The sequence below is a fragment of the Typha latifolia genome, chromosome 2 (genome assembly GCF_019914945.1).
Source record: "Typha latifolia isolate L0001 chromosome 2, TyphaL0001v2, whole genome shotgun sequence".
In the NCBI taxonomy this organism is placed as follows: Eukaryota; Viridiplantae; Streptophyta; class Magnoliopsida; order Poales; family Typhaceae; genus Typha; species Typha latifolia.
Window position 1 is genome coordinate 15,309,270 of NC_133087.1, and position 503,229 is coordinate 15,812,498.

The following is a 503,229-nucleotide window of genomic DNA, read 5'->3' on the forward strand; positions in this document are numbered from 1 at the left end:
TCGGAACCTATCATAAAGTTTGCAAGATATAATCATCACCTAGAAGTTGCTGAAGGGGTCAAAATGAAAGACATTTACGGGTCTTAACCAAACTGTTTGCATGGTCTCGCGGTGCATTTGTATGGTTTGGAGAGGCTTACTAGTCTTAGTTTAGCTGCTTAAATGATTGGTTTGATTCCCCCACTCAGCAGAGGGACTCCGTCCATATGTGAATGAGTCAAATTACTTATCCATCGGTCTACTAGAGAACTATCTCTCCAGGGATTTGTTATAATACTGAACAATCTCTGTGAAAGTTCACCTAGCATTTACTAAAATTAGTCAAAGACAGCTGAGAATGCTTTCCTGCAAAAAGTTTACCAAAACTTTTGGTAAGTCAACTATTGGTCAATTATTTCCTGAAGATCAACTGAAACAAAGAGTATAGATGTTAAAATTCCAGATATCCCTAATAAATGAACTCACTTTGTTTCTGGATTAGCCTCATGATGGCACAAAGATCAGCATGTTAACCGACCTTCTCCGTAACTCTCCTTCAGATTCTTCAACACTTGCCGGATATAATCCTCACCTTGGTTGGAATATTTTAAACAAATAAGCCTTTGGACAACCTGGTATACCAATTGAATTGAATGATATTCTTTGCAGTTGACATCCATCCTCTTCACTTCCTGGTCAAAACAAAGACAGGAGATGCAGTATATTACTGTGCTTTGGACCTATGGCACATAAAAAGCAAGATCTTTGTTACCCTCGGTCATTTCAAATGTTACAGAAACATTCTCACTAAAGGCAAAGATAGTTGCAGACGCATTCTGCTGCATTTCGATTAGAAACAAGTTACTCAGATGTCGCTTCGTGTTCACACCCTTTTCCCCTCAAAAGTTGTTGACAAATTGAACAAAAAACTGTTCCGATAAAAGGAATTGGCTTAATACCTCTTCTGTGATCCTTGAAGTAATGCTTCTTGCTGTCTCCACCACTGAGCTTGGTAGACCTGCAACTCCAGCTAATAGAAGGCCATAGTGTGGAATCCGCCGTGGACCATCCTTAAGACGGAACTGATATAGAATAGCTAGAACAAATGTCATCATGAAAATAATGTGGCAATGATTCCTGATGCATTTAGTTAAAAGAACCACCTTAAAATCCAAGCGATTGTTCCTCAAGTCAACTTCAAAGTGGAGTATCTTCACATTTGGATAGATGGTCGCAAGTTCAGATAGGCCTTCCATATGAGTAGCAAAAACAGTATAACTGGTGAAAGGAAAAGGAGAGAAGGAAGTTTTAAAGGATAAGTTCATGTGAATAAAGCCAACAACTACATGCACAAATGGCAGGAAATTGATAATACTGAACATGGAATGTTATGAAAGCAGGACATATACAGAACTAATGAACTGTGCTTATCTTTTGTCAAACTGGGTAGATAAATCATAACTTTCTGTCAAACTGGCTAAACAATACTATATAGCAGCAAAATGAAGAATCAATCTTCTACAGTATTCTAAGAAATGCTTTATAAATCATAACCTCCTTTCTTTTAGATCAGGATCCAATAATATTTCTAGAGATACTTAATAATTAACAATAAGTATAGGTATTACGCTTTGAAAGACAGCAGATGCTCGCAACAGCTCCATGCAATTGCAAACCCATCAGAGGAAGAAGTAGCCCTTCCAAGTTCGTCCATTACAACAAGGCTCCTAATTTGAAAGAACATCAGATGAAAAAAAGTGGAAAGAACTAGTAAACACTAAGCGAATCGAGACTGTAGATCTGATACTTGGGAGAAACGTTTTGCATTAGGAAAGCTGTTTCTTTCATCTCCGTCATAAACTGCAAAATGTTTTAATGCTGGTAAGTAGATATTTCATGCCTATTCTGCAGTTTCACTCAGAATACTCAGAAAGTGTGTTAAACAACTAGTAAAACAAACCAAAGGATTTATGTGGGAGAAAACAATGATAGCAACAATAGAAATTATTAGCAGCAGCTTCTTCGAGAATAGAGCATTTTGCCTAATATGGTCTTTAGAAAGTAACTCATTTTCACATTTGTTTGAAGTGTATTCATTTAGTAAATCAATTGTTACTTCCGTTAACAGAATGATTTTAATATCTACTCCAGAAATATCAACTTTGGAAAGTAACTCACCCATTGAAAGTTCATATTTACATTTTTCAGCATTTGCTATTTATTCTCTGGAAGAATGAAAACATCATAATGTTCCTCAAATCTAGTACCTTTTAGTAAAATGTTTACGCGCACAGATTTATTCTTGTCATGCCTAATCTAGTTTACAATCAACAAATAACCAAATAAATAAAAACATAATGTACTACCAGACTAGAAGTTTTACAGCTCTGCAAGTACGTCAAATACGATAAGCATGAAAAAGAATCCAATGAAGAGATTCTTATGCATAACAATTTATAAAATGTCATAAATAAGTAATACTTGGCTTGTCTATTGAAAATAAATCAGACATTTTACATCTTGAAAGAATTCATTGGACTCATAGTTCCATATTTGATTAAGATTTAAGAAGATTAGTTATTCATTCATTTTTAAACTTTCAGATATAGCAAGGCCATTTACTAGAGAACCAATATGATTTTTAACTTCCATACAGTGCTAGAGTTGTTTTCAACATTGTCTCCAGTCCCTATCCGAGTGAATATTCGATCGACAACTCTGAGAGATGCAAAACGAGCAGGAACATAACAACCAATTTGAGCAAGAATGACTATCAGACAAATTTGCTGAAGATAAGTGCTTTTCCCACTCCTGAAAAATAGACACAATTAGATTGAGAACTAGAAATGCACTAGTTGGAAGTAACGGATACTGAAACAGTTTAGAAGCAACATGAAGGCACTCTCACATGTTTGGGCCCATGACAATCACCATATTAGATGCTTCAGAAAGAAAGAGATTGTTAGGCTGCATTAAAAGTAGGATTATCCCCTAGGATGTAAACAAACACGGTACCAGTATAACAAGATTTTAAGTGAAGGTAAAGTAACTATATAAATCAGCGAATAGAACCACATACAACAAAATCAGTGTGCAAGCTTTCTAAAATAGGGTGCCTTCCAGCATCAATTGCCATTGGACCATTCTCTGATCAGTTGAACTTAGTTAGACAGTTCACTTAACCACATCAAAGTGTCTAGGAAAAGAAGGAAAAGAAGTTACCAGTGAACTCTGGTCTCGTATAACGGTCAACAGGCTTAGAAGATATAGTATGTGCAAACGAATTCACAATCATGTCTAGAAGACATAGGACCTCTGCAAGAAGTGTTAGTATTGAGATATCTTCCCTTATCACATCAATTAACCCTGCAAAAATAATGGTTAGATGAAGATAAAGTTTTTTGGCAAGAAAATTTAACTCTCAATTATTTGAGCATGAGCTTAGTGAGCCATTCCTAATTACAGAAATATGGAAAGTGATACAAAAAGGAGGTGCTCATGAAAAAAAAAAAGAATTAATAGTTCAAACAAATCAGGTTAAAAAATGATTCAGGATATACTACGGTAGTACAGTACTTCCTAAGCATGCAATGGAAAATAGTAAGTGGAAGTTACAACATTTAGCATTTCATAAGATATACAAGAAAATGATTCAGGATGTGACAAAACATGCCCATGCTGGACCTCAACAAGATAATATGACATGACAATATAACATTTTAATGTACGCAAGAAGAAAGATTTGCAGCTGCACCATTTCAAGTGTCCACATCTAAATAGTCCTCCAATTTACAAGGATAACTTGAAATTGCATGCTTGAAATTGCATGCTGACATGGATCAAACTATTAGTAAAAAATTATTTGATCTACTAAAGATATCCAACAAGTTTGAGACCATAACAATAATTCACAATTGTTCTTGAAGAATATTTTATCTCACAAGTAGAATCAGCGAATTACAGATTATATAAGAAAAGAAAAAGAAATTGAAATTAAGGTGTTGCTAGTAGTGCACAACCTTCCAAGCAAAACTCTGTGCGAAGAAAGCATTCAGCAGCAGCAGACTTGTTTCTAACATTCAGCTGCAATAATATGAAAATATGAATAAATATATATATATATATGTAAGAACTATAGGTACAAGATTGCATAACTGCATAAACAAATGAAGGTTCCTACAACTGGATGGCACCTTTCTACCATATTTGATAAAGTAAGAATCATAAGTGTGCATAACTCTAGATAACCATAGTAACAGTCTAATATATAATTGCTCCGAAGATATTGAAATTCATCATTATTTTTGCACTATATTCAACTAAATCTTGAATGTTTCCTAAATCTAAATATAGGCTAAATAGACAAGATCTGATTCTGGATTGTCAAAAAAATGAGCTTAAATGAGATGAATCAGAAATTTTTGATGAAAGTTCAAAAGGCTGAAGGAGACTTAATATTAAACTATTAATTTCACATTTTGTCTTAATAGTCCATTTTACAAAATGGTTAAAAAAATAAAATAAAAGAATGCCAGAAGAGTGAAACATTAAATTTTAGTGCCAATATATATAAAAAAGGAGAATTATGTTAGATAAATAACAATGAAACAAAATGTATGAATCAGAAATTATTGGAATAAGTGACCAAAAATTAGGATGTGAAATGACTGCATCTGAAAGTGAATTTGCTTTTGTTTCAGAGAGATTGACTACATAAGTTATCTACTTAGACCTGTAGTAAATAGGAGTGCTTGATTATGAAATCAAGCACAGAATTAGAGAAATGTAGCTAAAATGGAGAAATAAGAAGTGCCTCCAGCCATCTAGCATGTCGCGTTATTGTCACATATCCCTTGAGCTGAAAGGAAAAATTTATAGTAGGTCTAGAAGACCAACGATGAGTTATGAATCAAGTTACTAGGATATAAGAATCAACAACCGCTAGAGTTGAGCATCACAAGAGGATTATGTCAAGATGGGTAAAGTTACTAGAAAACATAGAATAAAACCATGGGTTTCATGCAATCTCATGCTAAAACATAGAATAGTTAAGGGTAAAAGAACAACAAAGAAAAAGCTATATGAGATTAGATCAACAGATTTGAAGATGTCCAGCAAAACAACAAAGATTATATAGTGCATTAACACAAAGGAGTGATTTCATTCAAGTAAAACGACTCCTTGAGGCAGGGAGGGGTGGGTGGGTATTCAACAATAGTAGAAATATAATGATTTTTACAATAGAGAACCAACTTCACAATAAGAAACTTGAAAACAAAACCCATCAGTGGTCCTATATGCTAAATCTAGTCAATTAATGAGTTTTTGACCAAAGTGTTGCTATAGTAAAAAAAATATTTCCAATATATAATACTGTTCAAACTATTTTCCAAACTAGTACAAGAGTAAAATCGCTCTTTTAGACAGCGATTCTTAGTAAATTAATTAGTTTTTCAATACGCTAAAATATTAAAAAAAAGTTTAGATTATCGTAACTTTGCACTGGGTTATCCGTTTTAGTCATAAACATGCTTTCAAATTTGTATATAAATTATATATAAATTGTTTTCTCTGAAAGCATTTTATATAGAAACAATGGTGAAAAAAAGTTCATTGTCTAAGATAATAATTTTTTAACAGTGTTTCAGTGTTTTTAATAGTTAATTAATTCATTAAAAATCGTTGTTTAAGACAGCGATTTCACTGTTGTACTAATTTAAGAAATAGTTTAACTAATGATGTAGTTTGGAAAATAATTTACACTGTAGCAGCAGTTTGGTCAAAAACTCGTCAATTAATAGTGGATGGTAACCATTGGAAGTTCAACATATGGACTTCTATGTACTCCTCTATTGCCAACCGATCTAGTATATTCATTATGAAGCCCTTCCTACCAGACTTGCATGGGGCAAGAAGTTAGATAGTCATGGAGAAATTAATCATGTTACAGGCTTACACAACGTATCATAGGGGTGGAGAGGCCCGGTCGGGTTTCATTCTGACTGAGCGAAAGAAAACAATTTTTAGAAGGTTGATGTTAGGTTAGTAATTGGCCCTACAAGTATGTACGTAGCCTTCTAGAGTCAAGATGCTTCCTAGACATCTTTACCCAAACACACCATTTAGATGTAAATAATGGGGAAAGATAAAAGATGATTAAGAGTATTAAGACATCTTACAAACTTGAAAATGAAATCTTAGGGAAAAGTCATAGACTACAAATGGCATTTGACGCATGCCAATAGGAGGAAAGACAAGAGATATATGGATCCACCCCGAGGGAAAGAAAAGGTAGTGCCATCCATGAAAACCTTTTCCCACCTCCTGCATTAGCAAGGTTATATTGATTGCACCAGTAAATATTTAACAGTCTTGAATCTGAAAGGAGATTATGATTCATGAATAATTAAAGCAAGGTTCCTAGTTTTGGCCGATCCCGATCCCGACTGGTTTCGGCTGCGGTTTCGGCCGATCCCGACCGAAACGGGTGGGAACGGGTCGGATCCGACCCGGGGGACATCAGCATCAATAATTGATGTCCCCACCCCCCCACCGGCCTCTCTCCCTTTCTCTCTCTCTCTTTCTCTCTTTTCCTCTCTTTCTCTCTTTTCTTTCTTTCTCTCTTTCTCACGGATCTCTTACTCTCTTTCTCACCGGTGACTGAATAGTGAGTAAATCTCCATCTCTCCGGTGATCTCGACCTCCGGCGACGTTCTCCGACGACCTCGATCTCCTGCGACCTTCGGTAAGTTTTTTTTTCAGTTTTTTTTTTCCATTGTGCAGCAGCTGCAGGCTGCAGCAGCTCACAGCAGCAATGCTGCAGCAGAGACTTTCTCTCTGCTGCTGCTGCAGCAGAGATTATATTATATTTTAATTTTTATTTATGTTTTTTAATTGCAGAGCTAAAATATCAATGGCTCCAAAAGAGAAGTCATATGATACCGACATTGGGTGGCAACATTGCAGCACTATTGGGCAAGATAAAAGGCGTATTAAATACAACTGGTGTGGAAAAGAAATGAGTGGTGGTGTCAGCCGTTTGAAAGAACATTTAGCTGGAAGACAAGGAAATGTAGCAGCTTACACTCAAGTGTCTTTGGAAGTTAGAAAGCAGATGTTGGCTCATTTAATTGGCAAAAAGAATGATAAACAATCTGCACAACAAAGAGAGTCAATGATTCGTGAAGAATTGATACATAATCCTGTACACATTGATGATGATAGCAGTGAGCAAAGTGAGGAGGATGAGGATGACAGATAGATGAGGAGGGTAATGAAAGAGAGCAGAAATATGCATAGAGAAGAGGAAGAGATGAGAAGAAGTACTAGTGGTAATTTTCAGAGATCTAGATCAGTTAATATACGAGGAGAGAGAGAATATGAGGGCAGCAGTTCTACCCATAGGACTCCTGGTGTTACAGTAGAGTCTGAAAATATTGGACCGATAGATACATATCTTCAAAAAAAAAGGGTCGTACACAGACTTCAATCAAGACAGCTCTCAAAGGAATTAAAAATGCAAAGAAACACATTGGTAAAGCTATCTCTAAATTTTTCTTCTACAACCATATTCCTTTCAATGTAGCTGATAGCCCTTACTATCACACTATGGTGGATGCTATACAATCAGTAGGGCCTGGTGTTCCCCCTCCTAGTTCAAATGATATTGCTATTAAATATCTTGACTTAGAGGTAGATAAATTTCATACTTATATTGAGACATTTAAACGGTATTGGGATGAATTCGGTTGTACATTGATGTGTGACGGGTGGAGTACACAAAACAGAAGAAATATAATTAATTTCTTAGTGTACTCTGGCATGGGAACAATATTTTTGAAGTCTGTGAATGCTACTGCTCATTTCAAAAATGCAGATTATATTTGTCAGTTGATATATGAGGTGGTACAAGAAATAGGTGAAAAAATAGTAGTCCAAGTGGTTACTGATAATGGGGCAAATTATAAAGCTGTTGGAAATTTACTGATGATTAAAAGACCTTATTTATATTGGACGCCATGTGCTGCACATTGTATTGATCTGATGTTAGAGGATATTGCAAAAGAGTCTGAAATTGACATGGTCATATGTGAAGGTCAGAGGTTAACAAATTTTATATATAACCATGGTTGGGTTCTTAATTTACTCAGGCAGATGACTGGTGGTAGGGAGATCATCAGACCCGGCGTCACTAGATTTGCCACTCACTTTTTAGCCTTGGAGAGCATCATGCGCTACAAGGATGATATTATGCGGATGTTTACCTCACAGGAGTGATCTATGAAAATTAAGAATATAAAACATAAAGATAAATCTTTAGGTGAAACTTTAAAAAATATGACTCTTGGAAATATATTTTGGGATAATATTACAATTGCCACCGCAGTATTTGAGCCTCTTATCAAAGTATTAAGACTTGTAGACAGTGATGACAAGTCTGAGATGGGTTTCTTATATGAGGCAATGGACATAGCTAAAGAATCAATAAAAAAAATATGGGCCAAAGTTATAGGAAGTGGTGGAAGATGATTGATTCAAACAACTACATAGAGATATACATGCTGCCGGTAAGCATGCTTTTAAGTTTTAAGTTTTAAGTTTTAATTTACTTTTATTTATGAATATTTAAAAATTTGAATGCTTACAAATTTTAAATTTCTATAGGGTATTTTCTTAATCCAAGATTTCAATTTTCTAAAAATGTCAATAATGATAGTGAAGTCTTGTTGGGGGTTAGAAAGGTAATCAGCAAGCTTGAGCCCGATATTCATAAACAAATCCTATGCGATAAAGAAGTGAGTTATGATTCAATTAAATAATTTTATTATTATTTGTTTCAAGTTTTAACTTTCAATATAATCAATAAGCTAATAATATATTTCTGATTTTAGATGGAGAGATATAGATTGAGAGTTGGGCAATTCAGTACTGCTAAAGTTCTTTTTGCTGCAGCTATATCTCATAACACTCCAGCTGAATGGTGGTCTATTTATGGATGGGAAGAGGCACCAAATTTGACGCCAATAGCAAAGAAGATTTTAAGTCAAACTGTGTCTTCATCACAGTGTGAAAGAAATTGGACTACTTTTTCCTTAATCCACACAAAAACACGCAACCAATTGACAATGGAAAGATTGGAGAAGTTAGTTTTTTGTCATTATAATATGAGATTGAGGAAGAGAAATTTAAGAAAAAAGGCAGAAAATAAACAACTGATTGATTTAAATCATATTTTTGATGAAGAAGACCCCTTGACTCCATGGATCAGAGAAATAGAGGACAGGTTATTAGATGGCAGAGATAACCCATGGTTAGATGAAATAATGGGAGAGACCACGACGAGGGCAGAGGCTGGTACGAGTCATTCAGCAGCGAGAGATAGTATACCTACTAGTACTAGTCATAGTCCTGATGATACATATGGTGGTGAGATCGTTCCATCTACATTTGTTGAGGAAAGTCAAGGAGGCATAAGAAGTGAAGACAGAGAAACTGAGGATATATATACATATCAGCGACGTCGTCATGAGTTGCATTTTAGTTCCTATGATTATGGTACATCGAGTATTTATTGTTTGGAGCCATCACAAGATCCATATGCTAGTTATTATCCTCAGTATTCTCAGGCACAAGATCCAAATGCTGGTTATTATCCTTCTCAAACGTAAGTCACACAACAAGATCCATACAATATGACTAGTATGATGGAATCACTTTTTGGAGCATCAGGTCCCAGACATCAATATTTACAAACTTATGGTAATTATGATGATGAAGACTATAGAAATTTACGAGAACCAGCTCGGTATTCAACAAAGTTTTAAATTTTGAGTAAGTTAATACATTTTTTTTAAGTTTTTAGACTTCATATGTGAGTAATTTTCATTTTCTTATTTTTTGTCATTTTTTCTAAATTTTTCTGCATTTTTAAATAATATTTAGAATTTTATATAATTAAAAAATAGTCCGATCCGATACGAACGGCCGATACGTATTATTTTTCTGGACGGCCGATACCGATCCCGATACTGGGAACCTTGAATTAAAGTTCATCGAAAAACAATTCGTTACACATGTTATCAAGAAGATTCTCAAGGAGTCCCATGTTAAGAATGGTAGGATCAATTCTTAAATGACCCTCTTAAGGTTAATGATCATGGATGCTATAAAGGCATAGACAAGGTTCCTTCTTATCTGATTTGTTTGGAAACTATCTAACACAACGCAAATATCTATATCACTCATCTCCCTATTAAACATTTTTACTTAAAAATACTTCCTTCAATAATGTTAGCTGCACCAGTGAGTTCATGCACATGTATCACAATCATGGATGGCTGTGCCGGCGGCGTATCGGCATGTAGCACGAGGGATGCCGCACGGCACCCTTCCTAATAGTTCCGCCGTTGGCCATCGACCTCGTTGTCGAGCTACCCATTGCCAATCGCCATCACCGTTGTCAATCGCTATCACAATCACCGATCACCGTCGCCGTCACCCGACATGAGCTCGAGCAATGGCGACGATGGCGGCGAAGGCGAGCGGCGATTGGCGACGGCAACAGCAACGGCAACGGCGAAGGCGAAGGTGAGTATCCTTTTTTTCTCTCCTCTTACAGCACAGCCGGCAAGTGCTGCAGCATGTGCCGTGCCTGTGGCACAGCCATCGTTGATCACAACATGAAGTAAAGGCAAAAAACGTTCAGCTAATAGTATAAAATTACAATTTGCACCAACACATATTAAAAGTATTAGAACTAAAATGCAGTCATGGATATCTCAAGTGGATAAAGTAATAATCAATAATCATAATAACACTAAATAAAGATAAGGAAAAAATCAGAAGTATACTTACGGAAGCAAGTTCAAAACTTGAGCAGTGTACATTCTTCCCATGTTTCATGACCTAAATGCCGCAGCATTCCACAACTATTGACATGACTCCCACAGATAATCAAGAATACATCATATAAAGAAGAAAATGTGTAAACCTGAATAAATCTATCAGGCAGCTTTCCACTTATATCCTTCTGCGGAATACTGAAATAAAATCCTTGCCTATTGTTGTAAGGAATCTTCAAATTTGGCATCTTAAATTCCTCTCTGTACTTGTTTGCAAGGTTATGTATAGCTGTAATCACAAAATGATGAGCATTGTGGATTATGCATTGACCACAATTACAAATAGTTAAGCACCTTCGCTTGTATCACAGAAAGACCGCCGTGCAATATCAAGAAGACCATCTATTCCAGCTTTAATAGCAAAACATTGTTGCGTGCAAGCAACAAAAGGTGCCCTTGAATGTACCACGTCTTCATCGACTACATCCCCGATTCTGGGAGAAAACAAATATGAAACTTAAGAGATGTACTAAACAATGACAATGTCAAATTGCCAATACAAAAAAAAAGAAGTACCAACATTTTTATAAACACTAATGTCAAATAGTAGGCAATTGATTCGGAAGCCATGTGAAGGAATGCTAAACACCAATATAACAATTTTCGACTTCTTCAGTAAGACATCTTAAGTGACATAAGAGAATAAAACCTTATTTTGGTCATTACATTAAGCTAAAAATAACAAGAGATTCTTATGAAGAATCCTACTCGAATCCTTCAACATTGAGACCTAATAGTAACCAAAAAGATCCAAAGCATCAAAAAGATCATCATAAGCCCACACATAACAGCTAACAGCAGTTGTCATGAACAAGCAATTCCAATATGCATACACAAAATAGGTATAAAAGATATCGCCATTTAACAAAAAAGAACCGATAAATGCACATGCTTATTCTAGAACAACATAGAGTTAATATAGAGTTACTAGAATGAGAAATCAAAGAAGTGGCCATTATTCAATTCCATTCAAGAAATGATAGGATTTATATATATTACTATGTAGCATATGCATTAGTTGATAATCTTCTTATGCATATTCTTCTGGTTTCTCAAATCAAATTTTCCATTAAGAACTGTGGTTTTGTACCCATATAATCAATTTCTAGCTATACATGTAACTCGTCAGAAAACTTAAGATGTTAAATACTGTCAAAGATAAAATTATAGACCTCCCGTAGCATGTGATTGAAGATTTTTGAGCAGTAATAATTGTACCTGGCTTTCCTTGACGTCTTATGGAAAATTTTGGGTGTATCTACATCTAAGTGCTTTTATCGCTTTCCATTTGACTACTTTAATTATCCATGGAGTTACTATAACACACTAAAAAAAAAAAATCGCCCACGCACGCGTCGAGCACGTGCATGCATTCCAGCCTGCCCCCACCATCCTCTCTTCCTTCTTCTTCTTCTCCTTCCGTGCACGCCACCACTACCACCCTCCCCTATTTCCCCTCCACCCCCCACCATCTCTCTCTCCCTCTCCTTCTCTCGTTGGAGCCGACGAAGCCAAGCCGTAGAAGCCTCAGGGAGGGGGGGGACCTCCATTGCCGCCGACCATGGAGTGCACCTCGCCGCCCGGTCGCAGGGCGAGCTGCTCACACTCCCCTGTAGGCGAGGAGGACGGGCAGCGGCTCCACCATGGGCTCGGGCTACGCCCCGCCACCGTCGAGCTCGAGCCCTCCTCCTCTCTTTTACTTTTTCCTTTTCTTACTGCCTTCCGGCCGCCATACCTCTACCTGGCCTCGTGGCTACGCAGCCGGCACCATCGGCCTCAGTGGTGGCCGTGTCTCCCTCCTCTAGCTCCTCCCCATGGAAAGAGATGATGGAAGAGGGTCGGGGGGTTAAGCAAAACCTCCCACCCAGATCGCAGCCCACAAGCCAAGTCCCTGGTGGGCTGCAGACCGCAGTCCACCAACCAAGTCCTTGGTGGGCTATTATGTATCCTAGTATGTGCAGTTGTTGATAGTATACTCATCATGATGTTATAAGAATATTAATGTTAACACATGCATTAGTATCCTGGTATGAGACACTCTTGCATAAACATCTGTAGCAAATGTAGAATGTAATGACTATGATGACTATGACATGACTATACATCAACAGACACGGCACCACTTCCACCTATCAATAGTTAGTCGTGTTCTGGCTAGGTAGTGCCCTCTACTCGCTCAGCCTGGGGTTAAGGGTAGAGTGTATCGTACATGACTTATACTATTAGCGGCCTACACCTGAGGTCATTAGCCTAAGTGGCATTCAGGTAATTATACTGCATGGTTAGAACTAGATTATGATGATAGTAAGAACATAATTGTGAGGCGATGATATACCTCTAGCGGTACCCGACGAGGCAGGGGTCATGGCGTCCATTAATGAGCTGAGGGCTCTTGACTATTCCGCTGAGGGCGGTGATAATTTAGAGGTAGTGAGATATAGGCCTACGACAGGGGTCCTTAGTCTGATGACCACAGACAACCGGTCACATGCAGCGTCGCCATGTATGTTTTGGGTGACATTACCGCTAGATGTGTATATATCCCTCCTCGATGTATGAGATGATGGATGGTTATGTGATGGATAACTTTTGGAGAATATCTAAATTATGTGGTAAATGGTTCGGTGGGCTATAATAAATCATGATTAATGCCTTGACGAGCATGTGATGACTAACTCTCCTTGACTTGCGTGAATATGAGGAAAATTACTCCTTTTACTCCTAAGCATAACATGTAAATGTTATGATTAAGATTTGTATGAATAAGAGATTGTAGCCAACTTTATACTTGTGTAGACTTATCCTAATATGATTAGAAGTTAGCATGTTCAAGGACAGTACCATGTAGTCTATATCGTTTGCATTGATTTATTAACTCATTATAAGTCATTTAAATAAGCTTATTCTATGGTTAGCAACTATAGACATGCATTGGAATATGCATCTGTGATTTTTTTGTTATATATTGTATGAATTCTACTTGCTGGGCTGTGTGCTCACTACCTCTTAGTGGCATCATTTCAGAGTTAGGGGAAGCAGGTGCGAGTAGCGAGGAGTAGCTGTCTTTACTTCATTTAGAGTTATTTCCATTAGTTGTATTAAGCCCCTGTGAGAGTATTATGATTGCAGTTGTATTTTGGACGTGTATCTTTGAAGGCTTGTTGTGGCTTGTGGAACTTGTATCCGGACTCATATTTTGCTTGTGATCATTTCTGGTATGAACCTATATTTCTATGTGCCTTGTGGAAACATATTTTTGACAGGTCACGTGATGCACCGCGTGGGGGGGGGGGATTTACCCACGCGGTATACACGTGTATTTAAAAGTTTAGGTGTTTCAGTTACCTTTGCAAAAAGTCATGCATATGAAATAGTATAGAACTACGGATGTTCACTTATATACAAGCATAAATCCAGAAGCACTACTATATGCTCACAGTGCTCTCTATGGTTGCATTCCAATAGTCAGCATATAACCTATCAAACTATTTATGACATTGATGATTGAGCAACAATTTTGATTGAAGTCCTTCATAGAAAGCATATAAGCTATACTTGGAAGAACAGAATAGAAGGAAAGCTCAAGTACAAGGCTATAGAACAAAACCTCTTTTTCATGCTTGAGTATTTTTTATTTTCACAAACAGTCCTGTAAATGTTGCACAGGAGAATGCTTTTTCCATCCTTAAGAACCTGAAACACCACATTCTGTCCATTAGTCCAACATAATCATTAAGTAACGCTCTGAAATCATAAAAACAGAATGTTTGGCATGTTTCTCAGCTGCCTGTCCATCATTAGCAATATCTTGAAATCATTTCCCAACTGATGTTAGAGAAATATAATTCGTCCTTTCAATACTCTATATTTCAGAAGCATAAAGAAGCAATGTCTTGAGATAGTCATATTGTACCTTGGAGAGAAAGGGTATTGCATCCAAAGCAGTTTTTAGAACAATAATGTCTGAAATCAGCATTTGACTCTTTCTACCATTTATAGGCCTCAAAACATCTTCTGTGACCTTTTTGGGTTTGAAGCAGAAGTGACAAAGAACCTTATCTGGGAAAAACATTTTATTAAGTCCTAATTCACAACCAACAAACATAGCATAAAAACAGGCAAAGAATTAAATACTCATCCCACCAGTTTCTTTTGGAAATTTACGAAGACCCTGTGTCAAACCAAAGAATAATTCCTCATTTCTCATTAACTCATCCTGAAATTAATTGCACAAATTTCAAAAAAAAAAGTAACTCAAAACTCAAAAGTACATGATCTTCAATCAAGGACTCTTCCTGAACCTCATTCATGGGGATTATGTCAATTTCCAGTAATATCGATGACAAGATACATTTAGTATTCAACACTAATAGAAGCATAGCTCAGTTTACCATGTAATAGTGATTTCCATGTAAATTACTGATTCATCATCTAATAACAGTCTAGTAAGCTTGAAATTAAATTTAGAAAATTTCATACAAGAAAATTGTAATCAATTACAATGTGTTTTAAAATTATAATCAAATAGTTTTTGTGGACTTCACCAACAGACATGCCACTACAGATAATTGGTATCGCAATCTCCATCTGTTATGTTACACTTTGTTCAAACAACACAAAAAAACTGCACTACCAGTTCATTGATCCATCAAAATACATAAATGCATTTGCCATCATCAATTTACAAGAAAAAAATCTACGAATATGTGGTCCACAATGTGCAAAAAGGGGATAGATATCAACCTTGTATTCTTGCATTTGTGCTTATCTACGAACAAACTCATGTTTTATTTCAATTTTCAAGTATTTAACATTACACAATTTCAGGCAATACTAGTGTACTACTCCATCACCGTCAAGCAAGTACCGAATCAGCAAGCCAACAACCAAATTAATAATGGTGCATACATAATTAATACGAAGCAGAAAGCCAGAAAGTATAACAATGACTGGGAATATGGTTTCAAGAATGCTAAATCACAGGTAACACTAACACCAATGACTACATATACTTGGCAACAACCAAATACTACTGAGAGTATAACATAAATCTGAACATGGCAACAACCAAATACTCACTAAACAATCAAGACGAGCATTAATAGTTTCCATATCCTTTAATGGTTGTAGCAAGTTGGCTCGAAGTAGTCTAGACCTGAAATAAGTGTACACATTAATAAATGACTAACTGAGCATATGTTTTAGTAGCTAAAGGATACAAGATTATGAATTAAAAGGACTCAACAGAAGCACAAGAGTAATGACAAAGCAGTGAATGGTTAAAAAACCAGTTTTACTGAATGTCTTTGTTATATTGTGGACAAGATGTAACAAACCAAAATTTCGAAAATAAATAAATAAGAAATTAGAGTTAATAATTTATATCATGACGGATTTAGTTTTTTTTTGCGGTACTGTAGCACTGTTACAGTACCGAGATGAGTTGGTCGTCATTTCCTACTTCCTCATCTAAATTTAATTTTTTGTTACATCCTTACCTCATTGGAACTAGCATTGTCAAAGTCGGTCATTGGGGAGTCGCCGAAGTAAGTGAATAACACCAAAAAAATCGTATGTCAAGAGATTTACTTGATTATTGAGTTGAGTTGTTCCGCATGGACCTTAGGTGAATGAATTTACTCACATAATTATAGTCTCATATTTCATACTATGATTCTTTTATATTATCATTCGTGTATTTCTTTTCATGCTATGTTATATTTTGTGGCATACTCTACTTCGTGTAACACTTTAGTTCATGTGGACCTTCGTGCATGACTACGAGTTGGTAGGATTTTGAGAACATGTTAGATATTCTTTGTGCATCTCCCTGTGGTGACTTAAGTCTACCTTGAAGTCCATGAGACGGATCCATTCTGGATCAGCGTTTAGGTGATACTAACACGGTTAGAGAACAGTCCAGGAGATAGACTTATTTCTGATAAGTACATGATCTGTTTAGGTAAGTGACTATGGCGCGATTAGAGAATAGTCTCAGGCTAGATCAAAAATCTCCCTAAGGTGACTCTAATATTTCTCTATAGTTAGTAGAAAAGACAGGTTGCGTTTATCACATTGTAACACCTCCCGGTGACCTTAACCGGATCAACTATGAGAAAAAAAAACTCGAGCATCATCTCGATGTGACTTCTAGTTAATGTGGATCTACGAGCACAGTCCCAAACTGAGACAGTAAACATTACTGAGATTGAGAATGTTTGAATAATGAAATAAAGCATAATATTAGCTTGTTAAGTGCATCTTTGTGGCTTATACTTATTTTTCATATTATGAACTTGCTGGCTATTGTAATTAATTATTGAGCTTTGGTTAATATCTCATATTAGATAAAAAATAATTCTTTAGCTTTTGGGTGGATTCACTCACTAAGCTAAAATTGTTAGATTATTAAAATCTTTTTATGTTTTAGATGCTGGTCAATGGTGGCGACGGAGATCAGAGAGCGGCAAGCGGCGACGGCAATAGGCGAAGGTGAGTATCTCTTTTTTTTCTCTCTCCTCTTACAGCACGGCCGGCAAGTGCCGTGACGTGCCGGCCGGTGGTCGACACAGTCCGTGGTTGTGGCACGACCATCGTTGGTCGTTGGTTTTAATGAATATATTCAATCAAATTATGTGTTGAATAATATTTATATTTGATTAATGCTTTATCTTTAATAATATTCATTCACAAAAATAATCTAAAGATAAAACACTACAATGTAGGTTTTAATATATATATATATATATATATATATATTTAAATCAAAAATTAAAGATTGACATGACGAAAATTCCAAAACATTTCTAAATATCTTAAATTTTTTATTAAAATTATGTTAAATGCGTGCCAAAGATATGCTGCTCCTATGGTGGCACGGCACGACTATCGCTGCTTAGAACCCTAAGCAAATAGATAAGTTTGAATTATAGAAGAAGATTCGAACCACACATTACCTATAAAAAACATGAGCAAAGATATATGGAAAACAGGACATCATATACACAGATTTTTAAGAATATGAAGATATCTTTGAGAAAACAAGAACTTTGTTAAAATTGCAAACTGCCACTATCAAGAGATGTACCCTCCTATTGTCTTTGTTGTCTTCAACATCTGGAATAGACTTCTCTTCTTGCTGCTAGAACCCCAGAGTTCAGAATGTAAAGGGTCAATAATTTCCAAATTCTGAATGCTGTTAAATAACAATCGAAGAGTAGTAAGAAACCCTTAAATATTCACAGAACTTGAACCTGAATGACTTCTGATATGGTGTTCTAATGCAATTGTATGTCATCAATCAAAAAAACAACTAGTAGCATGATAGATTTACATTATTATGCATAATTAGCACATATCATCTACTCAGAAGGACATACCTGGTGGCATCAACATTCATGTGGTCAAATGAGCCATTGAAAGTAACCTGAGAATGTAAGACATTTCATGAAACTGTAAAAGTAAGTGTGTGTGTGTGTGTGTATTTTGACTTTCGAAGAGCTGCTGAGGTAAGAAACAAACATATGCCAAGTTGCTAATAAGGAGTCGAGTCCCAATGCACCAACACATCTTAGAACTTATCCTCATTAAATGAATATGAGGCAAGAAGGCAAGCATTATCGTCACACCAAGTAAAGCATACACTAAGTTGCTAAGTGCCAAGTACAAACAGCTTTGTCAAAGAAAAAAAAAGTCATATTACTAGATGATGGTAGAAAAGGTGGAGTGCATCAAATTAAAAGTTCCCAATTGCAACAAAAATGTCCAAAATTTCAAGCACATTCACTGGATTCATTCATAAAAGTAGCTGCCATCTGTTGGAAAAAAAAATCAAGTTAAAGTTGGAAATGCTCTTTATATAGAAAATTACAAAATTTTCAAAAAGATCATCTTGGGGGCACTCTAGCGCTTAATAAAGAGTTACTGCCTAACACTTTTTATAAGTGAACAAAAGGAATCACATGCTGTTCGTGTTGTGATTGATTGTCATCCTTTCTGGTGTAAACAATATATATATATATATATATATATATATATATATATATATATATAATGATCACGATTATGTGTTCAAAGAAGTATCTCAGATTAACAAAATAGATACCTCGTCTTGAAGGTTAGTATCGATTTTGCATCTCACCAGCCAATGTGTATTATTTGCAACTTAGGCAGCTGAAACAAGAGCTGTCCAGTATATGTAATAGTAAGCAAACTTTTCTTTTTTTACTTTAAATTCCAATTGCTCCTTAGACAGTTTTGCATATACTGTTATGTAATTGCATGGCATGTATTTATCATTATAGTAAGAACTCAACTAGTTATCATTTTTCTGATAAACAGACATTCAAGTTCAAACTGATCTATTTGTATACCTTTTACTTCTTTAGATAGAGCATTCTACAGGGATAACAGGTCAGCTTATCAAATAGCAGAAGTTACCTATGCGACAAGGAATAGTTAATTTGATTTACATCAGTCAAACAATTAAGCATTCCAAGTAGCATTAACCCCATACATGGGGGGCGTCTAATTTTGAATAACTGCAATAATGGTCATCACCATACAATTTATCATCAGGATTGAGGTGAACAAAAAAATTGACTCCTCAAGAGTCGAGAGTAGTTTTTGAATCAATTTCTAGGTTATGCCCATTGATAAAAAATATGTTTGGCGGGAATTATATAACCTTAATTAATTTAATGTAATTTCCCATCTTCTTCTTCTCTTCCTCGTTGGTAAGCCCTCTCCCACTCCTCAAATTTAATTTAAGTTTAATAAGGTATATTACAAATACATAACTTTGGTGCTTGCGACTTCATCGGCAAATTAGGTCTACCAGCGGCTTCGGGTCGCTATCACTCATGCTTAGGAGCTCCATGTCATTGGCCTCATGCATGGTTGCCTTCTGGGAGAGCCTTTGTGACTCTAATCACCACCGGCTAAGGGTTAAGGCCGTTGGTTGTCGGCATTGGCTTCTCCTCCACCTCGTGTGGTCGGCATGGTCACGAAGAGGGCATTGGCAAGGTAGGCGGATTGTCAGCGACCGTGATCATCGGCGATCTTCTTTCTCCTTCCCTCCCTCTCGTTTTCTTTCTCTCCCTTGTCATTCTCATTGAGGAAGAGAATGGTTGGACTCGGGTTCAACCCAAGCCAACATTTTCTCCTATTGGGTTCGGGTCTGGGTTTCAGACCCAAAGACCTGACCCGATCCTTAGTATTAGGTCACGAGCTGCAGGTTAGCTCACAGCCCAGTCGTTTATAAATATTGGGTTAGGCCTTAGCCCAGCACGATTATTATAAAGATAAAAATGTGGGTTGTGGGTCAACCGCAACCTAGCCCAACCAATTGGGCTTAATTTAGCCTATTTGAGCAATTTATTTAGCTTTAAAATTTAAAAATTATGATATTATTTAATTATTATTTTTTATTATTAAATTTGGTGATTTTTAGCACGTAGATTAAATGTTAGAGATTTCAGTTGTTTTACCTAAACTTAGGTGAGTGGGTTCACTCACATATTTATTCATATTATATTTCGTGTTTTTTGTCAAACTTAAATTTCATTATTATATTTCTGTGTGCAAAATATATGATTTAGTGTATTGCTATACTTTGTGTACATAGCAATTGTTAATAAACAAGAATATTAGTGAAAAATATAACTAATATTTGGTATGACTTAGAGAACAGTTTCGGTATAAATCGCTTATAACTTTCTATGGTAATTTAAATATGCTTGTAAGTCTAAGAAAAAGTTCTATTTTAGATCACTAAGGTAACTTTCTTAGGTGACTCTGGTAGGGTTAGGAAACGGTCATAAACTTCTTGAGGTGACCATAATCTCTCTCAATAATTAGTGAAAAAGACAGAGTGCGTTTATCACATAGTAACACCTCATGGTGACTTTAACCGGATCAGATATGAGAAAAAGACCCGAATGACATCTTGAGGTGACTTCTAGTTGATGCGAATCCACATAATATAGACTAAATTGAGACAAATGACATTATTATTATTGAGAAAAATTTTAATATGTTGGAACTGAACATATTATGAGATGACTCTGTTATTATCATTGGTGTTATTATTGTTACTTCAAGAACATGCATTGTGAAATTGTCATTTTATATCGCTGGATGTAAATTTTATTTGAAGTTATAAAGTCTGAATTTATTTGACTTTTGAATTTATTAGAGTTATTATGTTATATATTATTTATTTATTTAGATATATGGTGAGTCCCTCTCTATCAAATCAAGCAATATATTTTTCACCAAATCTTCTCCCTTCTTCCTCTCTTCTCTCCAAATTCAATCTAGAATTAGGCTTTGTATTGTTTCATGGTATCGGAGCATCCCGATCTCTAGGGACTCGGCTCAAACAGTCTCCTTTCCATTTCACCGTCTCTATCAGATTCTCTAGACATATTGGCTCGATCCGAGCTCTTCGATGAGTAGCTCCCTCATGGCCTCCTCCCTTTGAGCAGTTCCAATAGTAGCTATCCACAAATTCCTGGTGAAGAAACCAGCTCTTCTCATTGCAGCCTCCCCAAACGTCACTTCTTCCACAACTCCAACAGCGTCGTCTTCTCTTGCAGCTGGCTCCACCGTGGGTTGGTGAAGCTACTTTTCCTGCTTCACTTACCTTTCCTGCTTCACTTCTGCTGCAGCCCATTGTTTCTAGAATTGAAGATAAGGAAGCCTTGAAGGCTTGCTCACCGACTGTTCAACGAAAAGCCGCAGTGACTCCACCAGCCAGCAAATCATGTTTCATTTTTTCTACAGTCCACTAGTTTTGGCATAGAAGTCAAGGAAGCTTTAAAGGCTTGCTCTCCAAGTGTTTGACAAAAAGCCACACAGCAGCAAGCAATATTTTCAGAGATGCCCACTAGGTGTTTGACAAGAGTTCACTATGTCAAGCTCTCATTCTTTAGCAGTTTTATTTTCAATAGTGCTCATCAAATGTTCGACAAACGAGCCCTCAAGTTTTCAGTATATCTGTCCATTTAGCAGCGTGTCAAGATTAGTAGCATTGTTCATCAGATATTTGACGAAAGGTCCAAGTCAGAAAATTTTGAAACGCCCTCAAAGTGGCAAATAGATTTTGTCTCTTTTAATGGCATCTTTTGTTCCGATCAATCACGAAAGTCTCAGCTTCATTAGTGCCTCTATTTCTGCCTCTGGTTTCTCTAATATAATTAAATTCTGATTTTTTTATTCTGGCGCCTCATATCATATGACTGGTAACTCTTTCATTTTCACTAGTTTCACTCCTGCCCTCACTGTCCTTCCTCATATTCATACTGTCAATGAGACTCAGTATTTCATCTCTCACATTGGTTCGATTACCCCACCACTTATCTTACTAGTCGTCTTACTTTATCGGATGTTTGGCTTGTTCCCGATCTTATAGTGAGCCTTATTTATGTTACTCAGTTTTTTGACTCTTATTACACTGTCTCATTCTTTTCTACTTGTTATGTAATGCAAGACACGCCAACAAGCCAAAGGATTGAGGCCAGTAATCGGATTAATAGGCTCTACTACCTGGACCAGCTTCACCTTCCTCCACCTAGCCCCAGTGTTTGTCCCGTCATTCAATCTCCTTCAGACCAATGGCATCGACGTTTAGGTCATGTATCGAGTTAGCGTCTCAAAGACCTTATCCAAGTTTGGATTCTTAGGCAATAGTTATTTTTCCTGTTTATCTCTTTGTACTAGTTATAGGTTAGCAAATCACTAGGCCCTCTCTTTTCCTCCTAGTGAGAAAATCTCTGATTCCCCTTTTAATTTTATGCACTCTAACATTTGGGGTCCAGCTCCCTTTCTTCTGGTTTTGATTTTCTCTATTATGTATTCTTTACTGATGATATCTCTCGTTTCACCTGGATTTACCTCATGCGCCAACACTCTGAGGTATGTCAGATATATCGTGATTTCTCTTCTATGGTTCGTACTCAGTACGGTCGATCTACTAAGATCATCCTATCTGACGGTGCCCAGAGTATCTTCTGAGTTTCGTTCTATTCATGCTTATGCTGGTACCATAGCTCAGCAGTCGTGTCCTTATACCTCTGCTTAGAATAATGTTGCTGAACAGAAGCATTGTCATCTTCTTGAGAGCATTCGTATTCTTCTCTTTGAATTGTTTGTTCCTCGTTCTTATTGAGTTAATGCCCTTCTTACTGCTCTCTATTTAATCAATCAAACTACATGTTCATTCTTTGATGGAGTGATCCCTTACGAGTGTCTCTATGGTAATTCACCATCTTATGGTCATCTTTGGGTCTTTGAGTGCAACTGCTTTATTTTTCTAGGATATAATCATGAGCATAAAGGCTATCGTTGTTATGACACTTATGTTCGTCATTTTAGGATATCATGTCATATCACTTTTCTAGAAGAGATACTCTTCTTCACTTCACCTCCAATACTTTGGCTCCGTCGGACTTATCCTTTCTGGATCTCCTTACATCTACCTTATCTTCCATCCCCTCAGATGTCCCTACCTCAGCCCTACCATCCAGACCACTCTCTCGCTGAGGTTCCAACCCTGCCATACTTCTGCACTCACAGGCCACGTACCTGCACTGGTAGTATCCTTTCGATCGTTCCATCCTCTATTGTGACAGCTCCTACACCCACTCATTGTGATCCAGAGCGTGAGCATCGCCCTCCCGACTAATATGGTTTTCTGATGTCTTCCGCTATATACTTTTCCTCGTTTCAAACCTTTCTTACAGCTATCCACTCCACCCATCAGCCTAGATCATATCATGAGGTTGTTCAGGTTCCAGAGTGGCAGCAGGCTATGACAGATGAGCTTCAGGCCCTTCAGCAGATACATACTTGGTATGTTGTCCCTCGTGCCTCAGCTGCTAATGGATCTTCAAAGTCAAGTGTCGGCCTGATGGATCTATTGCTAGGTACAAAGCTCGTTTGGTTGCTTGGGGTTTACTTAGAAATTCCGGATAAATTACAAGGAGACATTTGCTCATGTTGCCCGAATGACCTCTGTCCGTAATATTCTTGTTGTTTCTTTCGGTCACCAGTTGCCTTTTCATCAGACGGACGTAAATGAATCCTCCACCTCGATTTCTCCTTCCCCCAGGTCACATCTGTCGACTATGATGAGCTATCTATGAGCTCAAGCAGGCTTCTCGTGCCTGCTTTGATCGATTTTGTAGTGTTCTCACAACCTACGAATTTTAGGAGAGTCCCTCTGAGTCATTTATGTTTATGCATTCTTCTGCTCATGGTCGAGTCCTTCTATATGTCGATGATATAATTATCACCAAAGATGACTCGGTCAAGATCCGCTCTCTTCAGTAGCATCTTCAGAGTCATTTGAGACGAAGGACCTCAACCTCTTCAGTGCTTTCTAGGTATTGAAATCATGGACATTCTTAGTCGTGTTACTATTACTAACACTCGTCCTGTTGCTACCCTAGTTGAGCTTCATGTGAAGCTTCAACCCGATGACAATCAGCTTCTTCCAGATCCGACTAGATATTGTCAGCTAGTCGAGGCACTCGTCCACTTGACCATTACCCGACTTGATATTCTCATACAGTTGGTCTTGTCACTCAGTTCATGCACGCTCCTCGAACTACTTATTATGCTGCTCTTATACATATTCTTCAATATCTTCGTGGCACTATCACCCACTCTCCTTTCATGTCATCGACTTCTATCTTAGCTCTGCGAGCTTATTTCGATGCAGACTATGAGTCTAATCGGAAGTCCACTACAGATTTCTGCATTTTTTTGGTCTCTCTTTAGTATTAAGTCAGTGTATCGTGCTATGTGTGTGGTGACTAAGGAGATTGTTTTGCTCCGCCGCCTCCTTAGTGATATGGGTGTTCCATTACCCCTCCTAACTCATTTTTATGTCGACAATGATAGTTCTAAAAAGCTCGCTGAAAATTCTATTTTTCATGAGAGAACGAAGCACATTAAAGTCGATATGTACTACACTCGCTAGAAGTACCGAGCTAGCATCATTTTCTCCATCGCCTCAGCATCGAAGAGTAGATTGCCGACTTCTTCACGAAGTCTCTTCCTCTTCCGCATTTTGAGCATCCACAATTAGCAAATTCTCGATTTATGATCCACTTTGAGTTTGAGGGAGGGGGGTATTAGAGTTATTATGTTATATTTTATTTATTTATTTAGATATATGGTGACTTTGTATAAATAGGGCCAAGTCCCTCTCTATCAAATCAAGCAATACATTTTTCACCAAATTTTCTCCTTTCTTCCTCTCTTCTCTCCAAATCAAATTAAAGATTAGGCTTAATGTATTGTTTCAGAGTGGATTCCACTCACTGAGCTATAGTTGGCTCATGTAATTTCTCATTCTAATATTTCAGGTAATGGTCAACGTGGCGACTGAGTGAGATGCACCGGGACCCCACCTCTACTTAGGATCTATCCTTTTTACCTTTCAATTCTTTTGGTCTTTATGTTTTAGATTATCTGTTATATCAATTTGCTTAGAGACACATTAGTGATGACATTGGTCTTTTCTTTATTATTGGATTATATTTATTAGCATTAGTTGTTCATAATTAAATTCTTGTCATTTTAGGGTTTAAAAAAATATTAGTTAAAGCTTCGTGTATCTCAAGTGTATTAAGGTATATTACCGGTCATGATTCCGATTTTCAGTCATGACAATGTCTTTATGAAGCAAGTGAACTTTTAGGTAAACATCGGTACTTCAAAAACCTAGTTGACTTTGTTGATTCATTTGAGCCACTGAAACAGGTTGCATAAAAGGTAACTACTAACTTAATATAAATTCAGACCGATCTAAATGGCTAAACAAGATCATGTTGTAGACCTATATGTTAAAATTTTACAATTGAAAGTCCTCTTATTATTTTAATTATTAAACAACATTTCAATATTTTATAAAATATTTAGCACTGCAAAAGTACACTCAGCAGGTCTGTTTTCCTACTAATTCTAAAAAAAGACTTGTCTGAATTTGTCTTTGATACCTAAATTGTTGGGAACTTTATCAAGGAGTCAAAAATGCATCAGTTTGCGAACACTAAAATAAAAAGAAATTCCAATGAACATATGAAAAAAAAACGAACTGAAACAAAAGGCATCAAAGACAATTTCATAGCTACGTTAGTAGCTCACTAAATCATACCGACAAAGAGTGGTTTGTAACGATTACACCCTTCTCTGCCTCAATCCTGTAAATATAAAAAGTTCTTACAGTGAATATTTAACTGCAGAAGGCAGGAAGCTATTGATGTAACAAAGTTGCCAAAAAGAAAAGTCTTTTTAAAAAATTGGGGAAATTTAAACGACAAATGCAGGGTAGCTCCTGGAAGCTAACACACGTACACATTTGAAGTACACAAATATTACTCATGGATGAATTAGATCATGCTCAACATGAGAGTCGAAAGAGGGTTCAGTTAGCAAGGTTCAAAACTTCAAATCATATAGTTCAAGTGATATTCTATGACTTGACTCATGAATGTACTACTGCAGAGAACTTTTAAATCAAGTTTAATAAAAGAGATGAAAGTCATGCTGCTGTAGAGCCCTATAAAAAGAAGGATAATTGAGCATGGCATTGATCTTATGATGCTGTGCCAAATATATGCTACATTCCTGCCCATGTTCCACTTCTCTTTTTCTCCTTTACTCACTGCATCCAAAAGAGCAAAACTAAGAAAAATATCTTGGAATTTGAAGAAAAAAAAAACTAAAGGGGGAGGAGGAGGAGCAGGGATAGAGGAGAGAGAGAGAGAGAGAGATTTCAAATATACTTCTAAACCATTGTTCTACCTCTTATCAGAATATCAAATCAAGGGGAGTAGGATAAAGAGAGGTGGTAGACATGCACTACATGTAACTTCAGCAGCACAAAGCAAGAGAGATATATGCAATTATGCATGGCTGTCTGTCACTCAATACCATGAGGGAAGAGCACCACATATCAATATATAGACAATAAAACACTTGGCAGACATATTAAAGGTTTAAAACCTAAAAGTGATACTATCATACTAGAAATACTATTTAAACTTTGCCAAAATTCATCACTCCCCTTATTGAAAATAGATCACAATTTGGTTGACTCCAATGTGATCAGTATTCTCATACTAAAACATATGTCTCTTACGGCAGATAGCAGGAGTCAAACCCATATCTTCTCCTTGGTAGGGCTTTCAAAGAGAAGTTCTATTTGCAGCAAATTCTCCAACCTAGAAAACTAAATGATTTCTTCCAATAAATTTTAGTTATTAACTTATTACCTCATAATAATTCTCAGATATTTGTTGCGTGAACTTTTCCACTCTGTTAGTATTTCAATCTTGCCCTTGCTTGCTTTTTCTAAAGTATTAAGTATTAACTGGTTCGAGCACGCCAAATGCTTGTACAGATTTCTCATGAATTAATAAATTAATAATGGCAATATTTCCGTTCTCTGAAGGAAGAAAAAGTTGGGACTCACTCAAGAAGTTCTTTCCCATAAGAAAGGGGAAATAAGCCACCACCACAACAACACTAGTAAATCAACTACTAGACATAACACAAAATAAGATACATCACAAAGATGGATTCTGTGAGCATTTTGTCTATTTCTGATTCTACATATAACCTAGTCATAAGATGGATTCTGTGTAATGAAGTGTTATAAGACTGTGACCTAATTTCTCAACTAATTATATATATATTCAATAAAATTGTCTTGCTACAAAATTATGATAACGAAAAAGTTGTTAGTGTGCAAATTTAAAGTGCTTTAGAAGAACTATTCCCAAATGCGCTATTTATGTCATAGCTCACAGACCCTTGTACTCTAAGAGGACATAAGAATCACTTGGGTTGTTAAAATATAAAATAAAAGATGAAGTAGCTCCTACTACTTCCCACAAGTAATGACAGACTACAGGACCATGTTATATGCTCCAATTCACAAGTTTAAAGTTAGTATACCATCTGATGGTGGCAGCAGCAGCAGCTAAACAGAGATAATATTGTTTGTAACAAGTATCTAAACCAAGTGCAGATGGCTCCGTAGCTGACAAATTCTTAACCAGCAGAGCACCCTTCAGGTAAAACAGGAAAATACCTAAAAAGTCATCTTCCCAAGACATGTAAAAGAATAAAATACTATGTTAAGCAGAAAACATGTACTTTATATGACCTTGGTATCATCAAAGAAGCCACGAGGCATTATAATCTGCAAGATGAAGCATGCTAAGCATAAGTAATTTTTTCCAGAAATAAATCTAAATAAAAATCCACAAGGCAAACAGCACCTTCTTGTTTGATGAATATCTTTTATCAACCAGCTCGGAAACTCCTACCATACCATCTGGTGCCAATTTAACTGGGGGAACAATTATTACCATAGGATCATAAAAATGCAGGAGAGTCTTTGTATTGTGATATGAACAGCTTGTCTCAATATATTGGGAAAGATGCAAAGAGGCTGATCTCAAGTCAAAGGCAGCCACACCAACCTGCATAAAGTTTTGATTGGCATTTCTTCCAGCATCTAAAAAGATCAGTAGAAAATTTAGGCAGCTTGTTCATCTTCTTTGCATGTGGAAAGCAACCAATTATTTATCAATATAGTTCATGAGCTTAAACTACTTGAATTGAAGCGAATAATGCAAGAATATCAAGTTAGACATAAAAAAAATAAAGAGGAATTTTGTCATTCTGCTACAAAGAAACCCCTAAATCTTAATAAAATCCCCATAATTAGCACCATAAATCATTTTATATCATTTATTGCAGTTAATTTATTACTCTCCGCACTACGAATTCAGATCTGCCATCAAATATTGTAAGAAAAATTAGCACGAAAGAAGATGGATGACTGAAGAGAAGTTTACATCCTTTGGTTGGAAACTCAACACAGCCTACAGAAAAGAATAACAATAAGAAAAACTACTGAGCTCAGAAACAAAATAAATCAAGAAGATGACAACAGCTCATTGAGAACACTACAAGGAATGAAGAGAGACATTTAATACATGGGAAGCAGGGAATATTGCTACAAGCTGATCAAAGGACACTCAATGCATGGGAAGCATCATGGCAATACCTCATCCGAATACGTTCTTGCATAGAGATATTCGATATGAAGCCACCAAGACGGGGCATGAAAGATCACCAATCTGAACAGTAGTTCCACTTTACGGACTCAATAAAGATATCTTGAGAATACACCGTCTAAACCATAGATCGACCGGAGAGAGATAAACATCGCACATTCTTGAATTCAGATTCGAGATGGAGAACAAGAACAAAAAATACTACGAATCAAACCAGAGAAGAGAAAAATCCTCGAGACCTCAAGAAAGATATCTAGGGAATCGAAATACACCTTCTAAACCCTAGAATGAATGAAGAGAGACATAACACCGCGCATGTTTGGATTCAGATACTCGACGAGGAGAACAGAGCAAGAAAAATAATGAACCCAGCCAGGGAAGAGAAAAATCCTCATCAAAGAAGAGACACGGAAATATCAACAATCTAAACGATCGTTCCACACGGCGGACCTCAAGAAAGATATCTCGAGAAACGATATCGCCGTAGAAACCCTAGAACGAAAGGATAGAGATATAACACCTCACATTGTTGGATTCAGATATTCGATGAGAACATAGCAAGAAATATCACGATCAAAATGAGAAGAGAAAAAAAAAATCCACGAGACTTGATCATCTACGACGAGGCACGGAAAGATCGACAATCTAAACGATCGTTCCACTTAACGGACCTCAAGAAAGATATCTAAAGAAATTATATCGCCGTAGAAACCCTATATCGCATCAAAACCGACGTATGATCCAAATTCTTGCGAAGTAAATGAACGAAAGCGAGAGAAAGATCGACATAAACCAGATTCGAAGGAGAATAGATGAGAGATCATTACTTCTTTTGCTCTGTTCTCGATCAACCCGATCACGAAGCCTGATCGATCTACCCCACCGCCTTCGTCCTCCATCACACCGCAGCGAAAGCTCACTCCGAGCTTGAGAAATTGAAGGCATCGGGCAACGAGGACGGTATTTATAGACACAGGTTGTGCGGACCTTTTTCTCTCTCCGACGCATGCGACGACTGCTACGTCAGCTAACGGTCCAGCACGTGCCGATTTATGTTTCTTCTCGCTTAAACAAACCCTGCTTTTTCTTTTTCATTTTTTTTCTTTTTGAGAAAATAGACAAGTTGAGTTCCAACTTGGGAACATGGCCAAACACTCGTTGTTGGTCAGGGAAGATCCAACTATGGTGCAGAAAGACTCAAAGTAAAACGAATGGAAGATGCCTCTAGAACTTTGCTTTTAGTTTTTTTTTTTTTTTTTCTTAGAGGACGATATGGAGGCTGACTGGATCGAGGAATAAGGGATAGGTGTAAAATAGGATGCTGTGATCATTGGAAAAGCATGAGCTGGTGGCAAGGCATATGCCATCGGTTCAAATCCGATAAAAGTGGTTTTTCCACTAAAAAGGTCAGTAAGGTCTGTTGTATCTTTGCATTGAGAAAGCTATATCAACTGAGACTCTGAGAGACCCAAAAGATTTTGTATGCCAAGGTCTTTCATGCCGAATAAACTGTGACGATGAGACTGAAGACCATATATCTGCGGATTTAGATGTACCTTTTTATGCTATAATAGGTTGGAAATCTTTTTGGTAATATTTTATTTTCTTTTAGGCTAATGTTCATCAAGTTTTTTCTTTCAAGCGAATGTTCATCAATTTGTTCGAAACCAAACAACAATTATACGATAGGGAACTCTTCATATTATGAATACTCTTCTCCGTTCAAGAATCTACGTACGCATATATGTCATACCTGTAGCCAACCCAAGTTATATGCCTTAGGCCTTTATTCCTTTATACTTGTGGATTCTTGATAACAAAGAGCTTTTGGTATCGTAGGCTTGTTCAATGTAGTTGAAGACGCATGACCAAGTCTGATGCACAAATAGACGGAATTGCAACGGATTCTAATGTGCCATGGGCTCGTCTTCTCAAATAATTATTTTGGGAAGGTGACTAGTTTGATAAATAAGTTTTAGAGTAGATCTACTTAATTTTGTCAAAACACTATACAAATAAACTCATCAATTTTAATTTTCTCTGTTAGGATTTTGGTTTCATTCTTCCTCTTTTTTAAAAATTTTTAATATTATTTATCAGTGCCGGTTTTGCTCAGCAGAGTGGCTTAGAAAGACACTTTTTTTTTCTAGTAAGAGGTTTTTTTCCTCTACCAATCATCCTCTCCAAGGTTTTTTTGCCGAAAACAATCTTACCGTCACTCTTCCACAGAATCTATACTTAGCTGCTGCTACTCACCCCATCTTCCTCCTCCAAGCTCATCTTTTATCCCCCCATTGTGTAACGCCTCAATTTAAAAAAAAAAAAATGTGACGCACTCATCCTCTCTTTTCTTCTTCTTCCTCTTCCCTTGCCGTGCACGCCACCTTCCCCACCTCCATTAACCCCATCTCCCCCTCCCCCACCACACCACTTCTCCACCTCACTATCTCTCTTCCTCTTCTCTCTCCGGTTGCCGATGCCGAAGCCGACGAAGCCCCGGACCGAGAGTCGTCGAGCTTGCCGACCAAGCCCCCCGGTAAGCCCTCCTACCCCCCGCCATTAATTTCGGTAGCTTAACCTTCCCCTCCCTCGCTGCCGTCGAGCCCTCCTCCCCTTTTTCCTTTATCTTCCCTTTTACCTCCTCCCTTTCCCCCTCTGTCTCCCTCGAAGGAGATGGGGAGGAGATAGGTGTTGGTGTGCTGCATGCCACAGCCCACCAACTTGGTTCGGGTGGGTTGTAGGCCGCAACCCACCAACTTAGGCTTGGGTGGGCTGTAGGCCGCAACCCACTAATCCAACTTTGGTGGGCTGTGGTTGGACCCCCAGCCCACCTTAGTCCACCAGAGCCCCCTTGCCAGGCTTGAGCCTAACCTAATACCTCCAGCCTAGCCCATTTGGGGCCATTTGGACTCTATAACCCCGTTTATCTATTTTTACTTCACTAATTAATTAGCATAACTCCCGTAATGATAATTTATTATCATGTGAATTTTAGGATAACATAGGACACCATTGAATCATGTATATGCCTAAACATAAATTTTCTAATAAGATAATTAATTCTATTAGTTCACTGATATTACGTATAGCTTGCGTGAATTAATAGGATTAACACCGCATAAGGAGGGTTTTGACGAGATTTAGTATGATGTGGAGACCCTAGGCGAGTAGAGTTTATACAATTCTAGAAATAATGTAGTTACAGTTATTATTTGCATGATATTATAGGAATATTAATATTAGTACATGCATTTAGTGTACTATGATGTATCTTGACATGTGCAATTATTGATAGATTACTCATCATAATATTATGATAATGCTAGCATATGCATTAGTAATGATGCTCTACATGTATCATGTATGATATACCCTTGTATAAATATCTATTGTGAATATAGAATATAACGATTATGATGACTATGACATGTCTTATACACTCACAGACACTGCACCACTTTCACCTATTATTAGTAGTCAGATTTTAACTAGGCAGTGCCCCTATTCACTCAGCCCAGGGTTAAGGTAGAGTGTATTTTATATGACTATACTATTAGCGGCCTACACCTGTGTGGCGTTCAGGTAATTATACTGTAGTCATGACTAGATTATAATGATAAAAGAATATGATTGTGAAGTGGAGATATATCTCTAGCGGTACCCGACGATGCAAAGCTCCCGCTGAGGGCAGTGATGATTTAGAGAGAGTGAGATATGGGCTTACGACCGGGGTTCTTAATCTGATGGCCACATACTACTGATCACATGTAGTGTTGTCATACACGTGTATGTGACATTACCGCTAGATGTGTATATATTCCCCCTCGATGTATGGGATGATGGATGATTATGTGATGGATGATTATTTCTTGAGAGTATTTACCCAGTGTGGTGAATAGCTCGGTGAGCTATGATAAAGTCCCTGCGAGGGCGTTATGATTGATGATGTATTTTGGACTTTAGTGTATTTAAAAGGATTGTTGTGGCATGTGGAACTTGTATCCGGACTCTTATGGTTGAGTTTATTTATGATAAATTTGTGATGTTGTGTGCCATGTGAAATCTTTTTACTGAGAGATAATCGCGTTGAGGAATTTACCCACGCGATTTACATGTGTATTTGAAGATTTGGATGTTTTACATTGAATCTATGCTCCGAAGTCGCTCTCTCATCAAATTTGCATATTACTTTACTCTATAAGATGTCTTACTGTCATATTCAAGCCAAGCCACTACTTTCCCATGAGATTTATAAGGATTGTGCTTATTGATGAATTTTGTTTGTGCGTATTGATGTATTTTGTTTGTGATACTTACTATTGTAATTAAGTGGAGGCTTGTGTCAAATCTATCTTCCCTCTTAATTTGCACATAAGATTCTCCAACTAATAAATAAAATATGGGCTTATGCCTTATGGGGTTTCTCTTAAAAAAACAAATTAAAAAAATGGTAATAAGGAAAGACTTTTGAGCGGCGAATCAGAGAAATGGGTCGCTTTACGTGCATCTCACGCACCACATCATTCGCGACCTCGGGCCAAACCAACGAACCTTCCGAACGCGAAAGCCCGAGGCGGTGCACCCGTGCTCAACGGAGTGACCAACTAGTATATGCGTTCAGGTAGGTCGCGGGTCACCAGATTCCCCAGGCGGTTACGGATTCTCCCATATCCTAGATTTATGCTCCAGATCTAAAACTCTTCATCCATCTCTCGGAGGTCCTGAATCTCCGATCGTCTCCAAAAGTTTCGAAGAATGGCGGAGGGCACAGCGGCATCGCGCTACGTGAAGCTGGGGAAGGATCAAGATGCCCCAGCGGAGGAGATCCGGCCCGGAGAACTCAATCAACCCGTCCGCGTTCCTCAGGTATGCTTAGTTCTTGATTCAATGCCATTTCCCAACGATTTCAGATTGGAGTAAGGGCTTCGTTTGCGTTGTCGTCTTCTTTAATCGTGATTAAATTTTATTTGGTCAGTTGGAGGTGCGGAGATGCAACGAGTGCGGGCAGCCGCTTCCGGAGAGCTACGAGCCGCCAGCCAATGAGCCGTGGACCACTGGAATCTTTGGCTGCGCAGAGGATACTGAGAGCTGTAAGATTAATTTCCTTTTCGTGCTTAAAATTTTGATTTGGTGTTAACATAAGGATGAATAGTTCAATTGAGTTGGGTAAGCTTGAATTCTCATGCTTATTTGTCGATACAAGTTCAATATGGGAAAAGGTTTTGTAGTGATTATATGATTGAATCACTATAGTACATTTTCGTCAATTATTTTGAGGGTAGCATGGTCAACAAATGCATAAAAAGGGGGTAACGCGCCAAATATGTGACCATTTTCCATCAAAATGAGTAACGTTACCCTAACAGAAAGTCCCTTTTGTCACACTTCGATAGTTTACAGGGTGTTTGCATCGGGTTTTTTTCTTCAAGGGGTCAGTGTGATATTACGCTATTGTTCAAGGGGTGTCCCTGTAATTTAACTTTTTTTTAAGGAAACACAAACATATATATGAAATGCAACAGAATGCCATTTTATATTACACTGAAGAATATATCTATTGTATGTGTCTATGCATACACATATAGATAGGCGTATATGTATATATATCATGTACCTTTGGCTTATACTTGTTATTAAGATCATATGACAGGAAAACTTCAGAGCTGAAATGGAAAAACTGCCATTCTAACAATAGAATAGTGAAAACTGCCATTCTAATAGAAATAATCCTTGTGTTTGTTTAGCTAATTACTATATGCCGTACTTATGAGAAGCTAATAAGGAATAGGTGAATAGCTCCGCGATGATTAATGATATTTACTTGTTGTTTCGTAATTACAGCATATTATATTGCTTAGCATATTTACTTTTACTGTTCCCAGAATATGTAGTTGTTCTAAGCACTATTTCCTGTTCCGCACTTTTATCTATTGTTAACAGTGTTTCCTACTGTGGAACTTTTATCTAAAGCTGTCAGTGCTTGCAACTTATCTGAAATTTGTGTTTCTTGTTAATGATAGGTTGGACTGGACTGTTTTGTCCTTGTGTGTTGTTTGGGCGTAATGTTGAGAGAATCAGAGAAGATATACCGTGGACAAGACCTTGCACATGTCATGCTATCTTTGTGGAAGGTGGTATTGCACTTGCAGTTGCTACAGCAGTTTTCCATGGCATTGATCCAAGAACATCATTTCTCATTGGAGAAGGGTTGTTGTTTAGTTGGTGGATGTGTGGTATCTATACTGGTATTTTCCGTCAATCTCTGCAGAAGAAATATCATCTAAAGGTGAAATTCTTATGCCATCCTTTACTGGATTGCATGTTCTGTATATCTTTTATCTCTGAATGTGACACCGGGAGAAAAATGTAGCCAAAATTTGTGTTTGCATTTGCTCTAGAATTAATCGCCTACATGCTTGTGTATTTCCTTAGGTTGGTGTTGCACATTTATCTTTTTTGCTTGGTCATCACTGAATAGATACATGGATTTCGATTAAATAGGAGCTGCAGTAGCAATTTTTTTTAATGACAAAAAGGCCCACAATAGCATAGTTAAGCACCAGGTATGTGGGCATCTACCTGTTATACTTTTTGTTAGGTTTCTTATATAATTGCCACTGAAGTTTTCAAAATATCATAATTGCCATTACATTCTTTAAAACATCATAATTGCCACTGAAAATCTTTTGACTCTTTTAAAATTGCCATTATGGTTAGTTTTTCATAGAATATTCCTAACAAGTTATTGTTAAAATTAACAAACATATATAAATGATTAAAATACCCTTCTTTCTTGAAGTTTAGAGTGTAAAATATTATTAACAATTTTTGTCTTGCATAAAATAAGATATTTTTTCTTCTACTATGATATTAAATAAAATTTTGGATAGCATTGAACCATTTTAAACAATTTATATAAGGGTAAGGTAGTCTTCTTTGAATCTAAATTTTGTTTTAATTATGATCTCATTTTTGAAAGAGCACAATGATTTTGATGCAATGATGATATTTTGAAGAATGGTAGTAGTGATGATGATATTTAAAAAGAATCAGTGGCAATTATGTAAAAAGCCATTTTTCTATCACTTTCTATCAACATGGTGTTGTTTTGGTTATATTGACCACCATCCGATAAATTTATTAGGCTTCCAAGATGTTTGTCCCTACCAACCCTTGTTGCCTTTGTGTTTTACTTCCAAATGAAATTTGCATCTTTCCTCAAACAGTTACATGAGCTATATAGAGTAGCCTTAGTCTTTTGCTTTTATAGTGGTATACTTGCTGTGGGTTTTTGAAAACCAAAATATTGCTGTGGGTTTTGGAGAAGCAAAATATTGAATTCAACATCAGGATAATACATTTTTTATATGTATGTCTGTATATTCATATGCACAATTTTGAGCTTCAATTAGTGTTTGAAGAAATATTAAGTCAAAATCTTGTTCATGTAAATTAATGGCACCTGGCTTACCTTTCATCCTGAAATATATGAAGCCCAAATGCTTTATATGGAGAAGAATATGTCTTGTATACATAAATGATCTATTACTAACTACTACAAAAGGGTTAAGTGCTGTTACCAATAGGAGGTTTTTTTTTTTACCTAGAACAAACAGTTCCTTTAGAAAAGATCTAAAGTGTTCTCTGGTTATCCTGATGATGTGGCTGCTGCTACTATACTGGGTGAATTAAATTAGCATAACCTATGCAGTAATTTCATTGGTGTTTATTCGTGATTATTCAGTGCAAATTGCATGTATCTCAAATCTGTAGTTCTTTCTGTTATGCTAATGATGTGATAGGAATGAGGTTTCATGTATGGAGGACAAAGACAGGCTAGATGCATTCCCACAGAGTTCTAAGTTTGAACTTCATTAATGTCATTTTTCGTGCAAGTGATGTTTTGTAAGTATCAACAGAAATTAGCCAGCTGATCTGCAATTTCTTCATTGGCTCAACAGAAGATGCTAATGGCTGATCCCATGAACGTGTTCCTCATCAGTAGATTCCATATTTACTCGTAAAGCTAGTGTTTTTTTTTTACTCGTAAAGCTAGTGTTATCGGCATTATGTTGATACACCACATTAATTAGATCTTACTGGTTTCCTTCTTTTATTTGTTCCTCTCGTTTTTATATGCTAAATTCGCTAGCATCTCTGTGCAATCCTTTTTATTATTATCTATTATCATTGCTGCAGAACTCGCCGTGTGATCCTTGTGTGGTTCATTGCTGCATGCACTGGTGTGCTATCTGTCAAGAACACCGAGAAATGAAGGGACGCCTCTCGGATAATCTTGTCTCGCAAATGACTGTCGTCAACCCGCCTCCGGTGCAGGAGATGAACATGAACGACGTTCATGGTTCATCTGTCTCGGAGACTGGGGCTGAGAAGAGTCAACATGCCAACTTGGAGATGCAAGCTTTGTAGCATATACAGGATCAGTGATGGATAAAATGGGAGTGAGGCAAATCATTATATATTTGTATCAGATAATCAAACACGTCCTCTTCATTTCCAAACTTTCTTCTTGAAGAACTTTACCTATTACCTAGTTAATACAGATCATCTCGTTATTTTTATATTGCTCAACTCTTGATGTTAGATAGTTATGAAATTTTTTTCAAGCATGTTCCGTTGCTTTACTCGGTATCAAGTTCCTGTGGAGTCCCTACCTCAATACTTCCTTTCTTTAGGAACTGTGTATTAAAGAAATGACTTTTTTAAGAAATAATGGGCTTGGCCTAGTTATGAATTATAAGAGAGAATGTACAGCAGTTAAAAGATTTCAGGGGAGAAGGAAGAAAAGTTTATTATTTGCTTTGGTCGGTTTCTAACCAACTCGGTTGGACAGTCTAAATCGGATTAGCCTCCTATATAATACGTGGAGTGCTACCTGGTCGGGTATGTTTTGTATTTACTCCTACCCATCTAGTCTCTTTCTCTTCTTAACTCTAATTGGCCCCTTTGCGCACAGCCACCACCTAGCTAAACGCAGCCTATCACTGTTGAGAACACTCCTATGCTCGACCATCAACCTCCCTACCATTCTCACTCTTGTCCACCTATCCATCAGCATCGTCTCCGCAACGCTAATCTCATGCCACTTGCACCAGCCCTAACTAACACCAGTTCGAGCGCATGTGCGCAAGCCAAACTGAGAGAGCCTCCCTATCTCGACTTGCCTAGCCCAAGCTCGGTAGTCCCCTCACCTAGGGTTGTCTCAGTGTGTGATGCTCCTACTACTTTCTATCATTTGATGGAAGATTTGGTACGAGCACAGCAATATAATCTTTAACCTCAAGCTCTTACTTCAGAGATCTTGTCCTTTTGTTTGTTCTCGTGATAGAAATTTTTTGGGGAAAACATGACTACATTCTATTAAATCCTCATAATTTTTTTGATCCTATATAATGTTTATTTCTACTGATTATATTCGAATAGCCATACTGATTTATTGGATGATGGAAGCAAACATGGAACCAAAAAAGACTATCTGAATTCTACATACAAATTAATTCGACACATTCTATTAAAACAAAATCCACGAATAGATTTCCTCGTAGCATTGCAAGTCTGATCCTCGCACGTCTAACGCACTCCAATAACACCCAAGTCACGTCAATCCGACATAAAGAAATCAACGGCTATAAACGTTGATGCGAAAAACGAAAAAAACGAAAAAAAAGAAAAAAGAAAATAAAAAAAAAGAACCCCCCCAAAAAGTATTAAGACGAGAAAGAGAGAGGAAGAGGTGGCAGCGTAACGGGAGATCTCATTGTGCTCCGCGATCCCAATCCAATCTCTTCGACGACGAGGGGGGGACTACAACGGCGACGATCCCACTTCGACGGCGAGATCGACTCCCGAGAGATCTTTCTCTTCCCCTTCCCGGAGATCCAGATCCGGTCTTAAATCCCGAGGTCAGCGCTCTTCCTCTCATTTCTCTTCTTGATGACACATGACTACCCCGATCAGAGCGTTAACCCTAACCCTTGCACCGGATTTCGTCCTAATTCGACCGTTTCCTCTTCTGTCGATTTCGATCTCTCAGCGTTCTTGTGGTAGCTCGGGTTTCGTGAGATCCGGCAGTTTGAGGACGGCGGAAGCATTGGAGAAGAGATGTTGACCAAATTTGAGACGAAGAGCAATCGGGTTAAGGGGCTCAGCTTCCATAGCAAGCGGCCATGGATCCTCGCTAGTCTCCACAGCGGGGTGATCCAGCTATGGGATTACCGGATGGGCACGCTCATTGACCGGTTTGATGAGCACGATGGCCCAGTTCGCGGCGTCCACTTCCATAAATCACAACCCCTCTTCGTCTCTGGAGGTGAGATACGTTTTAACATTCCTATTCTTGTAATCATAATTTAAACATCTATGTATTGTAGATACGACGAGCTTATACTTGGTTGTAATGTGTAGATCTAGTGAGTTATGTGGATTTTGTAGAGATCACATAGTAAATGGTTTTATGCTCATCCTTTCTACTGCTGTTGTTGAAATCTGATTTGGTCATGATTTGATGATTTGCTACAAACTTACTATTTGATATGGTTTTTCTTTGACGAAATTGATGTTTGGAGATCTTTTCAAGCATGAATGGTTGTTGAAAAATAAAGTAGATGTGTGTCATTTCTAGTATGTACTACTTGTAGAAATAATTATGGTATCATATGAATTTGCAGGAGATGACTACAAGATCAAGGTCTGGAATTATAAGACCCACAGATGCCTGTTTACCCTTCTTGGACACCTTGATTATATTCGTACTGTGCAATTTCATGATGAGTACCCATGGATCGTCAGTGCCAGTGATGATCAAACAATTAGGATCTGGAACTGGCAGTCTCGTAACTGCATTGCAGTGTTGACTGGGCACAACCACTATGTCATGTGTGCATCCTTTCATCCTAAGGAGGACCTGGTCGTATCGGCTTCTCTGGATCAGACGGTCCGCGTCTGGGATATTGGAGCGCTGAGGAAGAAGACAGTTTCTCCAGCTGATGATATTTTGCGTCTAACCCAGATGAACACTGATTTGTTTGGGGGAGTTGATGCTGTCGTCAAGTATGTCTTGGAAGGTCATGATCGTGGAGTCAACTGGGCATCTTTTCATCCTAGCTTGCCTCTTATTGTGTCTGGAGCTGATGATCGGCAAGTGAAGCTGTGGCGAATGAATGGTAAGCTCAAGAACCCCTTCCTACACTTCCTTGTGACTTCAAAAGTATCACATTAACTTGAGGCTCATAAAAGTGCCTTAAGGAATAATAAAGAAGCTAAAAGCACACAGATCTTGTCTATCATTATTTCTTTTGAATTAGGAGAAAATATAAATATTCTTGTGTATTTCGCAAAAATTGGTCAGCAGTATTAGCACCTTCCGAACATACTTAGAAGTTAGAACTTAGAAATATAAACAGCAGGTAGATTAGGGTTTTTCTACTCTGGCCAATGGAGAAATTGTAGAATTTTTTGTCGCTGTTGGGAAATTGATAAGCAGTATGTTATGCTTTTTCTTTGATAATTCATGAATTATTACTATTCTTCTTGTCCAGATACAAAGGCTTGGGAAGTAGACACATTGAGGGGGCACATGAATAATGTATCTTGTGTAATGTTCCATGCAAAGCAGGATATTATTGTTTCCAACTCAGAGGACAAAAGTATTCGCATATGGGATGCTACCAAACGCACTGGTCTGCAGACATTTCGCCGTGATCATGATCGTTTTTGGATTCTTGCTACACATCCAGAAATGAACCTTCTTGCAGCTGGTCATGATAGTGGCATGATTGTCTTCAAATTGGAGAGGGAACGCCCTGCTTTTTCTGTGAGTGGTGATAATCTATACTATGTAAAAGACCGGTTTTTGCGGTTCTATGAATTTTCATCTCAAAAGGATAACCAAGTGGTTCCAGTAAGAAGGCCTGGATCTATTAGCTTGAATCAGGGACCCAGAGCATTGTCTTATAGCCCCACAGAGAATGCTATCTTAATCTGTTCTGATGTCGATGGGGGATCATATGAGCTATACATCGTGCCCAAGGAAGCTGTTGGAAGAGCTGATTATATGCAGGACGCAAAGAAAGGAGCTGGGAGTTCAGCTATTTTTGTAGCTCGCAACAGGTTTGCCGTTCTTGACAAAAGCAACAATCAGGCATTGGTGAAGAACCTTAAGAATGAAATTGTGAAGAAAAGTGTCCTTCCCATTGCTACTGATGCAATATTTTATGCTGGGACAGGCAACTTGTTGTGCAGGGCAGAGGATAGGGTAGTCATCTTTGATCTTCAGCAGAGAATTATTCTCGGTGAACTTCAGACTCCATCTGTTAAGTATGTTGTTTGGTCGAGCGACATGGAGTCTGTTGCATTGCTTAGCAAACACACTATTGTTATTGCTAATAAGAAACTTGTGCATCGTTGCACATTGCATGAGACAATCCGTGTGAAAAGTGGTGCTTGGGATGACAATGGTGTCTTTGTTTACACAACTTTGAACCATATTAAATATTGCCTTCCTAATGGGGACAGTGGAATCATAAGAACTCTTGATGTCCCTATTTATGTAACCAAGGTATCTAGGAACAATATATATTGCTTGGATCGTGAGGGGAAGAACAAGGTCATCTCTGTTGATGCTTCAGAGTACATCTTCAAGCTTGCCCTTCTGAGGAAACAATACGACAATGTGATGAGTATGATCAGGAACTCACAGCTATGTGGGCAGGCTGTGATCTCATATCTGCAACAGAAAGGATATCCTGAAGTAGCACTGCATTTTGTCAAAGATGAGAGGACTCGGTTTAATTTGGCTCTTGAGAGTGGTAACATCCAGATTGCTGTTGCTTCTGCAAAAGAGATAGATGAGAAAGACCACTGGTACAGGTTGGGCATTGAGGCTCTCCGGCAGGGAAACACTAGTATTGTGGAATATGCATACCAGAAGACAAAGAACTTCGAGCGACTTTCTTTTCTGTATCTTGTGACTGGGAACATGGATAAGCTGTCCAAAATGCTCAGGATAGCTGAAATTAAGAATGACGTGATGGGTCAGTTCCACAATGCCATGTATTTAGGTGACATTCAGGAACGAGTCAAGATCTTGGAAAAAGCTGGCCAGTTACCTCTTGCATATGTCACTGCTGCCAGTCATGGACTAACTGAAGTGGCCGATAGGCTTGCTGCTGAATTGGGAGATAATACCCCCTCTCTACCTGAGGGAAAAGTCCATTCTCTTCTGATGCCCCCTGCACCTCTCATGTGTAGTGGGGACTGGCCTTTATTAAGGGTCATGCGTGGTATTTTTGAAGGTGGATTGGATAACCTTGGAAAGGCAGGAAATGAAGAAGAAGAGGCTATTGACGGTGACTGGGGCGATGAGGAACTGGATATGGTTGACGCAGAGGGCATAATGCAGAATGGTGATTTAGTAGCAGAAGTTGAGGGTGAAGAAAATGAAGATAATGATGAGGAAGGTGGATGGGATCTTGAAGATTTGGAGTTACCACCTGACGTTGATACACCAAAGGCTGCAGGTAATGCTCGATCTGCTGTGTTTGTTGCACCAACACCAGGCATGCCTGTCAGCCAAATCTGGATCCAGAAGTCCTCCCTTGCCGGGGAGCATGTGGCAGCTGGAAACTTTGACACTGCCATGCGCCTACTTAGCCGGCAGTTGGGTATTAAGAACTTCGCACCACTAAAACCATTCTTCATGGATCTTCACATGGGCAGCCACACATATCTGCAAGCTTTTCCTACGGGCCCAGTGATATCTATAGCTGCCGAGAAGGGGTGGAGCGAGTCTGCCAGCCCTAATGTGAGGGGCCCACCAGCACTTGTGTTCAAGTTGTCACAGATGGATGAGAAGCTCAAGGCAGCATACCGAGCCACTACCGAAGGAAAATTTCCAGAGGCTTTGCGACAATTTCTTAATCTCCTGTACACTATTCCACTAATTGTAGTGGACTCGAGAAGGGAAGTTGATGAAGTGAAGGAGTTGATTGAGATAGTAAGAGAATATGTGCTTGGATTGAAGATTGAAGTCAAAAGAAAGGAAACTAAAGATAATATCATTCGGCAGCAAGAGTTGGCAGCATATTTCACCAACTGTAAGCTTCAGAGGATTCATATGAGACTCGTGCTCACAAGCGCTATGACTATCTGCTTCAAGGGAGGGAACTACTCTACAGCTTCTAATTTTGCAAGGATGCTTCTGGAGAACAGCCCAAATGAGGCCCAAGGAAAGAAGGCCAGGCAGGTGCTACAGGCTTGCAGCGATAAACAAGATGCTAACCAGTTGAATTACGATTACAGAAATCCATTTGTTGTTTGTGGAGCAACCTTTGTTCCGATCTACCGTGGTCAGAAAGATGTATCCTGCCCTTATTGTGGGTCTCATTTTGTACCAGCCATTGAAGGACAAATTTGTGCTGTTTGTGAGCTTGCAGTGGTGGGAGCAGATGCATCAGGTTTGCTTTGTTCTCCTACACAATCCAGATAATTGGCAAAAGGTACTCCCTTTATTACATGTCATCTTTTAATTTAGCTTTAATTAGCCTAAGACTACAAGACTGTCATGTTATGTCTTTCTCGGGACCAACCTGATTGTGTGAAGGTAAAGCAATAAGAGTAGGAATATTTCATTTGAGCATTTTGCTCAGCTTCTTTTGCCAGATGGAGGACTTGTTAAAGTGTAGGATTTCCATAAGTTCATGCAGATCCTGTTATAAGAGACAGTGTAATAGGCTCATTTGTTTCAGAATTGTGGTGAGGCTTTCAATTGGTTTTGTATTTATTTAAAGATGTGCAAAGTTATTTCTGGATACCTCTGTTAGTCAGAAAAGATTGTCATTCTAAGACGGCATGCTTCTGAGTCTAATGTATTGTTGTTTTTGTGGTCATTTGGCAGTTAATTTTGTTCAAGACATTGCTGTGGTAATTTGTTCTGAAAAAAATATTCCCATTTCATTGTTTTGTTTATCAAACTGCCGGACAGTTTCTCGTTATTTTCTGATTGAATTACAATCTATACGTGCTTTGCAACATATATACACACATGTATTATATAGACCCTTATATTCTGCATCAATGCTACTTTATGTAGGTTTATTACTCAGTATTTTATCTACTAAAGTTTTTCTTGCTTCTACTGAGCAGAACTTATGTGCTTCTCAACAGAGTCTGTAAGACAATAATTTGCTTGTTTTTCTCTGTTTTTGGAAGTTTGGGGGCGTTGTCTTTCAAATTTATTACAATTTTGGATACAGAGGATGCAATCACAAGCTGAGAGGATTTGAGGTAAATATGTTACAAATGCACTGTCGTGCTTAAAAATTAGAACGTCGGCTGCCACGGATCAGGATGGAATTTGATAGAGGTTGCACAATTATGCTCTCACGTTGGACAATTTGACCTGCTCACGAATGAAGCATCATTAGGATAAGATGGTCTAATAAATGTATTAGACTTGAATAGAAGGATTATGAGTGTTTTTTTTAAGCAGGGAATACGGTACGATAACAATTAGTAGATAGAAAGAAAGTGGATTTGATCATTTAGGTTTTTTTTTTCTTAAACTTTTTTTTTTGGAGAGAAGTGGTTTTAAGACAAGTGGAAACGTAGCGGCATCGAAAGACCTGAGATGATCAGTGTGCTAGATATTTGAAATGCATTAGATTTGGATGGTATTATGCTATTTTAACTCACTACTTCGTGAGTGGTTTGACGAATGGTTGGTGCAGGAGGTGCAGAATTTCCTTCTTTCGTGAGAGATGGTCTCACTATAATTTGTATTTTTGGCTAAAACGACCTCTGGCAATCCTGGCACTAGGATTCTCGGAACCACCCACTACTATCTACTAAATTGGATTGGCTTCTAACTTCTAAGCCAAGAAAAATATAAAAATTAAAAAAAAATCTTATGAGGAACGAGAGACATAAGAATTCATTTCTGAAGGAAACAAACAAACAAACAAACAAACATTAAGAGGGATTGAAAACGGAAATGTTATTGAAACAAGAGACATAAGATGGAGAAGACGAATCCAAGCCCTATTACGAATACCACATTCATACTGTTTCCTATTACGAATGAACATATAGCAAAGAAGCTACTGCATACAATACTTGGCATTGGGAAAGTATGGGAATTGCTCCTCCAAATTTTATTTATTGAAATTAACCACACCCCTAAATTTAATAAAAAAACGATCAACCTTTGCCAGGTCATTATATATGTAAATTTACAGGACATTTTGGCGATCCTATTTATCAAGTTGGATTTCATGATTATAGATTGTACGTTTTTTTAACATAATTACTACTTAAAAATTTCAAATTATTAATTTGACATTATAGATTTTTTTTAATTATAATAATTTCTATCGAAATCATTAAACTCTTTAAATAAAAACTCACAGTTAAATTAACTAATCACATTTAAAACAAAGTTTAGATATGAAAAGATTATTATGCCCTTATATAAATTACTTTTAACGGTTGGAAAATTATCTAATTTTTGCAACAAAAAATACATGTAATAAAATTTTTTGCACTCTAAACTTTAGAGCCAATTTTGTTTTAGTTCAAGTAGCCTCCCTGAATTGGTTCAACGATGGAATATCTTTTTATTTTTTTTATATCTAATCAAGTTTACTCTTAAAATAATTAAGACTAAGAAACAAGACCAACTAGTTAAATTTGGGGCTTAGCCTCAAACCAAATAAGCCTAAGAAACAAGGGTATTTTAGTATTATATTTTTTAACATTAATAAATATCAATGACGAATATTCTATAAATATTTTGGTCAAAAATTAATAATAATAATAATAATTTTGAAAGAATCAAAAGATTCTAGTAGTACTTATGACATTATAAATAAACTTTTTGCTGACAATTATATAATATAGACTAGATTGTAATGTTATACTGTTATTAGAGAAATATAAATAGCAAATGTTTTATATTTAGCGTATTATATATTTACCCCTGCCCATCCTATAAGCCAAATTTTGAGCTGAATCTTGCTTGTTGGCTGTTGCCGAGTGAATTATTCTTAGAGAAGTAAATATGTATATTAAACTAATAAGTCCAGGATATGTGAATCATGTTCTCAGTACAAAGGAGAGAAGTGCTGTCAAAGAAAGATAAATAACTTTTTAAAGTTCACTTGCGGAATAAAGTCAATTATAAAAAATGTATTTTAATTTTTAATACTAAAATAAGAGAGCTAATACCAATATACATTATTTTATTATTTAGTTGAATATTATTAGGGAGTAATAATTATATTTGATGTGACATAAAGTTAATATGAAAGTAACGAAGAGTAATAAATTTGTATTAAAAATTGGTGACATTTTAAATCAAATGATAAAAATACTCTTGATTGAATGCAAAATAGTACTAGTAATTAGTGATGTCTAATCTAAGAGCAAAATAGTAATTTAGGTTATTATTAAATTAATTTTTAAAAATTATATAAAATAAGAGAGGAAAAGATGATGAATTAGTATATCAGAAGAAGCTAAGTTTTCGTTTAGTTACTGTACCAGAATAATTTAGTTTATTTTAGAAAAAGACTATTCCTATTTTACAAACAGACTGGGGCCTCACTTAGATTGGAATTTTCTTAAAAAACAGCTCACAACTTACATCCGATGAAAAGGGTGATATTACACTACTAAAAAATTCGCTTATTTTTCCAAAACTTTTGTACACTGATTCAGAAAATGACAGCAATTCAATGAAAATTTTACAATATTCACTTTATGTTTCGCATGGTTTACAATAATCAGATCATACTACATGTCTATGATAAGATGATGCAACACTCTTGAAAGAAGTACAAATTTCAGATAAAACCTGGTAATGAATCTGAATAGAATATCTAAATTTCTTTTGTCTCTACAGATAAAGCTCTACTGTAGGTAAGAAGGGTTGTTCACAAGTCAGTAACAAATTTGCATTTCCACCATTAGGAGCCTAACTGATCATGGAAGGAGCAAAGAGAATGCACATACAGAGAAAGCTCCTATTTCATGCTGTAGTATCGCACCGCTCGCCATCCATGCCAGCTGCAACAAACATAGAAAGAAACATCTGCTAGACTGAGAGTGAAATGAAGTGTGCAGGATTAGAGATAAACTATTAAGTTATTTCAAGTGATCAGCTTTGGGATAAGTTGCAACAGTGAAACTGAGTAAAATGAAGCAAGGTTACTGCAGCTGTCACTGTGAAAGAGTCCTTGCTGAACCTCTAAAAGCATTCAAGAAAAAGTGATTTCCCAATTTACAAAGGAAATACCAATAGTTCATGCATTTTTACCTGAATAGGAGCTTCCCAATGCAGGATTAGAGAATCAGGAATATTTTCATAATGTTCTGAGATGATCAGATACTGCTAATGGTATGTATTTGCAGCTTCCAGCATGGCCAGGTCATGAGAAGTATGCAGAAGGCATACGCTACTCTGGCCTGAGAACAGCACGAAATCTAATAGAGTTTGTGAGAAAAGATTAAGAAAAGTGGGTGTATGGAGTGGAGAACTTGTTTCAGCAATCCGCAGGTGGTGCTACTCAAGTAAGGCTATGGAATCACTAAAGCATACTACCAAAGCAGAGATTGGCAAACATCTTCCAGGAAGTTCTCAAAAATGAAAATAGAGAGTTAAAGACCAATATGGCTGTTGACAAAAGGAGCAATGTATCACCAAATAGTTAATGGATATCATATACAGCTTGTAATATTTACAGAATCCTTTCAAAATACAACGGTCTTGTTTGATTCAAAAGGTAGCACTCGAAGCTCACAATATGATTTTATTGCTTGAGCTAAACATTGCTTCTCAAGGTTCTCCGATTTTAGCACAAAGCTTCGTAAGTTATCTCTATGAGAGACTCTCTCAACCTGTATCACATAAATAAGCATCCAAACTGGTAATTATGAGCATGATATAGATGATTTATTTGTGTGAATCTGCAGTAAGGTAAGGAAAATATGACCATATTCCTAATTCACTATGTAACGATATTGGGTCTTAAGCATAAGGAGATTAATATCAAGTCCTTTATTCACGCTAGCTTTTACTGCCAATAAGATGCCAAAGCAATAAAATTGACGAGCAATTACCATCTGTTCAATAATTGGACCTGCATCAAGTCCTTCAGTTACAAAATGACTTGTTGCACCAATCAACTTAACCCCAGCATTATAAGCCTGGTTTCATATCAGAGGCCATAAACATTTGCTGAAAAAAACAAAGGGAGTTCCAACTTCTTGATAGATTTATTGAATCAAATACCTGTTTAGAGGGATTTCCTCCCTTGAATGATGGAAGGAGGCCATGATGAATGTTAATAATATCTTTACCATAGCTCTCCAAAAATCTTCCTGACATGATCTGCAGGTAAGAAATAATTAGATACAAGACACAGTAAGATGACAGTGGCAACGTGATCATGCATCTATGGTATACAAGCTGTGAACTACGTTACCTGCATATATCTTGCAAGTACAAGAAAATCGGTATCATCAACTAACCCCAGAATTTCTTGTTCTCGCTTATTTCCTGAAGTTGTCGGCAAGAAATGATATGGAATCCCATGCCTTTCAAGCAAACGTATAATATGGGTATCTGGACCTCTATTATGATTGCTGCGATAACATACTATAAGCTTTAAAAAAAAATTCATTTGCAAAAGAAACTCATCTTAAACAGGAAAACAGAAGAACTAAAACATACATCACCTTATTACACAGTTAATGTCCACAGAAAGCCTACCCTCCTGCCACCTATGTAACAAGTCCACCAAGCAATGATCCTACAAAGGGAAATCTTAAGAATAAATATCGTGCATATAACATATTGACTCACTTCATGTTCAAAAATGCTTCATTCTAGTGCAAACATCTGAAGAGATTCGTGGGATCATGCAATTTTAAGTACTAGAAACAAAGTTTGGAGAATTCTAGTATAGCATATAGGTGATCCGACCTGCTTTGACGCAAGAACTGCAATCTTATGTTTGGGGTCTAGAGCAGGTACCCGCAAAACAGATGCTTCTGCATTGAAGAACTTCGATAATTTTCGGAATTCAGCCTCCATTGCATCCCGTGGCCAACACACAGGATCAAATGTAAATTCACTGCCAAGAACTATTCAAACTCAGGATCACTTTAATAGTACAGAATATAGAAATCAAATCAATCTTCTATTTAATGAATTGACATTCATTTACAGACCAAGAACTTGCATTTACTGTATGCTAATTACTAGGCAATCGTCCGTGGTAGAGTGACGATTTCACTTCATAGAATTATGACTTCTTGATGTCTATAGTTGTCCAAATGTCAACACTGAATGTGAGAGGGTGTGTTAAAGGCACGACATTTGGGTCAATTGTTTACTTAACAATTAACTAATAGATCACATAGTAGAAGGCAAGGAAGCCCACCTCCTGGAGTAAAAGACCTGATTGCTCTCAGGAACGAAGACATCAACGCTGTGTATGTTTCCACCTCGCGAGGCAATGCACTCCGATAGCTTAGCAACGATCCCCACAGCGTCCTAATCGTATATTAATAAATGCTACCGATAACTACAAGAAAGGAAGAGGAGGAGCAAGAAGATATCGAGTAGCTTACGGGGCAGTGGAAGACGTGGATGCCATGGATGGAGGTGGCGGCGGAGGAGGAGAGCGCCCGCGCCCTCGTCGCGATTCGCCGGAGGTCCCTAGTTGATGGGATTCTTCCGAGAACCATACCTTTTTTTTAAAATTCTGGCAATTACTTCGAGTCCCGTACCTTAAACGAGACGACATAGTTCGGTAGTCGGGATTTTCCACCCACATACATTTTATCTCTTTATCCCCGGTAGTTGTCAAAAAAGCATAAAGAAAAAGGAAAAAAAGTACGATATCGAGTAGCTTCAGCAGTGATTCCAGTAGACATTTTGGATGTAGTTTAAATCCATCCAGTATTGAATAAAATTGCCACATGACTGTGACTAAGCCATCAGAATGGATATCATATTAATGACAGTTTTAGGTATCATAATCAATCCAAAATATATTACAACTTTATCCAACAGCAAAATTGTAGGTTTACGATGACTCCAAAAGAAGCTAATGAAACCATACAAGCAAGGAAATGATTAATGCAAAACAGCCACCAGATGACCAGCATCACGCAAATAAATTAATCAGATCCACAAAAACAACGAATTGTGGATGTAGCATTCTTCTCTCAACATGCATTTCAGCCAAAATACATTATCTTTTGAGTACAAACCGAAGTTATGAATCGTCAATCAAGATAAACTTTTACATCGATACCATTATCTATCAGCGACTGAACCACTGCTCGTATCTTCCCCTCAAACTTGTCCCGTTCCCTCGGTGTGTATGTACAAGTGTATACATCGGCTTCTTTAGCTCTATCAGCTAAGATTCGCCCAACAGCCAAGCATGCAGGTATGTCTGATCTAGACTTGAGGACTGCTTTGATGTCCTTGGAATTGGTCCCAGCAACCGCAACTTGTTTGCATGTCACCCGGTGTGTAACTGATGCTGAAACAAACCGTTTAGATATAAACACATCAAGTGAGAAGGCCTCCATGAATGCTATAGTGCGCTGCTTGAAAGAAATATGCTTGTGTGGGTTTTTGGATTTCTTCTCCTTCTTGTACGTGTATGGTCTACTGTTTTCATCGTCCACGAAATCTTCCACCCCAAAGAAACTTCTGGGGGAACTTAGGATCTGCAGCAAGAAGAATAAAATTCTTATAAGCTTTCATAAGCTTCTTATAAGAGACAAACTAGTAGTAACATCAATTGCTTAAAATGTAAAGAGAGAAACAAGAATTCATTGCTAGAAGGAAGTTGAACAGTTCAGAAGTTGGAGCAATAGCATTGCAACTTCAATTGAACTTCCCACATTAAATAAGTGAAACCGTACATACCAAATGGAAACTTGGTCATATACTATGCAATCCTGATGTCTATCTAAAGATCAAATCTAAGGTGTACATGGTTGCAATAAAATTCTCCTCTAAAAAATAGGGAAAAAGCAAGCAATCATGAGTACTCTTTTCTAAAAAGGAAAGCCACAAAACTGTAATGCTTTTGAGTAACACATTGGTGAAGAAATATAGTGAGAGGTATAACAATGATAATTATGGTACAAATATTATGGAAGTATGGTTAGCAACAAACTGTTCAGTAAGTAGAAACTCAGTAAGCTTGTCACCTGCCCATCATGGAAGCTGCTTCTACAAACATATGGAAGTGCAAAATTTCTGTATTCCAGCGCAAGAGCTCCTCTCTTCCATGTTTGGGTGAGAGCATGTTTTAACATTTTCAAATAACAAACATAAAACAGCAGAAGTTATAGCACTGTGCAGGCTTAGTTTCCTCAATATTATCAAAGCCTGAGACAGATTAAAAAAGAGAATTAGAATATATAAAATGGCCAAGTAGAACACACTGAATACAATATTACAGCATTTCTGATGTAAGCATCAACCCCAGGGAGACATTAAAACAGGCAAATTAAACATCTACCATATAGTTAGAAATCATAAAAATTAAGGTTACCCGACTTAGCTAGCTAGCTGAATGGCACATCAGATAACAGAGGAAAGCCTTGAGAAAACAATTTGGGGTTTGGTGATGCCACTACCTAACACATCAAAATATAACATATGGCATCATCCAATTATCCAAATCTTAGACAAGTGGAATGGGCAAGCCACCAAAACATATATGACTCACCATGTTCAAGAATAAAAGAAAACTAAATCAGATAGCAATTAGATATGATGTTTTCCCCTCAAACCTGAAAATAAATTGGGTAATAGATCAAGCTATTCAGGACAAAAACTCTTCATAGAATTTAACTAAGAGTTGCAGAAGAGATAGAGCTAGCTCCCTGAAATAAAAATTCAATTAACAAGGCAAACTAGCATGTCTAACATGAATAATCAGTAATTGACATTTTCTTTTTCAATTTTGTTTTGTACTAAAAGAGAAAATATTAGAAACATTAGCCATAAGATGACTCCTAGACCTCAATTACATGTCTCAATCATCATCATGGTTGTTGAACAATAAAAAAAATAAAAACATTCAAAATTCCAAATTACATCTGCATGCAGGATAGTATAAAATGGAGGAAGAATAAAATTTACCAACTTTGATCCAACCTCAAGATCATTAATATAACCTATGTTTTTCATTACTCTAGGATCATATAGATAGTCTAGGGTTTCAATATAACGCTTAGGCTCTACCAAATTAAAAATTAAATGCAAAAAGAGTAAAAGGGATCTAGGGCTCAAATTCATTTTGAAAAATGAGGTGACTTTGCAAAAGATAGCAGGATATAAGCAACGACATTATTGCAGGAGAATTGAAATAAGCTCTGGATATAAATGGTCGATATATTAACAAAAAAAAAGAAAAAAGAACAGAGAAGAGGAAGAACGATAATAAAAAATTCCCCCTCTCTGTTTTAGATTACCCTATTTCAAATAAAAAGAAAGAGCGAAATGGTCCTACCTTATCTAAGCCGGCGATGCCTTCACCGGGATTGGAAGCGGGACGCCGGAATGCAGCGGTGAGCGTAAGAAAGAGATGGGTTTGAGATAAAAATGGCTAGGCTTTGGAATTAGGGGGATGCAAGTGAGGTCTACTATATTTTTGAGTTTGATGCAACAAATCAAACAATTAATTTTGAGTTAGATGCTGCATCTATTAATACATTACCTAAAAAAGATCCTAACCAAACAACCCCTAAGTGCTTTCGATCAATTCAATTTGTTCAACTCGATTGAATAAATCCAGAGTCCGATTGGGTTGCTTGTTATATACTCGAAATGAATCAAGGAACGAAAAGAAACAGAGACATGCATGACACATCAAAGCAAAAAAGAAAAAGGAAAAAAGAGTTCCAAAATACTGACTGTTACCTTGAGGCTTTAAAGTGATACTGGATCCTGTGCGGGAGTGGAAAAGTAGCGGCCAGCGCTGGAGAGGCCGAAGGTGGTGGGAGGCGGACTAGAGGCAGTGGCCGAGAAGCCCTACGGCTAGGGCATTCAAACGCCGTCGGATGTTTTTTCCTTTTCTTACGGCCAAAAAGACCAGATGGCTAGTTTCTACTTTCTAGGACAATAAAATCCTCAAATTATTCTATAATTGCAATTGGTGAGGCTTTTGTCGTTTGGGGACAGTGAAGGGCATAATTGTAGTTTTATGCAAAATCATGACCCTTTGCGCCTCCGTGCTCACACTCCTAATTTATCCGTTAAGAGTGGAAGCGCTAATGACTCGTGCGAGCGAGCGAGCGACGAAAAGTGCCTCACTTCCATCTCTCTCTTTCATCGTTGCTACTCCTTTCGATCTCGCCGGAGAACCGACGCCGACGTCTGCCTCGGAAATCCCGCCGCCCCGGGGTCTTAGAGCGAGTGGGGTTTTCGCGAGCCAAGTGGCGCACCTCCGATGCGATTTGAGGATCTCGGGAAGTGAGCCTGCGGATCGCCGTGGGATTTGGGGGTCCGGGCGATCAACGGCGGAGATTTCATCCACGGATGGAGGGGTGTAGAAGCCTAGGCATCCTATCCCTGGTACGCGTTTTCTTTCTCTCTAGGCATACCACTTGATACCTCCACTAAGTTTTCCTTTCGATTTCTTGGTATCTGCAAGAAGACAAATTAGGATTCTTTATGTGCTCAAATTTCTTGATGTCTGGTCCTGGTAACTCTTTTTTTTAATCCAGTGTTTCTTGGCGAGAATTTCTTCAGCTAGGTTAGTTTGGAGCTTCTAGAAAGTCAGTGAATGTTATTATTAAGTTTTATCATTCAAATTAGGGTATTTGATGTGCTCAATCTTGCATGCTGCATTGCTCGTTGTGTTTGGGTTTCTTGGGCTTTTCTTGAATTCACTGTTTCTTGTTAGTTATTTTTGTTTTCTATCTACATGATTAATGAGAGTCAGTTCAATTAGGTAGATTTTGAGTGTGACAATACTGCAATATTTGAAATCTATGACGCTAAATGCGTAAACGAGGCTTCAAATGTTGAGTTCTTTACAGCAGAATGGAGATGTCCCACTTCTGTATTATTTGGTAGTGCATGCATCTTGTGGTGATTTCTGCTAGTTTGCATTTTTAGAGGACCTCTAGTAAATTTCAATCTTTTTTCAAGTGAATTTGTTAACATTTGTGGTTCCTGTAAAATTTTCTGCATCAGTAATGTTGAGATTATTTATGGTAAGCAATCTCATCACAAATCATGAAAGATAAGGAAACATAGGTTGAAATGAGTTTGCAAGATTTTGGAAATAATCTGCTAGACTAGGGTTACTAATCTGGAAGAGTATTTGTATGGTTATATACTCTCTTTTTACAATTATACCTTTTCGAACCAAGTGATCTTGGGTTTGACAAATGGGGGTGAGTCTATGTAGTATGTACATTTTGCCCTCCCAGACCCAGCAATTATGGGAGCCACTAGAATGCCCTTGTCCTTTTTGTTGTAATTTCCATTTACATGTGGTTCATTGATGCTTGATGCATCATGTATGCAAACTGTGGATGGAATGAGGAACCAAGCCTTTTGTTATCTTTGGATACATATATTAGTCTTTTCAGGCTTCTATAATGCTTTTGCTATTTGATGGCTTGGATTGAAGGTTTACTGACTTATGGACTTGTTATGGTTCACTTTACAAATGTATGCCAAACTCGACAATTTTGCAGGGTTACATCCATGGATTATGATGATAATGACATTCAAAACAAAAGTTTCCAACTATCTAGGGAAGACAACAGATTTCCGCAAAGTGTGCTACCATTTGCTCTACCAAAATTTGATATTGATGAACACCTCCAGCATCTGAGATCTGACAATCTAGTTGAAACAGAGGTTTTATTTGGTATACAGGGTCCGGAAAGCAGTTGGATTGAGGACTTCTCACCTGGAAGCAGTGCCATAGAATTCCGATTGGGTGCTGCTGAATCTTGTTCTTTATCTAGGCACAACAATGTCTGGTCTGAGGCCACGTCATCTGAGTCTGTGGAAATGTTGTTGAAGTCCATCAGAGAAGATGAGATGGCAGGTAACAAGGACACCATCGTGGACGGAAATGCATCTGGTTACTTGAATGTGACAGATCGTTGTATGGATCCTTTGCTCAGACCAAATGATTCCAGTGACACACTACTCTGGGCTGTCACGGATCCTACTATACCTCTTGATAAATGTCAGAATAATCTTTCTGGATCAAATGAAGTTGAAGTTAGGAGCCAGCCTGTGATAGAGGACAATTTCCAAATTTCCAGCATTGAGAAAGGTGAGGCAGAATTAGATGTAACCTCTTTAGATGATCAGTCAAACGCTGAAAGCAAGTCTGGTACCAAGAAATGCATAACATGTGAGACCTTCGCTCCATCTTCTGATGAAACAACAAAAAGAGGTCTAGCTGTTCAGGTTGTTGAGGTGGTTCAGGGTGAGAATCCTTTGGATAATACTTTAGCCGAGGTTGATGATCATGCATGTGTTGCAACTGCAAACATGCCAGTAAGTTCTGATGCTATTATATGCAGGGGTACAAAATATGATCCTTCAACTTTATCAAGTGATAAACTTGATTTAGGCTCTGAGAAGTTTCAACCAGTTTCAGAGAAAATACTGGAGGTTCAGGAGATCCAATTGAGTGAGCAACCAGGTGGATTTCAACTGGACAGTTATCAAGAAGCACCAACTGTTGATACCTGCCAAGATGATAAGGTGAATGATCATCACTCTAGGGTCTACAAAGCTGAAGATGACCTGTGCAACTTGAAGGATTCTTCCTGTTTGGAGCCATCTTTGAATTCTTTGGTGTTGTTAAATGATGCGTGCAACAACTCTTTGTCTTCTAATAATACTGATGGATTGCTGGAAGCTACTGCTGATCCAGTCCATACTTCAAACAAAGTCAATGAGAATTGTATTACAGCAAGAACTATTTCCGATCCAGCTGAAACTTTAAGCAAAGACAACAAGATTGGTGATAATACTGGGACATTCACTAACGAGGTATCTTCTTTAGTTGTGGAAGGAAATACAAATACTGTAAATGATGCAAAGGAAGGAAACAAAGAAAATGGTAGCGAGCTTTTCAATGCAAATGATCGTTCTGAAGATGTTGGTCATTGTCAAACTGAAAATAATTCAAAGAATGATCTGTACCTTAGGAACCCTCTGTCAATTAGTTACAACAAGTTGCCTGATTCTGGAGAAGAAAGGGAAAATGATTGTTTTACAGAAGAGACTGGAGAAAAGCAAGACACCCAGTGCCAGCTATCTCCCAAGAAAACTATTGGTATTGCTGACAGTTCAAAAATGACGGTTGATGGACATTCTCTGATTCGCATGAAACATGAAATAGAGAATGGGAAAAAAGATGGCAATGCTGTCACATCTGATCCAAAACCAGCTAATATGGAAAAGAATGCTGAAAATAAGGATGCTAAAATTAATCCTGAAAAATCTGATCTTCCAATTGGTGCTTCAGAAGATGTTGCTCTTGAAAATTGTCCACCTGCATTGCTGGATGAAACAGAAGTGAATATATCATCAACATGTGGTTTAGATAGATTGGCGAACAAGCCTAGTGCTGAGTTAGTTCCTCGTGAGATTTCTTCTGGGATGGAGGAAAACACTGCACTATCTGTTAATGGATGTAATGAGATATCACTGGATGAGAGTTGTACTATTGTGGCGGATATGGAGTGCACTTCCTATGCAGCAGAAAGTACCTGTGCAGTAAAGTCTACCAGAGATACATCAAAAATGAATCAGGATAAACCAGGTGAATACATTCTCTTCGTTCATCCTTTTCATCCTTTTTATTACTTGTTTTTTCCACATTTGCAAGTGTTGTGAGTGTCATGGATTGAGGTATGTCCTTTTTGAACAGTTTCTTATCATGCTGCATTCGATGCTAAGAGGCCTTCTATTAGTAGTGTTACTACACTTCACCAGCCGCATCCTGAAGATACCCCTAGTGTGCCATTGTTTACAGAGCAGCAAGAAGCTACACCATCATCTCCAACTTTATCAAGTTGCAATGAATCCTTTGCTAAGAATGTGGATATCACAACAATATCTTCTCCAAGTGGTATAAAGAAGAATTTGGATGTCCAAATATCTGGTCAGGTGCCCACCACTGTTGTTGACATGCCCTCATCAAAGAAATTGGTTCAGGATGAAGCAGGTAATATGAAATTTAGTTTGGTTAATTCATTGATCTTAGAGAGTCTCCTGAAGGGGCATTATCTAGTTTGGAGGCGCTTGTGGTTTTTTCAGACTTCGGAGAGGTTCATTTGGTTTTTTATATGCAGAATTAAATGACCATTATTACCTGTAGGTCAATTTATTCTTCTAATAATATGGAAGTGATAGGTTTAATAAGATCTTGCAATTTTATCTCAGAGTATTTTTTTTCTGGATTCTGAAGTATCTGCTTTCTGATATCAAAATTTATTCTTCATCATAAATTTATAACACCCTTTTTGATGCAGTAGAACACTTGCAACTTATTGTATTCAATTTCTTATTTTCTGGGAACTGAACAGTTTATCATCTAAAGAAAAACGTGCTAAGAATTGAAGGGAAAACTTGTTTTCCACAATGCCGTATACAAAAGGTTTTGTTAATTACTGGGATTTATGTTTCCATGGAGGAAACTTAAAACTCTCTTTTGCATAACTCTTCTGTTAGAGACAAAGGTAGCTCTGCATTCCAAGCATGATTTCATTAATAGGCTGATGCCTGTTAAGCTGTACATTTTAGGGAGAATATATTTAACGCCCATCTACACAAGGATCATAGATCAGCATTCTACATTTAAGGAGAATATATTTGACACTCGTCTATTTCCTAATATAGAACACAACACACTTGATGAATCTGACCAGCAACAATTTGTCAAGTAAGAAATGATGCTGTTGTCGAGTCAAGGCTTTTATTAAGGACATCAGCAATTTGGAAATCAATTGAGACATAGGGAAGTGAAATAGTACATCGATCATAAATGTTGGGAATAGAATGACAATTGGCCTCAAATGCACGCTCATGGTAAACAGGATTTGATGTAATTTGAATAGCACTCGTGTTATGCATGGAGGAGTAGGATCCAACTGTCTAAAGCAAAGCTCAACAAGAAGACCCATAAGCCAAACTCGGCACATGCAACAGACATAACCTAGTAGTCAACTTCAGTGGAAGACTAGGAGACCACATCATGTTTCTTGGCCATCCAAGAATTTATAGCATTGCCTTGAAACATACACCAGCAAGTGCTAAAGGGGTGAGTATTTGGACAACTTGCCTAATCAGCATCACAATAAGCAGTTAAGTTCAAGGAAGGACCTAATGGAAAGAAGAGATTGCTAGTGGAGGTTCCTTGAAGATACCGAATGAAATTGAGACACAATTTTCATTTGAAGGTGGTGAAAAGCACCCAAAAATTGACTCACCTGCTGAATGGCAAAAGCAATTTCCAGATGAGTTAGTCAATTTAATTAAACTCTCAACTAACTTGCGGTAGAGAGTTGGATGGGAAAGAAGCACTCTTTCATCCTTTCGCAACTTAAAATTCACTTTCACTTTCATAGGCGTATCAATAGACTTAGCATCAATAAGATGTGCTAAAATAATAAGATGAGCAGTATTCACGAAAATCCCTTTTGGAGTTGTATAAACTTCCAAACCCAAGAAATAGTGAAGGGATTAATCATGATCGAATTAATCCCCGTAAGAATGATATTATTCATATAAACTAATAAATACACAACACTTGTCGAAGTCCGATGAATAAATAGATAGGGCTAAAGGGCTTGCAAGGTACTACGAAATTTCACAAACCAAGCACGAGGTGCTTACTTCTGTCTATAAAGATCATGTTTCAAGAAATAGATGTAGTCAGGAGAAGGTCTAAAAAAACCAAGATGGTATACACATATAGATCTCCTTTCTAAGATTGTTGTGAAGAAAGGTATTCTTCACATCTATCTTATGAAGAGGCTAAGATCAAGAGGCAGAAATAACCAAAAGAGTGTGACTCGTTGCCATTTTGGCAATATGAATTTTTAATCCAAAAAAGATAATAGGAGCAAATGTTTCCTCTTCCATACTTTTGTTTATTGCCAAGAGCAACAAGACGAGCCTTATAATGGTCTAAGGCCCCATTGGAGCGTAGTTTTGATGAGTACACCTACTTGCTACCAATAGGCTTCACACTTAGAGGGCAAGGCACAATATCCCAAGTCTAATTCTCCTCAAGAACACACAACTCATCATGCATAGCCTGCTATCAGCACTCATGCTCTATTGCTTGATTATAACATATAGGAATTATAGTGGGCTAACACAGTAAAAAGGGAAACATGAGGCAATTCAGAAGAGATGGAAGGAAAACCATACATTGAGATTCAAAGAAAACAACATGATGAGAGACACAAAGACATTGTGAAGATGGATCAAAGCAAAGAAAGCCATTTTGAGTTATTGAATAATCAAGGAACATCACAGAATATGATTGTAGTCATCAATAAACGTCATAGAATACTTGTATGTCCATGGGACACTACCGGAGCAATACCCCACATATCACTATGAAAAATGTCAAAACAAGTTTTTCACAGATGATTTGAAGTAGGGAATAGAAGAACTTTACTTTTACCTAATTTATAAGTAGTGCAATCAAAAGATACATTAGGAAGAGAATTATGAATTTTATTGCAAAGAGGGGCCATATTTGAACAAATTAGGTAAAACATGAGAATTTGGGTTGCCAAAATGCTTATGCCACAATCGATTAAGACCCAGTACAAGTAATAGAAAAGAAACATGGCAAGTGGAATGGTACTACATAGTGGAAACAGATTATCCACTCTAGGCCCCTTCCCGATCATTGTCTCGGACACTCAATCCTGCACAAGGCAACCAGCAAAAGAAAAGGGAACATCACAATTATTTTTAACTAATTGGCCCATTGATAGAAGATTAGTGGAGGCAGGAGTGAGGTTTCTAACATCAGTAATGGGTAAAGCACTCCTATTGGCAGTATGAATATTAATATGGCCCTTATAATATGTAGACGAAGAAGTCATACAGTTGGAAGCATCAAAATCAAAGTACCAAGGTTTATGGTTACCTAAGATAGGGGAGGATCATTGCTCATAAGATTAGAAAGAACAACTTCATATTCAGGCTGCAATTTCATCAAGAATTGATCATGCTTGCTAATCTCATGGATCACTTGAATAATAGCAAGCGATTCAGTTGATACCTTGCCGGTGACAATGTCTGAGTATTCAGTACAAAGATTCAGAAAATCAAAATAGTAATCTTGAATGGACAGATTTTCATGTGAGAATCCTACGAGTTCAAATTCCACTTGAAAACAACTAGCAAAGTTGTTATGATTATAAACCATCTTCAAATGGTCCCACATGCCCTTAGCCATCTTGTAAGGACACAGACTAAGAACAATATGGGGCTCCACAAAACTCAGAATCCAGGTGACAACTCTTTCATCTTTGATCTCCTATGAGGTCTTGCTAGCCTTGGTACTTTTACACTTGGTGGAATCGATGTTTTAAAAGCCAACCGCAGGTGGCGAACGGTTATCCTCACCACCTAGCACCAAGACGGAGGGTAGGCGACAAGGCGGGTGAGTTTATATATAATATTAAAATAAATTTATATGATGTATTTTTATTTTTTTAATACTAATATACTATATATAAAATTTGTAATGAATCAGTAAGATAATAACTAATTAGTATTTATTGATAGAAAAAATTAAAAACAGTAAAAAGTAAAAATAGTAATTGGTTAGTCACTAAATAGTAATTCACATTTTAATTCCTTTAGTTAATTCACATTTCAAATTCCTCTAATTAGCAGCTTTTTTAAAATTAGCAGCCAATTCCTCCGAGGTTCCAATTATAATGCAAGTCAGTGGAAAAAATCAGTAATCTTAATTAATAGACTAATTAGAATTTAGTAATTAATTTCTCCTAAATGAGAGCGGGAGAGACTGAGAAGTGGGGAAAAATTTAAAAAGTAAACAATCAATAGTTTGAGACTGAAAAGAAAAAACTTAGAAGTTCAACAATGTTTGCCGTCGGTGGGAAGAAGTGGGAGAAACTGAGAGAGAGTGAAAGAGAGTGGGAGAGAGAGAGAGAAGAAAGATCAAAGAGATACCGTTGCTTTTCGCCGCCAATTATCATCAATCGTTCGTCGCCGTCCACAATAACTCGCTGTCGTCGCTCTCTGGTCGTTGCTTGTTGTCGCCGACCGTAGAAGGGAGAGCCGGAGAAGACGGTCAAAAAAGGGGTTTAGGACTTTAGGGTTTTGATGATTGATCGAGAGAGATCAGCGAGAGAGAGAGAGTGTTTTTTTGTTTATATATAATGGTTATTGGTTAGTTAGTCGGATTCAATCCATTAACCTGAATTCGCCAGACCACCTTTTAGCACCAGGCGGCCCACAAGACTGCCTTCTAGTGCCCAAGCGACTTGCCAATGCGGCAGGCCACCTTCTACCACCGCCACCCCTGATTGCGGGGCTGCCGATGTGCTGCCCCCACATGGCTGCCGCCATGAGCACTATTCAAAATACTGGGTGGAACCATCAAGGTGATCCCAAAGCTCCTTCCCTTTGACAAGCATTTTGAACTGAAACTCCCAAGTAGAGTTATTCTTCCCAGTAAATCTAACACAAAAGGAATTGTCCTTGCCAAACATGGTAAGGGATGCAAGGCATAATAAGAAAACACAAATCTGAGAATAATGGAATGAGAACACAAATTTAAAAGCACTGATTTGAGAGCAAGACAACCACAACAGTAACCCCATGAACGAAGAAGCACCCCAAAGACAAAAAAAATATCCAGTATAGAAGGAAAAAAAAGAAACCCTCCAAGATTAAGGATTTTGCAAGAACAATCAAAGAGATCAAGAAAGCTCTGATACCATGTTAGCAAACAAGGTAGCTTTGCATTCCAAGCTTGATTTCGTTGATTGGCTAGCTATAAGAGGTGCCTTAGAGCTATAAGATAAGCATAAAACTATACAAGAAAAGTAGATTAACATATCTAGTTGTCTACATTTTAGGAGAATATATTTGACACCCGTCTGTAAGGAAAGTAGATCAGCATATCTACTCTTAAGGAGATTATGTTTGGCACCTGTCTATTTCCTAATATAGAACACATCACACTCGATGACATCTTCTTGATTCACATTTATTTCTTCTATTGAGTTGGATTAAGTGGGGGGAGGAAATGCTTTGATTGTATGGTACCCTTCCAATTTTGGTGTTGGGATAACTTCTTTTGATTTCTTTTCATAAATGGGAGTGAAAATAGACTTGAAAAGCATAGTAAAAAAAGACAATATATCTGGTGGTCCTATTTAGCTTCATGGAATGTCAAATATCTCAGCATTTTCTGTTGGTTTTCTTTTCAGGGTAAGTGGTTAGCCATGAAAAGCAATGTCTTTCTTTGGATGATATCAACAACAAAAATAAGTAAATCTTTGGAATATCTGGAAAATCAAGTGCTATTTTTGTCTTTTTTCACTGCTTCCTTTCATGCCAGTTTTGTCTTCCCTTCCTCTTGGGATAACTTCTAGAAGTCAACTCCTTGTTGGTGCCTTGTGTGGTCTCCATTGGCCATGTGCATATCATATTAACCAATTTCTATGCAATCTATATTCCATGGGTGATACATCTAACTAGTAATGCAATCTATCTTTGATTATTAGTCTTTCTAGTTTCAGTCGTTGTTATAGTTGTATGGACAAATTTGCTGTATTATCATTTAATATGAATGCACAACATTCAAGACACTTGTAAATTTTATTGCCTCTCGACTAGATCTTAATTTTGCACTAGAGTGCTCGTGCCTTAGGTAATTACATTTGATAGGAGCAAATTTTGGGATGATTGGATGATTGGACTAGTTTCTTTTATTGCAGGTGTTGCTTTAATTCAAAATTCAAACACCTCTCTACAATCTACTTTAACCAAGAGCAGCGCAGCGACTCAGTTAGTGGAACCTGAAAGTGGAAATCTGTCCTTGGTGCCAAATTGTGGTTCGCCTACAATAATCAGTTGCAGCAAAAGTTGTCAGGATGAAATCGACAAGAGAAACAGAGGATTGTCAGATCATACAGGTTCCTCTTTGGATGATCTTACAAGTTCTAGAACTGATACTGATAAAGACAAGTCCACTGTTCAAGATTCTAAGCAGAGTGCTACATCTGAAGATGATAGAAGCTTCACGTTTGAGGTTGGATCACAAGCGGATTTGTCTGAAAGAAATGTTAGAAATTTTTGGAAATCTTCTTCCCAAGGAAAATCTTCTGAGATTGCTATGGTACCTGGAGTCTCCCCCTTCCTCTCTCCCTCTGTGTGTGTGTGTATCCTTTCTCCAATCCCTTACCCTATTAAGTAGGAATCAATTTTATAGTTCTTTTATTGTAATTATTACTTTATATACCATTAAATGTTAAATAATTGTTTTAGTTTAATCTGTAGGTTTCAAAAGAGAATCCTGAAGGGCATTGCTTGGATCAGGAAGAGACGATTTCTAGTGGGAACCCTCATAATGTTGAGAGTAAGCAAATATCTGGCTGTGCAACTGAGAAGGTTGGTTCCTTCAAAGAAGCTACTGAAGAAACAATTTCAAAAAGGCAGATGACAGAAAGCGAGAGTCCAAGCACTACATCAATTAGTGCTTATGTTAGTGAAAATAACAATATGCAGTTGAAGGAGATGCAGAAAGATCCATCTACTGATAGCAGTGATATGAAAGCATCTTGTTCTCCAGCTGTTCAGACATCTAGTTTGCCTGATCTGAATTCTTCAGTTTCTACTGGCTCATTATTCCGCCAACCTTTCACAGATATTCAGCAAGTGCAATTGCGTGCACAAATATTTGTTTATGGGTCTCTTATGTGAGTTTTACCATGTCTTCTGAGATTTCCTACATTAATGTGGATCAGCCATTAATACATGTTCCAACTTATTGCTGCAGTCAAGTGGTTCCACCAGAGGAGGCTTGTATGACCGCGGCCTTTGGAGAATCTGGTAAGTGCAATTTAGTCAATGCAAGTATACATGCATGGACCTTATCTTATAGTATGAATGGTTTATATTCATAAACTAACAGATGGTGGAAGAGCTATATGGGAGGGAATCTGGCATGCTGCTTCTGAAAAATTTCAGAATAAAAAGTCACCTCTCAGTGTTGCTGGAACACCTATATATTCTCATTCAGGTAAACATTATTTGATTGAGAATTATTGAATCAGTTTGTGATTCAATCTTTGACTGGCTTTATATAAACCTCCTGCAGTTCTTCGAACCACAGAACATGCAAGTGACAGGCCTGCTAAAAGCAATTCTTTAGACTCGCCTGTTATCCTAGAAGGTAGCAAAGTTATGCAATCAACCGTATTAAGTTCCACAGTGTCTGTGTCTTCACCATCATGGACTTTACCTCGTTGCGATGGTTTAGCATTAAACATGCCAAGAGGCAGTCACCTGGATTTTAATCAGGCCATATCTCCACTGCATTCCTTTCAATCATCTTATGTGAGGCAGTACACTGGCAATGCTGCACCTTTGTTCTTTGAGAACCCACACCCTGTTTCCTGGGTTGTTTCATCACAGAGCTCAAAACTTGAATCTGCAGCACAATACTCTACAATAAGTGTTGCTGAAACAGCTCAAGTACTATCTCATAAAGACTCATCCATCTCGCAAGCTTCAAGTATGCAGCTTGCATCACCTAGTACTTTGCTTCTTAACCAGTGTTCCACAAGTGTTTCTGCTGCATCAGTTGTACAAAGTGAGACAGAGAAGAAAGCTGCAGTTACTTCTAATCCCAAGAGTACCTCTGAGAAGTCAAGGAGGAGGAAAAAGGGTTCAGGTCCTGAGAAGGAGGGTTCTGTTAGTGACGTCTCTCGACTTCAACCTGCTTCTGCTAACCCATGTACTATGCATACTCCAACTTCTTCAGGTTTTATATTATCTGCCAATTCTCTAAATAAGGTGTTGCCTGATACTGGTGTTTCCCAAATCATGAAGAAGGTCATTTTTTCAGAAGAGGCAAGCTGTAGGATTGATCAATCAAAGTTGCAAGCAGAAGAAGCTGCTGCCCATGCTGCTGCTGCCATCAGGCATAGCCAAGCAATATGGAGTCAGTTGAACATCCAGAAGAAATCTGGTTTAATTTCAGACGATGAGGAGAAGCTTGCATCTGCTGCAGTAGCAGCTGCAGCAGCTGCCTCTGTTGCAAAGGCTGCTGCGGAAGCTGCTAAGGTTGCATCAGAAGCTGCTTTGCTGGCAAAGACAATGATCGCTAAAGCTATTGCTTGTGCTAAAACTGAAATTGGCCAACTTGATGTAGGGAAGAATTTAGCAAGGTTAAATCCTGTTTCGATCCTGACAGGCAATGATAAGGACCATGGCTCTAGCTTGATCATTTCTGCAGCCCGAGCCACTTCTAGAAGAAGGGTAGAAGCAGCTTCTGCTGCCACCAAACGTGCAGAAAATCTAGATGCCATTCTTAAAGCTGCAGAACTTGCTGCAGAAGCTGTGTCACAAGCAGGACAAATCATTACAATGGGAGATCCTTTACCTTTTACTATAAAAGATATGGTGGAAGCTGGTCCTGATTTTTACCAGAGAGCTTATCTTTCAAGGGCTGAGAAACCTGCAAAAAACAATGGCCTGCAGCAACAGGAGACAATGGCTGTTGATGTGAGTAGTGATAAATCTATCAAACACTTTGACAAGCCCTTATCAAATCATGACGAGGTAGAGAAATTTGTTGGATACGGGACATCTTCCACTATTCAACAGTCCTTGCAGTTGGAGGAAAATAGAACAGGTATCTTTAGTTGCTAAATTTTGATATGTTTTACTAATTCTAATTGGTCTTGTCATTATTGGCCAATTTCCTGGTCAGATCAATTAGGAAATGCAGTAGGAGTTTCAGCAGCCATTGGTACACTTGGAGAAGATCCTTCAGCAGATAATCTAAAAGGAAATAGTATCCAAAAGGGTTCTCTTGTTGAGGTTAGTGGGGTAACCTTGACTTTAAATTTGCTCTCTTTTTTTATTGCAATGTGAAGTGAGATGCATTTTGAAAGTCCTACCTGGCACGTTATTCTTTTTTCTATTATGTTTTGTTTCTTCACCTTGTTTCATGATGGAGGATATCAGTATTATTCTCTTTTGTTGGTTTGTCTTTCTTTGATTTGTTCTAAGAAATATATTTTAAATAAGATTTCTTTCCTATTCACAGTCCTTGTAATGACAGTTGAATGTCCTGGTGGTTATTGCCTTATACTTTCATTTCAAGTGTATCAGGTTTTAGGTGATAGGCACAGTCATAGAGGAGTTTGGTTTGCAGCAACTTGTCTTGATGTGAAAGATGGTAAAGCATGTGTCTGCTACAGAGATCTTTCTGATGAAGGTAAACATCTTTGTAACTAGCTGTGATGAGTTGACCTCTGTGAACTGTTAAATATCTTTTTCGCTTTGCATTGGGCTTCTTATTTAGTTTCCCTTTTATGCTTGTGCATTTCAGTGATTACAATAGAATCAACTGCAACCTTTTTTAAATAGAAAAACTGAGAACCTTTTATGCAGGATCTGATCAGCTTAAGGAGTGGATACCACTTGAACTTGAAAGCAACAAAGCCCCCAGAATACGGCTTGCTCATCCTATTGCCATTGCTAAATTCGAAGGAACTAGAAAGCGGAGAAGAGAGGTTGTAGAAAAATACACTTGGGCTGTTGGAGATCGTGTAGATGCATGGATAAAGGATGGGTAGGCATTCTTACTTTTATATTGCTTCAAGAAATGACTCATAAATTAACTTTCTGCTAATAAATCAATTGTAAAATTATCCAGAACTTGTGATTTTGGTTGAAATAATAGCTTCGCAGTTTTCATTGTTCTGCTTCTTGTATTTGGATGTTTGTTTTGTCACTGAAGCTGAATTTCTTTACTTGTGCACGATGTTGCAAATGTCTATATTCCTACTTCCTAGATATGTGGGCCACTTTTGGAAGCTTAAATTGAGATAGCAATTACAGTGAGCAAAATGTAGGTTGGACACAGAAATATTGTTTGAAAATCTTGAATATTTGGTACTAGCGGTGTTGCGACAAGTACAAAGCCTCCAGCAGGTCCAGGTGGTGCTTATATATTGTCCAAATATCCATGTCAGATTTTGCTGGCCTGATTTAATTGTTCTATTGTCCAATTAGTGCATCAGCCTATTTGAGCTCTAAGCCCCAACTAGACTTGCATCTCAATCATGCTCAAAGTGTCAAATAGGCGCTGGAGGAAGCTTGCAATGAGCATTGTTTTTTGGTAGTGTTTGATAGGTACAGAAGGGCATCTAGGAAAGTCAGGTGAAACACTGAAACCTTTTAAACGGACACACACACATACAGAAATCCTAGTAGTAATAGATCCATAGATAATGTTTTAGTTGGTGAATGACAGACGACGAGACAGAAGTTGACTGGCATGCTTTATTGGATTTTGCTTGAATAACACGTTTGAGGTATTTGTGGATCATTTGGACAAGGTTTGAAAAGTTGCTGATATTTTTATTCTAAGTCACTGCTTTTATAGTTTGAGTTGGGATTGAACAGGAAAGGATACTAAGCTCCAACTCTGGCATTTGAATCCTTGTAGAAAATCCTTATGGTGTGGACCCGTTTTTAGTTTGCCTGAATATCATATGGGCCCAGACTTTGATTTCACATAGTATCAATATTTTGGTTAGGCTCAATCTTAAGCTTGGCATTTAAACCTTTACTCTAAATGGCCTAAACTGAACTATCTTGGTTGGCCTTGTCTGATTGTCATCATATTATGTCTAGAATGCAGATAGTAGCATTTGTTAATATCATGTAAAGAGCCAACCCACAATTTCTGAAAATAAATCTTTGTTGCGTCTTAATCTTCTCTTTGATGACTCTTCCACACTAATGTGAGAAACATGATATAATGATGTTATTATGGGAACATGTACAATTCAGTTTTTGTGCTTCTTTCCTCTAGTTAGCTTATATGTTTATAGTTTGAGACATCTAACTTAATTTGTGTGGCTTGATTTGATCTATAGTTGGTGGGAGGGCACTATTACTGAAAAGAGTCAAGAGGATGAAACAAAGTATACTGTTCATTTTCCAGGTATGACCACAGGGTTGTAACTTAAATATCTTATTTTGCTGAAAGTTTGTGATATCAATAGTGTAGTGGACACACGTTATGACTATATCGAGTTTGTACTTTATAAAAGTGGTGATAATTCATGACTACTGAGTTGCAACGTAACTATGTTATTTTGCTGAAAGTTCTTTATATCAATAGTGTAGTGGAGATATGTTACGAGGTTATGACTATATTGAGTTTGTACATTTTAAAGTGGTGATAATTCGTGCCTATAGATTTGGTGAATATTTAAGGCAATTTCAGGAAATTTCTACTTGATAATTACTGGTGGAACTTTTGTCGTTGCGTATTAAGTTGGTTTATGTATTTGTGAGCACCTATCTGTTATTTATTCCTAATTAAAAAAAATTATGTACATATTCATATTTATTTCTGAGACGAATGTTTTAATCTGAGTGCTGTTTTGAAGTCAACTTCTGTGGTCACCTAGGTAACCTCTTTGTTTTATTTGTCTGGTTGAGATTGGCAGTATGACATTGAATTTCATTTTGCATTAAATTTGGCTAATTGATGGTTTCTGATGAGGTGAGTTCCTTAACTATAATGTGGTTTTCATGTTTATTTAACCCTCATGGAATATTTCTGTAGCACACCAGGATCTGGTTCTGATTATTTGTGTACCTGTGACAATTAAGGTTCCAATATGCTGATCAGGACTACCTAAGATTTGTCTTGAGTGTCATGCACCAGTAACTTATCCAGCCAAGAAACAGTTAGTGTTTTAATGGCTCTGAAGTGGTTGACTAGTTTTATCTGCTTTTAAATATGTACCTTTCATGTCCAGAATAAATTTGGTTGAGCTTTATGATAAATAGTTCATTTTAATCATCCCTCCACAATATAAAGAGCTTAGGAGAATCTGTGGTTTGTACAATATTCAACTAATTACTGTGTTTATCGTGACCTCAGGAACATACTTGATTATGAAAATCTTAATAATTTCTTAATACAGAATTTATGTTAAGATATCTGTTAGAATTACGGAGAAAGCCATTGAGGACCATTTTTCAATCATTTAGTGGAATATCAGGGTTAAGCAATGACTTGGTTCACAGTAATTCAAAATGTTCCTACAAGTGACTGCAGTACAGGGGTGTCTAGGGACTGCATATATCATATGCAGAAGATGGTGCATATTATTCGGTACATATGTGTTTCATTTGTTAAAATACTTAGAAGTCACAAATATATCAAGGAATGCAGGAAACTGAAATAAACGAGAACCTCCTAAGGAATTATAATAGAGAGAAATTCTTGTAAATACATTGACATATAATTTAGTAAGATATTAGATGTTATAAAATGATATTACCACTCATTAGTAACTTTGTGTAGTCCCATTTGTTTGTTGTCAGAGACATGCCCATGTATGGCCCCGGGCAACTCAAGCAGTCAAAATTAGTACTTAATGTTACACGTCATGCTACAATGTTCATGATCATTCCTATTTGTTGTGTAAGCATTTTAAGAAATTATTTTGTCCTATTGTAGTTTTCATATTCATGTTCATCTAGTAATATTTAGATCCTACTGTACGAAATGAATTTCTTAATTGTATTAAGTTTTCATTTCATTTCACATATTTTTACCAGCACTCTTTGGAAAAGGAAATTTCCATCTCTTCATCACAATCTAGTCATTTTGTCATATTCTGACTGTCGATTTATGGATCTTCTATGCAGCCCGAGGTGATTCGTTGATTGTCAAAGCTTGGAATATTCGGCCTTCTCTTGTTTGGAAAGATGGCCGCTGGATAGAATGGGCTAGTGCAAGAGAAAGAATCAGTCAATCTTATGAAGTTTGTTCTGTTGTCTATACTTCATCGTTCTATTTTTGCTATTTTACTAGTGCTTTGGGGCATACATCTGTTTTTTCAAGCCAGTCTGTTATTTTTGTGTTTTCATGATCTTTAGGGTGATTCTCCCATTAAGAAACGTCAGAGACTTGATCCAAGGATTGATGGCAGAGGAACAGGGGCTCAATCCAACAATACGCATTGTGATAATTCAAGGAAAACTGAGGAGATGAGAGAACTTAATCTATCTGCAAATGATAGAGTTTTTAAGATTGGTAAAACAGCAAGAGATGTGAACAAAACTAATGCACTTAATGTAAAACAGAGGGGCCTGCAGAATGTAGGATCAGGAGTGGTGTTTGGTGTACCTAAACCTGGAAAGAAAAGGAAGTTTATGGAAGTAAGTAAACATTATGTTGCTGATAATACTGGTAAGATGAGTGAAAGAAACGATTCTATCAAATTTGCTAAATATTTGATGCCGCAAACATCTCGGGTAGTGAGAAACACTTCAAAAGTGGACCCAAAAGGGAAGCAGGCTGATCAGCCTAAGACTAGGAGCCCTAAATCTGTTAAATCTCAAAATATTCAGATCAGGAGTACTGATAAGAAGGACAGTTCATCCTCCAGACCTGTATCAGTTTTAAATGGCGGACAAAGTGGTCATAGTGGTCATGGTTCTATAACAAATACTGGACGTTCTTTTAGCAATGAAGATACCGATGTAGAGAAGAATAAATTTTTGGATGATCATTCTTCTCTGAACAGTTCCAAAGATACTTCGTTAGATGTGTACGGCATGCAACCTGGGGACGGTTTTCCTACATCAAAGAATCCTGTGGAATCAGAGATAGGGGCAAAAGGGAAGCTTCCTCCTGCTATGAGCAGATCAACCAGAAATGAAGCAAAGGCTTCTGAAAACTCTGGAAAAGCAATTTCTGATGCTGTTGAGCCTCGGAGATCCAATCGCAGAATTCAGCCAACCTCAAAGGTAAGGTTCACCATGTCTCTTATACTTTGCAATGTATTTTCTGAACTCTCTTAGTCCTTGTTGACAGAGGCATCTCTTCAGACTATTTTTTATAGTGGTCTCTACCTCTAGTAATCATTGTGGTTATGCTTTAGGAGGTTAATTTTGATTTGTTATGCTTCTCTAATAGAAATTTTACCTTAGAAATTTCTGCAGCTTCCCCTTCAACATGGATATTAAAATAACATATACAGTAATCAAAGTTTTTTGTCAGAATCCTACTATGGAGTAAATAAAATGTCTTGTTAGAATCATGTCCTCATATCAGTATCTGTATTTTAGCATGGTACAGAAGAGGCCTTTCATCTTTTTTGTTGTGGACCTAGAGAAAGCTATTCATGGACACTATTCGATTCTATTTCTTCTCCTGTATGTGGAAGTATTAACTCTTGACCATTTTGTAACCTACAGTTATTAGAAGGTCTACAAAGCTCTCTGATGGTATCCAAAATTCCCAGTGTTCCACATGATAAGAGTGCCAGAGGCCTGCATAAAGGTGCATCATCCTTGGGAGGTAAATTTTCAACTGTTTATCCTTTTTTCATCTGTAGTTAGGAATTGTTGATGTAAAATTCAAATCTTGGAACAGGGAGCAGCCATGTCTAAAGACAGCTATGTCACATCACTACTTGGTACCTTGCAAACTTGTGTACCAAAGTAAAAACAGAATCTTCTGATATTGTACAGAAAGTGCCATGTTAGGATGGAATAGAAGCTCTAATATTGTTGGATGTAGAATGCTATAGTTAATCTAAATTAATATTTTGATTTTTCTTTTTGGGGCGCCAAACACTGTCGTCCTGTTCTGAAGTAGATTTGGTGATTGATACAAGGAGCCTACTTTTCACTACCTAACTCAAACATCTACAACCAGTGTAAAGAAGAAAGAATCTGACTTGTATCAAAAGTCCTCATTTTTTGTTCACATATATAAAGAACATTTGGAATTGTTACAGATCATCATTTCCTGGTATGTGATGTTCACTTTGTTTTCTTTTTCCGGTGTTCTACTTCTTTATCTGCCTGACTAACCATATGTTCCTCTGGCTCAAATGACGCTCTGGAGACACCGATATTATGCTGAAGGCATGATTATGTTGTGTTTTTTTGTTAAGGGCTTCTCTTGCTGCTTCATTCATCGGTTGCTTTTTGTCTTTGCTCATGATTTGGTCATTGATAATATCCTTGTTTCCTGTTTTTTTTTTCTTTGTTAAGTAGGTTGCTGAATAATGTGGTAAGCGTACTATTTGTTATGTTGCTGCTAATTAAGTATAAACGAGCCGAACCTAGCCGAGCTCAAGCAAGTTGAGCCTAACTCAGCTCTGCACGGTAGGCATTTTGTTCTCAGCTCGAGCTTGAATCGAGCTGGGTTATGCTGGTTTGCCTCAAGCTTGAGTTTGATTCGGTAGCTTGACAATGAGCATTGGAAAATTAGTCTCCAGGTGATAATTCCCTTTGTAGGGAAAATTTTAGCATATGAAGAATGCACAAGGGAAGCTTCAATGGCATCTGATGAGTCTTTCCATAATTTCTCCCAGTACTCTTCAAGTGAATCACAGAAGTCCAATTCAATAGAAGATCTGGTCTTTGCAACAGCACTTGTTGGTTATTTGACCAAGGAGATTATAATATAAAAAAACAAACATAAGCAGCGGCTGAAAGTTATTCTGTTGATGAAATGCATTTACCTTCTAGGGGGAGTTAAAGATGGCAAAAGTTCTGCTACAATGGAATCTGAAATTTCATCATTCCAGTGTAAAAATTCAAGAGACAAACAAATGAAATTGAAACAGGGTATACATCCGCACCCAAGTAAGAAAGTTTTTGGTGAATCAAGCTTTTCTCCTTTGCCGCATAACATTTGCCGCATAAGACTAATGGCCCTCGGCCTTCGTTGTTCCAGATTTATTTCCACTTGTCATCAGTTCTACACAAAAAGATACCTCAAAGAACCACTCCAGTGGTGACTTGGCCGGCGGAGTCTTAGCCGGAGACTCGGGGTGGCCATCGGAGAGACGATTTGGACGAGAAACCAAAAATTCTCAGTTTTAGAGTACCATCATCATTATTATTATTATATATTTTTAAAAAAAATTAGTATTTTGAGCTTCGTGCTTGAACGAGCTCGATTATTTTTTTTTCCAGCCTAAAAACGGGGCCGAGCTTTAAGCCGGTGACAGGCCTGCCTAGTTGGTGGTGCCGGGATCACCGAACAGATTTACTAAATTGTGAGAACCGTCGGATGCTTATTTATAGTTATTGTCGGCGGTGTGGGTTGATGCGCGGTCTTATCCATGCATTAAAACGGTGTATCCTTGATTGGCCGACGACACTGTTCTAGAAGCCCTTCCCAACCGTTGCCAACCGAAGTCTGCGAGAGGACGGTGACGTCGCCGATTAATTTTCCTGCAGTCGATCTGCCGCTGATATAAAAAATTAAAAAAAAACAAAGAAAGAGAAAAATCCACAAAGTTGTGGAGTTGACATGTGGAGCTGAGCCGCGGTACGTGTTCCCTTCTCCTAACTCAAAAGGCGCACCTCTCTCTCTCTCTCTCTCTCTCTCGTTCTCTCTCTTCACTCTCTCTCTCTCGGATCCAGCACCTAAGTCTCGAGACATGGCATCATACCACTACCGTAACGTCAACACCTGCTTAGTATTATCTCTTTCTGACTAGCAACCTATTATATATTTCCTTATATCGCCGGATCAATTTCCTACACCACACAACTGGATCCGACTCTTTCCTCCCCCCTTCTCCTCTCAATTATACTGGGTGACCCCGGCCCCCCTCTCTTTCATATCGTCACTGCTCCCTTCCCTTTCCGTCCTCCATTGCCGACAAAAGGATAGGAAATGTGATACCTCGACACATGCCGCTGCATGCCCTTGGTCTTGCCACAAGTAGTTAGGTACTACTAATTAACCAATCATCCTTTTCCTGTGTTAGCCAAACGGTACTGCTGCTCCTGTAGTTGGTTGTACGTTAGTAACCAGGAGAAAAAGAAGAAGACAGACAAAGAGATAGAGATCGAGATAGAGATAGAGATAGAGATGAGTCAGTGTGTACCGAGCTGGGACGACATAGACGACGCACCACACCCACCACCTCCCGACCTCCCTTCAATCCACCAACCCCAAGCCTCCTCCGCCGCCGCAGCCGCCGCGCCCATGCCGGACTACGATGAGGTGGCTGAGCTGACGTGGGAGAACGGGCACCTCTCGTTGCACGGCATGGGGGCTTCACCGCGCGTGGGCAAACCCATCCCCAAGTACCCCCCGGCGTGGGCCCACGGCAAGGGCAGCGCCGCCCCCGGGGGCACCCTGGAGGCCGTCGTGCACCAGGCCACGCGGTCCCAGCTCCACGCCGCCGTCGCGCAGGTGTGGGTGATGGGCGGAGCCCACCCACCCCACGTGGACGCCCTCGTTCCGTCCGGGGTTGCCGAAACGGCGGCGTCTGGGAGGAAGAGGGGAAGGGAGGAGAAGCGGGCGTGCACGAGCCAGGGGAGTGCGGTGCCCGGGATGGGGGAGAGCACGCTGGTCACGTTCGACACGTGCGGCGAAGAAGTGGGCTTCACCACCACCACCAACAACTCGGTCTCCTTGTCTCCCGGGTACGACGAGGACGGCGACGGCTCGCCTGAGACGGAGAACACGAGCTTCGGTGTTGGCCACGACCCCATCCGCCACGGCCGGCGACCCCAGGCACACTACTCTCTCTCTCTCCCCCGTAGTCTTTGTTCTTCTTTATAATAAATATATTTAATTAACTCTTGTTATTTAATGGGATGGTACGTACAGAGAGATGGCGCGTGCGAGGAGGAGGAAGAAGAGGAGGAGGAGGAGGAGAAGGCGGGGAGGTCTTCCATCTCCACCAAGAGAAGCAGAGCTGCCGCTATCCACAACCAATCGGAACGAGTAAGGAAATTTTTTAATTAATGACACCAATCGAACCAATGTTCTTATTTTTTTTTTTTTTTTTTTTTTTTTTTTTTTGAACCTTCAAAGTTATTCTCCTCTTCTTCATTCACTTGTGCCGTATCTGGGCAACACGTGAGCTGCTGCACCCCACTGAGGAAGTGAAATCGCCCGCCGCCATTTATCCGGTTATCCTACCTATCTAGCTATCTAGTAGCCGAAGCCAGCGGAGTGGTTAGTCCCTATCACGCAGACTGGATCGTGAACCCGAGTTGGAAACACATATGGCCCCACGTAACATGCATGCAGCTGATCGTCTGCGCCATCGGGTGCAGGAACTTGCTGCACTCTGATACTTGGGAGTCGGCCATCGGTTAATTTTATTTATTATTTTCTTTTTCCCTATTTTTCCAATATCCAGACTGCAAGTCTGCAAGCAATTAGGCAATCTCTTCCTAAAATGAGTACGGGATTATGGACCATCTCTTTTGGCAGTAGAGAATTATGACGAATTAGCTGTTGATCTTTTTAACCAACTGAGGTAGGATTGACTTTTCTACTTCTTCTCCATGTGGTTATGGCTTTGCCAAGTATATGCAAAACCTACCATTCTTTGTCCAAGTTGGTTTATTAATAGGAAAATGACTACATATAGATCATTAGGTTGGCAGGTTATAGTGGTCTTATACATTATCTTGTATAATTTGGTCAGGGATAGATATAAGTAATCCTCTATCTGTTAAGAGGTCAAATACCAAACATTACCTTATTGGCTACCAATAACTAATTATTGCCATGCATACAGAAAAGAAGGGATAGGATCAACCAGAGGATAAAGACCTTACAGAAGCTGGTCCCAAACTCAAGCAAGGTAAACCAACCTAAGTGATGGAATGCAATATTTAGCAAGCATGCATCATGTTATATATTCTAATCCATCTCATTTTAATTCATCCATTCCTCATGTAAAAAGACTGACAAGGCATCAATGCTGGATGAGGTGATTGAGTACCTGAAGCAGCTACAAGCTCAAGTGCAGATGATGAACCGGATGAGCAGTATGATGATGCCCATGGCCATGCCACAGCTGCAGATGTCCATGATGGCCAACATGGCCCACATGGCCCAGATGGCCCAAATGGGCATGGGCATGGGCTTATTGGACCCAAATTCACTAGGTCGGGCCGGGCCTACTGGCGTGCCGCCACACCTTCTCCACCCCTCTGCCTTCCTCCCTCTCGCCGCCACCTCTTGGGATGGCTCTGCAGAGAGGATGCAGCAGCAAGCTGGGAGAGCCGTCGTGCCAGATCCCTTCTCAGCGTTCGTCGCTTGTCAAGCCGCTCAGGTATTCATTATGTTTTATATTTATATAATGTGTGTTGTGCATCATAGAGTGAGACAATAAGATAGGAAGTTAATAATAATGTCCCACTTAAATCTATATTAGTGCAATTTGAATTCGTGAATACTTATACAACATTTGCCTTTTTAACTATCCGAACACTATCCATATAGAGGCAATAAAATTTGTCAATATGTATATGTGCTAGAGGAGAGAGTTTGAGTGACAGTAAAGAATCAAACAACCTCTTCAAAAAAATTAGGGTAAGACTGCACAAGTCGATTAGATCTGGGACCTCGCATTAATGTACACTGAGACACTTGTATTTTTAATGTAAATGTTATTGATAGTCTGTCTTCTTGACAAAACTTTGATCACTTGCAGCAGCCAGTAGGCATGGATGCATACAGCAGGATGGCAGCTTTATATCAGCAGCTATATCAGCAGACACAAGCAGGAAACCTAAAGCAGTAGCTACTGTCATATATCATCATTGCTATTTGATGGTGTTTACGAGCTTAACGATCTCCATTTTTTTTCCCTTCTCTTTGCATAATTAATCATTTGTCCTGTAAATGTATACATATTAGCACCAAGATTTGCATAATCCTTGGATTTTTATATATTTTTCTGGCTTATGATTCTTGATAGCTGATGCTAATCAAAACCAAGAGGAATATTGCTGCTACCTATTTAAATTCGATAAAGTGTAGTACGAGCTGGATCAAAATTAAACTCATGTGTAAATTAAGCAGGTCCTTGTTTTTTAATCTTTGCTATGTCCTCCGGGCATAAATGTAGCTAACCAAAGAGTTTTTGGCAAATATGTTTTGAGATTTTTATGGGTCTATTCGCAAATAGGCAAAAGATAAGCTTTTCCTTAACTAAAGGCAAAGAAGATGTGATGTGAATAAAAAATAAAAAATAAATGAAAATAAAACACTGCCATTTGGCATGTTATGGCATGCAAGAAGTGGTGGGAGGAATATGTTTTGAGTCATACTCATGTTCAGTCTCAAAAAGCTTTTCTCAGCCTTCAACAACCACAACTATGCATGAGAGTGTCATAGCCCACGTTTCCATCTAAATCTCCACAATTATAGATGTCATACTCCCTAATGGCTTTTCATCATCACATATATCTTCACATATGATGCAGGGTGTTCAATTGCCAATTTGATCACAAAGCCACAAGAGGAGGAAAAAATATCTTACTCTCAGTAGTCTTTACTGGTTAGAATGTGTGCATAAAAGATATTTTTCTTTCCTATATAGATCGTGCGCTCATAGGTTAATTATAAAATAGAAAAAAAGATTAATCTTCTCCTATATAAATATTAGATAACTAGATCAATCCTTCTTTTTTTTTTTTTTTTTGTGGTGACCTCAAATAATATACATATATTAACTGATGAAAAAGTCATCAAATATTAACTCTAACATCTAAGAGGGGAAGACAGGCCTGTAACTCTCCTGTTATATATGTTAACTGCTGAGCTATAAAATTCTGGATATTGGGTTTGGATTGGGCTTTCCCATCTTCAAAACCCCAACTTTAGAGGTTTGGGTCATTGTAGTCTCAGCATAGCTAGACATCAATATCAACTACACTGACACGTAATTAAATGACGAAGCTCTGCATATATACATTGTATCAATTGCATTCAACGCCAAGTAGCTAAAATAAACAAATAATAAATAATACGATCACAATCTGATTAAGACTTTGCACGTTTAACTTGATCAAGAAGAGTAAGTACTTCATATTAATTCCCAGGCCGTCATGCCAAGTAACTGCGGCTAAGGGAGAAGGAATCCCTAAACCTGCCCAAGATTACGGCTCCTGCTGCAGCCCACGTCATCGTCGATCGAATCCCAGCCATCCAATCGCCATCCGACGTAGACTAATGTGGGGCCCTTGTGGGGGATTCGGACGGCCGGGAACCACCATCAACGGCTCGGTTGGCGGGAAGCCTCGATCGCGCGCTGAGATTGGGGAAGTCCACCCGACGGCTGCCTCAAGATTCGCGCCTCGCGGGCCCCGCCCTAACTGGAATAACGGTCTTCGTCCACTACTAAGCTAATTAGAATATGCTATTATACGTTTAGGGTCGAGAGGAATGTTATGTAACTTAAAGTAAGCATATGCAATAATTAATTTCCCTAGGTATATATATATATATATATATATATATGGTTGATTTTTATAATATAAAGTCAAACTTAAGCATTAGCTTCAACGAATGAGTAATGATATATGCATGAATTTGCTCATGGTCATACATCCTATTTTCATACGTTACTACTAAAGCGAGCTATGTGTAGCCTCTTAGCCATGTGCATGCAAATAAGAGTTACAACTTTATAGATAACGTCCATCTTAATTTCGTCACTCCATCTCTATAAATAGAGCATCAGAATTCTCTTTTGTAACTCACCCAGTACTGCTCTTCTCTAGTCGATCTGCTATCTCCTTTACCAAGTGAAAATTAGATAGCAGCAATGGCCCCTTCTCCTCATCAGGCGCCCTTCTCTTCTTCCATCCTCTCCTTCATAGCTTTACTATCACTTATCTCAAGCCTTACCCCCTGCACTTGTTTCAATCCAAAGCTCTTGAACAACTCCTTAGCTGCTTCCTCCTCCGGCTGGTCCCCGGCCGGAGCCACGTGGTACGGGAGCCCTAACGGCGCCGGAAGCGATGGTACGTAATATATGTTTTAAATTTCTCTCTCTCCTTTTTTTTTTTGCTACATATATATATATATATCAACTACGTGTAGTTATATAACTCACGAGCAAGCTAGATAGCTAAATTATCACTTTTAATATATGTAGGTGGTGCATGTGGATATCAAGGTGCAGTGGACCTGCCTCCTTTCTCATCCATGATTGCAGCTGGAAACCCTTCTCTCTTCAAATCTGGCAAGGGATGTGGTGCTTGTTATCAGGTGACGAAGTCATCATCTAGCTTAAGTTTTTTTCAGAGCAGCTGTAAGTTAATAATACGATGAGCTTAATTTGCTTAAAGATATATATGTATATGATCGTCAGGTGAAGTGCACTGGAAATTCTGCATGTTCCGGTAACCCGGTGACCGTCGTCATAACCGATGAGTGCCCCGGCGGCGCGTGTCTTGCTCAGCCAGTTCACTTCGACCTAAGTGGGACGGCGTTCGGGGGAATGGCGAATCCCGGTCAAGCCGACCAGCTTCGCAACGCCGGAATACTCCAAATACAGTACACTCGGTGAGCAATATTGATTCAACTTAATTAGCTAGCTATCACAAAAAGAACAGTCTCAGCGATACTGTATGTTTTGGAATCGTAACTAGCTAGTTGGGAAGCTAGCCAGAGCACGAACTAGTAGTTTCCTCGATTTGGAAGTAAGCTAGATAGGCAGTTAATTAACATTACACAACACTCACTTTTATAGTACTGCATGCAGGCAGCGTGCCGCGTGCGTGTATGCAAACTATGTCACTTTTTGGTGACATGCATGCACTTGAGGTTATACTTACGTGACACATATATATAAGACAATTTAAGCTCTATTTGGCATTTTAGTTTCTATTTCTTTTCAATTAATTTATAAAATATTATACAATTTCAGTCGTGGAGGTAAGTACTAAGTACTGAATCATTTGTCAAGATAATGTCTTTTTTATTAGTTTTGACTTTGACCCATGAGTTTTAGTCTTATTTCTTTAAAAGAAACATCAAAACCTAATTAATGACTATATTTGGCATCCATTGTAGTGTGCAGTGCAGCTACCCCGGTGTACACCTAACCTTCCGTGTGGACGCTGGATCAAACCCTAATTACTTCGCCGTCCTCGTCGAGTACGAGGGAGGAGACGGCGACCTCGCCGCCGTCGACCTTATGCAAGGGGGCTCCAGCGCGTGGATCCCGATGCAACATTCGTGGGGCGCCATCTGGATGCTGAACTCCGGCTCGGCGCTGCAAGCTCCGTTCTCGCTCCGGCTGACCTCCGGCTTGACCGGAAAAATCCTTGAGGCGAGCAATGTGATACCGGCGGGGTGGCAGCCCGGCGGCACGTACCAGTCTGCCGTGAATTATTAAGTCCTACGTTGACATATTAATTAATATTGTGTGTTACTATACGTATGCATATCAAGCGTGTGATTAATTATGTGAATGACCCTTGATATATATACATATATATACCAAGTGTGGTGTAATATTATGTTTGAATTAAGGAATAAGATGTCCAAAGAGGAGGAGGCAGTGTGTATTCTTCTCCCATGCGCAGTCCATTAATTTGGTAATAAGATATGAAGTTTTATTTAATTTGTGAAACATTTGTTTTTATTTTTAGCTAGTAAACATGTCCCCGAGATCATTATAGGTGATTATGTTCAGATATATAATTATCTTAAAGGATATCTGCTACATATTTTAATAAACCCCTCATTTTTTTCGTAAAATATTAATTTCCTAAACTATGAAAAACATTTGAAGTGTTCGTTTGTTGAAAAATAATATTTGAGTGTCACACGGTTAATGTTAAGCACTTTAGGAAACATTTTACTCTTAATTTAGAAACAATAAAGAGGAAAAAAAAATTAAGATAAAATAATTATTTGATTTTTTTTATGTTAATACTATCGGTAGAGTAAATATATATAAATGAGGGAGACGTATATAAACATAAATAATAGTTCAAATTTTAGTGTAATTATTCCTTATCTAATTTGCCAAGAGAACAAAGGGTAAAGTTTTGTTCCTCTCCGATGACCAACCATATGAGAGTATCAAAATTATATTCTGCAACTCTCCATAAGTTAATATAAGAAAAGTAAAAATTTATCATCTATTTAAAATCTAGTCAACGTATTCCTTATAAACATTTTACTTTTTTCTTATAAGATAAAAAGAGCTTTTGTTACTTTGTTTCCTAAATTACGAAGGAATAGATTAGATTGGGCTATTTGTACAAAAAAAAATTCTATAATTTTAATAATAGTAAAATTAAGCTCTTAAAACTAAGTGCATTTAATATATATATTTTTTAAATTAGATGCGTGCCAATTTACAATGAAGTGTATATAATTTATATAAAAATACCCCCAAAAAAAAGCCTACTTTTTATTTTTAAAATTGAAGAATATTTTTAGTGCAAATATCGTACAGAAAGAGAGAAAAGGCCGAGGCCTAGTTTGTGAAGAATTCTTTTTTATGTTGGCCCAAATCAACAGGCCTGATAATGATATGCACGAAGCCTCCCTATTGTGGAGCTTAAGTCAATTTGATTACATTAGGTGCCATTTATTCCATTTGTAGGTGCTTAAATTATTTTTAAAATACTTATAATTAGTTTAAAGAGATTAGACTGAGGGAGGCCTTACATCAAAAATAGTTTGCAACAGTGTTGACGTGACATCATCATATAACTTATGAGATGGAGAGAGAACTTAGAATGTTTATATAGCATTTTGTAATAGTACTACACTAGTCTCCTACCGTAAAATCTATTCACTGCATTGATCACTATAATCAATTGTTAAATTATCTTTAAATTACATAAATACTGTAGAGAAGAACCATAAATAAATTAAATAATATTAGCTGTTACTTTGTCAAATTATATGGATAGAAATTTCAATAAACATATGAATTACACACGATCAATAAATTATATGGATAGAAGTTAGAAATTTAAAATAATTTAAATAATACCAGCCTTTCATTTAAATTTTTCCAAGTTTTATTACTCGATTTATTCTCTTCGTAATCTCTCGTCCCAACCGCCGCACGTGCTTAGTTACCTTGAGAAGTATTAGAAGGCAGAAGATCATCTGCATCTCAGAGCGCAGGAATATGCTCCGGATGTGTTACTCGGCAGCTCCCCCGGCTGAGTAGACGTACTAAATTCCTGCGTGCATAAAGTGCAGTCGATCCCCTTCCCTTAGGAATGAGCTCAAAAGACTGAAACGGAGGGCGATTTCAATTCCGAGATCTCTCTTCTTAGTCCTGGCCCTTCCATCTCTCTTCTTCCAGATCTCGCTCTCCTCTCGGCGACGCGCCGGATTGACGCAAGGTTTGTTCTTCCCCCAACCTAATTATCCATATGTTCTCCTCCTTCTATCTAGATCTACGGTTTGATATCCTCCATTTCCCATGCGTTAGATCCAGATCTCTAGGGTTTTCGCTTCTCGATCCGCCATGGAGAAGTCGTGCACCCTCGTGATCCACTTCGACAAGGGCAGCCCTGCCATGGCGAACGAGATCAAGGAAGCCCTCGAGGGCAACGACGTGGAATCCAAGATCGACGCCCTCAAGAAGGCCATCATGCTCCTCCTCAACGGCGAAACCCTACCTCAGATCTTCATCACCATCGTCCGCTACGTTCTCCCGTCGGAGGACCACACGATCCAGAAGCTCCTCCTCCTCTACCTCGAGATCATTGACAAGACCGATTCCCGGGGCCGCGTCCTGCCGGAGATGATCCTGATCTGCCAGAATCTTCGCAACAGTCTACAGCACCCGAACGAGTACATCCGCGGCGTCACCCTCCGCTTCCTTTGCCGCCTCTCCGAGCCGGAGATTATCGAGCCGCTCGTGCCGTCGGTCCTCGCGAATCTCGAGCACCGCCACCCCTTCATCCGCCGTCATGCCCTCTTAGCCGTCTCCGCCATTTATCGCCTTCCACAGGGCGAGCAGCTCCTCCCAGACGCGCCCGATCTGGTGGAAAAGGCGCTCGCTTCGGAGCAAGATCCCTCCGCCCGCCGCAATGCCTTCTTGATGCTTTGTAACTGTGCCCAGGAACGTGCCGTTGCTCACCTCCTCACCAATGCCGACCGAGTCCCCGATTGGGGCGATCTACTCCAAATGGCTGCCCTGGATCTTATCCGCAAGGTCTGCAGATCTAACCGTGCTGATAAGGGGAAGTACATTAAAATTATAATATCACTTCTTGGATCCCCCAATACTGCTGTTGTCTATGAATGCGCCAGCACACTCGTTTCGCTCTCTTCCGCCCCCACTGCCATTCGTGCCGCCGCCAACACCTACTGCCAGCTCCTCGCGTCGCAGAGTGACAACAATGTTAAGCTTATTGTCCTCGACCGCCTCAATGAGCTCCGATCCTCCCACCGCGAGGTCATGGTCGAGGTCGTGATGGATGTTCTCCGCGCTCTCTCGAGCCCCAATCTTGATATCCGACGAAAGGTGCTCGACATTGTGCTCGAGCTCATTACACCTAGGAATATCGACGAGGTTGTGCTCGTCCTCAAGAAGGAGGTTGTCAAGACGCAGAGCGGTGAGCTTGAGAAGAACGGCGAGTACCGCCAGATGCTTGTTCAGGCGATCCACTCGTGCGCCATTAAGTTCCCTGAGGTTGCTGCGTCTGTTGTTCATCTTTTGATGGATTTCCTCGGAGACAGCAATGTAGCGTCTGCCATCGACGTGGTCCTCTTTGTGAGGGAGATCATCGAGACAAACCCAAAGCTTAGGGTCTCCATGATCCAGCGGTTGATAGATACATTTTACCAGATCCGGGCTTCCCGGGTTTGTTCCTGTGCCCTTTGGATCCTTGGGGAGTACTCACTCTCTCTGTCTGAAGTGGAGAGTGCCATTGCTACCATTAAACAGTGCCTTGGAGATCTCCCCTTCTACACTACCTCAGAGGACGGGGATTCGGCAGATGCCTCAAAGCCATCTGCGCCAGTGAACTCCTCTGTCACTGTTTCTTCAAGGAGGCCGGTGATTCTGGCGGATGGTACATACGCTACTCAGAGTGCTGCTTCTGAGACTGCTATTGCCGCTCCTACAGTTGTGCCAGGATCCTTGGCTGTGACTGCAAATTTGAGGTCTTTAATTCTGTCTGGTGATTTCTTCTTGGGTGCCGTCGTGGCTTGCACTTTGACTAAACTTGTACTGAGGCTAGAGGAGGTTCAGCCCTCAAAATATGAAGCAAACAAAGCATGCACTGAGGCCTTGTTAATCATGGTCTCCATTCTGCAGTTGGGGCAGTCTTCATATCTTCCCCACCCTATTGATAATGATTCTTACGACAGGATTTCCCTCTGCATAAAGTTGCTCTGCAATACTGGTGATGAGGTTAGAAAGATATGGCTGCAGTCGTGCCGGCAGAGTTTTGCAAAGATGCTTGCAGAGAAGCTATTCAGGGAGACGGAGGAGATCAAAGCGAAGGCCCAGATTTCTCATGCACAGCCAGATGATCTTATTGACTTCTACCATTTGAAGAGTAGGAAGGTAAGGAAAAATCATTGCTTAAGAATCTAGGGAACTCAAGGAATATACATGTATTGTTTCATTTACTACTGTTGCACATGCATCATATCCATGAGGTATTAGCTTAAAGAAATTAATGATCACACAACATTTTAGATCCATATTCAGTAAGAAGTTGAGGAACGTCCTCTACTGTAGATTCTTGCATATGCTCTAATATTATGGAAAGAGTGTTCTTTTCTTTAGGTTTTAAAAGGTTGTAGTGCATAGAAGAACTGTGATAGCTACATGCACGCATAGCCAGAATAGACATGTAATTGTTTGTAGGCATGTGTACAAGAAACCCTCGAGTATGAGTGTCAAGAGCAACTTAGCAAATCATTTCTCACAGTTTAGTGTAGCAAAAGTTTCAGACACTGTTTGCCTGTCATTCCCTTTTCCATTCACCATGTGAGACATATGGGTCTTTCTGTCAATCTACATTTTATGACATCTTTACTTTGTGCGAGGAAGCAATTACAAATATGGATCAGTAGATAATGAAGAAAAGTCACGAAGATAGCTTTTTGTTTGAAGGCAACAGATAACTAAAAGGGTTGAAAGGGAAAATTAGGTACAACCTTGGAAAACCTATACAATAATATAATATCATAATCTAATATTATCTCTGAGATATTTAGAAAGGAACTAGCTTCTTCAAGAAAAATTCTTGGTATTTTGGTCAACAGCAGACAATCACGAGTTCTATAGGACCTAGTTGAATTTCTAATTTGTCCCTCCATTCCCTTGGATAATGTGTTTGGCAGATAGCCTGTTGGATGCTGGCAAGATAATAGTTTTAAGGTTTTTACATTGAAAGAATAGTTTGATTGTTGTGCACACAGCACACACACAACAATAATAAACCATTGGTGAGAATTTTGCAGTCATTGTTCCTCATTGTTATGCTTTGTTTCATTAAACAAGTGCTAAGGTTCTCTCGTCTTTGGAGATCTTAAATTCTCTTCTTTAAAGAATAAAATAAGTATATACTTCATAAGTTGCTTTTTACTCTTCCCACAATCCCGTTCTCTTTATATTATTTCTTAAAACATTGTTTTTTTTAAATCAAATTCTTGTAAAATGTCCCTTGTCCTTTCTTGTTTTCAGGGTATGAGCCAGCTTGAGTTGGAGGATGAAGTCCAAGATGATTTAAAACGTGCAACTGGAGAGTTCACAAAGGATACAGATGATGCAAATAAATTGAATCGCATTCTTCAACTTACAGGATTTAGCGATCCTGTTTATGCTGAAGCATATGTTACAGTTCATCACTATGACATTGTCCTCGATGTTACCGTCATTAATCGGACAAAGGAAACACTTCAGAACTTGTGCTTGGAATTGGCAACTATGGGAGACCTGAAACTTGTTGACCGACCGCAGAACTACACATTAGCACCAGAGTCAAGTAAGCAGATTAGGGCCAATATTAAGGTCTCTTCAACAGAGACTGGAGTAATTTTTGGCAACATTGTATATGAGACTTCAAATGTGCTTGAGAGAACTGTTGTTGTCCTTAACGACATTCACATCGACATTATGGACTACATTTCTCCTGCTACATGTGCTGATGTTACATTTAGAAACATGTGGGCAGAATTCGAGTGGGAAAATAAGGTATGGCCTCCTAAGACATTAAGTAGAAAATATTCAATAAAGCGCTTACAATAACTGGATAATATATATGAGGCATTATAAATGTCATTAGACAAGAAATTGTTATCTGGGTTGGTATTGATTTGAAAAAATCATCAGTTCTTTCTACTGTAAGTGCTGAAATTGTTTGACATCATTATTCTCTTGTCCCTTTTTTTATGTATGCTTTCATTTGGAATACTGGAAATTTGTTGACCACCTGTAAGTCTGTAACTCTTAGAGGTGCAAAACTTATGGGAGTTACTTGAATATGGTGACCTAGGAAAGTTGTGGTTAAGAGGCTGCTTGAACTGTAGGCCTCTTCCTTGTGCAGTTATATGTTCTTTACCTTGATATTCCATCTGATGGTTGCCATTTGATACCTTTCATCAGTGCACTCTTGATATTTCTGTTTTTAATTTAAAATGAAGCAATATTTTTGTAACTTCCATCACTCAATAACACTGGATGCAACTTTATTGTAACTAAATTTCCATCTAGATTTGCACAGCATGAAGAATTAGAATATCTCTACATTGTAGAATCCAAATTCCTGTTGGATTCTGAGATTCTCACTGCTGTTGCGAGTTCAGACATCCTAATCACCATGTGATCTCATGTAAGAATGGCACATGTGCCTATTATGCAGATGAGTAAGGATATATATAACTCCCAAAAGAAGGGCATATGGTTTCATCATATCTTTTACCGACAATAGAACATGCATATTGTTATAAGAGAAACGGAAGGATCATGCCTTTGGTGGAAATTATGATGGATACTTTTATGATGAGTATGTTCCAATCCAAGATGCATGATTCTTCGTATGACAAATGCACATAAATTCTGAAGTATCTCCAGTATTCTCTTTGATCCTATATATAAATTGATCCTTTTGTTTCCATGCTCTCCATTTCATCCTGTGACTGGAAAGCTTTAACTTCTTGTTCACACACGTGCTATTACTTCATTGCAAAGCTGATGTGAGAGAACAGTTTTTCTGTTATTAGTAGACAATATCATATGAATCATTTTGTAGCTCGTTTCTATACTATGTGAGGGAGATGGTTAGTTTTTTTGGAGAGACTGAACACTATTTCCTGAGGCAATTCCCACTGTTGTTAATTTTGTACTTTCTTCTATTGCTACTTCTCTTTTGCTCGATAGTTCTCTGTTTGTTCATGAAGTATGTTTCTTCTGTTTGATCATGCACCTTGTAAATAGTTCATACATGAAAGATCTTTTTCATGCATTTCAGGTGGCTGTGAACACTGTGATTCAGGATGAGAAAGAATTTTTAGACCACATCATCAAATCTACAAATATGAAGTGTCTCACTCCACCGTAAGTTTTCAAGTCAATGTTGTACTATCATATCTCATGTGCATATGCCTGTTCACATTGAACAACTCTTTGGGGTTCTCTTGTCACGATTTTCTGCTTTGCTAATTTATGTTCCTTGCTCTCCAATATTATCGATTTTAGGTCCGCACTCGATGGGGAATGTGGGTTTCTTGCAGCTAATCTTTATGCAAAGAGTGTATTTGGGGAAGATGCTTTGGTGAATGTTAGTATTGAGAAGCAGGCAGATGGGAAGCTCAGCGGATACATCAGGATTAGGAGCAAGACACAAGGAATCGCACTCAGCTTAGGAGACAAGATCACTCTCAAACAGAAAGGAGGAAGTTAAAGCTGAAATCTTTCTGCCAATAAATATTACCTTTCTATACAACATTTTGAACTTATGTTTGTATCTTCTTTTTTCAATTTCTTTTTGAAGTTATTTTGTTTTGGCCAATTTTTATCACATTGTTATGGGACTAGTAGTACTAATTGTACCAAGAGCGACACTGTTTGTTTCTCATTCTATTTGGTATACAATGCGTTCAGGAACTCGTTTATTCTAAAAGGGGGTTTCCTCAAAAACTAATTTGATTAATGTTTTCTCTACAGCTTCTGGGTTTTAGATTGCCGTCTATTCTAGAAGGGGGACATGCAATGGCCGTTTGTTCTAAGTATGCTAACCCCGCTACAGAATCGTCAGGATATTGTAACATTTGCCTTATTTTTCATCATGGTTGGCCAATATAGTATTTCAGGATTTAACAAGACTAAGAAACCATGTTTGTGTATTTCATCATATTCTTACATTCGTAGGTTTGTTGCTATCTTATCGTGGGAAAGAACAACTCCAGTGAGATGTCAGCTGAAGCTTTAAACCCTTATAACATAATCTGGCATTTAGAATGCAATGCAATGAAGTATGCCACCATTAGTATATTCTGACATATCATCAGCAAATAAAATAATAGATAAATTAGACATGTCAATTTCCTCTATCAACCAAAAGTGAGAGAAAAGTGAAGTTTTTGAATGGAGCACTGCAAATATCTTGTCTTTTTCCTAAAAAATTTCTCACCCCCTGAGTTGTATTCTCAATTATCACACTATTAAATTATTTTTACATTCAATATTAGCTCCTCACCGAACACTTCTCGTCCACCATTGACCCCAAGCAGAAGCAGGCAATTCGCTATTCTCCCCAAAACAGGAAGCCTGTAATCTGCCCATTCATCAACGCCCGACGTGTCCTATATCCGAAAACTAAGCTCTTTAATACGACTATTACATTTCCACGAGATCCCATCTCGTTCCTGTCTCTTGCTTGCTGCTATTCTCTTCCTTTCCTCTCGCCATGGAAAGCCACGGTACCAGCAAACACGAAGAGGAGCACGGAAGAGGAGAAGCCAAAGTGGAAGGGTCCATCCATGGCTTCGAATCCCTCCAACGCCTCCTCGAGGCCAATCTCAAACCCGAACTCTTCCAGGTTCCGACCCAAATCGTCCTTCCACTAAGTGCTATTAGGGCTTCTTGTATGATCCTATAGGGATGGTACCTGATTTGATCCCAAAATCGCATCTTTTGATACCCGAATCTAAGTTTCTGTCACTCTTAGAGGGCACTATGTTGTAATTGGATTTGATCTTGATATAATTTTGAAAAAGAGACTCTCGATCACTCCAATCAATCAAAGTAATATTGTATTAATGAATTAATGCCACTACTTGGTCTAAAAAAAATCCAATCAATCAAAATAACAACAAGAACCGGACCCTAAAATGTAGAGATTACTGTATTTTTCTTTGTATCACAAATAGTTTTTTTATAGCATCTTGTTCCATCGACAGGAAGTGACCCGGTTGTTGTTGGGGTTGAATTGTGGGCGTCCTCTAGAGCGCATCGCCATGCCAGAAGCTGCTGCTTTGCTCTCAGAAGAACACAATTTTGATCTGCAGGTGTAGTGCCCTTCTGTCATTGCATATATGTTGAGGAGAGAGCAAAAGAGGTTGAACTCAAGAAGGAAATAAATTTAAAGCGGAATATTATGCCTATCTATGTTTGCCTAGTTTAATTCCTGAAATTTAGTTATGAAATTCATTGTGAATTTGAAATCAATGTAATATATATTGTATTATGATTTAAAGTAAGCAGTTCTCAACTTCATCGATTATGTAAGTTGTTTTCAAATTTTTACAGAGTTTCTGTTTCCGTGCTGACAATGAGTTACTGCGACAACCTCGAATTGTCCGTGTTGGCCTCATTCAGAATTCTATAGCCCTTCCGACTTCTGCCCATTTTGCTGACCAAAAGATCGCTATCATGGAGAAAGTGAAATCCATGATCCATGCAGCTGGTGCTTCTGGAGTCAATATATTATGTTTGCAAGTAAGTACTGCATAAAGATTATTTGTATTTCATCTCCTTGGTGAATGCTGAATGTGTAAAGTCATCATATTACAGCATGAAGATTCTGGATTAGTAATTCTAAATGCATCATAGAATTTTTCAATCCTATATTGTTCCTGCTTCCGTGAATGAAACAGTTCTTTTAGATGATTTTCTACTTCTATTCTTGGCTCATCAAAGCAACACTTCTTTTAATATCAGAAATACTCTTATGATTAGTTTATGATTATACGTTATTATAGAATTGTTGGTAAAACTGTACTACATTCCATGAAATTTAGTTTGTACAATAGAACGGAGAGTTGTATGCTGTGTTCCGGAAGGATGAATCTCTCCCGAAAAGGAATCTGTTTCCGTTATTCTCTAAGTTAGTTTGCTCTTCCTTTTTGTTTTGTTTCATCCTAATATTTGCTGAACTACAAGCTCCCTACTTGACAAAGCAATCATGTATCCCAAGTTCTTATCTTCGAATGCAGGAGGCTTGGATGATGCCTTTCGCCTTCTGTACACGTGAGAAGAGATGGTGCGAGTTTGCAGAACCAGTTGATGGAGAGTCTACTCAACATCTTCAGGATCTTGCACAAAAATATAACATGGTTATCGTCAGTCCAATTCTTGAAAGAGATATCAATCATGGAGATATCATTTGGAATACTGCTGTTGTAATCGGAAACCATGGCAACATAATCGGCATTCATAGAAAGGTAAATATCTGTTGTTTCCTGATTTCTTCAGATATATTCTTTCTTTGTAATAGGAAGGTAAAAAGATAACATTTTTCATTTGTCAATGAAAAATGTTGATAATTTTCATATTTTCAAATTTGGTAAATCTGAATCAGAACCACATTCCAAGAGTTGGTGATTTCAATGAGAGCACATACTATATGGAAGGAAACACAGGACATCCAGTTTTTGAGACAGCTTATGCGAAGATTGGTGTGAACATCTGTTACGGAAGACACCATCCTCTAAATTGGTTGGCGTTTGGTCTCAATGGAGCTGAGATTGTCTTCAACCCTTCTGCTACTGTTGGAGAACTTAGTGAGCCAATGTGGCCTATTGAGGTTGGTCTCTTTTGACTTTATTCTTTACTCTTTGGCTATTTCATTCTTTACTAACTAGTATTACATTTCAGGCGAGAAATGCTGCCATTGCAAATAGCTACTTCGTCGGTTCGATAAATCGAGTTGGTACTGAGATCTTTCCAAATCCATTCACTTCAGGTGATGGGAAGCCCCAGCATTCAGAATTCGGACATTTCTATGGCTCCAGTCATTTTTCAGCTCCAGATGCTTCTTGTACTCCATCTCTCTCGCGCTCTAGGGATGGTTTGTTGGTCGCGGACATGGATCTCAACCTTTGTCGGCAGATAAAAGATAAATGGGGGTTCCGTATGACCGCTCGTTATGAATTATACGAAGCGATACTCTCAAAGTACTTAAAACCAGATTTTACACCCCAAGTCATTGTTGATCCCTCATTGCAGAAGAGAACCTAGTGATAGAATGCATGCGGGATACAAAGTACATAAAAATGGAAATCCTCATGATAAAAGTCGACAGTGCTGTAAAGGATGGAAGGTTATTGTCTGTTAGAAATGTCTATTAGCTTCCATATCGCTTCGCTGTATCTGCTGTGAAATTGTTTTAGCATTCATTGGTTCCTTCCGAATGTATTGAGATTATCCTTATCGTATGCAAGTTTCTGTGGGTGGAAGAGTATCAAGTTGCTTTTTGAGAGGAAAAGTTCAAAGAAAAAAAAGATGCTTTTGCTTCTTTGTTAAATAGGATAAATAGTTCTACCATAAGGGTGGAACTATTTTATTTCACCTTATTCTTGGTCTTCTTAAGTTATGCAAGCGAGCTGATGCGCGTTACAGAAACCATAATGTCAAGTCAAGTGATTCTTATTAATAACGATTTCTTTTTATAAGGTAATTTTCAGTTCAACTGGGTCAATGGTTTATATGAAAAAAATTTATCTCAAACTTCGGTAAAATTTAAGCTAATTTTAAATTGTTATATAAATAGCTAACTACATTTGAAAATTGCAACCCATCGTGACGTTACAACCACTCTTAAAAACTTAACTAAAATATATTTCATAAAAAGACAACTAATTCAATAACAAGAGAACTGAAGGGCAGAAAGAAGAGCCCCTAGAAGGCCAGGAGAATAAAATGGCCTTGTAAAAATTAAAAACCAATTTCAATATCAAACTTCTGATTCAAATTAACTTCGCCTCTGCATGGAAGTAGCCCAGCCCAGCCCAGCCCTGTTCCTTCACAATCTGTTTGTTTTTCAGTAGTCTAACTACTGATCTATACATAGTAGTTGCTTTTGGATTAGTTAAATGAGAGTCATCACTTTGCAACAATGTGCCCTTCCTTCCATCTCACCAAGGATTTCAGGAAGTTCATCACCTGAAAACAAATTGCAGAGCACATTCAAATCGTTGAAATTATGAATGATTATAATGCTGCCTCTTTCTACCACCGAAAACTTTACGCCGAGATTATTCTCACCTCAGATGGGTCTCTCAAAGAGAAGAAAGCATCCGTTTCTTTAGGTATAGATGATACTAGAATTCCATACCCACGGTTCCCCTCTCTGAGAACCTGATCGAATCATTGGAAAAAAAAATAAAAAATAAAAAAAACACCTGTAAGAGATCCTATTCCAAGAAAAGATAAAATAGAGAGGGCAACTAACTCTATTCACCTTGAATGCATCTTCATCAGTACGATCATCTCCAACATAAATTGGAAGCACATCATGGCAGTTGCTCAGTCCGAGGGATTCAAGTAAAAACTCAACAGCTTTGCCTTTGTTCCAGTCAATCACAGGACGGACTTCAAAAACCTGCACCATTTTGAACGACCAAGATTACAGCTCTACCAATTAGAGAAGGAATGAACAATTAATTACATCATAGAAAAGGCCGATGGCTTTCTGTTGTACCTTCCGCCCGTGGGTTAGTCGTAAACGAGGGTAGGCCTTCAGGACATCATCCACAGTATGTGCAACCAGTGCCCAATTCTGTAAGCAATGATAGAAAAAGCAAAAAGGGGTCATCATTACTCGGCCACCGTAAGCTCCTTAAAGAGATAAGTCATCCATCCCACGATACAACTACTGAGTTTTAATCTTCTTACCTTGTCGTCTACGTTACGATAATGTACAGAGACACAAAACTTATTGTTTTCTACATTGACACCTTCAATTCCTTTTGTATTCTTCACGAGGGAATTAAAAACCTGTCATGCAATCAATAGGTAATGAGCTCCGAAAAGTCCAATAAACAGCTATCAGTTGTAAAGCATTAATGAGGCGAACTAACCTCCTCGATCATGGGTAAAAACTCGCTTGCAGGCTGGAAGAGATTCACTTCCTTACCCTGAAAAAAGGAGCAGAAATCTTAAATATTTATTTTGACAAAGATTAATGGAGCATGCCAGAAAGCTAACCCCCTCTTCACCTGCTTGTTAGGAGATCTAATGCAAGATTTTCTGACTGGGCCCATAATGTCCATTCCATGACTACCAGCATAGAACAGTTCAGTTAGCTTTACGAATTGAAAAACCTGGCAAGGGTGAAAGGAGAGAATGGTCAGACGACAAGGGCATTTTAGTGGCAAACGAGCACATAACTAGTACAGGTATGCGGACTAGAATAACTAGTCATACAAGGTATGCTGAATTAATCTATACCTTGTCGCGAGATCTTCCACTAATAATTGCAGTAGGAAAGTACTTCGCAACATTCTGGACAGCGGCGCGCATCTGGTGAACAGGTTTATTAGTTACAATGTGGAGAAGCATGACCGAGAGAATTAGAGTGGCAGTTTTGCAGAATATTTTAGCGGCAAGTTTGTAATGATCCAGAACAGAAAGTAGAATACCGCATTCGACATGAAAGCATCGTCGGGGTTATCCACAATAGGCGAAAGCGTTCCGTCGTAGTCCAAAAACAAAGCTATCTTCTTGCCTTTAGCATAGGCAGTGATTTGCTCAAATGAAGTTAAAGCTGATGGATACTTCATCTACAAAGAGCGGAGGAGGGGGGGGGGGTTGCATTCTAGTAAGCACCTTTCTACTAAACTGGTTACACATAGTAGGTAGTAGTACATCACAAATTGCAGATTTACCATCCAGGTACGATAAACATGACCAACTTCATCAGAGGCTGCATCATGGATGGAATGCTTGTTTGGATTCTTATGAGGAGGTGAAGATGATTTCATCACATCCAGCCAACCACTAGCGCGGACATCATCGAGCTTACTAGGAACATGTTTTCTTCTAGGTCTATTTAAATAAAGACTAGAAGAATATTCCGCAGATGGCGTTGAATAAGGCATCAAATTTGAAGGTAAGCCTAATCTTGAGTTGCTTACAGGCGCAGGATCAGTAATAACAGGTGAACCATGGTTTGTCTTCAAGTCCATCCGATACCAATAAATGTAGGAGTTCTTCTCTAAATGAAATGTAACAACCAGACAGGAGAAAGTTGAAGAATCCTTGTCTGTAATATATTTAACCAACACTTTTGTCAATGAAGAACCACCTCTTTAATGTCTTCTTATCACTGCACTTGTGCATGCAATCCATCAGTCAGAGAGTTCCCGAAAACTAATAAAAAAACCAAGGTTAAAATAAGAAACAACCACATCACCAGATGAATTATATCGTCAGCGCCAATCTATATATATTACCTTCTCGTTGCCAGAACCAAAAAGCATTACGGCTGGCAGGAACTCATTCCAGGATTGTTCACTGCATGAAGCAATAAGGAACAAACAATTTCATTTACCGACTATTATTATTTACCAAGGTAATCAAGTAAAGTGATATGATCATACTAATATAATTAAATTCCATGTGCAGTGAGCTCAAGAAGATATTTTAACTTTTTTTGATAAGCCGGACACCAATCGTTATTCTGTTCTGACAGAAAAAGGCATAAACAGATAATTTAACGAACTATTACTGTGTAGATTTTTTTTCATAATTGGAACAATTAATCAGCCAGCAATCATATAACAGTTCCTACTTTTAACAGTCGCAAACTTCTTCAGCAGAGCCAAACAAAGGACTAAGCACGAATCCTTTGCCAACATGATAAGATATGCATCAAAAGCTTGGGCATTGGTGCGGCAGGAATACTCATCCTTTTAAAGCTTGTGAATAGTACACCACCGTAGCTTCTTTTCTCTATTTATTAGTATGCCATACAATAATATTTCACAAATTTTCTCAAAAAAATAGAAGAAAAAAACGATAATATTTCGGAAAAGGTGCATCTCTAGCGAACTCACAACAAAACAGACACCGGTCTACAGTTTATTCATTTCTTTATTTTTGTGAGGAATGAAAAAAAAAAAAGGAGCTCAACTAAATACAATGCACGACGATTAAAAGATATATGGAGGGCATGCCAATGTAGGAGATTATACAGCTTATAAATGCAATGAAAAATGAATTGCTCGTTACGACTGTAGACATTGTTAATAGCGAAAAGATCACATTGACAAAATTAGGATCGAAAGCTACAAAGAAATCAACCCGGTTGAAGTAATCTATTAAAGACTCTTATCTTTGATATGTGGGCACGTAACAAACTGAACATTATTAATGTATGCTTCGAGGCACATCTTTCCACCAAGAAAAGATGTAGTAAAAGTTAAAGCTCGACAAGGAACCACAAAAAAAGCATCTATACTAGAGTACCCAAAAGGCACATAGACGTTGGAAAATCTGTGGGGCAACGTATGGCCCGCATCACATTTAATAACAAAATCTTCAACTTTAGGGGCTAAAGCAAACAGACATGTCCTTTTTGATTGCAAACGCACGTTAAACATGCCAAGACGAAGACTTAACAAAGAATGTATATAATTAAATCGTCAAATATGAAATAAGAAGTAACGTCGTTTTCCTAATAATATACTATGATGACGGTCACATCACCGAACACAGATGCATATGAACTCAAAGCAATCCGTTGGGCATCTAAAAGATCGCAGGGAGATTTCGAATCCGAGAGATGTCGCCACTCAAACATTATGAAATCAAGAACCTTTCCAAGAACACACGAGGTAATTCAAGATGACTTTAAGAAAAAAGAAGAAGAACTCATCGTTCGAATACAGCAGATGAATGACTTTAAGAAAAAAAAGAAAAAAAGAAACCTGATCGAAGAGAGGAGGAGGAGGCGGTTGTTCTCACGAACGTATCGAGATCGAACACCGCAATGCCCGACTCGAGGAGCCGTAAGAAACCCTAGAAGAAGTTGGAGGAGGGGAAGAAGCGGTCGCGTTCTCGTAACAAACCCTAGCGAAACGCGGGGGAGAAGGAGCAAAGAAAGGGAAATTTAAGAGCGCTTAAAAGAAGGGAGAAGAAGAGACGAGAAGAGGGCGGGGGCGCGTACTTATAGAGTTGGCTCGGGTTCAAAGAGACGTGAGCATTAAAAGGAATTAATTAATTGATAGTGGGCGGATTCCGTCCAAGTCGGACTCCAGGAACTTCCTCGGCAAGTATTTGCGCGTAGAAAAACTCCTGCAGATCAAGAATAACTAGGATACGTGATCATGGGGGTCCCACCGTGCCTAATTACTAATCCAAGGACTTAAACTATGATCCACGACGTGGCTAAGCGTGGACCAAGGGAATCGATTAACTCGAGATGATAATGATAGTAAGGAGCCGGTGGTTAAAATTAGCACCGGTGCGGTTAATGTTTCTATAATGAAATGATCCAGTTAACGTTCTCCTCACCGACACGTGTAGCTTCATCAGCACCTACGTGGAGCTGGCGAGGAGGCTTTCGTGGTCAAGTTTCACCGGGCTGGCCCGCAATCGCCGGTGGGAAGTGACCGGGATTTTTGTTTGGTTCTATGATATCTAATTAAAGCTGTCAATTGACTGGTCTTGGTCGGAAAAAAGATGAGGGAAAATATCCGTGGAGGTCAAAGTTACGGGGCTTTGCTTTGGCCGGATGCGGTTGGTTTATTTCATAGAATCACACTTTATGGGGCAAATAATTAAGCTTTGAAAGGACTAATATATCTATGTTATGTGTTATAAATATATAAAGATTAAAAAAAAAATACCAAAGATGGGTAATAGTATTAGTCGCATTACAAATATAGCCTAATGTTTAGGCACTAGAAAGTTTTAGTTAATATTATTTCACGACTAGATAGCTCACCAACTCCGCTAAATTTGGACAAAGAATCTGAAAAGGTTGGTGCATAGGGTTTATTTTGTCTTTTAAAAAAAAAATAACATTCAAAATGATTTGAGTGACATAATACCAGCTTTGTTTACCTATAAGTAAAGCGGTAATAACGAATAAAGAATATAAAAAATGGTACTTCCACGAGGAAAGTAATAGTACTTTTTACTTAAATTTTCACGTTTTCCACTGCACGGTAATAACTAGAATTGTTAAAGCTATCGTACTTTTACTTTTGGCCTTTTTGTTGACAGTATGCGCCTGCGGATCCACATCGGATCCGCGAAGCCACGTTTGTCGTGTTCCGGAGGAAGGACAAAAGGTGGGTGCCCACTACCTCCACCGCCAGCTCCTCGCCACGTGTAAAGGTCGACCACGTCGACCGCGCGCGGACAAACAGCTGGGAGAGACAGCTTTCGTACGGCGGCGCCTCCGTGGCGGCCCGTGGGCCCCCACAATTGGAGCTGTTTCCTGCACACGTCCTGGCTGCCAAGGTCGACGTGCACGTGGTGCGGAGCTCCCGTCTTATTATATGCAACGAAGAAGCGAGAAGCTATTATTTTCTTTTATTTGTGCCATTCTAACTATATTGCTCCTCAAATATTGTACGGTTGTATCTAAACAAATAAGTTTTAAGTTTATCTTATAAAACTATAATAAGTCATTTTAATTCACGTGGAAGTCATGTGTATACGAAATCTTTTTTTTTTTTTCTTTTTCTTAAACCGCTAAATTAGATACAATATTTAGTGAGCATTTCTAAAACGAAAAAAAATTATAAATAAAAAGAAACTGGGAGAAGAGGCAGGTTAATTGATGAGGTGTTAAAAGAAGAAATAGTTAGGTGAGACGTCTCTGGAAAGAAATTTAATATGTTGTACGTGAGTCGGTGTGACACGACGCATCGGAGAAAGTCCTACGCGTGCGCGATCGGTTCCACGATTGGATGCATCCTCGTTGGGAGACAGCTTGACAAAGTTTTGGTCGCATTAAGTTTAATGCATCCAAGCCCATTTATTCTGGTCGATCTGGCCAACGGCATAGGTTAGCCCAGGATTCAGAGGGGGCCCATTCCCCCCCCGCCCCACACACAAACATACATACATACATGACATGATACATGGGGAAGTTAGTCTAAATTTATCTCTCGATTCCGGTTGGCGAGATGCTGTCTGTTTGCTATTTGGGCCGGCCCAGCTCGATATGGTTCTATTATATATGTCAGAAAGTTTTGCCTTATAAGTATATCATGTTAAGAATTAAACATAACGAAAGCTTAATTAATATCTCCTGTCCAACAAAACGAAACGAATGACGTGGGGATGGTGTGAGAAGAGGATTGGTTAGGGAAGTGGAGGAGAAGATTTTATTTATTTATTTATTTATTTATTTATGGGGAAGGGTGGATGGAAGTGGAATATTAGATGTGCATTATTTATGCATAGTGGTAGCCAAATCACTCCACACTAGACATACACAAACACGCACCCACTCCATCTTCTACCCTTCTTCTTCTTCTTCTTCTTCTTCTTCTTCTAATCACAGAAACAATAATGATCACTAAGGAACAAAACATGACCTTCCTCATCTCCCCCTACCTTCCCTTCCAATATCCCACCTCAGATTGTGGTGACAATGGAATTCCCACCATAGATGGTACCCAATATATGTAGATGTCCCTTTTTGTATATGGGTGTTAGGTGAGGTCAATTGTGTGAGAAAGTGGTCGATCTATTAAGATTTGAATTTCTCGGGACACCACTGGAGTTCTGCAGGTCCCTGAGGAAGATTATGAGTTCAATTCCCCCTCTAGGACATTAAGGTTGGTATTTAGTGAAATTGTGTCCAACTCTTATCAATTTGGGCATTGGAAAAAAAAAGAAGGAAGTATTAACCTTAGTGGAATCCTACTACTGTCCTTTGCTTCCACTTATTTCTTTTCAGAAATCTATAAAACCTCGAGCTCCAGGTATTGGGTTGTGAATTGTGATCATAAAAGGAAGCACCTTTGGCAATTTGGACGCAAGCTTAGGACTCACCAATGGCTTCCATCGTCTCAAATCTAGACCTTACCATCCTCCAAACCGCGCAGAGAAGTATTAGATCTGCTCATCACCTATTGCACTGCATTGCTGGCCAAAGGCTAAGTAGAAGCTCTCATGAGCTAAGCTCAATTGCCCACGAAGCCATTGCCGAATTCAAGACCTTTCTCTGCTTACTTGATAGCTCCTCTCCTACCCACTGTAAAAGGATAAGGAAAGGCCCATTGCCGAATTCTCCTCATCTCGATCCAACTTCATTAATCGAACGTTGTGTTTCTCCCATCAATCCTATAAACACCCCCATCACCACCAGTGCTAATATATTACCTTCTATTGGAGTAAATAGTAGTAATAACATCAACGAGCACTTCTTGAACTCATGCTGCTACTCTTCTTCCTCCTCCATGCTGCCATCCAAGAGGAAGCATGGCAGTGAAGGCGGCACCGCGAAGTGCACGGCCTCGACCGGAGGATGCCACTGCTCGAAAAGAAGGTGTGTTGATGATCAATTCTGTAGGAAATCTTGGATTGTTCTTAGTAAATTGACACTGGAATTAGCGTCTACTCTACTCTCTTTTGATAGAACGATAAGGATTAGGAGGACAATTCGAGTGCCTGCAGCTTTGAGTAGTAGATTAGCAGACATACCATTCGATGACTTCTCGTGGAGAAAGTACGGCCAAAAGCCGATCAAAGGTTCGCCACACCCGCGGTATGCTACTATTTGTCAACTTTAATATATATATATATATATATATACTTGGCTTTCACTCACTGTTCTTAAGCATCGTACTCTTATTTATTAATTTATATCTATACAAGAGCACCATACTTGATATTTCTTACATAAACAACAAGTCTTAGTGTGTCATTAATTCTCGCTCAATATGGTGTGGTTCGGTATCGTCCTCAGAGTGAAGCATCTTCACATCTACTTCGATCATCGTCGTCGTCGTCGTCATCGTCCGGTGACTGAGCTTTCCTCCTTGGGCTGCATCCAGATCATCGAATTCTTCCAACAAGAAACATATCATGACTTCCTTTCACGATTTCTTCTTTCAAATGCATTTTCCCAGTTCCTAATTTCTAACTCTAATAAATAAATTACTTAGGAGCTATTACAAGTGCAGCAGCATGGGAGGATGTCCTGCGAGGAAGCACGTCGAGCGATGTATACACGATAATAGTATGCTGATCATAACATACGAAGGCGATCACAACCATCCAAGGATTACAATGGCTGCACCTAGCATCATGATACCTCGTTAGACTCTGATCAGATGGAGAAGAAGGCCAGTCTTAATAACCTTTGTTTACCTCCAGCTTAATTTAAAGAGATCATATAAATTAACTTTAATAGTTCTTCATGATGTAGAAATTGATCATCAGATGTCAAATGGATGCATGGCATGGCATGGCACATCAAATGCACTTTATATTGGACCTTATGGGCCAAACGGGCCAAAACTTGAATTTATAAGATTTCATGATGCCATTATATTTCGAGATATATATATATATATATATATATATATATATGGGTGAGAACCAAATGCATGCATGTGTGGGGGCATGCATTACGTTAGCTACAGTTAGAAGTTAATTAGAAAGAGCCACATCTGCCTCTTGGCCATACTCCTATGATAACGACTGTGAGATCTCCGACATGTCTTGTTGTTAAAGTTAAATGTCATTAAGAGGATGTTTTGGATGTTGGAATATCACATCCTCACAAATAGAACTTCATGATCTTGCAAAAGAAGGAGGTATAAATAAAATATATATGAGAGGGATCGAGAGAAGTTGATAGATAGAGAGAGTAATTGTTCATTAAATGTATGACTCTAATATTATAAAAATTTCTGGACCTTAATTAATATATTGTGGGTTAGGAAGTCACTAGATATAGTTGAGAGTGTTTTGATGTTTCTTTTATGAATGAAATGAATTCATTTAAATATCAAAAACACATCAATCATAAAAAAAAAAATGTCGATCTTAATGAATTAAAAAGCATCTTTGATCTAATCATTCAGCTAACATGTTCCTATCATTTCGGCGTCCTACCCAGAGATTCGACAAAGAGTGTCACGTCATGATTATGTTAATGACGATTATTATTATAAGATCAAAGAAACTACTAAACTGTCTCACTAAGATATTAATATTATTTGGAGTTGGCTACTAGCTAGGAACTAATAACAAGTCATGAACAGTATTATTTTCTCTTGCTAAAGAAAGCTGAGACTAATCAAAAAAAGTATTAAGGAAGATAATTAACTAGCAAATGAGATTATTATCGAACAAGAGCTTTTTATAAATAAAGTGGTAGGACATGATAGTGGCAACTAATAAAGTTTCAACCTTTTTGAATGGCTTTTTATGAGATGGGCCTTCTTTTTTTCTTACTTTGATTGCTCCACGTATTTGTAGTATTGTTAAGTGACTCGTTGTTATCGTTTGTAATTACTATTAGTTGCCGGAAAAATACAACAAGTGATTGCCTAACAAGACAAAGACAGTTGTTTAATAATTATTTCACCTGCCAACCAAAGCAATCATTTGAAAATTGAAAGTGTTATGGGCCGTTTGTACGAGCCTGTCTCCCAAAATTTAATTGTCAAAAATAAATTACATCTCAAATTTAATTTTGCCTGGCTCAATTGAATGGTTAAATGCATAAGTTCGACATTTACTTATCAAATAGAATATTAAATTAAATTATTCAGCATTTTTGTTCCGGTAGGCGCTAAATATAATAATATTTTTATCTTATACTTAGTCTGTGCCTTAGTTAGTTTATTGATATGGATGTTGAGATGATAAAACTAGACCTAATAACATAGTTATTAAGTTCTATATATAACTTATTGGAAGAGAGCTATAGTTTAGTTGAAAACTCCTGCTTGTATTATTATTATTATTATTATTATTATTTCTATCATTAATTTGCGAACTTCATATGGATGAGCAATCATGCCATCCGCGCGCCTACGATTGGTCACAAGGTGCGGGTCCCAGTAGTCATTTTCGGAGTACATATCTACGGGTGCTTTAGTGGTGCGCTACATTGTGGGCCCACACTTTGGCAGAAGGAAATCGAGAGGATCCGCTGCTGGGTCACGGCCTCCTCCGGGTGGGACCCGCGTAACTGGCTCTACTCTGGGCGGGCCCACGGAGGGTTCAATTCGGGTGTCAAACGCGGGTGGATTTGTGGGGTTACGGCGGTCGGATCAGCTCTCGGTCGGAGGATTTGGGTACTGTTCCGCCCCAAGAGTGACGTCTCCAAGGATCGATCGTTAAGCTGTACCCGCGAGAGTATTTGGTAGTTGAAATAGATGCGTAATGGCCACTAATGGGACACAACGGGGTTCCCATGATGGTACGCAAGAATAATGAATAGTTTATAATGCTCACGACTCCGAGTTTTTGGCCAAACCTCAATTATTATTATTTTTTTTTTACGAAAATGACTTACACCCAAACTTAGTCCTAAATAAAACGCTAAAAAAATATATTAAAAGTGTCAAACGTTTTACTCTATCAGCACTTTTTATTATGAAAAATATTAAATGACAAAGATAAAATAAACTTTCCCATATTTTTATTTAAAAATAAAATACTTTACCTAGAGAAATAATTTAGTCAAAAACTCTACGGCTCTCTCGGTTAAACTAGTCAACGATTGAATAAAGACGTACTATAAATTCATCGTTTTAGTTAAGACTACAGTAAGGAGCATAAATAAGGCTAGTTTGGTCAATCACTCTCAAAATCTCTACCAAACTTGCCAAATTCCACTATGGGCATTAAGGAGCATAGAAAAGTTGCTCCTTTTTCTCCTGCAGAGCTCCCCTTTCTCTCTCGTGCATTGCCCTCCTATTCCTAATACTCTACAGTCCATACTACACTTCGGTCTAATCTTCCCCTTATATATACCCCTGTAATCCTCGCCTTTGTTATCCCACTCTTCCCTTCTCTCTGCCACCGCTCTCTTTGCTCCAACCAGGCTAATGGCGATTTGTGAGGACGAGAAAGGAGAGCTCCAGGACTCCCGCATTGAAGGGATAGCGAAATCCATTCGCGTTGTGCCCAACTTCCCCAAGCCAGGTCCTTCTCTTACTCTATTCGCTTATGCCCATTTGTCAATTTCTTATTTTGATCAAGTTTTGTTGTCATAATAGCATTTTTTTCTGTTGTTTTTATTTGGCGGTGCGTGCTACTACCGATGTGGATCTTCTTCGTTATCTTCTCGAATTGTTTCTTGTGTTCTCGGTCACTTTTCTCCCGTAAAGATTGCTTTTTGAACTCATTGTTTGACGTTTTGACTGCTCATTTGGTTCACCGACGGATCGGATTGTAGGTATCATGTTTCAAGACATCACCACCCTGCTTCTTGATCCGAAAGCGTTCAAGAATGCGGTGGATTTGTTTGTGGAGCGGTACATTGGAAAGGATATCGCGGTCGTTGCTGGTAAAAGTTTCTTGAATTATTTCTCCTTTTTCTACCCATAATGGGCAATGGTGGTGTCATAGATTGGGAACAGCAGCATTTTTACCTTCTCATGATTTCAAATTGGAGAACTCTGCTTTGCCTTGTGGAGTCTAGAGAACCCTTTCGCAGTGGTCTCTTTATCATGGACCATATTCGGGTCGTGGCTTCTATTTGGGTTATGCACTAATATTGCTCCCTGGCTCCGCACTCTTAAAATAGATTTTTTGAAAGCTTCATTACTGTATGAGGTTTTTTTATTCTATTTTTTTTTTCTCTTACATGTCGTCTTCTCATCTGTTTGGATTTGATAGGCACAATTTTGTTTCAAATGTTGAACCACACTTTTATCCCTTGGGTGCATTTGTAACAGCTAATGTTGGAACGAAGTGACGTTAGCTGCTATGGGACGATACATTATTCGTGATCTTTGACTCTTTGGATCTTTGTGCATTAGTTATAAGTAATGCTTGCTTACTACACAGTACTACCGATACTATGTCTAATTAAACTATCAAGATTGGCTTGCCTTGACAATGATAATACTTATTTTACTCTTCAAGTGATAATCCATATGCTCTTCTTGTTCCCTCATAATATTCGTGAATGTATTGCAAATATACTACATTTAGATATAGAGATGGGCTTGTCACTAATTTTGTGGAATGGACATCTTCCCTTTTCTGTTTATTATTCCTTCATGAGCTTAGGGTCCATCAATGATTTCTGAAAGATCTCAGGACTACATTTTTCTTGTTATCTGGTAATTTTCATGTTGTAGAGAAAGTATTACTAACTGTTATTTGAACGGCGGACTTGGCAATTTCCCTTTTTCATAGTATAACTTGTTATTATACATCTTATGGAGGTAGACGATTGAGAGTACAATTTTAATTGCTTATCTCGTAACATTTTTTGTTGTTTGATGCACTTTTATGTTGATGTCTTCTCATGTTAATTTATAAATGTTGCATGATATTTTTTTCCCTTATAATAGGAATTGAGGCTAGAGGGTTTATGTTTGGTCCTCCAATTGCTTTAGCAATTGGCGCAAAGTTCATCCCGTTAAGAAAGCCAGGAAAGCTGCCAGGTATCACAGTCACACTCATGAATTTTTTCTATCTAATGCTAATGGAAAAACATCAATGCTTATGAGTTCGAAGTGTCCATTAAGTAATTCTACAAAATCAAATGCGTTAGTAACTATTACCATAGACCATCATGACTTGACTTATTCCCTTTTTTGTTTGACGCAAAGATTGTCATGCCTGTGGCACAGCTCTTGCCGGCCATTGGTCAGCATGACATGGCATGTGCTACAAGAATAGAGCTCTGTCGCCATCCCCATCCAAGAGAAAGAGAGAAAAAGAGAAGGATAAAAGGAGGGAGCTTCCATCACAGCTCCCATCACCGACGATCATCTCACCATCACCACCCTCCTCTCTCTCTCTCTCTCTCTCTCTCTCTCTCTCGTGCGCGCCCTAACCCAAGGTTGAAGATGGGTTGAACTCTCTTAATGGATCGAGAATAAAAGGATCCATTTGCTATCTAACTTAAAGTAGCAGATAAAGTTATGGCATAAATATAAGAGAGAAAGAGAGAAGAGGGCGGCGACGATGACAGATGAGGAGAGAGGGGGGCGACGGCTTCGCAGCGATGAGGAGAGAGGAGAGGTGCCAACCTCTCATGCCACGTGCCGGTATTGTGCCGGCATGGCAAGTGTCGACCGACATGAGGCGTGTCAGTCGGCATAACAATCCTTGGATTCCTTCACAATAATAGCAGGAAAGGACTAGTTAATATTTTGCCTTTTTACTTTGATAACTAACCATATATTACTTTCCAATTGGTCACTATTTTCCATGTCATATTGAAGTCATGGTGGCAAGATAGTCGTAAGATTGTTCTAACTTCTAACAAGTCATGAAATTTAAGTTCATAATTAGGGAGGAGCTGATGATTATACTTGTTTGTCGTGGTTCTTTGGCATAAATATGTCAAACTTCCCTTAACCTGTCTATCTGGAGATCTAGCACCTGCTAAACAGCTACTCGTGCCTTTTCAACTCATAAGAAACACCTTGTAGCTTCTAAGGAACATCTTATCTCCAACGGGTAACACTTTATTAGAAAAGATAAGAAATGTTTACTCGTGCAATATCTGGTGATGATTTGTTCCAGAACATTAGTTTGCAAGTTATAAGGGCAAAGAAATTTAATCTGACAAAAATCCTATGGTCTGTATCCTCTGTTACATGGACCCAGTGTATTATTTCTCTTTGATGTTTGGGCAAGCCCAGAAATTCCCTTGCTCTGCAATATCTTACGGGTCCTTCTAGCTTCTAGTGATAAACCCTTACACTTTTAAATCACATGTTGCTACTCCTCTAGTTCACTGAGGTTAGCCATGATGCTTTCTTTTCATAAAGAAGCTCTTGTATAATCCAAGTTCTGATGAGCAAGTTTTTGTATTCTTCCTAGGTGCCCTTAGGATATTCTTAATTTCATATCCCAATGTGCATGGTATGAGTTCTGGTTGAGAATAATTTAAGAGCCGTCTATTGAGGTTTTATGAGTGTTCTTGATTTCATTATTCCTTTCACAATGTACCTATAAAGATAGCATTGGAAAAGCCTTTTCCGAAAATTGAGGCTTTTCTCCAAATTATACACTTCTCAACTTAGTTTAAAACTAGCCATCAGTTGGTACCATTTATGTTTCTTTTATATATGAAATGAGTGTTGGTCATACTTCTAACAAGGTTTACTTTGTTGGAAGATAAGCTAGTAGAATTTCTTGGTGACTGGTTTTAGGTTAATGTTTTCTTGAAAATCTTAAAGGTTGGAATAGGACAGTCCAGTTTATGCTTGCATTCAAGTTACAATGCTCATGCTAAACTGTTGATGAATAGTATTTCTAATTGTGAGTTTTAATTTTCTGTATTTATGTCTTATTGTACAGCCTTTTGTTTGTCATTTGTTTTCACTTTCCACCAATCCTTGTCACAAATGTTCCAAGATAAGGGTTTTTTTTTTGTACTTCAGTTAATGGCTCCAATCAACTGGTTCAACTGATTATGATAAACTTGTAGGTGAAGTCATTTCAGAAGAGTATGTGCTAGAATATGGAACTGATTGTCTTGAAATGCATGTTGGAGCTGTTCAACCTGGTGAGCGTGCCTTAGTAATTGATGACCTGATTGCAACCGGAGGAACTCTTCGTGCGGCTATAAATCTACTCGGTATATTCTTTGGATACATGATCTTACTGCTGAAAGTTATGACTTTGCAATGACATTATTTTCATATGAGACCTCTAGCGGCTATAAACTTGGTATATTCTTTGGATACATGATCTTAGTGCTAAAAGTTATGACTTTGCAATGACAATGTTCATATGAGACCTCTAATTTACTAGCCAAATTACACAGCCTGATAGTAAACTTTCTTTGTGATGAATTAGTTGGGTATCTCATTAGCCAGTCAATTAGTTGACACAGGAAGTAGAAGATAATATATAAGTGGCTAAAATGTTCTCCTTCCTGAAATGGCTTGTCAAAGATAGGATCTGTTGTTTAACTAGGCAACCTTTATTTTTACCCTCTTCTGTCTAGAATAGCTAAAATACATGACATGCTTTATTGGAATTTCTTTGCATATTGGCAAATAGTCAGCATCCACTGTCGTTAATATAATGTGGGAAACAGTGATAAGATTATCACTTGATGACACATGGACTGGTGTTTTAGACCCATCGTATGATGTTTTCTCGGATCATTGATTCCTCTTTCTGTAAACATAGACCCTCGTAATAAATTGTGTCAACTCCTTCTGTGTAATTCTTTGATCTCTAGTCTAAATTTGGGATTTTGCTACTTGATAAGCTTTCACTTTGGCTGCTAAGGCAGGTCACCCCTATCACAAACTAGACTACTTGAATTTAGGGCAATCCTGTTCCTTACCTAGTTTGCCTGAGCTGAACTCCAACCATATTTTGGAAAGGTTTAAGTTGCCGCTTTTTGATGGTCGATATTGCTGGACTAAATATTGTTATAAGAAACATAAAATGAAGATTACCTGGCTAACTAGACTTATTCAAAGTTAAACTAACGATTCATGTTGCATTAAAGGAAAATGAAGCGTGTTGTTCACTCTGTTCATTTTCTGCATGTGTGCTAGTTGACATGTTAAGGTGATCGAGATTTGTAATAGTTTACCCTTATTATGACCTGAATCAAGAGGCTTGAGTTTGTCGTTCATGTAAAGTCTAGTATCATCTTACAACTTTAACCAGAGGAATTTAAGAGTTTGCCACTACAATGGATGTGTAATTAATTTCACCAGATCATTTGAGGAAAAGAAAGAAAAAATGCTGGCCTGATTTGACATGATTTGGGATGTTGTCAAATTATTTTGGCGCAATGACAAATCATCCTATTCAATTTTCTGTTGGAGATTCTTTGTGCTTCTGATTTTCTTTGGAGACTATAACTCTAGGATCGCTTCTGGTGTCAATTTCATTAACCTCTGCCTTCCTATTATGAGCAGTTTCATTTTTATTAGGTCAATTAATTCTTGCTTTGTGGAACAATCAGTGACCATTATGTTCTGATGTCAGAGTGTGTTGGAGCTGAAGTCGTTGAATGTGCTTGTGTAATTGAACTTCCGGAACTTGAGGTACATTCACGACTCTTTTCTTATATCATGTGCTTGTGATAATGGAAACCCGAAACCATAATTTTGAAATCCAGAACTCTCTATCAAGTTGGAGTCTCCCTCTTTATTTCTCATCCATGTCTCAGACTCTCTCCAAAGTCGAGGCTGCTTTTTTGTTGAGATTTTCTGTAAAATATTTCTTAGTCTTTGTCCAATAACCTGCCCTGATTGATGTTCATCAAGATATCCATCTCTGTCTCTGTTGACTAGCATTTGGTAATTTGCCCTTTTTCCAAATGTATGTGTGTTGAAGGTCTGTACTATTACTGCAGAACACTCAGACTGAAGACCAAACTTATTACCAGGATCTAAATTTACAACTGGATGCTTACTCACCTGTATAAGTTTGAAAGAAAACATCTAGCTTCTTGAAATATTGATCGATTACTGAAGCCATCATTTTCCTATTTGTCATCATATATCCCAGGGTCGCCAACGGTTGAACGGCAAGCCATTGTACATACTCATTGAGTCCCGCTGACGTTGTCCGTTTTCTAGCTTCTGGCTGTCTGTACACTGGAGGTTCTCATTCAAAATTTGCAGTGAAAGTGATGGTGTCCTTTCTTTTCCAAATAGTAGTAAAATTTCAATTGTTTTGCTACTCTTGGGCTGTCAATTCTCATTATTTATCTCACTCATGCAATGTTCTGGATTTCTGCTGCCAATATTTATTGATCTAGCTAGTGTCTCAGTGTTCTGTTCTTGATTTCTCAATGCCTATATAAGAGAAGGTTCATTGCTTTCTTCATGTTTAATATCAACAGCACTGCAGGAAATAATATTTTCCTCGTAAATCTCAAGTAATTATACTCTAACTGTTTTCAAGTAATTTTTAAAGGAAAATATATTCAGATGTGTGGATCTCATGCTATAAGAAATTGACTCTTATGGTTGAGTTGCATCAGAGACTGTGTATGTGTGGCAATTTTCCTTTCAATATTCATTCTGGCTTCATTTTCGGCATAAAAGATATTGCTAAGTATTTTTAAAAGATTTAGCAGAAAGGAAGATCCTGACTTACAGTGAATCAGTAGTCACTCTTTGCTCTAGTTTTTTTTTTTAATAATAATAAAGGAGAAGAAAATTCATATCCTAGATAAGAAATCATCAAATGTAATGAGATAAATCTTCATGCAAAGAATAATCAATTATCTCATCCTTCCCTTCATTGAATTTCAACATTTTTAACCATGCTGTTCTCTCTTTTCTACATGCTATTTAAGATAAGATCATAAGTCCATAAGCTAAACAAACAAATTAGCTTTTCCCCATATATAAATTAGATTACTCGATCAATCTCTAAAAGCAAAAAAAAAGAAAAAAAAAAGAAAGAAAAAAGAAAACCATAACATATTCAAATTATACACTATAGCACTCTAATGAAAAATCCACTAAACCTATGTTAGAAATTGGTATGACCATCAAGCTATGACCTATCTGTAACATTATTTATAATGTGATTTGCCACTAAAAAGCAAAAGTCTATCATTATTTTTTAGGCGCACACAATGACAGAATTGACCATAACAAGGTTAGTAACTATGCGACTTTATTTAAGCCAGATCTACTCAACATCATGGTTATTTTAACTCAACGATACACTGGTACTAGTGTGTGATTTCTTTAGTCTTTCTATAATGGTTCCCATGCTCTGTCTTCCATCACCTTCCAAATTGAGACTTGTGCTGTCTTTGTTCTTGCCTGCGAATAATGGACCAATGCACGAGTATAGTTACAAAAATTAAGGCAAGTTGACACACAAACAAATAAAACTAAAGCTGCATAATTAACTAGTGAATAGTGATGGATGCTAGCAAGTGGGAAGTGTATATATATATATATACAGAAGAGAAGAAAAAAAAAAAAACCCATATGCGATCTGCCGAATATGTTCACGGGTTGCTTTAATTTGCCAGCTATAATGAGTTATCAAAGCCACCTCATTCACAGGCAAAATTTTTGTCTTCACATCTTTGTAACAACTAATGCATGTTCCTCTAAACTTTTATCCATCCTTGGGCTATAAATACTTCACACTTGAATCTACAATAGAACCATCACAAACACTTTAAGCACACTTGGAGTTTGAGCACTCCGCTGCTACACAAAGTGTTTTGTGTGTGAATAGTAGCAGGAGCACACAGCACATCACATCATGGCTTCCAGGTCTTCTTCAGTACTAGTTGTCATCTTCCTTGCTTTCAACCTGCTCTTCTCGCTGGCCAGTGCCTGCGGCACGACCTGCACGCCGACCCCGAAGCCGACGCCGACGCCGACGCCGGCGACGCCTACCCCTAGCTCCGGCGGCAAGTGCCCGAGAGACGCCTTGAAGCTCGGCGTGTGCGCCAACGTGCTCGGCCTGATCAAGGCCAAGGTCGGCGTGCCGCCCAAGCTGCCCTGCTGCTCGCTTCTGGAGGGTCTCGTCGATCTCGAGGCCGCCGTCTGCCTCTGCACGGCGATCAAGGGCAACGTTCTCGGCATCAAGCTCAACCTCCCCATTGATCTCAGCCTCATCCTTAACTACTGCGGCAAGGGCACTCCCTCGGGCTTCAAGTGTGCCTAAGACTACACTAGTTATTTATTTATTTATTTATTTATTTTCTCCTGCATGCATTGTTCTTTTGTGTTGGTTCTGATCATGGCTTTGCTTCCTTTGCGCTAGCTTCTTGTATTGAGTTCAGTTCATTTGATTTGATGTACGTTGTTCGTTCGAATTCCTGCGTGCTTATCGATTAGTAAAAGTTCTTTCAATTCTTTTCTTCTACTAATGATTAAGGTTAATTTGCTGCCATATGAGAAGCTTTATAAGCATCATTTATTTTTCCTAACATGCTCAATGGGTATACTTTTGGCACGTGGAAAACGAAATTGGACGTTATTAGTTAGCTATATATCATTGAGGAGTTAAAAGCTAGTTAAGATAAGGGTAGAACTTGGGAGCCTGCCAAGTATCACGACAGCAGCAGCAGCAGCAGCAGCGCTAAATTCCTCCTTTGTCGAGGCAGTGGATTTGATATCGATATGCAACATGTGCTCACGTGGTCAAATCGTATAAAACTTCTAGATGCGTAAGTGAGTTGTTCTTAATCAACCGACAATAATTGCAAGATTACTCCGTAATTGGAAACGGATCCCCATGGACGGACATGTAGTACTTTCTAAAAGAGGAAGGGAAAGAATTTTTAATGATCCAGTTGCCCAGTTCAATAATACGCTGTAATCAGTCCCGATCTGAGATAGCATGCCTAATATATATATATATATATATATATATATAGATAATTAATTGATCCAAAAATTTAAACTATTAGATAATAGATCAATAATAATGTATATCATATCTTAACACATCTCTTCAAGATGTGCGGCCATGACGTCAACAAAAACTAATTATGAATTAGATAACTAATTAAATTAAAATTTTAAGCAGATAGATAACAGATAACAAAATAATATTATTTTCACTAACAATTATATTCATTCTCGTTGAGATTTTATTTTATGATAGTAAAAGTTTGATTTCTCTCAAATCAAATACATAATCATATTTATTGGTAATCATAAGATTAAAACATCAGAAAAAAAATTGTAAATAATCACGAGAATTAAATAATAATTTTAATATCTATTAGAATGTATAAGAGTTACTTGATCATTTTTTTTTGTCTTCATTGTTTTGGTTGATGCCATAGTTCTCACCTATGGGATAGATATGTTTTTTCAGTTTTCTATTTATATTAATATTTATTTTTACTAGAAAGGAATGATATTTTATCCTTCCATATTTTTTATTTATCAAATCAATTACTAAAATGATCAATTAGAATTGTTATCCCACTAAATAAGAACCTCATCCAAATTATCAAAATACTTCTTTATATTTGTTAGATAAATTAATTAGATAGACAAATAATTTAAATATTTTGATAATTTGGACGAGCAAAAAATTATAACAGTTTCAATCTACTCAAATACAGATTTAGTACAAGAAATTATACAGTATGTAATGATTAATGATTTTAAGTATAAAATAAGAGGTAAAATATATTTAACATATATATATATATATATATATATATATATATGGGACCCACGTATTAGTGGAGAGACTCACGGGTCGGCACAAGGAAAAAGGCTCTACGAAGGGAAAAATTACCTGGTACGCATGTCTGGTCGATTTGGAACAAAAAGTCATTTTAGTTTTTTAATTGGCACAAATAAGTTTTACTATTATCAAATTATAAATTTAAAACTTTTTTTTTACTAATTTAAACTAATTTATCATTCCTCTAAGTCAATCTAATTATCTAATATCAATGCGCACGTGGTTAAAAATTAGAGCATATCTTTTATATAAATTATATACATAATGCGTAGTACTTTTTTAAATCTCAATGCGCACAACATTAAAAATTAGAATATACATTTTGTTTAGTTTTTAAAAAATTAGAGCGTAACTTTTATATAAACGATGCGTATAAATTACATAGATAATATGTAGTCTTTTTTTGAAATCTCAATACGCATATTATTGAAAATTAGAGCGTACATTTTACATAGACAACATCATATATATATATATATATATATATATATATATATATATTTTTAGAACACAACAATCATTTAAAATTTTTAGAACATAACAATCATTTTAAAATTTGTTAGAGCTAAATCAGCAAAAAAAACTCAAAATTGCAATTTGATAATATAAAGGCTTATTTCTGTAAATTAGAAAATTAAAAGACATTTGGTGCAAATCATCTCATGCATATCATCAAACAATATTTCATATCTAAGTAAAAAAAAAAGGAAAATTAATGGAGGTATTGTACGGAACAATAAGTATTCTTAATATTCTAGCTATTGGGTATAATGAATAAGAAATTACTTGACTAAGGGAGGAACTGAGGAACGAAACTATTCAGTAGAATTTTTAAGCATGTAAATCCCTGTCAATGTAAATGTAGATAGATTAAATCAACAGAAAATTTAAGACTTCAAAAAAGAAGGAAAAAAAAAGAATGAAAAAGAAATTGAAGCATAATAATAAGACATCAAGCAAGCTAATCAGATCTCACAAGCAAATAAGACCCGTCTGGATTCAAAAAAGCATACGCATCTGGACTCATCTACCCTAAACCACAATCCCACTGCTTTTAACGTACCTTTTGACGAACACCCAGGCCCTAATTGATACAAAACCAACTTCAAATCATCACCATTAGCCAAAAGCAAGCAGAAGAAAACTAACAAACCACCAAGTTCCAACTACATACTAAGTAGGAATCTAGTACTAGTTAAGAGGGCAGAGGTAACCAGCAGGCGGCTCCTTCCCGCAAGTGATGAGGACCTGCAAGGCCAAAGGTATGTAAATGTCCAAGCTGAGCACCCTTAGCTTTATAGCAGTACATAAACAAGCTGCAGCTTCCAACTCCAGCAACCCCTGGAGCACAGGGCAGCACATATTCTCCACTGGCTTACCCAAGCCAACATGCACCAGCCCACCCAGTACATCTACACACACGCCAAGCTTCAGAACATCTAATGAACACTTGGTCGGCGGCGGCGGCGGAGGCGGCGGCGGCGATGGGTTGGTAATTACCGGAGGATGGGAGCAACGGCGGCAGGCAAATACTGGCGGTGCCGCGGAAGTGAGGATCATGAGCAAGAGTAATGCTACCGTAGTTTTAGAAGCCATGAAGGTAATGTTTGTGATCTTTGGGGTGGGGGAGGAAAAGGATAATGTTAGGACGATATATAGAGAGTTCTAAGAGCGACCCGTGATCATTCTCTCTCATCAAATCATTTTTCCAGTAGAAAAAAAACCAGAGAAGAAAGGAATTTGAATTGTGTTGGGAATTTGATGAACGTGCATCCTGTGTGACTGCGTGAGTGATGCCGCGCGGATCCTCCCAGCCCCGTACTTGGCAGCCCGTGATGGCTGCCAAAACAGTATGTTTCGTTTTGTGTTATTGAGAGATGTAACAGATGTTGTATCTAGAAATGCGACATCACTGCATACCAAAAAGACATTCACTTAAATTAAATGTGTTTCAAAATACATCTAAAAATGATTTGATTTTCTATAACATATAACTAATCAAACAATACTTTTCAGATCTTTACGTATATAAATATATCTATCCATATGTGCACCTCCAATTACTCATAAGTATTCAACCATAAAAAAGCACTTTAACTACAAGAAGTTCTCGCGGCTCAATGACTGCCAAGTACCCCAACTGCAGGAGATTCCTGCGGTCGGGGCTTTGCAATCTCTGCTATCTATGTATATTTTCAGTTCCACAGTTGCTAGCGGTGGTCTATCACTGATTTCCATGCATGGTTCTCACTATATACCTACGAGGTGAAGTGTCTTGCTCGTACTGAAGTACTCGAATAACTCTAGAGAGCATCAAACTAATAAGAACATCAATTATTTTAAAAACTTAACAAGTCAGAGAGCAATAATTTTTATATTTTATATTCTAACACTTTTATTATTTTTTTACTAGAGATATTTTAACAATCCTAAAAAATAAACTGACTTAAATACATAAAAAAATTCTATTTTAATTAATAGACTATACAGAATTCGAATTTAGAGACTCTACTATAATATAATGTTAACTCATTGTTAGAGAACCGTAATTTTTATACCTCTAACAGTGCCCATCGTAAGTCTTAGTTCAGTCCTGGAAGGCAACACGTGAGCCCTATTCCAAATCATAGCTAGATTTTGGTCAGTGCTTGCAGCAGTAGGACAGACAAACCTATTCCATCTTCCCTGAAACAAATCCTCATAAGTCTCTGACCTAGCAGTACACTTGGTTCTGTTGGACAACTAAGGTCTCAGAAATCTATGGGAGGAAGCAGTTTTGGAACTTGAAGGTTTAGAAAGTGAGGAGGATATGTAGACACAACTTGGCCAATTTTTGCCGCTTTGGCCTTCGCCCAATTCAGCGTCATGACGAGGCCAGCAACGAAACACTTCAAACCCTAGTTGTTGGCGTGTGATAATATAATGCAACCAATTTAGTTGTTGTTACACGTTTCCTGAACTCTTTCACTTAGAGCATCTCCGACCGATGAGGCTCCAAATATGGAGCAAGAGCCCCCTGAATTGGTATTATCATTGGTTTCATATTTATTAAAATAATAATATACTATTTATATTTATATTTATTTTAAATCACTTAATAAGTCCTTTTAGTATTATTATTTTTAATAAAAAATATATAATTAAAAAACTCTCATCGAAATCTTTAAAATAAGACTAATATTCAGTTGTTTTAAAAATAATTTTAAATTGCTAATTTTTTAATTAAATACATTAAAATTATATTACACAAAATAAACATCGAAATAAGTATTACACATTATTACTAAAAATATCAAAATTACATTACACAAATAAATAGAAATTAATATTTAATAATAAAAATAATAAATATTTAATAGTCTGATGTAATAAGTTTTAATGTAATTTTTATTTAATGTATTTTATTTTTGATGTATTTCATGCCTGATGTATTTCAGAACATAATTTTGAGTCATTATATTTTGGACACATTGATTTTAAATAATAATAAAATATTTATTTTATAAATAATAAAAAATTAAAATTAAAATTAACTCAAAAATAATTTAATATTATATTCATTTTAAAGGTCTCGATGAGACGTTTCCAATGATATTATTTTTATTAAAAACTGAATAATAAAACTAATTATATACTTAGTTTAACTAACTAGATTATTTAATAAATGATACATATAGAATTAGAATTGTTGAATTAAATACTTATTGAATAAAGTTAGAATTTTTATATATCACTTCAATCATTTTTTCCCTTCTTTTCTCTCTCTTCACTATTCTCTTCTCATTCATCCATTATAAATAATATTTTAATCATTTTTAAAAATTCTCTATTTTTCATATTACAAGTGTAATAATTAAACTATTATATTAATTTACAACCAAACAATATAACAAGGTTTAAGCTCTCTCATACAAGTTTTAAAAATGAATATAGCTAAACTAGTATGAAAGTTAATCCACAAGTGAACGCCACAAAAAACAATTATTTAGAAACAAAAATTCTCTCCGTCTTTGAGAAGTATAAGCACAAAAAGTTTGAAGTAGTATTGCCACGAAAGATATACTCAGAAACTAAACTAGAAGATGTTCTTATAAAAATGAATGAAAAACGGTAAGTAATCCAACATTACATACTGTCAATGTGGTTTTGACAAGGTCAGGACACGATGATGGCCAACCCGAGATTCCTGAACACGACCAAGATGGCGAAGGATCTGAATTGCAGAATTACACAAGTTAAAAAGAAGCTTGATCGAAATAATGGTGAATACGGTGGTAATCATCCATAAGATAATCCTTGACAAAATGATAGTAACTTAGCACATCCAATGAGGCTTAGCCATAGAGCACCTATTACAAAATAGTAAAACAAGCAGAACTTCAATTGTTGTCAGTCAGGCCGACGATGGACATTAGATCTCAAAATATTTTGCACATGCAGTCACACGATAACAAAAATGAAAAACATTGTGCTTAAGCGTATCTGGATATATTTGGCTTGCATATACAGTAAGAGTTGTATATCTACTTACAGTCAGAATTGCTTTGCCAGTGTTGTCAAGTTTTAGTCCTGGCCCTTTTATATCTGTTTCAAGGAAAAAATGCTTGCCTTTCACTGCTTCAGCCATGGCAATGTCTCTCAGTTCCTGCATTACAATTAAGCACTTGATATGCTTGAGAAAAATGCCATGATATGATTGTTTAACTGTCTTGATAAGTTTAAAGAAAATATCATGATTTGATTGTTTAATTGTCTTGATATGTTTGAAGAAAATATCATGGTATGATTGTTTAACTGTGTCTAGTATGTGCCCAATACATGCATGCATGCATGAGTATGCCGTATACAAAACTTATATCTTACCAGAGCCTTTTCCCAAGTGTCTTCCGCCAACTACATGAACAAAATAAATTCAAAAATGAGATGGATAAGTTTAGAAGTACATCATGATTGACAAAAGAATGGACTAACTTGAACCTTCTTTTTAGGGCATGAAATAAGATGAGCATTTGCATCTGCATATGTAGCCACCTCATTGATAGCAATGTTAACCTTCTCAAATGTGAGTCTTCCCCTCATATAACTGTAGTAATCAAGAAGCTATGAAATTATTTGCGAAATAATATGTTTACCTCCTGTATCCTATAATTGGAAAGATAGTTTTAAGGAGCCTAACTCACAAAATTAGTCTAGCCACAATCATGAGAAGAAACTATTCTCACATATATTAACAAATAATCATTTTCAATTGCTTCAAAAGGTATTTATTGCAATTACATGTTCTTCATGTTTCAGGTATCGGATTTCATAAGAAAAGGAATGACTCTGTTGAGATGTGCTTCAAATTAAATATAAGAAAGCAAAAGGCTATTGGTTCTGTCAAATTTCAAGACTTCCATTAACATATGTTTCTCCAAAAAATTCCTAATGTGCTGTTTGAAAGATACTATTAAGTTCAATTTTTATTTCCTCTACTTGTAACTCTGTAAGATTCAAAACTTCATACATCAGAAGACTGTATCCATACAAGCAACATGTCACATGTATTACCAGTAAGCAATTAATGTTGGAAAGGTGAAAACAAACAGCATTGCTAACTAAGAAGCGGAAAAGAAGATCCATATTAGAAGATAGAGAAAATAGTTGATGTATAAGATAAGAAAGCCAACAGAATAATAATATAAAGTGGCATGAAAAGGATAATAAACTTACGATGACAATGAATCCAGCTCCTCAGCGGAGATGTACCAACGGGGTGCAGAACCTCTGCCCTTCTTCTCAAGAAACACAAATGAATGGATCCATCAGTTGGAGAGCCAGCAACAGAGTTTTGTTAATTATCAATTATCAAGCTGTCAGGAAAATTTCCTTAGTAATATACAGCATGTCTGGCATTTCTTTGTGAAAAGAGACATTAAAATACATTTACAATTGAACAAATAAAAAGAAGAAAATAATATATTCCCACAATTTTGGTAAACTTTTAAGTGATGGCATACCATTCAAGCAACCTATGTTAAGAGGAAGGCAATTATCCTTTCGCTGTTTGTTCGCCAAGAATACAATACCAAATATATTATTAATTGTGAGGACAAAGTAGCTTCCAGTTAATACTTATTAGGCATGAAAAGTAGAAAAACCTTATGAGGCTTTCATTTTGTACTTGACAATTCTTTCATGTTGCTTACTGATTTCCTACCGATTTAAGTATTCAACTAGATAACATTTAAATAATTAATAGTTATCTAAAATTTTCCCAATCTCTTCTGCCTGCTTTTTTTCCCAAGGACTAATTCTGCTCTCTTCTTTGATTATTTGATTTAATGGGCAATCAGCGTTAAATAACTTTTATAGACAAGCTGTCGTTAAAATATCTAAATTTGTAAGTATTGCAGGAACTTAGCATATCTTCTGATAAGACAATTATAAAATAATAAAATATGGAGGCAGAACAGACAAGGCATTCTCGCGGCAGCTAACCTAACCAATTGCATATCAAGATCCTTCCAATAGGATATGTTCCACAACTTCATGCTTCTAAACCACACAATCAATGCAAAAAATCTAAAACAAATGAAAGAATCTAAGTCAACGTGGCGATACCTTGGGCATCGCTACTGGATCCTCCTTCTGCTTCGAAGCCTCATAAGCTACATCGCATTCCACCACCTCTGGAACCAAACTGCAATCCAAGCAATCAAATCACTTCCCATCTTCCCAATCAAAAATCTTTAGCAATTTTTAACAAGAATTACCTCGAAGTGTTGTGATCCGAGTGGCTTAAGCTTTCCAACATCCCCGATGGCATGTGAATCAGCATGTGCTGCAGCTTCCTCTGCTGCCGCCTCGACTGCTCCATGAGCCTCTGCATCAGTATCCAACGAATCAAACAAATTGAAAACAAAAGAGAAATTAGAGAATCCAATGAATCTAACACCAAATCTAACTTTGGCTTTCGGGATGGCGCTTCTCTCCTCTTGCAACCGATCCCTGATCGCTTGGATCTGAGTTTCCATAGTCTTCAGGGTCGAATCGACGGCCGAGAGATCGGGAATGCTGGTGGTCGGATACACTAGGAAAAGGTAGGAGAGGATTTTAGAGCGATCGAGAGACAGATAAAGAGAGGGGGACTATGGGTTTCGGAGATTACTGTTGCGGGCGATGACGAGTTCTTGGAGCTCAACGATGCGGGTGTTGAAGGAGGAGATGAGGGCGTCGAGAGAAGATCCCGCTTGCTTCAGATCCATGGCGATCGATAATTCTCTCCGCTTCTCGAATTCTTTTTCTTCGTTTTAAAAGTGACGAGGTTTTGGGCGGGCAAAATATTTCGACACAATCTCGAACCCGTACCGGATCCGAAACGACCTTGGCCGGGCTATGGTTCATTGTCTAGAGTCCGAAACCCGAAAACCGAAACCCGAAACCCGAAACCCGAAACTTGTCTGCCAGTTAGTAGATGTCAAAATAATCAAACTCGCCCAAGCTCCAGCTCGGCTTTTAGTTGAAAGGAATCTTTTCCAATTCGAAATTAATCTCAAGCCGAGCTTGAGCATAGGATAAGTTAGCCCCCATCAAGCTCGGCTCCATAAAGATCGACTTACATCTATTAATATTTACTTAATTACAAATAATACATAGAATTTAAGGCTTATGTTTGAAACTAATTACAATCTAAGATACAATAGAGTCGGCTCAATTATTGTAAATAAGATTAATTTTTAATCTTATATTCTTTACTTTGTATTATTTCTTTCTTTTATACACTCAAACGCTTTTGAAGTCCTCTCTATTAAGGCAAGCACTGGACGCAATCTGAATTGTTGACGTAAACTAATAATTAAATCATAAATCTAATGTAATTTATATTTCTGATAATAATAATAATAATAATAATAATAATAGTTGAATAATATGGTCCAGCCCACAATTATCATTCTTATCAACTAATTTATTTTTTTTTCATTGCATAGCTAAAAGAGTCCACAAAACTTATCTAGCTCAAGGCTCAAGCTTCATTAGGAGCATCTAACCATAGTGTAATCTATTGTTCATTAAGTTTGAGCTGGTCACAACTTGGTATTAAGATTAAGAATAAGAGAAATTTATGGAAAACGCCCTATCTTTTACTTTAATTATTTTTAAAGCATTGTTAATTAAATTTAACCTAATGCTAGTAGCTATCGATTACATAAAGAGTATTTTATTTGTGTTTTTGGGATAAGAAAATTAAAAAAGTCTTTCCTAATATACTTATTTACACAAATAATTCATCCTCAAATTTTAATATAAAAAATAATGTCTTTCAATATGTCAGTAGTAGAAAAATACTACTAAATTTATTCGCATTTTTATATGAACATTTTATTAAAGCATAATTCACTGTTTTATCCGATCAGTATTTGAGAATAAAAAATTTATTCCTTGATCTATATTTATATATTAATTAGATTATTACAGTAAATAAGTATGTGAGGAGACCGATAAATAATCAAATTAAAATATAATGATAATAATGTACTTTTAATGCCTATAAATATCTGAACATTATTTTACTTATGTAAATTAAAATTAAAGTACTGAAAATATTTTTTTAAAAACAAAATTTAACGGCATTAAGATTAATTTACATTTACACTATTTTTACAAAATGTATAAGTTTGCGGTGGTTTTTTAAAAAAACATTCTCGAAAAAAGATAAAGTGAAAAGATAAGGATGTTTTTGTAATTGAATACTTTTATGGATACGTCAAATCAGTTGAGAGAACGATTAGTCCGGTTGCAGAGAATCCTACGGCCTACCCCCAAGCCAAAAGTAAAGGTGAGTCACCGCCACGTCTCTTTCTCTTCCCACCCCGCTTACGGCTTATCTCTCCAATAATTTATAAATGATCTCAAAGTCGACGCCAACCTTCGTGTGGTTTTCCCCCTTAAGCTAAGGTTTCCTTTCCTCTTCTCCCACGCTTTCGTACTCTTGAATTCAGGCATACTTGGGGCTTCGATTCGTTTCATCTTGATTTAGTTTCGGGGTTTGATCCGATCTCTCTTCCTTTGTTGTTTCTTAGTTGTGCAGAGGAGGGATTTCTAACTGCTGGTGGTGTTCGATTGCAGAATTGATGGCGAAGAGTAGTTTCAAGCAGCAGCATGACTTTGGTATGCGATCGCTTCATCTATTTAGCGTGTCGGTGTCGCTTTTGTGCTATGAGTCTTGTATTTGTGCGGTTTGATGTGATTTTTATTGTTTTGATGGGTGATTTGGGGGTTTTTAAAAATAATAATAATAATAATAATAATGTGCAGAGAAGAGGAAGAACGAGGCGGCAAGGATAAGGCAGAAGTACTCAGATAGGGTCCCGGTATTGTTTGATCCTCTAGTTCTCTTTGTTTCCTGATCTTTTCTTATTCTTTGTCATGATGCTTGTAACTTTTTATTTGATTGTGTGAGCAATTGTTACTGGTAAAATTGGAAAGTTAGCCTTCGGATTCAGTTTAAGGAGTCAAGTTGTAGTTGAAGTTTTTTGACCTGAAACTCCTAGCATGCTTCAACTTGTTGACCTTCGATATTTCTTAAAATATATATGAATTTTTCCTGTGGTAATTGTACTATCTTATTCTGCTATTTCACTGGATTTACTTATCAATGCATTAGTTGAAGATTGAAACTTCTACAGCCTTTGGTTATAGTTCTCGAATCGAGTAAATTTTTTGTGATGATTATTATGTTTCTGATTCCATCTGTTCATATGTTCTTGCAACTTTTAAAGAGGGTCATATGTTGATGAAAGTTTACTAGCTGCTGGCGTTTTGGCATAGTAACTCTCGTCTCCCTCTGTTTCCATAACAACCAACAAGCAAGCAATTATAGCCATGGTAGATTGTGGGTTATGGATTGTAATATATTCTGGGATATTGCTACTCACTGCACAAGAAGAGCATGCATCATAAATATTGAGAGGTAACCTGGTTGTTGGATTTGGAACTTAGTGGTATACAAGTAATCTATTTTTATCCATTCTCAAGTTGGTTTTATAACATGTTATCTTACCTTTGTCTCATAAATTTGGCCGTTGTCTTTATATGTGATCTTTTTCACAATTGTTAGATTTGAGACGAAGGGTAGAAGCCTAGAAAATGTCAGAATTAGATTAGGGGTAAGGATTGTATGTCATTAGCCATAACCAAAGAAGCATCTGTACTTGACTTGTTGTAAAGTATTATCCAATCAACCATTGTTACATGTGACTGTTGACCTCATAGGCTTCTACATCTTGCTGAAGCTACTCTTACATTCTAGGATTTTTCATTCTGTAATCTTGCAAGATACGCTCTGCTGCTGAAACACATTTCATTGTTTTCACTTTTAAGGTGATTGTGGAGAAGGCAGACAAGAGTGATGTGCCGAACATTGACAAGAAAAAGTGAGTATAGTATAGTTTGTTACTTTTATACTTTTATTGCATTATTTTCTTAACCTGCAAGCTACGAAGTACTGTGCAATCAATCCAACTTAATGTTCTAGCTAAAGAATAGGAATATCATTTATTTGCTCAACCAGCTCCTCGAAAGAATTCAGTTTTGATTAGGTTAAGGGAGATATTCATTGCCGTAAACTCCTACTGTGATGCAGGTATCTCGTTCCAGCAGATTTGACACTCGGGCAATTTGTCTATGTTATTCGCAAGAGAATCAATCTAACTGCAGACAAAGCCATCTTTATGTTTGTGGACAATGTGCTTCCACCTACTGGTACAAAGAACATAAAATTCACCTTATCTGCTTACTTCTTGTTTGAATAATCAAACACGTTAAATTATATCTGATTATTTGTTCTCAGGAACTTTGATGGGCAAAATATACGAGGACAAGAAAGATGAAGATGGTTTCCTTTATTTAATCTACAGTGGGGAGAACACATTCGGGCATGACATGATGCATTAAATTGTTCGCACTCTATTTTTTTTTGTTGAATTATAACCTCTGGTATAAAATATCCTGCTATGTGGGACTTCAATCAGCGTGAAATTGTACAGCCATATCTCTGTATAGGTTTGGCAGGATAATTAATATGCACGAATTCTTAAATAAATTATCCTCCTTGGATTCCCTTTTTTTTTTTTTTTGGGTGTGTTTTGCTTGGGTTTTTGTTGTTTTCACTTGTTACTTGCATCACTACAAGGTCCAGGTATGTGCTATATTATCCTTTTTGTGAATGCGAATCTACAGAAGCATGTATAAAATTGATTCACATTTAAATTTGTTCGAATTTTGTCTACGGAATGCAATTTGACTTGATATGGATCATGGACTTCTAGTTAAGATGTTTAAGGTGGATAGATTTGGGATCTATGTGATCATAGTCCGGGAATGCTTACATTGGATAGAGCCCATAACCCGTTCATGGGCCTAAATTTGAAGATTTGATCCACACTTCTACCCCAAAATAGTTTGTAAAATTGAACTAGTTTTTTAACAAGATTTATTTTTTTTATCATTCATGATATAACAAAAGGCCAACTCTTCTTAGAGATACAGCTATGTAAGTTGAACTGTTGAGTCAAATTACTAAATTACTAAATAATTTTTTTTATAATAATTATTTAGAGTTGAAATCAATCCCGATGGAGAAGAGTACTACCAATTCCAGATTTTCTTTTACAAGATTAAATGGACTTGGTGTCTCTTTTTTTATTTATTTATCTAACTTTTCTAACATCCATCCGAAGTGTTGGTGGATTAAGAAGGGTCACAAAAAAATTATGAGTCAGCAAAATTTCTCTATTTCGCTTGCTAACTTACTAAGCAACTTAATTAATAACCATCATCACAAAGGGCATGCTAGTCATAGACATTACAGTGAAATATTTACTAAATATTAATTACAATATTCTTAACAAGTAGAACCCAAACAACTAGGCTGCTATCAATTTCACTTGTACCGGTAGTAACAACTACTTATTGTAGGTTTAAATAAAGTTGAAACAATTAAGTTAAAAATCATATAAGCAAATAAATATGAATCATAAAAAACTTATTCCAATATATACCGATAGCGCCGTGGAGACAACGGAGTCGAGTGAAGCCAGCCGACCGACGCGCCGATGCACGTGCTCCCTTGCGGCCGCTTTACCCGGCATCGGTCCGAGTCAAACCCTCGAGTCCGAATCCCGAGTCCCTCCCCCGCACCTCATTTGCCGCTAGATTGGCTGGCCACTTATGCTCCTTGGATTGGGGACCACCAGTACCACCAACTGTCCTTCTCCCACGTGGCAAGGAGAATTTTTTTAATCAAAGAACCCTCCCTCTCCTCCACGAGGGGTTGCACACGCGTCTCACCCAAAATGGGCCCCAGTGTTGTACTTTGGGGGAGGATAGGTCGTAGATATATATATATATATATATATATAATTTATTGAGTTGTAACATGCAACCAACTACCATGGATTAGTATGATTAATCTTGGATCAAAGGCAGCATTGTCTTTTTATAATATAAAGTGAAGTCAAAGAGGAAACATTGGGTTTTTTTTTATATAAAATTTGCAGCTAAATTAACAGCAATCCCAACTTCCCAAATCACTGCCTCACTTTAAGACATAGATGTCTCTGATCAAAACTCTTTGGCTTAATTTAACTCCTATATCATTTGGCTCTTATATATTCACAACCTAATAACCTCTATGTTAACTTTCTTCCTTGAACCTGAAAGGTAGTTTGATATCTTTCTCTCCATCCCTCTCTCTCTGTATCCCCTTACACTATCAGCATTTCACCTCAATATATCTCATGTATGTTTTAGTTTGATGTCATCATCCACAAAACTTATAACTCAATCAAGCCTCACCATGTCTTCTCTTCTCCTCCTCCTCCTCCTCTTTCTCTCTCTCTCTCTTTCTATCAGCTCATGCAAAGCTCGCCATCTAAGTGTCCATTTCAAGGACTTGGAAAACTCATCACTGCCTCACTCAAGCAAGGTTGGCCTATACCTATATATATATATATGTATAACATGCAATACTAAGGTTAGCCTAACTCTTCTAATTAATCTTCTTTTTTTTTCCTTCTACCTTACTTAGGATGAAGCAAAGGTTGATGAAATCCGAGACAGTGCAACCACTGAAGGATTGAATAGCTCAGACGATGTCGGCGTGAAGGAAGAATCGATATCAGGTTCTTCTCGAACAAGATCAGTTATTAGGGTTTTACAGCCCGTTCGCCGTCGAGGATGCAGGGAGCATCCAGGGATTAATGTGGATTATGTTGGGCCCAGAACTCATCCTCCATCTCATTACTAAAGCTATCTAGTGCTCCCCACCTCTATGAGTTTTGGACTTTCAATCCTAGATAACCTCTCTTTATAGGTTAGAAACAAGCAATAGAAGAATTAGAGCATATAATGTTTTTTTTTTTTGTGAACAATATATCACCTACATTAGTGATCATCAGATGATATAATGTGTAGCTATGGCTTGATTCTCCTATTATTGTACCATAGAGAGTGTTTGATCAGTGAAAAGAATATTGCTCGTGTTGTGTTCCTACTATAGAATTAATAGTCATGGGTAATTTGCAGGAGCTGATGTTTTAATGCCTTCTCCCCATGGTGGTTTGACGGAAGGAAATCAATTAGAGGTAAATTACTCAAATCTCTTATAATTAATTTCTAGATGGTTGTAGGGAAGAGTGTCCTTTTAACTGAGAAGTACTTGATCCATATATGGTGGTGAGAAACATAGAGGAATGTCTACGTGCATGATCCTATTCATATGCATGCACATACATCACACTTATATAATTTAACACACACTGATCTAAGAACACAATATCAATCTTAATTTGACGGGCAATTTTCTTTTAAGGGATTAAGTGCCTAAGAGGGTGTACATGCTGAGATCTTTTCATGTTATCATGTAGGTGAGTTCAGGGACACGAGTGCGGTCGTCAGTAGGAATTGAGTCTAACGAAGAAAATCTAGGGTTGAAGGAGGCTAGGGCGATGGCGAACCTAGTGACGATGGACTATGCGAGGGCGCAGCGCGGACCATCTGTTCATAATAGGTAGAGATGTAGTGAATCTAATTCTATATATGCAAACCATTGAGAGAAGTCCAGAGTTTTTGAAGTTAAATTTTGAGTATAATTAGGAGATATTGGCCTGCCTTTTTATATTTTTAGCTAAGAGGATTGTGTTCAATATCAAACTGAATTGATGAAAGCTATTTTGATGTAATGGAGTAGATTGATAGAATTACAGAAATTTTGGCTGTAATGGTTTATATTCTTCCTACATAGGATAACATTCTTGTGAAGTATCAAAATATGTGCACTTTCTTTACACAAGTAGCACTGGCTTTAGCTTTGGCATGGTTTGAGATTTGGTTGGCAATTGGTGGTTCTAAGATTTAGCTTCATGAATGTCTGTCTTTTGATCCAAGTACACTTCCTAAATCCCAGGTTGGCTATCTACAACTACAAGCTAGTTGGTGATGTTATTATCCTATCAACTGAAATCAGAAAGTAAGACAAAAGGAAGAGGGAGAAAGAGCTGATCACTTGGGAGTAGCCTTTGACGATACTAATATAATGTTGCCTATCGATGCATCAATAGTAATATATAGCTTTGTATGTTACTATGACTTCGTCGTTTCAGAACCCAAGAAAGAGTAATCTTTAGTCTTCCAAGAATGTCTCTTCACTGTCACACTAAACTGCCAAGTTTAGCTTAGGGTCCTGCTAATATAACTCATCCAATCGACAGTAGAAGAACGATTTGATACTAATTGCTGCTCCAAAAGGACAGACATCCCCAACAGCAAAACCTACTGGGTTGTCTCCCTTGGGATCAAGCGATTGAGATTACCAAACTGCCATGTGGCAATAGTTTTCAAATTTGCACACAGAGATGGAGTTTTTGACTAATTGTCTGCCAAACTTAAATACAGTGAGTTACAAAACCACGAAGACACAGACTAAATATTTGAAAGTAGTGTCATCCCGTTCAGTGGTTTTACAATTACAGATGTGGCAAAATATGTCTAGTTCTATATTTAAATTTTGAAGTGTACATTGCTAAATAAAAGTCTGAGAGGGGCTAGTTTAATATAAAACTCCATGAAGAAGCTTCAGATCAATCAGGAGCAAGAAGACAGACAGATAGATATGCAATGTGGCATGATCTTGATTACAAGAAGAAAGTCTAGGGAAACATATGAAATTAGAGACATCCTAAATAATATACTTAGTATAATTAGGTATAACTCCTTTATTCTCAAATAATAATAATAATAACAATAATAATAATAATAATAAGCGGTTGAGATCTGATTCTCAATTTCGTAGTTATACTTCCATAGTGATGATGGTTCGTGACTTAATTATCGAACATGTTCATCTTTCTCATAAGCCTCTGGAAATGTGTGGTTATATTTTTATGTTGTGTGCACCATATACACCATCTCGGATCTAATAGCGAGATAAATAAATTAATACTATACAACATTTTGTGTCTTGTAACCTAATAACCATCTCCATATCCATAAAAGATTTCACAATTGTTGCCCGTAAATCCATATCAATAATACCAGAGGCAGACTGAAGAAGCTCTAAGACACATTCCTTTGTTATTTACATACAAATGTATCGATGCTACACAAAGAAAGAAGTAACTATCGTGAAGTGTTAAACTATAAACAAAATTCAAAATTTTCTTTATATCAAAGAATTATACAAGAAAAGAAAAGTATGCCCAACTTCTCAACAACTTCCTTAATATCCCTGCTTCTCCTGATATATTTGAATACTATACCAATTTACTCTTCACAAAACTAGCAATCTCCAACCTCCAGCAAATATTATACACATGGCCGAATCAAGCCATTGCTCGATGGTCTTTCACCATAGTAACCTTCGCACTTGGTATGCTGCAACAATCAACACTAATCATGACCGAAGTAGCCCATCACCTTCCCAGCCAAGCCGAAGCATTTGATCCACTACCTTCAAGCTTAACTGTCATGAATCAACAATTGGATCAGAGAAAACAAAAGAAAGGACAAATGGCAAACAAAAAATTGATCTAAGGGATAGCCCATTTGCATCCTTCGGTGTATGGCTGAGTCATTGCATGGAGATTGTCTTAACTAATTAGGAAAATCATGTCGTTCAAAGAGAGCTGAACTTGCTTTTTATTAGCGAGATGAATGAAGTAACCTATTCTGATTATGGAATTTGAAGTAGCACAAAATTTTGGCTTTCCCTCCTTTGAAGTCAAAATAGCTTTGGTAACAAGATATTCAAAACATTCCTGTAATTTATTTCAGAACATTATGCACAACTTGTATTCTAATTTGTAATACTTACAGCAGGATCTGTGAAGACTATTAGCTGTTTATCTGCTGTAGAAACAAGAAGATTAGTGTTATCTTTGTTTAATGCTATGGCAGTGATGTCTTGACCTTCTATCAGCGCCAAGGAATGAAACACCTGTCAGCATTTTCATTTTTAAATCTTGGTGCTCTAAACAGGAACGTAAACAAAAAAGAAACTGAACCAGAACTTGTGATTTAATTTCTTTTTACCTTAAGGGTGTGCAAATTAATAAAGCAGATTGAAGGCACAGGAATAATTTCAGTGGGTTTGTCCAAATGTGGTCTGTCCTCTTGAGTACCATCATTATTAAATTGAGATACATAATTCGTTGTACCATCATCATCTTTCTTCTTGTCATCACTAGAACAGGTTCCAATTAAAGCATATCCACCATCAGTTGAAATCTCAATGCAACTGATTGTGCCAGAGAAAGGAGATAGAACTGCAGTAGCAATAGGGATCCCATTAACAGTGAAGGTGGAGAGACTTTTCCTTGAATTGTTCCAGATGAACACGACTCCTTGAGACGAGAGACGTACTGCATCTGCCTCAACATCTAGCTTCCGCATCAACCTGCCTCTCCTAAGTGAATGCAGAAGAACACCAGAAATATTTGAACTGGAGGCAATAATACCCAAATCAGGACTAACAGCGCAACAGATGACTTCCCCAAGATGTCCTCTCAGTACATGCATAGGTCCTTCAATCCGACGCCTCCGACTAGCTTCTGAAGTAGTCTTGGAGATATGACCACCAGCTAGAGGACTACTTGGTGCCGATGGTGCTGCTGAGGAAGGATCTGAATTATTTTTTTTATGTGAAGGGGACAAATGATGCATCCTCCAGAGTATAACTGTAGCATCCCGAGACCCTGTAACAAGATAGTTGCTGTCTGAAGAAAGAGCGAGGCATGTCACAGGAGCACAATGTCCTGCTGCTGTTTCAATGGTTTTTGCTCCATCTGAGGAGATCAACTTCACAGAATTATCAGCATGGCCACCTATCACAAGATAAATCATTAACTTGACTTTCAATGCAACAACCAACAGTAGAGGCTCAATATTCACATAAAGTTTGTAATATTACAAAGAACTGTCCTTGTCAGACTGATACATCATAGAAGTCAACAGAATGTGTTGTAATATTTAGGAGGGGAAATTTTTTTGCACTTATGCATGCTGAATTGTTGAAACCTCTTATTACCATTTCAGGATTATACAAGGACAGTCAAGTAAATTGACTAAGAGAGAACATTCAGCACAATATAAGAATCTAAAAATAATTCGTGCTACATTAGTGGTCTAGAGTCTATACACCATATAGCCGCAATAAGCATATTCAATAATACAATATAACAATCTAAAAATAATTTGTGCTACATTGGTGGTCTAGAGTCTAGGCACCATATAGCCGCAATAACCATAATCAATAATACAATATAGCAATCTATAAATAATATGTGCTACATTTGGTGGTCTAGAATCTCTAGACCATATGACATGCAATAAGCATATCCAATGAAACTTATTTTGTGCATATTATGCTATTACAGTATACCAAATAGACTTCAGGTGAAAGATGAGAAACCAAATAAAAAAAAATATACTATGGTGAAAGATGAGTAAACAGTAATCTCCTTAAGGAAGTCAGCACATTGTAGATATCAAAGCTTCTTACTAAGTAGCATTAACAACTAATGAGTAGCATCATGATGTGGCTAGTCAGATAAGAATATTAAGTAATTTCTAGATGTATTATTGCACACTATAAGATCAGCTATGCAAGTTGAATATTAAATGGTGAAAGATGACCTGAGGGTATACATACCAGTGAGAATTTCCCCATCACATGTGATGGCAACAACTGCTGAACTCCTTATTCCACAAGCAGCAAATGCTATTGCCTGAGGAAAATGGCAGACTTCCGAACCAGATCCACCAGACCCTCTGAAAATTCGTGCGAGTGTGCCACCCCCGGAACTTGCAGCAGCTTTCCCATGTTGAAAGTGGAAAGGTGTTCCTTGGCCATCTGGAGTGTTTGGCTGCCATTTGTGCAGGGCCACACTTGCTGCAGGAAGGTTTACATCCACAACAACAATAGAATCATTCGATGCAAACATAGCAGCAGCAGGCACATTGCAGCGCTCTGGATTTGGAATCACATAAGGTTTAACTTCATTTGGATTCCTGAATATTGTCTGTGTAAATTGATATGAAGATCATAGTTAAGATAACTATTCATGCATCATGGTTTATGCTTTAAAATAGCTGGTTGTTACCATTAACCAGCAGAAAAGTGAAGCATTTGCCTTTGTAAAAGACCATATTATATAAGATAAATCAATAGAGTGAAATTACGAGCAACTACATAACAGAAATGCATGATTCATAGTTTCATACAAATTATAAAGGACATTATGAAGTTTAATGAGAGAAGAACTCATGAATTGGAACTGTGAAACATTACCTAAGGCAAGTATAGTGATACAGTAAAACAACAATACTTGTTTTACTTAATGACTAATATTATTTTATTCTTCAAGGTGGTATGGTGAAGGCATCATTGTAATATGGAGAAGCATAAAAAAAATAGAGTATGACTGAAGAACTATCATGCTTTCACAAAGTTGGCACGATGCATTAAAGTTTGAAAGTCTCCTATCATAACAAATTATCAATGACTGAACTAACACAAATCTAATCACTGTAAAAGAAAAACATCCAGAATCCAATCTCTTAGCCTTACAATAATCTTATATTATCTGATTGCACAAGAGCAAGATAATGGAAGCCTCGTCTTAACACTTTTTTCTACCTTTAAGAATGCTTAACTGCAATTCTATCACCACCTTGTTTTACAATGTAGAAACATACAAAAAGCTATTCTTATGTTTCTCTCCCTCTTTACTTAGTAAGTTCAATAGACATCACTAGTTCACTACACTACATCACTTTTACTGTTCCTCTATCTTTATCTTTCAATCAGACTAAATAGCAAAACCATTCCACTGTTATTGCATTTGGACCTAAACTTCGTATTCATCTCATATCTGTTTGTACACTATTGTGGTCGAGTGCCTCACTGAAATGACTCAAAACCTACCTGAAACTGATAGGCAATTAGAGAAGGGTCTTTTGAAGAAACCATGAGTTTATTATTTTAAAAAAATGGTCAAAAGACTCAAAACACCTCAGTAGAGAGTAGAGACCTATATTGTAACATTCACAAAAAAAAGGCCCACACATGCCTGGCATGTGCGGCCACTGTTCACTTCGTTCTCCCCTATTTAAGGGAGAAGATCCTCTCATCACGGGGAGGATTCTTCTCTTCCCCTCTCTCTTTCCTTCTTCCTCCTTCCTCGCCGGGGGTTGCCATCGTCAGTTTCGGTCACCAGAGAGTTGTCACAGTGAGAGAATAACACCAAAAGCATCGCATATGAGTCCCCTTCCACCTTCTTCAATTAATTTAGTTCCTCGGTGATCGTGGGGGTTTATGCCATGGTTTCTCTTCGCCGACTTTCCTCGCCTTCATCCGATCGTCACCTTCGGCGTTGGCTTGGACGAATTTCACACCTTGTGGGAGTCTCTTGTCATCAATTATTGAAGCTTTGAAAGCTTAAGGGCCAATCTCGCTCACCACCATGGTCGTCGGACATGGGTGGTGTGCCCCTTGACGTCGACTCTCCTAATCAACTTCATGTGGTTTGCCGGAGTGGCAGGTGAGGTTCTGGTGTCACCATTTCGGGCTAGATCCCAACCCATGAATGGTCTAACCCAAACAGGTTTGGAGTTTGGGTGAACTAGGCTTGGGTCAAGGTAGACACAACCCTTAGTTTGGTTGGGTTTGGGCCTTGGTCCAACCCAATTTTGCATTTAGATGGGTTGCAGGATAGCAGCCAACATCTAAGTCTTTGGGCTCGATTTGGCCCATTTATAATTAAATTAGAATTTTATATCAGAAATCACAATATTGATTAAATTAGTTATTATATCCTGTATGTAGAATATATGACTCAGTGCATTGCTATACTTTATTCAAATAGCAATAGAAATGATCATAAATATTAGTGGAAAAATATAATTGATACATGGTAGGATTTTAAAAACAGATATAGACTAGATATTCTTCGTACATCTCCCTATGGTGACTCAAGTCTACCTTGAAGTCCAAAGAACATACTTACACTTAATCAAAACATATTCAAAGGATATCCTTGTAAAACCATCACATTGGATCTGAGAAAATTCCATGCTGTTGGACCCACAAACCAATATAACAACACAAAACAGCTTATGACAATCATTTGTTATACTGTATGAGAATAAATACCAGGTCAGTGTTTCCAACTTGTTCATAGAGAAAGTTCTCAAACAACAAAATGGGTAACACATGAAAAAGAAATGTGAATCAAGATATATCAACAAATAAGATAACTGCTTCCATAGATCATTACGAAAACAATATCATTACCTCAATTAATAGATTCTTAGAATCCTTACTAACACAAGAATACTAAGGTGTGTATTGTTGTCACAAGCACTTGCATTGTTCCATCATAGTTTGTACGGTTGTGAGATATCACATAGCTACAAACATGTGTATATATGTAATATTTATATACATATTTAGGATACTGTAAACAGTAAACTACCGCATTATTAGAGAATAATCACGCAATCAACCAATTGTAAACCAATATAATGGCGGCAAAAAGATTTACCATATATTGTGATAATAAATACTAGGTCAAGATCACCAAGTTCTTCATAGATGAAGTTCTCACAACAAAATGGCCAAAAAATATGGAAAATAAAATTTCATGATATATTAAGACATAAACTAAACATTTCCTCAGATCATAATAAAAAACAATGCCATTACCTCCAAAATAAAGCAATCTTTAAGCCCTTGTTTGGTTTAAGGCTAAGCTCTAAACTAAATTAATTGGTCTCACTTCTTAATCTTGATTTAGGTACCTTGAACTAGGCTAAGGTAATTTAGTGTTTGGTTCTGAACCAGGCTAAGAGTATATATATTATTTATGATGTGATATGAAAAAGAAAAAAAAGTGTTGTGTTTGGAAGGAAATGAATGATATGTAAATTTGATGGATGAAAATACCCTTTTGCCATTATGGTGGTCATTGTTATAATATACAAATATTATAGTGTATCATAATTTATAAATATTTGTTATATTATAAAAATATAATATTCACATCTTATTAAGTGCATATTTGCTTGCTTATATAGTGCCTATAACATTTACGGACTTAAGTGTAATTTGCTAACTTATATATTGTCTATAATAGTTATTTGTACACCTAAGTCTATATTTGCTGGCTTATATAATGTCTATAGTAGTTATTTGCGAGCCTAAGTGCATATTTGTCGACTTATATAGTGTCTATAATAGTTATTTGCAAGCCTAAGTGCATATTTAATGACTTATATAATGTCTAAAATAGTCATTTGCGGATATAAGAACATATTTGCCAGCTTATATAGTGTCTATAATAGTCATTTTAGGCTTAAATGTATATTTGTTGGCTTATATCGTGTCTATAATAATCATTTACAAGCTTAAGTGCATATTTACTGACTTATACAGAGTCTATAATAGTCATTTGCGAGCTTAAGTGCATATTTGCTAGCTTATATGGTGTTTATAATAGTCAAGGATAAAATTAGAATTAATTTAAAATGATATTAAAAATTATATATTAGTATTTATTTGGGGAGTAGTCGAGTTGGTACTAAACTAGATTAGGAAAAAAAAATATAATTTGATATTTGGTTACTGAAGGTTAGGGATCCCTGAACTAGTTCAGGGACCTCCCCTGAACTCAAAACAAATAGGGGCTAAATTCCCTAAATCACAATACACACCATCAATAAGTTGGCATCAGAACAAAAAGCATTTGCTCATAATGTACAAGTATGTCCTATATAAGAAGCTTCATTTGAATTAATTAGTTGCTTGGTACAGACAATCCAGATAAAATTGTGTAGGTATACCACCCAAGTGCCTAGACTAATCTTTTGATAACAGTGGTTTAGATGCAAACTATGATCATATAAATATACCGACAACAAATAAAAACAGGACAGATAAAAATTAAGAATCATACACTAATAAAAGATTGCAAGCACTAATTTTACATGCCTACTAAAAGAGAAAGTGATTACCTGTAGGTGCAATATATCTGTCAGTGGTCTTTTCTTTAAGTGCGGGACAGTCAGCAACTGAGACGGGGTTTGCCCAAAGTATGCAATCTGATCTTGTGTAGCTCGTTGTTGTACCTTCAAAAATTTCAGAATGGCATATGTAAGAAACTAAATTTTTTGAGTGTAGATAATTAGAATCATACAAGCTCCAACTTGCTTACTGGATCTGCAATTTTGTCGATGTCAACTGCCCCCTCATATGTGATGTAGAAAAAAACATTGTTTGCGATCACGGCTTCTTTACCTCGCTGCTTGTATCTGAAACAGCATTTTGTCCATGCAAATATAACTAATAATGCAACCTTAGCAAATTAAAGAAAAAACTCAATGGGCTTAATTATTTTTATAACAGAAGTGCGGCAAATTTTCAGCTTCCTTTTTGGTGCCTGGCCTTCATCTGGATAAATAAATCATAGTAAAAGGATCATAAGAGTATTTTTTTAATCCTTTTATTACTTCAATTTTATAATTGGATTTTCTAAAATCCTACAAATGGTGATCCAACACATTACGTGCTCAGATCTTGACAACAAAATTCAAAGCTCAAAGCAATATCATGGGGGGTTGAATTAGCAAGAGTTCAAAAGAGAATGTACATGAAATAAAATTTGAATATTCTTAAACCACTCAAAACATTAGGATAAGGAAATATAAAGCTCAATCACAACAAACTGGAAGAACGACCACACACATACCCAAATATAAGATCAATCCATTCATGCAGATGAGCAGATACATATTCACTCTCAAGAGCCATGCGATGCTTATGGATGAAATCAACAGGGTTCTCAGCCCAAGGTGGCAAGCTGACAGAGTCTGCAGCAGGTGATCAACAGGATGCTTAGTCCCTAATAGATTGTTCGCATGAGTACGGAAAGACATCTAAAATATGAACTGAATGCTCTTACCTAACTTTTCTCCTAGTTGAGTCATACCAAAATCAATTGAGTTCATGTTGGTTAGTACTTCAGGGAGGTAAAACATCTCTGGGACCTAGAATACATGCAAACAGAAATTCAGATTAAAGGTAAGGGAAACTCAAATTTGCAATTTAAATAAATCAGCATCAAAAGAAACAGAACGAATATCATCTATACTTATGTTGGCCCCAAGAAAAATGAACTGAAAGTAGTGCTTTAGCAAACTCTTACCAGCTCTTTCACATCACTCATGTCTTCAAGAACACCATCCCATGTACTGCTAATATTAGAAAACATACGGTCAGCATGGTCAAATTTTCCACCTTGCAGCTGAATAGAGAGAGTAGTAAATGGCTCCACTCTGACAAGGTAATACAAGACCTGAGACAAACAAATTATTAGTCAAAAAAATGCAAAGAATGAGAGCCTTCTTATCAATACAAATATTCATTCCAGGGTATTTACTACTACAGAAAATTTAAACTACAAGTCTTTTGATGAGATGCATAAAATGAATTTAGGCAAGTCAGCTCATCACTTTTTATCATAATTGCACATGGGAACTCCAGCACCAATCCCTTTCTCCACTGGCTCCTTTCTTTTTGCTCGCTCCCTCTCTCTCCCCTTTTATGGTACCCGGTCAAGTGGTGGGACGAATTGTAAGTGTATTTTATACCTATAATTGTAATGCAATAATTTTAGTTACATGGAGAGGATTTTTACTTTTTTACCCTATTATTTTTCATCTGTCCATACGGCTACCAAACTAGTTTGGTGGCTTGCGGGCAGCTCAAGAGCTAGACGAGCCAAGCTCGAGCTAGATCCAGCTCAGCTAGGTTAGGGCTCAAAACACTAGAGTAACATGTGTGTGTGTATATTAGATCGATTGGATCTTAGATCCACTGAATACTAATAAGTAATAACATATATAAACTACTCTAAAAACCCTAAACTGAGAATTATCAGTTTCTCACCCAAATCCCTTCTTCCAAAATCCAAAGAGGTCTCTCCGACGGCCAGACTTCCACAATTCCATGCCTCCATCATTGACCGCTCCAAGCCTCCACCGGGGCTAAGCCTCCACCACTCTGACGACCACTTCTTCAGTACTGTCATTTTTGCAATCTAGCCCAAGAGATAAGCCTTCTTCAATAATTCTACCATATCTTTAGCTTGTAAATATTGGTCCAGCTTCTGCTCTTTTTTTTTATACCCACTTGCATTTATTCCAAGCCCAAGCGAGACTAGTTCAATTTCGCCAGCAACATGGTAAGCAAGAGGCAATTCCACACTTTTCTTAGCTTATTCCTGTTGAACAATGTCAAGAAATCTTGACTGGAGAGACTTGTAAAGTTGTAATCTTCAGTTGTTTGTTGTAAAATTGGCTTCAGGTTTTGGTCTTCTTCTCTTATCTCTACTAGATCTGCTTATGTGGACTGAAGCTTGAGTTGTCTTGTTGATTTTTTGTTTTTCCTATGCCTATGAAACAGTGTCAAGCTACTGAGCTGAGCTCAAGCTTTATTAAGCTTGAGGCAAGCCAATCTCAAGCCAACCAACTCATCTCAAGCTCAAGCAGAAAAAAAATGCTTATTGAGCCGAGTCAAGCTATGCTCAACTCACTCGAGCTCGGCTCATTTACACCCCCCTATTTGTTGTATAGAGGATGCACGAGAGGAAGCATGTTAAATGTGTGATAAGCAAACCATGGAGAGCTAGAGGTGTATTCCTGAATTTTGAATTTGATCAGGTTTCGCAATATTTGGTCAAAGGCAAGTAAGATTTGGACCATGACAATTTATTTGATCCACACAATTGGGGCTGGTGTTTTATTTGATCTAGCTAGAGGCGATCATCAAGTGGGCCATGCCAAGTTCAGGCTTGGCTTTTCAAACCATCCGGATTAGGCCCTTTGTTCGCCAACCTGCCCATGAACCACTTGAGTCAAATGGAATAATCTGACCAGTTACCGCCTACTAGACTGAGCAATATCGAGATTGGGAATAGCATAACGAGTCGAGCCTATCAAAATTATTTTAGCAATATTACTATAGCAACGAAACATTTAGATTACATTTGATAGGGAAATACTGATATAGTAGTTTACAGAACATCCAACTTTCGATGTGGGACTAAATAAGCATACAAAACAGATGAGTTGGGCTTTCAGGTCAGGTGGCAAAGTCCTGCCAAGTATCACCCATTACCATATCAAGTTAGGGCTAGGTCAGGTCCAAACCGGACTCTAGCCGAGCTTAACCCAGGTAAGTCGGGATCAGGTGGGCTGAGCCAGTTGATCACCTCTAGATCTAGATCAGCTGATGTTTACTTATTTGATCAGTGCTGTCGACAACATTCCGTTATGTCAGTCCTTAAACCTGGGGTCAGATTTGATCCTGACTTGATACAACCTCATTTTCTATCCTCCTCAATGTTGCGTCCCCTCTCTCTTCCAACTGCACATACCCTTTATCCACCCTATCTCCTATCCCACCAGATTCTGTCTTTCTTCCTTCTCCCTTCCCTTGTGATTGCTGCCATCAACATGTGGCTATGCTGCCCAACAAGTAGTGTATGTCAAGGTCATGGCAAGGATATGTATTTTGATCCTTGAGACCTTGGTTGTGAGCCTATGGCTGTTTGAATTATTTGAAACTGATGAAATGATCCTAGGACATTTGAAGTGGTGGAATATGAAAATTGATTTGCAGTAAATCAATTATTGTTCTGTGCCTTCTGACCTGAACTATATTAGATTTCTATCAAAAGAAGGCAATATGAGATCCTTTCTCCAAAACAATCTTAGGATATATTAGTCCTCTTTGGATCCTAGCCTAGAAATGAAATGCTCCAAAGGTGAAAAGATAAAAATAGGAAAAATAACAAAGCAGGATAAACTAAAACAAGCAAAGGTAACAAATAACCACATGAATAGATTATGCTCTAGCACTGGAGGTACAAAGACCAAATAATCATTTGGTAAGTAAAAGAGAAAAATTACCGTTCCAGCACTAGAGTAATGTGAACCATAGTGAAACTTGGGAATGATTGGATCATCAAAACTAGAATACCGCTCTTGGAACTTCATTAATCTATCAGGATTTATTGCACCAATTGGCTGCAAGAGATATGTAGACATGGTCATCTATATAAACAGATTGGTGGTTGAAAGAGAGTATAACAAAGGAGAAGATGATTCACCTTTGAAAGATCTCTGAATGTAGCAGGATCTCCAAGGTTCAAATTTTTGGAAGAATAGTCTGCTATAATCCATGGAAAAACAGGATACTACAAAGAAGAGATAAAATTATAAACTACATGTTGCCAAATCATTAGAAAAAATAACTTTCAAGCAGACTCACCTGGGTAATGTCATTGTAGCTACGCCCAGCGAGAGTGTTAAGTTCCATTAAATATTCAAAATTGGTAATCTGCAGATATAATGTATTCAATCCTAAATCTAGAATCCCAGATGAACAAATATATAAGAAAACCATAACAAACATAGTTCTTTACCTCCCATCTAGCCCAACGCTCCATTAGCTGAGTTCTTTTAAGAATTTGCTCCGGTCTCTAGAACAAAATAAGTCTCAAATAACCGTAAACTATTGCAGATGATTAATAGTCTAATATATCTACAGTTCATTCAAGGAGTTAACCTGTGTAGCTAGATATATATCATTTAAATAAGGAGGCCGAGCTTGAACAATTGCCCTGTAAGCATTTTTGCGCCCCTCTGTATTCTGGAGCAAAGTACCAAGAAGAAGCTGAATAATACTTGTTTCGGATATATTAACATTGCACTAAATTAAGAAATGGAAGAAAAATATTTGTCAAGATTTTACCCCAAAATCAAAGAAGAAGTTTGACCGGTCAACCATAAACAATTCCAGAGCGCTCCTCCTCAGCAGATACCTATAACAAAAGTAAGTACGAGAACGGATCATTTCAAGTTTTAAACATAGATAAATAAACACTATTGGGACTAAATAGCATTTTCATTTCCTCCCTTTTACTCTTCAGCGACATTAAATTCGATAACAAATGCTACAGAACCAATATAGAAAAACATAATGTTCTATTGTAAATACTAAAATCCTAAAATCCTAAAAAGATGATCTGACTTCTGAGTACACCTTACATTCTTAAGCAAGAAGCAAAAACACAAACAACGAGCATATCTCATGAACAAAGGAAAAAAAGAAGCATCAATATTTCGTTCATACATAATGTCCTTTTTGCAAAAAAACAATTAGTCAACCATAGTTGGGTACATGCAACATAATATGGGAAGACAACAAGTTATTGAATATTGAACAGCAGGCCTACACTTTCCAGGAAAATTTGTAAGGCATTCTGCACTGAAGTTACCATCAATCTTCACTAAATGAATAAAAAATGAAAACTTGATGGGCAACTTATATTCCACTTGTGATTGTAGTGCAGTAATTTTCAAAATAGAATTTATAATCATGTAAAAGGTATAATTACTGTAATTTTTTTCTTCAAACAAAGTGAAAATATGTTCAGCATCCATTTGAAAATTTTCACCACAGGGAACTTCTGATCACTTTTCATGTGATTCTAGCAAAAGTGAAAATTTTACTGCATGTTCATCCTTAAAACAAAGTGACTAAGTTCAGTATCAAGGGGCATGGATCAAGTATTGAATAATGTATTTCAGCAATCATAGTCTAAATTAAGATTACAATTTCCAAGCATATGTAAATCCCCAAAAAACTTGGGAAGGTAAATCTTCACATTTTGTTTTTGTTGTTCATAGTGGTTGTTAACTAACTAGTTAACCCAAAAACTTAAGTTGTTAGATAATGCCTATATATATCACATATGGATAGATGAAATGTAATAAAATGTGTGGCTCATTTATATTGCACAAAAATAGATAATTGAAAATAAGGATAGAATGGCGCTAGACAAAGTTTTCAGTTTGAATATATGACCTCTACAAAAATCAGCTTGGGTACTATGTTAGATAACCAATTGACCTAAAAACTTTAAGTTATTAGGTAATAAACCAATGCATAAATTTAAGAATGCAAAGAAGATTATACCTCTGTCCTTTAACCAGATTCATGACAGTGAGCACACTTGTTTTAAGGATATCTTAGAACAATTCGGTTTAACTTGTCCAGAAGAAGTAGGTATTACAATTTTTGTCTCAAAAGTACATCAAAATCTCGTGGCAGATGCTTTGTATTTAAAGTTGATAGACCTAGGGCACCCACATATTGTAGGGCATTTCCTATTTCCTAATCAATAACTTCAGCGAATGTAAAACCAAAAGGAATAGTTGAACAATTCAGGAAGAAGAAGGGGTGTTAGTTCACTTGTTTTCTTTCTTTTCTCAAAAAAAAGTTACAAGATTTACATTATAAATACTATCTTGACAAGATGGATAACAAAATGAGATATACCTCCGACTAAATATTTGATGAAGGGAAGAGATCAACCAGCTTCGATCTTTGTCTGGCTCATTGCATTGACTAATAGTATTCATGCAATTATCCTCTACCAAAGTGGCGCTTGCATGCTCATCAATTATGAAATTTATCCTCTTTGATGTTATCTGAAAAATAAGAGCCATACTAAGCATGAAAAGCTTTGTGATAAGATTTACAACATGAAGCAAGAGTGAGCAAACTACAAAGAAGGCACAGTCCAGGGAGCAACCATTCAAATCAACAAAGTTTTCTTGCAATGGATTGGGCCCAAGTGAGAAAAAAAAAATTCCGAAAAAAGAACACAAATAAAGGAACATATATGTGAACAACTGAATAACTTGGAAATTCTAGCAATGCATCAGATATCAATGTTCCAGTTTGCAGAACATTGTCGAATAATCAGGACCTAAATGGTATATCAATTCTTAGGAACTCAAATTTAAAACCCAAACATAACACAGAAGTATGATCCAATATTAATTAATCAAAGACAGATATACCCCTCAAATAATACTATACACATTCATGTCAGATACATAAAGTCATGCTCTACCATTGTATCTGCATTCAGTCGCAATAAAAAGTTATAAGATTGTTGCCGTAGGAATCTCTGATGAAGCTAAATTGTCAGTTCAGAAAATCTCTAATAAAGAGAAACGAGTTTTCAATTTTCCTATGATTGTTAAAACGTGCTTTGACTAATTTACTAAAAACCTCAGATCAGTTCATATAAGATCATGCAGTCCTGGTCATCATTCAGATCTGCCTCAACAATGTGGCTGAGGAAGAGCACAACAAAGTTTGAGAAGGCTCATGGAAGATTTAACATATTTGGAGCATTTAGAGAATGGAATTCAAGTGCTAGAAATATGAAAGTATAACAATAGCAATCAATTGGACCTTTACATACTAATTAACCGGAATGGAAATGTGTAAATCAGATACCACTTACTTGGAAAGTTCCTCGAACAACTTTCAATGGCCGCACCATCAAAGAAGGAAGTTCAATAATAATTCTTTCATCAGACTCACTAGGCACATAGCCAGGAGCGACCACTGGCGTGGATTCAACCAAGTTATGATGAACTGAAGCTCCAGAATTTCTAGGATCTAGTGGTTCCTTCAAAGATTGATCAGCATCTGATGAATGTCTCTGCTGATTGTCCATACTGTTGCGAGTTTGCTCATTTTCCATCTGTTCATCATCCTCAGTTCTTTCATCCATAGACATTGCCTCTGCCATTATGATGGGAGTACTTGAAGGTAGATCGGTAACAAATGAAGAGCCTGTATGATCTACACGGCATGCATCTGATTCTGCCCCAGAATTAAGGAGCATTCTCTCCTCATAGTCAGCAGCAGAACCCAAATGGTCAGATCCCTTGTAATTCCTTTTCATAAATCTTCTTATCCTTGAAGAACTCTCCATAAAATCTAGCTTCCAGAAGATCTGGAAAAGCAGGTACCAGACAACCCCCATATAAGATTTATTAAATAAAGATATTCTTCCAATTCTTTATAATATGGAAACAAGTAAAAATAAGAAGATGAAAGGATCAAAGGACTACTAAAATTTGGATGGTTAAACGTACATGATCAGAACATAGAGAGTCACCAAAAGGTCCATAAAGCCTACTCATCTCCAATAGACAACGAAGAAGCTTGCGCCATGCTCGTATTCCTGTTGATCCATGGTGTCTATCTAAGACATCAACTTGTGCACGTCTATCCATCTGCATGTCTAAAAAGTGAGTACAACATCTGGTAATCTTAGAGCATCATATGGAAATATTTCAAGCCAGTCATACCTCTGCTCGTTGCATATTTCTTGCTAAAGCAAAACTTGCAACAAGAACTGCAAAATATTTGTAGGAAAGGGCAGAAAAATCTCTGCCGGAAACTGATTTTGAATCAACTGATTGAAGGCATTCTGTCCAGGCTACACCCATGGCTTCAGATGTATTCCATCTTTTTGCACGCTCAATATCACTTTCACTCCTCCTCTGTGCTGATGTTGCCATTGCTACAGCACTAAGACCTCTCCCCGAGCCAATCTTGGCATTTCGTTCAAGATCACGTGCCGCAGCTAAAGCCGCAGCCTTTGCAGATGCTCTGTCCTTCGGCATGGGTGTGAATTTGTTAGGTGTGTCAAGAGGTTTCTGGAAGCTTGAAAATGTATGTAGCCTAGCTGTTTTACGTTCAAGCAATGATGTATCACGCCTATTCAGTGTAGTACGTGCAGGTGTTACAGTTTCCCCACCAGCAGAACCAGCAGCAATCATAGCTAATGCCATAGCAGCAGGAGGTGATGCAAAAGCAGCAGCCCAACCAGGGGATATCATTGAAATAGAAGCCTGCATTGAAGTAAGCATGCAGTGAGTAAGACGAAAAGCTCTACACATGTAGCTCATTCTAAATTCAGTATATTCATATCTTCATAAGTATTGGACCCTTCGAATTTCTCAAAATTTCTACCAGCAATAGGATGCCAACTGTGATATACAGACCATGCCATCATTGTCATGTCTTCTTGAACTGGGTAATTTGGTGAAATAATTATGTCAGATTACATAGAACAAACGAATACCTAAATGCACCACCTATAACCTACAACTCTGTGAAGTCATGTAGCAAGTTCATTAGAAGCAGCAAAGAGAAAAATCAATGCAGGATTGTGACTAGAAACTGGGAAGAGAAACCACAAAATGCATGAGTTAAAGACTGTCAAGCCCTACAAGCTGACTTGACAAAGAAAAATACAATCAAGATTCAATAATTTCAAATATTCAGTATTTTGTAAACAGACCAAGAGAAGCTTCAGAGAATAGTCATAATAGAACCGCTTGCTCCCGCAAAAAGTAAATCACCTATATCAACTTACATTGTTAATGGATCAAAACATCATTCAAAGAAACACTATTGAGATTAATACATATTTGCATATGAACATAAAGACCTAGTTATATTATATTGATCACGCAGAAGAGTTGACCAAATATTTGTAATATTACCACCTCAAGGGGAAGTGTGTCTGCTGCCAAAGCACGATCATCGGCAATGAGTGGGTTTTGGCCATCTGAGGAAGTAAGTTCATGAATACCAGCCAAAAGTGGCCTCCACCGTCTTAGAATTGCCACAAATGGCGGTAAAATTGCCTCAAGATACTGTTTTCGTATAGGTTTTCTTTCCCTGTTAATTGCATGCCATACCTGCATCACAACAGCAAAAGAAAAAAACAGCATAATATTTTTTGTAAATTCTCAAGCATTACTAACTTTTTTGTTAATCTAGATATGAAATTTTTAGAACAAAACAACTAAGATAGTAAATCATAACTTTAGGAAGTAGAAACATGGCTGCATTACCATAAATAGAAACAACAAAAACTGGATTTAGCTCTCTTCTAGACTGTAAAATATGCTTCCAAATCTATTTTCTTTCTTTGTTAGACCATTGGATTTTCCTGACACAGCATCGGGGCCAACCAAAAGATGGAGGAGCATTTCAAAACAAAGCATGTAAAAACTACGGCAAAAACGCCCACTTAATAGTAATTAGAAACCCCTCACAACTTGAACGATGGGTAAGTTGGGGACCAAGTAGGAACAGTACTTTATATTTAATACTTGTACTAGAATTGTTAACAAGTTCAAAACCACCTAATAACCTAGTGCCTAGTGCCTGACTCTTACCACCTAGGTGCACACTTAACCGCCAACTCCCCTCAAGGACCTACCTAATTGGTGAGCGCCCTACCTAAGGCGGCTACCTTGACTGTTTTTTGAAACATTAATATTCATATGACAGAGATATGCTCTTACATTTTGCTATGAAATATACCTTATTCTTGAATCTTGACAAGTAAATTAAGGATGTTAATCATGATCATGAAAGCAAATCATAGGGAAACTGAAATTCAATGAGCGAATGTAAATGTAATATATATATATATATATATATATATATATATATATATATATATATATCGTGCATATTTTGTCAACATCATGTTGTATCTTATATCCAAAATCTGCTACATGATGTATCTTTATTAGGATAAACTTTATTCCATGTTATATTGTATCATATCCATTTGAAGCTTGCCATATGATGTGTCTTTATTATGCTGTATCCATTTCCTCCCATGCCCATACGTCATCAACGTGGACAAAGATATTTTTTTGGTATATACTGCACAAAAATTAGGTAGATTGAAGCACAAGGATACACGGTGAACAAAAATGAGAATCATATTGTTATAGACTGCATTTGTACTTGACAATGAGAATGGAACCTAAATAGAACTACAACTTCTCGCTTTCTGAAATTACTTCAGATATTTTTCACAATCAACCTATTTATTTAGAAATAAGAAGAATCATTGGTCTTTAAGACAAGTTCCAATATGTTGTGACTCAAGATGTTAAAAAAAATGTGCTGTCGTATAGAAGCTCTTTTTCAAGTCAAGGACAACAAATCTTCTTAGATTGAGATATGATACTAAAAGATGAGTTTAACTAACCTCAGAATAAAGAATGGACGACGCAACCAACACTCTCTGTCTTTTCGATTCAGTGATTGGCATATTTAGAATAGGCGCAAGAACACTGCACATCAACATGTTATTAGTACAAAATGAGTAAAATAACAAAAGAGAATGTTAGCGTAGCAGAGGAATGAGTGCATCTACTTTAAAAATAATCAGACAACTAACAAATATCAAGTATATAGACAGCTATACGAGTACCTCTAACAAGATCTAGTAATTAGAGTTCATTGGGTAACAACAATGAACAAGTTTTTTTGTTCAATGATAAAAGAAAGCGTTACTACTTTATCCTCCAAAATATCACTTGTTGGTCATGAATTGTTCCATTTCTTTTTTTATATACTCTTAGAACAAAAGAACATTTAAAAGAGTGAATAACTTGCCACTTATCCTAGGATTACTCAGAGTAAAGCTTGTGTTGTTTCATTTTCTTGTCTTAAGATGGACTATGATGCTCTAACATCAATTCTTGTACAAAAATCCAAATTTCACTACTTCCAGTATTACACTGAAGAACTTGCAAAAGCATCATCAACATTTTATACTCATACACAACTTCAGTTAATGGTCATACATATAAACAAATAGTATACACCACAAATATGTTTGCTAAGAAGGGACTGATTTTGAATTATAATACAATTGAAAATAGAGTTCCATAGATATAAGGAGAATGAGCCGGACACAACTGAAAACCAACACAAGTAGACTTTACAAGCAAACTTTTCAGATGGAGAGCCAAAAACAAAGAGTAAATTAATAAGATGTCTTACTATTATCAAATAAAAAAAATTCCAAAGTTAAATATATTGGAGAAAAGAGGTCTAAGAAATGATACCTCCAAAGAAGTGCTGAACGGGGTTTTCTTGTTGACATGCGATTGTTACTTTCTAATGGCATCACATTCAAAGTCTGATAGCCCATTCCTTCTGATATGCCATCTTTTATGCTAGCACTTCGCATAAAAATATCGTCTTCCCCATTGTCATCCTCCCTCATTGAAGCAAGCACCATCCGAAGCATGCACAAAAATGGCTGATCACTATCTAATAACTGGTAAAGTGCAGTCATAAATCCTGTTCCAGTAACAGATCCACCTCCGATACCAAGACCAGCACCAAGCCCAGAATCATCTAATAGAAGTGCCTGAAGCATGGCAACTGATTTCTTCACTAAAGGAAGTTCGATCCAGTTTCCGTTTGAGTCCATCTCAAGAACAGACTTCCAAGAATCCCAACCACTTCCCCCGCCACCAAAGACAGTGGATTTTAATGGTATTCCAACACCATACCACAATCTGCTTCTGAACTTCCAACCTTCAGCAAGATCCACAATACAGCTTCCATAAGATACAAAAGCATGCCGAACAGATTCATAAGGCTCTGCTGCAGCTGCTGCAGTAAGTCGCTCCATTACTGCTGCAGAAATTTGTCCATTTGCATCAGCCATGGAAGCAAGAACCTGATTTGACGCAGAATATGCATACTTTAAGTAAAAAGCATTCAGGTGGATAAAAAAATATAAACAAAATTTGAAGGTTGTCATGTCAGATATAAGTAAATCCAGTAACCATATGTTTATATATAGACATCCTAGTTCAACCATTATAAGAAATGGATCACATAAATATATAGGCTAATGAAAGAAGCATGAAACTTTCTCCTCTAGCTGTACAATTAGTGAAAAATTGTCTACTTACAATAGGCAGTGTTAAGATAATAGATAACCCAAGAAAACACTTAATCTTTCTTCGTGGCTTTGTGCATGCAACAATAAGCTGAGTATTAAGGAGAGAATCTACAATCTCGGGTAAGCTAGAACCCAGGCAATGACATGGAGTGAACCGTTAAATCTATTATTTCACTAGATCCCACAAAATTAGACAACAAATTAGTGCACTTTGTATAAAAATAAAGTTCTATATGGCCTCAAATGAAGTAAAGATAAGTACTCAATTCAAACATTAACTGCTGCAAATTATCAATCTGAACCATTATATATTTGACAATTACAATTTTGTAGAATAGCTCTTAGTCAACTTAGTGAATATGTATCGGAATGCATAAATTTTGATTGGGAAGCTATCAAATTTAATGTCATTCTAGGAGGCATGAAGCCAAGGAGTATAGCCCGATGATAATTAATTTCTAGCAAAACTTTGCCAGCATGTATCACATACTCTCATACTACATACAGATACGCATACATTATTCTAAAAAAAGATTAGAATAACTACTGCAATTAAGGGCAAAATGTAAGGCAATAAATAGCCCCTATCCAACAAAATATCTAGAGGGTCATGCCAGACAGGTGGTACTGTATTCTTCATTTTCCCTTCATTGGCATGTAAGGTTTGCTCAATATCATGTAATTTGATTGCACATTTACTAATTACTATCTATTAAAATATCGATACTATTTACTTGTCAAATGAGATGTGACATGTCAAATTATTATCCATTCTGACTAGTATTAAATTTAAGGCAAGACTAGGAGATACAATATTATAACTGTAAACATAAATAATACATATTAGTCCCACTAAAACTGCAAAATCTAGAGAGAGTCATTGAGATTTGAGACATAATATCACCGCCCTTATCTCCCAGAAATATATTGAGCTGATATGTCGTTTCCACTTCTATCATGATCCTTTTTCCCACACTTTTCAGAGTTTGCCTTGTTCACCTTTTATCTTTCTTATTTACCTTTTCCTCACCTACTTTCTCATTGTTAATCCAAACAAAACCAAAGAGGTTTCTTTCTCTCTGCAACTTTCTTCCTTCTGCATTCCATGTTGAGGAGAACTGACTCCCTACCGCTCAAATATGAACCAAAATTCATACCAATTCGACACTGACGGACCACAGTGTGTACAGATTATCATATCTTTATAATATAAGAATGACAAGGCCAGAAACTTGAGGAAAACTCTCATTTCTAAAACTTTACTAGTCACTATGATCTAAAATGCAGACTGAGTAAAGTTGAAAACTTAAAACTCCGTCTCATCTACATTACAATAACAAGATGTTGGCAACTTATAGCATCTCAAGAAAGAGCTTAAGAGAAAATAATGACCTCTATTTTTTATGAAACAAGAAATACAAAAGATTATGTGAATTCTGTGATACGTATAACCGGAAAGATGTTTGCACTAACCATAAATTGTAAATAACATATTGACTTTAAAACAAAAAAATAAAAAATAAAAACATACATCCAATGGAAGACCTCCAGCATCACTGGACAATGATGACTGCCTAGAGCCGGTGGTCTCCATAGATTCACCGGCTGCTCTACTTAACGAATTTGAACGACTTGTGGCAGATGAAGCTGATGAGGCAGAAGATCCAGCACCATCAACCAAACGAGAAGCACAAAAGTTCTGCCCTTGTAGCCTTAGATGATCTTCTACAAGCATCAAAATCACTATGGAATTCTCAGCCAATGCAACAGAAAGATGTGCAGCATTTTCTGCTTCTACTTTGGCTTCTTGTGGTGACAAACCCTCAGCAGCAACTCCAGCTGCTGCTGCTGCAATAACTTGAGTCTGCTGCAAAAAAAGAGCTAGATGAAGACATTATTGTGGAATCTCTAAGGTTCAGGAATCAAATCTTGCTTTTATTGCATTAAAAAAAAAAGAATTGCACCATGTATATAAGATAAATTCAACTACATACGAAAAGAGGAAAAAAAAATGATGAACAGTTGCAGCCTGGAACTCTAAAATAGTGTTTAGACATTCACACTTCAGCCCTTCTGGTTGCAGGATAATATCTTATAAGTTGTGTGATAATTACCCTGGATAAAGTTGAACGGTAGACTTTTTCATATTTACTACAATTCCCTTAGAAAGTAGGAGACTTTGAGAGAGCAAAAGGGTGAAAAAGCCAAAACTGAAGGCTTGTGGTATGATAATGGAGAAGGACAATTTCCTGTCGGTTCTTATCATTGTTCTTGCTCTTGTCAGTGTCTTTCTGGTGCATGTCAGACAAGAATGAAGGTATGATATGGAGAAGGACAAATGATAGTCAAAGCCAATTAATTGCAATATAAAAAGTACAAGATGGATAAAATTAGCTGCCAGTGGAAACAAATTGAAGACGAATAATAGCAATATTACTGTATAATAATTCATTTATTTAGTCATTTGAAGGCCTTCACACATGAAAGATAAGTGGCACGTTTTACACCTTTAGGATGTCAAACAATAAAAATAACCATGATATTTTATCTACTCTGGCTTCTAAACTCTAAAAGAGTACTGAAAAGGTATACAGTCCTTTATTTGAAAATAGCTGCTCAGCTTGAGTTACATATCTTTTGTATACCTTTTATTTAGCGTCAAAGAAGGGTGCGGGTGCCTTCTGGAAATCCTAGCTATTCTTAGCAATTCAGGAAATTTCACTGCTGGAGGAAGTAGGAGGATGAAAAAACAATTTCAGACCCACAACTTCTCGCAGAACAGAACACATTCTAACCAAGTGTGATATTTTCTCCTTCCATAAGTACTGGTGATTCAAAAGACACATACCAAGTTACCAACTACTTTCATAAAGAGAAGAAGCTGTACAAACAGATAAAAGAAATTGTTCTTGGTGCTAACAAGTAACAATTACCTACATAGTAGTGGAGACAATATGAAATGAGCAAGAAAAGGAAACCGTAGCAGAATTGTGTTGTTCTCACTAAACCAGTAGCTGGATCACCTTCCTCTACCACTCTAAAGCCTATTTCATTGTTTTTCTTGAATTATGTCAAGAGGGCGCATCAAACATAGTGCCAGGAAACATCTAACCCAATAATGAGAGAGAATTGACTTTCCGTGTAGGGATAATATTGGAATAAATTTCATAATCCTACAGAGCCTAATAAAAAGAGGAATGAAGATAGGTAGATAATTGACTTTTCTGTGCAGGGATAATATTGGAATGAACCTCACAATCCTTATAGAGCCTAATACAAGACGAATGACGATAGGTACCCGCAGCATCAGATCATATCCTCTTCCTCACCCCAAACCTACACGTATTTTCAATGTTACAAGATATATGATAACTCTGTTTGTGTGTGGTTACTGTGATATATCTTTCAACGGTTGGTCCCAAGCCTGGTCGACAACCAACGCAACTGTTGTCAAGAAAACTAAGAAAATGGACCCTAAAAAAGAAAACAGGATCCATACAGCTAACCCGAATAGTGAGACTCAAGGATTGGTGGTGGTGATGGAGGTGGTGGTTGCTGTTGTCGTTCTTATTGATGTTGTTTTGTTGTTACAAGATATATGATCCTGATTCATAAACAGTTGTACTTCATGAGAGGAAGGGAGGTTAGAAATCTGATTAATATCAAACAGAACCATGGATTCTTTTACTAAGCTGGCAGATATTCATAAAACCTAGAAAAACTGAAGAAATCATAAGACCTAGGTTTACAACCGCTACTGTTAAAGAGCACCGGCTATGGTTCAGATCAGATCGTCCTGTCTATAAGTGAAACCAAGGCTTTAGCAAGCTAAGTTCATTTGCAGCTCTAGTCCAACATTGGCTCAAAACATTAAGCAAAAAAGAAAAGGAAAAAAGAAAGAAAAGTAATGTAATCTGCAAGCATGATAATAAGTTAAGAACTGAAATTTCCATGCCCTTAAGCCTGCTAAAATGCTGCAGTTACCTGAACCTGAAGCTCCCTAGCAGCAAAATCGAGCAGGCTACAAAACAACCTTCTTTTGAAGATTGGCAATGACTCTTCACGTCTTCAAATACATAAAAATTGAATTAGTAAAAGCAGTGTCAGTAAAAATTTCATTTACCAAGTGAAGCATAATGATTTCTTCTGTAAATCAACAATTTCTATTTCTTTTCTAAGTAGAGATTGAAAGAGAAAAAAAGGAGATACAGAGACCAGACAACCAGAATGAAGCAGAAAATGATGGGGGAAAAGCTAATAACTAAACACTACAAATGCAAATGCGACGACTATTTGAACAACCATCCGAGTTTCTAATTTTAGTAATGGTTATCAAGTAAAGTACGTTAAGGCTCTGCAATCTCCCATAAGTACTGTTGACCAGGTGTCAGTCGATAAGCCCATGCATGATTGCATGGTCTCAGTGTATGGTGTGGGCACTTGCATTGGGTTTGTGAATGATAACATACCAACCCAAATGTCATAATTCATTAAATGTTTGATAGTTTCAACTTTCAACTTTCAAGTGTGGGAAGTTGGACTTTGTAGAGTTATTATCTAGGGACTCTGGAATACATTACTCGGAGAATCAAGAAAATCACTTTCCCCAACACTTTAGTTTTAAAAAATGCCAATCTGTGAATTAGTGACCAATTAAAAAAGTAAGATTGTGTAGAAGTACCCTTCAACTGTTCGTATCAAACAAATTTCTGAATATTGAAGTCCATTTTTCAGCAAAAGCTTGGGATATTTGAATCTTCAAATTTCTTAAATCCAAAATAGAAAAATCAGAAAAAACTCCTAAATAGATGTGCTGACCCATCAAAGGAAGAATGCCTAATGACTACAAGGGACAGTAACATCAACAGTATCAATTTTCTTAAGAAAGCAGAAAAAACATTAGAACCATCAAAGATAAAATCCAAGAAATACTGGCTTTTTATGCAGAATATTAATACTAGAAACCTTATATTTTGCTTCTTTTTCATGCTTTTAAGTTTTAACCCTTCTCAATAAAGCGAGATGTGAAAATTGGCACAATATCAGATATTGATGCTGCAACTCAGGCATTACTCAATAAAGGTGCAAGGCTTACAGGAGAGCCCAAACAACCACAATATTTAGAACTTAAAAAAAACAGATCGATATTTATTTACGCAGCTGTCACGGGCTTCTGTGATAAAATGCCACTAGATAGAATTTCTCAATACAAGAGAGCCATTCCAAGTAGCATAGGCCCTGAATTACTCAAATTCCTGTGGCTGAGCTTGTACAAGGCTTGTGTCAAGCTAAACCAATTAATTGGAAGGGAAAATTTGCCAATTGTTACGATTGTATACAATAAATCATCTAGAAATAAGCTAAGCATGCTTACAATATCCAATCTTTTAAAGAGGTGATAGACAACATTCTCAGGCAACAGTCTTAGCACAAACTATGACATGAAATAACAACAATGTCCTTTAAGCAATAGAAATAATTGCTTCACTTGCGTACCTGATTCGTTGGTCCCCAGTACTAGATCCTCCAACCATTGATAGCCATTCTGCACAATGAATTGTTGCCTCTACATCCTACAGGATAGAAGAGGTAATAAGTAACTTAGTACAGCATACCCAGAATGAATTAAACACAAAAACTCAAATAAATGAAAAGGGATAGGTTGTGAAATATTATGAGCAATATCCATTACATAAGGCCACTCGTAATATCCAATTTATATATCGGACAGTCACATGCAACGCACATGACCCACTATTCTTCTTCCTCCCTCCACTCCCTAGAGCGGTTTCAAAACTGCATAATCCCCGGCTAGGTTGCCCTTGGGGATGAGATCTTGATGAAACCCTATCTATAAAACCCTAGAACTCTCCTTTCTTCCGTTAGGCCCCCACCTCCCTCCTTTCTTTTCTTCTCATTCGTTTTCTCCCTTTCCCGTCGTAGAAGTTTCAAGCTAGATATATTTCGTGCACCTATTTATGGTGACTCAAATCTACTTTAAAGTCTAGGAAACAAATCTATTCCTGAACGCGGGATTAGGGAATAGTCTCACACAAAATCAAAAATCTATTTGACATTACTCTAATCTCTTTCAACAGTTAGTGAAAAAAATAGAATGTGTTTATCACAAATTGACGTTTCCTTGTGATCCTAATCAAATCAGCTATGTAAAAAATGCTTGAGTGTCATCTTAAGATGACTTTTAGTTAATGTGGATCCACGGACATAGACCCAAAATAAGAAGTATGACATTCATTAAGATTGAAAGATCTGCATAATAAAATTGAGCATGTTATCAGTTGATTATTCACATTATGAGTATGTTGGTTATTGTTATTAATTGTTGAGGTTTGGTTTTCATAGCATGTCATATGAATTTTGGTTTTATTAGCTTTGAATGGATTCACCCACTGAGCTATAGTTGTTGGTTTATTAATCTCTCTTAATAAATTTCAGAGATTAATAGGTGTGGCGAATGAACATAGTGCACCAGAATTTATCTACTTCTACTTAGGATTTGACTTTTCTCTTTAGTTGTATTAATTGTTTAAAAGACATTGATTGTCTAACTTGGATATCTTTATTTCTTTGACAGCTTACAGTTATGGATTTGGAGTTGTTAGTTATATTGAATTCTTTATATTGTGAATGCAAAGTTAATGTTAAGATTTTGTGTATCTCAAGTCTATTAGGATACACGACCATCATGACTCTAATTTCAGGTCATGGCACCCATGAATGACACTACTCTTGAGGCCTAAACTGTCAGACCTTAAGAAAACGAAAATTGACAACATGTGCTTGGCGTATGCACTGTAATATCTGTTTCCCCTCCCCCTCATCTAACTGCCAAGGCTTCTTCGCTTATACAATCTCGACAAGATCGTTGGGGTAGCGGGAGATCTAAGTCCTAACCTTATTATTATGAGAGAGTAAAGAACTACAGACAGCAAAAAATAGCTACCTGAATGCATTTATGCTTCATCATGTTGGCTAGTATTTATGTTAAATACTAAAATATGACTATGTTGTGTTAATTCCCAGATCTTTTCCTTGTAAAAATGTAACACTATTATGTGTAACAGAACTCTTATCAACACCTTTTATATTATCATCTTAGGATGTTATACAATTTAACAAAAGATGTAAGTAGCTAACTAGCTACTCAATTGCATTTGATATCCATCATGAAATCAACATAAGTTAAACCAAAAAGCACTTCGGTTAAAAAGTTTAGAAGGCCTTCAAAGGTGGGGAAGAAAGAGAGTATCTAAACAGAACCAGTTACAACAGAAATTAAAAGCTTACCTTCCATCCATCTTTTTGCCGCATTGAATGCTCTAACATAATGATAAGAAAGTTGTGTGCAAGGTCTTCAATCTCACTGATGCTTACCCCATCTGAATCTTTGCAAGTACCCATCTGTACGATAAAGAGATATTACAATGAGACATGCTATAAATGTGTAACATAGCATAATATTAGCAAAATGATGCCTTTGAGGTAACATAAATCTCTATTTAACAGCAGGACTAACCAACAAAAGAATTTTCTCCTATTTTGCAAAAGAAAAAAATTACCTCATGGTTAGATATCAGAACCTCCAAAATCCATTCAGGCCATTCCGCCATGAAAATGAGAATGCTTCTGTTTTCTGGATGACTGCAAGCCAGAAAGAGAAGATCCTGAAGAAACATAGAAGGAAAATTCATATGATAACTAGATCAGCAGGATGGAAGAAGCATTAGAGTCACGAAAGTACCACAAATAGACAACTTCAAAAGCCAAAATTCACATTACCGTTTTTTATAGTTTTTAAATCAAAATTAGTAGGTATGAGTCTTAAAATATGTCTATTCTAGAAAGTAAGCTTATCAATACAATTTTTTGGAGACTGACTAAACAAAAATTTTGAATAAAATATCCACTTAGAAGATGCAACTTTAACAATGAAATGCTAAAAAATTTGATGAGCTGCCATTCATCATCACTTAGCATGACGATGAGATTTACCACCTTGCAACATTTGCTCACTGGTCCAAATCACAAAAAAGACCTCCATCAGTGCATCCCCAGATCCAACATTGGTACAAGTCTCACGTATTGAGAGTCCCTAATTAATGTTCATTACACAAGGAACATACAACAGAGTTCCTTGTACAGTGATTCAATGAATTATGTGTTGTGTATGTTCTATGCTTCAAAATCTTAAAAACTACCGCATGTGTTGGGTGTATTGTTAATATTAACAATTTCACCATATAATAGACATGCATAATCTCCTTAAGAGGAATAACTAATAATGAACACCATCACTGCTTATATTCAAATACTGATTTGTGGACAGCTTATGAGTTTCTTCTGAATTCTGAAAACAAATCATACAGAAATACAGAAGTCATGTACATGTTTGCAAAGCAAGGCAATCATGTTTATTCCTTTCCATAAATTGCAAAAGTGCATGCGGTTTAGTATGATACAGAACATGTCCATGTGGTTTCCAACCTTTTTAAAATTACTCCTCTTGACATTAAGCTACAGGGGTAATCCTTAAGGTAAACTAAAACACAAAATAGTAACTAACAGGGAAAAGACAGGGATCCCTATTATAAAAATTAAACCTAATCCTTGAGGTAAACTAAAACACAAAGTAGTAACTAAAAGGGAAAAGACAGGGATCCCTATTATAAAAATTAAACGCCATGGAATAATTATGTAAAGCTGCAAAATGCAAAACACAGGTCATTTTTATAGAAATCAGACCATAGGGACCTATTTTGAAGGGATGTAATCCACAGTGCTGAGTAATATATTCCCCTAGTTATTCATTCTGAACTAGATTATAGACAAGAAAATCTATTCATATAAAGTAATAGAAGTTAAATATATAAAAGCAGAAATAGGAAGTAGGGAGTTCATACCATGAAGATAGCATATAATGTACATCATACTTAAGTTATGTTTTGAAGCCTTTTAGGCATTTATTGTATCATTTCCTTTTTCTTCTCTATATTTACCATTCAAATAGAGTAGCTACCTATTTAGTTGGTCAAAGTTGGCAAAATACACAAATGGACGTTGATGAATTTATCTACTTTGTCGATTTGTAAAGTTACTTCCATGATTTTAGGAAGGATACTTTCCTGAGCGTTGGCAGGGTTGGTTAGATCACCAGGAGGTAAGGACTGACAAGACAAATTTTGACAAAGGTTGTTTCCAAAATAACTTGTAGAATCATAACTGCAAATGGAACCCACTAAAAGAGATATCAGAATACTCTTTCCACTAACAGGGATTAAGATAGTTGTCACTAGCCAATATCACTGTTACGGAAAACCTATATTTGGAATCTTATATAGAAAGAGAAAATTTGCACAGTTGAGTTGTTGTTGAGCAAAGACTACATTACAATGACCTCATATAGTACATATTTTTATTAGTTCAACAAGTTGTCATAAAGGATGTATTTAAGAAAATGTATATTTACACATAAAATTGCAAGTCAGCAAATCTGAAGTATAAAAATGAATCACCATATAGAGTTAAGTTGATAATTCCCAGTGTTTTACCTGCATAGCTCGAGCTTGGAATGTCCTAGATGCATACGGAAGCGAGCGAAGAAGGACCACCAAGAACTGGATATGTTCAAAGCGGTGACCCGAATCATAGAGATTCAGACCATCATCAGCTGAAGAAACATTTATCTGCAGTATAAGTACATATATTTGCTAAGATTTTCACAGTTTAAGAAATCTACAAGGTACCAATGATTGAAAATATACTATAACATCAACGGAAACAAAGCAGGCATCAAATCATATTATTGTTCCAGCAGGAACTATTGGAAATCAGATGATAATGTACAAAAGTCATTATTTTAAAAACTTATGTCTTAACACCAAGGCTGCTTCCTTAGATAGAATATAATTAGACTCCGCTTAGGTCTCACCTAGGTTACCACCTTAACCATATAATATTATATCTTAGTATCCAAATTGACTCTAAAATTCAATATTATAGTACATGTTGAAGAATTAGTGGATTCTAACAACTAACTATAGTTCTTAACAAGAATGCATTATTATATTGTTAAGATTATAGTCATTAATTTTAACTTCTTCTCTAACTATTATTTGTTTATTTTTTAACCATCTTGAATTTTGGGCACCCGCCTAGCGCCTAGGCACTACATGATCTCTTGTCTCGTCTACCGCATACAATCTTTTAAAACCTTTATAGAGGCATTTCCTAGTTTAGCAATTAATTGAATTAGTTCTAACTTTTTATCTACAAAAGATTATAGTGAAAACAAAACAATAAGTTTTGTTATGGTTCAAATTATTTTCAAGAGCATTGGCATCAGAAATAGGTTACAGAAGAAAATTAGATGATAGAGTCTAGTGAGGTAATGCAAGATTATAGGAGATAGTATCATAATGAGAGAAACATTAAGGCTTCATTCACTTAGCCTAAATCAATAATAGCCTAATATAAGCTTTTCTAGTATAAGCCTCTTTATATTAGTTTAGTAACTAAACAACAGTTCATCTTAATACTAGTTTACTAATATCTAATCTTCTTCTCTTCCTTATCATATTTTCATATTTTACTCTTGAAAACACATCACTTCAATTAACTATCATTTCAGTAATGCTTTCCATATCGTTCATTTTTCTCTTCCCTCTCTTCTCCTCATCCATCCATTATAAGGCATTTTAGTTATTTACTGAAATATCTCTACTTTTCATGTCACATTAAGTGTAATAATTATATTACTATATCAACAAACATCACAATAATCTAAATCAATATAAGTTCTCTTATGCAAGTTTAGAAAATGAGCATAGCTCAACTAGTATGGTAGTTATTCCACAAGTGCAAGCCCCTTAAAATATCACAAGTATAAAGAACATAGGATGGCGAGGAAACGCTTAGTACAAATAAAGTATATCCTAAATGAGCAACATTTAAATCATACCGTGGCAGCGATCAAAGCCATGTAGACATTGGTAGTCATAAGCCTCCGAGGGGCGGCATGGAAAGCTTGCTGTAATGCAAAAAGTAGCAAAGCAACTTTGTCTTCGAACATAGTGCTTCCTTCTTCAGGATCAGTGCTTGTAGGAAGGTTACCTGGTAGACTTGAAGCAGCAGCACTTGAGACAAATTTCAGATGACCAGACGTAACCAGAGCACCCAAAAGGTGGATTATTCCAACAACAATTCCATCATCATTGTCAATATTATACACATTGTTTCTAGCACTATCAGCGCTTATTGAGAAACTAATACCACCCAAATTCTTTAGGAGTTGATTCTCTGAATGGGATGCCATTCTTTCAATATTCACACCAGAGGAAAACTTAGAGCCATTGTCACTATCCAAAGGTTCACAATGTTTGTCATCTTCAAGAGAAACAGATTTGTCCTGTTCAGGGGATTCCACTTGATGGTCCTGGAACTTTTCTTCACTAATAGCAGTTCCCAATTCAGAATCTTTCTCCAGTGCCTCAGTAGCACCATATACACTAGAAGTATCACCAATCTTAGCCTCTTTCTGCAAAAGAACAAGAAGAGCTTCTACGCCACCGCAAGATATGAATGATTGAGCAAACATGTGAGCCTTAGATGTGTTGGGCTGCACCACCAACCTGTAGAGAAGGTGCAACACCCTGGCAACCTGGGGACAAGCAACAATAAGGAGAAAACTTTACCAAACAACTAAAAGATTAAAATCAAAGGTCAGAAAGAACACAGAAATCAGACATGAAATATGGTTGTGAAGAATGTACTCATCTTTGCTTTCCTTCTCCCCTCTTCCTACAGATTTTCTCTCATCCTCTTTTTCTTTCTATCAATATGACTTTGTTTTCTTAATTATTGTTGCTTTATAGGGAATCAAAGGTCAGATGCAGAAACAGATGTTTGGCATTAGTTTTGCTTCACTTTTGATCCACAAAATAAACAGCAAAAGGTTTCAGAAAAAAATTAAAACAACAACAACCAGATATGTTTCAACACCAAATTTTGTTGTTTTAGAATCAGCAAAAGCAAAAGACAGAACTATTGGCTAAAATTTATCTAATTCAAATCATGAAATATGCACAATGAAATTGAGAAAAACAACAATGTCCATGTTGGTTTACCATACATAACTCTGACTAGGAAAGATCAAGAAATATACCTGATTAGGTTGCGGACAGTCAACCACAAATCCAATTAAACAAGGAACGTCATCAGCCGCCAATGAAGGTGAAGCTGCTCCTATTAAAAGTTCGATGACCACTAACAGCTCATCAACCAGAGCATTCACTTCGCCCACTGGCCTCAAAGTTCCGCTAAGTGAGAAAGTATCAATAGAGTCTGCTTCACGAACAACCCAATAGCACCTTCTGCAGCCATCAAGAAGCATTTGCAGGGCATTCGCATCCCGCATGCCAGCTGACTCTGTAAAAACCATGTCTGCAAGAGAGGAGAGAAGTTTTTTCTGTATACTATAATTGCATGAACTCCACATCTTCAGATCCAACAGAAGAGTGCTGAAAAGCTGCACCTTGAATGCATGGTTGCTCCTCTGGGACTGACATAAAGACACTACCGCAGCAACAACTTCCTCATCACTTGATCCATTTTCTTTCCCAAGTTCCACTGTAGAAAGTGTTTGCAGTATATAGCGTAAGATCCTCGACAAAAGCTCTGGTGCCCGTGTTCGACACAACTCTTCATTATTTCCAGGAAATTGAATAGCCATGGAGATAATTCTGAGAATAGGGGCAGAGAGAGAAGCGCTAGAAAGAGAAACTGTAGAATGACCAAGCAAGGGGTCCAAGGTATCCATCCGCACATTGCCAACTGTCAGGGGAAGTAAAGACATCGGCCCCCCATAGGCTAAGGCCCATAAAGATTCTGCAGGGCGCACTCGAGAAGCAACAAGAACCTGCCCAAGGACCTCAGCAGGCCTTCGGTGTACACCTGAAAAATCAAGAGTTAAAGAACAATGTCTGATGCAAGGTAAGAAGCCAGATTACTAACATACTTGCAAATAAACCATAAGATAATGGAACTTCCTCAGTCATATGAAATAGGTGATAGTAAGATTCCACTGACTTGAGAAAGTCAAATAAGAAAATTGAATAGTGAGCCATCTGATGCATAAGGATGAACGCAACGATCAAGTCAACACTCAACATGACTTGCAAGTATAAGTGAAATAAGTGGCTTAAATGTTATCTAGATATACAACTCTTTTCAGAATAAGAGAAGGGAAACTGAAAGTTTTTTCAATCAATGCTTACAGTCTGAGTTGACGCTCTTCTAAGCGAGAAAAAGATAAAAGAAATCATTATTGATCCATTAATTCATCATTCAAGTTTCCCACCATATGCTAACCATCTTCTGTTATGATTCTTCCATAATGAAACACAAGATGCGTTAGGATGGATGGAAAGAGGAAAAAAGATAGAAGTACCATTAAAGATTTTAAAACATCTACTGGCTTTTCATCTTTCTATAGAGTATAAGTGACATCATTATAAAGAGGCTTCATGATTGTCCTCTTCTCTTTTTGTGAAGAACTTCCTTGATTGCTCTACACAACCCATTATTAGAAACATGGTTGGTCCTACACGAGGTTTCAATTTTTAAGACTGTAGGCACTACATGGGAGGTTAGGAACCTTTTAATGCTTAGGTGTTAGGCAAATACCTAATATTTGAGGCGACTTAAAAATGGATAACCTATACAACTATTATATGAAACATCTAACATCAATGCACGAAACCCAAAACTAAAACTAATTATTTTAATTAAGAACCTAGCAAGCCATTATCCATGGATTTGAGATGACCAACAATTAATTCAAAGTTCAGGAATATCCTACCTATGAAAAAATTATGTAAAACTCTAAGATAACATAGAGGTAGCATGTGAGCTGTCCTGGGTAGTAAGACTCTTGCCTAAAGGTAGAAGCCTAGCCAACCAAGGGGGATGTTTTTCAAAATAATAGCCTTAGGTGGGCACCAAGAAAATTTGTTCAAAGTTCAATCCTTCTTTGCGCTTTGCACCTACTTTTATATTATAATCTCTAGCGCAAACTTGACTGAAGTCAATAACCAAATAAAAAGTGATGTATCTTCATGCTTGGGTTCGCTACAACAGACTGTATCATCACGTGTAGGCGATGACACATCTACACGTCGCATGGCCTTGTGTGAAAGATAATTCTCCTGTGCCACTAGGTATCATTTTATTGAGCAAGATTAACGAAAAACCAGAAAAACTCATAAAATTGAGTTTAACAGTCATAAGATCCAAATAAAACTAGTAAACAATGGCTGATCAACTCAATTGCATTAGTATGTAAAATATAGACAAATTTACTAAAGGAGCTCTATCTCCATTAAACCATTACATGAGTGATCCTAGTCAAGTTTCTGTGCTGAGTAGAACGTCCTTTTCATCAAAGGTAGCATTGAAGACTTACAAAGAATTTGCAATCTATTCCTATAAGTTTAAAAAAGTGCTCTTACGATAGTGGTTTCTCATCATAATTGTGTAAATTTTCATTAGTTGGTTGAAATCTTCTGCAGTAAAATGGAAACTTTTGACAAAATGGATTTTGTAAAAGAGAAAACTATTTGGGCAATTACTAACCTGCTGAACCAAAAGGTGAAGTATCCGGGCAATATCGACCACTGAGTAGAGATGGATGATAAAGAAGATGCAAGCTTCCTCCAATCTCGAGATCCAATGAGGTGCTCTCTTCTGCCAGACTTCTTACATGGTCATTGGACGACAACCAAGGTAAACCAGCACCATTCCCAAAACAAGGAAGTGCATCTCCTCCTCTTGAAGCCAGCCGCTTCATCCTCTCCAACCCAATGGGTTCCTTGAAGATATAGATCGGACCCATCTCTGCAAACAGGGGACACTGCCGCCGACGCCGCTGCAAGCCAGCAATGGTGGGGGGTGGATTTGTCCCTATACAGCAAAATGCGAGGGGCTTTGAGATGCGAGGAAAATCAAAAGGGCGGCTCTCATACAAGATCCCATCCACATACAACCTCAATTCACTATCTGCCTTTCCAAGCAAACCCTGCTTGCAGGTATGCTCTAAACCGATGAAGTACCAGCATTGTGGCTTGAAGGAATAAGTGAAATGTAATGAAGCCTTCCTTCCCTTTCCACTGCCGCACTCCACAACCAAGAACTGGCCATGGAAGTAGGCCTCCACACCTTGGTTATCAGAAGAGAGAAAGCTGAAGAGCCTCGGCATATGAGCAGTCCCTTCTCCCGCCAAGGCACTCGCTGCTGCTGCCGCTGACATTGCAGATGTCTTGCCTGACTTTGCCCCTGCTGCGGCAGCTATGGCGGCAGCGGCAGTTGCAGTGTTGAGAGTATCAGCAAAAGATTCAATGTAAATCCAGGTGACAAATCCATACCCATTTGAAAAAGGCCACCTGCTCTCTCCTGGGCCAAGCAACCCAGAGCTCTCACCATCAAACTCGAAGGTACATGCAGGTCCCCTCGCTTCCTTACTCCCCGTGGCCTTCTCCAATGCCAGAATCAGTGGCTTAGACCAATCAGAAGCAAGTGTCATCTTAATCAATCCGAGCCATGAATGGAGATCTTTCACATTCAAAGAATGCCCTCCCAGAACCTGAATGCACTGACACAATGGCATGCCATCCCAGGAGATCGTACTACCCGACTCTGTAAATATCTTCTCAGCGGCATTAAGTAGAACACTTAGCAGACCAGAAGCTGAGCACATTGCACGGTTCCTCGTGCATGCCCGTAAGATAGTAAGCAAGCCCCTAACCATCCTAGTCCTAGGAGACATGAAGGCAATCGAATCTCCTTCCCATGGAAGGGACGGGATCAGCTCGGCGGCAACAACTGCAGCTCTCGAATTCAGCATCACAGTGGGAGGATTAACCGCCCCACCACCGCCGCCAATCTCGTCAAGACCTTCTACGCCTCCCATCGTCGCAAGAAGCGCATCCACCACCGATCTCGACACGTCACCAAGATCCTCTCCCCCGCTGCCGGACGCTAACGACCTGAGACTCTCCAAGCTCCCAACATTCCCCATGATCGCCGAATCCACGAGGTGGATCAGTTCCGCCGGTACGTCCGGCATCGCCGGTTTCGCCCTCGAATTCCTCGGCGGCTCCATGGACGCCAGCGGGGACGGGCTCTGCGGCGTATCGGAGCGTACGGAGGGAGAAACAGCGGCGTCGACGTCAAGCTCAGCCGCCGTTCGCCCGGAGCCGTCCGACGCGGCGTCGTTGCCCAACGAGCGGCTCAGACCATCGGGATCTGGAAAGGTGAGATCGAGATCTCGGAGGCAGACGGGCTCGAAGAGGTCGTCCTCGTCGACAACGGAGCTCGGGGGGCTTCCGGCGCCAAGAAAGGATTCCGCCGGGGGATTCGCACTCCGTGACGATGCCGAAGAGGGGGGAGAAGCATTGACTACGAAGTTGGGGGGATCGTCCTCCATTGATACCTACAACAAGAAAACAATTAAAATAAACAATATTAGAGTCAATGAAAGGGAGTTGCGGAGAAAAAAAAAAAAACTAATACTAATAATGTAGATCTGACCGAGTAAATGAGAGATCTAAAGAGAGAGGAAAAAGAACTGCAAGGATTGGATCTTACCGTGATGTTAAAAGGAGATCGGAATCATGGTGGAGAGATCAAGAAGGAGGGTTCAGAGAGAGAGAGAGAGAGAAATGGAGATTGGGAGGAGAAGAGGAAATAGACCGGTTGATAGTGTATTAGTGTTAGCGGTTTACGGCTATTTTCTAGGTTGGATTTGGCCGGATGAGACCCGGATGGGTTTTGGATCCGGTTTAGAGATCGGGTGTTACTCCCTAGTTTATCCAACTCGGGTTTAGAATCCGGTATCGTGAAATCCGCACCCGGAGAAAGGAATCCTCGTAATGTGCTCATATCAAATTATTCGTGATTCGGTAGTAATTCGTCCTTATATATAAAGTTACTTTGTATCATGTATGCATTGCTTCTCTTCTCTTTTTCAATAAAAATGTATGCATATTTTTTTAATTGATTTAATCATTAATTAAGAAATCAAATGATTCATAGGATTTAGGCGATTAAGCACAATTAAATAAACAGTAATTGTTTGTTGTTATTTATTAACAATGAAATTTGATGGGTAATCAAGTAAGAAGCCATCATTCCGATGACATCTCTTCACTTTAAACCAAGCAATAAATGAGGTCAATGTGCCTGTGCCATGAATTATGAATATCGAGATCAATTAATTAAACCTGAGATTAATTATTTGTCCCTCTTAGTCGTTAATAACGCACTTATTATACTTCCCTTTTTAGGATACGACAATCTTTTTGAAATTTTTACTTAGATCAGTAAAAATAAATAAAAAATTATAATTTGATAAATGAGATGCGTATTTTTGCTAATTAAAAAACTAAAAAACTTTTTAACCGCAAATTATCCCAATTTACGAGGTTAACCAAAAGCAAACGTGTACAATATATATATATACGCGTGGCAAGTAGTAACACCATCATGTAAGAAAAAGAGCCGCATGTTATCGGATCATATTCTATTTTTAATGTGAGTCATCTATTTTGGATTTATTTCTTTCTTTTTAATTAAAAAAAATAGTGTTTGAACTGTAACACCATAGAGTATAATTTTTCCTTCGTATTATTTGTTCGCCATCTATGATCTCTTCCTCTCCCATCGCTCTCGCTCGCTTGCTCTGCTTCAGATATCCGAGGCTGTCCTCCTCTTCTCTCCATTTCCCCAAACACCTCTCCTGCTTTTCTCGGAACACCCCTCGATTAAACCCATCAAACACCCCTTCTTCCCCTAGGGGTGATCCCCGAAGACCCACTCGCTTCCCTTCTTTGCGCCATTCTCTCTCCTCCAGATTCGCTTCTGAGATGGCGAGCCAGTCCGCTAATTCCGTCCACGACTTCACTGTGAAGGTGATCATCATCACCTTCCTCTGTGATCGTGATTAGTTATGCTTTGTGGGGTATTTCGAAAAATCTAATTTTGATGCTCACTCGATTGCTTTAGCTATGAACTTTTTTTCTTCTTTCTGCTGGTTGACTTGGGGTTTTTCTGTTCAAATAGTTGTGCATGGATTTAAGTTCGAATTTTAGGTGGAATTTATGAAATAGGATTCATTTATGTTTAAAGATCATTCATGGAGCGAATCTATTGTAGATTTTATGCTGGCTCTTCAGCTTGGATTTAACTTTTCATGCATAGTGTTATCTTGTTAATCTAAGTGGTAGTACCTTACTTTTTTATTTGATTTTTTGAAATATTAACTAATTTCCTGGTCGATAGTAGCTTGTCAATATATACGAAATGAAACTGAGCCTTAGGGCTTTTGATCAAGAAGTAAAAATAAAAATAAAAAGCTTGTCAATCTAGAAAGGTATTCAATCATACTTCTCTGTCATTTAAACAGTATGGATTTCTTCTATCGAGTATGTACGGAGATTATAACTTCAGCTTGCAGGATGCAAGAGGAAATGATGTAGATCTCAGCATCTATAAGGGGAAGGTTCTGCTGATAGTGAATGTTGCCTCTAAATGGTAGTACCCTAAATCCTTACTTTTGTTCATTTATTAGTATTATTTTTATTTTTATGTTAACTAATCTCCTGGTAGATAGTAGCTAGGCAATCTAGAATAACGACTGGTTGAATCTTCCTTTTTTATTTGTAGTAAGATTGTTTGTTTTAGTGGATAATTTTGTCTACTTGCAAGAGAACAGATATTTAAAGCCTTGATGCATCTTCTTTGACTACCTTTTTCAGTGGATTGACAAATTCTAACTACACGGAGCTGAGTAAGCTGTATGAGGTATATAAGGATAAAGGTAAGTGCCTGGCAATTTAAATGTTGTTCTCCTTTTCAATTTATTTGGTCTGTGCTTTAATAAGTTCATCATCATTTAATGCCTTGTCTTTCATTATGTGTTAATTAAATGTTCAAATAGTCTATTTGATTTAGTAAGAGATTTAGTTAGCAAAATGTATGATATTTTATTTCTGAATCTAATACTTGTGTAAATGCTTTTGCTATCTTCTTACAATTCAGGTTTAGAAATTCTAGCTTTTCCATGCAATCAGTTTGGTGCAGAAGAACCAGGAACCAATGAAGAGATTGCCCAATTTGCTTGCACTCGCTTTAAAGCTGAGTTCCCGATCTTCGACAAGGTATTTCAATCAAAGTTTGGAGGTTCCATTCCATCATTATTATGTAAAATATTTCTCTAAAATTATAAAGATAATGCGCAAAGCATATATCAATTTCGCTTAAATGATTTAGACATCTAGAAGATGTTTGGTAGGCAGACAACATGACGTACTGAAATCATCCTGCTTTTGCTTCTCTCGTGAAATGAGATGTACACCTGTTGAAGCTAGCAGTATATGCTCCACAAGTATGTACAAAAACTTCATACAAATTACTGTGTTATTTTTTATATGAGAACTTGAGAAGCCATCACCTTCTCGCCATTCTTTTTTGTCATTTTTGAACACCAGAAGATGCAAAAAATAAAAGTACAACGATATCACAGTTTTGTTGTCTTGTCGCTATCTTATATAATCATAGGTAGAATAGCAACAGTCCAAATGTTGAATAACATTTGGAGATGTGATACTCTGATAAGAAGAAAACCAGCACCATCTTATTAGATTTTCTTTCCTGGTCTAGGTTGACGTGAATGGTGGTAATGCTGCTCCTATCTACAAGTTTCTGAAGTCTAGCAAAGGTGGTATGTTTGGGGACAGCATCAAGTGGAACTTTGCAAAGTTCTTGGTAGACAAGGAAGGGAATGTTGTAGACCGCTATGCCCCGACTACTTCTCCATCAAGCATTGAGGTAAAGCGATTATTACTGCAGCATATCCCTTGAGCTCTCTTGGAATTGCAGGTTGTCATAACACTTTGCACACATTTGCAGAAGGACATAAAGAAGCTGCTTGGAGTTTCTTAATGCTGCGTGCTTGGAGTTCTGTTATGCTCAGGATGATGGCCTTTTATCTTCTAGGTTATGATTGGCTTGTGTATTGCAACTATCTTCTAGGTTATGATTGGCTTGTGTATTGCAACTGTCTTCCTTATTTCTCAAAGTTTGTAAATTTCTGCAGCTTCCCAGAAACTTTATCTGGTTAGTAATATTGAGCGGTATGACTATGCCTTGCAAGCATTCGGTACTTAATGAAGCTTTATATGGCAGACTTTATGGGGCTCGTAACCTTCAAATCCACTGCTATAATTCCATAGAATAATAAGATCAAATTTGTTGCAAATGGAAATTCAAGCAACAAATATCCAGAAATTGAAACTGAACATGGCTTTCTAGCTACTATTACATTCTTCAGCTGAGAAAATATTGGAACTCTTGTGAGTACGTTACCATGGCAAGCGATCTCGGCACTTTCTAGGAAAGAACATCCAACACTGCTTCATATCAACAACAATTCATTTCTTTGCCTTGCAATAAATAGTATTCACATGATTAAAAGGCAAGCATTTTGATGAACCACAAGATTACAGCAAACTGAATGCTCATATCCTTGTTAATCCGGTCGATTCCCTTGGGTCACCAGATTAGGCAAGCCTCTGGGACGCATAGAAGTTATATAACTTCCATAATCCAGAGTCCTACCATTTGGGAAATCTAGACTCTTCCCATAGGAGAAAAGGGTAGATCGAGGAACATTTGTTCAACTTTCTTTGTATTTCTTTTTTCTTCAACCGCAACTGTTTCGACGAAGTCTTTCATTTCTTCTGCAAGCAGCAACTTTAATGAATCCGAGTACAACTTGTGCTTGACCTCCTCATTAATGGCTGAAGAATTTTCTGAACTGTGTAATATAGCAATGCAGATTGAGAATGCTTGTAGTGCTGATAACTGCGCATGAAAATTAACTGAATACTGTCCCTTTCCACTGTAGTTTATGGAGAGTGCAGGTATCTTTTCTTTGTTTCCCTGTTGAAAATTAGAACAAGATTAGAGGAAATTGAATCAGGCATCAACAAACAACTCAGTACTGAAATAAGATATGTCCCATGTATATTACATGTAATTGCAAAATCATTCAGGACAGATGATCGAAATACATGGTTGATTGCAAGAAAGAAAAAAGTCCATGTGATCAGCTGTAAGGCTAAGATGGGTTACAAGGAAGTTGATAGTCTTTTGTTATGTCTAAGGGCCTTGATAATAGAACTTCCATATCAAACAAAGTTTATCTTCATTTGCCTGAATCAGCGCAATATCATTCATAACCAACTTAACCAACTCAATCACACAGGTGATTGATGAGCACATATGCCCATCAGCCTTGATAGTACGTGGATAATTAATTATTGTAATGTACGCCAATCAGTAGTGAGGTCATACACATTTGTAAAAGAAAGCTATTTCGTGACTATATTGTTAAAAGTGTTTCTTGGGCCAAATGTTCCACACCTGACAGTCTCCAAGCTCACAGGCAATTCTTTCATTCTTTCAACCAATTCAGATATAGCATAACCATCATACAAGTTAATCATTGCACCACTGCCATTATCTGCTTAAACTTGTATATACGGCATAATTAACTATCTAATAAGTTATTCTAAATTCTAAAACCACTAGTCAGGCTTGCACATAGAACACCAACTCCATCCAATTTTATGATATAAGTGGAAAAAAGGAAAGAAATCCTGTAGAGTGCATACCTGAACAAAAAGAACCAATTCTTTCTTATTTTCCATCATTAAATAATCTACGCAGTCGTCACCACAAGGATTATCAAGGACAACAACTGGGCAGGCCATGTCCCAGCCACCACAATCGCAGCCCCCACCAAATCGCCATCTATCTAGTAAAGGCAAAGGGCCAATTACATCACAACTTGGCGACCCATGTGTTCCGCTTGGAATAACCACTTTGACAGTATCATGATACAAGAAAGTTGCAATTGGCTCTCTTTCCTGATTAACAGAAGTTACAGTTGATAAATTTGGAGATTCCTTAGAATTGGCCTGTTCTTTTATATATTTTGAGCTATCCTTTTTATTGAGAGGAATCTGAATCACAACAGCAGCAATTTCCAGCTGTGGGTGCAAATCTTCTTGTGACCAAGGATAACAGGTCGAGGCATTTGAGTCCCAAGTACTAAGAGAATGTCTAATATGATGCTGACGCTCCATTGAATTTTCTCTTTCTAGATGACCCTGTGCAACCAAGCTTTCAGCAACACCATGTTGAATGAAGTCCAAAGAGCATCTTGTTCTTTCTTCAGCAGCAGAGCTCCTTCTGGCCTGAGCAATGTCATATAGAATAAATTCTGCCTCAATGAACTTATCTAGAGTTCCATTTTCTCTCACATCTGAGGAAGGATTGCATGAAAGCTGCATCTGGCCAACAACTGGAGGAGAATGCCTGTACTTATCTTTGGTGCCTCTTCCAATGCTGTTAATCCTCTTTTTGTGGAAAGTGTAGACCCACTTAGATGCATTCTCAGTTTTCCATGCCTTTGCGGAAAGAATATCTTCTGCATCTTTCATGGAGAATTTAAATGATTGAATGCCTTTCTTTCCTTCCACTTTAAGAATGGCATGCAGGTGAGCAGGTGAGGGAGGGATTTCCAAATGTTGTTCTCTAAGCGCCCAATTATTGTGCTCCATATTCTGTGTTGTCTTTGAAAAATCATTCAAAAGAGATTTGCGGGAGTGTCTACTGACTCTATTCCCCTTGACGATTGAAGGATTGATAACAGTAGCAGCTTCTGTTTTTTTGAGTGATGAGCTTCTCATAGATTTTGATCTCATGATGGGATCAAAGATCCTCTTGAGTGGACTGAATGGACCTTCTGTAGTCACCTTATTAAGAACAACTTCTGATTCATATTGTGAAGTGTGCGTTCTTGTCTTTGCTGAAAACGACTTGGGCAGAGCACATGCCATGTCTCTCTCATTATGAATGATCCTATCAGTTTGAATACCAAGTATCTGACAGCAATCAGGCTTTAAATCTTTGATTGCTCCGGCTTCTAATAATTTGGGAGCCACATATTTGGAAGGATATTTAATATCCTCAGAGTCAATGCAGATCTCAAAGAGATCATTAGCAATATCATTTTTTGGTGAGTCAAGATCAGTGCAAGTGCTATCAGGCTTTAAGTGCTTACCGAAAAGATAACGGAATGAAAGATCTAGAAATTCCATGGATCTTCTAGTGATTCGGTCAGCTGTGCTCACAGAAGAAGACTCTGGTTCAGCATTTATACAGAAAACAGATAATTGATTCTGCTGGGAAACATGAACTGCTTCACTTGGTCTATGCAGCAATGAATCGACAATCTCGAAGGGCAAGAGGGTGTCATCATTATAGGATGATTCTAATTTCCTCCCTTTCCTAAGCTTTCTCATTCTCCTTACCTCACTAGAAGTTAGATAAATAGAACTCCTCTTTAGCATTACATTCTCTTCAAAAATTACTTCAAGAGTTCTGGAAGGCATGCTTTTACAATGGAAATCTGGGAGTTTATCATGGCTTGATCCTCTGAAGTCATCATATGAACTATTCAAGTGGTGGCATCTGTTAATACTATGTTTTCTTCTATTTCTTTGTCCTGCATTTTCATTGCTGCAAGAAGAGGAATGAGCACTTCCAGGCATTGGTTGCAATGTAAAATGGTTCTCACATTCCATAGCTACATCTTCGCCCATAGAAAGATTGAGCTGTTGAACCATAAGACATCATGTTAGCTTCCATAATTCTTGCGGTGGCATGTGTAACTGTCTTAAGTATAGCAAATTAAGTAATCATTATATAGTAAAATGCCAGCTCATGTGCTGCCTAAAGTCTTCTAAAACTTATGATCTATATGTTTTAAAGCATATAAGGTGTTTCAAGAAATTCTGCACGATTAATCCAACAGTAGCTTATACCGAGAAATTCAAACTTACTATATGAATCCAAAAGTTACAGCTAGGACGATCTCTTCAATAACAGGATGCACAACTTCTCTAAAGCGTGATTTATAGTATTGAAAATTAGAGAAATGTCACATACCTCCAACACAAGCAAGGGCTTCTGAATTTCCTCTCCACTCCATTCCCAAAATTTATGCTTCTTGAGCTTTTATTCTACTTCTAGCAAACGAAGAACCTAAACAACCAGATGATCTATCAACACGGGTAAATCTAGTGCACAAAATGTAGTAGATTAAGGCTATGGAATTTTTTAACTTAACATCAAGAAGAACAAGTACCTCACTATCTCAAACAACAACAACAGATGACCAATGAGAAAACTCCTGTAGAAAGAGAGGACGTCACTAAGGAAAAAACAAGAAAAAAAGTGGCTAAAATCAACAGCGGAAACAATACCCAATGTAGGAGGCCATCCACAATCCAATCCCAATCACAATCCCAATCTCCAGGAAAAGCAAAACTGCGAATAAAATGCTACAAACCCAGCAAATCTCACCAATATAACCTCCACAAATTACCCAAAATAACTAAAAGAAGACACCCGAGAGTTAAAACTACAAAAAAGATGACGCCATTCATTCACAACCAGCCATCCTTCCACAAGCAAATTGACTTGGCAGTAGGAAAAATCCAATCTTTCTTCATACCCATCTCTCAAAACCTCGACCCGAAAATTCTCTCGACAAAAAATGATAGAGAACCACCCAAGCATAGGGAACCAAAGAGAAAAGAACGCGGAGTACCTCAATTACTCGAGCAGTACCGATGGAAAGCAAGCCATCGGGAGGGAGAGAAGGCGGCGTCTTCTACTGGAGGTTTGGGAGAAATAAAAAAGCAAAGAAAAAAAGAACAAGTGATTTGATAGTAATCATAGTTAGTACTTGTAGTCTTGTACTAAAACAATATGAAAACCCGGAGCTCTCGTTCCCCTCGAGCTGCTCTAATTGCTCATGAAGCAGTTCACAGGTAATTAAAGCGGTCTTTGTCTGCACTTGATCTGGGCACAGGTGCTGTCGTGGTTGAAATTACCGACACCTCCCTTCCATCTGAAGCCACATCCGCTACCCTGCGAGGGCACCGACTGGAAACTATAAATAGTTAAATACCATCTGCACGAAGGATGACATGCACGTGGGACCACGGCGTTTGATTCCGATCCAAGGAAGCAGACGCTGTCCCGGACAACGAGGCCGAGGTCACGTGACATGCACGTGGGGCCCACCAGCTGTGCCAGTTGGTGGGGCCATCGCCCGTGAGCATCAAATCTTCAAACTACGGATGGATGGATTTTGAGAAGAATAAAACAATCAATTGAGAAAAAAAGTAACGCCTAGCCTTACCCATAGGATTGCTCATTACTCAAAGGTCAACACTTGATTCTTTCGTAAAAAAATCAATAATCAGATATTGGACACATTGTTTCTTACAAATAATATCGGCAATCACAAATGCTCAAGTGATCAAGAGAAAAAAAAAGAAAGAAAGATAAACTAATCAGCAACTAAAGAGCCAGAAAGATTGCACGATTAATAATCCGCCTTGACCGAAATGTATGCTTGAGGAACTACCAGAGTGGAACAGATCCAAAGAGCAGAGGAGCTGGAAATTAATCCACGCCAGCTAGTTAAAAGAGGAAGTACTCAGTCGAGCATTTATCTACAACATTTCCAGGGCTTGCTTGATCATCTCTGGAGGTGCTATGACTGAACTGGTAAACTGCAATGAGATTCAAAGAACATCAGTACCTACCTTTGGTGCAAGTTACAATGTCAAATGTGTAAAGACATGCCTAAACATTTCATAGTTGAAATGTCGTGTTAAAAATATGTGGCAACATAGATGGTAGTAGATGTAAGAAAAGAGCGTAGCTTGCATGTAAAGATTACCTTGAAATTGTGCACCATCGATGCCAAGGTTATGGAAGACGAAGCAATTTGCTCACAGCCAGGTCCAGCGAATCTACATTCTTCTTTAAGATCTTTCTTTGTAAAGACTTAAGAAATCAGCTAACAAGGTATATTAGAAAATCAACTAAAACTGCACGAGAAGGAACTAGTGCATAGTTTTGAGCCAAAATGCCATTTTTAGAGTTCTTAGCAACATAGTACAACCCAAGCCCCTGCTATGAAGTAGAAATGGTGAGAATATCTCTCAATAAGGAGTTACTGACTGTGGTTCGACATAATTACACTTGGTTTGTGTCTTGGGATCCTAGGTAAGTAGGCATTGGTGGTCCCTATTTGAGCCTTATGTGGTCCATCTTGTAGGGAAGCCTTGCCCCCTCTGTGCATTCTGGACTAGGATTTCAGCTGAATTTATCCACAAAAAGAGAAAAGAAAACATAGTACAAGCCACACCTTAAGCAGACACCTAGTTTCAGAGACAATTGGCCACTAGCCAAGTAGATTTGCTAACTGCCTTAAAATTCAATCTGTTTGCATCGTGAAGCCATTTGAGGAGAAAGTTTACTGTCTCGTATTAGTGGGTGGTACCTGCTGCCTATATCCTTGCAAGAGATAGCAATGAAGAAAAAGGATACAATTGCATGGCCAGACTGTCCAAGCCCTTCATTTCCTCATTCAACCTATGGAAAATAGTAGAAACCACCTCAACATCAAGACGCAATTGAGAATTGTAGTAGAACAAATGTTAATTACAAATAACAGAAGAAACAACTTGAGAAATTTGCATAATACATGAGATATCTATGTTCAACCTAGAGATTCTATATAAGAAAAAACAGAATCTGAACAATAACACGTCCATGATAATAAATATTGATAATTAATATTGCTACTTCTGCCAATATTTTTTCTCTTAGTAGAAGGTTTACATGTGATCTGAAGTGAGTAATTGTCTATAGGCAGACAACAAACAAGCATCAGAATGCTGATTCAATACTTTGTATGAAGATAGTTCCTTACAAAGTTGAGGCATATAAAATAGGAAAACAAATACAATTCTAATAGATGTGCCAGTAAAAATGTAACGAGGGAACATAATAAGAAGATAATACCCCTGATGAAACTATGGAATCATGCAGCCAGAAAAAGGAAAGATTTTATCTAATCAGTCAATATGCTCTCCAATTACAAGTCAAAATAATTGCAGCACAGAAATATGGATCAACAATTGCCAGATGAAAATCATATCACCAGAAAACTGCATATGGAATCATCAACAATATGAAATGTAATCATTATCAAGGAGGATGCAGAGAGTTAATCGGACAATGGAAGGGGATGGCGATGGATACATGTATTGTGTGTGAGTGTTACAAACGAGATCTAGACAGATCCGGACGTAAGAAAATTATAAAAATTTAAATAGTGGTAGCATCGGAAGTTAGGATCCTAATAGTTTTGGTTTCACGTAAATCGGAATGAAAGGTCGGGATGAAAAAATATAAATAAAATAGTAGAGGAATGTCAGAACGGGACAAATTAATAAATATCCAACGTTGTAAAGGTCATCGAAGGGTGGCGAACGACCAACGGTAGTAGTGGTGGACGATCGTATAGTAGGGTGGCTGTTGGAGGAAGGTAGTAGCTAGGGTTTGAAAGCTTTGGAGGTTCTACGGCTATAATCTACTCTTAGAAAAGTAAAGTCGATTTAACGACTACGATAAAATAGTAAATGCAATAATAAAAAAATAACTAAACTCAATTAATTCTCAATAATTGGATGCTTGGATGAATAAACAAAGAAATCCAGCCCCTCTCTATATAAAGATCAGGAACAACAAGTCCTACTCAGATTTAGCCTTAAAGGCTTATACAACTCGAAATATGACTTATTTTAGAAGCTTATATAACTTAATTGAACATGCCTTGATAGCTTATATGACTTAACTAAACTTGCCTTAAGAGCTTACATAAGAGATAAACATGAATCAATTAAAAAATAAACAGACTTGATCTATCGAGCCCAATATCCCCGTGATTCGATCCGATTGGACCCGGATTGTATTAATAAAAGAAATCCAGCCACTAGAAAAAAGTTATTCTTAGGAATTTAGACATCTATCATTTACATCAATGGCCCTTTTAGGATAGTTCCATGAACATTTTAGAAATGCAACTGGAGTGGCATTTTTTGTAGTCATAGATTTTAGTGGGAAAGATCATAATCGAAGGAATTTAGTCACTAATATTGAATTTCTATTCAATTTGTGGAGTATATATGTACCAACTTATGGTTATAAGGAGGAAGGGCATTTTGGTCATGTAAAGTTGTAAACATCTATTTTATCTCTAGCAGACCAAATATGGAAGATTTCATGTATAATACCAGAGTGACATTTTAAGAGAGCCCATCTCTCAAGGATAAATATAAATATTTGAAGAACTTAGGGATAGACCCACAAAGTTACCATATATCTGTTAGCTGATAACAATCTATGTAGGGGGGGTGGAATAGTAAAGTTGAAATTACTATATCATAAAGAAGAAAGAAAAATGGATAGAAGCAAATCACCTCAAGCATGAATTAATGTACTTATTTCCCTTTGTAGATGCATCGAGTGCTGCAAAATGAAGTAGAACTAAAGTTTTCAGCAAGAGTGTTCTTCAGTGGTAAACAATCTTTTGAAAAAGAAAGCTTAGAACTGATGCAAATATGTTAGTGAGTGTTAAATAGTGTTCATTTAACAGATGCATTAAGTCATTTAAATTTAGCATCATTTGATCACCAGAGTTTTCTCTTGGAAAATAAACGACTCTCGAAATTTGTTCTTTTCATTTCCTCCCATTTGATTGGAATCGATAAATCTTATAAAGCAAAGCTAGGTGAACTGAAAGGATAATTAGTACTTACTGTTCACCTTAACTACAGGCACCTCTTTTGAGGATCAACAACAACATCCATACAAATGAAACTAGTATGGTGCACTATAGGTTCATAATTGACCAAGACCTTAGACACATCTAATAAAGCCATAACTAGGCAAGTCTTGACAATACAGAGTCGATGCAAGCAAGGATCAAATGTTTCAAGCTAGAACCAAATTCAAGAGTCAGGAGGCAAGAATTAGTATATCTTGGACTTACTTGAGCCAGGCAATAGATCGCGAATACTAAAATCAAAAGAGCAACATCACCTACTATACCCTCATTCCGATCCTCTTCCCCTTTATATATATATATATATATATATATATTGCAACTTTTTTTCTGTAGGACACCAACAACTGCCAACATATCAACTATCAATACAGCACCTTTCACACTCTCACAGTTAATTTTGAAAGCTAACAGATATATTAGATCCCTTTACACCCTAATACACATAGGTTTCACTTCCAATAATTACTTAGCCAGAAGTGGGCTTAAGCTAGTGGTGGCTTGGCCAGGGACAGATATTAGAGACCTAATAGGTCTTTACTAATCCAATAACCAGATCAAGTCTTGAAGTGCTTTCACTTCTTTACATCATATATCACCTATTAAGAAGTTCTAACAGCAAGTAAGCTTTATTCTCCATCTATCAGACAGGCAGGCATCAATGTGGAAAACTTGATTTGGATCCTGATCAAAGTTTCAGATGACATCAATTTACACCCAACTGTTTATTCATCTCAATATCTAGAGAAACTAGTCAATCAACTCAATATGCCTACATGAATATTTTTTATCAATAAGCATGGATCTTATAATTTACATCACTACCTTACCAGATTCTTGCAGGCGACCTACAACATCACTGAAACATTGCATGTTCTCGACTGAAGTAGAAGTGGCCTGCATAATGTAAGTTATTCATTACAAATAGCCGATAATAATGTGACCACAAGGGCAACTTGTGAGCAAGCCTCCACTATCGATCCGAGGCATATATTCTTTACAGAAATTACAAGAACGTTGAGACCAACATTAAATTGCAAAATCCTCTTTTGAGTGTGCTAAAACCGCAAATTTAGGCAAGAAACTCAAAAACGAGAGCAAGAAAACCACTTCGGTTCATGATTTCGTAGAATTCATGGGAAAGGGAAGGGACGGAAGAAGCGAAGACCTCGGAGAGAGCGAGGCGGAGGGAGGAGAAGAGAGAGGTGAAGCTGTCGGCGATGGCGGCGGAGTCCCTCTCCACCACCTCTAGGGCTCGAAAGATCTCGCGGCGGTTCTCCCAAGGTCCGGCCGGATCGAGAGAAGCGTCTGAGACTGCGGGCGGAGATGGTTCTTCTCCCTCGATCGCCGTGGGGAGGTCCGTCCGAGTCGCCGCGTCTCCGTCTTCCGCCATTAACGTCGGCTTCGCTTCCTTTGGGCCGGACACAGAGAGAGAGACGCGAATGGCCTTTCGTACCTTCTTGGTATACTGGTAACTTAGAAATAGAGAAAATTGCATCTCCCACCCTATCATAATTTTTTTCACGAATTTTACTATTCACACCCCCTACCTCCATTATTTACATTTAGAACCACATGTTTTCCAAAAATACCCTTCCTTTTCTAATCTCTCTCAGAGATATTTCCTCTTGAGAAAAAAAACATCATAATGATATTTACACAAAAAAAAAAATCAAATTCGATTTTAGCGAAACATTATGTTTTTCATGCATTTTCTGCCCATTTTGGTTAATATTTAGATTGCTATTAGAAAAATAAAAGTTTCCCCCACATGTTAAGTTCAATATAAATATGCGATGTAATTTTGAGAGAAGTTAGCACGAGCCTCTGAACAAGAAACAAGAATGCTCTTCTAAATTCTAGGATGGAACGATGAACATCATAATTATTAACATAAAATAGCAGATAACAATATTCAGTATACATCTTTGAGAAATCATCTCCGGGGCACCATTTCCCCTGATTCATCCTTCTCAAAGATCCTCTCGATCCACTCCTCCCACGCAGTCCTGCGACGGCTGCTACTGGATGAAATCGGAGAACCCTCTTCTTCGACCTTATCATGGGAATCGTTGTCAAACGTACCGTACATTGATGGCACATATGCATCTGGCACAGACAGCGTTACGGCTCGTCGGAGCGCAGCCCTGTGCTCCTCGCTGTGCTCCCTTATAAGCATCCTCTCTTGCTCCATCCTTTGATTTATAGGCGTCTCCATGGCACGGTCATTCTCCATCATCAGCTGTTCATAATAAATCTTGTTTACAAATCGAACTTTTATAACAATTTTATCATGTTTAAAGATATAAGATTGGTCCAAAAAATTGCAAGTTTCAAATTGTTGCCCATAAAGTTGCTAAGCTCAGAATTTTGTGAAGAGCATGGAAGGCGTGAGGCAGAAGTATGAGAAAAGTGGCTAAATACTTCAGGAATCTCGTTACGCTGTATCTATGCAAATGGCTTGGTTAAAATACGTATGGACTGATAAATGGTGTTTATACCTGCTTTACTTTAGAAGGTTACTGCAGCGACAATGAGAAGAACAAGAAGTAATAATCCTATGCTGCTTAAGAGCTCTATCCAAATTATTTACCTGCCATTTTCGAATGAAGCTGCTAAACTCAGTGACCAAGAGATAGGGGGGCACTCTTTTCTTGATTTTAGAACATGGTGAGAAAGGGGCTTCCCTTTGTCAATGTAATAACAAAACTTTAGATTGTAGAAACAATGAAGAAGCGAAGGCAAAGACTACAACTTACATCTAAGGCCCTTTGGGCTTCTCTCTCTATCCAAATGATAGCATGGTCAGAAGTGGCATTACAAGAAAGTACGATGTGCTCAAATCTCCCATCCACCGGCACTGCAGTTCTAACAACAGGAGGAAATCTTCCACACCTGCGACCAGTGTCGAAAACAAATATTTTTTCAGAAACAATGAGGGTCAGCAACCTCAAGCAAATAAATGAACATATATTTTTATTTTTGCTTTCTGTGTATGTTTCCTTTGCAAAAATTTCCTGAAAAAGGAGATTGGTTGTGAAGCAATGACTTTTGTGAACATGTTGGCACATGTCATTCTAATGGCCTCAATTCTCAGAGCAGTAAACTTGATGCAGTGCCTGCTATATTCAGCAGGATTCATTAAAATAACGAACATGAAATGGATGGGAAATGCTTCCACTTCAAGTAGGAGAAGTTGATTGGGTAAGCATAGAACTAGCATAGAACTACTCAAAATTAGCAGTAAAAAATACCAAGGTAATGTAGAATATGAAACTATTTATATGAAAAGAGAGAAATCTACAATTAAAAGGAATGTAAGTAGTGACAACAACAAAGATGTTTTAAAACAAGCCATCCACACTTACTGTGGTGCAAACAATCCCTAAAAAATGTAGGGCACGCTAACTTCCAAGCAAAAATCTAGTTTTCTGGGAGCCAAGTAATTAACTGAATTATGGTACCTCTGCTTAAAAGAGATATGACCTATACACTTTGAAAGCCCATAAACCTCTTGATAAACAATCCAATAGTAAAGAAATTTCCACATGACGTCACTTATCAGCAGGCTGTTTGCTTATTTCAAGCATTTTTCACCTCTTCTAGTCCATCTTTCTGTTTATGATACACTTTTTCCGTGATATTCACTGATAGTGGACCATGTCTTTCTCCCCAGAAATATTTTCTCTAAAATCATGTTTTAGTGTTTACTGATCCTTCGAAAAAACAGAACTTCCAATACATTCATCATGACTACCTGAAATTGTATGCAGTGTGCAATCTTCTAAGGAAAGTAGAATCAATACCTGAATGGTTTCCTCTCGACTATATGATAGAGTCGACCGGGTGCATAGAGCCGCCTAGGATCTCTTAACATGACATCTTCAGGTATACATGTGTCTACCAGGCACCTTAGACATAGAAGGCATGGCAAACTGTAGAAAGATGATTATATCAGCCTTCCTGAAAAGATATAAAATTTTTATAAAGTTCTAAGAAAGGATTTGTACAAGCATTAATAGGAATCTTAATAGTTTGCCCATCAATAAATTGGTAGTTACATTGCTAAAACATAATAATATGCAAGGTGCATCTGAAGAGGAAAATAAAACAGAAAGTTCAAGCACAAGTTGGTTTTACCAAAGAAATAACTATATTGCGCATACTAAATATATTATAGAGATTTCTTTGTCTTTCATGAGAGCAAGTGCTTAGTTGAGATTTAATGCAATCTGCATTCTAGCTTCAAATGGAGATCGACTTCTTCAACTGTCCTCAGATCTTGCAGATCTTATTCTTTCTTCTACTGAATTTGCAGTTGTACTTTACAAATGAATCTCCATGTGATGGTGATGGCTTTATTTATCATCATTCACCAGTAATGTTTACTAAGGGCTATCACGATGTTACTAAGAGATTTTTGTTCACTTGTAATGCAAGTTACTCTTTCTTTTCCTCGCCTACCATGGGGCTTTAATTATAATTTTATGTTAGTACCATCTTAACCGATTCTCCACTATGATTCCAAGCCACGATAGAAGAGAAGGTTAAAGACAGCAAGCGTTTACCAATCGAAAGGTCAAAAATAAAATGCATGTTAATCTATGAAAACCCTAAAATGAAACCAAATCTGCCAATAGTTCTCAGTATGCCAACAACTTGGATTTTAATTCTGCAAATACTATTTCCAGATCGAATAGACTCCTAATAAGAATAGGTTTCCCTCTTGCTACAAGAAAAAGTAAACCATAAAATGTAAGTTGACAACAACAGGTACAAAAGTTGAAGTTGAACCCTCACTTTTTAAAGTGCAAGATAACATCACACTGAATCCTTAAATTGGAATTACGAGTTTCTGGGAAATCTGGTATGATTCGCTGCTAGTATAATATTGTTTAGACCTTTCTAGTCTCTCTGTCAACATCAATGTTCTTCCTAATAACATTAACTATTGCAAAATGATCTTGATGAGGAATAAGTGGATCTCCATTTACCAGAATAGTGACTTGAAAATATCTTCCAAAGGAGTAGCTGTCCGAGGCAAAAAATCATCCTGCTTAATTGAGATCAATATTAGGAAAAAGTGCAATTGGCTGACGATGAACTTGCTAAACGATCATATAAATATGCAAACTATATGCAAACTAAGGCACAAATTATATCTACACGAGAAACTTTAACATATTATGCAGAAAGTAACAAACAACATAGAAGATATACTTGCATTTTGCCAGCTAGGTGATGTTGAAAAGCGTTAAATAAAATAGCAGAACTAATGAACAGGTAATGCCACTCAGTTTCAATTTTTCTGAACGCTCAGAATTGGACATCACAGCAGTTGGTCACCTATAATGTTAAAATCCATTGTGTCAACTGAACAGACATTTTTCGTCGAGGATACAGCTGGACTATAGAAACCAGCTAGCAAAATCTAGTATGCATTCTAGAGTTTCAGCACCTTTTAAGCCTTGGTACTACATATTATTTTGATAGATCATGAGCCCGTAGGCTAGACAAAAGGATTAGCCCTCCCCGATACATAACTCGGACAATCGGGTTAACTCTCTCAAGAAATGGGATACGGGTCTTAATCCATAAACCGGCGCTTTTGCAGAAAATTTACCAAATATTATCCCTAACACTTGGAGGATCTAAACTCATGACCTCTATCATAAGTTGATAGGACCCGACCACTAGACTACATAGGTCGGCCTTAATTACTAAATATTGACTATTTAGAAAAAATATAAAGCTCAGGAAAGATAGCATTATCACCTATGATGGAATATTCATCTTCTCTTGCCTAGAGTCATTAAGCTAGTCATAAACAAACTTCCTATCAACAAAAAGTTACCAAGAATAAAAGTTTACTTATAAGAAGTATTGTATCTTACATGTGATTCTGCATAAAAGTTAGTAGATATACTCACTGAAGTTTGTTAGTAAAAAATATCTGTGCTGTTTACTGGACAGTACATATTAAACGGAACTCTTAATGGGTTTCCTTTCCTGTGATGGGATGGGATACAGGAAAGAATGGTCTGAAAGTATCAAATTTAACTAGAGAAGGATAAATTACTGAATTTGTCACACTGTCTTCATTGAAAATCACATTGACCAATTGCAAACAAGAACCACCATTCAAAAGACAGTATAAACAATCATAGCTAATGTTGGCACATGACAAGAATGGAATTTTGTAGCGCTCAAAATTTTGTACCACTTATTGTCCTATAATTTGCCTCCTTTTATTTCTAGAATATTCAACGTGAACCTCAAGACAAATTCCAGATCAAGTGGACTCTCGAACAAGGGTAGTCTTCATTGCGCACTGAGGCCGATCAGTAATTCTGCACGCCATAATACAGTAGTGCCACAGTAGCCCACAACAGCTAATGCTGAACTAACATGGGCAGTATGCAGCACTAGTCAATATACTATATACAGGGAATTTTCCTGAGTGTTGATTCTGCACTACTGCAGCTAGTCTAGTTCATCCCTGGTCTCAAAAACCTTACCAAGTAATGTTCCAGACTAAACTTTGGATGATCCTTATCTTTTAAGACACATAAAACACATACAACACATTGGAAATCAGAAATCAGATATTTGGCACTAAGATGATAAAGATATCTTGCCTGAAGAATGACTGAGTTGATGACATCCGCATATCTAACAGCCAGATTAAGTGACATACACCTGGCAGGCGCAATTGCAAAGCATCTGATCCTCTTCCTCTCCACATTCCCCAATCTGTCCAAATTCTGAACAGCTACCATAGCCAGCATTGTTGCCACACCAGAACCCAGGGAATGCCCAGTGAAAGTAAGTGTATAATTATGATTACTCTCTAACAAATCTCTTAAAACATCACATTCAGCATCGAATACAGACTCCGCAGCCTTCAATAGCCCATTGTGAACATAACCACCATCAAATTTCCTCTTTCCAAGCCTATTGTCCAACAAAACTGCGTAATCACTCTCTTTCGCCATGTTAAGTCCTCTAACAGCAAGGACCACATCAGCATGGTCATGATCAAGATATATCAAGTAAGTCGGGGCGCGGCCTTGAGTGTCCTCATAGGTCTTCCGATGAACCACCCACCGCGGATTAATGCCATACCCTCCTGGTGGAGCCCATTGCGGGTTATCGAGATCATCCTCGTAAACTGAGAGGATGAGGCGGCAGAGCCGGGGCACGGGCTCAAATTCTACGGCCGAAGCAAGGCCCCAGGTCTCACTATCGTGACCGGCACTGTGAAGGCATCTCTTCCAGGCCCAGCGAGCGCATGCGAGGCAGTATACACACTCAACGATGGGGATGCAGCAAGCAATAGACATTAAGAAGAAAAAAAAAACTATGAAGGGAGCATTTGTAAATTAGCCTAGTAGGAATAAGACGGCAAAGATCAACCTGGTGGGCATCCAAGTTAGTACTTTTTTCACTCAATTCACAAGTAGAAAAGGTATATAGTAGAAAATTGCTAATTTAAGGACAAATTCCTACGTGGGTCAGGGACCCTGGACCTACAATTCAAAAGGGAGGGAGCAGAAAAGATTAGGGATTTCCTAAAGACAAAAGAGTTACTCCAAACACCTATGTGATTGAGTGAAAACAGCACATACCGCGAAGAAAAGATACGATTTTGGAAGCACATATAAGAATCACTTGCAAAATTGAGAGTGCTGCAATGGAAAGCAGCGAGCTTTGCAATCTTTACAAATGCCTTCGATGATGGGCACCATAGAGATGGAAGAAGGAAGTAAACTTACAGACGGATTCTTTGAGGAGGGATGAAGGAAGTGGCGATTCCAAGTTTGAGGCGGACTCCTCAAGCCATGAAAGAAGAGCAGTAGGACTAAAGCTCGGTGAACCAACAACCAGTCAAAGTGAGAAATCCCACAACTAGATAAAATTTAGATAAAGAAGTAATTAGACCCAACTACGAGTCAAATTAGAATTTCCTAGAGAAGGAAGAGAGAAAAACAACCGAAGAAGATTAGTGTGTGTTAGTGATATTAATACTATCTATGTGTGTATGTCAGTATATTTGTATATCGTACTTATTTATCGCTGGGTCTAGTTGTTAGGTGCACACCAATGACAACCCCATGTTTTAAACGGCGCATGGGCCCAATCTTAGTAATCTCCGGGAACTCGGCAGCACGTGGTTTGCCGGTGGCAGTTTGAATACATTTATTTCTTTTCTATTTCATAAATATATTTAGGGATAAGTGTACTTACACTTGGAACGCTTCCACTTTTTTATGATATATTGACTTCTTAATTATAGAAATATTCAAAATATCTTGTCGGTTAGATTTTTTTTTTTGTTTAAAAATGACGTGTGAGTGTAACATCATTAATTTTTAGGCCTTCTAAAATTTATCTTATTTTATTTTAGAGAAAATCTAGAGAAAAGAATAATATCTTTTTTTGTTAATTAACAAGGGAGGTGACTGAGTTAGATTTTTTTTATAATATATTAGATCAATGTGTAAAAAAAATGAAAAAAATGTATGTGAAAATAAATTAATAGTACAGGAGCCTTGGTGTGATTATCTCATATATCTATCTTCTTATAGTAAGTTTATTGACTTCTCTTGAAAGGATAAAAAAAAGGGGTCTTTAGTAGTTTAGGCTCAGTGTGGTTGGAGTAGGGGCCCTTATATTTAAATAATGGGTTCGCCTGCAAACACTTAATATGATCAATTGAACATTTGAACACCATAAAATACAATGGAAAAATGCCTCCTAATGGGGTATCGGCGTATTGTTATCCACCAAAAAAGGGTCGGATAACACTGGTGATTATGACCGTTGATGAACATCTAAAGTTATGAGATCTTTTCTTTTTTCTTTTTTTTGTTGAGAAATAGGGATAAGCACTTATCTATTGAAAGAAAAGAAAAATTGCCGAATTGTTGTCCGATCTCTTCAGCATGAGCACTGATGATTGTTTCAGAACAATTCAGACACAGTATTTCAGATTATAGTTCAAGACAGTAAAATTTGCACGGAATGCGCTTTTTTCATTAGCAAAAAATGTTACAACAATAACAGACAAGAAGCTGTATAATTTATTCTAAAGGTAAATAAAAACCTTTTATCCTTGCAACTCCTAACCCTCAATTTGCCTAACAATCTTCTGTTTCTGAGGGAGGCAAAAACTAAAATTCTCTCTATTACATTTGATACAAATCCAAAAACATGAAGTTCTTCTCAGGTTTTGAATTTCTGTGAGATCTTCTCCATACCTTCCCTGCAATCTCCGACAACCCTCTTCGCCCTATCCGCAATGGTTGACCCAATTACACATGCATTCTCCTGGAACTCATCTACAGATTTTGTAGCACTAGAAACTGTAGAGGTCCACAACTGTGTACAATGTTTAGAACCTTCAGCTGCCCTCTGCTTTAAAAGAGAGATTAAAGAGACTATCCTTTGAATTAGATTATTGATAACAGCAGAAGATCTAATTTTCATCTCAGCAGCCATCGCTTTGAGCTTTTGTATGAGCGACCCTGCTCTGTTGATTGTCTCATCAACAGGAGTCTCTTTTCCAGGAGTAACCCATGTTATTCCAGCTGAAGCATCATCTTGGAGATCCTCATCAACAACAACTTTGATGCCTTGCCGCTCCCACCGATCCCTGGCCTCCTCGAGTGCTTTGGCTTGCTCCCTGGCTCTTTTAGCCTCCTCCTCTGCCCAAGCCCTAGTGAACAGATGTTCCTCAGGTGTCACTCCATTGAAAAATAAGTATCTCTTGAGATGATAAGGAATAGTTGGTTTGACTAGAACAAATATAAAAAACTTACATGCATCTATATACTGGAGTTTCTCATGGCAGTGAAATTTTGTGATTGGTAAAATGTACAAATAATCAAAATTGAGAAGGAAAAGAAGAGCTACTAAAGTCAAATGATGCATGAAATTGGGTACTAGTAAAATTATTCTTGTTACCTTCCTATTATAACCTGTCACCACATACCTAATCATATATATGTTGTTTTGTTTTATGTGGGCCTGAGAAGTGAAAATATTAAAGGTTACATTTGCTCAACTATGCAATACAGGACTATCCAGTTATGGAAGATAGAAGACTGCAGTTACCAGTAAACTAATCACCTCAAGAGCCAAAAAGATATACAAAGGAACAAAAAGAAAACCAACAGCAACATACTATAGTTTGGTCTACTTTCCTTGTAATATTCGCCAATTTTTTTTTCTTGGAGGTTAAAAGTTGCTATCTTTCTGAGGAACCTCCACTTACATTTTCATGTACCAACATTTTTTTCTTTTTCCTAGATGACCTAAAATTGCTATCTTTCTGAGGAACCTTCATTTACATATTCATGTAAATCTTTGAGGCCATCTATTTTGCACCATAGGGAAATAGTCAACTCCTTCTAAGTCTGCCACCCTATAGAGTCAAATGTTGCTAAGTTTCTACAATACAAGCTCATGATATACCTTTTCACATGACACATGACACATAACACATGCATATCAAACAGAAGGAGAAGAAAGAAAAAAAAAAATCTAGGAACGTACATTCCACTAAATTTGTCTCCTCAACCCTTTACAGTAGGTAGTGTTTGTTGTTGATAAAGAACAACCAGGAACGCTAACAAAAGAATTCATTGTGCATGAAAGTAAAACTTTTTTACATACCATTAAGTAAATAATTGAACAATAGATTAATATGATCATGCTGTCAGATTAGATAAACAGAAAGAATAAACCTAATTGCCACTATGAACCACAACAAATTCATAGTAGGTAAGTTTCACCTGGCCATGGACAAAGCTTTCCTCTCAACTTCAAGCTCATATTGTAACTGCACAATCACCTTGTTCTCATTCTCAGCTTCCTTCCGAAGTTTGTTAATCCTCTCCTTCTCAAAAGATATCTCCACCTTATTGCTCATGAGGCTTTGTAACTGCTCCTCCACCTCATGCCTTAACCTCGAAAGGACTTCCATTTCAGATTCAACAGCAGCTCGGCCCCTGATCAGGACATTATTTTCTTCCTCTCTCTCTGCTCTTAATTTTTCCAATGCCACCCTAGCTTCATCAGCCAATTTCTCTACCGCTTCAATCTTTTCCCTTTCTTTTGCAAGCTCTTCCTCAAAGCTAGCATTAAGATCTTTCTCGACTTCAGCTACTAAAGCGGTATGTGCATCCACAGCAGTTTCCGCCAATGTTTCTGCCTCTATACGAGCAAGTTCCTCGCTGACAACATCCGCAGCATCACCAATTGAAAGCGCAATAGCAGCTTGTGCTTTGGTGACAGGTTTGCCAGGTTGGAAAAGTCTAGTATAACCTATGTCAAAATAACACATATCATTTTATTTAATAATCTAAATCCAATGGAAGAAGATAACACCATATAAAAGAACTACCAAATGCAAGAGCTGTAATGCTCTGCTCTCCAGCAGCCAAGTCAGCTACCAGAGCAGGCCAAGCCTCTGGGTTTATTTTATCAATGTCTATATAGCCAGAAGACTGGTAGAAAACCTGTTCATATAAGACCACATATATTAGAGAAAGGTATAGAAAGAAACTGAGGAAAAATATTCAATCTTTTCCTTACTTTTCTGTCAACTTCCGGTAGTTGCCTTTTCTCTAAAGCCATCTTCCAAGTGACAAGATCTTGACGTGATAGGGGACTGTAATGTGTATAATTTGGCAGAAGAATTTAAAAGATAAGATAAAGATAAAAAAAGTCATATTGAAAAAAACATGATCACCTGCCAGGAGAAAAAAGATTATAATCCTGCTGTCCACTGACACAGACATTATAATCAGATCTTGAAAGTTTACTAGAAATCAGTCCGGCTTCTGCCAAGCCTAAGGTAATCAATGTAACAAGAAACATTGCATCAAATTAAATGTACTAAAATATCATTTTATTTGCATAATTTCCAGAACCTAATGTGTTTAAGTAGATAATTAAGCATCAAAAGCAATTTCATACCTTGAATGTATGGAAATTCAGGATCTTCAGGAGTGACATCATCAAAAGCAAGTTCAGTGATGTGCTGAACATACATTGCTGGATACACTTTTGAGCTTGTGTTCCTATGCAGGAAAATTTACAGAGTAATTTATTATCATCAAACAACTGAGAATGTACACACTTTTATAGATTTGTTCATATTTGTTTTAACATGTAGAATGCATAAAATGTCGAACTTCCCTATCCACCTGCGCGTTGTTCCTCATGTGGTGAACAAAACCAAGCGTAGACATAAGCAAGAAGTTGATGGAGAATGTCTAGCCATGCAATCCAGTAATTGGGTTTCACCGGAGATCACCATTTGTCCTAATATTCCTAAAGTAGAGGATTCCATGCTAGTTGGCCTTTCCTTGGCCCATCTTCTTCTATTCCCGACCTTCACTAGTCATGCCTCTTATCATCCACAAAAGGATGTCACCCTTCCAGAAACTTGGTGTCCTAAAGGGACCTAATCCGACATTATGAGGTTGGAACATTAAAACATGGTATGGTGTTCTGCATGATGTGCAGGAAATTAACTAGTTTTGTTTAGTTATGTCAAGATTAATGTTCCTGCAAGCTACAGCTTTGATCAAATCAACATTAGATAGTTCTGAGAATTAGGAGAAAACTCGATGGACAGAGAAATGCATCTCTAAACATCATGTTGAAGGAAAAGAGACATATTATAAATAATTTTCTAAACTGAACCTGTGTACGCCAATATACTACAGGTTGCTGAGCCACTTCGTTCCTATATTTATATGTAAAAGTTTGGAACGAAATGTACCTTGAAAGAGCACTACTTGCCACCACCAACCAACGAGCATATTCACGACGAGTACATAAATCACCTGGTTGAGCATCTGGTTCAATAACCTAGAATAGAACAAGATCATTTTTGGATTCCAGCAATTATCTTGGAAAGTATAGATAAAATAAGTATATATCATATTTTATACTCTATCTCAGAGGCAAATACAATAACATTGTTCTAAAAACCAGGCCTCCATGGCAGTCCACCATGCTACTTTTGTGGCAGTTGGGAATGGAATACTGGGATACAATAGCTGGCATCGCAGGTTTTTGCAGCCACCATGGCAGGTTATAACTATTCCAGCATATTGAGTTTTTTAATTTATTAGATGACTTGTATCCACTATTACAATTAAGAATAATATAAAGGTGCCCACATAGCTCTAACTTTTTTAATGTTTCTTTAAGCTACCAAGCAAAGAATGAACATGGGAATGAAAATCATCCTGCAGAGGAGAAAATTGGAGAAAAAGAAGATCTAGCAAACCATGGAGCAATTAAAGTAAAAGTTGGGAAAATTTCTTAAATTAATATGGTATAAGCATGTCCTGCCAAGGATCTGACTGCAAGAATTTCCTATAGTCAGGGTTGTAGACGATCTATGATCTTCCTCAATAGACCACACAAACAAATATAACATAACTCCTAAGCATTGAAAAGGTGGAAGTTGATTTACTAAAATAAGGAGGGAGTGGATACAGAAGTTTCAGTGACTCCAATATTTCAGCTCTGACATGAAGTAGGAGAAGGGAATCCATCAGATAACATGATGAATACAACAACAAAAACAACACCCAAGCTATTAGTTGCAACTTCCAACTATATAATCTGAAAAACCGAGCAGTATTACTGGTTGATAGTTGTGATTTAGTTTTATGTAATATAGGCAATTTAGAAAAGGTAAATTAGAAGAATTTCTTGAGACCTGCTTTGACTTTGTGGCCCACAACCCACTAGGCCACAAAAAATCCACCGGTCCCATGTACTCAATGAGCGCATTTTTGACATTGTACAACAAATATAGTCTTGGAAAATTAGTGATTAAGAAACATTAATATTCAAAACCAGTTCTAACTAGAAAATCTTCTAATATTTACAAAGCATGGTTCAGAAAGCTGCATGAAGAGGATTTTTCTAGATGAAATACATACGGAATGTCATCTGTCTGCAATAGACCGCTAAATTATACAGAAGTACCTTCAGAACTTGCAGTGCTGCCAATGCTTGCGTCTGAGCTTGGTCAACTACAGCAGGAACCAGAACTTTTCCAGGAGGTACCTTTAGATCTGTAGAGAGCAGAGAGGGAGCAGGGATGCCAGCATTGCAAAAAGATCCGTTGGGTGTTATAGTATCTTCATTTTCCTTTAGATCTGAATCTGGCATATTTTGTGTTACAATTTGCCCATTTCCTGACAATTCACAGCCTTCTAGAGGTGAACTGATTGTGTCATCTGGAAGCGCCAATCCCTCACGTAAAACAAAATCTAAGTTGTTAACCAATGTTTTGTCATATAATGAAGGATGAGAACTGCTAGCCTCAGGGGCAAGCTGTTGAACATTGTTCTGCTCAATGTCTTGATACTCTGACACAGGTCCTGAAGAATCAACTATATCATCTACAATACCACCTGACTCGTTTGTTATTGGATTTGTTGTTAGTTTTTCAACCTGATGCTGGTTTTCAGAACCATTCAGAAGATTCAATGGAATTTCAGCATTTAACATATCATCTGGAGTTAAATCTCCCTTCTGATTATCAGTTATAAGATCTCCTGAACCAGTGGTGGTACCAGAAGACACGTTGCTATTTGAATCTTTCAAAGGTATATCAGATGAGACGACAACTCCATGTCCAGAGTTTTCAGGTAAGATGGAAGCAGAGACATCAGGTACCACAATGTCACTAAAATCTGGGGTAATTGGCTCATCTTCCTGACTTCCAGTTTCATGAATGACATTAATGTCATCATCAGCAGATTTAGTGTTTTGTATGATGGAAGGCTCTTCGTGTTGTATACTATCAGATGTGCTCTGAGCAGAAGCTTCATTGATTTTGACAAGAGGAAGGTCAAAACTTTCACCTATCTCATTCTCCAAATGATTGCCAATTGATTTGCTGTCATTGTTTGATGGCAAATCATTACATTCATCTCCAACCTGATCACATTTAGAAGTACTGCCAGAACTAATTAAAACTTCCTGCTCACTTGTTAATGATTCCATTTGTTGTTTTGCTCCTGCACATATGAAACAATGAAAACATGTCCCAGGCTTGACTAAGCAAGTTGGTGTGATAGCTACTGACTACTGTGGTACCACACCTCTTTACGTGACCACACACACTTAAGAAGAAAACTATATTGCCAGGGCTATTTTTCAAGCACCAAATGCCTAACAAAAGTGCCATGGACTTAATAATGGTTGTGAAAGAACTTTGCTAAACATCAGGGTAAATTCAAAACCACTGCATGCAGTGGTAAGGGAAACTTCATACCAGAAGTGCTTCTGCTGCTGAGAGACAAGGCAGCAAATGAAACTCCAGCAACAAAAAAGACTCCAGCTAGTCCTGCTCCGAGAATCCCTGTAAGTGCACTACTACAGAAGTGTCATCACTCATCAGTACTCCAAGACCCTAAAAACCAAAAAGCATTTAACCATGCACATAATGCTGGGTGCTGATTGTTTGACTTGGCAAGAAAAAATAAATAGTAGTCACTCTACTCTAACACATCAGCGTACATAAATGAACATAATATTTTTGGTTATTTAAATTTGAAATGAAACATCAGATGTACTTGGCTAATAAAAGCATGTAGATGCAGCATATTGTCTTCTTCTTCTTCTTCTTCTTTTTTCCTTTTTTGTGGTGCTTTGTGACACTATATATCAAATGTAAGAATTTGAGAATACTATGCCATAATTAGATTAGCACATACCAAGTAACTACCAAAATCAAAATGGTTCCACAAATTGACAAGGACTTATATATGATACATTTGTAGAGAAATTCTGCAATTTAACTTCACTAAAACCTGATGTGTAATCAGATTGAAATAAAGAACTTCCATATAACATTCTCATAAAAAGTATCCCTTTAAAAGGTGCAAACAAGCTGTAATGCAACTATTAGCTGTATTAAAAAAGATCTAAAATTGTATATATTTGATCAATCTTATGACAACTGTGGAGCAGGATATAAAAAGTTCTGAGCTGAGAAAATCAACAAGTTTATGGAGGCATATGAAAGTTATCCTTTGGAGCTGATTTTAACTTCAACAATATCTTTACAATGGTATTAAACTATAGATCTCAAACGCAATTGAAGTGTCTGGTATTCATGTAGTCTAGAACTCTAGATTCATTCTGAATCTAAGATAGATATTCTAAATTCCAAGTCTCCAATGTTTTGGTTCATTCTTCTGTAGCAATGTGGAGTTTCATGAAATTTATACATGATGTATTGGTCAGGTTGTTCCTGCTCTGACTTGAGCTAAACAATGTTCTCATCTTGTACCTGTGAAAGCTTTAGCCAAACTTATTGTACCCAATTTGAAAAGAGGAGCAACTTACGGGGTTGCGTTTATTCAGCGGACCAAATTATATCTATAACGAGTCAAATAATTCTCTAGAATTTTTGGTTGATTTTGTTCAGTATCAACTTATTTTGGATTCTACTACGATTTGCAACGTTCTATCAGCCATATGGAAACTATACAAAATACATAGCTAAGATAGCAGGACTTCTAGCTTATATTCATACCATCAAGTCTCTTATCCATCCATAAACTTCTCTAAATCAAGAAACGATTTTGTTCTATCCCCACGGTATAAAGGGAAATTCTTAGCGCACTGTTCAATCAAGAATCGAGCCAAAACTTTAACTCACCTCCATACCTGCTCTTCTTCTCAGAGTCTCCATCACCGCTCTCCGACTCGGACCACCCAGCGAAAGAATCCGGCGACCCATTAGATTTGACCCAAGCCGGGCCTCTGCCTCTATCACTCTTCTCAGATCCCGAGGCGAACGCCAGCCGAATCCGGCGATCGGAGGGCCGGAATCGAATCCTGAGGAAGGCGGAGGAGGATTCCCGGCACCTGTAACCGAGATGTAGCTGAAGACACCTGGGAGACGAGGGGACCGTCGACGACGCCATTCTCGTGACGAGGAATTCTAGGGTTTTCTCCGAGAAGAGGAAGGCAGAGAGGGAGGAAGAAGATAGATAATATGTTTAACGTGGGAAGAAAAGGACGGTTGAAAAAAGAAAAGAAATGAACAGTAGTGAGAATTTTTACATATCAGCCATCCAAAAGTTACAAAATATAATTTTTATAGTAGCATATATTGCTCGTAAAAAATTATTATCATATTCTATTGTTAAAAATATCATAAAACTCTTATAAATAATACCACCATCAATTATAAAATATACATTTATTCATACAAAGTATCATATTATTATTAGTCTTATACTACTACTTAGGCTATAGAGCAATAGTTTAGGTATATTTTTACATTATTTAATGGTAGTTGATATGATATAATTGATGAAATATAAGATGTCTATATGTTACTTTCTTTGGTTTATAGTTACAAAAACTAGGATAAGGGAACTTATCGCCACGATGGGGTTATTCTTAAACATCATAAGAATGATAGGATATATATATATATATATGAAATATTATCTGGAAGTTATCTGTTCGTATTAATACTAAAAGAGTACAAAAAGTGTAGGGGGGGCATTTTGGAAGCCTTTGAACTCGGGACACTACTTACTATCGTCTCTTTATCCCTTCTATAATTATATCCTATCGATTGAGCAAGAATAGCGAAGGCATGAAAAGGGAGGTATATCTATGGATAAATGTGCCCTATATCTTATCTTAAGATTGGATAAATTAAATGTGAAATATAAATAGGAATGTAAGAAAATAGGGATTACATCTAAACCTTCTGAGCTATTGCTTATTCTTGTATAAACTCTCATTTAATTTTTGTGACACATTGATATGTTTGATTATGTAAAACCTTCAAAATATCTCTTTATTAATTTTTCATTATATTTTTCTACTGAAAAATATCATATAATTGTTACATGATTAATCTTAAGCTTTTTAATAATTATTTTACTATTATTTTAGGAAAAAAATATATTAAAAGTACTATAATTATTTGATATTTTCTATCAATGCTATTAAGGAATGTGAGATATGAGAAATTAGATAGTTGAGAGGGTCTCTCACATAAAATAAATCTTCTTAAAAAATGGTCCATAGAATTCACTAAAATTGAAAACCCATATTAGCTAAAAAAGAGAAGGGAAAATATAACGAAAAGGTGAAAAAAAAAAGGGAACATATCTACTGCTCCCAAAATATATTAACTTTTTCTAGTCTTCAAATTATTTGCCAAATTACTATGATTTGTACCACATAAAGTAGCCATGTAGATTTATATATAAGTAAATCACTCTCACCAAAACTAAATTTTAAAATCGCTTTCTCAATTAACAGTTTCTATTGATATGATTTGTCTTCTAAGATATATTACTATGTAATCATTGTCTCAAAAAGTAATTTATGTCGTTTTACCTTGCTGTTGTGGTACTTAAAACATTTTTAACCAAGATCAGTCAAAATGTCAGAGATAATATTACATGAAGGCATCGGTTTGAAAGTTTTGTTCGATTAAAGTATATTTCGAAACTAAATAATCTATCTACCTTTGTCTATCATTCGGCAACAAATGACATGAAAACTCTTAACTCCCCACTAAGCACAAATGACCTTCCCCTGGCTTGGCATCCCAGTAGTATTGTCACTTCGAAGAACAAATAATAGAGAAGAAAAGCACAACAGTCCAATAATAGAGGTCCCATAAAGCTTGGATAAATAACATCTGATACTTTCTGGTGGATCTTCAGTTAAATAGAAAAGGACTACTCCTGTAGATGGGATGAGTAGTCTCAAGCACTGTAATAATACACAATTAGAGGAGCTCTCATTGGGCACAAAACAAAGCAGATGACTATAAATGATTAAAATGAGAACAGTGGGTGATGAAGCAGGACATATAAGAACACAGATGTAAGCTAAGGGGCAGTTATATGTAACACAATGAGCTGAAGAATGCACAGGCTGGAAGAGTGAAGGGTGACTGGATCCAACAGTCGGAAGATCAAGAACTTGACGCTTTTCCCGACTTGGAAAGTTATAGCTGCATCAAAGACGGACTGAAAGACTACGGATCCATGAAGGGAAAAGGTGGTCCATAAAATTTAACATCATGACCACATAGTCTGTGAGGCGAAAGCTAAAGGTACAAAAGCTTGGTCATAGACCTCAGAAAATACAAGGATGTTTAGCAGTGTTTGGCGGAGTTCAAAGGATATAATGTTTAAAGTCTTTCATTTCCATACCTTGCTTGCATTGAGAACATACTTCAGATTCATATCACTTACTAGGCTCGGTGGCTTCCGCTAACTCTTCACTCTATCAAGGTGCACAAGGCTTCTTTAGCTGTCACCTGGATCGGATTCAATACTTCAAACGTATAGAGGACAAAAAAGATGCATGACTCTCTCACCACAATTACTTGAGTATGTTGTGCATTAGTGGAAAAGAGATGGTAACCATTTAGCTTCATCTGACATGAATCACACAGTGGAATGACAGGTGATTTATGACAATTTCAAGCTTCATATACATTAGAGTAGAAAATGCTACTGTTGGTTGGGCTGAAATGTGCTCTAACATCAGATTGTGAATATTTGTTTCTAAGTTGATGGCGAGAACTTAGAGATCATGTATCCACTGATGCCTCACTCTACCTGTAAGAATAACAACCTTAGTGCTTGGTTAAAATAAAATTAAAATTAAAAGATGAAAAAGGATGGAACTAAAACTGTATCGTCTGAGACATACCCATACCAACAATTCAAACTTGTTGAACGATGATACAATCTAACTGTTGCTTGACAAATCTACAAGTCAGGGAAGTTCGGAGTCCATACAAATTGCATTTGCAGCTCAGCGGTCTGATTCACACTAGCAGGAAAGACTGGTATGGAGATGCAAGTCCAAAATTGTCCTCCTCCCAAAATTTGGCTTTTAAACTTGTTGCAGTATGAGTGCCATAGCTTTTTCCTTTTAATTTCACAGAAAATGAGACTCACAATGCTCGCAGTTTGTAAAAGTTATGCAAGCATTTGCCCCTCAGAACTTTCCATAGCCACTCTGCAGTTTACATGTTTTTGATTTGGGTAGTAAATTTTCTTGTGCAGCACAACGAGTAGCAATGTCAGGGGAATAGCAACCTTCACAATTATAGTGCAGACCAAGACTCTGCACTCTTTATAAAATTTGTATGCAGTTAAAGAATATGAGAACCTTTTCTCCAATTCGCAGCAAGTATATGGTAACGAAAAGTCCCAATTGTAACAATACAAAGTTGTCCCAGTGACATGGTACTACTGTAATCTGCAAGCTGAGATGATGGATATGTATAGACTGAGGGATCAATTGCCTCTCCCGTGCAATATCTCGATCCTTAATTATGTTCCCAATTTTCCATCTTCTGTACAGTAGCCTCAGCGTAACAGGGAAAAGAGAAAAAGGAAAGACAACTATACAACTGCAGATCCTGTTATCTCTAGCCATTGCTTCCTTAACGTTTGGAGGTTTTCATATACAATTCAATCCTCAAAACATTAATTGCTGAAACTTTCAGCGCAGAGAACTGCAGGTTATGATGTGATCATTGGATAATATTCTCCTTGATCTGAAAAAGCACTTCTGAACAATAACTTGGTAAGGTGAAAGCCACCTGTTAAACGATTAATCAGAGAGTATAGAAAGAAAAGAACATATGAACAATAAAATTTTAAGCAGAGTAAGATTACACCAAAGGTATCGGAATGGAAGCAATCACTCAAGAAGGTTCAAAAAAGAAAATTCCATAATTACTGTGAGCACATTTTTACATGCAAAGTTGGTGATATATGTAGGTTATTTCAGAAACTCCCAAGAAAAAAATTCAAGATTTCGTATGTTATAAAAAGAAACAACCAAGATAGGAACACCATATACCTTTCCCTGCTTCAGCAGATTGCAATGAAATGTCATTGTCAGAATCAAGGATGGCTGTGCCACAGGCGAGGCCTATGCCGACCACCGGCTAGCACAACACAGCACGGCACATGCCGGAAGAAAGAGAGAGAAAAAGATGAGGGAGACTACTCACTTTTACTCTTTGCTGCTCGTCGTCGTCCGAGCTCGAGGCACCGCTCGCACCAGAACTACGAGGAAGTCGACAGCGAGCAGCGACGATAAGCTCAACGATGAGCGGCAAATAGCAAAGACGAGCAACAACGTCAAGCAGATCGCAGCTAGGAGGGGTGTCGTGTGGCACCCCTCGTGTCATGTGCTAGTATACTGCCAGCACGATAAGTACCAATTGGCACAGCTATTGTTGGTCAGAATATTGAAAAAAGAACTGGCTTAAAAGAAAAAAAATGATTATAATGAAAGAATGAACAACATTTCTAGTAGACTCAATAAGTTGGGGAAAAGAGTGTGTTACCAAACCACTAATGCATCACTTATGCAGAATAAAGGCTATGATTGAAAGTCCAAAAACAGTTAATTTCAATTATTTAAGCAAAGTAATGATAAAGGCAGTTAACAAAGCTCAGCAAGGAAAGAGAAAGGTGACAGAAAAGAAGCTAACTTACCAATAAGAACTTGATGACAAAGACAATCTTCCATCCACAGCTTCATTGCTCAAGTTATTCCATGGATATTTTTGGCACAGTAAAACACAGTCTGGTTTCTGAGCATCTAAAGATGAATGATACCGGATAGGACAGAGAAAATAATCCATGAAGATAAAAAACAAGCCTTCCCTGGCTGCCAAACTCTTGCAAAATTAAGTACTATGTTTCCGTCCACGTGTTGGAGAATTAGGATTAGTGTCGAGTGATTGGTTCAGCATGTGATCTCTCAAGACTTGATGGGAGGCACGATCAGAAAGTGGCTGTCTATCAGAAGAATTCCAAACACGTCCGTATCCTATCATCCCATATTGAGGACACAAAATCTCAGCCTCAGAGCTCATCTTCTCCCAAAGGACAGGCGAGCCTTGTTGCAAACCTAGGAAAAGGTCAAGCGTTGGATCTCGAAATGTAATGCCACTAGGATAGAGATCATTTTGCAATCTTGATGAACTTGTGACACCCTCTTTATGGTAAGCTGAATGAATTAGATGATTGAATGGAATAGCACCATTACCACCTGTTGGAGGTGTGGAAGCAGCTGAGGTAGTTCTAGGGCTTGATATGGGAGAAGGAGACATCCTTCCATTAGCATGTTGTGGAGACCTCGATTTCTGTAGAGGACTTTGAGTTGGAGAGACTGGACAGGATATGTTATGTATGTGGACTTCGCTGCAGATTTATAGAAGTGGTGTCAGATTTTATATGTTAGGCTTTTGTCCAAAAAAAGATGCCCACATTAAGAGAATGCTGCAGTGCCAGTTAAAAAATCCTACACAAGGACAATGGGAAAAGCGAAAAAGTTGAAGCTGGCAACAGTATTACATACACTATAATGACTAATCAAAGCTACATAATATACTGGAATCGACAGTTTCAGGCTGAAGAGTGAACTAAACTAAGGACTAAACGTTCAGGAAACAAGTTGGCACCATCATTGTATATTTCTCTTTAAAGTGATTTGTCAATAGATGAGTTATCTGATTCGGAGTAGTCGAATCAAAAAGTCTTGAGGAGACAAATGGAGGATGCACACACACACACAATATTTATGTTTTTATCTGTATGTGTGTGTATATATGTATATATATATACATCGGTGCGTATATATATGTTCATATGTGTCACAGCCCAGCGTGCCCCAGGCACACTGACATGCCTCTAATAGATTTGTTTGAGATTTTATACATATTTTTAATTTTAATTTATATATTCAAACATATATTAGAGTCTTTTATCTCTAGATAATATTTTAAATGACCAATTTTGTTAAAGTTATAGAAATAACACAAGTAGATATATAATTCGACATATACTAATTGAACACATTCATTAATTGACAACAGCTCAGTAATTTGTAGAAAAATAATATTATCAAATAATTCTACTTATGTTGAAATCTCAATATTCAAAATTTTGGGTTCAAATCAATTTATATGGAGTTAATCTTACATATTCCTACACTGATATTGACCCAATTTAAAAGAATTTGATACATTAATTTTGATTTATTTTTAAACTTGAGGCAAATAATTTTTTCCTTTGATTCCTATATTTTGGAGAGTATTTTTCATAGATCTAGCATTTTCATGCTAGATCTATAATTCTATATCGGATGACTCTCACAAATAGTTGATCTAACAAAATTAAGCTAGATCCATCATTTTCGGTCTCTTTATAATGTAATGGGTTCCAGGTGGCATATAGTGGGTGTCGTTCGATACTATACCCATATCAGATGATACGAGTTCAGCATGGACTAAAACGAAGGTATGCCGGTCAACATGGCTCAACAAGCCCAGCACGACACAACCCGCGCCAGGTGCCGGTAGCCCATCAACACGACAATCTTTAGTCAACAATACACATACATAGATAGACACAATCTCAGACTAAGGCACATGCAAATTTAAACGCACAAATGCACAACATATAGATGTACATAAATAAACATATGCTTCTGCATATAATATAAATATAATCCTATATTTGCAAGAAAATTGGCAGCAAAATTGATTAACTACTTGGTATAAGCCTCGAACTTCTCAACAAAAGATAAATATTGAGATTGGGGAACTTTCTGTAGGTAATTGTGTAACTCTCCTACACAGTTATTTGTTTCCACATCGCCATTAAGACAAAAGCAGATATTTCCCAAAGGCCTCATCAAGAATAAAAATACTGCCATAAATGCCAATCAACTGCAATGATCCTAATACTACCAATTGGGTAGATTGACCTATCAAAAAAAGCTTTTATGAGTTGACGTGGCAAGGACTACTCTTTTCTAAAGTTCCTAGTAAAGCTAACCATAATTAAAGTGGATAAGAGCAATTGACTTTTGAGGAAATTTCAAGTGAGCTTCAACAACAGCAAATGCAGATAAGCATTCTGATTCTATCACAACATAGTTTTTGGTATTTCCATGTCTAATAGATTCCATGCGCAATTTGGAGAAGCAACTACTATCGTGCAAAAATTATGTAATCTGTGCTTGCCCAGCCGATAACTTCTCACATTCTATGAAAATTGCAAAATAAAACAAGTGGAAATGAGAAAATGCTAGATAATTTACCTGGGCAGTGCAACCAATTTTGCACCTCTCCTCTGTTGAATTGTCAGTCCTTCCATGCCCAAGGAAGAAATATTTCTTGAACGACCAGCACCCTGGAATATCATGAGAGTAGCACATAAAATGCCACAATAATTAAAAAGAAAAGCAAATAACTTACATTCTACACAAACCTAAACAGAGGAAAATAATTAGCCAGGGAATATTGTTGATATGAATATAAAAGAGATTTTTCAGAGCAAAGTCAGAAAAAAGAAGAATACTGGTAGTACTTGTATTAGCAAAAGAGACAAAACCAATAATGTGCATAAATCCCAAATAAGATGACCTGACCACATCAAACAAGAACAGTAGGATGATATAGAGGGGTTGATTCAAAGGATGTATTGTGAGGGAAACAAAATCTATTTAGAAAAATTAGTGAAGCTAAAATTAGTGAGGCATATTATAATACTATAGACCAAACATGGACAAAATTGTATGAAAATTTTGCTAAAAGAAACAAAAGAGGAGGCTCATAGGCCGCTAAGTCACTAAGAATGTGGATCAAAGAGTTTTAGTGAAAAGACAAGACATTAAGGAATGGTGACTTCTGACAAACTATACAATAAAAAATGTTGTATAGATCAGAGGTCTTGCCATGAAGCCACCATTTCTCTGAAGTCAAATATACTCTTCTTAATGCATATCCTCTAGTGCATGCATGCCTTACTATTCTTTCTTCCTGATAATTGTGTCAATCAGAATTCAGGAGCAATAAGTACATTCCACAAAAATCCAAACGATGCTTGCATATATCAAAACATTACGAACATTTAGTTTGTGATCATTAGCACAAGTAAGATGGCCCATCTTGCTGTTACATGCACCTTTCTACTAACTGCTACCTTATAAATTCTATCACATTATTAGTCATATACCCATGCGTAAAAAGGGAAAAATACGACTAAAATTTTGTCAAGCTTACAGCTTGATAATCTAGAAATTCCAAATTAAAGAGCAAGAAGCAGAAAATCTTCATTACTTCGTTAAAGACAAACAAGTAATGCATGCAAATCATCTTCATGTCCTAAAAAAATAGATTGTCAATAGCTCATCACAAACTAAATTGGTCTACTATGATCATTCAATTGTAGTAATAAAAATTTATTTTTTACGCATGTTGGAATTTAAGCTCAGATATCAGTAGCAAAATGAAAATTGCCTTGGAATATGTTAGTTCAATATTTCATGTCATTCAAAATAAGTAGGGTTTACATCCACCCACCGAATGAGAAGTGGCAGCCACAAAGAAGAATTATGTCCATTAAACTTGCATAACACAATCAGTAGATATGCAACTAATAGCAGCTAAAGAGCCACATTCAATACTTTAAGTAGGATGAAACAAGATTAACAATCAAACAGATAATAAATATAAAGATATAATTACCTTAGAAATCACTCCACGTGTCCGACCATCAGGAGTTTCTGAAGGATCAGAAAAAACAATGGATCTTTCTAGTGAGGCTCCATTTTTGACAAATGGATGCTGCAAGAGATCAGCTGCAGTAGGACGTCTAGATGGTTCACGCTGCAGGCACTGTCTTACAAAATCTTTGCCCTTCTCTGAGAGATGATCTGGGATTGCTGGAAGCTCCTTGCTATTTCCAATCTTGAACATAGCTGCAATCTGTAGAACAGACATAGTCAATGAGTTAAGCAGGATATGTAGAGGAAAATAAAGTAAACTTTTAAACAAATGAAGGATCTAGCTAGATTCCTATGTTTCAACAAGTTTAAACTTTTCAAATAATATTAATAAAGGAAAATCATGAGCTCCGAGATTGTAGGTACCAACCCCTTCATACTGACTCCATGGTGGTTTTGAAGTGGCCATCTCCAGAACAGTGCATCCTAAGCTCCATATATCAACAGCAAGGTTACAGCCATTTGTGTTTTTTATAACCTGCAAATGTATTGTTATGGAATTAAAAAGGAAGGATGTGATTTACAAAACAAAAGGGGTAAGTAAGTTAGGCATCCAAAGAGGTAGAAAGCAAGGATCTAAAACAAGATTACCTCAGGCGCCATCCAGTATGGGCTTCCTTTGGATGATAAGGGACATGATTGTCCAGTAATCTGAAACAATGTGCCAAATTAAGTACAACATCTAAGTACTAACAATTTAAATGTTCTTTCAATAAGGAACATAATTTTCAGAATAAAAGAGAGAGAGATCATAACAAACAATAACAGTTTGCAAAACCTACTACAATCAAATATTTGATCCCCTCCTCCTGAAATGAATCATCTTATCCCCAAACTGCTATATATTTTGAGAAAATTTAGCTCTTGCCCATCTTCAACACAAACTTGATCATCTGGCTATAATATGGGAATATCATACATATTTTTTCCATCACTGTTTTATCCTGCAACTTTTTCCAAAAAATGACATACCTCTATGCGTGCAATCTTCTTGTTTTCACTTTGAAGTCAAAATTCTCCAGCTACATTCCAATGAATCACTGACAAAGATGCTGCAAACTACGCATTACAGAACTCCCTCACTTCCTTCTTTACCCTTATTCTTCAATCTGTCTAAAATGAAAGTCTCATCAAGTTACATACCCCTTCCATCCATTCGCATATGTGTGTTGCATTTGACACTTCAAGGACAAGTTTCAGATTTATGACAGAATACACATTTCTCATCCCCCACCTACGTCCTCTTAGCAAATTGTCTAATTTACAGGCTAACCAGGTAAAAGCTCTTACTTTCAGTAGTAGTTTCAGTTTCCATATCAGAGGATGTGATACTAAATCCTCCCCCTATTATTAAAAAATCTGTTAAATGATTTATTAACATTGTGGTCGCATTATTATTCAACATTTATTTGACTTTAACCTTCAACTGCTGTCAAATATTCTCTGTTCCTCCTCTAACAGCTAAGAGTCAAAATTCCTTCAATGCTTTAATTTCCTCATGTCTCAGCCACACTAGCATTTTCATTCCTAGCCACTGCACACAACCTAGGAATACAGCAAATAGATTGCAGTATATCATCTATTTGAATGCATAAACCATGCCAGATTTTATCCTCTTTTTTTAAAGTCTTCACGAGCTAGTGGTGCTTCGTTCCTCTCCTGCTCAATGATCCACCATTTAGCTCGTAGTCAGTTGCAATCTGTACATATGAGATAGAGTAGCCGAACAAGTTCTAACTTCTAAGATCTATACTGTTATTAAGATAGAAGCCAATGGGCATGGGCAGGATATTCCAAAGAGCCCATTAACATATATTTATCAAGAGATGTCAAAACAAAAATCACGGGACGCAAACATATATTGGCATGAGAAACTCATTAATCTGCACATACATAAGAGCAGCATATGAATTTGAGTAGAATGTATTTACTTAAAAGTACCAGAAAAGACTAGTGAGCATGAAGCTTACATGTTTTGCCATCCCAAAGTCTGCCAGCTTAACACGACCATTTGGGTCTACAAGTATGTTTGCACCCTTAATATCCCTGCAAACTCAGAAAAAAGCAATAATTAGAGGCAGACAACATCCTAGGTAGCAAAACATTGCATGACTACAGGAAAACAAATGTAAATGATAGTGAGAATTTACGGAGTACCTATGGACAGTATTTTTGGCATGCAAATAAGCTAAGCCGGAAAGAATTTGCTGGGTATAGCTACGAATTGCTGGTTCCCCGAATTGTCCATACTCTTGGAGCAGTTTATGGATGGAACCACCAGACACATACTCCAAGTATATATAAAGCCTATCATCTATCTGTCAGGAAAGTAATAATGTGATATCAAAACACCATAAGAACACGTGGAATATAACTACTCATCTTTTCTGAAGTGAAAAGTTGATCATTATTTCACTCAAACCACAATATACTTGTATATTTACATTTTCTGTTCTTTCAAAGCATATTTAGTCAAATTTCTTACTTGAAAATCAACGACTTAACTACTACAGGAATGTTCCTGGCAAAATGATGTAGTAAAGTATGGCTCTGATACCAAGATAGATCAACAGTTGTGAAGGGTTTTCCAAAGGTAATATCAAGGGATAATCAAATAAGCAAAAGAATAAAGGATTTACTGTTTGAGTTCATATCTAAACAAGTGCTGAAACTTTACAGTTTAATCAGACGTTCTATGGAACTGGCAAGCAGTAGGATTTATTGCTGGTTATCATTTTCGAAGAAAATAAATTCAAAGTTAGTCAGTTATAGGATTAAATTGCTCCCGAACACAGGATTTGCAGTAAAACAGATTTTGCCAGACAAAATAGAATCATAACTCATAAAGCGGTGATTTTACTTGTTGAAATCTGATTTATCATCAAGGATGGTAGCAAAGGGGAAACACACAGATAAAAGAGCAGAGGAAAAGGGTTCTGGATAGCTGGAGTCACTCTGGACTCTGGAGGTGACTCACACCTGGCATGGTTTAATGACAAGAATAACTTTCTGTATCATAAGAATACCAGTAGCCAAATAAAACAAGGTTTACAAGCCTTTGTTCCAACTGTCTGGAATCATCTTATCTCCATTTGTTCCTTTTAAGGACCAAATATGCTCTAGCAATGCAAATGAATTGAACTTGGAAGTTGGAACCATGTAAAAGCAACAACTATAAATACAGAAAAGCAGATGAGATAACCAATGGTAATAAGTAGCAACCACTTGTTGGAGACAAGAACTAATACCATATCGGATCCATAATACTGTACTATATTAGGATGCCGCAAGCAGCTCAAAAGAGATATCTCCTGTCAAAAGAACCCAACTATTACCAAGGAGTTACCTAAACAAAGAAGAAAGCAATTAAATGATGTTATATTTTCAGCGGTACGAAAAAACTTACCTGCTCCAGTTGCTTTGCACTTTCTTTTGATTTAGCATCATCCGAGAAGAGGGTAACCTCCTTCATCGCACACATTTCACCACTCTCACTAGTTTAAATAAGAAAAAAGTGAAGCAAGAAATATATGATATTGAGGAACATAAGTTTCCATTGTAAGTGGGAGAAGATGATAAAATCGCAAAAATAGCTTTTAGATAGTAAATATGACAAGATCAATTTATTATAAATCATTAAAAGCTGATTTATAGCCTATAAGCATTACCTGCTTGTGTTGTGAGATGGATTTGTTGCACACCAATTACTGTTGTTGTTAAGGCCATGTTAGTCCTTATAGATTATCGATTTAATTTTCAAGCTATTATGGCCACATTTTCTATCAAAAGTCTTCAGATGCCCTATGACAGTGGTCCCCTAATAGATCAATAGCGCCATCCCATTAAATCTAATGAACTAACTGACTAGGAATCACACAATTTTACATTTTTAGACTAAGACAGGAGAGTGCCAGTAGTTTGTGCAGGACAGACATTTGGTTTCTATGTAGGGGAATTAAATTTTGGGTATTGTTTTTTATTTTTTTACCTTTTTTGAGGAAAGAGGAATTACATTTTCTCTAAGATTCAAAACTTTTCCCTGAAGCTATTCAAATTTGACTTATTCCTATCATGTTCCCTTTTTGCATGTTTTTCAATTTCTTGTAACCAGTGATTAAGAGAGTATCTCATTAATATACTAAGTGCAGAATTCATATCTTCTTGTGTTAACCACCAGCATAATGCATGTGTTGTGACAGGGAAACTTAACAGTAGTTTTAAAAGATATAGAAACCAATGAATGAAAAAAAAATATCAAAACTCCCTAGGAGGCAAGAGGCAAGCATACCTATCGAAGCCAACATAAACATGGCCAAATGTACCTCGACCAATCAACTTCCCCTTCTTCCAACGTGATCCAGGGCCTGCGGTATTATCTGCTTTGCCAGGACTACGAGGCATAGAGAGAGGACCATTTGATGCTGAGTTATTAGGAGGGAAAGGACTTTTAGTAATCCTTATTGGCGGAAGCATCAGTTGATGGGTGTGCTTCTTCCCCTCATCACAGCGACTTGTTGGTGATTCAGGTGCCGTCCCTCCAGCCCGTGGATGCAGTGGAGAGACAGTTCCACTGTGTATCCTAGAGCTAGGGCCAGGGCTTGTCATTCTTGGGCTAGGTATTGGAGAACACTCTGCGCTACCCCTGCTGGTTTGCCAGAATAATTGGCTCAGCATATCTCCTCCCACTGAATTATGCCCAGACGTCTGACCTGAACCTGGACTAGAACACTGACCAGATCCAAGGAAAGTTACATCTGCACAAGGCTTCACTGCCCAAAAAGCTGACATTTGAATTTGATCGAGGATTCTTTTAGGACTTCTAGAAGGACTCGAAATTGAACTATCTGGAGCACTTCCAAGGGAAGCCTGCTGAGGATTTTGTATGTTGGACCTCTGATTGTCAAAAAGCCCCTTCTTGGGTGATGTCGAAACCTTTTGGTTACTAAGAAAAGTATTAGTGGGCTTCACCGTCTCTCTCAAGTTCTTTTGAGTTACGGCAACAAACTGATCTTTGCGCACAACACTTCAAATTGGGACAATGAAATAATGTAAGGTACAACATTATAGTGAAATATCAAGCACAAAATGACCAGCAACACGTCATTTAGATTTTCATCAAGCTATACAGAATTTACCTGGAACGGTTGTTAGTAATAGTTTTATCTCTATGTCCATTTTCGATATCGTTGCCTATAGGGCTCTGAAGCTGAGAATCTGCTGGATCATCACTATCGAAGGAGCAATTGCTAGAAACTGAAGCAATAGCCAAGTTTCCATCAACATCCATTGTAGCTGGTCTTTTCGGAATGTGACTAGGAGTAGAAAGTGGCAAAAGCAGTTGTGGTGGCTTTCCCCGCTTTTCCAATTTGGGCTTTGACGTACTGACTTCAGATGATGCGCGTGTTATGCGTGGATGCAGCCCAGGAAGAGGAAGTGGCTGGGAAAGTGGCCTATCGGCAAAACTTTGACAGCGAGAAACTTGATTAGTGGGTGATGTTGAACGTGATTCTGCTCTAGATAAGGATCCTTTCTCTGATCTTGCCTCCCTGTTGCGTCTTCCAACCGCCCCAGATTTCGTGTTTTCTTTCTGTGCAATTGGACTAATAAATCGATGCAATGTGTCGATGAAATTTTCCTTAGTTTTCTTCTTTGCATCTTTAGAGGACAATTTTCCCCACAATGATGGCATCTTAAAAGCCAAAAGTACTTTTAGGCCAAGTTACAATTTACTAAGGAGTTAATTAAACTATCAAAACTCATAAGTCAGCATGAGAGCAATCCAGAGGTTTGCCTGAGGTAACAGTCTGTTTGTTGTGTAATGAATCCAAAAGAAAAAGGACTTCAATTATGGGAAGCCCTCCAAACAATAAATGAGTTATCATCTAATTTCCTCACTTCTCACATTCCACCTACTCTCTTTTTTGACCTGAAACAGAAGGCAATTACAATACCATTAATAGACAAGCAACAGTATGACTAGTCAGTTCATAAGCATAGAAGAGTGAATTCTTACACCTATACTATATGGAAGTAATAACTGGTTGCAAGTAAAAGCAAGAAAAGCATCATTCAAGAAACTCTTCTCAAGTTCAAACCACCCATGCCTGCCAATCTCAAACTTCCTTTTTACAAGTAAAGACAAGACATACATTGTAGGGATAAATTGTAGCGCCATTCCAGGGCAGGTAGATTATTTTTCAAAGGTATTCAAATCTGTAATGCCTAAGAAGTGATTCTTCCCCTCACCGCACCACAACATGTACTATATAGAGAAGCCATCATCAAAAACCACCACTCAAACTTGTTTCGTAGCATTTCCTCGAAGAAATTTTAAGCCAAATGAATGAACTTTTCGCTTCATTAGGCACTTCATTCTTCACTCATGATAGTTCTACATTAAATCTACCCAGACAGATGAACGTCAAATTATGTAAATAAAGTGCTACCAAATATCCCTATAAATGAGTACATAAGCAAGTGAAACGGATCAGAACCCTCTCAAGATTGCAGATCTGGACAAACTCAAAACAAAGAAAAGACCGAAAAAAATCCACAAATTTCCCACTACATGTTGCTAACTCAATTAGATGATCACGAGCTCACCTCCAGAGACAAATGGCTCAATGTTTTCTCCCGTAATCCTTCGATGCCCTCTCAATCGTCGAATCAGCTCTCCCGACACCTAGATTGAGAGCTCCGAAGGTCCAGCTCGCCACAGGAGTGAGAAATGGAGAGCTACGAGGCTAGCCTAAGACTACAAAGAACCGAGAAAGCTAAGGCGAAGACCGAGTCTTCGAGCTCAAAGAATTCGAAAGCGAGAGGCCTCGAGAGGGAGACTAGAGGAGACGAAAGAGAGGCGAAAAGGAGAAGGGAAAAAAAAGAAAGGGTTTGAATAAAGAGAAGCCCGAGAGTAGAGTAGAGTCGAGACTCGAGAGACTTTTACTAGTCTAGAAACGAAATCACCCTTAAGATAATTAAAAAAAAATACGTAATAAATAAATAAAATGTACTTTTTTCTCCGAGTCGCTCTTTTATAATGTTATTACTTGGCAGAGACAACCAGTAGTTGTAAGAATAACGTCATTAGTGCTTAATCATCGAGCTTAGCTGTTATTTAACTTTAAAGAGTTTTTCTTCTTCTTCTTTTGACCCTTTATTTTTATTTTATTTTTAAATTACAGAATATCTCCTGAAAACACCTTTGACTTTGAATAGAATGTTTCTTGTGAGGCTTCTCTGGATTAAGGTAACACCAAAGCTGGTAACTCATCTCAGTAGCAAAAGTGGAAATTTTGAAAACCAGATGATGTTAGACAAACGTGCAAGTGAATAATCTTGATGAGTTTTGACCAAACTAAAAATTTATTCTAAAACTACTACATTTTTTTATTAGATCAGCACCACATGAAAAATCACTGTCACAGATTCTTAATAAATTTATTACTTTTACCATTATATTAAAAAAAAAAAATATATATATATATATATATATATATATATATATATAATTTTCTATATCGCTTACAATACTAGTTAAATTTATTGCAAAACTACTGCACTTTTTTTACTAGTTTGGTAAAAATACTTTTCCAGCGGTAGTTTGATCAAAAACTCATAATTTGTATCAAGAACTAGCCCCATATTATCTAAGCCACTTAGATGGAGTACCAGTTATTATAAATCAAACCTTTAGTACCAGAGAAAACAATAGAATCAACTCGTGTACTCTGGACGAAAATCAAAACTTTATTTTGTATCATCTTGAACTTCTGACTAAATAAGGATTACGATAATTTACTCTATCTTTGGTGTCTGTTCCAGAAAAATAATTCAGACAACCTCTGGACATCCATTTATGACAAATAGCTGCAAGGAAGCAGATTATTACAACCACTTACAGGACAAGTCTCTCCCCTCCAAACAACATTCTTTTGGGTCTCATTATGTGATAATTAAAATCCTCAGTAGTTTACAGCACAGGGAATTGCTACATCTCACGAAATAAACAATAGTTAATAAACTTATAAAGAACTTCTACAAACATTTGGCCCTAACATACGATAAATAACATATATGGCAACTGATGAAAGATTCTCGATAAGAATCAGAAGAGGTGAAATCAGAATAGAGGCAAACATGAAGGAAAGCGCACATGCATCCACTGCCTCTCATAAGATGCCACATGCCTCCATCCAATCTCATCCAACAATTGGATCTTTAGATCATAGAGCTTCTTCTTCGGTGGCTCTGACTCATCTTGAATCATATTATTTAGCATCTACAGTGAATAACATATATGTCATTAATCTAGTTACATTATAAAAACTTCAGACTAGCTAATTATGCCTGCAGCCACACTTGGGAGGGATCGAACTTATTTGACAACTTGTTCTAGTTATAAACATTATTGCATTTTTAAGCTAACAGAGAAGTATCCTAACTATGAAATGGTGGTGAACATGGGAAAAAAATTGATATAGAAGTGTAAAACATTTCCTGAGCAAATGTTTAGATGCAATCTACATCCAATGCCTAATTCCCTAATACCGGTAGTCACTGAGTTGCATCTCTTCCGCTGCTTACTTTTAAGGATCACATCCACATCTCTTGATCTATATGTGGATACATAAATCACTTTGGAACAAAATGCAGAATTTCCTTTGCTTGGACAAGTGATTATGAAGTGAAAAAGAAAGACCATAATATAGCAGCACTGTATAATTAGCAAGAGAAAATCGATTCAGATAACAATATCAAGGATTTCGAGTACATGACTATCAGTTGTGCATTTAGTATACATGACTTGCCAAAATCTTCATCTAGATAAAATCCCAATAAATACTGAATAAAAATAAAATTGTACGCTGACAGGATAATTAGAATTTACCTTCAATGCTGTTCCAAGTCTTCCACAACGATCCTCATGTATCACCAAAAGCATGCAGTACTTAGGGGATTTAATGTCCACCCATTTCTTTAATTCTGTATAATTCTCTTCAAAAGCATCTGTTTCATCACTAGACATGCTAATAGATTCAGCTCCATCTAAATCTTTAGTGACTGCAACAAAAGATTTCTCCACTGGCTGATCCACCTGCTATATAAGAAGACTACCCATGAGTTGCTAGATCCGCACTAGGAAAAACCACTCTCAGTAGATACAACCCAACATTTATCTTATTGGAGCCACTTGGGAATCAATTAATTACTTGCATGAAAACTCTCACATGAATGAGCGACCAAACAAAGACTAGACTCTTTGAGCATTCTTCATTGCCTACAGTCAATTTCACATACAGAAGTTTTAGAATGCACATATTTAACCTGCAATTGTCATGGAGAATGAGGACCTAATGAAAGATGCACCAATAGAATAGTTAATAAAACAGAACATTGATTACCTCTATGTTCTCATTAACACCATCAAATGAGACAGTATATTAAGTACACAAGTGTTTTTTGGGAAATGGACCTTTGTGATTTTCATTGGGATTTTGGAATAAATCAATGATTGCTAAATTCTTTTTCCTTTTTCTGATTTACCACCAAAATTTGCATTTTCTTTATACCATTTCTAAATATAAGCTACTAAAACATCAAAATAAATTGGAAGAATCAAAAGATGAGACTTATTTTAGGGTGACAACAAAAATGAAAAGTTTGGTAATTTTTCCACAAGACCTTCTTGACTTAGGTTCTGACAATTATGAGATTTTCAAGCTCTTCTCAAAAAGATAATATAGTATAGATCAATGGCGGTCTTGTGCTTGAAATATGAGCTCGTTTATACATCCATAGTTTGGATCTTTCTCCAAATGAAAACATTTCTCCAAGTATGAGCTCGTTTATACATAAAATGAATTAATCAACTTAGATGATTGTAAGAGACAAAACCAAATTACAGGTTGTTTGCTTGTTTATAGGGATCCAGTTAGAAGCATTACATGGACCAAAATAATTACTCTGTGCAGCAGATGGAGTACATTAAAAGCAGAGAGGGAAGAAGCAGATGGTTTGATTTCTCACAAAGAACAGCCACCAGCACATCAGATAAGATAGTTGACTAGATTACAGACTTTTGATAAGGAAACATTTAGCTTCCATATTAGTGTGACTAAGAGTGCAACAAGGTTAATTAGTAAAACAGCAAGTACACATTTATATAAGTAGACTTGAATGGATTTGATGATAAGTCAATTTACCTTGCAAGATTCAATGTCTGCAAGTGCCAGCCCCTTTTGATACAAAGCTTCAGCCAATTGGTTGCGGGTTTCTTCCATTTTCTTCTTTATTTTCTAGGGAAAAAGTCATTTAAAAATTTCAACAGATCAATTTAAACAGCAAAAGTTTTCTTGATGAGTAATTAAAATGAAGTGTAAGAATTGCTCTAATCAAATGACTAAATTTCATACATGTATAACTAAAAGATAACAGTGATGACCTAAAATAATAAATATTATCAATGCAAATGAATGAACAATATAAATTTATCAAAATTCAATGAGTTTTTTTTACCAAACAAGCCCTCCCAAACTTGTTTTATGTGTCTAGTAGACTGCAAAACTTAAATATAAAGTTATGTGTATTTTGTCACGTTTAGTAAATCCACTTATCAGGACGGTGACTTCCAAATATAAAATTCGGTCAACGATTTATATAAAATTTTAAATAATAAAAATTGCCAATCTTAAAGAAGAAATTTTCGTAAGTCGTTTTTCATGATTTATATTTGGAAAGCACTGAACCAAAAGACAACATATGAGAAAATTACTCTCCTAAGACTTAATAATTTTTTTACCGATTTTCAATTTTTTAAATAAATCATTGATTCAGAAATCAATTTATATTTGAAAGCCGTCGTCTTAGTCAACAGTTTTGCTGATGTGGCAAAACATACTCATAAAAAAAAATAAGCAGTAGACTTAAAATGGTCAAAAACTCCAAGATTCACCTCCAATTCTTCATCATCAGGATCTGACTTTAGAGATAAGTATTTTGCCAACTCTTCTTTGTCAATACTATCTATGACCTCATTAGCTGCAGCAATTATCTGAGAAAAGAAACCATGTAAAAATGTGTTAACTACATGAGTACACTACACAACAACAGAAAATGAAAAGATCACATAATTCATAAGTTTTGAAAATTGAAATGAAGACCACTGAGCTAGTAAAACTGGAACAAATAAAAAGTTGTTTTCATATTGTCTCTTTAGGCCTCATCAGATAAATAAAAAACTGGTCAATACTTGAGTGAACAACTACATTATGGTACTAAATGGAGTACTGTACATAACAACATATATATTCTTGGTCCTCCACTGACAAAATTGAATATAAGCAATATTTGATAAGTTGGAATATAAGGAGACCTTCAGACACATAACAAGGTATTAATGCCTCAAAAGCATAAGGGCAAAACTAGTGGATTTTCTTGAATCATTACTTCCAATAATATATATAAACGAGGACAGTCGTGCCAACCCATGCCGGCTGACATATTTTTTTTAACACTTTAAAAAATAATTTGGGGTGTAAAAGAGCCCATTTGGTTGCAGAATAAGGAAAATTGGAAACGAAATAAAACGAAGACTTATTCCAGAATAAAGAAAAATTTTATTCTAATTTCAATTTGGTGTTTGGTTGCAAAAAGAGGGATATAGGCTAAGGTGTTTGGTCAAAAAATAATTTAACTTAATTCATCATAATTTACACAATATAAATATCATCACAAATATTATCAAAAATGGAATCCCATCTCAAAACATTTTTCACTACAAACAGATTATAATTGTCAAAACCAGAATAAATAAATAAAAAAATAGGGGTTGAGAGAGGAGGGTGCACGTGCTCTGCACGTGCAGCCCCTCCCCTCTCCCTCTCCAGCACGCGTCGAGGCTGATAAGGGGGGATTTCATCTAATCCGAATCGGATTAGATTTAATCCTCTTCTAATCTATAAATTAGCCTTAATCCTCTCTTTCTTCAACCCCCAGCCCTCTTCTCTCTCTCCTTCTTCCCTTCTTTCGCTTCTTCCTCACCGTCGGAGTCGTCGCCGTGGAATAGGCCAGCCGAAGCGTCGCCAGAGGAAATTGAAACCACCACACTCCTCCCCGGTGGTGAATTCTAGTACGTGAGCTAGAGATTTGAGGTTTCAGTTGTCTTGCCAAGACTCAGGTGAGTGGGTTCACTCACGTGTTTATTTTATTATATTTCGTATTTTTGTCAGACCATGTAAATTTTCTGTGTGCAAATTATTTATTTCACCCTCATGTGTAAAAATTAAATTGTTACAATTTCTGTGTGCAAGTCTATTTATTTCATCCGTACATGCGAAAATTTAATTGTTTTATTTTCTGTGTGCATTTAATTATTATATTCAGTGCATCACCATACTTCGTGCTAATATTAAAATTTGTGAAAAGAAAAATGAGACTAGTATTGATATGACTTAGAGAACAGTCCCGGTATAAATCGTTTGCGATTTTCCGTGGTGACTCAAGTCTATCTGGAAGTCCAAGGGAAAGTCCTAAATTAGATCACTGCGGTGACTTTCTTAGGTGACTCTGGCGGGGTTAGGGAACAGTCCTAGGAAAAAAAATAAGAATTTCCTAGGTGACTCTAACTTCTCTCAACGGTTAGATGAAAAGATAGAGTGTGTTGATCACAGGGTGATACCCTCTGATAACCCTAACCGGATCAGCTATGAAGAAAAGTCCCGAGTGTCATCTCGAGGTGACTTCTAGTTGATGTGGATCCACAGGGTTTAGACCCATTGAAACATATGACAGTATAAATATTAAAAGATGTTAATATGTTGAAAACGTGCAAGGTTACAAGTAGTAACATCTCTCTCTATTGTTATCATTGTTATTATTTAGAGAGCATGCTTATTGCATATTGTGATGGATATTATTGCTTTTAGTTTAATTTATTCAGCATCAATATGAATTAAAATTTATTAGGTTAGTGAATGGATTCCACTCACTGAGCTATAGTTGTTGGCTCACGAGTTCTTTTGTTTTTTTTTGTATTTGTTTATTTATTTCAGGTAATAGTCAGCGGGGCAACTGAGCGAGATGTACCCGGACTCCACCTCCACTTGGGATTCACCTATTTACCTTTCCGCTCTTTTGATTTTATGTTTTAGATTAGACATTTTATTTATTTAGTTTAGAGACTCAAAAACATTAACATTGTTTTATATTTTTATTGCAATTAGTTATAAAATTTAATATAGCACATTCTTATTTATTTATTTATTTTGCCATCGTACACGTAGAGAGTATTAATGAGGCTTCGTGCATCTCAAGCATATTGAGATGCATGGCCGGTCATGATTCCTATTTTGGATCGTGACAATAATATATTCCCAAATATATTATAGTCACATTATATTGTTCAACCGAATCTAAACCACAATATATCAGCATATTCTACTAAGAGGGCAATTGGGTCATTTGGGGTTTCGAATAATTGGGTGAGTTATTCTAAGAATTTTATCCAAACCAAAACATGGAATAGAGATATCTGGAATAAGGAGATTTATTATATTTTCCTATTCCACAACCTTATCTTGTGTTTGACATGTTTATTTCAGAATAAAAGGGGTTTATTTCCAAATAGCAGCCTCCTTTCATCTAAACCAAATAGGCCCCAAATGATAGATCTCACTTAGATTTATTATTTGTAGGGATCATTCTAATTTCTACATAGATCTAACACAAAATGCTAAATCTATTAAGAAAAGCTCTTTAAAATGTAGGAACCAAAGGGAACAAGTTAAATTAACCACGGTCAATTAAGTTTTGGTTTTAATTTATTACAAATTAATGAATTTATTCAATCATAATATGTATTGAATTATGTTTCTACTTGACTATTGTTATATCTTTAATAAAATAGGTTGTTTATAATATTATCTAAGGATAAAAGACTAATGCAGGTTTTTATACGTATATTCAAACCAAAAATATGTATAAATACCATAAGAAATATATTAGAAGCATGCTAACGGCATGCGGACTGCGTAGCGATATGACACGTGACTTTGGCATGGCAATCCTTGTATATATATATTTGCTAATAGAAGGTACATATTATACCAATTTAAAATTTTGGAAAAGGCCATGGAAAGACAGAAATCAAGTCTGTTTTTTCTCACATCTTTACAAGTTTGGCCAAAGTCAATTAATGACTACTAAAACCCAGGAGATCCTTCAGAACACTCCTTCCACTTAGCAAGGGATCGAAGGCCCTAATGTTTGTGAAAATCTGGCAAGAACACAATATAAGTATATGATCCCATTTGGATTATTCCTTCCTCAGCCACAATATGGAGGAAATGGGAGACCTTATGTAAAGACATTCGTTTATCCTCTCTTTCTCAGAGGCTTGTAATCTCTAATCTTCTATGTATCTATCTCTCTTCTCAATATCGTAAGTTTCCTCTCTTAATAAATCATAACTAGGGGAAATAAAAAAAGAATCCAAGTTTTCAATCTACAAAAATTTATGCAAGGCTAAAAGAACTCTGTCCATGCCATCTATCATTTTATACAAGAGTTGATGCCCAAAGCCCCAAAGACTATCTCACATGCATGGCTTAGTATAATCTTCACATGTAAGGTGAACATTTGTCACAAAATCTTAAGATGTTAACAAGAAGAACATTTATGTGATAGACATGGGCCACCTTGTACCGACGCACAAATGCTTCAACACATTTTCAGGTTAAATTTGACGCAAGCATCAAATAAGTTCTCCTTAATATTCGACATCAGAAACATTTGGTACATTGATTTCAGAAAGAGAAAGATTTCACACCGACATTTGTGATTATTTATTATTAGATCACCCTCTATCCAACACACCACATAAACTACCTAAGTAACTAAATAGGCATAAGGATCACAATAATCTCATGAAATTCACCAGATGAGTTCATGATGTAAATGAGATTTCAGAGAATAATTGGGAAGAAAAGAGAATAATTGTGTTACATTATTTTGATATTTTCAGATATGTCAAAAAACTAAACACTGGTATGCACTTACCTCATGGTTACGGCTACTCTTGTCATGATTAGCAGCTCCAGAAAGCAAACATTCCAAAATTTTGGCAAGTAGAAGTGTATCTTTTGGATATTCCACCTGTTAGTATATCAAGGTAAAATGAAGACATGGCAATGAAATTAATATCACTAACAAAATTTTGAGTGATGATTATAAAAAAAGAAAGAAACTTTTGCATGCTCTCAAGATTAAGAAATATCATATCCATATAAGCTTGTGAATCCTAAAATGCCAAGTTGATCTACTTTTGGAATCTGTTGCAAAGTAAGAAAGAATATATAGAAATTAACATTTGAAATCTGAGTTCCCAGAGGAAGAGGAGAGTAATAAAGAAGACCGCAGTATTCTTTTAAATCAATGCATATCTCAATTCGAACAGCAGTAACTACCAAATAACCATCATATAATCTCCAATAAGGATACCTAAATCATAATGAATTGTGTGGTTTCTAGTAGGGCTAATGAAGACTTTCAAAAGAGAGAAACTTACCATTTCCATAATAGAATTTGACTTCCTACATTACCTTTATAATACTCTAGAAAAAGTAAACATGGACACTATTTGGACAAGAGACTCGAACACAAACAAGGAAGAGTTCAAGTATCTACTTAGATAACTTTTATCAAATATTGAATTTTGGAATCATACTAATAACTACTCCTTAGCAGTAAATAACTGATGTGGGCATCATCTTCAATTTGACCAAAATAAAGTTGCTTGAGTCCAATTTTTGTCTAATTGAGCTAATTAGGCTCAACTTATTTTCACATTTAATTTATTGAGTTGATTTTTAATTCAAATGATCGATTGAATTAGTTAATTGATAGATATGGTAAGCTATTATGTGGGGGATATCCACATTGATTTATTATCTAAATTGAGTTAGTAAATTTAGATGAGATGATCAATTAGAGTCCTATTAGGAAATAAGTTCCTATTAGAATCAGCTAGAATCAAAGTTGTTAACTTATTTAAGGGTTAAGAATTATTTGAAATCTCTCATTTCTCTATTGTGGTCTTCTCTCTCTCTTTCTCCTACCCCATCTTAAGATTCTTCTCTAATCTCTTCTGTTTCCTCTCTAAACCTTTCTCCTTCAGTCTCTACTTTTCATTGGTTACTGTTGCTGTCAAGAAGATTCTAGTAGTGAAAGAGAATCTTTGGGTGCCCGAACGTAAAGAGAAAGACATGGTTTCAAAGTAAAAGCACTACTATTTCATATATTGGTAAACATAAACTCTAAAGTCTTTCCTTAGACCATACTTTTAGCCTTTCTACTGTCAAAATACATATTTGAGAGTTGAGGAAGTTACTGCCTTATTTGAGTGGTTTTCTCTCATTCCATCTAGTAGTAATCATTTTCATCAATTAACTTATTGTCAATTATTGTTTACTATATTTTATTTTAGTTACTTGTTTGGTTCGATTATTCTCCAAAACATTGCATTCATACTAGATTTGCATCAATAACGAAAAATGAAAGTGAAGGAATGAAAACAAAAACTGGAAAAAGATCAATACCTTAAGAGAGGCAATAAGATCATTCCAGGCTGATATGTCTTCTTCAGTATCTCGTTTCATGCTCAAAAGAAACTTTATCTTGGTGTTTCGTACCTAATCAAGCAATGGCTAGTTAAAATTAAGTTTGGTGAAAGACCTATTTGTGGTTGTTCTCATTTGGTTACTTAAGCAGATGCATAACAATTATGGGAGATGCATAACAATTATGATCTATACAGATGCTACAATCTGTATAGATCATAATAGTAAGTGTTCTACTAAGACAAGAACAAAGAGATCGTTTCATGATTTTCAAGCCATCATTGAAAAAAGGTAAATTCATCTGCACAGTGCAAAATGAGAGTGGTCTTATTGAAGTAGAATGAGACACATGGGAAGCCAAAGCTGAAGTGAGATAAAAAGAAAAGGAGAAAAGGATCCATATAGCCAACCAGCAAATAGTTGGGCCAGTTGGCTGGTTATTGTATATCACGTCCGGTCCATAATAAATGAATGATGTAATAGATACATTGTAGTCTTTGATTACCTCTTCCTGTAGACGCTCAGAAACACTCTTTGAACCAGAAGAAGTACCCTTTCCTACATCCTCATCAACCTGTTACATCCAGAGCCTAAGCGTAATATGGCATATCCCAAAATAATATTTGTCATACCATCACCAAAAGCAGAGATGAAATTAGAGGAAGAAAAATGAATGGACAGATACAATTTCCAAACGATAATTCAGCTGTATTACAACAAAAAATACAGCTGTTAAAAGCCTACAAGATAACCCAGCTGTATTACATCACAAACATTCTAACCTTGGATGGTGGAACAATATAAGAAATGTGATAAATTGCTGGTGACTGCTGATTGTTTTGATCGCTTTTGTTGTTCTGTGTTACTGTACCATATGATATTGAACCAAGCAATACAGCTCCAGGTGGAGCATTCTGCAAGATGATACATAAATTAAGATTGCAATGGACCCGATAAACAAACAAAAACGGCAGTCAGTAATTTATAACCAACTCAATTCCATTAGAAACAAAATTTTACATCAAACTATACCTTCGGGAGTTTTTCTCTAGATGGAGGACCTACATAAAATGCTTCTGGTTCACTGAAAAAGCAGCTCATGTTAGTCCACTAAAGAGATGACTCTGAGAGTAAATTTCAAAAATAAAATGTACCCAGGAACTAAAGAAGATGATTTGAAGGTGCCATTTCCTATTAGAGGGCCATCAGGTTGAGAGAAAAAGCTCAACTGGATGCAATCCTGCATTTACAGATCAAGCTCTGCATCAGGATATGCTGTGAAAGTGTCAAGTTGATCATTCTAATGGTGTATAAATAATAAAACTACAACATCAGAAGCATCATATCTTTCAAGATCTTTTCTTGTACCAGCTTCTGAGAAACAGTAAGCAAATGCAAGTACAATAAACCAAGGTGCCAAACTTCCAATGACATGGACAAAAACAACAGAAGAAAAAAAACAGCAATATGGAAGTGTTCCTTCTCTCCAACAACATTCATCAGCCTTAGTAGGAAGCAGTGCGAGCTTGATTCATTGCCATTGATCTTTCTAGTGGTCTAATATTTCCTGGTTGATGATGAGATTAATAGTTTCCAAGTCTAGACAAATAGTTCAGTACCATTTCCATGAGATATTTTCACTGCCAAGAGGTGCTACTTAGATTTAGAATGTTGGATGCCAAAATGGAGGACCTAATCCTGGAATTTTGGTTAGAATAAGGTGCAGGATGGACTGCATAACTCACAAAAAAATAAAAAAATAATAAAAAAAGAAACATAGAAACTAAGTATCAAGTTCAACCTGGAGATTAGTTGTTCTTTTCTTTTCTTGTGTTTACAAACCTTCTTCTTGATTTATTCACGTACTTTTTTTTGAAGAAAATAAAAACTCCTATTGGACTCCCCCACAATCTACGGACCAGATTGCCTATTCATGTTGCTTACCCAAGCCCATTTCGGCCATCTTATTTGTTTATCAATTTATAAATCACTTCACAACTCATAAGTGATCCAAATATTTATTTCCAGATATATCCTTGACACAAAGGAACCTTTTTTATCTCTGTCATACCAATAAAGGTTGCTATGATGTCCAGAAGGTGGAACTGGTAGCGACACCAACAGTCATCTTCTTGCAGAAAGTCATATAAGGTTGCATGTTGCTCTCAACATCTACCCTGAATTAGCCTGACATCATTTAAATTCTCTGAAAGCAACCACTTGGAGACAATCTATCAGATAGTTCAATTTCAATGGCAGTCTCCTTTTTATGTATAAGAAATAGTAAGTAAAGAAGACCAGGTATCATTAACCCAGGGATAATCATTAAAAGAAAACAGAGACTTGACATAACTTGTCAGTCAATGAAAGCATAACTAATGAGCTAATTGCCACATAGCCAAGCAACAGGTAAGCATAACTGTAAACCATATTTTTATGAAACACAATAGCTTATAATATTTTTTTCATTCTAAGCACAATTAAGAAACTAAACCACCGGATATGCCTCTGATAACAAGAACAATAGCTTACACGAAAATTCATTACAAATCCAAAAATATGCATCCGTTTGCAAATTTTGATAATGATATTACCTTTTTCTCTAACTTTCTCTCAATGAACAATACTAGTTGCTTCATTTTCTCCAGGAAATGAACATTTTCATGCCTGCAGAAAAAAAAAAACGAATACATCCATTAGACAGATGAATGAACATAAAAAGGTGATGACCTATAGTATTTCTTTTAATGATTATCCCATAAGATATATGCTTCAGTCATACAATTTATCCAACTTTTTCTGTAAGCACATGTCGGATATGCATCAAAATCCAAAGATTCACTGGAATATACTTATGTATTTTCTAATGTTTTGAAAGACAGCCTCAGGTAGTGCGCAGGCACCTCACCGCATAGTACCTTGGCGGAAGGTGAGTGCTAAGAAGGCCTGACATTTTTAATATATAATAATAATAATAATAATAATAATAATAATAATTAATTTAATTTATATAATATATAATATGTACTAATATATAATAATAGTATAGTTAAAATATGCACTCCTTATTGTGACAAAGAACTCCTAGCCTCTTGAAGAGTTCTTCTCTTTGTCGGTGCACCATTTCCAGCTTTCCCTAAACACCTAACAACCAACGAGCTCCTCCCATGCTGATTGGTCTCTTTGAATCAAGAGGCAAAGAGGTGAGACAAGGCTCCAGATAGAAGAATGGAAACTAGGGGAGAACTTTGAATCGGATCCGATCGCGACAGGAGAGAAAAGAGGGAAAGCTAGAATGCTTCACCGGTTGCCCAAGCAGAACCCAATCACCCCTAGCTTCCTCAGGTCTCCCAGGGAGAAACCCTAGATCAAACGAGAGCTATGATACGGAAGTGGCAACGACGTGGGCTCTGATACCGTGTAAAGCGAGGAAAATATCTAGGTTTTCTCATTAAGAATAAATATAAATACATGTATGTGAGGTACGTTTGTCCGTCAGGTACAATATAAGAGTATATATACATTACTGGTCACTAAAGATTACACATGTCAATCATGAGACTTGGCAGCTTAGCCCTGTGCTGAAATAGTAAATAATTCCCCTCTATCTTTTACGCTGACATGTATATAGAAATAGTGCTTTGCATGGTTGTGCAAATGTCTTACCTTATCCATGCTGGGAAGTTTGATGACTATTTAATCAAAATAAATATTAGTAGGGACAACCATCAAGTAGGAACTTATATATACGCTTCAACAGATCCTGATACTTCCCTAGAAGCTGAAAAAATATTTTCCACACAAGGTTCTCCCTGAATATCTAAATCATGTATCTTTGACCCTCTAAAGGTCACTGAAGGATTAAGAAGTTCTGATTCCTGAGGATGATCGGTTTAGCAGCATTTTTTAATAAACTCAAATTCATTGAGATATCATCATTATCATGTACAAGAAAAGATAGTAAAACTTCTTAGCCTAATGAAAATCTTAAAGATTGCCAAAAATAAAACTGCACCTTATATAGAGCAGTAGTGTGTAGTCACCCTTGGGAACCTTCACATACTTGGGGTAAACATCTCCAGAGGAGTAAACACGCTAAGAAGGAAAAAACAAATAAAATCTTTCAGCTTCTTTTGTATATGAGCTTACAGATTACAATTATTTATCTGTATCAGTAGTTAGAGTATCCTTTCACTGCATTAATTCCATCTGTACCTATCTACAGTTATCAACTAACATAGAAAATAAGAAGGGCATAGCAAAGGAACAAAATTTTGATTTCCGAATTTTAGAAGATATGCTAGAGAATGAATCATCAAAATTTCTTCAATGGTATAGTAAAGAAAAATCAACTCAGAATATTCCAGAATATAGAATAAGGTATCATATGATTTGTTGAGAGATTGATACTCTTGCTGGAAAAAGACAACACCTCAAAAGGGAAAACATATTAAAGATAATATTTGCTGCAAGACAATTATATTTGCTTAAGATACATTATCTGTATTCCACAATTCATTGTTGGTCACTAGAGACAGAATAAACTGCTTAGAAGAATCAGAGACCAGAATAGTAAATAAGGTAAAGAAATAAACCTTGTTCGAATCTGAGATAGTATAAAACTGAGATTCAAACTTATTGTCGTATATTCGATTATTTAATAAAGGGAGGCGGGGCTTTATTTCAGCTCCTTCTTCCAATTTGAACTTGTAACTGCAGACATCAAACAGAATACACAAATTTACACAGATAGAATTAGAGATTCATGTAAATTGCAAAAGAAAAAGGAGACTCACGTCAAGGTCAGTGCAATAATCTGCTTCCCAGAGGGCAATCTGTCACGGTTTAGAGGAAGAGAACTGAGCTTAGAATCCACAGGTCGGTATGGTACCTTTACCTGCAAATGTCATCAGAAATAAAGAAAAAGTATGACCAAAACAAGCCTCTTTTTATGCACAACTCAGTTTGAGTGTCAACTGCCAAACTCCAATAGGAGAATCTAATACCTTGTTCAAAGTGGCAACAGGAACAAGTTTCTCAGATGCTAAGAGTGATGTAGCAACTATTCTTGAAGGTGATTCACTTCCATCAAGTAAAACTGCCTCTAGATTTGTACTTATTCCATGAAACACGACCTAGAAAGTTGATTCAGAAAAAGAACATCAAGTCAATGTTTCTTAAGATGATTTACTATTATTCCAAGTTTCCAACTAACAAGCATATTCTGTAGCAGTATTCCTCATCCACTGAAGAGTGGCTCCAAAATTTAGGATAACCAGAGGATTGACATTCTTCTCTTTTTCTAACCTTAAAAGTTTATCATTTCAATAGATCTTAACCAGAGGGATTGGCTCCAAAGTTTTTCATTTCAAACAAAAATTTGGAGATTGCATAGCAAATATGAATGAAAGCAAAGTTTCAAAGTGTCATGGAACATTTTTAGCTAAGTTAATGCTGGAATTCTAAGTTCCATGAGTCACATAACTCTTAACTTCAATGATAGTTCTATAAGCAGCCACGGAGATTAATGGAATCATAAAAACTACAATAACTATCAGCAAATAAAGTTACCAAATTATCAATGCAGTTGAAGACCCCAAACTAGCAACACAAAAGTCACATGTTAAATAGACAGAAATTGGAGAATGCTAACTCATCAACTCTTTTAAAAACTTACGCTATTAGAGAAAGATGATATATATCTTTTGTTTCTAACACTCCTCACTTTTGGACGTGAGACATTTTCATAGATCCAAGAAGTGAGTTTGGCTTAAATGGGCGAAGGTTTTGTATTTTAAGTAACAAATAGATCTAATAGAATTTGAAATCAAGACTGCTGCTTTAATATTATATTTAATCAATCATACTTTAAAAGCTTAAGTTGTTAGAGAAGTATGATTTACATCCTTTCTGCTCTAACAGAGAACAAGAAACAACCAGCTGCTTATCTATTTCCTTCATAGTTTCATGTTAAGGGCAGAATAACATCAATAAGCCAATTAAATGAATGTACTAGAAGTTAAAAGGACGTAGTATTCACAGTAAAAACAAGGAGAATACTGGACGATTGAAAATCAAGTTTGCTACTCATAAACTTCCTTCCCAGAGTTAGATTTAGATATTCCCTGGATGAAGCCTAAACTACTTAGACCATTGATTGAATTAACATTTTCTCATGCCAAACTTACAAAAACCAAGAGAAACCATTTGATAAAACAAACTTGTGAAACTAATATGAGAAAAAAAAATGCATTGCCTCAATAGCAACAAAAACCAAGTCTTAGAGCACACTCAAAAGAAATTGTAAGATGAGAAAAAAAAAAATATATATATATATATATATAGCAACAAAAACTAAGTCTTGGAGCACACTCAAATGAAATTGTAAGATGAGAAAAAATGAAATATAAATAGCAACAAAAGAGAAAGAATACTTCATTAATTGGAACTTCTGAAAATGATATCTGGAGTAGCACTTCTGTAATTGGAACAACATATAGGAAGAGAAAAGGAGAAAATGTAACCATAAAAGAAATGCACTGCCTTAAGCTTCTGAGATTCAACTAACCAACTAGTGATTCAACTAGTAATTTGTGATTCTGGCAACATAGCACAAGAAAAAGGATCATAGTAAATAAAGAGATTACTATAGCCTAGAGAAGTACCTCAAAATCAACAACACAAGTTTCATGGCTACCAATGCCACTGGACCAAAACTGAGCAATAGCCAACTCCATAGTTAAGCCACCTTTAACAGGAAAGGTGAAACTCTTAAAAGATGGAGAAGGAAAAGTGGCAACTGCCTCCCATTTAATAGGCCGCTTCAATGGGGAGATCTGTTAAACAGCAAGTTAAAGACTTAAAGCTCACATCATAAAGGTAAATAATCCCTCTCTCTCTCTCTCTCTCTCTCTAGATGTAATATACCTGAAGAGTGTCTATAAAGAACTTCCGGGCAGTATCAAACCCTGCCGTTCGCATTGTAGCCTCTACCCATGTCGCTCCAAGAGGCACATCAATAAACCTCCTTTCTATATGACCTGTTAATGAAATAAGTCAAGAAAAGTAGGCATCCCTATACATGAAATGTACAAGAAGAAGTCAAATGAATTAAAGTAGCACTACCATTTTTCACAAAAGTTAATTCAAGTGAAACAGAATGACCTAAGCAGTAAAGAAATATTTAAAAAGATTAATATCAATTACTAGATTGAAAGCAAGAAAAAATAAACACAGATAGGGCTAAGAGCCTAACACTATAAAGTGCTAAGGAGCAAGGATACCATTAACTTATAGAAGATGATCAAATATAAGGACGCGAATGTACAGTAATTGAAAATAGATTTCAAGTAGTAATGTCATAAATGTATCTGTACTTCAAATTTCTGTTATTTATGAAGATATGACATAAATAGCGGATGATACGGTGAACCATCGTATCCTTAAAAGTAAAATAAAAAACCAACTAGGCAAATGGAGTGACTGGGAAAAAGCTTAAAAGTATGGACAGAAAAGTCGAGTGAATCTCAGATAACCAGTACATGTAGGCATCAATACCTAATTTTCCTTTAATTGATAGTTGGATTAGCCTACATAGTGGGACCTCTTTAATTGCGCTATTAGATTAAGAACATATGCTAAGTGACTTTACAGAAGGAAAGTAGTTAGCCCTAATTTGGCTCCAACTTGGACAGCCAACTATATTCCTAATTAGGCTTCCAAGTCTTCTGGTCTTTTCATAATTAAACCACCCTTTATTTTCCTAATCGAGCCTTTAATTTTCTTTGTACTTTATGGAAACAAAGTAGGCAGCTCTAATTTGGCTCCAATTAGGACAGACAAGCGTATTCCTAATTGAACCTCCTCTTTTCATAATTCAGACTTCAGTTGTTTATGCACTTTACCCCCCTAATCTTTTCCAAGTTGAGTATATCACACCCAGAGCAGCTCTTCCTCTTGGTCCCACACTCTTTATCTCCTCTTTTCTTCACCACTGCAGCCAGTATTCTCATGATTTTTTCCCATTTATTCTCCACTACAGCTCCCTTACTCTCCTCTTCTGCTATAGCAAGCCTTACTAGAAATTCAGCCCTACTCTTAGCTACTTCTCTCAATGATCTGCCAAAAGGTGAATCTAATAAGTAAAGAAAGATATTTGAGTGACGATTTGAGCCATACAAGATTAGCACTACTTACTTTAATAGAGGAAATCAATGATGGTCATACCGGTGGCACATGCCGTGCCACCATCAGCACACCCATGGCACGCTCCAACCTTCCAGTGGCACGCGTTTAACTTATTTTTAATAAAAAATTAAGGATATTTAGAAATGTTTTTAAAATTCCGGCATATCAATCTTTGATTTTTGGTTTAAATATATATATTAAAACCTGCATTATAATATTTTATCTCTAGATTATTTTTGTAAATAACATATTTTATTAAAGATAAAGCAATACTCAAATATAAATATTATTCAACACATAATATGATTGAATACATTTATTAAAACTAATATTTAATAATTAAATATTTCATAATATGATTGAATACTCCATAACATAATTGAATGCATAATATTAAATTTGATTGATGAAGATTAATGGAAATAAGAAAAATTTTAAAAAAAGGCCTTCACATATCATATTATATTTGTTACAAAAATGACTAAAGTTAATTTGACGATGATAGACAAAAATAGAAAAATAATTAAAAAAAATAGCTTGACATGGGGGTGTGCCACTAGCACACCCCATCCCAAGTGTCGTGCGACCACCGGCACAGCTATCCTTAGAGAACATAGCATGAGTCACATGGAACCTTCTAACAAACCTAGTGCAAAAGTACAAACTAGAAATAATGACATAAATTATACTAACAAACCTCATTCTCAACAATGTTATGTAGATCAATGGATGCCTCCAGTTTATAATGAATGACAAGCTCCCAATTTAGATAAGTTCAACAAATGAGAGCAACCAAATACCAATGTATCACAATATTTATCAAAATTCAGGAGCATCACATGGCCAAATCTGATACATTGGAATAATTTCTTGATTATAAGAGCTTCCGAGAATTTTGTGTATTTTGTAAGAAATTTCATAATGAGCCACCATGTTCATCTAGATACTAAATTATTGATAATGAATTGAGTGATAAAACAGGTGGACAATCAATAATTTGACGCCTCAAAACTGACAGCAGTAACTACAAAATCATGTATTAGATATGGTAAAAATAAATAAATGTAGTTTCAGGAACTGGATACTGGATGTGAAAGCTTAAAACACTTGCATGAATGTTGGTCTGATGCTACTAGGAGATTCAGGCAAAATGAATATTGGGGCTATCTCATTAAAGATGCAAAATGTTTTAATGTTCTTGACTTTTTTCTCCATTTTTTTATGGATACCAGTATCTACAAAATAATCCAACTTGCATAGTAGCAATCTCGAAAAATGAAAATATGCCAATCTTCATAATAGTACAGGAATTGAAAGTTCCAGTAGTCACAAAATATATTGCTTACAGAGGATAATACATGCATCAAAAAACTGAAAGAGAGTATTGGTCCTACTGGAAGCTTGAAATAAGTTGCAGTCACATCAATACACCATTACAAGTACCTGGCTGAAAGGAGAGACTAGAGAATGAAAATACTGGCGGCTGGCCCATTGGAGCAATAGACTTAATTATGGTAATCGGCACTCGGAAAAGAGGGCCACGCCACGGAGCTTTGCAATCAATGCCATAGACTTCATGATAGTGCAGACCGTAACTAATATTAGTAGGATCGACAACAATGCTACAAAAGGTAGGAAATAGCAATTACTATGACAAGACATCAACCACAACCAATGTATTATGGACAACAGATTATCATGTTTAACAATCAAATTTATACTGGAAAGAACAGAAACAACATTTTTTTTTGGAAGGAAAAAGCAGAACAAAGAATACTTACCTGAAACTCCTTCCATTATGTGTCAATAAAAGATACTCAGGAGCATGGATGACAGATTCCTCAGTTGAATGTAATTCGATGCACTCTTCAAATGGAACCAGTTGTTCCAAATTACTAGCGCCCTCATGGAATTTTGGGTCAACTTGTACTGTCCACTGCAAGAAAAAAGAATAAATGCAACTTAGTTTTCCATAATAAACAGAATAACAAAAATAAAGTCAAGGACAAACGATTTCAAACAGAAGTAGCTAGGAAAATTGGGACAACTCTATGTTCACATTTAAGGGACAACAAATATTTCCAAAAGTTCTATGAGACTATGAGCTAGAACAAGAACCAAAGTTTTTGCCTCATGCACCAAAAGCTTCACTACTCCCATAACAATAACCTTAGCAACCAAAAGTATCTCATTCTCAATAAGAACATTTTTGGGTTTAACTAGTTACACTTTACACAGACAAATCAAAGAAAAACAAATACAATAATTCAACTAAGTAAATATCTGCATAATTCATTTTGACTTACCTCTAGAACACACAAAATTAGTAATTTGAGAGATGTCAAGAGCTATACCACCAAGGCCAGAAAAACACTCCCTTTATTGCTTTAGTCAATTATGCCATAATATTTCCAATGAGGAAAGGGAATTCAGGAGTTGCTCATAAGTAACTATTAAAATCATGTAAAACATTTTCTGAGGTATTGAGCTTATCTTATGCCTTATTGTAACACCCCATTTAAAAAAAAAAAAAAAAAAAAAAAAAAAACCTGATTGACGCACGTGCCGAGCACGTGCGTCAGCCTGTCAGCCTGCCACCCTGCCCTTCCCTTTCTTCTTCTTCTTCCCTTCCTTTGCCGTGCACGCCACCCATCTCCCTCATCTCTTCTTTCCCTCACCACAGCCTCTCCGTTCACCTCTCTCTCCCTCGTGGTTGCCGCCAGCCGCCGAAGCCGCCGAGCTCGCCGACCCCCCCCCCCCTCCGGTAAGCTCCTCCCCCTCCTTCCTTTCTCCCCTTTCTCCTTCCCCTCCTCGGCCTCGTGCTGTGCCGGACCCATGCCGCCGCCGTCCCTGCGCTGCGCCGCCGGCCCCATGCCGCGCCGCCGCAGCCCCGTAGCCTCGTGGGCGCTTCCCTCCGCCTCACCCTCCTTCCATCGGTAGTGGAAGGAGATGAGGTGGATGGGTGGGGGTTAAACCCCCACCCATTTCCCCCCCCCCCCCCCCTAGTGGGCTGCAGACCACTGCAGCCCACTAATCTGTTGGGGTGGGCTACAGACCGCAGCCCACCAAGACTCGGGTGGGCTGCAGGCCGCAGCCTACCTAGCCTTAGATCCGGGTGGGCTGCAGCAGTCAGCCCCATTAGCCCATTGTGGAGTGGGCCGCAGTCGCTGAGCCCACTATTCCAACCTTGGTGGGTCGTGGTCGGGCCCCCCAGCCCACCAAGGCCCTTTTGCTTGTGGGTTGGGTTTGGGCCTACCCTTTGCCTCTAGCCTAGCCATTTTGGGGCCATTTGGACCCTATAACCCTGTTTATCATTTTTCACATGTTTTGATTAGCCTGATCCTTAATTTTGGGATAACATAAGATTCCTAGGATACCCTTGTCTCGTACCAAACATAAATGTGCTAATAAGATAAGTAATTCTATTAGTTCGCTAATGACTCTACTTGCGTGAATTAATAGGATTGACACCGCGTGAGGAAGATTTTGGGATCCCGGACTAGCTGACGAGTTTTACCATACCGTGGAGACCCCCCAGGCGAGTAGAGTTATACAAATCTAGCATAACATAATTACAGTCATTATACCTATGTAGGAAATGTCGGTATTAATGCATGCAGTTGGTACTCCCTATTATATCTTTTGCATACGTAGTTATTTATAACATGTTCATCATAGTATTATGAGAATGTTAATGTGACATCAACATTAGTATGATAATGCTTTACATGTGTCCGGTATGGTATACCATTGCATAGATGTATGATTGTTGTGAACGTAGAATGTAATGATCATGATGACTATAACATGTTTTATGCACTCATAAACACTGCACCACTTCCACCTATCATTAGTAGTCAAACCCGACTAGGCGGTACCCTACTCACTCGGCCCGGGGTTAAGGGTAGAGTGTATCTTATATGACTATACTATTAGCGGCCTACACCGAGGTCGGGAAGCCCGTGTGGCATTCAGTAGTTATACCGCATAGTTAGGACTAGATTATGATGATAGAAGAACATGATTGTGAGGCGGGGATATATCTCTAGCGGTACCCGACGACGCAGGTTAGGGCGTTCGTTGATGAGCCGAGGGGCTCCCCGATTCTCGCCGCCGAGGGCGGTGATGATTTAGAGAGAGTGAGATATGGGCTTACGACCGGGGTCCCGAGTCCGATGGCCACGTACAACCGGTCACATGTAGTGTCGCCATACACGTGTAGGTGACATTACCGCTAGATGTGTATATATCCCCCCCTCGATGTATGAGATGATGGATGATTGTTTCTTAAGAGTATTTACCCTGTGTGGTGAATAGCTCGGTGAGCGATGATAAGTATGATTATTGCCTTGGTAGACATGAGATGACTAAACCTGCTATTTTATTGCTATGCATAATATGTAAAACCTATGATTGAGATGTGTATGAAAAGAGATTGTCTCAAGCTTTATATCTCGTGTGAACTTATCATAATACATTTAGGATCTAGCATGTTCCAGGATAGTGACGGTAATCTTTATCAATTGCATTGACTTAGTAAATTGTGGTAAGTCATTTAAATAAGCATATCGTTATCGTTAGCAAATATGGGCATACATTGGATATATACACGCGATGTCATTAATTTAGATTGTATGAATCCTACTATTGGCCGTAAGCTCACCCCGTGGCGATATTATTTCGAGCTAGGGGACGCAGTGCGGGTAGCGAGGAGTAGCCGCTTTTCTTTCCAAGACGTATATTAGTGTATTAAGCCCCCTGCGAGGGTGTGATGATGACGTTGTATTTTCTTGGACTTTAGCATTGTATTTTGGATGTATATTTGGAAGGCTTGTTGTGACCTGTGGACTTGTCTCCGGACTCTTATAATTGAGTTTATTTATGGTGAAATTGTGCTGTTGTGTGCCTTGTGAAATCCTTGTACTGATAGGTCATGTGATACTCCGCGTGGGGGGATTTACCCACGCGGTTTACACATGTATTTGGAGGCTTGGGTGTTTCACTTATAGTCTGTATGAAATACGAACAAGTTAGTGAAGAATGTGGAGAAAGGAAGATATTCTTTTTGTTGGACTTGGCATCGCTAATTTAGGTTCAATGAGTATAAGGACCTACACTTGAACTGGCAGTAACAGGTCAATGCTCACAGTTCTGATAGATCTGAACTCGAGGCAATAAAGTAAATGAACATTGAGTATCATATTTTGGAAAGAAGAAGAATTACATGAAGAAAGGGGCATAGCTAACTAAAGAATAGCAACAGGACTAAAATACAACATCAGATGAACCCTGGATCAAAAAAATATGACGTACCGGTTACTTACCCAAATTTCTCCAAGTCTCTGGATCATGACAGGTTTGATGAGATCATGTGGCATCAACAAAATATACCATGTTCAACTAGAAGAAACATCAAAATATTTGACTAAGGAGTTTAAACAAAATAAATGCCATGAATTTGCTACTTCTAGATTGACACCATGCCTGAGAGATTGGAGATATGGAGAGTTTTGTCACAAATCTTTTGCATTAGCCTAATTTCTGATGTATGTTACAATCAGATAATCTTCTCTTATTTAGAGTAAAATGGTCTTTCTAGTCGGGACTTCCTCTGGTTGTTCCAAAATGAGGTTTGGAGTATCACAGGCGGGATGCACTTCTGCTGGGCACATTACTTATGAGGTCCAAACTAGTTCAAATTCATCTAAAGCAACACTTAATCCGACAATCAAGTTTAATTACTGATTGCATAAGGAACAGTAGTACTCAGCCAAACATGCAGGGACATACAAGCCCCTTTGTTGGGGGTGTTTGGATCATGCCATCACCACAGTATCTCACCTCACTGGATTGAAGACAAGCATTGCTCCCCCTTAGATAGATTCCTCGTAATGCAGGAGCTGCATATCAAACACAATGTTATCAGATATCTTCTCACTGCTTCATTGGTTAAACATACTCAACAGGAATCTAAAAATCTTCCATACTTGCTTGTATGATGCTTGAAAGGAAAGGCCCATACTCTTGTCAAGACAAGAGAATAGATGCACACTAATGACCATTAATACAAATAACTGAATATTGTAATAAAGTGTTCTCCAATTTCCAAAGTGTATTATTCGTCTACATCCAGGGCATACTCAAGAAGCAAATGCCTGATACCTTTGATCTCAAAAATGATAGATAAATATCTTATAGGAAGAACTGAATTCTTATAAGGAAATTTAAAACAGAATTCAAAGAGAAGAATACTTTCATCACCTAATATTTCCAAAAAAAATGACGACCAATAAGGTGAGAGAAAATGACTCACTAGGCATCCCAATATAAATAAAAGAAACCAAATAGCTATACGGAAATTCAGAAAAAGACTCACTGGACTTCCCAACTTGATTAATTGAAACTCTATAGCATACAGATGGAAAATCCCTAGTCTTCTGGACATATTCATGTGCCCTGCCACAAAAGCAATCAGCATATGTATTAAAAGTAGTAAAGCTCAGAATTATCAAAAGTATTTCAATTCAAAATTAAAACCTCAAAGTCAAAGCACCAGAAGGAAACTTGCAATAGTAAAAACTAACCTATCTACTAGCAAAAGCCCCTGGCCTGTTGTTAGTTTATCTTCAAGCAAATCACCAATAGAGGATGCTGTGTTTTCCAGAGCTCTTCGCACAGTATAAGGACTTACAGGAATACCCTCAGCCTGAATAAATACATGTGGATGCATAATGCATATCATGAATCCTTACAGGAAGAATTTGAAAAGGGTAGCCTTACAGGAATACCTTCATCGCACTAACAAGAAGAGCAACCCCGCCACAAGCAGAAGGAGATGCCATAGAAGTTCCATTCATAAGCATGCGCCGCTGCAGTGTCCATGTGGGAACAGGAGCCACAGCTCCCCCAGGTGCACTTATACAGACACCACTATCCCCATCTACTGTAGGACCTCGACTAGACCTGCCAAATCCATCATGAATCCTCAGGTTGAGTGAAATAATTGAGTACTAGGTTTAGCTGCTAATGTCGTTACCCATAAGATTAGATTAAAAAAAAAGAAAAAAAAGAGAAGAGACAGCTAGCTAAACAAACGAGGGAGTTAAGATCATTTGCACTTATATAACCAAGGTACAAAACCTGGATTCTTGGCACTAACTGTGAAAGGTTATACATATTACTCAGTTAACATGCTTTACCCAATTTAACAATTATGAAATGCAAGTGCTGCTTAAAAGCGAGTCCATAAATAATCATCATTTATTGGTGATTAACTTATTATACATCGAACTGGCCAGGTATTTATTTCACTAGGATTTCAAAAGGAGCTTTGATTGTCTATAAAGTGTGTGCCATGCCACTACAATTCAACTTCCAGTGGAGCAAGATGCTTCTGGGCTCTGATTTTTGAAGTTCATTCATCTTACAAAGTACAAACCAATAATTACATGTGATATGACCCAATAAAATTTAGCAGTAACAAAATTTTGGAACTCATCTTTAGTAAATAAACCTAGAAAAGACTAAAGATGTTCTCCACTTCATCTATCAGAGGTGAATTGAAGAAAAACAAATCTTTGCTCCTTTGGCAAGTCCTCATAAAAATCAAATGCAAGACCCAGGGGTCATAAATGATAAATCAGTTAGTCCTGGTCTACTTTCAAGCCCATAGACATGCATATTAAACTAAATGAAGGCGAGACTTCCAAATAAAATGATTTACATTGTTGGCATACATCAGTCAAATATGCCTCACCTTCCAACCTCCCAGGTCATAAACCAAAAGAGCTGCAAGCTCCCAGGTCTATTTCAACCTGCCAGCCACACAACTTTCTTCTTCTAATGTCTAACCTTCCAACTTCCCAATGCTTCAATAGGCCCACTATTGATGGCATTGTCATTCACATACATGCCTTGCGGATCTACACTAGCTATATCACTGATCGTATGAGAAATATGGTATCTACATTCATCATGCTTATTACGAGTGATGTCTCACTTTCCACCGCTGCCTAACATCGTGGTCTTGCAAAAATGGCAGAATGTTATCAGCATGTAACTAACTTATATATGAATGCTCACAAGATAGCCAAAAGAAGGCAGATCCTGGGTTGGCAACAGGCTGGATCTATACACAATTATAAATCAAATCAAGCAAGTAACTGGTACTGGACTATTGCTAACAGAAGGTATTACTTCGAGGATCCAAACTCAATAAAATAGTTCAGCATGGCACATAAAAATGCAAGTAAAATATCTCTTCATAAGCAGCCTGAGTTTTTATTAAGTTTTACAAAAAATCCAGACTGATTCAGAAGTTACGATACTTCTATCTTCAACTCTTTTATAAATTTATTAAGTTATTATTTCTGATGTATAGTAACTATTACGTTGACCATAGTGTGTGTCCAAGACAATATCATATAGCATAAGAGAAACTGGCCATAAAAGCTAACGAGGGTCACTAGATGATAATACTTAACTGTTCATTTGTTGTATTCTAGTTGACTAGCATGGTGTATAGAGGCAACAGAACTTTAAATGTCATTCCATCTAATTTCAGACGAAGATACACAGGAAGGGAAATATAAACTCTCCTTTTAAACTTGCAGAATTGCTAGGAGTTAAATTCTAAATAGGATGAAGAACTAGAGGAAATATTTGAAGGCAATAAACATCACCATGTTTAAACTAAATACAATTATTATTATTAGCAAGAAATAAACATCACCATGTGTATTCCAGCCCCTCAGATGGAGGCTCAACCACACAATGGGCTCCAGCAGCCATGGCAGGGGAGACATATGCACCGACACCTATTATGCTTGAACTAGTCCCACCAGGTGCGCCTACAGTACTTAATGCAGGTCCACTATTTCCAGCACTACTGATAAATATAACGCGGTGCTTGTCCACAACCTGTTGAAAAAATTTCCTAGTACATTGACAGAAAACTGAAGATGGAATAAAAGATAGGAAACTTTGACACGCCAACATGGAAAAACAGAATAACTTACCTCATTAACAAGATCAATAAATCGTCCATAATCAGGCAGAAGTGTAGGTTCTCCATAGCTCATATTGATCAGATCACATTTGTGCTGAAATATTGGGTGAGGATTTCAACTGAGGACCTCATTTATTTTACATAATTGAAGAACAAATTATACGGATTTTATATATTATTAAACAAAGAGTTGATATCCACATGAATTAGCTATTCTGAAGAGGAATTAATGGAATATGAGAACAGGAATCAGAGTGCATGTCAGCACAACAGGAGCATCTCGAATGCATTTTATTGCACATAAGATTGCATAGTCTTACATCTAAAATATGGAAAGATGCAGATGTTTTCACTAACATATCCCTACTATTATGCTAGCATATCACTTCAAAGGATTTAAATCAAAGTAGAGAAAAAGCAAGAAGATCAAGGAAGAGAAAAAGCAGAAGAAAGAAAAAGTAGACATGCTAAGATGTGAAGTGAGGTATTCATGGTACATATGTTCTATACAAGAAAACTCAAAGAATGCACTTAAGTACATTTAACTTCCACTTCGTGAGACAGGAAAATTCAAGTTTCACAACCATCCTAAGAAAAAGACAACAAGAGCAATGCCTCATCTCAAAGGCAAGAAAAACAGCAGGAGCATTTTTTTTACTGCATTTCATGTGCAGTTAAAATCATATAGCCTTTACAATCTAAGGTTATAAACATTTCGTCAGATCACTTAAAAAATTGAAATAAAAATCAGAAATGGTTTATAAATATCTACACAACATTATTTGGTCAGCATATCACTTTTCACAAGATTTTGTTTAAAGTAAAAAAGAAAATAAAAGGAAGAGAGAAGCAGAAGAAAACCAAAATTGACATTATAAGAGTTTTACTTAAAGAAGGTTATTAATTAATCGTACGAAGCTCTGCCAATTGTTACATAATTATTAGCATGGGCTGTCCTGAGTGCAATGAACCACTCTAAAGCTATAGGTTCTTGCAAATTCACGATAAAAATCACTTTTATTAGAGTTGTACAAACTACAAACTAGAATTATGTGTATGGTTAAGTCACATATCTTATGGAAGATCGTACCATGCAAAGAAATCAAGCACAAATGTGAAGAAAAATAAATTCAGCCTGAAATTGCACCCTGTACGTCTGAATGCCGACACAGAATTATGAAAGGAAACATAGGTGGCATTGGATGACACTTAAGGGCGTTTAGATGGAATGCGTAGATCTTAAAAGAGAAGTTCAATTTACCTATTCGGACTAGAGTTTTTTTTGGTGGTTCTCCACTTCTCCTAATACAAACCAGATATGTTTCTCATCTCTATTTAAAGACCCAAGGGTTAGAAGGAGGCATCCATCAAAAGATAAACTCAAGAGAGATAAAGTTCTAAACTAAGAGTTATAGGTTATCATATGGAATATACTTCACATTAAGTGTGAGGAGAGCCACCTACACATGCCCAATTGTTGTTTCTACATGAGAAATTGATCGATTGCATCAGAGGAGCCGAATCGAGTCGTCATTATTGACAACCAACACTGACACAAAGAGTTTAAGGAGCGATCTGTAGCGACATACAACGTATCAAACTTGGTAGTTATCTATTCATTGAATAGTTAACTACAATGTATTGTAGGAAAGAGGCGGACTTAAACACTTGGACGCGGACTTTCTAAAGCTTACATCTACGAACGATATGAAATAGATTGATCCAGTTTGAGGGGATCCGTGGTTTTTCTCTCGACGGACTGCAAGATTTTTAATGCTAAAAAAATTGTGGTCGTATGTTTACCATGTTTTACTTATCTATTCTTCCTCGATTTTCTAAACCTAGTAGAATTTGGCTTTCCTAATTCAAATCAAATTTGACTTTAACTTTGACTTTGACTTTCTATTTTCTAAACCTAATCAAAATAGAATATTCGAAACTTCAATTGGTATCAAAGCATCGGATTCACGTTTTTTCACATATTATAGGAATATTTATCTGAGAAACAAATTCTGCATGTATAACATGATTTTATGATCTAAATAGACCAATCTGGACCAAAAATAGGTCTACAAGTCATAAAAATGTGCAACAGAATGGATAAATAATTTAGCAACAAATCAAATATTAATCTAACACTAGCTAAAATCCAGAGAAGCTTCATTTTCACTTTAGGGTTCAAAAGCAAGAATAAACTAGCTTACGTCCACTGCAGCAATTAATGCTCGAGTCAATCCAGTTCCTGTTTCCATTGATCCTAAGCGTGTGTCTCCGATCTTGCAAGAAATCAATTGAGCTCCAGGTGCAACACCATTTAGCAGAGGTTCCTGTATAACAGTCATTTGGTCAAAGGAGTAATGATGGCATTTGCATCAGTAGAACAGAAGAAAAAGCCATGCTGTTTTAGTAACAGTACCTTGGGGTGGAAGGCAGTGGCAATACCAGCGACATGAGTACCATGGGGAGAACAATCTGTTACTATGCTTACAAGATTTCCTTCATCATAAACATTCGTAACGAAAGAGCAAGCATCTAATTTGCTAAATATGCCAAACTTCTGCTCAAACCTACACATAAATTTTTGATGGAATGGATTCCAGTAAAATACTAGAATAAGTGTAAGAAATGAACACAAGGTTTTTGTTATTATCTCATTTAAAAAAAAATTCCTACAGTGAGAAAAAAATGAATGCCATAACTTATAAACCAAGCTAAGGCATAACAACATCCAGTTAGCCATACGCACTTCAAATTTTATGTGTCCAAATAAATATCATAATAGTTGTTATGATAAAATCGACGAGATAAAACCCACATAATAAGCAAGTTAAATCCAAGATCCAAGAAGTCAATTGATTTTTCAGCATCCAACTCTTTCAAAGAGAAGGTCCTGAAGAATGTTGGCATGAGATTCTTCAATAAACCCAGGCCAAAAATTCTTAGAAGCAGAGGATGTTCTGCGAGATCCTAACTTGTCATAGTGGCTTTAGGTCCCTATATTTCTAACTGACATTATAATTCATGCCTGACCACATCCTAGTCTTTCTATTCATGAAGGTTTGATTCTAATTCTTTCTTTCTTTTTTCTTCTGGATGTCCTTCAAAGATTATAGCATGACGCCATGATCAACTATTCAACACAGTCGGGGCTCTTGATTGCAAGTTTCTATCTAATGGTTTTGGTTCCACTGGTTTGAGGAGAGATAAAACCACCCAACCTGAGAAGTGTCATGAGATCTTCCATGAGATCTTCTCGAAAGTAAATAGTTCTTGATTGCATCAAGTTGGTACTTAAAACTTTGTTGGAGGACTCGAAGATGAGAGAGAGAGAGACTCACTACAATGCTATATATATATATATATAAAGAAAAATCATAGTATGTTAAAAATGTTGACAAATATACCACTTTCAGTCTCAGCTTCTACGGCCAAAATGAAAGAATAGAGATCTTTAAACATGGCAAAACAAACAGACAATAAAACAAGAATAATGTAACACCATACCTATAATTTGTCAAAGGAACAAAATCAGCCAGTTTTCCATGCTGCGGATTATCCTCAAGAGTCTGAGTATCTACAGCAACCCTCCATACCTCACCGTCATTCCAGACAACTATATCTATTATAGGACCCCTGTCATCGTAACTCTAGAACACAAAAAAAGGAGAATTTCTCTAAAATGCATTGAACCAATAAATCAGTGTTGACACACAAAGTATAGTCTTACTTCTTCTTGTTTCCCAAGAAAATCAAGTCTATCTTGGAGGTCCTCACGAGCCCTTTTTAATTTCATATCTTCTGCTTTAGCATGCTTCTGGAAGATTAAATCATTAAACTACAGATGAGTTCCTCATAGCCGCATTAGTTCAAAAGTATTGCCACCATCGCAGATATGCAACAAGAGCTCCAATATCAAATTTCATCACATCTTCAACCAAGTAGTAAGATTAGCAAAGAATAGACTAATTTATTCCTATTGAATATGAATATAATGAAGCAAAATAATGCCTGAAAACTAAGCCACTCCACAGAAAAGCAAAAGGAGGGAACAAAAAAAAAAAGACAGCCTAAACAAGACAAAGGAAATTTAGAAGTGTCATACCAGATTGTAGTTAATAAGTGTTGTTTTGAATGTGATATTATGGCCCATTAAATAAGCATTTTCTATGTAAGCTTCACAGTTAAACAGCAAGATCATTCTCAGTTCTAGGCTGGTACTAATTTGACTAAGTAGGGTAGTGACTTCATTTCCTACTTTCCACTATAAAAAGCAGAAAAGATCAATGGAAAAGAATTTGGGGGCCTCCAATGTTCGGTCATCTAACAAATAATATAAACAACATTCTCAAATCTAAAGTTTAATGTGCAACTTTTCTGAGCTATACAGCTATATACTTATCTCTACATGAGATATTACGCGCGGCACGCACACACAGACATATACATACAAATGTATGATGAGTTAGAGGGAGACCTACAGAAAAACCTTTGGTAAAGATTCGATATTGCTAGTCACTTTTTCACATCAGAATCTTCAGTAACATTATTCAATGGAAGAAAATTGTTATATAATTTCCCACCAATAAAATAGTTTTCAAATCACAAGACAGTTAGACACACATGTGGTTAGAGAAGGTAAATGACCTGAACTCCCACAGGCAGCCAGGTCTTGCCAGTAGCCTGAGTTTGTCATGGTAGTAGTGGGCTGATGGGCTACTGGCATAGTGTATGTCAGCAACACTTAAAAACTTTTGCATTTTTGCTTTGAACACTATGGAATATTTACATTTCACACTGAAATCAACTTCCTGAGTAAGACTAACAATATGTTTCAGTCTTAGAAGAATTGGCACAAAAGCCTGACAGATGAGAAGAGCACTTAAATACAACAAGCAAAACTAATAAAACCTTGTCAAACTCATTGAGATGCTTGAGTGCCTCTGAAATTGCTTCTTGATTTTTCTCATCCCACTTCTTCTTCCTCTCTTTCTGCCATTATATTTGAATAAACATAAGTAATTAAACAAGATAGAGGTACATCTCCGTAAAAACAATAAATGCAAGCATTGAATACAATATGTACCTTAATTCGAGAAGCTAGATTGTCTGTAAAGAGGTCATAGACTAATTTACAACCGATATGCCACTCCTGAGAAGGGTTCTTCCATGATGGATTTACAACCAACCGTCTTCCTGAATATGAAGAATAGAATGTTTGCACATTTTCATGACTTAAGGAGGTACAGATGACTAAGTACCAACAGAAGTTTTTTTTTTTTTTTTTTTTTTTTTTTTTAAAAGGGTCATCGTATGGTTGCCAAGACAAATCAGAAGGTTAAATTGACAAGTTTGTAGAACTTCAGCCAAATGCAACTCATGCCACTAAGAATTTCAGCCAAATGCAATCCATTCGCCGCACACAAAGTAAAACCAACCTGATGCCCCTATGATGCAACCATCAGCATCAGCCTTCACCACTTTGGAGGTATCAACATCACCACTCCCCGTGCTGCACTACAATGCACAGAGCTCAAAAGAGACCCAAGATACGATAGAAAGAATCCGCTGATTGATAATTCTCAGAACTTAACAGCATTCAGTTACCAATCAAGTATGTCAACTATTTTGGGTTTGCCATCTGATGTCACTTGTAAGCCCGCAGCTGCTGGATCAACACCAGAATCTGTAAAGCCAAACTCATAGTCAACTATTTCATCTACTCACTAAAACTACCACTAAAAGAAATTAAAGCAAAAAAGATGATTTATTCCAAGAACACTTCTTATAGACCAGTCAATTTCGAGCTTCTTAGGACTTAGAAGTGATGAAAAGTTCTTGGAGGAGAACAATTCCAGCACTCAGCCAGATTCAGTAACAGGAAGATAATCTGTCCTTTCCTGGAGGAAGAAAGCACATTATGACGGAATGTTCCAGGCTGTCAGCAAAACATAATCTTTCCTACACCGGAATCTAATCCAACCAATAACTCTCACAATTCTTGAAAACGTAGAAGCAAGTCAACAGTTCTTCGTGGGAAAGAAAGCATCCAAATTCAAACCCGAGACCGACAAAAGACCTATTGATCAAGCGATCTTGCCACAACTACAATTCACAAAACAATTCCCTGTTACGTACTTCCAGCCCAAGAAACAATAACACCCTTGTGGAAATTTAGAATCTTGATATGGAAATTTATAACCCGATCAAGATTCGAGAACCGCAAGAAGAAATCAAAACAGCAAGAAAGCGGTATCAAGAAACCGTACCGAATATGGCGATGAGCACCCCACGGCCGTCGTACTCGGGATGGGATTCGAGGAAACGATCGGCTCCGATCTCCTTCTTCGGCATCAGGGAGGCCAAGAAGGTCGATTCGCTCAACTTGAAAGCGTCGTTCCCCTTCTTCTTCTCTTCGGGGAGCGAAGTAGGAGGACAGGAGGAGGAAGAAGGCATCGCCCTAATTATTACACCTTTTTGCCCAAGCTTTCTTGTCGCCCGGGAAAAAGGAGAGATAGAAAGAAGAGGAGAAAACGATTCCGGGTAGAGAAGAAATAACCTATGGCCAGTATATATACTAACAGTCCGCATTGGGGTACGATATTCTTTAGCAGCACTTTTAAATGAAATTATGAACTTTAGAGCAGTTTTTTTGGGAAAAAAAATTAGAGCGCTTTGGAATTTGAAGCCGGTGACGAAGAACTGAAGTGGCTGCAGTGGATAGAGTTCGAGAGGAGGCGGAGTCGGACAGCTTAATCGACCGTTCCAGATTTTTTTTTTTTTATTAAATATATCTCCACAACCTTCGGCGGTTCCTTACGCTCCCGATCAATTCAGAAATTTTTTTTTTATTTTATTATAATTTTTTATTCTTCGATAATAGCTAAACATTATAGTAACTTTATTCTAGAATATTAATATTATTTATTAAAAATTATATTTTATATCACACAGTAATTTTATTATTAATTTATTTTTAAAATTTATCTCATCAATCCATTTTATATGAAATCAAAGAGTCTTCATGTTAATTTTATAAAAAATAAAATATATTTTTATTTCACTGTATATCATATTAAAAGTACTTATTATACTTTTATTTTAAAATACAGTTAAACATAAAAAAAAACTATTCATAAAATAAAGACCTTATTTTAGAAATAATAAAGAGAAATATATATTTTAAAATTAGCCTTAAGAAACTAAGGCCAGTAGAAATTATATTTTACCCCCATATAGTTATTTATTTTATTTGTATTACTTTATGTTACTTTGTTCATCATATTTAGCCAATTTATAGGTCAAATTTAAAAATATTTTTTAGAAATAAGTTATTAAAAATTAGATAATTTTCCCAACGCATTTTAATGATATACAATATATTTATTATATCACTATAATTTAAAATTTTAATCAAAATTATTTTTAGACGGGTCAAAAAACTTACCTAATTCGACATATAAAAATAATTAAATATGATATAATTATTAGGTATGCATATAAAATTTAGAAAAGATAAATCAGTTGTTTTTTTTTTTTACTTTTTATTAGGATTTGACCGTTGACGTCGTTTCTCTAATTTTGGTTAGCTTCTCATACCAAAGTAACAACCTCATAGACGTTCGAGGTACCTTGTTGAAGTTCTGATATAAAAAATGAATCATCCTGTTTCATCTCAAACAATAACTTGTGAAGACTATACACGAATAAATAGACGGAACCTTTTAAAAGACACACAATATATGTGATTTCTCCATTCACTATGGATTTCAATCCTTTACCTTAAAAGACTTACAAAGTTGCTTGCAGAAGTTCTACATACCAAAGAGAAAGCAATTTGAATAGCAAGGGAGGTACAAAGCACTATCTTCGATCACCATTGGCTGCCTGAAAGGATTTATCTGGATCTACAACGGAGGGTGAATTCATGTTACTAAAGCTTGATTTAGTCTTTCGATAGTCACAAAGCAAGAGAATAGATAGCATACAGGTAGCCTGAGAGGGCGAGCAGTCACAGAGCTTATGCAACGGGAAGCCAGGTATGCAGCTTCTTCACAGAAATCAGTAAATATCGCAGGAACGCCCATCTCCTTTATTAGTTCCTTCAAAGACACATTAATTAGTTGGATTTGATAATGCCATTCAACTCATAGATAGTGACTGCTGACAATACAGCAGTTCATCTCCTACAAGTTCAATAATGCTTAATGATTATCTAAAAGTTAATGTAACTAATATCAACAATCCCTTAACTCAAGAGAAAAGAAGGAAAAGACGATATAAACATGAAGCTGTCACCTAACAAAAATCGGAAAACATAAACTACACATGCAGCATTAGAACAGAAGTACTATCCTCGTATTAGGTAAGAATTTTAAAAGATTTTACCAAATATCAAGTGTCCAAATCTAGTAACCTAAGCACGTACATAGAGGCTTGCAAGGGAAATCACAACATATCTTGGCTTTGTCAGGGAGAAGTTGCAGATCAGTAGTCACAACATAAATGAAATGATTACTTCCACCAACAAATTTGAAAACAAATAAGAAGCACACAAGGATAGAACTTCTCCAGATTCCTCATGGGAAATCAGGTCATAACAATAGGCAGGCAGGTCTCATCTCTTTTATTCTGGATAATATGCCTTTGGTGAATTTTCAACATGCAGAATGCAATCAAAGAGGAAAGAAGTTACACAATGTAAATAATGCAAATAACAATAAGGTGAAAAAAAGTTAAAAGCATGCAAATGGTTGGAACTTGGAATTGATTACAATTCATAACTGCAAAAAACATTGATAAGTCATTACAGCAGATAATACATACAATAGTTGGCAACCAAGTAGAGTACGCAGCAACACCAGCATTAGGAGCCACTATAACATTTGGACGCGAATCCTGCAATTAGTTTATGTGTTTGTCAAAACTAGCAAGCAGTAAACAAAAAGAAGGGAAAAAGAACTACTACTGAAACACGTGTGTTTCCAAGTAAACCAATAAGGTGAAATTAATGATTGAATGTATGAAAATTGTACCCTTAATGTGATGCATGTTTTCTGCAATAGCAGCACAAATCTTCATTACATAATGTAACATTAGTAAAGAACTTATAGTAATCATTTAGATCTATGGTCTTCCAAAATATATCAATATGCTTTCTACATAAAAGCACCTTTTTCTATGGTTACTTAGCTGAAGGAAATTTCAATACAATCATGGAATATTATAAGGTAAACAAAAGTATTTAGTGTCCACTAGAAAGATCAATTACAAATTGTGAACAAACTTGCAAAAATGTGATGTACAGAATTATAAATAAAAAAAGGGAAATTTTACTTTAATTTGTTTAAGCTACAAGATTTCAAATAAGAAAGAGTTTCCTCTAACTTATATAGATAAATAATTTTGTTCACAAAAAATAACTTCTCAAGCATCTTGCTGCTTCTCTAGTTTCTTCTGAAGTTAAAACATAGAATTGTGTTTCACCAATACCTCACCACTCACTGATATGAGGTTCACATAACCCTGGAGGTTCATGAATGTGGCCAACTCCAGTTTAGATAAGGTTCATTGTTCAGTTACCACTACTGCCTGTATTAGCAAAGCATTCCACTAAGATTAAAAATTGAGAATTCCAATATGTCAATGTCCTATAGCTTCGGTCCTTTGGTTCAAGTGGCTAATTAGATTGTTCTCAAGACAAACTAGCCAGTCTGTCGACTTCAAATAGTATTGGTCCAAAGACATCAAACAGGCATGTCCATAATAATCAATCAAACTTGCAGTCACGGCAAACTGACAATCTATGCAGTTCATGCTTCAACAAATCAAACATTTGGCAGACTATTAGTTCAAGCAAATTCTCAGTTAGAGTCATTCAACAAGCTAATAAGCACTGAAAGGACACCAGCTCTAGAAGAAAGACCATAATCCCACTTGTACAGGACGAGTCTGCAAATTATCTTCATACAACAAGTTAAAAAATATTTTCACATAGTTGTATGCACAAGTTCTGTTCTTAGCTATTCTTTCTTTTTTTTTCCTTTGTATTATTGTTTTGCTTCCATGTTGTTCACTGCATGTCAAGAATGACAAACTTTGTTTGACTTCGTCATACCAATAAAAAATGAACAATAGGTTGGGAATAACCTTGCTTATATCTCTGTATCTGTCATGATAAAATCCTTTGCGGAGCTTAAGAGTCACTGTGGTAGTGCCACTTGATCCTATTTTACCAGAGCCCGTACATGAAGACTTACAGCGGCAGCTCTCCTCAGAACAACTAACATACTTGGAAATGTTTATTGTCTCACCATCCCTATTACCCAATATTCAAATAAGAATAAAACAAAAAACAAAAAACAAAACCAAAACCAAGAGTATACTGACTTCTAAGTTAAACCAACATTTATAAAAATGTTTAGCTTTTCACTTTTTCTTGTTCACCAACTGCAATATGCTTTGTTTTCATCAGTCAACACTGCAATTGTCAGTAACACTCACTGATGTTCTTAACTCCCCCGAACACCTGATGCTTTATATCCCACCAGAGTTACAGTAGGATGAAGAAACAGATATTTGGTTTTTTTCAATTGTAGGAATGAACAAAGAGTTGATCGTTAAAGAGAAATATAAATAGCTGCAAGCATGCTATTCTTCCCTGCTATCTGTCTCTGTGTGCGTATATACTACAAGCATAGGCTTAAGAAAATAAATCTATATTCTGTAGGGCATTTACCAACATTTTTAGCAATTTTATCAATATGATGTTAATAGTTGACCTAAGCACAAAATCTGTCCTATTCAATCTCATATATGGTAAAAGTTACCTCATAATTAATGGAGAGTTTTCGATCTTCTAACAACTAAATACAGCTGTCACCTCCAAAAGTAATGAACAGTGTTACCTTGCATCTCATTTGTCCTTCAACATGATGCTTCTGCTAGATATCAACAAACGAGTGGCACATACACAGACATCCACATTGCCATATAAAAATTGACAGTTCAGAGTGCTAAATAAAGATACTGATTTGGGCAATAAATATCAAGTCAAAATTTGGAAAATCTGGCTCAAAACAATCCAAAGTATGTGAAATTGGCAGTGGAGGTACTAGAAACTAACCTACATTCTGGGATAGCTGGGCCAACAAGTTCCATGTATAGATGAACACCGGGAAAAAGGGCCCGCAGCTCTCCAAACACCGAAAGTTGCAAAAGTTCATTTTCAGGCCCTTCAAAAGGTAAGTTACACAAGAACCTTGTGACTATTAATACCTCAAAGTCTGGACACAGTTTCTTGCGTGACATATAAATTACTTGTTGGGAAAATAATGACCAAAAATTGTAGAAATGGTTGAAGAAGAAGTATACTAAAAGTCTGATCCCATTCTACTGTAAGCTCATGCAGGCCAACCACAATGAATTGGTTAATCCAATCAAGTTGAACATGCTACCTACTATTACTAATACAAAAACTCAAGACAATTTCAATAATATGAGGAAAACTAAAATCACAGCTATGTGATAATAATAAAAAAAACTAATAATTATCAAAGAAAACAAGCTCAGAAAACTATCATAAAGTCCTATAACAAAAACATAGCCAAATTAAGGAAGTTCCAAAGGCAAGTACTTGTACCTAAGTAGTGTATGTGCAATTTGTCCCCCACTTCTGAAATTGAGCTTTGCACAGCAGAAAGTTGAAAGCAGTGATATAATGTAAGCGGCTGTTATTTAACAAAAATTTAGAATTAATCATGAAAGACATCATAACATACATTATGATATAATGTACATTGCAGTGACTTTATATCTTCTGTAATAGGACCCAATTTTCTGTAATGTATGTGCAATTTTGAACTTTCTGCAATGTACTACAATACAAAGCCTACAATGTTATTATGAGACTTAACATACCATTTAAGTTACTCTAGAAGTGTTAAGGAAATAAAATACCATAGGAGACAAGAGAATAAAGCAAATAGAAATTCAACTGAGAGTGTGAGATGAATTAGGAGGTTGTCAGCATAAAGCTCCAATCTGAACAGAAATTTTGCAATCACACATAAATTTCAGGTGGTTTTTTAATCTATTCTAAATTTAAAAAGAATATTATGTAGATAATGTCAAGGAAACAAGAATATATGCTACATATTATTCCATGTGTTCTTAAAAGCAGCTCTTGTCGCCACCATAGAGGATCTGGCATCCCACCATCACACCAAGGCCATGGCATTACTATATGTCATATTGGTATAAGATGGGCAACAGGGGGGTTCACCAGCGATGCAGAATGCAATGGTGGTAGCTCTACCGCTGTGTCAGGTTTAAAAGCTCATGCTGGTTAACTTAAGTCAATGGACCAGCCAGTTCATTGGATAATATAAATTTATGGCTGGTAGTCCATACAAATCTTGGGATGCCCTCATTTTGCTGTAAGCAGAGAGAAGGAAAGAAGGGAGCTGGAGAGGAGGTGAGGAGTTAGTGTCATAGCCAAATATCCTCCCAAGCAACATAGATTTAAAGGGGATATTTTGTGAAAATATAAGCAGGTACCCCTCTCCCATCCATCACCGTCAGACAAGATGTTTCTCAGGGTGAAAAAAGAGAGGAAGGGAGATAGAGTATTACAAGCCACAAGCCACTGTATTGCATCTGTATGTCCTTGTTTTTTCAAGTTCTTCTACCTGTTATTTTTTTCTTCTTTGTTTTCCTGCTTTCCTCGATTCACCTCTGTTTCTTTGACCATTGTTTCCTTTTTCTTCTGTTTTGACCTTCAGTTTTTTTTCTTTTCTTGTCCTTCTATCGTCTTTGTTCTGTTCTTTTATTGTTCTGCACTTCGGTTTCCTTCTGCGCGGGATATCAGCTGTATTCTATCCTCTGTTTTCACCCTTTCTACTCCTATTTATTCTCTATATTATATGAGGAGCAGAATATCTGCAGCCTAAACTACAGGAATGTCCTGCAGACAAGGCTCATGGCGACCTTTTGATTGTCTGTCAAAAGTAAAAACATTTTTAACTTTCAACAGCTAGCTGCCAAGTACCCTAACATCAGGAAACTCTTCATCCAGCAGATGCAAACTATCAAGCTATCTGAGACAGTAATGAGTCTTTGCGTGCCACCAGCATTCAACAATTAATCCCTCAACCCACCAGTAGGCATGCCAGATTATATGACCTATTTCATACAGTACTGATAATGGAATAACTAGAGATATCATGTCTTTTAGCAGATTAAGTCGGTTAGGAAATATGATGATTTTGCAGTACCCATGGAGAGAAAAACTAGCAGCATAACTCTTTCAAAGCCAGAGAACAAGTGACAACAAATGAGGAATATCCAGTTTTGAATTTGAGATCATAAAAAACACACTTCTTGCATACCCAATGGAGTAACAATGCGACAGGGGAATTAAAAGGAAGGCATCTCCACTGGTAATAATCCTTCCAACTACTCAAAGGAGTTGATATAGAACTTTGTGGATCTGTTAAACACATTATATGCCATTAAGTGTCAAATGATATCACTAGAAAAAAGTGCCCAGATGTGGAAATATACCAAGACATGGACAAAGAAAACTTGGAAGATTCCAGTCATCTGTTATCCTGCCAAAAGAACAATTAGTAGAGTGAAACAGCTAACCGTAAATCCACATACTCACACAAGTAATTTTTATGCTAAAAGCTTCTTTTATTGCAAACAGTATGGAAACGTAAAGATTGTGAGATGTAGCAAATGAAAAGGAATAAATTTAATGCAAAGAGCAAGATCATTCTCATGCAGCAGGTATATTATGTCATATCTACAACTACGCACAAGTGAACAAGTGTAGGAGAAAACCCCAAGTGATCGGTAGAAGAAACGGTAGGTCTACAGCTGCATTCAGATTTCCATAACCCTATATTGTGAAGACCTTTTGATGTCAAAACGGAACATCGTCCCATCTGCTCCCCACACTCCTATAAAATATGAAAAGTATGTAACTGGAAAAAAGAGCTAGTCATAAAGCAAAGTAAGTGTTTTGTAAAGAAACAAACGGCATGCTGCAGACTATCAAGAGAAAATTCTTATGGTCAGTAACTAGTATACGGGATTCAAAAAAGAGATGAGTTACTTAATGAGACAAATAGGATGTTTTGTACTGCTTTTTCACTATTGTATAGAAAAAGAAATGAATATAAGGGATTAAGGATGGATTTACTAGATTCAACCATGCTTCAAAAAAATTTGAAATAATAAAGCTTTTCAGAATTAATCATAAATTAATCCCTTAATATATATTAAACCTAACCTTTCCAACCAATGAAAAGTTAATGCATTTGATGAGGACCTTTAATTGTATGTCTCACTTTGTATAATGCTTTGTTCAAGTCATTTTGATCCAATTACCAGCCAAATCTATATCAAGGACGTAAAACATGTTGTTTAACTTTGCATAGGAAATCAGGGAAAAGCTAAACTGACTGGACTAAAATGGCATGCTTAGGTACAGCATGAGACAAGGCCAGCCAAATTCAGTATGAGACTAGCAATCTGGCATGTCTCAAAATTATAGCACAATGTATTGGCATAAAAGAACAGGAAAGATAGCATGAAAGGCAATGGATGGATATGATATGATTAATTTTGATAATGTCATCTTTAATATGTAGAAGAAACACAGTTAATTACCGGGAATGTTTCTTCCGTAGAGAAAGTAAAGGGAAAATCATTCAAGATATCTGCACACCTCATTTGTTCTTCAAGCCTTGCACATTCATCTTTATGATCATCCCAATGTAACATCTGGAAAAGGAATTATTGAAAAATATTATAAATTTTATTTTAACCATTGGCAATTTGGCATATAAAATCCGATAGTCAAATGTGAAATAAAACAGATTTTGTCATTCACCTACTAGAATCTGTTCAAAAAACCAGTAAACGTAATCACCAACATCGAAGGTGGTCCCTATCTAAAACAATCAATCAACATTTACAACAACAAAGTTTCAATGGTTAATGTTCAGAGAAGGGACTGAATATCAAAACAAGGAAGATGAACAAAGCTGAAAATCCACTCCTTGGACAGCAGCCATTAAATATATATTATACATGTCAAATCACAATGGTAGTGATCCACCTAACTCTATAAACATTATCATACAAAATTCATCATATTGCACATACATAGCCAATAATATTTAACAACTTTTCTATACAAGAATGCTCTTAAACACAGGCAACATAGCAGCCGTATGACCAGATCGTATCAATTCATATTCTGGTCAGATACTCTAATCAAATTATTGTCTGAATCCACCACAAGAACTCTATCAAATAACAGCTCTCTGTACTTGAGTAAATGCAGGATCTTGGGCATGCCTGTGATTTTAGTGGCTTAATTTCTGCCCAAGAAGCCTTGGAGTTGATCGATTTCTTTCCTCAATTATCCACAATAACGTGTTTGAATCACCGGAATAGCATCTAATTAATTTCTGCCCAAGAACCTTTGGAATTGATCGATTTCTTTCCTCAATTATCCACAGTCACGTGTTTGAATCACCGGAATAGCATCTAATTACAGTCAACAAAAGGCTACGAAGACAGAAATAGGAGAAAGGTGCCCGAAGATTAGAATATTTGGTAAAAGTTGAGCGTGATTCAAATCTTGCTTTCCAAAAGAGACAGTAATGACTTGAAGAGATGATGGAGGCTTTCGGGTGTAATCAAAGCAGCGTGGATGAGAGAGAGGGAAAAGAGAAAAGAGAGACCTTCGAGAAAATCTTTGAAGAATTTCCGAACAAGCCAGAAAAAAGGAACAGTTCTCAGTGAGAACATTAAGTAAGTAGTTACGACACAACATTACCCCAAACGAGAAAACAATCACTTAAACAACTGAAAAGGGAAAGAACCGTAAAAATCTGAAACCATCATCCAAGAAAGCAGCATGCACAAACGGGTACAAAATGTAGGGAAACGTTTACTCCCTTCAGAGCGACATATCGTCAAACATCTTGATGACGTAAAAGAGACGATCGATGGATAAAGTAAGAGGGAAGAGAGAGAGAGACCTGGTGGGAGACAGAGCAGTAAGCAACGGCGCCGCAGACGCCGCACCGGCGAGTGGGAGCGCCCGGCGTGCACGGCGTTCCGATGCCCTTCGCAGCACACTCCATACCACCACATGCAGCAGTCTGAGGCCGTTTCCGGAAACTTGATTATATAATCACTTCGATGGAATCTTTTGTTTGTAGAAATTTCATTTTACACCTTACATTATATTATAATAATACACCCGACACGGCTGTCAAACTAATATGTATATATATATATATATATATATATATATATATATATATTATAAATAGTAAATAAAATTTAACTTGAGTAAATATGTTTGATTTAAGTTTATTAAGTGCACACCATCCAAGATTCAAGATTGATTGAAGTTTGATTTGTTCTTGATTTGAATTTTCCTTGAATTGAATTTAATTAATTTAAATTTAATATTTAGTATAGACTCAAAACTAATTTTGACCAAAAATTTAATAATTACGCATCTATTGTACCATTTACACTCGTATATTTCAATTTATGCACTCAGCTCAACCCACACATTGTTATAACTAAATTATAATCGTTAGATTTTTCATCCAAAATTAACAATACAAATGTTAGAATCAACATCTTTCGATAATATCAATATTTTGCAATTTCTACCGTCTTCAATTTGTATTTATGCATGGGTAATTAAGTGTTGTCTGCGAACCATAGAAAGATTAAACTACATAGAGATAAGTTAACATGGGGCCAGATCATAAACTATGATGTTAGACTAAGCTCATCTCTGGTGTGGAAAAACACATTTCAATTTTCACTAGATAATGGTTTATTATGTACAACAAAGACTAAGCTCAACACTTGACCTGACCCCCTTGTAAGGCATTGAGATATACAATAGCCATTGTATACAAGAAAATTGTACATAAATAAGTGAACACACTCGTCTATCTGATCTCTAATCACTAAACAAGTTCTTCCTGTAATGTTCTAGTACATAAAAGAGGCTGAAAATAAAGTAGGCTGTTGCTATTATTCCCAGCCCATCAATATCTTTGTGACTACATCAATAATCTTGTCCCGAGATGCCGATAACTCAAAATCATCAGCGAGGAGGATTCGGTAGACTTCCCACTCACTACCTCCAATGACATGCCTTCCAATCTCAGCCTGAGAATTTTGAGAATTTGGCACACATAAGTATAAGAAAAGTTCTGAATTTACGATCAGCAAACAGTTCTGCGAAGATTTCTGAACTTGAACTAGAAAGTTCATAACAGTGGCTAATTGGAAATGTTAGCAGAATTTGCATTGACAGTGATCTATTAATGGACTATAAAGGAAATCAGAATGGGAGAGGACGAACCAAGAACACGCGAATGTGAAGCATCTTGAGGGCCAGGGTTATGTCGTAGAACACAAGAGGGCGGCCTTTGCTGGACAATTCAACAGGATTCGCAACGAGAAGCTCTGTATCAGGGCCACGACTAACAACAGTAACTCGAAGAGGGCGGAATAATTCTGTTCTCAAGTGCGAACATAGAGCTGTCTGCTTATTTGAATCAACAATCTTCTTACCATCCTTCTGAATCACAAACAAGTCGATTTCACAGCTTCCATTATGTGTTGAATAGAATCTCCCATATGATATCTGGCAAAGTGAGCAGTAAATTTTCTGAAATGAATGAATGAATGATACATACATACAGTAGACTATTGATAAGATAACCATCTTAAATTTTCAAAAGTATCTAGTTATTGTAAATTTTGTAATGCAGTATCTAACGATCTATTATCCTATGCGACGATTAATCCCAAAGAAACTGAAGTGAAGTGTACCTGGATGTTGTAATCCTTTAAAGTCCTCATAATATCATAGAGAATGCCTTTATGATCAGGAGACTTTATTTGTATCAGTGTGTGACCGGGGCTAAGGGAGTTATCCATTGCGACCGAGAGATTCTTAAACGAGGTACGAGATTCTTCAGAAAGCTCCAAGATGAACAATTCTTCCGTGATTGAAGGCGGCAGAAAAAGAGAGGCCTGCAGATAAGCAGCCATTTCCACGTTGGCAGGTTCAATGTCACAGTTTGTCATGCATTCACCAAGAACACTTCTCAGCTGTTCACAGGTCTCATCCTTTCTCCTTCTTGTATGAAGAAGCTCCCTAAATTTACATATGTAACTATTTCATATCCGAAATCAAAGAGATATAAAAGTATAAAATCCTTTTTCCTATAAATGTCTTGTTCTAGTCAACAAAGCAGAGTTTGTGATTGATCTGCCTATTCTTGCCAAAAAAAAAAGTCTACAGCTCTACTATAGTTTTCAAACTATTTATCAAACTACTAGAGTTTTTGCTAAGCACCCAAGTATGTAGTTACATATGTAAATTGACTATAGTATTTTGCATTTGGAAACCTGGTGTCCGTGATGAAGAAGAGGTCCATAACTCTCCCATCTGGAGTAGTGGATACCTTCACTCTCCTAATGGTGAGCTCTAGCTCACACAGTACCTGTGTAACATCTACCAACCCACATAGAACTTTAGAGGAAGAAGCAAGAAGGACAGAGATTGAAATCAAGATCAAAACAGGAGGAATTCACCATGCAAGAGTCCCATTCGATCAAAGCAACAAAATTTGAGGAGAAACACCTGTGGCTTCTCTTCCGCCGCCACCGTCTCCTGCTGCCTAACATACCAATTGTAGAAACCCGACGCCGCCGACACCGCGGGGCAAACGCCGAGCAGCCTCTTCTTGAGCAGACTCCACCTCGTCTCCCTCCCTCTCCTCCCCACCACCCAGAACACAATGTAACACCACTTCCCATCCGTGCTCACATCTATAAATCGACACGTACCCAACTCAAATTTCTCCAATTTTCTAGTGGATTAATAGACGGATGGGGAGAAATTGGGCAAGTGGGTGGGGGCTCACCTCCTCTCACAATGCTCAGCCCGAAGAACAGGATCACGCGGCAGAGGTCGCAGCCGAGGCCAGTCTTATCGGGGCAACTGACGGTGATCACGCTCGGCTCCCCGGCGATCTCGGGCTCTCTGATGACGACTACGTCGTCGGAGAGGATCCCCATCTCGTCTCTGCTCCAAATTGGTGGCACGACGAGGAATCGCCAACTGGGTCTTGTTCCTTATGCTCGGATACCACTTGGGATGATCGAAGTATCCGAGGAATACGAAAAAAAGAAGCAATTAATTTGGAGTATCCCCTCTCCCTCTCCCTCTCCCTCTCTCCTGTTCTCTTCTTGTCCTGTGCTGCTTTAACAGTTTGGTGCAGTTACTATACTCTAAAATATTTCTTGGAATTGTGAGACGAGAAATAAAAAAAAAGCTCGACTATCTACAAGTTTGGGGCCGTCCGATCGTCCGATATTATCGGATGCGGAGAAACTGGGGGAGTTGTCGGAGAGAAAGGGCTCGTATCGCGACACGTTGACTAGTACTTGGGATCAGTCACCAAGAAGTCAAAACAGAGGGCGTTAGATTTGCCAGCGACCGCACACGTGTCAGCTGTCTTCCCTTCAAGTGACGTTCCTTAATGGCCTGTGCACGTAAAGTTACTCTCTCACCTCCACCTCTATTTGTTTCCACTTCTGAGATTTTTTCTTTATACTATGAACAAATTGATATTTAATGAGTTAATTTTTTTAGTTAATCGTCAAATTCATAATCTATCAACAGCCAAAAAATAAAAAAAATAAAAATAAAAATCTTCTTTGGCATTTAGTTCACGTATAAAGTTAAATGATCATATAAAAGATGTGAGTGATGTTGATTAATAAAGTTTCATATCATCTAAACTATATATAAAATAATATTCTATTTCAATTATAGCGAATTTGAGGAGGTTTTCGCAGTATGCCAACTATATTCCGGTAAATAATATAAAGTTTAAAAAAAAATTAAAGAAACTTTTCTTTCTTTTACTCTACTTTATCTTGGTGTGATCTATTAGATTGAATTAAATTAATTGAAATCCCTACTTTCCTCACCTACCGATCATCTTATCAAAATTTCTTTGAGTAAAAGCATACCTTTAACTTTTGACATTTAATTACCTCCAATTATCCAACTACATTTCAGATGTAATTGATTTGATTGGTTTTGATTGACAGTTGAATATATAATCAATAGAATAAATAAATAATTAATTCTGCACCCTTTTAATTATAATTAATTACTTACAAATAGCTCATGCAAATTATTTGGAAGACATATAATAGCACACTTTGTCACATAAGGAAATATAAGAATAGGAATTTTTTAAAACAAAACTCTGATCTATTAATAAGATTATGTTGGTGTGCTTCAACAAAGTTATTTTTCTAGCTTAATTTAGTTGTAAACTTTAGCTTTTTTATTATAGAAAATTATAAATAACACCATATTATTATTATTATTATTATTATTATTATTATTTTAAATAGAGAACAAGCTTGATGTATCTCTATCTTATGACAAAATGATATCTTTTCATTTTTAAAAGCTTGGGCTTTGTTAACTTGTGTAACAAAATCCATAGAGCCAAGAATTGTTAATAATGGACTGGGAAAGCCCAACTCAAACTTAATCTTGGTCTTAAACATGCACTAATCCACAACAATGCAAGGATTCTTAATGGGCCTCAAAAGTAATCCATGGCCTAATCTTTTAGGTCTATTTTAAAAATATATATAGTTTGCCAACTTAACCAATTATTAAATTTTCATCAGGTTAACTATGAAAAATAAAAATATCTCTTAATATTATCTGTATACATTAATTTTAGTCAAAGATGCATTTTGTAATTTTACTAAGATTTTAATTTGTAGTTATCAGAAAGTAACAAAGTTAACAAACACAATGAGTTTTGAATGGTATTCATACAAATATAAAATTTAAAAGAAATTTTAAAAAAGTTATACATGAATTTGTTCTTAATTAATTATTTATCTTATCATTTTCTTATAATTAACATCAATTAGTGGTTACTTTGATTCGTTTCATGGCTTCTAATTTTCCCTCATTCTCATAGTAACAGAGAAAGAAAAAATTATTGGATTTTGAAATTTAAAAAAATTGAAAAACTCTTTATAAAATAAAATGAAAAATATTTAAAAAAAAAACCTTCTAGATAGTCATCTTGGTAACAACTTCATGGTTTATTTAAACTCATGACTCAAATATTAAAACAACTATATCAACTTGAGATCTTATCTATAATCTATACAAGATTCTACTATATTTCTTGAGATTTTATCTGTTCTCTTTTGCTCTCTAATTTGACTGAAAGAGCTTGAGCTCAACATGAATCAAAAAAAGAATATATTTATTAGTACTGTTAGATTGATTGTTATTTAATAATTATTATTATTTATTTATTTTATATTGCTCATATCAATTAAAACGGCTATATAAAAGTCAACAATTTAAATTTATTCATCACAATAAAAAATAATCCGAATAGGATTAGTTTTATTTTCCCAACACAATTTGACCAACTTCTCAACTACTACAATACCCAACTCCATCTAGTGCTTACAATGTAGCTCTCTTCAATTATTTTCCTTTCCCAAGTCTCAAGGTGTGAATTGAAACAAATAGCACACAAACATCTCGCCTTTCATAATTATAATAAAAATAGTAGTACACATATATATATATATTTTAATATATAAAAAAAAGGATCACAAACGCCTCAACTACTAACAGACCGTAGTAGGGCAGCTATTTCCTTAAAGACATGTAAACATATAACAACAATGCAAGAGACAAAATGAAGCAAACCATTTCCAAAGCCCAATTATATTTCAACCTCAGCACTCAGGAGTGAGTGAATGATCCCTTTTGAAATCCTGGCAATAGTCATAGACCATATGGTTTCTCTGAGCCCACTGCATTGCATTGTATTGCTGAGGGCTGAGGCCTGAGCCTGACGATGAAGCCGGCACCGGACGGCAGCTCGGCGGTGCGAATGCTGTGCAGCCGCCGATCATGAATCTCGTATACTTTGCGACGAACGGCTGGTACCGGTAGTCGGCCTTGTATCGGCCCCAATCGGTGGCCCAGGAGGATGCATCCCAGATGGATCCATAGACCCACATTGGCCTGTCTGGGAATATGGCCTCATTCTTCCTCTCATATCTTCTAATTGGTATATCATCTACATAGAATCTGCACACATTAATATAAAAATTCAGTTATTTGTTAAAGTTTCATCAAGAGCCAAAACTTATTCAAATTCAGAGCCAAAATCATAAAGATTTTTTTGTTGGCATTTGTTTTGGACCACATCTCTGGCCTGTAAATATATATATTTCAGGACTCAAAATCGAAATAGAAATTTTGAATCATAAATTTCAACCTTATTAGATGTGAAGGCAAATTAGCACTGGAATTCTCATGCCTCTACAAGCAACATCAATCATTAATTAGGTGGAGTGTGACTATGACAATAGCATGTGCTAGAATTCCTAATAGTTGCCTTGAAAAGGAGGGAGTATATTAGTTAGATATAAGTCATGCATTTCTATAACAAACGCTAAGTGGGCCATGGACTTTACTTAAAAGTAAGATATGCTACTGTGCTATTGTGCATCGTTAATTAGTTAATCATGTGGTTTTACTCTTTTTAGTTATAGTACATGTATTTTTTTACTGACATCTAATATGATAGAGATACTTACACAATTTCGTCCGGATTCCAAAGGATGGCATAGTGGTGAAAGTCTGCAGTGGGGTCAAACCAGAGATGGAACCTCATCTCTCTTCCAATGATCCTTCCGTCTCCACTCCCCCTGACATAAACATTAGTCTGCAATGTGTATGGCTCTCCCGGAATTGTCCCCAAGAACTCAATGTCTATCTCATCATGGAATCCTGGATGTGCTTCATTGTTGGATAGCTAGAAATCACCCCAATATCACCAAATTAATAAAAAAAAATTAATGTAAAAAGAGAGAGAGAGAGGGTGATGAATAGGATAAGCTCTCTCACATAGAAAGCAGTGTTAACCCCAGCTGTGTACCCAGCCTGGACCTTTATTGAGGCAGCAAAGTATCCATTTCTATATGGGCGAGTCGATTTGAATCCACTTCCTACAAGGTGTTTGATGTTGGCCTCAAAGAGATTAGCAAGTGAGAAAGAGTGTATAGAAGTAACTTAACACAAAGACAAAGACAAACTTGTAGAACCTGAGTTCTTATCAAGCCAAATTGTTAAGGCTGACTGGTCTTGAGACAGAGACTGATGCTGAGGACCCCAAAGGTTATTGTAACCTCTGTAGAAGCTCATAGGCCTAAATCTAGTACTTGGGTAGTACCCAGGAGAAGGCTGGGCAATGGTGGAATGGAAGATGGAGATGGAGATGAGGGAGAGGAGGAGGAGAGGAAGGAGAGAATCCATGGGAGGAGAGGAGCTGAGTTGCAGGAATGGGGGGGTGCTGCAATGTGCTATAAATAGCAAAAGGAGTGGGGTCCAAGCACGAGAAGGTGATAGGAAAGTAAGAGGAGGTTGATGGAAGTTGGAGATGAAGACAAGCTTAAGCTCAATGCTCCAGAAAACAACCTTGGTGGTAATAAACCAACATATCCCCGGATTTGCAGCAAGAATTACCAACAGATTCCATCATTTCTTCAGGGATGTCAATCGAGTGGCCTAATTTTTGTTTGAGAGTGAATAATCAACTCTTCAACTAGAATGTGCTCTGCTTTGGTATATTATTCATAAATATGGGGATGTCTCAAATAACACCCCTCCTGCATTTTAGTGCCCTTTTTTTTTGGTGTGTTCATTCTTTCTATCCTCATTTTTGCCTATAATTTCTCATATAATCTTAGAGAAAGCTTTTGATCTATTCTCACACTAACCAAATCTGCTAAAATATTCTTTGCAAAGTTTAGATTTTCTAACCATGTTTTAGGGTAGAAAGATAGTTTTTAAGTCGCCAATGGGATAGTGATCACATCGTTAAATAGGCTCATGTTGTATGCGTGTATTTATTTAATTAAAAGGCTATTATGTTTTCACTTCTAGAAGTTATTTTAGAAGTTAAATAAAGAGAAAAAAAAGAAAAGCTAAGCATATTTTGATATTTTAAAAGATAAATTATTGTTCCTAACTAACGGAATATTTTTATTTAGGTACTATTTTTGTCAAACATTAGTTAGTTTAAGGCAAGCAGAGTATGATATTAAAACTCTAGGAAGAAAAAAAAAGCCAATCTTGGATTAGAAATAACCCAAAGATGAGGTTTAATCACAAAATCTCATACAAGTAGTATATATATATATATATATATATATATTAAATTTAATTTTGTTTTGAATTTAAATACAAGTGGCATAATTGTTTGACTGAAATATACCTAACTCAACGAAGACTATGAATTCCACACATTTCTTTCTTTCTCTATAGTGCTACTTCTTTGACTTCTCTGGAAGGGCAAATAGTTAATGCAACTTTAAGTAGGAGAATGCAGTCCTAATAAAATTGATGTGAATGAGTTTGAACACATGAAACCTCTGTTTGCCAATCAAGCAGAGTGTTTTTGGCATGCCAATCCACAACTTTCAGATTCTTTTTCAGTCCAGAAGTAAAGAATAACTTCGATTCAAACTGCTATATTTGTCTAACAGCTACTAACATGCATGAATTGACCAATAAGTAATCAAATCCACTAGGAGTGAGAGAGTAGTAACATGGGTAAGAGGACTTTTGAATTCGAGCAAAAACAGAGCAATCGATGAATTAACATGGTATCTTTTTCTGAAAATATAAAACTCTATCTATCATAATACCTCGGGAGAGTGTTAAAGAATATAAAATATAGTAATGTCGATCATCGCTTCACTTGTAATACAATCTTAGCCGCTAATTATGTAGAAAATTATAGAATACATTATGAAGTACATTCAGGACTTAGGGAGCAGTTGATATGTCTATGTTTGCATGAAGAGCTCCATGTTGGGCCTAATTTTGTTTTGAAGACTGGCATTTTGTTTGCATTGGGTGTTCACAAAAGCATTCCATGCATGGCTAGTTGATACATCTACCTCATGTCACATGTACATGCATGTGATGATGGTGGTCATTCATGGGTCCACCCAAGAGGGCTTTATCTCTTCAACATATATGTGCCAACTGAATCATTTATTTCCACCAAAAGGAACATCTCAACTAACATGTACTGAAATTATTTCTTGAGAGTGATCTTTAGTTTGCCACCATGTGATGTTCTAATTAATTAAACCTTCTCCTTCCCATCTTTTTGCTAATAGAATGATTGAATTAGGGTTTTGGTTTTCTTCTTCTTCCCCTTTTGAGATTAGTGGATACTTAAGTGGTGTTTTAATTAAACTAGAGTCTAAGCACAATCTCATTGGCTGGCAAATTAGCAATTAGTAAGTAAGAAAGAAAGAAGAATGTGCTAATTTCTTTTCTTTTTTTTTTTTGCTTGAGCTGAACTCAAAGGTCAAGTGGGCCTAAGTACCTAACTAGCTTATGTTCATAAAGAATTTTCGTGCAAGGGATAATATAGCTGAGAATCTTCTCTTCTTATGGTAGGAGGCCAAGTGGACAACAAGTCAAATATAGGGCCACTTGGCCTTTATTAGTTCATACTAAAATGCCTGACCAAATCCGATGCGCAACAACTCATCGACCGCACATTGCATAACGCACCGCCATTCGATGGTACATTCATAACATCATCAACCCTAAACTCTAAGGCAAATGATTCAATAAAAACTATTAATTTCTCTCTCCTAATCGAATAGTTGAGATCAAATAATACTAAATAAAATTAACCGAAAGTACCGATCACTTTCCTAAATAGTACGAGTAAATTAGTCATATTTTATTTTCCCCCCTACTATCCATTTTATCTAAAAGATAAAAATAATACTAAATTAATAAAAATTGATACTCATATTATTAAGGAACCGCTTATAAGGATAAGCAATAAGAAAATACTTAAATTCTACTTTTTTTAACGGTTAATCTAGTCACATATATAAAATATCTTATATACCCTTTAATTTATCAATAGATGAAAAATATTTTTAATAACTAATTGGTTAGTATCAAATCATTGCTCAAACCCTAAACTCTAATTTTTTTTAAAAATTTTTATTAACATATTTCCAAGTTATAGTAATTTTTAAGAAGGAATGTGGGAGGGAAATGCCAGGTTTGGAAAATGATAAAATGTATAGGGAGTTATCGTTACAAACAGTGAAAGAAACAAATAAAAGAGAGAATGAGTCCATGCAACTTATAAAGACAACTAACCCAGATCTATCTGGAACCATAAACTAGAGGAGAGGATTTTGTGAAGATCTCTACTCCATCAGCACAAACTCTATTTCCTCAGTATAGAGATCTAAAGAGAGAGAGATAGAAGCCACCATGCAATTATAACAAACCTCACATTGAAAGCAACACATAACGAAAGTGATAACTCAACCCCCCTCTCCTCTCTCTCTCTCTCTCTCTCTCTCTCTCTCTCTCTCTCTCTCTCTCTCTCTCTCTCTCTCTCTCTCTCTCCAGATATTGCATTGTAATATGCACCAAATCCCATAATAGCGTCGGCATATATATATATATATATATATATATATAACCAATGGGGGCATGGGGCCATTGAAGTGCTCTTCCCTAAAATAGGAAGCAAAACCAAATAGGATATATTAATTGCATGAATACTGCGTGTTCTTCCTTAGAATGTACAAGGATGCATAGATTTTTCTTCTTCTGTTTAAGAGTTGTATGGTGTTTTCTTTTTTCTCACATGTCTGTCCTTCTATGTATTGTTTCGAAATCGATATTTAGATTTATATATTTGCCTTTTAATTGATGATAAAATGATATAACCTTTGTATTTTTCTTATGAAACGATTCAAATTTATAATTTGGACAAGTGGGTCAATCCTATCAAGAAACTGACCCCAATGAGTCTGAAGGGATTCAAATCCTCAACCTTTGCCGCCGCCGGCTAATAAAACTCAACTACTGAACTATACTCCGAGCTGCTCAAAATAATTAATGATAATCATATATAGATATGCAAATAAATAAAAGTATATAAGATTGGAGGGATTTGTTGAGAGAGAGAGAGATGAGAGATATGCCCTCAATGACATTGAAGGGTACCCCCCTTCTCCCTTGGCCGTATTGGCCGACAATGGTTGAATTCTCTGAGTGCATGCACTTTGTCGTCAAGGATATGAATATTAGGAGTAGGAGCAATGATTCTTGTTCAAGAGTTTGGTGGCCTTTGTCGTCAGATTATTGGACCTTGTAATCATGCATGCAAGATTTCCTTCCATTTTAATTAATAAAGATCTGATGTTGAAGAAGTTGAGTATTTAATTATGCTTCTTGATTCGCCTCTTATATCATTAAAATTTCACAAAAGATTTCTATGATATTTTAGATAGCATAAAAAAGTAATCCTATATGAGTTTACTTCCAATGTTTACACGTTAAAAAGATCTAAACTTAAAAACTAATAAAGCTTTCATAACTCCCATTTCAATTGATATTCTATTAGAGATTTAAAGGTTCAAAGACATAATAAGCACAAGATACGTGGTCCTAAATGAAACTCTTTTCATTGCGGATATGGTACGATTATGTCCTTAAATTATAATAAATTTATTATTTTAGATGCGTTAAAAAATTTATTTAAAATTATATATAAAAAAGTGTTACAAAAGACTCATATAATTGACATTAGTATTAATGTGGGTCATAGCAATTGATTCCACCTTATCTCTATTGTGGGAGTTGTTAGTAGCTATGCATTTAATTGATTAATTAATCGATCCTTGGCATATTAATATCAAATACTTATATTGCCGTACAGAGAAAGAGAAGGGGAGGATCCTCAACTGCCCTACACCCCCCAAATTTTATTATCCAAATCACTTAAAACCAATTAAAAAACTACATGCCCTTCCAAATTTGGACATACCCTTCACACTTGGATTTGGGCTACCCTACCGACAGTTAATGTGTCCCCAAAAAATAGCTCTGTAGCCCATCCTGGGATCAGAGGATAGATCTTCCTTGGATGGGCATGTCTTGAGCATTAAATATAGTAGTGTTCATGTCATTGGAATTAGGGTATCTCTAAGGAATCCAATAAGCCCAATGGGCTATAAGGGCACAAGAATTCAAAGGCTTAATTAGTGTTTCCAATCCCACAAGTAAGCCCATTTTAGTTGAGAGTTTGCATTTCTTTTCCATAAAGAACTTATTTGGAACTCAACATTCTTTTGGGTGCACAATTAGGCTAAGGACTCCCATATGGGTTGTCGGGTCGGGTACGTTGTTGGATGTGTAGTAGCACGTTACATACAACTAACGACCTTGATCATGAAAGAAAGTACAAAAGGGCGTAAGATTTGAGCAACGTGAGTAGAACTGTCGAATGTATACAATCAATGTATTGACGCTACATGCACCGAATTTTCAATCTTATCTAAACGACGTAGATAGTGTAGAATCATCTCTTCCTATATAAATGGTCCAAATAGGATTTATCATTCCCCCCATAGTTTTTTTCTTTTGCATTTTACATTTGTACCATTAAAAATATTTTATTTGCTTGTATGCCATCTCTAAAGTTGATATTTATATGTATACCTAAAGAAAATGTTTTTTTCTTTTCTTTTGTATGTATATACCTTTAAAATCCAACTTTTGTGTCATATTTGTGGAAGTTTTAACAGACCATCAAAATTTAAACAATTTAAATATCAAAAGATAAAAATAGGCTTAATTTTAAGTAATTTTTTTAGTTAAGAATGTTTTTGGTTTTTATTTTTTTCTAATTTATTCAGACTTAATTTGAAAAATAACTCTGAGAGTATCTATGCAAAGAATATTTATTTTGAGAGGTATATATATAAATATTAACTTTAAAGAGACATATCAGCAAATAAGAAATTTTTTTAGAAGTATACACCAAAAAAATCCTAAAATTTTTATTACTTTGCAATTGAGATACTATTGCTGTGGTATAAATAATCTAGTTTAAATGAAAATTTTCATTAGTGGAAGAGACTACCACATTGTTTACTTGCTTTATTAGAAAAATTTTAAAAATCACACTTTTCTTATAATACTTTTCCTATATAGTCCATAAATTTTAATCTACAACTAATGTAAATATTTTAGAAAGAAAAAGAAAGAAATAGTCAACTAGCAAATATATCAAAAGATATATTTTTTAAGATCACAACTTTTCTTGCTTCCGAAAGGAAATACATGAGACATGATAATATGAGCGATATCAATGATAATTTTCAAATATACATGACTACTATGTTGACTTATATTCGACAACTTTAATCATGCCTAAAAGAAAATACAGGGGATAGTAAAATATGAGTGAGATTGATCACTACTATCGAATGTGTGCGATCGATATATTGACCTACATCCAATGACACGCTCGAACTTACTTGCACAAGATTGGCCTGAACGGATAGTGAGTCACTTAGACCCTACTAAGCTCTAGTAAACCTACTAAGCTACATAGTTTAGGCGTTAAGTTACATGTGTCGTCAGATTATTGCCTCTAACTAAATTTTGTCAAGATATTACTCCAAGCCATCATGTTACCGATCTATACTCTTCCAAGCTACCGCACCGTAGAGCTACCAAACAATTAAATAATCTTCTCCATAGTTATTATTTTGGGGTTGGAGTTGAACTTTTGCTGAACACTTGTTTCGAATCAAACGCCGCCGAGACTTGTCTCAAACCGTCGTGTTGTCGAACTCCTTCTCCAAAACAATCGTACTGTCGAGCTATTAAACTAAGCCACCAAACAATATTAATATTATAATCGATCCAATTTGGGATCCAAAGAATATCAGTGTCCTCTAGAAAAGCAACACAGAAATTTTTTTTTTCGGTTTTAGATAATAATAAAAAAATGGCAGGATGAACCTTCTTACTGTGTGCGTGTCTGGAGAAGGTATATTCTTTGTGCGTGTGTGTTCCATTGTGGATGGAGGTGACCTCAGTAAAATTAATCCTTCCCATCTAAGGGAACAAATTTGACTTCCTGTATCATATATAATTTCTCCTAAGAGAGCTGCCTCTGTTGGTCATAATCAAGTGTCTCCAATAAAAGGAAAGGGCAAGAATTAAAGGCTTCTATTTCTTGCACTTGTTGCCCACCAAGCAGCTTTTTCTATTGATGAAGCGGTGGCCCAGCACTGACAAGTAAAAGGCAGAACTGATCAATCTCCAAGATAAATCAAGCCTCCTGGTCCTATGTTTCTGAATAAATTTGGAGTCTGCTGTAGTTCTTTATGAAATGAATACTTATTTGTGTGTTATTACTCGATCGATACGTTCTAGTAATACTCTTATTATCATTATTCTCATTTAATTTCCACATGTGCATGTCCCATAGTTAGCCTCTGCAAGACTTATCTTTTCCTGCAACTGGTGTACAACATACGATGATCTACTCTCAACCAGCCAGCATTTTCCACAACCGATCCCGTTACCTGTAAGCTCTCTTAGTTTACTCATGCATTTCCAAATCTTTGCACGATGCATCGATCATGATCTTCCAGTTCCACTCTGAATCTTCTGATTGTTAAGTAACACTCAAACGTGTTATCTCGCCAGGAGATGGTTGATTTTCTGGTGGACATCTAGCATGAAGAAGAGCTTTACTATTAGATGACGACCCTTGCTGTTAATTATTATTTTGTGCATTTAGACAGTGTGTTATTGTACGAATCCAACATTATATTGTCTTGGAGAAATCAACCCTAAGTACTTGAAGCTTAGCAGGTGAAGAATACTCGCCGAGATACTGTCAATGAGCAGAGGGCATCTTCCTAATTAGCTCACTGTGTTAAGATGCAAATCTTACGTAGTCCTTCCTATAACATGTTTGTTGCATGCACTAGATGTATGGAAAATTCTCTAATACTTCAAAGATTGCAGTCCCTTGTTTCTTGCTTTCATTGGCCAGGACGAGTGTAAGTTTACACTCTTCTACAAAGTCTTAAGGCTGATGGCAATTGATTGTATTCTATAAATGCCATGGCTAATGGCAGTTGTTACTTGGTAGTATTTCTTTTTACTGTTTCATGTCCATCAGGATGAGATTATGGATCTTTAACTCAAATCTTTGCTATAACATGCAAGAAAATTGCTTCCCTGAAGGCATCAGAGGCTGTCCATATTCATCAGTTTCTCCTACAAATTGTTAGTATAAGCTTGTTGATCCACATATTTATGGTGATTAGAATTCAGTATCTTATTAGTTTCCAACCAAGCCTTAATAAGTTTATATATATCATTGGTTAGATAAAGAAAATAACAGATTAATTCTAATAAAAATGGATATAACGGGTCCAAAACATAAGTTATTCCACAATTAATCGCTGTTATCATTCCAATCTTTCTAGTCCACATGAATGTTAAGTAGGTATATTAAATAGAATTATTTTCTAAAAGTTTCATTCATTAAGGATCGTTAATACTGTAAGCAAATTTTAGTACTTCTAACAAATTAGAGAATTGGCATATAAATATTTTTGAATCATTTTTCAGCAACTTGAATACCCAAAATTGGCATATAACAAATAAGAAAATTGGCATATAAATTTCTGGCGAAAGCGAGGACCAACGTGGATAAGTGGGTCTTCGGTGACTACCATGTGACAGTAAACATTATTTCAGACATAACGAACTGTAAGGATTGGACGGTGTTGCAGCTCTTTCAAGGCTGCAGTAAATGGTTATCCCTTAACCTCTTAATCAGTATGCTACATGAGTCGTTAGCTCATTTGCTAGCCAGTCATGCCGCTCGCTCACGATCGACGGCAGTATGAGCCGGCCCTATTCTTGATGAGATATGTAACTCAACGTTCACATGAATACAATAATCTACAGAATTTCCTTTGGAAAAAAAAAAAACTTGAGTACCCAAAATCACTCAGAAATTAATTTATCTTGAAATAATTCTCAATCTACTTATATAAATAAGTTTAAAATTTACTTACTGAGGTATATTATTTTCCTTTTAGAAAAAGAAAAGAAAAGAAAAGAAAAGAAAAGAAAGCACATTGTTGGAAGTATTTAAAAGAAAAAACCGATAAATTAGTCGGAATAATTCTGGGTGAGTCGACTCCTCTTCTGCGGACTAGGGCGTGAAAAACTCGTGGGGGCAGAAGGGGGCGGAGAAGAGAGGTAGGAAGAAACCCTAACCCTAATCCAAGAGGTCGTATATCGGCGAACAGGATGGGGAAATCTGAAGTCGTTCCTTGGGATTTTTTAGTATTCTATTCCTTTTTCTGATCTCGCGGTAGATTGTTGTTGGGATAAATTGATGGAAGGAGGAGGACAGGAAATATATTCTTGCTTAATTTTTAAGTTTCTTAGGGTTCATCCGTTTTTTTTTTTTTTTGTTAGAGAATTTATTGATTTCTTGGTTAAAAGAACTGTTTCTCTTCTCTTGCCTTCATCGAAGGGGAAAATTCCCTTATATATATTCTTTCATCAGGCAGTATACTGGATTTGATCTCTTCTTGATGGATGCGTAGGTTGATGGGTGCGATTTATTCTCTTGTTTACGGGGAAATAATTTTTTTGAGGAATCGTAAGATCCTCCCCTTCCGGAGGCGTTTGGTTGCTGCTGATCCTTCTTTAGTAATCAAAAGAACCAATTTTGGGGGGATTATGCCGGGGTAGAGAAATTATATTCTAGTAGTTTGGGTGGTCTATTGTTTATGGCATGTGGCATGCCTTCTTTTGATGTTATCTTGTGATCTGTGGATGCTGCCGAAGTAGGATAGTGGAAGAAATGAAGCTAAAACTTGATGAGATTTTTGGGATCTGCATGGGTGTTGTCGAGAATGAAATATGTGATAACCTTATTTGGTGCAGAAATTGTTGTACGGGTTTAATTCTTTTCTGGAAGTTTGGTGGTTTGATTTGGACTCATGGAGGTGGCTTTGGGTGTGTGTGGTTTTGTTGTGGACAGGAAGGAAGGAAGGTGGTGGTGGTTGTGGTCGTAGTTTTGTTGGCGGTGGTGCAGATTGGTTGCAGCTGGTAGCATTAAGGGGAAAGGAGTGAAGATGAGTCAAAGCAGCCGTAGCCCTCCCAGAGACCGCAGGATCCGGAGTGAGCGTACCTCATACCGCGATGCGCCCTACAGGAGGGACATGCGTCGAGGTTCCAGGTCCATGTGAATCATTTCCTTAGTTTGTGATAGATGCTACCAGGAACTTACAGTACCATTCATTAGGCATGCTAATCTTTATTAAGAAGAATTTATTATGGCTATCTTCATCAAAGGCCCATTTAACCATTATGTTACCTTTATTTCTTTCATATGTTGCTTGTGGATCTTAATATTTAGCAATGGCTTACCAATGCATAGAATAGGCCATTATGAACTTTGCTAGAATTCATCCTTCTATGTAGACAATGCTATTTGTAGACAGATTTTTGTAGTGTACTGCCTGAATATGAGATCCTAATGAGATTCCTGAAAGACCCAACTTATTATGTATCAGACTTGTGCATTAGTTTCCATTTCTTAAAAACTTGTTAACTGTAAGTTGGTCGTATGCAGATGGTTTTGTTTGTTGCAAAGATAAACTACTTTTTTCTAATTAAGTTGGCTCCAATACATGAGCTTTTGCAAGTATAGTAACTTTCAAGTGACATCATTCTGTTTGATAGATAATATTACTAATAATCCAAGCATACTTGCAATACTTATTTGGTACTATGTTCCCTTGGCTTATGCATTTGTTTGATCTGATGGTCCAGATTTATGGTTAGTAGAATTAGGAATACTGAGGGATGCTTCTCTCAGTGGATTTTTATTTTTATTTTATTTTAACTCAGCTGTTCAATTTTTGTTAGGATAGAATTCTTTTTTCAAATCAGGTTTTTGCCGTCGCAGTTTTGTAGTTTGATTTAATTCTTACTGATCAGTGAATCATACTCTCTGTACGTGTAACTTTTTGATGAAAAAAATGACTCAACATGACTAGTTCACTGGGAAACTATATAAATAATAGCAAAGTTGGATGAAACAGAAGGATAGTACTTACAAAGTGTTTTCCATACATTAGCAAATATCTAGGAGAATATTTATGATTAGTTAACTTCAATAGTAATCTTATTTTGTATAGGTTCTTTTGTAGTGGGTTTGAAACTTTTGGCATGAACAATAGATGTAACTATTATGTGCTGATAAGCTGCTGAACAGTTATATTTTTGTGAAAATGTGTTTGTTAATATTGTAGTCACCTGATTCTTATTTTCTTTCCTTCATGGTCTGTAAGAACTTGTCTGTATCTTGTACTTGTGATATCTATGCACGACAAATGACACTAAGGCCTCATTGGGTTCCTACATACTTAAGATTGTTCATAAAAGCACCCATTATGTCAAATGTTCTTGTCACATTGATTCTATTTTCTATCCTTAATGGCCTATGACAACTTGTCTGTACCTTATGACATCTATGCATGATTTTTGTCGCTAAAGCACTATCAATTTCTATATTTTTAAGATTGTTCTTGAAAGCACTTTAAGATATGCAAAATATTCATTATCACTAGAACATGCAAATGTCATAATAAACTTACCATCCTTTATTTGTTGCTTTCAGGCGAATTGATTTGTGCAAGAATTGCAAAAGGCCAGGACATTTTGCTAGAGAATGCCCAAATGTGGCTGTCTGCAATAACTGTGGCCTTCCTGGGTAAGAGATAAGAATCACTATTCCATATGTCCTATGAGATAACAGATAGCCCAGTAAAATTGCCTTGTATCTATTTGACTTACACTAGCTTGAACTTTGCTACTTACTGATTTGTCATTTTTCTTTTTAATTTTAAGGTGGTAAGTATGTGGTTAAATGTTTTTGAAGAACCATAATGCATTAGATTTAGTAATCCAGGTCTTATGTCTATATAGTGCATATGTTCCTGGAAACATTTACCATCTTGTTCAGTTATCTTTCTGTGCCTCCCCCACTTTTCCGGTTCCTTTTAATTCTTTAAAGCAGTTTCAAATATCTGTTCAATGCACTATAGGCAAACTGATTTTAGAAAACGGATTGAATAATTGTAAGCATAATGTGATGTGCTCATTGTTTCTAATTGAATTTAGATGCCCCATTCGTAACCTCTTATTCTCCCATTCCCTATTCTGAAGTGCAGCTCATTGCATTTGTTATGCCACCACAATACATTGGCCTAGAGTTAAGACTTAAGACCACTCCATTAATTTTGTTAATTTTTTCTGTACTGACTTGGAATTTGATCTTTATATGTTTTGATTGATGGCCAGGCACATTGCAGCTGAGTGCAGTACAAAGTCTCTCTGCTGGAACTGCAAAGAACCTGGCCACATGGCCAGCAACTGTCCAAATGAGGGCATCTGCCACACCTGCGGGAAGGCCGGACACCTTGCAAGGGACTGCATGGCGCCGCAGCTGCCACCAGGAGATCTGAGGCTCTGCAACAACTGCTACAAGCAGGGACACATTGCTGCTGACTGCACCAATGAGAAGGCCTGCAACAACTGTAGGAAGACTGGACATCTCGCACGCGACTGTCCTAACGAGCCTGTCTGCAACCTGTGCAACATAGCTGGACATGTTGCCAGACAGTGTCCCAAGGCAGATGTGCTTGCTGAAAGGGGCGGTGGTGGCAGTCTTCGTGGCGGCTTCCGAGATGTTGTCTGCAGGAGTTGTAACCAGATGGGCCATATGAGCAGGGAGTGCATGGGCCCCCTCATGATATGTCACAACTGTGGTGGAAGGGGTCACTTTGCATATGAGTGCCCATCTGGGAGGTTCTTGGACCGTGGACCTCGAAGATACTGAATTAACTGGTTTTGGAAAACAGCAGAGATGTTAACTGTGCACATTGTGTGCTGCTACCTTAGTTTAATTTCTTTCAATTTTCTTACTTCGGAGATCAGATTCTGTGAGCAAGCATATGCTGTGGAGTTGTAGTAATAAATCACGAATCTACTTCTGATTTTATTCTGCAACTGTTTTGAAGATCTGGTGTGGAACCTCTGAAATGTTAGTCTTGACTCCTATGCATTGTGTTATGGTATATATTGTGATACAGTCGTGTATGTATGTTTATATTCAAGCTTACCGTGCTGATTTGATTGGATCTTAGATATTCCAAGCTCACAAGCTACTTATCTAGAGAGCAAGAGCATTTACGGCATTATCATTATATTTCTTCCCTTTCAATTTGTGTTCATAGTATCTAATATATACTACTTATGACAACTGTGGTCACCTTGTGCTGCTTATTCATTATGATGAGTGTATACTGATGCGCGATAGGAACCAATCAATATGTGGCAACTGATCTTACTACCCGTTTGTTATTGCATTCCATTGTAGCACACTCATTTTCCTATCCTTCATCTTTGCTGTTTTTAGATATCAATAAGCACTTTGTGGAAAAACTTACCTTTTGAAGGTATATATTAATTGAAGTACCAAAAACTCATGGTTGTACCCTTGCATGATAGAGATGATAGGAGGAAAGTAGCAATACCAGTGGTTGTGGCCCTTGTTATTGTTAGAATCCAATAACGAGTTTTACAAAATGAACAATCTTTTACAAGCTCTGCATGATATCAAGGGGACAATCGAGATTAAAAAATATTCCGTGATTCCAGGAAGGTAATAATCATATGACTTGGATGGATACAGGAAAAATAAATTACAAATCAGGGGTCGAAACTTATGACTGCTTACCACATTATATCACACTGTGTGGTCTTCAATCCTCAGGATAGCTTTAACAGATGAAAGCATGCCTGAACACTACATTGTTGCTATGCTCATATTGCCAGAGTGGTTATGTGTTGGTATCATTATAATTTGGCGGCTGTTAGAGGAAGATGTCTTATTACCATCAGGTAAATCATATTTGATGGAGAAGGGATCCATGAAGATGCCAATAAATGAAATCAGAGGATCAGCACGGGAGCCGTCTATGAAGAACCTCAAAGATTGTGCTTCAACCATCTGAAGTCGCAGCAGTCTTTTGTATCCAATTGTTGTTCCTCTGATCATCGTCTTCCACTCTCCATCGATCAGAATATCGACATGAAACTCGACGACACGTTGTCCCATTTGAATGGGCTCTTGGATTTGTAGCACATTGAAGGAGGCTGGCTGGCCCAAGTCGAGGAAAATTATCCACTCGGACTGCGACTCATCAGGAGCCCAGTAAGTATAGATACCTTCTTGGAGGACATTCGAGGGATCAAACCGAGGATCACCGAGACCTCCACGCACACTACTTGCAGTAATAGTGGCATCCTGAGCCAAGTTCTGAGAGAATATGGTGCTCCGAAGTGTAGTAAAATCTTGAAGCACTTGAAGATCTTCATCAGCTATTAGCCCAGATGAATTGGGAGGAACATTCAATATCAAGAGGCAGTTCCTGCCAACTGATTTGTAATATATATCAAGCAGAGTTACTGCAGACTTTGGCCGCTCAGACTTGTGCCAGAACCACCCTGGCCTGATGGATACATCGCACTCTGCGGGGACCCAGTCACGGCCATGAGGATCTCCTCTACCAGAATATCTATTATGTACAGTTGAAAACAAATTAGTAAACTTACCACATTGTAGAACTTTATGTCACTCATGAAAACAATAGGACCCATGATCAGCATATTGAAACTAGATTTAATAAACATTTATGAGTGTCTTTAAAAGATAACCTAGAAGGTAGCATGATAGATTGACAGCCTTACGGTTCTCAGTTGTCACAATAGGGAAGTTTTCCTGATTATTTTCTTGACCCTAATAAAGGTCTGCCAAGAAAAGAGAGACACCACAAGGCAAATTCGTCACGCTGGAGCAGTGCTGCCTAGCCTATTGTGCAAGCAACATAATAACTACTCTCTATACACAATTGCTTCCAATAGTGATCAGCTCCAATTAAAATTTTAAACATGAAGATTCCAAAACAGAAACCTTTCAGAGTTCTTAAACCCAAGAAGTACATTTATCAAAGTATGAATTTAAGAGCACTCTCACATGACATGACAAATAAATGCAACTATTCTGGAATATGTTCTCCTTTTCAGAGACGATACGTATGTATAGATACCTTCACGTACTAAGAACTAAAAAAATTAGTACAGGTAATTATGAAGAGGATAAAGGAGGTATTCATGATGGAGCAGGAGCACAGAGATCAGCTATAATTGAGAAGCATCGCCAATATAGCATGATGATTAGACAAATACTTCTTGAAAATAGAGACATTATTAGTATGTTGAATATATTCTAAATTGGAAATCTGATCATCGTTATGCTAGTGTCTTCGGTGGCGAAAATAGGAGGAGGGTTAATGTGATTTTCTCCTGCAATTGCGAACGAGTCATGACTACATTCATGGGCTCAAAAACAGATGCTATAACACATTGAGAGGATAAAATTATTCTTGATTCAAAGACAACTTAAAACTTAATAATTGGATGAGAAAAGAACATACTGGTCATCTGTGTGGCCAATTGTAACAGAGCTCCGATTGAAAAGAGACCAGCAAGTAGAACTAGCTACTCCTGCCTCATCTCCAACCCATCGGCTATCTGGTCCAGCGTCGGAGAATATAACCGCCTGGGGCTGGAGCTGATGAATAAGACTAAACCAGCATTCAAACAAGTAATCCATGTCCTTCTCGCCCTCACCCTTTGCACCATCCAACCACACCTCCTGGATATCACCATAACTGCTCCAAAATATTCCAGGAATGAAGAATTTGAAGATTACTTACAAGAATTCAATGAGAAGTATAAAGGGATCCCATTTTTGCTGATGAAAACAATCTTACGCAAATCCACTCCTTAAAATCAGCAAAACCCTTTCACCACGTCAAAAACTCAGATAGAACAAAACACAAATTTAGCCATTATTATATTTTTCCCATGAAGAAGATTTCAGAATCGCATCTTTACGCGAACCAGAGCTCTAATTCAGGAAAAACCCACAAAACCAAGAAGAAAAAGAACGAAAATTTTTTTTTGCCACAAAAACACCCATTTTTATCCAACAATCCTATCAAAGAGGAAACTTCCATACCCAGTAAGCAATTCCCTCATCTGGCCTAAGTAGTGCTCGTTATACTCCACTGTCTTCCCATAGGAAGAATCATGGCGATCCCACGGCGAGAGGTAGACCCCCATGCCGATGCCGAACTTCTTCGCCGCTGCCGCGAGCTCCGCGACGACGTCCCCTTGGCCTTCTTTCCAAGGACTCGAGCGAACAGAGTAGTTGGTGTAAGAAGACGGCCAGAGGCAGAAGCCATCATGGTGCTTCGCCGTGATGACGACCCTAGCAAATCCGCCGGCCGCGGCGGCGCGCGCCCATTGGTAGGCGTCGAGGTCGGAGGGGTTGAAAACAGAGGGCTCCGCGAAGCCGGAGCCCCACTCGGAATCGGTGAAGGTGTTGGGGCCGAAGTGGATGAAGAGGGCCATCTCGCCGAGTTGCCATCGGAGCTGGGAGGAGGAGGGGATGGGTAGGATGGGAAGAGGAGGGGGGGTAGGATTGGAAGAGGCGTAGAGCGGCGTTGGGAAGTAGAGTAGTAGTAGTAGTAGTAGGAGCAGGAGTAGAAGCGGAGCATTTGGAGGATCTTTGATGCCCATTTTGGCTGATGTTTCTTTCTGTGTGTTCGAGAGAGAATGAGAAAGAAAAAGAAGGCATCCAAAGAGCTTCCATCAGACGTGGAAGAGGTTATTAGAAGCAAAGAAAGGGTAAAAAATCATGATAATTATATCTTGACCTCTTAATTATCAAACACATATACTTATATAATTCCTTAAGCTATTTAAATATATTGCTAAGTCATCTTAATATTTCATTAGAACTTCTCATATAAATAATTTTAAAAATTCTTACTAACTTAATAGACAAACTAAATTGCCTCCCTCTTCCTCTTCCTCCTCCTTTATTCGTTACATTTATTTTTAGCAACCCATCTCTACAGCAATTTCTCTAAATATTAATCTCTAAATGGATCTTCTCAAATTCCTTTAAAATATGCTTCTAATAGGAGAGGGAAAGAAAGAAAGTAATAGTATTTTTATTCGTCTAATTAGTTAGTCAATTTTTCTAATAGAATTTTCAAGGATTTGTGATATAATTAAATAATTTATGAGATATATTGTTCACATTTTTTAAAAGAAAGAGTTGAAGGTGGACATAATGTAATTAATCTAATATACATTTGTATAAGTTCACAAAGCTAATCATAAGCGACAAACGAGCTAATCCTCTTCAATATATAGATAGAATAATTAGGCCAACTCTTCCATAAGTATATCGAAACCATTCACATATAGCATCCGTGGAGAATCTACTAAATATTAATCCTAAAATTTATGGAAGTATTAAAAATCATAACCTCTATTATGTATTGATAGAACCTAAATTTATCTTTGTTATTACCAGTCTTTTCTTTGAAAAAAAATATAGCACCACTTGTTTTCGAGTGAAATATATTTTCTCACAATTATTAAAAGATTAATTATTATTTTTATCAGCTTAAGATTTTAGACTAGTTAATAGGTTAATATGAGAAGACATGAGCTCTTATTCATTGTTTGTCACATTTATAGATCAGGATGATGCATATGAAAAAAATCAAGAGAAAGCTCATTGCTGCATCAACTAAAAAATATTCACTCATGACAATCTTTTTTTTAAAGTCTGAAGGATTTGGCCATCTCTATCTATAAAGATCAAAAGATTCCATGAACCGAACACAAATGAGGTTTCTTGTGAACAACACCAAACAATATACAGAGCTAAGCCCACATGGTGAAAGGAAAATAAAAAAGAAAAAGAAAAAGAAAAAGAAAAAAAAAGATGGAGATGGTAAAGAAACATAACTAGAAAACTAATACAAACTCCATCTTCAATCTTGCTATTAATACACTAGGAAGTGAGATCTCTCTAATCCTGTAATCAAGAGGGATTGGATGCTCTCGGCGACGATGTATGATGAAGTAGATCGATGTCACCTGCATCGAAGAAATATCCAGGTGCGTGTTTGATGTAGTAAAGCGAAAGGAGGTGGAGTTGGCTTCATCAAGAATTGCTTAGCTCTGCTGGAGTTGTGCACGGTGCAAGTGAGTTCGCAGGCAGACTAATGCCACCCCCTCTTAGAGACAGTGAGGGACCTTTGTTCGAGCTGGCTTTGCTAATAAGATTAGAATCGAGGAATACAACGACAATGGTTATATCATCATGGAAATGCCGTCGCACTCCGCGATCGATCTTCTTGAGATCAGAGTATCTCATTTCTCTTTTCTTAGCTGCCTCGTGCAATGCAGCTTTCATGAGCTTTCGAGCACTCCCCTGCATGAACCAAATTTGCAACTGAGAACAATTTTATAAAGCAATTCAGAGCCGTCATCTCAGTCCACATCTTTTTTAAATACGACATTACCAGTATATTTGCCCATACAACATTCTCTTCCCAGAGAATGCTGCATCTCCCTATCCAAATTATAGAATGCCGATAATTCTACTAACTAGGTCAATATCTTGCCAATGTCTTAAGAACTTTGCTTAGGCATGCCTAGAATGCAGTAAGCATATGTAGGTAGTCCTTGAATTTTGTTGACAATGAATGGATAGGAAGAACCAACTCATACAGTTTACTAGCCTAGTATCCATCAGTGAAAGAACATCCTCTACAATATTTGTAAGTAGAGAGTAATTTTAGAGGGCAGCGCCTAATCTAAAGAATGCATTGAGCAAATGCATTTACTGTCCAAAGAGCTACACGCTAAAGAACAGATCTGTACAAGAAGACTATTGAGAATGAAACACGTACACTGTGGGGATGATTTTGGACAATATCAACTGCTTCCTGATTGCTGAGGTGCTCCCAGAGTCCATCAGATGCAAAAATGAGAAATTGATCATGTGACTGTAATGGTTGCACAGAAATTGATGGTTCAGAACTAAGTATTGGTTTTTTAAATGGCTCTCGAAGTCGAAACTTGGAATACAAAGGCTCCCTATTGAACTCTGGTTTCTTAAGGTATACATCTCCAATTGACCTTGATACCTGCAAAAGAGAAAATACTTCCTGAGCATTGATACATTAAGGCAACAATCAATAGAAACACAGATATGTAACATGAAAACATATAGATCTGAGATGGTCCTCAGGAAGAGTTAGGGAAGCTTCCTATCTACCGAGATGGACACAATGGAACGAACACCTTCTTTGAAAGTTCACGTCATCAAAAAGGACCTACAACAACTGAAAGTACCTAAAACAGAAATGCTAATGATATTGGATTGAGACATACAAGCACAGAAAGAATGCTAAAGAATATTGTCGACCACATAACTTGGGAATTGAAAGCACATCTTGATGCAGGAGTCATAAAATAAATATGAACTATAATGCAGTTTGAGATTCTACCTCATTAACGCAGGGCCACTACACATCATATAACATACCATATCTACTTTGAGATCATGCATTTCACAGATGAGGAGCCACAGTAATATGTAAAGGGTTGCTTAGACACTCTAAATATTCTAGAAAGTTGTCAAGAGAATGAATTTCTGATTTAATGGCCATCCATCATTTATCTTCAGGTTGAAAGAACTTAGATCTCATGGGACTATTCTGGGGCTTAAAGTCTCTCAGCCTCACACTCACTCATTTTTGGAGACCTTGATATAGGGGGATAGGTCATAATTTCAACCTATTAGTATTTGACATATAGATTACTTGGAATACCCAATCATATAGAACATATTTTGTGTCAATCACACATCAAACATAAAATAATTGTGTGCTTATTTGCATGCTTGATAGAGCATCTTTTTTTTAGATATACAGTAGCAACTCAATGGTCTTATAAGTGGCTTTCGACAATTTATATCTATACAAATAAGTGACACACCCATTAACTAATTCATCTGTTGTATGTTCATCTTCTTAACTAGTAAATATTCAGAAAATCTGTTTTCTTAAGCTAAATTACAAAAAAAAAGTGAAGGATTAAACTGTAATATATTATATAGATGTGGAAAAAGGGTCCAATGTAGAAAATATGCATATACATGATAGTATCCGCCACACGGAATGATGTAAAGTATCTAGATATCCACGATGGGCAAAGATTTATAGGGGACAAGTTGCTTTGTCTCAAACTGCAAACTAAATGAAACAGGAAAAAGGCCAAGTACCTGGATAATGCCCTTGACACGCCAAACATTATGCTTTAAGACGACAATTTGTGAGTCATCAGGATGTAACGAACGCAACTCTTGTCTAACTGACTCAATGCTTGCATTATGTTCTGTTGATAGCTGGATTGCCAGAATCTCTCCAGTTGCCTTAACAAGCCTCCCTAAAACAACTCGGGAGTCTCCAAGGTTAGCAATATAGAGAGTTCCTCCACAAATTATGCCAACTAGACAGCAAGAGCCAACAGCAGCAATCTGAGGTTTGATGGGCCACTGTTTGGTGACCAAAGAAAAGAACCCATCTTCTGTAGCCTGGAATGCTTTTCTAATTACATCAGTTGACATTGAGTGTTGCTCTGATGCAAATCCTGCAAAGTATAGATTTATGGTAACAAATTCTACCAAATGGAATATCGACCCTAAGTACATACTACAGCATTGTTTTTTAAAAATGATCGGGTCAAAATAAGTTAAATTTTAATGGAAAATCCAGTATGCATCTGAAGTTACATAAAGAAATGGAGGAGAAAGCTCAGTCAGAGACCATGCAACTGAAAAGCATATAATAAATAAGGTATTCTTGGAATTTTCACCGTGCAAGTACTTGAAGCAATATTACTTTCATGCTTATATTGGACAAAATGTATGCATTCACTTCATTTATTGTGAGGAACATCTAGTAAAGCTATGAGCTATAACATCACTACCCAACAAAGGAAAGAACAAGTTGAAGAAGAGTTACAAATGCTATCTCAAACATCAGAATCTTACTCTTGATATGATGAAAGAGATGGTTGTTGATATATTGGGATGTCTCCGGACCACCATGTCCATCATAGATCCCGATGAAGGTCCCATAAGGCCCAGACTCAAGCGAGCTCAGCGGACCAGACTCGACCTGGCTCTGGTCCTCGAGTAAGTTGTTCGCCTGCATGACAGCCATGGAGAAGTCACCGCACACATGCTGGCCACAGTCCTTGTACCAGAGAAGCCCGTCTTGCCGAGCATCGGAGCCTGTGTGGGCGTACCGATCCAATGATGGGCCCCAACAGGCCCTCAAGAGGTTCATCAAAGCAGCTAACATCCCTCATCTCACCAAGAACTGCCTCATAGATCGAGCTATCATCTATATTTTACAAGTCTATCTATCCAAAATGCAATCACAAGGATCCCTCTTCCTTCACTGTAATTGGAAAAACAAGCAAAATACACGGCAAACAACGGATGTTAGACTACGAACAAACGACTACAACACCAAAAATTTTAACTTGCCTCTATTGAGCTACTTGAAAGCAAGGAAAACAAAAACACACTGGGCCACGCTACAGATCATAAGAATATGAGATCCAAACTAAGCATCCACATTCCTTTCTTACCTCCTATATCAACCAATGCGCAATGAGGAAAACGTTGGGCTTCGACTACCGCTGCTACTTTCAAAGACGACTTCCAACTTCAAATCTGATGGAAGCCCCCGTCCAGCGTTATAAATCCACCTCCCTTATTCCCCACGTAAGAAGAAAAAGAGGTGCCAAGAAATCTACTGATCGGAAAAGGACCAAAAATAGCACCATCTCGTCATCTTGGGCTCACAAATTCCAAGCTAAAGAAAACCCACTTCACTTTTCTACAAAGAAAGAGGAACAAATACATCAGCGAGCGAATTAGATCTCCTCCCTTAGATAAAACATCAACATGGTTCAAAGAAGGAGAAAAAAAAACCCCCAAAAGATCACCTTTTTTTCTCGGTTGAGTTGCGCCCAGATCTGAACGCTGATCAAATCACAGAGAAACCGATGGGCTCCTCTTCTCGGAATCCCACAGAGGACAGAGAGGCGAGAGAGGAGAAAAAAAGGAGGGGTCTTTCTTCTTCTGCTGGGTTCCAATCACTCGATTTGGTCGATTGGGGCAACTAGGAAACGCACCCAAAAAAGAGCTCTCTCTCTCTCTCTCTCTCTCTCTCTCTCTCTCTGTGTCGCTAAGGAGACAAAAATACTTATAAAGAACCAACAAAGGAGAGCTCAACGCCAGCCCAGCTATGGGATCCACCAATCCAGAGCTATAGAGAGAGAGAGAGAAGAGAAGGGCATATTCGGAAGAAGGCGATGGGTAAAATGGACACGAAGATAAGGATCATTTCAGGAATAAAAATTGCTTCTTTTTTTCTCCATCTAACTTGTGAGAAATATATAATAATATATATATATATATATATATCTTAATGAGCAATGGCCTTTTCACTCTCTTCTTCTTCTTCTCCACTGTATTTTGACTAACTTAGAACTAAAGCGACGACTCCACCATCTACACGTGTGTTAATCAATCCATCCACAATCAACCGATCATCTGCAACCCAAGTTGCAGCAACTTTTGCTGGATCCCTCGTTTTTTTTTTTTTAAAAAAAAACTGAAGTAGACTGTAACTAGAATTTATTATCAAAATAGAGCCTAATTTACTAAAGCCCTGATAAAAAAATTCTACACTGATCGGTTCAATATTTTTATTGTTAGATATTTTTTTATTTTAACCGTTGAAAGACTGAGTTAAAAAAATTTATATATATAAAACGCTGAACAAATATTTTTACCTAAGAAAAAAAATACTAATTAGTTCAACAATTTTATTAGAATTACGGTGAATTAAATTCTATTTAATAATAAATTTAAGAGATAGTCTATTTTAGTAAAAAAAAATTAGAACACGAGTTCTGTCAAAAACTCTGATCTCTGAGTAAGTAAATGTTTAACTTTAACCTCCAAATTTAATATATTTATTTTCCCTAAATCTAATGCATGGCTGCCATTTGTGAACTCTTGATAAGGGCTGGTCAACTATCTCATCTCATCTATCCATGATAATTGTACAGGACCATTTGGTCCTTCTTACCGACTCTTTCATCATTCTACTTTTATAACAGTATCTCTTGGAAACAAAACAAGCCATATTTTTCAGTTTGATCCTAACAATTACTCGAACAATAGAGGGGTTTTTTTTTTTCACTTTGATCACTTCGTATGATCAATATTAGATCCAGGTTTGGGATGAAATTTTGATAATTTTCACCGGTAACTCTATATATGTATATAGTTTAGATTCGCTGTTCTAACTTATATATCAAAGAGAGTTAGCCTATAAAAATTAAAATAGGATATTATACCGGGAGGCTAAGAGGAGAATCAAAATTGAAATCTTAATAACTTTTGTTGAGTTGGCAGCTAATGAAAGGTCCATCTTGAAAACTGGTTGCATGAATTGGTGGAAAGGGTGTACAAAGTCCAGATAGGGATGCAAGTGGTCCAGAGTTAATGAGTGGCTCTTTGAAACAAATTGCTTGTTGGTCGAAGTGGCACCTAATTAATGCAATCAAACTACATAATTACTGCAATATCAAGGAATCAATTGGCATTTCCTCTAGGTTCTTGATTGCTTTATAAAATTAGAAGTTGGAGTTGAGCTCTTAACTTATTCTTCTTCTTCTTTTTTTCCTCCTTTCATTCCAAGGGCATGATGCCAAATGCACTCAAAGTGTATTAAGTCTGAATCATAAGTCAATATATCAGAAAAGTTAGTTAGTCTTTTACAATAAGTATAAGATTAGGGCTAAACTAGAACTTTCACTCCCTCTACAATTCATCTCGTATACAAATGAATAGAAAATCCTACTTAGACTACTTTAATGAGAGGGTCGACTTAGTTGTCTATAACCTACGAACTCTTTTTTTTTTTTTTTTACAGTGAGAGATCACGACCATGTCAATGTGTAAATTTGTGACCTCCAAAGCCAATGCAAAGTAGTTGTTTAGCCATGTGAGAGAGCATTGTTGGTCTCCAAAATGAGGCTGGATTCCAGTTCAAAATTCTCTTTGATGGTGATAGAATGATGCAAGACAATGTAGGGGGTTCCCAGATGCTTCCTCCTCCTACCTAAATTACTTCTCTTTCCTTTACAGAGTCACATGCATGCATTGAGTTTATAATTAATTAGGCTGTGATTTAGATTGATAGGAAAACTTTAATCATCTTCATTAAAGCCATGTGAGATGTATGGTTTCAAGTTTCAACTCCCTCCTGTGCTGAAGTTGTACAGGGCAGTTAGGACAAAGAACTCGTCGAAGCTTATCAATGAGCATCAGAGGAAGGATAACACCAGAGCTTCCAAGTACCTGAGAGGGGGATTTAGAGGTCAGAGGCCGCCAAAATTTTACTTTCCTCTTTTTAAGACTCTGTTATTAAGTTCTCTCTAGAGAAGCCACCGTAAGATGCCTAACTAATGGTCTATCGCCTTTTAGATGCAAACATGAATAGTTAAGCACCTTAGAATTTATTAAAATATATTAAAAAAATGAGGGATGAACAAAAAATAAGTATACCCACCTTAATTCATGAGTTAAAAAATTTCTTAATTTAGAATGTGTATGTAAAAAAACGGTGATAGTTGATGGAGACTAAATGTAATTAACTCAAAAAATTATCGAATATATATCTTATATTTTGTCTTCATTTATCATTCAGTCTATATCTTATATATATATATATATATATATATATATTGAATATATAACCCATATATTTTATTTTTATCACATCAAAAATATTTTTAATTACTTTAACCTAATAGTAGCTAATGAAATAGTAAATATTTAGTTATCTTAAAAAATAAAAATAAAATACCTAAGTACCTCATTTAGATGGTGACTAACGGTTAAAAAGGCTAATTAACATCAGTATTTGATAAATTTCTCTAATTTTTTATAATACTTCGATGCAATCAGCAGTAAAAGAAAATATTGATAGTACTGTATATTTATCTTCATTGAGGTTAGCTTTATAATTAAATAACTATCCATATATTAAGCATATGATTAAATAAATAATGATAATTTCCATAGGTCAACTAATTACTTCATTCGAAGACAATGACATGAATGCAATTTATACTAATTGGTCTGCAAACAAGTTAATTAATAAATCGTGGAGTGTGTCTTCATATAAATGGTCGTCACTAGTAGAAATAAGTTCATCTTATTCAAATATTTCAGTTATCACAAGATATTAATAATTAATACTCCTATTTTCGCATCAAAGCTTGCTTAAATATTATTATATTCTCTCTCAAATTTTTATTTTTCTAGCAAGCCGCCACACGTGGCACAAAGAAGGCGTCGACCTGCATGCAAAAGTTTTGTAGCACTTCGGAGCAATTTCCGAGGCGGCTGGATTGATATCAATCTATTTTGACATTCGAACCCAAAATTAAGCACGAGACATCAAATTTAAAGAAATTAAAATGTAATAATAATAATAATAATAAACTGGGATCGACCTGAGTTCATAGTATGTTGACCTTTTGATGCCTCGGCTAGAAGTCAAACGGGAGAAGAAGATATTTTCTTTTCGGCTTGCTTTTGGATATGTTCTTTTTGGATAGGGACTTTTTAATTTATGCGATGGTTCGAATAATTGTAGCAATAGAAAGATATGTGGTGATATACTAAAAGTGATGGTTATGGCAATGATACTGGGTAATTAAGATGGATCAAGTGCGAAATATGAAAAGGGAACAGGATGATATTATTAAAATTTGACTTTGGGAGATAACTAGGGTGTTAAATATATCAGTTATTGAGATAAGTATAGAATATTTGTTGGCATAATCACATACTCTTTTTTCTAATTACAAAGTCAATAGAAAGAAACCTATGCAAATTCTTGGTGCACCTGCTTGTCAAAATTTCATCAAAATAGCATGAATGTGGTTTCAATATGTGGGATGCTGAGACATATCTTGCCAACTAATCTCTCGTTAAATTTCGAACAACTAACATGCTGTTTTAAATTGTAAAACTAGAAGCTTAAAATATCATCATGGAGAACCATTAAATACAATACAAAAGAATCACTCACTTAAAGACATCAATGTATAATTGTGATGATGCGAGCTGCAGAGTACTTCCCAGGCATCTTGGTTTACTCCAGTGAAAGAGGAATGCTACAGCAAACTGTGGATCAAATATGTTGTACAATTTACTCTTCTTTCTTCTCCTTCTTCACTTGCGGCTTTTGGTAAATGAGTATCTGACTTAAGATGGTGCCATTCATGATGATGCCACTCACGGAACCCAATACCACTTTGAACGGATTAAGGTTGACAAACAATAAACTAGTCAATAATGCATTACGTTGCAAAAGCGCGACTTCAATAATGTTTCCACCGCATAAGTTTTATACATTTTGGAGAAAATGATGCAAGCATACATACAAATTCACATTACCATGGGAGAAAAGAAGCCAAGTAAAATATCTCACAATAACAAGCAAATGAAAGAATGAGAGAGGATGGCAAATTGATAACTAGGTAAGAAAGAACTTAAAAAAGATGGATCGTGGCTGTCCATACTTCAAGGAGTGTCTAAAAACAATCAAAATGCGAAAAGCACAAGTCATTGTTGACTCTTACTAACATGTAGAATGCACGTTTTTAACCAGCACATCAACTTTGTTTGGGAGAACAATGAGGAACTCAAACAACCTCAATAAAACATAGAGAAACTGACAGCATAAGTTGGCATTCATATTTATAGAATGAGAGAATTAAACAACATATAATGTCAAGAAGATGACACCAAAAAATAATCATTTATGTAGGAGCAGTGTCAAATATGTATCATACAAAAAAGAAGCAGCTAATACAGATTAAAAAAAGCATTTTCGGTACCAAAACGTGCAGCAGACATAATGCAATAAGCCAAGACAATGAAATGAAGCAAATTTAATGATAATGAAACAAAATTGAAGGATACCACTTACTGGAGCCTTTTCCTGAACACTTGTAAATACTCTTACTGCACACAGATGAAATAACAGGATGAAGTCAAGCTTAAAGTTCATTCTAGCAATCTAGAAAGGGAAAGTGGAAAACCAACTGGACATATAGCACGCCAACTTGGACTCATTTGTTCAATCTTAACCAAAACAAAGGTCAGAATTTGCAAGTCAGGAGCATAAAAAAGAAACTAGAGAGAACTTCACATATTTCAATAAAGATCAAAAAATAGGATTTACAGGAAATATATGTTTAGACAGGTATTCACTATTCATATATCTCGAGTAATTAACAAAAGTCTTATACAAATATAGTTAAAGTCAAAAACTAAACTTTATACCAGCTAATATAGTATGTTGAAATCAAAAGGATGGGAAGTGATAGATTGTCTCCAAGATGAAAGTTTAAGTGGTTAAGATGATCATGTTGTAAGACTCACCAAGAGAGCCAGCAAAGTTCATTAAACATGTCAAGAAACTGAGTTCCCCGGTGCTCTTATTCTGCAAAATATAAGAAAAGCTATCTCAAATATCATAACAAACAAGCCTTCTTTATGGATAAATATGAGAGCTCATAAAACCAAGAAATTTGGTTAGTACCTCAGAAATGTATTTGCAAAATCAGAACTTAAGAGATTGTTGACCATTAAACAACTGGTTACAAGGCAGTAAAGGGACATTTGTTTCCATGAGTTTCAAGAAACTGTATCTATCCTATACACAGAATGTATTCTGAAAATCAAATTTTGATTTATGGATCCTATAAATAGTGGTTGTTTCAAGTACTTCAAGGAGCTGTATATACACATAATATGTAATCTTAAAATCAGCTTTTGGTTTATACATCCCACAACTTATTTCTAAGTGCCAAACTAGATTCATATTGCAACATCTTGGCATCCACCTGAATTCTGTGGATGTCAAAACAAGGATTCTAAACCTTTGACAAGAAGGAAAAGGGAAGGATCTAAGTTTCTTCTTATATTGGCTTTTCACTTTAAGATATAGATGCAGCATTTAATAAATGAAACCAAATGGCCCCTAAGCAACTATAACTCAAAGGAGTCCATCATATACAATGCAAAATGCATTTATCTGAACAAGGAAAGGTGTTTAACTTCAAAGACTGAAGTACAGACAGCCTACAGAACAGGCCAGACAGCCGAATGTGGAATGAATTTGCAAAGTGGGGAGTGCTCACTTTTCCACCTCAGTCTGACACTCTTTCAGATCCCAAGGCACATTCCCTGACTACAAAAAGTGTTGAACCTTTTTCCAAATATTAAGCATGTGTTGTCACAGTCAACAATAATATATATCCAAGCAAAACTGACCCTAGCATATCTTGTTATGTTAATTAAACTAGTCCTTCTTTGTTTTATGGACCTTCTAAGTTTAACAAGTATTTGTATCCATCGGAGGACTTACAATAGGCACCTTCGCGGATGTTTCAAATTCTTCTATTCAACTTTCTTCTACTACCACTACCAACTACAAAGATTATTAAGGGATGAATTCACTACAGCAGATGATAAGTAGTATATACAAAGGTTTGCAACTCACAGTGAAGTTCTTCCATATTTGTGGAACTCTGGCGAAGAAAAAGATTGCATGTTGAGAAGCCTGCGACGGGTTAATAGTGCAGTAGATAAGCATGACTACTGATGAGCAAATTTGTATAGCTCATAAACCAAATAGACATTTTACTGCACTAGTAACTGATATGCATGACTACAATGCATACAGTGTAGCACATTAATAGTGCAGTAAGATACCATGTAGTATAGTATGTAAACAACTTTATGTGAAATATGCAGGGTACCATAAATATAATTGGTACATCAGCAGTTGCAACTTACATATAAGGCTTCAAAAAGGACTGGATCAATTTGTCCGGATAAAACAGTGGGTGCTACAGCACAATATCTGACAAACCATCATTTCAGGAAAGCATAAAAGGGATCGTAAATCTCACATAATAGTTGTGAAATTTAATGCTTGCAATCACATAAAATGGTCAGAATAATAAATTGCAAAGGATACAGCAAAGCTTTGATCCATGTTTTGGTTCCAAGCGGCTGGGAATATTTATAAACAATTCCAACTAAAATTATAGCTGCATAAACCAAATAGACATTTGTTTAAGTCAATTAACAGACAGTACTGCAAGAAGAATGAGGAAAGAGCATATGATATCCATTTGTCCAAACATCTAAATAATGGTAGAATCATTGAACGCATACCTTGAATTAAGAGAAAGGCTAGTTCCCCATAAGCTGAAAATGGTAATCCTTTGTGAATACAGTATGCCAAAGCAATAGTGTAACCCACAACTTCAAGCTCAAAGGCTGCAACACTAAGTCCTCTGACACTATTGTGCTTCAAAATTTTCAATATCTGCACAATAAAAGAATCAGTAGGTGCAGAGAAAATAATGAAAAGATGAAGCCGCACTGCAACATCTTGTGCAACAAATGAAGCATGTGCTAAGAACAGATTTATCTCATTCTAAAGCAAGAGAATATCTGCTGCACCAGTAGAAACACATTTTTAAGAAAACCTAGTAGACTTGTACTTGCAATTTCATTATGCAAATAGCCACACCAATATTGCAAACATATAATAAATTACTAAATGGAGGCATGATGCAAATCTAGGATGAATGCAATGTTTTGGAGAACAATTGACCCAAACAAGTAACTAAAGTAAAATATAGTAAGTAATAACTGATAAAAAATTAATTGATTAAAAGAATCACTACTAGATAGAAGGAGAGTAAACCACTCAGATAAGGCAGTAGCTTCCTCAACTCTAAAATAGGTACATTGATAATAGAAAAGCCTAAAATATAGTGTAAGAAAAGACTTTAGAGTTTATGTTTACCAATAAATAGAATAGTAGTGCTTTTACTTTGAAACCAAATACTCCTCTTCACGTCCAGGCACCTAAAGATTCTCTTTCACTACTGGAATCTTTTGGACAACAGTAGTAACCAACGAAAAAGTAGAGATTGAAAAAGAAGAGAGGTTTAGAGAGGAAGTAGAAGAGATTAGAGAAGAATCTTAAGACAGAGTAGGAGAAAGTGAGAGAAAGAAAAAGAGAGAGAGAAGAAGAAGAAGACCGCAGGAGAGAAAATAAGAGATTTCAAATAAATCTTGTTCCAAATCGTTCCTTGTTTCTCATGCAATAACCCTTAAATAGGTTAACAACTTTGATTCTAGCTGATTCTAATGGAACTTATTTCCTAATAGGATCCTAATTGATTAAATTTTACCTAAATTAATTAACCCAATTTAGGTAATAACTCAATGGGGACATTCCCCGCATATAGGCTTACCATATCTATCAATTGACTAATTCAATTGATTATTTGAATTAAAAATCAACTCAACAAATTAAATGTGAAAATAAGTTGAGCCTAATTAAATCAATTAGACCAAAATTGGACTCGAGCAACTTTATTTTGGTCAAATTGAAGATGATGCCCACATCAAGGCAGGCCTCAGTTCCATCCGTAAACCTGAAGTGAACGATCATAGTTCAATCAGAGTTTTATATAAGATTTACATCAGGGGAAAACCACATCAAAGTGGAAAGCAAGAATAATTGCATGGGACTTCCTCCTAGTGCAGACTATGATGGCATCATAGTGCCAAAGGCCCAAAGATGAATCCAAAGTAGAGAGAATCCAAACATATACCTGAAATTATCAAGATCTTTTTTGAGTTAATGCTGAAGAGTTTCATTACTAAAGTCTGTAGAGGTTCCTAAGACTAGAGTGAGTAGAAGCCTCAAATTTATAAAATGTAATTTCTCAGTCATATCTATATCTAAAAGAAAATGTCAAATCACTGTGCAAAAGATTATGTGAGACACAAAGCGAACCGTAACTACTGCTCCTAGATAGTATTAATGCAATGTAAATATGAAGAAAAGGAAATCAGAAGTCTCCAACTCTCCAAAGAAAATGGCATCTTGAAGCTGAAAATATCATAGACCTGTAAGACTTCTTTAAATAGTTAAAAATTGCTATGTGATGGACACTATAGTAATTCACTTGTTCCTATCAAAACAAGACAGATAGTCCAGACCAAAAGAATATATATAATGAATTAAAATAAATCTCTACAATTTCATTCTTCAATACTCATTTAATCAATGAAATAACTGTTAAAAGCAACCACTAAAATTATTGTAAAGTACGATTATATTAGTCCCTGGTTCTGCTAAACCAACGGTGTAAACCCTAATTCTGATGACACTCAGTGATTTATCATGCCCTAGTTAAATGCAGCAGTCAACATTTTTTTTTTCTTTTGTTTGATTTATTGGGTGACCAACTATAAAGTTTATTTATTTTTAAATGAAAAGATGATCTTGAAGTAACCTAACAATCGATCAGTATTCCAGATGACCCTAAACCACAAAAACATATCTTTTCTTTCCCAACGCAATCAAGCAAAATGTAAAAGAATAGACATCTCCAAGGCGCAAATCAAAGAAAAGGATTTAAGAAATCGGGCGTTACCTGGGGACTTTGACGGTGGTGGAGGCGGCGACGATGCAATACCCAAGGAGCTTTGAGATGAGAGGAAGCAAGCAATCCTTCTCAGGGATCTGCCTCGCCGTCAAAGATCCAAGAACGCACCCGAAATTTATTCCTAATATCTCCATCTCCATCGTTCGCTCTCTATCGCTCCCCCTTTGGAACTTGGCTTCTCTTCGGAGAAGAGGGGTCCAACCCGAAATTTATATCGGCTAATCCTCGCGTTAGATCCTCGAGATATTGCTGTTTTTCTTTTTCTTTTTTGATGGAGAGATTTTGCTGTTACACCCCTCTAAAGTTACATATTTACATGCATTATCACCGTCCACATATCCTTATTAATTGATTGATGAGCATCCGACGGTCTTGAATGAATTATTAACCAAAACTAAGCCAACTTCAAGTGGGATTACGAAGAAGCCCTCGCAATCTATCCTTCGGAGATCATTCCTCCGTAGATCCAATCCAACATTTGATATATCTCCAAAGTCAAAGGGTGCCTCACATCTCCCACCAAAAATTTGAAAACTTTACCGTTAACCTCCACCAAGCTAAACCCCTTCTCCTTCTTCATTCCCCTCTCCGCCATTCTCTCCCTCACCTTCTCCACCTCATCCCACCTCCCACTCTTAGCATACATATTTGAAACCCCAACAAAGAACCCAACTCCCTCTGCGGCGGTGAACGCTCGCTTCTCCAACTCCTGATCAGTAACCTTGGACTCGCCATTGACCAAGCAAGCATGCAGCAATGATCCCCAAACCACACGGTTGGGTTCGAAAGGCATCGATTCCACCACCTTCTTCGCCTCCGCCACCAGCCCGGCCCGACCCAAGAGGTCGACCACCGCGCCGTAATGCTCCATTCTCGGTTCAATACCGTATACCCTCTTCATTTCATCAAACAGCTCTGATCCCTTCTCTGCCAGCCCAGAGTGACTGCAAGCGTGCAAGACGCAAGTAAATGTGACGCTGTCCGGCGACATCCCTTTCGTCTTGACCATTTCGTCGAACATCTGGACGGCGTCCTCTCCCCGCGAGTGCATAGCAAGAGCCGCAATCATGGCTGTCCAAGCCGATGCATCTTTCGTCTCCATCAGAGAGAATACCTGCCTCGCCGCCGCCAGGCTCCCGCACTTGGCGTACATGTGGATTAGCTTAGTACCCAACTCGGCGTTCTGCGGTGAATCGAGTAGGCAAGCAGCAAGCGCGTGCACGGTACGGCCATGGGCAAGGGAGCCTAGTCCTGCACAACAAGAGAGCGCGGCGACGAAGGTGTCGGCATTCGGCTTTGATCTCTCTTGCGATGCCAACATGTCGGCGAAGAGCGAAAGGCCTGGTAACTCGGACCCAGTAATTGCAAAGCGGGAAACGACCGCGTTGTAAGTGACAACAGTTCTGTCAGGCATTTCGTCGAACACTTGTAAGGCATCATCAGACAAGCCCCAGGAAGCGTAGGCGTGCAGCAAAGAAGTGGCCACATGGGTGTCGTGAGCGAGCCCACACCGCAAAGCGAGAGCGTGGAAAGATCGAGCACGCGAAGAAGAGGAATCCGCGCGAGCGCAAGCGCGGAAGAGGAAAGGGAAGACGAAGCGGTCGGGGTAGAGACCGGAGCGGAGGAAGCGGGAGAAAAGGGAGAGGGAGAGTGAAGGGGAGGGGGAGGAGGAGGCGGCACGGATTAGGGAGGTAAAGGCGAAGGCGGAGGGGGAAGCGGCAGAGGAGAAGGCGAGGAGGGAGAGGGGAAGGGAAAGGAAGGACAACGCAGCGACGAGGCGACCGGAGACGAAGGGGTCGCGGCGGAGGAGGCCAGAGGTGACGGCGAGGGAGAGGAGGGGTTTAAGGTGGCGAAGGGAGGTGCAAGTAGAGATAACGGAGATGAGATTGGTGCGGAGGTTAGGCATTTGCTGGGTTAAGTTAAAATCTAATTACTATATAATTTTGGCCTAACTAAAGTACAAATTTTTAATCATCAACAACCTTCTTTAAAATAAGAGTAGTAGTATTAACCGTTTAATCTACTTAGGAATGACAAGAAGATTTCTATAAATTTTCTTAGAATAAAAATTTAATAATATCCCAATTAAATTGCAACGCGTATCAACTTCAACATCTACGAAAAACTTCTGGAATACATTTGCAAACTGTACAAAAAATAAGCCAACATCAAGTCCCCATTGCTCTCCGCTCCACCTCTTCAAACCTCCTCAGGGATGCTCTGCAGCTCAGGCCGCCACCTCCCCCGCCCCTCGCCGGCCTTCTCCGCCCGCCGCTTCCGCAGAACACACGCCAACTGCTCCAGGGACTGCGGCGCTGTCAGCTGATCACGACGAGCCGCCGCTTTCCTCTGCCTTTGGCCAAACGAAGCAACCATTTGCCTCAACTCCTCCTTGCTCACCACAATCTTCACACGTACTACTCCTCCGTCGTCTTCTTCGAGGGAGATCACTCTTCCGCCATGGAGCTTCTCTATTGCCTCTGCTGCTGTTTGCTTCCTCTGTTTCCTAACAAAGAAGAACTTCGCCATTGATGGTATCTTTGAATCGGAGGACATTGGATTATATTATATAGGCCTTGCCTCACATGGGTTCCTTGTAGGAATTTGGAAGGCTAACATGTATGGGATAATGTCTGTGAGAGAGAGAGAGAGAGGTGGGTGATACCCACCATTTTAATTAATGGAACTAATCTTACTTTCTTTCTCCCCACCCAAAAGAAAGAGATTCAATAATTAAGTTGGGCATGGCATGAATGCTCTCGGCGTTGCCAAATTGGATCAACCGATCGGATTAGAACCATAAAATTGGTTCAACTATTTTAAACTTTGGAAGGTATAACAACATTTATTAAGGTGGGATTCTCCAATTCCAATTTATCTAATTGGTTATCTACTTATCTTTAATGTGAATGTTCTCTGCTGACCAGTTCACATGGGAGAAGCGAAGTTTGCGCCAAACCACCAAATGTAATATTAGGGAAGCTTTTATAGTTTGTCTTCCTAATCGTGTTGCAATTATGACTAGGTAACAGACTAATTATATGTTAATAAATATAGGTAATGCATCAATAATGTATATCAGTCATTTAACCTTTAATACTGTAATATTAAGAAAATAAAAAATTAATAAAAAAGAGCTAATGAGGTGTGAATGCGTACCTCCAAAAAAATATGTTGATATGTTAGATAATGACCCAATAATGTATGTCATATTTTTAACAGTAGAAAAAAAAAATGAGACTTTAATATCATACTAAATTATTGATTGATTCAAAAGTTTAAATAATTTAGACAATAAACCAACTACATGTATCATATCTAAAATCCTCATCTTTATGAGTACATGCATGTCTTTCATAATTGGTTAAGCAAAATAACACAATAAGAATCTACTTCCTCTGCAGTACTCCAATGGATATATAAGCAAGTAAAGATGTAGATGAAACTTAATTAGTACTACAAAATATTAATGATGTATGCCTTTCAAATTATTCCATGATCAGTTACCAGACAACCGCTAATAAATTTAATCTATATATAATGAGTCTCATCTTCTCCAAAATCCAAATTCATCAAGTAACTCTCACACCTTGGTATCTAAGAATCTCCCCTATGAGCTCCCCCTTCCCAGACCCCACGTACCTCCCGCGTATCTCCCCATCCTTTATGAACAAGAAGGTGGGCACTTCCACCACGTCCATGTCCTTCAGGAACTCCATGCAGCTGTCGTTCTCGTCGCCGTTCATCCTCGCGAACACCACCACGTCCGCCATGGACCGGGACAGCTTGACGACGGTCGGGTACACCTTGACGCAGGGCCCGCAGTGCTTGAGGCCGACGTCGAGCACCACCAGCTTGCCGTTCTCGCCGCGCTGCTCCTCGATGAGGGACTCGACGTCCGTGCGCGAATGGAGCTGGACGACGGCGGAGTGGCTGTCGCCGTAGTAGAGCACGTCGCCCATGAGCTGGTCGGGGACGATGCCTTCTTCCTCGTGGACCTGGCATCATGTACAACATAGTTGTTTAAAGTTATGTCATCTAATTATAAACTACTTTTCCACTCTCCCTCTTCCTACAAAACTATTAATTCACAAGTACATGAGTCTAACCTCTTTAAGTCTTGTCGGAAACAAAGACTGTTCATGTTTGGATGGAGATAAAGTTAGTTTATATCCCTTTTATTCTTAGAGTTGTTCTAAATAAGTTCGAGATAAATTATCCTGAGCAATCTCTCCTCGCAAATGCCGCATTGGAGTGTAGAGTAGAATAAGTGGCCTCTCCCAGAGGTTTAAAAGGGTTAATTACATCTCGACCTCTTTAATTAAAAAATTTGTTGAAAGTAATCTTAAAATTTAGTTAACTAAATAAATTGACAAAATATCCTCCTCTTTTTTCTATATCCTTCTATTTTCTTCAGTAATAGCTCTTATGATAATTTTGCCAAACATCAAACTCTAAGCCCTTTAAAATCCACTTTTAATTATAGCCCTATCTCATTCCTCAACTAATAAAATAAAAGGAAAAGAGAAAATATAAATATTTTTGTCTGTCTAATTAACCAGTCGGGCTTAGTAATTGATTTGGAGTGATAATTTAGGAGGTCAAAATGTAATTAACTTATGCTTAAATTGTGCAATAATGTATACAATAATAGAGCATACTCGCTGTCATAAGGATTAGATAAATATTAGACAATAGATTCTAAATAATTAGATTAAAGGTTTTGGAGCCATCTGGCCTGATGCATCTATTAGTGTTAAATGAAAAATTATTGTAGGGGAAAAAAAGAAGTCTCGAATCTTCTCTCTTTTTTCTTCCCCTAAAAGGGTGAGAATATGTATAGATGTCAAGATAGCGGCATAAGACTCAATATATAGATGCAATTTTTGCAAACATATAAATACAATATCAAATGCCACCTTTGTTATTTTTCTTGTCAAGTTGCATAACTAATAATGTAACTTATAGCTACCTATCTTTTTGCTAAACAATTAGCACAAAAAAAAAAAAATGGGTATGTATTAGAAATTCCTAGATTTTTTCGAAAAGGTTTTTTTTTTTTTTTTTTTTGGGGGGGGTTGGGGTTAAGTGGATTTTAAGATTTTTAACTAATTGTAAGGAATTTTAATTTGGGATATAAAAACTCCCCGGTTGATTACCTTCTCCATCCCCTTGTAGAAGCCGAAATGCGGGACCCGCGCGACGCCCTCCCGGCGGCAAAGCTCCCTCGTGTGCTCCGACTCGTCGCCCATAACCAGGAGGAAGTCGACGTCGCTGCACGTGCGGCTCAGCTCCACCATGAACGGGTAGATCTTCCGGCTATTGGGGCTGTTGCTCGCGGCGTACTCCACCACCACCAGCCGGTTCTTGGCGGCGCGGAGCGCGTCGTCGAACTCGGCGATGGTGTGCACCTGCTGCACTCGCTCGTCGCTCGTGAGCGGCGCTGACTTCTGAGCCTGGCTCGCCCTCGCGAGACGGAGGGGCAATCGCAGTTGGAGTCTCTTCTTGGCGGAGTGCGGGAAGGAGGCGTAGGAGGAGGCGGAGGGAGACGAGTCTAGCTTAGGGATGGAAGGCCGAGAGGAAGGTGGTCTCGAGAGGAAGGTGGATATGGTGGCCATTGGATGATGCAGGTAAGGTGTTCGAGATGGGGCCAGAGAGACGAGGCCGCAGGCCGCAGAATAAAGGAGTAACCAGGTGAGTCACTTTGTGCAATCCACTCATGAGATTTGTGGTTGGTGTTGGAGTTTGTGCAGATATTTGGGTCGGATTATTTCTCCCGTTCCTTTTATTTTCTTAAAAGGCTTTTTTTTTTTGCAATAACCATCGACATTCTAAAAATTTATTACAAAAATCTACCTCCCATGTCCTAAGGCATATCCCCCCCAAATAAAACCGAGACATAGGTTGTTATTTGCATGGAATTCGTCCGGCCCAATGGGCTTGTCTTTCTTTTACATATTTTAGTCCCTATATTTTGAATCTAATTATATCAGATCCTAATTTTCATTTGATCCTTTTTCTCCCAAGAAGCATCCGTGTTTCTAGTCAAAAGGAGATGCACATGCCATGTACACATCATGACATCAGTCTCTTAATGGTGATGTAGGGTTGCCAAACGGGAACTAGGATGAATTATAGGAGGCCCACAATGACATGGATGTACATCTTTCATGGAATACTAATGTTATTTTGTTGCATTGATTTTTATGTATACATATCAGAGTCATACTTGTGTATATATAAACGTATGAGAGCCAACCTAATAACTGAGTCATTTTTCATATTTAATCCAGCAAAATAAGACAAGAAACCATCCCAAATAATGTCCATAAGCCAAAAGTTCCCTAAGATAAAGGGATCACAAAAGACACCCCCTGGAAAGTATCCAAAGGGCCAATATTTGTGCCTTAGTGGGAGTAAGTGGAGTGCATCCTAAGCCACTTTTAGTTAGATGTTTCAACGTACAAGCCACATCCATTTCCGATTCCATCACCGTCGCCGTCGCCTTGATATATTGGCCACCGGGACAAACACACTTGATAATAAGAGGGGAGGAACAATAGGCAAGATTTCACATTTCCCTGCAAATTCCCCAAGCAAAGCCAAAGGCATTGCACTCCACTCCTTGCTTAAAAGTTATGTCTTCCTCTGTCTTTATATACTAATTAAACTCTATCTCTTGCTTCAAATATGAGGTAGTAGACTAGTAGTTGTAGCAGAGCAAGAGAGAGATGAAGGAGCTTGGTGGGTTGAGTCACTTATTTGTCTGTGCCTTCCTCTTCTACTTCTCTTCTTACATGGTGATTCCATCCCTTACGGATATAACCATGGAGGCCATTTGCCCAGGCAAGGATGAGTGCTCACTTGCCATCTACCTTAGTGGATTTCAACATGCAGTAAGTTTCATTCCTGTGCTTTGATGTGTTCTTGATCTCTCTCTCTTTCCTTATGTTAGTTTATATTATATATATATATATATATATATATATATATATATATAGTAGCCTTTGTTATTTAGATGATTAATTGTTTAAAACCTTATGTTGCCTCTTTATGGAGAGATACGTTCCATTAATGTCGTCTTATTTATCTAATAATATATATTACTTAGGATGGACTATCAATATTCCAACTCCACTCATGAGATCTGATAATAATATTATCATTTTTCACTATTTTAATAACAGGTAATGAGAATTTTTTTATTCCAAGCCTCATTTTTTAGAGATTATACTTTTGTCACTTATTAAAGTGTCCACTTTTCGAATAGTATTATGAACGTGATATTTTTGAAAAACCTTGAAATATAGTTCCCGAAGCAGTGGGTAGCTTTATATGTGAAATAAGGACTTCATCTGTTTGTTTTGACTGTTTGGTTCAAATTTTCAAGATTCTAAAAGTGTCATACTCATGCACTTTCCTAAATGAGTTTTCACGAGTCCATTGAGGACTTAATTAAGGAAATACTTTACTATGAAATATAGTAGATCATATTCTAAGTTAGAGGTCTTTTGGAGCATCACTTAGTGCGACGGTAAAAATTATCTCGATGCTACTAAATAGTTATATTTGAGTTATTGAAACAACCTCTTCAGCGTTGGCAGATTTATTTATTTATTTTTTTAAATTGTAGCTAGCTTCATAACTTGCTAATCAAATCATAAAGCAACAATATATTTTGAATACATGGTAAAATTTTTTGTAGCTAATTATGACTACAATTTCTCTCATGCAGATAACTGGGCTGGGGACTCTCATGGTAACTCCTCTTGTCGGCAATCTTTCTGATAAATATGGGAGAAAGGCTTTGCTCACACTACCTACTACAGTTGCCATTGTTCCTTTAGGTTTGAGCATGATTTCTTAAATCCTTTATGAAGACGCACAAAAGAAAAAATTGATATAAAAGTCAATCGCTTCTGTAACACAATCGACATGAGGAAAGATGACAAGGATAAAAGGGAAAGAAACCACCCTATTGGATCTTCCACTTTATCTTCCTCTCTTTGCTCCTCACCTCATGTCATAATGAGCTGGTTGGTGTACCTTATATATATATATATGCACGTCCTTGAAAATTGAATGGCTAAGACATTAATGGTGCAGAGGAAAGAAGATTAAACTACTTCTCTCCTTTATTGTCCTATCTTTGGGGCCATCTCCACAGATACTTTGCCACATCTGAAAGAGAGATCTACAAGTAGATATCTAAAACATTAAGTCTGTCTTCCCTTCGTCCATCTCCTTTTCTCTTTATTCTCTTTGCTTCTAAGGCTCTTTAAAGCATTCTTACATATGAACTAAATTTAATGGATGAAGCTTTATTTGTTTTCCTTTAAATAAAGTTATTATAACTTACAGTATTTATCATATTTTCGATAAAACAGGCCAAGGCATTAGAAAATCTGCATAATTTTTTTTCATTTACACTATAGATTTAAAAGATTTGATGATATTTTTTCTCTTCTATTTTGCAGCTATATTGGCGTACAGTCGCTCAAAGGTATACTTTTATGCTTACTATACGATTAGGATGTTCGCCGGAATGTTTTGTGAGGGCAGCATGCAATGTCTCTCGCTCGCTTACGTGGTAAATATATCATACAATTTTTCTTGTTCATATAGACTACAAAGCAATTTTGTTTTATTGCCTAAAATCATCTCCAGTTTTGCACTTTTGCAACAAAAAAAAAATCACTTCAAGTGATGTTTTTGCAAATAAATTAAATTGAGGAGTCGTATTTGCAAATGTGTCAAATAGAGAACGAATATAAGCCTAAATGGCCCGGTAATAAGGAAGAGGCATCTCATCGATGGACTTACATTGTGAGATAGATCATCAGCCGTCCTTTTTATTCTAATCAGCGTCTGCACGAATCTCGAATTCTTTCCCGCTGCTTTCCACTTATCGAAGCTTCTACTCCTCCGTCCACAGGCGGACAAAGTGTGCGAGCGGCGTCGAGCCGCCGCGTTCGGCGTCCTCTCTGGCATCTCCGCCGCCGGATTCGTGACCGGGACCCTCGCCGCGCGTTTCCTCTCCACCTCATCCACCTTCCAGGTCGCCGCCGCAGTGGCGGTGGTCACCGCGGCGTACATGAGAGCCTTTTTGGAGGAATCCGTCGGTGGAGACGCCGTCTCCGACGAGGAGTGCTCTCGACCCCTCTGCTCGCCTTCCTCGGACGGCGATTCATCGCCGAGGCTGCCGCTGTTGAGGAAGGTCCCGTCGATCTCGGACATGATTGAGCTTCTGAGGAGCAGGTGAGTTCGAAAAATTTCTCAGCAATAACGATTCTTGAATAGATTCAGATGATCATATCTCTGCTTAATTATCGATTTGATGGTAATTTGTGATGATGTCAATTACTCACTGTGATGCCTCAGTGGACAATTTGATGTCTCAAAGTGCGGTTGTTATAGTTAATGCATAGATGTTATCTATTCCATTATCCATGTTCTTGTATGGTTAAATAGCACGTTTTGAATGGAGGAAAGAGAAAAAGCTAATATTGCAGTTCCATGCTATTTCATTCATAGAAATTTGTTTACAGGCATGAAGTAAATCTTATGTGATTACTAAGTTGACTCAATTATCCTCAATTAACTCATGCCTTAGCTGCTGTATCCTGCAGCTTGACCTTATCACGGGCAGCTGTAGTCGCATTTTTTTACAGTCTTGGTGAAAGCGGCCTTCAAACTGCATTATTGGTATCTTTTCTACCTCCACTAGGCTTATGCTGTAGTGCTCCAATATCCGTAAATATATTAAAGTTCTTCTGAAATAAGTAATTCTTGCTGATGATATGCTACAGTATTACCTGAGTTTTGCTGTGTGGCTTTTAGTCATCCTGATGCAAACTGAACAAAGATGATACCTTATCTATCGGCCACATTATAAATGTTCTCGACTAACATGTTCATCCCATAAGTTAGAGATAAACCATCAGCAGACCTATAGATTGTAATTCAGAGATCTAGAGTTTTGCTTCTTATCAGGGAATCCTGAATTTTTACCAGTGTTAATTTGGTATGCTACAGTATTACCTGAAGGCGCAGTTCCATTTCAACAAGAACCAGTTTGCTGATTTGCTGCTGATCGTTGGGGTTGCAGGAGCTATCTCACAGGTATGCTTTTAATGCACTGAAAAATGCTGCTTGCCTAATTTCTAGTATAGTCAGTGCTAAAATTCTCTAGTTTCTTGTGCATTCACCTCTCATCTTGCTTTATTCTATGCAGCTAAGTGATTGTCATTTGTATCTAAAAATGGCTCATTATGCAGCTTACTTTGATGCCATTCTTAGCACCGACTCTGGGCGAGGAGAAGCTTCTTAACGTAGGACTGTTGGCAAGTTGCGCACATGTAACGACCTTTTTCTTGTACATTTTTTTTAAAATTTTCTTTTCTTTTCTTTTCTCTTCTTTGTATAATAAACAATTCCTGATGATTAATGATTTTCTGTTTGTAATACTGCAGGTTTTCTTGTATAGCATCTCATGGTCATTTTGGGTAATGCCTTAGCACATTTCCATTTATATGACAACCTATCTTTTAGCTTGGACTACTTACCTGAACAGAATGAATATATAACTAATCATTAATTTTTTAACTTCCTAAGTATCTGATTTTCCTATATACATTGATGTACATAACAATTTTGTAGATCGACCACAGGTCCACAATTCTGAAGTCTGCTAGTATTTTTTATGATATACTTTTAATAAATTAAGTAGCTTATATGTCTAGCAAAACCAAGATTGGTTGTCAGTGGGTGAGACAAGATTGTATCATCATTTTGACACCTCCTCTTCTCAAGTACTAGCGCCAATTATACTCTTTATGTCAATTAATAGTTATATATCCTTTAAGCATTTAGTATCTGCTTGTGCTGACAACTATAATTGGGACTTGGGACTAACTGTTAGGTTGTTGTCGTTATTGTTATCTACTACATCATTTGATGAATTATATTGTCACGATCCTCTTGTAGGTACCTTATTTTGCTGCGACATTTGTGATTCTGAGTGTTTTTGTTAACCCATGTGTGAGTTAACTGAACTCTTCTTTTACTGCTTTTGCCTTTTCTCTTGTGTCAAATGGTGCAAAAATTCATAAGCTATTTTTACTCTGTCTAGATAAGGAGCATTGTGTCAAAAAAAGTTGGATCTACGGAGCAGGTACCATGTCCAAAATTGTGCAACACTTTTAATCATGCAATTTGCAGCATGGGTTTCGGATAATTGATATATTTGACTGATGAATTTATTTTCTAATATCGTCTCCATGTTCCTTATTCCATCTATTGTTGCATATTTATATTTTTGTAATAATCTCTGTGGTTTTCTTTTCTTCTAGTATTAAGAAGTTTTAAGAACTATGACTATATTTATACCTTTAACTTTCGACATATTTCATGTAACTTACAAATGTCTTATGACATACTGAAAAGTGAAAACTAAGATACTCTGTAATGTTGCTTGTGGTGGATTAATGCAACCGATGCTTGTTTCAGGGAATGGCGCAAGGATGTCTTACTGGCATCAGCTCATTTGCAAGCATCATAGCTCCACTTATCTTTACTCCTCTCACAGGTAGGTCTTGTTTATTCGTAACCTTGTCGTGTGTCTTAGAGATGTTTAGACCTTTCAAAAAAGTTCTGTACTGAACAGTGGGTCTCCTTTTTTTTTATTCCTTCAGCCTTATTTTTGTCAGAAGACGCACCTTTCAATTTTAAAGGTTTCAGTCTCATGTGTGCTGGATTTGCCACGGTAAGCACTCCTGTGCTCTTACTAGTTACGACTCATTTGGTAAAACATCAACATCACATGTTATAACATTGCACAGCTGATGGCCTTGACAATGAGCATTACAATGAGGACAGGATCCTCAATTACAAGTCAGAAACTTAGTGATGTCAGACATGAACAAGCTTGATCCTCAACCTGAACTGAATATCCAAATTGTGCATATCTTGCGAATTCACTGAGGCTTGGAGCACTATTTATCCAGATGCCTATGCCAACTAATTTATGTCTGAATATACATACGTATATGTTATATTAGTCGAGGATGGCTAATAGGAACAGCAATATTCACTCCTTCCCTGTAAGTGTAACTATGCCTAGCCAAGATGGTTGCATTTATATATATTGTTTTGATTGGTATGGTATTTGGCTGCAGCCTTTTATTTGGAACGCCAAATATGGATTCTAAGATTCATCAATTGTTAGGCATCATCTGTAATGCCACTTTATTACTTTTCAAAGACAAAACTTGTACATACATATGATATTGGAAACCTGTTTTGCCGGAGGATTTTTTCTTTTTTTTCTTAACCAAACTTGACTCTCTTAGAAATTTATTTATTAAATAATCCACCCTTTAAACTTAATAGCGGAGGAATGCTATGCTTATAAACATTTTTTCTACAAATAAGAGAATAGCACATTATGTACATTAAAAATGATGATTATGAGATGGAGAAAGAAATTATGTGGATGATCCCGTGTTTATAGAATGTTTTGTAGAGCGTGGGTAAGCATAGCATTATTCATACCAAAATGGGTCTGTTTTAAATATGTTATTTGCCATTTCATAATTTTAATAAAAAAATGTTGAACTTAGGATAAACTCTTTTATCCTAAAGCAAGTACAGAGGGTGAGAATGTAATTCTTTAATTTGCATATATCCATTAATTAGATAAGCTAGAGAAAAATATCAAAATTCAAATTTGGAAAAAAAAATATAAATTAAATCTTCACACTCCCTTTACTTTTCTCACATATTTTCGTATGTGTATGTATTTCTTATATAAATCATTGTCTAATTAATATTTTATAGTTGAGATAAAATATTGAAAAACTTAGTGTGTTACCATTTATATAAAACATGTAAAAGTTCATTCTACTGGGCTCATTTGTTTATTTTTGACATGTCAAAAATACACTCCTTTTAGATAATGAATATGATTTTCCAGTGTAGGTAGTTGTAACAATACCTAGTTCCAATTACCACAAGTTCTTTATACATAGAGAACTCCTAATATTAACTATCTATGTGGAAAAAGTGTGAAATGAAATATGTTCGTAGATCTTTTAGAAAGTAGATTCTCTGAAAAGGAAAAGGAAAAAAAAAACCACAGATAAATAAATAAAGAAAAAAAAAGCTTCGAAGTAGAAGCTACGAATCTTCCTCGTTCGATTATTTTTCCTTTTCTTTCTCTCTTTTGATGACACATTCTCTTTATTAACGAAAAGCCCCTGCTATTGTTCGATTATTCACTTCACCTATTCTTTTTCTCTTTTTCTTTTCACAATCCACGGTGGACTAAACTCACCTACTTACGTGGCCCATGTGTGGTTCACCTAGGATGGTAAAAAGAACTCCAAATCTCCCGCCAATTCCCATATCCCAACTCCCCGTCGCAGAAAGTTCTCCATCCTCCTCTTCCTCCCCCCCCAACCCAAAATCGAAATTAGCGGAGTTCTCTTTCAGATAATCTTGAACAAAAGCCTCCTCCTCCAAGCAAAGAATCTTATCCCTTCTCTTCTTCTTCTTCTTCCTCCTCCTCCTCCCATGGCCTTCCCTCTCCCTCCCCACCTCCGCCACCCATGGAGTCTACCTCCCTCTCCATCGTCCGCCTCCACGGCGACCTCGACCTCGAGATCATCGAAGCCTGCCACCTCCCCAACATGGACCTCATCTCCAAACACATCCGCGGCTGCCTCACCGCCTGCTGCTTCTCCATCCCCAGCCGCTCCCCTCAGGGCCACTCCCACCCCCGCCCCCACTCTATCCCCATCACCAGCGACCCCTACGTCGCTGTCCGCGTCGCCGGCGCCACCGTCGCCCGTACCCGCGTCATCTCCAACACCCAATCCCCCGTCTGGGGAGAGCGCTTCAAGATCCCCCTCGCCCACCTCGCCGACGCCCTCGAGTTCCTCGTCAAGGACAACGACTTCCTCGGCGCCGAACTCATCGGCACAGCCAGGATATCCGCCTCCCGATTAGTCTCCGCCCACTGCATCTACGAGTGGCTCCCCATCGTCTCCTCATCGGGCCGTCCCCTTCCGCTCGACCCCGCCCTATACGTTAGAGCCCGATTCGTGCCTGTGGCCGAGAACCCGCTCTACGTGCGGGGGATCCCCGGGGATCCGGAGGAATTAGGGGTTCGGGATGCCTACTTCCCGTTGAGGAAGGGCGGGAGGGTGACGCTGTACCAGGACGCGCATGTCAGGGACGGGGAGATCCCCGATATCAAATTGGAGGGGGGGCGGGTCTTCCGGCAGGGCAAGTGTTGGGAGGATATGTGCCAAGCGATTCTCGAGGCGCAGAAATTGATTTATGTCGTTGGGTGGTCGATCAACCATAAGGTTCGGCTGATGAGGGAGCCGACCAGGAGGAAGCATCCCGAGGATCTCACGTTGGGCGAGCTGCTCAAGTACAAGTCACAAGAGGGTGTTCGGGTGTGCTTGCTTGTATGGGATGATAAGACTTCCCATGATAAAAGTTTCTTCAAGACGGTGAGATGATATGTTAAATTGTCTTCCGGTCTTATGTCTCTCAGTAGATTCTCTAATTTCATGGTTTCATGCTATATATGTTAAACTCTTAAATGTAGAAGCTACATTGAATCTTTGATAATGTCAAATGACACCTAAATGACTATTTTTGCCTTGTCATCTCATGAAATCCATGCCAAAACTTTTACAGAATATTGGAATGCGGAAAGTAATTCATCTTTAGATTATAGAATACATTATGTATTTGGGTATTTTACTTAAATTTCGGTACTGTTTGATATTTCTGATTTGAGTGCAGCAAGGTGTGATGCAAACTAATGATGAGGAGACCAGAAAATTTTTCAAGCATTCGTCTGTCTATTGTGTGCTGTCACCTCGTTATGCAAGCAATAAGCTTAGTATGGTTAAGCAACAGGCAAGTTATACAGAAGCACTTTGATTGCTGCTAGTTATGTTTTCTGTTCCTGTGATAAGTTATGTAATCAGCAGAACGCCTAGTCTGACAATGATGCTGGATTGTTCATTCTTCTAGTAGTCCTACCTATGAAGATGTCCATTCATTTGACTCGATTTTTTCCTGATGAGTTATCATCAATATACCAACTAAAGCTTACCTTGACTGGCAAGTTCAAAAATATAACTTTTTTTTTCAAGGTCAGGAATTATGTCTTTAGGCTATGCTTTGATTAATTTGGAGCTGTAACATTGTGAAATTTGTGGAGAGAACACATTATGACAAAATGTAGTTTATGGGGCTTAAGTGATATTTGGCTATAGTTTAGGGAGTGTTAGTGTAATCCAAGTTCTGATAAATGGAGAAACATGCCATCCGCAAGAGTCAAAAAGCAAGCATAGGTAAGAATCTGTTCACCTCTAGGGAACATTTATCTTGGTATGTTCTATTGATAAACCACCCATCTTTTGAGCCTGAAGTTCTAACTCATCTATCAACACTTCCGACCCAATATCTCTCTTCCTAGTTAGCCACTTCTGTATGTCGGGCAGTTTTTGTTAATTTCTTAATATGGCATCATAATTCTGACAAGAGAAGCTTTTTATTTTTGTCAGATACTTATAATAGTGTCCATGATCTCTGGATGCTAATATCAACTATTTTTAGTACATTTAAGTATATATAACAATGTGCCTTATGTTAATAAGATCATTGGTATCCCATTTATGCCGTCTGTTTAAACTTATATATCTCTAAAGTTTAGAGAGCACATGGCAACTACTCTTACTCATTTTCAAACTTCTTTTTTATATTGGTTTCAAAATCACTTAACTGCAATGAACCAATGAACCAATGCCAAAAAATCAAGGTTATAGACTAGTACTTACATGGAATCAAGGATTCTGAACTTGTCAAGGAAATAACACGATTTTGGCATCAAAATGTTATTTTCTTATGATAAATAAAAGAAAGCATATGCATTGTAGTCTTCTATGTTTTCCATAAATTTTGGGTTTTCTGGAGTTTTGTTGAGTTTTATATAGGAGATAATAATTTAACATCATTTTTCAAAAGTTGTTGTTCTAGGTTGTTGGTACTCTCTATACACATCATCAGAAATGTTTACTAGTTGATACAAAGGCTTATCATAGTACAATGAGAAAGATTACTGCTTTCATTGGAGGTCTTGATCTTTGTAAAGGACGATATGATACACCGGAACACAGACTTTTTAATGATCTCGACTCTGTATTTCTTGATGATATACACAATCCCACATTTGATGTAAGTGTATTTTCTTATTTTTGCTTCAATTTATTTTTCTTATCTTGTCCAAGTAGGTCATAGTAGTATAGTACTAAGTGGTAAGTTTGGATCTAAAGTTCTTCATAAGTCTAAATTTCTACAGCAGTTTTGTTACTCCATCTTCCATGCTTTTGTTTAATCTTCTCTTATATTGATAACTGAGATAGCTTTATTATGAATCCACACCATGCTTTCGTGATAGCTAGTTTTACGTGTACATTTATAATTAAGATGTCCAACTTCTTGCTATAGTTCGACATCATCAGAATATCAGAGAACATTGGATTTCAAACTGATTACCTAAGGTGACCCAAAAACAACATAAAGTAGGTGCATTTGTTATGGGCTATAGGTTTGTCATTTTTCCTCTCAAGAAGAGAACCTGAGAAGTTTTCATTATTTACAAACTTATTATACATGTGAATATTAGCATATAGCATCTTGAAGATGGATATCTACTGGGCTCTAATCTTTGTTTTCCCTTGAAAAAGTGCAGTTTATATGCAAGAAACTTTTTTTTTGTTTGAATAATTAGATGGTAATTTGTGATATTAGGTATCACGATTCGAAATCAGAATTATGACTGACCATCAATGAAGCACGGACACGACATGATACGGACACGGCGACAACAAAATTTGAAAATATAGGACATAGACACGATAAAAAATATATATATATATATATTATTGATACATCTAAAGTAAAAGTTTGTAATCTAATAGTGTTAAATACACATACATCAAGCTATAAGATCTAAGAAGTATCATTCAAAGAACTAAGAAGTATATATCAAGTTGTAAGAACTAATTTAAAATGAAATATGTATTAGAAATTTAACAATTTTACAGAGCAGAGAGGCTTTAATATAATTTATCAACAAATATTTAAATTTAATAATTAGTTTATCACACTAATTAGAATTAATATAAACAATAGATATTTAAATTTAAGCCCTAATGCTCTCTTGGTGTAAAAAAAAGAACGGAAAAATAAAACTATGAAAGACTTTAAAGGAGAGCAGAGGCAGTGAGAGAGAAAGAGAGAGGAGCTACTTGCGGGGAGGGAGAGAGAGAGAGAGTAGAGAAGCTGCTTGTAGTGGGAGAGAAAGAGAGCAAAGGAGCAGCAGAGACCTCATTCGAACTTCTATATTTACTATTTAAAAGAACAGTGAGAGAGAGAGGAGTTGCTCGCAGGGAAGGAGAGAGAGTAGAGCAAAGATGCGGAGAGAGAGAGAGATAACCTTGCCATTCATCATAGCCGTCCGTCACTTGCCGTTGCACAACTACTCACCGTTGCGCAACCGTCCGCCGTCGCACTGCCGCTTGCGCGCACTATTGTCTTCGGCTGAGAGGGATTTGGAGCTGAGGCCTGAGAGATTTAGATTTTCATTTCGAGGGGGTGGGGTGGGAGGGTTTGGAGAGTTTTTAGTTTTGGGTTTGGGTTTTGGATCCAAATTAGCAAAAATTGACCCAACCCGACCCGTTAAACATTAGCCAAAATTTCTACCATGTCTTGCCCGTGTCCCAACAGTGTCCCGCACGTGTCCTTTTTTTTTTAATTTCGGATACTCTCGGCCCGTGTCGGACACGTGTCCGATGTGTGTCCGTGTCCGACACGTGTCTGCCATGGACATCTCCTGAGAGAGGTGTCCGTGCTTCCCAGCTAACTATGTACCTCAATATGCTTGAGATACATGAAGCCTTATTAATATTTTCATAATAATACCTGACTTCAATAATTTAATCCAATTATAATAAAAATAATTAATGTCGTCACTAATATGTCTCTAAGCAAATTAAATTAACAAATAGTCTAAAACATAAAAACCAAAAGAACTAAAAGTTAAAAATGGTAGATCCTAAGTGGAGGTGAGGTCCTAGTGCATCTCGTTCAATCGCCACGCTGATAATTATCCGACTTATTAGAAAGGGAAATTATAATAAGCTAACAATTATAGCTCAAAAAGTGGAAATCACTCAAAAGCCAAATAAATTTATAATTTATAATTTTAAATAAAATATAAATCCAGCTATATAAAATAATAATAATAATAGTGGCAATCATAATAACAGAGTCTCATATCTCATAACATGCTCAGTTCCAACATATGAAATTTTTTCTCAATAATAATAATACCATTTGTCTCAATTGAGTCTATATCTTGTGGATCATCATCAACTAGAAGTCACCTCGATATGATGCTCGTGTCTTTTCCTCATAGCTGATCCAGTTAGGATTACTGGGATGTGTCACTATTTGATAAATGTCACGATCCGAAATTGAAATCATGACCGGCTATATACTTTAATACGATTGAGATACACAAAGTCTTACTAATACTTTCTAAGTACACAATGACAATAATTAATGGAAATGACAATTTGATTTATATAATTTAACCCAATATAAAAATTATTAATGTCATCACTAATGTGTCTCTAAACAAATTGGATTAACAAATAGTCTAAAACATAAAGACCAAAAGAATGGAAAGGTAAATTGATAGGTCCTAAATAGAGGTAGGGTCTCAGTGTATCTCATTCAGTCGCTACACCGACCATTATATGAAATATTAGAAGAGAAAAAATTCATGAGCCAACAATTATAGCTCAGTGAGTGGAATCCATTTTAAATAAATCTAAATTTTGTAACGTTAAATAAAAATTTAAATTCAACGATATAAAATGACAATTCTACTAAGCATGTTTTTAAAGTAACAATAATAACGACAATAATAATAATAGAAAGTCATATCTCATAACATGCTCAGTTTCAACAGACTGAAAATTTTCTCAATAATAATAATATCATTTGTCTTAATTGAGTCTAAATCCTATGGATCTACATCAACTAGAAGTTACTTCGGGATGACGCTCGAGTTTTTTCCTCATAGCTGATTTAGTTAGAGTTCAGGAGGTGTCATTATGTGATAAATGCATCCTGTCACTTCCAATAATCGTTTAGAAAGATTAGAGTCACCTCAGGAAGTTTTTTAATCTATCTTAGGATTGTTCTCTAACCCTGCCAGAGTCACCTAAGAAAATTATCGCAGTGATCTGAAATAGGACTTTCTCCTAGACTTTCAGTTAGATTTGAGTCACCACGAAAAGTTGCAAATGATTTATATTAGGACTGTTCTCTAAGTTATACCAAATACCAGTTATATTTTTTTCACTAAAATTTGCAATTTGCACAAAGTATAGCGATACACTGAATTATATATTTTATGCACAGAATTATAATAATTAAATTGCACACAAAAATATAATTAATTAATTTGCACATAGAGAAACATGTGGTCTGATAAGAAGTAGAAAATATAATATGAATAAATATGTGAATGAACCCACTCATCTAAGTCTAGGTAAAATAACTAATATATCTAATCTCTAGTCCGCGTGCTAAAAATCACCACCTTTGATAATGAATAATAATAAAAATTTTAACTTAAATAATATCATGATTTCCAAAATTTAAAGCTAAAAAGATTGTCCAAATGGGCCAAATCAAGCCCAATTAGGTGGGTTGGGCTGCAGCTTGCCCGTAGTCCCTTTTTTATTTTATAATCGAGCTGGGGCGAGGCCTAACCTAATATTTAAAAAGGATTGGGCTGCGGGCTAACCCGCAGCCCAAGACCCAATACTAAAGGTTGGGTTGGGTCTTTGAGTTCGAAACCCAGACTTGAACCCGATAGGAGAAAGGTTGGCTTGGGTTTTAAATTATATTCGAATTTGATTTGGAGTGGCCGGAAATCCCACAGCCACCCCTCCCGTTGCATGATGGAGAAGGAGAAGGAAGGAAAGTTGCATGTGCAGTGCCCCTCTTCTCTCTCATTTATTTTTTCAATTCTTACATTAGGTTTTAGAAATTTCTGAGTTGGAGATGTGTAAGAAATCAAAATCATCTTCTGAGTTCTCTCAACCTCTTTTAGATCCAATCTGTTGAGGAATTAGAGTAGCCTATGATACTACTTTTGCAGTGTAAGAAGCTTCAAAGAGGAGACAGTAGGCTTTGTTGACTTACATTATCATTATAACATGTTAAATAACATATATAGCTTAAGAACATTTTTTGAGAACTTTGATCTAATATATTTTCTTCCTGATAACTGGAATGTTAGGGCTGAGATATCTGGCCCTAAAACTCATTTGAAACTCTTGCGCTTGATATTCAAGTCCTATTTGTGAACCTTGTATGATTATCAATAAGAAAGCTCAAGTACTTACTGCAGCATTGCTTAGGTAATTAAGATCTGGAAGAACCAATGATCTAGTTGATATTTTTGTACTAATTGCTTTTTTGCTTGAAGATTAGGCATAAAATCAACTTTAGGCATCATTCGTGTTCTCTTCACTTGCCAAATCAAAGTTCTTAGTGCGAGTTGAAAATAAAGATTAAAGAAAAATTGGACTGCCAGTACTTCTGATTATGAAAGACAATTTGATGCCCCCTTAATGATTGAGCAATTTCACATAGAATCAAATGAAGAAGCTATCATAGGGAAGTTACAGATGCTTGGAAGTAGCATTTTTAGAGATAGTTAAAATAGGGAAGAGCTAAGGAAACAGGCATCAGGTCTGAGGAGCTTTTATAAACATCCTGAATAGAATATTTTTTTAGATGATTAGGCTGAATTGCTGATAATATTGTGAAGATAAGACAACCGAAACCTAACTGCAATTCAAGTATAATCAACCATTAAGCTTGTGTCTTTCACGATCATAATCAGAGATTCACAAGTAGGTTGGATTTTTAGCACTGACTTTCTTTTGACATTTAAAAGAGCTAATATGCTTGCTGAATTGTGGAATATGTTTGATTAGGTACTAGATTTGGTGAAAGAAAGGAATGTAATTACATAATCAAATTGAGCAGGCAAAACTTGGAGGCAATATCTTAGGTTACAAATTCAGCATGAATTAATTTAATATCTGCAGCTTTTAGAACATCTTATATGAAATACCCACGAACCCTGCTGGCTAATTATAGCACAATATTCTTTAAATATTCTAGATATATTAACAGGTCTCCTGATCTGAGTTCAAGAACGTATATGTTTAGGTTTAGCTTGCATAGTGCATACATAAATAAGCCAGACCGGCCATGCATCTCAATATGCTTGAGATGCACGAAGCCTTAATAATACTCTTTACGTATACGATGACAAGATAAATAAATAAATTAAAATGTGCTATATTAAAATTTTATTTCTAAATGCAATTAAAATAAAAACAATGTTAATGTTTTTGAGTTTCTAAACTAAATAAAAATAAAAACTTCTAATCTAAAGCACAAAATCTAAAAGAGTGGAAATGTAAATAGGTGAATCCTAAGTGGAGGTGGAATCCGGGTACATCACGCTCAGTCGCCCCGCTGACTATTACTTGAAATAAATAAACAAATACAAAAAAAATAGAACTCGTGAGCTAACAATTATAGCTCAGTGAGTGGAATCCACTCGAACCAAATAAATTTTAAAACATAATAATGCTGAATAAATTAAACTAAAAGCAACAATATCCATCATAATATGCAATAGGCATGCTCTCTACATAATAACAATGATAACAATAGAGAATGTCACAACTTGTAACCTTGCACGTTTTCAACATATTAACATCTTGATATTTATACTGTCATATATCTCAATGGGTCTAAACCCTGTGGATCCACATCAACTAGAAGTCACCTCGAGATGACACTCGGGACTTTTCTTCATAGCTGATCCGGTTAGGGTCATCAGAGGGTATCACCCTGTGATCAACACACTCTGTCTTTTCCTCTAACCGTTGAGAGAAATTAGAGTCACCTAGGAAATTTTCTCATACTTCCTAGGACTGTTCCCTAACCCCGCCAGAGTCACCTAAGAAAGTCACCGCAGTGATCTAATTTAGGACTTTCCCCTGGACTTCCAGATAGACTTGAGTCACCACGGAAAATCGCACACGATTTATACGGAACATTCTCTAGGTCGTATCAATACTAGTCTCATTTTTGTTTTCACAAATTTCAATATTTGTACGAAGTATGGTGATGTACTGAATATAATAACTAAATGCACACAGAAAATAAAACAATTAAATTTTCGCACGTACTGATGAACTAAATAAATTTGCACACAGAAAATTTACATATTCTGACAAAAATACGAAATACAATGAAATAAACATGTGAATGAACCCACTCACCTGAGTCTAGGCAAGACAACCAAAATCTCAAATCTCTAGCCCACGTACTAAAAATCACCACCTTAAATAATAAATAACAATAACATTTTTAATTAAAACAATTATTAAAAATGTTTATACAATTTAACCTAAGAATAATTAATTTGGGCTAAAATAAGCCCAAATCAATTGGGCTGGGCTGCAGTTGGCCCGCAGCCCACCCAATTAATTCTTAAATGGATTGGGCCAAGGCCCAATCCAAATAGATAATAGAACCGGGTCGGGTTCCTTGGATTCGGATCCAACCCGACCCGAATGCAACACTAAAAGGGAGAAGATCAGACTCGGGCAACCCGAGTCTGTCTTCCCCAAACCGAAGAGAGAGAGAAAAAGAGAGGAAAAGAGAGAGAAAGAAGAAGAGAAAGAGGAAGACGCCGGCGACCGCCACGGCGAAGGTTCGCCGGCCGCACCCCTGGCTTCTCAACACCCATACGGTGCCGCCGTCCTCGCGAGGTGGAGAAGAACCCGCGAACGGTGGTCGATCCCATGACCGACGGCGACCGGAGCCACGAGGGCTCCAACGGTGACTGCCCACGGCACGAGGCCAACGTCAAGGCGCTTCCAGAGGTAGCGGCTGCGACTCGAAGCCGCCGGCCGGCTAGATTTGCCGACGAGGCCGAAAACCCCCAAATTAGGTATTTTCACTGAACCCTATTATTCTTAAATTAACTTTGAGGGGTTAGAGAGGGCTTACGGGGGAGTCGCGTGGTGGTCTCCGCTGGCTCCGACGACGCTCCGGCAGGCCGATTCCACGGCGTGACTCCGTCGGTGAAGGAGGAAGAAAAGAGAGAGGAGAGGGCTGAGATTATTAAGCATTAAGCAGAGAGAGAGAGAGATTAGGGTTTAATTTATAGTTTAGATGAGGATCAAATCTAATCCGATTCGGATTAGATGAAATCCCTTCTTTCCCGCTGTGCACCGGAGAGGGAGAGGGGAGGGGCTGCACGTGCAGAGCACGTGCACCCTCCTCTCTCAACCCAATTTTTTTTTTTTTTTTTTTCTGGTCCTAACAGATAGATTTCAAATATGCAAACAATGCGTTAATGAATGGCAGAAGGAGGGGCTCCCATTTATGTGGATTTTGGAGAGGTGAAAACATACATCTTTGCAAGTGTATCAGAGAGCTGTTTTCCTGATTCAAACTGCACAACAAGTGTACATGAGGCAAGCCTGCATAAATAATAAACATATATGGGCATACTAGTGCGTGCATGTGCACACACATGCACAGACATAGATATATACATACATGCATGTGTTTGTGTGGTTCAAGGTTATAAACTTAAAATCTAAACTATTGTGTAATCCATAAGGTCTGAAAGGCCTACCCATGGAAATTCGTAATGTGCTTGCATTTTTCTTTAAATAACGTATAGGTACAAGCTAAAGGTCCACGAGAACCATGGCACGATTTACATTGCAAAATCGAAGGTCCTGCTGCCTATGACATCCTATTGAATTTTGAGCAATGCTGGCAGAAAGCTACAAACCCTTGGTCACGGAGACAAGGGGTTCACAAAATCACTCCGTGGCGTGACGATGCCTTGATAAAATTGTATCGTATTCCGCAGATGCTCATTCCTTCATCAGCTGATGGACATGGTGATCCAAATGTATGGTTTTCAGGAGAGGATGATTCTGAAGATTGGCATGTACAGGTGGGTAAAAGAAAACTTGTCAAATTTCATAATTTGATTTCTAATAATATTGTTCCTTGTAAGCACCAAGGCAATAATCATGTCATCAGGTTTTCCGATCTATTGACTCTGGATCAGTCAAAGGATTTCCTAACACTGTTCATGAAGCTGTGGCTAAGGTAATTTTATAATTCTAGATCCCATGCAAATATTTTGTTGGTTTTGATGTTAAGGTGATATTTTTGATACTCCATATATTTACTGTTACTTAAATCATTAATTTAGTCTAAGTAGAATTAGACTTTTTTGTTAGGCTGCTTCTCATTTTATTAATGAATTGTTGCAGAATCTTTTTTGTGGAAAAAATCTGGTAATTGATAAGAGCATACAGACAGCATATATTAATGCTATCAGATCTGCACAACACTTCATATACATTGAAAATCAGTATTTCATTGGTTCTTCTTATGGTTGGCCGTCTTATAAAAATGCAGGTATAAACCACACCTCTGGAACTTTTATCTATTGTTAAATGTATTTACGGAAATATTTTCCTTCATTGCTGTAACATCCCGATGAAGCACTATGTGAAAGAAATTTGCTTTTTATGCTACTTATACTTTAGATTTCAGCAGGACAACCTTTTCTTGCATGGTTGCATTATAATTTTCTGTTCTTCATGATAGCCTGATATTATCCTAGATATCCTTATGGCACAGGTACCTCCAATGATATCAGTCTTTTCAGTAGCAAGTGTTCCTAATGTCTCATTGGGTTGTCCCAAGTGGGAGTCTTTTGGGATCCTAATTTATTGCTCCATCTTTATTACTCATATGATCTGTATATTATCTTTTTCCCTTTATGAGCCTGCTGAAATTTGATATTTTTTTCCTTTTAGCAGGAGCTGACAACCTCATCCCAATGGAACTTGCCTTAAAAATTGTTGGCAAGATTAGAGAAGGAGTGCGATTCTCTGTGTATATAGTCATACCAATGTGGCCTGAGGGAAGCCCGACCTCTTCCTCTGTACAGGAGATCCTTTTTTGGCAGGTAAAGCAGTTCTGGAGTTTAACTTGTTAGAATATTAAGCTAGCCCATTTGACTAGTCAATTAGATTAATTGGCTAGTATAGAATTTAAGAAAAATGCTTTGGTTTTGAGGTGACTTTTAGTGCTTGTATACCTTTAAATGATAGTAATCTTTGGATTCTCTAGATGATGGAAATCAAAGAGTTATATATGATTACTAAGAGTCATATAGTATATCTAAGAGTCATGTAAACCACTATATATATGTGGTCTTATCTTGTGCAAGGATATGAAAAAAGTTTAAAAGTTTTTTTATCTACTTCATCTTGTGTTAAGAGAACAATCTTCTTCTCTTAAGTTTACCATCACCTTCTCCTAACATAACTTCTTCGACATAATCTGTCTTTCGCAACTCACTGTTAATCACGGTGACTTTTATGCAAACTGAAATGAGTTATGTTGCTTTATGTAGATTTAGTATGATGACTTGTGAATGCATTATGAATTCTTTAAGCCTATTAAAATGACAAGTATGCTTATGAGGGGAAATTATGTAATTAAGGAACTTGGGGAAACAAAAATTTACTTAATAGTTATGAGACTAAAATCTCCTTGATATAAATGCATTTGGTGCAGTGGTCTACTAAGGGGTGACCTCATAACTATGACTTTTATGAGAAGATATCTCATTTCTATCAATCCTTTCTTACATTTTCTTTCCTGTCATAAGTTCAATGTCATTTTTCAAAGAGTTTAGTATATGTGCAACTAGCATTTATCTCTAATTATAATCTGAGTTGTCTTTGTACGCATGGATTAAGCTGCTGAATTATGTGGTATTTTCCCATTTCAGTCTTTTAGAATATTCCCAAAATAACTGATTGATGGAGAAAAGCTCCCCAATATGCGCTAGTGCCCTACAGTTCCTTTTTCTCTTCAAATCACTTCTCAAATAAACTGCAGATTTATTGAGTTTGGTTTGCAACTGCAGTAAAGGCTCAGTTTTTGGGATCTTATGCTATATAACCAAAATATCATTCTTTCTACTGGAAATTTAATTGCCTTCATTTAGCATACACAAGATACATGCTAAGCAGGTTTCTAGCTTACTGCAACCTTCTTAGATTTATCTACTATCTAAGGAAAATAGCATGTTGTATGAAATTATGAATTATGACCTAAAGTTGCTAGTGGGGACATTACTTTTTGTCACGTTTATTCTTGTAGGCACAAAAGGACTGCACATGTGGCTGTCACGACCCGAAATAGGAATCATGACTGGCCGTGCATCTTAATATGCTTGAGATACACGAAGCCTTAATAATACTTTCTACGAGTACGATGGCAAATAAATAAATAAAATAAAAAACTAATTTATTAAATTTATAACTAATTGCAATAAACATAAAACAATATTATTGTTTTTGAGTCTCTAACGAAATAAATAAATCTTCTAATCTAAAGCATAAAATTCAAAAGAGCGGAAAAGTAAATAGGTGAATCCTAAATGGAGGTGGAGTCCTGGTACATCTCGCTCAGTCGCCCCGTTGACTATTACCTGAGATAGATAAATAAATACAAAACAAAAGAATCCATGAGCTAATAATTATAGCTCAGTGAGTGGAATCCACTCGAAAACTAAATAAATTCTAAATTTCATTAATGCTGAATAAGATTAACTGAAATCAACAATATCCATAACAATTTGAAATAAGCATGCTCTTTAAAATAATAAAATGATAACCATAAAGAGTCACAACTTGTAACCTTGCACAGTTTCAACGTATTAACATATTTTCAATATTTATACTGTCATATGTCTCAATGGGTCTAAACCCTGTGAATCCACATCAACTAGATGTCACCTCGAGATGACGCTCAGAACTTTTCTTCATAGCTGATCCGGTTAGGGTCATCAGATGGTATCACTATGTGATCAACATATTTTGTCTTTTTCACTAATCGTTGAGAGAAGTTAGAGTCACCTATAAATTTATCATTCATCCTATGACTGTTATCTAATCCCGCCAGAGTCATCTAAGAAAGTCACCGCAGTGATCTGATTTAATATTTTCCCCTGGACTTCCCGATAGATTTGAGTCAGCACGGAAAAATTGCAAGGGATTTATACCGGGACTATTCTCTAAGTCATACCAATACTAGTCTCATTTTTCTTTTCATAAATTTCGATATTTGCACAAAGTATGGTGATGCACTGAGTATAATGATTAAATGCATATAGAAAATGTAACAATTAATTTTTTCACGTACGAATGAAAATAATAATTTTGCACACAAAATTTATATGGTCTGACAAAGGTACGAAATATAATAAAATAAATATGTGAGTGAACCCACTCACCCGAGTCTAGACAAGACAACCGAAATCTTAAATCTCTAGCTCACGTACTAAAAATCACCACCTTTAATAATAAATAATAATAAAATTTTTAATTTGAATAATAGAAAAGGGTTGGCTCAGGTTAAACCCGAGCCCCACCCAAAACCTTCTCTTCCTGCGACCGACGCGAGGAAGAGAAGGGTTGAGGGAGGGAGTGACCGCCGGCGACCCCGCCGACGGCGGTTCACGACCACTCTCAACCTCTCGGCTCTCTCTCTCTCTCTCTTAGTGGAAGAGAACGCACCACGGACGGCCGACGCTGAAGCCGACATCGACTGGAGCCATGAGGGCCCTCCCAGAAGGCAACCATGGCACAAGACCAACGGCTTGGAGCTCTTTAGCACGAGCAGCAGCAGCCCGAAACCGCCGGCCGGCGTGAGTTTTCGGCGAAGCCGAAAACCCATAAATTTAGGTATTTTCATTTTACCTTATTAAACTGAAATTAATTTTGAGGGGTGGGAGAGGGCTTACCAAGGAGTCACGTGGTGGTCTCCGTTAGCTCCAGCGGCGCTCCGGCAGGCCGATTCCACGGCGTGACTCCGTCGGTGAGGAAGAAGGCGAAAGAGAGGAGGAAGAAGAGAGAGAAGAGGCTGAGGTGATTAAGCAGAGAGAGACAAATTTTTAGGGTTTAATTTATAGATTAAGAGAGGATCAAATCTAATCCGATTCGGATTAGATAAAATCCTTTCCGCGCCTCGTCGCGTGCTGGAGAGGGAGAGAGAGAGGGGAGGGGCTGCACGTGCAGAGCACGTGCACCCTCCTCTCTCAACTCCAAAATTTTTTTTTTTTTGGTTCTTATTGTGGCCCTTTGGCTTAACGAGGGTTATGACTAGCTACCTTCTAGGGCTATTTTTGTCTTTTGTTTTTTACTTTATTTTGCCTATATAAAGGCTTGTAATTATTTTTTATGGGTTAATGAATATTTTGAGAGTTTTTGCATATTGAGTGCTTGTTGGTGGATTCCAACGTCGGTAGATTCCAACATCCTGATTGGTGGATTCCACGGGTTTGATTATTTTTTTTCTACTTCTTCTTCTCAACTCTGCAATCGAGTCGTTGTCCTGCATCAGTTGCAATTAATTTTCAAATTGTTTGCGGAGACACTACACACAAGGAGGCATACTATATTTTTATAGCATTTAGTTAAAGCATTATTTGTGATAAATTCTGGTTTTCACTGAAGCTAGATTGTATCCTTTTTCTATCTGAGATGTAGGCCTCGAGTAGTCTATCTGTTGTGCTTTGCCCATGAGACTTCTTTGAAGAAATAGAATGTTGAAATTGCTTTGCAATACATATTTGAGCAATGGCCTTGCGAGCCTGACAACACTAACCTCAGCTTGTGGCATATTTTGTTTAATCTTTTTCTCCCTCCTATTGGTTTATCTATATATTAGAACATTCTTAACTAGTTTACTTAAGTATCCCTATGATGAACTTGAAATATTTAGATGTTGGATAATGTCCTTTATATACTTACAAGTATAATTTAGAAATTTGAAGTTGGGAAACTTTTATACTTCACGTCTAATTGGGAACATTTGACTGTCACTGTCGGATAATAGTTGAAATTGTGACTTTACCATTCATATCTCATTATCTTGTAATGACTTGTTTTTCTTTTTTTTTCTGTTAATGTCCTATCAAAGTAATTAGTTTAGACATCAGATGCTTTTATTGGGTAGAGGAGCAACTTCTGCAAGCTTTAAGAAACATGAGAAAGAAACCTATACTCATTGTATTTCATGGGGTCATATTCATTAATCATTTTATGTCGTTTTCAATTGTTCTCTCTTCTTTATAGTTGTCAATTAAAATGTGAGTTTTGGTAATCATCTTAGGTCTTTAACATATTTACATTCCAGGGAGAGACAATGAAGATGATGTATCAAATCATTGGCCAGGAGCTCAGGTCATTGAAATTTGAGAATGCACACCCACAAGATTATCTTAACTTCTATTGCCTTGGCAATCGAGAATTATCCATGGATAGATCACCACCTTCAGAAAATGATGCAGCGGTATGTACACATAGCAATTACTGCAAGTCTGCAACCATTATTTAAATCAGTACTTCTATGATTCCATCATTCTGTGGTTGAGATGATCATTGACATTGAACCTTTGCAGTTTCTATTGAATAGTAAATCCGTAGAACACATTGCAATATTACCATTGGCAGTTAGCGCAAACCAAATCCATATTTTGCATGTAATGCATATCTGCTTAATCACAAAAATGATCATCTTTTTTTTTTCCAAATAGATATGTCAAAATAGACGATCCAGACATGCATCCTCTTCTACATATCTAGAAAGTGGCATGTCATTCTTTTGTAAGCAACTTTAAAAAGTATATGTAGAAACCACCTTTTGTTCTATAATATAACTACTTTTTGTTTCTCCCTTGATTGATCATTAGGTAAAATGTCTAGCAGATTTCAAATATTCTACTGAAGTAACTTTTACTTTTCGTATTTCAGATTACAATGAACAATGTGGATGTTTGATATTGATCCCCTATATAAAATTTATCTATAATGAGCAAGGTTATTGATGGTGACAACAGATTCAACTGTTCACTAGGTTCACAGGTCTATCTCCTTAGAGGGAGACGCATTGGTGACTAGTGTGTTACTAGGTCATAGTTTGACTTAAGTTAGTCAATTTATGCCTTTCCTATTTTCTGGTATTTTCATAGTATTTTCGGGCTATGTTCTAGGCTTCTAGCCTATTATTCATTTCTTGTTGGGTTTGTTTGATTTATTTTGGTCTTGTTGGACCATGGTTCCCTTAAGTTTTATATTGGTTATGTTAGGACATTGCATTCAGATAGTTTTTGGATGAAAAAAGATGGCTTAGAGATTTTTTCTAGGGTTTCGTGAAGATGACCTATTTGATGCAAAATTGGAAATCCCAAGAGATCTTGAGGATTCAATATGCAAATCTTGGTACCAATGACAGTCGTGCTAGTCGGTATTTTCTATGCCGATTGCCCGATTGATATTTGTTGTGTCGATAGTGGCACGACAAATTGGGTGTGCCAATGCTACACCTCGTGTCAAGCCATGTTGACCCGTGCTAATTACCACGGGTCGTGTGAGGCTCAAAATGGATTTTATTGATCATGTAAGAACTAAAAAAAAAAATTTAATTAAATTAGGGGTTGAGAGAGGAGGGTGCACGTGCAGCCCCTCCCCTCTCCTTCTCCAGCACGCGACGAAGCGCAACGGAAGATCTCGCCAAATCCAATTCAGATTCAGGATCTTTAATCTATAAATTAAAAATCCTAATCCTCTCTCTCTCTCTGCTTAACCACCTCAGCCCCCTTCTCTCTCTCTTCTTCCTCCCCTCTTCCGCTTTCTTCTTTCTCACCATCGGAATCACGCCGTGGAATCGGCCTGCTGGAGCGCCGCTGGAGCCAACGGAGACCACCACATGACTCCTTAGTAAGCCCTCTCTCACCCCTCAAGTTTAATTTCGATTTAATTAAGTAAATTAAAAATACCTAATTTGGGGGTTCTTCGACTTCGTCGGCAAATTAGGCCGGCCAGCAGCTTCGGGTCGCTGCCGCTCCATCTGGAAGCATCTTGCCATTGGCCTCGTGCCGTTGGCGTTCACCGTTGGAGCCCTCGTGACTCTGGTCGCCGTCGGCCATGGGATCGATCGTCGTTTGCGGGTACTCCTCCACCTCGCGAGGACGGCGGCACCGTGTGGGTGTTGGGGAGCTGATGGTGCAGCCGGCGAACCGTCGCCGTGGAGGCCGCCGGCGTCTTCCTCTTTCTCTTTTCCTCTCTCTTTTCCTCTCTCTCTTCCTTTCTCTCTCTCTCTCTCTCTCTCTCTCTCTCTCTCTCTCTTTCTCTTCGGCTTGGAGAAGACATACTCGGGCAACCCGAGTCTGGCCTTCTCCCATTAAGTGATTGGATTCGGGTTGGGTTGGATCCGAATCCAAGGAACCCGAATTAACTGTAGGTTGGTTGGGCTACTGGCCAATTGCAGCTCAGCCCAACTGATTTGGGCTTATTTTGGCCCAAATTATTAATTTTTGAGTTAAATTGTAGGAATTTTTTTATATTTTTTAATTAAAAATGTTATTGTTATTTATTATTAAATGTGGTGATTTTTAGCACGTTAGCTAGGGATTTGAGATTCAGCTGTCTTGCCTAGACTCAGGTGAGTGGGTTCACTCACATATTTATTTTATTATATTTCGTACTTTTGCCAGACCATGTAAATTTTCTGTGTCCAAAATTATTATTTTCATTCGTACGTGTAAATTTAATTGTTACATTTTCTGTGTGCATTTAGTCATTATACTCAGTGCATCACCTTACTTTGTGCAAATATTAAAATTAGTGAAAAGAAAAACGAGACTAGTATTGGTATTACTTAGATAACAGTTCCGGTATAAATCGTTTGCGATTTTTCGTGGTGACTCAAGTCTATCTGGAAGTCCAGGAGAAAGTCCTAAATTAGATCACTGCGGTGACTTTTTTAGGTGACTCTGGCGGGGTTAGAGAACAGTCTTAGGATGAATGAGAAATTCTTAGGATGAATGAGAAATTTAGACCCATTGAGACATATGACAGTATAAATATTAAAAGATGTTAATATGTTGAAAACGTGCAAGGTTACAAGTAGTAACATCTCTCTCTATTGTTATCATTATTATTTAGAGAGCATGCCTATTGCATATTGTGATGGATATTGTTGCTTTTAGTTTAATTTTATTCAGCATTAATATAATTTAAAATTTATTTGGTTTTCGAGTGGATTACACTAACTGAGCTATAGTTGTTGGCTCATGGATTTTTTTTTGTATTTATTTATCTATCTCAGGTAATAGTCAGCAGGGCGACTGAGTGAGATGTACCCGGACTTCACCTCCACTTAGGATTCACCTATTTATTTTTCCGCTAGAAGTTTTATTTATTTCGTTTAGAGACCATAAAACATTAACATTGTTTTTATGTTTATTGTAATTAGTTTTAAATTTAATAAAGCAAATCTTTATTTTATTTATTTATTTTGCCATCGTACACGTAGAAAGTACTAATAAGGCTTCGTGTATCTCAAGCATATTGAGATGCATGGCCGGTCATGATTTCTATTTCGGGTCGTGACAGATCTAAAATGGGTTTATTAGAATGGTAAATCTAAAATATTTTATGGGGCCGTTTTTCTTATCATGTGGAGTCTTTTTCTTAAAAAACTCTTTCCTATTTCAAATTTTCAATCATATTAGGGAGTGTTCAATTGTTCATACCAGTTTTAATAAATATATTCAATTATATTATGTGTTGTATAATATTTTTATTTGATTATTGCTATATTTTTAACAAAATAGGATATTTACAAAAATAATCTAAAAAATAAAAGACTATAATGTAGACTTTAATACATACATTCAAACTAAAAATAAAAGATTGACGTGTTGAAGATCTAAAAATATTTTTAAATATACGAAAAGATTTATAAAAAATATGTCAAAGGCATGCTAATACGTACTGTCGGCATGTCCATCATTGCTTGATGCTATCTTTCCTTTCTCTTTAGTGAATCGTTTCTAGGTTTTTTTGTACTTCTCATTCAGAGCCTGACTTTTGAGATTTTAAATCTGGACTTCATCGAGTTTCAGATATGAACTTCTGAGCAAATGTCAGATCTGATTTTGATATCAGATTTCAGATAGGCATCGCATCTCGGACCACAACATCAAAATCGATTCTTCTACAGCTTTTCATATTGAAAGTCTGACTTTGCAAAGGAGAAATATTTGGAATTTTTGGATTACCAGCAAACATAGGTTTTAATTATGGATTATGAATGGTAACTTCATCCTAGGTGATCAAATTTGCTATCTTATTAGTCTAATATTACTGGTAATTTATTTTCCTAAATAGTAAAATATATCACAATCCTGAATATTTTCTAGATTAGTTCTTTGCTGGAATTTTCTTTAATTAGCCAACTTCTCTGAACTGGCCAACGTTGCATTGCCTCCTAGTTAGTAGTTGATCTGAGTACTAGCAAACTACATGCTTTGAGTAAAGGACCCTAGTCAAAGAAAGTTTTGATGCTTTTGACGATCTAATTAATTTTGTTAAAAACGAGGCGTCTTGCTTGTGAACACCTTAGCAACAACCTTAGTGTTTATTTGAGAAATTTCTATTTAATTAGCTTGCCTGTACTTGATTTGTTTATTTGTTGTTTTGACTGATCATTTTAGGGCATTTGCATGCTTGTCTGCCATTAGCTGCCCTCTTTGTAGGTGTATATATATCAAGCACACAGACAAATTATGTGGATGTTTTGGTGTATGTCACCATAGAATAAATATTTTGTACAATTTAGATATTAGTGGTAATTCCTAAATTCGTTGTTACGAACTGGCTTGATCCGATTCGTAGCGATTCTAGATAGAATTTGCACGAAAGTTTCGAGAGATATTCTAGAGGATCTGGACATTAGATCAATGTGAAATTTTGATACGATATAGCCCTGTGAGAGAATTTCCAATGAATCTAGTTTCACGTAAATCGAATGTGTAGATTGGAAGATATCTTCGAATAGGTAGACAAAGGTCGAATGGTCATACCTACGAGATTGAGGTCTGTATGGGACTTGGGATTCGTGGGTGGAGGTGATGATGGATTGGAGACTGAGTAGTTGATGGAGGTGGTGGCTTGCGGATGCGGATGCGATAGATGGTTAAAGGCTATGATTGGCATACAATTGCGGTAGTGGGTAAAGATAAAAGCTATACGGAAGGTACAGATGGTTAAGATAGAGAGACGAAGGGGAAGAAGTAGGTCTGCCCTACGGGACTAGGGGGATCAGCGAAAGAGAGAGATTAGAAGCTAAACGAAACCTTGCCAACAGAAGAGGTGGCGTTAGTTGGTGAAGAGAGAGGAGGAAGATATAGAGGCCAACGACCAAGTTGAGAGAGATACAAGGGCAAAAACCAATTAATCTTTCATTCCAAGCATGCTTAAGATACAAACTATAAGGCTATATTTATAGAGATTAAATCAAAAAGTCCTAAACAAATTTAAGTAAACTAGTCTTTCTTATTTTCTCGAATTAACCATTCATTTTGCCGTAGATAGATACCAAATCTGTGCAAACTCCGAATATGAAAGTTATAGATGAGGAATTTGTCGATCTTCAACTGGTTTGATATTATTCGAAATTCTGTAGAATATCTTGTGAATATTGTACCAGAACTGCGTAAATCTGGATTTAGCTTAAATAACATCCTAATCTACTAAGATTTTGATTAAACCACATAAGTATAATAAATAAGATAACTAGACTCAATCCATCGAGCTCAATGCCTTTCGAGGTGATCTGATCTGGTCCGAATCGCATCATTCGTCCCCGTCTCATCCAAGTTTCCCTTATGATCTATTCAGACGGTACACTAACTAGTTTGGTGTTTAGTCACCAAAGTATTCTGTGGTTTCCTGATTATTTAGATGCAACCCATGCATCATCTAAAGTTCCTTATTCCAGGTAGTATTGACTCCTGAGATACCTTTAGACTGCTTTGTTGCCTCAAGATGTGGCAGACTATTGTTATGTATACACTGACTAACCATAACTTATAGCAGGAGTGTTATATGCAATGCTCATAGATGTCATGTCAATCCTCGAGGTAACCTTATATACTTGTCTGGATGGATCGAGTAGCAGGCTTGTGCTTTGCAGTTTCATGCTTACACCAAAAGAGCTAGTACTTCAAAAGATAAGTGCATGCTTGTTTAATGAAACGAGCTCCTTTTCTGGAGTAGCAAGCTCAAACATGGAAAACAGACAAGCCTTCTTAAGTTGATCACAAATTATTTTTGCTGGCCCAGGGTGTTTATCTCTGCCAAATAGTTTTTAATCAGAACAATGCTGATATATTTCATAAGAACTAACATAGCTTGAAGTCTGTCAATAACGAAGAATGATCACTTTGAGTTATTCTCAATCCACAGTCAGCAGGAGCTAAAGAAATTTGTCAAAGAAACAGATGGTGATATCTCCCTGCCATAAATAATTTTAAAGACCATGAAAGAAGTCCTGAATCTCACATGGAGTTAATTCTGTCCGTGAAGTGGAACTAATATACACCTAATTGGTATTTTGAAGAAAATGGCTTCTTGTGCTACAAAAACAAATATAGTTTAGCTATGAGGATCTTGACTATGTCCAGCATCTTTAATTTTATGCTTGTCATCATTTTACATTGGAAGTTTAAAGGGTTCTATTTCTCAAATCTCTCAGGCAATGTCCCAAAAGTATCGGCGCTTCATGATATACGTACATGGAAAAGGGATGATAGTAGATGATGAATATGTTATTTTGGGGTCTGCAAATGTTAACCAGAGATCTCTAGATGGTTCAAGAGATACAGAAATAGCTATGGGTGCCTACCAACCCCATCACACGTGGGAAGCAAAAAAGGCTTATCCACATGGTCAGGTTTGTATGTAGATCTTTATTTTGTTATTTGCATTCTACATGCTATCACTCAGTTCCTACTTGCTACTTACCCAAAAGTTATCACTTATGCACTGGATAACTATACTTCAGATTTATTTTGAGTAGATTTATATATCTTCAATATGTTGTGCATACTGCCGGATTTCTCATCATTTATTAGATTTGCATAGTTCTTCTCCCCCCTTGAAGATCACATAGTAATTTCAGTATTTTGACTCATAAATTTTGTTCTCAATCAAAAAAGATGTTTTATCTAGAGAAACTAAGATTGCATGTTAGTTTACTTTTCGGCGTGTAGGTGTTTCATTCATACAAAATTTTCATTGCCAGTAAAGCAATTTCAAGACTTGGTTGGAGATAATATTAGTTTTAAAAATAGTTAACGCAATAATCATATTTTGGAACTATTTAGGTTCAATACATTTTACCTCTTGTATTTTGGACAGAAATTACTTATACTTACTGGACTTTGTTTTGTATCACTATGTCTTTCCCTACAGTTTTGACTGAATGATAAATGCAACGCTATCAACAGAGATTCTACAATGACTTAAATGATCGCACCTCTATGAAATAGATTCGTATCTGAAGAGAAAGTTCAAAATGATTTAGTGATATAAAATAAAAGTTCAGAGGGATAAATTAATTTTTGTTCAAACCAGTACAAAAACATAGTGATGCAAAACAAACTTCATGGAGTAAGGTGAATTTTGTCCAAAGTATGTATTGGTAAAATGTATTTAACTCTTAAAAAATATAAGTTTCTTCCATGCCATCTCATCTTGAATGCCATGTCACATTATGTGCCACATTACCCATTCTCTTCCCTTTCTTTTTTCCTTCCCATTCGACTATGTAGAAATTGCCGACTCGATCTTGTCCACTTTATCCCTTAAAATCCCACATCTTCTTACCTTTCTCCTACACTTATCTCTTTCCACAGCCTTCGTCGACTCTGCCGAAAACCGCCTTTCAATAATTATTTTTAAGCTAATATTAAATTGATAAGAAGTTGCAAAATCATGGAAGCTCCAAAGTTCACCTTCTGCCTTATACCTTATAGAATAAGTTGATTCTAGGAATAATTTTATGTTATATTAATTAGAGTTATGTATATTTTATTTATTCATTTACATATATGGTGACTTTTAGGGGTGTAAACGACCCGAGCCTGAGCGAGCCGGCTCTAGCTTAGGCTCGACTCGAAATTAGTTTCAAGCCTTAGTTTGATATTTAGTGTAACACCCGAATCCTAAACACGTGCATGGCACGAGCCTACACGGCACGTGCGTAACACCTGACCATTTGGTTAGTTACTGACAATCAAATAAACCTGCAGCAACATCATAATTTTATCCACAACATCTAACTAAGAATAACTTAAGTCTAACTATCAACAGTATACAGATAATCCTACTTGGGCCCCGTACAGGCCACAACACATCATTAAGAGCTTTTCACAACTACATATACACAACAGTGGTATATACATAATTATGCAAGTACAAAATTACATGCTAAAATATAAGACAAGGATACATACACACTTTGGAGGATGTCCACTAATACATCAATAAGATAACTCATCTGGCATATAACACAATCCACACTCTACTCCTCACTCAGTGAATAGACCTTACCCCGAATCAGTAAAGCTAAACAGAGGATAAATCAAATATTGGATAATATAAATCAGCAAGAGCATCATGTCATGAATGAGTATATGAATGTATCCCCAATAATATATAAATGAAAAGTAGATAATATGTCATAACTGATAAAAATATATAATCCTCGACAATGAATAAACAAATTTTCATGTTATACTATCATCACAACTCTCTCTCAAATATGACACATGATGCATGTCGATCATGACCATGCTATGATATCAAATGCAATCATATATGATGCATATTGATCACTTGATAATTCGGTGACTAAATGATAATGAAATCATATGCATTTCTCAACATCACAATCATCACCGATATCTCGGTATAATATCATCATACTAGACCATTGTGCATAGTCACCACCCAGTACCCGGTCTCAATATCATGTTCGAATGCTCAAAGCATACTCTGCAACTCGCAAGAGTATCTCAAATATAATCATACCCCGCCACCCGCTACGGTATCAACATCCATTCAGACTGGGCACCCACATAGTTAATAGAAACCTCGTGAGGATAACTCACCACATATGCCTTAGCGAACGACATGTGTCCGATTGTCTGTGTGCACAGACTCAACTGACCTCGGACATGGGCCACGAGATGTCACATATCAGCGACCATAATCATCACTCCAGACACCCCTAACCCTAGCGCCTAGTCGGGTATCATCACGTTTTCTATCAACTATCCTATCAATCACATTTCATGTTTTCTTTCTAAATGCCAAATCACATGTATATATCTAATACGATAACGAGTCAATGCATAATAGAAATTTAGGTGGAACAGAAATCAAGAGAAAAATGATGCAATGTAGACCCCAACTATGTATCTAACACATGCATACTCCTACTAGTCTATCACATGCACACTCATACTAGAAACCACTCCGACACAAAGTCATAACAGTATAATCATCTCTATTTACATCATCATACTCATATCCAAGATCAACATAATTCTATGCATGATAAAAATATGCTCGACTGTAATAATCTCTAGATAAAGTCATATAATTATGCTGGAGGCCAAAATATGCATGTACATACTATATAATATAACATAATTTGAGAAAGGCGTCTAAGGGATAAGACTACTCACCCTACTGCAAGTACCAAACCACCACTTGTTCACGCTGCTACGATAACGATCAAGCCTCAATAGCTAAGTCCACGGGGTCTTAAACATGGGGGTCGGGATCTGAAATTATTTATAACAAATTATGTCAGTTTTTCTATTAATTAAAATTAACTCGGCAAAAAGATAGTTTCTTGTTGTAATTATGCACTCTTCATTCCTATATTTGTTTGTTATTTATTAACCATAATTATATTATTTAATAGAGTATTTAAGACATAATTATCTGCCTATTATTCTCCTTGATAATTAAGAAAATAAGAATTAAGTTACTGAAAATAATTACGTAAGAATATATGTACATAACCCTAATAATTAATATTACCTACCTAGGATTAAAATAGTAATTTATATTGTAGGTATTTTGCTAAACATGATATAATTAGAATTATTTACTAACTATGATATAATTATATTTAATTCATATAAATCAAATACATTAAATTAACTAAACTAATTGAATAATTTATAACATAATCAAATATAGTTAGAAATCAATAATATGCATATATATATATATATATATATATAAACTATGCACAGTGCTGGGCTCAGCCCAGCACCACTTGCAGGATGCAAATCGAGAGGAGGAAAGAAGGGAAGGAGGAGGAGGAGGAGAAGAAGAAGAAGAAGAAGAAGAAGAAGAAGAAGAAGAAGAAGAAGAAGAAGGAGAAAGCTGGGAAGAGGGTTGGGCCGCAGGGGAGGGGTACGGCCGCTGGTGGCCACTCAGCGGTCGGCCTCTCGCCGGCGGCTCAAACTTTCGGCGTCTCGAATAGCAACTGACAAAGAGGAAGAGCGAGAGAGAGAGAGAGAGAGAAGGAGAGAGAGAGAGAGACACCGGCGGACAGAAGGGCCAACGGCGGCTCTTCCCAGTGGTCGGTAATTGTTTGCGGACTAGAGGGAGAGAGAGAAAGAGAAAGAAAAAATGCGGGGAAGAGAGAGAGAGATAGAGATTATTAGAGAGAGGAAGAGCGGGTCACGCGGCAGCGGCGGAATGGCCGGTGGGTCGGGTCCCACCTCCACACGTCGCCGCGGCGTGGAGAAGAGTGGCTCGGTGGAGGTGCGTGGCACCCCCACCGCGCCACACTGGACACGAGGCCGGCCACAGCGTGGCCAGTCGTGTCGTGCCCAGCAAGCATTAGTTGTTGGTTTTTTTTTAACCCTACTTGGGTTGTTACATTTAGACTCAGCTTAGCTTAACTTAAGTCGAGCTCAAGTCGAGTCAGATCGAGCCTGAGCTTGATTCGAGCTAGAGCTAGACCCGAGCTTGATTAGAGGAGGAGGCAGCGGTGTCGGGGATGGGGACGGGGACGTTGGCTTGTAGAAGGCGAATGAAGCCAAAAGAAGAGGAGACGGCTGTGACTTGTCGATGGAGGAGGAGGAAGAACCCGAAGGAGGAGGTAGGAGGAGGAGGACCATGGAGAAGGAGCGGTCCACAGAGGAAAAGGTGACGATGACTTATCGATGGAGGTAGAGAGGGGCGGACGGGGGAGGAGGAAGCAACCGAAGGAGCCGATCGATGGAAGAAGAGAAGATGACCTTTCACCACCCACCAAAAGGAAAAAGAATCAATGGGTTCACTCTTTTTTTTAACTGTTGCCCTTGTTTACTTGGTTATTTGAAGAGAGTGAGTAATGGAGTATGGAGGTGTTTGAGAGTAATGAAGTAATTGATGGAAGAGGGTTAAGTGGTTTGGGAATTTGTGATTGATGGAAAAGAAAATGAGTAATGAAGTAGGTAGGTTGATCATATCAAAATGAGTAATGATGGATCCTATGAGTCTATTTAAGAGGGTCTATGTGTCAAATGAGAATGAAGAGGAAAGGTCAAAGGAGCCGATGAGACCATTACCCCATCTCACATTTTTACTAGCCTCACCCTCGCCCTTCTTGCTCATCTTTATGTCCACACAACTGATGAGATCATTACCTTATCTCACATTAGTTGCATTACCCCCATCATGGATCCCATGAGTCATTTTACTTTATATGATGTTTGGCTTATTCTCGGTTATCTTATATTTATTACTCAGCTTTTTGGCTCTTGTTATACTATATTTTTTCTCTTCTACAAGTATTGTGCAGGACCCTATCTACAATCCAGAGGATTGTGATACATAGTCGGATTCACAGATTTTACTACTTGGATTAGCTTCACCTTCTATCACCTCACCCCATTGCTCGTCTAGTCACCCCTCTCTTTGTCAAGACTCAAAATTGAAATCACGACCGACCATGTACTTCAGTATATTTTAGATATACGAAGCCTTATCTGATAAATATGTGAGTGAATTCCACTCACCTAAGTCTAGGTGAAACAACTGAAATTCACGTGCTAAAAATCACCACTTTTAATAATAAATAACATAATTTTAATTTAGCAAATATTATGTTTTCTGAAGTTTAAAACCAATTAGATTATTCAAATAGGCTAGATCAAGCCCAAATGGTTGGGATGAGCTATGGCTAGCCCACATACCACACAATAACTAATAAATGGTTTGGTCTTAAGGCCCAAACCCACCAATATAGAGACTTACGGCCTAATTAATTGGGTCAAGTCTAATGGATTCAAAATCCAGACCTGAACTTGCAATAACTTAAGTTGGCTCGGGTTGAACCCGTGCCTTACCTCATCTCTTTTCCTTAAGGAGATCTATGAGAGAGAGAAGAAGAGGGATTGAAGGAGAGGGAGAGACCATTGGCCATTCATTGCCGTGGGGTTCCACCAATCACACCGCAGGCTCCTCACCATCTTGTGACCAAGCCAACCCTATGGGGCATCCACGGCAAGCGATCGACACCGGCAATCACCACGCCATAGCCGACGGCCATGGAGCTCGCCTCTACAACCACTCGAGCCGCGAGGACTCAAAGGGAGAGTACATATGGCATTGCCATTGAATTGAAGCTTCGAACACGAGTGTGATTTGCTGACGAAGCCACAACCCCACAATTTAGGTATTTCTCTTCTGGCTTTAATTAACTTTGAAGGGTTGGAGATGACTAGTGGCCGCAACTCCACAAATTAGGTATTTCTCTTCTAGCTTATTAACTTTAATTAACTTTGAGAGGTGGGAGATGACTAACCTATGAGAAGAGTCGTGGTTTTTGATTGCTCCGGCAATGCTCTGACCGTCCAATCCCACAAGGTGATTCTGATGGTAAATAAAAAAAGAGGAAGAGGAAGAAGAGAGGAAAGAAGGGGGTTAGGTGAGTTGAGAAGAAGGGATTTAGTGTTTTTATAGGTAGTGTTTCGATTTCGATTTCGACTTGGAAATCAATCGAGTCGGCTGAACAAATCACGGCTGCCTCTGTGCGACTGTAAAGGAGATGGTGAAGGTTGCGCAAGTGTGGTGCATGTGCCCTCCAAGAAATTGTTTTAAATGTTACTCTCTCATTCAAACTTATGATATTGGTTTCTAGGTTATGTATCGAGTCAGCGTCTCAAGACTGAGCTTTTTTGTTTATTCATCTAAGTACCAAAACATTCAAGCATTGAGAAATTATATTAGTTTTGAGTTTATCTTAGGTGTAATAGTAAGATAATCTAGGAGTAGAAGAAGGTTAATCATAACCGTTTATTTTTCTAGGAGTAGATCTAAATTAGAAACCCTATTTCCATCTTCAAACCTAGTCACCATCTATCTCCACAAGCCACCCACTCATACCATTAACCACCACCATTCCATGGCTATCTGGCCACCCCTGACGACCTCCGCAACGTCGATTTTTTTTAATCTGTCCCGTTCGACCTTTCTCTATTATTTTATTTATATCTTTTCATTCCGACTTCTAATTTTTACGTGAAACTAAAATCATTAGAAACCCATTTCGTGAGGCTTCCACCACTTAAATTTTTATAATTTTCTTACGTCCAAATCAATTAAGATCTGGTCCTTAAATTTTTATAATTTTCTTACGTCCAAAGAAACAAAATGCTATGTCTCTTTCATATACTGAGTTAGAGTACTGTGCTATATGTGCAATGACTAAGAAGATTGTTTAGCTCCGTCGCCTTTTTAGTGATATAAGTGTTTCTTTGCTCCTCCCAATTCATCTTCATGTTGACAATGATAGTGCTAAAATCTCATAGAAAATTATGTTTTTCATATGATGACGAATCATATTGAGGTTGATATGCACTACACTCGTCAAAAGTATCGAGCTGACATTATTTTTCTCCATTGCCTTAGCACTCAGGAGCAAATTGCTGAATTCTTTAAAAAGTCTCTTCCTCTTTTCCATTTTGAATATTCAGTTAGCAAACTCTCCGTTTATAATTCATCTTAAGTTTGAGAAGAATACTAGAGTTATTATGTTATATTTTTTTATTTATTTAAATATATAGTGACTTTATATAAATAGGATCAAGACCCCCCTTCTATCTAATTAATGAAACACATTCACCAAAATACTCTCATATCCTCCTCTCTTATCTCCAAAACCAGTTCTAGGTTTAGATTTTCTATTGGTTCAATATTTAGCTACTTAATATAAATGGCTGCAAGATGCTTTGCGCTGTCACAACTTTAGTAATAGTATTGTAAGGCAGGCGTACTATTTATCTATTGTAATACTTTTTCTTGTCTCTCCTTTTATAATTTTGTTGCTTCAATTCATTGTATTATTTGTAGTGCATAACTATTACTATATTAGCCATGCCTTATTGATGCATGTATCCTATTTTCGCACTTCGGAGAAGAGTAATGATAAAGCACGTTTATTACCTGAAAGTTTAAATTTTTTAGTCAAACTAGCTATTTAACCTAGTATCAGAGATTTTTCTTTTTCTGAAATGACCTCTCAAGATCCCTGTAGGTTTATGGGTATAGGAGGTCGCTATGGACCGAGCATCTTGGGCAAGTTGACACGCAGTTAGTCGAGGAACCCGATTCTCTTGAGTGCGTAAAATTTGTGAATCAGATAGCTGAGGACAATTGGGCAAGATACACTACGACGGAGGTGATCCCTTTGCAAGGCCACCTTCTAAAATACCCAATCAACGTGGACGCTGTTGGTAATGTCAGCCTTTTGCCCGGATTCCATACCTTTCCTGATGTCGGCGGCAATGTTCTTGGAGAGCCTACTCCACTTCCTGATGAGTTAACGATGTAGAACATCTTATTCCATTTACATGAATTATCTCTATTAATGTCATCAAACACAAGACCTGTTTTGAATAATGATGCTGCTATCCATGAATTACGACTAGGATTTGTTGGGTGTATACAACTATACATGTCTTATATTTCGTGTAGAAAGACGGTAATGTACGTAAATAATGTTCATTTTTATTCCTGAACTTTTCGGAATAATTCAAATGGCAGGAACTTTTGCAATGACAATTGGTATCTTTATTACATCAGCTAAAGCTTATTTGTTTCTCTTTATTTTAACTATTTCTCTTGTTTTCCTTAGCATGTATACGCTTAGCAGAGCTACCAATTATTCGATGAGTTGGTTGATAGGGATCCTCCTTGTTATCCACTGGAGAAGTATGTAGATAAGCTTATCTAGTAATAATAGTAAATTAATAATAGGCTCATAATAGTGACAATGCATTTTAGGTAATAAACAAAGGGGGGCAAAGCCAAAGGAGCTTGCATTATGCCATTATCTAACTCGAAGCGGCCCCAAACGCATCGGGATTGGAGATTTGGTGAAAAGGAAAGGACACAATTCACAGAACTGGAGGAGAGTGAGAGGGGGGACTAAAATAATTGCATATCACCTATTTAAAAGGAATATTCTTTTTTTTTTTGGTGCCAAATATTAGAGTAAATGAAGACTGTTATAAGTTATAGTGCATCCAAATGAAGAGTTTAAATTAATACTCCTTATCAGCATTCATTACACGGAACAATTAACTGTTCCCTAAAAGGGTTCTTTATGTATGTATATATAGTTCACTCTCTCAATCTCTTTTTTCCACTGATTAACTTCTTTGTGAAACAACAAGTGTGGAAGAGATAGTAGTAGATGGAGGTTGATGAGGAAGGCCTGTTACATGAGCTCTTGGCTCTAAGGAGTGAGATCTCATGGGAAACCAACAATCCAACTGCAACAAGTGACCTTTTCTTATGCAGTGGAGAAAAGATGGAGTTGGGTTGCTTCCATGAAGGACTACATCTCTCTTCTCAGCCAAACTTTGACTGCCTGAGTGAAGTCTTCTTCCCTTTTACAAGTAGAATCCAGTCTTCTACTTCTGCGACCTTTGGTGGTATGAGTTCTTCTGAGAGAAAGAACACTGGCATCAAGAAGGTCGAGGGATGTCTAACGTCAAGGAATCTAATGGCGGAGAGGAGGAGGCGGCAGCGGCTCAATGATAGGCTCTCGATGCTTCGATCTATTGTTCCTAAGATCAGCAGGGTAATTCAGCATCCTCATTGTTCTGTCTTTTGACTTGAGGTCGATAATAGAAGAACGAAGCTGCTAATTTCTATAACTTGTACCCTCCTTGTGACTGTCTAACATTAGTTTCATATATATGTTGTGGATGATTTACTAACAGAAATATTGTAATACTGGTAGATGGACAGAACGTCTATTCTTGGAGACACAATCGATTACATCAAAGAGCTCATGGAAAGGATCAAAAGCCTGCAGGAGGAAATCAAAGCTAATCCAGAGGTGATCAAGCCTAATGAGATGTTGGTGAGAAGCTGTAACAAGGTAATATATATGTCTCTGCAAACCATCTCACTATTATTGGATTCATTTATAGCACTTGAGAGAGTGTAACCCATCAAACACACTCCATAGTTCGACGTCGAGAGGAGAGAAGGCGATACCGAGATAGAAATTTTCTGTTCGGCTACGCCAGAATTGTTGCTGTCAACTGTAAGTACTATGGAGGCTCTTGGGTTGGAAATCCAGCAGTGTGTTGTGAGCTGCTTCTCTGATTTTTCCATGCAAGCCTCTAGCTCAGATGTAAGAGAGACAACATTAGATTTCTTTTCTTTTCTTTTTTTCTTACTCTCTTTGTCACAGTCTCATTTACTTGTGCTGCTGTAGGACAAAGAACAGAGGGTAGTCATAAGCTCTGAAGAGATCAAGGAAGCACTATTGAGGAATGCAGGCTATGGAAAGAGATCTTCTTAAAAGAAGCAATATTGTTTGCAAATGTAATTCTTAGTTGTGCTAGAGAAGTTTTAAGTGTGATGCTATTGTTGTTTTGTGATTATGTCCATTTGCACTGTGGTAGATGATTGGATTCTTAATTAGAACAAAGAACTATGGGAGAAGTATTTAAAATATATAGTTATATACAAAGTTCTGAAGAAGTACAATAGATCTTTAAGGGTAAGGGAGCATGTTAGGCTAATCTGTAAAGTAATAAGAACCAAAAGTTTGTTATCTGTGATGCCATTTTATATTCAACTATAATAGATGATGGTGATCAGAAGCTACCATGGAATCTTGATTGCCAGAAGTGTAATAATCTGATGATGCTATTGACAGGTGGATTTAAAGTTTGAGGGCCAATTTGAAAAAAAAAATCCTATTAAAGATGTGAATATTTGCTGTATTAGAAAAAGAGAACACATGTTAAATATATGTTATTAAGGTGTGAAACTTTTTGTATATAAGTGACAAATAGTTAGATTTGAACTCAGTATACATACCAACCATACAACTAACTTTCTTCCCTTTAAAGTATAAGCTTTCATAGGACTTAACCATTTATATCACAACATTTCCTTGCATTTAGAGTACCAAAGACCAATTGAAGCTTTTCTCTCTCTCTCTCTCTCTCTAAACGAGCTAAATCTCTAAATCTCAAAAGGTATTGGTATTGATCCAGTGACAAGTACAGCCTTCCATTGTTATATATATATATATATATAGAGAGAGAGAGAGAGAGAGAGAGAATATATATATATATATATATATATGTATTGATTAATTAATTTGCTGTCTGTCCTTCTCGTTTGGTAGCCGGGGGTTTTAAATGCCTATCCAAATATCAATATATTTTAAGCTCTTGTAGACTTCCCTACCTAAACAGACAAGTCTCTCTCTCTCATCTTCTTCTCCTTCGATTGCAATTGAGAATAGAGAACTTAAGCATGCTATATTATTTTGCCTCTCTAGGTGGCTTCTCTTTACAGTCAGAAAGGAAGAAATCAAAGAGGCAGCGCCGCAAACAATGAAACGGCTACTATGATGTTGGTATGGCTCACTCAGATAATACTACCAAGAATCGTCTAAAGATGATGACTCTAGGCTTAGTATTTTCTGATTGAGCCGTGCCAATATCTTGGTAGTATTCTTTCTTCTTGATCTCCTTGGGCCTGCCTAATATCAAGGTACTAGTTTGATTATTTCTGCATATATATATACACTCATCTTTTACTTCTCTAGAAGGTTATAGCTAAGGTGCAACAAAGTTCAATACACTCATGGAGAATAGGATCCTTTACTCATAAACTTGCCTAGATTATATTGCTTCAAGATCTCAGTGAAAGCAAATTAAGCAAAACTTCCTCTACATAAACACCAAGTCTCATATCCTGTCAAACTTGATATATGCATGTAACCACTAACGATGTCAACCATTTGGTCCTAACTCTTAGTTTCTTTGTTCATCTCCATTTTAATGTTCAAGTAATTTGCATCAAATCAAGCTATATATATATATATATAGAGAGAGAGAGAGAGAGAGAGAGAGAGAGAGAGAGAGAGAGAGAGAGAGAGAGAGAGAGAGAGAGAGAGAGAGAGAGAGAGAGAGAGAGGACAAGAAGGGCAGTTGGAGAGGAGTAACTCTACATTAATGATGAACTGGTAAACGTCAAAAGAAAGAAAGAGCACAAAGAAGATGGAAGCATTTCATAGACTTTTAGATGCTCACCTCCTCATGATGGTCAGAGAGAAATTAAGATTCCCCCCCATGCCGCCATTTACTCCACCTACTCCTCTCTCTCTCTTGTCTCTCTAATTTCTCCAAATGTATTTGGGCAACATAACGTACCCATATTAAAGATGTTTCCATTATTTAAAAAACAAAATCTTAGTCATCAACATTATTTTGTTTTTTTTTTCAAGAGACTCATGCTAATGTTAGTCTATATACCCACCAGTTGTTTAATAATTAACAAAAAAATTTGCAATAGCAGATGGGTCCCACATGAATTATTAATATTGCCCCAGGAAAATTTCTGGCCCTGCCATTATATATGAATTAATAAACCTAGATCTTTGATTTTTTTAAAAAAAATCTTTTGTTGACTTTAGGTTGTTTAATTAATTAGAAAAACTATGTAAAACCTTTCAATGCCTCTTCCATTAGTTGTCCTTTTAATTCTTTTATTGAAAAAAAATATATTACAGTTACGTAATCAATTTTACGATTTATTGTTTTGGAAAGTCGATAAATATATAGATCCCTCTTCATTTAATAGCAGGCAAAATAATTATTTAATATACTTTTTTTTTATCTAGGCGAGATTAGGGGCCTGGGTAAGAGATATTAGATAGTTGAAGGTTTAAAGTGTCAAAAATATAAATGAGGGGTATAATATGAAAATATAGGCAATAGTTGAGTCCTTTTAAGGATATTTAAACCCCAAGTTTCTGCATGTTTTGCAGATGGCCTATCGAATATCGATTGGGAACATGCCACGTAGGTTAGCCTGTATTAATTTCATTCAACTTGAGTTATATACAATCGACAAGACTCTCTCTCTCTCTTCCTTTCGCTAAAACACTCCCTCTCTCTCTCTCTTACACACACACACACAACGGTGGCCGACGAAGACAGCGCCATGTCCCGCTCCAGAGCTCGCGGGGAATCCGGCGGGGTAGTCGGAGTCGGAACCGGAGGAGGAGAATTCCCAGATCCGTTGCCGGCTTTGGACCACCACCTCCCCTCCACCGTCCTCGCCACCGTCCTCGCCAAGCTCGACCTCCGTTCCCTCCTCGCTGCCGCCGCCACGTCTCGCTCCCTCCGATCCTGCGCCACCCAGACCCTCTCGTTCCTCCCCGTCTTCCACCTCCTTGTATGCCCTAAATTTTCCCTTCCGGTTCGTTTTGGGCGTTCCTTTGATCGATCTAGGGTTTCAGGAGATCGCACTGCCCCTGGAGTTGCTGCGCCCGTTGTTGCCGCCGAATCCGTACATGCGAAGCCTGCGGTTGGATTGCGGCCGCCTCGACGATGTGGCGATCCGGTACCTGGCGAGGCCGTCGCTGCACGAGCTTTGCCTCCTTAACTGCGAGAACTTGAGCGGGAGGCTTCTTGCTGACTTGGGAGGCAACTGTCGAGATCTGAGGTAAAGATCGGAATTCGATCTTTCTCGAGAAAAATGTGAACTTTTGCATGGAAAGATGATAGATTGGTTCTTTGCTGCTTGTCTTCCTTTCGCGGGAAGTAAAAGTCAAGGATATCTTAGCTTATTGCTTAGGTAGAAGAGTGGATCTGATTTCTGCTTCCCTTAATTGTTACAAAGCAGCACATGAACATGGTTATTATTTATTTTATTTTTATTTTTTTGCTAATTCTTTTTCCTCCTTGAAGCATAACAAAGGGAACATCACTAGAAATTTACATTTGCATCACTTCTTGTTTCTTTAGTTTATGTATAGCGATGACTTTCTTGCTTGTCTATAATTTATATTCTCCTTTTTTTCATTTGATCAAATAACAGGACTCTTTCGGTGAATTCTCTTGCTGAGCGTAGAGGTCTCTCAATCTGCTATTCTGATCTAGAGGAATTGCTTAAAGGCTGTTCACAATTAGAGGTATACCACAATATGCTTGACTAATCATTTCAATTTAATCATGTAGAATGACACCTGCAGATCCTCAAAATGTTTATAGAGTAGCATTATTTTTCTGATTTTTTTTTTGAAATATGAGCTGTATTTAGCTGGCTTAACTCCCGGGTGGGGTTAAGGCATCAAAATTTAGGCAGTTACAAAGATGGGGGGGAATGTGATCTTCCGGCCCTAATAAGACGGCCTGAGACGCAGTCTTACCCCGTTTGGCCGCCCGGTCAGCCGCACGATTGACTTCTCTATATACATGTATGAGTCGATAGTTTGGAAAAGAGCTGAGCAAGGATTTGCACTCAACAACTAGGTTTTGAAGTTTCCACGGGCAGCCGAGCATCGCCTTCACGATCCACACCAGCTCTAGTGAATCTGTTTCTACCTCCACCAATCGTTGCCCCTTAGCTAGGGTCAACCCGAGCTGTAGGGCCCTGCCCTCGGCTAGTAATGCCGAGTTCCCAGCGTGGACTCCCAAGCTACCTGTAGGAGTGCACCATCTGCTGACCTGAGCATGGCTCTAGCTCCCGCTAGTCGCCCGGTGAGTAGGCGCCATCCACGTTCACCTTGATCCAGCCGGGGGGTGGGGCCAACCAGCATGCTTTCCTTGGCCTAGTAGGCTTGATCATTGGCCGGGTTGGTTTGGCGTAGTCCCGAGCGAGTTGCACCGCTTTGCGCACCACCATTCTCGCCTGGTCGTTTTCTCCTCGGAAGACCTGAGCATTCTGTTGTTTCCACACCGTCCAAAGGGTTGCCGCGATGAGGGCCTTGCATGCAATGTCCTTTGCGCCGTCGCTATCCCATTCCTGGCAGAGCCAGTTTGGTCCTACATGGCGCCCTTCATTGGATGTCCAGCCCTGTTCACCTGCTAGCTGGGCCCACACCTCCAGCACATATCTGCATGAGAAGAATAGGTGGTCGATGGTTTCCGGATGGATGCACACAAGGCACAATTCTCGTCAGGCCTGATTCGGAGCACATGTAGATAGGCCCGGGTGGGCAATCTGCCCTAGCAGAGCTTCCATGTAAACATGCGAACTCGCAGCGCCAACGAGAGCTTGCCACGCACTTGCCAACCTTGCCATCTAGGCTGGCGACAGGGTTGAAGGTAGGTGTAGATGGCCTTTGCTCGTGGCTCTCCTTCCCGGTGAGGCCACCGGATCCATCTATCTGGGCTCGTGGTCGGTATATTTAAGGCCATGGTGATTTCAAGGCGAGGTCCGAACCCTGCATCGGTCACTAGTCTTGCACTTGGCCGGCCTTTCCCCGGGGTTAGGTCGCTCACCATCAGCTTCTCGTCCAACAGACAAGGATGCATGCAGCGTGGTTGCCGGGACCACGGTATCGGTGAGACCCATGGGTCTACTGCAGCCCGCGTTGATCGGTCGTTGCCCACCAGCTTGCGGTAGCCTTCTCGCATGGTTATGGCAGTCACGATTAGGGCCCGCCATACCCAGGAGGCCTTGGGTGGCGTGTACGGATCCCATGGGTTTAGCACACTATATTTTGTCTTTAGGATGCGAACCCATGGCTTATCTGCTTGATTCAGCACTTGGAAGAGCAGCTTCTCGACGAGTGTCGTACGTGCCAACTTGAGCTTCCTTATGGCCAGGCCACCTTCTTCCTTAAGGCTCGTAGCTATATCCCAGCCGATGAGGTGCATACCGCGTCTGCTGCCGTTGTCCCATAGGAAAGCTCGGGCTTTCTTGGTAATGGCTTCCAGGACTGAATCTGGCAGCCATGTGCTACCCATCCAGTACGTGGGTATCGCCAGCATAGTGGCGTTGATGAGCGTGAGCCTGTCGACCATCGAGAGGACTCCTCTTTTCTAGCTCGCTAGCTTCTTCGCAACGCGGTCGACTAAGTGGCTGTGTTCCCTCACCTTGATGCGTTGGCCCGAGATTTGGACACCTAGGTAGTTGAAAGGCATGCAGGCTGGTCTTAATCCAAGTGAGTTGTAGATTGCTTCCTTCTCTTCTGGATTGATCCACTGCGGCAGGAAAAGCTCTGATTTTTCGAGGTTGACCTTCTGGTTTGTCAACCGGGAGTACTCCTCCAGGCAGTTGAGGACCGCCGACGCGGCGAGGGGCGTAGCTTGGGCTGTGACTAGTAGATCATCCGCATATAGCATATGGGTTAGCTAGACGTCACCCGCTCTGAACCCAGAAAGCTGGCCAGATGCTGTCTTCTCGTTGAGTAGACTCGTCAGATTTTGGGAAATCAATATGAAGAGGTATAGCGATAGTGGGTCGCCCTGCCGAAGGCCTCGGTGTGGCAGTAGCCACTCTGTCTACGTTCCGTTGATCTGAAAAGCGAACCTCGGTGAGGTAACACACGCCATGATCCAGTTGCACCACCACTCGGGGAATCCCATTCTTGACAGCGTCGTTGTACCGCAGCCCAGCTGATGCGGTCGAAGGCTTTCTCCATGTCGAGTTTGAGCATCAGCAACGACGGCTCTCTTCTGTTGTTATGCATTGAGTGTGCGATATCCTGGGCCGCAAGAGTGTTGTCTTTGAAATGCTTCTACCGGCAATGAATGTCGCTTGCTTCGGCCTGACGAGCCGAGGTAGGAGGGCTTTCATGTGTTCTACTAAGATTTTAGAGATGATCTTGTAGTTGACATTGCACAGCGAGATTGGACGGAAGTCCTTTACCATTGTAGGGCTATCCTTTTTCGGTATTAAGGTCATTAGGGTTCTGCCCCAGTGGTGGGGCATGGAGGCATGGCAGAAGAAGTGACTTATGGCTTCGCAAAGGCCGCTGCCCATGGCATCCCAAAATTTGATGTATACTTCCGCCTGCAGACCGTATGGACCTGGTGCTTTGCCCTGAGAGAGGTTCCACAATGCTTTTTTGATTTCTGCCATTGTGACGGTGCTGATGAGCTTCTCTGCTTCTTCTGGCGATATCCTATGCAGGGGTGGCCATCTGGGGTGTTGTGTTTCGTTATTGCTAACCGAGCCCCAGAGCTTGCTGTAGAAGGCATGGAAGGTCCCCTCCACTTCTTTGTTTTGGACCCACCTTCCGTCATCTTGGAAGATGCCGGAGATCCTATTGCGGTGTTTGCAAATTGTCGCCGTGAGGTGAAAGAATTTGGAGTTCCGATCGCCTTCTTGCACCCAATTGAGTCTCGATTTCTGCAGCCATTTTATATTGATTTGCCTACTGAGGGCAGACTTGTGGTTATAGAGGCTGCCGAGCCTGCCGAGCCCTTCTTCGGGGAGATTCTCGGCTACTTCCAGTTGCTCGGACTCGTCTAACTCTCGCCGACATCCTGCTAGTTTGGCTTCAAGGTCACCCACTGCGACCCGGCTCCAACGCTTCATCTTTGCTTGGAGTTGGCAGATCTTGTGTGTGAAGGCGTGCATGGGGTTGCCTCGGTTTCCTCCAGCCCACACTTCCTCGCTATTTGCTCACTCCTTGTATTCGAGCCAGAGCAATTCATAGCGGAAGGGTAGCGCTTTTGGAGAGTTTGTCCTCGGGGTCGACAGTAGCAGTGGGGCATGGTCGGAGGCTGAGTGGTCGAGATGCCTGACTTTGGCCATGGGGTGCATGCCTAGCCATCTGGTGTTTGCCAGCACCCGGTCCAGCCTCACCTAGATGCGCCGGCTCCCTGCCTAGTTATTGCACTAGGTGTAGGGCAGCCCGTCGAAGCCTAGGTTGCATAAACTAGTTGCTTCGATGAAGTCTGCAAAAGCTTTCCCCTTCGGCCCAAGCTCGATTGTTCCGCAGCTCTTCTTCTCATTGGTGCTGAGATAGGCATTAAAGTCACCTGCCACCACCCAAGGGATGTCTATGACGGCGAGCTGGAGGAGCTCGTCCCATAGGTATAGTTGTTCTCTTAGGTTGTTGCTTGCATAAACCACCGACATGAGCGTGGTGTTGCCTGTCTGGGATGTGAAAACTAGATGGGCAGCGTAGCGTGAGGTTGCTAGGACATCTACCCACCCCAGTTTGGTCTTCCACATTATGATGATCCCGCCAGAGCTTCCGACCGCGGGTACGGAGAACCAAGACCAGCATCTCCCCACCGCTTTAGCCACCGTTGCGGCCTTGGCCCAGTCCACATGGATTTTGAGTAGTACCAGGATTTCCATCTGTGCTTCCGGTTGAGGTCACAACATCTATCCAAAACTTCTTTTTTCATGGCGCCCCTACAGTTCCATATCAAGGCTTTATTCATAAGTAAACTATTGAAGGTGTGGAGGGGTCTTAGTGCAACCTTCCTCTCTTAGAGGTAGGTGCTCTTTCCATGCCTTCTGCAGGCTCGACAGCGTTGCCGTCCGTCTCCATGGACACAGCTTCTGTATGCGTGGCCATGGACGGGACCACCTGGGCCAGTTGCATGTTGGTCTCATCCTCGTCCATGCTGCATTCACCATCCTGTTGCTGGGCTGCTAGGAGTGCTTGTCGGACAGCCAACACCAATCCGTCATGGCTCGCCTGAGAGCTGAGATCCTTGGAGGGTTCTGGCTTGGTCCTAAAGCTCGCCATTCCATCTTGGTAGATCTCTGGCGGGTAAGTGGACGTAGACTCGGCATAGGCGCCAGTCTCCTAATGGTTTTGACGTACGCGGAGTGGGCGGCCCCTGCATGGCCTAAGCCAAGGCAAATGTCAATCCCATTTATGGTAGCCACTCGATTGGCTTGGGTAGTCACCTCGTCTGCATGTCACTCTGCGCTTCTTCCTCTTTTGCTGTCGCTTCCTATTAATTGGGCATTCCACGTGTCGGGTGTAGATTCCTCCGCGACAGTTGCTTCTGTGCTTGGTGCAATATCACTCTCGTTCCTGGCTTTGAATGCTTGCTTGGGCGCCACTCTTTGTGAGCTTCCATGGCGTGAGGCGTTGTTCTCCCCTACCTTGGCTTTACCTCTATCCTCTCCTTGGTGTACCGCTCCTTCTTTGGAGTGTGAGCTGCTCTACTCACGGGTTAGCGGCACGGCAGTTCTCTTTCCGTTTGTTCGCGGGCTGCCGTTAGGTACTTTCCTCATGACCTCTTGGTGGTGTTTTGGGTAGGTTGACGGAGCATGCTAGCTAGGTGGCCAACCATACTGCCTTTTGCTAAGGTGTGATCTCCCCTGGATCTTGGTTGGCTGTGCTGTTTGGGTGCAGCCAGGGCGGGATGCGCCGCCTCCTTAGCTTTTGGTGGCTCTGCCTGCGGCCTCCTGTTGGCCTTCCTTTGGACTGTTAGTCATGGACCATATACTGAGTTAGCTTCTGCCGCTTCTGTTTCTTTTGGACTGTTACCTTCATCCTTCTTGACCTCTTCCTTGCTAGGCTCCTTGCACAGCTCTTCTTTGTGACCTATTCTTCCACACTGGTAACAGATGGCTGGGATGTTCTCGTAGATGATCGTCTGTTCCAGCTCGTCCTCTTGTGGGTCAAGCCATACGGCTGTTTTTAGCGGCTGTGAGAGGTCGATTTCTATGCATACACGAGTGAAATGGCTTCTGGTGTGATCCATAGTTGTCTCATCCACTCCAAGGGGTTTTCCAAAATAAACTGCAACCTGGATGAGGGCTTCCAACTCCCAATATTCCTTAGGGAGGTCATGGAATTGAACCTAGATTGGAGCAGTAGCAAACGCTGCTAAGGATGGTCTGAAATTGTTCTGCCATGGAATCAGTTTCAAGACTTTCCCGGTGATCGTCCATGGGCCGTTTCTCAGCACATAGTCCATGTCTTTGTCTTTGTCGAACCGGAATGCATAGAATCCGTTATCCATGTCAGAGATGGAGAATCTTGATATGCCTTGCCATAGTCTCGCTAGAATACTTTTGAGTCTTTCTAGAGGGAGTCCTCTACCTAGGAACTTCCCAAAAAGGGTTCGCTTCCACTTTTCCCTGCACCTTGCCAGCACCTCTGGGTCGACAATGACACAGTCAGTCATTTGTTGCTTCAGTTTGGCAAGTATTTCAGCCAGAATCCTCCCTTCAGTGTCCTTTGGCCGCCTGTTGCTGGCCGCTAACAGAAGCCCAGGACCTGGGGTGCCTTTGCTCTTTTCCTGGGGGCAGTTGTTCTTCCTTTTCTTTGGCTGGTTTGGACGCCGTTGCTCTTCTGAGGTGGACGTCTTCTCCCCCAGCTGGGGCTGGGGGGCTTCTTCCCGTCGCCTTATGCTTCGCCAGAGCTCATTTTACATTTAGCCTAAATTTCAGGCTGTCTCAATTAGATTTCCATTATTTTTCTGATTTGAGTTGACAAATCATATCTACAGCTGCCAAGAGAACATCTAATATAATGTCTACAGGTTGGATGAATATACGACATGATTGTCTAAAATATTATTTATTTCAAAATATCTATGTGAGAAATCTGGACGGAATAAATAACATTTGAGGTTTGTAGCAAGTGACAGTTGCTTTTCTATTTCCTCCCAGTGGGCAATGCCTCAGCTTCATAAAATATAGTAAGTATGTTCTCCTATTTTTCTTTTTAAAAAACTCCTCATTATTTAAAGATAAATGCGCTACTAATAAGGGACTTGACCTGAGCGAGTCAAACTGTATGAGCGGAGGTAGGCCTCAATCAAAGTGAGTAAGGTGTTTGAGCTGCAACGAGTTGTTTTGTTTAAGCGAAGGGAGTAGGTTTGTTTGAGTGAAGGGAGTCCTCAACTAAAGTGAGTCAATAAGGAAACTCCCATCGAGGGGGAAGCAAAAAAATTTCCTTATTGAAGTGAATAGAAGTCAGGCACACTGAAAAGAAATAATTCTATGTTCTGATTTCTATTGGTGAAATGATAGCCAATAATTTTTAATTTAATGACTTGTTATCGGTGAAAGCTTGATTGGTGCTTACACGAGCATCAAACTTGCTTCATGCACATAGCTTGCTGATGTCTTCTTCTATCTTATATGCCTTCGCGTATGCATGGACATGCATGCATTGAAGAACATTATGGCAAAAAGCGTTTGCAGTATTTGGGTGGCCACCCCACCACATAGTGTGAGGCAGTCCATAGGCCACAAAACCGCCTTTCAAGACACGCTGAACAGTAAATGATTTTAGATTTGCTTGGCACAACTATAAATGTGATTTAACATTTTGGGCTTCCTTTGAAGGGATTAAAGGGAAAGAAGATAATTAATCATGTCTTTTCTTCAAACCAACTAATGGTGTTATCCATCTCGTGAGATTAATGTATGGCACCTTCTGGTTGAAGTTTGATGATATAATTAAAGAGTGATGGAGAATTATTCAATTTCTGCATTGAGCTACTAGTTATACCATATAATAATTAATGATAACCAGATTTGGAGAATTAAATTTTATAAATCTCTTTTACATATTTTATGAGGTGTTCCCAGAGGAAAATTTGATATGCAGTGTGATACCCCAAATCTTAAAAGTAACCCACACAATTTCAAAATCACAATTAGTTAGGATTTGTTTCCTAATCAGTTTAGTCCGGGGTGGGACATATAATCTCTCAGGGTCGCTTTTGGGATAGCCTAGTATTGTTAATTAGCTTTCTATGTCTTGCTTTGAAAGTTTAATATTTGGAAGCTGTTTGAGGAAGAAAATCATTTTAGTTATCTGAGTATTTAATTTCTGTCCTAGGATGTGTTTAATAAGTAATATGGAAGAATAACTTGGCGCAAGATCCATTTAGTTTGTCAAGGCCTATAATGCCTGCTTGTTAGTGGGCAGAAGAGAGGTTTTTCAAATGCCAATTTGAGATTAAGTTAAGCCCACTCTTTTTCCTTATGCCATTCTAGAGATATTTTAATATATCTAAGGTGGTTTCAGTTTTTTGTTGCTCTCTGAACAAATGAGGTGTGATTTTTTTACTATTAATACTGATTTTGCTATCCATCTGCACTACTGCAAGTTTAGTACATTATAACTGAACTGTCGATACTTTTGTGTAATGGTACTATCACTCTGAATTTCTGATGTACCTTAAACTTCTGCTAGTGTCTGAGCTTGGCGCTTGATGTCTCAGCTTTTGATAATCCTAGATTCGGACATATCTGGGCTGCTGCTTCACGAAAACTTTCTTCTCTTGAGATTGGTTATATTCCTTATTCCATGTTGATCAAACTCCTGAGTACTGCAACCGAGTCACAACAGCCCTCTTACTGTGTGATACCACCTGTCTTTCCTAGCCTTCAGAAGTTATGCCTCTCGGTAGACTACATTACAGATCACTTGGTTGGCTCTATATCAAAGGCCCTCCCAGTTTTGACACATTTGGATCTTCAAGATGCGCCTATTATGGAACCTATATCATCATCAGATCTAACCAATGCTGGTCTTCAGCAAATCAACCCGCATGGGAAGTTGAAGCACATTTCCCTTGTACGAAGCCAAGAGTTCTTATTCACATACTTCCGACGAGTGAATGATCAAGGAGTCCTGTTTATGGCGGATACCTGCTCAAAACTTGAGAGTATTCGCCTTGGTGGCTTCTGTCGTGTTACAGATACCGGTTTCAGGGCAATTATACACTCATGCTCAAGCCTTCGCAAGCTTAGGGTGTCCCATGGAAGCCAGTTGACTGATCTGGTGTTTCATGACATCTATGCCACTTCCCTTTCTATGACACATGTCAGTTTGAGGTGGTGTCATCTCCTAACCAACTATGGAATTCAGGGGTTGTCATTTAATAAGGATCTCAACGTACTTGACCTAAGAGATTGTCGTAAGCTAGGCGATGAGGCTGTAAGAGCTTTATGCTGCCTTCAGAAGTTACAGATATTATTATTGGATGGAACTGACATTAGTGATATAGGACTATCCTACCTTGGTCGTGGGAGATGTCCACTCGTCTCCTTGTCTCTGAGAGGGTGCAGAAGACTGACAGATAATTGCATCTCGTCATTGTTTAGTGGTTCTATTAAGTTTAGCTTGCAAGTCTTAGATCTCTCGAGACTCCCCAATCTATCTGACATTGGTATCTTATCATTAGCAAGAAACAGGGTTCCAGTCGTCGAGCTTCGAATTCGAGAATGTCCTCACATAGGGGATACATCAGTCATGGCTTTAGCATCGATGCAAGTTGATGGTGGTTCTCATGGAAGTAGTCTCCAGTTGTTGGATCTTTACGACTGCGGTGGTATTACACCACTTGCAATCCGATGGTTTAAGAAGCCTTACTTCCCGAGGTTGAGATGGCTTGGAGTGACAGGGAGCTTGAATAGGGATATGGTGGATGCATTGGCAAGAAGCAGACCGTTCTTGCATGTGGCATGCCGTGGTGAAGAACTGGGAACAGTATTCTGGGATACGTCTTGTGGCTGGTACAAACATGAGGAGGATGAGTTAGATGAGCTTGAGCAATGGCTTTTGGAAGGTGAGGTTGGGAGCGATGATGAAGACATGGAGGATTGATGCATATGGATGTGGGTGATTTCTGAGATTTCATCCCCTGCAGATATTTATCTTTGCTGTGGAAGTGAATTTGTTTTTGTTTTTGTTTTCAGATTTAGCCTAATTTATGGCCGTTGAATGACAATCTCTGTCGCAGCTGTTGGTTGTTCTTTAATTATATTTTACCATATCTTTATAGATCTGGTGCCTATCATATAGCTCAGCTCCTTATGGAAAGTGATCAGTTGTTCCCCCAATTTTTACTCAAAAGTATGTACACCTGATCAGCTACGATGATCTAGAGGCTTTTGCTTTCTTGATTGCGTTGCTGCTAAATAAACCTACTGATTAGTGTTTCCTCTGTCTGTACATCCTCTACGAAATCCTTGGTTGCCGAGTAATGACATTTGAGCTTGTGGCTGCAAGGGTGAAAACGAATTGCTTACATCAATCAGGTAAGTTGGTGGCTAAATCATTTCCTGATTCACGTTTCTTTAGCCAATATGCATTTGACATTGGATACTAACTTTGGTGGTTTTATCTATATTTGATATATTAATTTCTTACACACTGGTTGCAAGGAATCAAACACAGGGCAGTCTTCGTAGCACTCATACTTTACCTTGGCAGTGATAAAACTTTGGTTTGACCTCACAATGTGTGGGTTCTAATGTCGCACATCCGCTTTTAGAAAGCATTAAAGTGATGAACATTTTGATGACATCTGAGCGTACGGAGTGTTATGTTTGCTCTTAGAAATTCTCATCATGAAGATATGTCTTAATCGCCGTGCCCCGAGGCAATTGCAATTACTCCACTTGTCACGCCTGCTTGCCTCTTATTATCCTCGGTGTTGTATGTCAATGTAAGCAACTTTATTCACTGGAAAAAGAGCAACTTGAATTGTTGAACCCTTGTGTCTTTCTGCTCTAAAAGCTATTGCTTAAACATGCTACAGTAGATCATATACTTATTTATGGTTCTTCCATTGTGATTTCTTTTCTTTTCTCTCATAGATTCTTCTAAAGTTTTTTTCTTTTCCTTTTTTTTTATATAAAAAAAAAAAACTTAGGGCACTTGTAGCTGCAGAGGTATTGTCATGTCAAATGAAACATGTGCAGTTCTAACCTATGTTTCAGAAAGTTTGTGGCCATACTTGGACTATGAAAGTGGGTGGAAGTGTGAACGAGAGACATCCTGGTACTGAGCATTGGTGGAACTGGTGGAGTTTGATATGGATGATTTGAAGCAATAAAATGCATGAGATAGAAGGATTCAGACCTGCAAGAGAAAAGCTGGTAGGAAAAACTTGGTGAAAACTGAATAAGTGATGATGATAGGGTGGGGTTGAGAGGCGCATCATCAATGATGGTGCACCAGAAGACAATGTGAAGGAACTGACCTGCTGCTATGTTCCCTTTTATGGGTTTATCTCTTTCCTCTTTCTTATTTCTCATTAAGGCCACAAAGGAATTTAAAGAGAGTCCTATTTGAACATCAAATTGAAAAAGTGAAGTATAGCGAATGGGCTACTTTGTTGCTGTGGTATTCAATCGATGCATTTAAGAACTTATAAGATTATTTACTACCTGCCTTTGTCATCATATTGCATCTTTTCAAATTAAATGACAAAGATTTGCAGAATGGGCAGAAGTAATGAGTGCATAGTACTGTTTGCTTCAGTCTCCAAGGTAGCACTCTACTTTGTTATTTTGTTGTGCATATGTAAGGGAAATATGTTGTATATGTATTTATTAAGTAGCATATATACTTAGACTACTAATGCAAAGGAACAGAAAGACTGATAATTAGCATTCCTAGTTACAGACTATAGAGCTGTAGCTAAAAAAGAGTTGGAAAGTGGAGCCTCTTTCTTGATAAGTTCTTAAGATTAATAGTGTTTATTATGGTTAAAGATATTTTATCAATTTATACTTATGTCTAAAATTATTTTTTCTCCGTGTACGCCTACTAACAACAGTTATTTTTATCAAACTTAATTGAGCGCATTCAAATATTGTCCAAAACCTACCAGAGAGAGTTTTTTACCTTTTTTTTTTGGGTCAAAAATGTTCTATTCCTAAGTTATTTTCTCTTAAAAGAATAAGAGACATTCTCTTTTTTTTTTTTTTTTAGAGATACCTCTAACTTTCTCATTTATATGGTCTTTTTTCAAACATCTTTTTTTATTGCTATGGGTAGTTCTTCTAAGGTCATTACTATTGTGAACAAAGAGCTTCAGCTGAAGACAGCTTAGACATATGATAACATGAAGAAAAAGTTTATAAGTTGCGGCAACTATACCAGACGTATAATTAAACCCAAATTTTTATAAAGTTAGTAGTTATATCACATATAATAGTGCAATTTATAGGACAATAATATAAATTATGCCTATTTTAGTCATTTAGCATCATGATCTCAAAAGCCTAACAAATACGAACAATATTTTGGTCATTTGGTGACGCTCAGTTAATTTTCATAGAAAAACTAATGATAACATTTTAGTTATATATGTTGATTAGTTTGAGATTTTTTAAAGTACAGATAAGTAAAATGATTTTGAGCCGCATAAATATAGAAAGATAAAATATATTTACTTATTCTTTATTAAAATGCCACAACTGTATTAAAAGTGGATCGTGATGAAAAGGTTCCAGTAGTTCATTATTTTCTTTATAACCAATTATTCTTTTAAATAGTTCTCCTTTTCAGTCAATGCTGCTGGACTATGAAGACCAAAATTCTATAATCAAACATTCTAATAAGCTGAAGACATGGAGTTAGAATAAAGTGGATGAAAGTTCTAAAAGCTTGCTTTAATGAAAAAATAAAGAAAACATGGAATAGTCTTCTCTTGTCAAGCAAATACTTTTGTTTTTTGGGTGCATGGCAAGTCCAATCTGTTCTACTGGCTACGAATTAGCAGGTAGAGTTGGGTTAAGAGTTGAATAGGTTATAACTTCCATCAAACACAGAATATATAACAGCACCTACTCCTTTTTGTCACTCAGAGTGCCTCACCCAATCCAATGACTACTCTGCAGACACTAGTATGACTTGTGAGGTTGTGCCGGCCCACAGAAATTAATGAAGAAACAACATGGATTTTTTTGTTCCCTTTCCTGTTATTTGCTTCTCTGAAGATATTGGATTTATAGGCAAGAAAACTCTATCTCTCTCTTCAATGCCCTATGCAATCCTAACTCCCACCATATTACACACAATACAAGAAGAAACAATCCCTTCTCCACCCCCACCATTCATTACTACTCCTCTCCTTTCTGCCTTGCTTTTTAAATACCCATGCAACATCACTCCCTCTCTCTCTCTCTCTCTCTCTCTCTCTCTCTCTCTCTCTCTCTCATCCTTCCTCCTTTCTCTATAAATACCATTTGCCTCTTGTTCATCTACTCAGGAGTCAAGTAGGAGACAAAGTGTGAGCTTATGTGTCATCTGGGTTTACCAAAGAGTCTCTCACAGAGGTTTTTGGCATTCTGTCCACCTCCAATCAACTCTCTCACCCATCTCATCTCAGCCAAGGTTGAGTGCATGCAAAATGGAGGTGGGCATCCTGCCAACAGAGCTCTGTTGGCTTCTCTTTGTAAAACCCTCATGACAAATCTATTCTCTCCAAGGAAGAAAAAATGAAAGAAAAGGAACAAGAAATGCAAACAACAACCAACATGAATGGCACCTTCAAGGTGAGATTCAAGGCTATCAATATGTTATGATTCAGCTTACTCTATCTCTAGCTGTTACAACTTTATGCATGGTTTGACATTGTCGCACAAGAACAAGCTTTCTTTTCAAAAAAAGAAAAAAGAAAAGAAAAGAAAAAGGAGTATGCTGCTTCCTTGTCTATCATCATGATGCATTGGAATTTTGCCTTTACATCATACATCAAGTTTTTTTGAATTGGGTTTTGAGTCTTCTTTGCTTTCCTTCCTTAATGATGTGACAGTGAGAAAAGTATGGAATTTTTAGTTACTTTCTACATGCACATCAAGTGCTAGATGAGAGGGGGAAGTCAATGAAATGCTTTTTCTGTTTATCTTTTACTATTCCTTTTGAGGAAAGAATTGCTTGTCCTGCTACCAAGGGTGGACTATCTGCCATGCCTCCTTTCAAACCCTGGCTTTCCTTTCTCATTTTATTCTACTTTCCATTTTTCTCTTAGTTCTATCTTCCTATGGACTAGTTGGATCTCCTCTATTCTTTTTTTTATTAATCATAAACTATAGGTTAATATATATTTTGAACGACTGTGTTAATATTGACAGAAAACAAATCACAAGCTCAGATGATCATATGTATATAAAAGTCCGATAAAAAAGTTCATCAAATATCAAATCGTTATATATCTCTAGTGTAAAACGAATTCATAATCTCAGTCATGATTAATATCTTCTCTTGTCATTGTCATCCTATCATTCCTTCTGGTTTAAAATCTTAAACTTTTTTTCTTTGTTGGATAAAAAAAAAAAATATATATATATATATATTTCTTAAACCTATTGACCCAACTCGAGTAAATATGCCCCAGTGGTGTCTTTTCTAAAGCTAGGGTTTCCCATGCCCTCTGAACAGTGAGCCTGACAGGAACACTGGCAGTGATGGGATTTCCTTAATTTTCGTTCTTTAGCTTCCTTGTTCGAATGAAAACATTAATAAATGCATGAATCCACCTCCACATTAACGCCACGAATCTCATGATTTGGGTCATGACTCGCCTGCGTTAGCACAGCTATATGTTTGTACGTGTGCATGTCAATTTGTTTGTTATTCTATGAAGAGGAAATAAGCCTACTTATATTTCTTATTATGTGATTATAGTTACCAAACTTTGATGGTTTGAGAAAATAGTTGTGATAGCATATCTTATCTTATATAGGGTGTGTTTTATTTTTATTTTTTGCATTTTTTTTTTCCATTCCCACACACTACATTATAGAGAAGATACAATACAATAATGCCTTTGAATTATCTTTAGATTTATAAGGTGTTTCTCTTGTTTAATAAAAAGTGTTTTTATATAATTGCTGCCGAAAGCTTTCATGATATTATAATTGTCACTAAATCTTTTTCAAAATTTTAAAGTGTAAACAATTTACTAACCATTTTTATCTTAGATTAAATAAGATATATTTCATTATACTACATATAATATTAGTAACTTTTAACTATTATTAATGATTTATTAAGATAAAATATATTTTTATCTAAGTTATGTTTTAATTATAATTAAAACATATTTTTTGAACTAAGATATTTTGAAAAACTTTAATAGTAATTTTGTAAAAATTCCTCAATAAACACAAGTAGGGTACGAAATGAAGGAAGAAAAAAAAAATTTGCCACAGAAAGAGAGAGAAGGTGATATCATTATTGTCTCAGTAAAGAGTTGCTTCTCTTGGCATTTGTACCTAATGATGAAAGGTTGAAATATATATATATATATGAGAGAGAGTCAAACCCAATGTTGCTTGCTATGTTCAGAGATTGTCTCTGAACTTTCATTCCTTTTCTTTTCAAAAAAAGAGAGAAAAAAAATCTGCAGTTTGTTGGTTTCCTTTCTGCCTCTTATTTGTTTGTTGTGAAATAGTTCAGGTTATTTTAAATGCTTTTCTAGCATTTTGCTCATATCACAGAACGAGCCACTGGAAGTGTTTTAATTGTTTACTTTTCCAACGTTTTCTGGCGTTGAATCAATCCAAAATGTCATGAGTATTTATGTACAAGAGGGTGGAGATTCAATGGTTCCAAAATATCATCATTATTTGACCAGCTAGCTATGATCGTATATTCTAACATTTATTACATATTATATGACTCCTTTACTACATTATTATATGATGGTATTCTAATTCTTTCCTAACACGTTATGATTCTTCTATACTGCAACATTACACTAATTACATGCTTGCACTAACTGTTTCATATCTTATGTTTGGATTTAATTATAGGGATGGTGGAAGGAAAAAGGATAAAAAGAAAAAATATATATATATATTTTTTAACCTATTGTGATTATGTCTAAATTCACTTTATCTCCAATAATTTTGTCTGTCTGTCTCACTTTACTCATTTATAGCTATATCTAAATTAAAATCATTATTTATATTTGACCTGAATTTGAATATCTTTGTTAGAGACAAAATAACTTTTCAATGCATCTAAATTAATAGTAACTATATTTCATATGACAAAGATATGATATAAATAAATATATATATTTGTTATATTTGTTATATTCTTGTTATCTAAAATTTAATTCGTTTTATTTAATTTCCTTCTCTTTTTTTCTCCCCTGCTTACGGGCCGGGCTGCCTCTTCGGTCAATCCAAGTTCCTGAAACATTTCTTCCACACTTGGTTGGAAATCTAAACAATATGAGAAGATGGAGGTTAACTTGGAAACCCTAGAAAAAAAAAATTTATTCTAAGTTACCTGCATACAGAATCATTCACGTCACTGGATTATTGCTTGCAAGATTGATCATCATATTCTACTATTCATTACGAGATACGAAATAACTATTTATACATCATCATAGCATCTCCCACCAACAATTCTCCACACTTCATTTGATGTAGCCACAGGAAGTTGGACTTTTGATTTCCTAAGTTATTCTTGAACAGAATAAACCTATCTAAAAGGTTGCATTTTTCTAAATTAACTTGATATATCTCTGCTTGGAGATATCAAAGTAGTAGCTGAAGTGTTTAATAACATTCCAGATTAAATGTCCTTTTTTCTTTTGTATTCTCCTCTCATGGGGACCATTGGTCTATTTTGACAACTAGAGAAACAAAAACATCAAAATATGGGTGATAATTGACCGATAACTAAGATAAGTAAGATCATAACATTATAAAGATTAAAGAAGAAGAAGAAGAAGAAGAAGAAGAAGAAGAAGAAGAAGAAGAAGAAGAACGAAGTGGATGTTTTTATACTACTTTTTGCTATTTAAGAAATGTCTATTTGGTATATAGTCACGAGCTACAGTTCTATAGATACAATCCTTTATCCATTCATGTGAGAGTAGGGCCAGTGGAGTATGCAATTCTCTTTTTCTTTCTTTCTTTCTTTTTTTTAATAGCAAGTTAGTGTCGTGACAAATAAGCACCATCTTTCTTGATGGCTCCTTCTCATATTATTCCTTGGCCATAAACTCTATGAGCTATCTCCCTTCACCAAATTCTCTCTGTCCCAATGGCATTCTAACCATGATCCTAAGCTTTGCCTTTTTCCCAAGAAAGAGACATGACGAGAGAGAAATGCCCTTTCCTTTTCAGCCATTAAAAGATTAAACCATTAAAGAATTAAAAACCACTATATTTTGTCTTCTTTCTTATGATACTGTGAGCCATGCTCAGATCGATAATAGGGCTAGACAAAAGGAGCATACTGAGTTGGATCTGTTGCAATGCAACAGGAGAAATTGAAGAAGAAATCTTTTGTTTTTTTTTTCTTCTTTAGAAAGAGAGAGAGAGTGGGAACTCATGAGGATATTATTCAAGAGATGAGAAGAAACAGATATTGATATACATGATCAGGCAATGGAATTTTTTTTTCTTCCAAAAGTTTGATGTCTATATCAGTCGTGCTACCAATCGGAAAAAAAAAACCCAGGTGGCATTATAACTGATTCACGTACGTACAAGTACAAGTGCATATCTTTTGCTTAATTAATTTTACTCCTGATCAGCAGTACAAAGTGCAACTTCTCAATTTAAGAAGGAAAAAGAAAGTAGTGAAGCAGTAGCTAGCTAGCTAGATGTTGTTGTTGTTGTTGTTGTTGTTGTTGCATCTCTTGGGCCTGCGAAGCATGGCCATGAGATCCTCCATGAGAGCAGCATCGCATGGCAGCATGATAGGACCATCACCTGCAACCCCGAACTCCTCCTCGGACATCTTGAGCAGCTCCCTCAAGAGGCTGCTGTTCAGATAAGCTATCGGTATCGCGAACCGCCGACCGTCTCTCGTGTACGCCGCAAAGTGGCCCTTCGGGGAAGCCGGCGGCGCCAACTGTTGCTGCTGCTTCCTTCTTCTTCCTCCTCCTCCTCCTCGTCCTCCTGATGCCTTCTCGAGCAGTCTCCTTGGGTTGATGAACATGGCCTTCTTGTGCATCGACTGCAAGAATTAATTAAATAATTATTTAATTAGAGAGAAGGATCAGTAGGAGAGAGTGCGTGTTTCTTTTCTGGAGAGTGGCAAGGTATAAATAGATGAGGGGAGGGGAGAAGTGATGTATTGTGATTGTGTTAGAGCAAAGAAATAGCTAAGAGAGTAGTGAGGTTAATTAATTAGAGCATTTATTAATAAATTGGTTGGTTGCCACTTGCTCATTTATCTTATCCTGGCTTGTTTTTTTTTTCTTTTGTTCGGATTCTTCGTACTCATCTCCGTTATCCGAGTCCAAATGAACAAAACATATTTCCTTGAACAACTTGGCTGAAATAAATTTCCTTTATATATTCACTTAGAGAGCACTACATATGCTTGATTTGGATCCGATGCAGCATTAATTCTATTTACACTCTCTCAAATACCCCATATACTATTGAAAGAGCTTCGATACCAAAATCAAAACGTGGGTTAGTCTATCTTTTACAGACATGATCTTAAACCCTAATCAAAACGTGGGTTATTGTATCTACTCGTATAGTAAACCCTAATCAAGGAAAGAATGGGGTGAGACAGGCACGTTACTCTCATGCAGGAGTAGATGGAAGTGAACAAAATTAGTGACAGTGGGTAGGTACAGAAAGCCGTGCGTTTCATACGCAGACAAAGTGGAGGAGTAACTTTAGAACAAAGAACAGGTGGTTGCAGATCTCATTTATGGAGTCCAATGGCAAATTGCAAGTACTACTACTACTCCTGGTTCTCGGCAACCTGACCATCTTTCTCAAAGATTTCCAGCAGCTCATGTGCTTCTTCTACTCTCCACTCATTTCCACATCAATTAAGCTTGTCCCCAGATGCCTCCCATATATATATATATATATATATATATATATATATATATATATATATATATAACCAGTCTCCTCCTTTGGCAAACAAAAATAATCAATTAAGAATTGAAAAAAACCCCACCAAATTGATGAGGGTTTAATTGCAGTGCTTTTAATCTGTCATGTATGTGCATCCCGGGAACTTGGTAAATTGTTTTCTTTTAAACAGTCTATCGGAGGAGTCGGAATATGAGACCAAATCTCTCCGACGAAGCTGAAATAGTAACACTAAAATAACTGTACTTTTACTTGAGGGAATCCAATTAAATTATTTGCTATGGATTGAATGAGAGGGTCGGCTTGATCCACCGGTGCTCAGACGACGCCCACAACACGACGATTAAATTCCATGACAAGAAGATAGAGGAGGAAGGAAGTGGAAGACTGGGAATCACGGAGGGAAGATACTTTGACATTGGATTACTGCCTTGATTATTATACCCGCTAAAAAAGATTAATTTTTGTTAACTCATTAACTGCTCTAAATACTTAAATCGTTATCTAACGATTAATAATATGTATCATACTTTTAATATATTTTTTTACATTCACGGTCTCTAATACTGCACGTAAATAAATGATAAGTAATAGAATATACAACACAATATGCGTAATGCTAAGAGTTAGGAAATAAAAGAAGACTATCCATGTTTGAAATTACGAACTTTATTAAAAGAAAGCTTTGATTTTATAACAGTTTCTACGGTGCCTATAATAATTTTGTTTTACACCTTAATTTTAATGATATAAGTTCACATCTACTACTATTAACGTGCACAAATTCATCCTCTGTGCGTATAATTTTTTAATAAAAATAAACTAAATGAGAGTTAGATTAATCATATATAGATAAGTACGAATTGCGGACCACATAGATTGGAGTAAAGAATATCAAATATTTACATATCACAGTGTTGTGCCGGGAGATAAGAGAGTCTTAAATCTTAAAATCTAACTCAATCTAAAAACTTAACCTATTAAGTGAGAATTAGGAGTTTATATAAATTCTTTTATTTTAATGTGAGCCTAAACTCTTATATATATGGGTGATATTTTATATTAACTGTTCGAACTCAACCCAGAGCATTTATCGCACCACACTATGACTCTTCCAAAAGAACTAATGTAAACTACGTTAGAGTAGTATATGATTGCTGAACCATTGGGGCTCTAGTAACACTTGTTGAGAGGTTATTAGATATGGGTCCAAAAATCTATATAAACTAGATCACTTTTTTCTCACTTTCTAATACGGGGCTAAACTATTGCATGCGATACGCAACATATTATCGAACCCACCTAGTGAAATTTTACTACTGAAATTATTTTCTCGAACAAAACCATCAACAGCACTATAAATAGTGAAAAAAATAGTATGTAATATTATTTTATCGGCGGCTTACCATGCATGCACTGCCAAGTACCCCCGACGCAGTAACTTCCTGCAGCGGCCACGGCAGGGGATCTGCTCCTAGCTTTGTGTTAGTTTTTACCATTTATTATAGGTGGGGTAGCATTGGGGAAGATATTGTGTCTCAGAATCAGTAGAGGATCTTAATTTGCTCGGAGATTAGCCAACAAGCACGTGCAAGTGTAAGCTGAGGTCCAAACGGCCCACCTTGCACCCAAGATTTTTCTCCAATGTGTGATTGGATAAACTCATCCTGGCCCACTTTTTTGGACCATAGAAAATTAAGTATCTACGCTGTCTTGGGCTCATGCTTGAGTTCCTGTAATTAATTAACTCCAAGCCTAAGCCCAAGCCCAATCCGAGCCCAAGCCCAGCCCAAGCCTATATAAGCCTATATATATATATATATATATATATATATATATATATATATATATAGGGACTTAACATCCCATTTGGCGTGTAAGAAAACTTAACTTTATACTAGAGCATAATGCTTTATACGAAGATGACATGTTTATTTACCGTTCAATGTGGTAAAAAAATTATCATAGAAAAATATGGATAACTTTTAGGCAGGACAGTGACATTGGACTGCTATTCATTCATAAGTAAATGGAGGGATAATTTATAAATAACACTATCTTATGTAAGAATCTTAAGTCCCTAATACATAATAACAAGCTTTTCAACTTTGCCTAACCTTTGGAAAGAAATAGAGAAATTGACATAATTAGATACTCCTGCTGCACCTGCACTGTGCCTATCTTATGATCGATGAACAAATTCTATTAATACGAAGAAAAAAAAAATTCAAATGGAAAAACATATAAAAGTTAGCAAAATCTCTTACGACTGATGAGAGTGAAAGTTTGAGAATTCCATGTAAAGGTGATAATAACACCACAAGATTCATTGGCAAGAGCAAAAGATCAATAAATCCTTAATAAATCTAGTCAAAAGTTTAATGCTTTTGATGTCACGAAGCCATGCTTTTCTGATGGCTAACGTAAAATATTTAGTTGGTAGGATTCCTCTCAAAACCTGGAGCATGAAAGAAAGATTTGAATTTCTAACATATATTATGTATAAAAATGAACACAATCAAATGATTTCAACCTGGCATCAAATCATTGAGCCAGATTTAGGTGTGAAGCTAGATATGAACCTGACAAGGTTGACACATGCATTTTATTATGATTTCATTGTGGTTACTTATGATATTAAATCCAGCAGCCCTTCCACCTTCTCCCCCCCGCCTCACATTTGTCATCTTTTAGTTTCCAATTCCTTCCTCTGCTAAACACCAAAACCTACCCCCCTCTAACCTACCTTATTTATTCTTTACTTATTTCCCCAAGTCTACAACAGTGGTATGCAACAGGACCACTTCATTCCTTCTCTTCTCTTCTCTTCTCTTCAATTCACACTGCTTAATGAATCCTCTCACCATAACTGACTGCATGACTTTGGTGCAGTTAGGGTTCTTGGCGGTGCAACGAAAGGTGGCCCTGATGTTTAGTCGATAGTCTATGTGCTTTTGAATTATTATGTAAGTAATAAATAAGAAAGAGACGGAGAATATGGCATTTGTTTCTCGCCCTATTGTTCTATATTTTTGTAGAGAATTTTGTTAATTTAACAGTACTCTTCATCATTTCTTTGTTTGATATATTTTGAAAGGGCTAATTTGAATAACAGATGATCAGCCTAGCATAATTTGAACTCCAAACTTTTTAACTCACCAACTATTCTAACAAATTCCACTCTAGCAATTGTGATTAGCTATACTGCAATACTTTAATAGCAGAGAATTTGTGAGAGTTTACATAGATATTATAGAAAATGAAGCAATAGGAGGAGCATTACAGCCAACCGTCGGATGCAACGTAGCGCGGCTGCACAGAATTCCTGCAACCGATGTTGCAGGCGATTTGGTTGACACTATACCAGCAATATTATACTGCGAACAGACAGCTTTGAGGAGAGTATGGAAGAGGTCAGATGTAATTCCTCCAGAACTTAAAGATATATTGTATGCGGATAGTTTGGGCAAAGGAATAGTCCGCTTTGTAAACTTTAGCTGAGTTCTCAGCTCTTATTAATCAAAAAAAAAAAAAAAAAGGCCGGCCGTCTCTCTCTCTCTCTCTCTTTTCTCTTTTAGCCGGCCGGGATTCGCTGCACGCGCGCGTGGCGTAGTAGAAATAGTCGGTGGGATTAATTGCAACCTTTCCTATTTGTAGCTTTCAGCCCCACACTAGTCTAAAGCCCCTCATGTCTTTCTCAGCTCACCACTTCTATTCTATTCTATTCTATTCTCTTCCTCTTCTTTTTTTTTTTCTTTTTTTTTTTTGTTTCTGTTTGACACCTTATATACACACATTTTTCAAAATAATTGTTTTTGACGGAATATTCATTTGGAGAGCAATTTATATAAGGACAGGATTTTTTTTTTCTTCCTTCTTAATCTAAATGCAATTCTAACTATGATGAAAAGATAATACTGTAATATGAATTAACACATAATATAGGGTGTGAAATGACAAAATCCCTGTTATTATTGTTATTATTATTATTAATATAAGAGGACTCAATGTGTGCCAATTGTCTATGGCCCACCACTACCATCCCATTCTCCATCAGCATTCAGCACTACTATATATCACTTTGAAATGGATCTCCACATCAACTTTGATCCCTTTTCCCTTGTTAATCCAACATGGGCATCTCCATCTTCTTCTCCGCCTCCTCCTTTTTCTTCTTCTTCTTCTTCTTCTTCTTCTTCTTCCTTGTATCTTCTATCACGGCCTGTGATAGGTGTGTACATCAATCCAAAGCCACCTATTCCTCCTCTTCTCTAGCTCTCTCTGGTATATATATATATATACATATATTTTTCAAACTACCTTCAAATTTGATACGCTTTTCTTCTTGGAACTCTTAACTTAGTTTGATTCATCCTTCATGTAGCTGGAGCTTGTGGGTATGGCTCCATGGCTTTGGGCTTCAATGGAGGGTATATTGCTGCTGGAAGCTCTTCCCTTTACAGAGAAGGAGTTGGATGTGGAGGATGCTTTCAGGTGAATTAATCTTAACTCCTCCTTCTAAATCATATCAAGACTAGCTTTATTTTTTTATGTTGTTTTTTAGCTATTTGGGATTACTGGGGTGCAGATTAGATGCAAAAATGCAAAGTTTTGCAGCAGTGGAGGGGTTAAAGTTATTCTCACAGACCTCAACAGGAGTAATCACACAGATTTCTTGCTAAGTAGTCAAGCTTTTATGGCTATGGCCAAAGCTGGGATGGCCCAGGAGATGAGGAAACTTGGAATAGTGGACATCGAGTACAAGAGGTAATAACTCCTCCCCTTATTCCACTTCTTTGGTTGAATAACTATGCCCCCACCTTATTTATTCCATTCTTTTATCAGGATATCTTGTGAGTATAAGAATAAGAACCTCTCTATCCGAGTGGAAGAGAATAGCCGAAGGCCCAACTATTTAGCCATCAAGTTCCTTTACCAAGGAGGCCAAACTGACATTGTGGCAGTGGATGTAGCCCAGGTATCAGTCAACTGCCAACTACCGCAGTAATAGGAGTGCAATAAAGTTGAAAAATTAATAAATGACGAAGTCTTTATAATTTCAAATATTAGATTATAGTTAGGACTAAAAATTTTATTATTGTTGTTGTTATTGATAGGCCGGGATGACAAACTGGCGGTTTATGAGCCGGGACTACGGTCCGGTTTGGAGCACCGACCGGGTGCCGGCCGGACCGCTACAATTCCGAATGGTGGTCACCGGCGGCTACGACGGAAAGTGGGTATGGGCCGAGAAGGAAGTTTTGCCAGCCCAGTGGACCGCTGGCCCGGTCTACGACGTGGGGCTTCAGATCACTGATGTAGCCCAAGAGGGCTGCTATCCTTGTGATACACAAGAGTGGAAGTAAGACTAATACTTCTCTGACCATCACTACTTCCCTTTTTTCTCATTTAAGAAAGATGTGGGTCGCTAACATGCTGGATTTTGTGATCTTTGCTCTTTTTTCTTCCTCCTCATTGTACATTGAATGAGGCAGTATGATATAAGCCATAGTTGGTGTGCTTCAATTCAAAGTTCACATGCCAAGCTACTGCGAATGAGTATCTTCCACATATGAGGTCATCTCATGTGTTTGACCCCTAAAGCTGCCAAGATTGGTTGGTGTGCATCCAAATGTTTAATTAAGAGCAATCACCTTGTTATGAGTGGGGTTAGTACGTGAGATTAGATTAAACAGACAGGTTGGTGTGTGTGTGTGTGTCTTATTAGAATCATCCAGTAATCATCTCCGTTGGCTCTTTGCTGCCTTTTGACTGAGATTGTTGGACAATTAAAGACCTAGTTAATGGAATCTAGTGGTGAATTGAACCCAAATGACTAAAATATACCCATGCAACTGAGGGATTGGTTGGGATTGTTAGTTGCCTGTCTGATTCCTGGTTTAGCAGAGCATCATGCAATGAATCTTGGTCTTTGCAAATCTCTAGATCTCTTCTTGGATTTTTCCAATGGGGATGGTGATTGATATCCAAATGTCTCATTTGTCCTTCCTCTCTCTGTCGACTCCAAGCTTTACCAGAAGAGAACCTGAGAGGCTTGTTCGGAGATTTCTTCTATCATTGTTCAGTAAATATCTTAGAATTTCTTTGTTAGATCAGATCGCCTCATGAGAAGATCTAGTCTATGTTTTTAATCTCCTAAATTAAGAAATAAAAATAAATTTATAGATATAAATGTGCGATGATGCATAGAAAGCCACACGAAGAGTGTTTGAGATATACGAGCGATGTTTTACATCAAATTAAAAGTCGATAGAGAACTGAGATTTTTTTTATAACAATAAAAAGGCATGAGTTTTTATATTAGTTTATGTAACTAGGTGTTTCTCAATTTTTTTTTAATATTGCCTCATAAATTGTGTCTAGGCTAACTGTGATCATTTAATATTTGGGGAGTCCAATGATACACAAGAGCAGCAAAACATTTTCAACGACTCTTTGATACCACAAATGATTAGTAGTCAATTCTTGCAGCAAATTTGCTCGAAAGAGCAGTTGCAACTGAGCAGGTTTTCCATCAGTTTCAATTGATGGTAACTTTAGATAAACAAAGGCAACATCATCAAAGTTTCAGTAGATATTGGCAACCAACCTTATTTGACAATCACCTACAATAGAAGTCCAATTTTTTGGCCCATATCTTATAATTGGAAGACTAAGAATATATCTAATATAATATAATAGAGTGATCTATAGTTCTGGGCCATTATATGATGCACCCAACCCAATTTATTTATATGGTTGCAGCCCAATAGCGGCCCATTAATGGCCCAAGATCATCTTGTCCATTAATAGTATTAGGATAAGTTTGTGGTTGCATGAGAATGAAATGAATAATAGCCAACCATGCAATGCAAAAAAAAAATTCAATCTGACATGGAACCAGAAACCAATCATATCCATAATCCATTTCATCTCTTATGCCCACGAAAGGGAGAGAGAATAAAATAAAAGCATTGGACTTCGACTTATCCGGTGGATTCTTCTTCTCAGAAAAATACTTATCCGACCTCGTGGACAGTGCGCCATAAAAAAGGCCCCTCCTCCCCTTCGATTACCTCGTCCGACGAAGCTACCGGAGCGCGACACGTGTCGCACGTACTCGACAAGAGGTGACGTGGGCTAATGCTGGCCACTAGGTAGCTGCCACGGGACCTCGACCCACGTAAGCAGGCAGGGTTTATCCGGATCACAACTTCCTGCCACGTCCGCGATCCATAGCCTGCTGACGCGTGGCCGGGCCTCGTCGTACGGTGGATAAGGCGATGGGCCCCGGTGTGCGGTGCTCGTTGCTGCGTGCCACGTCATCGTCATGCAACTGGGGTGGACGGTGATAAGAGATTAAAGACAACGTAAGTTAAGGCGGGTTTAATCAAAATTTTCAATGATATAACATTATGATTAGAGGATAAATCTTATTTCTTGTTTACTTTTAAAGATCTTAAGCCATTTTTTTCAATACAAAAAGAAAAAAAAGAAAAAAAATCGAAGATCATATCATATCTGCTAAAAAGGATCAGTTATGCCACGTGGCATATCGAACTCGGTGGCGTAGCCAAGTTGTCACCGTGGACCCACCACTGAAACCTTTAACGCTTTCCTTTTCGTTTCCCTCCCGATTCCCCCCCCCCCCTCTTCTCCCGAACCGCTTCTTTTTTAAAGCTCCCCAAATCCCGGAGTCTAGACTCCACTTCTTCTTTCTCTTTACCCTCTCGTACAAGTAGAGGACGCGAAGACGAGAGACTGACTGGGTTCCTTCGTCTTCCTCGGTCCCTCGGCTTGGCTTCGGTGCTTGTGATGAGAGATGGCCGCGAGCTCGAGAGGGCTGGTGGCTCCACCACTCCCCCTTTGGCCGAGGCGCACTGTGGCCGCCGGGATCCGCAGCTCCCGCCCCAGCTCCGCGTACGGGAAGTTTGCTAAGGCGGAAGAATGGCGGCTTGACAGTAGAAGGAGCTTGAGGAGGGTTCCGTCTATGCCCTTCCCTTCCCCTCGGTATGAAATCACAATGTTTTGATATTTTATTCTTGACTCGATGGCGCTCGCGGTAGCGTTTTGATCTTGTTTGGTGATGGTAATTTACAAAAAGATTTGGTTTTTAATTGCGGGTAAAAGTAGGCTTGTTTTTTTTTTTTCTAATTTGGTTTCATTTCGTTTTAATTTCTATTTCTATTGCTGGACACCAAACTGAGGTACATTACTCTGTTTAATAAACAAAATCTTTATTCCAAGTGTGTGGCTGTCTGTCATAGACTTTTGTTGGTCAATCTCCACTTCTTTAGTTTCTACATAGAATTTAGAGGCTAGGCTAAGTTGCAACTTTGACAGAGAAAGGCATGTTCTCACTGATTTCAATTATGTTTCCTTAATCAGCATGCACAAGGATTAAAAGAGGGACAATTATAATAAAGAAGTTATATATTTTGGAGTCGTTCCTCATTAATCGGGAATTAAGAGTAACATCTACAAATTTTGATTCTTTTACAAGTTGAAATCATAATCTTGTCATTTTTTATGTTGCCTTCGGGATCGGATATCAGAGGCTTAGTACTATGCCTCATAGGTAGCAAAATTAAATTTAATAATTAACGCATAAATACTGCTTTAAAGATTTTATTGCTTTTGTTATGATGGTGTAGTTTCAAATAATCCTTGATAAATGTTTTCTTCATTATTATAGATCTCAACGGTTGTTCAAAAGACAAGGCTTTTATCCCCAATGCAGTCCAAAATCTTCTCCTCCTCGGTCTCGTGATATTCCACCTAAAAGAGGTTTATTCCATTGCTCCATATCGATTTGGTAATTTTTGAATAATCTTGTAAACGAGGCTGCAAAGATGGGCTGCACTTTTTTGTTTTTAGATTCTGTTCCATCAAGAGTCATTTTGAGGCATACGCTTTGGAATATCTAACTTATGTGCCACGGTTTTCTTTCCAACAACAGAAAGCACCATACTTTATAATTTGTTTTCACCGATGGAACTTTTAAAGAAGTATTTAATCTTTGACATCTTACTTACAGACACCGGGATTGCTAGTGAGAAGGATTGGGGAATCAACTTGCTAGATGAACACGTTAATGAGTCTGGCATTAATGAAGATGGCGGCACGTGGTATAGGGAAAGTGGAGAAGACCTAGGTGATAATGGACATAGATGTCGTTGGGCAAGGATGGGAGGTCAAAGTCATGATGGTTCCTCCGAATGGAAAGAGACTGTATGTTTCTGCTACCTTGGGAGTTTGATCACTGTCAATACTACATATTTTTGATATTATGGTACCTATGTAGATAAAATATGGAGATCTTTTTTCTTATTCAGTGGCTTGTTATAAATCTTATCTTGTGAAAATTATTCGATTTCTATCCTTTTCTCTTACAAAAACCTTATTTAATGTTTGATAATGGAACAACAAAATGGTTTCATATTGTTATTTTTCTCTGCTTGAACACTAATAAGGCTACACTAATTCCCTGCTGCTGTTAAACGTCAATGTAAACGTCATATTGTTACTTTGTAAACGTTCAAATCACTTTCTTGCTTTAAAGAAATAATTTGGCCTTAAAGATGTTATACTTCTTGTTTTGTTCCCATTTAAAAGAGACAAACTGCATTGACTGTGGGAAGCCAAATAACTTAGAATTGAGTGAAATTAAACACTTTAAGTGAAATTTTATCTCTTTTGGCTGAAGCTCCACAACTAGATGAGGTTTGTGATGGCACCAGCAGAAACTTTAAAAGCTACTATTGGCTTTTGTATGGTTACAAGTTACAACTGGACAAAATTTTGAATCTTTGATCTTATGGTCTTCTCCTTGGTTTAATCTTTCACAAACGTTTCTCTCTCCATTAGATTGTTATGCCATATAAAGACTAGCTCTAGACAAAGGTAAACTATAAGTGTGCATTGCTTATTACAATATGTATGTCCATGAATGATTTACTTTTTCTTATTTTACTTGGCAGTGGTGGGAGAAAAGTGACTGGACTGGATACAAAGAATTAGGTAATTTTTCTCCATGATTTCAACACATGTTGATCAGTTCTCTTGGTTGGTACTCCTGCACTTTGTTGAGAAAATTTATCTTCATTCTGTCATCCAAAGAGATAGATAAATACTTCTGATGCGAAAGGTTTACTCCACCAGATGTTTTGGCTCATGTTCTGCAGTTCTAAAATTGAACATGTAATGCTGCTTCATTTTGAAAACTTGTTTATTCGACCAGAATGTATTTATAGTTAAACGTAACTTTTCACTTCCTTCCATTAATTTTGATAAACTTTACCGATTTGATTTCATCTTCATGATTGCAAGAAAGTTTTGGCCTTTCTGTAGAATATGCAGAGCACTAGTGGTTATCTAAACAAATAATGTTTATGTCTATGATGTATCTCAACTGTGTTTATCTATCTATACACAAAATTTGCTTGACCCTGATAAATCAACTTCTTCAGACTTAATGTTATGCTCTTAGTACTATCAGTGGGCTAGAGGCTATTATCATTTTTATCAAAATTTTCTTTAGGTGCGGAAAAGTCTGGAAAAAATGCTGATGGCGATGTATGGTGGGAAACATGGAAAGAAGTTCTTTACCAAGACGAATGGAGGTATAACAATATTGAATATGATACCAAATGCAGCTGGGTTACCAGTTAGCAAATTCTACATTTACTTATTTCTTTGGTATGCATAGTATATGAAAAGATTTCTTTTTGTGCCCTTTGGGTAATATCGGAAGAAAATTAACCTTGCATATATCAATTTCTTGAGAAGCATGCGTGCAGACTTTCAGGAAAGAAATGAATATCCATGAAAAGCACAATAACAGTAGGGTGTGATCATGTAATCAGTGTAGGTATGTTTACCACCCCGTGGAGTACAAGAAAGAAAGGAGCAACTCCGTTCTAAGACTAAACATATCAAGTTTGAGCATGATGTTTAATCCTCTTCTATATGTATGACAAATGTGCATGCATATTTAAAGTCTTGGGTTCTTTTCACATACCTTTCACTATATAAGGGTGTTTGTGGAGCTCTGTTTCCTCTCTTTTGATGATGTGAAATATCAGAGGAAATTTTGACTAGTAGCCTTAAGTTGGATGACTGGGTAAGAAACTTATAGGAATAGTATGTTTGTTACAGCAAAATTAATTTTCTCTAGTGACATTGATTCACCAAAAGAGCCTCAATTTCAACTGCAGTAATCTTGCAAGAATAGAGAGGAGTGCAGAAAAACAAGCAAAATCAGGCATTGAAAATGCTGGATGGTATGAAAGATGGTAAGGAACATGACAAGATATGCCTCTGTGATATGCTTTCTTATCCGGGTTTAGGAATTCTTTTTATATTTCGGTCATCTATGGGAGTATTGGTTCTGGATAACGAAAATCTATTGCTTCTAGGTGGGAAAAGTATGACGCAAAAGGTTGGACAGAGAAAGGAGCTCATAAGTATGGAAGATTGAATGAACAATCCTGGTGGGAGAAGTGGGGAGAGCATTATGATGGGAGAGGCTTTGTACTCAAATGGTTAGTTTGCCTTTTACTAGTCAGTTCTTCTATCATCCAATAAAAGGTTTACTTTTCAAACAAATTATGAATAGGAAGCTAAGCTTTCCTAGTCCATTATTGATAGTTCACACCATGCTACAGTAGAGGTATGCACAAGTAGAGAAAGGTGCTCGATATGTTGGTTAGACACTAATGCACTTCATGTCTGTATGTGTTTCTGTTTATAACTACCATATACATGCATGTACAACACAGATCTGCACACATATTGCAAATATACTTTCAACTTGCTTAGCCAAATTCCTCTTTTTTTCACAGGACAGATAAATGGGCAGAGACAGAATTAGGCACCAGATGGGGAGACAAATGGGAGGAAAAGTTTTGTGCTGGCATAGGTTCACGACATGGGGAGACATGGCATGTATCTCCTACTGGTGATCGTACGTGTTTTCTTCTTCAATAGGGACATAAATTCCTCACTTTTCCATAGTGACGATCCTATAGTTCACCCTTCACTCTCAGTGTTCAAAAGTGCAATATAATTTCTTCAGTATGCAATTGGTATCCTTCAATGTTCGCAGCTACATTCTATGTTTACTTGTAGTTAGAAACAAAGTTCTATCATCAAGCGTTACAGTTCAGGTAAACAAGTACTGATAGTGGCTCCTGTCATGTTGTTCTTGTCTTATACAAATATTATGTTAAAATTTCACGGTGAGATAACTGATAATCAGTTAGCAAACATACTGAAGGAGCATGATGGAGTTTTGCCCACTAAAAATGCTTGCATCTTTTCTTTGTTTTCTTAATATTTTTTTTTCATCGTTTCACTTGATTCTTTTGCTTTTCAGGGTGGTCAAGAACGTGGGGAGAAGAGCACTTTGGGAATGGGTATGGCTAGGATCTTATCATTACATTTCTTAATATGAATCAACATAGTAGTATAACCTCAATAAATTCTATCTGATTCAACTCACCCTCCTTTTCTACTCCAAGCATGTTTCTTTTCTTTTCCGCTCTATCACCTACAGAAGCTTCCTACTTTGCTGAAGAGCATTTTTTTTTGTCCTGACTGTCATGTCTTGACTCTCAGAAATGACAAAGACCAAGTCTCAGAAATGACTCAGAAAAATGACGAGTAATAACAGCTGGTGTCCTTAATATGTATATTTCCTCACAATTTTGCCCATGACAGTATATGAATATATGGTTGCAAAAAGAAACTTGTTCTAATTCAACATATCATACGTGAAGTCACGGGCAGAGCCGATTACATCAATACATCAAGTGACCTGCTTAGAGAGCAGTGATGCCTAGCACTTCCAAACTACCAAAATATATTGAGTCAGTATCAGGCCTATTCTTGCAAATAGCAGAGCAAAGCTGCAATTTTCTAGACTTCAATTCTTGATATTTCGCACAAGGACACATGGCCCCTTGTTCCTTCTATGAGACACTTCAATTCTTGACTTTAGCTGTTTACTTTGTTACAGGAAAGTACACAAATATGGTAAAAGCACAACAGTTGAAAGCTGGGATATTGTTGTGGATGAAGAGACCTACTATGAGTAAGATGACTCAGTTTCACTCTCTCTCAGTTCTCCTAGGCTTTGAATCTTCTGCATAACTACTCTCATGCTACAGAAGTTGAATTAACACTTGTTTTCTCATTAAAGGGCTGAACCACACTATGGATGGGCGGATGTCGTCGGAGATTCTACACAATTGCTGTCAATACAACCTCAAGAAAGGCCACCAGGGGTGTTCCCAGTTCTTGATTTCGGCTCTTCACTGCCGCAGACCGAAGATCCTCCCACCTGCTCATTGTGAAGAGTTGCAGGAAGTCCTAAATTTTTGTTGGACTCCAATGTTTATTTTTTTTGTTTCACTTTTATTGTATAAGACCCTCCCCGGTATCTAATTTATTCAGCTCTCATCAGTTTCGTTCATCAGTTGGAGTTGTCCTTTCTTTGTGGCATTTGTATTTCTCCTTTCATATCTTGGAGCTTAAAAGATATATCAGATTGCAGGGTTGATAAATCGAATACCCATGAATTACCAAGAATAACGATGGCACTTCTATTTCATTTTTATTATTTTATTTTATTTTTTGCTACTGTAACTCAAATTACAAGAGGCTTTTTTCTCCATATAACAAGCATCAAATAACCAAATACACCAAATATTAAAGTAAAAAAAACACTAAACGCACCAAATCAAAAACAATTGAAAGAGGAAAGAATCATGACCTTATGCTTGTAATTTATATCCTCCGATCCAATCTAGTGCTACTAACAGAGGACTTCTGTGCACAGGCTAAAACCGTCACCTTCTTCATCTCCTTCCTACTCCTCCCCGGCGCCGACCTTCTAACCCCTTCAGCATTCTTCCAATTCCTTCTCTTCGCCAATTCGACCGCGACAGGGGGTTCTTGCGCAACCTTCTCCTCTGCCGTCTCCCGTTTCTTTCTCTTGAGCCTCTCGTTCCTCCGAGCCGAGTAGAGCTCATACAACCTCCCTCTCTCAAACAAAGGGCTAGTTTCAGTACCCAAAACCTCACGGTTTCCTGTGACTCCTTTCGCCATTGCCGCCAGCTCCGGGAAGTGGGCCTCTGTGGTACTGCTGGCTGGAAGGACAGGGGAAAAATCGGATCTTTTAACAGATTAGAAACAGAAATGGACAAGTTTTGGAAGAGGGGAAGATTGAAATGGGCAGTTGGGTGTTACAACCTGGTGGTGGGGTTCGAACTGGGCGAGGGCGTAGACGACGATGAGATACGGGTAGAGGTGATCTTCGATCCATTAGAGACCTCCGATAAATACAAAAGGGGATGGGAAGTGGAGAGATTTTGATGGAATAATATGGAGGATGGAGGATGGAGGATGGAGGTGAGATTGGATAGTGACGAACTGTACCCTTTCTGGCTTTCTATGAGTAGTTATACTTTGTTTTGATTTCTTTCCCACTTTATCTATCCTGTTCAAGTTTAGCCAGCCGCCAGGACGATGAGTTTTCTTTAAATAGATGGAGGATCTTTTTAAATTATAACTAAAAGTAGTACTTAGAGAAGATAATGATTGATTTTATCTTGTATTATTCTGCGGCTCTCGCTGGTTCAGATTTTTAATAGCCCAAGAAATCGATTGAATCTATCTGTACAATCTACCAAAAGGAGGAGAAAGAATACATATTGGCATGTCTACATGAATGGTGTCAAACAGTTGAATAGAAGAAAAATAAAACATAAAGGATACTATTACAATCAACAGATCTAATTTATTCACGGAAACCACTAGATATTACGACACGGTCCTGGAGATCATATCATGACCAGAGACTCACTGCCAAGGAATTCAGCATCTTATATCCTGCAGTTCGCCGCTGAAGAAAGAAATAATACTATGCATGAATGAATTTGTAAGAAAGAATAATGTACAGAGTTGCAAACAAATTTAGCACCATGTCACATATTGTTTGGGTTTACAGGGAACAGAGGGCTAAACTAATAGACCTTGAGTTTGATATATATATATATATATATAGTTTTTTAAGTGCTTTAGAAGATGATCGCTATGTGTTATTCATCTAAAAAGATTATGCAGTGAGTCAACGAAAATAAAAACAAGAAATACAAATAGATCTACTAAAACTGCATGAACAAGCAAAAGAGCACACTCACTGCAGTAGACGAACTGGTTAAAATCCAATGTCACTCTTCCTTCCTTACTTGTGTCGAAGGAGTTGAACAAATTCCTGCAGACACAGCAGATAGATGAATTATATACTTAAGTAACAGGCTTAAAACCATTTTGGGTGTAAAACCAAAAAACAAAAATCCAAATGAAGTTATGTATCAATGTCATATACAATGCAGCAGCATCAAGGATAGCAGCATCCCATGGATTCATGCATCTGTTTTTACAAATTAGGCGGATATAATTCTTGCTTCATAATCTACCAAACATTGCCATTCTCATCAGGTTTTATGACTACAATGCAATAAAATCTTCACATTCATAATACAAAACTAGAAAATAAGATGGGCAAAGAAGGTACAATGTTCAGTGAATTTATACATGAAGCTTCATCCTAGTATCCTACCAGAATAATCAATGAGAAAAAATAAAATAAAATGGTTCAAGTTAATGTACTGTCTCTTAGATGGAAATCAGTGTTGAATGATCAAAATCATGCACAAACTAATTAGCTTAAAGATAAAGATTATAATGTACAAAATGAGTTGTCATCAAGTATTATAATATACGTACCGAGCTGACTGTACAAATATACAAAGAGATATGAACTCATCCAACCGAACCATTCCCATCTTGTTCTTATCGAAGCTCTAAGTACAATCAAAAGAAATGTCAATATTTTTCAAGAAATAAAAAAAAGCATATGAAAAGGAGATGATCAGATAGCAGAGCTGCAGTAGCAAGAAAAAGTAATTATGGACATATACTTCAATTTACATTAAGATTTCTTCTCATGATCAACAATTTTAATTATAGCCAAGAATATTACTTTCCTATACAATAATACTAGGACAGGTACGCAGCCTTGATACTGTTGTCCCCGAGGCTAGAAGATTACAGGATTTCCATTAAATCCATATACTTCAAAGTTCAAAGGACCTACTATAATCCCTTCATCATTTTCATGTAGTATAATGATGTGATCTTAGTATCCCAACCATTTGTTTGCTTTTATACAAACAAACTTTCATCCATTTGCAACTAACTGGAAAAGTAAAAGGAGATATACATAAATTCAAGTATTTCATCTTTGATTCTTTATCCAATAACGGAGTACGCCAAGTACCTCACATACTGTGTAGAAGGCTGGTGAATCGAGGGAAAAGCCAAGTTTGAGTAATGCCTGTAATGATGTTTCATAGAAGATGATCAACTTAGCATTTACAGAAAAAGAAGATGAAGAGAACTTAAACAAATAAAACAATGAGTGTATCATGCAAGAAAAAGTCATGGTAAAATGTATTTACAGGTGCAAACAGGTCAGATATAAAGTTATCCATGTTAGCACCAAGGCATGACATAATATGCACTTACAACAGTATTCACCAAGCTTTCCTGAAAAATATACTAATAGAATTTATGAATTAACTTGTTTTAATAGCGTGTCTTGGTATAGGAGGCTATAAAGGTCTCTCACAAAGAAATATCTACAGAAGGAATGTGCTGATTGTTGCAAATAGGTGTCATGCGAAGGCTTTATCCATGTTGGTAAAAAGTTATGACATCAGTTGCACAAATGATAATAATTCATCAGCATTTCGTGAAAGAATAAAAATAACTGGTTTACAAAAGCAAATTCTTGGTACACACATGAGGAAGGATTCCAAGGTCCTACAAGCGATTTGCGGCCCCCATGCCTATTTGGAACCACTCCAATAAGTGAGACTAGCTTGATATGAGCGAGTCTGAAATAACAGGTTGCTATGTTGGTTTTTGACGTGAGAAAGAAGTGATGCAGTCTGATCTACTTTAATGAGACAAATATGTTGTTGTAAATAACTTACTATTGAACTCAAAGTGAGTGTTGCTTTTGTTCTTTACAAATCACTATGCATTATATCATAATAAAAATTGTACCTTGATCCAATTACTAACTTCCTGACAGAGTATTTACAACCATAAAATTAAGATGGACACTCAGTAATATCTGATTCAAGAGTAATACAGGAAAAGATTAAAAGAATGCTAAAGAGGATAAAAGAAACTTGACAGACATTTTTCTTTTCAAAACAAGAGCAATCCAAAGATTATTATGTCATTAATCTAAATTGTAGACTGTCTTGATTAATAGTACTTCAATGGGCATCAGTTGCAAAATATTGACAACTATAGTACCTCATAAACATCATCTGGCTGGAGAAATCCACGTCCCCTACATAGGAAGCAAACATAAAGTAAAAGAAGATTTAAGGCAAACTTCATGTTGTATCAGAATTCAACACAATGAGAGTTTTGAAGACCTTAGATGAATCACAGAATAGGTCAATATAGGTTGGCACCAGGGGTTTACGCCCCTATTACAGTGTTGATACACTGGAAATCCTTGCAGTGGAGAATAACCCATAAGACAGCAAACTGCAGGATATCTCTACACATATGTAGATAAACTCCTGTTCTAGTTCATTGTTATTGTTATGATTATATCTCTCAGAAATATACAATGCAAGAGGCTATCCTTGAATCTAGGTATTCTGTTGTTGGAGTTCCAGACATTTGTTACAGACCTAAGCACTTCCCACCTGTGCAGCCGAAAAACTAGGGGATCTGATCACATTGAATCTACTTATGCTATTAGTTTTATACATGAAAATATCTAATCATAAAAGTTGCATACTGAAAATACTAAATATACAAGAGATGTACCGAGTACTGGCAGACAAATATTAATAAAACTAGACCAGTTAAGGCTAAGCAAACCATCTCAATGAAGTTTATCATCAAACATGACAACATGTATGTAGAGCATGAATACAATGGCAGACCTTTCTAACGCTGAGAAGACATTTTGAACCTGCAAAGATTTTGAAAAATGTTAGCATAAGCAGAAGAAGCAACTGCATGAAAAGTTTAGCCTATATAGTGAACTACAAAATGAGTGCACATTCTTCATGACAGAGAAAAACATTGAAAATGAAAAATAAATCTTAACATTTCATCAATATAAAATCAAACTGCAATATAGAAAAGGAAAAAAAAACTAATCAAACAATTTAATTTATCTGAAAAAAAATCATCAAAATTTTATTCTTCTAAAATTTGAAATCTTAAGGAGATGAGATATATATCTCACTGAAGTGGCCAAAAGGTTGAAAATGAAACCTACTTGAAAATTCTTATCTTGCAGAAGATATCATATTCTTTAATGTTAACTACTACTTGAACTGACTTTATATAGATATTTCGAGATAAAACTAGAGTAATAAAGTACAGTCAAAGTTCAACCCTTGTCAACAAAATATAGGCATATACTTCTCCAAAAGACCACCATGAGTCTATAATGAAATCTAAAATACTAACCTTGAGCAAGAACTTGTTAAGAGCTACAAATTCTGCAAGAGAAAACCATAGAACTACATAAATCAATTGATGGAAAGTAAGAGAACAATGCATCAATGAGCAATCAAGAACCTTAACGGCAGCAAACAAATAGATATCATCAATATATCAAAGCACCCACCTTCAAAATTCATGGTGCCGTTCCTATCAAAGTCGTACATCCTACGAAAATCGCAATCACACGTCAATTAATCACCAAGAGAACAAGTAAATAGAAAGAACGGAAGATAACCTTATCATTTGCTGAACGATGGAGAGAGTGAAATTGAGGTTTCCGACGGCGAGAGCGCTCTGATCGCCATCTCCCGCAACACATCGAGATGGCAAAATTTAGGGTTCAGGTCCAAATCGGAGCAGGCAGGAAAAGGAGGAGAATAGGGTTTAGGGTTTTAACAAACCTGGAGCTGAGGAGCCGTGACGTTTCCTGTGTGATTGGAATCAACGCGATCGAACCACTCTCTCAGAGCTCCGCCGTTCTCCATCGCCGGAAACGACAACGATCCCAAATAAAGAAGTGGTGGGAAAATTGAAGGTCGGAGAAGGTATTTATAAGTAGCGTTTGGGTCGAACAATTGTGGGCGGATTTGCTGCAGCGTCGAATATAGAAGTTTACTACATTGGGTGCGTTGCAGGCTTTGATAGGATATAGGATGGCAGTTATTTTGCAAAATAAGGTCACTTTTCACTTTCACTTTCACTTTCACTTTCACTTTCCCTTTCACTTTCACTTTCACTTTCAATTTCAATGGATTAATATGCCCTGTATATGTCCACTTTGCTCATATTTCTATGCAATGCATATACAACTCCGGCTAAAATTGAGAGATTGAGAGTCAGAATCATCTTAATAGCAAGTTATAATTATAGTAAATATTAATTAGCATCCATTCCATTCTCGAATCACAAATAATTAAAGAGATATTAGATACCAAAATCAACTCTAATCACAAATAATTATTGACTCTTGAATGATTAAAAAAATCCTAAATTTTTAAAATAGTAAGATTAAGCAATAAAACTCAATTATTAAGAATAAAATCATGCTAATACCAAAAATTGAAGTCCTTTTCATGCAAATGGCACTTCTTTTTTAGCAGCACAAGATACATGCCTCTCTTCATAGCTCTCGATTTGAGATGGATACATGCATTATATTTCTAACATATTAGTTGAATCAAACAGTAGAGCAGAGCAAGTCATAGGCATTTTTTTATCTCTTGCTCAGACCTTTTGCTCTATGCCTTCTCTTGAACACGTCTTGCCTAAACCTCTTGGTTTCCCTCTGCAAGTCCATGGAAGGGCTCTTCTCAATGGCTTTCTTCTCCATTTCGAGCATTCGCTGCCTCTTCGTGGCCGCCTTGACGGCTGCCGCGTTCTTCTCCTCCTCCTGTCGACGAACCTCCTCCTGTACATCACTTAAAAAATTTGAAGGTCAGAAAGCAACATTATATGTGAAGAGAACTTATAACTAATTTATTAAGGATATAAAAGAAAGAAATAAAGATGGAGAAGTATGTATACATACCTGGAGATCACAAACGAGGGAATTGATAGACTTAATCTTACGATGAGGCCAACGAGGTATGCCGAATTCTCTACATTTTCTCTTCAGTACGGTGAGTCCAATCTTCAAATTTTTTGAGGCTTCCATGATTGGAAGATTGAAGTAGCTCACAATGTCAGAGAAGGCGATACTAGCAACATGCTGTGAAGCTGCTCTTGATCCCTTCTTGATGGATGCTCTAATTCCTGCCTTCTTTCCTATAAATCACCAGGGGGGGAATAAAATAGGAACGAATTGATTCTCATATATATATATATATATATATCTTACATTGTACTACTTCGTTTACACACTCAGTATCTCCTCCTTTCTTTTCTTTTCTTTTTTTTTCTAGAAATTAACTCGTTCTGACTTAATTTATCTCTGCAAAAGTATAGTAGAAATAGTTTGATTATTTAGCGGCTTGCTTTTGGCACAACATATTGATGCCAATGATTATAAGGATAGTTTGGTTATTATTTATATTATTAGTTTTGGATGAAAAATATAACACTTACAATATGCACTTAAGTTTTAAATATGGAGGTGTAAGTTAAATTCAGGGAACTAGTACCGATAAACTATAATTTTTTTTGTTTTTACTATTAACTAATAATATAACGCAACAAGAAGTGAATCAGAGTACTATATCAGAGTGAAATGAATATACTGGTTAAGATTTTGCTTGTGCACAATAAATGCAGTAAAAGATACTCTCACCTGCTGCACTTTTGTGGCTTTCTTGAGGATTTGATACTAAGAGTAATGAATCATTCCGTATGAATAAATCTTCATCACAAGCTGGCTTCCACTCCTCTGAATCTGGAACCCCTTCTGAATCAAAGTTTATCAGCCTTGCAGTTTCTCTTGCGCACTGCAGCTGGAAAACCTTCTGGAGATCCCAATACAAAGATGGTATAGACCTCAATCTCGCATCTCTGGAGTAGACAGAAGATAAGATTTATCAAGGATTAAACTGTAAGGAAATTGCAATCCAAATCTAAAGAACATCATCAAACTCCTCAAGGATCTAAGCTCACAGCATTTAAAAGGAAAAGAAAAAGAAGCCTCTTGACCCAGTTCATATATCTCTGAACAAAGAAGATGAGTGTGTTTGATATGCAATCACAACCAAGATGCTCATCGAGATTCACTCAAATAAACCTTTAGCTTCTTTATGGCTTACCTGCAGGAGAAAAGGAGTGGAGGGATTGCAAAATTAGGCAAGGAGGGAGCTACAGCGGAGTCGAACGCAAGAATGCAGCGCCAGAGCCCAATCATTTGCCCTTCCCGAAACCGATGCCGGCGCGAGTCGTCTGCCGCCAGCTCGGTCGCGAGCAAGGAAAAAGGAATAGGAGAAGGGCTCTCATGGCAGGATGTGGAAGAGAAGATGAACTCCCTCTCTATGATCTCCTCTGAGTCCTTGTCTGCAGCTTGGTAGACATGCACACTCCTTATCAGCTCTGCACTTAGAAGAAAGAATGAGAACAGAGACTAATTAGGAGGATGAGAGTTTCATAAAGGAAAAGAGCTCAGAAGGGCAGAAAGGGACCATCGTTGTGTATGTTTCTGAAGAGAGCTAAAGCAGAGAGAAGAGGAGTAGAGAAAGAGGAGGAGGAGGAGGAGGAGGAGGAGGAGGTATTGGAGGAGTCCATTCAAAATTTTTGTGTTAGAGAGAGAGAGAAAGAGAAAGAGAGAGGATAAGGGGGAGGGTGGGGAGAATGGCATGGAGGAGTATTTGGATGTATCTATATGCAGCATAAGGTTGTTAAAGACCATGCATGTAAGAAGTTGGCAGGTTATACTACTGGTCAGTCAGCAATTGCTTTTGGCCTTTTGTTTTATTTCTCTATCAACTATTAACATATAACTATATACTCATTAATGTAAATTGTTCAGGAGTCTATATATAGATTTTCTCGTAGAGGTGATACCCAGATATATATGTATATATCTTATCAAAGCAAAAGAAAAGGGTGAGAAGAGGAGGGATTTGAGGGAGTAGCAACAAGTGGCGGTGCTGGGCTTTTGTCGAGCAGTGGGGAGTGCAGCACCAATTGCGTGAAGGAATAGATAGCAGACAAGAGTGAGAAAGAGAGTATAAATCAACAACTCCATGAAAAGCGCAGGGGGTCTGCTAAAGAGTTCGTTGAAGGAGTTTGTCACCTTGCTATCTATATAATATCAACAACTATGCCTACGTACGTATCTTCCACGTATATTATATACACTCGTGTTTGGTTGATAAAAAGTAATGAAAATGTTTTTTTGTTTTGTTTTGAAAGTCTACTATTTTATAGTATTCGGATGAAAAAAAGTAGAACGAACTAAATACTACTAATTACTCTTATTTTTTCTAGTTTACTCGTGGGTTTTAATTCCACTAAGAACGTAACAGAGTGAGTCAATTTTGAGATTTAGAAAGGTTAACTACCTTAAATAAATTTCATCTAAAAATTGACTATAAATCATTGAATCTTAATACATATAATGAAAATCTCATCGCTTAATTGAATACCACAAACAATTTGGGGATGTAACATTCTTGAGGAAAGAAGGTTCAAGAGTATATTTAAATTATTTATAGTAACAATTGTTAAAATCCATATTGAAAAAGAATACTTTAACATCCACTTGTACATATGAATGCTCATATAGTACAATTATAAACTTACAACAAACCAAATATCTCCAAAAGAAAAGAAAAGAAAAGCTGTCTATCGTGCATTAGGGCATCCTCCAAAATCCTCCCACTCCAGTCAAAATCTCATGGCTGAGTGCTTCTTCTCTGTAAAAAGGATAGTAGAAAACAAGTAGGTAATTCCCCTTTCACGCCCTCTCTTCATTCCTCCACCCTGAGCCAGATTCTATAACCATTTAACCAGAATATATAGGTAAAGGTTTCTTAATACACGTATAGCAACTGCTTATGTAGCTGCATTAACTCCTTGTTCCTATGAACCCAAAACCAAAACAAACATTGCCAAGAATTGCCTGTGCAGAAGTGAATCAACTCACCTAGAGTGGCATGAGCTAGGCATTCTCACCTGTACCTCCCAACTTGCACCTTGCTCATGCCAATCTCCAGCTTTTCTACACTGGCTACATTAATTTCTTCAGTGGGCTTTGCATCTCTGTTCTTAAGCCATGGGTGTTGCAGGCACTGTGCTGCTGTTGGACGTTTCTCAGGGGCAAAATCAAATAATGGGCAAAGAAAATCAGAAAATTCGCGTGCGTCGGATTCAGCGAATTTGTATTTTTCGATTAGAAGATGATCCAGCGGCCAGAATTTAAGCCTTCGTATCCTCTTCAGGTCTCCATGCCGATCAAAGAACTCCTTCGATCGAGATCCCGTAAGTGCAATCTGAAATCAAGAGCCCAAAACAAAAAAAATTGTTGGTATTCATTTGTCTAGGAGGATTGTGAAAATAAAAGTAGTCCTTACCTTTCGAGGCATCTTCCCAAGGAGCTCCATCATTAGAGCCAAGTGATCCTGCAGAAAAAAGATCTCTAGTTATTTAACAGAAATCAATTTTAAGGAAAACCTACTCAACATCCTAATTGTTGTGAAAGATTAGCTTAATTATCCACTATTACATGATGTTCCAACAATAATAAATGTCAAATGAAGACGTAACAGTAATATAGGTAGAGAAATTAATTAATGAACTGACGCAATTCAAACAAATCTAACATAATATTAATTTGCATAAGCAGCAGCAGATCTCATTCGGATAATCATAGTCACTTTTTTTATCACGAGTCCAACTTCAGAAATTTCTCCATTCCATTCTGCTTTGTTTGGTGGGGCCCCAAGTTATTTTCATAGAGCAAAAACTTAGCATATGAAATCTATTGAGCCCAGCTAGCTTGACGACCACATCAACTAGTCCCGACGTTACATTGACGTAATTCATGTCAATATTCAAATAACATACGTGTTTTCACTTTTCACACTCAGTCATAAGAGAAATCAAATCATGCACAAGTCATTGTCAGACACTAATTATAAAGCATAACATAACATTCTCCAGAAATTGGAAGTCCCAACATACAGATGCGGTCTCCATAGTCTTTGATATTAATGAAAGAGTTACATTACAGAGGAGTCAGTGATCATAAAAAATGCAATAACCGCAGTGTTGAAGCAATTGTCCTGCCTCATTTTTCCTATAAAACGTTTTTCATGTCCATAAAAGAGCATCATATTGCAGACATACCACCAGAATTACCAAAATGTCAACAACATTAAACAACAAAAATAAGGATGAATGTTCTGTAAATTGGACATTAAAAATGAAAACTATCAAGATTCTTGATGACTTCCAGGTTTCTTACATTCAAGCCTTTCATGGGCTACCTTTCTCTAAATTTATCAAATTTGTTTCCAAACTTCTATAGTCAAGACACCAATCCTAGTAAAGGATTCATTGGAGAAAGGCAAGAGCCTTGAAGTACTTTCAGCATTTTCACTCACAAATGAGAAGTTTGTATGGATTTTTTGGAATAAGCCATATGGTTAGGAAATTAATTTCCAAGCATAACTAAACTTCCTAACAGAAATTGGTATGCATCAGATTCATGATAGGTCTTGCCCCCTTTTTGCTCAAATTACCACCCAAAAGTATGATTCATAATCAAAATATTTATTACTTATTCACAGAAGAATCAACACATTGATTGTATTAAGCCAGCATCTTCTCTAAAATAAATTTATAAATTAAAAATAAAAATTATCACATGACTAAGTCTAGAAGTCGAACTATTTGTGCAGTCTTGCAAGAGAATAGCTAATTTAAGAGATCACAATGTCCATTATCAATGATCATAAGTATTTAAATTGTTGATCAAGATCCCATATGGTGTTCACTTGGATAAGAAATAAGAAACAGTCATTCATTACTCATATGCCCACTTATATTTATAAAAGCTCTGATCCACCAAATCTCTAAAATAAAGTAAAAAAAAAGTAATGTTATGTAGCTTAATCATAAGATTAGCAACTGGAAAAATACATATACCTCATCTTCGCTAAATCCTTGACCTTCCGTGGGTGTAAAGAGCATTTCACCAGTGGCAAGCTCATAAGCAATGCAAGCAAAAGACCAAATATCAGCAGAAAATGAGTAACCTGCCCCAAGAACAACCTCAGGGGACCTATACTGTCTTGTTTGAATATTATCTGTTAATTGCTTATCGGCCCAGCAAGCATTCCCGAAATCGACAATCTTGCATCTAAAATCAATCCCCTCCAAACTCCTTTCCCTCTGTGAAGTTCCTGCTGTTGATGATCTTTTCTCAGAGATCCTTGCCCGTGCCCTCTTTGCTTTCTTCTTCAGTTTCCTCTCAATCATATTAATCATAGCTCCTCCATTAAGGTTACCCTCAGGCCTCTCAAGAATAGGGGAAAACCCAGACCGCACAGGGTCTTTTGCAGGATCAATGGTCGAAACAAGAAGCACATTTTCCAGCTTCAAATCTGTATGTATGATACCTAGTTCTCTGTGCAAGTAGTCAAGGCCCAACAAAATTGATCTGCAAACATCCCTAACCCTGTTCAGTCCGATGCCTTTATAATGGTTATAACGTATTAGCCGGAGTAGGCTGTCTCCAAGAAATTCAAACACAAGGCACACGTGCTGTCCATTTGGGCCGGCATGCTTGAACTGATCCAGCAACTGAATTATACATTTGGAATTCGAGGGATCTCCTTTTGCGACTGCCGAGAGGAACTCAATCTCATGAAGAGCAGCTTGAGCAAAGTCTGCTGCACTTTTTTGGATTTTAAGAGCTACAAATCTCTGCCCAAAAAAAAAAGAAGAAACCTTAATTAATCCTTGGGTCAGTTTTGATCATGATAGAAAGAAATATGCTATGCAGAAAGGCAATATCACTGATACCACTTTGGCATTGGTAAACACCGAAACAGGTTGATTAGAAGGCCCTAAGATTTTGGATAAGATAATATTGGGTCAGAAGCAGGCTTCTAAAGGACTTAGAAAATATATGTCTCCATGGAAAGCACAGACTTAGAGGGGATCAGGTTAATGACAAACATGACATGAAGTAACTTATCAGAATACACGGCAACTAGATACCTACAATTTTGAGTTGTAGCGGGAAGGTCCCAAAACCCAACAGATTTGTGCCATTAGAACAAATCAATCCCATTACAAGAAGGATTAAAGCATTTTGAGGATTCTGAAAGACGCACAAAAAGGATCGATATTTTATATAAAAACAATACATAAACAAGGGACAGATTACTGCGGTACAAGGCCAAATTTTCCGAAACAATGGATCAAAAGATATGACAGAACGATGAAACGAGCTATCTTGAATTGAAAAGATTGACTCGAGTAAATAGCCGCAACAAAATAACCCATATAAACGAACAACTTATCCAATAATTCACGCGCATCCGATCAATTCAACGAAAACCCAGATCGCAAATGGATGCCAGATCAAGAAAGTTTAGATCTTTGGATAAAATCCACATAAACTGCAACAATCGGAGAAGGGATCGATGATACCTTCTCCCGAGTATCGTATGCGAGCCAAACGGTGGAGAAATTCCCCCATCCCAGCTTCCTCTGCGCGATGTACCTCCCCGAGGCGAACTGATCGCCTACTCTTACCGCGTGATAACCTCCCTTCCTGTACGCATCGACTCCCTCGTCTTCCTCCCCCGATCCAGACGACGAAGAGCACGACATCTATCCCTCTTCCTCCCCCACCCAATTCGCCTCGATCTTAGCTTTGTTCGCTCCCACTTCTTCGCACCACTCGAGAGGAAAGATGAGGAGGAGAGAGAGAAGAGAGGAAAGAGGAGGAGAAGTAATTGGGGGCTTTCCTCTTACGAGTTCCGTTGTGCGATGCGTTGGTTGGGAATCGAGGAGAGAAGAGTAGTTTAACTTTAAACGTGACATAAGATAATTGGTTAGTGTCTCTCGGATGGCCTTTAGTTTAATGTGATCTGATTAATGAGACAGAGAAAGGGTGAAGTTTGGTAAAATGGACCTTTTGTTGCATCGTTTTCGAACTGTTCGAATGGGGTTAGATAACATGGAGTAGTTGAATAGTTTCTATTAGCTTGACATCCAACTCTCTCTCAATAATTTCGTTTTAGTCTAGATTATATATCTACGTGCTGATATCTGATATGATAGTTTTATTTAAAATTTTATAATAATTATAAAAATATAGATATTAATATTCGAGTTTGATACCCTTAGAATATTATACTTAATACTTTTATCATCTCAACTAACATAAGATAGTGTGCCAATTGTAGGTATGAAGTATGTGTACTTTACCTTAGATTAGGTATACTCTCTCACACCTTTAATGTAACAATGAAGCATATCTAAGGTTGTGCTCCTACGAACGAATAGATGCATCATCATCATGTATACTCTGCTAAATTTTTTTGATTTATTATGTGCGTCTCCTCTTAAAAAACGTGAAAAATTATCTTTAAGGACATCGCTGCAAAAAGTGATATCTTGATGCTTTATATGGGAATATCTTTTAGTGAAACTAAAAGTTAATTATGTTTGCACCCCTAAATTATATCCGATTTTTGTGGGAACACCATAAATTTTTTTTCGCTACGATCTCGTCCTTTTATTAGTATACCGTTAGAAGAATTGGACGAGTCAACTTACTTAGCAGTCTTATCAGACGTAATTAACACTGAAATAACCTAGATGACTTTGTGACCTTTATATGACCCTTTAATTATTCTAGGATAAAAAAATATTAATATAATATAAATTTTTTTATTATTATCTTCAATCGTCGCTCCATTCCCTCTCTTTCACCATCACTGATTTCCCCTTAGAAAGCTAGCAGCATAGAGATCTCTGTCGTCAACATCACCTCCTTTTCGTCGGCTTGTAAACCAATCGGCCAGGAGCTTAAGCTAATCCTCCATTCTCGTATCTTCCCCTCATCTCCATTCTCCTACCACACTATCAGCAGCATCGACAATTGCACGTGCGTAGCACTAGCAAATTGGTCCACTAGCCTTGAGGAGGAGCCTTTACTTGCTAGAGCAGGTAAGGAGGGTGAGGGCGGCTAAGGGTGGTCAAAACGAGGGCAATCATAATCACGACCCAATAAGAGTGAGGCAACCATGGACAAGAGCGAGGGTGGCCAAGGATGGTGGTGCGCTAGGGCCCTTCTCCGACGGCATGAAGGGTGAAGACAATGGCCACCTTGAAGGCTCCTCCAGTAGGCTCATCACGTACCGATTGATTTGGTGACAGTGTTGAATGTTAGCTAAGGAGGTGACACGAGAGAAATTATAGATGCTACGATAAGGGCAATGCAACTTGTGATGATCGATTACCTATGGTGGTTTGGTGGACGAGGAATGACAACCCGAGTCTTAAAAACTACAAGTTTAGTGAGGCTATTTGGATAGTTTATTAATTCTATTTTAGTTTGCTAGCTAAATTAATGAGCTCATTCATTTATTAGGGGTATAATTATCATTATACGTTTTACATTACTCCCATTAAAAAAAATAATTATGTGTCCATATAGTTTAGTGAGCGCAGACGTAATTAACCCGTGAAACTAATTTGAAAAAGCCCCTCGAGAATCTCGGAATTTATAAGTCTTTCTAGCCGCGTTCCTTCGCAGAAAAGTGACGGGGAGAGAGAGGAAAAAAAAAATAATCTTTTTCTTTGCTTTGCAATTTTAGAAGTTAGAACGGGTTGGTTTAGTGGTCAATTCCTTAACCCGTTCGTCGGCGTCTATACCTTCTTCTCCAGATCTAGTTTTCTCCTCCACTCGTGCCCTAGCGACCAAGGAGGCGAAGCGAGCTCAATTCCTCATCGCCTCCCGGCGGCGGCGGAGGTGGCAGATCCGGCGACCGGAGGTGGCGGAGGTCTCAGATCCGGAGACCGGCAGCTTTGACCGTGACCGGAATTGCAAGCCAGGTGACGTCCGTTGCTCTTTGCCCTCTTCTCTCTCGTCTCGTTCTTCGTCACTGTGATGCGACTGGAGGCTATTCTTCTGATTTGATTTGGACTGCCTGTACCCGGTAGTTCTATTGCATTATTATTATTATTATTGTTATTATTATTATTAGCGCTGGACTTGATGCCACAGCATTGGAATTATGGTAAAGAAGTAGCGTCTTTTGGATTTTAAGCGTCCACTAATAGATTAGATTTTTGACATTTACGTTATTAATCGTAATTAGCGACAGTTTTGGAATTGTCGACAAAGAGAGAGAATTCAATAACAGTGAGCCCAGATGATTGAAGAAGTTGAGGGGGACTGTGGGGAACCCCAACTACAAGATTCTTTTACTTAAACAACGAATTTATTGGACAAAGAGCTTCTTCTAGGAATTAGGAAAAGCTTTGACTAGATATGCCGAATCAAGAACAAGAGATCTTCTGATCTATACCATAGATATAGATAGGTGATTTCTTCCTAGGGACTGAATCCATTATCGGGTCTTCTTGTGGAAGGTGTCTTTTATTTGGAGTATTTGTTTGGTTGAGGAAAGAAAATGAGGATAATATAAGGTTTGGGCATTATAGTGAGCACATACGAGCAGACTTATATTGAGACTGTACTATAAAAGGAACAGTTGGGATGTGCAAACCAAGAGCCAGCCAAACCGATATTCTCGAGCTATTAATATAATATTTTTGCATAACCTTGTTATTCACAAAAGTGCAAACCATATCTTATTTATTATCCATTAATTTTATCAGTCGTGCACATGATTTGATCTTACGTAGGCAATATATTTCTTTGTTCTACAATGAATTTAGTAAGTCAGTTTTTATTAACTTAGCAGCTTTGGAGTTTTTAATCTTTCAGAAGTATTTATTTCATATATCGGGCCATACAGGTAACTACACTTTAAAAGGAGCTTTCCTGAGGCATTAAATGGGGTTTTAATTAGGTCTTTTGTTTTTGGATATAACTAGAGGGAACACATGATCTGTTATGACAATATACAAAAATCATAATAATGCTAAATAACATAGAACTCCTAGATAACTGGATGTGCTAATCCTTTTAACAATTTTTCATGATTTCTCGCAGGTAGCACCGACTAAATGGTGGTGAATCTCATTTTTCATGTTTTACGCTAGCTTCTCCTATGCTTGGAGTACCATCATTGGTTTCTAATAGTAGTCCCCTTCTTCGTCGTGTTAGTAGCAGACCTGTTTTCACTGATCACGGTACATCATATGGATCATCCTGAGCTTCCCTAATATTGAGTAGCAGACCTGCAGCATTTTTTTTTACTAATATTGAGTCTGCAGGTTCTAGCGAACTTGGTATTGCAAGCGACGAAAGCTTCTTGTTTCCAGCAGATGTAAATGAGATGAAGGGTATAAGCATACCAACACATGGTGCTGCAGTAATGCCTTCGCCGATTTTCCTTTGGCGATTCAAGGTAATTCTTTCTTAACATAGTTTTCATGTTTGAATGTGTATAGTCATTTGCAACTGTTCTAGTAGTTTCTTGCTTTAGAAATGATCAACCTTGAAATCTGGCGGTGCTGAAATCAATAATTTTGAATTATGGCATATTTTCTTTATACTAGGCTAACTTGGACATTTCAATTTTCAGGTTGTATTGTTTCTATTATGGGGTATCAGCTGTTGCAAGGTCAGATCAGTTATACATCCTTAGGTCTGAGAAACCTACAAATGAATGCTAGATAGATTCTAGTCTTGTAACTGTGGTTGTATTTCTCCATGTTGCAGATTAGTTGGGACTCGGTCATGAGAATGAGTGCTGATCTTCGAGATCTATTTTTGTATGAGGCTTTTCTGTATTACAATCCTCTTCTTCTTGTGGTGAGTGTTATTGTAGCTAACAAATTTTCGTAATTTCAAAAGTTTTTTGTATTATCCTTGTTTATACAATTTGAGGCTGTCAATTTACAAGTATTTGTTAATTAAACTATTTTTTGATATTGCAGACCTTGATGGTTTGGCTGTGGGGAATTAATCTATGGGTCTTTGCACAGTCATCAGTCAACTATGCGAAAGTATTTGATCTTGCCCAGAATCATTTAACACATCGAGAAATATGGAAGGTGCGACTGCTTCAACCTTGCTTGTTGGTTTGTGTATTCTCTGATATTCCTGCCTGTCCTTCCACCAATTTATTTGTTCCTATGAGACTGTTTGCAGTGTGCTTCCCCGCTTATTATGCAAAATACCTAGTAGCTGAGATCACCAACAATCAAACTACCAAATATGAAAATTCACTCTCTCCGAAAATGAAACTGAAAGCGACCACCTAACCTTGGTGATAATATCTCCTTCAAGGCTCAAGATTTATTAGATATTCTTAGACCATACTTCTGTTAGTTCTTTATAGTTCCTTTCAATAGATAGTGGATGTTTGGCTGGTTTCTAGTTTCTACACCATTTTTATTGGCCATTCAGTTTCACATATCTGAATCAACTTCCACATTCTCAACCAACTAGCTTTCTTCATCATTGTATTGGAGAGCAATGTCATGGGAAAATTTGGTTTTAACTTCATCCATAATTTTCTTTCTCAGCCCTCCTTTTTATTAATCTCATCTGTTCGTAATACACGAATGCTAAAGGAATTGCAAATATGGCCTTTGATTTGCCTAATCTCAAAGAAGCATTGTTTCTACTTTCTAGGTTCTCCTTTTGTAGAAAAAAACTCATTTCTTCTCTGGAGGAATACGCCTCATATATGAACTATGAAGTGTACAGAGAGAGTAGTTCTTTCAATGCTCACTGAAGTTCTTATTAGTTATTACATCTAAGGGCACTTTGGTCTGAAAGAGTAAAATTTGCTGTTTCTGTGGAGCAAAGATGCCTTATTTTTTCTGCTTTCTAAAGCTTCAGTCTTTTTTTCTCTCAAAATTGTCAAAACTCAAAAGGATATAAACTAACATTTTTTTACATAAACCTTAGGTCAGGATTTGCTCTTTCTGTTGAGTCTTATACGATGATCTTTTAAACGGATTCATGCCTAAATCCTGAAGGGCTCTATATCTGGATTGTTCCAAGAAAAGGGCATGTCTTTGTTTGACATTTTAATAAGAATTCATTGATTTTTTTCTTCTAAAAATGTTTTGACAGAGCGCTACTTGGATGACAATTGTTGTGCCGACAAGCATGACCGCATACCTTTATCTCTATTCACATGGAGAAGTTTCATTGGCAGCATCACAACCAGTGTAATATCAGTTTCTACTTAAAGAATAGCTTTTAGTTATTTATCATGCATTGTAGAAACATAAGTTTAAATTTTCCGTTCTTTTTTTCATTACTTCTCTATTTGCAGTTGAGGTTATGCTTTCATGGTGCATATATTTTTTTATTTGTGTTATCATAGATTCTACTATTTCTACAACTGCAGTTGCATCGAAAGAAAGATATCAATTCATGTATATTTTTTTCGTATGTATGTGAATATTGAGCACTTAATAAACACCTAAGGTTTCCTTCTTCAATATCTAGTTAAGGGTGGGCTATCAATGGAGCATTTCTTAAGTATGGCGTTCTCCAACATAAGTTTTTTTTTCTGTTGAGATTACCAACATCTTGAAGTAACAACTAACAAATGCTAGTATCGATTGTACATGCCCCACTGTAGGAGGGTTAGATTTAAGAGAAGAGATGAATATATTTGTGGGTTTATGTCAATGATGACTATCAAGTTTTAGTTGGGGGAGCTTGCTATGAGTGGTTACCTGACTTGTCTTCAAGGTCAGTAGAACCTCCCTATCCTACCCTCCCGAGCAAAACTGAACTTAATTCTAGCGTAGTAAGCAGATGCTAGTCAACTGCATAAAATAGCAGAATTGAGGTGGCAGCATAGTCTGCTAAATTTTTAAATGTATTCTATAAGCCATGCTATCAGCCCTTTTATAGCATTTAACTTTCTTGTACGTTCAATGGATTTTTAGTTCACTTCTGAATTCATATAATCTTAATAAGCCTGGTAAAGTTTGACTCTTTGTGCTACTTTCTTCTTAAACTCTTTTTTTGTTCCTTTTTCTTTTTTTGTTGAATCTACATGGTCGTTTAAAATGTCAACTTTTTTTTTCTTTCTCTTTGGTAAACATTGAATCATCTTCTGGTTTTCATTCACTCTAGCTCAGCTGGTCTATGTCATCCATTTCCACTTCGATGTTAAAGATATGTACCATGCAATGCAATTAGTTGCTTGTTGGTCTAAAGTTATTAAAGAAGAATTCAAAGTAATAATTCATGCAGAAGGTGATTTAGTGATTTTAAGTTATAAAAAATGCAAGTATCCTAAGGTATTAAGAGATTGCCAACATTTATAAGCCTCCCGGTCTCTGTGAATATGTTTCATTATAAGATCATGAAGTTCATATGACATTTCTCATGTCATATAGGGCAAGTTGTGGATGATGCAGCAATGCCTTTCTTCTTCCATCTCCTTTCATGGTAAACTGTACTAAGCTTTTCATCTGGCCTTTGCAGGTTATTCTATATGCCATTGTTCTGATGATCCTCATATTTCCGTTTGATATTTTTCACTTGTCATCTCGGTATTACCTCTTACGAACTTTTTGGCGCATAATACTTCCATTACAGGCAAGTCATAAACTCTATGTGCTTTGCATTAGCTTACCTAATTTCATAGTACGCCATTGCATTAAATTATCAAAATTCAGTGAGGGTCAGAAGTGCAGTAATGAAGGCAAAAGATGTTGAACCAATTATTCTACCTTATCATAAGAAGAAGAAAGATAATTAGTTTGCTACTTTGCTTTGTATGTCTCCTTAATTCCTTGCAATCTGTACTGCAGCTATTACTTCTCTATTTGCTGTGCTAACTTCCTTGCTCATGAGAGCAAAAGGAGGGAAAAGGGCTGTTTTGTTTGTGATATGTAGTTCAACTGTTACTTCTCTATATTACTGTGCTAGCTTTCTTTCTCATGAGAATGAAAGGAGGGGAAATGACCTAATGTTCTAGGTATACTATTGAGCAATTAGTTAATAGTTCAATATTGAAGATCATGGCAGTAAATTTGCCACCTTGGGTTATGACATCAACTGTTATTTTTCATCAATTTGCAATAAAATGTGTAGATGGTTGCTGAAATTTAGAAGTCTAATTAAGTTAATCTGAACTATCCATGATTTTGTGATCTATTGCTTATGCAGGCAATTACATTCTCTGATTTTTTCTTGGCTGATATTATGACGTCCATGTCGAAGGTATGTATTCTTTCAGCATGCATAGTTGCAATCAGCTTCATGTAAACTTAATAGTGACATGAAACTTATTTTAATTTAAATGTCAATCCCCTTCAGTAAGTTAGTGAGGATTAAGTACAGTTTAAAGAAAATGCGAAAGTGGAGCTCTTCTTTGCTTTAGGCATGAAATGTAGTTGACAGACATCATCTCTGGTTTTACTGACTTGAGTTACCCTCCTCTTTCATGTTGTCCTCATTGTTTAAATTCTAAATTTGATCCTTGCATTATTTTTTTTTGGATTTCTACTTGCTGCATTAGAGTGAACTTACGGAAAACTATGGATACAACTATGTCAAACGTCTTTGTTGCAAAAGCATTTCTAGTACTGCCTCTGATTGTTAATTTGTCTCTTACCAGGTCTTTTCAGATTTGGAGCGTTCAGTTTGTCGGATGGTTAATCGACAGGTCAGTATCATTAGTTATGCTTTCTCGAGTAAGAAACTGCTTTATATTACATTTCAGTATTGTTTCGCACAATAGATAGTTTGCTACTTTGGATCTCTCCATATCTGTATATCTTGGATTAGTTTCTTGTCCTTCCTTCTATTGTCAATTGCAGCTTATGATTTATTGTACTTTTGTAGGTTGCAACTATTGCTTGGTTTGAGGCTGATTCCATTTGTGGTAGTCATTCAGTTGCAATTCCTTTAGTGCTTGTCTTCCCTTATTTGTGTCGTTTCTTCCAATGCTTACGGCAGTACAAGGACACTAAAGAGAGGACATGCCTTCTAAATGGTATATCTTGACATAGACTGCTTTTCCATATCTTTTCAGATATCTTATATTGTTAAAATACAGAATTATTATTTGTTTTGACCCATGGAAATGAGTTTTTCTTGGTATTATGATGGTTATGTTGAATTTAGGACAAATGGAATTCTTTTCGGCTTTCAGGAAACTAAATGACTTCCTTAAGTTTGTCCATTGCAAGTTCTGTAGCAATGCAGCATAGATAATATTGGAAACTAAGACATCACTATATAGCTTCTAGTTGGACTTTGATGCCATCTATTTTAGTGTGAAGTTCTATGAACATCTATTATAATCTTGTATATAGGAATGAGATTTGAGAAAGTAATGAGACTATATCTTGGAATCGTTGTCTGCAAAGCATGAGCTTTATTTTGTGGAGCTGCACCAGTTTCTGTAGGAGTCATTCTTGCTTGCTAAGGTCTACTTTAATTGAGACATGGAGGTGATGTATGGTGGTTAGTTCAACAAAACATACACCCCGAACTATAATCCTAGTCAGTCTTCCTCATCTCTAGGTTTTCATTCCATAGGAAGGGTGGGAGTAATTGGCTACTCTCATAGTTGCTCTCTTCCCTGTGCCTGTCCAGGGACTCAAAATTAACAATTGACCAAATGATTAAAGACGATGATAGTACACTATTGCTGGATAACTAGTACTTTTTAAGCAAATAAGGTGCGATAACTGTTCTAAATTTTGTAGCCTTTACAATGACACATATTCATAGTAGTAACACGAGTAACAGAAATAACTATAATATAGATATTAACGGATCAATGAAGTTGAGTTACTAAATGAAAAGAGAATGTAAGAGCAAGTATTTCAATAGGAATACACAAGGAACATGATTGAAGTAATGGAAAGCAAGATATTTTGTAATGATGAATCAACATAAAAGGCAAGTAAGAATAACAAACTTGAAATTGAAATGAAAGGAAGACTTATGTGTTTTTTCTATGAGCTTGTGAGCTATCAATGGGCCAGCCTTCCCTGATATACTTGGCACTGTGGGCCCACATCCATTAATGACTGTTGAAGGCATGCCAACTATCTACCAGAATTGTAAGATTGCAACTAAGATAAACCTCCAATTTCTTCAGAGGAGCACAAGGAATCTGGGCCACCTTATTCTACTTGAGGGCCCTTAACCGTTTGAGACATGTATTGAGTGCAAACAATGATAGAATTCGTGACTCATAAAATGCCACATTGTAGACATGCATTGAATGTGTTACAATTTAACATCTTGATTCCATATGATTGCATTTTTAACAACTCGTTGCTACAAAATGATAGAACATGCTGCAACTTTTTAAACAAATTATTGTAGTTGTAGTCATGAAGACATCCTATCTCTGAAGCAGCACCATTGTTTTAGCTTTGTTTTACTTTAGCTCTCTCTATTGTGATAGAGTAACTTCATTGTGCCTTTTTATCCAGCTCTCAAATACTCAACTGCAGTCCCAGTGATTTTTCTTTCTGCCCTCAAGTACCATGTCCTCCCTGACAAGTGGACCGGCTTCTATCGCCCCCTGTGGCTTATATCTAGTGTCATAAATTCATTGTATTCATTTTATTGGGATATTAGCCGTGACTGGGATTTGAGGTGCGTTAGACTTTTCGAACTTATTCTTCAGACAGCAGTCAATTCAATTTTCTTTGATGGGTTATTTCCATTTAACTATGCAGTATTATTACGCGAATTTTCAAGTTCAAAACTTCGAGTCTTTGGACAAGCCTTTTGTATGGGCGTATATGGGTATAATCCAGACACCAACATAATTATTCTATCTTGCTATTGATTTCGTTACCACAAGATAAACCCTTTGTCCCATTTCAGGTCTTTTACTGGATAATAGGTAGCAACTTGGTTCTTCGATGCACGTGGACCTACAAACTTTCGGCCCATCTTCGGCACAACTACCTGACAGTCTTCACAATAGCAGCTCTGGAGATAGTGAGACGGTTTCAATGGATCTTCTTTCGTGTAGAGAATGAGTGGAACAAGATGACAAGCAAACAAAACTTGGAGCTCTCGACAGACACCCCGAAAGAGGAAGACAGCCTACTTGGATCCACCAGTCACAACGTGTAAAGCAAGAGAATTAAATTAGTTATACCCATTGATATTTTTCTTTGATTTGTTCTCATTGTTATCCAGCCATTTTTGCCAATGATTATCCAATTTCTCACCGTTTTCTCTGGAGGGCCTACAGTTACAGCACGTCAGGTAGATGCAGTTACTAGTTAGCATCTAACTTGATGGAAGAAATCAATATTCTTTTTAACTATAGCATACATTTATAGACTATAATATATAAATTTATTTGTCCAAATTTTTGGGCTCCATAAGTCCATCATGCTGTATCTTTGTTTCTTTACAAAAATTACTTTCTATTTTGTTCTATTTATCTGAAATTATGCGTGAATTATCCATCTTATTCGTCCTTAGTTCAGCATCATATATATCAAGTTCATAGGTTGATTGTGAGATTAACGAAGTAAGCACAGTAACTCCACTAGGCGTTTGCCAATTGATCCAACTGATATGTTTTTCTTTTACTTTTTTTTTTAATTTTAAAAGAAACACTGGGAGCTTATTTTGTCCTTAAATAAGGCTAATGCTATTTGAATATGCAATTATAAGCCTTTATTTAACAAAATTTTAGAAAATACATATATAATTTTTAATAAAATTTCGATAAAACATATTAAAATAAATAATGAATGAAATTGCCCTCCATTATTGAAAATTATTTGGTAGAATTATGTGCCTATGAATTAATATTTGAAGGTGCTCGACATTATTGCGATTATGCTAGAATAGTCCTTTATAGCATCCAAAGTTATAATCCTCCATCCTCCATTCTCCATTCTCCATTCTCCATTCTCCATTCTCCACCATCACGAGAGCAAAAGTGAATTGAGAATAATTGGGAATCATTGTCAAGAAAAGCAAACGTTGCTTATTCTTGCGATTAAATATTTTGATCATTGTACGTAAAAACTAAATAAAAATATTGTCATCCTAAACATGTGATCGAGTGTCCTCACATCATTCCGACATGGCAGTACTCCTCTTAGGAGGTACTCTTATCATAGCATATCATCATAGCTTGTATAAAGAACTAGTGGGGCCCCATCTTCGAAGCAAAGAACAATTAAGAAAGTTACAAAGATCGAGTGGAACTCGTGTCAACTAGAAGACAACACCACAAAAAAAATGGACTGCTGAGAAGTACACCATAACTTTTTTTTTTCCGCACTTTTAAAATGATCCATCCTCTCAGGTACTAACTCTAATTAAACATAAGCATTCGTTAATAATCACACCAATATCCCCAACGTTATCATCTTTTTATTTCTACGTTTGTTTTCGTATGTGTTAGTTTGATGTTGGAAGAATGTTCCAGCCTCATCATAGCTCTCCCCCCTCCTCAGTTTTAAGAGAATGCTTTTCTTGACTTAGGTGTTGGTCTTAGATTATTTATTCCAACATTTTCAAGCTTCATCCTCTCTCTCTCTCTCTTAAATATAATCTCTCAAACGATTAGAGGAGTGCTCGCATTGCCTCTTCTACTCGTAAAAATTCGGTCTAGAAGGACTCTTTGATTCTTCTGTGTGGGCAATGGTTGTCGTTGACGTTCAAGCTTGGGACGCAAGCGTGCTCTTCTAACAATGTTAGAATTGAGCTACTATTTTATGTATCTTTTTTTAATCTTCGCGTTCGCATATTTTATTAAGATAGTCTATAATATTAGATTTAGGGTATTATTTTATGTATCCTTTTGTAACCTTCGCGGGTTTGGTTTCTATAATCCTTTCGTTGTTGTGCCGATTTCGAGGTTAGAGGCCAGGTTTAGGAGAGTTTCTTTCCTACTTCCTCTTTTATTGTAACGTATCAAATTTCTAACGGTAATTTCTTGAGTTGGAATGGAATGAAATATCTATCTGCCTATGTTTAGCAAATTTATCTTTTGAAGGCCAAGGCCAACCAATCGGAAATAAATATATTAACAAGTTAATGAAACTTATGACATAGCGCAATACGCATCTTTAATTAATTAATAGTGAAATGTGTTATATATTCCTTCTCTCCTAAATTAAGAACATTCTTTTCCACCAAGGCATCAAGAGAAAAAGGATCAGTACCTCTCGTATCACTCAAACGATCCTTGGATATTTTTGCTGAGTCCTTGGGAAAGAGAAGGTCGCATTCACCCTGATATGTCACTTTGAGTCCTTAAATATTCTCTTTGATACTTTTTCTTCCGTATATATCATGGATACAGTAGAAATAAACCGGAATAAGATGCCAGGGTCTTGACAAAGTTCACATCCTTAGAATATGTCTCTTTCATTGTAGACTAGACTATATTCAAATTCCTTAATTCTCTGGTTACTAACTACACTTGTAACAAATCAATTAGGGAAAAATAATAAGTAAATTAAGTAACATTCTATATGTGAGATACATAGCAATATATATTTATATAAACCTACCACTAAGTGTACATTGCCTAGATTGTAAAGCATGCTTAGCATTTATTAATGCTTGAGATATTTATCGATCCCTCGAATATAGTCACATGAAATAAAGTTTAATCTTGAGGTGATTACTAGTGCATGCATCTCACGTGCTCACCATCTGGCTTCAAACTCATGCATTATTAATAACTCAATCAAATAGAGAATCTTATTACTATTTAGCAATATATAAATGTATATTGGAAACTTAAACATAGAATACTATATTCCCGGCCCTGACAAATGTCCCACTAGCTAACAAACGAATCATACACATATATGTTTAAAATATACACTAAACTTTGTTGCATAGTCCCCAAAAGTAACTCCTTTGGGGAATATATGTCTTAAGAGTTATGTTTTCTCCCTAAGCGAATGTTAAGTAGCTGAGAGCCTCAACCTTTGTCGGCAACGATGATAGTGCCAATGGCCCCATCTCCGCCGAATTCCTCTTTACCTAATACTTATCTTCATTAAATTATGAGTTTTAATTTATATCTTCTCGATCGGTGCGAGAAGGGAAGTGGGGGAAGGTTAAGAGCATATTGGTCCCCTCTCATGCATTGGAGAAGGATCAAGAAGGACTACATTTAATTTTTATAGATTTGGGACTCCAAGGACTGCTCTGCAAACTATTTTTTTTAAAAGGGTTTTAGTGACTCATGACCATATCTTGATTTGATCAGTGGTAATTAAGGATGCAGTTAAATATATGATCAAATGCTTGGCAAACTCCATCTCCCTTTGGACACGCAAGATGTTATTTGAGCCTAGAAATAGTTAGGAATTATTACTTTGTTGATCATGTAGTTGTTGATCACTAGGATTTCCTACATATCAATAATAGAAACAGAATGACGTGCTACCTCCATCAACATACAAAACGATGTCACTGTTAAAGATATATATATATATATATATATATATATATATATATATATATATATATATATATATATATATATATATATAAATTCATGTTGGTTATCCAACATGATAGTTTAACCAATACTTGTTTTTCTTCTTCTTTTGGAGGTCATGGATCATTCGGTATTAGGAGTTATATAAGCAGCTTAATTAAGCTTTTAAATTAATTAGTTATCTAAACATCACTCTTGAGTAGATTTGAGGTCATCCCAAAGCATGCATATATGCATATGCATCGCTCTTAAATTAATTATTAAGTTAAAACTAAGAATTTAATCATGCGTATAATGCCCTCATATAACTTAAACAAATAATTGTCATGTGGTAATAATTTGTGACACCATTAATTAATTAAAGAGACGAATAAAAGTATAGGGTAGAAAACAAGAAGCTGTTTAAAGATGGATGATGACATATGTAGTTGGTTTGCTCAAAAAGGTTACAAGCTTTAATTCGACATGGGAAAGGGTTGGAGAATAATAGTGAGGGAGTGTAAGAGGACATGACAGATGACTAGTGAATTAACTCGTCTTGCCCATTATTACCAAGAGTGGTACCATTATGTACTGCTACAGTTTGGCCTATCTTTTAAACCAATGGGTGGAAGCTTTGTCCTGACATGGGTGGAAGGAGATACGAAACCAGATGAGATGGGGTTAGAGGCTAAGGCTTACAGTCTGTGGACCCAATCCTTAGCCACATAACGACACAAGTTGCCAGCCTGAGACTTGTCTCTCTTTTCTCTCTCTCTCTCTCTCTCTCTCTCTCTCTCTCTCTCTCTCTCTCTCTCTAGAGATCTAAATTTAGTTATAAAACTTTGGTCATGGGTATATCTTTATTATTATTTGTGTCACAAAGAGAGGGGGGGAGGTGAGGAAAAGGAGGAGGAGGAGAGTGAAAAGAAATATATTGAAGTGAATTGGAACAGTGAAGAGAAGCAAAAGAATGACAAGGAAGTGAAAGGGATCCTGCAACCACCCTTATAAGCAGCCAGGAGGAGGAGGAGGAGGAGGAGGACTACATGGAGGATGGAGGAGAAGAAGTGAGAAGGATGAAAGGAAGTGCTTCTTTGAATTGGTTTGTGCTTTTCTTTATTGCCTTCTTGTTTGTTGCTTCCTTCTCTCTCTCTCTCTCTCTCTACTAGTTTTTTAGTGCAACTGCTTGCTTGATTAGTTTTCCCATCTCCCTTAATTTGCCCTCTTCTTCTTCTTCTTCTTCCTTCCTTCCTTCCTTCCTTCCTTAAGTTTAGAGTGGAAAGATGGATAGATGGAAGGAATCTAGGGAGATTTATTATGGCTTCATGTTGGATTTTGGATTAGTGATACATGATATTCATATATATATATATATACAGATGCAACCAAGAAGAGGAAGAGAGAGGGGATATATATATCTATATAGCTAGCTGCAGGTGAGGAAGAAGAAAAACCAATTAAATCGAGAAGAGCACACCATCCAAAGAAACAAAGAGTTGCCAAATAAAAGAGAAGAAGATATATATGGCATCAGCTTCGTCTTCGGCAGGCTTGTTTGGTATCAGAGAAGGAGACAACCTCAACAACAACTACATGAAGCCGCAACAGCAGCAGTCTTCGACGCCGTCTTCGTCGACGGCGTCTCCCCAAACAGCAGCAACGGCAGCTCCAGTGAAGAGGAAAAGAAACCAACCTGGAAACCCAAGCAAGTATCCACACCCTCCAATTAATTCCATTCGATTATTAGTATTTCCTTTAATTTCTCTCTCTTCCTCTCCTTCTATCTCTCTCTCTCTCTCTCTCTCTCTCTCTCTCTCTCTCTCTCTCTCTCTCTCTCTCTCTCTCTATATATATATATATATATAATCAAAATTTAGGAAATTATATACATGCATGTACAGATCCAGATGCGGAGGTGATCGCATTGTCGCCGAAAACCCTAATGGCGACGAACCGCTTCATCTGCGAGGTGTGCAACAAGGGGTTCCAACGCGAGCAGAACCTCCAGCTCCACCGGCGAGGCCACAACCTCCCATGGAAGCTGAAGCAGAAGAGCGGCAACAAGGAGGTGCGCCGGAGGGTCTACCTCTGCCCGGAGCCGTCGTGCGTCCACCACGACCCCTCCCGCGCCCTCGGCGACCTCACCGGCATCAAGAAGCACTTCTTCCGCAAGCACGGCGAGAAGAAGTGGAAGTGCGACAAGTGCTCCAAGAAGTACGCCGTCCAGTCCGACTGGCGAGCTCACTCCAAGATCTGCGGCACTCGCGAGTACCGCTGCGATTGCGGCACCCTCTTCTCGAGGTAAACAATCAAAAAGAAAAAAAAAACACTTGCTATGCTATCCTACGTTTTAATTCACAATGCGAAGAATTATACCAGTCAACTCACCCGTCCATCATCCATGCATGACGATGATGATAATGATAATGATAATGATAATGATAATGATGATGAGTATGTTCAACTCGAGGCATGCATATCATCATAGATTTCTGCTCATCGATCGATACAATATGAATGCATTATATAAATTGGGATGTTGACGATTGCTTAATTATCCTAGTATCTTTCTTTGGTCACCTCACTCCAGGAGAGATTTCCAGTTTTCTTTTCTTTCTTTCTTTTTCTAGGGTTAGGGTTTATTTTATTTTTTTTAGGGTTGTTACGGGATTGGATTCCGCAGTAGAGAGAGAGAGAGAGAGAGAGAGAGATGGCAGTGAGGCAACTGCTCCCACGTGAATGGTCTTTAGCCACTGACTGCCATGGTCAGTCATAGAGGTTTCAACCTTTTTTTTTTCTCTTTAAACAAAAAAACATCAAGAAAGAGATAAAAAGGGTCTCCTCTTTCCTTCTTGGAAATAACGCTCTAGATTTTGTTTTTGTTGCTTCTTTCTTTTTCTTTTTCATTTCACACCACCTCATTCTTTCTCTTCTTTCAAATTCGACCCTCGTTTTTCTCATTACTTAGGTCCAGTTTTAGAATAGTTAGAAAGACAGAGAGTGAGATGGAAAAATCTCTCACTCTCTCTCTCTCTCTCTCTCTCTAGTTCACGTGTTGCCATGTAAGCGCGACCTGGCAGGCTTTGTTCTATGTGGGTTGGCTTGACGTGGTCAGGTCATTTGGCCATGTCAGAGCTACTGCACCTTTTCATGACAACCTCAGGCTTGGAACTTGCAAGGAGACTCTTTTCTCCCTCCCTCTCTCTCTCTCTCTCTCTCTCTCTTCCACTCATTCTTCAGTTATTCAAATATTTTGGGAGTTACATTTAGACTTCATTGATTGAGGAGGAGAGAGGGGTCTGAGGATTGCAATGCATGTGAGAAGTTAATAGTTAGTTGGCTTACTTGGGCTTTTAATGAGGGTATACTAGAAAAGACTTTCATAGTATTGGCAAAAAATTCCTTCACTGGGGAATGCAAGAGTTCATGGGATTTGGAATTAAATGAAAGGTATCGATGGATTCCTTTCATGCTTTCTGCAAATATTCCCACCTTGCATTTATTGAAGGTTGAGTTACATATGAAGGCTTCTAGCCACTTGACATGGACTTGGCCCTTTTCAACTTTCAACTACTTAATAAGAGGGCAGGGCATTGTCATTTTATCATTATGCCATTATCCTATCAAGAGGATAGAAATGTCATTTACTGTCTCCACTGTTTATTACTTATAGTACATGTTTAGTTTTCAATGTAAATCCTCTGAAATAAAAGTAAGTACTAGTAATAGTAGTAGTAGCAGCTTGTAGATGGTCTTTTACTCTTTAACGTGTAGTGCCTGGTAAAAATGCAGAAAGGTGGTGGTGGTGTTCGAGTATTAATAGTAGTAAAAAAAATAGTATACATAATAAGATGTTTGCATATTATTTAAGTAGCGTTTTCCGTTATTAATTAAGTGATAATGTCAAACCTTAGTATATATCATGATATCACTCAAAAATAAGTTCGATTATCTTGCACGTACTTGATACATAAATAATTTCATGATAGTCATATTACAAGCTCATTAATAGCAATTCGTATTCAAATTTTGGATGCAGGCGTGATAGCTTCATCACCCACAGAGCCTTTTGTGATGCTCTAGCACAGGAGAGCGCTAGGGTTCCAACCAACCAGCTGACCACCATGGCTAGCCACCACAACCTATATGGGAACAGCAACATGGCTCTAACTCTATCTCAAGTGAATTCTCATCTCACATCCTTACAAGAGCAAACCCACCTCTCTCACTTCGATCACATCATCTCTCCGCCGCCGAATCCGCAATCGTCGTCGGCCTTCTTCCTCAGCGGCGGTGGCGGTGGCGGCAGCTCAAACCAAGTCTTTAGTAAAGATTCACAGCCCCAGCATTCCTTGCTTCAAGACAAGCCCTTCCATGGCTTGGTGCAACTCTCAGACCTCCAAAGCAACACGGCTAGCTTCTTCTCCAACAATAAGAATGCTTCGTTCATGAGTAATGCTAGCAATAATGGCGGTAATAATCAGAACATGCAGCTAATGATGCCCTACCAGTTCAACGGTGGAAATCTTATGGGGGATCACTTGAGCGGAGATGTTTCTTCTCTGTACAGCAACAACCCGGCCGAGCCAGTTCTTCCGCAGATGTCGGCGACGGCGTTGTTGCAGAAGGCAGCTCAGATGGGTGCAACCACAAGTTTCAGGACTAGCTTTAACGTGGAGAATCTTCATGCAAACCAAATGCAAGAGATGATGAATTCCATCGCAAATGGCAGTGCAGGGCTATTCGGAGCGAGTTGCACCACCGGGGAGCATGAACAAGAGAGTACTCGAGGACTCGGCGATTTCGACCCGAGCATGTCTAACATGGTTAAAGGGAAGATCCAAGATAACTTCTCGTCTGCGAGCCTCGGAGTTTCCGATCAGCTAACGAGAGATTTCCTAGGAGTTGGAGGCATGGTGAGAGGAATGGGAGGTGGAGGGATGAGTCAGAGAGAGCAGCATCATGGCATAGATCATATGAGCTCTTTGGATGCTGAGATCAAATCTGCAACATCTAGTAGAGTGTTTGGTGGAGGGAGTCTGTAGGAAGAGAGATCAAAGAGAAGACTCAAGAAGAGAGGAGAAAGAGTCAGTCAAGGCTTAGTAGTTGCTGTTTGGTTGCTGTTTAGTAGTATAGTAAGGTTAGAAATACATATGTGTGTAGTTTTTAGAGGGTCATATCTCTCATATCTTTTACTCTACACAAGTAACATTTTGCTTTTTACAAGTAAATATCTCTTAAGAGATACACATTAGAAAGCTCGAAAGTACTTCAAATACTTTATTTATTTATTTTTGTTTTCTCTCCGTCTAGTTATCAATAAATGAGCATGCTTTGATTAATTAAGGCCGTCTCTTAATTTATTCTATTATATTAGTTTCTGTAATTCATCTAAGGGTTACATAATTTAGGACATGTTTGGATAACCAAATTCGGACAGGATTATGTGAGAATTTAGTTTTCCATGTGGGTGTTTGGATATTTTTTTCAACGAAAAGTTTTTCATTGTAAAACACCCACTTTTTATAAGGGAAAAAATTAATCCACTCTTGACTGGATTTTTTTTTTTTTTTTTTTTACCTCTACACTCTCTCTACCTCATTCTTTTTTCTCTTAAGCGGTAAAAATAGACTAGATAGGATCGATCATATAGTGATAAAATTATATCCTTATCTATAAATTTTCTTATGATACGGATCCCAATACAGATAGCAAATTTAATTACAATATTTGTTAAGTACAATCATGGATACGGACCAAATATCAGATATATTTGTATTCATTTTTTAAGTGTATAAGAACTTGTGAAATCTAGACAATTAGTAAATATATGTGAAACTTAGATTAGCCATATAAAAGTATTTAAAAATGTTTTATATCACTAAACTAAATGATACGACAGTATTGTTTCAGATATTAATCTTCGATTATATATATATCCATAGCTATGAATATAAATTCGGATATGAAGACAGGATAGAAAAATCTCAATGCTGGCAAAATTCAAAACTGGATCCACAAACCCTACTCCCTCTCATAGCACCACTTTCTTCTCTCCACACTCTACCTCCTCAAAGCAACACCACCACCACCACCACCACCACATTCTCTGCTTGCGACCTCTTCCCCCTCCTATCTCTCTTTGTTCTACGTTGTTTTTCCTCCAAAATTCCCTAAAATCTTCAGATAATATTAAATTAATTTAAAGGAAATTGAAAAAAAAAAAAAACATAGGATACTTTAGTTGCAGTTTTCCAAATTTCTATAAAAAATTATCCTAACTTGTCTAAATAAGTCCTTAGTGAGAGACGTGCCAATGTATATATATACTAGGGAGACCTAGTCTCTTATCTAGCTTATAATTAACTTGTGGACTCATGCTAAAAAAAAGTTAAAAAGGAGGGATTGGATTCCATCTTTTGTTCAGTTTTTCTTCTTTATTTTAATAATAGGCATCTTTTGTTCAGTTTTTGAGGTACATATTATACCTCTTCTCCATGTAGAGGGGGACGGAGATCGTCTGCAGCCCTTGCTGCATGCCTTCGGGTATTTGACAGTCGATAATAGAGAGGCCAGTCCCGTATTCCAAGGGAGATCTTTCTGTTTCTTTTTAATATTCTTTTGAGGCAATGTGTTGCAAGAGAAAACTCCTTACCATTTGAAACATCTGTTCCAAAACCTGCAGTCTCATTTATGGATATTGCTTCTCCTGCAACAACTGGAAGTGGCAGTGGAGCTGAAGGTCGTAGATGTTAGCTGCAGGAACGTGAAACAACAAACCATCTTTAGTTAGGGATGACAACGAGAATGCTTCTCAAATGGTTTAAAGCATCTCTCACCCAAAAACAAACAAAGAAAAAAACTTATGGTTATCGTCTCGGAGGAGCAGACGATCGAGTTAAATTAATGGATATTCATAAATGAAGATAACAGACTCATAGATGGGCTCTCGGATCAGCTTTTATTGGTTTCAGTCTAATTCCATGGCTGGGTGTAATTATAGTGATTTAAACTCCTATTAGATTCTAATGGAAAAGAAGTTTTGGACAGTTTTGTTCCTTGGATATGGCTTCTTTTAATAGTTTACTCGGATCTGCTGGATTGATTGAGTTTCTCTCTGAAAGTGAGATTTTATGGAATCAAGGGTCGAGACAAATTTGGCTGAGGAGGTTGATCTGAATACTAAGTTCAGAATAATTATATTACTCATCTAATACATAATAACACGTTCCAGTTTCAGATATTATTAAATGAATCCGTCAGGTTTTCGTCAATCGCTATAAATCTTTATTTCATCATCAATCAGATTCGTCTGCCTTAATCCATTGGTATGCTCTCTATTCTTCATCTAAAGATAAATTTCTCCATTTTAACCTACCCTTAGTTTTAAAAAAGAAGTATCGACTTCTTTAACCATGACGTTCACCTGGCGGGTTTCAATAAATAAATCTCTAAATCACGATGATGCTTCTCTGGTCAAGGATTTCAGACTTTCTAGTCCTATGAATTGCTTGTAAAAAGGCTATCACAAAGGTTTTGGCTAATCGTCTTGCTCCTCTTATGGGCTCTTCTATCATTCTTCATTGTTCAATCTGCTTTTATTAAAGGGAGAAGTATTTTGGGATAGTTTTTGTGATAGCCCAAGAATTGCTGCTCTCTTGGTCCAGTAGATCTTTACATCGGAAGGCTTCTCTTGCTACGGTTAGTTGGGATGTTAGTTTCAATATTTTCAACGTGTTAGCTTGTCCTTCTTGATGGATCAAATAGATTGACTGTCGTTTATCTTCTTTCTGCTACCTCAGCTATACCCTTATTAATGGTTTTCCAAATAATTATTTTAAGTCCAAGAGATGTTTGCATCAAGTTAAAATAGAGCAGTATGATTTCCGATTAAGGTCTAAAAGGGCACTTCAAGTTATTGTCAAGGTTAATAATATGAAGAAAAAAATAAATTGAAATGAAGAGATTAGTACGTACCCAAATCTAGATTCATTACAACTTAAATATTTAGAATTTGTCTGGATAAGTAAGCAGCATCACAACACAAGACAAGCATAAATTTAAGTCAAACTAAACATACAGAAACAGAAGCAACAAATAACAAGAAGCCGTAGGAGCTTAAGGTGTACTATAAGGCAGCCAAAAGGGAACTAACCCAACTTGAAGCAGCTTTCTGAGGAACTCGGGAGACTAACAATAAAACATGACCCTTTTAACATTCTCCTTCAGAGCAGGCAGAGGTCTGACGGCAACGTTTCCAGGTGTCCTTGTACTGCGAGGACCACCGGTAGGAACTCCACGACCGACTGCCACACCACTTGCCATTGACCCACTATCCGACGTCTCAGGTTCCAAGTAAAACCGAGCACGGAATGCAGCAAGATGAGCATAATATGCAGGAGGCACTGCCAAATAAAAAACAGCATATGAGAGCCAAGTTTGGAGGATTCAAAGCATCTCGAGGGATTGAACTCAAGACAACATTTACCTATTGACACGGAGCGGGTGCACCTAGCATAGCTGCAAAATAGAAGCAAGCTCTAGTTAAAAAGGACTACTGTTACTGATACCTGAGACAATAAAAGTTGTGTACTAAGATGATAGAATTAAGTGTGCATTACGTGTAGCACAGGTTGTTTGTGAGAGATTGCAGTGCATCGGCAGTGAATTTATTCTCATCCCACAAAACATGGTAGTGAGCAGGGCGGCTTGTTCCCTGCCAAATGTAAGTAGTTTCAATAAAAATAAGCACTAGATTAAGTAAATAAAAGAAGCAACATAAAACAATGATGGCACATTACCTGAATGCCGGCGTGACTACATAGGTAGAAATCAAACTCAGTTGGATGGCAAATCTTAGAATCAACCACTGTGCCTGCCATTAAAAGGGCAACAGTTCAAAATTTCAGAACACAGCACCATGAAGCCAGGAATTTTTTGCATTTGTCAATATCTAACCTGGCAATATATTTCCACTCCTATCCACAGACCGCTGATCATTATGATTATTAGCAAACAGACGTGTATGATGCCTCTTCTGAACAACAACAAACGTCACCGGTGGCTGGTAATCAGGCTCCAATGAAACACATGCCTGAGTTGAACATTTTAAAAAAATCAGCTAGGATTAGCTGGATAAGAAAAGGTTTACAGTGGAAAAGAATTTTCTACAGCTGTCCTTAAAATGACTTACCTTTCGGATGGCATCAAGTTCATACAATAATACTTGATAAAATTGTCCCTCACTGACACCATCCCTGATAGAGAGGTATCATGATAATCATGTAGCAGGATCAAGTATGAATACTAGAGTAGAGAATGATACCTGTAAAATATAATTCGCTGAGGTTTCTGCCCAGTTGATCTTTTGAACGAAATGAGAAGCTCCCTACAAATTACAGTACAGTATATAAGGGTCTTCCCGCAAACCAAAAACAGAACGTCAAAGTAGCACCAGAACTTCAATTCAAGTGGTCAGTAGTGCATAGAAATATCAAAAACAGACCTAATCATGCCACCAGTGACTGGTCCGCGTTGTGGATCTTGCCCGACTTTAAACAGATCCTGGATTAGCTCTTGCCGATGGGCTTGTGCACTAACTAATCCAGCATACTTGGTGACCTCTGGCCAATCTTGAGAAGCAACAACCTGAATAGCCCGAACATGGCAGTCCTTATGCAAGTCAGAATTTGTACAAATGTTTATTCAAGGAACATAATTTATTGACTTATATATATCACCAAAAAAATGAGAACTTACAGCTGCAATGGAAGGGCTGGAATCCTCTCCAGGATGAGGATGAGTTACATCAGCACCAAATATAATTGTTGGTCTGTCACTGACCAGAGGTATCCTCCTTGTCAGAGCATCCATTAGTACAGTATTTCTTCCTCCAACCTATGCATTAAGTTGATGTAAGCTATAACAGTTCAGAGAAGAAGAGTATTTCATCATAAAGGAAAAAAACTGACCTTAACATTGATCTTAAGAGCAACATTTGCAAGATATTGCTTGCTCATCTTAAACACATGCTTCGTCAGGCAACATTGTGAGACTAATCCAAGGTCTGTCTCACATATTCTTTTCAGGTCCCCTGTAACAATTAGCAATAACATGTAGCAGATCATGACATCAGATCAAAGAACAATGACGGAAACAGAGGTGTCTAGTAGGAAGCATACCATATAGAGAACCATTATTGTCAGGCAATATCACAATCAGCAAATCAAGCTCCCTGCCCTGTGATCTAAGTATTCTCATGACCTCCTGATACCGTGTTTTGAGAGCTCTTTCCACATGCTCAGGCCGAGCAGTTAATGGAGGAAGGACAGGCTCTAGTGCAAAGTCCTACATAAGCAAATAATAACAGGAATGCTAATTAAAAGTCAATGTTATATCTAGAATATATCCTCCTAGCTTCCGTCAAATTACTGGATCAGCACAACCGTACCATTCCAGATACTTGGCACATCAGAGCCAACTCGTAACAAAATCCCCTAGCAGCATTATCTTGAACACTTCGTGAAAAGTTTATGCATGTCCAGTTACTTACCCTCCCACCGTTGACCATTTTCTACATTCCAAAAGGAGAAAAAACCAACAGTCAGAAGAGCAAAACAAATGACTTTCTCAACTACTATTTATCTCAAAAAAATAATGAGGTGGAATAAATATATAAAATTGAGGAAGTCCAGAAAAAGTTAGCTGGACTGATATTAGAAACATTAATATCTTCAAGACCAAGCAGATGGGGTTTTAGGAAGTTAGTTGGACTAGTACATTCAATGCACCGTGCACACTTCTAGAAACTGATTTGGTCGAAATTGACTGGTCATAAATGTTACAAAACATTGGGTCTTATGAGCACACTTCTCACCCCCATTTTCCTAGGAGAAGCATGTTACCATAGGCAATTTCAACATTTGTACTGTAGAGTGTTTCCAAGTTCGCATAGTTAGCATATACAAGGGAGGCAGCACTAGGCATAACAGTCAAGCTTTATCTGCATATTCAAGACAGAACACCCCCTCCAAAAGTCAGTTTAAAACCTATACCTCTTGCTCTTCCCAACTGCACAATGGCAAGAACCTAGTAGAGTAGAATTGTAGCAAAATATGAGAGGCATACCAAAGTAAAATAAATACTTGAATAAAACAGAGGTAATAACAAAAAAGGAAAAACAATCATGTGGTGATCAAATCAAGTCGAATCAGCTAAGGCTCCAAATGCACATCATTCACAAGTAATACCTTATTCATCATATTCCACTGACCAACTTTGGGCAAGCAATCCTTCTCTCTACCAGTATCGTGGTATTTAAGCTAAAATAAAAGACAAGAAACATAGTCATAATATATACCAGCTTAATGAAATGAAGAGTGGCACAACAGGACAAATGAAACCTACCCATGGAGCTGGTAGAATTCGAGCCTCAACTGAAGCAAGTTTCTCATCAATTCTTATACCAAACTCTTGGGCGTATGGGTCTTCATGGTATGCATTGTGATGAACAGTCTGATCATAGTAAAAAGCAAAAAATAAGGTAAGAAATGCAATAAACAAACGATGTGGAAAAGTAACAAGTTAACATAAAAAAGAATTGCTAAGGCAAACAATTGTTACCATCAATGATAGAGGGAGAACAGTTAATAAGTTTACATAGCAAAATTACTATAAATCAAACTGCATTGGGGTGTAGAAATCATGAAATAATTGTTGCATATACCCAACTATGAGAAAACTTACAATAACTCCTTTTTGAACCAAAAATGCATATAAAAGAGAGAAACAAACTAATTTAGTGATGCCAAGACATTGTTCTGGATTAGAAACACAACTTTTTTTTTCTTTTAGATTCTCTTACTAGTGAAGGTAAATGTCAAGGGAAGGATCAGAATTCCAGGTAATTTCCAACAGGCTTGCTGGTGGGCTCACTAAGGTTCGAAGGTCATTTTCCCAGTCCTTAATATTAGAAACAACAACATTAAAGAACATAATTGCTGATAGGATCCTTCATCCAGCCCCTTATTCCATGAAAAGAGAGATGAAACAATAAAATAAAATCATCAGGTCCTAGTACCAGAAAGAAGACTCAAATCGGCACCTTCAACAATTGCATTCAATTTTGTTTAACAATTTGATAAAGTATAAGGGTTGGCTCAGTGGTTACAGTGCAGCATCAGAACTGCTAACTTCACTAGGATTTCAGTCCCTCTTTCAGTTATGTTGATTCAACGATGCATCTGACGACGTCATAAAAAAATAAACAATTGGTAATAGTACTCCAACCAAGGGAGGGGACCCAATCATCCTACACTGGACAAGGAAGGCCAATAATCAGAAGAAGAAAAGACCAATTTGATGTGTATAGCAAGTCAATAGATACAGCTCATACTTCATAACACAACCATTCTATCCATGTTTTACAGACAACATACATAATGATAACAGCACAGATGTTCAAGGCAGTAAATTTATCATCGAAAACCTGTCAGACTTTGCAATAAAAAATGAATATTGCTTATTAGCAATTACAGGCAACATTGATTGCTTACATATTATAAAAGGACAAATGTATCATGCCAAAGCTACTCAACATATCCAAAACAAGATATAAGATGCAACATTAAAAAAACCTGACCATCCAATAAACAAGTTCAATCATATGGTATCACCAGCAATACATAGACAGCACAAGAAGAAAAGAATTACCTGCAGTATATCTAGTTCCCGCTCATGAGGACGCTGGCAGGTCACCTTAAGGAGAGCAGTTATCTGTTTCTCATTCAATCTCTTTGAGTACCTTTGTCCTTCAACAATCTTGCATACCTGAAAGTTAAATGTGCACAAAACAAATTACAATGCATATAACCTAATTGGAAAAACCTACAGATCATGTCAGAATTGGAAGAGGACAGCTGAGCATAAAGAACAGCTAATAAGACATAGCCCGAGTGGATCTACATGCTGACCTCCATGGGAAGATAATTCGGCCGCTGTTGATTTCCAACTTGCAAACAAGGTAAAAAGGTATGTTGTATATTAAAACCATAGGTCTCCTGAAAATATTGGACAACAGACTTCATTGTACCATGGTCATCAACGGGGAACCTGGTAATATAAAAAACCAGACAAGAACTCAGACCAGCAGAATAAATCTTGTCAAAGGAATATAAGATACGAGGCTATGAGGAAATGAATTAACATAAAGGATGAGGCAGATGCAACATAAGGGAGGTTCTTCCTAAAAGAAAAGAGGCTCCATACGTTAATTCTCTAGTTGCTTGTGACGTTAGACCAGATATGCGGTATTTTCTACGCATATTGCCTCGATGTGTAACCTCAACCTTCACACCTCTCAGAGCCTTCTTGATCTACATAAATAACCAGGAAATATGAGAACATAAAAAGGGTAAGTACCAAAGCTATAAGATATGTACTAGGCTTCTTAAGAAAAAGGTTCAGCATATTCCTTCAAAAGAACAGTAGCACATCTATTTATATTACTAAAGGGAAACAAACCTTCACACGATCAGCATCAGATAATGGTCTAACTGAAATGTCTCTGTTCAGAAGCTGTGCGACAAAGTCGATTACCGGCAAAGGTTCAATGAAAGCAGTTGAAGACATATCTACAAAACATATTGAATCCTTTACTGAACATACAGCCATATGCCAATATACATAATACCATCTTAATTAACATGCAAATCCTTCATAAGTTAAAATTTACTCCTTTTTATTCCTGGAAACTCCAGTAAATAGGTAAAGAAATGGAGGATAAATTCGGTACTTGAGCTCAAGGTCTTAAGTCTAATTAAAGGCTAAAAGAATTAAAAAGAAAAGAAACTCTCATGCAGTGATGCAGAAGCAGATTTTTTAACAATGCTGCATGGCTTCAAATCTCAAATTTATGGCATTAACTCAAATAGACCAAGTCAGAAGCTGTCTAACCAATATTAAGCGATAGTCCCATCTGAGTGGGGCGTATACTCTGATAGAAGCCACGCCAACTTTCCAACCCTTCACCAAGCTTTTGACGTCTTCCTAAATTAGGTGAATAAAATGACCGACCAACTGGTGAATATCTGTAATGTACAATGTGGCATGCCTTGTCACACCCTCATATCACAAAAATACACAAGATGGTAAGCTAGACAGAAGACAAGACTATTACCTCGCAGTAGGCAGTTCACGTAGTACAATGTCAAGAACTTGAAGGGCTTCTTGGGGTGCATCTGGCTGCCTCCCAGTTAAAAACATAGCTAAATGGTGAAGATCAGCACGTGCTGCAAACTTGATGACAACTTTGAAGACCCTCTCTCTCCTACAAGACAAAGTACACAACAGATATAATTACATGGAATAGAATTTGAATCAACATTAGTATGTTACAAATATACCTCTGGCCACCTAGACCTTCTTCCTCGTCATATAATGTTATTTCAAAATTCTTGGAGGGGAACGGAAGTGGCCCGGCGGTATAAAGGCTCTTCCTGCCATCATAAGCTGGAAGGCGGCCACCTAGATGAGACTGCCTGTATAGTTTTACTAGCTCCGCCATGACCGCACGATTCACACCACGGGAGGTCACTTCAGGTGAAATAGAGACCTAATAAAAATGTGATTGATTATTAAGAAGCAGAAAACGAACCACACTGCGTCTTTGATAAAGGCAGAACTTCTTATTTTAATATAGATAAGAGGAGAGGCTTACATCGTACTGGTGAAGGTCTTTGTCAGGCAACTCAGCAAAGAAATGGTTTGCCTTCACAATGCACCTATCTCCAAAACTACCCTTGCCAGGGCGAAGTGGAAATCTAACTGATTTGCTTGAGGATACTGCTGGTTGAATCGCCTGGCTAGAAGAAGCTTGGCCCTGGATATCAAGATGTTGAAACTGCTCTTCAACTTGACCAGAGAACACCTCCACAGCTTGTGACCTTGAACTAGCTTCTGATGGAGGTGGTACTGGCTGAGTGACTTGATATGGAACCTGGGTTGCTTGGTGCAGCTCGGGAACTGTCCTCGACGGACCAGCAGTTACAGGACCCCCACGCCCACCTGCCATGCTACCACCACCCCTGCGTCCGCCATAATGCTGCTGTGGTGGCATACCGCCTCTTGCCTGGGAACCCCCATGTCGCTGGTACTCAGAAGATGGGCCACCTCCCTGCTGTGAAACTAGTCCCCCACGACTGTGGTATTGTCCAGCGCTGCGGCTACCACGGCCTCCTTGTTGAGAGAGCTGAGGATCGGCTGGAACCCAACCACGTCCTCCTCCCCTACCCTGCTGTTGTGGCACTGGAGCCCTTTCAGAAGGCTGGGGAACACGAGGTTCAGCACTGCTACCGGCTTCTGGATACTCTGAACTCCCGGTAGCACTAGGAGGTCCAGTTCTTCTTTTCCTCGGCATGATTACAGCTGCAGGAAAAAAAAAATGAACAACAGTTATCACTAATCAAAATGTGCAATAAAACTCTAGGACAAAAGTAACAGAAAATTACGGCATAACACAAGATTGGTAACAAAGAACAGGAAGAAATACAAATCCAAAGAAAAAATCCCAGTATAGTGTTCACAGAGGATTAAGTGTAGAAGCCTTAACTAAAAGTCTAGAAATACGATGGATCAAATTCTTGCATAAATTTGAAGATGAAATATTCATGACCAACAATGATAAACTAACTAAAGAAGATAATAAGTTTGAAAGATGCTTAAAATACACAACCTGAAGAAAGGAATAATTTCCAAATTAGAAGTGCTGGCGCATGAATCATATAAATATCTCTCAATACATGATAGCATCCCCCCAGAATGTAACCAAAGCTTATTCCATACTATCAAATTATTTGATTATCTATACTTTCAAGGTACATAGTAAAAAGAAGAAACCATATTAGAAAAAGGTAAATACGAATACATGCAAATACTCTGCTTATTTGCAGGGCCAGAATACAAGACTCAGATTCTCCATCAAACAAAAGAACGTTTATTTTCGAAATCTTAATCCACTAAAAAAACATAAAGAACGTAAATTTCCTATAAGAAACAAGAATAAGTACAAGTCAGTCATGAGAGAGGTAACTCAATATCTATATATGGAAAAGAAAGAAAAACCAAAAAAAGAAGAATCAAAGTTGCATCAGCAACCTAATGATCAGTGAATGGTTGACAGTGCCAAGAATTAGCAGGGGCAAAGGTCAAGAGATCGATCATGCATACTTTGTGTGTATACATGATAGATATGTTAGATGAAAATTAGGAAGGCACCATTAAAGCTTTCCAATGTACCAGGCCCCCACAAATGTTCCGTGGATAATTTACAACAAATTTGAACGTACAACTCGAAATATAGATTAAATGAAGATATGTGCACATCTGCACATGGGCATGGTCAATTAAGAACCAACTAATAAAGACTATTTAAACGTCAAGCATAAACTTATTAAGTTACCCATAAGGTCTTTCTACAAGAATAGGCACGACAACTCACTAGAAAGATATAAGTGGGAAACACCGGTGGCATGTCAAAACTCTGCCGCCCATTTAGCATATCCAAATGGCGGCTAAGGACCACTGCTCATCATATTCTTCGTAACAACACATTTAAGGACAATTAAGATCAACCCCATAGAGGTAATCAAATTTTCCTTATGTTTAGGACAAGATAGTCGTACACAGATACACCCTTAAATTTCCAAATGATCCCCCGGTTCACGAAAGTGCAACAGATAAAGGATGTATCAATGAGGAAGTAGTGATAATTCCTCCAGAATAGAAGGAAACAAATGAAAACCTTAAACGAAATCCACACCGGATCGTCACGGAACCAATGCGAACAATCTAAGATCCTCTTAATCCACCGAAAAGTCGAACGATCTGTGGCCTTGGCCTTAGATCTGGTGTAATTTAAGAGCAAAAGCGGCCGGCCCGAAGAACAAAGCCTCAAAAAGAAGAGGAAAAACAACCAAATGTCGCTTAAAACCGCTTCATCGGTGCACCAAACATTTCGATCCCAATCATCCACAAACAAAAACCTCATATTTCCAGAAAAAGGAAAAAAAGAAAGAAAAAGAAGAGCATAGCCAACCAGAGACGACGAGTTCAGAAACATCAGAGAGAGAGAGAGAGAGAGAGAGAGAGAGAGAGAGAGAGAGAGAGAGAGAGAGATTGAAGCGAAGAAATGAAGACGATCAAAGTCGGGAAACCTAGAAGAAGGATCGAAAGAAGAGATGGAGAAGGGTTCAAAGAGATCTTTACCCTGATCAAGGAACCGAGAAGACGAAGACTTTTGAGAAGACTCTCGAACTACTCCACCGAGAGAGTAGCGCAGGAACGGCTATTCTACGGGAGAGCAAAAGAGAGACATAAAAGACGAGAGCCGTGGGGTTCGGGAAAAGGACAGGTGTCGACCGATTCGCCCCTGCTCGACTCGGACGAGTCGCACTTTGGGGGTGGGTGGGGGTAAGAAGGGCCCCATATGTTTCCCGCGTTTTAATTAGTGCGGTCGACTTGCTATGATTGGCGAGGCCCCGCTCCCAAAATTTTGTAGAACCCGAGGGTGTTACTGCAAAAGGACTCTCTCCAAACTAATACACGAATCACGAGCTGGAGTATAGTCGAGCCGTGCTTCATCCAGCCTACCTCTCTTGAATTAAAAATAATTTTGAGATTAGATTTATGCTCAAACATAAATTAAAATTATTTTAATTTGAGCCGATTTTATAATAAACCTTGAATAAATATTCAAAATCAAATTTAATTTAGATTTAAATCAAACTTAAAATATAAAATTATTGCTTAGATTATATATATATATATATTATTTCGAGTCATATCGAGCCATGATCAAACTTAGCATGGAGCCGGGGTTGATTATTTTGGCAGACCTATCTCCAAGAGCGCAACTGGATAGTGAAGCGATCACCACGTCTGCAAATGTTACACTTGGCATGAGGTGGTTGGACAGTAAGTTGGTGTCCACTCTCCAAGTCTCAACTCCTAGATTAGTACGTTCCATTTAAGTTGGGTTGAGTTAATGAAGTGCTACTGCTGGTTACTACTCTTGACTTTAATTTTACAGTGGATAAGCTTTAAAATTAGATCTTATCTTTTCGATCAACTAAACATCTCTTATCTCTACTTGTAATTAGATTAAAATTAATTAATCTTTGTTAACCCGTACTGCTGGGACTCACGAGTCGCATTTAAAAAAGAATCAATCGGTGGACGGCCCAGATGGGTCGGGGGATAAGGACGGTTGGTGCGCCGGACTGAGACCCGAGTACGGACCAAGGAAAGAAACCATCCATCCGACGGTGGAGATGGGAAAGGGCCCGGTGGTTTACTTCGACGCGAAGGTCCCCCTTACTTAGTGGACGGGCGACACGCTGGACGATGGGTGGGCCCCACGGCTCCAGTCTGGGTCAGCCCCAAAACCCAAAAGAGAGAAGAAGGAAAAAGACTTACCTTAACGCATATAACAAAGTATATGCGGGAGGTCCGCAGAATCGAATCGAATGGAATCGCCTCGCCTCGAAGTAGGAAAAGGAGGGGTTGGGGTGGGGAGGGGGAGCGTAGTACGAGATGTGACCGTTCGTTGCTAAAGGCAGAGGCCTCCTGATGGATCCCGGATAGCCGTACGGGTGGGGGGCTGGCCTCGTGATCCGGTGGATCCCAATCGACCTCCACTGTTTCGCGAAAAGCCCACTGGGAGATCGAAACGTGTCCATGGGTAAAGCACCCACTAAGGGAGGGGCCCACCGTTGTTGTTGTTGTACTACGGCCTTTTTTTTTTAATTTCTTTTAGAACTTATCTTTAATAAATTCTCTTTTGGTCGATTTTACCCTCGACCCACTCCGGCATTGGATCCTCCTCAGCTTGGGTGAAGCTCTCTAGCACTTTGGCGCATTGCCATTGGCTCCTCGCTGACCATGGAGAAAGAAAATTATTCGGTGGTGGTTGGATAGCTTGGCTTAACGGTTTGATAACGTGATTGATAGTTCCACGGTATAATTAATTTAGAGAAATAGCTCCGCAATGCGACAGCTTAGACTAGATATCCGCGGCGTTTAATTTGAAGTAATGATTTAGTAGCTTAAAGTCTAGACTAAACAGATACTATATTAGCTAAAAAATTTAGTAAAACCTAAGTGCTTCTATTTAAAGAAAATTAACATTTTATTCATATCTAACCTTTACACTCATGAATGATAAAAAATTAGCTCCTCGTCGTTATTAATCTTTCAAAAAAAATCACTTTATATTAATTATTAATTATTCTATATTACAATTGAGCGTAAGAATAATTCTTCATAAAATAAAATTTTATTTAAAAAATAAAAAAAAATCTATTCAATCAGCCTTATTATTTGGAATAGCTCTCATACTAATATAATTATATTTATTCATCATACTTGTATAAAATAAATTATTAAATATTATGATGTTTAGTTGTAAACTAGCTTATTCTATAATAATTATACTTTACGTGACATATAGTTGAATCAAAGTACGTACTATCCAGTAAGACAGAAAAAGATAAAAGTAATATCACCTCTCTTACCACCCAAATAAATATATATTCATCGTAATCTTTTACAGAGATTATTATTATTATTCAGAGGGTCGTAATGTCGAATTTTTTCTTTCTTTCTTTCAGATAGAGTTTGAGAGGAACGAGAGCAATGATATTCTTAGAGAAAAGTGTTTCAGTGTCACGTTTTGTACAAGTAATACTTTGGTCATTTGGTCATACTTATATATATTATATATATATATATATGCTACTCCGCAATATACGCTAGCATTAGCACGAATAATTTTGACGTGGAACAAAGGTTTGGAAGTAATGCGTAGATTATATTTTGTATTAATTTATATGACACGTGGAACGAAGAGAGAAGGCGGCATACCTTGGTAGGGGTGGGCATTTTGCAAGGCAAATGCCATGGGAAAGAGAAGCACAGCAACTGGAATAGGGTTTGCCTGAGAGAGAGAGAGAGAGAGAGAGAGAGAGAGAGAGAGGAATAAGGTCAAGCTAGCTAGCTAGCCTTTGGAATGGGAGGGAGAGAGGAGGGGGTGGTGGCCAAATGAGGAAAGAGGATCAAGTTCTTATAGAGATAGTAGAAGGGGGTGGGTGGGTGGTGGTGGTGGTGGTGGTAAGGATTGCATAAAATAAAATATTACTAGTGCTAAAAGACAAGTCACTGTGGCTGAGATGGGAAAACTCTGTGAAGTGGTGCTGTGGAGGGAGGAGGAAGTTGTTTGTTTGTGTGATAGGAATTTCTGATTGTCTTAGCTTGGGAGCAGGAGAGAAGGTGTAGGTGCAACTGCACTGCTAAAAAGTTTACTACCTCATTTTTAAATTTTAACGAGTTAATATGACATCAAAAAGTTTTTTGTAATTTAATTGTATTTAACTTTTTAATTTATAATAATGAAGTTTAGTGTGTGTACTCGTGTATGCAAATTGTGGGTATTACATTATAACATAAGAATATTCAAAAAAGTAAATGTAATTAAATTGTTAAAGTCTCGGTTTAAACTCTATCAGGCTATTAAACTTCTACTCATACAACAAACAACTATTATTTAGAGCAACTGATAATTTAAACTATAAGTTAATAATGTAAACTACTTGGGTAGTTTGGATGGCTGTGTGTAAATTGCTTACTGGAGATCTTTTGTTTTTAGGTGGTTTGCTTATTGGTAGTTTAGTTTTTATATTATTTTCAGTGCTATAAAGACTGTTATAAGATTCCATCGTCCATAGTAGGCTAGCAGCACCTTCCAGAGATAGCAGCATAGAATATTAGCACAAACCCGGAGGTTAATTGGATCAAACAGTTGATTTTTTTTTATTTTTTATTTCCCGCTGAGATGATATATTGATAGGGAATCCAGTGATTTGACTCTTCCAAAAGATTTCTTCAAGATCTTTATTTCATGACCCTTGTGGCCTTGTCCACATTTAAAATGATTTAGAGATCAAAGAAGATCTATATAATAAACAAAGTTTTTGTCCACAGCCAGCATAATTATTATGGATTCTGTCACATTCATATTAGATCAATTTTGTCTTAATCATTGTCTTTCCGATGACATTCAACATTTAAAATAAATTATTGCAACACAAAAAGTTGATTTGGCATCATTTACTGTGCAAAAAGTTGTTACATGAAAGGATCAAATCAGTGCAAATTACAGCAACAATGTTGTCAGTCATTCTTTTAAAACAATGCAGAAATAAATTAACCAGAATCTGGATCGAGTACTGAATTGAATCTATAATCCAAATTGAGATATTTCGTATTAAGAAATTTTATCAATTACATCTTTACAGTAGCATACACACTTAAACAGAGTCTTCTTGTAATTGCATCTCCACTCAACTGCCAGTATCCATCTTTCTAGTGATTTCTGAACCCTTATTGGTAGCTCACTATGAGAAACAGCTTCGAGTTGTAATCCATGTGCTTGAAAGAATCTTCCAAGCTCTTCTTTATGAGATAAAAGATCTGCAAGGTTTATGCAAGTAGCATGGCTCTTAAATGTGTCTAATATGGTCAGCAACTTGTTGTCAGCCTTAATAGTCGTGGGCAATCTTCCCAGTATTCCAAAACACTTTTTCGCTAACCAGTTCATAATCACCAATTCATTTTCAACTGAAATTGAAGATCCTGAATGAACCAGATGCCCAACCGACCTGCGCTTGTTCGCTGGTGTAGCCCATAGGCGTAAAGCGCATAGCAACGCAAATGAAGGGCTTCCATCTGGTTGAATATACATGGATTCTCCAGGCCACGTACTCATTGAGCATATATCTGTATCTAATTGAATGAAGGCCTTCTCATTTGGGTTGTCGCTCAGAAAAAAACCGTAATGCTCTAGAAGATCTAAATTAGTATATGTTCCATAACCTAGAAGAACCTGTAAAGAATAACAGAATGGTCAGATGTTGGAAAATAAAATTGAACTATTGCTTTAACCAAATCAAATATCGTTAGCAACTATCACCCTCAATACTAGAGTTCTTTTAATAACAAGCACCTGAGAGCAATTACATGGTTTGGAAAAAACCTTAAAGACCCAAGATTTATGTATAAAACGTATTCCATGATTCAACATATTAGCTTCTGCTAATAATTTGCGGTTTATGTATTTCAAAAGCTCTAGAGCTTCAGTTATAGTGACTAATTATTAGAAGAGCAGAAAAGGAGCAGATAAAGGATCCAAAATCTGGAGCTCTGACCATGGCATGTAATGGGACATGACATTAGAACATTTTTAAATGTGTCATGCTGTTTCATCATTCTCCATCCTTCCTTTTCTTTTTTATCATTCTTACTTGGGTCCCTGGTGCAAGAACATAAGTCTAAACTGAAAATCTAATAGAGATCTTGCAACTATGACATAATTTACAGTGGGTTGAACAAAATTTCCTCTATACTACTAGACATAAACCAAATCAAAATGAGCTAACTCAGCTTTAACCACGTGAAAAGTACCTGTTCTCCTTTTCTGTATCCTTTTCGGGCATAAAAGCAATACGAAGCAGTATCTTCGTCATATCCACCATCTGTCAACCTTTGTGAGGAATTATCAGTCTCCTCAGCATCCAACTTCTTAGTGGCATGCTTGCAATCCTCAAAATAACTGGTGTTTGAGTTATAAGATTCTTCTATAAGTTCTAGCTCCACAAGGGAGGATTCGTTGATGTCCTCATACATCACATGAGGCGCGGCATAATTAAATAGATCGCCCACAGGACATAAGCAGCCAGCATTGTCCCATGGTATATGTAATGTGCGAGAAGACACCTTCCAACAAAAGATGGATCATAGATGTGAGACCATCAAGAAGAACTTTTGTTACACAAAATGATCCAAAAGCAAAAGCAAGCAGAACTGTATACAAGAATTATCTCACAGTTGCTGAAGCCCAAAGCCAAGACTTGAATTTTAAAAGTTGAGGATTGAAGTCCATTTCTTTCATGAGTGGAATAGCTTCTTCCCAATCCGATTTTGCTCTATGAACAGCCTTCTCTGCAACCCAGATGACATCTTCAACCTGACTTTCAGATTAATGAGCTTGAAAGATGTTCCATGGAATGCGAAGAACAGATAGGACCTAATAGCATAGTTGATCAAACTTTACTTGCAAAGATTCAATTTCAATGTTGGTGAAGTTTGCTAATATATTGTAATCCTGGGGCAACTGCAACAAGTATGGATACCACTTAGAAGTTTTCCCTTTTCCCACCTCAGCCAATAAGCATACAATCAGCACCTGTGCAGTAACCCCAAAATTAGTTTTCCCAGAAAATATTACGCATGTCTTTCGCATTATATTTATATAAATATAGAAATAGATCAATGGTTATTCACATAAATGGATTAAAGATCACTTCTCAAGGTAAATAAAATACTACTCATCTCTAAGGAATGAAACAGAAGAGGTCTACCTGTATACTTACCTTCTGAAGTAGAACTAATGTACTCAATCCTTCAGTTCTTGCATACATAATGAGAAATCAAACACTGAGATCTTATGAAACTGGAAAATCTGAAAATTATGCATGTTATAAACGTCACTCTCTCAAAAGTCCTTTGCAAAGGCATTGACATAGAACTAATGGATGATTAAAGGCTAAAAGCAAGGTTTTACTTCTTGCTTCTTTGCACGATCATCTTGTGGCAGTTATATACTTCAGTTAACTTAAAAACAGCCAGACTTAGTCTTCAGATGAAGGGGAACTACAATTATATTCGTTAAAGTGTAGCAAAATAAAATAAAATAATCAAGATACAGATTGGTGGTTTTACTAGAAAAAAAAAAGTAAAAAGCAGACAATCATACTTGTGGAAGGTTAGAGGATTTCAAGAAATCCGCCGTAGTATCCTGCCCTCAAAAATTTCTTGTTCTTGTCCTGACTCACTTTAAATTCAAAGATTTCCAATCTATACATTGTATACTTAGAACTACTCAGAACTACTCAGGACATTCCACCAAGTTTAATTCAGGCATTCCTACAAACAGACAGCTAAAACAAAACTGCTTACAATCTTACCCGAAGGTTGGTCAGAATCATGGAATCCATTATAAGATGTCCAAACCCAAACACCCAAAGAACCAAAGCAAGAAAATAAACGAGCGCAACCTACCTGTGTGGACGATAGACTAGGGTGCTTGCTCACGCAAGACGCGATCTTTTCATCACCCAACACGCTGTCACTCGTCAACAGCGCAGCCCTCGGAACTCTTAGCACTAACTCCCCCTTCCTGAGGTCGCGAGCAGCGGCCAAACCCCTTCTGTGCTTAGATCGATACAGCAAACGCATGGATAGAATTGGAGAGAGAGAGAGAGAGAGAGAAGAGTAAGAGTAAGGTTTAGTGTTAGGGTTTGCTTACCCTCCGGCTTGGGGGAAGTGGGAAACGACGAGGGAGTGACCGAGGCAAGAGGAAGGAGGAGAACGAGGGGTTGAAGAAGGTGGTGAGTCCGAGATGCCCAACTCCGCCCCCCATCTCAGAAGCGCTTCCATGGCGATGCTTTCTCTGTTGCCTCTTCTACGGTCTACGTAGGAGGAGTGGGTTAGAGAAGAAGAAGTGGAGAATTGCATAAAAGGCCTCCGTTCTTGAAATAATCATCTTTTGTGAAGTATTTGGAGGAAAAACTTTAATTAATAATATTTCCATGTGCATATTAATTCATTTTTTGTGAATACTCTTCAGCCTTTTCATAAAGAAAAATGTTATCAGATCAAAGGTAACATCAAAATTTTCAAATGCACATACTTAAGACTAGAAATTGATCCGAGTACAATTTGCAACGAGCGAGAGGAAATTAGAAATGTACAGTGACACAGCAAGCACATCACCCAACAGATCCAAAATGAAAGTAATTGCTCTAGTGCCCAACCCATGTCACTTATTTATAATTTTTTTTTTCAGAATCCGTATCATTTAGATCACTGGTACAGTGAATGAAAAGTCCTGCCGTCTGCTTTGCACTTTGCTTTGGATCATAAAAGGATGATTCATCCTGTTATCCTGTCAACATATGGAAACAAATGTAACCAAGAGATTGATCAAGTTCTTGGTCAGCACAAGGAATTTGAAAGATCGCCCCCGAACTTCACCGGAATTGATTGCAGTAGTATCTCTATGCAGTCTGAAACTGAAGGAGATTGATGTGCAAACAGAAACTTTTATCGCATTTAACTTCTTTTACTTGTCTTTGAATCAGCCACCAGGGACCTTACGCTGAGACGAGGCTTGGTGGAGACAAGTTCGACGGGAAGAACAGACACTCCAACCACTAATGATCCAAGGGGAACCCTTGAAAGTGGCAGTAGTTCTACAAGCACTGCTACCTGAACATTGTTAATTGAAATCAATACCATATGCATTTTCATTGAAACCATGAATGCTCATAAAACAAGCCAATTCCACACCAATAAAACTGACTGAAGAATCCTCTCCTGAATTAGTATGTATAAACTAATTAAACCAATTACAAGATACATAAAACATAATGAGAAAGCTTATCAGATGGCAAATTGCTGTTGCAAACCCCTCAAAGCTCTCGGTAGTTGGAGACAAATATTGTATGCAACAGGTAGCACTACCAAATGAATCGATGCTTAAGTTGTGTAATTTACTGTGCGCAATCTTGTGTTAAAAATTCTCATATTTTCTGATAAGAATTACATTAGTGGTACTATTCCAAAAATCAACCATTCTTCAGGATTGGAAGCAAATAATTGAACAGAGTAGAAATCATTTTTACCTCGGGGGAATTTAGATCCACAATCGCATTTTTGGCAACGCTTTTAATGGCTCCAGCTACAACACCGAAGCAATGGCCTCGATCCATCAAAGCAGTTTTGGTGCCTCCAGCGTTTTTCTTAGTTTTCAGCTCTGTCTCATCTATGCCTCTTCTGTTATAACCAACTGCAAACTAGAGTGGTGATTGAAATTATTAAACCAGCCAGAAGTATAGCATCTTATGGTGAAATAAACTATTCAATAAGAAAGAGAAATATGCCGCCAATGTAATGTTAAATAGTATCACAAACAGCAAAATAGTGAAAAGATGAATTTACCTTTATAGGTTTGTCTAGTTTGTCCTTGTCATCTCCCAAGAATTCTTTGAAAAGGTTTGCTACAACTAACTGTAGGTTTTCCTCCAACAAAATACAAGTTTCCTGAATGGGAAAAATACGATGGCACCATCTGTTCATGATAACGGATTCATGATTTAACAATTTAATCACATATAAAAATGGTCTAGTCAAACATTTCACTTTAACATCACTAGAAAGAGTCACTCCCATAAACATAATATGAAGGTTCCTCCAAGGGTATACTGAGCATAATCAATCTAGATTCAATCACAATTTTTATATCCATAAAATGGATAAAGTACCATAAAAGGAAGAATCATAGAATAAGCAGATGACGGAGAGAGTTGTCCTCATCTGAAGGGGAGTTACAAGATGAAAGAGACCATGTTAAGAAATGAGGATGGATAACACAAAAATTCATCATCATTTGGCAATATAGAATTATAGAGTGTACTCGAGAAGAAGCATAAAATAAGAACCATACAGTACAATGGCCTAGAAATGAGAATGTATATGTCTTAGTTCCAATGAGTTTGAGAAATAAATTATTCTCAGATAATGTAAAAGAGAATGTTATATCAATGGTTAAAAAAATAAATTCCTTCACCATCAAAATATAAGAACTTTGGTATCTTAGATACAAATCAGGCTCTTTCGAGTCATACCAAAATTTGAGTTTTCATATATTCGCCAAGTCTCAAGCAAGTAATAACATTGTCCTCTTCTAAAAGACTAATTATATTCTTCATGTTTTTCTAACTTCATGTTGCATATTTGTTCTGGTACATTGTTTTTCTGGCTATAACGCAAAATAGCCAACAGAATACACCATTTTGTATTTCTCTAGAAACTGCGGAAACAATTATATCATTGTACATATTACCATTATTTCTCTAATCTTTCTTGGCTTGTAAACCATTTTCAAATGAAGGTAAAGGTGTATGGTACAATTCAATTCCTGCTAGGTTTGGTGCTCTAACCATTAGCAATGACCAACTTTGTTAGCTGAATAGCTGTTGATTTATTTGTCATATCTCCCTCCATAGAGCAGTACCAATAAACAACGAAGAATAGAACGACAAAGAAACTGTTTCCAGTTGCTCTTTGCCAGAAAGGGACTCCAGTATAATGCCATAGCAGTTAATAATGTTAAGAGTGTTCATAAGAGAATATGCAACTTACTGTGGCGATTTTAATTTTCCAGATCCCAATGAACAAAACAAATTTGACAACATGCTGACGACATGATGAAACTCATTATTTGGAAATGTAAAGAGAAGTAGCCCACTCCTAGTTAGCTTCACTAGGGACAGACTTGATATCCCATTCGCATTCTCATTTGTATCAAAAGATAGTAAACTTGATTCTGCTGTTTTACCTGTTGACAAGCATATGAAAAGCAGAAAAAAGATTAAACATGATCTCATTAACAGGTTGAACAATGTTTGTCACCTCAAGCAATATTGAATAACTCACTTTCTAATACCCAAGAGTCCTTACTCACCAGAAGGCTCCAAAATATTGGTATTCTTATTCCTTTCTATAGCTCTAACACTATTGGCATCTACTACCGTGCTACACACTTTTCTTTTCCTTGCATCAACCTTTGTACCGCAAGAATCAAAGTTTTCAAGGTCGTTGCCACATGTATGGCTGACATACTGCCAAAAATATGCTGTTATCAGACATTCATAATAATAATAATTTGCATAAACAGAAAGTTTAAAATTGGAAAATCAATTGAAAGAATAAAGCCAAGTTAAAAGTGAACAGGCTAAGGAAACAAGTTGATGTCCTATCACTATCTGCTTACTGTCATGTTTCTGTTTGATGCTCCAAATAGTAATTAGTCAAGAAAAAATGAATATAATTTTCTATGGGAACCTCCCAAGAAACTGGATATGTAATGGATAAGGCTTTCACTGTAATGTAGCAGGTATGACTTAGATATTTCTAGTCTTCTACATTCTTGAAGAGTTCAAGTCAGTACTTGAGGACAAACACTAATACTTTTGGAAGTATCTTATTGTTATATGAGATATCATGTCTTACATCTCTTTATCTATTACGTTAATTACATGAAAAGACATTGAAATATGGTTCTGCAAAGAGACATGGATAGTACTTGAGATTTATGATGAATTTAAGCTTGATAGAGATATGCATCCAAATAAAGTTGAATAGTGGGAAGGATTTCACCAACCAACTTAAGATAATTGGGGATCAATTATCCTATGCAATAAGCAAAGACATAGAGAATTTGAATCATTCACCATTCATTGAACAATACTTGGAAAATGCAGACGAAAGAAGACATTATCAGCAAGCTAATAGGTAAATCATATGGATGAGAGAGTTAATATAACTAGTCAAATTCAGGGAATATAAAATTTAGTACTAATCTGCTAACATTTAACTGTTGGGTTCTCATACAATAATGTCATTGCATTTATTGGCAGTTGCCTATATCTATTTTCCCTATTAGTCCTCAATGAAACAAAAATTTAACAATCCAACCATTAGTCATTCGAGTTCTCATCCTTGTTTTCTAGGATGCTACCAATGCTTCACTGCACAACAAACAATAGCAAATACAATACACAAAAGAGGTAAAGAGTAGTTTATTGACCTCTTTAAGAAGGGAGAAAGCCTCCTTGGTGGCACTTTTCTCACGCTCTGGAAAGAACAGACACGCCCATGTCAATTTCTTATAACAATGACATCAAAGAAAATGGAAGAGAAAAGGGAAAAACTGACAGTACATCCAAATCATACTAATGCTGGAGCAGTGTGCAGGATCGTCATCATTTATGATTAAATAGCATGTTTACCTGCCAAATGCCACAAATCTAGATAATTACTACCAAGCGCAGTTGTCCATAGAGCCTCACTAGCCTCCTATGAATACGTGCCTGTCCTCATAGATAAAATATTTAATCTAATCATACTATTTCAATTTCCACTATCCAAACTACACAATCTGCGAAGCCCCTTATCAGCATATTAGATTTGAATAGAATTCAGGCTCAAATTTTCGGCACTTCATCACATCGTTCAAATGTACTGGTTTCCCATCACCTTCCTATCTAGATACTAAATCCCTTAATCTTTACTAGATGAATTGATTCACCCAAAGCATGGTATCCATCAAGAAGCGAAACTAATCGAAAACTCATAGCAATTCAAAACAGCGTTAAGAAATCTACGCCGCGAGGGGTTGCTCCGTAATCGACTCACTGATGGGGCAGGTGATGAGGAATCCAGAACGGGATCGCTCCAGGAGAGAGGAGGGAGCTCCGTAATCGTACCGAGGGAGGTTGATCACAGCGGCGTGCTGCTCCCATGGAGGCAGCAAACCCTTCGTCTTCTCCTCACCTGCAGCTTGGAGCTCCTCTCTCTCGAACTCGTCTCTCTCCTCTTCTTCAGGTGCTATCGCTGGTTGTTGCTTCTCCTCCGCCATGGACATTTCTCTCTCTCCCCCCTTTTTTTTTGAACCCTAGAGCTCTAAAATAGAGTGATTGCGCCGGCGGCGGCAACCAACAACCGTGAATTTCGCACGTGAAGGACTTTCGGCGGAGAATTTTTTGCGAAATAGACCCTCATATTTTGGGATATTTGCTCCTCCTCTATTCCACTATAATTATATTAGTAAAAATATATCAGGAATTTACGTGTGTATATATATATATTGAGGTCAATTCAGTTGTCAACCTCAGCCAGGTGATTAAATTGCGCGAATCTCGTAGCCTTTGTCCTTTAAATGGAGGTTAGCTCCCAATTTCAGTTAATTACTTTTATTTCTAATCTTTAATATAATGATATTTGAAATGGGTTTTAGAAAATTAAGTGTTTGATTATAGATCGAGCTAGGATTTCCAAGCAGGCATACATCCGGAGATCTCCAGTCCACTTACTTTTAATCAAATAATTATTATTATTTAATTAGATTTAGAAAGAAGTTTATTGATACTAACTTCGTTTTAGCATAATATTAGCTGATTTAAGAAAATCATTAGATCCAAAGCAGAGGGAGGCCGGAACGATCCGATGTCATGGTAAACATGGCAAATTTAAAAGTCGTGAGTGTTGTTCCGTTGACTCTGTGAGGAAAGCAAGGAGTCTCGGGAAAGAAAAGGCTATAAGTAGCAAGTAATTATGTATCCTAAACAAGGCTAATCATATTTACCGACCATCGACAAAATCTAAAATATCTCAATTATCCCAGGTGCTGTTTTATCTTTACCCGGTAAATTATTGCGAACCAACCAACCAAGAGATGAGGAGAAGTGAGAGAAGAGCATCCGTTCTACCAACCAAAACGGATGCCACTCGGTCGATTCACCGTCTCTACTTCCAAACCTTTTCCTTTTCTTATTATTGCGAACTAGATTCTTCTATCCCATTAATGTTTGGTTTCACGTCACATCCACATTTGAATAGTTGATCTCCTCAAGGTTCATGCGCTCAGGAAAAGCTATGCTATTGTGAATTTTGTTCTCCGAATCCATGTAAGTTTACTAATCTTCTTCTTTCCGACCTTAAACTATTTGTTGATTATCTGTACTTGCTCTCTTATTTTGGCAAAAGTTGGCTTTTGAGTCTTCTCCCACTTGCTACCCAATCCATACTCTGGTCAATTTCCAATTACCTTGTAAAACCCTTGCAAGTTGGGTTGCTCTTTTCTATGAGTAATTCTCAAGGTGGGTCTTTCAGTTGTTGCAGGACACTGTTAGGGTTCAAATTTTTTATGGGTATTTTAATCTTACTGCAAATTTCCTTTTGTGTTCTTGAATTGTTTGTAGTTTTTAATATCCTGTTGTTGGAATTTTGAATTGTTGGTAGCCTGTTATTGTCTTGAAGTAAAAGGAGAAGGATAAATTCCAGCCATGAAGCTGGTATTGCTTCTATTGTTGGGTCTCTGGTGCTATCTTCTTCCGAGTGGGCTCAGTGCCAATGTTTCCAGACCTGCAGCTGTAGACATTGGAGCTGTTTTCTCATTCAATTCGACTATTGGGAGAGTTGCAAAGGTCGCCATAGCCGCCGCAGTTGATGATGTTAACAATGATTCGAGTGTTCTTCACGGCACGAAGCTCGTTGTTGAGATGCAAGACTCGAACTGTAATGGCTTCATTGGGATTGTTGAAGGTACCAACTCAGATCTCACTGGTCTTTAATTAGAGCCATATTTGCTGAATCACATTAAGGTTTTCTTTTTTAATAGCTTTGCAGTTCATGGAGAAGGACATTGTTGCAATAATTGGTCCCCAATCTTCCGTTATAGCTCATGTCATCTCGCATGTTGCGAATGAGCTCCAAGTACCTCTCTTGTCCTTTGCCTCCACTGACCCAACACTATCTTCGCTTGAGTATCCTTTTTTCATCCGGGCTACACAAAGTGATCTTTTCCAAATGGCAGCTATAGCTGAACTAGTTGATTATTACCAATGGCAGCAATTAATAGCTATCTTTATTGATGATGATTATGGAAGAAATGGGGTAGCCTCTTTAGGCGATAAACTTGCAGAGAGGCGCTGTAAGATTTCTTACAAAGCTGCAATGAGACCTGGAGCCACTGAGAGTGACATCACAGATTTATTGGTTCAGGTGGCAATGATGGAGTCTCGGGTCATTGTTCTTCATGCATATCCAGATATTGGAATCACAGTTTTCTCCGTCGCAAAGTATCTGGGAATGATATCGAACGGATATGTCTGGATAGCAACGGATTGGCTTAGTTCCTTTTTAGATTCATCACCTCACCTTGCTACAGGATCTATGGACACAATGCAGGGAGTTCTTGCATTGCGTCAGCACACAGCTGATTCCAAAAGGAAGAGCACATTAGCTTCTAACTGGAGAAAATTAGCTGAGAAAGAGACTGGTGAGAATTTTCAGCTTAGTTCATATGGTTTATATGCTTATGATAGTGTGTGGATGATCGCTTATGCATTGGATGCCTTTTTCAGTAATGGTGGAAAGATTTTGTTTTCTAATGACACAAACTTGCTTCATACTAAGGGAGGGATATTAAATTTTGAAGCAATGAGTGTGTTTGATGGAGGGCAGCTTTTGCTAGATCAAATACATCGAGTTGATTTTGTCGGGGTAACTGGTCATGTCCAATTTGATTCTCAGGGGCAACTCATCCATCCTGCTTATGATATCCTTAACATTGTAGGAACTGGGTCACGGAAAATTGGGTACTGGTCAAACTATTCTGGTTTGTCGACTGTTTCACCTGAAACACTTTACACGAAACTGGCAAATCATTCAAGGGTAAATCAACAACTCTATAGTGTCATCTGGCCTGGAGAGACAATAACGAAACCTCGCGGATGGGTGTTTCCTAATAATGGGAGGCAGTTACGAATTGGAGTTCCCAATAGAGTTAGTTACCGGGAGTTTGTCTCAGAAGAACGGAATACAGGTATAATAAAGGGTTACTGCATAGATGTATTTTCTGCAGCTATTAACCTGCTGCCGTATCCTGTTCTTTATAAGTTCATACCTTTTGGCAATGGTCATGAGAATCCAAGCTATATGGAGCTTGTGGAAAAGATCATATCAGATGTGAGTATTATTTTTATTCATATGGTTGGAATGCAATATAACAGTAGAATGCTTTTGCATGTATGTCGAAGACAGTGAGTAGCTCGTTTTTATCTTTTCTGATTTTATAATGTTTTGCATGCTTTAGGAGTTTGATGCTGCTATTGGTGACATTGCTATTGTTACAAATCGAACAAAGGCTGTTGATTTTACACAACCATATATCGAGTCTGGGCTTGTGGTATTGGCCCCTGTCAATAGACGCAACTCCAATGTGTGGGCTTTCTTGCAGCCATTTACTGTGAAGCTGTGGTGTGTCACAGGGCTTTTCTTTCTTGTTATAGGAGCAGTGGTTTGGATTCTCGAGCATAGAATCAATGATGAATTCCGTGGACCTCCAAAGAAACAGCTGACCACTGTATTCTGGTGAGTTTTAGAAGGAAAGTTTAATATTAATCTGATGTATTATGCAAAGTAAGATGAACTTAGCTTGAAGATAGAAAAACAAAATTTCTACTGGTTCAACAGGTCACTATAGGTCATCTGACTAATTTTATTAATCTGAAATTTGTGATGCATTATAGATTTTATGTCATGCTTTGATTGATGCTGAGTATTTTGGTACTGTAAACTTCTGTACACATCAAAAGTTCTTATTTAAAAGTATCATTATATTTGATATCTTTCCAGAAATTACGGTACCTGATTTTCTTGAATATCTTCTCTTTGCAGGTTTAGTCTCTCAACTTTGTTCTTTTCCCACAGTAAGTGAAGTTAAACTACTCTATGACTTTTTATGGCGGCGCAATAGAAAGTTTGAGCCTGACTGATGCATGTCTTTCTTTTATTGCTCAGAAGAGAATCCTGTGAGCAGTCTCGGGCGTGCAGTGCTTATAGTATGGCTCTTTGTAGTTTTAATCATTCAGTCCAGCTACACAGCTAATCTGACTTCAATTCTTACTGTACAACAACTCTCATCTCCTATCAAGGGAATTGATAGCCTAATATCTAGTGATGAGCCAATTGGATTTCAAGTTGGTTCATTCACTGAAAATTATCTTGTTGAAGAGCTTGGCATTTCGAGATCCAGACTTAGAGCCCTCGGTACGCCAGAAGAATATGCTACAGCCCTCGAACTTGGCCCTAGCAATGGCGGAGTTGCTGCTGTAGTGGACGAGCGTCCATACGTCGAGCTTTTTCTATCAACCCATTGCAAATTTGCAATTGTGGGCTCAGAATTCACCAAAAGCGGCTGGGGATTTGTGAGTACACATACACAGTTATTTTATTTCTCTACACTGTTCTTCTTAGATCCTTGCACAATGATTTGCTATATCTTTTAAAGAGAATTCATATGCACTCAATTTTTCATTTTTCCTGAATGCAAAGCACTTTGTACTGGTAACACTCCACATTTAAATGTGTAAAGTCTTTTTTTTCCCAGAAGAATTCATATCCCTTTTTCTAGATTTCATATGTTTCAATTCAGACCATACATTGCAGTACTCCTTCACCAACTCTATTGGCATCTACTTACTCATGCAGTGTAATTATTAATTATACTTCCACATTTTGATCAATTCATTTCAGGCTTTCCCGCGAGATTCTCCCTTGGCCATCGATTTGTCTACCGCCATTCTTACGCTCTCAGAGAACGGTGATCTCCAAAGAATACATGACAAATGGCTGATAAGAAGCTCTTGCAGCTTGCAGAACAACGAACTGGAGTCTGACCAACTTCAGTTGAAAAGCTTCTGGGGCCTCTTTCTCATTTGTGGAATAGCTTGTGCTCTTGCACTCATCATATACTTCTTCCTTGTACTCCAGCAGTTCCGTAAGCACGTAACCGTGGAAGATATCGATTCTACGAGCAGCCAAGGAAACTCGCGGTCTGGTCGCAGCCTCCAGGCTTTCCTTTCTTTCGTTGACGAGAAGGAAGTAGATGCTAAAAACAAGTCGAAAAGAAAGCAAATGCAGCAAGAGTCATGCAAAAGCATTGATCTCAAATGTTAATTAATTTAGTGGCCTGCTCTATAATTGTATATAAGCGGGTGTCATGTATTTTTCTATCAATATGTTATATATATATATATATAAGTGCCCTCCAGTGGTATACCCTCTAAACTTATATCTGTATCACTCTTTCCCCTTGTAATTAGACTAATGTAAAACTGATAATTTTTTTTCATTCAAAGTTAGCAGAAAAAAATACAAAATATATCTTAGACCATAATAAATATTGAAATGTCAGCATTGCACTTCTTCTTTCATTCAATTTATTTATTGCATTATATTCTTTAAAGTTAAAATAAAATATACTTTTAACATCTTCAATCTTCTCCTATCTACAATTAGGAGCATCAAATCTTAGTTATTACAGCTAACCTCCCAAAAGTTTCATCTTTAGGCCATCGTGTGCGCTATATGCTCTCCTTTTCATTTTATCTTTAAGCATGTCAAAAATGGAGCAAAAGCCCTGTGCACTCCAATGCACCCACCGGGCTCCATATTTATTAAAATAATAATATAATATATATATTTATATTAGCTATTTTAAATTACTTAATAAGTCCTCTTAGTATTATTATTTTTTAATAAAAAATATATGGTTAGAAAACTCTCATTGAAATATTTAAAATAAGACTAATATTCAATAGTTTTAGAAGTAATTTTAAATCACTAATTTTTTAATTAAACGCATCGAAATTATATTATACGAAATAAATATCGAAATAAACATTACATGTCATTAACTAAAAATATCAAAATTATATTTCATGTTTGTTGTATTTCATATCTGTTGTATTTTAATATTTAATATTTACATTGAGAAATAATTTTGATTAATTATATTTTAGGACACATAATTTCTTAGACTTATTTTTATAAATAATAAAAAATTTAAAATTTAAATTAACTCAAAAATAATTTAATATTAGACTCATTTTAAAGGTCTCGATAAGACCTTTCCAATAGTATTATTTTTGTTAAAAATCTATTAGTAAAATTAATTATATATATTTAATTTAACTAACTAGATTATTGAATGCAATAATTATTGAACAAATTTAATAATTTTAAAAAACTAAAAAGATAAATAGAGCGGGGCTCTATTTTTTTAGTGGGGCTCTAGCTTCAAATTTAGAGTTACTCGGTTGGCGTTGCTCTAAAATATTTGGCATTAGAAGAGAGACCTAAAGAATAACATTTAATGTAAAACGTGAACTTGGTGTGAACAAATAAATGCTGATCAAATTTGGTGTGCCATATGTGATATCAATTATGCACATCCGACAACTCTAATAGAATTTTTTTATAAAAAAATCAGAATTATCAAATGTGTACACACAAAAGGGCATATAACGGCAAGAAGATGAAAGATCACTGCACAACAAAAGTTAATTTTGCACGCTATATTACAACACTATGGGTTACATCAGCTTACATTTTAATGTTACAACAACATCACTGTTAGATATCAGGCAGTTAATACATTCAGTTGAAGCAAACCTGTATCAGAGTGAATATCTAGATTACACTACTCTGAAAATATTTACTGAAAGAGTCCTCTTCCCTGCAATATGTACATACCACCTTGTAGACTTCAATCAGGAGCTTGGGAAATCGACTAGAGAAGTACCCATCAAATCCTTCAGGAAGTGGCCCAAGTATTTCCTGGCAATGGTTGCACAAGGAATCAACGTCAAATAAAGTATGTACACCAAATACAATCAAAAGTATTATTCTGTCATTTATTTCTGTAAGAAACCGGTGGATAAGTGGAAAATAATCGAAGCAACATAAGAAGGAACAGAAAAAGAAAACTAGAAAGACACAACTTGGTAATCCACCTCACACTAAAGGATAACCTTCTTCAATATTTTGATTGAATGCAATCTATTTTATAGCTAAATATTTTACTTAGCTCCAAAAATATGAATTTATACCCATCAAGGTAAAAAAGTGAAGTTCAAGCTCACACAAAAATTGGAAAGTCATGCACTGATATAAAGGTCTATGATAGTGTATTTGGTGTGCACATATAAGAGTTCAACTTGATGCCCAGAGAGAGGAGCCAAAGATAGAAGATGAAGATTGAAGAGTTCATTTTCTCAGCTTCTATCATCCATCCCTTTCACAAGGAGATGAATAGGAGATGCTGCTGGAGTTGGTGCAAGAATGATAGTGACAAGAAACCAATGTTTGTGATATGAATGCTACTATCTCCTTGTTCCTATCCTAAAATTTCTAAATTTTCTATGACATGACAAGAAGCCAAACAAAGTGCTTGTTGCTTTTGAAATGCAAGTCCTGTACAAAGGCCAACTTGATGTATCTGGCCTGACATTTAATACTTATAATCTTATTCTGGTACTGGAAAAGCTGACCATTTGGTGAATTGAAACAAACAACCCAGTAAGAAATGTCAAGTTATGCATTCTTCTGTTTAAAGATTTCTTTTTTCCCTCACCTAAACTACAATACTAGAAGAAACTGATAATGCAATAGCGCTATTTAAAAAAACAATTGTCACCTGAAGTTCACTTGGAAGTTCCCTATAGTGACTTGACTTGTTTCTTATTACGCGAAGAAGGTCACGCATGGAATCAAAATTGTATTTCCGGTATCGGCCCAAGTCTGCAACAAGTAGAGCATCCAACTTCTCTCCCCATTTTCCACCAAATGCAAATGTGGCAACATGTTCTAAAGCATTCAGGAGTTCAGGTTCACTTGCTTTGTCAACCCTGTCACTTGTGTCTCGAAGAAATGAAAGTCGCATCTCGGAACTCCAAAAGAAAGGGTGATGCAATACCTCTACTGCCTTTGGCCTGGTAACATTCAGAACATGCAACATGGACAATGTTTAAGTCACATGTGTAGAAAGTATGAAAATCTAGGCTCTAGGTACAACTAGCAATAGAATTCTTGCCTCATCTTTGGGTCTGGGTCCAACAATTGAGAAAGAAGATGTACAGCTTCCGGTATAAAATCCACCACAAAGAGGTCAAAGCGGTTCTTGATGATGTTCATGTCTCGTTCAAAATACTCTCCAAATGGATGTTTACCTTTAGTAATACAATAGAAAATAATGCATCCCAAACTGAATAAGTCCACTGCACGAGTTTGACGTCCATGAAGAAGTTGCTCAGGTGCTTGCCAACCAGAGCTACCATATCCTATAGCATATAATTTTGAGTTTCTGTATGTCATGGTTGAGTCACAGAAGAAAGATTTTTCATGAGTCCTCACCTGTAGCATGGCGGCTTAATGAAGACATGTCCTCTTGAAGGCGTTTACTGATACCCATATCAGAAAGCTTTGCCTTAAAAAATCCATCTGTGCTAATCAACACATTTTGGGGCTTTAAATCACGATGTATAATTCCTAATTCATGTAAATGTGCAAGACCAGAAACCACATCCCTGCATTAGAAAGAAAACAAAATATGGGTGGAAACAATTATAATCCACATGTGAAAACCAACAGCCTTCCTTAATTGGCACCGGCAAATTAGAAAGTCAACATGTAAAGAAACATAATAAATAGTTGCATTCAATCTAGAAGTAGAATCTTTGTTCACTAACCTCATAAGTTTTAAAAGTTGGCTTGAAGGTCGCCCATCCGGTCTCCATAGTTCCACCTTCCCTTCAATACCTTTCAACCATTTCAACTGGACCCTATGTTCAGTTGTAGAGGATGTTGGATTTTCAGGGGGTGAATCTGAAAATTGCTGAACTAGACCAGCTAGGCTGCAGCTGCAGCGTTCAAGTGAGATATAAACAAAATCTAAATCCTGCTCTACCCCATACCATCGAACGATATTTGGATGCTGATCAGAAGCAATAAGATTCTGAATCTCTTTAAGAGCAATATCATGATGTGCATGCAGAAGACGTTTGACAGCAACTGGTCGACCATCATAAAATCCTTCAAGGACAACTGTACCATTGCTTCCTCTACCAATTTCAGTATTTGAAACAAATAGTTTTCCAACCAAACGCCCATCACCAGCACTGTAAAATTGCCCAAAATTCATAAATGGGTGTTTCTCATTAATCTGAGCGACTGTAGACCTGTCAGTTTCACTATTTTCCTTATCAGAAGTCGAAAATCCATGTTGACTGCTAATGAAACCATCTCTAATTGTTCCAGCCTTTCGAGCTTTTCTCTTCTTAGGAACTCCATCATGTTTGCCTCTCAGTTCGGTCAACTGCTTATCATATGTGACTGGTTCTCGCATGTTCAGATAACATATTGCAGAAAGGATAAATATAGATAGGATCATTAACCATGTGAGAAATCCAGAAATATGTCCGGAAGACATCTTAGTAGGATTCTGTCTGTCAGCATAATATTTGACAGCTAAGGCATTATCTGTACTCTTAAACGAGTTCCCGGACATAATCAAACTGTTTTTACTGCTATATTGCCAATGAGCAAGATCAATATTGTTCACACTTTGTTTAGGAAAGTCATCATAACCCAATACAGGGCCATTGATATCCCTAGATGACTCCACTAAGGTATCAGGAATTCTTAACATATTACTGGTTTCAGTATATGATTCCAATGGAGATTTCTTAACAACATCAGTACGACGGACACCAGCTTGGTTTTTATACATTGTGGTGATCCTGTCATGAGAAGATAATGATGAAGGAAGCCCAAGTTTGTCAATCCCGCTTTTCATGAAGAATGGATTTTTTGGCTGATTATTTGACAATGGTTCAAGCTTATTACCCATTTTAGGTGGCAACTCATACATACTATGATAATAAGCAGTGAAAAAGGATTTTGTCCAATTCCAGAGAGGTCTACCAAGATTAGAAGAGCTGAGAGAATAATCTGTCCTTATTATATTTATATAATTAGTATTCTCAGCTCTTCTTCTAGTACCTAACTTTGATAGAAGTGATGTCTCTTCACTCATTGGCGCCTTAAGTCCAGTCAAATTAGTAGCCAGATTATGCTTGTAAATTATCTCCCCACTATCAGCAGCAACAGTATATAAAGTGGAAGTTTTTGATCCAATAGTAATGGTAGAACCTTTTATCTCTGGTGTCCTAGAGATATATTCCTTGATTGACAAATCATGCTCCTGCGGGAAGATGCAAAACAATCATAAATGTCTCAACCAAAAAGAGCAGAAAGAAGTTCAAAGAATAACACTTTCAGAGACATTTGCAAGCATACCTTCTGATCAAAGCCATTGATAATCTCTATAAGGTCTGAACCTCGCCCAGGGATCACCAAATATTCAGAATCGTCACTTAAATAAGAGAAAGATAAAACTGTGGATCCTGTTGAGAATTCCCAGAGAGTTGATTGGGTTCTGCTGTCCATTAATCCAACAGTGCCATTCTCACAAATAAAAAATCTACCTGGCCTGCTAATTAAACATATAAACAAGGGCAGGTGATGTTGTTGTAATATAGGCAATATAACCCAGAGTAAAAATGCAAAGGCTCGCACATACAATCATGCACATACGCACACAAATGCATCTGACAAGCAGTTGAGGCAGCAAATGTAGCTATACAGTGAAGTTTGGTAAAGGGGTCAACAACAAATAAAAGTGGTGCAATCTACCGCACATCCAAAAGAGTGGCAAAGGGTGACTTGAATGGGAGAAGAAGGTTAAGTTTGGAGACTTTTGAGTGAGAGAAAGACAAAAACGGAGAGATAAGACTCTAATATGTATACTTTTCCTTCATAGAGAAAGGTGTTTTAGTGGCTCTCTTTATAATTATAGGAATATTCATCTCCATATTGTTGTAATCTCTGTCACCTATTCCAATTCCAATTTATTGTTCTCCTCTTTGACTTAATTTGGTCCTCTTTTCTCTTGAGACTTCATGTACCGAATACATTGTTCGAAAATTCCAATCTCAGATGTAAGATCCAAAATTTTCTGCCAAACTATAATTCAAGAGAAAAAAAAAATCAGCAGTAGAATTAAAAGGAGATATTATTTACTTAGGAGGTTTAAATTCTACAAGCTGTGGTACTCTACAAACAAACTCCTGGGCTCCTGGCATATCATGCAAAGTTCATTACTACATCACAAAGAACAAAACACCAATTATGAAAACTAGCATCATATTTCCTACTGTGAAATCAATTCACATTGACCAAGTCACTTAAACTTTCGGGCTCTCAGAGCCGTGAAATTAAAAAAAACATATCCTCCATCAAGCAGTAAATGCATTGAAGATTAGGAACTAAAGCTAGCTCCTTTCCCATTTCATTCCAAATCTAGAAACCAATTGAACGTTAATTTAGCTCATGTCTGAAGATCGAAATACTTACTCGACATCAGAGCCTAAACTTCGATCCACCAAGTTAGCAAACGGCACGACAAATCGACCCAGCTCATCTGGCAGAAGCAGATCGGTGGAGAACTGCTCCGAGTCCGATCGTTCTCGTCGAGGCGCGGCAGCGGAAGGCAGATCCGAAACCAATTGTTCTCGTGGAGACGAGGTCGAGGAAGGCAGAGCAAGCGGGGAACGAAGCGAAGCGATCTCCCATCCCTCGCCTTCCTCCGAAACCAACCGTTCTCGTCGAGACGAGGCCGAGGAAGGCAGAGCAGGCCGGTAACGAAGCGAAGCGAAATCCCCACCCTCGCCTCCCTCCGGTACAACAGGGTTAAACGCGGGAGAGACGAAGAATCCCGCCAAAACGATGAGAAACAACGAAATGGCGTAAAAGGACGACCCACGGATCATTCCGAAGGCATGGATCTGAAGAATTGGGGATTAAATTGCGCAATGATGAGAATCCTAGAGAAGAAGAAACGTCGAACAATTGGGGGACGGGAGGAGAAAGTAGACGAGAATTTGGAATGGGAAGGTACCCGAAGATATGTCATTTGACACTTTGACCAGAGGGGGGAGGTGGTAGTGCTGGGTGAGTTATTGTGGGTAGCATAACGCCGCCCATTTGCTTATGGATGAAGGATGATGATGATGATGATGATGGTGGTGGTGGTGGTGAGATTTTGGGTGTAGCTTATCGGATCCGGCTCATGTCGGGTCGGATATGATCCGGAAAATAATGGATCATACACTAATCCATATGGTTAACCTAACAAAGTTTTTGTCTCTACATGGGGGAAATAATGGATCATAAATGTGCAAAAAATAATTAAAAATTAAAAAATTTTGGTGGCACATTAAACTATTGTCTATTTTTACATAGATATTTTTTGTGATGTATTGTCGCTTTAATTATGAAAAAAAAATTCTAAATGTTGTTCTCCACTAAGATATCCTAAATATTCTTTCCGTTAATTATTTGTTTGATTTTTTAAGTTAAAAAATAACATATTGTGACATGAAAATAGAAAAGAGAAAAATTAATAGTAAGATAATTATTTGATATTTTTAGTCAACACGACGGGAAGTTGAGAAATATTAGATAAACTAACGGTATCAAAATGTGTTAGATTTAGGTGTAGTTAACCCTAAATACAATTATATACTTGGCAAGCCATTCCTTCAATGAGTAAAGTTCCGCTCTTATATATCATGTAACAAAAAATAGGAGACAATGGATAATAAACATCTCTTGGTGTTACCCAGAGCAAACATGAGCTCTCCAAGCATCCAAGCAAGAATTATTCGCATTGTATCAACTTCACTGTTCAAATCTTACAAAAAGGAAAAAGAAAATCTCACAAGCTCTGCTCAATTTTTGCATTCTGAAAGGAGCATCTCATGACAAAGAATACAAACCATGATGATTCCCTAATAACTGAGCATTATTTTCCATCAGAATGAAGCTACTTTAAAGGAGAAAGTATAACTACATCCTATGCTTCATATACTTTGCACTCCTCTGTCTCTGGGTTTGTCTTGCAAAAATCCTCCAGAGGATCTCCACTTCCCTCCGCCACAATGCCTGGCCATTTACTCGCCACTAGATGCGTCAAATCCACCACCCTTTGGCTGCGCAAAATTAGTAATATTGCAAGCATGAGCTAAATGATGTAGTATATAGGGTGTTGTTCTTTTGTTGACATTAATAAGTGGTTGTGTTATGATAATAAATACTGGAAGAACTATGAAATGTAGAGATATAAAGAAAAAAAAAAAATATATATATATATATATCGCCTTTTGGCATAGCAGAATTTAAACTATAGACCTTTGATATCAAGCTTAAGCATTCTTTTTCAGAGGAAGTTGAGCGAGCTCACCTGTATCCCCATTCATTGTCATACCAGGCCACCACCTTGACCATATCATCTCCCATCACCATGGTGAGCGACGAGTCGATGGTCGAGGAGACGTCGGTGCACCTGAAGTCGACCGACACGAGTGGCACATCGCAGACGGCAAGAATTCCCTTCAACGGTCCGTCAGCCGCCTTCCTGAAGGCGGCATTGACATCCTCAGCAGTCAACCCCTTCTTCTCCACATTCACCACCAGGTCGACCACCGATACATTCGGGGTCGGCACGCGGAGGGCGATCCCGTTGAGCTTACCCTTGAGCTTTGGCAGGACCAGGGACACTGCTTTTGCTGCTCCGGTGCTTGTAGGGACTATGTTCAATGCAGCAGCTCTTGCTCTTCTCAAGTCACGGTGTGAGGCATCCAATAGTCTCTGCATGCATGGCATAAAGTTTAAATAATAATATGAATAAGAGATCAAAATTCTTATCTAGTGAACATTCTGAATGACATAATCAAAAGACAGACCTGGTCTCCTGTGTAAGAGTGAGTTGTTGTCATGGTTCCCTTGACAATCCCTACAGAAACAATGTACTAGTAGTGAGATAAAAGGAAAAAAAAAAATCTGATACAATGTTCAGAAAACAATAGTGATCAACACTTACCAAACTCTTCATCCATGACTTTCACAAAAGGAGCCAGGCAGTTTGTTGTGCAAGATGCATTACTGCAAGCGTTCAAATCCATGAGATTGATACAATTTGTGCAAGAGAGTTAAAATTGAAGAACAAAGAGTAAAAAGTCTGACCTAATTATGTTTGACACATCATGGTCGTAGTCGCCTTCGTTTACACCGACGACATACGTTGGGATGTCAGCGCCTTTCGCCGGCGCAGTGATCACAACCTTCTTAGCACCTGCTTGAATGTGTTTTCCTGCACCTGGGCCATCCACAAACACCCCTGTACCCTACATTACATGGTGTAAAACTTCTGTTTCAATTATATTGCAGTCTGGAATTTAAGAGATCAATTAGTTCTAAGAAGAATGGCATACCTCAATAACAATGTCTATGCCCATCTCAGCCCATGGCAGCTTAAGAGGGTCCCTATTAGAGACAACCTTGATAATCTTGCCATCCACACTGATTGTTTCATTGTCCACAACTTTAACATCAGCCTTGAATGTCCCAAGCATTGAATCGTACTTGAGAAGGTGAGAAGCCTACAATCCAAAAAAAAAAAAAATCATCATAAAGGTCCAAAGTTGCGATCCATAAAGGTCAGGTAACTAGTAACAATTTTTAATCAAAGAAAGGTTAAACATGCATACATTCTTAACACCACCACTGTCATTCACAACAATAACTTCAAGTGGGGAGTTTTTCCTTCCATGCCAGCAGCGAAGAAAGTTCCTTCCAATCCTCCCAAATCCATTGATGGCCACCTTTAGTTTTGCAACAGTTTCACCCCTAACAGGGACTGCTCCTGTGTTCTGATGTCAAAAACTCAGATAAGTTGCAAGCACTTAACTTCTTAATTTCTTACTCTATTAGATGAAGAAAAAATAGACACTTTTGAAGTAACCATGTAGGCAAAATATATGAATAAATTCCTTAGAGATCTTACCCTGGAGGCCAATTGTGCAGCCAGTACATCAGAGAAGGATGCCTCCCTTCCATTTGTTCCAAAAGTCACACAAGAGCTGGATCTCAGCCCTGAAAATTCGGCAACTTCAAGCCTCTGTTTGCAAAGTAGATGCCATCAAGAATCTTATTGCTGTTCAACATGATTGTTTCCAATAACCACTTGCTTGCAACTAAAAGGAAATTGAAATACCTTAGCAAAGCACGAGGAGGGCTGGGTGTGGGTGGCCTTGGAGTGGAACCTAGTGTTGGAGATTATACTTGGGGAGGCAAGAGCTGCACTGGTAGCCATTGCTACAAATTGCTTCAGCTAAGCAACAGCCAATATTAGCAAAGGTGAGGCAGAACTTTATATACTTGTATGAGTCCAAAAGTCCCAAGACATGGATTGCTATATGGTGCTAGTTTTGAGTGCATGAACAATAATTAATATTTGGGCAATGTAATAGTGTGTGGTGGTTTAGAAGCCAATCATTTTGGGATAAGGAGATTGTGTGAGTTAGAGCCACTCATTTCTCACCCTCTCTCTGTCTCTCTGTTTGTGGCTTTTGTTGGAGATTCCCAAAGATATACCAAGCATGCTTCTTGAGGTAGTATGGGTCCATGACCATCATAATTTTGAGGCTAAATGACATATGGGAAGATCAGTGAGCCATGTTATGGTGAATGTGATGCATCATGCATGTGTAGGATAATTTTGTTGCAAGTGTTAATGGGCCAGCCCATTTGGATTGGACTGAAACAATTGGGCCTAAGGCTTGGAATTAATATCCACATTGAGTCCTAATTAGTTAGAGACAAACCCAGCCCAGTGTAAGTTACAAATTACTCCATGCTGTTGTGTCCAAAATTAGACCTGTCCATAAACTTTCATTTGTATCAGCAAAGTCTATACTAATGTGAGAAAACTAAATAGTCGTTGATAAACTCATCAAATTATTATAATACCCTTGTAGAAAAATTAATTATTACATTGTTTGAGGAACTATGAATCTTCTACTAAGATATTTTAAAGATGATTCAGATATTTTATTCTATGATTATATATTTGATTTTTGAAGAGAGATATACGATGATAAAGAGTAAATAACTAAAGGGAGACAACGCATTTCTTCTAAAGAATGAAGAATGGGATTTTGAATAAATTTAATAGAGAAAGATAATTATGACAATTTGATGTCCACTCTAGGAGAAAAAAAAAATTCCTCTCCAAGAATGGATGAACATTGGTCTAAATCATAAGGAGATAAAGTGATACGAAGGAAAGATTTATAAGTATAGTTCAATTTTAGGGACAATCATAGAGAGATAACTAGTAATTGACCTTAGTGTAATTATAGATTGCATAAATAGAGGTTATACCCTTTTATTGGCTGAGAAAAGATACATTTCTCTTTGTTGTTTTAACCTTCTAGGCCACTTCCAAAGTGGAGATTAGTGCACTCATCAGTGGTAGTGCCCTCCATCAAATTGAAGTGCCAAGAGAAGGACATCAGAGAGGAATGATCTTTTTGAGAGACATTGTTGTCAATCAATGTAAAACTTGGACAAGATATGGACTGTTTCCTATAAGTATCCAACCTAAAGTGATACGGTGCTTGTAAAGTAGCAGATACTCCCATGATTCCATCAAAAGATTTTGCACTCCAGATCCCCTCTCACATCCAAGTTTAAAAAATTATTCATCATAATTAATTGATAATTACGATCAAATTACCACAGACAATCGATACGTGACTCTCAAAGTTAGCAAGGAGTAGGTATAACTAATGCTTTATAAGGCTATTAACAAAGTAACATACATACCTAATCCAAAGGAATCCTATGTGTAATCACAGCATCATCCACCGTCCACGTCGCCTCGCGCGAAAGCATCTCTTGCCTTGGGGACCCACACACCATGGACGCTTTTGTCCCCCTTTTCAACCATCCTATTCCTCGAGGGTATTTTCGTCCAACAAAATTATAAAATAATTTTTTTTTTTGAAAAAAAAGGTGCTCCTCTCCTCTGCTCCACCTCCACCTCCACCTAGTAAAGTAAATTTAGGACGTTTATCCATCGAAAATTTAAATTATTTGAATTCCGCTCTCCTTCCTATATAATCGAGCCCTAATCTCGAAACTTCGATCTCCCTCCATCTCCACTCAATGCCTCCCGCCACGAGAATCCTCCAGGTTGACTCTGCCCAATTACCTGCAGCGACGGCGGCGGCGGAACCGCCGGAACCCCTCGCGGTCGATTCCGACGTGGTGGTGATCCTCGCTGCGCTGCTCTGCGCGCTCATCTGCGTCGTCGGCCTCGCCATGGTGGCGCGGTGCGCGTGGACGCGGCGCTCCGCCTCCGGGGGCGGAGGAGGAGGAGGAGGAGATCCGTCTGCTCCGCCGCCTCCGGCGGCGAACAAGGGGCTCAAGAAGAAGGCGATCCGCTCGCTCCCCAAGGTCGCGTACGGCGGGGGAGAAGGGAAGCGAGCGGCGGAGTGCCCGATCTGCCTCGCGGAGTTCGAGGAGGGGGAGGAGGTCAGGGTTCTCCCGCAGTGCGGGCACGAGTTCCACATCGGATGCGTGGACACCTGGCTCGGGGCCCACTCCTCGTGCCCCTCGTGCCGCCGCGTCCTCGTCGTAGGGGCAGCGCCGGCACCGCCGCCGCGGCGCTGCCGGCGGTGCGGGGCGAGCTCGTCGGCTGCGGCGGCGGAGGAGGGGAGAGCTAAGGCCAGGGAGGACAGCGGCGGCGATAGCTTCCTGCCCTAGCTGAGGTTAGTAGTTTTAGCAGGAAGGTGAAGACTGTAAAATTGTAAATTTCCTCGTGTGCCCTTTTGCAGCTTGGATTGAAGTGTTGGCTTTGTACATTATTTGGAATTTTTCCAAGTATATAAACAGGTTAAAATTATTGTAAAATTATTAGGATTTTTCTACTTTTAAATCTCTGCCTGTAGAAAGATCCACCCTTATCCTCATCGTCGGTTCTTCCCGTCGGACTGCCGATCATCTATTGCCTCTGCTTATCGGAGTTCGGGTATTAAAAAAAGAACGGAGGCGTGGATGGTTAGGGAAGAAAGGGACGGTTGGGAAATCACGGAAAGAACGTGAGCTTGAAATTAGGGAAATCACGGAAAGCATTTGGGGATACTTCTCCGTCTTACACTTGTAATATAAATTATACACTCTAATCTAATTACAGATTGTAGTTTAGTCCTACGAGTTCATAATTAAATTTATTCTCTTTATTTAGTTTATAAACTCATAATATGACTCATACTATTATATTAGATTATTAATTAACTTAGAAACTTTAATTAACACTATACATCATACATTTTATTTTTAACACCAGTTGCGGATAGTAATTTTGTTTCTTTCTCTTATCAATTGCATTAAGATTAGTTGGCATGTAGCTGTGGATCTTTGACTTACATTGGAGATCATTTACCAAAGGGCTACAATTAGGATGGTAGATTAAACTTGGTTATTATCTAATAATACTTTTTTAAGATTTTAAGCTCACCGAATGCTACTTTCTGGGCATTATTAAATTATCCACTACCCATGGGCTGGTTCCCAGAAGCTACCAGCCATTAATTTCCAAGTATTGTATCCATATCATTGGTGCTCCCACATAGTGGGATGCTGTGTTAATGCATTGCATACCTTTTGCCCGGATTTGTTGGAGTTAAGTGGACAGACACTACCATTATGATTACTACTCCGTACCTATTCAGAGAATTATTTGTTTCTCTTTTCCTCTGCTGATTCTCCTTTCTTTTTAGTTTTTTCTAATTTTTTTTTAAATTTCAACACTGTCTTAGTCCCACTTTTTTTCTTTATTTGTTCCATACTTTTTTTTTCATTATATCACTGAAAAAAATAAAATATATAGGGTGCCCTATTGGAGGTGACTAATAGTAACAGTTTTGTGCATGCCTTTAAAATTTTAATGCTTAAATTTATAATATATAAAAATAAGTTTAAATTAGGAGGGTACACAAACCTATCTTTGTATGGCTCGCCCATATATTGAGCTGATTTGGTTCAACTTGGTTACAGCTCTGATAGAATAAAAAAAAACCTCCCTTTCATTAGATGTTATAGCTAATTGGACTATAATATAAATAAATAGCTAATTGAGCTGGGATCATATTAGCAACTCTAGTTAGAAACGAGCTGGAATTTTGAGCTTAGCTTAGAGGTGATCATATGACCCAATCCGCTCATCCAGCTCGAACCCACCAAGCTCAAGTTTGAATTGCTAATGGGTAGCACAAGCCAGCTCTTTGCCCACCTAATTTGGCCTGAAAGCTCGCCCGTTGGCCCGACCCGAAAGCCTAGCTTAAAGTTTGGTCACGAAGCCTACTCATAAACCCTATGGTATAATACTTCTTTGAATAGCTTATATCTTGACCTAATAGTCATGCTACACCCAGTAGTCTACAATGTATTCCAACAGTAATATGAGTATATGAGAGATGTACAATACTTTTTAAATATTTTTTAGAATGTTGTTTTTATAAAAACAAGGGCAAGGGAAATATTTTTTAAAAATGAGTCTAAGAGTAAAAATAATTATAAAAATATTCTAAAAGTTTTATTAAGCCCAACCTGCCTCACGAGTCGATGGGCGATGACAAAGATTATTATAGCCCGGCCTAAACTTGGCCTAGTCTGCCAGCCCATTGACCCGACCCACTGGATGAGGCTCTAGCTCAGTTCATTTAGAGCTCTAGCCGAAGTCAAGTCGAACTCTAGACTACCCGAGCTCAAGTGGTTAGTCGATATGTCCAACTTCGAGAATTTAATCTTATGATTAGTCTATTAGTTCTCTAGCGATAATAAAATATAATAAAAAGTAATAAGAGCGTTAGTCAGGGTGTTAAATGAGAAACTACCGCTATGCTGTCGCTCTGTTCTCTGTCTTCGCCGCTTTCGAACACACGCCAAAATCTCACTAACCCTAGCTCTAACCTTCTTGATGTCTAGGCGGCGATGACATCCATCTCCGGTGCCCTCTCCATCCTTACAATCCAACCCGGTTCTCCGAAGGTGAATTATTACTTTCTTCCTCTTTTCTTCGCGTTTCTTTGAATCCCCCTTTTCCTGTAACTTTATCTGCTGTTGCTTTTCAGGCTCCAATTCGAGATTTCGAGTGCTGGAACTCCGTGAATCTCTGGCCCGTTTCTTATCACTTGAGACGGGCTTGCGTGAGATCGAGATGGGCGTTCTCGATTAGGGCTGAGTCCAGTAAGAATGGTAATGCCGAAGGTGGAGTTCACGTGGAGGTGGAGAAGAATGGGTCGGGATTTCTTGAAAGAAGAGTTGGGTCGTTGAGACAAATGGTGGATGCTTTACCTCCTGCTGTTCTTGTGGTTAGCTCGGTTTTCCTTTTTCTTGCATCTTTTTTGCTTTGTTAACAGGAATTTTTTTTTTAAATTGCGTTGATGCCGTTGCTTGATAAATTTGTGCAAGATTGCTAATTTCATGGGAACTAAACACATACTATCTTTACTCACAGAAGACTGCTACATTAGCAAAGATAAGTAAAACTTGTGTTTGGTCTCATATTTACTCATGTAGAATTTCTTATCTATACTCTTTTTTCACCTCGCGAAGATATAATATGGACTATATTAGGAGTGGGCCGAGGCCGCTTGAGACATGCAATTATCGATTCCCATGTTCCATTTGTTAACTCTTTAGTTAAAAACAAAAAGATTAGTATTATTTTCTCATTTCTTGCATGATGTTAAGGATGAGCTTTCATGCTCTTCCTTTTTCATTTGTTGTAGGTGAGGAGAAATGTAGGCTCAAATTTTGCTATAGCTGTATGCATCACATTTGCCTGTTTGGTCATTGTTGCAAGAAAAATCATGGTTAAAAAACAGAGACATGATTATCAAGGATCTGTTGCCGATCTTGTAAGGCGTGGGCAATTGAAATCTGATCGAAGAGGCATGTATGTTCATTTACTCTTCCCTTGTACTCCAAATTATTCTGTAAAGTCTGATAGATGCGTAATTTTGCAACAGTAGCATGTGGAAATGCCTTTGTTTGTTGCTGAAGCATGCTCGTAATTTTCAATTGATATTTTATTTTATTCCTTTGACTTCCTCCTATGTGGCTTTTAAATAGACTGATGCTGGAATGGCTTTTAATTATTCCTTTAATTTGCACTTTTAGAAAGTTCTTTTGTGATCTGGGAAAACACGGAGTAGGTAATACATGATAGGAGCAGATGAAGGGAATGTTGGTTGCAATGTTTAGTGAGAGGGAGTAGCAAACACGGTCAGCTAGGAGATAAGCTTTGCCATGTACAAGTATACTTAAATTAGTCGAAAGGATGATGACCTCTTGATATTTATATTATATCTAGTGAAATAATGGTTGATGACGTTGTATGTATTAATCATATCATTCTAAAGTTTGATTTCTTATTATGCAGTATATGTTTTGCTTTTATACTTTCAAGAAGCATTAGAGATTTCCTTATAATATTCTCCTTTCTGCAGCACGAAGCCTCTGAAGTACGATGACCCTTTTAATAATCCTTTTGTAAAGATTGACAAGGGTAATACATCTATTCAAATGTTTGGGAAGGTTTATCGTTTGGCTCCCATTACCCTTACTGAAGAGCAACAGTCAATCCATCAGAAGAGGAGATCCCGTGCATACGAATGGAAGAGACCAACCATTTTTCTTAAAGAGGGTGATTCAATCCCTCCAAATGTTGATCCTGATACAGTTAGATGGATTCCAGCCAACCACCCATTTGCTGCTACTACTAATGACATTAATGAGGATATTGCGAAAAACAATGTGTATCAGAAGGATGGTGTCCCCTTTCGTGTTAAAGCTGAACATGATGCATTGCAGAAAAAACTACAGGCTCTACAGCGCGTAAGTGTTAATGAATGATGCACTATATTTCTTTGTAAATCTCGGTGTTGTGATACTTATTAATAACAGTTATGCCATAAGCAAGAAAAAAAAGAAGAAAGTTTGCGTAGGGATGTCGGTAAGATGTATTTTTTCCTTAAACTGGACAAGTTACATGGCTAGCCCAAGGCTTTTGGGAAACGGAAGTTTTGCAGGGTAGTTGAGGTAAAAGTTTTGGTTTATGTATTGTCTTAGATGATAATACCAGTTGGGTTTGCTGCACTCATTGCATTAGTATGATTGTGCTGAATCACGTGATTTAGCAAGCCGTGGTGGATTTGGTTGGAAGACTTGAGTAGTGGATATATTCTTGTGAAAACTGTTCGTGTGTGGTTGAACATATACCATATAACATTGATTATATTGTTTAGTTTTGGAGTTGTCTACAGAAGAGTACTATGGAGTATGACTATGTCTTTTCTCCTGTCTCAGAATTTTATGGTGCCGCTCTATCATCTTTGATAAAATGCACTTCTTCTTTTACGGTTTTACTTTCTCAATATTATATGGTAATTGGTAATTGACCTAATTTTGTAGAAGAGTTTTATGCTTCCTCTCTCTTTCCTGATAACGAAAGGGGAACATCATCTTTCTGGTGTAACTAATAGGAGATTAACAAAATGAGTTCTAAGAGAGAAACTGGCATGATTCTTTTCCTCAGTATTGATTCTCTTTTGATTAGTTTTGGATATCTACACACCTTATCTGTTCATAATCTGATAAACAGTCTGTTGTTGCAGGACCCAAACTCTGATAAAGTAGTCGTCAATCTCGAGAGACCATTCAGGTCATCAGAGAAGCTGCGAGAACAACCAGAAACCAGTACATCTGCAAACAGGCAAAATGAGCATATCAACTTGAGGACTGATGAGGACCCAGATCCATCTGATAACAGATCAGAATCACAAGACTCGAGTAACAGTCGGGCTGATCAGTTGTAAGTATATTTTGAGAGCCAGAATGGCTCAAAACCAGTACTCGTGAGCAGAAAGTTTTGTTTCCAGGCAGCCTATTGTCATGTATACACGACTGAAAACTATGTACCATATACACTATAATCCTGTTTTTTATTTTATTATATATTTTTCAGCCAAAAGGATGCAAATGTTATGTCGATTCACCAACTATGAACTGTGTAAATGGGTGGTCGAATAGTGTTTGGTGGGCAACACAATGTTGATTGCTAACATGGTGGACAAGACAGGTCGTTATGAGATTTGATAAAAATATTCTATTGGTACTGAATCTAAGGTAAAAATATTCGAGACAAAGACAGGTCTTGTAAAAAAAAATATTCTGGAAAACAAATGGAAGGTAGATCGACAGAATGAGATACTAAAACGAAAACTGTCTCACCAGATACCACTGCCGCTACGCGCCACACGTGAAGTCCACTGTCCACTTCCAACCCCACTTCCCAACGGCTATATTCCCACCCTTCCCTTGAATCTAATTCTCCCCGCTTAATAAATATCCAATTAATCCTCTCCTCTATCCCTCTCCATAACGGTAACCTCGTATCCAATTGATCTCTTCTTCCATTCTCCGACTTGCAATCTCTCGATCTCTCGATCTCTCTCTCCAATGGATTCCAATGCCTCGTGCACAGTCCAGCACGTGACGAAGGCGTCCTCCGACGAGCTCCTCCGCAAGTTCGCCGACCCGGACGCTGACCCCGCTGTGCGGTCACCGCGCCAGGTCAGCCACCGGCAGCTCCTCGTCCTCCGCACCCCCGCCCTCCGCCGGAAGCGGTCGTCGAGGCGGGTGGCCTCTGGACTCTCTGCGAGGGACCTCACAGCCGGTGTCGACACCGCCTCGAGGAGGCGGAGGAGCTGCGGCGGCGGCGCCGCCGAGTGGAAGGCCGCCCTGCTCCTCCCGACTTCGGCCCGGAAGCCCGCACCCCTGGTCCGTCGGATGGGGATCGGGCGCTGGGAGGACGCCACGGGGGTTGGGATTCTCCTCGCCGCTTTGGAGAAGGTGAGCTCAAGTTGTTGCCATCTTTCTACTACTACTTTTCTTTTATTAATCAACATTTAAGTTAGATATTTTTTTATAAAATTTCCTATGAATCAAGGGGTGAAATTGTTAATGTGGCTTCACTTATATCATTTAAGCTTGATTTTAGCTCAAGTTTAATGAGTTAAGCTTGGTATAGCTGTTATTTACCATTAAATTGTTGTTTTACCCTTTAATTATTTTCAGACATGGCGCAGAACAATAGAAGGTACATCAAAGATGTTTGTCCAGAAGCACTGCAGCAATCATGTTCGTCTTATAAGTGACATTGTCTAGTTGAGTGATTTCTTTACATCACTACTCACATCACCAATAAAATGGAAGGCAAAATCAAAGTTGTTTAGTTCTTGTCTTCTGTCTTACTTTTATATGTCATATGATGTCGCTATTCATTTACAAAGTTAGTATTAGGATATTCGTTCTAACTTGTATTCTTTGGTGATATTTCCATATAAAAAGTGTACTTTCTTTAATGCAACCTCATCTTTGTCTTGTTCCTTTTATTTCTTTGAGGTTGAATCAAATAGTAAAACTCGCTACAGAGCCAGGCTAGTTAGAATCATATTGCAAGATATGTATGAAGAGGAAAATGATAAAAGAAAAGATATCAAACTAGCAGTATTGAAGCATATTGAGAAAGAAATTGAGCATTGGAGAGCAGGCAGAGAAAGAGACTTATCTCGAAATATAGCCTTCATTGAATAGTCACATAGCCTGTCCATCCTGATGCCCAGATATGAAAGAAAATGATTCAATACATTGTTTTCAGAAATCAGTACATGAGAAAACTTAGAAGGAGAAGTGAGAAAAAAAGAAGAAAAAAACTGGAGACTGATTACAAGATGATATTGGCGATACATTTTGTAATTCCTCTTACATTGATAGTAGATAGCATTTTTAGAATCACAATCTCACTGGATAAGAGATGCAGCTTTACAGAAGATCCAAGAATCAACATTCTTCCACATTCCATTGATCTCTCTTCAGGCCCTTTTTGTAGATCATCAAGTCAATACCCTGTCATTGCAGCAAAATTCTTGTGTTATATGGGTAGGATACAGAGTTATACAGTATATTCGACATGGTACAAAATTAATTACCATCTTTGGCAGCCAAAGACACCATAATGTCATCAATAACCTTCTCCATCTCTTTCAATCCACATATATGAAGGTAGTATCCTTCTTGAGTAGCTCCCAGAGCTCCTCAGAATAATCTGATACGAGTCTGAATATATATCTTCTCTCCCTCGGCATTGGTTTCCTGTTTGCTCACTGCAAAATCTAGGCAGAAATTATTTGGTGTCTTCTCCTTCATCTTCTCAAATTCCTCATAATGGTATAGAAGAGAAGACCATCATAAACATAAATATTTGGCATAAAGGAGAGCAGCTTCCAAAAAATTTTAGTGACCAACACAAGGTTAAGAATCTCAGAGAAATTATTATATGCTCACCTCCTTATATAGCAATGAGCTACTAGTAAGAACTCCCAAGAAGAGCCATGCTAATACATTGAACTACATAACAATTTCAAAAAAAGAAAAGAAAAAACAAACTGATTATGCAATGATCATTATATTAGAACTAAACTGAAAGGAGAAAATTTGAAGCAACATTTCAAATTTAACTTTATATACATCACATTCACTGTGTGGTTCATTAAGTTACAGTAACTAGATACACAATGGTGCTGTAAACTTTCAGAAAATACTTCTCCAAACCTAAGCAATTGCTAAAGCATTGCCTTGTAATTCTCATGCTTCTCAAAGAACATTTTCCGCAAGAAAGATTGAAAAGGAGCAATCTCAGTTCCTGTTGCAAGTTGTAACAAAACAACACAGTAATAAAATTCTGCTATATCATGTTATAGAGCTTATAAAATTTGAGACTCAGATTTACCATTATGATCATAGCATTAGGATCTTTGTGCATAAGCATTTCCCAACTGGCCCAGTAAGCTTGACTTCAGCACCAGGCTTCAGGTCGCCTGAAGCACAAAGACAATGATCAATGATCCTAAGCTCTTTTGCATGATTGGAAGAAAAGAAGTTAAAAAAGAAAAACTTACATAAGAGGTTTGAGCAGACCCTTGCAGTTGGTAAGAGAGAGAGAGAGACCTTAGAAACATACAGAGAAGTACATTAAACTCAAGCAAGGTTCCAGGTTAAATATAACTAGCAAATTGTCAAACAGTGGATATGCAATGAAGAAGTGCATCAAAACGCAGTTTTGGAATCACCAAAGTCCCCGAGAGCGCTGCTCGCGATCGAGTACAATCTCAGCTTGTGTGGCTTCCCAATTCTTATTGACCCCATCGGCGACGACCTCAATGGGCTGCCAGCCTGCCCTGCCCCTCTCTGTATGGAATCTCCCTCTGTGCCGAAGACCATGTGTCAGGTCTCACCGGGGGGCATCGTCGCCGGTGATCTTGGCGTTGAGGAGGCATCGGACAGCGTACGTATCCTTGGGCTTATACTTTGTTGGTGACAAGACCCTCATCTCGCTTCTCTATTAAAGGATGATTGATTTAGTTATCCAACTACCAAGTATTCCCTCTTGCTCAATTATGATATTACAATATATGGAGTTTGAATCTCTGAATGTATACAATGCAAGATAAAAAGGAAAGAAAAATAATAGAACACAAATGTAGCAATATAAGAATCTCTCAGCCAATGCAAGGTAAGGTAGATGATTGAACAAAGTTCCTTTTAAACTCAACAGATGATACGAATTGTCGTATACTCCAACTATATACTGCAAATAACCTTCCCGCAACCCTTTGATCAAGGTTACAGAAAAAGTATATTGATGGCTTGTTGCTCAATACTCATATCAGATAGAATAGTTCTTTCAAATAATAGCGAACTTTACATAACCATGTTTGCATAAGCTCTAAGATTTCTTGGATTTTACATCGATAAAGTACTAGAAGAATCACTTAGAGATATACCCATATGTATATCACATGCTAAGTAGATCTTTCTTTTAACAAATTTAATTAGGAAATCAGCTAAGCAGCAAGACATATGCTGGTTCTGTCCTTGAATGCTGAATCAAATGCGCTTCTCTTTTGATACTTATTTCATACTGCCTCTATTGAGACGCAAATGAACAAGAGTACCCATGCCACCTTTTGTTATTCTGATCTTGTCATCAAGATATCTGCAAGATGAAAGCGTAGATTAAAAGAAATAAATTATAGTACAAAGTACAAGTTGGTTCATACAAGGCCCTAGTTGGTTGCAGACTATCTGATGGGTAAACTTCTGTAAGAAAATAACTTTTTTCAGAGTTAAATAATGAATTTTCCTCTATAAATTCAAAATATGAAATAAAATCGCAGATGGACATTAATGAGCTCGCTGTTGCAATGTAAGCAAAGTACAACATACAATCAGCAACTTTTAAGATTCTGCTCATTTGCAGCCTTACAAGTGAAATATATCCTCTTATAACTTCGCAACTTAATAGTATAATAGTTAAACACACCAATCAAACTAACCTTGGAAAAAATTAGAGTAGATAATTCTGTAAAATTATAGCAATTGGTATCTTACACTAATTCCATGTCAAACTTGCTTCGGACATTGAGGGGAAATTTTAATAAGCCAACTCGAAGAGCTCCTTCATTCATCGTCACACTGTAGGTGCTGCTATCAGATATTCTGCTTCTCGTACAACATAAAATTACTGTGGCATTAGAAGTTGAAAAATCAATGCAGACATAAATCATTTAACATGTGATAAGTGTAGAACAACTTTCAAATTCAAGAACTGGAATTGCACAATCAAAACCAAAACAGGTAGAGGTGATTAGTGCCTAATATGCCTCCGCACTGTTATTTATATATTTTGGAGCAGTCAAATTGTCTCAGATATAGTAGTAAATTCATCAATATTACATATGGTACATGTTCGTGTCTCTATCTGTCTATTTATATGTATCAAAGCACACAGACCTATATATATAGTTTACATAGGCATTGAAAAACTCACGTTAGATTGCCAATTGCATTAAGACTGAAACCTGGAATAGGAACAACCAGATTCTCCAGTTCTCCCTCTTTCTTTATCATCTGGAAGCATAAGATTACACAAGAAACTGACATAAATGCACAGTATGAAGGAAACAGGTTTCAGGACTTTCTTTTCCCAGTATACATAGGTATCAAACTCTCAACATTTCATTAACTAACCTGCATGCCCTTGAGACCACGAGAAGCAATAGATGACCAGCTTTCATCCTCGGCCTAAGAACCAAAAAAATATTGAAATAAAAGAACAGTTCACGAGGTAAATTAGTTATACCACATAATTCAGTAAAACTAACTGGTCCACACTTACCTCAAAAGGTGAATCAGTATAATTTTACACAGTCATGGTGTGTAAGAGAGAAAAAGAAGGAAAAGAAAGTTGCTTTACAAAGACAATATATTGATACATATCAATTTGATCTCACAAATACACTCAGATTATCATTTTACCAGAGACATAAAACAAGGTGACAATCAAAGGCAAACTAAGGCTAATCGTTCCAAATCAGTAGTGGCCACAATGCAACACATAGGATGTGATATATCCAGATTCATGACAACTGCAAATGATGAGCGAGATGCACATGGACAGTAGCAACTTACATAAATCTAGCTTATGCAAAATGGTTTGTTAGTTCAAAAATTGACCTGTGAAGCCCACAACAATTGCCATTTCCCCTCCAGAGTTCCCAAATCTCCTTTGCCTTCATTTTGATTTGAAGTGATAAGTTCATCTATAACCTGTTCTTTATGATAAACAACTAGGTTACAAAAATTAAATAAATATCGGTGAAAGTACTGTGTAAGTTTATTCAAACCCTTGGACACACCTCCAGAATGCCTACGCCAGCAGATATGGCTGAGAACAACCTTTGTCTTGTATCAATTTTCTTTTGCAGAACAAAAGTGGTTCCCTGCACTATAGATCATTTTGAAAAAGGACACAAATAAAGCATGAGTACTTCCTAAAATGCCTTTGATCTTTAAATAAAGGCATTCTTGAATAGGCCACTTGTACTAAGAACAGAAATAAGTGAGGATGTAAAATAGAAACAAAATGTAAGAAAACCGTAAAGATACCTTGTTCCCTCTTGAAATACGTATATTTCCAGTATGAGATAAATATGTCGTGTCCAACCAACCCTTTGCTTCATCTCCAAGAAGCTTGAAGGGCACAGGGTATGGAACCTTGAAAGGTAAAAACCTAAAAGAGAATGCTGCACGGTCAAACTGGAAGAGGATGCGCTTTCCATCTTTAATCGTTGCCGCTGCCTGGGAATAAGATATAACAATATAGTTGAAGTCTCAAGAAATTTAAAAGGAAAGTGAATCCCTCATTCGATGAATACATCAATATATTGGTAAGACTTAAGAGTAGACCAACTCTTATGAAGTGCTGAAAAGGAAATAAGATAAGAGTCTTTCACTGATTGCTATAAATAAAGGAATAAACTATCTTTAATACCATCATATAGTTTTTCAATAGAAGAAAGAAAATCTACCCTAATATATAAAGTCTGAACCAACACAATGACTTCTCAGTCACAGCTTCATAATGACATACAAGAAGCAATGCTTGAATCGCGCAAGGCATATGCAGGCTTCAGTTAGACATACATCTCTCTGTACATAATGGGAGCAACATGCTATGAACAATTTATAAGCCGTGCTCTTTTACTTGGCCAGATGTAATGGTCATACCTCCACCTTTAGTTCCCCAATTGCATCTGAGAACTTCACAACATTGGACACCCTGGGATCATCTGTTCTAAGTTGAACCTCCTGAAAAATCTTGAAAAGATCAACTCCAACAAATGTCCTCTGCAGAAAATGTGCAGTATTAATGAGAAAATAAAGTAGCAAATTTATGACAAAAGTTCCACACCTTGGATGAGCGTGGGGTGTGTCATCTACCTGAATCGGGGATGCTGTCCCAGGTCTTGTAGTGAAAATGAGCTGCCAGCAACCTTCAATCAAACTGGAACTTGTCTGCAAAAGATGGAAATATAATGTAGTGCTACTTTCTAACCTTTTCTAACATCTTAAACTCTAGCTATTGTATGGTTAGGTAAGTTCATAAAAGAAATCGATCAAAAGATTGAACCCTTTTCCTTATATTTGCAATTCAGGATAAAATAACTACATACTAACCCCAGTTTGGCGACTAAGATAATATGTTTGGTATAATCTCCATTGCTAGTCCTACCAAAACTAACCACAAGCACCATTGCTAGAAAGGAAAATTGAGAAAACGGAAATGAATTATAGAAAGAAAGAAAGATGAAGAATCCCCATTCACTTGCAAGAGAACTCTATAATTTATACAACTCACCGGATCAGGTACACCTTTCAGATTCTCCAGGGTTCGCACCGCCCGCTCCACATCCTACGGAACATTTGAAAAAAAACACACAAAATGATCGAAATTCCAAGAGAGAATTAGACTTTCCTCAATCAAAGCAAGCCAACTCCAAATCCGCAAGGGCCAACCAAAGCACCTGGATCTGTTGGGGAGAAGCGGCGCGACCTCTGCCTTGCATTCCGACGAGGGCTTCGATTAGGGCGGCCTCGGGATCCGTGAAGAAGACTTGCTCCTGCTGCTGCGTCGTTCGATCGACGAGTGAGGACGAGATCGGGGCGAAGAACGGCCTCGATCTACGCGAGAGACTTCGCGACCTTGATCGGACCCGAGAGGAGAAGGGAGTGGAGAGGTGGGAGATGGGAGAAGGGCGATCGAGTCTTGCGGCGAACATCTCGTGAAGATTTCGAGGTCTGCTATTTGCTGCGTGTGCAGAAGGAGAGGAATCCGGTGAGTTTATATTAAAGCCAGAGGGAGAAAGAACGAAGGAAGAAAGCCCGCCAATGGCTAGCGGCTACACTGCGGAGCGTTATCTATTAGCTGTGAGGTGACGATTTGTAGGGGCAAAACGGTAAATTTCCCCTTCATAATTTGATTTTTAACTGCGGCACAGCCAAGAGATATAAGTAGGAAATTATTAGCCTTGCCTACTCAAAATAACACGAGTTTAATAAATTTTTTATTAATTAAAATAGTGTTCTTTTAATAAATATTTATATTACAATGTAATGCGAGATACCATAAGCAAAGTTTTTGATACCGATATGAAAAAGCTACAGCAAAGTACAAATTTGGGTTCAGGGAAAACAAAAAATTAAGCGTAATATTAGAGAAGTGCTACACTCCAGCAATCTGAACATTTTCTTATAGTAAGAACTCATAAGATGATGATGTGTACGTATTGTGTAAATTATAATAAATTTTAAAATAACTACGGATAGATAGTATCATAGTTGCAAAGTGATTATAAATATCTATTTATATTAAATTAATAAAAATATAATAATGTTAATTTGATTACTTTTATCTCTTATCATAAGTATCTTCTATAACTTAATTTTTTCTATATCCTCCAACCAAATGGGCCCAGAAATTTATGTATAGGGCTTCTTGTTAGGCTTCGGTTTCGAAATTAAGGCCTGGCCCAGTAGAAGTGGGTATCTGGGCCCGGGCCCGGGGATGGTCGTTCGCCACGTCATCGATCCGCAACTTACACACCTAAACTCGCAGTAGCCCTCGATTCTCAATCTGACGACAAATAGATGCTCGCCCACGGATCCAACGCAAAACCCCGCCTAAAATCTCACGTTCAAAATTCCAAGATCGAAACTTTTCCCTCCAAATTCTAATCCCCTACTCCACCATCTATAATAAATCCCTAATTCGTCGAACTCCAATCTCATTCTAATCTTCTCATTCCGATTCCTTTCCTTATTCTCCGTTTGCTGCAACCATGTCGGGCCGTGGCAAGGGAGGCAAGGGGCTCGGCAAGGGCGGCGCGAAGCGCCACCGCAAGGTCCTCCGCGACAACATCCAGGGCATCACGAAGCCGGCCATCCGCCGCCTCGCCCGCCGCGGCGGTGTGAAGCGGATCAGCGGCCTCATCTACGAGGAGACGCGCGGCGTGCTCAAGATCTTCCTCGAGAACGTCATCCGCGATGCCGTCACCTACACCGAGCACGCCCGCCGCAAGACCGTGACGGCCATGGACGTCGTCTACGCCCTCAAGCGCCAGGGCCGAACCCTCTACGGCTTCGGCGGTTAGCTCTGCACGTCCAATCCTAGGGTTAAGTTTGTCGATGTTTCCTTCTATTCTGGATGTAAATTTCTGGTGCTATTTGGGTTTAAATGATATTTTGAGACCCTTTTAATGGTGAATTTACAAATAAACCTATGCTTATCCGAATTCCAATTCCAATTCTGCACGGAATAAGTCGAGATGGGTCCACATTGCAAAGACCACGAATAGTCCCTCTTGCAAGAATAGGAAGAGTAAATTATCCTCAAGATTTCTACTACGGAATTGCTCAGCCACACGCCTTTTTTAATGAATAAAGAATTATTCTCTCCTTATTCTACTCTATAGTTTAAGCTTGCTGATATGGGGCCACGTTAGATGAAGACCACAAATTAAGCCTACGCTTTTAGGCGTGGTCCTGCTCATCTATTGATACCTCTGTTTGTGGGGCCCTATCTCACTAAAGTTAGGGAGTACGAAAGCATATAGATATGAATAGGCTCAAGTTATGATTAATAAATTCAAAATATATTTTTAAGCTAAGTTTTTTTTTTCATTAATGAGCTTGAAAGTTAGATTTGGATTAGACAAATGGTTTAATTTTTTTTAGATACAAAGGTATTTAAGTTTTACTAAATTTTTAGTTGTTTAGACTATATTTTAAGTTAATGCATTGTTTAATAATTGTTTATAATCAAACATCGTTGAGATTTATTTTAAATTATTATATTGTTGAGCTATTTCTCTAAGCTAATTACTATATAATATATTTTAAAATATTATTTAAGATTGAAATCAAATTTATACTCTTTTTACTCGTAAAAAAGATATCTATGAGTTCGAAAAAGGCCTAGATAGATTACACCCTTTGACCCTTACTTTTTGTTTAAAATATAGGGTCAAAATTTATGGAAAAAAAATTAAAATTTAAATAGCAAAAGTGTAAAGTGCAATAAAGCATAAAGTACTTTGGTGTTTATTAAAATAAATTAAATTGTATAATATTTGGCCAAAATTTGGAGCCCCGAATTTTAAAGACCTATGGGGGGTGTGAGTTGCATGTGAAGGACGTGGAAGCCTTATCCAACTCTCTCTTCCCCAGTACGAAACGGGTGAGATCGGCGTGAGACAGTGAGAGGGCACAAGAGGATGACCCCTTATCTATCTATTTATTATCATATCATTCCACCTCTTCCTTCCGTTCTTATCCTCCCAATCCCCCCAATCCCATTCCCATTCCCATTCTCATCCATACTACTACTACTACAAATTAATCTTTGGTCGATCCAAAGAAACCAAATCATATCGGTTCTGAGAGATCGATGGAGTACACTTCTTCTTCCATTCGGCAAAGAGACCACGAAGTAATGATGGTCGATGAGCAAGATGATGATCTCGGTTCCATGTCTTCTTTCTCCGACGACGAAGCCTCGAGCGATTCCATCGATTCTTCGTCGTCGGGGTTGTCGGATAACGCGACTTCTTCTTCGCCTCTCTATCAGATGTCTTCTCTCATACCACATCTTCCCCTCAAGTAAGTCAAAAGAATAAATCAACTTTTTTGTTCTTGTTTTCTGTTAGAGGTGTTTGAGTTCGAATTAATTCTATGAACTAATAAAAAAAGGGACTTGAATTTAATCTTTGTCAGGAGAGGGCTATCAAAGCATTTCGAAGGGAAATCCCAGTCCTTCACATCTCTATCCAATGTGAGTTGCTTGGACGATCTCATCAAGCCTGAGAGGCCATGCAAGAAGCTAAAGCTGTATCCAAGGCATTGCTCTGGGAGCATAGCAAAGAAGGCTTCAAGGAGCTCTTTTTCTTCGCTAATTCTTGGAGCAAGAACGCATGCTGGTGTTTTGGGGAGGAAGCCTCCTATATCTCCACAGAGTTCAGGAAGCCAAACTCTTTTGTTTGCTTAATTTTTAATTCTAATCTTAATTGGTTTGGATAATGTGAGAACTGGATTTATTTTTCCTTTTTCTTTTTCTCTCACTTCTGGTGACATTATTTGTACATGAAGGTTATAAGAGAAATATATGTGTTTGAAAACATGAGTCTTATATCATGTATAACATTAAGGAGGATGTTATGAAAGGATCTTTCTACTACTATGAGGAGTTGAGCTTCTATATCAAACCTTGGCTTCCAACAATCTCAATGCTAGAACTCTGAAAGCAAATCAGAAGGAAATGAGAATCTCTAATAGCAAATTTACTAATACCATTTACTAATTTTACTCATCAAAGTCACATAAATTGTATTTCTCCTATGCTATAATATCTATAACTCATCAAAGACTTAATGGTAAACGTGCTTTTTTTCTTTGCATGTATACCCCCTCTAAAATCCACATATATACCCTCAATATTTACTATTTGAATGGGTACCCATTAAAACTTTTATTGAGTTAACCAAAGGATAAATTTTGATATATTTAATAATAGAAGATTAAAAATACCCTTATTTTTTTTTGGATAATATTTCTCTTGTTATCTCATTTATTAAATACTTTAGATCTTAACACATACTTATCACAAAGTAACTACAAATAATAGGTTTTGAATGATATTCATGATGAAAATGTGAAATTTGGAAAGATATACTAGCAAATAAGGATTTTTTTTAATAAAATATAAGGAGGTTTTAAGGGGTATGCATGCAAAAAAAAATAATAAAAAAATAAAAAAAAGAAAACAAATTGTAAAATTATAAGCAAATTACCATGTCATAAGTTTAACTCCAACTCTAAATAATATTGTGGAAAAATTATTTAATGGTTGGTGGTTTGGTAGCTCATCTAAAAGCTCGGTGGGGCACTTTGGGTTGGCGCTTTGTGCGGTCCATATCTAGTCTTTGAGCTCATAAATGATAAAAAAAAAATAAATTCTAGCCAAATCTATATAGTCTTATAGTTAGGCTACCAAGTTCATGACCCATTAAAAATTAGTAGTGGGCTTTGATGGGCCATATACCCGAAAATCGAAGCCCATTTAACTTGAATTGCCCTCCTCTTCTCCATTGTTCGCTTCCAAGACCTTCGAAACCCTAGACCCAAACCCTCCGATTCCTCTCCTCTCCCATTCGAATCGCAGGGTACCAACGAATGCCATGACGAATTCCTCCAATTCGATCTGATGCTTCCATAGTGTCACGAAGGACAATAATCTAAGAAGGTCAGCGGTAAATGGCTTCTCTATTCAAGGTTTGTTCCGATTTCTCGGTTTGATTCGCTTAAATCCACTTGGAAAGTTGGGTTTCTTGATCAATTTTGCTCCCGTTTGTTCAGGATCCCAGCAAGCTCTCGGCTTACCGGGACCGGAGGTTTCCGGGCACTCAGGAGGAGTATGAGCACGCGCTGTTGACCTCGACGACGGTTTATATCGGTAATATGTCGTTCTACACGACGGAGGAACAAGTTTACGAGCTGTTCTCGAGAGCCGGAGAGATCAAGAAGATAATTATGGGATTGGATAAGAATACCAAGACCCCCTGCGGCTTCTGCTTTGTTCTGTATGGCTTCTTTGATCTGTGCTACAAGATAGGAAGTTAGTTCGTGAGAAATAATAATAATTATTATACTTCTCGTAGTTATTGATGTATGTTCTCATTTTTTTTAAAATACTAAATTGGGTGCATTGTGTGTGCTACTAGGCTGTGTTTAATTGTTTTGAGATCATGCTTAAGATATATCTATTGAGCTTTCATTTGAAATCTGCTAGTTGAAACTAGGGATCATTTCTTGCTGACCATGTTCTAGGATTAGCGCATAATTATAATCTTGATAACTGTGTCAGATGGATTATTGGCATGATTGTGTTTAGTCCTTACTTTTGGCAATGCTGCATGGTTGATAATGTTAGAAAACATGTTATAGTGGAACGTTGTGAAATTGGTGTCCAAGTAATTGGCCTATATTCAAAAGAGGCATCAAATACTATGTGAAACAGGATAAAGATGGTTCTTCTAAACTAGTTGTATACTTGTATTCTTGGTGAGGAGTTCCAGGATGGTTATAAAGGATATAAAGGATATAAAGGATAATGAGGCAGATAAAATCGGTGCAGGTGCAATTATACTGAAATTGTCAAGTATTATCAGGAACAACCTTGAGAATGGACATTTGGTTTTGTCCCTTGAATGAGTTACTTCCTTTCTGTTTTAGTAAATAATATTCTTTAATGTAATCCTCTAGGCCTCTACTTCAAGATATTGAAGGGAGGAAAGAAAATAGAAGGATAGTGATAGTCTATAAGTAAGAAGTATCGACCCTTTTAGCTACCGCTTTGAAGCACTACATTAATAGTTAATTTTGGCTTAGGATGGCATCAGAGATGAACTTGGGCATCTTTTAACTATTTAAGGTAGCCAAAATACATAGCATGGTGGAGAAGGCGGAATAACTGCCATTGTGGCACATTGTTGCTGCCATGACCTTTTTTTTTAGGACAATGGTTATGTGCTTTTAAAATAATGTTTCATAATTTAAACTTGCCCTCATTTGGTTTCAATGTTATAATCTTCTAGTTTGTACCTTTTCTGTTCTTAGTTTCTTAACCCAATGTCCTTGCAAGAGCTCTTTAGCTTTTATGGGCCTTTCTTGTTCATTTTGTATTCTAGTCACTTTTGGCCCTATACGGTGTCTTTGTGTTTCTTTTCTATGCAGATACTATTCTAGAGAGGATGCTGAAGATTCAGTGAAATACATTAGCGGGACAATACTTGATGATCGCCCAATTCGTGCTGATTTTGACTGGGGGTTTGAAGAAGGCAGGCAGTGGGGTCGCGGACGAAGTGGTGGACAAGTTATTTCCTGCTTCTTTGCAGCTACATTTGTAAACTAAAAAATATTATTCCTTTCAAAGGAACTTATGCTTATACAACATATCTTTCTCTGAACAGGTGAGAGATGAGTATCGTACGGATTATGATCCTGATATCCTTTTCATACATATTACTCAAAAATTTCTTTGTCGTTCTTGTTTGTACCTACTTGTTGCAAATATGATTTTAGGTTGATGAGATTTGTCCGGTTTTTTGTTCAAATTTTTCAACGTATGCGATTGTGCCTCAGTATGTAACAATCTCTTCAGCAATTAAGGTAGGCTTACCTTCCATGGACCCTGCATTGGCAGGAGATTTTACCTTCGCATGCTTTTTAAGTTAACAGAAATTATTCTTTTGCATTAACTACTTTTGCTCTATCTGTTACTTCTATTTCCTTAACAAATGATACGTAGAGGTGGCTATGGGAAACTGGTCCAGAGAGAGCTAGAGGCACAGAGAGAATTAGTTGAGTATGGCGGAGGTTCATTAGATGCATTCCAACCTCAGTGTAAGTTTTGAAGTCAATAATATTTTGCACTTCTTCCTTTGAAAGTTTAGTACCATTAACTGTTACTAGTATTTCCTGATTTCAGTTTACACTTTGACAAATTAAAATGCTTTCCATATGAGAGCTTATTGATTTGAAACTGTCCTTGCTTCCATCTCTTATATTGATGTTAGTTTACAAGATTTTGATTTTAGTAATCTAATGTGAAGCAGGGGTTATCCGACCCTACTGTTTGATTGATTCATACCCCTTTCCCTTACTCGCTTGGTCCTCTCATGTTAATGTTTCCTGCTTACATAATAATCTGTTCAGCATTCATTGATATCTAAATAATTCGGCATAGTATCCTACAGTAATATGTATGCAAGATCAAATGATGAAAAAGGACATGAAGTGATTTTTGGAGGCGTTCTTGGAAAGAGATATGGAAGGGATTTTGTACTTTATTCCTAGTGAAAGTATTATCTAGTACAGTAATCTGAGGGAAGGTGATCTTCTGAGTAGATTTAATTTATGTGGGAGTATTTTTAGTAACATGGTCGGATCAGAATTAGAAAGTAGAAACCTCTAGGGTTTAAAATACCTATTAGAGGCAAGCCTAGAATGTATTATTAGTGTAGAAATTAACGACTAGTTGAAATTAATGGTTATAGAAGCAGTTTTTTTTTTTCGCACCCATTTTTTCAGCTGAAGTAAAGAAAGTGTTGCTGAAGTAGCATTGGTGGGGCAGTAGTGCAATCATTCTTGCTGTCTAGGGCAGTGTGAAGGACTACACAACAAAGATCTGCCTAAACACAAGTTCATTTTACGCTTTTAGCACGTAGAGGATACAAATTTCAAGTTAAAACATTGTGGTAAAAGCAAAGATATAGAACTGGATACTTTTATGAAAAATATCTCACTCATCAATCTCTTCTCTACATTAATTGGATATATCTGGATGATTATATGCATTACAGTTTACACTGTAGTGTATCTGTACTCGGTCTTGTCAATTCTGAATATTTTGATTGGTATTACAACAAGAGGTAAGTTCTTATGGTTGTACATGACAATATTTTGACAGAAATAGTTGATACAAGTATCCTTATTGAATGAAACTACAATGTTATTGTTAATCTCAGACTTGTCCATTTTCTGAGGGAAACAAGGATCTGCATTTTTACGCAATAAATAATACATATGCTCATATGGGAAGACAAGATAACACTCATGTTAGGAGCAGACTAATCTGCCATTTTGCTTGTAATCTACTTGTGTGAATCTGTCTTTTATTCAGAACTTTATATTTGTGAATAATTGTGATATATATCGACTACAAGCAATGTTAGTATAGGCAGTCCGAAAACACGTGATACGGTCATTAATTGTTGGTTATAGAAATTATGCTAGTAGTTTACTGTCAGGTTTCTTTTGAGGTGTTTGGGAAGTCTGATGATGGTTCTTTTTTGCTGATTAGATCATTGTATCCAAGTGTTTAACATTTCCTTTTTTCATTGCTTTTCGAAACGAAACTCTATTTTTTAATTGTAAAGCTATATATTCTGAAAGAATATTAGGTTGTACATAAGGTTTTTCAACTCTTGTGATTTTCAAACTGCAGATGGCAGGCAGGGTGGAGATCGAGGACATGGGGGCTCATACAGGCATGGTAGAGGTGTGTATTTAATCTCCCTGTTTCACTTAATACATCTCTTTGAAAGGAAAATTTGGCATGTGAAGCCCATTTTGATGTTGAAACAGATTATCATCGGAAAAGATACCGTGATGATGATAGATCTGCACCTGAAATGTCAAGGAGAACATCTGATTATGAGTCCAGGAGAAACTCTGATCATGATTCCAGACCGGTAAAACATATTTCTCTACCTAAGCTTTGGAACCTCCTTTCACTTGGTTCATCCTAGAGTAGGAACACCTCTCTGGAAAAATCAGAATCACCAAGAATCTTTTATAAATTCTTTACAGGAGAGGAACCCTCGCTTCCGAGAGAGTGGTGACTCCGATGACGATGAAGATGATGATAGGAAACGTCGCCGTTGAACTAGACAAGAAATGTTACCTTTATTTTCTTTTCCCTGATGAAAAAAGTTGGGACTTAGACGCCATTTCATTTCATCGCCAGATTCGAATTCATGTTATGTACTGCAACTAGAAATTAACCAGTTTGCCAAGCTGGCCCTTGTTGTATGCTACATAAGCTTTTTCTTAGCTCAGGTTTTTTTTTTAGCTCAAGTTAATCAACTTCCTGACGATTTTATGAATTTTACTATCACATCCAGAAAACGGTAGTGCTTTTGCTATCAGATGTTACCACGCTTAGAAGCTTTACAACTACCACGTTCCAGGTACACCCATTAGCGATTTCTTAACGAGTCTATTGAAAATTGGCAATCCAATTACACGTTCAAAACTACAAGTCTCTCAGATAGGAAACAAGCCGGACATTCAAACATAGCATTTACGACTGGTAGGTGTGAGGAAGTCTATTTTATTCTCCAAACCTCCTCACACATGAGATCCCAAAAATTGTTCACTAGTTGCTCGATCCTTGGGCGTCTCTATATTCTCCCCGGCCACCAGCTTCCATACTTCGATCAATCCACTACCTTCAGACCGGTATGTATTACCAACGAAAAATACACCTGTTTTATTTCATTCTAACCCTTGCACTTATGTGGACGTGGGAATGGCCGTATCATTCAAGCATCAGGTCTTCATAAAGATTATGCGATGAAATAATCAAAAGATAGGTTCAACAAATCGTAGACCCAAAAAGAAATTGAAAGAATCAGTTATCTAAGCCGTAGGGGCAAACAGAGAACGTTCAGATGAAGATAGCAAGTTTACACTAGATGCAACTCTCTAGATCTGTAGTTACAGCATGCAGACTCGAATATTTATACAGAACTAATGCACTAGTTCACAATTCAGAAGGTGTATAGATCAGAGATTTAACTTTCTGATCAACCTTATAACCTCCACCTGAGACCACTTCTCTTTTGTATCAGGAAGCAAAGGCTTTACACAACTTGTCACTGAGTCCTAGAGAGAGGGGAGGGGGGTGAGAGAGATGACAATTGGTTGATCAATGGATTGGATGATATTGTGTGATTCCCCGCTTGGGAGGTAGCTTCCTCAAGATGAAGAGGACCAGAGCTGAAGGGAGAATTTCCACCAGCTGCATATATTGAGGAAAATGGTGTCAGTGTATTATATTAAGAGTAGAATCACCAGGAAAACAGGATTTGTCAAAAAGTGTGATGATAGAACAAACTTAACCATTTCTATAGTTTTGTTAGGTTGAAATTCAGGAAGAATTATCTTGTTGCCTACTACCTTTTTTCCACAAATTACACCGTTTTATATCAAAACCAGGTGATCCACTAGCCCACCATCAAACTATCTATTAATCCAAATAATTGATACTCACATTCAGCTAAGTAGGCTATACATAATGAAGAGATGCGTCACTTCTGCAACTGGATCCATATCAAAGAACAATGTTTCTTGTAGTAAAGCTATCAGCCTATCATTCTAACAAAGCGAGCAAGTTGCTTTCATAATTCACATGAGAGAATGTTGACGTTTCTGTTCTAGCGACTTCCCAACAAAGTAGGCAATAGATCTAGTCAAGTTTCATCTTATATTCTTATCATAGTGTGCTGTTTCAAACATACCAAGTAGTACAAGAAGTTGAGCACTGGATGGTTCAGGACGTCAAGGTCTGCCGCTTTATCGAATGCATTGAAGCACATCTGTTAAAACACATAGTTCAATTTGTGAAACTTTAAATAAAGCACTAAACAAACTGGTGTAATTACATAAGTACGACTCTCAGCAAGATTAGGGACAAGATTTATTCTTACCATTATGCATCTCACCAAGAAACAGGAGAAGCATATTGTGGTTACATAACCAACCTATAGAAAATTACAAACAGAAAAGGAGTAGGTCAGTCAAATGCCAAACACTGTCAATAGGAGTTTTCATATCCAAAAGATGATCCAAAATATACCTCCTGCAACTTTTTGCGCCTTCCTTTAGATTCAACAGGAAATCGTCGCAACATCAGGAAAAGCCTAATAGACACGACACATAACACATTAACATAGACACAACAAATAACACATTAACAATGCACTGAACTAAAAGACTCATCGACCTAATATAAGGTATATATGTTCTGATGTGCTGAAATTGTGTAAAATAATAAAGTCCACATCCTCAGAAGGATGCAAATTATTTCAAGCATGGTACATTAGAATGGGAAGTATTAGCAATTACATGCTTCTGTAGTTTAGCTTGATACTAACACAATTCAACCATTTGCATATCTGATTTTATAACATTACATCAATAACTTTGAGAACAATGATACTACTATGCATGGAAACCACATTCAGCTACTGGCAATATAATCAAATGTTCTTAAGTGGAAGCTAAACCCTGATTCATACTGAGGCCTTAGTAGCCATAAAATATAAAGGAGTGTTAGAAGACTGAATTGGTCAAGCAATATGATAAAATATTAAAACGTTCTTGTGACACTCAAATTTGATCCATATTAATTGATAAGTTCACCTATATTACTTGCCAAGTTTACCTAATCCAAATGCATTTAAAGCATGTATCGAGCCCAACATTGAAACTAGTTATTAAAAGGAAGAAAATTGACACAGTAAGGCTAATATGTTGGTAATTAGGATCAATGGAAGTATTCAGCATTCATCTCTGCAAGGTTGTAAGTAAATATATGTTTCTAAAATGAGTTTCAAATCCAAACACGAAAACCAGCTATTAAAAGGAAATAAGACAGAAATAACTCTAGGTTTTTTTGCATGTATAGCCTTAAAAACAATGAAGCACCGACAACTCTATTTGGGGGAGGTGTCCCTGTCGAACACGTGTCGGACACGGACACGCGTCGGACATGCATGGGACACTTGTCCGACATGGGTTAGAGGTGCCGTGATTAAAAATAAATAAAAAATGAAATTAGACATGGTGTTGACATGGCGTGGACACGACATGTGTTATTGGGTGAAACGAGTTGGGTTTGAATCACTTTTCACTAACCTGGTTCCACACCCAAAACGAAATAACTAAACCCCTTCATCTCACAGCCCCAATCAACACCTAGCCCTAAATCCCCAAATCCTCACTGCCCTTAAACCCTCTCACCTAAAACCCTTGAGCGGAGTAGTGCGTGAGGCGACGACGATCGTCTGAGCTAGTCCAAGGCGACGATCGCTACGGGCTGCTGAGCGAGGGCGACGGGTTGCTGAGCGAGCGCAATGGGTTGAGCACGATGAGGACGACGGATTGCTACGATGAGGTTCTTCTCTCTCTAATGCTGATCTCTCTTCCTCCGTCCCTCCCTCTCTTACTCTCTCTCTCTCTCTGCCTCTCTGCTCTCCTTTAAAGCCTTTCAATTTATTTGCTTTATTTTTTTTATATTGATAGGGGCGACACTGCGACAATTGTTTCCTTTATTTTTTTTATTCCGATAGGGCTTAATCTTAAATTTAAATTTCTGTTAGTTATTTTAATTCTAATTAGTGTGATAAAATGTTAGTTATTTTAATTTCTGTTTATTACTTTTTTTATACGGACAGTTATTTTTTACATCGATAGAGCTTAATCCCAATTTCTCCCTCTAATTTCTTTCATGTTTCCTCTCCGTTATTAAAATTGTTAAATTATATTAAAGCTTCTCTCTTTGTTAACTTGTTAATCTGCTAATACATATCTATCTATTAATGTAGTTTTATTGCGGTTGAAGAAAAATGAATACTGAAAATAGTCCTGATTCTTATAGCTTGATGTATGTGTATTTAACACTATTAGATCGCAAACTTTTATTTTAGATGTATTAATAACATATATATTTTTATTTATTTATTTATTTCGCCGTGTCCTTATCTTATATTTTCAAAATTTGCCGTGTCGCCGTGTCCGTATCTGTGCTTTATTGCTTAAAAATGACTCAATACTTTAATAAATAAAAGTTTTAAAAAATACCCTTAACCAAGATAAATTTATTCTTTTAAGGAGAAAATTTATGGTTAGTTAACTCCAAGAGGTCTATACAAAAAATAAGATTGTAAAAGGTATATTAGCAAAAACCATATATTTTGAGGGGTATACATGTAAATATTAACTTAAGAGGGTATACAAGCAAATAAGGGATTTTTGAAAAGTACGTATGCAAAAAACTCATAACTCTGACATGTTAAGAACAACTAAATTAGTTAAAAAGAGATATAACATTCTAAATTTCTCACCTTCCTCCATAGAGAAGAAACCCAAGAGCAGCAAACAATGAGACACCTGCTAGTATAGGACTTCTATAATTTTCAGGCATACAAATATTATTAATTAAAAGAATAAGATACCAAGTGATCAAAGATTCGACCTGCAAAGAATATCTTTGACAAGATTAGAACAGATCGAACGGGCTTCCACCACAAAAGCAACCAAAGAGCCACCTAGAAGATGTTTGAATAAGTTAACTTCTGATGTGTGAGGCACAAATATGTAGGAAGATGACAAAATTTCTCGAACTATTACCCACTAAATCAGTAAATATTGAGTTATTTTCCAATATTAAAGGGAGATAAAGGTGTCGATATAGCTGGAATCTCTAGTCCAAGTTCAAATTATTTAAGATAACTTGCAGAGATCCAATCAGATATATCATAGGCATTAGGTCATCAAGAAGATGAAAATTTAAGGATCTTAAACACATCGAATTTAATATTCTCCATGAATTGTGTCTAATGTGCATTTGTGCAATGAACCAACAGATAACAAAACTAAAATGACAAAGTCAAATAAGAAAATGCCATGTCAGGACTCAGACATAAGAAATGAATAGCAGGGGGTGGGACCTGCTGGCATAACACAGTCATACTATGATTCAGTTAAAATCTGATTTCTCCTAAAAGGTATGTCTGTGATTAAAACAAATCCAAGCAACCTAATAAAAGCATTTGCAGATCATAACTGCTTGGACTCATAAATCATTTTCTAAAATCTAACTTTATTTTGGATAAAGTTTCTCATCAAACTAAGGGCCATCATATTTGACATTGCCACTTCAAACAATCACATTCCCCGCTTCATCTATATGTCACCTTGCAATATGTTATTCTTACTATCTCTGCCACTCTATTGAATATCAATCACTTTCCATAAATTATATAAATGTGTCTTCTACGTTAGCAAATTCTTATTGTGGATTACAGTAGTTGCTGTCAACTGTCAATATAAGGAGATTGTGGGCTGGCCGTATGTAGCCTGAAGGATAATTTATGCAGGCAGAAGAGATGAAAATGACTTCAAGGTTTAGGGATTCAATTTGCAGTCTTGTAGTCCATAATAAACCATGTGTAAACTTCAGTTACTCTTGTAGACTAATCTCCCAAGTATTTCTGGTTCTCTTCCATCTAATTAGTTAATTGTCTCAATTTGTGACAACATTGCTCTACTTTTGTTTACTAGATGAACAGAAAAAAATAGAAAAGAAAAAAAGAAAAAGCCACAGATAATACAGTGTAGTATCAGACAAGTTCTGATTTAGCAGACCGATTCAACCCCACTACGCATGAGCACCCCTCTCAGCCTTGCATCTATCCACAGGAACTTTCAATTTCTCAACATCAAAAATTGACCAATCCCAGCCCACCAACATCTTTCGGCCTCTAGTCTCCTAAAGTAATGTAACAACAACTGAGCACTTGTTGTAGATGGGAATTGTGTGTCATGATGTATTAAGTTATTTCTTTTTAAAGCACTCAAAACACCATATCAAGAACCATTGTTGCCAATTGCATTTACAACAATTATTAGAGATAATTACACTTAGACTCCCTCAACTGTTGCCCATTTTCATATAGACCTCCCGTTTATTTGTCACCTGTTGACCCTCTTAATTATGCAAAACCTCCAAAATGCCTCCTCTTTAGTTATATGTTAGATTTGTTTTATTAAAAAATGATATGTTAGTGTCGTATGATCAAAGTTGGGAGTAAAATAATTATTTAATATTTTGCATTAACATTATGAGAGAGGTAAGAAGTTTTTCGTAGTTTAGGGAGTCAATGTATACCAAAAAAGAAAGAAAGATGAGAGGGTGCATGTAAAAATTGGTAATAGTTTAAAAGGGTCTTAGTGTCATTATCCCTAATTATTAACAATTACATTGAATTTCAATGGAATGTTGTGCCTGAGATATCACGTTTCCCATTTCCAGAAATTTAGGTACTTCCATTAACAGCCAAAATTATAAAAATAGATTAAAGCTAAATTAGTATTAAGAAACCCCAAGGAATCCTCTGATAAGGGCATGACGGCTAGGAACTTGTGCCATAATATGCCATCCACTTATCAATAACTTCTAGGAAAAACGAGTAAAATAAAATCATCAGAGGTAGCAACTTTTATAATTGTTTTCATGGCTTCAATATCATAGAAGCAATAGCTTACACACATAAATTGGAAACCAAATGATATGAAGTGTAAATAGAAACACAAGTTAACTAGAAAAAGCTGTAGCTATTACTTCCAGCTGTCAATTTGATTAAGATTTACATCAGCTGTTAATTTGTTGAGCATAATAATCCTATTTTCCAGTATGCAACCACTAGTCAGTCATAACTCACCAAGCGACGAAGTCATGACATTCATCCCACTATAATAAAGTACTCAACAGAGTAATGGAAATTCTCAACATAAGGGAAAGCAGAGATGCCCTAAAACATAATGTTAACAGAGGTTTAGTAGTAGTATCTATTATCTTTACATCCTTTTATTTTTTTTCTTGCTTATCAATTGCCAAATATTTTCTGTTTTTTTCCTAACCAAGTAAGCAACTGAAATGTCACCAAGCCAACCAGCATACAGAATATCAAAACAGTATATCTGTGTTGAAAATATCTAGCCACCTTAATTTTTGCATTAAAAGATCCAGTGGTCCACATGATGGTCCCAAGTCCCAACCTAGGACCTAGTTTCCTGTCTTATATTACAAACAAAATCCAGAGGATCAAAGCAATCAATTATAGACATATCGATAAAGCAAATCACCTACAATTCTTGAGGTCAGCTTACCTGAATCGCATACACCACTCCATTGATTGTATAGAAACTTGGTCTAAGCCCATCAGTGGACACTGCACGTGCCTGCCAAATTCCAATTTACAGAAACAAAATCAGGAACTAAATCCACATCTGTCTGTGATCGCATGGAACAGAGACAGATCAAAACAAGATTCACCAAACCTGATAATAAATTTCAGCCCAGAAGAGAACTAGAAGAGCGTAGGTTGTGAAGAACGCAAGACCAGGCAAATCAAGAAGAACATGTTGGAAGATCTGAAATCACACAAGTTTACATACATATGTTGCTGCACTTGATTCAAATCTAACACAAACATACCTAACGATGTAACCATACCTCAGGATGTATGTGCTGCACATTCCGACGTAGCGCAAATACAATAGAACGAACTACACAATTAACAGAAGAAAAGTGTCATCGCACATAGATAATTCATAAAAAGAAAACAGGGATACATACATCCGTTCACCAGGTAATTCAAGAAGTGGAAGACCTTCTGCGTTGTCCATCCATACTCCGGTACTCTACATTCAATTCTCACCAGTTGGATCTACAGCCAAGACAAACATCTCGTCACCCTAATCATGTACGTTTCTCTATACCAGATCAACAATACTTCATCATCCTAGTCTCCAAGCAAGAAAAGTATAACCTCTCGGAGATCTAAAGAATCCAATCTCTAAACCCTAACGGCTGCGAATAACTTACCAAAGCGACGGCGCCGACCAAACCATAGAGCCCGGCGAGGGTGTGGAAGATCCGATCCTGCCACATGGCGGAGTTGTTCACCTCGTCCCACCAACTCACGGCGCTCTCGAGCGCCACCGCCGCCACGTGCGGCACCGCCGACGCCATGGATCCGCGAGAGGATCTCGAATCGAATGAATTCGGGATCAAATAGGGGTAATAAAATCAGAGGGAGGGAGAGAAGGAGAGACGGTTCGAGGAAGAGAAGGCGAGAAGGTTGGAGAAGAAGAGGATTAGGTTAGAGAGAGAGAGGAGGAGGAGAGAGATTGCGGTGAAGAAGGTAAGGGGGGGAAGCAGCCGAGGAGAACCGCTGGATCCGAGTTTAATTAGAAGAAGGATACACGTGGCGCCTTTTGGAAGAACAGCTCATTCTCAGAAGTTGTCCAGCTAGGCAATACGTTATATGAGATTAGGATTACAAAATTATGTGCTAAACTAGATTTAGTTAAATCGTTTATAATATAATATTAACCTACTTATATATTGCGTGTATGGTAAATATATAGAAATAATTATGGCCCAATTAAACCCCGGATTTAATTAAAGTGGTTCAACTCAAAATTGACATTTGAGTCTTTGACTTTACTTAGTGACCTAGACTCGTGATTTGCCATGGGATTTATTTCTAACCCATCAATTACGTTCGCTTTGGTCCATATTTTTCGAAGGTGATTAAAAAAAAAATCAAATACGCATGGTTTAATGTAATAATGTGTGTTTAACAAAGTGTCCAGATTAATCCACACAAATCGTCTCACATTAAATGTATGCACATTATATTTTTCAAATTTAATATTTAATTAATACCATCATACATAATAATAATAATAATAATAATAATAATAATCTCAATGTGCAGCTCCGATGAGAGATAGGAATTGCATTGCGTACGAAGGGAAATTATCTTTATCCTATCTTGACTTGGATGACAAGTAGCCTAGCAAACAAGCATGGTTCTGTTGGTGACTTGGAATGGGCGCATCACATCACCACAGACACAAGTCACACAAGTGCAAACAATTTAAAATATTTTCCAGATCGTATCAAAAGGCCCCCATTGATATATTAATTTAATTCAGGGTTGCAAGTACAAAAAGTGGCCCACTAGGATTCCTATAACATGTGCTTTACTATCACATTCACACTGCACTGTCTTAACTTTGTGACGTGAGATTCATAGTTGTGCCACATTAGATAATACCACATCAAAATCAAGAAAGAAAGAAGGTTACTACTCTATAATTAACATTTTAGGGTCAGAGAAAGCTCTTCTCAACTACATTCATAAACTTAATACAAGCATAGTAAGAGCTTAACAATATAAGCACCATGATTTGGAACTTAGTCGCTTGCAAGGAGTAAGGAGTATGTAGTGGATAAATCCTGCTCCTCCGAGTGAGTTCGTTAATTGGGTCTTCCAAACATAATGACTTATGGTGATTTATATCTATCTTGTGATAAACCTAACTAGGAGAAGGGAGAGAAAAATATATATATAAAATCAAAGCATGTTTAGCTAGAGCTAGTGCGCCTGAGTGAAGCGGTCTAAGCGGAGGATACTAAACATGAGTGCCCTCATCCGATGGGGCAAAGGAAGGCGGTGGATCATCTGCTCGGTCAACCTAGCCACCAGCGACACGTGCGCCTCTAAAAGCTCCACCGAAGACGTCAACGCTACCATACTTTTTCGTCAGAGGGTAAAACTAGCCTCCTAGAGGGAGCGTTCGGTTACATAATAATATATATAATGAGATAAGAAAAGAGAACTCCTTTTATGGATCGGATCCGGACCCCGACCCGGATCCGAGCACAAAGCGGGATCTGTTTACATCTCCAGTACGACTTAGGGTTTCCTCGTCTCTCTCTCGCGCGCGCGCCGCCATCGGGGAGAAAATCGGCGCGGAGGTAGAAAGAGGAGAGGAGAGGAGGAGTTGATGGATTCGTTCTCGTCGCCTTCGTCATCGGGAGGATCGTCGGCGTCGTCAGGGATGTCGACCGACGTCTTGATGGACCAGATCAAGACCCAGCTCGCCCAGGCTTACGCTCAAGAGTTCCTCGAGGTACATGCACTTCGCCAAACCATAGTATTCGTTTCTAATCTAAGATGAATCCTTCTTTGTTGGCTTATTTCGTGATATTTCGAATAGTTTGGTTTAAGATTACAGATCCTTTTTTTTTTTTTTTACCTCAGTTTGGATGTAGCTTCGTTAAAGATTATTTAGAATCTATTGAATTAGACCTATAAAGCTGACAGTTAGAGGAGGCTAAATCATTAGCGAGAGCTATCTATCAGAGAATCGTTTCTTCTAATACCTATTAATTCTTCTGGAGTTTCCTAACATCCTTATCTGTGGTTGTTGGCTATCAGGTAAATCACATGAATCCTTGGGTACCAAATTTTTAGTTGCGCTCTCAATTCTTTCTCTTTTTGAATCTGGAACTGTAGATATTGTAACTTGTTATAGTGTTGGCACTGCCTAACACAAACACATTGTCAGTTAGTCACTTTGTCTTATTTGTTGCAAAGTGAGTGACTCATCTTACATAGTGAACAACTCTTCATGCATTATAGCTGAGATAGATAAACCACATAATCATTATTAAAGGCATTTACTTTTATTGCAACAAGAAGACATTACTTAATCAGGCATTAAGGATGCTATTGTGCACACACAACGCCTTCCCTAATTCCTATAATAAATTTTCATGTGGATGATCCAAACTTTACGGACTTTACCGTATCTTCCGTTGCTCAGTAGACTTCAAGAGTCATGAGCGATTGATTGGAGCAGTTATGATATCTCTGTACTTGGCATTTTTAAAGGGCCTTCATTTGTTGGTATAGTTGTGTGTCCGCAAATAATAATGCATCATATATAGTTCTATGGTTCTCTTAGTATGTAGTTGTATACTTCCAAATGCTCATCTTTACGGTATGGTTTTAGACGTTCTGAAGCATAGCTAAAGCAATTGGGTATACTGCAAGGTTTAAGAATTTACATAATGGTGGATGTAAGTACTACAAGTCTACAAGTTGTACATTGCCTTAAGTTATTAAACTGCTTGAGTTCTAAATGTACTGATTTTGTGATTTTTATAGAAAAAATTTACATTATGAATGAGTTCTGGAAGCACTTTTTATTTAAAAGTGCATCTTTGTTTGTTTTATTCAAATCTTACAAGTGAAAAGTTGAGTATGCTATGAAAGAGTTTTTTCAACTAATTTACGTATTGCCTATGTGATCCTATTTGATTTATTTCATCTTGGACATATTTAATTTAGTTAATGGCTTGTGGATATCGTCATGACTATCAAGTGCGTTCACATAGTATTCTGATCCTTTTTTATCTGTGTCCCGTGCTCGCTCTATTTGATTTCAATAGACCATAATGATAAGTGTTACTTACCAATGCTTATATAGAGTGTGAGATTGCTCGCAATAATATTAGTAGGAACAAGTATTAATGGGCTCTATTGTAGCTACATTACTTGCATGCAAATTGACATCAAATCTTCTCTAGTAGCATGTCTTAAATTATAAATGCCAAGGTATTCGCCATCACAAATAGTTTTCGCAGTTCTCTGTTTCTTTTGAGAGTTTCCTGGACTCCTAGTTGGCTACTCATCAAGTAGTTGTTTGCTGTGTTGCATTAATGCTACAGACCGTGGGGAACAAGTGCTTCACTAAGTGCATCACGAAGCCAGGGACAAGCTTGAGTGGGAGTGAGAGTAGTTGCATCTCTCGCTGTGTGGATCGGTACATTGAGGCAACCGGTATCATTGGCCGAGCTCTGTTCAGTGGCCCCAGATAGATTCAAGTCTTGCAAAAGTGCAGTGCCTGCAAAGGCTTGAGGTAGCTTTACCAGATTTTTATCAGCTTTATTGATGAATTTTCTATTGGTCTAAGCTCAGAGACAAATTGGGGCAGGAATTTCTATCTGTTTACTAAGAGAGTTCCGTTTCTGTTTGACATGACCTTCGGGTCGCATCGATCAACCCTTGTTGGTGGGAAATTTGTTGTTAAATGATTTATTCATATCAGGCGCCTAAAGTGCCCAATGCTTCTAACAAAATGTAGAGATGTTTATATGGGACCTCGTGGGTAGCATTTTGATGGCTTCAGGATTATTATTTTTCTTTTTTATAAGTTAGAAAATATATATCAAATTATTTCTATTCTAGATTAAGAGTATCATTTAAATGATTCTATACATAAATCTAATTATAATTTTACTCTTGATTTGATTGAAATTATTTGAAAAAAAATTCTCTCTTACCATTCATCAATCTCATTTCATAAATTAAAAATTTTGGCTGCTCAAAATCTCATCTCCTTCTGCCCACTTATCTTATCACATATACATATATAATGTAGATCTATAAGTATGGAACACAAACCTATAAAAGATAAGAACACTTTAATTTAAAAATTTATGTCAATTCAATGATATTAAGTTAAATTTTACGTCAACTTTACCCGTGATGAGATCTAAGAGACGAGCAAGATAGATAGGTTAATAAGTTTATTGAGCAAATGGAAGTGTTTGGTCAAGAGTACGTCTTTGTTTTTTGAGCTTTCTTTAACTATCCAGTCTGACCCTGTAAATCATACAATTCACAATTCACAATTCACGATGACGGAAAGTATAAATGTCAAATGAAACACATATTTAGACAGAATTTTTAGTTGCGCAGCATATTGAGAAAGGCTAGAAATTTGCAACACATTGGAAAAAGAACATGGAATGGTACAAATACTTTTCTCCCACAAACTAAATCTTCCAATGCATTTAGTTTGCATCATTTTATAACCTATGGATCTCAGTTACTTGCTCCCGATTATGTCGCCGTAGGCACTCTTGACTTTTGCTATCAAAGCTTCCCTACAATCCATTTGCATATGAAGCATAATGAGAAGTCATTTAAACCTTCTTTAATAAGAAGCTGAAAAACAGCTAAGAAGAAATATTGAAGCTCAAAGACTGTTAATGAAAAATATAATAGCTAAAAAGCAGTTGTTACATCCTTTAAAGTAACTAAGTTATTACAGTATACACAGACAAGGATATACACTCATACACATGCATATTTATATGTATATACACAAATATATGTTTATACTTATTTTTGACTGATATCCATAACCTACAAGTCTGTGTAATTTAAGGATAGATGTAAATATGTGTATATAATTATATATGCATATGTATATGTTTATACTTATTGTTGGCTGATATCCAAAATCTACAAGTGTGTGTAATTTAAGGATAGATGTCATAATCCCAAACATGACATACTGTGGTTTGCAAGGTTCAAATAGCCTTTAGATGAGAAATACTAATGTTTTGGAGGCCTGCTTCCTAGTAGCAATAATAGTACATTATTCTTTCGACTGATTGATGCATAAGCAGCTTGTAGAGCTTCTGAAAGATTACAAAGATTTCAAAAGAACATCACCAAGTATTTATGAGATTATCAAAAGGCCGTAATCTGTTTCAGATGCCTGTTACTAATAAAGAAGTATCCCTAAAAGTGAAGATAGAATGCCTGTATTTGCTTCGTACATGTGAATATGATATATTGTCTTTTGCGTTTTTTGACTTGCCCGTTGGAGGGCTGCATTTAATTTACAAGAAACCATAGCCATGAAATAGAGTTATATAAAGATTATTCACTTTCCGAATGGAAGTTAGTTATCAAGATTCTACCACCACAAAGTCGGTTAGCTATGAGTTCATGGACATGCAACTCTTTTTCGATGAATGACAGTGATACTATTAGAATATGATCCAATTTAAAATTATCGAGTTGGAGTTTACCTGTCGGGCTTGAAGACCAGGTTGTTATATGCAAACCACTGTTTCAACAACAAAAATGAAATCAATGTGCATAAAAGCAAATGAATAAGCAACACAGCTAACCTTCAGAAATCCTGGAGACAAATTAATTATCCAGAATAAATAGATTGACATCATGTGTTCAATTAAAGCAGAGTCAATAACACAATTATAAAACTTTCACCACATTGTATAGACTCTAAATCTCAACTAATTTATGCAATAATTACCGACTTGCAAGTTTCGCAATAAGAATGGTTCTCTTATGACATGGCATTCATTTTCTCCAGTTAAACCATGATGCAACATTCACAACTAAAAGGTCATGTCTATTTTGTCAGTGAGCTGCTAGGCTACATTAGAGGCAGAACTCTATGAATTCTTCATAGACAAAGGAAGAATTCCACGAATCTAGTTACTGATTAGATCTACACCTTTGGAACGTTAATATATTGAAGAAAGCACTGATTGTATTGATACTTTACACAGTTATATGACTAGTATATATATAGCCAGAACTAATGTAATCATTTGACAGAAAAATGACGATTCAATAACCGAAATTGAGTTTATAAACTTACCCCTGTATAGCCAATTCCTACAAGCTCAAGAACACCAGGCACTACAGGAAGCCTGTCAATAGCCTGCATAAGTAAGCCACTTTCAGAGTTGTTTGTGAAGAATCTGAAAGTATTTAATCAGAAAAGTGGAAAAAGCTAACTTCAACTCCATTTATGTTTGCATGAGTTATATGATTGAAAAGAGCATATGTATATATATATATATATATGTATATTTGCATCATAGCCAAGAATGAGGTTAATATGCTTTTATACCGAGATCATTCCAGTGGCAGTCCAGAGTGCAATAACACCAGCAACTAATAGGGTAGTCACAGCATACTTATCTTCAAGTTTGTCCCACTGTCTACAAAGAAAAATTATAATTGACATGCCACCTAGAGAATGAAGGACATCTCAGCTAGTGTTTCTTAGTAAGACGATAAATAGCTGACCGCATCTTGTGCTGTTTTCACAATTTCCGGAAGTTCAGTTGATACTTCCGCTTGTGTTTCGCCTGTAGCCATGACAATAACTTCTCCTCCAGTTCTGCGACCTAAATCAGTATAAATGCAAAGATATCACTTAGATTTTTCTGTTCTAATTAGGTTTTGTATTAAATAGCTATTCCTAATATCTACTTCAGCTATATGGAAATCCATAGCGAACCAGCTAACAGCTAGGAACATAGCAAGCAGTATATGAGCAACACCACACACCTGCTATTCTAATTCTAATATTCTACTATCAACTGCTATTCTTCATTTAAGACGCCAATAGTTTTCACCTTAACAATCCAAACACATATGGGTTATAAAATCACTGACATTTCGAAGTGCACCCCAATCCCAAGATCCTTCACATGTTTTGTGAATTTGAAGTATTTCAAGGATCGGCATTTCCTCAAACATGTGGTAGGCAACAAGGGCACCCAAAATTATAGCCACTAAATCTTCGTATATGCCAATCTTCATTCATCCACACAACTATATAGTCAGACTTACGGCTGTGGCAGCGGCCCAAAGATGGGACGTGGAGCGGCGACGGGAGAGCGACGCAGTGCGGTGACTGGTGGCGGGTGAGTGACTTCCCATCCGCAAGGGCAGGGGAAGTAAGGCCGCAGGTGGTGGCGATGGAGGTGGTGGCCATGTCTCTCTCACACTTCTTGGTAACTCTACTTCCCTTTTTCCGCTCTCTCTCTCTCTCTCGCTATAATCGTGGATTGGCGTAATGCGCACCACTCGTTCGACGCAAATCCGATTAAGTGGTGGGAATGGGATGAGACGCGCCTTTCGTTATCCCTTTCGACAGTTTACTTTGTACTCGTTGGTCAGACCCGAACCCACCCAATCCTAAACCTATTCTTACTTATCTATTCAATTGATAGACTTACAATTTCACAGACTACTTTACCGAAAATTTAACTCAAATTTACTTCATTTATTGCTTCATCGAGCAATTCAAGTAATTATAAATCTGTACCATTGTAAAATTGGAGATTTGGAGTTGGAACCAATTATCCAACTAAGAGTATAAGCAAGCCAACTTCTTGTTAGACTCAGACTCAAAATTAATTTTTAATTTTGAGTCTAAAATATGGTTTGGGCTCAACTCATCTATATTCGAGTCTAAGCCTATTTCAAGCTCAAGTTATAGATGCGCCCATTCAAGTCTTCGATGAACTGAGCTCAATTTGGATTTTAAATGAGCCCATTCAAGCCTTAAATGAGTCAGGCTCAGCTTAAGCCGAGCTTAAGTCAAATCTTAAATGAGTCTGGCTCGGTTCAAGTCAAACTCAATTCAAGCTGAGCCTATTATGAAGATATATGAGCCATTAGATTAAGACTTAATAGTTATAATATATATATATATATATAACAAGTTTTGAATTAATCGAGCTAGTTTATACTGAGGCTCAACTTGTAATTTGTTTCGACTCTTAGATTTAGCTCAAGCTTGGCACGTTTATATTTAAAGTTGAACCTGACTCGAGTGTTAGTTGAGCTGAGCTGTTGACGACTCTAGTCTAATCTAATTGTTCAATAATAACCTACGAGCTCTTAAATTACCATTTCTTTTTATATAGCAATAATATATATATATATATATATATAGGATCACGAACCCATAAGTATATAGACAGATAACAACAGACTAATTCTCCTTAATATATAACCCTTTCAAGAAATTAACGAGTCAACCCAAATCATACGTATACACAAAAGCATGCAGTACTTTATTAATGGATAGACAACGTACTATAACGTAATACCAGCACTAAAAACGACAAATTCTTAGTAGATGATCCAGTAGTACTGATGCATTATTTTGAGGACTAGTAGCTCTTGAAAAGTTCCAAGCAATGCTCCTGATCCAAGCTTCTGCTCCAGAACTTCTTGTAGTACTCGTCATAGGTGTAGCTCCTGTATATGGCCGGGGATCCCTCTCCGGTGAGCTTCTCTGCCGGAGCGATGAGTGCATTACTGCATGGACAGAGAAAGGACGCCACCGACATCCTCTCCGCCTTTGAATTCACTATTGCTCGGTGCCAAATGCTCTTGTATCTCCCATTGCTCAGTGCCTACGTACGTCCACAAAGTGATTCATCATGCGTATTCTCTACTCTTACTAGGCAAAGCTTCACTTCAACAATATTAATTAAGGAAAGTTTTTAAACTAACTCACTATATATATTTTAGTGATTCTATGAATATTTATTTAACTCCCATCATTTCCTCTATTTTCTCTATAACTTTTTATTGACATCCGGGTCAACTTTTAGCCAATCAATCTCTAATAACTTGTTAATAGAACAAGAATATTCCCTAGGGATACTAACGCCTTGTAGAGTTTGTGCATGAGGTATTTTTAAAGATAACTTTATCCGTATCTCTTAAATATAAATTATATATCTATCTATAATTATACTCGTATTTTATTATTGGAGTGTGAAATATAATAATTATCTTGCATAAGTTTATACTCTTGCGTAAGTTTATACTCGAATTTACATTTGGTTACTAACATGTGAATAAGCATGTTAACTATTAAAGAAATATTGCTTAAAAATATACTCTATTTGTGATAGTATTTTATGTATAACTTGTCATGCGACTGACCTTATGTATAATTTAAGCAAAATATGCTTAAGCCATGTGTTTGGTTGTAAAATATATATAAGAGTGACTTAAATTAAGTAACACTTATGTACAAACTAAATGCTCCTAAGACTAATTTCTAAGATATTTTAAATATTTTTGAACAATATTTTCTAAAGGGTACTGTAGAGTTAAAGTCAACAAATTAACAGTAAGGGTGCCACTAAGAAAAATTTTAGACAAAAAAAGAATCTGATTACGTTAATTAAAATATAGGCGTCCATCAGAAAATCACTAAAATAAAAGGTGTTACTTAAAACATTCTCCTACAACTAATACTCATTATACTCATTATATTATAGCACAACAATAGTTAATTAACAGTTACCTGTAGCTGGTCCCCTATGTTGATGATTAATGCATCTGGCTGGGGATCCACAGCTATCCATTCGGCTCCCCTGAGGACTTGCAACCCGGCCACCCGCTGGTCCGGCAGAAGAATGGTTAGGGCATTCGGGTCGGTGTGCGCCGGCAAGCCGTAGGTGAGCTCCGGCTCCGGGCACCGGGGGTAGTAGTTCACAGCCATATGCTGCTCTTGCTCATGACCCAGTGCATTCTCAAGGTAGTCTTCTTCTAACCCTAGGCTTAGAGATATTATCCCAAGAAGTTGGAAGCCAAGTTGACGAACTTCCTTACAGTAAGTGCTCATGACTTCTCTGGTAGATGGAGAAAAGAAAGGGTTAAATATATATTTTATCCTCTTATATTTATACTCAGAATTATTTTATCTTTCTAAACTCTAAAAAGTCTCAAATCAGTTTCTATACTTACGATTAAAATATCAAACCGTCAATTTTTCTATCAAAGTTAATAGAACGCACCCAAATGAAAAAATACATTTTCGTGTTTATTAGACAAAATAGGGTAGGTTTTTGGTCTGATTTTTTTTACTCTATATTTATCTTATTCCTAGATGTAATATAACTATTAAACTTCACAAAAACTCAGATTTAATAAAATTTATTATATATTTGGCATAATATAGAAAGTAAGAGAAAAAATATGTGGGTATTTTTTTTAAAGAGAAAGAAATACTTATATATGAGTAGAAAGACATTTTTATTTTATAAAAAAATAAAAAATAGAGGGAATTCAACACCCCATTCAATTTTTAAGTTTTTTTGGGCGAGCTCCATTAATTTGTAAGTAGAAGGACTAATTTGAAATCTTTTAAAGTACACGGAAGTAAAATAATTTTGAGCATAAGTAAATATAGATGAAATGTATTTAACCCAAAATGAAATAAGAGTACGTTGATCATGCCCTTACTAATTTTATTTAGAAAAATTTCCTATTCTTTATGTTTGATTAATTTCATAATGTCAAATGATTAGTTTTAGTCATCTATTACACATTGTCGTTAATTAATTGAGAAGTCTCTAGCTACTAATTGAAGATAATTAATAATGGATGAGGAAACTTCCATCCAACTTCCTAAGTCCAACCTTCATATAAAAGTCAATGGCTTATACCATCACCTCCACCAAAATATCGGTATATTGAATTCCAAAGTCTACTACTGCTACCTTGCAAGAGGAAAAGAAAGAAAGAGAGAAAGAAAAAAGAGAAAGAAGAACAAACAAATTGAAATTACTTGAAAGAAGATGGATTGGAAGGCCAGCCGGGCATGTACTCCTCAAGAGGATAGCAATGGAGTCGGAGGTAGTCTCGCCAGTTGTGCACCGTCTCCTTCCTCACGTTAGAGCTCGTCGAGAGCCGCACCTTCTTCGCCGGGTCGTTCGAGTATAGCTTCGCCTTCTCCTCGCGAGGGAGGCGAAAGAACTCGGCGGCCACCTCCATCACCTTCTCCAGTAACTCCCTCGGTATACCATGATTCACAACCTATGCATGCATTCATTTTTATTTTATAGGTAGAAAGAAAGAAAGAAAGAAAGAAAGAAAGAAAGAAAGAAAGAAAGAAAGAGAGACTAGTAGATATAGATAGATGCATATGTAATAGATATGTACGTACTTGGAAGAAGCCATAGGATTGGCAAGCATGAGCAATTTGGGAAACTAATTGTTGCTTGTCGGATGAGATGAGATCGACGATGGGGATGTCGGCGCCGGAGACCACTTCGGAGAGACGTGGCCTTTGAGATTCAGGCCGGACGTAGAATTCCGGCATGCTCTCGTGGCGAGGAGCCGCGGAGAGGAGTTGGACAGCCATTACGCGGAGAGAGAGAGTACTGAGTGTGGAAGGGGCTTTATGTAAAGATCTGGTAGAAGTGCGGAAATTCTAACCATTTATTATTATTTTTATATTTTATTAAAAAAATAATTAAAAGAGAGAAATAAAATATGACTATTTTACTAAGACTTTCGTTTCATATGACCGGTACTTACGTTCCATATAATTGGTACTTCTGATTAATTTTATTTTATTTTAATTTCAATTATTTGTCTTTTTAAGAGTTAATTGTACATATTTTTTATGCTTTCTATATACACATAGGAATTCTAGAACTAAAAATAATCCACATAAACCCTTTAATTCAGGGGTCTATGTAGTAAAAAATAATTTTAAAATTTCAGGAGTACCTTCCGTAGTATGTGAAAAACGATAATTTTTATGGTGCTAAGTATAATTAACCTTATTTTTTTATTACAAATTTTTTTTAACTATTTATGATATGATGTTCAATTTTCAACAAATGACCGAGAATATTGTATAATGTGGGAGAAGATCAAATGATAAATTGAAGGATAATTTTTTTGATAATATTTCATTGGAAGAATATGGGTATCAAATAAGAAATAATCAAAATAAAACTCTACCATATGGATATTATATTTTACCTAAAATTTCTTAAAATATTCTTTCGTTAGTTCTGCTAACTGTTAATTACTGTATAGGTAAAACAATTGTAGGTGCAAAATAATTATAATACCCTTAAATATTTATTTTAGACTAAGGTAAAATTAAATGGACGACTATTTTTATAGTTAAATGAGAGATATTTTAGGTATTTTATTTTGTATTTAAAAGTAATAAAATATTTTCTATTTTATTAACCGCTGTTTGGATAAAATACAGAAGTATCAAGATGGTGGGATGTAAATGATTTTAAAAATTTAAAAAAAAAAGAGTATATTTAGAAAATGGTGACATAAGCGCGTTGACGTCTTTAGATGCGACGTGAAGTCGTCGACGACTGCTCGTTAAAATGTTTAACATCTTCATGTTATATATTAGATTCTGATATGATTAGCATTTTATGTGTAATAACTAAAAGAGAAATAAAGATAGACTTAGTTAAAACTATCACCATTTTCATATGAAAAAAAAATTCAATGCTAATAAATACGGTGATCGCTGATAAAATTAGTATTTTATTTCGTTAATTTACATATATAATCGTTGAATTTAGACATTTCTATTTAAAAATAAAATATTAATCTTATCAGTATTTTACTAATAGCTACAGTGAAATAAACCCCCTTTTAAAATAGACTACTTTTAAAAATCTTTTAACGACAGTGCCGACATTGAGCATGCTAGGTAATTAGCTTCTAGGTTTATATATATACTTATAAACACAGCATACATTTTTGAATAAGATGACATCATAATTTATTACCTTTTGATAGTTTACATCTTCATCTCATAATCATCCCTATCAACACACAAGATGATACTATATTATACGTTTTTTTTTTTAGAAGAAAGCTATATTCAACTGTGCCTATCCTACAAGTAAGGATGCATAAATAAGGTTACATAACTCGAGGGGGATAGGATCCAAAAAGTCCCAACCTAACTAGACTCGAACTACTCTTACCACGCTTGGCCGCCCAATCTGCGGCGTTGTTACCATCGCATCTAACATGCATCGCACGGTAGTTTATAAAAGAGCTAAGCAATACTCTACACTCAGCAACTACTATCCTCAGCTACCGAGGGCAGCTGATTGCATTCCTTAGGATTCGAACTAACTCCAAGGAGTCAGTCTCAACTCCTACCCTATTGTAACCTATCGCAGTCAGCAACCCAAGTTTTAAAGCCTTCCCTTCATCTCGCAACACTGATTCTTCGAAAGTCGGATCCCAGGCCACTAGTAGCAGAGACCCATCTGAATCCCAAATCACTACTCCAACACTACCTTAGCGCTCATCGGGTGTGCAGGCTCCGTCCACATTCAGTTTGACCTAGCCATCTACAAGGTGGACCACGAGGCCACACCGTGCCTAGTCGGCCTGACCCTCACGTTGGATTGCTCGGCATAGTCCTTGGTTAGTTGCACCGTCTGGAGCACGATTGACCCCAGGTGACCTGCCGTTCCCTAGAACACTCTAGTGTTGCGGTGCTCCCACAAAATCTAGAGGGTGGTCGCCATAAGAGCTATGCATGCCACGTGCTTCGTTCGATCATCATTCCAGGGTGTAGTTATCCACTCCATCGATAGTTTGGAGGACTAGTCATCACCCCACTCTTGGCTAGAAGCTAGCAACCCCCATACCTCTTTCGCGAACCTACATGTGAAGAAGAGGTGCTCGATGGTTTCTCTATGGAGACCACACAAGTTGCAATTGTCGTCCGGCCCTACCCAAATGGCATGCAGGTGGGCTCGCATCGGAAGCCTACTCTAGAGGAGCCTCTAGGCGAACAACCTCGCCCTCGGTGCCACTGACAGACGCCAAAGGGTCCGCCACCCCTCCCAGCCCCCTTGGTTTCTTAGGTGGAGGAAGGCATAGATGGCTTTGGCCTTTGGCTCACCAGCTCTATCCGACCACCAGACCTAGTAGTCGAGCTCGACCTCCTTGGTTAGTTCAGTGGCACTAATCTCGTAAGCTAGGTTGATTTCTAGCATCCCTCACGAGCAGCTCCGTCTACTGCTGAGAGCTCGCAATTAGCTCCTTGAACATCAGTGCCTCATCTAGAAGCCTTGGGTGTATAGGCTATGGTTGATCGTTCTAGGGCACCACCGAGAGCCACGGTTCTGTGGCGGTCTCCGTTCGTTTGCTATCGCCTATTAGCTTACAACATCTCGACAGGATGTTGGTTGCTATGGTGACCAGAGCTCTCCAAACCCAAGATGCCTTCATCAGGATACAGGGGTCCCACGGGTTGAGACTCCCGTATTTAGCCTTGAGGATTTTCACCCAAGGGCAGTCCGCGTGGTTCAGAACCTTGAAGACTAGCCAAGGAGCGTCGCTCGCTTAGTCTTCATCTTCCTAATGGCTAGGCGACCCTCCACTTTAGCGCTAGTCACTGTGTCCCAATTGAGGAGGTGGAGGCCATGACTAGCACCATTATTCCAAGAAACACTCGGGCCAGCTTGTCGATTGCCTCCAGCGTATTATCTGGTAGCCAGGTATAGCCAATCCAATAAGTTGGGATGGCCATGATCGTGGGTTTAGCAGGGTGAACTTGTCGGTGGTAGAGAGCACCCTACATTTCCACCCCGGCAAGTTTCTGACTGACCTGGTCCACCAAAGGCCTATGCTCTCATACTTCGACTCTACAATCTAAAATAATCACCCCGAGGTAGGTGAAGGGGAAGGTCGCAGATTGGATACCCAGTCGGGCACTGACTTGAGTTTCAACCTCCTTGTCTACCCATCGAGGGAGAAGAAGCGCAGATTTCTCTCAGTTAACCTTTTGGTTCGCGTTTGCCTCATTGGCTTGCGCTGCGATGAGAATGTCGTCGGCGTATAGGAGGTGATTAAGCTTCACGTCTTCCGCATGGAAACCCATTAGCTGGCCGCGAGCCTCCCTCTCATTAAGCATGCTAGAGAGATTTTGGGCGACTAGTATGAAGAAGTAGGAGGAGAGTGGATCCCCTTGTCGGAGCCCCGAAATGGATGCAGCCAAGGAGACGGAGAGCCATTAATAACAAAGGCAAACGAAGTGAAGGAGATGCAACTATATTATAAATGTTTATAGAATGTGTGTAAAGTATTTCGAAATATAGCATTACTCTTAGCTGATCATTTGGACTACAAGAATTTAATAGAATCAGGTACCTGGCCAATTCAAACTGAATTCAAGCTAAACTTATGTCATCATTGTAGTCCCATGGTCGAGTCTTATTATTTATGACAAAAGTTATATATAAATTGGTATTTATATATAATAAATTTTTTGCTGAAACTTTATATGCACATAGGATTGGCGCTGTTATCAAACATGTATTTATGTATTAGGAATGGCTAACATTTTTTCTTGACTTATAATTCTCCTATAAATTCATGATATATATATAAGACATTGAAACTTAATGTTATTGAACTTGTTAGAGATGGAATTACACTGAGATGCATCATTGATGATTAGAGATAAGGACTAAAGATCCATTATTGGAGAATATTGGCCTTGATCCTCATGATTCTTAACTTCCGTATAAGAATTCATTGTTGGCCTTCCAGCAGAAAGGTTATACCGAGTCGTAACTTGAGTACAGAGAGAAAGCATTTCTTTTTTCCTTCCTATAGTTTAGGGAATTTAGTCGGAGTTATTATCTAGACTAGTTGATAAATAGATATTTACAAATATTACAAGTGTTGAGTAGAAGAATTGACTAAGATATAAATTATTTCTTTAATGCCATGCGTCTAAATTTTATATACTAACATTTTGTTTTAATTACTGGTTCTTGTGCATGCATTGATTGATTGGAGAGTCAAGTCTTGCGAGTATTCATTTTTTACTAATTTTTATCCCTTTAGATAGGGGTGGTAATTTTGGACTCTATATATCTGAACACTTTAAACGAGCTTAAATTTAATATAATCTAATTAAAAAACTCGATTACCAAAAGAGCCACTCGTTTATAATCCGATAACCAATTTCTGAATGGGATAATCTTTATAACTCAAATTAATAACTTAAATAACCCATTTAACTCATTTATTAAATAAGTTATTAAAAATGATTCATATCATCTATTTAATAATTAAATATTATTTGTATTGATTGAGACACTTTTGGTACATGATGAGCCAAATGTCCTCTTCGATACGTGGACCGATTGTGTGGTTGATACAATTAAATCTAACGTGGTTTTGGGTGTAAGACTAGTCTTTTTTATTATTATTGTTATTATCATTATCATTATTATTAATTTTCTTATTTCTGTCGACATGCATATATATATATATATATATATATATATATATATATATATATATATATATATATATATATATATATACTATTATTTCTTGTTGACTTGCATCTAACCAAGTCATATATTATATTAAAAGTCGATGTCATTGCAATATAACCAGGTTTTGGTTTGACCATAGTCGTTGCCTTTGCGCGTAGATCAGGCTATAATCAAAGCTCAATTGGATGAATGTGATAGACGTGACAAAGAGGTCATATATTATATATCAGGCGGTAATTGTTAATTTGATAATAAACTCTTGCTTAGGCCATCGTTGGCATTATTTTAGAAGAATTAACTATCACATAATAATCACTTCTTCAACATGATATTTTTATAGTCAAGCAAAACAATTAATTAACGTTCTATTAAATGAGATTTATAGTTGGGAAGCATTGCAGGCAAAAAATTCCAAATTTACTTGGTTGAGAATCACAGTCAACGTACTAAACTTGTGACCTCTTTGTCTGCCCACTGCCGTGATAATAGACCTTTAAATTATATAGACATTCTATGTTAGATTAAGAGAGAGTTGTCTGTTCCCTTTACATCATTGTTGACATCTGCACATGTAGTTGTTGATCTCATTGTTGGAACTTCTGATATGTTTCTTTCTTCATACCCCAGTTAGGTACAAAATTGTAGCTAGGACATGACTATATAGTCCTATATAGTTGCCCAAATCAAGATAGTTTTTCTTTCAGTCCCAGAGTTTGTGATCAAAATAGTTAATTCTTGAAATTAATTTGCTAAGTTCTTTTCTAAGTGAGGCTCCTAGCTCAAGATGTATATGCTTTGTCATCGTAAATAGTAAATCATATAAACATGAGAAACAGTTAATGTATTTTAACTCCCCATAACATTCACTTATGATTTGAATCTTCTGAGTTTTTAATTATCTGATATGCTCTACCTGCCATTGATGAAGTCTAAACTTCAGAAAGAACCAAGTCAGCAGCAGTAGATACTACACAAAATGGTTCAACTGTTCAAGTACGTAGCATAGATGTTTGCAGACTAGAGCTAGACAAACAAAGAAATAGGGCACAGCACACACAGTAGTTTAGAGTAGAAGTACTTGATGAGCCATTCACAGCATAAGCACATACAATTATTTGACTGCTTGATTTGTTATGGATGGATCAAAGAACCCAGCCAAGCATGAAATTATTCTCTCCTCCGCTGCTTCTAGGAATAGATGCTTCAGGTGGAACAAATTGATGATAGCTACATAGGAAACACAATTATTGGTAAGCAATTTACCCTTGCATACATGAAAACTATCAATCTTATATAAAACCTAATTTTTTTTTCTTCTTTTTTTTTTTTTAATCACGGCAAAACTACGCAGTAAATTCTATTAATGTTAATCATAACTGTCTCAATATGTACTAGTAGAATATATTCAAGAATAGAAAGTTTACCCAATTTGCAGAGTGGGTTCGCAGTCCATGACGCTGGATTGAGAGGTCTGAACACAGAATGTACCTCCACTCATGATGGCATCAGAAGCCCATGATCCTTGAAGGGCTCTAAAACTGCCACCTTCTGTCTCAAGCTGGAATGATGAAGAAGAACAAGATGAATTCAAAAGGTAAAAGATTATATCAAGGTTTGTTGGTTTACCCACTACCTTATTTCTCAGCTGCTTATTTACTTCTCCAAGTTGACGCTCCTGCAATTGCAATGGAAAATATGCAAAGTGAGAATATTGCAATATGACGCAATTAAGTCAAGAAGATAACAGTCAGTGTAAACATGATATGTAAACTACCAAATGGGCTTAAATTTGTTGGAATATTAAGTTAGCCCATTTAACTAGTCAATTAAATTAATTGGCTAGTGTTTGACTCTTAATTTATGTCTTTAAATTATAGTAATCTTTTGAGTTATCTAGATGTTGAAAATGAAAGAGTTATATAGTATAACTAAGAGTAATGTAAAATAAGTCAAATAGTATAATTAAGAGTCATGTAAACCACCATTTATATGTGGTCTTATCTTATGTAATTGTAAGCAAGTAAAGCAAGTAAAATAAGAAAGGTTAAAGTTTTTATCCAGTTCTTTTTTTTAAGTTTTCTACGGCCTTCTCTTAACAAAATTTACAGTTTACAAGCAGAATGAAATTGTATATAACCAAATACATAAAACTACATTCAATCTTATCGAAAGACTAGTAACAAAAGATCCTACCAACCTAAAACTAGTGTAAGTTCAGATAAACTAAAAAGAAAACGATAAAAGTCTCACTTTCTTACGAAGTTCCTCCATCTGATCCATCATTATCTGTGTCTGCAAGTTGACAGAAAACAATCATTACAACATGAAATGAAAAAAACACTAAATCCAGAAAAACGTTTATGATATTAAGGATAGCTAGCATAGGAGCCCCTATGCAGAATCGACCTTTTATTCTTTTAATTGATGGGGTCTGTGTCTGGGTCTAGCCAAGGCCCTTATATTGCAGTGTGTTTTGACCCAAGACCAAGCATTCAAATCTACTTCCTTTTAAGTAGATCCAGAATACTCTTTAGTCGGCTTAGCTTCAATATTTCTAACTGTTTCTTTCAGTGGTTGAAGCTTCCTGCTGTTTTTTTTTTTCTGTGTTGATATCATTGTTAAGGGTCCTCAACATACATTGCTAAGCTTTAATAGTAACTATTTGGGATTTGTCATATAGATTTTTTTTTTAATACAACTCTATTATGGACAAGAACCTCGATCGTCACTATGTGATATGCTTGCTCACAATTTCCTACTGTTTTAGGGCCCTCAATCAAGTAGCTCCTATTCTTTTATATATGCACTTCTATGTTTGAGTAAATTCACTCATTCACCTCAAAATCTTAGATATATATGTTGTTTTCTAGTTGGCAAAGCCTCTTGTCTAGTTAACTATAGAATTGATACCATCAAAGAGGCATGATAGCCGTTGAAATTTTTTCCCCTCATGAACCTAAGAAATTGCTCACTATTTCCATTATAGTATTTCTTTACAAAGAGTAGTATGCAAAGGCAAACAAGAGACCTTATTTTCTCAGTACTCTAACCATTTTTTCCCTTACCCTTCTTTGGTTGCAATGCAGTGCAAGGAACTCTATGCTTTTTTAAAGAAAAGAATTTTATGTGAAAGTATCTTGAAAGCGGTTAAACTCAAAAGTAGTCTCCAAATTAATGGTACGGTTTTTAGACTATGGAAAATAATTTAAGAGGAGAAGATGAAGAAATTAAGGATAATGATAGAAATTAAGCACCTTTCTCTGTCTGGCCTGTGCTAGAGCAGATTCGAGCTGTCGCTCCAGTTGTTGCAACTCTTTGATACTCAATGGTCCAAGATCCTCGCCAAGCAATTGCCTATTATCAATCGTGAACATGGAAGTTAGATAAAGATTTAAAACAACGAGAGCATTATATATATATATATATATATATATTAACTATGGGTGGTTAAAATGTATGACACTCGTTCTAATTATTATCATTTCAGGTGAAAATGAACCTCTGAGAGCGCTGTAGAGACTCAAACTTCGCCTTCAACCTACACATTTCTTGGTACCAGCTCTGCATTGGAAACAAATAGGATTTTAAATGAATTAACAAGGAATGCTTGCCATCCTCTTTCTTGAATTCTTACTCTGCAAACCTGAGTCTCACGATCAGCAGCATTAGAATCTTGGGAGTTGTAACAGCAACGTTGGTATCGCTCTAATGTCTTACTAGTACTACAGAAATGGAAGAAGGAATATCTTAGTTTGTTTTCCATTAGTAATTGTTACTCCATAAAAGGCTACAGACTGCATAATGCATAAGATGGTTAGTCGCATTTACCAGAAATGAACAGATTTTGATGGTCAATAATAAATAATTGAACAAAGTTAAGCAACATTTGAATAATTGATATTGTGTTTCTCTAGTGCATGCATGTGGGCTATATATAATGCTGTGTGTTTTGGTTTTATTCTTGATTTCTGATTTCAAGTGAAAAAAGAAGATGAAATTGTTAGTGTATATATCCTGTAGAAAATAACAAATATCTGACTAACAATTCACCGTCTTCAAGAAAAATGAACATAAAAACCATAAAAGAACATTAAAATGTTAGTAGGATCTCGTACCAAGTGAATAATCTAATTAAAAACAATAAGAACTTATAACAAGTTCCGCTTGCTGGTGAATACTAAGGTTGTTCCGTTCTGAAGGTCATATTCAACTGAAACAATGAAAATAGTTTATTCACAAGGTTTTGTTGATAAAGTATTAAAATCAAGATATTGATGGAATTATTTGCTGTTCCCGTATGAATTTTCTTATTTTATAAGAGAAGCACACGCTAGTTTTGTTAAATATAAAAATATAAAAATCTTCTCTAATGAGTTATCATGATATCATAACAGAAGTTCTGAATTCGAATCCTGTTAAACCCATATTTCATTAAAACAATAAAGTGAATATAAAATCTAACAAAAATGAATAACTTTCTGGAGATGAGTAAAAGGAGAAACCAAAATTCCAGGAGATAGAAGGGATGTAGAAAGATAAAAGTATTTATTCGATATGTAGACTGAAGTGCCATTCCTTTTATCTAATCAGAAACAATTTTAAGCATCATTTACCAAATATATCATATACTCCTCATCAGGTGCAAAACTCTTAACAAGCGACAAGAAAGTTTAGGCAGTACAGGAGAGCAGTTTGATGGTAATTGATTAGGATAATATTCGGAATTTTCTCTCCAAATTATGGGCTAATATCTAATGGACTAGAATTATTCAAGAATGTTATTGCATTATCATAGATTTTGATAGCCAAAAAAAGGAAATCTGATTTCTAAAATTAAGCTGGTGAAGAACTTAAAGGTGGAGACCTTCATGCCACGTAATTATACTTGAAACATGCATGGACATGAAGATTCTTTAAACTCTAACTTGAAAAATGCATGGACATGAAGACTCTTTAAAGTTTCATTCCATCAAGTGACCTTGTCTACTTCCGAGATCATTATATTATCAATTTATAGATGGTAAAACTTAGACTTATCAAGCAAGGGATATAATACACTACCAGCAGGAAAAAAATGTGCAATTGTTTGTATATAAACGACTTAATTACTTAAGACACATTTTGAGTTGATTGGATAAGTATATTATCTATTAGTCATAAGAACAATATATTGAGACTATAGACCATTCAAATCAGTTGCCTAACGAAAAAATATATTTTAAGATTTGGTTCAGACTAGGTCTTCCCAGTAGTTTGACAAGCAATGCAGATTAAACTCTCAAAAATCCTTCTTTGAGTGAATTAGCTCCAATACCGAAAGATTGGCAGCAGGTAGATAGAAGCCAAAAATATGTTCTCATTTTTGGTCTTCTTGATTCTATCTTTTGCTTTAAGCGATCAATCAGTCATAAATACTCATAATAAGACTGAGATATTGAGATATCATGATGAAAAAGAAAAAGAAATTGTTTATACTTAAAAATATGTAGACATTCCATAATTGGTAAAATATAACATCAAAGTTAGTTCTTGAAAGGTCTTCCTGCACTTAAATCAAAATTTATGTGGATAATGCAACTATATAGACAAGTGAAACATACACTTGATAGTAAATTGCATAAATATCGATCATTTTCCTCTTAGAAAGGACAGAGACAAGTAATTCATGACCTAACCTACAAACAAAACTGTTGCTGACAAATCTAATTTTTAGAATAAAAAACTCAACGTCTTGTCGTGTGCTCTTTCTATCTGAAGAGTATCTATCATCTTGATGATATTCTTCTAATACGCGACATGAACCAAAGAATCAAAAGTTTATACTAGAGAAATGTACAATAAGCTAAATACAAAGACAAGTTACACCTGTTAAGTTCTGACTACTGTATTAACAGAAGAAAAAAAAAAGTGCAGTTCTTTCCAAAAGCTGAGTTGAAATTGCAATTTTATTCTTCATAGGTTATAAGGTATGCTACAAAATTCAGAAGGTCGAAGAATAATTTGTGTTTTTTTTTTTCATTAAAATGCCTCTTTCTTTTTCTTTGTCACATATTCTCATGTGCCGACCTTATATTTTTGAAATATCTTTTAAACTACTTGGCATGGATGACATAAAAGGTAGCATATGCTCCACTAAGACTCTTATACTGTAAAATAAATTCTACCATGTGAAACACACAAGATCTAGCTACTGCAGATAGCATATTATGAAAAAAGTTATGAAAATGTTAGAATATGAAAATATAAAAACTATCGTTCTCTAAGAACTTAAACTTTTAGAGGAGTTGATGAGTTAACATGATATTAGTATAAATAATTATCTGTTCAAACCCTGTTAGACCCTTCTGTCATTTAAATGATAAAATTTTCAACTATTTAAATTAACTCCAATTTTTGGGCCAATCAAAATGTCTTAGCCTAAAAGGAACGAAAGTGTTAAAATATAAAATATAAAATTATTATTTTTCAACAGCTTAATATTTTAGAGCAGTTTGTGAGTTAACACGAAAGACTGAACACAAAGTATAAACTGTTATCAGCAATAGTTAATGAAAGAATTCCATTTCATGCCACCATGATATATTTATTATGCATGGCAAGTGGAAAGAAGAAAAAAGGCACTGTTGAAATGAAGGTATACAATTTACAATTTCATAAATGCCCTTCATTGACCTTAGATGGGAAGTTAAAGGATAAAAGGGGATTATAGTCACAATGAAGAGAAAACTCTTATGACATCGGATATTTTGTTTAACAGTTACTATTTTATGCTCATAAGAGTTTCTCAGAAAGTTCCTTTTTGTGTGTAACTTTAGTGTATACATGTGAGCTTTCAGCATCATATAGTATACCATTGTATAATTATGTTGTACACGAGATTCGAAATTCCTTCTTTTTTGCTACATAAGATGATGAACCATTAATATTTATTCTGTTATGTAATTATATATAATCACACAGAAGGAAAGACACATCATCTGTATATGCTAATTATCAAGAAAAGCTCTTCCCACTAGTATCAAAACAAAACATGTCTAATAATTTCTGTCAAATACTCCTATGCATTTGAATATTTCAAATATGCAGTAAGAGAAAAAAAAATGAAAATAAAAAGCAGTAGTGTTTATCTAAATGGGCATTAAATTTGTTTCAATGCATACTAATTTTTAATATAATTTAGATTTTCTAATTATATTCCTGTGATAAGAAAAAAAACCATATTTTTGGCATCCCCAACCTATTATTATTGCTTCCTGGATCCTTCAAATATAGTTGACAGAGGATTCTTCCATGCTTTAATAAAACACCATCGTTTGTCGAAGAACATGTATGTCTTAAAAGACATATAACTTATTTGAACATAGTGTAAGCTACAACCTTATTATGTTATATGACTATCGGAAAATGAAATATTAATAGCACACAAGGCTCCTCCAAATTCTAAAAATAAGTTGATTATTATTATTTTTTTGGTTGACAAAAGTGAAAACTAAACAGCGTTCTACTTATACAGTGTCGTTGATATTTAAATCCAAAACAATCGTATGTTATGAGCCCCTTTTACATCTCCTACCATACCATTATATATTATTTGGTTTTAATTTTTCTGCTTGTTATATATGCATTCTATTCTATTATAAAACATAATTCACTCAACATTTAGCTTGTAAACAATGATGTCATATGTTCTTGCATGTTATATAAACTACAAAGTGTGTAAGCACGTACTTTATAATAGCAAACATTACTGTTCACAAAATGATATTGTCAAAGTCTGGACTGCACCCACTAACGACAACAATTTCCTTTCAGTAGTATATCAGTAAGTGAAATGAGCCCGTCATGCAAAAATAAAAATGCATCGAAGACATATAATTGCCAATCCAATGACAAGTAATTGCTCAGATCAAGATAATGCATGAATTTCATCCCAGGATTGCCCTAAAGCATGCATTAGCAATAAAAATATAAGAATGAAGCTTGAACAGTTTTTAGTACTTATTTTCTTTGTTGTCATAGGCGATTTTATCGTGATAGAAATTTTTTCACATTGCCACTCAACTACTTCTGCTTGAGATCAGTTAATCTTACATGAATAAGCAGTTCTGCCAGCTTCCCAATCTGAGTGGCTTTCTCATCAAAAGACAAAAATATATGAATAACCCACATTAGAGAAACTTATTAAGAATAAATGCAGTTTTGGTTTACATAGTATCAACTGTTATTATGAATATATATTCTGAGTGCTTCTTTTAAATATTCATGAAATTTAAAAATACTATCGCCGGGGCTTCTGGGGAACTTGAAGATTACCTCTTACCAAATATAATGAAATATTTTCCCAAGAAAAAGGTACAGAGAAAGACAAATATGTTTATGTATTAAAGTAAATCTCTACATGGTGAAAGACTCTGATAAATGGCAGAAATTAAACTTACAAACAACCTACGGTAAGAAAGTTAAAGAAAAAGTACCTTGCGCTACTTCATATCGAATAAACAAAATAAAAGCTCAGTGACTGTGAAATAAACTTCATCTGAATGTATAGGCAATCAACGACAAGGAGCACAAGTCCTCCTTGCTTTACCTTTTAAGTTCTTCCAGATAATATATATATAATAAAAAATATACCAGAAATAATACACTCTGAAATCTAACTAAGCTCCAAAATCAATTAACACCATGAGTCTATGCATATTTTTTGTTTTCGAAATGGTTACCAGAAAAGGCAACTGATCCTATTTGCTTTGAGATACCAAGAAAAGAAACCTGAAGAACTACTCCTTTAACCGACGGAGTAAAGGGAGTAGCCAGTGCCTGCATCCAATATCCCGCTAAAAATGAAGAGAGTAGATTGATCTATATCCGGGTCCGGTTCAAACCATCTCGAATATAGTAATAGTAAACAAATATAAAACCGAGATCTGACTGGCTAGTGTGTGACAAAGACAAATGGTAAGCCACAACTGGCCTGAAACGATTCAAACACCAAATGGACAAAAATAGAAAGAACAGCTCCTCCTTTTTTCTCTCGCAACCCTCACGTTGCTACCACCAAGAAAGACTTAGGGTTTAGAGATTTGGAGGTAAGAAAGATTCCAGATCCAGATGCAAGCACACACGGACGCCTAACCAGTGAGAGCGATCAAGAAAAGAGCTAAAGAAACCAAGGAAAGAGTTGGTAGATGATACCATAAGCGAGGCCAGAGAAGAGAGTAGTAGTAAGCAGTAGTAGCAGATTTCTTCCTTTCCTTTTCTTTCAAGAAAAGCTTAGCATATAAACGGCAAAGAGATGGAGGAAAAAGATCTTTAGGTATCAGATCGATCTACGTATATTAATGGTAAAAATGGAAACCTAATACAAATTTAGAGGGGTTTCTTACCCAGCGCTGCCAAACTCGTAGAGCTTCCCGCGGCTGGAGAAGATGATGAGCGCGATCTCGGCGTCGCAGAGGACGGAGAGCTCGTACGCCTTCTTGAGCAGCCCGTTCCGCCGCTTCGAAAAGGTCACCTGCCGGTTGATCTTGTTCTCAATCCTCTTCAGCTCAACTCTCCCTCTCCCCATCTCTCTCTAGATCTAGTTACCTCTCCCTCTGTCTCTCTCTGACTCCTTGGAGGATGGGGAGAATATAATGATGGGAAGAAGGGAAAGGAAGGAAAGAGGAGACGAGAGGAGAGAGAAAAAGGTCAGAAGCGTAGTACTGTTCCGCTTTCTCTCTCTAAAGATCTCAGCTTTCTCTCCTTGTTCTCTTCCTCTTTGGCCTTTGCATATATAAGTTATATATATATATATATATATATATAAATATTTTGTATAACCCTTGTGACAAATAACGGAGAATAAGGGGGTAGAATAAGAGCTGGGTTATTACCCCTACTATATCCTAGGACAGTAAAGAGAGGGGATCACCGCTACGTGTCGGTCGACATGCGTGACATATCTTGTCTAGAGTTACATCTAACCGTCCATTTCCCAAGCCAAAACCTTAACTCCGGTCACAGATGTCGTCACCTCGTCTCCTCCTAATTCCTTGGTAAACGATCCAAATCTCTACTCGCCGCGCTAGGATAAGGTTATCCTAGCCGTAGGATCGCGTACTTACCCCCTCGTCAAACCTTCTCCCTTTTACTGGTCGCCCAAACCGGTCCTCCTCCCGCCACGTGGCCCCGCGTACCACTATTGGCAGAGGGCATTCACGAGTCCGAACCACCCTCCAAACCCGCCCCCATTTATGTCACCTCAGAGTGGGGGCCCACCGGCTAAACTTTTATACATATATTTAAAAAAAAAAGACAAGAAGAAAAGAAAAGAAGGAATTCCTCTTAGATTTTGCCATGGACTCATTAAAGCATGCAAGCCATAAAGATTTTGCACATTTTGCATTCCATTCCATTTGGACTCAGTTCCTTGTAGCAGAGTGCATGTCATATATTTCTCT

At 37.3% G+C, this 503,229-nt stretch overlaps 60 protein-coding genes and 1 long non-coding RNA gene across 130 annotated transcripts; 27 read left to right on the forward strand and 34 right to left on the reverse strand.

The window, feature by feature from the left end:
• Nucleotides 1–265: 265 nt before the first annotated feature.
• Nucleotides 266–29,915, reverse strand: LOC140782006 (DNA mismatch repair protein MSH4). Of its 8 annotated transcripts, none has more exons than XM_073128321.1 (25): nt 29,806–29,909; nt 28,175–28,378; nt 28,060–28,095; nt 27,849–27,961; nt 26,044–26,089; nt 18,260–18,306; nt 17,968–18,075; nt 15,960–16,035; nt 15,024–15,096; nt 14,794–14,939; nt 14,488–14,573; nt 11,175–11,314; nt 10,970–11,109; nt 10,834–10,884; nt 3,999–4,062; nt 3,202–3,345; nt 3,059–3,126; nt 2,888–2,970; nt 2,634–2,790; nt 1,787–1,839; nt 1,608–1,706; nt 1,143–1,257; nt 939–1,061; nt 466–719; nt 266–345 (listed from the first exon to the last, which is right to left on the reverse strand). In XM_073128321.1, exons 1-24 carry the CDS (start codon nt 29,875–29,877, stop codon nt 501–503), a joined length of 2,463 nt encoding a protein of 820 aa, XP_072984422.1. In that variant the 5' UTR covers nt 29,878–29,909; the 3' UTR covers nt 266–345; nt 466–500. The 8 variants fall into 8 exon arrangements, 7 of the variants coding, with proteins under 7 accessions (XP_072984422.1, XP_072984427.1, XP_072984425.1 ...); XM_073128326.1 differs by lacking the exon at nt 266–345 and adding an exon at nt 28,379–28,413 and having other exon boundaries at nt 356–719; nt 28,175–28,245; nt 29,806–29,915; XM_073128324.1 differs by lacking the exon at nt 266–345 and having other exon boundaries at nt 356–671; nt 2,888–2,946.
• Nucleotides 29,916–33,467: 3,552 nt separating this feature from the next.
• Nucleotides 33,468–37,560, forward strand: LOC140782901 (cell number regulator 6-like). The gene is made up of 4 exons (XM_073129766.1): nt 33,468–33,844; nt 33,954–34,068; nt 34,999–35,264; nt 37,178–37,560. The coding sequence occupies exons 1-4, from the start codon at nt 33,734–33,736 to the stop codon at nt 37,406–37,408; spliced, it is 723 nt and encodes a 240-aa protein (XP_072985867.1). The 5' UTR covers nt 33,468–33,733; the 3' UTR covers nt 37,409–37,560.
• Nucleotides 37,561–38,708: 1,148 nt separating this feature from the next.
• LOC140781878 (coatomer subunit alpha-1) lies at nt 38,709–43,763 on the forward strand. The gene is made up of 4 exons (XM_073128158.1): nt 38,709–38,901; nt 39,033–39,308; nt 39,667–40,161; nt 40,537–43,763. Exons 2-4 carry the CDS (start codon nt 39,101–39,103, stop codon nt 43,482–43,484), a joined length of 3,651 nt encoding a protein of 1,216 aa, XP_072984259.1. The 5' UTR covers nt 38,709–38,901; nt 39,033–39,100; the 3' UTR covers nt 43,485–43,763.
• A 2,930-nt stretch (nt 43,764–46,693) lies between these two features.
• LOC140782150 (formyltetrahydrofolate deformylase 1, mitochondrial-like) lies at nt 46,694–49,813 on the reverse strand. 5 transcript variants are annotated; one of them, XR_012107815.1, is made up of 9 exons: nt 49,628–49,811; nt 49,438–49,550; nt 48,978–49,128; nt 48,731–48,804; nt 48,478–48,637; nt 48,285–48,383; nt 48,113–48,199; nt 47,310–47,890; nt 46,694–47,059 (listed from the first exon to the last, which is right to left on the reverse strand). XR_012107815.1 is itself a non-coding variant. In XM_073128579.1 (8 exons), exons 1-8 carry the CDS (start codon nt 49,742–49,744, stop codon nt 47,744–47,746), a joined length of 924 nt encoding a protein of 307 aa, XP_072984680.1. In that variant the 5' UTR covers nt 49,745–49,812; the 3' UTR covers nt 46,694–47,743. The 5 variants fall into 5 exon arrangements, 4 of the variants coding, with proteins under 4 accessions (XP_072984680.1, XP_072984681.1, XP_072984679.1 ...); XM_073128579.1 differs by having other exon boundaries at nt 46,694–47,890; nt 49,438–49,526; nt 49,628–49,812; XM_073128580.1 differs by having other exon boundaries at nt 46,694–47,890; nt 49,029–49,128; nt 49,628–49,812.
• A 323-nt stretch (nt 49,814–50,136) lies between these two features.
• On the reverse strand, nt 50,137–53,161 carry LOC140781240 (uncharacterized). 2 transcript variants are annotated; one of them, XM_073127147.1, is made up of 4 exons: nt 52,950–53,156; nt 51,577–51,661; nt 51,230–51,410; nt 50,137–50,740 (listed from the first exon to the last, which is right to left on the reverse strand). In XM_073127147.1, the coding sequence occupies exons 3-4, from the start codon at nt 51,335–51,337 to the stop codon at nt 50,288–50,290; spliced, it is 561 nt and encodes a 186-aa protein (XP_072983248.1). In that variant the 5' UTR covers nt 51,338–51,410; nt 51,577–51,661; nt 52,950–53,156; the 3' UTR covers nt 50,137–50,287. The 2 variants fall into 2 exon arrangements, with proteins under 2 accessions (XP_072983248.1, XP_072983247.1); XM_073127146.1 differs by lacking the exon at nt 51,577–51,661 and having other exon boundaries at nt 52,950–53,161.
• Nucleotides 53,162–53,260: 99 nt separating this feature from the next.
• LOC140781239 (protein SWOLLEN 1-like) lies at nt 53,261–72,083 on the forward strand. Of its 2 annotated transcripts, none has more exons than XM_073127144.1 (16): nt 53,261–53,603; nt 54,737–56,832; nt 56,941–57,237; nt 63,011–63,450; nt 63,573–63,991; nt 64,072–64,124; nt 64,207–64,314; nt 64,393–65,931; nt 66,010–66,119; nt 66,414–66,519; nt 66,696–66,876; nt 68,189–68,256; nt 69,981–70,096; nt 70,212–71,084; nt 71,535–71,637; nt 71,713–72,083. In XM_073127144.1, the coding sequence occupies exons 2-16, from the start codon at nt 54,747–54,749 to the stop codon at nt 71,727–71,729; spliced, it is 6,516 nt and encodes a 2,171-aa protein (XP_072983245.1). In that variant the 5' UTR covers nt 53,261–53,603; nt 54,737–54,746; the 3' UTR covers nt 71,730–72,083. The 2 variants fall into 2 exon arrangements, with proteins under 2 accessions (XP_072983245.1, XP_072983246.1); XM_073127145.1 differs by having other exon boundaries at nt 63,011–63,411.
• A 1,634-nt stretch (nt 72,084–73,717) lies between these two features.
• LOC140780880 (transcription factor UNE10-like) lies at nt 73,718–77,006 on the forward strand. 2 transcript variants are annotated; one of them, XM_073126583.1, is made up of 5 exons: nt 73,718–74,826; nt 74,923–75,039; nt 75,845–75,910; nt 76,013–76,384; nt 76,769–77,006. In XM_073126583.1, the coding sequence occupies exons 1-5, from the start codon at nt 74,176–74,178 to the stop codon at nt 76,853–76,855; spliced, it is 1,293 nt and encodes a 430-aa protein (XP_072982684.1). In that variant the 5' UTR covers nt 73,718–74,175; the 3' UTR covers nt 76,856–77,006. The 2 variants fall into 2 exon arrangements, with proteins under 2 accessions (XP_072982684.1, XP_072982683.1); XM_073126582.1 differs by having other exon boundaries at nt 73,723–74,826; nt 76,766–77,006.
• A 1,844-nt stretch (nt 77,007–78,850) lies between these two features.
• On the forward strand, nt 78,851–80,659 carry LOC140781241 (expansin-B18-like). Its single transcript, XM_073127149.1, has 4 exons — nt 78,851–79,082; nt 79,217–79,329; nt 79,433–79,626; nt 80,137–80,659. Exons 1-4 carry the CDS (start codon nt 78,884–78,886, stop codon nt 80,459–80,461), a joined length of 831 nt encoding a protein of 276 aa, XP_072983250.1. The 5' UTR covers nt 78,851–78,883; the 3' UTR covers nt 80,462–80,659.
• Nucleotides 80,660–82,298: 1,639 nt separating this feature from the next.
• On the forward strand, nt 82,299–88,181 carry LOC140781469 (coatomer subunit beta-1). Of its 2 annotated transcripts, none has more exons than XM_073127444.1 (5): nt 82,299–82,439; nt 82,529–84,616; nt 85,745–86,254; nt 87,531–87,616; nt 87,758–88,181. In XM_073127444.1, the coding sequence occupies exons 2-5, from the start codon at nt 82,565–82,567 to the stop codon at nt 87,960–87,962; spliced, it is 2,853 nt and encodes a 950-aa protein (XP_072983545.1). In that variant the 5' UTR covers nt 82,299–82,439; nt 82,529–82,564; the 3' UTR covers nt 87,963–88,181. The 2 variants fall into 2 exon arrangements, with proteins under 2 accessions (XP_072983545.1, XP_072983546.1); XM_073127445.1 differs by having other exon boundaries at nt 82,321–82,439; nt 82,535–84,616.
• A 676-nt stretch (nt 88,182–88,857) lies between these two features.
• On the forward strand, nt 88,858–91,742 carry LOC140782967 (beta-ureidopropionase). The gene is made up of 6 exons (XM_073129886.1): nt 88,858–89,099; nt 89,461–89,568; nt 89,810–89,998; nt 90,496–90,723; nt 90,861–91,085; nt 91,157–91,742. Exons 1-6 carry the CDS (start codon nt 88,968–88,970, stop codon nt 91,517–91,519), a joined length of 1,245 nt encoding a protein of 414 aa, XP_072985987.1. The 5' UTR covers nt 88,858–88,967; the 3' UTR covers nt 91,520–91,742.
• Nucleotides 91,743–92,098: 356 nt separating this feature from the next.
• LOC140781673 (trehalose-phosphate phosphatase A-like) lies at nt 92,099–96,419 on the reverse strand. Of its 3 annotated transcripts, none has more exons than XM_073127761.1 (12): nt 96,211–96,419; nt 94,735–94,795; nt 94,168–94,651; nt 93,922–94,062; nt 93,731–93,802; nt 93,499–93,603; nt 93,361–93,417; nt 93,176–93,277; nt 92,982–93,059; nt 92,742–92,882; nt 92,546–92,638; nt 92,099–92,443 (listed from the first exon to the last, which is right to left on the reverse strand). In XM_073127761.1, the coding sequence occupies exons 3-12, from the start codon at nt 94,465–94,467 to the stop codon at nt 92,384–92,386; spliced, it is 1,149 nt and encodes a 382-aa protein (XP_072983862.1). In that variant the 5' UTR covers nt 94,468–94,651; nt 94,735–94,795; nt 96,211–96,419; the 3' UTR covers nt 92,099–92,383. The 3 variants fall into 3 exon arrangements, with proteins under 3 accessions (XP_072983862.1, XP_072983861.1, XP_072983863.1); XM_073127760.1 differs by having other exon boundaries at nt 94,168–94,607; nt 96,211–96,351; XM_073127762.1 differs by lacking the exon at nt 96,211–96,419 and having other exon boundaries at nt 94,168–94,607; nt 94,735–94,872.
• A 6,699-nt stretch (nt 96,420–103,118) lies between these two features.
• LOC140781674 (adenine phosphoribosyltransferase 3-like) lies at nt 103,119–109,195 on the forward strand. Of its 3 annotated transcripts, XM_073127763.1 has the most exons (6): nt 103,119–103,408; nt 103,662–103,772; nt 104,788–104,880; nt 106,881–107,030; nt 108,407–108,465; nt 108,932–109,195. In XM_073127763.1, exons 1-6 carry the CDS (start codon nt 103,312–103,314, stop codon nt 108,983–108,985), a joined length of 564 nt encoding a protein of 187 aa, XP_072983864.1. In that variant the 5' UTR covers nt 103,119–103,311; the 3' UTR covers nt 108,986–109,195. The 3 variants fall into 3 exon arrangements, with proteins under 3 accessions (XP_072983864.1, XP_072983866.1, XP_072983867.1); XM_073127765.1 differs by lacking the exon at nt 104,788–104,880 and having other exon boundaries at nt 103,162–103,408; XM_073127766.1 differs by lacking the exon at nt 103,662–103,772 and having other exon boundaries at nt 103,162–103,408.
• A 1,351-nt stretch (nt 109,196–110,546) lies between these two features.
• On the forward strand, nt 110,547–111,262 carry LOC140781675 (14 kDa proline-rich protein DC2.15-like). Its single transcript, XM_073127767.1, has one exon. The coding sequence runs from the start codon at nt 110,660–110,662 to the stop codon at nt 111,065–111,067; it is 408 nt and encodes a 135-aa protein (XP_072983868.1). The 5' UTR covers nt 110,547–110,659; the 3' UTR covers nt 111,068–111,262.
• A 2,938-nt stretch (nt 111,263–114,200) lies between these two features.
• Nucleotides 114,201–119,909, reverse strand: LOC140781079 (SKA complex subunit 1 homolog). Of its 5 annotated transcripts, none has more exons than XM_073126869.1 (10): nt 119,760–119,888; nt 119,557–119,681; nt 119,365–119,474; nt 119,213–119,291; nt 118,322–118,383; nt 117,587–117,692; nt 117,473–117,502; nt 117,141–117,254; nt 116,743–116,822; nt 114,201–114,521 (listed from the first exon to the last, which is right to left on the reverse strand). In XM_073126869.1, the coding sequence occupies exons 1-9, from the start codon at nt 119,854–119,856 to the stop codon at nt 116,745–116,747; spliced, it is 801 nt and encodes a 266-aa protein (XP_072982970.1). In that variant the 5' UTR covers nt 119,857–119,888; the 3' UTR covers nt 114,201–114,521; nt 116,743–116,744. The 5 variants fall into 5 exon arrangements, with proteins under 5 accessions (XP_072982970.1, XP_072982969.1, XP_072982967.1 ...); XM_073126868.1 differs by having other exon boundaries at nt 114,201–114,448; nt 118,322–118,386; XM_073126866.1 differs by having other exon boundaries at nt 118,322–118,386.
• A 1,511-nt stretch (nt 119,910–121,420) lies between these two features.
• On the forward strand, nt 121,421–123,710 carry LOC140781706 (autophagy-related protein 8f-like). 2 transcript variants are annotated; one of them, XM_073127816.1, is made up of 6 exons: nt 121,421–121,546; nt 121,672–121,759; nt 121,907–121,962; nt 122,972–123,024; nt 123,234–123,352; nt 123,441–123,710. In XM_073127816.1, exons 2-6 carry the CDS (start codon nt 121,723–121,725, stop codon nt 123,542–123,544), a joined length of 369 nt encoding a protein of 122 aa, XP_072983917.1. In that variant the 5' UTR covers nt 121,421–121,546; nt 121,672–121,722; the 3' UTR covers nt 123,545–123,710. The 2 variants fall into 2 exon arrangements, with proteins under 2 accessions (XP_072983917.1, XP_072983918.1); XM_073127817.1 differs by having other exon boundaries at nt 121,502–121,635; nt 121,718–121,759.
• A 4,483-nt stretch (nt 123,711–128,193) lies between these two features.
• Nucleotides 128,194–164,590, reverse strand: LOC140781700 (BEACH domain-containing protein C2). Of its 4 annotated transcripts, none has more exons than XM_073127804.1 (32): nt 164,473–164,590; nt 162,463–164,317; nt 159,995–160,782; nt 158,792–159,490; nt 157,383–157,517; nt 155,394–155,498; nt 155,122–155,235; nt 153,310–153,386; nt 151,798–151,879; nt 149,345–149,677; nt 146,963–147,585; nt 146,098–146,182; nt 144,590–144,784; nt 143,384–143,929; nt 143,168–143,308; nt 142,528–143,025; nt 141,549–141,700; nt 139,959–140,028; nt 139,773–139,856; nt 139,630–139,686; nt 139,476–139,544; nt 139,315–139,401; nt 139,115–139,231; nt 136,348–136,497; nt 136,105–136,189; nt 135,892–136,012; nt 135,358–135,454; nt 135,158–135,271; nt 130,797–131,166; nt 129,179–129,969; nt 128,961–129,083; nt 128,194–128,609 (listed from the first exon to the last, which is right to left on the reverse strand). In XM_073127804.1, exons 2-32 carry the CDS (start codon nt 164,309–164,311, stop codon nt 128,541–128,543), a joined length of 8,826 nt encoding a protein of 2,941 aa, XP_072983905.1. In that variant the 5' UTR covers nt 164,312–164,317; nt 164,473–164,590; the 3' UTR covers nt 128,194–128,540. The 4 variants fall into 4 exon arrangements, with proteins under 4 accessions (XP_072983905.1, XP_072983904.1, XP_072983903.1 ...); XM_073127803.1 differs by having other exon boundaries at nt 144,587–144,784; XM_073127802.1 differs by having other exon boundaries at nt 149,345–149,680.
• Nucleotides 164,591–165,478: 888 nt separating this feature from the next.
• LOC140781704 (probable phospholipid hydroperoxide glutathione peroxidase) lies at nt 165,479–168,095 on the forward strand. 2 transcript variants are annotated; one of them, XM_073127814.1, is made up of 6 exons: nt 165,479–165,794; nt 166,340–166,416; nt 166,641–166,702; nt 166,924–167,042; nt 167,545–167,712; nt 167,794–168,095. In XM_073127814.1, the coding sequence occupies exons 1-6, from the start codon at nt 165,528–165,530 to the stop codon at nt 167,824–167,826; spliced, it is 726 nt and encodes a 241-aa protein (XP_072983915.1). In that variant the 5' UTR covers nt 165,479–165,527; the 3' UTR covers nt 167,827–168,095. The 2 variants fall into 2 exon arrangements, with proteins under 2 accessions (XP_072983915.1, XP_072983914.1); XM_073127813.1 differs by having other exon boundaries at nt 165,482–165,794; nt 166,289–166,416.
• LOC140781701 (uncharacterized) lies at nt 168,085–172,789 on the reverse strand. 5 transcript variants are annotated; one of them, XM_073127805.1, is made up of 5 exons: nt 172,565–172,763; nt 172,100–172,144; nt 171,901–171,996; nt 169,560–171,566; nt 168,085–168,825 (listed from the first exon to the last, which is right to left on the reverse strand). In XM_073127805.1, the coding sequence occupies exons 4-5, from the start codon at nt 171,552–171,554 to the stop codon at nt 168,514–168,516; spliced, it is 2,307 nt and encodes a 768-aa protein (XP_072983906.1). In that variant the 5' UTR covers nt 171,555–171,566; nt 171,901–171,996; nt 172,100–172,144; nt 172,565–172,763; the 3' UTR covers nt 168,085–168,513. The 5 variants fall into 5 exon arrangements, with proteins under 5 accessions (XP_072983906.1, XP_072983910.1, XP_072983907.1 ...); XM_073127809.1 differs by having other exon boundaries at nt 171,901–172,013; nt 172,565–172,640; XM_073127806.1 differs by lacking the exon at nt 172,565–172,763 and adding an exon at nt 172,218–172,347.
• Nucleotides 172,790–173,198: 409 nt separating this feature from the next.
• LOC140781705 (uncharacterized) lies at nt 173,199–178,143 on the reverse strand. Its single transcript, XM_073127815.1, has 6 exons — nt 177,831–178,143; nt 177,493–177,559; nt 176,298–176,346; nt 174,361–174,405; nt 173,708–173,780; nt 173,199–173,537 (listed from the first exon to the last, which is right to left on the reverse strand). The coding sequence occupies exons 1-6, from the start codon at nt 178,053–178,055 to the stop codon at nt 173,478–173,480; spliced, it is 519 nt and encodes a 172-aa protein (XP_072983916.1). The 5' UTR covers nt 178,056–178,143; the 3' UTR covers nt 173,199–173,477.
• A 376-nt stretch (nt 178,144–178,519) lies between these two features.
• Nucleotides 178,520–184,487, reverse strand: LOC140781703 (uncharacterized). Of its 3 annotated transcripts, none has more exons than XR_012107731.1 (6): nt 183,301–184,487; nt 181,657–181,715; nt 180,469–180,597; nt 179,422–179,557; nt 179,256–179,349; nt 178,766–178,904 (listed from the first exon to the last, which is right to left on the reverse strand). XR_012107731.1 is itself a non-coding variant. In XM_073127812.1 (6 exons), exons 1-5 carry the CDS (start codon nt 184,003–184,005, stop codon nt 179,169–179,171), a joined length of 1,116 nt encoding a protein of 371 aa, XP_072983913.1. In that variant the 5' UTR covers nt 184,006–184,487; the 3' UTR covers nt 178,768–178,904; nt 179,164–179,168. The 3 variants fall into 3 exon arrangements, 2 of the variants coding, with proteins under 2 accessions (XP_072983911.1, XP_072983913.1); XM_073127812.1 differs by lacking the exon at nt 179,256–179,349 and adding an exon at nt 179,164–179,255 and having other exon boundaries at nt 178,768–178,904; XM_073127810.1 differs by lacking the exon at nt 179,256–179,349 and having other exon boundaries at nt 178,520–178,904.
• Nucleotides 184,488–185,676: 1,189 nt separating this feature from the next.
• LOC140782088 (uncharacterized) lies at nt 185,677–193,724 on the reverse strand. Of its 6 annotated transcripts, none has more exons than XM_073128458.1 (10): nt 193,376–193,724; nt 191,976–192,073; nt 190,679–191,718; nt 189,456–189,544; nt 188,645–188,748; nt 188,418–188,517; nt 188,261–188,336; nt 188,070–188,184; nt 187,459–187,990; nt 185,677–186,380 (listed from the first exon to the last, which is right to left on the reverse strand). In XM_073128458.1, the coding sequence occupies exons 1-10, from the start codon at nt 193,633–193,635 to the stop codon at nt 185,888–185,890; spliced, it is 2,907 nt and encodes a 968-aa protein (XP_072984559.1). In that variant the 5' UTR covers nt 193,636–193,724; the 3' UTR covers nt 185,677–185,887. The 6 variants fall into 6 exon arrangements, with proteins under 6 accessions (XP_072984559.1, XP_072984558.1, XP_072984560.1 ...); XM_073128457.1 differs by having other exon boundaries at nt 191,976–192,076; XM_073128459.1 differs by having other exon boundaries at nt 191,976–192,062; nt 193,368–193,723.
• A 1,641-nt stretch (nt 193,725–195,365) lies between these two features.
• Nucleotides 195,366–209,206, reverse strand: LOC140782140 (mitogen-activated protein kinase kinase kinase YODA-like). Of its 2 annotated transcripts, none has more exons than XM_073128555.1 (14): nt 208,898–209,206; nt 207,430–208,220; nt 206,583–207,317; nt 205,701–205,788; nt 205,543–205,605; nt 204,452–204,612; nt 204,265–204,340; nt 202,886–202,945; nt 202,665–202,772; nt 202,257–202,496; nt 200,828–200,919; nt 198,214–198,924; nt 196,406–197,306; nt 195,366–196,311 (listed from the first exon to the last, which is right to left on the reverse strand). In XM_073128555.1, the coding sequence occupies exons 2-12, from the start codon at nt 207,981–207,983 to the stop codon at nt 198,408–198,410; spliced, it is 2,694 nt and encodes an 897-aa protein (XP_072984656.1). In that variant the 5' UTR covers nt 207,984–208,220; nt 208,898–209,206; the 3' UTR covers nt 195,366–196,311; nt 196,406–197,306; nt 198,214–198,407. The 2 variants fall into 2 exon arrangements, with proteins under 2 accessions (XP_072984656.1, XP_072984657.1); XM_073128556.1 differs by having other exon boundaries at nt 196,093–196,311; nt 196,412–197,306.
• Nucleotides 209,207–210,123: 917 nt separating this feature from the next.
• Nucleotides 210,124–242,718, reverse strand: LOC140781625 (tripeptidyl-peptidase 2). Of its 3 annotated transcripts, none has more exons than XM_073127692.1 (34): nt 242,368–242,718; nt 241,706–241,784; nt 241,537–241,610; nt 241,185–241,294; nt 241,010–241,090; nt 239,829–239,915; nt 239,606–239,748; nt 238,518–238,668; nt 238,306–238,428; nt 236,112–236,195; nt 235,826–236,013; nt 233,883–234,057; nt 233,679–233,800; nt 233,471–233,550; nt 232,936–232,994; nt 228,876–229,030; nt 228,538–228,716; nt 225,835–225,947; nt 225,573–225,743; nt 223,914–224,042; nt 223,704–223,804; nt 223,503–223,620; nt 222,923–223,002; nt 221,502–221,574; nt 220,062–220,147; nt 219,940–219,991; nt 219,690–219,821; nt 219,413–219,481; nt 218,887–218,979; nt 217,349–217,444; nt 213,246–213,344; nt 212,497–212,589; nt 211,182–211,391; nt 210,124–210,572 (listed from the first exon to the last, which is right to left on the reverse strand). In XM_073127692.1, the coding sequence occupies exons 1-34, from the start codon at nt 242,687–242,689 to the stop codon at nt 210,414–210,416; spliced, it is 4,086 nt and encodes a 1,361-aa protein (XP_072983793.1). In that variant the 5' UTR covers nt 242,690–242,718; the 3' UTR covers nt 210,124–210,413. The 3 variants fall into 3 exon arrangements, with proteins under 3 accessions (XP_072983793.1, XP_072983794.1, XP_072983795.1); XM_073127693.1 differs by having other exon boundaries at nt 211,182–211,388; nt 242,368–242,716; XM_073127694.1 differs by lacking the exons at nt 241,010–241,090; nt 241,185–241,294; nt 241,537–241,610; nt 241,706–241,784; nt 242,368–242,718 and adding an exon at nt 240,746–240,870.
• A 1,102-nt stretch (nt 242,719–243,820) lies between these two features.
• LOC140782316 (uncharacterized) lies at nt 243,821–252,299 on the reverse strand. Of its 6 annotated transcripts, none has more exons than XM_073128812.1 (11): nt 252,157–252,299; nt 250,775–250,888; nt 249,920–250,062; nt 249,662–249,708; nt 249,487–249,587; nt 247,740–247,827; nt 247,224–247,332; nt 246,248–246,416; nt 244,925–244,996; nt 244,087–244,188; nt 243,821–243,999 (listed from the first exon to the last, which is right to left on the reverse strand). In XM_073128812.1, the coding sequence occupies exons 1-11, from the start codon at nt 252,259–252,261 to the stop codon at nt 243,913–243,915; spliced, it is 1,137 nt and encodes a 378-aa protein (XP_072984913.1). In that variant the 5' UTR covers nt 252,262–252,299; the 3' UTR covers nt 243,821–243,912. The 6 variants fall into 6 exon arrangements, with proteins under 6 accessions (XP_072984913.1, XP_072984912.1, XP_072984911.1 ...); XM_073128811.1 differs by having other exon boundaries at nt 243,821–244,005; XM_073128810.1 differs by having other exon boundaries at nt 244,087–244,200.
• Nucleotides 252,300–252,933: 634 nt separating this feature from the next.
• LOC140782706 (ACT domain-containing protein ACR10-like) lies at nt 252,934–255,429 on the reverse strand. Its single transcript, XM_073129427.1, has 6 exons — nt 255,085–255,429; nt 254,753–254,989; nt 254,567–254,672; nt 253,985–254,312; nt 253,512–253,796; nt 252,934–253,315 (listed from the first exon to the last, which is right to left on the reverse strand). Exons 1-6 carry the CDS (start codon nt 255,236–255,238, stop codon nt 253,178–253,180), a joined length of 1,248 nt encoding a protein of 415 aa, XP_072985528.1. The 5' UTR covers nt 255,239–255,429; the 3' UTR covers nt 252,934–253,177.
• Nucleotides 255,430–257,744: 2,315 nt separating this feature from the next.
• LOC140781163 (probable xyloglucan endotransglucosylase/hydrolase protein 32) lies at nt 257,745–259,572 on the reverse strand. The gene is made up of 4 exons (XM_073126995.1): nt 259,337–259,572; nt 259,140–259,240; nt 258,830–259,047; nt 257,745–258,317 (listed from the first exon to the last, which is right to left on the reverse strand). The coding sequence occupies exons 1-4, from the start codon at nt 259,545–259,547 to the stop codon at nt 257,960–257,962; spliced, it is 888 nt and encodes a 295-aa protein (XP_072983096.1). The 5' UTR covers nt 259,548–259,572; the 3' UTR covers nt 257,745–257,959.
• Nucleotides 259,573–268,286: 8,714 nt separating this feature from the next.
• On the forward strand, nt 268,287–272,266 carry LOC140781488 (uncharacterized). Its single transcript, XM_073127471.1, has 4 exons — nt 268,287–268,370; nt 269,164–269,361; nt 270,808–270,900; nt 271,491–272,266. Exons 2-4 carry the CDS (start codon nt 269,258–269,260, stop codon nt 272,026–272,028), a joined length of 735 nt encoding a protein of 244 aa, XP_072983572.1. The 5' UTR covers nt 268,287–268,370; nt 269,164–269,257; the 3' UTR covers nt 272,029–272,266.
• Nucleotides 272,267–272,716: 450 nt separating this feature from the next.
• LOC140781487 (putative alpha-L-fucosidase 1) lies at nt 272,717–275,906 on the reverse strand. Its single transcript, XM_073127470.1, has 3 exons — nt 275,275–275,906; nt 274,688–274,924; nt 272,717–273,769 (listed from the first exon to the last, which is right to left on the reverse strand). Exons 1-3 carry the CDS (start codon nt 275,835–275,837, stop codon nt 272,998–273,000), a joined length of 1,572 nt encoding a protein of 523 aa, XP_072983571.1. The 5' UTR covers nt 275,838–275,906; the 3' UTR covers nt 272,717–272,997.
• A 919-nt stretch (nt 275,907–276,825) lies between these two features.
• On the reverse strand, nt 276,826–281,442 carry LOC140782353 (probable protein phosphatase 2C 60). The gene is made up of 6 exons (XM_073128874.1): nt 281,145–281,442; nt 280,785–281,035; nt 280,180–280,591; nt 279,409–279,776; nt 278,033–278,269; nt 276,826–277,551 (listed from the first exon to the last, which is right to left on the reverse strand). Exons 3-6 carry the CDS (start codon nt 280,490–280,492, stop codon nt 277,282–277,284), a joined length of 1,188 nt encoding a protein of 395 aa, XP_072984975.1. The 5' UTR covers nt 280,493–280,591; nt 280,785–281,035; nt 281,145–281,442; the 3' UTR covers nt 276,826–277,281.
• Nucleotides 281,443–285,194: 3,752 nt separating this feature from the next.
• Nucleotides 285,195–291,040, reverse strand: LOC140781244 (mannose-P-dolichol utilization defect 1 protein homolog 2). Its single transcript, XM_073127155.1, has 8 exons — nt 290,762–291,040; nt 288,475–288,631; nt 288,275–288,347; nt 288,091–288,157; nt 287,795–287,854; nt 286,672–286,732; nt 286,210–286,251; nt 285,195–285,537 (listed from the first exon to the last, which is right to left on the reverse strand). Exons 1-8 carry the CDS (start codon nt 290,909–290,911, stop codon nt 285,434–285,436), a joined length of 714 nt encoding a protein of 237 aa, XP_072983256.1. The 5' UTR covers nt 290,912–291,040; the 3' UTR covers nt 285,195–285,433.
• Nucleotides 291,041–291,207: 167 nt separating this feature from the next.
• On the reverse strand, nt 291,208–292,677 carry LOC140781963 (pentatricopeptide repeat-containing protein At1g59720, chloroplastic/mitochondrial-like). Its single transcript, XM_073128277.1, has 2 exons — nt 292,452–292,677; nt 291,208–292,196 (listed from the first exon to the last, which is right to left on the reverse strand). The coding sequence occupies exons 1-2, from the start codon at nt 292,675–292,677 to the stop codon at nt 291,208–291,210; spliced, it is 1,215 nt and encodes a 404-aa protein (XP_072984378.1).
• Nucleotides 292,678–294,207: 1,530 nt separating this feature from the next.
• On the reverse strand, nt 294,208–296,655 carry LOC140781243 (thioredoxin-like protein CDSP32, chloroplastic). Its single transcript, XM_073127154.1, has 2 exons — nt 295,931–296,655; nt 294,208–294,769 (listed from the first exon to the last, which is right to left on the reverse strand). Exons 1-2 carry the CDS (start codon nt 296,387–296,389, stop codon nt 294,344–294,346), a joined length of 885 nt encoding a protein of 294 aa, XP_072983255.1. The 5' UTR covers nt 296,390–296,655; the 3' UTR covers nt 294,208–294,343.
• A 534-nt stretch (nt 296,656–297,189) lies between these two features.
• Nucleotides 297,190–303,079, forward strand: LOC140781242 (uncharacterized). Of its 4 annotated transcripts, XM_073127151.1 has the most exons (14): nt 297,190–297,379; nt 297,471–297,667; nt 298,507–298,618; nt 299,249–299,361; nt 299,707–300,029; nt 300,401–300,476; nt 300,807–300,893; nt 301,049–301,129; nt 301,244–301,276; nt 301,758–301,811; nt 301,903–301,944; nt 302,280–302,358; nt 302,465–302,535; nt 302,612–303,079. In XM_073127151.1, the coding sequence occupies exons 2-14, from the start codon at nt 297,503–297,505 to the stop codon at nt 302,699–302,701; spliced, it is 1,326 nt and encodes a 441-aa protein (XP_072983252.1). In that variant the 5' UTR covers nt 297,190–297,379; nt 297,471–297,502; the 3' UTR covers nt 302,702–303,079. The 4 variants fall into 4 exon arrangements, with proteins under 4 accessions (XP_072983252.1, XP_072983251.1, XP_072983253.1 ...); XM_073127150.1 differs by having other exon boundaries at nt 297,313–297,667; XM_073127152.1 differs by lacking the exons at nt 297,190–297,379; nt 297,471–297,667 and adding an exon at nt 298,221–298,305.
• A 1,165-nt stretch (nt 303,080–304,244) lies between these two features.
• Nucleotides 304,245–336,834, forward strand: LOC140781043 (phospholipase D delta-like). 7 transcript variants are annotated; one of them, XM_073126809.1, is made up of 14 exons: nt 304,245–305,290; nt 305,589–305,705; nt 306,831–307,028; nt 314,656–314,937; nt 315,027–315,095; nt 315,263–315,410; nt 315,815–315,966; nt 320,211–320,366; nt 326,616–326,813; nt 334,470–334,762; nt 335,611–336,020; nt 336,183–336,323; nt 336,414–336,581; nt 336,666–336,834. In XM_073126809.1, exons 1-11 carry the CDS (start codon nt 304,379–304,381, stop codon nt 335,639–335,641), a joined length of 2,556 nt encoding a protein of 851 aa, XP_072982910.1. In that variant the 5' UTR covers nt 304,245–304,378; the 3' UTR covers nt 335,642–336,020; nt 336,183–336,323; nt 336,414–336,581; nt 336,666–336,834. The 7 variants fall into 7 exon arrangements, with proteins under 7 accessions (XP_072982910.1, XP_072982911.1, XP_072982914.1 ...); XM_073126810.1 differs by having other exon boundaries at nt 315,818–315,966; XM_073126813.1 differs by having other exon boundaries at nt 314,851–314,937.
• Nucleotides 335,748–336,752, forward strand: LOC140781964 (transcription factor BHLH3-like). Its single transcript, XM_073128278.1, has 4 exons — nt 335,748–336,020; nt 336,183–336,323; nt 336,414–336,581; nt 336,666–336,752. Exons 1-4 carry the CDS (start codon nt 335,748–335,750, stop codon nt 336,750–336,752), a joined length of 669 nt encoding a protein of 222 aa, XP_072984379.1.
• Nucleotides 336,835–337,819: 985 nt separating the features above from the next.
• LOC140781045 (F-box/LRR-repeat protein 10) lies at nt 337,820–350,638 on the forward strand. 3 transcript variants are annotated; one of them, XM_073126818.1, is made up of 5 exons: nt 339,359–339,649; nt 339,714–339,919; nt 340,295–340,388; nt 348,333–349,759; nt 349,841–349,941. In XM_073126818.1, the coding sequence occupies exons 1-4, from the start codon at nt 339,416–339,418 to the stop codon at nt 349,746–349,748; spliced, it is 1,950 nt and encodes a 649-aa protein (XP_072982919.1). In that variant the 5' UTR covers nt 339,359–339,415; the 3' UTR covers nt 349,749–349,759; nt 349,841–349,941. The 3 variants fall into 3 exon arrangements, with proteins under 3 accessions (XP_072982920.1, XP_072982919.1, XP_072982917.1); XM_073126816.1 differs by having other exon boundaries at nt 348,333–350,638; XM_073126819.1 differs by lacking the exons at nt 339,359–339,649; nt 339,714–339,919 and adding an exon at nt 337,820–337,960 and having other exon boundaries at nt 348,333–350,638.
• A 12,170-nt stretch (nt 350,639–362,808) lies between these two features.
• LOC140781046 (protein EARLY STARVATION 1, chloroplastic-like) lies at nt 362,809–372,221 on the forward strand. 2 transcript variants are annotated; one of them, XM_073126820.1, is made up of 15 exons: nt 362,809–363,031; nt 363,132–363,241; nt 363,336–363,514; nt 363,593–363,725; nt 363,865–364,109; nt 367,443–367,534; nt 367,785–367,978; nt 368,728–368,767; nt 369,288–369,369; nt 369,964–370,041; nt 370,165–370,290; nt 370,591–370,712; nt 371,124–371,163; nt 371,766–371,840; nt 371,949–372,221. In XM_073126820.1, exons 1-15 carry the CDS (start codon nt 362,881–362,883, stop codon nt 372,100–372,102), a joined length of 1,821 nt encoding a protein of 606 aa, XP_072982921.1. In that variant the 5' UTR covers nt 362,809–362,880; the 3' UTR covers nt 372,103–372,221. The 2 variants fall into 2 exon arrangements, with proteins under 2 accessions (XP_072982921.1, XP_072982922.1); XM_073126821.1 differs by lacking the exons at nt 367,443–367,534; nt 367,785–367,978; nt 368,728–368,767; ... (5 more) ...; nt 371,766–371,840; nt 371,949–372,221 and adding an exon at nt 364,243–364,279 and having other exon boundaries at nt 362,827–363,031.
• A 106-nt stretch (nt 372,222–372,327) lies between these two features.
• On the reverse strand, nt 372,328–373,209 carry LOC140781048 (uncharacterized). The gene is made up of 2 exons (XM_073126824.1): nt 373,001–373,209; nt 372,328–372,897 (listed from the first exon to the last, which is right to left on the reverse strand). Exons 1-2 carry the CDS (start codon nt 373,071–373,073, stop codon nt 372,536–372,538), a joined length of 435 nt encoding a protein of 144 aa, XP_072982925.1. The 5' UTR covers nt 373,074–373,209; the 3' UTR covers nt 372,328–372,535.
• Nucleotides 373,210–373,410: 201 nt separating this feature from the next.
• LOC140781047 (uncharacterized) lies at nt 373,411–377,907 on the reverse strand. The gene is made up of 10 exons (XM_073126823.1): nt 377,761–377,907; nt 377,595–377,653; nt 377,484–377,524; nt 377,324–377,355; nt 376,789–376,817; nt 376,142–376,178; nt 375,093–375,149; nt 374,540–374,616; nt 373,951–374,024; nt 373,411–373,652 (listed from the first exon to the last, which is right to left on the reverse strand). The coding sequence occupies exons 1-10, from the start codon at nt 377,842–377,844 to the stop codon at nt 373,633–373,635; spliced, it is 510 nt and encodes a 169-aa protein (XP_072982924.1). The 5' UTR covers nt 377,845–377,907; the 3' UTR covers nt 373,411–373,632.
• Nucleotides 377,908–378,409: 502 nt separating this feature from the next.
• Nucleotides 378,410–380,577, reverse strand: LOC140782478 (protein RKD5). Of its 2 annotated transcripts, none has more exons than XM_073129063.1 (5): nt 380,458–380,577; nt 380,092–380,368; nt 379,626–379,843; nt 378,888–379,123; nt 378,410–378,767 (listed from the first exon to the last, which is right to left on the reverse strand). In XM_073129063.1, exons 1-5 carry the CDS (start codon nt 380,558–380,560, stop codon nt 378,573–378,575), a joined length of 1,029 nt encoding a protein of 342 aa, XP_072985164.1. In that variant the 5' UTR covers nt 380,561–380,577; the 3' UTR covers nt 378,410–378,572. The 2 variants fall into 2 exon arrangements, with proteins under 2 accessions (XP_072985164.1, XP_072985166.1); XM_073129065.1 differs by having other exon boundaries at nt 378,647–378,777.
• Nucleotides 380,578–381,450: 873 nt separating this feature from the next.
• Nucleotides 381,451–385,791, reverse strand: LOC140782639 (uncharacterized). Its single transcript, XM_073129323.1, has 4 exons — nt 385,439–385,791; nt 383,927–384,706; nt 382,351–382,398; nt 381,451–382,269 (listed from the first exon to the last, which is right to left on the reverse strand). Exons 1-4 carry the CDS (start codon nt 385,619–385,621, stop codon nt 381,949–381,951), a joined length of 1,332 nt encoding a protein of 443 aa, XP_072985424.1. The 5' UTR covers nt 385,622–385,791; the 3' UTR covers nt 381,451–381,948.
• Nucleotides 385,792–387,480: 1,689 nt separating this feature from the next.
• LOC140782542 (uncharacterized) lies at nt 387,481–396,274 on the forward strand. Its single transcript, XM_073129160.1, has 14 exons — nt 387,481–387,853; nt 388,980–389,119; nt 389,204–389,337; nt 389,515–389,553; nt 389,652–389,744; nt 389,870–389,986; nt 391,017–391,112; nt 392,391–392,504; nt 393,078–393,131; nt 393,529–393,576; nt 393,756–393,906; nt 395,363–395,528; nt 395,612–395,681; nt 395,763–396,274. Exons 2-14 carry the CDS (start codon nt 389,038–389,040, stop codon nt 396,015–396,017), a joined length of 1,419 nt encoding a protein of 472 aa, XP_072985261.1. The 5' UTR covers nt 387,481–387,853; nt 388,980–389,037; the 3' UTR covers nt 396,018–396,274.
• A 3,842-nt stretch (nt 396,275–400,116) lies between these two features.
• Nucleotides 400,117–404,693, forward strand: LOC140781796 (protein indeterminate-domain 4, chloroplastic-like). Its single transcript, XM_073128009.1, has 4 exons — nt 400,117–400,453; nt 400,731–401,056; nt 401,253–401,652; nt 403,391–404,693. The coding sequence occupies exons 2-4, from the start codon at nt 400,876–400,878 to the stop codon at nt 404,394–404,396; spliced, it is 1,587 nt and encodes a 528-aa protein (XP_072984110.1). The 5' UTR covers nt 400,117–400,453; nt 400,731–400,875; the 3' UTR covers nt 404,397–404,693.
• A 2,632-nt stretch (nt 404,694–407,325) lies between these two features.
• On the reverse strand, nt 407,326–416,748 carry LOC140781794 (protein argonaute 1A-like). The gene is made up of 23 exons (XM_073128008.1): nt 416,614–416,748; nt 414,068–414,774; nt 413,754–413,962; nt 413,528–413,677; nt 413,305–413,438; nt 412,873–412,982; nt 412,618–412,724; nt 412,323–412,461; nt 412,063–412,179; nt 410,758–410,865; nt 410,601–410,672; nt 409,802–409,924; nt 409,533–409,698; nt 409,323–409,444; nt 409,111–409,248; nt 408,857–408,999; nt 408,677–408,739; nt 408,545–408,608; nt 408,310–408,445; nt 408,153–408,226; nt 407,973–408,067; nt 407,840–407,871; nt 407,326–407,756 (listed from the first exon to the last, which is right to left on the reverse strand). Exons 2-23 carry the CDS (start codon nt 414,764–414,766, stop codon nt 407,542–407,544), a joined length of 3,216 nt encoding a protein of 1,071 aa, XP_072984109.1. The 5' UTR covers nt 414,767–414,774; nt 416,614–416,748; the 3' UTR covers nt 407,326–407,541.
• A 3,886-nt stretch (nt 416,749–420,634) lies between these two features.
• On the reverse strand, nt 420,635–424,254 carry LOC140781900 (protein SET DOMAIN GROUP 40). 2 transcript variants are annotated; one of them, XM_073128190.1, is made up of 7 exons: nt 424,151–424,254; nt 423,767–423,929; nt 423,520–423,667; nt 422,513–422,644; nt 422,285–422,425; nt 421,864–422,175; nt 420,635–421,285 (listed from the first exon to the last, which is right to left on the reverse strand). In XM_073128190.1, exons 2-7 carry the CDS (start codon nt 423,895–423,897, stop codon nt 420,668–420,670), a joined length of 1,482 nt encoding a protein of 493 aa, XP_072984291.1. In that variant the 5' UTR covers nt 423,898–423,929; nt 424,151–424,254; the 3' UTR covers nt 420,635–420,667. The 2 variants fall into 2 exon arrangements, with proteins under 2 accessions (XP_072984291.1, XP_072984290.1); XM_073128189.1 differs by lacking the exon at nt 424,151–424,254 and having other exon boundaries at nt 423,767–424,016.
• LOC140781901 (uncharacterized) lies at nt 424,123–429,089 on the reverse strand. 2 transcript variants are annotated; one of them, XR_012107765.1, is made up of 8 exons: nt 428,719–429,049; nt 428,111–428,157; nt 426,986–427,142; nt 426,664–426,859; nt 425,461–425,590; nt 425,145–425,315; nt 424,495–424,728; nt 424,123–424,405 (listed from the first exon to the last, which is right to left on the reverse strand). XR_012107765.1 is itself a non-coding variant. In XM_073128191.1 (7 exons), exons 1-7 carry the CDS (start codon nt 428,945–428,947, stop codon nt 424,573–424,575), a joined length of 1,086 nt encoding a protein of 361 aa, XP_072984292.1. In that variant the 5' UTR covers nt 428,948–429,089; the 3' UTR covers nt 424,123–424,572. The 2 variants fall into 2 exon arrangements, 1 of the variants encoding a protein (XP_072984292.1); XM_073128191.1 differs by having other exon boundaries at nt 424,123–424,728; nt 428,719–429,089.
• Nucleotides 429,090–429,731: 642 nt separating this feature from the next.
• Nucleotides 429,732–434,275, forward strand: LOC140782814 (glutamate receptor 3.1-like). Of its 5 annotated transcripts, none has more exons than XM_073129602.1 (8): nt 429,732–429,989; nt 430,324–430,626; nt 430,703–431,362; nt 431,660–432,051; nt 432,179–432,456; nt 432,763–432,794; nt 432,886–433,292; nt 433,621–434,275. In XM_073129602.1, the coding sequence occupies exons 2-8, from the start codon at nt 430,368–430,370 to the stop codon at nt 434,041–434,043; spliced, it is 2,451 nt and encodes an 816-aa protein (XP_072985703.1). In that variant the 5' UTR covers nt 429,732–429,989; nt 430,324–430,367; the 3' UTR covers nt 434,044–434,275. The 5 variants fall into 5 exon arrangements, with proteins under 5 accessions (XP_072985703.1, XP_072985700.1, XP_072985702.1 ...); XM_073129603.1 differs by having other exon boundaries at nt 429,982–430,181; XM_073129599.1 differs by having other exon boundaries at nt 429,733–429,989; nt 430,703–432,051.
• A 1,140-nt stretch (nt 434,276–435,415) lies between these two features.
• LOC140782473 (serine/threonine-protein kinase/endoribonuclease IRE1-like) lies at nt 435,416–440,894 on the reverse strand. Of its 2 annotated transcripts, none has more exons than XM_073129058.1 (7): nt 440,341–440,894; nt 439,225–439,420; nt 437,616–439,129; nt 437,281–437,453; nt 436,961–437,207; nt 436,565–436,859; nt 435,416–435,705 (listed from the first exon to the last, which is right to left on the reverse strand). In XM_073129058.1, the coding sequence occupies exons 1-7, from the start codon at nt 440,754–440,756 to the stop codon at nt 435,559–435,561; spliced, it is 2,988 nt and encodes a 995-aa protein (XP_072985159.1). In that variant the 5' UTR covers nt 440,757–440,894; the 3' UTR covers nt 435,416–435,558. The 2 variants fall into 2 exon arrangements, with proteins under 2 accessions (XP_072985159.1, XP_072985160.1); XM_073129059.1 differs by having other exon boundaries at nt 439,225–439,417; nt 440,341–440,893.
• Nucleotides 440,895–441,584: 690 nt separating this feature from the next.
• Nucleotides 441,585–444,249, reverse strand: LOC140782728 (glyceraldehyde-3-phosphate dehydrogenase B, chloroplastic-like). The gene is made up of 9 exons (XM_073129459.1): nt 444,041–444,249; nt 443,831–443,944; nt 443,535–443,696; nt 443,259–443,426; nt 443,011–443,171; nt 442,868–442,929; nt 442,731–442,780; nt 442,229–442,635; nt 441,585–441,977 (listed from the first exon to the last, which is right to left on the reverse strand). Exons 1-9 carry the CDS (start codon nt 444,137–444,139, stop codon nt 441,842–441,844), a joined length of 1,359 nt encoding a protein of 452 aa, XP_072985560.1. The 5' UTR covers nt 444,140–444,249; the 3' UTR covers nt 441,585–441,841.
• Nucleotides 444,250–445,610: 1,361 nt separating this feature from the next.
• Nucleotides 445,611–446,742, forward strand: LOC140782729 (RING-H2 finger protein ATL80-like). The gene has a single exon (XM_073129460.1). The coding sequence runs from the start codon at nt 445,996–445,998 to the stop codon at nt 446,593–446,595; it is 600 nt and encodes a 199-aa protein (XP_072985561.1). The 5' UTR covers nt 445,611–445,995; the 3' UTR covers nt 446,596–446,742.
• Nucleotides 446,743–448,706: 1,964 nt separating this feature from the next.
• On the forward strand, nt 448,707–451,867 carry LOC140781859 (protein MULTIPLE CHLOROPLAST DIVISION SITE 1). Its single transcript, XM_073128129.1, has 5 exons — nt 448,707–448,881; nt 448,965–449,204; nt 449,625–449,791; nt 450,345–450,732; nt 451,512–451,867. The coding sequence occupies exons 1-5, from the start codon at nt 448,825–448,827 to the stop codon at nt 451,710–451,712; spliced, it is 1,053 nt and encodes a 350-aa protein (XP_072984230.1). The 5' UTR covers nt 448,707–448,824; the 3' UTR covers nt 451,713–451,867.
• A 375-nt stretch (nt 451,868–452,242) lies between these two features.
• Nucleotides 452,243–453,265, forward strand: LOC140781860 (uncharacterized). The gene is made up of 2 exons (XM_073128130.1): nt 452,243–452,748; nt 452,974–453,265. The coding sequence occupies exons 1-2, from the start codon at nt 452,356–452,358 to the stop codon at nt 453,061–453,063; spliced, it is 483 nt and encodes a 160-aa protein (XP_072984231.1). The 5' UTR covers nt 452,243–452,355; the 3' UTR covers nt 453,064–453,265.
• A 2,278-nt stretch (nt 453,266–455,543) lies between these two features.
• LOC140781858 (probable plastid-lipid-associated protein 12, chloroplastic) lies at nt 455,544–459,683 on the reverse strand. Of its 2 annotated transcripts, none has more exons than XM_073128128.1 (11): nt 459,324–459,683; nt 459,158–459,211; nt 458,740–458,814; nt 458,527–458,646; nt 457,906–458,097; nt 457,656–457,739; nt 457,474–457,566; nt 456,988–457,041; nt 456,788–456,867; nt 456,349–456,456; nt 455,544–455,953 (listed from the first exon to the last, which is right to left on the reverse strand). In XM_073128128.1, exons 1-11 carry the CDS (start codon nt 459,576–459,578, stop codon nt 455,869–455,871), a joined length of 1,200 nt encoding a protein of 399 aa, XP_072984229.1. In that variant the 5' UTR covers nt 459,579–459,683; the 3' UTR covers nt 455,544–455,868. The 2 variants fall into 2 exon arrangements, with proteins under 2 accessions (XP_072984229.1, XP_072984228.1); XM_073128127.1 differs by having other exon boundaries at nt 455,832–455,953; nt 456,349–456,459.
• Nucleotides 459,684–460,569: 886 nt separating this feature from the next.
• LOC140782237 (histone H4) lies at nt 460,570–461,109 on the forward strand. The gene has a single exon (XM_073128707.1). It carries the CDS (start codon nt 460,638–460,640, stop codon nt 460,947–460,949), a length of 312 nt encoding a protein of 103 aa, XP_072984808.1. The 5' UTR covers nt 460,570–460,637; the 3' UTR covers nt 460,950–461,109.
• A 1,013-nt stretch (nt 461,110–462,122) lies between these two features.
• LOC140782314 (uncharacterized) lies at nt 462,123–463,058 on the forward strand. The gene is made up of 2 exons (XR_012107850.1): nt 462,123–462,456; nt 462,571–463,058. It is a non-coding gene; the product is annotated as an uncharacterized lncRNA (long non-coding RNA).
• Nucleotides 463,059–463,890: 832 nt separating this feature from the next.
• On the forward strand, nt 463,891–468,454 carry LOC140781160 (nuclear cap-binding protein subunit 2). The gene is made up of 8 exons (XM_073126990.1): nt 463,891–464,124; nt 464,209–464,432; nt 465,586–465,724; nt 465,822–465,855; nt 466,156–466,254; nt 467,858–467,911; nt 467,998–468,104; nt 468,223–468,454. Exons 1-8 carry the CDS (start codon nt 464,107–464,109, stop codon nt 468,295–468,297), a joined length of 750 nt encoding a protein of 249 aa, XP_072983091.1. The 5' UTR covers nt 463,891–464,106; the 3' UTR covers nt 468,298–468,454.
• A 582-nt stretch (nt 468,455–469,036) lies between these two features.
• LOC140781158 (tobamovirus multiplication protein 3-like) lies at nt 469,037–476,499 on the reverse strand. The gene is made up of 11 exons (XM_073126989.1): nt 476,087–476,499; nt 475,838–475,928; nt 475,715–475,767; nt 475,540–475,632; nt 475,369–475,440; nt 472,673–472,745; nt 472,542–472,587; nt 470,273–470,336; nt 470,124–470,177; nt 469,935–470,012; nt 469,037–469,435 (listed from the first exon to the last, which is right to left on the reverse strand). The coding sequence occupies exons 1-11, from the start codon at nt 476,231–476,233 to the stop codon at nt 469,343–469,345; spliced, it is 864 nt and encodes a 287-aa protein (XP_072983090.1). The 5' UTR covers nt 476,234–476,499; the 3' UTR covers nt 469,037–469,342.
• Nucleotides 476,500–477,960: 1,461 nt separating this feature from the next.
• LOC140780979 (uncharacterized) lies at nt 477,961–480,199 on the forward strand. Its single transcript, XM_073126719.1, has 2 exons — nt 477,961–478,185; nt 479,789–480,199. The coding sequence occupies exons 1-2, from the start codon at nt 478,060–478,062 to the stop codon at nt 479,936–479,938; spliced, it is 276 nt and encodes a 91-aa protein (XP_072982820.1). The 5' UTR covers nt 477,961–478,059; the 3' UTR covers nt 479,939–480,199.
• Nucleotides 480,200–480,773: 574 nt separating this feature from the next.
• Nucleotides 480,774–483,814, reverse strand: LOC140782662 (protein CURVATURE THYLAKOID 1B, chloroplastic-like). The gene is made up of 6 exons (XM_073129358.1): nt 483,528–483,814; nt 482,979–483,079; nt 482,800–482,886; nt 482,545–482,607; nt 481,946–481,983; nt 480,774–481,009 (listed from the first exon to the last, which is right to left on the reverse strand). Exons 1-6 carry the CDS (start codon nt 483,670–483,672, stop codon nt 480,952–480,954), a joined length of 492 nt encoding a protein of 163 aa, XP_072985459.1. The 5' UTR covers nt 483,673–483,814; the 3' UTR covers nt 480,774–480,951.
• Nucleotides 483,815–484,738: 924 nt separating this feature from the next.
• Nucleotides 484,739–487,907, reverse strand: LOC140782663 (flavanone 3-dioxygenase 2-like). Its single transcript, XM_073129360.1, has 4 exons — nt 487,654–487,907; nt 487,276–487,523; nt 486,010–486,337; nt 484,739–485,104 (listed from the first exon to the last, which is right to left on the reverse strand). The coding sequence occupies exons 1-4, from the start codon at nt 487,849–487,851 to the stop codon at nt 484,859–484,861; spliced, it is 1,020 nt and encodes a 339-aa protein (XP_072985461.1). The 5' UTR covers nt 487,852–487,907; the 3' UTR covers nt 484,739–484,858.
• A 5,818-nt stretch (nt 487,908–493,725) lies between these two features.
• On the reverse strand, nt 493,726–502,562 carry LOC140782725 (MADS-box transcription factor 6-like). Of its 2 annotated transcripts, none has more exons than XM_073129453.1 (8): nt 502,174–502,562; nt 496,425–496,512; nt 496,290–496,351; nt 496,045–496,144; nt 495,041–495,082; nt 494,424–494,465; nt 494,215–494,348; nt 493,726–494,017 (listed from the first exon to the last, which is right to left on the reverse strand). In XM_073129453.1, the coding sequence occupies exons 1-8, from the start codon at nt 502,353–502,355 to the stop codon at nt 493,933–493,935; spliced, it is 735 nt and encodes a 244-aa protein (XP_072985554.1). In that variant the 5' UTR covers nt 502,356–502,562; the 3' UTR covers nt 493,726–493,932. The 2 variants fall into 2 exon arrangements, with proteins under 2 accessions (XP_072985554.1, XP_072985555.1); XM_073129454.1 differs by having other exon boundaries at nt 496,434–496,512; nt 502,174–502,561.
• Nucleotides 502,563–503,229: the final 667 nt, after the last annotated feature.

What these genes read in the sequence shown, in the direction of transcription:
- LOC140782006 (XM_073128321.1), bottom strand. Translation starts at nt 29,877, where the DNA reads ATGGAGGACGAAGGCGGTGGGGTAGATCGATCAGGCTTCGTGATCGGG. An exon ending in CAATACCCTTTCTCTCCAAG is followed by an intron (nt 14,574 to 14,793) that starts GTACAATATGAC and finishes GTGGTGTTTCAG; the next exon opens with GTTCTTAAGGATGGAAAAAG. An exon ending in TACGAGACCAGAGTTCACTG is followed by an intron (nt 3,127 to 3,201) that starts GTAACTTCTTTT and finishes TCAACTGATCAG; the next exon opens with AGAATGGTCCAATGGCAATT.
- LOC140782901 (XM_073129766.1), top strand. Translation starts at nt 33,734, where the DNA reads ATGGCGGAGGGCACAGCGGCATCGCGCTACGTGAAGCTGGGGAAGGAT. An exon ending in AACCCGTCCGCGTTCCTCAG is followed by an intron (nt 33,845 to 33,953) that starts GTATGCTTAGTT and finishes TTATTTGGTCAG; the next exon opens with TTGGAGGTGCGGAGATGCAA. An exon ending in CGCAGAGGATACTGAGAGCT is followed by an intron (nt 34,069 to 34,998) that starts GTAAGATTAATT and finishes TGTTAATGATAG; the next exon opens with GTTGGACTGGACTGTTTTGT.
- LOC140781878 (XM_073128158.1), top strand. Translation starts at nt 39,101, where the DNA reads ATGTTGACCAAATTTGAGACGAAGAGCAATCGGGTTAAGGGGCTCAGC. An exon ending in ACCCCTCTTCGTCTCTGGAG is followed by an intron (nt 39,309 to 39,666) that starts GTGAGATACGTT and finishes ATGAATTTGCAG; the next exon opens with GAGATGACTACAAGATCAAG. An exon ending in GAAGCTGTGGCGAATGAATG is followed by an intron (nt 40,162 to 40,536) that starts GTAAGCTCAAGA and finishes CTTCTTGTCCAG; the next exon opens with ATACAAAGGCTTGGGAAGTA.
- LOC140782150 (XM_073128578.1), bottom strand. Translation starts at nt 49,744, where the DNA reads ATGGTTCTCGGAAGAATCCCATCAACTAGGGACCTCCGGCGAATCGCG. An exon ending in TCCACGTCTTCCACTGCCCC is followed by an intron (nt 49,551 to 49,627) that starts GTAAGCTACTCG and finishes ATATACGATTAG; the next exon opens with GACGCTGTGGGGATCGTTGC. An exon ending in GTCCAATTATTGAACAGATG is followed by an intron (nt 47,891 to 48,112) that starts GTAATTGCTCGT and finishes TATGTGATACAG; the next exon opens with GTTGAGAGAGTCTCTCATAG.
- LOC140781240 (XM_073127146.1), bottom strand. Translation starts at nt 51,337, where the DNA reads ATGTTAAAACATGCTCTCACCCAAACATGGAAGAGAGGAGCTCTTGCG. An exon ending in GCAGCTTCCATGATGGGCAG is followed by an intron (nt 50,741 to 51,229) that starts GTGACAAGCTTA and finishes TTCTTGCTGCAG; the next exon opens with ATCCTAAGTTCCCCCAGAAG.
- LOC140781239 (XM_073127144.1), top strand. Translation starts at nt 54,747, where the DNA reads ATGGATTATGATGATAATGACATTCAAAACAAAAGTTTCCAACTATCT. An exon ending in CGCGGCCTTTGGAGAATCTG is followed by an intron (nt 64,125 to 64,206) that starts GTAAGTGCAATT and finishes ATAAACTAACAG; the next exon opens with ATGGTGGAAGAGCTATATGG. An exon ending in CAGAGATCTTTCTGATGAAG is followed by an intron (nt 66,520 to 66,695) that starts GTAAACATCTTT and finishes CCTTTTATGCAG; the next exon opens with GATCTGATCAGCTTAAGGAG.
- LOC140780880 (XM_073126582.1), top strand. Translation starts at nt 74,176, where the DNA reads ATGAGTCAGTGTGTACCGAGCTGGGACGACATAGACGACGCACCACAC. An exon ending in GCCACGGCCGGCGACCCCAG is followed by an intron (nt 74,827 to 74,922) that starts GCACACTACTCT and finishes TGGTACGTACAG; the next exon opens with AGAGATGGCGCGTGCGAGGA. An exon ending in TGGTCCCAAACTCAAGCAAG is followed by an intron (nt 75,911 to 76,012) that starts GTAAACCAACCT and finishes TCATGTAAAAAG; the next exon opens with ACTGACAAGGCATCAATGCT.
- LOC140781241 (XM_073127149.1), top strand. Translation starts at nt 78,884, where the DNA reads ATGGCCCCTTCTCCTCATCAGGCGCCCTTCTCTTCTTCCATCCTCTCC. An exon ending in TAACGGCGCCGGAAGCGATG is followed by an intron (nt 79,083 to 79,216) that starts GTACGTAATATA and finishes TAATATATGTAG; the next exon opens with GTGGTGCATGTGGATATCAA. An exon ending in CTCCAAATACAGTACACTCG is followed by an intron (nt 79,627 to 80,136) that starts GTGAGCAATATT and finishes CATCCATTGTAG; the next exon opens with TGTGCAGTGCAGCTACCCCG.
- LOC140781469 (XM_073127444.1), top strand. Translation starts at nt 82,565, where the DNA reads ATGGAGAAGTCGTGCACCCTCGTGATCCACTTCGACAAGGGCAGCCCT. An exon ending in AATTCGAGTGGGAAAATAAG is followed by an intron (nt 86,255 to 87,530) that starts GTATGGCCTCCT and finishes CATGCATTTCAG; the next exon opens with GTGGCTGTGAACACTGTGAT. An exon ending in ATGAAGTGTCTCACTCCACC is followed by an intron (nt 87,617 to 87,757) that starts GTAAGTTTTCAA and finishes TATCGATTTTAG; the next exon opens with GTCCGCACTCGATGGGGAAT.
- LOC140782967 (XM_073129886.1), top strand. Translation starts at nt 88,968, where the DNA reads ATGGAAAGCCACGGTACCAGCAAACACGAAGAGGAGCACGGAAGAGGA. An exon ending in AACACAATTTTGATCTGCAG is followed by an intron (nt 89,569 to 89,809) that starts GTGTAGTGCCCT and finishes AAATTTTTACAG; the next exon opens with AGTTTCTGTTTCCGTGCTGA. An exon ending in TCAATATATTATGTTTGCAA is followed by an intron (nt 89,999 to 90,495) that starts GTAAGTACTGCA and finishes CTTCGAATGCAG; the next exon opens with GAGGCTTGGATGATGCCTTT.
- LOC140781673 (XM_073127761.1), bottom strand. Translation starts at nt 94,467, where the DNA reads ATGGACTTGAAGACAAACCATGGTTCACCTGTTATTACTGATCCTGCG. An exon ending in ATGCTTTCATGTCGAATGCG is followed by an intron (nt 93,803 to 93,921) that starts GTATTCTACTTT and finishes CCTGTTCACCAG; the next exon opens with ATGCGCGCCGCTGTCCAGAA. An exon ending in GTGGAAGATCTCGCGACAAG is followed by an intron (nt 93,604 to 93,730) that starts GTATAGATTAAT and finishes CACCCTTGCCAG; the next exon opens with GTTTTTCAATTCGTAAAGCT.
- LOC140781674 (XM_073127763.1), top strand. Translation starts at nt 103,312, where the DNA reads ATGGCGATTTGTGAGGACGAGAAAGGAGAGCTCCAGGACTCCCGCATT. An exon ending in GCCCAACTTCCCCAAGCCAG is followed by an intron (nt 103,409 to 103,661) that starts GTCCTTCTCTTA and finishes ATCGGATTGTAG; the next exon opens with GTATCATGTTTCAAGACATC. An exon ending in TGCGGCTATAAATCTACTCG is followed by an intron (nt 107,031 to 108,406) that starts GTATATTCTTTG and finishes TTCTGATGTCAG; the next exon opens with AGTGTGTTGGAGCTGAAGTC.
- LOC140781675 (XM_073127767.1), top strand. Translation starts at nt 110,660, where the DNA reads ATGGCTTCCAGGTCTTCTTCAGTACTAGTTGTCATCTTCCTTGCTTTC.
- LOC140781079 (XM_073126868.1), bottom strand. Translation starts at nt 119,856, where the DNA reads ATGGATCTGAAGCAAGCGGGATCTTCTCTCGACGCCCTCATCTCCTCC. An exon ending in TCGGATCACAACACTTCGAG is followed by an intron (nt 119,292 to 119,364) that starts GTAATTCTTGTT and finishes CTTGGATTGCAG; the next exon opens with TTTGGTTCCAGAGGTGGTGG. An exon ending in ACACTTGGGAAAAGGCTCTG is followed by an intron (nt 117,255 to 117,472) that starts GTAAGATATAAG and finishes ATTGTAATGCAG; the next exon opens with GAACTGAGAGACATTGCCAT.
- LOC140781706 (XM_073127816.1), top strand. Translation starts at nt 121,723, where the DNA reads ATGGCGAAGAGTAGTTTCAAGCAGCAGCATGACTTTG. An exon ending in CAAGCAGCAGCATGACTTTG is followed by an intron (nt 121,760 to 121,906) that starts GTATGCGATCGC and finishes AATAATGTGCAG; the next exon opens with AGAAGAGGAAGAACGAGGCG. An exon ending in AGTACTCAGATAGGGTCCCG is followed by an intron (nt 121,963 to 122,971) that starts GTATTGTTTGAT and finishes TTCACTTTTAAG; the next exon opens with GTGATTGTGGAGAAGGCAGA.
- LOC140781700 (XM_073127801.1), bottom strand. Translation starts at nt 164,311, where the DNA reads ATGGAGGACGATCCCCCCAACTTCGTAGTCAATGCTTCTCCCCCCTCT. An exon ending in GCTACAATGACATTACCCAG is followed by an intron (nt 139,402 to 139,475) that starts GTGAGTCTGCTT and finishes TCTTCTTTGTAG; the next exon opens with TATCCTGTTTTTCCATGGAT. An exon ending in TAGTCTTCACAGATCCTGCT is followed by an intron (nt 128,610 to 128,960) that starts GTAAGTATTACA and finishes GATTCATGACAG; the next exon opens with TTAAGCTTGAAGGTAGTGGA.
- LOC140781704 (XM_073127813.1), top strand. Translation starts at nt 165,528, where the DNA reads ATGATCTCTTCCTCTCCCATCGCTCTCGCTCGCTTGCTCTGCTTCAGA. An exon ending in TCCACGACTTCACTGTGAAG is followed by an intron (nt 165,795 to 166,288) that starts GTGATCATCATC and finishes TCATTTAAACAG; the next exon opens with TATGGATTTCTTCTATCGAG. An exon ending in AGTTCCCGATCTTCGACAAG is followed by an intron (nt 167,043 to 167,544) that starts GTATTTCAATCA and finishes TTCCTGGTCTAG; the next exon opens with GTTGACGTGAATGGTGGTAA.
- LOC140781701 (XM_073127808.1), bottom strand. Translation starts at nt 171,554, where the DNA reads ATGGGCGAAGATGTAGCTATGGAATGTGAGAACCATTTTACATTGCAA. An exon ending in AATTGGTTCTTTTTGTTCAG is followed by an intron (nt 168,826 to 169,559) that starts GTATGCACTCTA and finishes AATTTTCAACAG; the next exon opens with GGAAACAAAGAAAAGATACC.
- LOC140781705 (XM_073127815.1), bottom strand. Translation starts at nt 178,055, where the DNA reads ATGGCGGAAGACGGAGACGCGGCGACTCGGACGGACCTCCCCACGGCG. An exon ending in TCCGCCTCGCTCTCTCCGAG is followed by an intron (nt 177,560 to 177,830) that starts GTCTTCGCTTCT and finishes TACATTATGCAG; the next exon opens with GCCACTTCTACTTCAGTCGA. An exon ending in CGATGGTGCACAATTTCAAG is followed by an intron (nt 173,538 to 173,707) that starts GTAATCTTTACA and finishes ATCTCATTGCAG; the next exon opens with TTTACCAGTTCAGTCATAGC.
- LOC140781703 (XM_073127810.1), bottom strand. Translation starts at nt 184,005, where the DNA reads ATGTCTATTGCTTGCTGCATCCCCATCGTTGAGTGTGTATACTGCCTC. An exon ending in ATTTTCAAGTCACTATTCTG is followed by an intron (nt 180,598 to 181,656) that starts GTAAATGGAGAT and finishes ATCTTTCTACAG; the next exon opens with TTTGCCATGCCTTCTATGTC. An exon ending in GTCGAGAGGAAACCATTCAG is followed by an intron (nt 179,558 to 180,468) that starts GTATTGATTCTA and finishes CACTGGTCGCAG; the next exon opens with GTGTGGAAGATTTCCTCCTG.
- LOC140782088 (XM_073128457.1), bottom strand. Translation starts at nt 193,635, where the DNA reads ATGGCGTCGTCGACGGTCCCCTCGTCTCCCAGGTGTCTTCAGCTACAT. An exon ending in GACTCTGAGAAGAAGAGCAG is followed by an intron (nt 192,077 to 193,375) that starts GTATGGAGGTGA and finishes ACACTTCTGTAG; the next exon opens with TAGTGCACTTACAGGGATTC. An exon ending in CATTACAGCTCTTGCATTTG is followed by an intron (nt 187,991 to 188,069) that starts GTAGTTCTTTTA and finishes ATTTTGACATAG; the next exon opens with GTTATACTAGACTTTTCCAA.
- LOC140782140 (XM_073128555.1), bottom strand. Translation starts at nt 207,983, where the DNA reads ATGCCATCATTGTGGGGAAAATTGTCCTCTAAAGATGCAAAGAAGAAA. An exon ending in AGTATTATGGATCCGATATG is followed by an intron (nt 204,613 to 205,542) that starts GTATTAGTTCTT and finishes CTTTCCTGACAG; the next exon opens with ATAGATGATAGGCTTTATAT. An exon ending in GCCAAAAATACTGTCCATAG is followed by an intron (nt 204,341 to 204,451) that starts GTACTCCGTAAA and finishes CTGAGTTTGCAG; the next exon opens with GGATATTAAGGGTGCAAACA.
- LOC140781625 (XM_073127692.1), bottom strand. Translation starts at nt 242,689, where the DNA reads ATGCGGACTGTTAGTATATATACTGGCCATAGGTTATTTCTTCTCTAC. An exon ending in GGTGCTCATCGCCATATTCG is followed by an intron (nt 241,785 to 242,367) that starts GTACGGTTTCTT and finishes TTGGCTTTACAG; the next exon opens with ATTCTGGTGTTGATCCAGCA. An exon ending in GGGCTTTTGCTAGTAGATAG is followed by an intron (nt 233,551 to 233,678) that starts GTTAGTTTTTAC and finishes CTTTTGTGGCAG; the next exon opens with GGCACATGAATATGTCCAGA.
- LOC140782316 (XM_073128809.1), bottom strand. Translation starts at nt 252,261, where the DNA reads ATGGAGTGTGCTGCGAAGGGCATCGGAACGCCGTGCACGCCGGGCGCT. An exon ending in ATTGCACATACACTACTTAG is followed by an intron (nt 247,333 to 247,739) that starts GTACAAGTACTT and finishes TACCTTTTGAAG; the next exon opens with GGCCTGAAAATGAACTTTTG. An exon ending in GATACAGAGATATAAGCAAG is followed by an intron (nt 244,997 to 246,247) that starts GTTATTCCCAAC and finishes AACTAATTGCAG; the next exon opens with GATTCGCGTCCAAATGTTAT.
- LOC140782706 (XM_073129427.1), bottom strand. Translation starts at nt 255,238, where the DNA reads ATGGGGATCCTCTCCGACGACGTAGTCGTCATCAGAGAGCCCGAGATC. An exon ending in TCGAATGGGACTCTTGCATG is followed by an intron (nt 254,673 to 254,752) that starts GTGAATTCCTCC and finishes GTGGGTTGGTAG; the next exon opens with ATGTTACACAGGTACTGTGT. An exon ending in TTCTTCATCACGGACACCAG is followed by an intron (nt 254,313 to 254,566) that starts GTTTCCAAATGC and finishes ATGTAAATTTAG; the next exon opens with GGAGCTTCTTCATACAAGAA.
- LOC140781163 (XM_073126995.1), bottom strand. Translation starts at nt 259,547, where the DNA reads ATGGATTCTCTCCTTCCTCTCCTCCTCCTCTCCCTCATCTCCATCTCC. An exon ending in TTGGCTTGATAAGAACTCAG is followed by an intron (nt 259,241 to 259,336) that starts GTTCTACAAGTT and finishes AACACCTTGTAG; the next exon opens with GAAGTGGATTCAAATCGACT. An exon ending in GGGTTAACACTGCTTTCTAT is followed by an intron (nt 259,048 to 259,139) that starts GTGAGAGAGCTT and finishes GGTGATTTCTAG; the next exon opens with CTATCCAACAATGAAGCACA.
- LOC140781488 (XM_073127471.1), top strand. Translation starts at nt 269,258, where the DNA reads ATGAGTCAAAGCAGCCGTAGCCCTCCCAGAGACCGCAGGATCCGGAGT. An exon ending in GACATGCGTCGAGGTTCCAG is followed by an intron (nt 269,362 to 270,807) that starts GTCCATGTGAAT and finishes TGTTGCTTTCAG; the next exon opens with GCGAATTGATTTGTGCAAGA. An exon ending in AATAACTGTGGCCTTCCTGG is followed by an intron (nt 270,901 to 271,490) that starts GTAAGAGATAAG and finishes ATTGATGGCCAG; the next exon opens with GCACATTGCAGCTGAGTGCA.
- LOC140781487 (XM_073127470.1), bottom strand. Translation starts at nt 275,837, where the DNA reads ATGGGCATCAAAGATCCTCCAAATGCTCCGCTTCTACTCCTGCTCCTA. An exon ending in ATGAGGGAATTGCTTACTGG is followed by an intron (nt 274,925 to 275,274) that starts GTATGGAAGTTT and finishes ATTTTGGAGCAG; the next exon opens with TTATGGTGATATCCAGGAGG. An exon ending in ATTGGCCACACAGATGACCA is followed by an intron (nt 273,770 to 274,687) that starts GTATGTTCTTTT and finishes TGTACATAATAG; the next exon opens with ATATTCTGGTAGAGGAGATC.
- LOC140782353 (XM_073128874.1), bottom strand. Translation starts at nt 280,492, where the DNA reads ATGTTAGCTGCTTTGATGAACCTCTTGAGGGCCTGTTGGGGCCCATCA. An exon ending in TCTCTTTCATCATATCAAGA is followed by an intron (nt 279,777 to 280,179) that starts GTAAGATTCTGA and finishes TATACTTTGCAG; the next exon opens with GATTTGCATCAGAGCAACAC. An exon ending in TCCAAAATCATCCCCACAGT is followed by an intron (nt 277,552 to 278,032) that starts GTACGTGTTTCA and finishes TGGTTCATGCAG; the next exon opens with GGGAGTGCTCGAAAGCTCAT.
- LOC140781244 (XM_073127155.1), bottom strand. Translation starts at nt 290,911, where the DNA reads ATGGAGATGGAGATATTAGGAATAAATTTCGGGTGCGTTCTTGGATCT. An exon ending in CCACCACCGTCAAAGTCCCC is followed by an intron (nt 288,632 to 290,761) that starts AGGTAACGCCCG and finishes TCTTTTATTGTG; the next exon opens with CAGATATTGAAAATTTTGAA. An exon ending in TCCTTTTTGAAGCCTTATAT is followed by an intron (nt 287,855 to 288,090) that starts GTAAGTTGCAAC and finishes AACCCGTCGCAG; the next exon opens with GCTTCTCAACATGCAATCTT.
- LOC140781963 (XM_073128277.1), bottom strand. Translation starts at nt 292,677, where the DNA reads ATGCCTAACCTCCGCACCAATCTCATCTCCGTTATCTCTACTTGCACC. An exon ending in CGCCTTTACCTCCCTAATCC is followed by an intron (nt 292,197 to 292,451) that starts GTGCCGCCTCCT and finishes ATGCCTTACAAG; the next exon opens with TGTTCGACGAAATGCCTGAC.
- LOC140781243 (XM_073127154.1), bottom strand. Translation starts at nt 296,389, where the DNA reads ATGGCCACCATATCCACCTTCCTCTCGAGACCACCTTCCTCTCGGCCT. An exon ending in TCTACAAGGGGATGGAGAAG is followed by an intron (nt 294,770 to 295,930) that starts GTAATCAACCGG and finishes ACATGATGCCAG; the next exon opens with GTCCACGAGGAAGAAGGCAT.
- LOC140781242 (XM_073127151.1), top strand. Translation starts at nt 297,503, where the DNA reads ATGAAGGAGCTTGGTGGGTTGAGTCACTTATTTGTCTGTGCCTTCCTC. An exon ending in AGTTGCCATTGTTCCTTTAG is followed by an intron (nt 298,619 to 299,248) that starts GTTTGAGCATGA and finishes TCTATTTTGCAG; the next exon opens with CTATATTGGCGTACAGTCGC. An exon ending in TGTGTGCTGGATTTGCCACG is followed by an intron (nt 302,536 to 302,611) that starts GTAAGCACTCCT and finishes AACATTGCACAG; the next exon opens with CTGATGGCCTTGACAATGAG.
- LOC140781043 (XM_073126809.1), top strand. Translation starts at nt 304,379, where the DNA reads ATGGAGTCTACCTCCCTCTCCATCGTCCGCCTCCACGGCGACCTCGAC. An exon ending in AGGCTTATCCACATGGTCAG is followed by an intron (nt 326,814 to 334,469) that starts GTTTGTATGTAG and finishes AGATCCCTGTAG; the next exon opens with GTTTATGGGTATAGGAGGTC. An exon ending in CTTCCTGATGAGTTAACGAT is followed by an intron (nt 334,763 to 335,610) that starts GTAGAACATCTT and finishes TGAAACAACAAG; the next exon opens with TGTGGAAGAGATAGTAGTAG.
- LOC140781964 (XM_073128278.1), top strand. Translation starts at nt 335,748, where the DNA reads ATGGAGTTGGGTTGCTTCCATGAAGGACTACATCTCTCTTCTCAGCCA. An exon ending in TTGTTCCTAAGATCAGCAGG is followed by an intron (nt 336,021 to 336,182) that starts GTAATTCAGCAT and finishes TAATACTGGTAG; the next exon opens with ATGGACAGAACGTCTATTCT. An exon ending in TGGTGAGAAGCTGTAACAAG is followed by an intron (nt 336,324 to 336,413) that starts GTAATATATATG and finishes CACACTCCATAG; the next exon opens with TTCGACGTCGAGAGGAGAGA.
- LOC140781045 (XM_073126816.1), top strand. Translation starts at nt 339,416, where the DNA reads ATGTCCCGCTCCAGAGCTCGCGGGGAATCCGGCGGGGTAGTCGGAGTC. An exon ending in TCCCCGTCTTCCACCTCCTT is followed by an intron (nt 339,650 to 339,713) that starts GTATGCCCTAAA and finishes CTAGGGTTTCAG; the next exon opens with GAGATCGCACTGCCCCTGGA. An exon ending in GGCAACTGTCGAGATCTGAG is followed by an intron (nt 339,920 to 340,294) that starts GTAAAGATCGGA and finishes ATCAAATAACAG; the next exon opens with GACTCTTTCGGTGAATTCTC.
- LOC140781046 (XM_073126820.1), top strand. Translation starts at nt 362,881, where the DNA reads ATGGGCATCTCCATCTTCTTCTCCGCCTCCTCCTTTTTCTTCTTCTTC. An exon ending in TGGCAGTGGATGTAGCCCAG is followed by an intron (nt 363,726 to 363,864) that starts GTATCAGTCAAC and finishes TGTTATTGATAG; the next exon opens with GCCGGGATGACAAACTGGCG. An exon ending in GAAGAGCACTTTGGGAATGG is followed by an intron (nt 371,164 to 371,765) that starts GTATGGCTAGGA and finishes ACTTTGTTACAG; the next exon opens with GAAAGTACACAAATATGGTA.
- LOC140781048 (XM_073126824.1), bottom strand. Translation starts at nt 373,073, where the DNA reads ATGGATCGAAGATCACCTCTACCCGTATCTCATCGTCGTCTACGCCCT. An exon ending in AGTTCGAACCCCACCACCAG is followed by an intron (nt 372,898 to 373,000) that starts GTTGTAACACCC and finishes CTGTCCTTCCAG; the next exon opens with CCAGCAGTACCACAGAGGCC.
- LOC140781047 (XM_073126823.1), bottom strand. Translation starts at nt 377,844, where the DNA reads ATGGAGAACGGCGGAGCTCTGAGAGAGTGGTTCGATCGCGTTGATTCC. An exon ending in ATCGTTCAGCAAATGATAAG is followed by an intron (nt 377,525 to 377,594) that starts GTTATCTTCCGT and finishes CGATTTTCGTAG; the next exon opens with GATGTACGACTTTGATAGGA. An exon ending in CGGCACCATGAATTTTGAAG is followed by an intron (nt 377,356 to 377,483) that starts GTGGGTGCTTTG and finishes TTTCTCTTGCAG; the next exon opens with AATTTGTAGCTCTTAACAAG.
- LOC140782478 (XM_073129063.1), bottom strand. Translation starts at nt 380,560, where the DNA reads ATGGACTCCTCCAATACCTCCTCCTCCTCCTCCTCCTCCTCCTCCTCT. An exon ending in CAGAAACATACACAACGATG is followed by an intron (nt 380,369 to 380,457) that starts GTCCCTTTCTGC and finishes TTCTAAGTGCAG; the next exon opens with AGCTGATAAGGAGTGTGCAT. An exon ending in CCCTCGTTTGTGATCTCCAG is followed by an intron (nt 378,768 to 378,887) that starts GTATGTATACAT and finishes AGTGATGTACAG; the next exon opens with GAGGAGGTTCGTCGACAGGA.
- LOC140782639 (XM_073129323.1), bottom strand. Translation starts at nt 385,621, where the DNA reads ATGTCGTGCTCTTCGTCGTCTGGATCGGGGGAGGAAGACGAGGGAGTC. An exon ending in CATACGATACTCGGGAGAAG is followed by an intron (nt 384,707 to 385,438) that starts GTATCATCGATC and finishes TTTTTTGGGCAG; the next exon opens with AGATTTGTAGCTCTTAAAAT. An exon ending in AAGGATTTAGCGAAGATGAG is followed by an intron (nt 382,399 to 383,926) that starts GTATATGTATTT and finishes TTTTTTCTGCAG; the next exon opens with GATCACTTGGCTCTAATGAT.
- LOC140782542 (XM_073129160.1), top strand. Translation starts at nt 389,038, where the DNA reads ATGCTTGGAGTACCATCATTGGTTTCTAATAGTAGTCCCCTTCTTCGT. An exon ending in TTATGACGTCCATGTCGAAG is followed by an intron (nt 393,132 to 393,528) that starts GTATGTATTCTT and finishes GTCTCTTACCAG; the next exon opens with GTCTTTTCAGATTTGGAGCG. An exon ending in GAGGACATGCCTTCTAAATG is followed by an intron (nt 393,907 to 395,362) that starts GTATATCTTGAC and finishes CTTTTTATCCAG; the next exon opens with CTCTCAAATACTCAACTGCA.
- LOC140781796 (XM_073128009.1), top strand. Translation starts at nt 400,876, where the DNA reads ATGGCATCAGCTTCGTCTTCGGCAGGCTTGTTTGGTATCAGAGAAGGA. An exon ending in AAACCAACCTGGAAACCCAA is followed by an intron (nt 401,057 to 401,252) that starts GCAAGTATCCAC and finishes ATGCATGTACAG; the next exon opens with ATCCAGATGCGGAGGTGATC. An exon ending in TGCGGCACCCTCTTCTCGAG is followed by an intron (nt 401,653 to 403,390) that starts GTAAACAATCAA and finishes TTTTGGATGCAG; the next exon opens with GCGTGATAGCTTCATCACCC.
- LOC140781794 (XM_073128008.1), bottom strand. Translation starts at nt 414,766, where the DNA reads ATGCCGAGGAAAAGAAGAACTGGACCTCCTAGTGCTACCGGGAGTTCA. An exon ending in CAGCGAATTATATTTTACAG is followed by an intron (nt 408,609 to 408,676) that starts GTATCATTCTCT and finishes CCTCTCTATCAG; the next exon opens with GGATGGTGTCAGTGAGGGAC. An exon ending in ACAAACAACCTGTGCTACAC is followed by an intron (nt 407,872 to 407,972) that starts GTAATGCACACT and finishes TCTATTTTGCAG; the next exon opens with CTATGCTAGGTGCACCCGCT.
- LOC140781900 (XM_073128189.1), bottom strand. Translation starts at nt 423,975, where the DNA reads ATGCAATTCTCCACTTCTTCTTCTCTAACCCACTCCTCCTACGTAGAC. An exon ending in CTAGTCTATCGTCCACACAG is followed by an intron (nt 422,645 to 423,519) that starts GTAGGTTGCGCT and finishes GTTACTGCACAG; the next exon opens with GTGCTGATTGTATGCTTATT. An exon ending in TTGAAATTGAATCTTTGCAA is followed by an intron (nt 422,426 to 422,512) that starts GTAAAGTTTGAT and finishes TCTGAAAGTCAG; the next exon opens with GTTGAAGATGTCATCTGGGT.
- LOC140781901 (XM_073128191.1), bottom strand. Translation starts at nt 428,947, where the DNA reads ATGTCCATGGCGGAGGAGAAGCAACAACCAGCGATAGCACCTGAAGAA. An exon ending in CCTCATCACCTGCCCCATCA is followed by an intron (nt 428,158 to 428,718) that starts GTGAGTCGATTA and finishes TGTTCTTTCCAG; the next exon opens with AGCGTGAGAAAAGTGCCACC. An exon ending in GGAAAATTAAAATCGCCACA is followed by an intron (nt 425,591 to 426,663) that starts GTAAGTTGCATA and finishes TATCATGAACAG; the next exon opens with ATGGTGCCATCGTATTTTTC.
- LOC140782814 (XM_073129599.1), top strand. Translation starts at nt 430,368, where the DNA reads ATGAAGCTGGTATTGCTTCTATTGTTGGGTCTCTGGTGCTATCTTCTT. An exon ending in CTTCATTGGGATTGTTGAAG is followed by an intron (nt 430,627 to 430,702) that starts GTACCAACTCAG and finishes CTTTTTTAATAG; the next exon opens with CTTTGCAGTTCATGGAGAAG. An exon ending in TGGAAAAGATCATATCAGAT is followed by an intron (nt 432,052 to 432,178) that starts GTGAGTATTATT and finishes TGCATGCTTTAG; the next exon opens with GAGTTTGATGCTGCTATTGG.
- LOC140782473 (XM_073129058.1), bottom strand. Translation starts at nt 440,756, where the DNA reads ATGATCCGTGGGTCGTCCTTTTACGCCATTTCGTTGTTTCTCATCGTT. An exon ending in AGTTTAGGCTCTGATGTCGA is followed by an intron (nt 439,421 to 440,340) that starts GTAAGTATTTCG and finishes ATGTTTAATTAG; the next exon opens with CAGGCCAGGTAGATTTTTTA. An exon ending in TCAATGGCTTTGATCAGAAG is followed by an intron (nt 439,130 to 439,224) that starts GTATGCTTGCAA and finishes ATCTTCCCGCAG; the next exon opens with GAGCATGATTTGTCAATCAA.
- LOC140782728 (XM_073129459.1), bottom strand. Translation starts at nt 444,139, where the DNA reads ATGGCTACCAGTGCAGCTCTTGCCTCCCCAAGTATAATCTCCAACACT. An exon ending in ACAGTGGTGGTGTTAAGAAT is followed by an intron (nt 443,427 to 443,534) that starts GTATGCATGTTT and finishes TTTGGATTGTAG; the next exon opens with GCTTCTCACCTTCTCAAGTA. An exon ending in GCATAGACATTGTTATTGAG is followed by an intron (nt 443,172 to 443,258) that starts GTATGCCATTCT and finishes CATGTAATGTAG; the next exon opens with GGTACAGGGGTGTTTGTGGA.
- LOC140782729 (XM_073129460.1), top strand. Translation starts at nt 445,996, where the DNA reads ATGCCTCCCGCCACGAGAATCCTCCAGGTTGACTCTGCCCAATTACCT.
- LOC140781859 (XM_073128129.1), top strand. Translation starts at nt 448,825, where the DNA reads ATGACATCCATCTCCGGTGCCCTCTCCATCCTTACAATCCAACCCGGT. An exon ending in TCCAACCCGGTTCTCCGAAG is followed by an intron (nt 448,882 to 448,964) that starts GTGAATTATTAC and finishes GTTGCTTTTCAG; the next exon opens with GCTCCAATTCGAGATTTCGA. An exon ending in AACTACAGGCTCTACAGCGC is followed by an intron (nt 450,733 to 451,511) that starts GTAAGTGTTAAT and finishes CTGTTGTTGCAG; the next exon opens with GACCCAAACTCTGATAAAGT.
- LOC140781860 (XM_073128130.1), top strand. Translation starts at nt 452,356, where the DNA reads ATGGATTCCAATGCCTCGTGCACAGTCCAGCACGTGACGAAGGCGTCC. An exon ending in TCCTCGCCGCTTTGGAGAAG is followed by an intron (nt 452,749 to 452,973) that starts GTGAGCTCAAGT and finishes AATTATTTTCAG; the next exon opens with ACATGGCGCAGAACAATAGA.
- LOC140781858 (XM_073128127.1), bottom strand. Translation starts at nt 459,578, where the DNA reads ATGTTCGCCGCAAGACTCGATCGCCCTTCTCCCATCTCCCACCTCTCC. An exon ending in CTTCTCCCCAACAGATCCAG is followed by an intron (nt 459,212 to 459,323) that starts GTGCTTTGGTTG and finishes AATGTTCCGTAG; the next exon opens with GATGTGGAGCGGGCGGTGCG. An exon ending in TTGGGGAACTAAAGGTGGAG is followed by an intron (nt 458,098 to 458,526) that starts GTATGACCATTA and finishes TCTTATTCCCAG; the next exon opens with GCAGCGGCAACGATTAAAGA.
- LOC140782237 (XM_073128707.1), top strand. Translation starts at nt 460,638, where the DNA reads ATGTCGGGCCGTGGCAAGGGAGGCAAGGGGCTCGGCAAGGGCGGCGCG.
- LOC140781160 (XM_073126990.1), top strand. An exon ending in GCGGACGAAGTGGTGGACAA is followed by an intron (nt 465,725 to 465,821) that starts GTTATTTCCTGC and finishes TTCTCTGAACAG; the next exon opens with GTGAGAGATGAGTATCGTAC. An exon ending in TCGTACGGATTATGATCCTG is followed by an intron (nt 465,856 to 466,155) that starts ATATCCTTTTCA and finishes AACAAATGATAC; the next exon opens with GTAGAGGTGGCTATGGGAAA.
- LOC140781158 (XM_073126989.1), bottom strand. Translation starts at nt 476,233, where the DNA reads ATGGCGTCGGCGGTGCCGCACGTGGCGGCGGTGGCGCTCGAGAGCGCC. An exon ending in TTTCTTCTCTATGGAGGAAG is followed by an intron (nt 470,337 to 472,541) that starts GTGAGAAATTTA and finishes CGTGTCTATTAG; the next exon opens with GCTTTTCCTGATGTTGCGAC. An exon ending in TCTTGGTGAGATGCATAATG is followed by an intron (nt 470,013 to 470,123) that starts GTAAGAATAAAT and finishes GTGTTTTAACAG; the next exon opens with ATGTGCTTCAATGCATTCGA.
- LOC140780979 (XM_073126719.1), top strand. Translation starts at nt 478,060, where the DNA reads ATGGATTCGTTCTCGTCGCCTTCGTCATCGGGAGGATCGTCGGCGTCG. An exon ending in ACGCTCAAGAGTTCCTCGAG is followed by an intron (nt 478,186 to 479,788) that starts GTACATGCACTT and finishes TTAATGCTACAG; the next exon opens with ACCGTGGGGAACAAGTGCTT.
- LOC140782662 (XM_073129358.1), bottom strand. Translation starts at nt 483,672, where the DNA reads ATGGCCACCACCTCCATCGCCACCACCTGCGGCCTTACTTCCCCTGCC. An exon ending in CTGCCACTGGAATGATCTCG is followed by an intron (nt 482,608 to 482,799) that starts GTATAAAAGCAT and finishes TTACTTATGCAG; the next exon opens with GCTATTGACAGGCTTCCTGT. An exon ending in CTGGTCTTCAAGCCCGACAG is followed by an intron (nt 481,010 to 481,945) that starts GTAAACTCCAAC and finishes AATGGATTGTAG; the next exon opens with GGAAGCTTTGATAGCAAAAG.
- LOC140782663 (XM_073129360.1), bottom strand. Translation starts at nt 487,851, where the DNA reads ATGGCTGTCCAACTCCTCTCCGCGGCTCCTCGCCACGAGAGCATGCCG. An exon ending in TCCAATCCATCTTCTTTCAA is followed by an intron (nt 486,338 to 487,275) that starts GTAATTTCAATT and finishes TCCATCTACCAG; the next exon opens with AGAAGTCATGAGCACTTACT. An exon ending in ACATAGGGGACCAGCTACAG is followed by an intron (nt 485,105 to 486,009) that starts GTAACTGTTAAT and finishes GGACGTACGTAG; the next exon opens with GCACTGAGCAATGGGAGATA.
- LOC140782725 (XM_073129453.1), bottom strand. Translation starts at nt 502,355, where the DNA reads ATGGGGAGAGGGAGAGTTGAGCTGAAGAGGATTGAGAACAAGATCAAC. An exon ending in GTGAGACTCAGGTTTGCAGA is followed by an intron (nt 496,352 to 496,424) that starts GTAAGAATTCAA and finishes TTTCCAATGCAG; the next exon opens with AGCTGGTACCAAGAAATGTG. An exon ending in TGGAGGAACTTCGTAAGAAA is followed by an intron (nt 494,466 to 495,040) that starts GTGAGACTTTTA and finishes TTGCAATTGCAG; the next exon opens with GAGCGTCAACTTGGAGAAGT.